At 36.3% G+C, this 576,716-nt stretch overlaps 1 protein-coding gene and 1 non-coding gene across 2 annotated transcripts; both read right to left on the bottom strand.

The window, feature by feature from the left end:
• Window positions 1-67,012: 67,012 nt before the first annotated feature.
• On the bottom strand, window positions 67,013-67,176 carry LOC129084459 (U1 spliceosomal RNA). Its single transcript, XR_008530588.1, has one exon. It is a non-coding gene; the product is annotated as a U1 spliceosomal RNA (small nuclear RNA).
• A 49,245-nt stretch (window positions 67,177-116,421) lies between these two features.
• On the bottom strand, window positions 116,422-419,343 carry TOX (thymocyte selection associated high mobility group box). Its single transcript, XM_054590158.1, has 9 exons — window positions 419,242-419,343; window positions 257,575-257,640; window positions 239,160-239,402; window positions 159,393-159,674; window positions 147,001-147,231; window positions 136,210-136,290; window positions 123,520-123,906; window positions 116,907-117,058; window positions 116,422-116,537 (listed from the first exon to the last, which is right to left on the bottom strand). The coding sequence occupies exons 1-9, from the start codon at window positions 419,341-419,343 to the stop codon at window positions 116,501-116,503; spliced, it is 1,581 nt and encodes a 526-aa protein (XP_054446133.1). The 3' UTR covers window positions 116,422-116,500.
• Window positions 419,344-576,716: the final 157,373 nt, after the last annotated feature.

The raw sequence follows: 576,716 nt of genomic DNA on the forward strand, positions 1-576,716 counted from the left end.
AACCTGGAGGAATGAGGCCAGGGGCCAAGGAATGGAGGTGGCCTCTATAAACTGGAAAAGGCAAAAAAACAGATTCTCTCCTAGAACCTCCAGAAAGGAACACAGCTCTGCTGACATCTTGATTTTAGCTCAATGAGACCCTATGCAATGGTGAGATAATAAATTGTGTTGTTTTAAGTCACCTAGTTTATGGTACTTTGATATAGCCGCCATAGGAAACGAATACATGATGGTATTGAAAAGCCAATGGAACTGATTTCCAGAAAGAAAAAAAGAAACATGGCTCAAGATAGTGTCTAATTTAAATGAAAATGGGGAAAATAACCTTAGAGCATGAATTATTTCTGATTTTTTTCTAGATAAATCTAATGACTACTTAAAACAAAATAGAGAAAAAGAAGTCATGATATACACCCAAATGCTAACAGTGTTATCTTTTTTAGTGGGATTATGGATTCTTTCTTTCCTATCTATTTGCTTAATTTTTGATTTTCCTACAATGACTATGTATCATTTTGTTTATTAACAAAACATTTGGCAAAAAATAGAAGTGGCCAAAAGGAGAAATGATTTGCCTGCAAAAATATTTTTTTCAAAGGTCATTCATACCAGGAATCCAATCAGTAAGTTCTCCAATCAGTAAGAAATTCTCTAAGTACTCTGAGGTAGCAACACACACACACACACACACACACACACACTTCTATGAAGCAAACATTTTTTAAATTAAATTTATTGAGGTGACATTGGTTAATAACATCATTTAGTTTCAAGTGTACAATTCTATAACACATAATTCATACACTGTATTGTGTGTTTGCCACCCAAAGACTAGTCTCCTTTCATCACTATATATTTGACCCTCTTTACCTTCTTCTTCCTCTTTTACCCCAATTCTTCTCTGGCTATCACTATTCTGTTGTCTATATCCAGGACTTTGTTTATTCTTTTTGTTTGTTCATTTGTTGTGAAGCAAAAATTAAACTTTAAAAAAACTTTCTTATACTACCAGGAGCCTGATTATTTTCTAATATTCAAAAGAATGTGTTTGATGAAATCAGTGAGGATAATTTTGACATTATGATAATGAAATTTGTCAACATTTGGAAATTACGAAATCACACAAGGGTTAAAGGTATATGCATACTGACTGATGAGTTTTCATGAAACAGAGGGAGAATAGTTCACTGGTATGGTTTGGGTTTCCCATTCAACTATCTTTTAATAAATTACCACTTTATTCATTTGTTGAATTCCAATGTAGTACCGAAGAATAACTTCAAATTAAATAAGAAAGCTATTAGATGCTCTTCTCTTCTCTGACTACATATTCCTGTGAGATCATATTTTCTTTATATACCGTATTTTGCAGTGGATAATGTACACCCATGGTTTTAGCACTACTCATGTATAATGGGCACCCTTAGTACTACCCATGTATAATGTGCATTCTTATTTTTCCCTCAAAAGTTTGGGCAAAAGTGCACATTATACATGGAAAATTATGGTACTTCAGCCAAATGACATGTCACAATGGATTAAGTGCACAAGCAGATTATGAGAATCTAATTTTCGTCTTTTAAACAAAACATTAAAAAAAGAAATAGCCACAAAATCAAAGAATAACATTTTTATAATTTATTTTATTTTATTTTTTAATAATTAAAACAATTTTCATTTACAGTTGATGTACAATGCTATATTGGTTTCGGGTGTACAACATAGTGATTAGACATTTATATAACTTACAAAGTAATTGCCCATGTAAATCTAGCACCCATCAACACTATATATAGTTATTACAGTATTATTTAATTTTATTTTAAAAACATGTTCTGTATATGAATAATTTACTTAACATATAATGGGTTTTTGCTGTCATTTAAAAATGTCTTATAATTGATTTTTAATATTATGAATATCAATAGATATTATTAAACATCATAAATGAAAGTTCTCAATAATTTTTAAGAGGGTGATAAGTTTGTGAGATCAAAAATTTTGAGAACTGCTAAAAATCTCAAACCATCAGGAAGTTGTAGAATCTAGCAGCTTCTGACAGATTGCAAAAATTGTTAGCCAGAGATGAGTTGTTTGACATGCCTGTCATTTCATGAAGGATTAAAAATATCCCAGTTCTAAGAACAGTTCCAGTTATCCATATGACTGCTAAAATTTTTGGTTGTTGCAATAAAGAGAATTATAAATGAATTACTTTAATATAAATGAGATTTTCTTACCGTATAAATAATAAAAAACAGAAGTATGAAAGACATTTTGGTCTTTTGCTACCAGAGAAAAATGGTACTTTATTAAAAGAAAGGAGAAGAAAAATGAATGGAAATTGATACAAGAAGATAAGAGTTTTGGAACCATTCTAGAGAAACTAGCCGCTAAGAAACTTGGTGATAAACAGACCAATAGACCGTGGAAAGACTAGAATTTCCAACTTGGCCAAAAGGATATTTGAAACAAGAAGAGTAATATGTCAACTAAACTAAAACCTCAAGCTTAAGAAACATTCTTTAATCATTTAGTTTTCATAAAGTATATAGTCAATGTAAATAACCAGAGGGGGAAAATATATATATATATATATTTTTTTTTTATTCATGTAATTTCTCAGCCTCATGTCACAGAGCAGCTGGGTCATGGCTATGGCCGTAGTGACAAATAACAGCTCTTGAATGGAAAATTTGTAATGTGGACAGTTTACATATGGAGAATAGAAAATTTAGTTTATGTAATTTAATTTTGCCTCGCTACCCAGCAGGGAAATTGTCTTAGATATTTTCCAGAGTAAATGATCATGTTTCCCCACTTATGATTCTAGAGGTACAGTATGTTAATGCTAGTTAATTGAGCCAATGATTCCCTCAACACTCAGGCTCCACTAGCTGCACACAGGAGCTAAATGGGCTGTAACATAGCACTGGCCCGAAAGGGCTGTTCAAGTACTCCATTGCTACACACGTTCTGCCACAACGTTAATGATTCGATGGTGATCCAGATGGATGATGATGGCTAGAACTTACTGATGTCGCTGTACCACTGGCCATTTGTTTTACTACTCAATCACTTAACTCCTGTCACAGCCCATCTAGTGTCTCATAAATTACTAGTTTAAAAAAATATATAAAAGTTTTTTTAAAAAAGAATTGGGTTAAGGGGTCCATTCTCTCTGAGTGAAAGGCCATAGATTAAAAAAAATTGCTTTATAATGATTGCATTGTAACAACTGTTACAGTGTTGAGTTAAAGTTAATTTTAGGACACAAGTGTAGATGATGTTTGTGGGTTTTTGGTAACCTGTAGCCCTTGCCTTTTTCTTATACTAATTTTCTTTTGAGAACTATCTTATTGCTCATTGACTTTAATCTGGTAGAACATTTCTTTAGTTGACTGTTCTTGCCTGACGAAGCTGATGGCTTGGCATATAACCCAGGCTTGATGGATTTTCCATGAAATTTAAATCTTGAGTGGAGTGTCAGGGACTGAGTATGGCTGGATTGATTTATTCTTGTGTCACTAACTAGGGAAAGCTGTTCTTGCTGCCGCTTCATTCCTGCTGCTCTTGTTTGCCTGTCCCTGGAGTTACCTGAATTACAGCCCATAAAAAACCCAGCTTTTCCAGGTTGCCCAGTGATTCTCTGTACTCCTGATATCTTTGCAGAAAATTTTCTTTTTGCTTAAAGTAAGGAGAGCCTAAACATCCAGGTTTTGGCTTGCAACCAAAGAACCCCCAATATAAACAAGTATCCATACATGTATTACTACTATTTAACCAGCTAAAAGGATTTGTAATTTCTTGTTAACTAGAGAAAATTAACCTTGGTCATCCTCAAGGGAACTGGCATAAATACCCCAACCCTCCATCAATTTAAGCAACTTAAGTATCTACGCAAACAAAGCATTTCAAGAATCATTAGAGAATACTTACTCTGTGCTATGCACGGTGCTAAACACTAAGCCAGGCATTGGAAATGTGGAGATAAGAATAAAATGGCTGTTTGTCTTCAAAAAACTTATCATCTAACAAAGTAGATGGTGTCCACAGTTTAATGAACCAACAAGATAGGTGCTGCAACAGAGGTATGAAAAAGGGCTGCGGGGGCCCGGAAGAAGCAGCAATTTCCTTCTGCCAAGTAGTTCAAGGAGAAATTAGGCCTTAAAACAAATTGGATTTCTCCAACTAAAGAGGGAAGGAAAAGTATCTCAGATAGTGGGAGCATAGAGGAAGATTAAAAGAACAGACCATGGCCGGTTTGGAGAAGTTCACAGTGGTTAGAATGCTGAACAAAGCAGGTGTCAAGGTGAGAGCAGGGTTTGTGAGTGTTGATGCAGGCATGAGGATGAGTTTAGGTCGGATGCAATCAGCTGTGGAGACCCTGGCCACCATTTTGGATTGGAAAACAAAATCAAGTGAATGATCAATCCTATATTTTAAAAAGATAACTCATGAAAAACGGCAGCTGGAAAGAAAGTAGTCAAAATCACTACAGGATGTACTGGAGTAGATGATGATATCACTAAATAAGATAAAAAAAACACAGGATGATTTTGCAAGAAAGATATAATAATAACTCTGTTTAGGACAATGTTAGGAAAATATTGCTAGCCACAGCACACTTCTGAGCTACCTAGAAGGCACGCAGAGGAAAGGAGCGAGTTAGGGTGATATAACTCTTTTGGGTGGCAGATAGGAGACAGAGAGCCCTGAGCTTGCTCCGGAGATGCTCTCCCCCATCTCCAGTGTGGTGTGTGGTCTGTGGCAGTAGGGCCATATTTTAACTCTCGTGCTGAGGACAGTGCCCCGTCATGGAATGAACATTTGTTTAACAGGTTGCTGAGGTCCTGAATCCTTTCTGCTTCCCCTCTTTCCTTAGGCTAGTTGCAGATGCCAGACTCTCTATTTCTTTATTTTAATGTTGGTTATATCTCTGTTTCTTGATTTTAAATTTTAGTAGAGTTAAATCTGAGCAGTTGAGAATTATGTAGTTACTTGCATTTTGCTTCCATTGTTATTATTAAGTGATACTCATTAGCACAACAACTGGTGCAGAACAGGAGTGGGTGGTTATTGGGCTCCATTGGGCTCTGTTCATCTGTGTGAGTTACCTGGGTGAAAAAATAAATGGGAAAGACACGTTCCACCTACAGACTGAATGGTAGGTTCTGGGAACCAGAGAAAAACACTGTTTTGTGCAGTTGTATCTCCAGCAGCTTGGTCTCTGTTTCTTTATTCATAAGTAGATTTTTTCCATGAAAAATGGACAAATAGTTATATATCTTCCTGCTACTCACGCTTACCACTGTGAAAATTAAACCACCAAAAGAGTATAGTATCAGGAAATTTTTTTTATCAATACATTTTATCACCCAACAGATGGTAGGAGATGACATCCTTTGAACAATATCATTTTCAAAAGGTTTTATCATTAATGACTAAAAAGCCACACCATCTGTATCATTGATGATAACCTTCACTCCATTTATCATAACTACCTGCTGTTACAGTAAATGATGTAAATATATATAAGAAGGATATTTTAAACTTCGGAGATTTGCAGGGATTATTTTTAAGTACCTATATCTTGACATTAAATGAGAGCATCAAAAGTCTATATACAGAGGACCAAGTCCTCTACAGCCACATTCACCTCAAATTCACTTATCAATTGACTCAAACATAAGTCATTAACCTCACGCATGGGCAAGGCCCTCTGCTGGGCTCTGGGGAGAGAGGGTTGAGTAAGACGGATGAGGCTTCTATTTGTCTACTGTCTAGCAGGAGAGGCAGAGAGTAAACAACCAATTATGCAGTGAATTATTTCATTACACTTGTGATCACTACTAAAAAGATTAAGTACAGAGTCCTCCAAGATCACGTGGCCTGACTGAAGTCACCGTTTGCCCATGTGACACACTTGCATCATCACAGATCAGGGAGGAGGTATCTTTTCCTAAGGAAAGTGGTGATGGGAAGGTGGAGACAAATGTATTTGAACAATAAATAAAATGAAATAAAAAAATAAAATAAAGTGATTAAAGCTTCAAAAAAAACAGAAATTCTGTTGGAGTCTTGACCTGAAAACTTAATTGTCTAGTGAGGTGAGGGAAGAGTCTGGGGCAGGAAGGAGCAAGATCAAGTGAGAGAGTAGCAGGAGGGCAGACTCAGGGGCGGACTTAGGAGTGTGGCAAAAAGCTCTGGCCTCAAGTTCATGAGAACCTTAAATTTACATCTTGATCTTATCTCTAATTGAGGCTGTATTTACAGTCATAGTATATATGAAGGTTTAAAGCATTGGCTTATTAAATAAACATTTAAAAATATTCCATATTTTTGATTCCTTGTTTTATTATTTTTGCGGTTTTCTTTTCTGTCAGAGGCATCAAAAATTCTACTTGGCTCAGGCCCCTTTAATCTCAGCAAGGCTCTGCAGGTGAGAGATGGGAGACAGGTCACACAGAGGCTTGTTGGCTGTGCAAAGGGTCTGGATTCATCTCACCAGGGCAATGGAGGCCTCAGTTCATGCTTGAGAAACACTGTGGCGATATTTCTCATTTATTATCTCTTTTCCTCTTCCACCACTGCCTGGTAAGGAAGGTATTTCTAGTGTTATTTTATAAATGTGGAAACCAAGGCAAAGAGGTTAAATAATTTCCCTGGGTCACACTGCTAGGAAATGGTTAAGCTGGCATTTTAATACAGGCCTAACTCTGGAACTCAGGCTCTCTCCGTTGTCTAATAGGCACCCCATTGCACTGCAGATTTTTTTTTTAAAAAGATATTATTTATTTTGAGAATGAGGAGAAGGGAGGGAGAAAGAGAGGGAGACAATCATCCATCCTCCATTGGTTGCCTCTTGCACACCCCCAACTGGGGACCTGGCCTACATCCCAGACATATGCCCTGACTGGGCATAGAACAGCTGACTGTTTGGTTTGCAGGACAGTGCCCAGCCCACTGAGCCACACCAGTCAGGGATGCACTGCAGAATTTTAAGAAGTATGGGCAACCCTGGGGAGAAAGGAAGTTAGGGGCTGAAAGGTGTTCCCCTCAAATTCATACGTTGAGATTCTAACTCTCAACACTTTAGAATGTGACCATATTTGGAGATGCGGTCTTTACAAGGGTAATTAAGTTAAAATGAGGTCATTAGGGTGGGCCTTATGAGAAGAGGTGTTCTTATAAGAAGATACAATTAGGACCCAGAAATGTAAATGTGAAAATAGGGAGAAGACAGCCATCTACAAGCATAAGAGAGAAGCCTCAGAAGAAACCACCCCTGCTGATACCTTGATATTGAACTTTTAGCCTCCTGAATTGTGAGAAAATACATTTCTGTTGGTTAAGCCACCCAGTTTGTGGTGCTTTGTTATAGCAGCCCTAGTAAATGAACACAGGGAGTTTGTTAGTCTGTTTGTGCTTCTTTGTTGTTACTTTGTAGTTGACATTGTTCTATTTTCATAGATGCCCATTGTCCTGGCATATTTCCCAATAAAATATTCCACTGGCTACAGACAATGCTTTGTACACCTGGCCTTCTCCCCATAATTAAAAACCATCAATTTAATCCTCAAAGCCTTGCCTTCCTATCATATGATGATGTATAGTAAATGATTATGCCTTTAAGATAAATTCTGCCAATAATCGATATTAGCCAACCAAACTGAGGTAAAGCCTTAACTCAGTTAAAGATATTAAGTATGTTAAGACATAATTAAAGTTCTTAAGATGGGATATTTATCTTAAGAATTTCAAGTAAAGAGTTAGTCAGAAGAGAGATTTCTGATTAAGGGAAACTTTCAGCATCTTTCCAATTATCCACTGAAGCTCACACATAAGGCTGACTCTACTGAAAAGAATATTTTGGCAGATGGAGAGGCTGAATTTACTCTCAGTGAATTTACTCTCATTTACGATCTCCTGGATTGTTTGGCCTCACTAATTGAATCAATATTTCTTGTGTATTTTTTCCTCTTAAAAGAAAAAAAGCACACAAAAATACAGTACTAACCTAATGCCTTTAGGCACTTGTATTTTGTCTTCTGAAGTCTTTTTAGTGTTATAATTCCCTCAGCCACTTTGTAATTCTTTATTAAGTTTTAATGTGGTTTAAACTCTCCATCTGTAGACAATATTGTATTTCCCCCTCTTTGCCAGCAGGCCCTCTATTTCCCAGTGATCTGTTTTAGAGCTCCTTCTGGTGGTTTAAAGCTATTATGACACATCCATCTGTAGCATCTGCATCCATTTCCTCTCATGGTGATTGCTGAGACCTGACCATCAAAACAAAATAATAGAAGCCATGTTTACAACAGAATGCAACAGAATGATGTCCAGCTTTACAAATTAAGAAAAATTATTCAGCTTGTGACTGTCAGGAAAAGGACAGAAGAGTTTTGGGATGCAGGTCAGAAACATTCTAGCAAATGGTCATTCCTCCTGTGACTATAAAACATGTCCTAAAGGATGCATTTTATATTCCTATTGCTTGCTAAATTTGGCTAAATTCTTGAAATAGTGAGAAGGTAGAGAAAGGGCTTTGGTTCTATGTTATATTTTAGCTCATATTAATGTCATCTTTGAGAGGTGGAATGTGAGAATGGGGCAGTATAACTAATTATTAGCCCCTTTCAAGACTTTTTATAATTTGGTGATGAAACATTAGTAGAAAGAGCTCAGTGACTTGTGTTAACAATTGACCATTCACCTTATACTTAAGATTTCCATGCCTTTCTTATTTATTTATTTGTCTGTTATTGGGGTGAAAACATGTAACAGGAAATTTACCACCTTAACCATTTTTAAGTGTGCAGTTCCTGTGCCTTTTTGACTTTGCAGCATCTTGTCTTCTCATGCCTTTTTCTTTGTTGTTTCATACAACTTTTAAAGTAAAAGTATTGATATTAAAATGAAATAAACCATATAAGGATTATAATGATAAATTGGCCTATATCATGATGTGACCAGGAAACCATGTGAAAACTTAAAAAAGCAAAAACAAGTCTAGATGTATATCAAAATGAGTGTTTTCCTTTTTAAAGTTACAACATTGGAAAGTTAAACACTTGCAAAGTTATCTAAAATTGTGGATTTTGAAAAATACTTAAAAAATAAAAAATAAATAAAATTGTTTTTTACTTCAGAGAATATAAAATATTAATTATATTTTTATTATTGCAAAATAATCCATCTTCAGAAGTCAATTTGATTTTTGGAGACTGGCAGAGGAGATATGCTTAATAAAACAGGCAATTAAGCTGAGTCATACTTAAGTCAAAGGTAAAACTGAACTATTAACTAATGAGTTGTCTCTTTCTATATAACTTGTAAATAAATTTTTCTGGGTAATTCCAAAAGAGGAAATTAAAAAAGTATCTTTGGAAATAAACATTTTTGGAATGAAAGATAAATGTGCATAAGCTATTTAGAGGTTACAAAGCATTTCAAGTTATATTTTCTCATCTGATCATAACAAACTAGAAAAGTAGGTGAAAGATATTAATACTAATTATTATTATTATTAACATACAGATAAGAACATGAAGACTTGGGGAAGTGAAGTTTCTTCTTCAAGTTTCTAAAGCTGTTTAATGTGGGAGTGATAAATGTGGGTGTAGAGCAGCAAATGTTATGGCCTTTCAATACCAGAACCTTTTACTGCCCAGCTGTTCTGGAAGACATTCTCTGAGCTACAGTTTATGGTATTTTTGTTTTATAAAGAAAATCAGATACTTTCTTATCATAAACCTATAAACTTTGGAAAATTCAAAAACTAAGTGCAGGATGAGAAAAAAGACTGGAAGAATATTTCTCCAAGATTGTTAACAGTTAATTGGTAAAATGATTTTATTTTCATCATGAAAGAATGAACATGTATAATCAGAAAAAGGTGTTATTTGTAAAATCAGTTTTAAAAAATTAATTGCTGAGTTCACAATTTGTAGTTTATTTCTTTTTTATATGAAATTTTATTTTTTTTATAGCAGTTTAAGGTTCAGAGCAAAATTGAGAGGAGGGTACAGAGATTTCTCATATGCCCCTTGACCCTACACATACATATATAACCTCCCTCATTATCAACATCTTGCACCACAGTGGTATATTTGCTATAATTGATGATCTTACATTAATGCATAATAATCACCCAAAATCCATAGTTTGCATTATGATTCATTTTTGGTGTTGTACCTTCCATGGATTTGGAAGAATGTTATGAGGACATATATCCATCATTATGGCATCATGCAGAATATTTTTGCTGCCCCTCAAGTCCTCTGTGCTTTGCCTATTCATTTCCCTCACTCCTCCCAATCCTAGAAACCACTGATCTTTCTAATGTCTCCATAATTTTGCCTTTTCCAGAATGTCATGTAATTGGAATCATATGTGGTCTTTTCAGATTGGCTTCTTTCACTTAATAATATGCATTCAAGTTTCTTCCATCCCTTTCATGGCTTGATAGCTCCTTTCTTTTTAGTGCTGAATCATATTTCATTGTGTAGACATTCACGTTTTATTTATTAATTCAATAATGAAGAACATCTTCGTTACTTCTAAGTTTTGGCAACTATGAAGTTGCTATAAACATCTGTGTACAGGTCTTTTTTTTGTGGGGATATGCTTTTTCATCTCTTTTGGGTAAATATCAAGAAGAGTGATTACTGGACCATATGTTAAGAGTATGTTTAGTTTTGCAAGAAACAGCCTAACTATCTTCCAAGGTGTCTGTATCGTTTTTGCATTCCCAAAAGTAATGAGAGTTCTTGTTGTTCCAAACTCTCATTAGTGTTTGGTATCGTCAGTGTTCAGGATTTGGCTATTTTCATAGGTGCAGAGTGGTCTTTCATTGTTGTTTCAATTTGCATTTCCCTGAACTTGTAGTTTCTTTAAAGAAAGTTCTACAATATTAGAATCGAGCTTTTGATTGAAGAGCTAGAGGGGAGATTTTTAGTTTTGAATATGTTATTGAAAATGTATATAGGAAGAAATTATTTTAAACTCCTTATTAAATAAGAGTTTATGCAGTGGGGTTCGACTTTTTAAGTAATCTTTAATCCAATTTTTAAAACCCTTTTGAAATTCTAATGAAAATTGTGAACTCTTTCACGAGGAAAATGTATGTGATCTCAAAATTTTGTCTGTAGTTTCAGAGAATTTGTGGGGCATCTAAAAACCATCCATGGGGCATACATTACCTATTCCTATATTTTTTTTCCCTGAGTTTTTTTTTCCCAACTATAAAAGTTTATTTTTTCATGTATTAGGATCGTGGCACCATCTTAATTGGTGGACTTAAGTTAATAAGGTTTCTTTATGAATCAAAAAAATATTTCTGAGTTAGCATAAAGAGTAGATTATTTTTTATCATCTCTTTGTAAATAATTTCCTGAAAGTGTTAAGGACTTTTTAAGAACCCAAGTCAATTTGTGTACTAAATTCTCTTCCTTTTCCTCTCTCTTCCCTCTATCTCTTTCCAAAAAGGATTTAAAGGCATTTTACAGACCTACCTAGATAAAACAAGTAAACATAATTAACTAAATACCAGTAAATTTGAACAAAGAGAGACCCATGTTAGGGAAAATGAGTTTAAATAATGTCTGTTTTAAGGATCTAGAAGTGGATCATTTATTGGATTTTGCGATGACACAGAGAAAGAAATGCAGTGTTTTAGCCAAATCAGTAATCATAAGAGCTAATGAGTGCTTAGGAGAGGCACATTTATTTTTGGAATGAAGTCTAAAGAAAATTTTTTTGGGGGGTTTCTCATCAGGAGGGTAGGAGGGTAGGTGCAATGAACTGAACAGGGTATTTAAAAATATCTATACAGGAAAAAAAATATATCCATACAGTAAATACAATGAGTTACTTGGGGCAGCTTCTCATAGAGAAGAGGATCTCTATAGAGATTCATCCTATAATGTTTAATGAGTTCAATAAAAGCAACTTTCCAGGTAGAGAATCTAAGTAATGTGGCCCAAGTATCCAATACTAGGACACTCTGGCTTGAGTCCAAGAATATGTAGAGAGGAAGAATCGGATTGCCTGTCCTTTGGCAATCTTACACAAAACAGCTTTTTTTCAATGACTTTTGATAAATATTTTTAAAAGGTCTGTCAAAATAATACGTGCATATGATAAAGTATCACATATTAGGAAACAGCATTACACAAGCAATCTTCCTCTAGATTTCCCCACCTTTTAGCCTCATTCCTCAGAGACAATAATCACACAGTGCTTCATTCTTCCAATGGTTACTTTTATAACACTAAATAAAATGCTACTGCTTGATTGATAAGTTTTAGACAATCTCTAAATTTTAATTTTAAATTTAGCTGAGCTATACTACTCATCTCTGATTGACATCTATTTTCAGTTTCTCTAGAAACTTACACTAATAAAAAACTCATATTCCATCAGAATGTAAATCCCTCTATATAAGATGACTATTGGCATCTTTAAATTTTCTTCCCCTTCTCTTCTTTTGTAAATTATACTTTTTTGTTCACATTGTAAATATTGGTAAAGATTGCTACCTTTATATTATATTCAGCAACCTGACTTTCTTGAAAATCAATGGCCTTCTGGTTATAAATTATTATTCACTTTTAGACCAAGTGTTATGCTAGGATTGTATTTCCTTCTTAATGGGTCATGATCCTTGTGTCACTTGAGGAAAGATGTTTTTAACATTATAGTCAACTGAATTTAATTTTTCCAAGCATGTAAAATCATATTATACTTGCATTTACTAAAATAGACCATGGTTTTCTTTTATAGCTTTCAATTTTGCCTGGAGTTTCTAATAAACTTTTATCTCTTGTTCACAAAATAGTAGTATTGAATATCCTTACATTTTTATGTCCTTGCAGTTGTGTTACCTACCATTTGGGGTCCTTTGGCTTAGGGTCTCCTTTCTCAGGGGGAGTCCTCCCCATGCCTTTTTTCTCCTACTCCCATCTGGCCCCTGTGTTCTCTGGAGCTGCTGAACTCTGTCACCTTCGACTTGTCTTCATTGACCAACTTCACAATGGTTAAAGCCTCTGTCTTTCTCTTTCCTGTATTTTCTTTGGTCTCCAAGTAACTTCCTAAGAAAGGGTATGAAGGAGTTACATTCTCTAAGTTCTTACATGTCTCAGTATGTCTTTAGTTTGTTCCCACACGTGATTGGTAGAGTTTGGCTGGGTACAGAGTTTCAGGTTAAATCTCAATATACATCAAAATGTTGAAGGTCTTGCTGTGTCCTCCTCTCACATTCAGTGTTCTAGACGATGTTCTGGCATCAGTCTGATTCTTGTTTTTGTAGTTACGTGTTTATTCTCTTGGAAGCTTTTAGGAATTTCTTTTTATACTTGATGATTTAAATTTTATTGCAAGGTGTGTAGATGTTTTCCCCATTCACTCCATGGTTGCTTTCAACTGGTAAGATCCTGTCCTTTGGAATTTATTATTCAGTTGTTGAGCCTGAGGAAATAAATTTCTTATATCTTCTCTCCTATTTTCTAGTCTTCTTTGTTTTACTTCCTGGGATATTTACTCAAATTTGTCTCCCAACCTTCTATATTGGATTGACATTTCATGCCTCTTTTTTTTTTTTTAGTCTATGTTTTTGAAAGAATTTTTTATGCATCTATTATGTTTCACAAACTCTGCTTTTACTATTAACATTCAAGATTTTCTTTCCTAAGAGTTCTTTCTTTGCTTTCTGATTGTTCTCTTTCATGGCACACTATTTTTTTGGTGGGGGGAGGGGAGAGTAGTTGTCATGAGTATACTAAAAATACATTGAAAATATTTATGTTTTTTGAATTTTCTGTTTTCTCTTCAAATTCAGCTTCTCTGCTGCTAGGTTTTCTCCTATTCCTAATAATCCATGATTGACATTCTTATTTAAGAGAAGGCTTAGGGATCCTCACATGCCAAAATGAGATCAGGTATTTACTCTAGGCAGCCAAAATCCTCACTAAAAACTTTAAAACACTCCAGAGACCATTAATGTTTCTAGCAAATAGTCCTCTGGATTTTTTTCCAGAGTTAAAAATGTTAGATTTCCTGAACTTTGAGTGGTTAGGCAAGCTGGGGTACTGAAGGAAATACTTTAAACCATTTGTGTGCCCGGACTTTGAATAAATTCTGTTTCCAGCTCCACTTCTTTCTCCTGTGCTCTGTCAGGTCTTCTCACTCTGAGCCCAGAGAATCATCCATGTTCCTGAAGGCAGATTTGTCTCGGTCTCCCTTGCAGCACCTTGAAGCATATCCCCATTGGTTGCTCCCTCTGCTATGTTTCATGTGACAATACATTCCATCCACTTTACATGGTTCACCAATTTGTTGAAACTTCTCATATGCTGTTGAGCCTTCTCATGGTCATTGATATTATAGAATATTCTTTTTTTCTCTTTTTACATTTCTCTAATTTTATTTCATTGGATTCCTGGAGGGATAGAAGGATATGTGCTCATTTACTTTTTGTAAGTGCTCAAAGGCAGTCGGTTTCAGAATATGATCTGTTGCGGTCTCAGTGGCATTCCTCCCAAATTCATATTGTGGTATACATAGGTTGAAACCTTTGTTCTGAATGTGAATGTGTAGGGAGGAGGCTGCTGTGGGTGGTATCTAGGACTGTAGTCCCCTGCAAGTGGGGGCCTGGGAGAGGACCTGTAAGGCTTGGCCAGAACATTGGTAATGCAGTTGATAGGCAGGGCCCGATAATAACTCTGAGGACCCCTGGAGGAAATCAGGCCTAGAAGTTATTTATACTCTTTGAAGCATGCTTTGTTTCTCCCTCAAGCTCTCTTAATCTTATACTGGATAACCAGCTCAAGGCTGGGAAAGAAATTTACAGAATTCCTGGACCCTGACCCAAATCTCACCTGGCGCCATAATGTTTGCTCAACTCAGACCCAAGCAGTTCAGTGTGTTCCTGCTATTGTCTTCTTTAAACATAACCTATTTTCTGTAAGCTTAAGTTACTGATGTAATTAGATTACCTATACATTCCTGCTACCTGTCCCCTGCCTGTAACCCTCTCAATAAAAGCCATTGAGCACAGGGACTCATAGCATTCTCCTTTAGAGAGAATCATCTTCCCTTTTCCTTGACAGGCAAACGGTGTCTGGAACAAGTCTTTCTTTCATTTGTGGTGAATCGAGGGACTTCGCAGTCCAGAGTCCCCCCATATGAATGTATTTGGAAATAGAGCCTTTTAGGAAGTAATTAAAGTTAAATAAAGTCATAAGGGTGGAGCACTAAACCAACAGGATTGGTGTTTTTATAAGAAGAGGAAGAGATACCAGAATGCACATGCACAGAGAGAAGACCACATGGGGACACGATGAGATCGATTCTCTGTAAGCCAAGGGGAGAGACCTCAAGAAGAACTAAACCTGACAATACCCTCAGAAATGTGAGTGATAGATTTCTGTTTAAATACCAGTCTATGGTATTTTGTTATGGCAATCTGAGATGACTAAAACATGTTTTAAGAAAAGTTTTGGAGAAAAGGGAACCCTAGTACACTGTTGGTGGGAATGCAGACTGGTGCAGCCACTGTGGAAAACAGTTTGGAATTTCCTCAAAAAGTTAAAAATGGACTGCCTTTTGACTCTGTGATTCCACTGCTGGGATTATACCCTAAGAATCCCAAAACATCCATTCAAAAGAACCTATGCACCCCAATGTTCATAGCAGCACAATTTATAATAGCCAAGTGCTGGAAGCAACCTAAGTGCCCATCAATAAATGAGTGGATCAAAAAACTATGGCACATTTACACAATGGAATACTACACAGCAGAAAGAAAGAAAGAGCTACTACCCTTTGCGACATTATAGATAGAACTAGAGAACATTATGCTAAGTGAAATAGGCTGGGGGGTGAAAGACAAATACCATATGATCTCACCTATAAGTGGAACCTAATTAACAAAATAAACAAGCAAGGAAAATAACACCAGCAACATTGAAAGAAAAAAGAAACTGACAGTAACGAGAGGGAAGGAGAGGGGGTAATGGAGGAAAGAAGGAGAGGGGTCAAATCAAGGAGCATGTATAAAGGACTCATGGACAAAGCCAAAGTGGGGAAGGATTGAGGGTGGGAGGTGGGGGTAGGTAGGGCAGGGGAGACTGGTGATGGGAAAATGGAGACAAATCTTTTTGAACAATTAAAAAAAAGAAAAAGAAAAACACCTAAAATATAGTCTACATTACCAGGTAAGTCCTGGGCTTCCCATTTCAGCTGACACATTCCATGAAAGTGAGGAGTCTAAGAAAGATGCTTATGAAAGAGAAGTCCATTAAATTTCTTTTGAAATAGTTTGGGCTATAGCTGAATATGTATATACTCACCTACCTATATATCATACATATGTGTGTGAGTGTGTGTGTATATGTATGCATATACGTATTAGTAATGGGAATGCTTTTTTCTAAAGATTATACTAAAGGCAAAATCCATGGTGGAGAAAAATTATCAGCAGAATCACATAAAAAAGTAAGAGTTCTATATAGAAAAAATACTGCCATAAGCAAGCTTAAGATGTGAAAATCTGGGGAAGATATCTGGGCAATGCATTTAGGACATATGGCCTCAATGTTTATTAGATTAAAAAAAAATGAAAAACGGTAAACAGCATAACAGAAAATTAACCAGAAAATAAGAATAAATGACTTACTAAAGAAGAAATACAAAGTCCAAAAACAGATTTTAAAATTAGATCTGGTGTGGTGTGCTTGTATCCCAAATAATACCACCTGGAACATAAGTGATTGTAATGATACTTGTCTTGGAATTATTCCCTGCTAGCTTTTTGTATGTATAAAACAGCTGTTGTTTGTGGTACACTTGAGCTAATAAAGGCTAGAAGCAGAAAAGATTATGTACTTTGAGCCATGAGCATTCGTATACTCTTAATTAGTGAGTGGGGACTTTACAACTCACCTCCTAGAAATAAAAAGAATTAAAAAGGAATACTTTGAACATTTGTATGACAACAAATAGGATAACCTAGATAACACGGTCAAATTTCCAGGACACAAACTACCAAAATGGATTCAAGAAGAAATAGACAATCTTAACAGATCTACAACAGTGCAGAGATTAAATTAGTAATAATTCAAAAACCACCCCCACAAAAGACCTAGAAGGCTTTAACGCTGAATTCTATCAAAAGTTTAAACAATTTTAATGCTAATTCTTTAAAACTCATCAAAAATATAAAAGAGGATAAACACTTCCTAATTAATTTTATGAGACCAAAGACATCAAAAGAAAACTACAGACTATTATCTCATATTAATATTGATGCAAAAATCCTCAATAAAACACTAGCAAACCTAATCCAGCAATGTATAAAATGAATTATATAACATGAACATATGAGATTTATCCCAGGAATGCAAGGTTAGATTAACACCTGAAATTAATTGATATAATTCATCATATAAACAGAATGAAAAACAAAAATTACATTATCATCTCAATAGATGCAGAAAAAATGTTTAACAGAATTTAACATGAAAGCATGATAGAAAACTCAACAAACTAGAAATGGGAGGATTCTTCCTCAACCCAACAAAGGATATCTAAAAATAATCCATAGCTAACATATTTAATGAATACTTTCCCTCTAAAATCCAGACTAAGGCAAGACTGCCTGCTCTCACCACTTCTGTGCAACATTTTCCTGAAGATTCTAGCCAATACAATTAGGTAAGACAAAATAAAAAATATCCAAATTACAAAGGAAGAAACAAAACTATCATTATTCACAAATGACATAATCTTATATGTAGAAAATTCTAAGGAATTTTTAGAGGTGAAAAACTATTAGAACTAATAAATTCAGCAAGGTTCAAGGTTATGAGATAAACATGTGAAAATCAGTTGTATTTCTATATACATGCAATGGACAATAGCATGAAGTTAAGAAAACAATTCCAATTAAAATAGCATAAAAGTTAACATACTTAGGAATAAATTTAACAAAAGAAGTGTGAAACTTATATTATGGAAACACAAAACATTGTTGAAAGAAAGGAAAGAAGATCTAAATAACTGGGAAAATATACTATGTTTATGCACTGAAAAACTGAATATTTTAAATATAATACCCTTTAAACTGATCTACAGATTCAATGCAATTCCGATCATAATCCCAGTTGACATCTTTGTGGAAATTGACAAACTGATTCTAAAATTCATATGGAAGAAGAGTCGGGAGAAGATGGCAGAGGTGTGAAAGGGAGTCACGCTGACCTCCTCCCAAGACCAAACTGAAATTGCAACTAAATAGTGGAGTAATCACCTGGAAAGCAGTGGAGCGATAGTGGGAGAGGAGCCTTGGTGCCGCGGACAGTGGATTCGACTCTCACACATCCCAACGGGTGAGAAGTGCGGTGGAGGCTCGAGAGGGTGGGCTGGGTGCCCACGGGCACTGGCACCAGAGGGACATTGAAATGGCCAGTTAGCTTCCCCGAGAAGAACAGGGTCTGAATCATAAACAGGGACCCCTAAACTACAGCAGCTAAAACCAAGAAAATACAGACAAAATGCAACCCCGAAAAGCTTAGGGGCGCTCTCTGCCAGGGACAGGTGGCTGAGGATGCAAAGAGACATTTAAAGGGCCAACGCAAAGGTTGCAGTGGCAGCCACCCTCCTTGATCTCTGGGTAGAGGCGGCAGCGGGGTGGGCTGGTGCCTGGGAAAAGACTAGTGAGGAAAACTTTGTGAAGAGAACTGACACGGCGGCCGGTGGAGCCCGGGTGATGGCGCGCCTCCCACTCTGCAGCTACTATCTTGCTCAGGCATAAGGGAATCAATAAACCTGCCTTTTGTGCGCTCAGCACACAGCTTGTGCGCGTGTGAGCTACGGGGCTGAGTGCAGACTGGCTGGGAGAACCTTGAGGAGAGACTGGAGACTGAGGCATTGGGGAAAGAACGGGAGGAGGAACTGGGTAGTCCCGACTCCCTCCCCGTTCGGTAGTCTCCATTCTGGGCTGGAAAGGCGTGCCCCCAAAGGGGCAGAAGCGGGGTGCACATGAACCAGACTGCCTGTGATTGAAATGCAGTCTGCACAGGGGGTGGATCCTTGGCCGAAGGGGTCACAGAACGGCCCAGAGACCCCTGAGGAGAGACTAGAAACAGAGGCATTGGGGAAAGAACGGGAGGAGGAACCAGGGAGTCCCGACTCCTTCTCCTTGCCGTAGACTCCATTGCGTGGGAAGAGGCTCCACCCGCAAAGAGCCAAAAGCTGAAAAGCACATGTAGACACCCCCAAAAACACCCAGTGCAGGCGCGTACACTTGCGCTGAGTAACTGGCCAGGGTTGGCGATCGTGTGTGTGACCCGCGCGGGCTGGCGAACGCTTGCACCGGCCGTCAAGGCCTCACACAGACTGGCACTGATACGGCCTGCCAGGGAGTGCACAGAGAGGCAAGGGCAGGCATAAATTGACCTGCCCACCCGCGATTGCGGAGGGGCCCACAAAATTAGTAGAGCTGCCCAGAGTCCCTGGAGGAGAGACCAGAGACACGATTAACTGGAGAGTCCTGGAGCTGATTTCCTCCCATTTCCGTAGTCCCCATTTGGCGAGGGCAAGCAACGCACCTGAAGAGCCAAAAGCGGGGAAAATACACAATAGAAGACCCTAAACTGACCAGTGCCACGGAGCTCGCCAGCCAAGGGGGCCAGATGAGTACGCGAGGTCGCGAATAAGCCCCCTGGTCTGGGGCAAGCACATGCGAGCCCAGGCAGGGGGGGATCCTGCTGCGCTGGGAGCGCGTTCAAGAAGCCTGCATGAGAGTGCAAATAGATCCCAAAAAATAGCCCAGCCCTGACCAAAGGGGTCACAGAGCTGCTCCAAGCAGGAGTCAGACACAGACATTAGACTCCTGAAAGGCTCAAACAGACAACCCAAGGTCATATAGGGTCAACAACTGACATCATCAGAGGCAGGCCCAGAAAGAAAAGGACAAAAATACTTAACAGACTCTCACAAAAATGGGAAGAAAAAGAAGTTCCCCCCAAATGAGTGGAAAAGGGGACTCCCCACAGAGAGAGCTCAACGAAATAGAGGCAAGGGAACTATCAGATACTGAATTCAAAACAATGGTTCTAAGGAAGCTCAATGAGCTCAGCCAGCTCAAAGATAATTATGAGAAACTGCAGAGAAACTATCAGGATCTTACAGCAAACTATATCAGCCTGGAAAAGGACATAGAAACTATCAAGAAGACACAAGAGGATATGAAGAATACCATTTCTGAATTGAAGAACACAGTAGAAGGAATCCAAAGCAGGCTGGATGAAGCCGAGGATCGAATCAGTGAGATGGAGGACAAGGTAGAAAGAAGCTCCCAGAAAGAACAAGAAATGGAAAAACGGCTCAAAAAGAATGAAGAGGCATTTAGGGAAATGCAGGACAACCTGAAACGCAATAATATCCGTATAATAGGGATACCAGAAGGAGAAGAAGAGGAGCAAGGGAAAGAGAACCTCCTCAAAAAAGTAATGATGGAAAATTTCCCGAATTTGATGAGAGAAAGGCGCTCGTGGATCCAAGAAGCACAGAGGACCCCACTCAAGACGGACTCAAAGAGATCCACTACAAGACACATCATCATTAAAATGGCAAATGTCAAAGACAAAGAGAGAATCCTCAAGGCAGCAAGGGAGAAGGAGAAAGTAACATACAAGGGGGCCCCCATATGCCTAGGAACTGACTTCTCAACAGAAACACTACAAGCCAGAAGGGAATGGCAACAAATATTCCAAGCCATGAAAAGCAAGGGCCTACAGCCAAGGCTGCTCTACCCAGCTAGGCTCTCCATTAAAATAGAAAGGTAAATACGGAGTTTCCCAGACAAGAGAAGACTAAAAGAATACATCTCTAACCAAACCAGCACTCCAAGATATGCTAAGGGGACTGGTTTAAGCAGATGAAGGAAAAGAATGAGAGAGAGAGGAACACAGGTACAAAGAGAAAAGATGAGTAAGTTTCTATCAGTAATATCTCTCAATGTGAATGGACTAAATGCCCCAATCAAAAGACACAGGGTAGCTGAATGGATAAGAAAACATGACCCACACATATGCTGCCTACAAGAGACCCACCTCAGAGCAAGAGACCTACACAGATTGAAAGTAAAGGGATGGAAAAAATATTCCAAGCAAATGGACATGAGAAAAAGGCCGGGGTTGCCATACTTCTATCAGACAAAGTAGATTTCAAAACAAAGGCCAAAAAGAGAGACCCAGAGCAGCACTTTATAATACTTAAAGGAAGAATCTATCAAGAAGACATCAACAGTGTAAACTTATATGCTCCCAATATAGGAGCCCCCAAGTTTATAAGGAAATTGTTGGATGACTTCAAAAAAGATATAGACAGCAACACACTGATAGTAGGGGATTTCAACACCCCACTGTCAAAAATGGACAGATCTTCCAAACAAAACTTTAATAAACATATCATGGTGCTGAATGAAACACTGAATCAAAGAGACTTAACTGACCTATACAGAACCTTACATCCCAAAGAAGAAAAATACACATTCTTTGCAAATGCTCATGGCAGTTTTTCAAAGATAGACCACATGATAGGACACAAAGCAAACCTCAGCAAATTCAGGAAAATTGAAATAATACCAAACTTTTTCTCAGACCACAAGGGATTGAAACTGGAAATTAACCTCAAAGAGAAACTTCAAAAACTTGCAAACTCATGGACACTCAACAGTAGACTATTAAACAATGAATGGGTCAGTAATGAGATAAGAGGAGAAATCAAAAAATTTCTGGAAACAAATGAAAATGAACAGACAACAGTCCACAACCTATGGGACACAACAAAGGTGGTCCTGAGAGGGAAGTTCATAGCAATACAGGCTTACCTAAAAAATATAGAAACATTTCAAATAAAACACCTAACACTACAACTTCAAGAACTGGAGAAACAACAACCAATAAATCCCAGAGCTAGTAGAAGGAAGGAAATAGTCAAGATTAGAGCAGAACTGAATGACATAGAGACAAAAAGAACAATTCAGAGGATCAACCAATCCAGAAGCTGGTTCTTTGAAAAGATTCATAAAGTGGACAAACCTTTAAGCAGACTCATCAAGAATAAAAGGGAGAGGACCCAAATTAATAATATCAGAAATGAAAGAGGAGAAATAACAACTGATACCATAGAAATACAAATGATCATCAGAAACTACTATGAAAAATTATATGCCAAGAAATTTGAAAATCTTGATGAAATGGACAAATTTTTAGAAAAGTATAATCTTCCAACACTGAAGGAGGAAGAAACAGAAAGCTTGAACAGACTGATAACAGCTGGGGAAATTGAAGCAGTAATCAAGAAACTCCCAGCACACAAAAGCCCAGGGCCAGACGGTTTCCCAGGAGAATTTTACAAAACATTTAAGGAAGAGCTAACCCCTGTTGTTCTCAGACTATTCCAAAAAGTCCAAGAGGAGGGAAGACTCCCAGATTCTTTTTATGAGGCCAGCATCACCCTGATCCCAAAACCAGATAAAGACCCTACAAAGAAAGAAAACTACAGGCCAATTTTGCTGATGAACATAGATGCTAAAATCCTCAACAAAATATTGGCAAACCGCATCCAGCAATACATTCAAAAGATTATCCACCACGATCAAGTGGGATTCATCCCAGGGATGCAGGGATGGTTCAATATACGCAAATCAGTAAACATGATACATCACATAAATAAAAGAAAAGACAAAAACCACATGATCATCTCGATAGACGCAGAAAAAGCATTCAATAAGGTACAGCACCCAGTTATGATCAAAACACTCAGCAAAATGGGAATAAATGGGGCATTCCTCAACATAATAGAGGCCATATATGAAAAACCTACAGCCAACATCATACTCAACGGGCAAAAACTGAAAGCTTTCCCACTAAGATCGGGAACACGACAAGGATGTCCGCTCTCACCGCTTCTTTTCAACATCGTATTGGAAGTCCTAGCCACAGCAGTCAGACAAGAAAAAAGAGATAAAAGGCATCTAAATAGGAAAGGAGGAAGTAAAGCTATCATTGTTTGCAGATGACATGATAGTGTACATAGAAAACCCTGTAGACTCTACCAAAAAACTCCTCAACCTAATAAGTGAATTTGGCAAAACAGCAGGATACAAAGTCAATATTCAGAAATCAAAGGCGTTTTTGTACACCAGCAATGCAATAGAAGAAGAAGAAATCAGAAAAAAAAATACCATTTGATATAGCAAGAAGAAAAATAAAGTACCTAGGCATAAGTTTAACCAAAGATGTAAAAGACCTGTATGCAGAAAACTATACAACATCGGAAAAAGAAATTAAGGAAGACACAAATAAATGGAAGCATATACCGTGCTCATGGATTGGAAGAATTAATGTCATCAAAATGTCCATACTACCCAAAGCAATTTATAGATTCAATGCAATCCCTATTAAGATACCAATGACGTATTTCACAGAAATAGAACAGACATTTCAAGAATTTATATGGAACCATAAATGACCCCGAAAAGCCTCAGCAATTTTGAGAAAGAAACACAAAGTAGGAGGGATCACAATACCGGACATCAAACTACTACAAAGCCACTATACTCAAAACAATCTGGTACTGGCACAAGAACAGACCCATAGACCAGTGGAACAGAATAGAAAGCCCAGAAATAAGCCCAGGTCTCTATGGGCATCTAATATTTGACAAAGGGGGCAGAAGCATAAAATGGAGCAATAATAGCCTCTTCAACAAATGGTGTTGGGAGAGTTGGATGGCTACATGCAAACAACTGAAATTGGATCATCAGCTGACTCCATACACGAAAATAAACTCAAGATGGATAAAAGACTTAAATATAAGTCACAACACCATAAAAGTCCTAGAGGAGAACATTGGCAGGAGACTCTCAGATATCCCACATAGCAATTTTTTCACTGATATGTCTCCTAAAGCAAGGGACATAAAGGAAAGAATAAACAAGTGGGACCTCATCCAAATAAGAAGCTTCTGCACAGCAAAAGAAAACATCAGCAAAATGAAAAGGGAGCCAACCCTATGGGAAAATATATTCCCTAATGATACATCAGATAGAGGTTTGATCTCCAAGATATATAAAGAACTCACTTGACTCCACTCCAAGAAGACAAATGATCCAATCAAAAAATGGGCAAAGGACCTGGGCAGATGCTTTTCCAAGGAAGAGATACAGAGGGCCCAGAGGCACTTGAAAGGATGCTCAGCATCACTAGCCATCAGAGAAATGCAGACCAAACCACCATGAGGTACCACCTCACACTGGTCAGAATGGCCATCATAAACAGATCAACAAACAACAGGTGTTGGCGAGGCTGTGGAGAAAAGGGAACCCTAGTCCAGTGTTGGTGGGAATGCAGACTGGTGCAGCCACTATGGAAAGCAGTGTGGAATTTCCTCAAAAAGCTGAAAATGGAACTGCCTTTTGATCCAGTGATTCCCTTGCTGGGACTATACCCTAAGAACACCAAAATGCCAATTCAGAAGAACCTATGCACCCCAGTGTTCATAGCAGCACAATTTACAATAGCCAAGTGTTGGAAGCAACCTAAATGCCCATGAGTAGATGATTGGATAAAAAAACTATGGTACATATACACAATGGAATACTATGCAACAGAAAGTAAAAAAGAGCTACTAAACTTCGCAACAGCATGAATGGAACTGGAGAGCATCATGCTAAGCGAAATAAGCCAGGGGGTGAAAGACAAATACCATATGATCTCACCTATAAGCGGAACCTAACCAACAATACAAAGATGCAAGGAAAATAAGACCAGCAACACTGAAAGGAAAGGAAATCAACAGAGACAAGAGAGAAGGAGGGAGGGGGGCGGGGAAAAGGAAAGGAAGGGGAAAGTCAAGAAACATATAGCAAGGACTCATGGACAAAACCAAAGGGGAAGAGCTGAGGGAGGGAAGGAGAGAGGGGGCAAGGAAAGTGGGGGGGGGGGAAGCAGAGACAAATGTATTTGAAAAAATAAATTAAAATAAAATTTTAAAAAATAAAATAAAATAAAATTCATATGGAATTGAAAAGGATTCAGGACAGAAGAAACAATCCCAAAAAAGAAAAATGAAATGGCAAGCCTCCCAATTTCAAAATTAGCTACAAAGCAATGGTGATAAAGATAGTGTGGTACTGATATAAAATAGAATGGAGGATCCCAAAATAAACCCGTACATCTGTGGTCAACTGATTTTCTACAAAGGCTCCTAGACCATTCAATAGGAAAAGAATAGTCTTTAAACAAAAGATTCAGGGGCAACACAACATGCAAAAAAAAAAAAATTATCAACCAGAAGGGAGTAGAGAAGAGATATGAGGGGAAGGAGATAAGGGTCTAGTCAAGAAACAAGTATAAATGACCCATCAACATAGACAACAAGGTGGGGATTGACAGTGGGAGCTGGGGGTGGGTAGGGGAGAGAAATGGGGGAAAATTGGGACAACAGTAATAGAACAACAATACAAAAAAAGATAAAATTAGACCTCTACTTCACACTATATACAAAATTAACTTAAAATGGAGAAAACTCCCAAATGTAGAATCTAAAACTATAAAACTCTTAGAAGAAAACATAAGGGTAAGCTTGTATGATTTTGGATTTGACAAAGGATTCTTAGATGTGACACTAAAAGGACAAACAACAGAAGAAAAACTAGATAAATTGGATTTCATCAAAATTGAAAATATTTATGCTTCAAAGGACAGCATTAAGTAAATCCAAAAGCAACCTACAGAATGGAAAAACATATTTATAAATTACATATTTAGTTAGGGTCTAGTACCCAGAATATATAAAGAACTCATAACTCAATAATAAATAGATAAATAATCCAAATTATAAGGAGAATATTAACAGATATTTATCTAAGGAATACATATACAAATTGCTAATAAGCAGATGAAAAGATGCTTGACATCATTAGTCATAAGGGAATTGTAAGTGAAACTGAGAAAATCACTTCATGCTAGGTATTTAGAATAGAAAAGTCAGACAATAATAAGTGTTAGCAAGGATGTGAAAAACCCAGAACCCTCATACACTGCTGGTAGGAATGTAAAATGGTCCAACCAGTTTGGAAAACAATGTACAGTTCCTTAAATGATTAGACATAAAGTTACCACATGGCTCGGCAGAAATGACATATCCACACAGAAATTTGTACATGAATGTGTATAGCAACATTATTTATAACAGTCTGGAGGGAAACAATTCAAATACCTATCAAGTGATGAATGAGTAAACAAGTGGTATATCTATTAAATAAAATATTATTTGGCCATAAAAAGGAATGAAGTACTGACACATGCTACAACATGAATAAGTGTTGAAAACTCAAAGAAGTTTCTAACAAAAGATCACATAAGATTCCATTCTGAAGTGTCCAGAACAGGGAAATTTGTAGAGATAAAAAGTAGGTTAATGGTTGCCTAGGGTTGCTGTGGTTGTGGTGGTGGGGTAGGGATAGGGGAGTTTAGGGAGCTGAGGGTATGGTAACTAAAGCTTACAGGGTTTCTTTTTTGAGTGATAAAATATTCTAAAATTGACTGTGGTGATGGTTGCATGTATCTGTGAATATACTAAAAATCATTGATTTATACATTTTAAGTAGATTATGTGATACATGAACTATATCTTTTTTAAATTATAAACTATTGATTATGCTATTACAGTTATCCTGATTTTTCCCCTTTTGCCCCCCTCTACTCAGCACCCCCTACTCCTTCAGGCAATTCCCACACCATTGTTTATGTCCATGCATCATGAGTGTAAGTTCTTTGGCTACCCCATTTCCTGTACTGTACTTTATATCCCTATGGCTATTTTGTAACTACCAATTTGTACTTTTTAACCCCCTCACCTCTTCAATCATTTCCCCATTCTCCCTCTCCCATCTGGCAACCATCAAAACATTTTCCATATCTGTGATTCTGTCTCTGTTCTTGTTTGCTTCATTTGTTTTTTAGATTCAATTATTGATAGATACATTTTTTATTTTGCCATTTTATTTTTCATAGTTTTGATCTTTTTCTTAAATAACTCCCTTTAGCATTTCATATAATCATGGTTTGGTGATGATGAGCTCCTTTAGTTTTTTATTGTCTGGGAAACTCTTTATCTGCCCTTAGATTATAAATGATAGCTTTGCTGGGTAGAGCAATCTTGGCTGTAGATGCTTGCTTTCAATGACTTTGACTATTTCTTGCCAGTCCCTTCTAGCGAGCAAAGTTTCTTTTGAGAAACCTGCTGACAGTCTTATTCGAACTCTCAGGTAGGTAACTAACTTATTTCTCTTGTTGCTTTTAAGATTCTTTCTTTACCTTTAACCCTTGGCATTTTAAATATGATGTGCCTTGGAGTGGGCCTCTTTGCATCCATCTTTTTTGGGACTGTCTGTATTTCCTAGACTTGCACGTCTATTTCCTTCACCAACTTAGGAAAGTTTCTTTCATTATTTTTTCAAATAGATTTCTAATGTCTTGACCCATTGCTCTGAGTCCCCACTTTACCTGCTTAACAGGGATCACTGAGCCACCAACATCCTCGGGGCTGGTGTGCAGACTAACGGCAGGTAGTGGGACACGGCCAGCAACAGGTCTCTCAGTGGGCACCTGACCAGCCATCTGCACAGTGTAGGCCTAAGCCAAGGAGGGTCTCCCTCCCCAAGAACGAAAGAGACCATCTCAAAATAAAATAACTTAGTTGCAGCATAGGATGTTACGTGTCATTTAAAAAAAATCATTCTATTTTGTCTTGCTCTTTCTCTTCTTCTGGCATTGCTATGATGCAAATGTTGGGCCTCTTGAAGTTGTCCCAGAGGCTGTTTATATTATCTTCATTTTTTTTTTTTAGTTTTCTTTCCTTTTTTTTGTTTTGGTTGGTTGTTTTTTGCTTCCTTATGTTCCAAATCATTGATTTGATTCTTGGCCTCATCCACTCTACTGCTGTTTCCCTGTAAGTTGTTCTTTATTTCAATTAGTGTATCCTTTGTTTCTGATTGGATCTTTTTTTATGTTGTTGAGGTCCTTACTAAGTTCCTTGAGCATCCTTAAAAACAGTGTTTTGAGCTCTGCATCTGACAGATTGTTTATCTCCATTTCATTTAACTCTTTTTTTCTGGAGTTTTGATCTATTCTTTCATTTGGGCCATGTAAGTTTCTCCTCATTTTGGCAGCCTCCTTGTGTTTGTTTCTGTGTATTAGGTAGAGCTGCTTTGACTCCGTGTCTTGGTAGTGTGGCCTAACATAGTAGGTGTCCTTCAGGATGCGGTGACACAACAATCTCCATCACCTAAGCTGAATACTCAAGGTGTGCCTTTCATGTGGGCTGAGTACACCTTCCTTTTGTAGTAGGGATTTGATTGCTGTTGGCAGATCAATGGGATGGACTTACCCAGGCCAGTCAGCTGCAAGGACTGGCTGTGACCACTGTATAATCTCTGCCCTCCGTGGAGGATCAGCTGTGCAAGGGCAGGGTGGTGGTTTTCCAATATGGTGCTGTCCCCTAGGTGGGTTGGTCCTCTGGTTTCCCAGGTGGTGAAGGCCAAGTCCAGTCCCCATCTGTGTTTTTACCCAGGGCCACCCTAATGAGATTAAATCAAATTGAGGTGGCTGCTAATTGTGTTGGGCGTGGAGATTCTCAGGCAAGGTGACGCTGTGAATCTAGGTTGGCTGCTGCTAGTGCAGGGCTTATGGTTTACTGAGGCCAGCTGTTGCTTGTTTGAGAGGATTTAGGAAGCTGTGAAGTATGAGCCAAGACCAGTCATTCATATGGAAAAAGCATCCTGGGTGGGCCAGTAAGTTGGGTGGGGTGGAATCTTGGGGGAATCACCATGGCGGGCCAAATGGTGGTAGCCAGGTTGATGGAGTCTCAGTTATGGCACCAGCTTGTCAGCTCAGTTTGGATGGATGTGGTTTCTTTAGTTCTGTAGTTGTCAGTCTTCCATTCAACTTGATTTCTGATGGTTCTGAGTGATGGTTACTTTAGTTGTAATTTTAATGTGGTTATGTAAAGAGGTGAACCATGTCTGCCTACACTGCCATCTTGACTGGAAGTCCATGAACTATGTCTCAATAATGATGTTTTAGAAAGAATGGGAGTGATGACTTTCAAACAGAAATCAAAAGTGTTCCATCATGACAGTAGTTTTTGTGGATGAATACTTGTTGACGTTGGATGATGTTTGTGATATCTTGTTGAATGAAGAAGGCAGTCTATAAAACAATGTGCATGATCCTTCTTAAAGATATTTTTATATACATAGAAAAATATATATAAAATGTTGAAAGTGGTTATTCTTTTTGGATGGTTATGGGTATTTTAATTTAATTTTTTTCTCTTTCTGTATAGTAGTCCTGCCTACATAAAGAGAATATGTACTTATCTATCTATCTATCTCTCTATTATCAATCAACTTTGTATTGGGAAACATTTAAAAATGATTTTGTGTCTGCTATAACATTATCAAAATCTCAGAGAATATGGCTGCTGAGCTTTATCTTGAACAATTCTCAAAGAATTTTAAGAAAGAATCTACCCTTTCCTAAAGAAATAATCTCAGTAAAAAACTCATAGAATATGTATGTTTGAATGATGTAACCTAGTGTATGATTCTAGATTAATTAGCTGAAAAGTGTATATCCTGGAAAAGGGTAGTTTATTAAATAAGGCAGTCAGTTTTAAGTCTATTAAATATTAAACAATATTTATGAAAAATGCAACATTGACTTTAAAATAGCTTATGTGAAGCCTTTCTTTTAATAGCAATTAGATATTTTCAAAGGCCTTACATTGGGACAATAAGACCTTACTATCAATGTTGGGAAAACTGAATTTTTTTTTAAAGTGAGAGTGTTAGGTGCACGAGTGGAGGAGGAATGCGTCTAGTTCATCCAAAAATGTCATTAAAATTTTAATGGATATTCAAACAAGCAATGGAAATACTGCGCATTTATACTACAAATATACATATATATGTGGAGAGTATATGGTAAAAATATAGATATTTATATAATAAACTTATTCACAAATCTCTCAAACAAACATTATTTCATCCATACACAGGTATATTAACCTAAAGGATGTGGTTACCTAAAATTACCATCCACACATCATTTTTTTTTCTTTCTGTTGCCTATTCCAAGCACAAGAAAATATTTAGTCTGTAATGGGGAGTGTTTATTTATTTATTTGTTTTTAAGAAATCATATCAGCATGATAGTGCTTCTTTTTACTCTCAGGTGCTTCATTTCACAAGATAATTTATATGGTCAACCTACCTATAAGAATATTATTTAGTGTCACGGTTTCCTACATTTTTATGGATTTCAACTTACTTTACACACTTCTCTGTAAGTGTATTAAATATGAACTTTTCAGATAGATATAAATGCAAATGGGTCTGGTGAGAACAAGAATTAAGAAGTATTTCAGATATAACATTATAGCTAGCATCTATTTAATAATATCTACTATGTACCATGCACTACTAGGTACTTTGCATGCACTATCTATTTTAATCCACACAGTAAATTAATAAAGTAGGAAACTAAGGCTTAGAGAGTTTACACATTTTGTTTAACATAACCACACTTTAAGCAAGTGACAGTTACACTTGAACCAGGTGTCTGTCAAAAAATCTAGTTTTTCTACAATACCCCAGGAGAATGAAATGATAGTTTTCTGAGAACCTCATAGCCTTGACTAATTTATGGGTATAGTCCTTGCACTAATGTTGGACATTTAGTTAAGAACTTGGGCTCTAGACTCAGATCTGGGATTATGCTACTAACGCTGTATAATCTCAGGCAAGTAGACACTTGCCAGAGAGTGGGGCAGAACACTATTGACCTCATGGAGTTTATGTGAAGATTAAATGTAATTACTATATATAAAGTCTTGGCACTGCTAAGTAATTATTAGCTCTTATGATGATGATGAGCAAATTGTCCTGTAAAATCCATAAAATAAAGTCCTGCCTTTGTGGTTACACTATGGTGTCCCTAGAAGGGAAAAAAATTCCTATCATGAAACTTTTTTTGGAATTAGAATATCTTGGCCAGGAAACAAGGCCTTGTAGTTTGACTCTAAACTGAGTCTAAAGTCATGTTCACTTCTTTTTGACTCTCTTTCAGGCTTGGATTCTGGGGTATCTCTATGTCATTGAGGGCATTTTTGTATGGTGTAGGAACAATGGCTTCTTCCTTATGGGGGCAAGCTGTGTTCTAAGCTAGGAGGCACATCAATGACAGCAAGAAGGCAGTCATGTTGGAGACTCCAAGTACCCAAGGTCCTCTATCTGCAGGTTCACATAGCAGCCACATCCAGTACATTGCCATTAGTTACACTTTGACTTGCCATTTCCCCCTGTTATCCTTAGGACTTCAATAAAAACTGATCATGTGTCAGCCTAGTGTCAGCTCTGCTGTAGGAAATTAAGGGAAGGGTCTGTGTTCATGCTTTGACTAGAGTGGGAAAAGGTGAAGATAAGTGATGTGGTTTAATAGTTTCAATTATATGTACATACAAAATTTCTTCCTACATTTATTTGTACTTTATTAAAACTGGGAGTCAGTTGTGTTAGGTTGGTTTTAATTTCAAAATTTGCTCATTCCACTGACATAAATAACACTGAAGTGAATCTATGAGTTCTGTTTCATTCTGTCCACTTATTCATTCCCTTATAAATAGACATAGAGAGACCACTGATTATTAACCAGGGATTGTTCTAAGTGTTGGGGACCCGAAGTGGATCCTTGCCCCATGGAACCCAGACATGTAATGAAGACTGATATCTAAAATGACACCACAGTGTTTAACTGTTAAAATAGGGCAAGAAAAAAAATAACTTTTGAGATTTTAGTAGGAATAATTCTCTAGGATAAATATAGGACTACAAACAATAGGGTTTCCATAAAAAGAAAGCGATTAAATATTTGGCCTACCCAAAAGACAAATATTCTATGTAACAACCCTTAAGGAAGATACTAATATTATTCCCATTTAACTTATTAAAAAACTGAGGTGTAGAAAAATTACCCAATTTGCATTTGACCACACAACTAGTGAGTGGCAGAACATGGATTTTAATCTATTTACTTGTGACTTCAGACTTCAGACAGAGCTCAGACTCCCCCCCATCCAGATTTATTGAGAAATAATTAACATACATCATTGAATAAGTTTAAGGCATATAATATATGGTTTGACTTAGATATAGTGTGAAAAGTTTACAATAGTTTCAGCTAACATCCATCTTCTCATACAGATACAATAAAAAGAAAAGAACTTAAAAAAATTTTCTCTTTGTGATGACAACTTTTAGGGTTTACTCTCTTAACAATTTTCCTACATATTATGCAGCAGTCTTAGCTATAGTCATCTTGTTGTACACTATGTCCTTAGTACTTATGTATCTTATAACTGAAAGTTTGTACCTTTGGAAAAATCTGCCTCCACTTTCCCCTATCCCCACCCTGCCCTCCGCCTTTGGTAAACAAAAGTTTTATCTTCTTTTCTATGAGTCTTATTTTTGTTTTGTTTTTAGATTCCACATATAAGTGAGATCATACAGTATTCCCCTTTCTCAGTTTGACTTATTTCACTCAGCATAATACCTTCGAAGTCCATTCGTGTTGTTACAAATGGTGGAATTTCCTCATTTTTATGGCTGAATAATATTCCATTATATATACAGGGGTAGGCAAAAGTAGGTTTATAGCTGTGAGTACACAGAACAGAGTTTATTCTTGTATTATTATTTATTTGTTAATTATTGTATCATTTTGTTTGCACTTTTACCCACCCCTGAATGTCTCTCACAATTTCTTTATCCATTCATCCATTGATGGACACTTAGGTTATTTTTATGTCCATGTCTTGGCTCTTGTAAATAGTGATGTTATAAAAACGGAGGTGAAGATATATTCTGTTTCCTTTAGATACATTACCAGAAGTGGAATTGCTGAGTGCTGAGTCATAAAGATAGTCTCATTTTTATCTATCATCTATCTATCTATCTATCTATCTATCTATCTATCTATCTATCTATCTATAGTTTTTCTTTTATTAATTCTCACCTGAAGACAGCCTATTGATTTTAGAGAGAATGGATGAGAGAGAGAGAGAGAGAGAGAGAGAGAGAGACAGAGACAGAGAGAGAGAAACATTGATGTGAGAGAGAAACATCAATCAGTTGCCTACCGTACGTGTCCTGACTGGGGATCAAACGCACAACCTAGATATATGTCCTGACCAAGGACTGAACCCTCAACCTTTTAGTGCATGCGGCAACATTCCAACCAACTGAGCCATCTAGCTAGGGCTGGTAGTTCCATTTTTAATTTTTTGAGTATCTTTCATATCACTTTCTATAGTGGCAGAACCAACTTACAATCCCAACAGTGCACACTGGTTCTCTTTTCTTCATATCCATACCAGCATTTGTTACCTCATCTTTTTAAAAAATTAAAATTTTTTAAATTTTTTAAATTACAGCTGATGTACAATATTATAGTAGTTTCAGGTGTACAAAATAGTGATTAGATGTTTATATAACTTAAGAAGTGATCACCTTGGTAAGTCTAGTACCCATCTGACACCATACATAGTTTTTGCAATATTATTCACTATATTCCCTATGCCGTACTTTACATCTTCATAGCTATTCTGTAACTACCAATCTGTACTTCTTAATCCCTTCATCTTTTATACCCATTCCCCAACTCTCCCTTCATCTGGCAACTGTCAAAATGTCAACATGTTCTCTGTATCTATGAATCTTTTTCTGTTCTGCTTGTTCATTTATTTTGCTTTTTATATTCCACATATAAGTGGCATTTGTCTTGCTCTGTCTGACTTATTTACTCAGCACAATATCTGCTGGATCCATTTACATTGATGAAGATGGCAACATTTTATTCTTTTTTTAATAGCTATCATATTCCATTGTATATATGTACCACTTTATCCATTCATCTCTCAATGGATGCTTAGGTTGCTTCCATATCTTGAATATAGTAAACAATGCTGCAATGAATACATGGGTGCATATGTCTTTTCAATTTAGTGTTTTGGGTTTCTTCAGAAAAATATCCATAAGTGAAATTGCTAGATCCTTCTTTGTTTCTTGGTGTAGTCTTTGTTTTAAAGTCTGTTTTGTCCAGTATAAGTATTGCTACCACTGCTTTTTGTTTGTTTCCATTTTCATAAAATATTTTTTTCATCCCTTTCCTTATAGTCTGTGTGTCTTTTTGATCTGAAGTGAGTCTCTTGTAGACAGTGTATATAAAGGTCTTATTTGTTATTCATTCTGCCACCATATGTCTTTTAATTGGAGCATTTAATCCATTTACATTTAAAGTAATTGTTGATAGATAGACATTTATTGCCATTTTATTATTTATATTTTTGATCTTTTTCCTCTTCTTCTTCTTCAGGAAGACCCTTTAAAATTTCTTGTAACACTGGTTTGTTGGTGATGAACTCTAGCTTATTCTTGTCTGGGAAGCTCTTTATCTGACCTTCAATCCTAAATGATAGCTTTGTTGGGTAGCGTAATCTTCGTTGTAGGTTTTTGTGTTTCATCACTTTTAATATTTCTTGCTTATCTCTTCTGGCCTGTAAAGTTTCTGTTGAGAAATTAGCTGACAGTCTATGGGAGCTCTTTTGCAGATAACTAACTGCTTTTCTCTTGCTGCTTTAAGGTTCTTTCTTTGTCTTTAATATTTGGCATTTTAATTATGATGTGCTTTTGACATGGGCCTTCTTGGGTTTATCTTGTTTGGGACTCTGAATTTCCTAGACTTGTATGTTTATTTCCTTCACCAGGTTAGGGAAGTATTTTTGTTATTTAAAAAAAAATAGATTTTCAATTCCTTGCTCTTTCTTCTTTTACTGGCACTGCCATGATGCAAGTGTTGGTACACTTGAAGTTGTCCTAGAGGCTTCTTATACTATCATTATTTTTCTGATTCTTTTTTTTGTGCTGTTTTGACTTTTTTCTGCTTCCTTTTCTCCCAGATCACTACATCATTTATTTTACTGTTGATCCCTTGTAATGTATTCTTCATTTCAGTTCATATATTCTATATTTCTGACTGGTTCTTTTTTATGTTTTTTATCTCCATTTTTATATTTCCTGTCTCTTTATTAAAGTTCTCACTGAGATCATTGAGCATCCTTATAACCAGTGTTATGAAACCTGGTAGATTGCTTGTCTTCACTTTGTCGAGTTCTTTTTCTGGAGTTTTGTTTTGTTCTTTCATTTATGACATATTTTTTTGTGTCCTCATTTCAGTTGACTCCCTGTGTTTGTTTCTATGAATTATAGAGCTTCTGTGTTTCCTGGTCTTGGTAGAGTGGCCTATGGAGTAGGTGTCCAGAAGGGCCCAGTGGCAGCGCTACCCTGGTTACTTGACTTGGGCACTTCTACTCTTATAGTTGAGCCTTAATTGCTGTTGGCACATCAATGGGTATGAATTATCCCCTGGCCCATTGACTTTGAGGAGTGGCTGGGACCACAGCAGAGAAGCTGCTATGCAGAGGTCCACCCTACAGAGTACTTTAGCAGGACTCTGGTGCCCAATTAGTCTACCCCTTGAGTGTGTTGCTGGTAAAAGTTGTTGGGTGGTTTGATCTGAAGCTGGGGGCCCTGGTGTGGGGCTGGGACTCTTTGATCCTCAGGGGTATCCTCACTCCTTAAGGGTATCCTCTTAAATGGAGGTACCCCTCCTGATTTTTAACTGCCACACGTGGGTGTGGGACCAGCCTATTTCACATTTGTGCCCCTCCTACCTATTTTGATATGGCGTCTTCTCAGGTACAGGTTTTCTGTTTACCTAGATTTCAGTTGGTTCTCAATGATGGGTGTTCTGAAGTTTAGCTGTTATTTTGATGTGGTTGTGGCAGGATGAGAGTACCATGTTTTCCTATCTACTCTCTGGACCAGAAGCTTGTCTCATCTTTTTGATGATGGCCATTCGAACAGGTATGAGGTGAGATCTCATTGTGGTTTTAATTTGCATTTCCTTAATGACTACTGATGTTGAGCATCTTTTCATGTATCTGACGGATTTTAACATATCTTCTTTGGAGAAGTGATTATTAAGGACTTTTGCACATTTTTTCATTGGGTTATTTGCTTTTGGCTATTGAATTATATGAGTTCTTTATATATTTTGTATATTAATCCCTTATCAGATATATGGTTTGCAGATATTTTTTCCCATTTTGTGGGTTGTCTTTTCAGAGCACACACTCTTAATCCATGTGCTAGACTAAAAATGGCTATTATAAACTTACTTGGGTATAGTTTGGTTGTGTTCTTTAGAAAAAAGTTATTTATTTGGTTTATTTATTTATGTATTTATGTATTTATTTATTTATAAGAGAAATCCATTATTTTAGGACTGTCCTGAGAATTAACAAATGTAGATATTTTTAAAATTATTATTTCATATGGCATTAAATATAACATTGAATGTAAAATAGGATGGGTACTTAATTTATGAATTTCAGAAATGGCAGGCAGCTTTAACATGGTCCCATAGCCTTATCTTTTGGTTTTCATGATTTGTGTAATCTCCTATTTTTGAAGGCCAGTTCTAGTAACTCATTTCTAACAAATAGAATACAGTGAAATTATTTTTGATATAAATGAATAATTGAATAGATTAATTATGGAGAAGAGACAGCTCCTTCTCACAATAGAATTTCACCTGATAAGTATAAAAGAAAAGTGGAAAACAGAGAATCACATTAGACAAGTACCATAGTAATTAATAAATGTTACAGGTAAGATCCACTCCTGGATGCTAACTTAGGTGAGCAAAAATTTGAGAGGAAGCAGAATTTGCCAAATCTCAAGTTATCCCCCACAAATATACTTACCATTTCAGGAGGAAAGAAATCAACTACAGTGGAAAAACACAGCAGACACAGACCTAACCAAGTGTTTAAGGCAACATAAACAGTAATAAGACATTACTTTGGAATTTAAAAACAAAGTATGAAATACAAGTAATTAAAAAAGCCTACAATAATATTAAAAATATTTATTCATTAAGAAACTTTAAAAGAGGGTGAAGAACAAGACACAAAGTAGGAGAAAATATTTGTATCATATATAACAAAGATCAAATTCAGACAATATAAAGCACTCCAATATGAAAAAGACAACCCATTAAAAATAGGTGAAAGACTTGAACAGGCTCCCCCAAAAGATAAATCACAATATCCATGAAGCATATGAAATTATTCTTAACCACATTGATAATCGGGTAAATTCCAACTAAAACCAAAATAAAATACCTCTATTACACAGTAGACTTTAAAATAAATGAAAAAAGAGATCTAATAATAACAACTTTGGTCACAATATGCACCACCAGAAGCTCTCATGTTTCTGGTGGAAATGTAAATTTATACACCTGCTTTAGAAAACCTGTTGGCATTAGCTAGAGATATGAAGATATGTATCCCCCAAGACAGGAATTCTAATCTTACATTTATAACCTTCAGAATTGTATGATAAGAGACACCAAAACACATGTATATGAGCACATTCATAGCAGCATTATTTATAATATTCTCAAATTGGAAGCACTGGATGTCCACCTACAGCAGAGTGGACCAATAATTCTTTCAAAGGAATATTACCTAGCAACAAAAATGAGTTCATTATATATCCTTCAATGAGTTCATTATACAACCTTCAATGTGCTTGTAAATGAATTTTAAAAATCTATAGTTAGGTGGAAAAAAACCTCTCACCTACACACAGAAGCATACACACACACACACACACACACACACACCATACTCTGTGATTTCATTTAGGCACAATTAAAAAAAATTAGGGTTACTTAGGTTGCAGCTAAATTATAAAAAAAAGAAGAGGTAACCAAGGGTCTTTCTGGAGTCCTAAGAATGTTCTATTTCATAATTTAGGTAGTTATTGCGTAACTCTCTTATAATTATATATTATATTATACATATATCTCTGTGAAAAAAGAATATAATTTCTGTTTAGCCTTTTTGGGGCAACTTATAATTTTCTAATATTGTAAAAATATTTAATAAATCATGTAGTGGGCTTAAGATCTTAATTTTTACAATCCTGAATACTTAGACTTTTCGATGATAGAGTCATATCTTTTTTTAAACAAATATTTTATTTATTTATTTTTAGAGAAAGGGGAAGGGAGGGAGGAAAAAGAGGGAGAGAAACATCAGTGTGTGGTTGCCTTTTGTGCATCTCCCCCTACTCCCCTGGGGACCTGGCCCACAACCCAGGAATGTGCCCTGACTGCGAATCGAACCAGCAGCCCTTTGGTTCGCAGACTGGCAGTCAATCCACTGAGTCACACCAACCAGGGCAGTCATCTCTCTTTTTTTAATAAGTATTGTAGACAGAAATATTCTTAACAAAATTTGTTGACAATGACAATCTGTTTTATCAAATTTTGCAGAAAATGTGGGCCAATTTCATTTATTATAACCATATGTAATGTGAAACTAAAAGTCAAGATTTTCCTTAATTTACTCCCTTTTCAGTAAATGCCTCCAGGCACAAGAAGGGGCTGAATAAAATGTCTACAAGTCAGATTGCAATAAAAACATTCAGAATTTACTTCTTCGACTAGTCCACTTGATGGCACTAAACTAACATAGAATACGGGCTAATCCTTCATAGATGTTCGATGCATTAATGTGTTTTTATAATCTTAGACCTCGTAAATTCTAAAGGTCTTTTTTGGCTTAGAGCTTTGGATATATTCAGTAGAAAAAAGGATTAAAAATTCTTAAAGAGTCTTAAAGCTGGTTTTGAGAATTAAAGAAATATGTGGTATATTTAAATTGTCTAGGCCACGCAGAGCTTTTCATGTCTTTTTGCCCCTAGCTTCTTCCACATTTCCAAATTATAAACCCTAGAAAAATAAGCAATTTTTGCTCTAGGGTTTTAGATGATCAGGCTTGATCAATATATATGCATTGCAAAATTTTAAACTGAATTTTTTTGGTGAGAGAATGAAATGGTGAAGGTTTCGTGCATGAATCTTAGTCAGCTTGGCCTAATTACTATAAGCTGGGTGTCTTAAAAACCAAACATTTATTTCACACAGTTCTGTTAGCTGAGAAGTTCAAGATCAATATGATGGCAGACCTAGTGTCTGGTGAGAGCCCACTTTGTGGTTTGCAAATAAATGTCATATTCTTGTATCCCTACATGGAAGAGAGCAGAGATTGAAAACGAGCTCTCTTGTCTCTTCTTACGAGGGCACTAACCCCATTCTTGAGGGCTTCACCCTCATTACCTAATTACTTCCCAAAGGCCTCACTTCCTGCTACCATCACACAGAAGGTAAGGTTTTCAACCTATGAATTTTGGGAGGACACAGACATTCTGTCCATAACACCATGATTTATACACCGCATGCATAGCAGAGCTAGGAAGGGTCAGAGCCTGCGCACTGTCAGTGAGGATGCAGTGAACCAGGACTGGGTTCTGCAGTTTAAGGAAGATGCTGCTTTCCTTCTTGAAAGAACATGTTTTCTTGGATCTTAAAACAGATGCAGGCTTCTTTGTTATGATTCCTCATTGGTAAGTATTGGGAATTGATTCTTGGCTGGTGAAGGGAATTGGTGGACAGAAGAAATGAGAGTAGCTATTGTTCCTTTTGGGTGCATTTCCTGAAAACTGGGTAAATTACAGTCTTGACTTTTAGTTTCACATTAGATATGGTTATAAAAATGTATGTTTCCAGAATGAAAAAATATTGCTTTATGTGTATAAAAAATTGGTATTGCAAAAGCATAGACACCATTTAGTATTATGTGGAGCACCAATAATGATCATAAAGAAAGGTACAAGGATCTTTCTTCTTGGATTGACCTTAACAGGCCCTTTTCCTGATTTGTAATAAAGTAAGGTGTTTCATCTAAATTCTTTTAAAAAATCCTGTAAGGGCTTTGTTGTCCACTCACCTTTTGTCAATAGCCACTGCCAGCGATAAGCTCTGTTTCCCTGGTGAGATAGGGAGCTTCTTGAGAGCAGGCACTGCAGGTTTTTTTTGTTTTGTTTTGTTTTCATCTCTATTCCATAAAGCAGGGAACCCAATGACTCAGAGCATGACTGAACTGTCATTCTCTTCAGTCTAAGACCTGATCTGGTATTTCCTTCCTTTCTGTGAAGATTTGGTTGTCTAATATTTCCATGTATGAATTAAGGTCATCACATCTCAAAGGTAGAAAAGTTGATATAAAATGAAATACATTATGTGCATGGTATTAAATCTAAATGTTACACTTTTTGAAATAAAGCACCACTTTGTGATTTCCTTACCATTTCCCTCCTCTTTTGCTGCAAAGTGCCAGTCTTTTTGTCCATAATACTTCAGATAACTTTTATGTCCCTCAAGAATCTAAGAAATTTGTGATAACTCCTTCAGCATTATTGACAATATTAAGCAATTTTAATTGTCTATTAAGTTTTAAATATTACCCATCAGAAAGAAAACATAAATGTATTACAATAATAAGAATTAAAAAAATAAGCAGAAAGACATTCTGGACTTTAAAACAAAACAAAACAAAAATCTGTGTTAAAAAAACTCACCAAAAATCTGATCCTTTCTTATAATGTAGGAATCATCTCATCTTTATGTTTCTTGAATCATCAGCCATTTGTCAAAATGCCAAAAGCAATATTATACATAAATGATATTAATTTTATCCTTAATTCAGCCAGAAATAGCTCTGTAAGCCAAATTTATATTTCATGCAACTCATACAAATTTTCTAAAATATTTGAATGACAAGAAAGCATCAGGTTTCATTTTTAAAATATATTTTCTAAAATATTTGAATGATAAGAAAGCATTTAGGTTTTATCTAAAACCTAAAATAACTTTATTGTATAAAAACTGAATTGCTAAGGCAATGGTTTTTATGGGTCTTCCTGACTGGGTCTAAAAATGATTTCATATTTTGACTCTGAAGTTTCTTTCCCTCTCTCCCTGTGTCTCTCTTTTATGTTTTTATACACAGAGGGGAAATGTTACTCATTAGAAGAGTCTGTAAACTAACAATTATTTGAATTTGTGGGTGAAAATTGAAACATAAAGTAATTTCTAAGCACTGGATCTAGTGCAGACAAATGTCTCCTGACTTGGATGCACCTTCTGTACCCTGGAACATAGCAGGTGCTCAATGAACATGTTGGAGGAAAGGGCCCCTGAATCCTGTGGATTCTTCTTTCTCTTGAGTTTTTAAATTTATTTTCATACTAATGTCATATTCTTAGTTCTTGTCCTCATCATCTCTGGTATATTTATTGCACTAGCCTATTAATTGTCTCTCTGGTTACTGTCATGTTTTCTCTTCTTCGTTCTCTACAATGTAACTGATTTTTTTCCAAAGGGAAATTAGACCATAATAACATCTAACATTTATTTATGCCTAGTATATACCAAACACTTTACATATACCATATAACTAAATTCTTGCAGTGACAGTAATAAGTGGGCATTATTGTTACTGATTTTAGACTTGAGTAAACCAAGGCACAGAGAGGTTAAGCAGCTAGGCCAAAGTCAGTTTGGCTACTGCAATCTACCTTTAACTGATACTATACCATCTGATGTGTTTGGGTGACTAAGGATCCCAGTTTTCCTGGAACTGTTCTAGCTCAGCACTGAAAGTCAGGTGTCATAAAAAACTCCTCTGTCCTTTGTAAAGTGAGATAGTTGGTCACCTTACATATAGTATAAGAACTTTACAATAGTATATTTTCATTTTTTCCTCTCCCAACTTTTGTGCTATTTTATCAAACATTTTACTTTTCCATATGTGAGGAACCCTATATTACATTGCTAATATTTTCCTTTAAACAGTCAATTATTCTTAAAAAACACTCATCTGTTAATAGACAGGTTGCTTTCATATCTTGATTCTTGTCAACAATGCTGCAATCAACATGGGGGTTCAGATACCTTTTTCAAATAGTGTTTTTGTTTTCTCCAGATAGTCAGAAGTGGAATTACTGGATCATTTTTAATTTTTTGAGAAACCTCTGTATTGTTTGCATATTCGTTGTACCATTTTGTATTCTTACCAACAGTGCACAAGAGCTCTCTTTTCTTCACATCCCCCACCCAATACTTGTTATTTCTTGTCTTTTTGATAATAGCCGTCCTAACAAGAGTAACAGCTGTGAGGTAATGTATCATTTTTGGTTTGGATTTGCATTTCTCTAATGATTAGTGATGTTGAGCACATTTTCAGATACCTGTAGGCATTTGTATGTCTTATTTGGAAAAATGTCTACTCAGCTTCTCTGCCCATTTTTTTAATTGGGCTGTTCCTTGTTTTTCTATTGAGTTGTATGAGTTCTTTATATATTTTGGAATTTAACCCCTTATTAGATATATGATTTGTAAGCATTTCCTCTCATTTCATAGATTGTTTTTTAATTTTGTTGATGGTTTCCTTTTCTGTTCACAAACTTTTTAGTTTGATGTAGTCCCACTTGTTTATTTTTACTTTTGTTGCCTTTGATTTTGATGTTATATAAAAACAATATTGCCTTACCAATGTCTAGGAACTTACCCCTGTGTTTTCTTTTAGGAGTTTTATGGTTTTAGGTACTATATTCAAATTTTAATCAGTTTTGAGTTAATTTTTGTGTATGGTGAAAGAAGGGGGACCAATTTTATTCTCTTGCATGTGACTATCCAGTTTTCCTAACTCATTTATAGAAAAGACTGTCTTTTCCCCATTATATAGTCTTAGCTCTTTTATTGTAAATTAATTAACCATATATGTTGGGTGTATTTCTGTGCTCTCTATTCTGTTTCATTGATCTATGTGTCTGTTTTCATGCAAATACCATATTGTTTTGATTATTATAACTTTGTAATATAGTTTGAAATTGAAGCAAGTGATGCCTCCAGTTTTGTCTTCTTCTTGAGATTGCTTTGTCTGTTCAGGATCTTTTGTGGTTCCATACAAGTTTCAGGATTGTTTTTTGTGTTTTTGTGAACAAAATGCCATTTGAATTTTGATAATTATGGCACTTCTACCTCAGAAGGCAAGGAGACAAGGAGAATGCAAGGTATCCATATTGTGTGTGAATGTTGCAGAGATGATGTATGCACAGATTTTGCTGTTCTAGCGTCTCCTCCCATATTGTAGGACAGGAATCAATCACCTTGGTGGTGATTTCAGCAGTGTTGTATTGAGAGCTATTCACCGAAGCTGTGCCTGGAGTGTGTTTCTTCAGATTTCCCAACAATTTTGTGAATTATGTATATTCCTCATTCAGTTCTCTTTGAATAAGTGTAGGCAGATATGGCTTGCCTCCTCACACAGCCACATCAAAATTATAACTAAACATTAGAACAACCCACACTCAAAACTATCATAAATTGAGTTGAATGGAAGTCTGGCAACTACCAAATTATAAAAACCACATCTATCCAGACTGGTAGGAGGGGCAGAGACATGGAATTGGCTGGTCCCCCACCCAAGTGTGGTGGATAAAAATTCAGGAGGGAGAGCTCAGGAGTAAGGATCCCCAGCCCCACACTAGGCTCCCCAACCCAGGGTTCCAGCACCAGGGAGATAAGCCTCTACAACCTCTGGCTACAAAATCCAGTGGGGATTGAGTGAGTGGGAGAAATTTCTGGAGTCCCAAGCAGTTTCTCTTAAAGAGCCCACAAACTTACTAAGACTCACTCCTGATGAGCTCCAGCACTAGGATAGCAGCTTAAAAGGAACCAGTGGCATAAAAGGAGGAACTGAAATGTGTATCATCAAGGCAAGCAGAGGCCATCGTCCCTTTTCTGAACACTTCCCAACAGAGCCAGAAAACTGGCAGGCTGGCATATCTGGAACTCTATCAACCTGGCTAACATTGTTTGCTGTCCCCTCTCCCCTGCCTAGAGACTCCATCACACCCAACTTACAGGTCCACACAAGCTACTTTTCCATATGAATGGCTGGCCTTGGCTCATGCTTCAAACTTCCTAAATCCTCTCAAACAAATAACAGCCAGCTTCAGTGAGCTCTGAACCCTCATACCTCTTGCTAAGTAGCTCCAAGCCTGACACTAGCAGCAGCTGGTCTAGATTCACAGGTTAACATCACCTGGGAATCTCCAAGCCCAGCACAAGTGGCAGCCATCTCAGACTGCTTTATAGCTAAGACAGGGTAGCCCCAGACAAAACACAGGTGGGGGCTGACATTGGCCTGCACCACCTGGGAAACCTCAGAGCCTGTACATGCAGTAGATGGCTATAGACCACACTGAAACACCACCACCCTGTCCCTGAACAGCTTATCCTCCATGGTAGGCAGAGGTTGGTGGACAGTGGTCACAACCAGTCCTTGCAGCTGACTGGCCTGGGTAAATCCCTACCATTGATATGCCAATAGCAATCAAGGCTCAACTACAAGAGAAGGGTGTACTCAGTCCACATGATGGGCACACCTTGAGTACTCAGCTTGGATGATAGTGGAAGCTGTGCCACTGGATCCTACAGGACACCTCCTATATTAGACACATCACCAAGACATGGAGTCAAAGTAGCTCTACCTACTCCATTGAAAAAAACACAGGGAGGGTGCCAAAATGAGGAGACAAAGAAATATGGCCCAAATGAAAATACAGATCAAAACTCCAGGAAAAAAAAATGAACAAAATGGAGATAAGCAATCTATCAGATGCAGAGTTCAAAACACTGTTTTTAAGGATGCTTGGGGAACTTAGTAAGGACCTCAACAGCATAAAAAAGATCCAATCATAAATGAAGGATACACTAATTGAAATAAAGAACAATTTATAGGGAAACAACAGTAGAGTGGATGAAGCTGAGAATCAAATCAATTATTTGGAATATAAGGAAGCAAAAAGCAACCAATCAGAACAAGAAGAAAAAATAATTAAAGAAAAAAACAAGGATAACATAAATAGCTCTTGGGACAATTCAAGGTGTCCAACATTTGCATCATAGAGGTGCCAGAATAAGAAAAAGAGCAAGACATTGGAAATCTACTTGAAAATATAATGAAAGAAAATGTTCCTAATGTGTCAAAGGAAATAGACATACAAGTCCATGGAGAACTGAGAATCCCAAACAAGATGGATGCAAATAGGGCCTCTTCAAAACACATCATAATTAAAATGCCAAAACCTAAGAGAAAGAAAACACCTTAAAAGCAGTAAAAGAAAAGAAGTTGGTTACCTACAGGGGAGTTCCCATAAGACTGTCAGCTGATTTCTCAAAAGAAACTTTGCAGACTAAAAGGGATTGGCAAGGAATATTCAAAGTCATGAAAAGTAGTGACCTACAGCTAAGATTGCTCTATCCAGCAAAACTATCATTTAGAATTGAAGAGAAGATAAAGAGCTTCCCAGGCAAGAGAAAACTAAAGGAGTTTTTCATCACCAAACCATGATTATATGAAATGTTAAAGGGACTTATTTAAGAAAAAGATCAAAACTATGAACAATGAAATGACAGAAAAATATGTATCTATCAACAATTGAATCTAAAAAACAAACTAAGTAAACAAGAGAACACGGCTATCATGAATAGAGAGAGAGTTTTGATGGTTGCCAGATTGGAGAGGGGGTGTGGGGAAATGGTTGAAGAGGTGAGGGAGTTAAAAAGTACAAATAGGTATTTACAGAATAGCCACAGGGGTGTAAAGTACAGTATAAGAAATGGGGGAACCAAAGAACTTATACGTATGACCCATGGACATGAACAACGGTGTGGGGATTGCCTAAGGGAGAGGGGGATGGAGGCGGAGAGGTCAAAGGGAGGAAAATTGGGACAACTGTAATAAGATAATCAATAAAATATAATTTAAAGAAAGACAGAAACAAAGTAGTGATCATTGAGATTAGAATCCAGATCTAACTCCTAATCGAGTGCTGTTTCTCTATATGGTCATTGGAGAATAGGCTATTTTACAGAGAAACCTACTGAAATTACACCTTTGTATTACTGAAAAATTGTTATATTGTCAGAACGTCTAACAAAGATGCTGGACCCACCAACAAATAGGTAAAAAGCACTGTGGCTCATTACTTGTCCTTTGAACCATCCTGCCTCACTTTAATAGCTTGTTTAATGGAAACCCATAAGCTAAATGAGAAGTATGTCAAGCATTACTATTACTTCCGTCACTACCTTCATAGAGATCGTTTCATGGTTCCATAAGTGTAATGGAAATATTTATATTGACAAAGAAAAATGAAAAGTTGTTCTAAGAGTTCTAATTTTTAATGTAGTTAAATGAGGATATACAAAAGATGTGGTTTTCCAATTGCACACTATCCTAATGCAAATTTTGAAGAAAAAAATGGTCCAATTTTTCATATTGTGTTTTGCTTCTTCAACAAATAAACATTAAATGCTTTTCCTACAATTTCTAGAGGTGCTATAATAAATGTTGTCAATAAGAAAAAGATGTGAGCTACATAAAAAGAGAATATTCAAGCCTGCACAATCCAGATTTAGCAGGCCAATCTGGTGCTCTGCCAGCTAACCACATTTACCCATTCTGACAGTAAGAATTGTGAAGAACTGGCAACTGGCTTTTCCTTTTTCTTCTATGCTATCTGCTTTTCCACTTTCTACCATATCTTCCCTCCTCCTCCTTCCGTGTATGAGGTTCATGCCCAACAAATAAAGTAAGGCTCTTGCTCAGGACAGGTAAGGGTGCTGACACTCTAATAGTCATATATATATATAATAGTCATATATACACACACATATATATGTGTGTATATATATGAAAATATGGGAAGACAAGTATATCTTTATGGGTACACAAATTACATATATATCTCTGCATCTTCTGGTCTTTGCTACAGGAAATATTTTGAGTAGTGGCAGAATTGTGAAGGAAGGGGTAGAAATAGATAACATATATGGAGACTTACCATTGTTCAGGCACTGTGCTAAGTATGTACTTTATCATTAAAATTTCACAATAGTTTCTGAGATAGTTACTCTCATTATCACTATTATTTACAGGTAAAGAATCTGTAGATTCAAAGATTTAGTAACTTGACTGAGATCGTAAAATTAGAGTTGTGGAGTCTCTGCCTCTGCTCTTTGCTGCAAAACTATACTTTCTGTGCTGAGTCTTACTAACAAATTGGCTCCAAATGAAGTCAGTAAAGTTGCAGGATACAAAATCAACCTACAAATATCAGTTGCATTTCTATACACTAATAAGAAACTATCTGAGAGCGAAATAGAGAAAGCAGTCTCACTTATAATAGCATCAAAAACAATAAAATACTTAGGAAAAAATTTAACCAAGGAAGTAAAAGACCTGTACACTGAAATCTATGACATTGATGAAAGAAATTGAAAAAGGCTCAAATAATGAAAAGATTTTCCATGATCTTGAGTTGGAAGAATTAATATTGAGAGAATACCTATACTACCTAAAGAAATCTACAGATTCAATACAATCTCTATCAAAATCCAATGACATTTTCTAAAGAAATAGAAAAAAAATCCTGAAGTTTTGTGGAACCACCAAAGATCCCAAAGAGCTGAAGCATTCTTCAGAAGAACAAAGCTTGAGGCACCACATTTTCTGATGTCAAACTGTATTACAAAGCTATAATAATTGCGACAGAATGATACTGGTATAAAAACAGGCACATAGGGCAGAAGAAAAGAATAGAGAGCCAAGGGATAAACTCATGCATATGTGGTCAGCTAATACTTGAGAAGGGCACCAAGAACACACAATGAGGAAAGACTATTATCTTCAGTACATGGTGTTGGGGAAACTGGATAGCCACATGCAAAAGAATACAATCGAACCTCCACCTTATTTTATAAAAATTAACTTGGGTATACACTTCCATTAAGGAGCTTTCTCCTCTGATCACTGGAAACACTCCTCACTGGAGCACACTTGTAGAGCTGTCTCTTTCATATCCTCATTATCTTTGACAAATCAGATGTGAGCCAAGCTAGGGACATCTCCTTAGATGTTTGACCCCTTGGAATATAAGTACCATGTTCCTCCTTCCAGATGAATTTTTTTTTTTAGAATCAACTCTCCCTCCTGGAGGTAAATTTTGATTTTAAACACTCTTTTTCTCCCTGATAAATATATATCTTGGGCCAAACAGCCAGAAATAACCCTAGCAAATGGCTAGACCAAGTTTTGTTCATTAAAGTCTATCCACTTGAGAATGGGTAAGAACTGCTTTTCAGCACTTTTTCTGTCTCCTCATTCTTCCCAACCTTTTTTCTCTATGGTTGGTAAGTAACAAGAATTTGAAGTCAGTACATCAGAGCATATTCAATTTTTGGCTGATTATTGAGTTGATCTCAGTACTCAAGTTGGCTTACCATATCTTAGGGAAAATAAACATTAGTCACCGTCTTCCACTTACACAGCAACTGGACAATCTCAGCAGAAAGCCTTCCCTTATTATTGTGCTTCTTTACCCTCTCACTGCTTCAGACTTTCCCTTGAGAACAATAACAAAGCCTGTCTGTAATAATGCAGTCTTAGGAGGGCTGTAAGGCCAGATTAGACAGCTATCTCTTACTCTGTTTAATTTTGTAGTTGTTCAACACTGAAGAGAAATTTCCTGATCCTCTTTCATATTGATCACACATAGCATAATTAAGGAAGAATAAAAGATAGCTGACTTATTCAATATATGTTTAATTTTATCTAAACTACATATTCAAAATGTTAAGATATAACATAATATATATATACACAGGTATACACATATATACATACATACAGGGTGGGGAAACATAAGTTTACAGTTGTTCATATGAAAAATGATACAAGAATTAATAATACAAGAGTAAACTGTTTCACATACTCACAATTGTAAACCTAGTTTTGCTTCAACCTAAGTATATATATATATATATTTTTTTTCATCTTGTACTATATATAGTGCAAAAAAAAGGAATAATTATTTGGAGCACCTGTCTAGAGGCTTAACTCATCCTTTCCTCAAGTGCCTATCTAAGAAAACAGGATAGGCCATGGAATTCAATCACACTGAGTGAGTTTAGAGGGCGCCTCTGTATTCTCTCTCTATACTGGGTTTAGATTCTGTGTGATTGACTGCCTGTCCTGTGGAGGGAAGATGCTATTAGATTTTCCTCCTTTAAAGATATGAACCTTTATCACAAATTCCAAGGTTCACTTTTTACTATGACTTCTGGAGCAACAGTAGAATGTCACTTTCAACTCTGATGGCTTCTCTGTGTGAGTGTAATGTAACAAAGAGGATAAACCAGATCTCACCCTGTGTCCACAATTGGCTTAGTTTATCATGGACAACAACATTAAATAGCAGTGACAGAAAAATTCATTGAGTTGCCTAAAAATCCTTCTGGGTCTAGGAAGGAAGAGTTGCGGTCCTGTTACCGTTTATTTCTTGTTTATACTTGGCCTTCTTCAGATGACGATGACTTTGCTCTGTGGGCCCAGCTTGCCTCAGGGACATGGTGAAAAGCAGTAAAAATTTGTTTCAGGTTGAGTGCTTTCCTTTCTCTGCCACTTGCACATTGGTGGTAAATATGTGTGGGGCATTTTGATATGACCTTAAAACAATCCAATTTTTCAGTGTTGGGGAATGATAAAAAAACATGGAGCAGTGTTCCTTTCTGCCTTAAGGCATTTTTCTAAGCCAGTTCTAAAAGCAGGGAACCAGTTCCATTTAGAAGAACTATCTTGAATCAGAAACATTTTTCCAAGAAATATGTATAATTTCTGAAAGTTGAGAATCTAGAGCAAAAGACAACTATCATTCAGAACCTTGGAGTTGACAAGCTACAACTCAATGATGCTCCTGATTCCTTTGTGTACTTTGCAGGATGAGAATGTACATGTCTCTACAGCTCCTAAGAACAACCATTTTCAGGGTAATTGGAGTGCAGTTGTTTGTATCAACACATAATTCATACAATTCCAATTATCACACTAATTGGGCCACAATATGGTTACCCCAGATAAATTCTGCATTCATATCAAATTGACCTTTAACTAGTGATTTGAAGACTCTGTGATCAGCTTCTATGGCAACCAAGAAAAATATAACCAACCTGTGATAGATTTAGCTGATCCTTATAAGCATTGTGGTGAAGTGCTGCTAAAAATGTCCATTTGCAGAAAGGCACAAATGTTGGCAGTTGTCCATATTAGCCTTGCTCAAGTGCAGAGAATTTTACAGATTCCTTCAAAATCATTAGGACCACTATCTCTTCCTTAATTAAAATAAATACTTACTCATGTCATGTTCACTTCGGCAGTCTTTGTGTTTTCAGTCAATTCAGTCAGATTTTTAACATCTAAATTTACCACAGATACTGTTTAATGAGTTTTGTTTTTATTCCACTTTTTAAAATTCATGTATAAAAGGCATTTGCATTATTAATATTCTTTTCAAAAGATCTATTCAAGTTTGTTTTGAACAGCCATACATTTTTCCGCAAGTTTAGGTGGAATATTTCTGCATCTGGATTTTAACATAGACCAAATAAAATTCGGTTATGAATATACTGCCACAGTTGTTCAAAACATCATTACCACCATCAAGATAATCAAACTATTTATCATACATTACATATGAGTAAAAAATACCTGAGTAAAATGAATTTATTTTAGACATATGAGCATACTCAAAACCTAAATTTTATATGCTATTTAAAAACCTAATATACTATCAGAATGACTCTATGTTAAAATTTTTTTCTGCAAAACTTTCTATAGCTAATCTTATTGATGAGGCATATATAAGAATATTGTAATCCTTCTTATGTACATTACTTTTTGGTTATGTTTTAATTTTGGTTTTAAAAATATTTTATTGAATTTATTAGGGTAACATAGGTTTTGAGTGTACAGTTCTATAATACATCATCTGTATATCGTATCCTGGGTTCAGCACCCAAAGTCAGATATTCTTCTGTCACCATGTATCCCCCCTTCACCTTCTGCTACCTCCCCCCAACCTCTTTCTCTCTGGTAATCATCATACTGTTCGTCTACGAGTTGTTGTTGTTTCTTAGTCTCTTCACTTTTTTTACTCATCCCCCCAACCTCCCTCCCCCTCTGGCAGCTGTCAGTCTGTTGTTTTATGGCCAAGTAGTATTCCATTTTGTAAATGTACCACAACTTTTTTATCCACTCATCCATTGATGGGCACTTGTGCTGCATTCAAAACTTGGCCATTGTAGATAATGCTGCAATGAACATAGGGGTGAATATATTCTTTTGATTCAGTGTATCAGGTTTATTTATATATATTCCAAGAAATGGAACCTCTTGATCATAAGGCAGTTCCATTTTTAATTGTTTGAGGACACTCCATATTGTTTCCATAGTAGCTGCACCAATCTGTATTCCCACTAACAGGGCACAAGTGTTTCCTTTTCTCCACATCCTAGCCAATACTTGTTGTTTGTTGTGCTATTTTTTTTTGATGGAGGAGGGAGTTATAAAATTATATTTTTAGATTATATCATTTGTTCAGGGTTTTCTTTTTCCACTGCTATACTTTTCATATGAACTATACCATTGTGAGAAACAAATTCCTTGATTCTGTTTCAGCACTGATAATATTTCACCTAAGATTTATGACAGCTTCTTCTGTCTCTTGGGTTTGATTTGGACCATGCATAATAAAGTTCTTAGTGGTTCTGGAAAAATAAGTGCTTCTTCCTAGTTCTGCTGTACAACATATGTTCTCTCCTTTGTGGGGAGGTGAAATAGGGTAAAGAATGAATAATTTTAAAGTAGTGACATGGAAAATTCTTAACATTCTTTTCTTTATTATCCCAAAAGCTCAACATCTCTCAGAAATTTAGCATCTGTCAGTATTTTGACAACTGGGAACACATTTGTCTTCAAAACCTTTGCTATTTTAATATGCTTCTTATCAGATTCTCAACTCATCCCCACCTGAGATAAGCACACCACCTTCTCTCATGCTTATCTGAATGGATCTTGTATTTCCTATTATCATAATATAAATGTGTTTTAATAAATTCATAAACCTGTAGCACAAAGCCCCACAAATTTAGAAGATGCTTAGGTTCTATTTCTTGAGAGGTCAAATCATGGAATTTCCTGTTCACAATCAGAGATTGTCAGAGTGACATCTATATGTGCTATCTCTTATCTGGGCCCCCACAGGTAAGATGGACTTTAGAACTCTTTAACTGGAGTCCTTACCTGTAAACTAGCACAGCCTTAGGGATAAAGGTAACTTTGTTGAGAATAACCTGGAAGCCCAATAGTATAGCTATTCAGACTGAGTGAATTTTTAAAATTCACAAATTGTCTTTTGCTTGTAATTATGAAATCCTCAAGACAAGGAAACTATTGATGACTTCATTGGAGTTGACTGGTCTCATTGCATATGGGGTGATGGTCATTTCCATGGAGAAGTACAGAAATTAGAGGTCTGCTGTGTTTGGAAGTCTTGGCTCACAGCAGTCTCCTTGAGTCTCTGGTGGAGCAGCAAAGCCAAAGGGCAGTGACGAGGAGAGGGGCAATCCCATGCTTGGTTAAATCACTGATTTTTTACGTGAGAAACCAGGCCAACTTAGTACAGCTATTTGAGTATATCAGCAGTGGTTTCCAGAAAGTATTGTTACCACAGATGTTACTGCAAGATAATCAAAAGAACACATCTAATTTGGGGATGTAGAGTACTTATTTCTGTTGCTGATTCTATCATTTGAAGCTTTCAAAGCTGAAGTCTTTCATGATTAAGCACATATTATTCTCTTGGAAGATATTTCTTTTTTGGCAGATAAGATAATGGAACAGATCCACTGTTTGTCAAAAGGAGTTACTATGTCATTAAAAAGCCTTTAACATAATGTTTTCTCTTTTCCATGCTGGTTGAAAAGATTTGAATGCAAAAGCACAGTATAACAATAACAGTACAAAACCGAAATTGTCCATGGAAAAGCTTAAACCAACTTAAAATTTTCCATTTGCCAAATGCTCTTCAGGCAATTTAAATGTAATTCAAAACAGGCACTCAGTAGCCACAGATGTGTGTTTCCTCCAAATGGTCTTTGTCTAGATTGCACACATCCAATTTCTTTCTAAAAATTGCCTCTCTTACTGCAGGAGAAAAAATCTACCCCAAATCAATTACAAAATTTATATGATTAAAATCTTTTTTTTCTTATTAATCCTGGAAAAGTATTTTCATTTACCTCAGAGAATCCTTTGAGTTTTAGCCTCATAAGTCTTGATGCTGTTCTTTAAAACTTGACAACAATGCCAATAAGGGCCTTTTGCAGTGTAAGATGAGGTTATTCAATATCTAGAGTTCTGAATTCAAGGAAACGATCTTAAATACTACTAATTTTGGGAACAGATAAGAGGAGCTTCTGTTTTTTCTCATTTGTACAATACAGACATCACAACGCTTTGTGTTGACTAGAGCACAAAAATTTGCCCCAAGTATCTTTCAGAAGATGCTTGATACTGCTAGGTGCCACCCCGGGAAATCTGTTCTCTCAGACATTAAAGTCCCTTGATGAATTCACAGTTCAGAGTACACCTGAGCAGAGGGAGTTAAGAGCAATTCTGGGGATTGTGGGGGGTTAGTAAAGGTTCCTGTTGCTTTAAGACTTTATTTGCCATCTCCAGTCTGGGCTCTACAACTCTTAGCCTGAGTTCTCTGTAGAAAGATAGACTAACATATAGGATGCTGCTCCACCCAGAGAATAGTTTAAAAAGGGAAGTTGCTCCTTGGGGAGGATTCTCTCCCTCAGTTCTTGGGTTCTCAGGAGATGAGAGGGCTCCTGGAGCTTTTGAGCCACCTCATTCAGTGGTCCTCTACCATGACTGGGACAGGGTAGTGACTCAGATCTCAGATTTTGATTCAGTCTGTATGGGATGCTGGCTTTCTCATGGAGCTGGTATATATAACTCTTCTGAGCCTCATAACTGGATAAAATCAATAGTACCCATCTCACAGGGCTATCAGAAGTAAATAGATTTCACACGTTGATGTTCATCACAATGCCTGCCACATAGTAAGTGCTCAGCAAACACTGGCAAGTAACACAGCTGCATTCATAGTAGCAGTGTCCACTCTGAGATATAGAAGGAAATGCCTGACATTTTGAGATTGATTATGGAAAATGTTTAGCAAATTATCCATGAAATGTAGCAGTTCACTGTTTCTTCTCTGTCAACTTCCATGCAAGTATACTATGGATTCTACCCAATTTGTCAAAGCCAATGCTGGGCAAAAATCATCAAGTCCACCCTAATGGCTCTATGGTGGCTTCCTGTCTCTCCTTGAGTAATGATACTCTCTCACTTTGGGTAATAGGAAGTTAATTGATAAAACAGCAAGTTTACAATCTATTCTCTTTCTATGTTATCTTCATGTAAACATGTTAATGGCAGACCTGAAAAACAAGCTAAATGTTTTTTAGGATGCATCATTTGTATAGGATTGCTGTGGTAAACAAATCTGGAATCTATAAGTACATGGAGTTTGGCCATAGAATACCTCATAGAAGCTGTGTAACTCCTTGAGCATAAGATGAAAAAAACTTCATGCTTGAGATATCTCTCTTTTTGTTAGTGATGCAAGCCACATATGTGGTGTAGAGATCTCACATGTTAATGTGGCCAGAGCATGCCCACTATGGTGGGAATTTCCTCAGAGAACCACATGAGAGTGACATGCCTCTCCCTACTTTTTCTGTACTTCATGTTGACCTATATCTTGAAATTATTAGTTAAACTTGATGAGGCCGAGGTCTCTGCTTCGAAAGGCATTGTCTCTGATAGTCTGTGATGTCCTGGAGCAAGGGGAGCTTTGTGGACACTTTGATTCTTAAATCACTCTGAAAGCTACAAAGGAAATATAGGGTAGAATATATAAAGATGTTCCTCCCCAAGTGAATTATTGCTGAATAAATGGATAAACCAATGAGAGTAAGTGGGCAAATGAATTAACAGGGACTTACTCTTCCTATTGTCATTTGAAACTCACAAGAAGAAATTAAAAGAAATAAACCATTGAAGAGTGATTTGAATAGTGGATTTCCAGGCATCATGACTGACTGTAAGGGATATAAGAGGAGATCCCCAGAAACCATCAGACCTAGAACCCTGTCTGCTTGTGAGTTTGTCTTGTATGGGTTTTGTGTGTGTGTGTGTGTGTGTGAGAGTGTGTGTGTGTGTGTGTGTGTGTGTGTGTGTGTGTGGAGGGGATGAGTTGGAGGGAAGGGAGTTGTTAGGATTTTGTTTCTTTGTTTGTTTTAAGGATATAACAAAATGGTATTTTTTGAATTTAAGTCAAGTTATAATTTGAATTGATTATGCTTTAGCTTTATCCTATAGGTCATTTGCTGATTGTCCTGACTGCAAATGACTCTTAAAGGACATTATGTAGAACAAAACAGCTTATTATGGTGATGCACAGAGAGCTCTTATAAGAGATTCAGGACTTAAAAAGGCAAGAATCAACCGAGACCTACTGAATATATTTTGGAATTACAGATTTCTAACAGTGTGTAATAAGCCAATCTTTATACCAAAATTCCACCTTAGCATAAAATGGATTGTCCATTTTGTGCAAATTAATGCCGGCATCAATGACTGTGATCTGGCTGGTCTTATTGGAACAGACTTGGAGGGAAAATAGACCTGACATATCTGTCCTGGAAGAGACTTCTAAAACCTCATGTGCTTTCTATGTGTTAGAGTAGAACATGCTTGATACTTTCAAGCTTTTATGCTGCAAGAAAGACTTCTACCGCAGACCACACTGAGGTTATATTAAGGGTTTATGATATTATATTTGGCATTACAAGGAAAAAACAGCTAAGTTGATAAAGTTCTTTATAAATCAGACATAAGCAATTAAAAACCCTGAAAGAAGATAACTCCACCGCTGTTAGTTCTGTTACTGTCCATTTTGCTGACCTTTGTACTGTAGCCATATTGTCTTGTACAGTATTTGATATATAGCTGGGACTCAGTAAATGTTTGTTGAATTAATGTGTGGAATAATCAGTCTGCTCATCTTTCCTCTACTGCCTTACATAGCAAACTGTTTATGTGTTCATCAGAATTTTGCTACATACAGTTGTACCTTTTATGCTCGAGTCCTATTATATGAGAGCAAAAATGAGAGCACATTAGTTTGCGATTAGGGTATTATTTGTGAAAATTTCAAGAAGAGCACACAGAGTTCTAGGCTCTGTTGTGGAAGCTACAGGCTAGCTAACTTCAGAGTAAGATATTTAAGGAAAGCAATCTTGTAATTATGTTAGCAGAGATTTGTAAATAGAAAAGAACTACAGCTTGCCAAAGTATTTTTTAAGAAGAGACATATTGTTGATTTGTTCTACATTTAACAACTAATATAAACAAGAAAATTCCTGCCTTTTGTCATGTGTCAGACATTCTGTCCTCTAGAATAACAGCAACTTCTTTAGAAAACACATCTGGTTTCTGAGCCCAGGCTTGTCCATCAATAAAACAGATGGTTTTGAAAGAGAGACCATGGATTAAGCTACAGGCATTTTTCCAAGTAGAATTTCCTTCTTGGCAATTTGAAGCTTGAAATATTCTCTGAATACCAAAACTTCACTTCATGTGTTTACAGTGTGATATGAAAAATTAAAATATAGAAATAGAAAAGATGGAAATGCAACATTGGCTGTCCATATTAAAATTCTTAAATTCATAATTGAGGTTGCTTAATCTGTAATAATAGCAGTATGTTAGAAGATAAGGAAAGGTGTCATAAAAATGCATAGGTCAAATTACACTTTGACTTCCATCTTTAGGTAAATAACTTAATAGCTCTGATCTTGGTATCTTCACTTTCAAAGTAAAAGTTTAGGCAGGTGAGTCCCAAGTTTCCTACTGTCCTTAAAATTCTATAATTTGATGAAATTTGATCTGCTACAATCTTTCTGAAGGACTTTGTAAAGAAAATACATCAAAAACCCCCAAAATTATATTTTGACTCTTAAATTCCACTTTCATAAATATGTCCTAAGAAAAATAAAGGGGCAATATATAAATATGTACAAAGCTGTTTATTGCAGATAAGTCTAATAAGAAAATTTTGGAAGCAACAAAAATATTCATCTATAGATGATTAGAATGTAAATGCATTATGGTATACCTATAAGCTTGAAAAAACAAAGGATGCTCAATATCACTCTCAGTAACATTTCTTACTTACTAGATGGAATGGCCAAAGAACAAAAAATAGTGAAACTATCTTGGACATAAACCTGGTACTTTAACAAAGGAGTTATCAAAGTGGGCCCTGTTCTAGTTGTTAAACAACTTGAGATTCCATGTTGAGGCAGGAATGTAGGAAATGAACTATGGCCTGTCATGAGATTCACTCATTGGGCTACTATTGGGAATGGCCTAGGTAAAAGTGTAGATTCAGGTAGGCATAACATGGTGTCTAAAAAGTTCAGCATTAAGTCACAGTTTCTGTCACTAGCAAGTACCAATGATCCAGATGTGTCCTCTCAGGTGGGTGGAGTATAGGCAAATGATAGGCAATCCAGTCAACTGTTCAGGAAAGAGGTACAACTGTCAATCTATGACAGGAGTCAAGTTATGGGCAGGATTCAGAAACAAAGAAGTTGCCAAGGCTGAGGGCAGGGAAAGATTATAGAAAATGGGCCATAGTATTACTATATGAGAATGGAGAACATGGAGAGGGAAACACTGTCTAGGTGTGGGGAATTGACTTTGGAAAACAAGCATAAATTTTATCTTCTCAGAACAGGCAATGGGAGAAGCAAGCAGCAACTCAGACTCAACTCAGACAACTCATTAGTTGGATCCATAGCTAGCTGTAGGTGGTTTAACTGGGAGGACATCTGCAAGCTGTGTCCCTAATAGAAAGTCTCACAAGTGGGGATGCCTGGTAGGGTAACACTGTGATCCTGCTGTGTGATCTCTGATCTTTGCTGCTGTCTTCACAGGGAGCAAGCACCCTGATAGTGTAGCCTTGGCTAAATTCATCCCAGCCAATTGTACAGAAATCAATCCAAGAACACAAATGGAGCCAAGAAAAAGCTAGTGAGATGATGTATTTCATGGTTCATTTTTAAATACTAACATGTTTTTCAGTTCAATGGGGTTATTGATTTTGTACTTGTTTTTGGACCATCATATAGCAGCAATATGTCTTTATGGGTGCTTACTAAATAGACTTACTTCTGCAGTCTAATGATTTGTGTAATACCACAGACATCTGTTGAATGCCCACCATGTGCCATGGACTGCACCATGCCCCAGAGTAATAAAGATGAGTCTTATATAGATCTCGCCTGTGAGGTGCCCTCTGTTTACTCCATCAATGGCAGGGTGATTGTAAGTTTCTAGACAGCAAAGAACATCTTTCCGTCTGAATTCCCACATGGTGTTCACTGAACAATCGATTGATTCGAACATTGCCTCATCTATTTCCATGTTCATTGACACAGAGACTTAAAAGACAAATTCATGGCCCCCTGCTATAATAAATTCTAACAATTACATAGCACTTATGAAATCCTGGATCTCCTCCTAAGATTTCATGTTATTAAATCACAACAACAAAATGAGACAAGTACTTTTATTATTCTTGAGTTAACAGGGATTAAATGATTTGCTTAAACTCATAGTTACTAAGTTGAAAGCTAGGGTTTGAACCCAAGCAGTCCCATTTCAAAGTATAAGTGCTTAACAGTTATGCTATGTCTTATCAGTAGCAGAGAATAGAAAAGTATAGTCTCTACCACTGAGGAATTTATAATCTGCTTGGGACAATAAAGCTAAATTGTTGAGAATAACAGTAGATGATAGAGCATTTAATGTATGCTGAAGACTGTAACAGCTGCAGAGGTTTAAGAGGGATGAGGTCAATAGTAGGGAAAGACTTATTGTTTTGGAAAGTTAATAGGATTTGGGAAGATAGAAATGCAAAGAGAGGGTGGGATGGTGGTAAGTCAAGTGTATGTGGGGAACACTTCCCAGAGCCCTCGGCAGGCCAGTACTCAGTGCTAGGCATTGGGTCATGGGGGAGGGTACAGGAAAAGCCAGGATGTGGTTTCTCATTTTTGCCCTCGAGGACAAGAAGTTTTCAGACTAACATCTTTTATTCATGCTGTACTATTTCTGTAAAGCTAAAAGTAACCTACAGGGCCTTTCAGTTTTAGAAAAGAAAATCTTTTCTGCAGAATTTTCAAAAACTGGTAAGACTATTAAAATTTTTAAACATTTGGGTTTTAAAAAATATAATTGCTGTCCATTATATGCTCAATATATTTTTAATCTTCCTTAATGTGTGTACCATTATTCAACAGTCAGAACAAAATTAATGACTACCACTGGGACTATACCTATTAAAAACTCATTCAAACCTGATTTTTTCTTTATTTTAAACTTAAGTAAGAGACAGTTAACAGTTATGTAAAAAGAAGATAAAATTCTGTGTTGTGATGATGCCAAAGCATTTGTTCATTTGATTCAGAGGAGAAAATAGGCCAAAGCTAGTGTTACAGCATTTAACATAAAAAAGGAAAAGTAACATTTATAAGTACTTCCCATATGCCAAGAGTTCTATTAATTTTTATGCACTGTCGTCTTTAATATTTACAAATATTCTGTGAGAAAGATATTTATATCTCTATTGTATGGATGAGAAAAGCGAGGTTTGGAAAGACCATCGTTCCCAAATGCCATGTGTGGTAATGAGAGACCGTGGATTCGAATTCAGGGTTTCTGCTTCGTTGCCTCCATGTTCTTAATCCCATTTGGCTTAGTCCCCAGATGCAGTCTGTTGTGACTCACGATGACATGATGACTGCCCTCAAGGCCAGCACTGAGACCCTTGGGTTTAGATTCCCTCTAGTATCTTCTGCTGCTGTGCAAATATGAGTGTTTTGGGGATAGGTGAATCCTGTGATGTGTGGATGAAATAACTGAGAGATTGTTTATAATTTTCAATATTGCCTTGTATTTGTGCTAGCATACCAGAATATTTAACAGCTTACTCAAGAATTCAGAGAGAAAACACAGGACTTTTTCTCCCGCCAGAGCTCTGCCTTCTCATCTGTTGGACTTTTCCACTGCATCTCAGTGGAGTGCATTTCAAGATGTGGCCTGCAGATACACAGAACAAATGAAAAGAAAACCCCCAAGTCCTCTGATTTCTCTAATAAGATAGATAGGGCCTGTATGTATTAAGAACTGAGTATGAGTGAAAGATGCAGCCCTGTTGATTGGCTGTGTCTTATGTCCATGCCCCTTTGCAAGGACTCTGTGAATTCAGAGCTCCTGGAAATTTGTTGTGTTTCTTGGAGTCAAATGCATTTTGGTACCTTGGAGAAAGGGTTTAGGACATCATAGACATAAGAAATTGGGGAGATTGATGGCTAAGGAAATGGTAAGTTGGGGTCGTTATTAAGAATTCAAAAATGAAAGAATCACCCAAATTAAATTGAGATATTCTAGAGGTTCTTTCTAAAGGAACTTCCACCTATCATAAGATGTTTCATTATATATATGTCACGTCTGTCTGGAAGGTATCCAGCCACATAACATGAAAAATAGAGACATTGAAGAAGATACAAGATACAAGAAACATTGTACATAGGACAATAACACCTTAGTCCCCTTCAAAATAGGCATGTTGGGACCTCACATAGTTCTTCCAGTGTCTCTTCCACTGTTTGAAACACTGCAAAATCCTTTGTTGAAGTCACATCAGTTGCCCCATCATATTTTCTTGAATCTCATTGATGGCCCAGGCACGTTGTCGTGGTGAAGCTGCTGATCACCAGTTGCCCATAGCTGCGGCTGTTTTTGTCATACTGCATCTCTTAGCTTACAAAGAACATTGAGGTAGTACTTCTTATTAGCTGGCTTGGATAGGGACAACACCTTCCAATCAGAAAACACAGTTAACGTGGTCTTGATCTTGCTGTGACTTTCCTGTGCCTTCTTTGGGTGTGGATGACCAGTAGATTTCCATTGGGATGACTGGGCCTTTGTTTCTAGATCATAGTTGTGGGTGTAAACCCATGATTCATTTCATGTTATGACCTTCTCGAGGAATCTAGTTCATTGGTAGCAGTTTGAATCAAGTCATTAGCAACTGCAGCATGATGTTCCTTCTGCTCTGGTAGCAGAAGCCGTGGAATGAATTTTGTCATGACATGTTTCATGCCAAGATTTTGCATCAACATCTCAGAGACAGTAATTTCTGGAATTCCCAAATCAGCTTTTGGTTCTTGCACTGTCAGTCGCTGACCTTTGTTGATTGCAGCCTGTACACATTCAGCACTCTCAGGTGTTCTGCTTGTTGCAGGCCTTCCAGAATGTGGATCACTTTCAACAGATTCTTGACCATCTTTGAAGTATTTTTGCCACACTTTTATTTGCACTGCACTCATTGTATTGTCCCTGAAAGCCTTTTGAATCATCCAAATAATTTCTTCAGAGGAATGTTCAAGCTAAACACAAAATTTGATACAGATTTGTTGCTCTGCTTGTTCAGTCATTTTGAATGCAACAGCCACACAGTACATATGCTCACTCAGCAGCATCTACTGCCCCACTGACTAGTACAGTGAAATTGTTCTTGTTCATGCATGCGCATTTCAGCCCACTCTCCTTGGCTGCCAGATTACATCAATGTTGCAGAAACTCTTCCTATTATATTAACAATGGCTGGACTTTTTCTGGACAGACATTATATTTTATTGTACACACTCCTTCCCTAGAGGGCATTTGTTTTGAAATCAGAATTTAGATCCTGGTGTCTCTTTTGTAGTTATAAAATATACATTTAAAGAGATTAAACAAATAATAAATATTATCTCCTAATTACCCACCCTTTTTAAGTGTCAGTTTCACCTGTAAAGTAGAAACAATAATAGTACCTACCTTGTATTTTTTAAATTAAAATAAAAACATCAGATGTAAAGATGCTTAGCACATATTGCTTAGCACATAGGAAAAAATCCATAATAGATAAAGTCACCATTAACATATTATATTGTGACCATTAAAAAATAGATATATCTTGACCCCTTTAATAAATGAGATCCACTCTGTAAATCTATAGTGACTGTACCCTGGTATCTCCCTTGCCTTTGAGATATGAGCATGGGGACTCTTGTGGGGCAATACTATGTCCATTGTGATTTTTCTGGTAGTTAATATCCCTTGGGTGGGGCCCAAACCAGACAAATTTGCTGAATTTTATGATAAGTCTAGGGTGTCCATTTTAGTATTTACATATGAATGTTCTCAGGCTAGTTTTAAAATCTTTTGTTTTGACTTTATTTTTCTCTTTTAAGTAGCTTTATCTACTATTACAGAACAGATTGGAATAATTTGGTTACCATAAATCATCAGTGCTGAATAGACTTTTTTTAATGCCTGATACGATCAACCTTTGGGAACGGAACTGACCTCAAATTTGGGGCTTACATTTACTTTTCCTACACTGTGCCAACTTCATGAAAAAACAAAACAAAACACAAAACCTCCCTTATCTCAGGGAAGTGGCAGATGCTAATTGTAAATATTTATCTTCTTTTAACTGTGGTCTAGGAGATAATTTTGCTACTTTATCACAGCTCTAATATTACAAGAAATGGGAAATTCATGCATGCAAATGTTGTTTATGAATATGGGGCAGCTCTAGATGCATTTGTAAAGAACATGGGGGCATTTGGCTTTGTATCTGGTAGCATGGAGAATAACACCTCCAGCTCTGTACCCTAGGAGACATCCAGATGACTTTATTAATACAATGGCTTCGATGGCTCTAGGTAATTTTCAGGCACGTGGATTTTCATAAAAGGTTCAAACCTCACTGATAGTACTTTCTTCGTATGACTTTCAGAAGTTAGAGATCATTCTGAGCTAGTTGGTTTCTAAAAGCATATGGGAAATAAATGCAATCAAAGTCTTAAAAACCAAATTTGTTAATGCTTTATTTCACTGTTGCTATTCTTTTAAGAGGTGCATCAAACCTTGGGAGCTCGTGATGGCTGCCATGAACTCCCAGGCTTCCCTTAGGAACGCATCACTGGCTCACTTTCTGTTGCTCTCCAGTCACTTTCCTGACTTCTGGTGAGATAAATCTAATCCTTCTGCAAAACTTAATGAATAAATTGATTAATCCAAATCAGTCTTTTATATTTTTATAAGTAGCTTATAGTTATATCTAACATTTATGTTTTCAAAGTATCTCCTAGAAAACTCCTATCTGTTTTCAATCTTGCCAAGGCACTCTATTGTTTGGAAAGAATTGGATGGAAAAAGATGACTTGGCTTTTAGTACAAAAGCCACTAGAGAGCTTATGGAAAGTTCATTTGTGCACTTGTATCTTTTGACACTCACTCAGTAGGTGAACTTACATGGAAGAGAGCCGTGTCTAATAGGACTGTCTGATTCTATTTATTTTTGTTATCATTTTGCAGGGGGGAGTTTTTTTGGCATGCAGTTGTTTAAATTGCCAATCTCCAAAACTGGGTAATCTTGTGCAGACCATTTCAAGTTTCCCCTAAACATCTAAACACTGACATTTTCTATGCACTGAATTGGTTTTTTACATTGGAGAACAATTAGAAAATTAAAGAGCATGTCTCTCTTCTAGTCAGTAGTTTAAATGTCTTTAGGTCCCATTTAGTTTTATTCTTAACTGTTAATTTAAATGTTTTTTTGCTTTTATTTATTTTTATTACTATTTATGCATTTTTTTACTTCTCAAAAAATGAGTTTTGCACATTTTAACTTAGGTCTTAATGTGTGTGTGTGTTTTGTATAAAGCCAAATGATAGTTTTATGTATGTTTTTGTCTGAGAACTAGAAGACAGACACTATCTAAGGATCCTGGACTATTATATGGAACCCCAAAACACTCCCCTAAAGCAGTTGTCTGAAAGATTTTTGATCTTATAAATTTATTGATAGAATATTTAATTGCACCTCCAATATATGTTTACATACTTATCTTCCAACAGGTTCCAAGTTGGCTTAGAAAGGCCAGAATGCCCTTCTCAAGTCTTACTTCTGCTCTGACATCCTTGTCAAGTGAGTGAATTCATATGCCTGCCACTGTAGCATTAAAACTTTTGTATTACAAATCAAAGGCAAAAGTTAAGAAAATGAAGTATACACAATTAGACTCTATCTTATACCTATCAGGACAGATACTTGCCAAAAAAAAAATGGCAACAGAAAATAAGCTTTGGTGAGGATGTGGGGAAATTAGAACTTTTATGCACTTTTCATGTAAATATAAAATGGTACAGCCTCTTTGGAAAACTGTATGGAGCATCCTCAAAGAGTTAAAAATAACATTACCATATGACCCAGCAATTTCAGTTCTGGGCATACATTCAAAAGAATGGAAAGCAGGACCTCAGATATTTGTACATCCCTGTTCATAACAGAATTATTCACAATAGCAAAGTGGTGAAACCAAACCAAATGTCTCTTAGTGGATGAACAGATGAGTAAAATGTGGTATACATGTACAATGTAATATTATCTAGCCTTTAAAGAAAGGAAATTTGAACACATGCTACAACATGGATTAACCCAGAGGACAGTGTAAGTGAAATAATCCAGCCACAAAAAGACAAAAACCATATGATTCCACTTACATGAGGTACCTAGAGTAATGGCATTTGTAGAGACAGAAAGTTCATGGGTGGTTGCCAGGAGCTGGGAAGAAGGGGAGAATGGGGAGTTGTTTAATAGATATAGCGTTTCAGTTTTCTAAGATGAAAAAGTTATGGAGGTTGGTTGCATAACAGTTTGAATTTATGTAACACTTCTGAACACTTAAATGTGGTTAAGATGGTAAATTTTATGTTACATGCATTTTACCATAACTTTTAAAAAAATGAAATAAAAGGTAAATGTGAGTGAGTGAGTGAGTGAGAGAGTGAGTTATTTATTTATTGCCTCCAGTGGGTTAGTTTTATTCACCCCATTCAGGGGACCATTATTTTTAAAGTTTATCAGCAGGCAGATGGTGATGGACACAGGTCCACACCCCCAGCTGTCCCTTCTAGGATGTACTCCCCAGCAGCAGGGATTGTGCTCAGTAGACAGCACAGCTGTCAGCCACTTGGGAACCCATCTGACTGCAGAGAGCCATCCTGATGAGATGTGATGCTTCTTGGGGCAACCTGTGCCAGTGCTGAACGTGACGAGGGATGAATGTGGGACGTCCTGATGGTCAGCCCTTGTTCGAGATATTGCCACAGGGGTGGCTGAGGCTTTGTTTGTCTAGCCTGCATTGGAGTTCTAGCTTTTTCTCTGCCCAAACCTACTGCCACTTTCTTCCTTTTACAGGTGTGGATTCCTAAGATAAACTGTGTACCCAAACTCCATCTCAGCATTTGATTCTGGAAAACTGAATTTGCAACACAGATTAAGATACTACCAAGATTATATAACCAGATTCTTTAATTTTTAAACCAATAAACTAATTTTTTCGTTGTTTAGTGAAATGATGAAAGCCATTACATTTAAAAGATAAAACAAGAAATGCACGTGTGCACACACACACAAACCAAACTAACATTAGAAATCATGCCATAGAATGAATAACAACTTTGTTTCTGTGAAACTGTGATGGTTATAATTCAGGTAAGTCTATTTTATACAAAGCAGGCATGATCAGACATTAATATTTGTATACTTTCCCCCAGAGCACCTTCCCACATTGTAAATGTAGACAGTGATCAATGGGCCTGAAAAAAGAAGAGTTATGCATAAATATCCTAAGACAATAGTTAGATTAATCCATCATCAGACCAGTTCATAGTTATGGGGAGAGTAAGATAAAATGTGCTGAAAGGCTAAAATAAGAGCAATCAGGTAGTTGAGAACATTTAAAACATAGTTACTCCCTTTTAAGTAATGATAGTTCTATTTGTAACTCTTTGGCCTGCTTCTACGGAAGTCCCTGGAATCTTAGAATTCCTATGAGAAATTTCACACATCTGAAGGAACTTTCCAAACATAGTCTCTGGTAATGTGTTTTGTGCTCATGTATTTTGAAGCCTTGTTTACACTCAAAAGAGAATTAAAGAAATTATCATATAATTTAATTCCTACCTCACTTTGGCTTTAATTATTTGGATATTATAGAACCTTCTACATGTAAGACGGGCTTAAAAATAAATATATTAAAAAACTTCAAAACTTCAGTTGAGTCAGAAATCAATTGTTTGTAATCACGGAAGGAAGAAGAGATATAGAAATGTGAAATCATTTGTAACACTGAATTAATTAAATTTCCATTTGGTTATTGAATGAGATAAAAACAAATCTCCCAGGTATTTCTAAACTGTAATAATGGTAGCTAATATTTATTGAACACATACAATGTGGGCTTTATTAAGATTATTTCAGTATTTCTCCAAAACAACCTGCAAAGAAGGAACTATTATAATACTGTTTCACAAGAAGGAAATATGTGGTTTAGAGAATTTAAACAAATTGCTTGAAGTTATAAAGGAAGGAAGTGAAAGAAACAGGAAGGAGCCCACATGGCTGGCCCAGGTTGGAGCTCAAACATGTGAACCGGCCAGTTCATCAACCAACTGCTTAATTGATGGTTTACATTGTACGACCTGGTGGTTTAATGAAATGTTCTGAATCATGGAACTGTATTACTTAGCACTGACACACTTTAGTGAAAAAATGACAAGATACTTCAATTAACTTTTATAAATTTTTCCATTAAAATAGATATTTTTCAGGCCAGTTATAGTGAATGAGTAGTTTGTTGGAAGAGTCACCTAAGGAGAGAGCAGTGGGGTACCAAATGACTGATAATCTAATCTCATTTACTAGGGAGATAATTGTTCTAATTTTTTTTTTTTTTTTTAGGGGAGAGCGCGAACGCAGTCCCCCACTACCACAAATTATGCAGTCGAGTTTCCCACATTTGGGGAAATCGCAGGGGTCAGCACATCCGGAGTGCAATGGATAAGCCTCGCCCTGGGAAAACCACCTTCGTGATCATGGTATCTCCCCTGCCAGGTAAGTATGTTCTGATTTCTTGAACTTTGAAATTTACCCAACTCAAAGTCTTATTGACTGAAACGTCACTTCAGAGGACAGAAATAGCAAACACAAACCATCTCTCTTGCCTGTCCTCCGAGCTCTGCCTGTCGCAGACAGTACTGAGAGATCACAGCGCCCGCAGAGCCCACATGTGCCCAGAAATCCACATCAGCAGGGTCCACACGCACCCATTTCCAAACAACTGGAGTAAAACTTAGGAAAAAAAACTTCTTTTTCTACTCCTCTAGCACTTGAGGGCTGAAGGAAGGGAATTTGAGGTATAATCAGTGTAATCAGAGATTTCTTTTTTCAAAGCCTTTAAACAGTCCCCATTTCCTCTTAAATTTTCTAATCAGAGTTGCGACATTAAGAAAGAGGTTTTAGGACAAAAGTTGTTCTCTCCCTTCCTCTTGAGCTTTTATTAGGTAATTGGACAACTAAAACTATAATACAATTTCACTTACATTGATAAGAGTTTAATATATTGGTCTTCTGGCTAATAAATTCGCAATATTAAAGGATCTTTTCCCCCCTCTAAGATTTTATAAATGAGTATGGGCTAGACATGTGTCAGGTGACTTCAGAATCAGTGGCTCTTGAAAACTAATTGCAATGTTGGTTACTTCACAGAGCTTGCTCAACAAGCTAAAGGGGACAGTTATTTTGAGACAAACCTTTTGGCAAACCTCATATAATAACTCAGGCGTGGTCCCTTTGCTTATGAGTAGGAATGAACTGTGGCTTACAACTAAATAGAAATAAATGTTCTCAGCAGGGAAGAGTCATTACTAATTTAATGAACCAGAGTTCTGGTTATAGCTCTGTGAAGGATCATAATGTGTAAATTTAAATAAAACACCATGACTTTGATTTTAAATGCTGATATGTAAAATATTAGTCTTCCTAATTTTAAAAGCAAAACGTGTAAAATTGGAATGTGTCTATCAAGCTCACTGACAGGCGCTATACAATGAGAGGCCCCAATAAAAATGCAAACAGGACCCTAAACAGTAACATTACAAGATATGGGGTCCACATTGGTCATTTGATGGCTTTAAATGGCACATTTCAACATACACTTATATAAACTGGAATATGACAAGTCCTTTCTTTAAGTTGTAAACCAAACCAATAAGAGCAAACTTTCTTTGAAATTTACTGAAAGGCCTCTTCCTAGAGTTCCTTCTGTAGATCTCTTTGACTGGCCCCATAAATTCGCATTACTTATGTCTCTAGTATTTTCCATTGTCTGTAAACTCCTAGCATGTGGGGACATGTGGCCATGCTTATTATAGTCTTCCCAATGACTCATTCTATGCGTGGTCTATACTTGGTGCCTAAGAAATATTTGTTGAAAAATAAATGAATGACTTTTTGAAAAGTATAATAAATGAACAAAGGTCTTGTCCAATATTAAGGCCGCTTCTCTCATAATGAATGAATTTAAATTCCTGAACAACCAGTTAGCTTAATTTTTTCCTTTAATAAAATCAATCGTGTTATCTCCAGGGGAATTCTACTTTAGATGAACTGAGCCAGTTGTCTTTGGACTGGGATTCAAGTCCTTCTGGGGATGGAAAGGATTTCCCAGGTGGTCCATAGACAAAAATACTTAAGGAAATCATTTTCAGATATTCAATTATCCTTTTGACATTTATTCTTTCCTAAAATTAATTTTTCTGAGAACACACATGCAAACCACTTCCATTGTCATTATCATGTTTCTTCTACCTTACAAAAGAAAGGAATGTTTCTCACTCAGTTTAGATCTTACTATGGTGTGTGGTATAAAGTGGAGAAAGTCAGGTGACCATAAAAGCTACCATTCACACAGAAGCATTCCTAAGAGTGAAAATAGGCTCAGTAAATAATTAACTTGGGATAATATAATATTGACAAAGGTGTTTTGAAGATAACATTATTATAATTCTCCTCCCCATTTTATGTATACTGGTTTCAGAAAGTGCCACTTAGTGATAGAGTAGCAGGTAAAATACATGTTAAATGTTGGTAAAGTTTTGTGTGTGTGTGTGTGTGTGTGTGTGTGTGTGAATATGTCTATTTATTGCAGCATTGTTTACAATAGCCAACACATGGAAGCAACCTATGAAGAAGTGCTGCATATATACAATGGAATGTTTCAGCCATAAAAAAATAATGAAATTCCGCCATCTACATCAACAAAGATGGACCCAGATGGTATTATGCTAAATGAAACAGGTCAGACAGAGGACAAATGCCAGATGATTTCACTCATGTGTAGAATCTAAAAATAAAATAAGCAAACAAGCACAACAGAAACAGACTCATAGATAGGGAGAACACCTTGAACAACCTAGGCCTGTGCTCTGATCAGGAATTGAACCTGTGACCTTTCAGTTTACTGGAAGACATTCCAACCAACTGAGCCATGCTAGCCAGGGCTAATCTGCTCACCTTTTCAACCATTGCCTCAACTCCCTTCCCTTTGGCAACTGTCAAATTTTCTCTGTGTTTATGAGTCTGTTTCTGTTTTTTTTTTTTAAATTTATTTATTTAGATTCCACAAGTAACTGAAATCATGGCACATGCCTTTCTCTGTCTTATTTCACTTAGAAATAACGCTTTCACTTATTTCACTTAGCATAACACTCTCTAGGTCCATCCATGATGTAGGAAATGGCAAGATTAATTCCTTTAATGGCTAAGTAGTAGTCAATTGTATACATGTACCACTTCTTTTTTAAAAATTTTAAAATCATGTTTCTTCTATTACACTTATCTCAATTTTTCCTCCTTTGCCCTCCTCCACCAATCCCACCCTGCCTCCCACTCCCATAGTCAGTTCCCACTCTGTTGTCCATGTCCATGGGTCTATTCATACATGTTCTTTGTTTAGTCCCTTTTCCTTCTTTCCACCATTATCTTCCTTCCCCATCCCCTCTGGTTACTTTCAGTCTGCTCCATGTTTCCATGCCTATGGTTAATTTTGTTTGTTAGTTTATTTTGTTGAATAGATTCCACTAGGTGAGATCATATGGTATTTGTCTTTCACTGACTGGCTTTTTTCACTTAGTATAATATTCTCCAGTTCCATCCATGTTGTCGCAAAAGGTAGGAGTTCCTTCTTTCTTTCTTTTTTATAATGCAGATTGATTTTATTTATTTATTTTTTAAATGTTAAAATCCATGATAAAATATTAAAAATTTAAATCCATTATAATGTCTCAGCAATTAAACCAACATGACACCAGCACAGAAATAATCAAGTAGATCAATGAAATAAAATGAGCATTCTAGAAACAACCGTATATATGTCTAACATTGTAGTATATGATTAAACTGATATTTCAAATCAATGGGGAAAATAAGGCTTATTCAACAAATAAGGTGCATGGACCACTATTACTTGAAATAAAACAATTATAGAGCCCTATTTCGCACATGATATAAAAAATATTCAGGTGAGTTAAAACAATATATAAAATCTAAGGAGTTGTAGGAGAAAAACAAAATAATATTTTTCTTACCCTGAAGTAAAATATGCAAACCCAGAAGCTATAAAGTAAAATATTGACAATGTGACTACATTGAACATTTAAGACTATATTGTAATACACATATACAAAAGGTTAAAGGACAAGTAATAGAATAGGAAAGTATTTGCAACACATCTATAAAAGAGTTAATAGTTTGTTTTTTTTGGGGGGGCAAAAATTCTACAAACATTTAATCAAAAAGTGGATAAAGAATACCAAAAAGTCATTTAAAGCTTTTTTAAAAATAGTAGAAATAGGCAAGAAATAGACACAAACAGGTTTAATTTCAATGAATAATAAAGTAATGATTAAAATAATACATCATTGTCACAATCCAATTAATAAATATTAAAAATATTGGTAATATCAAGTATTGATGACTGTGTAAGGAACTGGGTATTCATAAACTCGTTTTCTTCATCTTCTTAAAGCAGTTCCTTTAGCATATTCTGCAATGCTGGTTTGGTGGAGGTGTATTCTTTTAGCCATCTTTTGTCTGGCAAAGTCCTTATTTCGCCTTCCATTTTAATTGAGAGCCTTGCTGGGTAGGGCAGTCTTGGTTGCAGGCCTTTGCTTTTCATGACTTGGAATATTTCTTGCCATTCCCTTCTGACTTGTAGTGTTTCTGTTGAGAACTAAGCTGCTAGCCATACCAGGGTTCCCTTGTATGTTACTACCTATTTCTCCCTTGCTGCCTTTAGGATTCTCTGTTTGTCTTCGATATTTGCCATTTTAATGATGATGTGTCTTGGAGTGGGCCTCACTGGGTTCCTCTTGAGTAGGATCCCCCGCACTTCCTGGACTTGTGTCATTCTTTCTCTCCTCCAATTGAGGAAGTTTTCCATCATTACTTTTTCAAACAGGTTCTCTATCCTTTCCTCCTCTTCTTCTGGTATCCCTATTATACGGATATTATTACGTGTCAGGTTGTCCTGCATTTCCCTCAATGCCTCTTCATTCTTTTTGAGTCTTTTTTCATTTTCTTACTCTTTCAAGATTTTTTCTACCTTGTCCTTCAGCTTGCTGATTTGTTCTTCTGCTTTTCTGGCCTGCTTTTGGTTCCTTCTACTGTGTTCTTCAATTCAGAAATTGTATTCTTCATTTCCTCTTGTCTCTTATTGATAGTTTCTATGTCTTTTTTCATGCTGATATAGTTTGCAGTAAGTTCCTTGTGGTTTCCATGTAGTTTTTTGTAATTCTCTCTGAGCTCACTGAGCTCACTGAAGTTCCTTAGAACCATTGTTTTGAACTCAAAATCTGATAGCTTACTTGCCTCTATTTCATTTAGTTCTCTTTGTTTCTCTTTGTTGGGATTCCTCCTTTCCCTGCAACTGGAGGGGGGTGTTTCTTTGTCTTCCCATTATTTTTGAGACTTCTTTTTTTGCTTCTGCTTCTTAAATTGATCTCTCTTGTTTTTCTAACTTTGTGGTGTGAACTTCTATTGTAGGAGACCACTGTTTTTTCTTTCTGGATCTGCCTCTGATGATGTCAGATGTTGCCCCTGTCTGACCTTAGGCAGTCTGTTTGAGACTTCCCAGAATCTATTGTCTGTGGGTGTCTCCTTCAGCCATTAATTTAGTCACTCTGCACTCAGCAGGCCAGCTTAGACCCCACAGGGCAGGGCAGAATCCCTCCTGCGGGGGTAGGGGGGTAGCTAATGTGTCCCCTCATCCTGTTGCTTCTCAGGGGAGTTGTCTGTCTGAGCCAGATGGCTGTTGCTGTCTGGGGGATGAGTCAGCACCAGGATCCTGCCAGCCACGGCCTCAGTTTTCTCCCCAAGCCTCCTTCCCCAGTGTTTCCTCAGGTGCCTCTAGACCACTCTGCCCCCGCCTTTGCTGGGGACCAGGGTAAGTGGCTGCAAATAAAAATTTATGCATTGGCCCTTTAAATAGCTCTTTGCACTCTGGCTGCCTGTCTATGGCAGAAAGCAACCCTGCCACTTTTCTCAGCTGGCTGTTATCTGTGTACTTTTTGGGCTCTGGTGCTGTAGGCTGGAGATCCCAGCTTATGGTTCAGACTCCACTCTTCTCAGGGGGATCCAACTCTCTGTTTCAATATCCTTCTGGTGCTGCTGCCCATGAAAGCCCCACCTACCTTCTTGAGTCTCTACCACACTCCTTAACAGTTAGGTTGTGCTAAAGCTGCTTCGTCATCTATCCGAGGTTATAAGGCTCATCTCTCACTATTGTTCAGTTGTTTGTTCCATGTGATTTCTCCACAATTTAGTTGTAATTCCAGATTTGTCCTGGGAAGAGGTCAGTGTAACTTCCAAGCATTCATCTCCCATCTTGATTCCTGTTGGTAAAGTTTTTATGATATTCTTCTCAGATATTGATAAAGTGAATGAATTAAGATGGTGACTTCCAAAGCTTTGTTTAAAATGGATGATCTTATAGAGTTGTCAGCTAATAGATCAAAAGAGATATACAAAAATGTTTATATCAGCATTATTCATAATTGTCCAAAGAGTAATTAACTTAAATCTCTATCAGCAGAATAGAATAATAAATTGTGATATAGTCCTACAATGAAATCCTACATAACAGTGAAAAAGAACAAACTATCACTACAGGCAGCAACATGGATGACTTTCACAGACACAATTTTAGCCAGTACACACTCTATGATTCCATTTTAATTCAGTTCATCGACAGACAAAATGGATTTATCATGTTAGAGATTAAAATCATGCTACCTTTCGGTAGGTTATAGGCTAAGTGAGTCATAAGTGAGACCTCAGGAGAGAAGGAAATGTTCTAGATCTTGACCTGGGTAGTGGTTATGTAGTTCTATCTATAATATTTTTAGATATTGTACAGCCCAATAAAATTAAAAATTTAAATGAGCTGTACATTTAAAATTTATAAACTTAATAAAGTTGTACATTAATTAGAAAGAAAAAGAAACTGCTTTATTTAATCAATAAAGATTTGCTGATGCATACACAGCTAAATGCTAGTGATATAAAAATGAACATGGTCTTAAGAAGTTTATAGTCAGGATAAGTATATATTAGTTAAGCACTATTTTGCCACAATTATTAACATGTATTTGCATTCCCCAAAGTGTCCTGGTTTTGGTGATAAATTATATTGCTCTATCTTCCAGTTATCTATCACTATGCAACAAATCACCCTTAAAACTTAGTGGCTTGAAAGAACAATAATTATAACATGGCTCATGATATTTTGTGTCAGGAATTCACACAGGGCTGAGAAGGGTGATTCTTCTACCTCTAATGGCCTTGAATATAGACACTTGGTGGTATTCAAGAAGCATATGGGCTGTTCTGGAAGGTTCAAGACAGCTCCATTCACAGTCTCTGGTGCTTTGGCGGGGATAGCTGGAGACTGGGGTCAGCTGGAGTTGTTGACTGGAGCACCTCCATGTGGCCTCTCTAGATGGTGGCCTGAAGGTAGTCAGACCTCTCATGTGATGGATGGCCAGGTGGAAGCCATGTGGACTTTTATGAACTTGCCTTGAAAGGCACATAGTGTCTCTTCTGTCTCACTCTGCTCATATTCAAGAGGTGGGAATGTGGGCTCCATCTCCAGTGGAAGAATTTCAAAAAACTTGCAGCCATTTTTTGAAAAAATCTCAATGTTCTATTTACAGACCAGATCTGAAGGGACTTTGCCTAACTCTAGTCTCAATATCTTTTGCATCCTTCTCCTCCTCTCTGTCTTCAGTGTATCTTCATTAACTTGGCTTCTCACAATTTCCCATTCATATTTTTAGATAATACTCTCAGTTGATCTGTTCCTAGTTTTCCTCTCCTTCAGTTTATTTTATGGTTTGCTAACTAATGCTCCATTCTGTGTCTGCCAAGTTTCCTTTTAAAAATATCATTAAAAAATCCCTTTTTCTTTACTAGCTAAAACCCAAACTTTTTTTCCTGCCATTCAAAGCCCTTTATCACATGAGGCTAACCTAACTTTCCAGACTTATCTTCAATGGCCCCTTTCATGTACTTTAATGTTCAACCAAATACCTGGCTTTTTTAATGTTCCTTCTCTAGCATTCACCTTCACAGCTTCAGTGCATGAACTCTGAGTTTCTTCTCTCTGAAATGTATCTCCTCACTGGCCCTCCCCATCCCTCATTTTCCCTACTCTGCCCAAATTTGGCAGTTCTGTAAGATCCTGATGAAAAGCTTCCTCATTTGTCCACTCAGCAAAAAATTAAGGTAGAGCTCATTTTTCAGGCCCTGTTCCACACTGCGGGAGCACAGGGGTGACAGACAGACAAGAGATTCCCAGAGAGCTTACAAATCCCTATTTGGAAGTAATCTTGACCCTTGATGTCACATGAAAGTTCATTGGTTTTTTTCTTACGCTACTTTTAGAGATTTTAGTAAGTGGAACAGGTAAACATTAAGGTCCTGAAAGTATGTGACCTTGAGAAAGTTTCTTCCCTTCTTAGTGCCTCAGTTTTCTTTTATGTAATATGGGAATAATACAGTGTCCATCATATAATTGTTGTAAGTTCTAATATGTTGTTAAATATAAAACACTTGAATAGAGTTTGGTTAACAGTGAACACTAAATAAACTTTAGTAATTATTACCATTGTTATCATCTTCATCATTCTTTTTTTTCAAGTATATTTTATTGATTATACTATTATAGTTGTCCCATTGGACAACTATATACCAAACAATGGTATATAGTTATACCATTGTTTTCTTCCTTTTATTCTCCTCTGCCCTGCACCCTCCCCTCCCACTAACATTCCCTTCCCCTTAGTTCATGTCTATGGGTCATACATGTAAGTTCTTTGGCTTCTCCATTTCTTATACTATTCTTGACATTCCCCTGACTATTTTGTACCTGCCATTTATGCTTCTTATGCTCTGTACCTTTTCCCCCTTCTCTGCCCTCCCCCTCCCTGCTGATAACCCTCCATGTGCTTTTCTGTGATTCTGTTCCTGTTCTAGTTGTTTGCTTAGTTTGTTTTTGTTTTTTGCTTTTAGGTTCAGTTGTTGGTAGTTGTGAGCTTGTTGTCATTATACTGTTTATAGTTTTGATCTTCCTCTTTTTTCTTAGATAAGTCCTTTCAACATTTCATATAATAAGGGCTTGATGATGATGAACTCTTCAACTTTAACTTATCTGGGAAGCACTTTATCTGCCCTTCCATTCTAAATTATAGCTTTTCTAGATAGAGTAATCTTGGATGTAGGCCATTGCCTTTCATGACTTAGAATACTTCTTTTCAGCCCCTTCTTGCCTCTAAGTTTTCTCTTGAGAAATCAGCTAATAGTCTCATGGGAACTCCTTTGTAGGTAACTATCTCCTTTTCTCTTGCTGCTTTTAAGATTCTCTCCTTATCTTTAATCTTGGGTAACATAATTATGATGTACCTTGGTGTGTGCTTCCTTGGGTCCAACTTCTTTGGTACTCTGAGCTTCCTGGACTTCCCGGAAGTCTGTTTGCTTGGCCAGATTGGGGAAGTTTTCCTTCATTATTTTTTCAAATAACTTTCAATTTCTTGCTCTTCCTCTTCTCCTTCTGGCACCGCTATGAGTCAGAGGTTGGAACGTTTAGCATTGTCCTGGAGGTTCCTAAGCCTCTCCTCATTTTTGTGAATTCTTGTTTCTTCATTCTGTTCTGGTTGAATGTTTATTTCTTCTTTCTTCTCCACATCATTGATCTGAGTCCCAGTTTCCTTCCCTTTACTGTTGGTTCCCTGTATATTTTTCTTTATTTCACTTTGCATGGCCTTCACTTTTGCCTTTATTTTGCAACCATATTCAACCATTTCTGTGAGCATCCTGATTACCAGTGTTTTGAACTCTGCATCTGATACGTTGGCTGTTTCTTCATTGCTTTGCTGTATTTTATTCTGGAGTTTGGATCTGTTCTTTCATTTGGGCCATATTTCTTTGTCTGGGTGCTCCTGTTATGTAGTAAACGACAGAGCCTTAGGTATTTACTAGGGCAGGGGAACCTATATTGCTGTTTTGTGGCACTGTATGTGGGGGAGGGGTCATAGAGGAAACTATGTCACTTGCTCAGCTCTTATTGAGCTTTCAGTCACTTCCCCTGCTACCCACAAGTAAATTGGGCCCTTTTGGTACTGATTCCTGAGTGGGTGGGTTCGGGTACAATCTGGGACCCTGTGGGTCTCTCCAATGAGCTCTCTTGTGAGGCTGGAAGTTTCTCCTGCCGCTGCAACCCCACAGTGCTTTTTACAGCCAGAGGTTTTGAGGCTTTCTTTTCCTGTGATGGAACTCTTGGATGCTTGATCTGTCTCCCCAGCTGTTCCTCACGGTTAATATGCAAGCAAATGTGGGACTGCCCAATCTGCCAGCTGCCACCTCACCTGCTGGGTCCTCAAGCTGCTGCCTTGCCATGCATCCTCTCTGCCCCGGCTGCCGGTCTTCACCCCTCCTACCAGTCTGGATGAATGCTTCTTCTTTAACTCCTTGGTTGTTGGACTTTCACACAATTCTATTTTCTGGCAGTTCTGGTTGTGTTTTGTTTTTAAAGTTGTTGTTGTCCTTCTTTTGGTTGTGAGGAAGCAAAGTGTATCTACCTATGCCTCTATCTTGGCTGGAAGTCCATCTTCATCGTTTTTAGTTGTATATGTTTTTCTTCCTTTCTTGTTCCCTCATTAGATTACAAACTTACATATTTGGAACTGTGTAATATATAATATATATTTATGGTGTTTTGGAAAGAATGTGAACTTTTAAGGCAGGAATAGATGTTTGTGTCCAGCTCTACATCTCATTAACTATGAAACTTTGAGCAAGCTACCTTTTTGTATCTTAGTTTTCTCATATTTAAATTTTGAATACTAACATTTAACACACAGAATTGTCATAGGGGTTTAATGAGGTCATGTTTGTAAACTATCTGGCTTAGTGTCTGATACACAGAATGTGCCTTCCAAATGATGATGATGATAATGATGATGATACAATTATAACTCTGACAATTCCTAAGACATTTTCTACTTACTATGGTGCATAACTTAGTAAGCATCTTTATGGACATTCTAATGCCTTTTAACATTATTTTCTCTAATTAGGATTATACCATATTTAATTAATCTTCCACCATTTACCATTAAGAGTAGTTGTCTTTAAATTTCAATCCATATAGATTTGCTTTATCTTTTAAAATTATTATATAGTGTTTGTTTTTTATATATGTGTAACATAATTTATTTAATCAGTCTTATAAATGAATATTCAAGTGTTTTCCATTTTTCTTATTATATACCACACTATAATCAAATGAATTACATACACACATTTCCACCATACCTTATTATTTCTTTAAGATAAGTGATTAGAATTAAAATTGCTTGGATAAAAAAATATACTTATAGATTTTATGCATACAAACAGATTACTCTCCTGGCTGGTTGTACCCATCACTTCCACCAATGAGGACCACCCTTTATTTAGACATCTTTGCCAACACTAGACCTGATCAAGCTTTTATATCTTTGTCAAGATTAATTTCTTATCTACCCCCTTTTAACCCATAAATATATTTCTTGTAATATAAGCTTAAAAAAAATGTGCTTTTATTTCCCCAGACTATGGGCTTCTTGGGGGCAACCATTTTCACTCATTTTGGTCATGTCTACTAGACAGTGTTCCATTTGATTGTAATCTAGAGCAAATGCTTTTCTTTCCTTGGCAATTATTTACCCTTTACAGCAGACCTGGGGCTTAAATTAGATTGTCTATTTATTTACAAATGGTTTGGGAGGCAAAGGCTTGTGTGGCTCAGTTGGTTGAGCATCGTACTGAAGGATGAAGGATCCCTGGTTCAATTCCAGGTCAGGGTACATGCCTGGGTTGTAGGTCTGGTCCCTGCTTGGTGTGTGTGTAAAAGACAAGTGATTGATGTTTCTCTGACTCTCTTTCTCCCTCCTTTCCCTTCTTTCTAAAGAAAAAAATGGTGGTTGGGGAGGGAGATTGTTTCAAATGATTAAAAATTAAAATTTACATTTAGAATTTCCATTCCTTTCAACTATAACTCCCTTTCTTTCTATTGGTATTTCCGTAGTATGATAGATTTAGAGTAGATGGGCATTGCACCCACAGCTCAAGAGATGGATGGAGATGGGATGATGAGGAGAGTCTAAGAGGCTGCCAGGAAAGCACAGAGGTGACTTCCAGTGTGCTCTCCCACTGTCCCTCTTCCCATCCCAACTCACTGTCTCCCACCAGCCAGACACAGAAAGCCTCTATCCAGTCAGTGTGTTAGAAAATACTAGCAAGGGTGAAAAGGAGAAAATCTTTTGGGGCAAAAGTGATAGAAAGTGGCTGGTGTTGACTATTGGAAGGTTTGGAGGGTTACATGAGAGAGATGAAGTGCAGGCATAAATATTTTCTTACATGCTGCCCAACAAATGACAGTGGTCCAGAAAATGATGTAGAACCTTAGAGAGGTTTCCATATGAGAAGAATGAAAAGTTAAAAAAAATGACAACACTGCTTTATAAAGTAATCATGCTACTTTAAATGATTTCAGGTCTCAATATTCCAAGAAGTCCATCCTAACTAATAATAATGGTACTTAACATTTATACACTGCAGAGTTGCAAACTGAAGTCCTCTGGGCTACAATCAGCCTTCAAATATGTTTTGTTTGGCTCAGACAGCCAGATAATGTTTGTAAAAATTTTTAGTGGTTACCCAGATATAAAAATCACAGAAAAGTTGGCTCTTTACCAAACTACTTCAGCCTCTTCCTGGGCACATACTTTTGTTCACTTTCCAGCTGCCACTGAAGTAGTGTATGTCCATGTGTCCAAGTTTTAGCCAATGAAATGTGAATAAAAGTTATGGGTGCCTCCTCCACCTCTGCCCTGTAAACACCAACTATGAGTGACTCTCCTGTCTCTTTTTCTTTCCTTGGCTGCATGTAAATATCCAGGAAAACCTGTTAAATATGATAGATATTTAGTAGTTGGTTTCCCTGAAAGAAAGTGTAACGCAGAGTTTCATTACCCACCCTTCACCCTCTGCATGACCCTGCATCAAACTGGAACAAGATTATGTAAGCAAGAAATCAGCTTCGGCTATGTTTGAGCCATTAAGTATGCTGAGGTCCATATGGTACAACAGTCAGCTGACCCTAGCTAATATACAATAACAATCACAAAATTGCTAGGATGGCACAACCTGTTACCTCTTATACCTCTAATGTGTTACTCATTTATGTTTCCTGTTAGGCTCCCTTAGGCATTATAATTTTAGACTTTTATGTATTGCTCTATGGCTTACTATCCCTTGGTATGAGCACATTTATTATCCCTTGAAACTTTTGATAACACTGTGAGTCACTGGCAAACTAGATAGCATCATTTGTTCTTCAGTAAGATCAGTTTCATTTGAATAAACAGTTGTTGAGTGTCTACTACGAATCAGGCACTGTGTTGGGCCCAGGAGGTACAAAGAAGAGACATGAAGAATCTAAAACTTAAAAGCTTTTGCTTACATAATCATACATGTACCAAGTTACAGGCTACTAAAAGAAATGAGAGGTGGGAGTATGGAATGCCCAAAAATAATCTTTGAGAAATTGTGGTGATCTAAAATAATGCCAAAAAAAAAAACAAACAGAAAAATGTTTGGATTTTCAAAAGGAAAATAAAATGGCTTCTTAAAATTGTAAACCTTTATGTTTAATGTTGATACCATGAAAAAAGTCTAAAAATCATTATTTAACAAAAATTTTGGGATGACATAAAACGAGGAGATTGTACCTTGAAGTCACAATCAGTTCTCCGAGACAAAATTTTGCTGAATGTAATTTATCCCCCTTTTGGATAGGATTGACCACTCTGTGAACTATGGAGAATATTACCAAAGTGGTTGTCCTGCTCTGCCCAGGGTGCCATAACAAAATACCACAGATGGAATGGCTCAAATAACAGAAATTTATTTTCTTATAATTCTGAATACTAAAAGTACAAAATCCAGGTGCCAGGCAATTCAGTTCCTGGTCAAGACTCTCTTCCTGGCTTGCAGAATGCTGCCTTCTGTGTCCTCACATGGCCTTCCTTTGGTGCATTCACACAGAAAGAGGTATATTTCTCTTCCTCTTGGTATAAGGCAACACATTCTATTGGATTAGGACCCCATTCTGATGACTTCATTTACCTTTAATTACTTCCTGAAATCTCTAGATCCAAATATAGTCATAGTTGGAGTTAGGGCTCCAACATGTGAATTTGGGGGTGGAGACACAATTCAGTCCATAGCAATGGTAAATATTGATTTAAAAAAGTATCTGACAAAATATTTTTATGATATCACTATAGACTAATAGATAATGGTAAATTTAGGTGGATGCACATAATTTGAAATAAAAAATTAGATTAATGAATAATAGTCAGACTTAAGAGAGGCAGGCCTTGGGTTCTGGAGCTTCCCATGTTCATTAAGAACATAGGTATAAACATAAAAAAAATATGCTGGTTGAGTGTGTAGCTCATATACTGAAAGAAAAAAATCATGATTTACAATGAAATGTCATTTAACAGGCTAAACGCATAGCACTTTTCCAAGGATAAAGAAATTATGAGGTAAGAAAGAAGGAGGGTGGAGAAAGAATCCTGGAAAAATAAGTCATTGAGACCTAGGTTGTGTTCCTTGAAGTCTAGTGTTCAGGTCAGGGTGATAGTCCCAGCATACTTTGTGCTAATCAGACCATGTTGTGTCCAGTTTTGAGAGACATATTTAAGGACTGCCATTAATAAACTAGAAAGGATCCAGGAGGATGACCAGAATGGCTCAGTTCATATTTTAACTCAATTGTTAATGTTCTGTGTGATGTTGGCTCAGGGATCTGGGGGGAGTTAACTTAGAGATAAGAAGACTTGAGGGAGAATAAGAAATTATCTTCAGCTATAATAAAAGTTGTCATGAAACATTATAAAATGGTTGTATCTGGGTGGTAGGATTATATAATAACTTTTTTTTCTTTCTTCTCTTTATTTAATTTATACATATGTACCTTATTTAAAGTGTTTACAATCCTACCAGGCATGTGTCAAGCACCTCAAAAATGTCCCTTTTTTAATAGAAAAATCTGGTGAAGAATAGTTTTGTCCCCATGTTATTGATGGAGAGACTGAGAGCTGGGAAGGGTAAGTAGCTTCTCCAATGTCACATAGCTAGTAGGTGAAGGAACTAATGTTTGAACCCAGCTGTGTGAGATTAAAATTTTTTTCTTTTATTGATTCTAGAGAAAAGGGAAGGGAGGGAGAAAGAGAGGGAGAGAAACATGGACCTAACCCACAACTCAGGCATGTGCCCTGACCAGGAATCAAACCAATGACCTTTTGGTTTGCAGGATGATGCCCAAGCAGCTGGGCCACACTGGCCAGAATGAGCTCTGTGAGATTTTAGAGCCTACACTCTTGGCTATAACACCTTATTGCCTACCTAGTCTCTCCAAATGTTCTCCAGTAAACACAACATTACATGAATATTTAAGGAAAATATCTTTTAAAAAGGAAACCGATAAACAGAAGGGCAGAGAAAGAGTGAGGACAATGGATGAAATATAAGGCAGTTAGATTTAGGTCAGTGTCTGGAAGAACCATCAAACAATGACACATTTCCATGAGGGTATGGATTGGGTTGCCTTGACAATGTACAGAGGCAATCATCTGGGTGACAATCTATAGATGCAGTTGAAAAGGAGGGCATTATAATGTCTAGACTCTCAAGATGCTCTGTAATCTGGCTTAAAAGATCCATTCATTCCTTTACCCAGCATGTATTCACTGAGAAACCACTATGCACCCGACAGTGATGTAGGCTCCAGAGACACAGTGACCAAGTCCCTTTTCTCGTGGAGTTTATATTCTAGTCTGAGAAGAAAAATAAATAAAAATGTATGTCTAATATAATAGGTGCTATCAAGAAGGAGAGGGTAGGAGTAAAGAGATGGAGAAGAGTTTTGGAAAGGAGAGAGGGAGAGAGAGATTTTATATAAATGGCCAATGAGAATTTGCAGATAAAATTATCCTAAAGCATAAATCATACCATGTCTTTTCATGGTATGACCCTCAGTGGCTTAAAATATTAAAATACCCCCAGTGGCTTCCCATTTCATTCAATAAAATCCAGAGTTCTTGCAAGAGTCTACCATGTTCTACATAATTGGATTCCAGCTTACTACTGCTATGACCTCATTTCCATTCACATTCCCTTTGCTTGTCACAGTGGTCTTCCAGCAGCTCCTGACAAATGCCTAGCATACATCTCCCACAGGGCCTTTGCACTGCTTTTCTTACTTCCTGGAATACTCTTACCTCAGGTACACACTTGGCTCACTGTCACCTTCTTTTCATCTCTGCTCAAATATCATCTTATTAAAGAAGCCCTTACAGTTTACACTAAGTGAACCAGAGCTCCTTTATCCATCACTTCCTCTCCTCTGACCCAAGATCAAGCTACATACTTTGCAGGCCCCAGAGCAAAATGAAAATATGGGATTCCTGGCTCAAAAAGCAAGGAAAAAAGAGTGATATTAAAGGTGCTACAATGGAAATCTTTTTCCTTTTGTCCATGACCTCTTAATCTGTCATGTTGTTTATTTGCCATTTAATATTATGTTTCCTAAAACACAGGAATACTTGTATACTGAGAACAGGCCTCAGAAGCTCCTGGGGTTGCCCAGCCACGGCTGGGCTAGTGGGCTTGTAGGAAGGGGGAACATCTGGCTTGACATCCCCACCCCTATCTGGGCACAGCACATTAGCCTGGCAGCTAGCAGGAGGGGGAATCTGCCAGCCAGTGAGCTGCACGCAGATGCCAAGTCATGCGGTGGGTATTGCAAGCTTAGCTCCATGACATACTAGGTATCTGGATCAGGGGTGGGTGAGAGGTTAACCCCCGCTGGATCAGCGACCCAGAGCACCATGTGCTGCAAGCCCTGAGATGGGAACAACCACTGCCCTGCCCCACCTTGAGAAGCCACAGGGCCCACCCTGACCATTCCCATGTTGAAGGCCCTACTGGGCTCCAGGGTGGCAGTTGTTATGAGGTGGGGGTACAGATGAGAAGGCCAGGTGGGGCCTGGCAAACCAGCAGGTGGGAGGAGGCTACTGAGAACTTGTCCTGGGGAGAAGTCAGGAGACAGGAGCAGGCTGAGGCTCCGGCCTCTTCTCCATGCTCCATTGTCCCACCTGACTTCACTTATAAAACCCAAAATCAAAGATAAAATTTGTAAGACTTTCAAGACAGTGGCCGCGAGGCATTAAACCCCAAGTGTGGGCTCCTGCACAACTGCCCGGGTTGCACGCCGGTATGCTGGCCCTGACTGGGATTCTGCCCAGCCCTGTCACACCGTGTTATGTATTTATATGATTGTTTGTCTATTATCTGTCTCCTTTCACCTGATGTAAGCTGCATTGGAGCAGGGGTTTTGTCCCCATTCTATGTGTCTTCCAGTGCCTTTGGGTGAAGATTGCAGTCTTCATTATCTTGAGGGGGCAGATCTGACAAATAGTGACTGTTTAATTAAATCCTAGATTGCTAGTACATGAAACTTCAGATCCAATGAAAGGATACCTACCTTTACAAAATGAGTTGTAAGATGTGGCTGGAATACCCCCAATAAAGTCAGGACAAAATGTATAAGTAGGTTCAAGTAAGATTTGAATAATTTTAGGAAGAATGGGCATATGTCCATGCTACTCAGAAATTCCTAAGCAATGTAAGGGTGTTTAAGGGTCTTAACCATGAGATGTTCAAAACAGACTGCTGGCAGTGTCGAAAGCTCCAGGGCCACCACCAGAGGCTTAATCCTGGGCTGGTGGCCTTGGCTGATCAAGTGTGGCCTTCTTTTGTCCTGTTTTCCTGTGCTTTCCTTCGGAGTATGGCTCAATGCCCTGAACCTGGCCCTCTGAGAAGGTACAACAGAAATATAAAATATGAATTCCATCCACGTGTTAACTTTCAACCAACCTTTGAGGAGACGTACTCATGCAGAGGTATTTTCTTACTGAGGTAACCGACCGTAGCTTTGTAGAGAAGCTGAAGCAGGGCCAGAGCAGCAGCATCAAACCTGTGCTCCAGAAGGAAGTGAGCAAAGCCTTTCATGACAGGGAGTAGGCTGGGCTCAATGCAGACAGACAGGAGAAACCTACCTGAGTCTCCCTTGGGGATGGGCAGGCGTCTTTGCCACATTATCTAGCTGGTGATCTGGTAAGTCTGAGTTTGCAGCAATAAAAATATTCTAAAACCTATTAAGCATGAAGCATTAAATAAATCAGTTCCTAATATTGACTTTCAGTTGCTGTTTCAGTTCCTAAAAGTCCCCAGACAGCATAGGAGAATTAAAACAATACACCAAGATGGAGCAAATACAGATGACTTTTCCCCTTTTCCAATAACTGGCTTGAATGTTAGAATAAATTTTTAAATGTAAGGAAAAAGTTCCAGGCATCTTTCTCTTATAAAATTCTAGGGCTTTCATCTGTAAAAAGATGTGTATATCTATGTTAAAAGTTCTCAAGTCTCTCTCTCTCTCTCTCTCTCTCTATATATATATATGTTGAGAACCTATTATGTGTCAGACATTATCCCAAGTTTAAAAATAAAAAGGAGTGTCAGACACTAGGCAAACACTAAGACCAACAAGAAAGATTTTTCAGAAAATAAAGAAGAATGGATCTTTACAACAGAACAGAGAAACAGACTGTAAGTTTTATACAAAACCACCCAAGAAACAAACCTGAAAGGGAAAGCAGTTATAGTAAACCAACATATCTTAAAAATTAATTTAGACATAAAATCAAATTTCCTACTTCAATCTCATTGTAATCATGTAGTGGCTCCAGGGAGATCTTCAATCCTTCTGGATAATCACTCACAAAGTGCTCAGTGTAACGGGTGAAGCATACAAACCAGGTGAGAGTCTAATGAGCCAGAAAATCTGTTGGTTCTACAGATTCTCCTCTTTGGTTTCAGGGGAACTTGGATTTGTGCTTTCAGGGCTATGTTAGTTAGGGTCCTCCCAAGAAACAAAACGAATAGGGGCTGTGTGTATGTGAAGATATACATGGAGGGAGGTAGACCTAGAAAAAAAGATGGGGGGAAGGAGGGGAGAGAGAGAGAGAAAGAGAGAGAGGTTTATTTTAAAGGATTGGCTCACACAGTTGTAGAGGCGGGCAAGTCCAAAATTTGCAGGGCAGCCAAGCAGGCTGGAAACTCAGGGGAGAGATGATGCTGCAGCTTGAGCCTGAAATTTGTCTGGAGTCACAATTTTCTCTTCCTAAGGGGATCAGTTTTTTTCCTCTTAAGGCTTTTATCTGATTAGATGAGGCCCACCCATGCTATAAGTGTAGTCTGTTTTACTCAACGTCTACTGATTTAAATGTGAGTCACATTTCACAAATACATTCACAGCAACATCCAGATTGGTGTTTGACCAAAACCTGAGTATCGTGACCTAGCTAAGTCGACAAATGAAATGAAGCATCACAAGGGATGTAATTTTTTTTGAAGCAAGACTGTCACTGAGCAAGATGAAGGAAAGGTGCTCTTTTCAGGCCTTCGGGGGACTACAGCACCCAGCTCTCTGTTGTGTGGGGGAATCAGTGGCTTTGAGGATTTGGGCAAAGGAAACACCCAGGCATCCTGGTCCTGAGCCTGGGTGCAGATCTGGCCTCTCTCCCCTTGGTTGGGTGCTCTTTGGGGAGCAAAGAGAATAAAGCTGGCCAAGAAGCAGCAGGGCATGGAAAGAGGACAGAAATGGAGGAAAGAGCAGGACATGAGAAGTAATACATTTCCTTAAGAATTGTAAACATTCAGAAGTAGAAGAATGAGATGCCCTAGAATTGTTCCAACAATCGAGAAGTCCCTATCTCATACTTTCTGTATGTCTGAAAGTCCTGGATGGGAGATACCTTTCTGGGATGTGGGGCCACAAGTCAATACCATAGAGTTGAAGGATCTATAACTGAAAGGATTTCTGTATCAATGAGTTTAACTGTGTAACAGGGAAGGAAACTCCACAGTCACTGCAGGTCCACCACAGGGATAGCTTGGAGTCTTGGTCTCTTGGTTATATGCCAGTGTTTCTGTCCTGTTGGGTGATTTTCACCCATATGGCAGAGCCAGAGAAGTGGGTCTGTTCTGAGACTGGGACACTGGACCTTGTTCCTCTCCACACCCTTCACTGTAAATTAGGATAATAAAATTAGAGGATCTTTTAATGCTTCTTTTTAGGGCTGTCCTCTTTCATCTTCTGAGGTTACAATTAGACTCATTATTATTTTGTAAATTTAAATTAAATCTTCCATTTGCATTGATTTCTAAACTTAATAATAGCTAGTACTGATTAAAGACACTAATAGTGACTATCAAATAGATATGTACAGGCTGGGGCAAAAATACATGAAACATAAAGTTTATTCTTATATTTTATTTATTAATTATTGTGTTATTTTCCATTCAAACAACTGTAAAACTATTTTCCCCACCCTGTATATTTCACACAAAGTTTTGTCTCTTCAAATTATTATTGCCAAAGGGTTATAACATTCATGTATGTTGATATCTGTTTTCTTATTAATACATTGTAAAATAAATGTCATATCATATGAAGCATCCACAGAAATAAGACGGTATCTACCTACAGGTCTTTCTATCAGTAAAGAAACCTCTCCGAGAAGCCACTGATGCCCCCCTTGGATTGTCCTTGCTTGGGATTGTATCACATGTTTCAAGTCCAATCACTTGTAGGGGGAGGGGAGGTACATGGTCATACGGAGGAAGGGCAGGATTTCTCCTAAAGTGGGGTTCTCATGGAAAGGAGGAAGTCGGGGGATGAATGTGCTGTAGGTGGCCAATCTTTGGTTGGACAGCTTAAGAGAAACAGAGTTAGAATATGAGGGCTAGGAAGTTATTATAGGGAATTATTGTTTGTTTGTTTTTTTGTTTTTGTTTTTTTCAGCTATGTAGAGCATGAGTTATAAAATCAGAATTTAAGTAAAATACTTTGCAACAAAGTTGAGGACACTGGATATTCAATAAGAAAGGATGGGTCATCTGAAGTGAACATTCAGGGACTTCATCATTGCACTAAATTAGCCCTGCTGAGAGCTATATGGCCAGGACCAGGTACCATTTATGGCGAGTTAAAGAGAGGATCAGTGATTTTCTTTAATTTTCAAGTGATTTTCTTTAATTCTCAAGTTCCTGTGTAGTTACAGGAAGCAGTTGCTTTAAAACGTGCATGTGTGCACATGCACACACTGAAATATGAAAACTTTTAGTAATTTGTGTTCTCTGCATCAGTGGAAAAGAGCTGAAATGTGAGATAACCCTAGCCTTTCAGATCCTTAACTTTCTCCTGTTAAGGCCAAGGCCTGAACACAGCCTCAAAGCTAAATAAACTGCCAATGATAAGGCTGTGGCTTGAGTGACTGGTGAACATGATTCTTGCCTTCCCTTATCCCATGAAGACAAATAGGGAAGCTAGTGAAAGATCAGCTGTAAAAAAAATGTAACCTCTGAAACAGTCAAGCTTGTCCTTCCAGGAGCAGGAGAAGAAGAATGCCTACTTGCTTCCTCCTTCCCAGTAGAGTGTCTGCAATGAGCAGCCTTTATCATCACTGGAATAATCAGCTCTGTCACACTTGAACTCTGGACTCCCGTAAAATCCCTCCCACCTTATCCACTACAGGAGGCCAAGATAGTGGGATTTATGTTTTCGAATAGAGTTATCATTTTAACAGTTGTGCAATCACAGTGAATTGCCACGAATGGCCTACTGAATAGAAATAAAAAGTAAAGGTGAGCTGTATTTAATTTCTCCTGGAATTCTTTTAGTTTCACACTGACGTGTCTGGTTCTGATATACCTAGGCTTTATTTATTTCGATGGTTATTATAGCCTTGAAAACTTTTTAGACCTCTAATTTATAGATTCCCCATAAATGACAAACTTAATCATTTGATTCCACTTGAGTATGTATATTATTGTGCCATGTAAGACTAAAAACATACTGCATTCCTAGAGAAATATCTCTGAGAACAGGAGAAAACATCAGAAAAGGGGCATTTCAGGGATGGTAGCCTTTGGCTGATGCTGGTTAGGTGTCACACTGTAATTATAGGTGAAGTTCTCAATATACCATCCAGGGAAATGATGCAGGGGGAGAAAAGGAAAGAGTGGGCAAGAAGTCACTACAATATCAAATATGACCAGATAAGAGAAAGAATAGGAATCACCAGAGGATCTGGATAAAAGATGGTCTGGAGAGCTAAAGGAAATCAGAAAAGAATAGTGCTTTGGAGAGCAAATGATTAGTAAATTGTAGAAGGTCTGTCAGTCAATTGTGCTAAATGCTGCAGAACTCAGATGAAGAAGGTAGAGATCAGCGTCAACTTAGTCATTTTTTTATGAGAGCATATTATTTATGGAACATGGAGCCAGATGCTAGAAGTACAAACAAAAAAATAATTTACCTTCACATAAATTACAATATGGTGTGGGAGACAGATGTGAAAAAGTTCAAATACAATAAGGAAAATAGCCCATTAAAATTATGTGGTAGGAAGGAAACAGGGAGAGCAGGAATCAAGAACATTTTCTTGGAGAAGGTAATATTAAACTCAGTCTTTAAAAAAATATTTTATTTATATATTTTTAGAAAGGGAAAATAAGGAGAAAGAGAGAGAGGGAAACATCAATGTGTGGTTGCTTCTCATGTGCCCCCTACTGGGGACCTGGCCCACAATCCAGGCATGTGCCCTGACTGGGTATTGAACTGGTGAGCCATTGGTTTGCAGGCTGGCACTTAGTCCACTGAGCCACACCAGCCAGAGTGAGCTCAGTCTTGATGAGGAACTTCCATGTGGAAAAGAAAGGTATGCATGTTACATGTGTAAAAGAGAGGAGGCACAAGATCATGGTGTGTGGGAAAGAACAGCTCAGTATGGCTCAAGAATGAGTGGTTGCAGATGAAAAAGCCAGCAGAACACAGATCACAAAGGGTCATGCGTTAATGCTACATGGAAGGGTTTGAATTTCATCTGCAGGGAATAGGGTGCCAATGAAAGATTTAAAAAAATGTTTCTATTGTAAATGATTTAATCAAAAGTCAAGAAAGTTAAATTCAATTTTTCTGTTAAAATTATATATGCAAATTTTACTCTAATTTTTTATTTTAATCTAAAATTCTTATGCACATTAAATAAAAATAGTGAGATTTTTCAGTTCAAGGAGTTATTATTTATATGGTTTTTATTGCCCTTCAAAGATTTTTTTAAGCAGGGATTTGAATTTTCTATTTTAGAAAGATATCTTAAGTGACACAAAAAGATGGATCAGAATGAAGAAAGAGCTTGCATGAAGCTCATTTGCCTACTGCAAAGTCTAAGTGGGAAGAATGGAACTAGAACTAAGGCAATGGCAGTAGAATGTAGAGAAAAGATAGAGCAATAAAGTCTTTAGAAAGTTACAACTGATTTTAATGATTATAAGAGATGAAAGACATAAAGGGAATTGAGGGCGACTTCCATGTTTTGGTTTGCGATCAATGAGAAGACAGTGAAGGATGGCGGTAGTGTCATTAACTGAGCTGAGGGCTATAAGAAAACAAGGAAGGGTGGACTTAATGAGTTCAGTGTTGTATATGTAACAAAAATATCACCACTGGATTTGTTGATTGGGAAATCCATTGGTGATGAGAGAGAGTGAGACAAAGATGGAGAGATAACAAGTGTCTGAGACAAGCAGAGAAAAACTGAAGGGACAGAAAAAGAGAAAAATAGAAAATTCTGTGAGGGAAAGAACTGTCTTTCTACAGTTCAAAATATTTCTGGCACTTAAGATAGTTTCCTTCTCATTCTATGTATCCAATAAATCTTGAATTGAAGAAGAAAATGAGTTAAAAACCTAATTAGGATGTGGGCTCAACCTTACCAGAAATGATGGCCAAAAATTTTATACACCTTAAAAAAAATCCATAGTATCAGTATGGTATAATCTTTTAAGAGTTACCCTAATGCAATAAGATCACATAAATGGAATTTGGAGATTTAGAAGAATGAACATCTGGTCATTATTTTAGCCTAGTGCTAATATTAAGAAAACACAGTGAGTAATTTTGTTGCTGTTGTTTAATAAGTGAAAGGTTGATGGAATCATTGCCTGACAGCCCACAACAGGCCACTCGTGAATGATTTTGATTTGAGCTGATATATACTCAGAAATTGGCCTTCATTTTATTGTAGAAATAACTCAATTCTCCAGACTCAGTAATACTTGTTCCTGGAATAATTTCTAGGATTGAAGAAAACCCTCTATGAGGAACAGATGTTCTAATGAAAGATTTTTGTATCCCTACAAAATAACTCTTATCGTCCACAGCAGGGCTTTTATCTAAGGGAGTGTGTGAATGCAGAACGATTTAAAAATCAGACCATGAAACCCAGAAGCACCCATATCAACTGAGTTATATTTACATTAATAGAAACCCTAGAGAAGGTAAGCATATAAAACCTCATCTGCCCTAGTGGAATTAACAGACTTTTTTTTTTTTTCTTTTGATGGAAATTTCTTTAGGGTTTTCTGGGATTGTTTTTCCTCCATTAAGTTCACCAGATATTATCTGGACCGACATGGCTACTTACTCCTTTCATGAGAAAATAAATAAATTTAGCAACTATTTTTATTATGTTCGGTTAACCAAAGAATTTCCAGATAGAAATTGGAGATGTGGTGTGCACTTTGTAGGTGGTAGGGACAGCACAAAGGTTATCCGAGTTCAAATAGCAAGAGACAGTAAGAAGCGGGAATTACGAATCTTTCTCTCTCCTCTGTTCCTAGTGATTTTACGCATGTCTCTTGGGCAGGGGATTCCTACTGAATTGACAGGATAACAGAAAAACTACAGAGAGGCCTGTTATCTTTGTGTGTGTCTAGTTAGAACATAAACCCAGCGAGGGCCAGAATTATGCCTTCGATTTGAATTCCCAGTGGCCAGTATAGCAAGGAAGTGGGAGCAGAATAGCAAGGGAAAGGGTAATCTCTGGAAGGGGTAAGTGAATGACAGCTTTATCCTGCCTCAGCTTGGTTTTGGTAAAACACTTTGATATTACTGGGAGGACTGAGTAGATGTACGTGCCACGCACTCATTGTACAATGGGGACTTGAAGATTCATTAAGGGGAAACTCCCAGTGGGGAACAGAAATAAGAAAATAGGCTTAGTTTTTCTTTTTTTCTTTTCCTGTCTTTTTTGTTTTTTTTGGCTTAATTTTCTTTTCTCAATCTCTTGCTGGATTCAAATTGCATTTAGAAAAATTCAAAGCAATTCTTTCAAATATCAAAGTCCATCTTTCTCTGTTTGGCTTCCTTATCAAGTAAGATAATTAAGCTGGTTGAAAGTACCAGCTCAGGAGTCAAATAACTAATCAGCACTTCTGGGTGGCTTCTCTACTGGTTCGGGTAGTTCTTTGAAGTTGGACATAAGGAAGGGCATGTGGTGTATAGACAAACACTTCTGGGTGATGAGAACCTCACAATTAAGCCCATGAGTGATGGTGAACAGATGTTTCTCTTAGGCAGCTGCCCTTTCCAGAATGACACTTGGATTTGACTATGTCCAGGCATAGTTTGCTGTCACCTTGGCAGCACCTTGTAGTAAATGGCCACATGTGACTTAACTACAATGACAGAAATCCCATCTGGCACCTTCTAGTCTTTCTTTTGGTGGCTCAGCCTGCTGTGGTAGCAGTCCTTGTTTTTGTCACTGAGTATTTCGAAATAAACCACCTCATAAACAAGCCTTCAGAAAAGATGCCATCACACTTCTCTTCTTTCTGACACTCTTTCCAGTCCTTTATTTCACTTTTATCACTGTTCAAATCACTCACCTTCTTTATGCACAATGGTTGGAAAATGGTTGAAGCAACAGATTCCTTGCTATTTGCAGTCTTTCTACATTACTATCTTTCTTCTGTGAATGCTGGGGTGACTCCTTGGCCAGTCAAGGAATATGTTGGCCTTTTGCTGCCCTAGAACATTTTAGGAGATGTGAATTTTGTGTGAGCCAATACAACTGAATGGCATTTGCACTTTCATCGTTAGAACCCCAAATTACTTCCTGCTGGAATATTTCTTTTTCCACCTCTAATTTCCCATAAAATATTTCAGACAGCTCTGTGTCAGTGGTGTTCCCCAGAGCAACCAGAATCTTGTTGCACTCAACCTCGATCAGTACAGAGTGATCCCCATCAGTTTCAGAAACTTATCATGTTCCTTGGTTTGTTAAGGAAAAAGTAAGACAGAGGGTTTTCCTTGTTCTTGAAATGAAACGCTCAGGTTCCCCAAGGAGGATAAACTCTCATGCTCCCCTTGCTGACTCCTTTGTGATGACAGGATTGTGACTTAGTATGAAGCTTCTTCCCACACGCTGTCATTAACCAACATGATGCCTGTAATGTGAATCCAGGTCCTAAGGTGCAGAGCTCCCATCTGGTATAGTAAATTTACTACTCGTAAATAAACCATCTCCCCTTGTTCTCATTTCTTTTTTCTCTTCTCTCTTTTAATTTGCAAAGTGAAAATTGTGAGTGTATTGGGATCAAAATATCACCTCAACTCTAAGTCATAGGATAAAATAAAAGATAAATTAGAAATTACTTGTAAGACACACTGTGTTGATCAGAGATTGCAAAAAAGAAAATCCTTTTTAGACATATGGGATAGAGTATTTCTAATGTGATAAGTCAGTGTGGTTCAAAATCCTGTAGATGAAGGTAATAGTGTTGTGTAAAGACAAGTCTTCCATATAGAGCCTCCATGACTTTCAGATTGCTCCTCCATCAGCTTTGTTTTCCTTGATGGCATCTAATATTTTTACTTTACTTTTTCAGTGAGATAAGCACCGGTTATATTACAAAGCCGTAGTCCATCTTTCATTGAGCTACCATCATAGCTACATACACAATGGATTGAGAGACTTGGACTGAATGCAAAGTCAGTGCGAACAAATCTTTAGGCATTTCCTTTCTGCAATTTGTAAAATAGTGTCTACTTGTCAAATGACTGAAAAGTATCAATTCTGTTTGCAGTGAAATGTATCTAGAATTCACAGAATGCCAGGAGAGAAACTAGGAGAAATCCATGTGATACTTTAAAAACTTTTGTTTCATAACTCCCTCTACCCTCCCTATTTTTTGGTTTGTCTTTGAGACTATGGTTCAAGTAAAAATCAAACAGTAAAATAAAAGAGATGCCCAATAAAACTCTAGAGACTTTAAACCAGAACCTGACAATCCTTCAAGAGTAAGAGAAAAATATGACCTGCACCACTAAAAAGACATCTGAAAATGAGCTGCTTGTATTTAGCCATTACTGAGGGATGGTGTAGTCTTGATCTGTTAGATGGCATCATGGCCAGGCATTGATATCTGGCCGTTAGTGTCTATCAGCCTCCTCTGCTCACCAGAGGTTCTTTCTCAGAGTATTCATATATGGATATTTTAATATATGTCCATTGTCAAGTTGTACCATTGGTGCTGTTTGTCACACAGTGAATTGAAATTATAGATGGGAATATTCTTTAAAGTTCAACTTGTTATAGAAATAGAAAGTTTTAACATAACCAAAGGCAGATAAAAAGGAAACTCTCAATTTCTGTTGGTTGCATTGACTCTTCTATAGAGAATATTCTCCCTGTTTCTATTGGTTTGCCAGGCCAGGTAGAACCTGATCATAGCTTTTTATTCTTGAGGACCTCTCCAACAATTCACCTTACTTTTGGTGATAGAACCCTGTTCCAGGATGTGTCCCACTGAGGCAGGTTGGTAAGTAGGAAAGCTGTAGCAGTTCTAGCATTGACTGAGACTATTCAGAATCTTCTGGGCCATTTTGTTGAATCTGTTCTCAGAAAACATCTGCAACTTAAATAGTATTTCTGATAGTTTGGGACTCAAGATGTCCATTTGCAGTGTGGGCCACTTAGGAAGCAATATTTGTATATGGAAGGAGAAGGCCAGACATAAAGTAAAGGCTTGCTGCTAGTAGCCAGCTTGATGTTTCCACTTCTAGAACTTCAGATTGCTCTAGTACTTTATTTCTGAGAGCTGTTCTTGAATACATCACTAGATTATAAATTACATAAGGTATATAAAAGTTATGCATTTGGGGATTTGTTATGCCATGCAGGTGAGAGGCTTCCACGCTGTTCCTCTTAGAAATTAGTTTGTATTTATGTCATTAATCAAATAGAAAATTACCTATTAGTGGAACCTAACCAACAATACAAAGATGCAAGGAAAATAAGACCAGCAACACTGAAAGGAAAAGAAACCAACAGAGACAAGAGGGAAGGAGGGAGAGGGGGCAGGGGAAAAGGAAGAGAAGGGGAAAGTCAAGGAACGTATAGCAAGGACTCAAGGACAAAACCAAAGGGGAAGAGTTGAGGGAGGGAAGGGGCAAGGGAAAGTGGTGAGGGGTAGGCAGAGACAAATGTATTTGAAAAAATAAATAAATTTATTAAAAAAAAAAAGAAAATTAAATTCCACAGGAACAAATGATTTCAATTCCTAAACTACTCTTGGAGAATAGCTAGACATCTTGCGCCACTCCAAACAGCTAGGGTATAATGGTTACCTTTTGAATGCATGTGGTTTTGCAGCCTGTTGTTCATTTCCATGGTGCAGGCCTGTGAACATGAGGGAATGTTTTACATCTGCTGGTGACAAGACCCATGGTTCAGTGCTAACACCTTACCTGTTTAGATCTTATTGATAGTCCTTTTAGGTATCTAAGATAGAGTAGGAGTATCCTATGTCACAAATCCTATGTAATAATTTCCAATTTCTTGAATTTCATTCATCTAGTTTCAATTTCACTACTAATGTATTATGGTACATAATTTAAAAGAGAGGATTTAAGTATGTGCATACAGCAATTTCAAAGGTGGATGCAGGATCTATTATTCCAGTGTGTCTTTCTTCCCTTTAGCTCACAGGGCTTTCTGGATGACCAAACAAACAACCAAACAAAACTATATCATGAAGGGTTCTTTCTGACTTCAAGGCACAGAGGGCTACCATTCTGAATAACCAACTTTAGAGAATTCCTATTGTAAAAGTTTTGTCCAGACAGAAAGAAGCCTGAGGGAAAACCGTCCAGCAAGAATCTTTATACAGATCTATATAGAATGGCGAAAGTCCAAATATGACAGTTATTTTCCTACCCCGAAGTACCCAGACAAAGAAATGACCTAGGGGAAAACTCTTCAATGAAGAGAAGTGTTAGGAATCAGGTTCCAGGAATGCAAAACTATTCCTCTGATGTTGCATTATCAAAATACAATGGAATCTTCCTATTTGTCTGCCAGACCTCCACAGAGAGCCCTTTCCTCCTTGAAACTGTCTGCAGGTCAGATAGGCTTCCCCAAACGAGCAGATGGATGATAATAATTGGACAAGGTTTTCCCAGATATAATTAATGCAATGTTAAATAATTGGAATAATAGACAATTTTAAAATACGGCTTTATACATATAAAAGATGTTTTACAAATGTCTTTATTAAAAAGGCATTTGTCTTTATTAATAAAAGATGTTTATTAAAATGACTCAGTGCTTATTTTCAGAATAAAGACCTTCACACACAAACTCTTATCCTGTGGGTTGGTTGTACCTGTGTTTTCTTTGAGTCTCGCACAGCTGAATGTTGGCTGCAGCACATTTCTCTCACCACTCACTTCTGAGAGAGACCTGCCTTGCTCATCTCAGGGTACATCTTCAACACAATTTCATTTTATTTATCAATACTTCCTCTTTATTCCAAGAAAGCAAAAAAGAAATGGTGCATTGTCTTAAACTGGGTTTCCTAGGAAATAGACCCTGGAATAGAGCTTTGTGTGCAAGAATATGGTTGGGGAGCGCTCTGTGGAGGATGAAGGAAAGATGGATGGACAGAAGGATGACTGAGACACAGTCACCAAAAAGTTCGCAGCTGGTCCTGATTCCTATGGAGCTCTAGGGCTGGGATGGTCTTTCAGAGCTGTCCCAGCTTGAGGCACCTACTGCAGACCAGCCATTGCTTGTTTTTGCCCCAGAGGAGACGCTGTAAACTTGGGCACTGCAACTTTCTTGGGCTGAGAGCAACTCCCAGAGAGGGACTCAGTTGCCAGTTCAGTAGCCAACACTCTTAACAGCTGAAGAATGAATGCCCTCCATCATGAAGGAAGAGATCTAGGTGGCCAACCATTACATTCCTATATTCCTTACATGCTCCTCATATGGCTTAGCTCTTAATTTTTTGCAAAGCATGGTGCATCTCTTTCCTATGGACCTGTTTCTTACCAACATATTTGCTTTAGTTTGGGGGTTAGAGTTCCTCTGTGTATTGTGTGTGTTTATGGGTCTATATATACACACACACACACATATGCAGCTTCCATACTTATGTCTGTCATGACATCTATATGATCTATATCTACCCAGGTGTGCTATGCCGGTATGCTCAGGACTCTATGGTTCTTTCTGGGTATACATAGGCAGACAAAAGCCTGGAGAGAAGAGATACTTTTGAAATGAGTTTTTAAAAAAATATGTCTGATTTAAAATTTTCTGTCTGGTCTGGGTGCGGCCTTAATGACCACAGAGTTCTCAGCCTCTGGCTGCCTGAGAGTTTGTAGCCATATGATGACAAAAAAAGCATTTTCCCTCTAAGAGTAGTTTGTGATCACTCTGTGGAACTTGGACAGTGAAATGCATTCTTAAACAAGAGAAACACACACTTCACTGAGGAGTCTTGGCTCTGAGGCCTTGGCTGCTGAGAACTGCCAAATTCGAGAAGGCTGTGATGTTGTTCTGTGAGGTAAAAACTAGAGGCCTGCAATCTGTTCCAGGGTTGGATAGGTCCTGTTATTGAGTGACACATTTCCAAATATAATTCACATATGTAGTGCCTTGAGTCTGTACAGTGCTTGCTATTAACCCCTGAGATGTTGGCATTCTTTCACTCTGATTTTACAGATGAGGAAATAGAGAGGCCCTATGAAGTAAACCAATGTGCCCATGGTCTGCGTGGCTTGGATGTAAGGTGTGCATGCATGTTGTATTGTTTAACATTGTTCCTGTCTACTCTGTTATTCTGGTATAATTGCTAGGAGTACCCCTTTCTCATTCACACACACATTTCTTGATTCAGATGATATGTAATCTCACTTTTGGGTCTAGGCCACATGACGCCAAGCCTCACAAGCTTCCTCTAATGCCTTACAAATGGTCTTTAAAAGTTAAAGCTTGACAAATGCACGTGGCCTGTATAACCTGGAATGGTCCCTTACACACTGAGCAGTGTCCTTGACTTAGCCCATGGTCTTCTATTTTCCTCCACTACCCAGACCTGGAGTAACCAGCATCTACCATGTTTTTCACTAAGGACTTTTTTCCCCTGTTTCAAACAGATAGGATCACAGAACTCTGAATGAAAAGAAACATTGATGTAAGGCAGAGAGATGTAAGTTTTTATTATGTTCATGAGTCTGTCTTGCATTCTTTTTTTAGACTCAGGGTGCTTGGACCTGTGCTGATTTTTATAACTGGGCTCTACTGTCTGGTGAGTGGATTAGTAGTTTAAATTCTGAACGTAAGATTCAACCCAGTGAGACAAATGGTATTTTCCCAGGAAATGACACTGTGAATAAGCTCCTAGTGAGGACGATCCATATCGCTCTTCCGGTACGAGGCTGCTGGCACTCTCTTGATGGCAGCTTTAGGTGTGAAGCTGGCATTTAGAGAGTGTCTGAATAGTGAAAAATGCTTTATCATCAGATGTACCCTGCACTGGGCTGCCCCTTGGCAAGACAGATCATCACACTTGAAGCCATAGATAAACATCTCAAAAATTCCCCCACCCTCAAGTTACCCCATGTGTTATTAAACCTCTTCGGTTTGATAGTTGTAAGGACAATGATGTGGTATGACTTCGGAAAAAATATTTTATAATATTACTTTACTATGACTCATACTTCAAAGCAACTAACTGACTGGGTTAACATTCAGAAGTCTCTTCATAGTAAGAATTATGACAACTTCCCTTACATGTCAACTAGAAGAGATCAGGCTTGTCTCTGCAGTGAGCATCAATTTCTGTTTTTATTAAAAATGGCATCCCTCCCACCTCTAATTAATGGTATAAACAAGAAAACTTTGTGGTTAGAATTTAGTTTGGAATAACTTGAGTAGTCTGAAATTGACATTAATTTCTAAAAAATTCTTAAAATTATGTTTTTCAATAGTTTCACATGTTTGAAGGAGAAAAGAAAGATTATATATTTTTCTAAGCGACTTTTTAACCTACTGGTGTGTGTGTGAGAGAGAGAGAGAAAGAGAGAGAGCATGGGGGAAGAGAGTTCTTTTTTTATGTGTGTAAAAACAAGTCTCTTTTGAACTTTCATTTTTTATTAAAATACACAGCGAAATAAAAGAATTAGAAAGCTTCCTATTTAAAAACTAACAAATAGACCAAGAGTAAAAGCCAAAGGCAGGAGGATCCTTCCAAAATGCCACTTAGTAACTTCATTCCTGAGGTTTAGAAATGAACAGAAAATGTCACTCTTCAATGTTATTATTTTGGTTTCCAAGTAACATTTTCCTGTACAGATGCAGAAGATAGAATCTTCAATTAAATAAATGACTCAAGAAATAAAAGCATTGGAAAAGGCAAAAGAGAAAGAAAAAATCAATTAACTGTTGCTCTCTTTCCCTTGGATGACTTACCTGGCAGCTTTAGAAGAGACTGGAGAAGTAGCAGGTTAAACTTGGCATAGATACAGAAAAATGTCTCTGGAAGATTTCTAATTACAATTATTCAGGCCAGAGACGATCTAAAATATTTCAGGTCCCCCCCCAAGTTTTTACCAATTCTCTGTTTCCCCCCTTTTCATTATACCGTCACGTCTTCCCAGGCACCAAGAAAATATGAGGCATTCACTATTCTAAGGTAGCCTTTTGGATATGTTTAGTTTAATAAAGCCATTTTTGAAGAGAGACATTTTGATAGGGCTTAATAACAAACCATAAAACCTTCAGCTCTTAATAAATTGCTAGACAGTGTGTGAACTAGATAGACATTATCACCTAATTCACTTATGTCACTTTATTCTGTGCCCACCTGTTCTCTGGTCCCAACCTTGGGCTTTGGGGAAGACTCAGTAAAGTTCAGTGTGTCCATAGCACACAATAGTTGGTATCAAAGGTTTGTCTTTACATTTTCTTTATTATTATTATTATTTTTATTTAATTTATTTTCTTTATGTCTTTACATTTTCAATGATCTGTTTTGATATTACTCTTCAAATTATTTTTCTCAAGTGTCTGCCATTGGAACAAGTCATCTTAGAGGAAGAAAAAATATGTCCAAGAAATAGTGATGTAAAGAGTTCTGACCCAACTATTAGAGGCTGCCTCATCTTTTGATAATGGGTTTCTTTTATGTCATTATTCTTATATATTATTTTGAAGATAAGCCTTTATGCTATTCAGGATGCTATGAAGTGCATAGCAGAAACTGCTGGCGTCAGAACACAAATTTTCTTGGGACAGAAAAAATACTAATCTGAAAGTTTTCCTATCTTCTTTTTCAGCTCTGCCACAATATAAGAGGAGGAAAAATATAATATTTTTAATGAAATAACCAAATGGAAAACAAGGAAGCTCTGATTATTAAAAGCATCTTTAGATGTTTTCCCAAAGATTTTGGGAATTTCTCTTGATTACTAATTACTAATATCAGTAATATTGATAGCATATGTATATATCATCTGAAACTTGATTGTTCTAGCGACCCAGTAAGATGTGCTCAAAGCCCCTTTCCCATGTCCTGTGGAAATCCTCTTTCCAGAAATCCATGCTCTTTCCATTCTCCTGTATATTCTGGGGAGGTGAGTGGGAGGATGGTTCTCACACCTCATGGACGTCTCAGACTGCAGGCTCCTACATCTGCTGAATTTGGGAAGGTTTTCGATTATCTGTTGCTTTATGCCAGATGTTTCTCTTTCCCATTGCACTGTCCCAGATGTGACTTGGATGTTTTCCATGATATTCATAAAAACTATGTATATATGTTCTTGTGTGTATAGGTTTTTGTGAAATTGTGGGGCAACATTAGTAAGGGTTAAGCACTGTGGGAGAGCAAAGTGTTTAATCTCAAAATTCAAACTATTTAAGACATTTAAATATCTTTAAACTATCTAGTATTTAGGATTAAATTTGAGAAAATTCCAATTTTGAAATGTATTTAAGATATTCTAGCACACAGATGGGAGGGGGTTGTGGGAGAATGGGTGAAGAAGTGAGGGGATTAAGAAGTACCAGTTGGTAGTTGCAGAAAAGCCATGGGATGTAAAGTACAGTATAAGAGATAGAATAGCCAGAGAAATTATATGTATTACCCATGGACATCAACAATGGTATGGGGATTGCCTGAGGGAGTGGGGTGGAGGGGGGAAAAGGGGGAAAAATTGGGACAATTCTAATAACATAATCAATAAAATATACTTAAAGGTATACTGGCACAAACAGCTAATAATATAATGAAGGTCAATGTACCCACCACCCTGACTGAGTAAATCATAGCATTATTCCATACTTATATTTTTGGATACATCTTTTTAAAGATATACAATATTATAGATATAGTGAAGTTTCTGTGCAGCCCTCCCTGATCTTGTTTCTTTCCTTCCTCTAGTAGATAGCTGCTATCATAAACTGTTTAATAGTCTCATGCCTGTTTTTATATTTCTTTTATTTATAAAGGTGTACCTCAGAAATATTGGCGGTTCAGCTCCAGACCACCACAATGAAGAGAATATCATAATAAAGTGAGTTACACAAGTTGTTTGCTTTCCCCATGCCTATAAAAGTTATGCTTATACTATTCTTTAGTCTATTGTGTAAAATAGAATGTCAAAAAATGTACGTACCTTAATTACTTTATTGATAAAAATGTTAGCCATCATCTGAAGCTTCAGCAAGTCATTACCTTTTTGCTGGTGGAGGCTCTCACCTCAATGTTGATGGCTTCTGAGTGATCAGGGTGGTGGTTACTGAAGGCTGGGGTAGCTGTGGCAATTTCTTATTTTAAGACTATAATGCAGTTTGTCATATCAGTTGATTCTCCCTTTCATGATCAATTTCTCTATAGTATGTGATACTATTTGATTGCATTTTACCCACGGAACTTCTTTCAAAGTTGTAGTCAGTTTTCCTCTCAAACTCCGCTGCTGCTTTATCAACTAAGTTTACATAATATTCTAAATTATTTCTCATCATTTTCATAGCATCTTCACTAGGAGTAGATTCTATCTAAAGAAACCACTTTCTTGGCTCATTCCTAAGAAGTTCCTCCTCATTTGTTGTTTTCTCATTAGTTTGCAACAATTTAATTGCATCTTTAGGCTCCACTGTTAATTCTAGTTCTCTTGATGTGTCTACCACACCTGTAGTCACCTCCTCCACTCAAGTCTTGAACTCCTCAAAGTTGAATCAATTTCTTTCAAAAGGTTAATGTTTATATTTGACCTCTTCTCATGAGTCAGAAATGTTCAAATGTTTTTAATGGCATCTAGAATGCTGAATCCTGTCCAGAAAGTTTTTGACTTAGTATTCTCAGACCCATCAGAGGAATCACTATGCATGGCAGCTGTAGCTTTGCACCATGTATTTCTTAATTAATAAAACTTGAAAGTTAAAATTACTCCTTGATCCATGTACTACAAATTGGATGTTGTGCTAACGGTCATGAAAACAACATTAATCTCATTGTACATCCCCATTAGACCTCTTGGGTGACCAGGTTCACCCAAGATTATCAATAAATAGTAGTAGTATTTAGAAAGAAAACAAATTTCCAAGCAGTGGGTCTCAACAGTTGGCTTAAAATATTCAGTGAACTATGTCATAAACAGATGTGCTGTCATTCAGGTTTTGTTGCTCTATTTGTAGTACACAGGTAGGGTAGATCTAGCATAATTCTTAAGACTTTTTGGAATTGTAAATTAGCATTAGTTTCAACTTAAAGTCACCAGTTGCATTAGCCCCTAATAAGAGAGTCATCCTGTCCTTTGAAGCATTGAAGCCAGGCATTGGTTTCTCTCTACCTAAGAAAGTCTTAGATGGCATCTTCTTCTGACAGAAGACTATTTTGTTTACATTAACAATCTGTTGTTTAGTGTAGCTACCTTCATTAATTGTTTTAGTTAGACCTTCTGAATAACTTGCTGCAGTTGCTACATCAGCACTTACTGCAGCTACTACATCAGCACTTGCTGTTTCACCTTGCACTTTTATGTTTTGGAGGTGGCTTCTTTTCTTAAACCTCATGAAGCAAGCTTGGCAAGCTTCATACTTTTCTTCTACGACTTCCTTACCTCTCTCAGCATTCAGAGAATTGAAGAGGGTTAGGGCCTTCCTCTGGATTAGGTTTTGGCTTAAGAAAATGTTGTGGCTGGTTTGATCTTCTATCCAGACCACTAAAACTTTCTCCATATCAGCAATAAGGCTGTTTCACTTTCTTATCATTCATATGTTCACTGAAGTAACACTTTTAATTTCCTTTAAGAACTTTTCTTTTGCATTCACAACTTGGCTAACTATTTGTCACAAGAGGATTAGCTTTCAGCCTATCTAGGCTTTCAGTGCCTTCCTTACTAAGCTTAATTGTTTTTAGCTTTTGATCTAAAATGAAAGATATGCAACTCTGCCTTTCACTTGAACACTAAGAGGCCATTGTAAGGTTGTTAGTTGGCCTAATTTCAATATTTCTATATCTCAGGGAACATGGAGACCTGAGGAGAGGGGAAAAGATGGGGGAACACTGGCCAGTGGAACAGTTAGAACACACACATTTATGAGTTAACTTTATTGTCTTATATGGATATGAATCAAAATGCCCCTCTCCCCAAATTACAATAGTAATATCAAAGATCAATGATCACAGAACACCATAAATATATAATAATAATGAATAATAAAGAGTTATAAATATTGTGAATATTACCAAAATGTGACACAGAGACATGAAATGAGCAATTGCTGTTGGAAAAATTGTACCAATAAGCTTCCTCAATTCAGGGTTGTCACAAAACTTCAATTTGAAAAAAAATTACAATATCTGCAAAGTGCAATAAAGAGACTGTGCCTATGCATGCAGCCAGAGGCAGTATACATTATTATATTTTATGTTTTTTAACTTCACATAATTGATATTAAACTGTATATAAGACTCTTTAGCTTTTTTTTTTTTCATTCAACATTGATGCAGATATTCTGGCTCAATCCTTAGCAGCTGTATTCCACTGTGTGAACATTCCACAATTTATCCATTTTTCTTCAAATGAATATTTAGGCTATTTTCAGTATTAGCTATCACACACAATGCTGTAGTGAACATTATTTTTATTTTTCCTTGAACACACATGTGAAAATTTCCGTAGTGGATATACCTAAAAGCCATCAGCTTTTTTATCTCTCCCAGCCCTGAGGCTCATGTTGCTGGTTGATCCCCATATTTCTTCCTTTGTAATTTCTCCTTATCACTCTTTCGTGTGTGTGTGTGTGTGTGTGTGTGTGTGTGAGTGTGTGTGTGTAAAATATCCTAAGTCACTTAAAATCACCTGCAGCCTGTTTTTGGTTGAGCAGTTCCGCTCTCTCTAGCCCTTGCACCTAAATTCAGTTTCAGGTTCAGTTTTGCCTAGGCAATTCTATTATGGCATGTTGCAGGACAAAACCAACCACACATAGCCTTGTTTTCATAGGATCCAGACTCCTTAGGTGGTAATTGTAATTACAAAAAGATTTTGATTTATTTATTGTTTTGGGGAAAGGACTTCCATAAGCAATGATTTACTTCATCTCTTTGTCTAGAGAGTCATTATGCTCCTGTGAGAATTTGTCTAGAACAATGAAATACACTATTCATTCTTTCAACAATCATTTATTGCATATGTTTGCCTGGCACAGTAGTAGATACTGGCTGAATAGGATTTAACAAACTCTCAATCTATGCAGGGAAATAAACACTTAAACAAATACTTATTTTCAAAAAAACTTTCTTCCAAAAGTAGAACAGAATGCTGTGGAAATATTGAGAAAGTAATGTTCATTTTATAGAGAAATTTTTAGAAAAGAGACAGCAGCAGAAAGAATAATTACATGGAACAGAGCCTGGTAGTCTAGTGTGGTAGAGATTGGCAAGGAATTTGGTGGCCAGATTTTAGAATCTTGGAAGGAGTTGAGAAGCAGTAGCAAGTACGGTAGATCGGTGCCAGATTTTGTGTGGTTGTATTCACCAAGCTCAGCTGTTTAAATTTTAATCTATACTCAATAGAAGGAGCAATGGGAATTTTAAAATGAAGACTTTATCATATTATATTTGGGTTATATAAAAGAAACTAACAGGTGCCTGTAAACCTGGAGACAACTTAGGTCACTGTGGTTGTATTATAGGGAGTGGGGAGAAAAATGTAGAGGCATTGAAATAAATTGTGGACAAATGAACAGAAAATAATCTATGAAATTTGAGAACCAATCATCATTTACCATTGTCAAATACCATTGAGAACCAATCAAGATTTACCTTTGTGAAGGATGAAAGGAAGGAAGAGTTAAAGATAACAAGAATCCTAGTTTGGGAGGCTAATTAGGTCACATGTCATTTTTCAGGAGTTTGAGAAAGACCTTTATGGGAAGGTCATAAATTTGGTGTAGATAAATTTTAATATCAAGTGGTTATAAGTAACCAGATAAGAGCTGTCTGTCTGTGGTCAGTGGAACTATGGTCTAGTATTTAGAAGAGGTAAGACTAAAGAGAGAGATTTAGAGGAGGGTTTTGTTAATATTGCAAAAGCAACAGAGAAATCAAAGAAGATGAATGCAGAATATGAAGCATATGGAACTGGTGATCAGGATATCACTATGGATATTTTTAAAAAGCTAAGTCAGTAGTGGTGCAGCAAAAAAAGCATTGGTTGAATAAATGGAAGTTGTGTGGTAGACACCACTAATTTTATTGCAATTATCTATTCTCTCTGTCTTCCTTAGCAATAGAACACTGATTTTATTTAAGGGTCTGTGGGGTCCTTGTTTGGGTGCCAGATGAGGGGGTACCCCATCCTTCAAAGTCCCCCACAGGTTGCCACAGATGAAGGAAATAAGTCATTCCAGACACCCTTGGTCTGCCAGGAAAAGGGGGTGGCGATTCCCTCCAGGGGAGAATGCCCCAGCCCTTCTCTTGAAGTGGCTTTTATTGAGAACGCTTTGCACAGGAATATACAGCACACATGAAAAGCTCATCAATCAATGTCAAAAGGCTATGTTTACAGAAAACAGATAGAGATCATAGATAACAATTGAAGGAACAGAGAGATTTGCCTCAGGTCAGGGTCTGGTAGACAGGGTGGTGCCCATTTGGCCCTGAAACCTGGGAAATTGATTTCATCCTATGCTTGAACCCAAACATCAGTACTCATTAACTCAAGGGAATTTTTAGCAAACTAAGTTTCATAGGATTTAATGTATTCCTTTTCCATGCCTAATTGTCCCTGGGAACCTCCTGATCCAGTTTAGGGCTGTACCTGCCTTTAGTACTGTTTCACTGACCCAATCAGGCAGCCCTGCAGAGCAGCCAAGCGATAAGGAGACTTCTTTCTGATAGAATGAGGACTCTGGCCATGATAAAGCCAAGGGGTGAGGGTCTTTTGCCCCTTCTCTGTGTCCCCCAAGTCCTTCCTTGATGGCCCCTATGTGACTGTCCTTGTCTTAGGTTTCCCCTGCCATGGAGGGGTCTTACCCATCATTGACTAACCAACCACCCTCTGGGGCCAAGCAGGGTGATGTGAGGGAGGCAGGGGCTGCGCTCCTGCCAGGGGGACAGGTTTTGTCTCCTCAGTGGCTTATTTTCCCAAGGCCTCCTTGCTCAGCTCCAGCCTTGGGGCCCTCTCGCTTGTCGGCAAGGCTGCAGTCCCTGAAACCAGGCGAGATGGCTCCCAACAAGAGACAGTGAACATCTAGGGATGAGCATGTGAGATAGTTCTGGTCAGTAAGATTTAAGTGGAAATCTATTGGGGATTTCTGGAGAATCTTTTGGTTTCCTGACAGGCATTGCTCCTTTCATCTTTCTTCTTATTTTTTTAAAACTATTTTTTAAAAAAGATTTTATTTATTTTTAGAAAAAGGGAAAGGGAGGGAGAAAGGGAGGGAGAAAGAGAGGGAGAGAAATGCCAGTGTGTGATTGACTCTTACACACCTGCAAATGGGGACTTGGCCTGCAATCCAGGCATGTGCTCTGACTGCGAATCAAACTGATGATGCTTTCATTCATAGGCCAGCACTCAATCCACTGAGCCACACCAGCCAGGGCATTTCCTCTTATTTATTTCTCCTTCTTCCTTTCTAGAATACTAAATGAGGCAACAAGGATGAGGATGAATACCTATACAAACAGTATGATGGGAAAGACAACATACTGAACACTGGACAGCCTACCTGCCCTTAAAGTCCTTGTTGTGTAAGGCTGTTAAGAGCTTTAATTAGATAATTTAGAGATATATTAACTGGTTGTGTTTTCGTTTTCAGAAGCTGATTCCTCAAGTTGGTATTAAACTAAGGCATTAGCAGCACAGAATATCAGAATCTTCAAAATTGGTGGCAATATTGACTTGATCTCCCCTTGCATGATTAGTCTGTGGGCACCTGCATCAAAATCTCTTGGGGTAGCAACCAAACTGCAGATACTAGGATGTCACTTTAGACCAACTAAATTAGATTATTTGGAAATAGAGCTTGGGAATATATTTTTAATATAGTAATGTCTGAGACATACAGCTTTAATTTATGATTCCTCTATACCGCTTTAAGATTCATGCACGTAGGTATGCAGTCTACAGTTATGGGCAGCCAGTGAAAGCGACTTTGTGTCCATTACTTTGGGGCTAGGTGGTTATGTCTATACCTGGATGAGTCAAGGAAATAATTATAGGGCTAGCTGAAAGCCTAGTGGTCAAGAAAGTCAGGCTTGGATGCTTACGTGCTCTAGCTTGGTCCTATGAAACATCGCTATTTGGTGACTTTAATATCTCTGAAGAGTGGGAGGTCTTGAGAAGTACTGAATAATTGAAGGGGAAATAATGAGAGGAGAGAATCTTCTCATCTCCCTGCCCATGGAGCCCACAGACACACATAATACTTCTGAGGAATACAAAATAAAATTTTTTTCCATAGAGATAAAGGGGACGGCAGAAAGGGAAATTGGAATTGGAAGCCAAGTTCATCAGTTACCCTAGCTATGTTTTGAGAAATCAGTTGTTTTCACACTACTGTATAGATCTTGTTGTGACTCACTCAGTATATTATTATATATTTCCATCTGCCATTTTAATCCTTAAATAACAGCAGACATTTTTAAAAAATTCTTGTCTTAACCCAGGAATGGAACATGAGCTAATATCCAGCAAACAATGTTATACATTGACTCTGCACAAAAACCACAGTGGGTAAAGTTTTGAACTTTATTTGCAGTTTCTCTCTTTGAATATGTATTTTGAAGAGTTCTTTCTTCAGTATGGTGTGTTGTCCAAATGAAAATATTCTCCAAAGAATATTTTGACCTCAAGATAAAACCAAGGTAAAGAGCTGGCACCATTATGTTTGGCAGGCATAGACAGTATTTATGCTGAAATGGAAAAGACTGAAACTAGCCTCACAGAAAAAATGCAAACACCCAAAGGTTGCAAGAAAATGTACATAAATTACATTTGAAGAGCCACTCTAATGTCTCTTTTTAAAAAACTGAGTTCCCTCTTCAGGTGATTCATCAACTTCACTTGAGTCCAAAAAATTTTTGGGTAACAGGAATAATGACGATTAAAGCCCAAAGCATCAGCAAAACTCCTTTATAGTTACAAAAATGGGAAAACAAACCTTAAGGCAAAATGCTAAAAATAGACTCATTTGGGTGAAATAAAGCTGTTTGAATAAATGAAACTAATAGTTTTCATCTAAACAATCTGTGATATGAAATGGGAAGTCATATATAAAAGTCCTTAGAGGCTTCTGATGGCTCTACATTAGAGAGATGACAGGGGTGAGAGAAAATGCAGTTTCTCTCCATTTATTTGAGAATTAACAGTGATCAGCAAAGAGACAATGGAGGCTGACCTGTGCTGGCTGCGAGCAATGTGGCTCCTCCAGCTGTCTATGTATTGAAGGTGGATGTTCTGGGAATGCAAGACTAGGATCATTTCAAGAAATTGATAGGTTAAAGTAACAGGTGCTTTCCTCCATGAGAAAAGAAAGGGGTGGGAGGAGAAAACCCAACCTAAAACAATCCCCAGGAACTTAGTGTTTTAAGGGACAGTCACTTCTGTTATATTGGTCTGCTGAAACCACATCTTGAAACCAGGTGTTAAAAATGACCCAACCCAACAGCTAGTATGGCTTTGTAGATGTGTATATTTTGTAATATTCCCCGGAAATTGCAGTTTCAGTAGATATACAATCTTTTTTCTTCTTGTATGAACCTCTCAACAAACCCAATTTAGGTTTCTGTGGGTCTACTCTGGTTAAAAAAAATCAAAAACAAAACACAGTAAGAAAATACTCCACAGAATAGGTTATAATTTGTGGAGAGATGAATTTTAAGGGGTTTCCTCAGGCCTGGGAAACTGGATAAACCTAGATCAAAGATAAATCTAACAATGATTATTGGTGCAAGCTACTTTCATATGGTACATTTCTGTGTTTGAACATCATGCCAATATGCTGCATTTATGGAAGGACTTTATCCACAAACTGCACATCATGGGGATAACTCCCTTTCATTCATTGTTCTTTTTGGTTCTTATGTGACCACAGTGGAGTCCTCACTGAATCATTGGGATCCTTCATTTAGTTTATTTGGCTTTATCAGAATTAATCTTTGAATTAGTTTATTCCTTCACCTGCCACATTCAGTTTACTCATCTAAATAATTGAATGATTATAGGCCAGTGAGATGCAACCAAACCTATAAAGCTGTGAAGAAAAAGCTTTTTTCCAAATGTTCTGCAAAACATGATAAGAACAGAACAAAGTGATACCCTTGCTCCCATTCTGGCCTTTATTGGATTCTATTAAATACAACATTAATTTTTTAATAAATAAAATGTTGATGCTGTAGTCTCTGAATTTAATTGGCAACAGGTGTGCTTTGACTCCAGCGATGGAGTTGCTGCTTTTGAGTGAAGTCTATGGTGCCATCACCTTAGAGAGGATGCATTTCTGCACAATCCAGAACCTGGTCTAATTTTTTAGGGTGGGCAGGCCCCTGCAATGAGCTCTTGCCCCAGAACACAGCTGCAGATTTAGAACACTATGATTTACGGTCAGAGATGAATTTTTAAATGAATTCTGCACTCAAGATCTTCCTTCGTCTGCAGCCTTAGCATCAGCAGGACCAGGAATTAAAGCTCTGAGCAGAGAGCTCAGCTCAGGAGGCTCAGTGAAACACCTGTCTTGCTTTCTGTTCTCAATAGCAAGTCACTTCATTTCTCTAATTGGAAGTGCTGAATTAGTTTTATTTCTCATCTACCTTTCACCCACATCATGGTATGTGGAAAGGATTAGGGATAGAGTTCTTGGATGTCTGAGGAGGAATGGCATACTTTCAGGGCTGAAGAGTATGGTTTTTTGGTCTATGTCTCAGAATTCGACAGGATTAGATCTCAATTCAAGTGTCAAGCATCAGACTGCATCAATATGAAGGACTTAAAAACCCTGCCGTAAATGTCCCTCCAGAAAGCTTAGCTCCTAGGCCACTTTACTCCACTCCCCCACCCCTATCCCAGGGTAATGGAAAAGGTAGTGATAGGGTTAAGAGATGACAATGTCCTTTTATGTCTTCTCTGACAACTTATTCCAGTCCAAAGCAACTGGAAAAGGTTGAGATTAATCCTCAAAAAAGCAGTCATATTGGAAAGATTCCTGTGACTTTCACCATAACACGGGGCCCTTTATGGCTTAATGTTTAACTGCACTGGAATGTTATTCTTTCCATTGCCTTTATGACTGTACTTAGGTTTGAAACTACTGGCTCTTATTCCAGTACAAAACTCAATCTGCCCTTTCTCTCAGACTTCAAAACATCCAAATCCACCTTATTCTACAGGTTTTTCCTGCATCAAAATGTGAGGTGCACATTTGACCAAAAGTTGCTTGTCCTCTTTCAGCATCTAGGGAGAAACCTCAGTTCACACAATCTAGATTAATGGCCCTGACTGGACTTTCCCTCAGTATCCCACTGTGGGGTCTTTTCCCAGCACTGTGGGGTCTTTTCCCAGCACTATGGCTAGTAAGGCATGTGCCAGGCTGAGGGAACAAAACATTCATTTTGGATATCTGCTGCCTTGAAACCTTTGATCACCGCTTTCTAACTGTCTTTAAAACCTTCTGCCTTACAACAGTTGCAAGCTGTGGTTTAGTCTCTGTGTGAAGTGACTAACAGCGCTACCACTCTCTATGTGGGGAATGTATTCATCTAGCACCCAAACCACCCACTGACTTCCGGCACCTCTTATCAGCTAAGCCATCGGCCACGAGCTGACATTTCAACATTCAGAAGCTCCCCACCCCAATCTCAAAAAAAAAAAAGTGACAGGAGGAGAAGAAGGCTCATTTGGCAATAGTTTGCTCTTGCTGTTTGGCCTGGAGAAAGACATTCAAAGTGGTAGAAGATTGTTCAGTAACAGCTGGCGAGCACCAGGGTGTAAGGCTGATTTTCAGATATGACAGGCACTTACAGGAATGCTGCCAGATACAGCTGTTTAAAAGCCTTAATAAACAGCAAGTCAATACTAATCTTTGCCAAATTAATCTTTTCCCTGACAGCCCATCAGAGCAATTATGTTTAGGCTTATTGTAAACACACAATTGTCAAACAGGGACACTGTGGCCTTTAAAACACTATCGTTTGGTTCATAGTCTTTCTTTAGAATGTTTGTTTTTTTTTTTTGTAGGATTGTATGTCTTTCCATTTTATCTTCCAGTCGTTATTTTTTTTTTTTTCTGGTCTCATGTCCATGTGGATGAAATTTCACTTTCAAACGCCTTTGCTAACAAGCTGCTAATAAAATGTGAAATGATAACAGTGCTGGTGGGTTCCTTCCATAAGGAACTACTCAGACCAGCACTGCAATACGATATATCACTGTTCTCAGTTGCCTGCTGGTCTGGAACCAGAACTTCACTTTCACTTCTTCTTGCCTACTACAGTGCAGTCTGGTTCTGGATACAAATAACAAGATGTTGACCAAGTGAAAAATGGGAAGGCAAAGTCTAATGTCTGTATACACACGGATTGTGAAGTGTGTGTACGTTGGTTCAGAAGTTACCACTACCTCCCACCAACCCCGCCTCGTTGCAGTCTTGTCTAAGGATTTGGAAACTTTTCCCTTTCATGTATGGACCTGGTTTGAAATAAATCTAGGGAAATCTTTGTGAATCTTAAAAAATAAGACCATTTCTTTTTATCCTGATGTAATTTACATATAACCCAGGAAATGTGATGTTTTGTTTGCTTCATTAATTTACCAAGTGTTTATAACACTTGGTAATTAGAAAAAAAAATCAGCATCCTGCCCATCAATGTTTTAATTTAGCATTCCAAAAACGTGTCTCCTGAAATTTCTCTCCTGAGCTCAGTACTCCTACTTGTCTAGCACCTTTTTTTCTTCTTTGCTTCTTACTTTCTTGATGTGACTAGTGCGTACTATATCTTCTACTTTTGTAACTCGAAACTCTTGTTCAATTATGTAGGCCAAAAAAATAGGGCACGACTCATTTTAAAACTTGTTTCAATTGTTTTGTAATCTTATATTCCTTAATGAAAAATTTCCATTCTTCTGTACTTCCTAATACTTGTCTGCAATAATTAAGTCCCTCCTCTGTTAAATCAAAGAAACAGCACACGATTCCTGTTGAGGATAATTAATGATGTCCCATGATCTTTCTATATATCATTGCATTTATTGTGTACCTACTATGTGCTCTGGCATTTGAAGTTGCTTTGAGGTAAATAAATTATTCTATTTTAGGGAAAAAAAGAGTTTGTACTGTAGAGTGACTTAATTTAATTCACTTCTTAGGTGACTCAGTATTTTAAGTACTTGAAGTTAAAACTTTTGATGTGAATTTTGCACTTTGCTTCGCCACTATATCAGTGTTCAATCATCAACAAAAGAGAGGAATTCCTTTGTTTCTATCATTACCTTAAAGTGAGAATTATGAATGGAATAAGAAAATGCAGATCAAATTCCTTTTCAACAATGAGCATTAAAAGAACATCTGTGTGTAACAAATTCTATCATGTTCTAGCAGATAACCTATTTATTATAAATTTCAACGTAAAAATTTTTGCCTTAATAAAGAAGTAAGGATTTTATTGGGATTTACTAAAATCTGGTAATTTAAAATATTCTTTGATTTGATGTAGATATCTGGGACTGATTTGAATTGGGGCATCTTTTCAGCACACATAACTTATTACTTCTTTCAGTATTTTTCTTCTACGATTTAGTCATTTTTATATATACAAAAATCAAATATTGGCAATTCCATATGGCTTAATCTAATTACCTTTAAAAATGAATGGGACAATTTTTTTTTTTTTTTACAAAACACAAGAAGTACATGGAAAAAGAAAATTGACATGGATATGCTTATTTTAAATTTTAAATTCATAAATTAAAAATATTTTTTAGTAATGAATCCTAGTTGGGACATACTTTCTTTGTAGTTATGGCTTCGATGGGTCACTTGTGTCTGATTCAGATGGGGCTCTTTCCCTTTAAGGCAACAAGGTGAAAATAGTTGCAGAGACTGACTTTTGTCCATAGCAATGTTCGCTCACTTGATTAACTGGAAATCATTATTTGACTAGTTTTCTATTGTCAATTCATTCACATGTGAATAGGCATTGGGACTTTGGATTCCTCTTTTTGTGTGTGGTAGAGACACAACTCAACCTCTCCTGCCCACCATCATACATGCTGTTCTTTCTTCTTTTCAAATTAGTTAGGGTTTTGATTTTGGTGAGTTGGTAAAGATATTTATATTCAATATTATTGCGGAATTTTCCAGAATGACCTTATTTGAAGTGAAGAGAGCCTGCAGAGTACTATCATGGGACACCACATCACTGTTCCTTCAAGTTTCAAGCTACCAACTACTGTGCACAGGCTGGAAGCTGGCTTCCTACTCACAGATGGAGGGTCTCTCAGGAAAGACCTCACCATACTCAAGGTCAGGTTGATGCGGAGGCACTCTCAGTGTTTCAGGAAAGAACATCTAAGGTGTGGGGCCCATTAATTCCAACTGTGCCTGATCGCTTCTGCCACCAAATTTAGTTGAGATTTCTTATTTGACTGGGTCTGTCCTTTAGAGACTGATGGATGTCCAAATAGAATACGGTCACACATGGCAAGAATTTTTATTTATGATGCTTTTTCTTTTATTTACATTTGTTTTGTACTGTTTTTGGTATCGAGTTTGAACACTCTCTCTACCCTGGTTGCACACCTGTTCTAGAAAAGCTGTAAACATTGTACTTTTCTGTACAAACCGCCTGTCAAAGTCAGAGCTTGCTGTTTTCATCCCAGTAATTACCTTTTCAGTTTAGATTTAATGCAAGTGAAAATTCTACTTTATCATCATATAATAAATAAAAGACATTAGGTAATTAGTAGTGCTGGTATATTTCTGAAATACTAAACAGACAAACAATAAACTGTGAACTTAATCACATGAGTTCTTATACAGTTTCAAGACAGGAAAATTAGAGCTCTCAGCTACAGTCATTTTAATAATCACATTGGATCTGCATTATTTATTAGTTATTACATGCTCAAGTGATTCAAGGTTGTACAATGCCTAAAATCATTCCAAAGCAAGCATACCTTTTGTCTTTTTAATCTGACTGGATTACACAATGCATATATTTGTATTTAGTTAAATTGCTAAGTTTATTTCACACATTTCATGAAAGAGACATCAGCCATTCTCTTGATTTCCAACCAGACTAACTTTAAAATACAATCCTCTGTAAGGGAGTAATTCATCAGCTCTTTTCGATATAAATGCTATGCAAACCTTTAGTCAAATTCTCAATGCTTTTGGTTCCCTAGCAAATCTTTAGTACCCTCAGAATTCCCTCAGAAGACCCAGGAATTCTGTAAAGAGAAGTAGCTTGTAGAGGCACAAAAGACAGCAAAAATTTCAATTTCTATCAACAGCTTTCAAATTTGGATGCTTTCCCTTTCCTTTTTGCTGTCTGGTTACTCACCTTTTATCTTTAGATGTATTCTTGGCAGTATGCTTCCCTTTCCCTTCCTCCAACCTTGGTTCAATTCCTAAGTGTTTTCTGCATTTTGTGAAAAGCCTGCAGCTTGAGGAATTTTAGCTGATTCAACTTTAATTATTATTTTTTGGAGGAGAGGAGTTTACAGAATTGACTAACACCAGCTGAAAACCAAGAAGCCACCCTTTTAGATCAAGAACCTGTCTGTTTAGTCTTGGAGCTTGTGTGACTTTCAGGGTAATTTCTCTGTTACATTGTATGAAGAAAGTTCTTAAATATCATAGTTTTTCATTTGCATCAACCAACAAAATGTAAAAATAAGGATTAGTTACTTTAATTTGCTGCTAAATGAAAAGTATGTTTGGCTTTATTCATGTCACTGTAAAAACTAAATAATAAAGTATTCACACCAAGCGTGAATTTTTTTTTTTGCCAGCAAAAGTTAAAACATCAAAGAAACCTCTTTCAAATACTAACAAATTTACTTACAAACACCTATATTTATTATTTCATAAATAGGCGCAACAGTTTCCATAAAAAAGATTAAATACAGACACAGTATGAAGAAACAATAATACAGAGCCATATGTAAAGGTTATAATTTAGCTTTTTCCAATCTGTTCCTGCATCTAATAAAATACCAGGTAAGCATTTGGCAGTTTTATACATAAAAGGACTTAAATGACATTACTAACCATTACACAAAAAGTGATACAAAAAAGCAATTTTTCTGCAGTACAAAATAAATGTGTTTGCGCTTCCCTTAACACTAGTTTCTTTTTTTGTCTGATCAATGAGACAAAGCCAATTTGTTTTTAAATTAAAATCATTTGGGAATACGTTTTTTTTCAAACATTTTGAAAATATAGAACTATTAGTTAGTTGTTTTAAAAATGAAGTAAAAATATGAATGTTTGCCAATTTAACCCCTATTGTGAAATCAATAAACTGGAATGAGCCAGTTTCAAATTACAATTTAGCTACAAAAACATTCACATTTTATACTCTAAGAGAGTGTGACATAGATGCTATTTACAAACTTGCTATGACTGCTACATCAAGCCATTTAAAAAGTCTTTAGTAGTTTCATATAAACACCCATTATGAAAACCAATGGAAAATCCAGGACTTTTATCCGAGACATCTACAGTTGCTAAGGCAGTTACTATAGCGCAGCACTTCACAGCAAAAACTCAACATAAAATCTGAATGGTCCAAATTTCCTTCAGGAAAGAAGAAAAACAATGTCCATAAAGGATTAAAAAATAATAAAGAAGCATGACTATTTCTTCCAGAGTGGGTGACCCACAAGCTCAAATGGTCCTAAGTGCTTAGCAACTCGTATTTTCTATTAAAATGGAGAACTGCCTTGACTGTACAAAGCAATCCATAGTGAAAAGACTTCCCTGAATTCCTCAGTGGAAAGAAGAGGTGTTCAGATTTTCAGGTAAGGTAGAGTGCTTTGTCCCTCTGCATGCCCCTGCACGAAAAGAAAACAAAGAATGTCTCGTTAAACACAAGACGTGCGCTACAGGTGACCACGGGGAGCTGTTAAGTCTATTTGTTATAGTTTGAAGGATGATGAAGTTGTACCCTGGGAAAGTATGCCATTAGTTAACCTCCATCTAAAGCGAAGAGGGATCAAAAGGCATTTTTTCTTGGAATGGCTAGAAGACTACTTAAAAATTTCTGGAGGGGTGTCCTCTGCTTTTACGGACGTGGAACCATTCCAGAATATCCTTTAGAAAGCAGGAAGACAAGACGGGTATTTTCATGGATTAGGGATCAGGGCATGATAGGCATGCTATGAGTAGTGTCTACCACCAGGTGGCGACGACCGGCCGCTTACCCACTACTGCAGTAGTCGTTATTCCAGTCCACGGGCTGGGCGGGAGGATTTCTGCACCCAGAACGCACATACTCCATTGCCTGGGTGACCACTTGTGCAGCTGTAGATGTAGGATTGATTATAGTCTGATAGTCGGGTGGGAGAGTAAATCCCTGAAAGGAAAAGCAGTCCACAAATAAGGATCAAAGTGCCTTTTAAAGAAGAAATACACCTAAATATTTATCCATTGTTTGCAAACATTGCCTTCTTGTTTGTGGCTCTGCAAGGGCAAGCTTATAGGAAGGTCAGAAAACTTAAAACAAAGGTAGAGGAGAAAACTTAAAACAAAAGTAGAAAAGAAGTGCCTACAACCCCATTCTTCTTACTTTTCCTTCATTTAACCATTTGTTAGAAAACCCTTAATTACACTCTTGAGCAGATAAATTGAATTAAAAAAAACCAGTTTAAAATATAGAGGAGCTGATTCAATCCAAACAAAGGGAAAGGATCTAAACCCTTCAAAGTTTATGTTTTCTATCAAACCTAAGGATACATTAATGGTTAATTCCCCAGAATATGCAACAGAATCTTTTTTTTGAAGGATTCGGGCAGCAGGTGGCTGAGTGTTTTATTAGACTACACCTATTCACATATTGTTCTCAAAACCCTTTTTCTTCATTCAGTCACAAAGGGACCATCTGCTTCTTCTTTTATTCGTACTTTTTTCGCAGTTAAAAATTTCAACCAAAGCTTTTTCACAGTTGATGGACTAATACAGGGAAGAAGATTCAAAACAACTTGCCATTGGAAAACACTGAGAAGGAAAAATGTAAGACAGGGCAACTAAGTTTTAATTGAAAAGTCTATTAATTGGCAAATAATAATCAGACTTCAGGAAGATTCTTTTAGTACATTGATATGGTGAAATATTGACTTTTAATCCTCACAAAGCATTTAAAAATTCAAGGACAGAATCTCTGAAGTATATATTTATATCTGGTAAACAAAAAGCATTATACATTATGATTTATTTTTAGCTTATCTAGTGAATTCAAAAGCAGCATAAGCAAGCTTTGCTGGAAATGACCAAAAAAGCAACTTAATTAATCTTGTGGTTGTCTCTTTCTGCAGCCAATTTCATACATGGTTTTTAACCACTGAAAAATCAACTTATTTAAAAATGAACCATTTTCCATTTACTTTCAGGGAGCTTTTGAAAGCATAATACATTGAGTTTCAACCTTTTTTCTTTTTTTAAAACTCAGCAGAATGATCAGAGGATTGATTTTTTAACTAAGGATATTCCTTAGATTTTTAGTCTTGTATGAATTTAACTCTTAAATTAACTCTTGGGTTATTCAATGTCCTCTTTTACTCAAAGATAACTATTATCAAATTTCCTCAATTCTCAATATTGGCTTTAAGATACTAATTTAGTTTCCATTCAAATGATAAAGACTTCAAGCCAATGTCCACACTAACTCCTATCAAAGCTGTGGATGAATGACAAAACTCTGAATAATTGGAAACAGATCATTGAAAAGTAGGGAATTCAGCCAGCCTCGCTATTATTGCTCTCACACAGACTAAAAGGAATAGAATGTGTCCTAAATTAACAACTAGTTTATGGGAAATAAGTTCGTTTCTGTAGACACCACTTGCAACTCAAGCTATAAATGTTTTCCAAAATAGCAAGGTGAATAGTAAGAGGTTTAACTGGATATTCGGTTCTCTAGTCCTTTCCAGGTTGATTTCCTCTCTTCCTCCAGACCATCCATCCTCTCTACCTGTTGTGCAGAGTCCCACTGGCTTCCACAAAGTGCATTCATTTCATTATGGCCTTAGAGTATTGCCTTTATGGAGCTTATTGTGCAGTTTTCCCGAGTTTCCCCCTCTAGTATCTAGTGTGATGCTGGGCAAGCAGCAGGTAAAGACTCCTACAGCAAGGTGCTTTGTTCCCTGGCCACAGGGACTTGTTTACTGGATAGTCTCAGGGAGTCCCTTAGTAGTGGCTCAATAAATCATGTTTTCTAATATGTACAGCCTAACACAGGCTACTTATAGTTACTGTTGGAAAAGCACAGCAAGTATAAATGTATACATTCCAAGGCTTTCCTATCTTTTTAATGTAAAATTCGCCATATTGGATTTTTGCACAATTGACAAAATGTAACCTAAAAGTAAACAAGTCTCAAAAATAAAGTAGTTGAAAAATATCTCGAGTTAGTTAAAAGTATGGAAACATATGTAAAAGCAAAAAATAAATAAAAACAAACCAAACCACTTCCACCCCACCCGCACAACCAGCAACAGAAACGACCATTGCTTTCCCCCGCCCCCATTCGATGAAAACAGTTTCTCAAGGTTGGGCAGAGAACATCAGGAGAACATGAATTTTTAAGTTATTAGTCAAAGATTAAATGGGTAACTTCACTTCATAAAACAAAAATTCTGTGCTATCTACACTGATCAAAGATTTAAAATTCATCTAACTTCAATGCCTAAATTTAAGATCACTAAAATTAAAGCAACAAAGGACCAAGAAAAATACAAGCAAAACCTGAAGTAACATCATTTTACAAGCTTTCAATTTAGAAAATAAAACAGTCTCCTGAATGTTATATACAGAGATGCTGAGGTCAAACCTAGAGCTAAGTACATTTTTATTATTGATGTAAATATGAAACAATGATGATATAAATTTTTGAAAAATGTTGGCTTAGCAGTCTAATTAAACAAGACTGAATATTTTGCATTTTAATGCTCAAGAGAAAAATCACCAACTGTTTTGTAGCATGCCTGGAATTTTAAATTTCATTTTCTGGTGCCAGATTGAAATAAAAATAGGAAACATGATAAAGATTAATTTGATGTCAGAAGGGACATTGCTCTTTAATTAGATTTCTGTAGCCCTTGCAGTTTTGTTGTGCCACCATAGCAAGTCCTATAAAGCCTGCAGCACAACCAAACAGTGATCCTCATATCCACACTTTACTGGGAACTAATTTCATTTCCTGCCTGTCTGGAGAGGTATTTTCAACAGGCATCAATGTTTTTGTCTTCACAACTGATTTATTCATCAATCTCAATGTGATTTTTTTAAACCTTTAAATTACACCCAAATCCTAAAGAAGCTGTTTATTACACAAGGAAATTGAAAATCTGTCTGTGTGATATCATACAAAGATTATTTTCTTAAGGTTATAAAGGAAGTTGACAGATATTAATGATTTTTTTTCTTGACCTCATTCGACAATATGGTGAACAGAAAAAAAGGAAGAAAACTGGACCAATATAGGCTGGTCTATCAGTTTAGTGTATAAAATATTATTCTAGAAAAAAATGAAACTATTATTCCTGCTGGACTATATAATCATTTTTGTAGGATACATTCCTTTTCAAAAGAATAGTACAATAGCTAAAGTAATACTGAAATTTGAGACATTATTTAAAAAATACAGTAGCCATTAATTTTCTTTTTTTTTCTTTTGCTGTTTGAATATGTAAACATGGCCCTCATACCCAGGAAGCAAACATTTTCAGGATAAAGGTGGTCTGGATGCTACATCAGACAGGTGTAATTTCATCCACAACCTGGTTCTGCTCCCACAGGCTGACGATCAACTTCGATGACTTGGGCATTGACCCCTACACACTGCTCTGATTGTAGTAAGCTGAGTGATATCAAGAGGTGATGGACACTTGGACCCTAATATTAGGGTTACCAGCTTGGGTAGCCTAAAGGGCTGCCAGGCCTTTAACCCCGGGGATCATACTCCAGTTACGTGCCCATGAATCTGACCTGATCCACCACCACCCTCCTTTCATTCACTGGCCTCCCCACTGGTTGCCTTCCACGTCCTAGACCAGCCCTGCTCCTCTCCAGCATGGTCCTTCCAGTTGGGAGCCTCTTTCCTTTGCTGCTGCGCTCCTGGCATTCCCTCCATACCCTTTGCACCTTCCAATTAAAGGAACTACCTCTTCTTCCTCTTCGCACCTCCTCTTCTTCCTCTTCGCACTTCCCCTTCTCATTCTTCAGGTGTCTGGGCCAGCCCTGAAGCCTTGACTGGGCCTGACTTACTGGTTCCAGCTAAAGGCTCCTGCATGTACCCCGCAGTTTGTCCTCCTGTTTAATTTTTTTTTCCATGGGACCTTAATAATTTATCTGTTTATCTTATTACCACCTGCTACCCATCCAACTCTGATGTGAGCTCCATGGGGGCAGAGGCCTCATTACTTGTTCTCATGGACGATTCAATTTCCAGAGCCTAGACAGTGTCTGGCACATGTTAGAGGTTCTATTAATATTTTTGGAACAAACAAAAAAGTTTTCAAAACTTCCAAGGAAATAATAAAATAAAATAAGGGAATTGAAATTCTGCAAACTATCCTATAATTTCTTCTAATATTTAAACATTTTTACTACTCTTGAAAAAGATTTCTCTTATTTGTCCATTCAGCATTATTTTATTGACTACCTACCATGATCAAGGCATTGTTAAGAGTGATTTTAGTCACTGGAGTCTTTCAGTCTCCACTTTGGTTCCATGCCCTTTTGCCTTCTATTATTAATGTAAATTGAAATCAGGTCCTACCATCTTGGTCAGGACACGTTTTGAGATACACTAATAGAACTGACTTAGAGATTGATGAATAACCTATCCAGTGCAGTCTGTTCTATTTTTTTCCTATTCAGTCTAGATTCTATATGGAAAGACAGATCACCTGAGTTTCCACAAGTGGCATTATGTAATTCTGAAATGTTGAAACTATTCAGGGTCATGACCAGCTCATTTAAGGTGTTTGTATATATAAAACAAGGAACCATCTCTGATTGAATAAATTAGAAAGAAGGTGTCCTCTCTGGCAGAGCACTAGTCCTCAGCTTGTCGAGGGGACTGACTTAAATATTCTTTCCCCCAAGAAGAAACAACCCCATGTGACAGCTCTGTGAGCAATACATGGGCCCTCAGCCAGCAGCAAGCCCCCTTAGGCAGGAGTTAACAGACACATCCCTCAAACTATGAATTCTTCATGCAAACACTATTGGTTCATTAAAATGCAGGGACACTGAAAAGTGTCCCTTTTATTGTGAATGATGTCTGATGGAAAGAGTAGAAATTTGACCCTGTGAGTGCCACTTGCTGATCACAAACACCGTAGCAGGCAAGGCAAGACAGCAGAAGTCATCCCTCTCCTGACTCAGTCTTCCTCCCTAGGGAGTCAACAACTGGTCTGCCGAACACAGCTAAATACATTGTCAGAGCTTCCTCAATATCCTTGCCTTAGGGACCAAGGAAGACTGCAGGTAGGCTCTCCATAACCATGTTAATCTTAGAATTAACTAGAATTTAAAGACTCTCCAAATTCTTACGAGAAACAGATTTTCTAATATAATATTGGTAATAGTCTACAAGGATGATTAAGAGTGAGAGGCAGCAGGTCTAGCATTTAAGAATTCAGGCTCTGATTGCTGAGTAGACTGAGGCGTAAATTCCACCTCTGACCTCATGAGCACATTACTCAACTCTGCCAAACTGAATTTCCTTCCCAGCATAATGAAGATAATGCTAGTAGTACTTACATTATAAATTTTTTGAAAGTAAGGATAAGGTAAGGTAATATATTAGTATTTGCTATTGTCAGCTCTGAGAAATGCTCTCTATAACTATAAAAATAAAAATGATTTTGAGGTTACTTACATTTAATTCCTCTTTTTGATTCTTCTGCACCCCACCCTAGTCCAACTATGGACTCAAGTTACACAGAGGCCTAGACATCAATTCTATTTGAAGGCTATTTTTACATATTTAATTATAGATCTGGAAAGACTAGAGTAATTAGATTATATAAATGAGATAAATTTGGTATTTGTGGGTTTTACCTCATCTTTTTTTTTAAACTATGTTTTTAGGGTTTTTTAATGTTTCATGTTTAGTTTAGTTTACACTATTTGCTCCTCATTTTCAAATTTTAAGATAAAACCAGAATCCAAAAGGAAAACTTAATTTTGAAGAAAAGTTAAGCTCAGATTGGACATAAATGGTTCCAATAAATGGAGAGTAGGCAGGGAGGTTCCCAAACCTGTCATATTTTCTAATGTAGGCATAAGCCAGGTGTCTGTTTTAAAATTAAACTCTGGTTAAAATTTTCATTTCTGAGGACTTTTAAGGTCATACCCATTGACACTTCTGACCAGAATCAGTGGCCTGATTTCATGTTGCAGCTTTTGTTGGATTCAACAGCCTCACCAGTCAGGACTTCCTTATATCTGAACAATATTTTTTTTAAAAAAATTATAGTGTTCTAAATCCCAAAGAGATCTTTAGTGGCAGTTAGCATCTCAAAATAACAAATGTACTCTACTCAAGCAGAAAACTAGGGTGATTAGAAAGGTGAAGCAAAATGGATACCATGAGAAGAAAACCAGTGATTATGCAAAGAAGTGACTACCAACTGTTGTGATTGTACAATGCTGTCCCAACTCTCCACTTGTAAATTATATTTTTCAGAAAGCAGATATTTATGGAATGTCTTCAGTTCTCTCTCCATTTTAGTAGAAGAAAAGTCCTATCCCCCTCCTCATGGAATGAACAGATTCCCCAGCTCTTCTGCAGAGGAGCCCAGCACGTACCTGCTGCATGGTAGGTGAATGTAAGGCAGACTGGACCTGCATGGGGAGCTGGTTCCCAAGGGGCTGCTGCATGGCGAGTGGCTGGTGCTGCTGCATGTTGAGATGCTGGTGAAGAGGTGGACTGATCTGGAGGGGAGGAGGGGGGGACACGGCCATGTTTGCTATAGACACAGTCACTGGCATTTGGTTATTCGGCTTGGGGGCTATGCTCCTGGGGAGACTTGGGTGCATGGCAGTTAGGTGGGGATTCATTCCTGGTTGTTGGTGATAGTGGGAACTTAGGTACAGAGCTGAGTGGGCCTGGCTGGGCCCATGGAACACTGACGGCTTTGAATTGATCAGCTGAGGAGGTTGAGATGCCTTAACATCAACAGGTTCACTGTAGCTCTGTTGAGGAAACAAACAAGAGCAAAGTTAAGACAGACACACACAGTGTTGATTTCTATTAACAAGACACTCTGAATTTTCACATGAACTTCCATGGGAATCAACACCCATTACTGTTCTTGACTCTTTTGACTAAGAACTCTGCCACCACTATTTGTAAGGTGACTTAGGCAAGACTGAGCTGCGTCTGTCTCTGTTTAGAAATCAAAAACAATCTATGCTGACATTTTTTTTTTCTTTTTCTAAATGCTAAGCCCTATCTTGGTGGCTTTTCTCACCATCCAATTAAAGAAGAAGCAATGAGGGTGGATGGATGCCATCATTGTCCTAACAGGAAATACATGTGTAGCTCACTTTGAAAGTAATTCCATGTTGGAGTCCTTCTATTGATTATATGTTTAGTTTTTTCTTTTTTCTTTTTGTATTCTCAAAGAACCTTGGCCTAGATATTTGTACAAAGAAATCAAAGCTGGTTGATAGAAATGGACATGGAAGCTTAGAGTTCTAAAATACCTTTCTGAAGTCATATAAAACCACATTAATATATCTTCAAAGGAATCATAGAAGTCATCTTGATTTTTAAAGAAGTTGGTGATGGATTGTCCCCCGTAATGAACTGGATAAAAATAATCTCTCTTAGAAATTTTAGACTCCATCATAAATGAATATAATTTTGCCCTAATGTTTTTTATACCTTCATATGGCTCTTTCTTAATAATCTTTTAATTGGCTTAAAAACGAGGCATTTCAGTAGAAGCCAGAAAGAATCAAGAATTAAACCTGAGGCATTTTTGGCGGGGGGCGGGGCATGAACTGACCTCCTACTTTGCTGAGAGGATGAGACTGACAGAACAAACGGTGAAAGGTGAAACCAGCTGGAGAAAGAAAATGCTAAAATGTCCTTCCAGAGAAAAAAGTCACTTTGTCAAAACAAGGTCTTGAGGATGCACATACGTCCTTATTCTCTGATATCTGTGTCATGCCTGCTCAGTTTATAAGTCAGAATAAGTTTCTTGTTCTTCCCAGCAATGCAGGGTCTTTCTGAGTTCCTCCTGCTTGGTGCAGCTCCATCAATTTACAGACACATTAGGCAGACTGGCTCGTCACACATGAAGACAAGAAACTCAACATGGGAGCATCACATCAGCCTACAAACTTGCGAGCAGCACAACTCATTTTTTCCCCAATAAGATAGGAAAATTAAATGAAAACCACAGTAAGAATGACATTGCATGTGTGTGCTGACTCGAGGAGGGACGGCTAGTTAAATGGACTAGTGCCCCACGTGTTGTCTCTATGGAAAGGACACAGACATCTGTGAAAATATGCCAAACCATGGGAATCTGGGGTACCATGCCACTGAATACTCCATGCAGAGTGTATATTAAGGTGTACCCAAAGTATTCAAGTCCTTCTGAGGAATCCTCTCATTATTTTTCTCTGTGTCAACATTAGTGCAGCCTTCCAAAATAGGAATGCACATTGAGACTCCCTGTCTTCTGTAGTAACAAAAATTGTTCATAGAAATTTTCAAGGGGAAGCTTTAGATCAAAAAAAGAAGTGTATTAAATATAGTACTTAAAAGGTGCTTTCAATGAAAAAAAATAAATCAATTGTTTTTTGGCTTCCATTTAAAAATTCTTATTGTTGATGCATGGGGTAGTGAACAATTCAAGGAAAAAGTCAATCAGGCTAATTCAGACCATGTGAACAGTGACTGGTTCTATATCATAGTAAGATGTACTGCAGTGATATGCCGCAAAAACAATTCCATACGTGCCAAGATGATTATGTGTTTATTTTGTGTCTGTGTGTTTAAGTCATCGGGAAAGTGTTTTCATTGTGTTTGCATTCCCTCTTCATAGCCTACTGCGGAAGGACTAATTTCATATTTGGTCACATACTGTGTCACCGTCATTCAGGGAAGAAAGGATTACAATGAGCAGATAGCTACAGCACCTAATATTTGTTAGTACAGTTTTAGTTTTTGCTTTTTAGATGTTTTTAATTCACACAGAAGCAACACCCTCACATTTGCCATACTCTCAAAACTATGAAATATAGGTAACTCTAAAATGTTTTTGTTTTTATTTTTGTTGCCAATAATTGCCTCATTAACTACTGATATTATGTATATGAGTATATACGGGGTCTAGCACAAATAATGCCCTTTTTAATTACAAAGTCTTTTATTGCAAAATCATAAGCATATAACTCTGTAACATAACACTATCATACTCAAGCACACCATATGACATTTTAGGTGAAATGTTCAAATTAAAACTATAAATTATGACACCCATATTATTACCCCACCAACTGCACTCAAGCAGGCCTTAACCTCTGCTGGACCCTGTACATATATATTAGATATGTAGCCTGAACTTGCATGCACACCTGCATATATGTAAACCAAATGTACAGGAGTACATATGACATGTTGTTCAGACATAATCATATAATCATCCCGTCACACATGGTGGGATGATTATTACATTATTGTATAATGTAAACAATGATGTAATAAATACATTTGTTTACATTAAACAGACTTAAGGGAATATATTGACACTACACTCACCCTAAAAATGACTAATCCTAATGAGTGTGGACACTTAGCAAGCAGCAGGCCTGGCTTCAGGAGTGGAGAGCCACCCTGGGAAGCAGTGCGAGGTGCAACAGCCACTTTGCTCCCTGACACAAGAGTTCAAATTGTATTGAAGGGGTTTGTGGAAAAATAAATATCTTTTAAAAAAATAAGGTTCATAATAAAATACATATGGAGGCAACACTGGGTTATAGAAGATTGAGTGGGTGCCTTTACAGCAGGGCCTCTCGGAAGCCACAGCGTGTGGATGCATGCCGTAACGCTATAGGTGAGAGCCACGGAAATCTTTTCTCAGTGGGCCATTTCATGGCAACAGTCTTCCATGAGAAATACTGGCACAGAAGAATTAATAAATTACACACATATTTAAAATGGCAAATAGAACATACAGTTCAATTTAAATAGTCATATTTCTTGCCTCAGATAGGCTGATTTTTATTGCTTCAAAATGCATAGTTATATTATATACATTCAGGTACAATGTTAAAATAATCATTGTTTCATCTTTCCTGGAATATTATCTGCATAGTAAACTTTGTATTCTAGGCTAAGGACAGTGGCGGGTTCTTGAAGCGTTTAGGAAGTAGGAAGCTTCCCAATTAGAGCTAAGGAGTGGACATGTTAACGGTTTTCCTCAACATTGAATTCAAAATAAACAATGAACCAATTTTACTTTTTAAACAGTAGCACGTGGTCCACAATATAGATAGATGATAGATAGATGTAGAGACAGAAATATAGACTTACAGATACATAGAAATAAATTGCAACCTAATTTGAGATACTTTATTGCCAACCTTGTGAAGACCCTCATTTTTCATGGTAAACACAAAACATTTTGTCTATTCAGCCGTTTCTTTGTCATTTATCTTCTCTAGACTAAACTGTGTAAAGATCAGTAAAACTAAACCTATTGGCTGTGGGAGCAGGCAGTGGGCTGGGCAGAGGACGGCAAAGGGGGAAAAATTGGGACAGCTGTAATTTAATAACAATAATAAAAAAAAGAAGTTCACATAAAAAGAGAGGGGAGGTATTCCAGGCTATGGGGGTGGGGGGCGGGGGAATAGCAGTAACTTCTAATCACTAGAAGGAATATGGGCAAACAAACTCAATAGATTTCTAGAAGTAAGGATCCAGACAACACTTGAGACATAATTTATGACATAGAGGGGGAAAGGATTTGGGGAAGTTACATAATTTCTCTTTACTTTCCAAATATTTAATGTGCCAGAATAAATAACGTGTCTAGCTATGTGACTGCACACGGCAGGCACCCCACAAGGCATTCTCTCCCTGAATTCTCTCCCTAAACTGAAGTCCTCCCTCATCAAGAAAAGGATCTTTTTTATGACAGTGACTTGACTCTCTGTGGCCCATGCATCTGGCACAATGCCAAGTACACAGAGACAACACACATGTTTGTCGAATGGCTGGATGACTCTCTCCAAACAATACTCAGCCCAGTCGCTGTCGCCCGTGCTGAGACCCTGACAAAACATGCCGTTCCTCCTCCCGAGAGGGGAGGGAAGATCTGAAATCTTTGAAAACCCGCAGAATATCAGATTGATACCCCACTTCCTTCTCTGCTCTCAGCATGAACCATGCCCTTGCAGGAGTGACTAGAAATTACCACCCTTAGCTTAGTCCTTTGGTTGATTAACCCGCCCGTTAGTCCCCACGGGATCTTGGGTGGATGCAGACAGCAGGGAAGCTGACTGTGCCCCACTCGTATTTGGAGAATCGGCATCTTTACTCATTTAGACAGGGGAAAAACCTACCTCTAGCTTCATTTCTGATTAATTCTTAATCAGACTAATACAACAGGCCACCTATTAATTACAGAACTATTTTATTATTTTGGAAGATAGGAAGAAGAAGTTCATTTTCCACAGCAGAGTGCCATGAATTCATAATCTGATTAAATGGGAATATTAAAAAATCATAAATTTAATATATGCCTTCATTTTTTTTCAAATTAAACTATGAAAGTAAGGCTATGATTTTGTAAATAAATTATATTGTATATGAAGGTCTCTATACCTACCTTTTATGAGGTAGAACTATTTTGTCATAGTGACTTAATAATTTGAATTTGTTTCTATTTTTGGACACATGAACCAGTGTTATTTTAGTGGTATGTGTTTTGTAACCTGATAAATGTAATTTTTCTACTGTACACACAACTGAGAATCAACCCTTAAATCAGACATTTAAATGCAAAAACTGTGTTCTTGCTATTGGCTTCTGAATTAATTCTATCTCCTGTTTGCTTTTTGACCCCTGATTCTGAAAGATGTTCTCTATAAGCAAAATGAACGTGCATGTGTAGCAAGAGAGATTTTTGGGTCTCCTCAGGAGAATCTTCCACAAGGCCTACAACTCTATAAACCTTAAGATACTTCTTAACAATGAAAGTGTTGATTATCCAAGATAGTTTCGATCCCATTTACTTTGTATAATGAAGATAATACTGCAGAGTGTATAAATGCCCCCATTCTGGTATGGTAAGTGCTATAAAAATGAAAAGTTGACAAAACAATTGTCATTAAAAAATGAAATATAAACACAAGACATAAAATTCAGTGGAAACAACAATATAGGAGTTGCTGAAGCAAATAAAATTAATCGTCCATCTAATTTGATTCTTGTTTTCAGCACTGACCAATACTTGATGCACTGGAAATTAGACAACATTTAAGAACTGACTCAGCTGTGCATTGTTACTTCTGGATGAAAAATTCTTCCTGGTCCTTGCAGGTGATTAACTTACACCCTGAAACATGAGATTTTATTATCTTTAAATCACGATCTGGGCTTACAAAGCTGCAAATTTTATGTTAACAGTCATTAAAATGGTCCATCCCATTTCCAAATTTAGACTCAGTATTTGTCTCCATGGCATGAATTCTGTAAGTTATTTCATCCTGTAAAAATAAATCATTGCGTTTGTTTTGAATTTACTAACCCTCAATTGAACTGAGCACTGTGATTCTTTACCACTGGTCGTGGCAACAGAGAACTTTCATAACTTAATTCAACACTGCCCTATGCTGTACATTAAAGAATTTGCTTCCATTGTCCCTATAAATTTTAGTACAAGGTAGAAATGAAACCTCCTATCTGCTGTGTGACCTTAAAGTCATGAGTCTGATGACCCTTGTTTGACAAACCAGAACATGTTCCTGCAAGTGTTGTCCCCTCCAGGTAGGCACTGCTAAGGAGGTGGAAGGTTCTTTCAACAGCACTGCTTTTACTTGGAATATTTGAGAACTTCCGTACTGGATTTCTCTTCAGAGCCTGCAGAACAGTTTTACATTCTCTCAGACAACACTTTGTCTTTTGATGGTGAATTTGATTTTTGGAAACAGTTAATTTTTGGAAACTTGAAGCCAAGTCTGTGGGTTATATCTGAGTGATGTTTGGGGAAAAGAATGAGGTGTGAAAACAATGTAACAAGATTGACTTTCTAAAGTGGCTCATAAACTTTTCCTGACTGCAGTTCTAAAAGAGGAGTTGCAAGAATCTTTTGAACTCGGGGAGCAATAATGAAATAAGTTTGTAGCCTCCCAAGGTGACTACTTTGAATGCAACACTCATTTTGGGAATATAAATTCTGGTCTACGTGGTAAAATGAAACTAGTTCCAATTGCTTTAAAGTTATACATTGTTTTCAACATAATAATTTATACCCATGTCTATGGAAAAACTATATATTCTTAAGCTTTACTTAATAGCGCAACCCAAAATGACATTAAATAGCATGTAAAACTGCTCCAGCCAAGAAGCCTGAGCCTTTATAATAGCATATATTCTTGGCTGTCAGACTATTCTTAGTCTCTCGCAACTAAAGACTCATAAAGACTATTTCAATTAAGAAACCTGTGTAGATGAGTTTTTAAAATATCTAGATCATTTCTTACCCTTATAAAATAATTTATCTCGAAACAAATTTTTTATTTTAATGTCACTTTAAAAATTTCTTTATATCAAAGCAGCTTTGCAGACAATTGAAGATATGAGCCAGCAGAATTTTCCTAGTTTTTTGCACACTTACCAACATTAAAATACATTAAGAATAATAATAATAAAATAGCTGGTATTTATTAAGTATTTCCTGTACTCAGGATCCCCAATCATGCAGCTTATGTTGAGTTTCTTATTTTATCCTCATGGATAATAGGTCCTATTATCTTCTCTATTTAACACATGAGTTAGAGGCTTAAAACAGCTGAATAACTTACATGCTGTTAGGCAGTGGAAACCTGGACTCTGAATCCAGATCCACCTGCCCCGAGTGCCTGTGGACCTCTGTACCCTCTGATGACTCTCTCAGTGTGACATTAGTGGCAGTTTAGAGGTCCTCTGAAGTGTCCCTTGATGCTTTATGGAAGCACAGATGTTGAAGATACCTTAGAGATCCCCTACAATCCTTATTTATAAATCTCTGTTTCCTGTTTTTAACTCTATGAAAAAAAATGTTTACTCAAATAATTCTAGAGTTTAGTAATGCCCTCTGTTCAGAGTAAATGCCTCTAGTTTGAAATGACGTCTCTTTTCTTACTCTAGCGTCAGAGAAAGTGGAGCACCAGTCATCACTGTCCGATGTCTAATGCCTGTCATGGGCTTGAACGTGCCTAAATCTTTGCATTACAGGCTTAGAAATTTCAAATTCTCTCTTCTCAGCTACTGCTTTCTGCCCTTCACCTTTCAGTCACTTATTTTTTTTTTAATTTTTATTTTGCAATTACAGTTACCATTCAATATTAGTTTCCTGTGTAAAACAAAATGATTAGGCATTTACATACCTTACGAAGTGATCATTCTGATAAGTCTAGTACACACCTGGCACCATACACAGTTATTACAATGTTATTGACTATATTCCCTATGCTGTACTTTACATCCTAGTGACTAATTTTAGAACTGGCAATTTGTACCTCACGATCCCTTCACCTTTTCACCCATCCCCTATCCTTCCTCCCATCTGGCAACCATCCATTTGTTCTCTGTCTTTGTGAGTTTGTTTCTGTTTCGTTTCTTTGTTTATTTTGTTTTTTAGATTCCACATATAAGTGAAATTGCATGGTATTTGTCTTTCACTGTCTGACTTATTTTATTTAGCATATTTTCAGTTGCTTTTATGACTTTTTCTTCTGAAATCTCTCCAACTTCCCTATTAAAATTACAGAACCCCAAACTGAATAAATTATTCCAGGGTCTGACCAGTGTTGTGTTTCAACACTCCATACTCCTAGTCATGTGTCCAATTCCGATGTGTTTGCACAGCAGGGCATGGCTGGCAGCTTGGTGGTGACCAGGTGAGGCACCTGCACAGCGGGAAGAGCATGGTGCAGAGCGATGCTCTTTCAACACTCCGCAGGCCCCAGATTTCCCTCAGGGTCTCTGGCCAGCCTCTCTGGTGGAAGTGGGGGAGGGGGAGAAAGTGGGCAACTTTCTACTCTCCAGCCCCATTTAAGCCAGGGAAGCTTGACTCTTAGCTATCTAATATGTAAGAGGTGGCACAGAATTTTATTGGAGATAACAAGAGGTCATGGTTCTAAAGATATAAATATTTGATAACCGCTCAGGATAGAGAAAATCTATAAGCTTTGGAACAAGACAGTGAGGAGGTTGGACCCTCAGTCAGCTACTATCAGCCTTTCCTTACTGTGGGCAAGTCATGTAATCTCCCTGCCTAGGGACTGTTTAGAAAATGGGTCTAAATCTTATTTTGTAGGGTTATTGTGATGAGTAGTAGAAATACATATATATTTCTAGCACCGTGTATGACTCATAGGAACTACCTGATAATAAGACATTATTTGTATTTGTGTTATTATTGCAAAAAATTCAGCGTCCTTCTGAGATTATGTCAGCATTATCACTTTAAAGTATGACATAATATTAATTTATTATGACAGAGTTTATTTTTTCTTGATAGATTTCTATTTTATTCAGGCCAGGAGTCATTTAATTAATTTGTTGGATTAGATGGTACAGTAGATATAAACTAAAATATAATGTGAGCTATTGAAAGGAGAAGGGCATTGTTAATCATATGACTCAATTTCATAGGTGGAACCAGTATTCACTGGTTGTTTCTATTTTTGATTATGTTCCGTAAGAAGCAGCTAATTTTAGATTGTAGTTTCAAACCTTTCAAGTATCAGAAACATTTTCCTTTGATGTACTGTATTCCTCTTTGTGCTCTCAGCACCTAGCCCTGTGCCTGACATGAACCAGGTGTCACACAGCCCTTGGCGGATGCAGAGTGCAGCCTGGACTGGAAGCTGCAAGAAGTAGCAGACTTGACATGGCTGCAGATTAGTGTGGGGAAGAGCTATTGGCCTAGGAATGCAAAGTCTTGTTTGGTGACACAAATACATGACATGGAAAGTAGGTACCAAAATATGCAGCTCTGGAGGAGTAAAGTAAGAACTTAGGAAAATGAACGCAATGTTCTCTGGCTAATAGAGTATTTCACTGTTCATTTTCATTGTCCGATAGAGTATTTCATTGACAAGAGAGAGTCAATGCTCCACCATAACTTGTAGGACAGAGAGTGTTTAAGGGAGCAGGTCAAGCATGCTGTCCAGACTCATAAGCAGCAAGGCCCAACACAAGGACTGAGAGTGCGGTAGGTCAACTCTGGCCTTGGGTACTGGTACCCTCTGTGATAAATTTCCTCTTTAGTGAAATGTTGATAATAAAGCCAACTTAGAGGGATAAGGTGTGGGGAATGATGGAACAGTCACATAAACCAATCTTTTAAAAATATAAATTTGATCATGTGTTCCCTACTGAAACCCAGTCAATGGCTTCCCTTTGTATTTAATTAATCCAGTTCTTTTCAGTGTCTTGCAAGGCCTTTCCATTTGGGTCCCTGCCCACCTTCCCAGCTTCATTTCAAACCATGCTTCTTCCTCTCTCACTCAGGTGCTGCCACACCACCTCTCAATTCCAGGAGACACTTTTGTCCCCCAAGTCTTTGCTCTTGCTGCAGGGCTCCCCCTCAGCAACCCTTGGGTCTGCAAGTCCCAGTCTTCCTTTGCCTCTCAACTCCAGTGTCACCTCTTCAAAGAGGACTTTGCAGTTCATCCTATTAGATCCATTGCCTATTTCCTCCAGAATGTTTAGATTCTCAAAGTTCTTGGTCATTCATTAGTTTATGTTTTCACTATTGTTCTCCCAGATGAAAGAGAAAACTCCTTAAATACAGGGGATGTGTCTGCCTGTTTTCCACTGTGTCCTGAGCCTGGCACAATGCTTGGCACAGACCACATGCCCAGGGGAATCTGCGAACTAAATGCATGACTGAATGAATGGGAAAAAAGTGGAACTTGGCTGGTGCACTCTGCTAACTTGAAATTGTAATTATCAGTATCATGTAGCATTTTATGATTGCACCTTTAGATCTTTTGGAATAGGGAAATAATTTATCACATACTTAAAAATTATAACAGAAAAATATATGCATAAATATATAGGATTATTATTTTTTAGTCCTTTATTACAATTTGAAAGAAGAAAAAAATGGTTTCTATTAGTTGCCAAAGGGGAGGGGTGTAGGGCCTGGGTGAAAATAAGTAAATAAATAAATAAATAAAGGAACTAAGTACTTGGTGAAAATAAATAAGTAAAGGAACTAAGTACTGTACCTGTCAGGATAGCTGCACAAGAAGAAAACATAAAATGGAAAAGAAATGGATTTTTACATTTTTCCATCTGCAATGGAGGGTAGGCTGGAAATTTTTCTGCACGTGCCTGCAAGGTTATACTGTAAATATCTGTTCGCACACAACTTCAGAGGGCCATTTTTTTCTAACCTGGACAGAGTGTTTGTAACTTTCCTTCAATTTGTATATACACAATACATAGCTGTACATAAATAGACATTCAACAGTTCCAGCAAAATTCCTACTGCCAAAGAGAAGAAAAACATCAGAGTAAGCTGTAAAAAAAAAAGTGCTTGGTTTTTAAAATGCAGAAATGGCAATTCACAGCATTTATACAAATTGCCGTATACTGAGGGTTGCAACTCTGAGAGCTGTAACTCTGAGAGTGAATAGTAAGAAAAGTTGGAGCTAAGAACATATCTGAAGACACTTGTTTTGAAGGCAAAGGCTTAGTCAGTATTATAGCATTCCAGCAATTGCATAGCATTAACCAGTGTGCTTTGTATTGGAATTGAGACTTTTTTTTTATTGATTTTCTTAGATAAAATGCTTTGACTAACATTATTTAAACTGCTCAAAAAGAAATTTAATTTTTTTAAAGTCCCCCTTACATTTTTGACATTAGTCTGAGTAATATCAGTGTGACTATTTAAGTCAATGGCTTGATGGATCTAATATCTTTTTGCCATAATTTTATACACATTCTGTGAATTCTATATATACACAGAAATGTGAGATGGTATCAGTAGAAAGTATATGTAGCTTCAAAAAAGTTAGATAAATTAGAAAGTGTGAGATCCATAGTGAGAGAGTAGAGGGTGGCTAGAAATTTTAAGGTTAAGTAATAAATATTAAGTTTTTCAACAAATGTTATGCCTTAGAAGAGGAATATAAAGATGTATTAATTAAACCACTGGCCACTGAAATTTCTCATGCATGTATACTTGTGTTCTTTTCTGTTCTACATCAGAATATTCAGCATATATTTTCCCCCTTTAAAAAACTACTTCATAGAATTACTTTGAAGCTGTTAGAAGGGGCATGGGTATTTGTGGATAACAGAGAAAGTATTCTTCATGGGTGAATGGAATGAAGTCCAGAGCCCCAAGACACACTGAGCCAAAAGCCCAATTTGGACTTGAGATGACATAGCATCAAGCACCTCTAAATACAGCCCTGTCTCTCTGAGGTTACCTCCCTGAAAAATCTATAAAAGGAAATACATCTTTAATAGCCTGAGACCAAACAGACAACTCTTGAGTATTTATAACAGAAAGAACTAGTGTTTAAGATATTTTATTTTATATTTTACTTTATTTTTTTAAATATATTTATGGATTTTTAGAGAGAGAGAGAGGAAGGGAGACAGTGAAAGAGAAAAACATCAATGTGAGAAAGAAACTTCAATTGGTTGCCTCCCACACGTGTCCTAACCAGGATCAAACCTGCAACCTAGATATGTGCCCTGACTAGAATCAAACCTGCAACCTTTCGGTGTATGGAACGTTGTTCCTAACAACTGCACCACACCAGCCAGGGAAGTTTAGGACATTTTAACACATAAAATATTTTTAAGTGGCATTTTCAGTTTCAAATGAAATAATGCAATTTTTTAGGGGATGGGGAGTCATGCTTGCATCGTAACGATGCTGTAATGAGGAAGGGATTTGACGGGTGGCATCTCCTCAACAAAGGTCAATTGCAAGGGGCATGAAGGAGGAGGCAATTTAAGAGTGGGACACAGAGAAATAGAAAGTTTGCTGAGGATTAAGAATGTGCTGTCACTAAACCACAGGTGGACACTATTTCATAGAAGGCCCAGAGGATGCTGCTCTGGTCTTTTATGTATGAACAAATATTTTCATAACGTGTAACTATATAGTTTTGCTTAGGATTTAGTTGTTTTCAACAAAGAAGATTGTGTAGAAATGCTAAAGTGATCTTTTATGCTTTTAAATGACCACCACAGTCTGCAAGAAGATGCCCACAATCTGACGATACCACACAGTTGCATGTTACCTTGGATACAAGGCTGGCTCTGTATGCTGCTAGTTGCTTCAGGTACTCTTTCTTTGCAGCCTCGGTTTTCTTTTTATAGACCTGTAACAACAACAAAGAGTCTTAAATTAGAAAGTGCATATGCTTTTGTTTCCAGGGAAGTACAGTGCAGAATGACAATTGCACACACACGTGCACACACACAGAAACACACAATTATATTATGCAATAATATATCTCCCCAAAGATTGCATTCTCTTACTGAAACAGATTTTTAAGAAGTATGGCAATAGGCTAGATAAGAAGATTAACAGTAATAAAATTTTCCAGTTTATGTAAAGCATATAAAAGGATTCGTCTGGTTTACTCTGAGAATGGTAGTAGTTGGCTTAAAAAGATACCATTGATGAAGGCTCCCAGGGAAACACATGAGTGAAGAAGCCATTCACATTTATATAATGAGCAGATAATTCTGCAGTACATTTGAATCCTGATATATATGTTCCATGTAAATATAAACACAAAAACAGAGTTCAGAGATGACCAATGAAGTTCAGTAAGTAAATCAAAGGAATGGTATTGGAGTTGGCAGGTTCGTCACTATTTTAAAATTTTGAGCCTTGAAGTTCTATGTCAAAGACTCAGGGATTGGCGATGGCAGTCAGACACGTTTGGGAGCAGAATGGGGCCCCTGGTGGCTGAGGACTGCGAACATGCCACGCTGCACAGCCCGTCCTGGTATTGCCCTTCCCACAAAAGGAGAGGATGGCAGGATCTCTGGGTTCCTCACCGCGAAAAGGTAAAAATGTTCAGAAGTGAACTTCAGTAACCAGAAGTTTTCATTTTTCAGTGGGAATTATCTTGAAAATATCAGTAAAATCATCCTAAATTGAGCAAAAGTACTGAAAAATGACTTGCCGCTATGCTAAAGGTCACATCACTAAGTTAAACAGAAAGGAGTCATTAGAGTCAAAAACGAAAGATTAGCAAAGTGAACACACATGGTTGTCTGCTACCATTACGTTAATTCTTTCAAGCCTTCAGTGTCTTTTTTTTGCAATCTTTTAAAATCAGCCTTAAAAAACAAAATATTTTTCATCATTTACTGTGTAAATAGAAGTGTATTTTTTATCAACATCTATTTTACATTTCCCACATCTTGAATTTTACAGCAGGGAATGAGGCTTGGCTAGTATCTTGTGATACTGAGCTAAAAAACACACAGGTTAAGTACTGAAAGGTGGCTTTGGAATTAATCAGAGTAGTTAAGCATAAATTATGTCTAAAGACCAAATATCTGCCAAAGTTGGCCACAGAGGTCAATTTATGGCTTTTAATGCTGAAGGGGTTATGCTGAGCCTGGTCCCCAACTGTGAAATTCAAGATGAGAGAAATATTATTTACTCATGAATATTTTAATTAAAGCAGATCATTTTACTTAAGGTAAACAAATGACTGACCTTGTCAACAGAATTACAAAGGACCCTATAAAATAAATGTGCTAATCATTCTGTTCTTTTAGCGAGGTCTTCAGCCTAGACCTTTATACTTGGCATTTTGGTATAATGAAAGGTGATAATAATAAGGAAATTAAGAATTCATAAAATATCATATAGTTATTGCTCCATCTTTACTAAATATCAAACTCAGGACACTTAAAAAGTTTTATCTTTTAAATAAAAGCCAATAAACCCTTTGGTTTAAATACAAGAGTATTCTACATTTACTGAGCTAATTATTGGAAGTCAAATTCAGCTACTTTCTTGGAAATCTGGATGTAAAAACAAATGCTAGGGTACAGCAAATGCCTTTGAATAATATGCCCCATGTATATTGCATGCCTTGGTTCAGCCACAATCAGAAAAACAAAGCTCTCCTGCTTTTTATTGATTTTTTTTTTACCTTGAGAGACTGACTGTTGTTTCTAGTTTTTTCTTCAACCATCTCCTCCAAGACATAATTTATAATTAATGAGTTTAAACTGACAATGTTTACATTTACTTTTAATACCTTAAAAACATTTCTAAAGAATTTTTCTCCCACACAGATAGAAATCCTATTAATGACATTAAAACAAATATTTAGTAAATACTGTATATTTTTGATGGTAGTATGCATATGCATTTGTATGGTCAAAGCACTAATATCATGTTTTTATTAGTATGCTACTCCAGTCAACCCCCAGGCAGCTAACTGGGGTTCACTGAACTTCCAAAGGCAAATCTAATGCACTTTGGTCCATAGCATTGCCCAAAGCACCATTTCCTTAGGAGCAGCATATACAACAGTATTGCCAGATGGCCTGACTGTAGCATCTATCATCTTTCTTGCATTTAATATCTACTGAAACAGCAACAGTGCGACTGGTGCTATCCCTTTTTTGGGCTTCCAGTAGTCAACATCGCACAAAGTGTTAACTTTCCTAAAATTTGTTGATTAACAACCACAGGAGAAAGGTGACTAACAATGTATTTCAGGCTGAATGTGTGCCCCCTGGTTTCACTTGGGGAATCAATGTTGTTATGGGATGCCTGACTAGCATTCAGAGTGCTCTGTTTTCTACAAATGGCTCCCTATTGGCTATTGACAATTAGCTATGTGGGATCATTGCACAAATGCCTAAATACCACTTTAGAAAAGAGTAAACTCATCATGTCACATTATATGGATTGATGGATTCGCTCTTTCCTGAATAGCTGCAGATGTTCACAGGGAGAATTCAAAGGGCAGTAATTTCAGGAGGTATATTTCTGTCATTGTGTTTAAAGGGGAGTAGCCCAGATCAAGATTAAAATCTGAGTCATGTTTTCTCAACAGTAGTTTGGAACCTCCATCTTTAAGAACTAATGGTTCCAATATTATACACTGGTATGCCTTTCTTATGAGCTCTTCTAAAATGTTACAAAGATGCTTTTTCAATCCTTTATTTGCTGGAAATGCCTGAAGAAAGATCTCAAATATATGAGGAAACGATAAAAATATGTACATATTCAACATATAGGTGAAGTGGGGGAAATTCTTATTGTAGAACAGATATTTAAAAGTCATCAGTAAAACGTTCCTCAAAACTGTTTCAAAGCCTCTGTTCATGGCGAAGAAAGTCTGCTTGCAGAAACCAACGATGATGCTGACTGCCTTTGGCAATGAACAGCCCACTGCAATGATCAAACCTTCTAACCTAGGAGGATGGGTCTGATTTATGTCAAAGTTAAGTTTGGGAAAAAACGGTCTCTCTCTCTCAGGGAAAGACAAATATTTTAAAATTATGTGATTCATACAGTAAATATTAGTACTCAGTTGAGCTACAAAATGGCTTCCAAATGCTCTACAGCTGTTTGAAATAAAGTGCAAAGTTAGCCAGATGGGGATTTAAAAATCATAATACATCATTTATCATTTTTCCCCAGCTCATCCAAACACTTTTGAATTCATCCTGTCCTAACTTAGTTATATGCTGTGGTTTGTTATTCTAAGAAAGCTACTATATCCTATCTAAGGATTGTATCTCAGTAGTTAAACTGAAACATATATAATGGCTAAACTAAAACATACGTAGATAGACATCAAATAGAAATTCTACAGAATACATATCCTGTTCATGTAATCTAGTGATTCACTGAATCATTTTTGAAATGCTCTAAATACCAGCAGTACACATGTTTTTAAAGGCTAATTATCCCTAATTGAAACCAGCAGTTCAATATCAGTGACTATAATAAACTCAAATAGAAAAAATTCTAATACAATCTGTCATTTTACTCTTTTACTTTCTGCTCTTTACCCAAACAATCCATCCAACTCATAGGGGAAAAAAAAGCCAACTCTTATAAATACCATTTAATTCCTTCTTCCTTCCTTCTTTTCTGCTCAGGCTCCTTGTTAATCTCTAGTCATAGTTTATTTCAACCAAGCCTTTACAGTAACAATAAGAAAAAATATATAATTCTTCCAATGTTGTATTCTATTACACACTAACAAAAAATTAAAAGGCATTTGTTTGGAGGTGGACTTCAAATGCAGTTTTCTCCCCCTACATAAACAAGTTCAGTTTTACAGAAAATGTTTAGAAATAGTTATTTATAAGAAATAATAATTTAACCACAATTTTCTGCCATATCCTTTAGAAATTAATGTTTGCAGCTTCTTTCAATGCTATTATTATTTAGGACAGTTAGAAAAAGTGCATCTGTATTTATATAGAACTCATTCCTCAAATACAGTTAAATTTCCATCTTGTGTAACTTGGTCAGCATTTTCTTAAGCATTCCAGAACTCAAAGAACTTTAAAAAGTAGTATTCAGAGGACTGAAAGTATTATACAATGAGAGAAAAATCTTGCTATGGATGCTTTTAGGGAACATCTGAATGTATCTAAAAGGCCTACATAATAATGGTGTGACCTGCCTCTGGAATGGTAGATATTGGAAGCAAGCCCTTTTTCTGAAAAAAAAGAAAGGCTATAAAATATATCTGTTCATTTATTAGGTGAGGATAACTGTGGCAAGTATGATGTTGTTTAATTACATATAATAATATATTGAGTGTCTAATAGGTGCCTGGTGTGGTGTGAGGCACTGAAGCTGTAGATTGAAAAAAGGCATTAAAAATATGCCTGCATTGTGTGCATTTTTTGTGTTAAGCACTTCATATACTTTTATATTGTCTTTAATTCTTTCAACAAGAATGTTGAGATGTTTTTTTCATTTCCATTCTTTACAGATAAGAAAATAGAATAGAATGGGCAGTCATTTTTACCCACTCCCTTACAGCAAGTATGGCAGACCCATAGTGTGAATCAAATTGAGCTGGCACAAATTTCCACCTTTGCTTACTCAACGGCTCCTCCTAGTGGCAGGAAAACTCCCTTGCTGAGTCTCTCAGACAGACTACCTCAGGGGACAGACCACCTCAGGGGCCTGATCTCTTTTTTTTTCTGCAGCAAAAGCCCCAGGCAGGACACAGGGCAGTGCTTGGTACATAGTAGGTGCTCAGGAAATATTTGTGATTGAGGGTAGAGTCCCTAGTCTCAGCTTTTTTCTTCTGTGAGTCATTATAAGCATGAGTGCTTGTAAGAAAGTACTAAATTACATCTTCCACATCAATGGAAATAGATAATTTGATACACAGATATACAACCCACCCACCCCAAACATTTTTACCAATAATACATAAAGTACCACCAACTTGAATGATTATTTCGTTCAAATTCTCTCCCTACCCATGCCATGGAAACTTTCAAGTGAAATGTTTGTTCCCTGTATATGAGTATAAGATATTTCTATATGTGTGCACGTATACTTATGCTGCATGCAATAATGCCATTTATCTACCAACATGTGCAGGTATATACCTGCATTTTAGCAGTAAAATATGCTCTCCATTTCGTGTAATTTTAATTTCTCAGTTTCAAATTTTCATGAATATAGACTTTTCTTCTACAGTTTATGAAATGAACAATTATGTCACATATCTCTTATTCCTAGTTTAAACATTTCTTGGGGGGGGGGGAAATGCATAAGGAAATGGCCAAGATAAACATGTGTGAATGTTATGTAGTGCAACAGGATTTAAGCTAACCTTAGGTATTCTTGACTGAAAATCCAAATTTTATTCTAAGATTCGGGGAGAAAAAGAAAACCCCGGCAGCACTTATGGAGTGGGTGTTTGAGCACCAATGAGGAGTAAATGATTTGATTCCATGGGCTCGGAGGATTTGTCAGCTGCCTCATAAGTATAATTCTGGCTCTTCATATCCCTGCTGCTTCTAATTTAGCAGGACAGGCTCATAATTGAAGCAAATTAACTATTTACACTTGCCACTTGTACCAGGGGAAGAGGACACAGCAGCAGGAAAGAATGAGTAGGAAATTACATTCTTCCCACTTGTGTCAGATCTCCCCTTATATAAACACATTAACAGTAATTTCATGAGGCGTCAAACATAGGAATAAATAGTGAGGGATAAAATAATGAGGTGTTGCTATTGAGCTGAACTGCTATGGCGAATATCCCTGGGTATGAATTATGCATCCTGAAAGAAGGCATATGTTACAGTATTCAAACAGTTCTCTGCAAGTGCTCTCTGCTCATTAGGCTCTGGATCTCGAGGTAAATCTACTCTCCTCTTCCATCCACGACACCACGAGCATTTACAGAAATATACTCTCTGGGCCCGGTGGGCTGTGGTTTCTCCTGACTACATCAAACTCTGAACAGGCCTTCCACTCCATTTTTAGCTTAACAGCATGTTTATTTAGCTCTTTGGCTGGAGCTTTAAAGCCATTTAATGTAATGTAAACAAGAACATTTTGTTTGTAATTTGCTAAACGTATTACAGCCTGACTGTGTCTCCAATTAGGAACTTAAGGTTCATTTAGTCATTTACATCTGGTTCTGATTTAAGGTGACTTTCCTTTCCCACTTAAGAGTTGACTTTCTGTGGCAAAAAAGGACCCAAGAACCCTTTATAGCTCTTTGGACCAATCCCTTCTGCTTCGAAACCAGACAGACTCTTTAATTTAGAAGGGCTTGATTTGCTCTCTATTGTCACTGTGGACCCAAATCCTAGACTTCAGTGACCAGAATCAGAGAATCCAGAAATAATGGAGATAAACAGGAAATTGAGCTGGAACCTCATAAAAAAGATGCTGAGGACTGCTGAAACTCCAAGGAATGCTAATATAAAGGGCATGATATTATTACATTATTATTTTTCTCCCTCTGTAGGTTCCAGTCAGTGAAAGATAAGTGGCAAAGGCCAACATCACAGCAGTACTTAGGTTTTATTTCCCTTTCTCCATCTGCTGCCTTAAAACAACTTAGCATGCTTCTGAAATGGGCTCTCCATTGTCTTACTTTTCATTAGCATTTAAAACCTCCAGCTGGAATCCCAGACACAATTCTCTCCCATTCCACATTCACACCATCTTCCAAAGTATTAAAATGGAGAGAGCTCCGATACATGAAGTTTGTTCAGTGGCTTTGGTAGGAAGGAGTCTGAAGGGAGGTTTTGTGTTGCTGGAGGATTTTTATCACTTCTTTCAGCTTTCTTTTGATTTTTCTTCTTTGAGAGATTCTTCACAGAAACCAAAGTACATACAGTTTCTCACTCACCATCGAGTCTGAAAATAAAGATCTGCCCTCTGCAGTGGCTCCTTATTCCCGCCTATACTCCACAATGAGGAAGCATGTGATATAAACACACAGCAGCTCTATTAGTCATGTTCCCTCCGGCTGGTAAGAAAACAGTCAATTGTAATCTCACTAATAGCTGTTTTTCCTTAAATATTGTAATTTCCTGAGCCCCTAATAAGTCATCAATAATTTTGACCATTTTCCCCATTTTGTGTTTATCTTTGTAGCTGTTCCTAATTGTGGGCTATTATGACAACAGGATTTTTGAACAATTGTGGCTCATGAAATCCTAGCCTCCTACTTGAACCAGCTGCCTCCACAATGGGGCTGTTCTTCACATGCACATTTGTCCTAAATTTTCAGGTTTAATGGTCTGCCTCTCATCTGCAACATTCCTTTAAAAATACATAGCAGTATGTGTGCCGCCCAATTTGAATATTAAATGAGAGTAAAATACAATTAATTTAAGTTTGAAACAGGGATATTACATTATGTTGGCACAATGAGTCAACATAAAGGGAAAGAACAGGTGGTAATACACCATAATAACACTTTTGGATATTTTGCTAAAATTCTCTTTATGCCCAAATGTGCATTCTAGGCAGGCATGTACGCTTTGCTGGCAATTTTTGCAAACCGTTAGAGAAGGGCTGCCATGTAGCAGCAGAGCAGTGGCCCATCGATGCAATATGCTCCCTTTTGTAAGCACAACATCTGATTTCACTTATAGGACTCTCTTTCTGCTTGTCCCTAGGACGGGCCTGCATCCTAAATGTGTCATAAACCATACTTTATAATACCCAATGAGTAATGTAGGGTCAGTTGTCATTTAATTTCATCCTTTACTTATAAAACAAATTCTCCAGAAAACCGTCAACTATTTCCACTAAGGGTATTACTTATTAAATTTGAAATAAAATTCAGAGGAGAAAGAGGAAAATATTTTGTCACCACATGTATACAATGAAAACACCTTACATGTTACACTATAATTGTGATAATATCTCTATTGGAAAGTCTCAGCCCCAATTCTGAAAGGCAGAATTGAGAATGGGAGTAATTTCCCTTCTTAACAAGACAGTAAAGAATAGTGACTCTCATATTTTTTGGGTCTGTAAATACCTTATTTGCCTAGATAAAAAGAAAGTAAAATATTGTCTAATGTTCCCCTCTTGCTATAATAAAAATAAAAGGCCTTATTGTAATAGAATTAGTGGTTAAACTCTACATATTTATATTTGCTGCCTTGAGGAACTACCTAAGTCTCATCATAAGAACGTAATTCCTTAAATATCTAACCAGTATGCAGTACACCTAAAACTAATATTGAATGTCAACTGTAATTGAAAAAATAAAAAAAAAGGACATTTTTTTTTCATCAGAAACACGGGTACATATAACTGTACTAACTTTTTATATTGCTAATGTAAAGGACCAATCATGGGTTAGGGAAAGCCTTTACAGGCCTTTGCCTTTTAAAACCACTAGTCTTAAAACCACATGAGGTCTTCCAGTGAAGGTGGGAAATAATTAGGAAAAGTTACCTGCTGTCAGAAAGATAGACAAGGAGTCAGATGGCTGGCAGTACAGGCAACTGATGTTCCTTGGGATAAAGCACTGACAAAGTAGAACGTAAGAGAGCACAGATGAGCCTTGGAGTAATACTCCTCACTCAGTTGCTGAGTCAGGGGGAAGGGAAGAGAGGCTGAGTCTCAGAGGAGAATCATGTACGTCCTCTGATGACTAGGAGATGCTGCACACACCCTTTAGCGAGGGCAATCGTTTTCTGGATGTCTCCTCTGCAAAATTTTATCTTACAAAGCAAAAGAGTTGACATCACTGAAGCCTGGTGCCCATCCAAGAATACACACAAGGTTATCAAAGCAGAGAGGGGTGTGTCCTGGAGTGTGGCATCGTGGGTGGAGCATGAAGGCATTACGATCACAAAATCTAGAAGACGGGTGGGGTTGGGATTCCTGGTTGATGTGCACCGAGTTTCTCATTTAGCGATGTTCTACCGAGTTGGAGGGATGAAGTCACTGCACAATTGTACCATGAATTATCAACATCAGTTGGGAGCCACACCTCAGCTTTGGGACTGTGAGAGCAAATTGATTTGAGTTAGGATAGAAACTAGTTCTAATATCCTGAAGCAAGTGCAATATATTAGGTTTTCAACAGAACAACAAAACACAGTGTCCTATTCTCTTAATAGCAAAATGGGTATTTTAATTGAGCACACAGAGAAGGCTTCGGGGGTGCGTTTTCCATCCTGGCAACACAGTGCCCCACACGGTGGGCCTTGTGCTTTCCTATGAAGGCATCCTTGGGCTGGCAATTTTGAAAAGGGCATAAGAGAATGTATAGAGATTTCTGATTGTAAAAGACAGTTTTGGCTTATAGGAAAGGGAGGTTAATTCTATGTACCAGCTACATAATCTTAGGCAAATCATTTAACAGAATAGGGACTCTGTCTTGTTCTTTGCTCTATCCTCAGTCTCCAGAACAGTGCCTGGGGCACATAGTAAATGCTCAGCAAATATTTATTGAATGAATAAGTGAATGAATTTAACTACCTGGCCCCATTTTGTAATCAGCAAAATTTGGATTAAAGTATTGAGCAGAACAAATGAAATAAATCATGTGATAGTGTTCTTGAAAGTATAAAACATTATATACTTTATAGATGTAGGTATATATTCACAATATATAGGTACTTCTGGATGTATCTAGGTTTGAGATTTTCTATTTCTAACATATTTCCCTGGACATGATAAAGAAAGATAAATGTTTCTATCAAGAACCAAATATGGAACTAATACATCATTAATGCAATTCAGTATTCTGTAACAGCTGTAGCTACATTCACATAATCATTCAATAACTAAAAGGAAAATGCTTATCTAATTTTTCCTTTGTCACAATAAAATTCCAGGTGGTGACAATGGCAATCTAATACCTGGTTTAGAAATATGTCATCGTTGTGGCTTGTTGGGGTGGGCTACATCTACATACTGGACACTTGCTCTCTCTCCATGATTCCTATCCTTCTTGAGACTTTCTGCGCTGAGATGCAGTGTCTCATGTGGCTCTCCCTAAGCACGGTCCTCAGTCACGTCACGGCGATCCACAAGAGAAGAAAATAAACCGGCATCTGGTCCCATTTAACACAGCATAGAAATAGGGTGTATGTGGGATTAAATAACATTCCCCTGTGGTCTTTAGGGAATGGCTAAGTGTAGAAACCCTTAAACTCGAGGTTCATTTAGCAAAGAGCAAAGAGGGTTTTGATGACAAAAGGGTAAATAGTAAGTACTAAAGAGAGGTGTGGACAGTTTTCAAAATACTTTTAGTATTTTTTTAGGTTTTTATGATCACATTGGCAACATTAAGGAATGATGTAATCCTGGCTGGGATATGTAAAAGTCCTTCCAAAAGTAACTACACTATATAAACTTTGAAACAAAGGACTAACATGCTATTTATAGAAGAGCAATAAAGGGGTATAAAATTCTGTGAAAGACAAAGTCTCCTGTGGTCTGGTTCGGATGGGGTACATTCCCAACCTTAGTTCTAGAAGCTGAAGAACTCACCCAACATCCTCAGAAACCATTTCTTTGCAGTGCAACACTTTCTCAAATCATGGAGATTCCCACTCCATTTTGCCTCTTTTCTTACCTGTTTTTGCTCTTCACCTAAACCATCCCACATTGAAGCCACAATTTTAGAGACTTCACCGAAGGTAGCATTTGGATTTTGGCCCTTGATGGCAGCCTGAGTATCACGGAAGAACAGCGCATAGGCAGACACAGGCTTCTGGGGCTCATTAGGGTCCTTCTTCTTCTTCTTTTTGGGGGTTTTTGGTTTCTTCCCCATGTCAGAGGCAGGTCGCTTCTCTCCACCATTGATCTGAAATAAAAATAAAATTAGAATTAAAAAGGAACTAAGAAAATTTGGGGACAAATCATATTGTTGTTCTCCTCTGAGACTTACGCAGACATTCTCATTTGTACACGTCACGCAAACACAGACATTCCAAAGGGACACTTTGTTTTGTTGCTGTTGCTTTCCAGATTTGTCTGTTTTATTTTCCAGATAAAACTTTGTATTTCCCATAGTTTTCATGTTCATCCCTCTTCTGCTTAACGTACATAGCTTTAAAATAATATTATTGATTCTTTTTATAATATTATTATCTATTAAATATTATCCCTAAACCCTCTTAACTTTTTCTTATTCGGGAAGCTTGATGGTAAGTAGCACTGTAACTATAATAGCTGCCATTTTTTTTTGTAGAGACCTTATTGTATGAACAATTTAACTTGTTTTCTTCTGAGTTTATCCTTTCATTCCTAATTATGACTTTTCAACCATAATGGGCAACATGCCCAATAAATAAAATTGAATGGCTTTTGATGTTGCAGTTAGGTCTGTAGAATGCAATGCTCATGGCTTAGAGAATGGCATAATCTGGACATAGGTCAGTGATGTCCAATGGAACTTCTTGCAGTGAAGTTAAAGTTGTATAATCTGCACAATTCAATGTGGTAGCCACTAGTCATATGTCACTAATGAGCATATGAAATGGTAGCTAACATGAATAAGAAACAAAATTTTTAATTTCATCTACTTTTAATTGCCTTAAATTTAAATAGGTACATGTGGCTAGTGGCTACCATATTGGCCAGTAAAACTTTGGAAACTAGATTCTAAAATCCTGAATCTAATATTTCTAGAATAGCATTATACCCAATTTAAAAGTAGGTTCTATTTTTAGAAACAGAGGCATGGATACATGGAACAGACTGTCAGAGGGAATGGGGGGAACTGGATGAAAGAAGGTGAAGGGATGAGCCAAAGAACACGTATGAATAACTCATAGATACAGACCATAATGTGGTGATGACCAGAGGGGCAGTAGAGGACAGGGGGCTGGGTGAAGGCGGGCAAAGGGGGAAAAAAGGGAATATCTGGAATAGTGTGAACAAGACAAAGTTAAAAAAATATAGATTCTATTTTCTCCCATTGTCCTCAAGAACGAATATTTGCCTAATTTTAATTGTTATGATGCAAGTGGAGAAAAACACACAATGTATTTAAGACTTAGATATCTGAACATTAAATATAATCTTAACCAATTATATGTGATGCTGCTTTATTCATATCTATAGAATGAAAGACTCTATCTAGGATTTATTTCTAGCTCTAAAGTTATATGAAGCTCCATGAATATCAAGCAGTGATGTTTCTGCAGGATTCCTCTTTCCAAGTGCCTCCCCCACCAACGTAAATGCCCATGTGCACTGTCTCCTGATGGAGGCACCCGTATCATGGGAGATTCTGCACCCTCTCCTTCTATTGTTGTTACTGCTATTCTTTTTTCTTCTCTGCAAACATAATGTAATATATAGTTTCCTCAGATAAATAGCTAGTTAGGATAATTTGTGTAAAATAACTGCCACTGTTGAAGAGGAAGCATGGCATCCTGACAGGCCAGTGGATATGACATCAGAGGCACTACACTCATGCCCTTCTTTACTATTTTTAGAGTGCAATCTTAGGCAAATTGCACAATTTCTCTGCGCCTCTATTTCTTTTACTGAAAACCAGCTGCAGTACCATTTTTTGAGATAATATATATTACATAATATGATATTTAAAACTTTAAAATGATATTCAAATGTTAATTGTGGCATGGTAGAAGTGTCAAAAAATTTCACTGAATGAATGGAAAGAAATGACCTTAATACTAATTTGTGAGGTCATATGTTCACAATTTAAAAGATATGTCCAAGAACCAAAAAGAGACAAGAAAAAAAAAACCCTAAGTGAATTCTTTGTCTTTAGTGAGAGAGATATTTAAAAGATGATCATTTTTAGTTTGTCTACTGAAGTAGATCAATATCTCTATGCTCTGAACTGAGCTGACAAGCTAAAGCAGAATAACACTGGAAGATAACTTCGCTAGGAGGGATCTGCGAGGTGAGCCTGTGAAATGGTTGGTCCCACATAAATCTGTCAGAGGACTAGCATATTGACAGTGTTGATATAGGGCAAACTGACGTAATAGCTCTAAAGTGAACATGCAGGCAAATATGACCTATAACAGTGATTCTCAAATATGGCTGCACATTAGAACCATCTGGGAAACTTTCTAATAATATCTTGATGCCCAGGCTGTCTTTACATGGATTAAATCAAAATGCCTAGGAGTAGATGCTCACCTCTGTTACACCCTTCATTCTACTTCTCCAACTGGAATTTAAGTACTTAAGAGTCAGACTAAACAAGTGAACTTTCCCTTTGTCTCAAGGCTCAAGAGAACTTTCTTCCCTTCACATCCACACTCCTAAGAGCTGTTGTCTGTGTTGGCTGCATGCATGCAGCCTCTACAACTCACTTCAACCAGGCTCTGCAACTCACTTCAACGTGCCCTCCCATCACTAAACTCTCAGTGAAGTCACCAAGTCACACTGCTAGATCCAATGGACTTTTTAGTATTCCCCTAACTTGATTTCTCACTGTGGGCACCTACTCTTCCAATGGTTCCATTTCCCTTCATAGCACATATCAAACTTGTAATTATACACTAATTTATGTACTTAGATCTCTCATTCCCCAGTATAAGCACCATGAGGGCAGGCTCACATCTGGCTTTGCACACTAGCACTTACCATGTTTCCTGACATACAGTATGTGCTTAACATTTGTTATAATAGTAATAAAAATAATAAAAGAATAATACATTTTGAAGAATGAATGAAACAAATGGTTTCTGATACAGGAACTCAAGCCTCACTAATTTACTTGAGTACTTTACAATAGTATGTGGGAAGATGGAAAATATGGATAGATTTTAAAAAACATTTGACATATGTTAATAGTCATTTCTTGGAGTTACAAGGCTGAGTCTTCATGATTTTCTTCTTTACATTTTTATAATTTCCAAATTTTGTAAATACGACCAGCCCTACATTCATAATAATGAAATATTTATTAAAAAGAAAAATAAAAAGGAATCAAGAAAGCCCACAATAAAGAAAATTAAAAATGGAGTGATCATGATATTGGAGGTCATATTTCATGAAGGAATGGGAATATTTAGAAATAGGAAACAGAGTATAGAGAAATGAATGTTAAAATTACCTGGACTCATTTTAAATTTAATTAAAAACTTAATGATTGGACACATGGAAATCTCCATGATTGTAGATTATGTCAATCTTTTTGGAAAATAATCAAATGTCAATCATAGAGATGAATTTCCTATGACTCGATGTAGATTTTCTTATTAAAAGACTTCCCCAAGTTATTTAAATAGTTTATCTCTGTATTGTCCAAAATTGTGTTTGAACTGCAGGTCTCCATCCTTATTTCCTTTTTAAATTTGTATTTAGACAGCATGGTGCAAGTTATAGGTCTCCTGGAAGTGAGACCAACTTTAACAGACTGGACAATTACACTTTTGCATTTGACAACACGGCCCTACTTTCTGGGGATGATCTGAGGAAGCAGGAGAACCTGTTACTGCCAGTAAGAAGAAGCTTTACATATCAAGTATATGAAAACACAAATTGTCACTTAGAGACAATGCATATCAACCCTGTTAGAAACTGTAAATAATTCCAAGCAACCAATTGATTTAGTTCATTGTCTGGAGGCTTTTCCTATGTTCCTGATTTGTCTTGTAGGGTTAGCAAGACGCAGTCTTGTTAAATCTGAGAGGTTCATGTAGTAAAAGCAAGCATTTCATGACTCTGCCTCTCCATTTTCAAGGTTTGGGAGATACCATTTATGCAGATGGAGCATCACCCTGGAGCTTCTGTTTTATCTCTGATTGAGTACCTGAGAGGCACTAAGCTGTGGGTGTTATCCCATTATGACCAGACTACCAGCCAGTCTCATAACATTACATCACTTTTTCCTTTGTCATGCCTGAAAGCAAGAGCATATTGATATACCATCATTTTAAATATGCCTGTGAACCTCACTTTGAATTATTTGCCATCCAAGAAAACTGACATCTGAGAGGATCAACCTAAAGGATACACATAAAATATTCATTCTCAAGATTCACTGCCTTTCCTTCCTAATTAACTAGATCACTAAAACTATATTCTTAGACCATAATATTCTGACCAATTGCAGAATTTCCCTCATAGAAACGAACTATGATTTAAGATAATCCCCCAACTTTCATCAAAGGCTAATATAAGAAGAAAAACTACACATGAAAGATGTCTGTTTTTTAAAAAAATAAAATGTGTTTTGAAGGTACTCATTTATTATATTGTTCAATGTTCCTCATATAAAAACTTACTGGGCTTGCACACTATCTTTGTTTTCACTTTGGGATGCACTGTAATGGAATGAAAACTCCCTGCTGTGGTTTGGTGTCTAATGTATCCAAGTGCATGGGCAGTGCTATGAAGGGTCAGGCTGTCTGTCTCTTGACCACTGGGCATTGCCTCCTGATCTGGGGGGTCTTGTTTTGACTTTGCATTTTTCTTTTGTTTGGGAGGAGACAGGAGTGAGCTGCTGTTTTAGATTCTGTGTAATGAACTTGGAACGTGTAAGGCCTACTTTCTGGAGGTAGTTCCATCACATATTTGCAAAACACATGGTCATTGTTCATATGCAAAGCCTCCCTGAAGAAAGAAATGTAGCTGTAATTTGGATCCACTTACATGCTAGTAACAGATTGCATAATGAAAGATACCTGGCTTTTCTGACCACTAACTATTTGGAATGAGCACAATGATGATGAATATGATTGTGGTGGAAAAATTAGCTAAATGGATTTGTAATATGTCCCTGGACCTTAATTTTGAGTGTTGTCTGGATCCTGAATTCTTACTTAGATGGATGAAAGCATATAATTTTATGTCCTAATTTTTCTAAGAGGCCCTGACTTCTAAAGTCCAGAGTAGCACTGTCTCATAGAATTTTCTGGAAAGATGGAAATGTTCTCTGTGCTGTCTGAAAGGGTAGCCATTAGCCACTTGTGCTGTCGAGCACATTTGGCTAGTGTAGCTAAGGAACTGATTTTTTAAATTTACTTAATTTTAATTAGTTAGATTTAAATGTAAACAGTCACACATGATTAGTGACTACTGTATTGGACAGTACGACACTGTATATTGGGCATTGTTTTAGAGTATGATGTTTATAAAGTTACTAAATTTCCAAGACTAGAGAGTTAAATTTAATTCCAACATCATAACCGTTAGAATAGAGAAGAAACCATGAAATGCAAACATATAAACTACCCACAGTGACAAACACATTGAACGTAAGGACCAGGTCTCGTGAATCTCTGCATCCTCAGAGCATCACTATGGTGTCTTACATGCAATGGATTATCACACATTTCTACTCCTTTATTCTACAGCCCTGGACAAAGGCTCCGGATTACGAAGCCAAGGACACTTGAAAACACTTATAAAAGTTGTACGAAAATCATAGCAACTAAGGACACGGCTAGGTTGAGGCTCTAACTGTAATCCTGATCATCCACAGACTTATTTCACAATTAAAGCATAAATAAATAAGTACATATACAAATACATAGAAATATTACCTTCACATAAGCTTTACACAGATGCATGTGCTTTGGGTAACTTACTTGTAGACATAGATTTACTTCTAAAACCCCCAGAGTTATCCTTAGGCTTTGGGTAATCCACCTCTTGTGTCTTATTGCTTAATTATAGTGATGTATTTAACTTATTTATCACAAGAAAACAATAATTTTTCACTTTAAAAAAGCATATGTTAGCAGTGCTGTTTAGATAATATTTCTTAAGAATACAGAGTAGGAGTTAAGACTCTCAAGGAAAAAGAATCGTGTATATTGAAATGTCCCTGGAGAAGTGAGAAATGTCTATCGGCATATTTAAAATAAACTGCGGCAGTCCCAGTGCCTGTAATGGAGGCTGGGAGAGCTGTTTAATGCACACTATCTTGCAGTAATCGCTGTAGTTTAAAATAGATTTTAATCAAGCACCATCTGCATAATAGGCTGAACAAACAACATAGAACTCCACTTATAATTCTTATCATTGAAAGTAAATATTATAAAATCTTCACCATAGAAACAGGGCACATCACAGCACTTTTTGTGATGATACTGTTTCTGTAAGTAAAAAATTTTGCTACTTAAATCTGTTCTTTTTTTTCCTAAACTATACCATCTAAAATCCCCTTATGACAATAATTTCAAATAAGCATGGAAAGTAAGTCATCTAGTTACTGTGAAATCAGCAAGGCTGTAATACTTCTTTCATTTAACAATTAGGTTTATTATTACTATTAATAAAAACAGTACATTCAATGACTCAAAACATCAATTATAGAAAAGCGTACATGAAACCTATACTTTTGAAATGATTCACAAGAGTGGGACATTGTATTTGTATCACAGTTTGTAAAGCAAATTCATTTTTTTTTCAAAAAAGATCCTTGATTCCGCCAAACATAGCTGAGTACTGTGTTAAGATGAGTTTAGCAAAGACGCTCAATAGCCTTATATAAGATAAGAAATTTGGGTTACTGTAAGACAAATCACTTTAAAGTGAAGAAAAGAGTTGATTGCAATTATATACACCTATTAGTTACATTTACAAATTTTGTTGGATTCACTTATCTCACCTTGCCTATCTGGGACATTATGTTTACTTCTTGGTGTTTTGGATGGAGTTTTTCTCCTGCCTTACAAAGAATGCATAACTATTGAGAAAAAGTCCCACTGAATAAAACGTCAGGTGCCTGTGTTTAGCCTCACTTTATTTTTATTTCATGAATTAATCAAATATTCTCAGTCAACTAGGGTATGAATCATCTATGAACAAACACGCTTTGAAAATTCTATCCTAATATACACTTGAATGAATTTTAGGAACTACTATTTGAAATCGAGTACTAACTGGCTATTTGACTGAATGTCATTATTTTTCCCAGAACTAGTTTGTTAAGGTCAGCCTTAACCAATGAGACACGTTTTTTGTTTTTTTTTTAATAAACAAGGGATATATATTTTTTCAATTGCTGAGAGATATAAGGAATTCTTTAAAAGTGTCATGCATATTACAGCATGCGAAGTGTTGAACAATTGCATAATAGAGAAATTAATGTGGAAAATATGAGACTTTGAAGGCCCAATTTTAAATATTCTGTCCTATTATAGATATGTGACTTGATTTTTGGTTCTAACACTTTGATTTTATTTAATGTTTACAGAGACTATCATTTTTATGTTATTTCAGGAATCTTCTTGTTTATAGAACAGTGATAAATAAAAAATACTTTTCTAAGGGCTTATTTAATTGTTGATCTAATGACTTATTCTATTGTCTGAGAAAAAAAAAAAGCCAACTCTTTTTCTGTCCAGTATGGCAAAGCACACGCATTGAGGAACTTAGTGCATTAGTAAGAAACTTTCAAAAGCAAACAGTAAGCAAAAGCAGGAACCCAGAAATATAAGCAAAGTACTGAAACAAGCTTTCACCTTAAAGATAGTTGCTAAGCCTGGTGAAATTGAGTCAAAGGTGCAGTAGAGAGAAGACAAAGCCCATTGTTTTTCAAAAGTGGGATATTTAGAAGGAGGGTTCCTATTAAAGTTAGGGTGGAAAAGAATTAGAGTCTTAGGTTAAAGGGGAAATAAAATGATTTCTCTTGCATGTGCCTTCACAGGATCTGCAAGGATGATACTGAGTGAAGAACGGAAACATCTTTTGCGGCAGTCCACAAATAGAAGCCAGCATTTGCATTGATCTACCCTGAATGCATACTATTTGGGTGATTTGAAAAATTTTTAAGCCAAGTGTGGTTCTAGACGGTAATAGTCCATAATGCTTGGCAGAAGCAAACACAAATCATCGTTAGAGGACTTCACTTTCAAATCATGTCTAATAGAAGTCTCATAAGGTTGTAATTCATGTCAGCTGTCATTCCAAAAACAAAAAAGTAATATCAAACAAGGCATTAAAAACAAGAGCCAGAAGCAATAATGGAGAGTAGATTCAGACTCCAAAAGACTTCATGTGCTGGAATTAGCAAATGCTTAAAGAAACAAAAGAGACTAAGGGTATGGAAAAAAAGAGCAAGCAACTAAAAAAAAGTCTAAACATATCAGAGAAAGAATCAAATAAAACCACAATTATAAAATAATTTAAATTAAAACCTCAACAGATCAGTTTCAAATTAGATATTGCTGAAAAAAAGATTTACTATGAACTGGGAAATTGATTTCAATAAATTAAGCAGAATGTAATACAGAGGGGCAAAGAAATGGAAAATATAAAAGCAGCAAGTTATAGAGAATAAGACAAGAAAGTCTAGCATATATCTTATCAGAATTGCAGGATGGAGGGGAGCAAGAATGGTAAGAGGAAACATCTGAAAAACAAGAATGGCTGAAAATGTCCTAGAATTGATAAAAAAAGAGAAACATTTAAATTCAGGATAAATTTAAAGAAACACACATCACAGTGAAGCTGAAGGACAATAAGGGCAAGAGAAAATTTTAAAACTAGTCAGAGAGGAAATACAGATTACTTTCAAAGGAAAACAATGATGCAGTAGAGTTCTCAAAAGCAATAATGAAAATCAGAATTCAATGGAGTAATATAATATCTTCATAATAATAGGAGAGAGTCACTATCAATCTAAAGTTCTATATCTAATGTAAATATTTATTAAGGTAACTATGGTCCCAACAGATCCTCATGAAAGAAAATTTTAAAGGCATACGAAAAATGAGGTCAGATGAAAAAAGATTGAATATGTGAATATATCTAAAGAAAAAGACTAAAAATAATAAACAGGGTTTTGCAAAGTGTATTAAATTATAGAAGTTAATTAAATTATAATTAAGCTGAACAACAGCAATAACTGCTCCAGTATAAATTGGAAGGAGAGTGTTTAGAATTCAAGTAACATAAGAAGGGTAAAGACATTGATCAATGTTATACTCTTATGCATTTGTGTGTCAGGGTTAGCTACTAAATGAACAGAAAAAGTAAAATTTCCAATCTTAAAATAAGAAATTATAGAATGAGCAAAATTAAGACAATCTTAAAGAAGGTAAGAAAGAAAAAAGAATCATAGGATATATATGGGACAGATAGAAAGCAACATACTTAATGGAGAAATAAACCCAAATATTTTAGTACCTATGTTAATGTAAATGAAGTCCATTTCCTATGATATTTATGAGAAACATATAAAACTTAAGAATATTTTAAGCAGAAAAGGTGAAATTAAAAGAATAAAAAAATATAAATTGTGATTCTTAGCTCATAATTTCCTTAAAGGGAAAATTGTGCTAAAAATATACTTGTAATGCCAGATAATTTAAGTGTCTTAAAGTTGTCTGTTGTATTGCAAGTACTGGATTGCAGGCTTAGAACCACAAGCTACCCAAGTTTATGTATCTTTGAAGTTTTACTGTATGTCTAATTTATGACTTTAGGCTGTCAACACAGCTCCATAGCAATCGGAACCATGGGTAGTGTTTATAAGGTGATAATTTATTTTATTGATGTATTTACAGTGTTTTTATGTCAAAACAAACTTATTTCATTTAATTGTTCAATTAGATAAACTGGAATTAATATGTAATTGCTTAAGAGAGCGCGAAGTGTTAAGAGGGAAGCTTTAAAGACTTCTTTTACTGGTGTGAGAATAAATATTCTTTTTTAAATTCTCTTGTTAGAAATGATTCTAAACAATCCTTTTGACTTAATGTTATTTCACATTTAAATGGAACTGTTTCAACACAATAGTCCACATAAATCCTGCTCACATATAAAGGAAAAAAAATCCCATTTTAATCTTTAACTATGATGATGAATGCTTGAGCATATTTGTCAGAGGAGTATTTTTAGTCATTTAATAAATGTAAATTGAATAAATTGGTGAGGAGAATTTTACATGAGAATTAAGGTGGAGAACAGTATGTAGAGTTGCAATGGGAGGATGGATATTCTTGAGATGGAAAATGTACTTAAACTAAACATGAACTTGAGAATACCTGTAGAGACAAAAAGCCATTTTGATCAGGGCATTTTTGAGAAATCCATCCCTAAGCCTTCACACATCACTAATTCAAGAGCATACCACTATAGAATATAGATTCTACTATATAATGCTACATAATCATAGCATTAGTGAGTTCTAAGTTATTTTGAGATGTGGACATTGAAAATGCTTGGATAGGTTACTCACTGGCAAACTTTCACACCAGCTTGGAAGCTCACAACATACAAATTCATGCCTCAACAAATTCTAAGATATGGACCTTACAGGCCAACAGAATATGGCAGAATCTGTGAATGTCAATTCCAGGAATTATTTATTTCTTCTCAGAATTCTACCAACTTTGGTTGAAGAGTGTGGAAAATATTATGTAAGTAAGAATAATCCTGCATAAACAATACTGTCAGAGAAGTTATAATTTTACATTAATTTTTTGGAATTCTAGTAATGAACACTTAAAAAGATATAGTTCAAGTGTGTCAATAATCTTCACTATGAGGAGAATATATTTTTCCCCTTGCAGTATAGTACTTATCACCTATGTCTAAGAAACTTGAATCATCCATGCAAAATCCAATATCTAAATCACTAGCCACAAACAAATTCTTGATGTGCACATTTAAGTCCCAGTACTCATTGGCTGTTGAATACCATTAGAATAATATACATTTTCTTAAGAAAATTATGTGGGCATTTTATAAAGGAGATGGTTGGGAATGTGAGTTCTGGATTGCTGGGTTTGGTTAGCAAAGGTGTGCTCACAGGTGGCATTCACTATCTAGGAATTAGCCAGCTCTGGGAGGGGCAGTCCTTTCAACATTAAGGCCCCCCAAAATGCCAGAGCATTAAGAATACTAAAAATGATAAAATGTAGTCAATATAGCAGCCCCGAATTTGTTATTGGGCTAAATAAATCTACATCACTGTATTTCCAGATGTTTAAAAAATTTGTGTAGCTATTGGAAAATTAACCATATATAGTAGCTTAGTATCCCATAGTGCTATCTTTAGTAACATGTCAACAAGTTTAATTTCCCAAAAACAAAATTCTCACAAAAGTGAAAAGAAATCAAAGGGCTGACACAAGTGAAAATTCATTAGTAATATTTTTTTAAAAAAGAAGGAACTAGGAGTACACATGTAAATAGTTACTAGGCACAAGGATCCTTCTCACTGAGACAATTCTGAAAGGTGCTTTATTGATAGGCAAGGCAATAAAGACATAACTTTGGGTTTTTTGGGTGAGAATGTACTTGACTTTGGTGAGGTCATTTAAAAAAAACTGCCCCATATACTTTAAAGAATTCTGCAGCTAACTTTTCAATTTAAGGACATGTATAAGATGCATATTCCTATACAAATAACTTTATGTGACAAAGATAGACAGACAGTCAAACAGACAAACATATTGACACGGGGCTGACAACAGGTAAGCAATGAAACTCCCAGGCTTCTCCTTTGGAAGGGAGTCAGCTAATGTCCTGGCCCCTTACTTTCCTCATCCTTGATATGAAATGGTTGGGTCAGATGATCTCACAGGTTTTATCTAACCATTAATCTCTCTCTCTCTCTCTCTCTCTCTCTCTCTCTCTCACACACACACACACACATACACAGAGCCATCACTGTATCCCAGGGATGTTGCCATTTGAAAACAAAATGATTAAATTGAAATTGATATTTTTTTGAATGGGTGGTGATTCAGTTTGATTTTGGTTGTTGAGTCCTACAAGACTTATTCTCACTTGCTCACTATGAAGACCCTATATTTTGTGGGTACAACTTACTTTTGTACTTAATACATGTATATTTAAAGGATTTATTAGGGACTTAAGAATGTAATTGAACAAGGTGTTTCAATTCATTCAGTTTATAATCTCATGCTTCATCAAAAAAAGTACATCCCCCCCCCCCAATCTTTCTTATTTTGGCTGACATAAACTTGCACCCACCACAGGTCAAGAAAAATGCCAAAGAATACTTTTTTAGTGAAGAAGAATTTCACCTAGGTCCTAAAAATAACCCCGTCCTACCTTAGAAGACTCATCGCCTTCATCTTCATGCACTGAACTGGATGGGGAAGGAGTTGCAGACTTGCTTCCAGGTGGAGATGGTGAGTTGTGGGGGACGCTGCTTCCTCCCATATTCAGCCCGAGCTGAGCACTTAGCTGGGACTGGTTGATGGTGGTCAGCTGGCCATGCTGCATCATTCCTGGCTGCTGCCTAATATCTGCAGGCTGACCCCTTGGTCTCATGGCTGCCATCTGAGGATGGGAGCTGTACTGAGTTCCTTCCGGGTTCCGTATATCTTGCATCTATGAAAAGAAAAAAAAAAGGATAAGAATAATTTCTCACAAACGGGTAACATGTTCTGGAAACATTTTTAAAATTCTGTAGGATTTTACTTAGACTAAAATTTCTGTAGGATGTCCTGCAGAACTGTACATTTTTCCATCCTCTTCCCCCTCCAGAGTAGAATAATTCTAACAGTATGTATTATCCTAAAAGGTGCTGTTACCTGTTACCAAAAGAATAGAATTTGAGAATTCAATCAACATCATTCAAGAGCCAACTAATCATATTTATTGTCCTTATTTACTAAAGAAACATAAACATACCATTAATAGATATTTATGGTATTAGTTTCAAAAATATATAATTATTAGTGATTACAACATTCACAGGAGTTTATGACACCCTTTCTTTTATTGTGATTATTTAAGAAAGGTTCTGGGAGTTAAGTGCACTGTGGTAGTATTAGCTACCACAGTATAGCTAGTATTGGCCAGAATGATCTACTAACTTCCCAGACTTAGAACTCTCACAGTTGGTATTAACCAATAGATTAATTGACTATTGAAATGATCCGACTGCACAGTCAGATTTGAAAGTGAATTTCTAAAGTTGCAAGGTCACCATTTTAATCCATTATGCTATCTGGGTCACTGCTTTTTAGCCTTAATGAGACTCACTCTTGTAATTCAAGCAATGAATTTCATCTCTGCAAGGATTAGAATTAAAAGCACTGGAGGATGAAGCTCTTAACATACCTAGAGGTCAAATGTGTTGTGTAAGAGGAGTATGGTGAATTTCATTTAACATTTCTCTGGCATTATCAAACTTAAAATAATGGGGAATATCTTGTGGTACTTATAGAAGCAGCTCAGTTTGTTCACTCTGAGGGGGCTTGGAGATTTTATGCAGTTCTTGGTTCATAAAATGAGAGAGCAAAAAGAAAAAAAATGGAAAAAAGAAAAGCAGTGAAAGGATATGCAGTTAAAGTTACAGTTTGGAACTAAAGAAATAAAATTAATAATGTTATCTTTCTCAGTTTCATTTTTAAAAAAGCTCCCACATGGTGTCAGAATGCCTAGTAATTACCTGTCTATAAATATCATGACACAGACACACTGTAAAGGTCAATGAAACAACTTAGTCACAGGCTTTTTTTCTCTTTTGGTAATAAAATCATTTCCTACCAATGCTCTCTAGTCATTTTACCAACCTAGTTAGTTCCATCTGAAACTGAAGTGTGACCAAAGAGGTGTCTGCTTGTGTTAGGTTTACTGTCTCCACCATGAGGCCTCTTATGAGTCAACATCACCCTTCAGACCTTTCCATCTCCCGCTCTGCTTCATCTTCAGACTCAGTTCTAGGTATCCTAGAATCTGGCTCCTCTTGGTGAGGGTTTTGTATCTCTTGCTTTTCTGGTCCAAATAAACATTTTATTCCCATAACTTAAACTATATGAAGGAGGAATCCAATCCTTCCAAAGTGGCTCATGGTTCTCCTTTTTTTATGAAGTTCTTCATTAAGTTGCTGTTACGTGTTCGAGCTTCAGAGGTCCTTAGTGACATGTTTTCAGTCTATAGAAGAGGAATCTTAGGGGAAGGCCATAGTACTAGCTTTTTGAATGTTTGTAGGATAAGTAAGTAAGAATGAATAGAGCTGAGATAAGTTAAGACTTTCCCAAGTCACATAATTGGAGTTAAAATCTGCATCTCTCAATTCCAGTCTTTGATACTTCCTATTGTATTAAGCAGCTGATTCAACATTGAATGTGTCCCACAGAAAAAGCTATAGTTCATGAAAAATAATCAAAAACACCTTGTCTAATGTTGTCTATCCAAATTGATTGTTTTTACCTAGTCTATTCATGTTACTTCCACTCACATTTACTAAAATAGTTTTTTCTCCTTAGCTGTTCCCGTAACCTCTATAAGCTGACCTGCCATATGAAATAGTACTAGCTTTCAGATATCCTGCAAGTTGTGCCACTTGCAGAGGGGACCATGAAAGTCAGGGCACAGAAGAGGCAGTATACACCAAATCTCTGTTCAGACTTACTCTCTAATGGCCTGGAGTCCTATTCCTTTTTTTCTTAGACCCTTCGGAATAGCCCTCTTACGGTGAGCGCAGAGCAGGGAAGCCCACGTGGGTGCTGTCCTAGAGGCGGTAGCCCCTCTCTCAACGCTGCACTAAACAAAGCACTGACGTGCATGTTCAAACACATGTGTTTGTAAGAGAATATGAAAAATATTTACTAGCAAAAACATATTTTAACTGAATTATCTTTCCAAAAATATTTAGCTAATTGACATCATTATTTCTCCTTCACATGAATCTCAAGGTACAAAGCATGAACAGTTTACAACTTGTCAGTTTGAAGCTCAGTCCTTAATCTTACTCTTTCAGAAATATCATGGTTTTTAATATGATATTGGAGAACACAATTTTTAAATAAACTTACATGTAGTTTCCAGATTTTGGACAACCAAGGGTCTTCAAGAGTCTAAAGCAATTTCACTTTATAGCACCTATCTCTTCAATCATTTTGTAATCTTTCTGATTGCTTTCTCATGTTAATTAGTGTTGTGGGTAGCCCTAACTGGCATGGCTCAGTTCGTTGGGCATAGTCCTGCAAAGCAAAGGGCTACCAGTTACCCTCGGTCTGGGCACACGCCTGGGTTGCGGGTTCAGTCCCTGGCTGGGGCATGTACAAGAAGCAACCAATCGATGTTTCTCTCACATCGATGTTTTTCTTCCTCTAGTTCTCCCTCCCTTCCCTTCTCTCTAAAAATAAATAAAATACAGTCATTGGTGTTGTTGGTAGATCTTGAGTCACTAAACTTTGTATTCCCACTTTTGTACTATTAGTAGAGGGAGGCAGGCATGGCAGAAGGGCAAAGAATCAATTCGGGCCCTGGCCGGGTAGCTAAGTTGGTTGGAGTGTTGTCTGTACAGCAAAGGGTTGTGGGTTCAATTCCCAGTCAAGGCACATACCTAGGTTGTGGGTTTGATCCCTGGTCAGGGTATGCATGGGAAAGACATCTCTCACATAGATGTGTCTCCTTTTCTCTCCCTTCTCCTCTCTCTAAAAAAGTCAATGGACATATATCCTCAGATGAGGATTGAAAAAAAGAATCAATTCAGGTAGGGACACTGAGGTACTCAACAACATACCTCTTTTTCAACAGCCTCATTATTAGTTGAAAATATCTTGTCACCAATGGTGTTAGTCCATTCAGACAGCAGTTTTAACACCAAATCTAAAAACAATTTTCCTGTTAAGATGGTGGCAATCAAAAATTAGAGAGCATACTTTTCTCTTAGCTCTCAGATGCACTTAGACATAGTCAGATCTTAACACCCATGGTGATATTTGTGAATTAGGAGAAGTATTTTCATTTTACCTTGCTTTCATAGGAGTCAGTTCAATATTCATCATTGCCTAATGGATAATACAGGGAAAATCAAACTGGATAGAATCTGATTACTGACAAAAAAGAATAGTTATCTCATGGGGGGTAAGCAAATGTTTTGATTACTGGCTTCCTTCTATTGATTGATTGATTACAGGTCGTGAGGTCAAATATACAGCCTCAACTTGCAAAATATTATTTCCTATTAACTTCTAATATTTTTAACTTAGTGTAAATAATTCACTTAAGTCATGTTAATAACAACTGCGGTTTTCTTTGATTCCTCACGACTCCTCTATCAGCTTCTCTTCTTCCTACAACTTCCCACCCTAAATGATTTTCTAACATTCTGTTTCTGATTCACATTTCTTTTACCTAGCTAAGATTCATCATGGTTCTGTTAGTGGGGAATGTTTTACATTAAAATGTACAGTTCTGACCAAAACCCCAGGTCTAGGTCTGCAACTGCCTGCTGGACAACTACTGGGACATCACCTCTGCTAGAAACATGAACAATGTTTTCTTTCTCAAACCTATTTTGCACAATGTGTCCAATTTTGGTGATGACACCTAAATTCTTCATGTCCCCTTTACTCAAAATGTTCTAGTCATTTTTTATTCTTTCCTTTTCTTTCAAACTCTTCTGAGTTCCATTGAGTCTGCTCTAAAATATTCCTCCCATCTACCCTTCCTTTCATTTCCACACCCATTCATGTATTTCAGGCTTTCATTATCTCTTCACTTACAATAGCTACTTAACTAAAAAGATTCTCTTCACTTCCACTTTGAAGAGTACAGCAAAATTAATCTTCATGAGCTTTAGACTCAAAAACTTCCCAATGATCCCCGCCTACCAAAATAAATCTAATCTCTCCAGCATGCCATTGAAAATTCCAAATAAACCTGATTCCTGTAACTGTCCTTCACATACTTTATTGTTCAGCTAAACTCGATTAATTGCTTTTCTTTGCCTATGCCTCCTTAAATGTGTGGCTTTGTCTATTACATTCTTTTAGCATTCACTTTCTGATCATCTGCTGTTTGGAATTCTAAAAATCAGTTTAAAAAACCTTATTTTGCTTAGTGATTTATGGTTTGCACAGTAGTTTTACCTATTGAGCCTTATTATTCCCCTGTGAGGCAGCCCTATAAGAATGATGGTTTTGCACATGTTTTTTTTTGAGGATGGGAAAGCTTAAATGATCTCAGATCTTTCTACTGACAGAGATTAAAGCAGAAATGAATTATGATTATTTTTATGTATTTGCGTTCTTTTGACAATACTTACATATCCAAACCCTAAATGTATTTTAAAGTCAAATTAAAAAAAATCAACTCATCTACAAAGCTTTAAGAACTTTTCTACACTGAACTACCAAAGCATTTTGTTTGTACTTTCTTTATGGGAGACACTACTTTAAAATTCTTTAGTCTAATGTGCATGCACTTTCTGACAGTAATCTTGGTTACAGCTACTTAAATTATATATTTCAAGTATTCAAAAAATATTTGCTGAATCATTATATAAATGAAGAAATAACTGTTATTAAGTATGAACTAACTATAGTGAATTTGATGGTTTTTCTATTTTTGTGTGAACTTAATCTAGCATTCATCACAAGATGAAGAGAAAATGTGAATAATGCCTATTTCCCTTTATGGCAGAAACCTCAAGTTGTACCCTCTGACATTCATTATACTTTTGTCCTGAGAGACAGTCCCCCAGTATTTAGTTGCCTAGCCAAGAAGCTAGCTAACAGAAGGCACTTCCTTTGTAGCTTTGTGTGGCCATACCAAGTTTTGGATAATGAAATGTAAATGAAAGTGTTATGTGGTACTCCTAAGAAATCTTCCTAAAGGGAAAGGTTCAATTTCCTTTGTTCCTTTCTGCTGGCAAATATGTGACTGTGATTAGAGCTTGAAAAAATTAGGACAATGCAGACAGAAGGTGCTTGAGCGTCTGACTATCATGGAACCAACAGAGCCCGGACAGTCTGCCTACCATGGGAGTCTTTAATGTGAAAGGGAAGTAGATGCTTACATTTTTTAGAATCACTGTCATTTCAAGTTTTCTATTATATACAGCTGAACCTAATCTTAACTGACATACCCTAACAGAATATAAATTCAAAAAAACAGGAATAGAATCTATTTTATTGACCATTGCAAGCACAGTTTCTAGCACAGATCTTAGCACATGGTTGGTACTTAAGACACATTCCTTTTTTACACTGGATAGATGTTGAAGCCAGGTCCAATTAGGATTGATGATGCTGGCTTCACATGCACAGTATTACAAACCCTTGATCTTTTGGGAACAACATCTGTTACATTCTCAGGACCCAAATGTCTCAGAGGTGCTTTCCAATGTGTGTACTTTTCATTTTGTTGATTTCAAGCCCAGTGAACTTCATGTTTTCTTAGTAAAAAGTCCTGCATGTCATTGGCATTTTAGTTTTGAATGGCTCTTAATATGTATCTCTTTATCAGGGAAACTGGATCTGTTGAACACAGGTGTTAGATTTTACTTTTTTTGAAAGTCAGAACTGTTTTCTTTGATTTTAAAGATTTCTATTGAGTATTAATATTGTTCCATAATTATGGGAACTAAAAAAAGTCAATTAAAAGAATGGAGGTAGATTATGATAATAAAGAGAAAATTTTGTTTGAGTTTCTTCAAAACTATTCCAATTAATGAACAGCAAATGCTCAGTTAAATCAATTAGTAAACCAAAGCAGATATATATTCTCCTTCATGACCTGCCTTGTCATCCATGGTTTAATGCCAATATTACGTTCTTTCTTCTCTCACCCAACTACCTAGAGCGATAACTCCAGGTTGAGGACAGCCCTCATGCAGGAAACTTTAGGCACTCTGATAAATGTTTCAGCATGTGATCGCCCTTTATTTTCCTTTGACTTCTTTGAAAAGGAAAAAAAAATACTCAGGTTGCTCATCTTGAGTTATTATTATTTTTTTAGCCTCACCCAAGGACATTTTTTTTCATTGCCTTTAGAGAGAGAGGAAGAGAGACAGAAAGAAACATCAATGTGAGAGAGAAGCATCAATCAGTTGCCTCCTGTATGCACCCCAACCAGGGATTGAACATACAACCTTTCAGTTACAAGATTACAATCCAACCAAGCCATACTGGCCAGGGTTCTTGGGTTATTTTTTAAAATAAGTAACACTTTGGTGTAGCTATAATATTCTCCCCCTCCAAAAAAAAAAAAAATCCTTGGAACAACATTAGTTGTATTAGAGACTAAAGACTGTTAAAACTGCATACTTGAATGGCACCAGAACAAGTAAAGGCCTGCATTTCAGTGTTTAAAGCTGTGTGTTTCACAATCTTTCCAGAGTCTGTTTTCTTTTTTTCAAATATCAGCATCCTTCCCAGTCCAATGCGCAAGCCTTGAAAGCTATCATTATCTCTGCCTCTAGCAGACAATCCATATCAAAACAGTTGTACACATAAAACCCTAACGACATCTTGGCTCGCTCTGATCCAGCTGTTTGAGTGAATAGCAGTTGGTGAACAGAGCCTGGAACATGGGGAGGCCTGAGGCCTTATTTGCTAATGTGCCTCGCCAGCTGCTGCTTTCAGTGGGCTTTGCAGGCAAGGCCTGGAAGTTTGCCAGTAGCAGTAGGAACAAGAGAACGTGAGGAATCTCTGAAGCCCTTCCATTTACTCCTGTCTGTCAGCATTTGACACCCTTTGCTGTTGAGTGCTTTCCCCAGGGCCAGGAGGAGACCCTGCTGGCTTAGGCTGTGACAAGTGCTTACTCTCGGTTCCTTTTATACACAGTATTTGACACACACAGTCTTTAGCATCTAAATAAAGACTTCTGAGCCTCGCTTTTGGTAGTCCATCCAGCCTTGCATGGTTAATCAGTCCAGGAAGGCTAAACAGTTCCATTTTTCTTAGGACTAATGCACTCGAGGAGGCTATGAGAAAAATGTAAATGTTGATATTATTTAATTCCCCAATTTGATTGCATATTTTTGTCAGGAATTCAATTAATATGGAAATGTATATATCAGAACAAACACATGGGTAATTTAATAATCAATTTTTATTTATTGTTTACCTAAATGTACTTCCAAGAGCAAGCTAAATTATTTGTTGTCCAAACAAATCAAATAGTTTCTATGTGATCTTTGTGATCTATTTATTATTTAAAAAATGCGTACTTTAAACAAACTTTAACTTTTTTGGCTATTGGACTTCCAATATTGAAGGTCGATAATGTCAAAAGAGAGAAAACCTGGAAAATACATATGCAAAGCACATGCAATATTTTTAAATATTAGGAAAAATTAGGTTCAAAAGAAAGATTAGACATTTTTATGAAAATGTCTTTTTATCTTCAATATTGAGTCAGGATAACTTGATTTTAATTATAAAGTTCCCAAAACAAAATTGTTATTGATTTTAACATTTGGAATCTACTTTTCTTCCAAAAGACAATATGAACACATAGGGCTCAGATTTCTTTATAATATACTAAAATGGAATATTCGTAGTTAGGGTAGTCATTGTAAAACTAATTATCACAGAAAAGCAAGAACTCAGGAGCGCAATTAATTAGATATTTGCCAAATGGGAGGACATAGCACTCTCTAGAACCACCATTTTTGGAGAAGATTAAAACCACCTCAAAAAACAAACTCTTAGGCTCACAGAAACTTCAATAATGCCTGATTACCCTCCTCCTTCAAACTGTGGCCTTTTCCATGAATGGGATGCTTGCTATTCAACAGATTTGATGTGTTAGAAGAAAATGTCATTGAGAGCTTTAAAACTCATGGCTAAAAATTACACTGGCTAAAGATCATTTAACCAGTTTTTAATTTAATTAATTAAAATTTTATATACTCTCCCAGGAATGAACCAAAGATCAGCCATTGACTATCATCAAAGAGCCACAGAGTGACAGGGGAAATTCCATCTCTCGCTGTCCTCGTTGTCCTTGACAGGCGCTGGCCGTCCTTGACCAAACTCAACTTCTATTTCTGCACATCCTCTGGAAGAGGCATCTTAGTGGCCCTAGTGTATGCATCTAGATTCATTTTTATAAACATAACTGAAAAAGCAATTTTATACATTACATTTGATTCCTTCCTTTTTCTAGACGGGAGGTAGTGTCCTGCAGTGGAGGGAACCCTGCTCATGACATGATCAGGTTGGCTCTGTTTCTAATGAGTTATCTAGCTTTTTCAACCTCTGTAAATAGTGGTAACAAGTTTTCAACAACAAATATTTATTGAGGGCCTGCTATGTGCCAGACACCGCTCCAGGTATCAGGTAAACCACATGATCATGCACGCTGAAATCCATGCCCTTAATGCAACTCACAATCTAATGGGGGAAATAGGTAATAGGATAAATGCAGTTTGTTTGATAGTGATCAAGTTTAAGGAGATAAATATGAGAGAGATATACTGACTTTAAATGCTTGCTTTAAAGTGTGATTGGGAGGATTAACTGGGGTAATGACGAAGAAGATGTTTTACCAGACACAAACTTATTTTTGTTGTTGCTCCTTATATGCATTACCTTTTGTGGGAGATGCTGATATTTATCACTTGTTGTAATCCTTGAATCTCTTTCCATGACTAGTTCTAGTTTACAATGAAGCATGGGATAGTTGTGACCAAGCACTCTGCTAGCCAAAAGCATGTGTTAGTGGAGTCCTTCCCTGGGATGAGCTGGGCAGCTTATGGCACAGAGCACAGGGTTTCACTGTGCAAAAACAATAGATACAAAGTTCAGAAAATTTAATGTATCAAAGGTATTCCACTTCATAGTACACCATTCTCTTCCATCAACTCAGTACACATAATTTCTCCTTTGGATCACAGTGAGGGCCAGGAGGTTATGGGGTATAGTTACGCCTTTTGATCCCACAGTTGGAAAGATGTTTTTTACTCACATTGAGGCATCCCATTCCTGATGGTTTCATGCCTACACTGTTTGTCTCCTATTGTTATTGTTAAACTATCAACATCCATGTTACCAAGAGTGGCACTGTGCTTCTGTGAGCCCTTGAAAGGGCTCCTCTGCCCAGCTCACATAAAGGAAATACAAAATGTGCAACAGGCAAGCTCAACTGTTAATTGACAGGGAGCATCTCTCATAATTTTGGTTAACGGAAGGACATGAATTCACACGGACTGAAAGCTCTGTATTATTTAAAAGGGTTTGAGCCCTGGCTAAGTGATTCAGTTGGCTAGAGCACCATTCCATACACCAAAATGTTGCAGGTTTGATCCCCAGTTAGGCTCTTGTGATTAGAATCACCCCCTCCTTTCTTCTGTATAAATTATGTCTTTTACTTTTGCACTACAAAGTGTAGGCAGTACTTTGCTCGTGGGGCAATAATCTTATATTAAAGTGTATTCAAACATGCTAATGTTTGTTCACATCACCTCTGCTTTGATGTGCCCAGGGAAGGGACTGAATAATGTATCTTATTTTTGGAACACTTTCAAAAGATTGTGTGCATTGAAAAGAAAAGAATGAATTGGAAGGGCAGGTGACAAGAAAATTGGGAAATGCTATGAGACATGGCCCATGGGGGTTCATGGTTTACCTATGAGAACTAGCTCTGTATATTTATAAAATCACAAGTCAGCTGAAATGATTCTTTATACTATATTTAAACCTGAAAATTTAACTGAATTTTATACTCTCCACTGGAATGCTAATGTGATGTTAGTAAAAGGGAGATGTCAAGTGGAATATTGACTTCTTAACATCAGTTCAGAAAAGTGATATTTGAGTTCATTTAGAGGCTCTTAAATCATTAGATACACATGACATTCACTTAAAAGTACATCTCAAGAAGCAAAATTAAAACCTTATATTCTGCTCAGGCCAGATAGCTTCCTTGTGCAGAATGTGTTGCTCCCAACTTATTGGGGACTTGAAAAAAGTACAGTTTTAAATTAGTATTTTATTATGGAAATCTTTCAATAATCCTTTTATTAATATATTATAAAACATTAAAGTAGCATGAAACCAAGATAGGAAAAGGCTGGAAATCCTCTTCCACTGAGTATAGTATTAATAAATTGGTAAAATCAGTCTAGGAAAATTACAATGTCTTTTAGTTCCTTTAAAGTATCTGACTCTGTAAGAGACCTTAAGCTCCTTTAAAACAATTAGAAATCTAAATATTTGTCTGACAAAATTTTATACCATGTTAGATAATGAGATGAAAGTGGTTCTATATGGTCTCTATATTTCTGGGTATACGTAATTTACCTACTGTTAACATTATTCACTCATTTATGCTTTTATTCACTTTGAGTCATAGAAGGTCAAGGTCTCAAAACTAATCATAAAAACTACTGACTGCTATTCATGCAAATACAATAACCCTTTCTTTAAAACAACTGCCAATAAATTTCATTATAAAAAAGTTATTAAAAGGGTTAAAAACCTATTAAATGTCAAAGAATTTGCCTGACTGAAACTTCTAATAAAGAAAGAGAATAGGCTTTCTTTCTGAATTATTTAAATCTTTACTGACTGTGCACTGAACCATGAAATTAGAAAAGTGTTATTAGAAGTGTTCTCTGGTTTTTAGAAAAGTTGGAGCCCAGAATGTATCACGCCATAGTCTTTAACTAGACTAGTTAAAGCAGTAAGCTTTTAATCCCAAATACATGGTTTATACTGATATAAAGGTCATAATTAAAAATCTATCCTGTAACTTAGTGATAATAAAATTATTATTACAGAAGCACACATGTTCTTTTAGAATATGTGAGGTACATGTTTAAATTTTAATTTGGACAATATCTTCAGTTTTTTTGATCTTTCAATGTCCACTAACATTAGACACACTTAACCAATAATTAAGTTTAAATAGAGGCTGATTTTAAAGCACTGAAATTAAGAATTTGAATAATACATCATTTATAGGTTACATATCTACTCAATATATGTTAAAATAGATAATTATTGTCTAAAAAGTTTTAAAATATCTTAATTCTGCATAATTATAACCCTATATGATGATGAAATAATATATTTGGGTATTGATTATAAAAAATAGCAAATAAATTTTTCCATATTAAATCCATTTCTCCAGGAAACTACACTTGGCACAACTGATTTGATCTGGGCTATGCCTAACAACCAGTTAATTATCCACAGATTAGTCAGTGTCCTCAACTGCTCAGTGCTAGTAGCTAGCATTGGTAACTGTGATCTTAAATTCTATTATAACTATCTAATACTTGTTTGCCCCAACTTATTTATCAAACACAGTACTACAAAGTTTATATGCAGTGCCTTATTTAACTCTCACAATACCAGGTGAGACCAACACACTTGTGAGTAACCAAGATTTCAGAGAGGGGGGTTCTTCTGTTACTTCGTGGATCAGCAGGAAGTTGTCACAGGCTGCTGGACCTCAAAGCCCACAGCATAACAATGGCACCCTTGCTGCTGACCTTGTATGGAAGTATGATCTGATGTTTTTAGCTGTTCTTTTAACAAAGGATGGTTTGAAAAGCTTGCTTGGGAAGATGCAGCTAGAACCTAGAATGATTGGAAGGAAATTCAATTAGAAATATTTTACTGAACACTTATTCTGTGCCTGGTATTATGAAAGATCCTAAGGGAAATAAAGATAGATAAGACTGTCCCTGTGCTTGAAGAGCTCACAGTGTTGGGAGACTCATTATAATACAAACAAAGATACAATGCTATAGAATTGCAGAGGAAGGAGCATGGCTTCCAAGCAAGGAGCAAATGGCTGACAAATGTGACTGAAATGTGCAAATAATGCTGCAACAAGGAGTCTGTCTGCATTGCATTAAAATTGCAGTGAGCATCACTGAGAATTAAGAATGCTTTAACATAGCAAGACATTTGAAAACTGGAAATAAGTAGAATTTTACTCTGAAGGCAATATGATTGACACTAGATACACCATCTGATTATTGAACGCTCATTATTTCTACTATGTTTTCATAAAAGTAATGATTTGTCTAAGAAAATGTGATATGAAATTGAACAAAAATAAAATAATTATGTGGCTTTTTCACAAAAGTAAAGAATGATTTTAGACCTTAAAAATTCAATATACAATCAAATCATACTTTTTAAAAATGTGACTAAGAACAATCTGATAGTTTGACTTCTATTTGGCAATTAGCATTTTTTATTTTCAAATATTTTATTTTCTGAATCTTAACATGGTTAAAGACATAGTCTTTAGCTTTAAGACTATATATCAGAATATAATCTAAAGTATCAAGCTGTTCTAACTGATAGAAGCCAATAAGACACACTAACATTTGATGCTACATTAGCAAAAAGACTACTTTATCACATCCCGAATATAGGCCTAATGTTTCAAAAATAACTTGGGTTTTTTCATTGGGTTGTAAAAAATATTTATAGTCATACCAACAGTAGTCATTTTTATTTGGATCTTTACAACATTCATTTGATTAGCTAAAAATGTTGTTACATAAATGATGCTTTCATGAAACCACTGACTCAACATTTTGATCAAAACTTTTCTTTATATTGCCCCACTTGTCAATTGGTGCAACTCACTTGTTAGTGAAATGTTATCCAGGGGGAAAAAGAAAATAAAACATTCTGTGAGAGAAGATGTGGATGTGTAAGTCTTACTGTGGGTCTAGGTTGAAGACTGTTCTAGAAAACCTTGCCAACTTTTCTGGTCCAGTTAAACACCTGATTCTAAAGGAAATGTAATATACATTCCTTTTACAGTAAATCTTGAAGTATTTTAAGAGCATGAATTTTCCTCTCAGTGTTGTGCCTATGCAATATGGACTAATTGTTTGCTGACCTGTGGGTGTGCCCTCCCTTAGGGAATGTATTTTTGATCTTTAAAGTGTTATGTAGCAAAAAAAAAAAAAAAAAAAAAGAAAAAAAAGAAAAAAAAGAAAAATAAAATAAAGTACTAGTAAGTTGAGAAATTTGCTTGGTTGGACTTGTTAATAGAGATTTTAATATGCCAGCAGGATTTATTTTTAAATTAGAAGTAATACTAAATTTATTATTTTATTACTTTAATCCATAAATTTTAGTAAAAGCATTGACATTGTTTAACAAAAAGAACCGCTACCACCTTAGATAAAGCCTCAAAGCCTATTGTAAGACTAAATCCATATACAAGCAGAATTATTTAAACAATAAAATCCTGTATTTTAACTAAATAGTTTACTAAACTAAAAGAGTTTACTTGCATTTCTTATACGAAGACTGGTGTATGAGAAGTTATGCTGACTGACATATGTGTATTTATCAAATGTTGGTTCAAAAGGAAAGCCCAACAACAGCAGAGTTCTGGAAATTGAAAATGATGAATTATTTTAGAATTTGCATGATTACTAAGCTGATGATCCCTGAACATTTCAATGTCACCACAATAAAAATGGGAGCATCATTTATTACTAAAACAATTTCAACAATGCGCCTGATAGGAATAGTTGTATTATAATTTATTTTTGAATACACAAATGGTTATGCTTTCTATACTTTTCTCAAGCAATGTCATGAGACAATATCAACTTAGGTATGTTTTCTCTAAATGATAGCTTGCATACTGAAAAAAAGTTAATTGTCAGAAAGGCCATTCAGAATAGAATTAGAATCTTACTAAGAGGTCAGTTACATGCATTGATACTTGCAACTCTGTTGACCCCGTATTTCCTAATAATAAAATAATCCAAATAACAATGTGAAATCAAGTGACTTTTAAAAAAATGTTAAATATCTGTACTACTGCAAGGCAAGATATTTCTTGCAAGTTATGAAAAATGTACTTTGCTCATGGGTAAAATGTAGTTTAATGATATGGAAATAAGTTCACAGTTCCTCGTATTGTATTTACAATTTTGTGTCTAAAATATATTTAATATCTCTAGCATAATTATATGACCACAAGAAGACAACTCCAATAAATGGGAAAAATCTCAATTACATCCATCAACTGAAGGAAAAAAACAACCTCATACCATTAAAGTTTAGAGTCTATTATAAGGGAACAAGAAAAAGATATCTATCCTGCAGTTTTTAAATTTAAAACCATATGATCATTTTTCAGCATCTACATTTATAAAAGCTAATTGAATTTTCCAGTTACAATTTATTTTACGAAGAAGAAAATGCTTTTGGAAAAGAACGAAGTCAGAATCTTTTGAAAAAGTGCATTACGTTTTATTTCCCCTCTCACAGGCTAGGGTATTTTAGCTGAAGACTATAAATATTTATATGTTATTTTTTTTCCTTTTTTAATGAAACAGGGAGAAAGTTTTTTTAGGGCTTATGTCCCTTTCCACTCTCACCCCCAAATCTCTTACAGGATGCTCACTAGGTGCAACACACACAGGTGCTTCCGGGGTTTGGTAGGGGTGGGTGGTAGAAGAGTAGGATGGTAGGGGCTGGGAATTCAAAGAACTCAAAGGGAGGGGTCAAGATGTACAAGGTTCTACCTTTGCTCTCTGAACGGCAGCCTTCTCAGAGACGCTTACCCTGATAATCCTATAAGAGGAGATCCATCCTACTCATCCCAGTCATCTTCTTTACAGCACAGTCTAGAATTATCTAGGACAGGACTCTGTAAACTTTAACATGCACGTGAGTCCCTGTGGCTCCTCCTAAAGTGGAGTCTCTGGAGGAGCCTCAGATTCAGCATTTCTAATGGCTGGTACCAATATGGCTGGTACATGAACCCAAATTTGAATGGTCAGGTACCAGTCATTGTATTTCTAGATTGTCTGGTTCTGAAGAACTGGGCTCAGAGACAATTATGCAGTAGTAATTCAGTTGCAGAGGCATCTGACAAAGCTCCAAACTTTCCCAAGAGAGTTTTGTTTTTTGTGGTGGATTCATTTGCTAACAGTCATGCCAGGAGATTATGGTATGGAATTACCAACTGACAATAGGGCACTTTGATCTGGCATTTCTGTGGGCTGGACTGATGAGAAAGATCTTTCTGGTATGTCCCCGGTTATTATTAATTAACAGAGGATAAAGAATGGAGGGGTCTCCATCCATCAAACATGTCAGAGTTCATTGGTTAATGTGGGAATAAACTCTGATTCTTTGCTTTCAACAATTTTCAAAATCTAGGGAAAAATCTCTCCACAATATTCAAAATTAGTTATTTAGAATTTCCTAACATGTTAATAAATTAGAGAAGAATTAAATGAACATAAAATTACAACCAAATAAAATTTACAGGATGCAGTAAGAGTAATATCTAGAGGGAAATTCATATTAAATGCATATATTAGGAAAAGAAGTCTAAAATCAATAACTTAAGCTTTTGTCTCAGGAAACTAGAGAAGAAAGAGCAATGTAATTCTGAATCTAGCAAAAGGAAAGAAATAAAAATTGAAGGGAAAATCAATGAACATGACAACAAAAAATATAAAAAAAGTCACCAAAGACTTAAGATGTTTCTTTGAGGAATTAATAAAATTAATAAACTGCTAGACAGGCTAACCAACAAAAAAAAGAGCACACAAATTACCAATATCAGAAATAAAAGAAAGATCATCAATACTAAATTTGACCATTTAGATAAAGTGCAAAAATTCCTTAAAATTAAAAAAACTACCAAAACTCATACAAAAAGAAAAAGATAACATTAATAATTGTATATATTGAATATTAAACAAATTAATCAATAATTAACAATCTTTCAAAAGAAGTCACTAGGCCCAGATAGTTACTACCAAATGTTTAAAGAAGAAATCATAACAGGGATATCCAAGATGGCAGCAGGGTAGGTAGATGTTACACTTATCTTCCAGGACCAAACTGGAGTTACAACTAAAATATAGAGGAATCAACTTGAATAATCAACTGAAGACTAGCTGAAAAGAAGTCGTATAACAAAGGATTTATAGAAGAAGCCACAGTGAGACTGGTAGGAAGAACAGGGATGCAAAATAGGCTGGCTCTGCTCTCACAGGTGGTGGCTGAGATTCTGAAGGGATATCTCAGCTGCAAAGGTTCCCTTTGAGAAGTGTGGGGTCTCAAACCCATGTTGGGCTACACAGGCCAGTGCATCAAAGCTGGGAAGAGGCACCCATATAACATTTGGCTTTGAAAATCAGAGGGGATTCTGCCTGCCAGGGAGAGAGAAAGGCCAGGTAGATACACAGGCACCGTCTTACAGGACCAGTGCACAAAATCTTGTCCTCAGCCACTCATCCTAGCCTCCAGTGGAAGGAGGGTGGAGCAAACTAGAGCTGTATGAGGAGAGACTGAGTTTCATGGCTCTGGGGAGAGAGATGAAGGGATAGCCATTGGGATACCAGTGCTGAGTCACTCTCCCATACCACAGCTGCCATCTTTCTTGGGTGGAGCACTCCCCTCCATATGACATCAGCCAGGGAGAATACAATAGCCCTTACCACCCCAACTTTGTGCAGCCCTACTCTGCATAGCTTATACCCTGCTGAGGAGTCAGTTGCCTGGATCTAAATATAGAGGTATGGGCATATTCAGGCAGTGTCAGTGACTAAGTTGTGAGGCTTTGGGGTGAATGCCATTCCCCCAATTTCTTGTGAACCTGACAGGCCCCTCCCCTCATGGGGGATCTGCTAGCTTCGCTCTCTGGGCTGTTGGCTGCCCCACCTTCCCTACTCCTGCTGGCTCCACTCTGCCAAGCAAGGTCTAGGCACAATCCTGCACAGACTGAGTTGTGCAGCTTAGGGGAGGGGGCTACTCCCCCCACCTTTCTCCAAGCCTGACTGATACCTCCTCATCCTTCTGATTCCTGGTGGCCTGCCCTGCTGAGATGGGGCGCCTGTTAGAATCTGGGGCAGACTGAGTTGTGTGGCTATAGGACAGAGGTCATTTTTCCCACCACACCCAACTGGTACAGAGCCCTCCCTTCACAGGGCCAAATCTTGATCTGTTTGGGCCTGATAAACTCTGCAGACCTCACTGTGATGAGTCCCTGGGACCCTTCCTTTCTAAAAGGGTGTGTGAGCACCCAGCAGCTGGCAACTAGATTTGGTATACCTTGGAACAAATATTCCAAAAAATTATGTGGAACCAAAAAAAGACCCCAAATAGCCAGAGCAATTCTGAGAAAGAATTAAGTTGGATGAATCACACTAGCTAATGTCAAACTATACTATAAGGCCATAATAATCAAAAGAGCCTGGTACTGACAAAAGCAGACATATAGAGCAATGGAACAGAACTGAGAGTCCAGAAATAAATCTACACCTTTATGGTCAATTGATATTTGGCCAAGCAGGCAAGAATATACAAAGAAATCAACAGAGACAAGAGGGAAGGGGGGGCAGGGAAAGGGAAGGGAAGGGGAAAGTCAAGGAACATATAGCAAGGACTCATGGACAAAACCAAAGGGGAAGAGCTGAGGGAGGGAAGGTGGGAGGGGGCAAGGGAAAGAGGTGGGGGGAAGGCAGAGACAAATGTATTTAAAAAGTAAATAAATTAATTTAATTAAAAAATTAAAAAAAAAAAGAATATACAAAGATAGCCTATTCAATAAATGGTGTTTGGAAAATTGAACAGATACATGTAAAAAAATGAAACTACATTACTTTCTTATACCATACACAAGAATAAACTCGAAATAGATTAAAGACCTAGATGTTAGATTCAAAACTGTAAAAATCTTAGAAGAAAACATAGGCAGTAAAATTTCAAACATTTCTTATAGCAATATTTTTATCTGATAGATCTCCTCATACAAGAGAAACAAGAAAAAAAATAAACAAAATGGACTACACCAAACTAAAAAGCTTTTGCACACCAAAGGAAACCATCCACAAAATGAAAAGACAACCCCTGAATAGGAGAACATTAGGCCAATAATCAATCTGATAAAGGGTTAATACCCAAAATTTATAAAGAACTTATAAAAACCAACACAAAAATGTCCAATTAAAAAATAGGCAAAGGACCTGAATAGATACTTCTAAAGTGTCTGAATAGACACTCCAAAGAGGACACATAGATGGTCAACAGACATATGAAAAAATGCTCATTGTCACTAATCATCAGAAAAATGAAAATTAAAACCACAGTGAGATATCATCTCACACCTGTCAGAATGGCTATCATTAATAAATCAACAAATACGTGTTGGTGAGGATGTGGAGAAAAGGGAACCCTTGTACATTGTTGACAGGAATGCAGGCTGGTGCAACCAATGTGGAAAGCAGTATGGAGTTACCTCAGAAAATTAAAAATGGAACTGCCTTATGACCAGTGATTTCACTTGTGGGAATATATCCCCAGAAACCTAAAGCACTGATTCAAAAAAGATATATGCACCTTTATGTTCATTGCAGCATTATTTACAATAGCCAAGATTTGGAAGTAGCCCAAGTGTCCATCAGTAGATGAATGGATAAAAATGCTGTCATACATTCACACAATGGAATACAACCTGAACATAAAGAAGATGAAAACCTTATCTTTTGAGACAAATGGACCTGGCGAGCATTAGGTTAAGTGAAATAAGCCAGTTAGAGAAAAACAAGTACCATATGATTGCACTTATTTGTGGATCTAATGATCAAAATAAACTAGCAAACAATAGAAATAGATTCATAGATACAGAGAACGGACTGACAACTGCCAGAGGGGAGGGGTGTTGAGGGGCTGAGTGAAAACGATGAAGGGATTAAGCAAAGGAAAAAGACTCATAGAGACAATAGCATGGTGATTACCAGAGGAAAAGGATGGTAGAAAAGGGTAAAGGGGAGATAAATGGTGATGGAAGGAGGCCTGAATTGAGGTGGTGAACACACAATACAATACACAAATTATGTGTTATAGAATTGTACACCTGAAACCCACATAATTTTATTAACTACTGTCACCCCAAGGAACTCAATAAAATTAAAAAAAATTAAAAAATTAAAAACAAGGAATTCATAACAATTCTCCACAATGTCTGTAGAAATGAGGCAGAAGAAACACTTCCTAACTGATGCCGCAGGACCAGAATTATCTTAATATCAAAACTATATAAAAACACTGCAAGAAGACTTTAGACCAATAGCTCTCATAAGCATAAATGCAAAAATCCTCACTGAAGTACTTACAAATTGAATCTAACAATGTATAAAAATAATTGTACACCACAAATTAAATTTATTCTAGGTTGTGCAAAGCTAGTTCAATATGAGAAAACCCGTCAGTGTAATCAAATGCATTTGCAGGCTAAAGAAGAAAGAAAAACATGATCACATCAACAGATGCAGAAAAAGCACATGACAAAATACAATCCTATTCATGCTAAAAATCATTAGCAAACTAGGAAGAGGAAAAAAAATCCTCAACATTTAAAAATATCTACAAAACCTTATAGCTAACATACTTAATAGTGATAAACTGGATGTTTTCCCTCTGAGATCCAAAGCCAGGTTACTAATTAATCCTCTCTTGCCACTCTTATTCAACATTGCACAGGAGGCCCCAGTTAGTACAATAATAAATTGAAATAAATGGATGCCCAGCTTCAAAAGAAAGAAGTAAAACTGTCTCAACTTGCAGGTGACATGATTGTCAACAACAACAACAACAACAAACTCTTGAAAATAATAAGCAAGTATAATAAGAATGCAAGATATAATGCTTACTTATACACAAATAGTCAAAAATCAGAATTTGAAATTAAAAAAAAGTCATTTACAGTAGCATTCACAAAGTTAAATATTTAGGCATGAATGCAATAAAACATGTACAGGCCTTATATACAGAAAACTACAAAACACTGATGATCTAAATAAATGGGAAGACATTTGGAAGATTCAATATTGTTAAGATGTCAGTTCTTCTCAGCTTGATCTATAGATTTAATACAATCACAATCAAATCTCAACAGGCTATTTCATAGATATTGACAATATGGTTCTGAAGTTTTATGTAAAGGCAAAGAAACTAGAATAGCTAACACAGTACTGAAGGAGAACAAAGCTTGAGAACTCACACTGCCTAATTTTAAGACTTACTACAAAGTGATAGTAATAAAGAGAGCATATTATTGGCAAAAGAATAGACACATGGATCAATGAAACAGAATAAAGGGCCCAGAAATACATGCACACAAATATAGACACTGATCATTGGCAGAAGAACAAAGGCAATTCAATGGAAGAATATAGTCTTTTTAATACATAATGTTGGAACAATTTGGCAGCCTATGCAAAAGAAAAATATACAAGATCTTTTATTGAGTAGTGGCGGGAATGTAAAATGATAGTTACTTTGGAAGACAATTTTCCAGTTTTTTATAAAACATTTTAGTAATCACACTCCTAGGTATTTACCCAACTGATTTGGAAGCATATGTCCAATCAAAACCTGCACACAAATGTTAATAGCAGATTTATACATAATTGCTAAAAAGTCCTTTAGTAGGTGAAGGTATAAACAAACTCTAGCACATCCGCACAGTGGAATATTATTTAGTGACAAAATTAAATGAGTTATTAAACTATGAGAAGGCATGAATGACTCTTCAATGCATATTGCTAAGTAAAAGAAGTCAGGAAAAGCTACAAGTATATTTAATTCCAATTACATGACATTCTGGTAAAGGCAAAACTAGATAATGTAAACATTGATTGTCAAACATTCAGGAGGGAAAGATGGTTAAACAGGAAAAACAAAAGGAACATTTGAGGGTATTGAAACTATTCTGTATGATAGTATAATGGTGAATACAAGAAATTAAGCGTTTGTTAACATCCAGAGAACTTTACTGCACAAAAAGCAAACTTTAATGTATAAAAATTAAAAAAAAATTAGGAATTTGGGAATCCCAAGATGGAATACAGAATGTGACAAAAGATTCTTAATATATTGCAAATATATGGAACAATTTCATTAAAAGACCTGGGTAATAAGTTGCTGACATATGTGACTTTGGAAATGAGTAGAGTCTGTAAGACTAAAGGTGAAAGGAACTTATTATAGGTGAAAGGAAGCACTGTACCCTACTAATTAAGTTGATTCCCACAGGAGTATGGGTTAACAATTCTGATGCCACTATGTATGTTTCCTGGATTGGAACAATGAAGTAAATGGTTAATGAATGGTAAGGGCCAGGTTTCCTACTGTTGTGGAAGGTTACAGATAAGCAAGGGCAGAAGGCTATGTAGCATTGGATTAGGGCTGAAGACAGTATGAACTACTGTTTAGTTTAATAAAGATACAGGTAGTTACATATAGAAATCTTCACAGATAAGTGCACATATACTGGTATTTATACATATATCCATCTGCTCTGTCAGCTAAGAGGTCCTAGAAACAATGAAACTCCAGTAACGATGTGCACACCTACCACTCAGATCTTAGTTTCTAATACTATTCTCCAATAAGAGGAACCAGGGCTCCTTGGAGAAATGGCAAATTCTTGGTCAGGAGCAGAAAATACACAAGATGAACCTGGAGTATCTTGTAGTGGCAGAAAGTAAGAAAGTGTTCAAAATACGGAAACAAACAGCAACACATACACATGATGAGTGTTTGCCAGAGGCTAAGGATGGAGGAGCCAACTAAAAGAGCTCCCAATGGCCAAAGCTGGAATAATTTGAGACAGATGATAGATAGATAGAAGGATAGATACATGATATATAGGTAGGTAAATTGATAGATAAATAAAGTAGTATTGGATTATAATTAAAAGTAAAAAAAAATCCCATGAGTCCATACTAAAAAAAATAAATAACTGAGTAAACAAATGATTAAATAAAGGAGAGAGAATAGACAATTCTCCGATTCAGAAAAATTTCAAATAATTTATGTACATATTTCAAGGATTGGAAACATAACTCCCCACTCCTTAAATGTGGGCTGCTCATAATGACCGTCTCCCAAAGAGTCCAGTATGGAAAAGGAGAATAAAAATAAAAAGACTAATTTTATAGTGGAGAAACTTGATGAACACTACTTCAAACAGGTGATCAAGGTGATCACCAGTGCTAAGTAATATTGATAATATAAACCCTTGATATGATATCATGAGGGTAGAACTTTACCTCTTTGATTTTTCTCCCAAACTACATCACTCTAAATCTAATCATGGTAAAAACATCAGACAAATCTTGATCAGTGGACAGTACTGCTTAAAATTGTCAAGGTTATCAAAAACAAAAAAAAAGTTTGAGAGACCGCAATAGCACAAGAGTAGCCTAAGGAGATGTGTTAACTAAATGTAAGGTGGTGTCCTAGATGGTATCCTGGAACAGAAAATGGACATTAGGGGAAAGCTGAAGATATCTAAGTAAAGTATGGACTTTAGATAAGAATAATGTATTCTTTAAAGTACTAAACTTTGCGACAGCATGGATGGAACTGGAGAGCATCATGCTAAGTGAAATAAGCCAGGAGGTGAAAGACAAATACCATATGATCTCACCTATAAGCGGAACCTAACCAACAATGCAAAGAAGCAAGGAAAATATGACCAGCAACACTGAAAGGAAAAGAAATCAACAGAGACAAGAGGGAAGGGGGGGGGCAGGGAAAGGGAAGGGAAGGGGAAAGTCAAGGAACATATAGCAAGGACTCATGGACAAAACCAAAGGGGAAGAGCTGAGGGAGGGAAGGTGGGAGGGGGCAAGGGAAAGAGGTGGGGGGAAGGCAGAGACAAATGTATTTAAAAAGTAAATAAATTAATTAAAAAAAAAGAATAATGTATTCTTTAGATAAGAATAATATATCAATATTTGTTCATTAATTGTGACAAATGTTCCATACTAATTGTCAGCAAAAGAGGAAATTAGGTCTGAGGTAATGTAGGAACTCTCTTTACTATCTTCATGATAATTTTATAACTTTAAAACTCTACGAAATAAAAGACTTATGTAAAAAAGAAAAACTGTCTCAGTTTTATTCTCAGAAATTGAGCTATAAGGTAACTAAGAATCAGGTACATCAATTCCCCATTGTGTTTATGCCCATTAGTGCTTTATTAATGAAATTTCAACATTTACTCAAATAGCTTATAAATTGATTAAGTCTGTTTACATGAAAACAGAGTAGTTTCTATACAAATTAAATTTAATGCTCTGGAAAGACTGAATAAAGATACACTAGTTAACACTTGCTGCATAATTATGACATAATGATGCTCCGATTATGAAAAATATTGTAAAAAATCCATATAGAATATTCCTTTGTGTAGCTTCATAAGACTTTTTTTTAACTTCTTGCACCATTTTAAAGAAGTTTAAAGAGAAAATATTCATAGACAAAGTTTTGTGGCTGTTGTTTGTGCTACAAAGACCACAGGGCTGCAACTATAGACCCAAACACTGAGACAGGGTGTTGGTTCTATCCTCAAATGACTAGACATTTAGATTCTTAACTGCTTTTTAACCAAGTGACTATTCTGTCCTGATCTTCCTCACTACATTCTAAAAATGTAATTATGTGTAAAAAGAGGTTTTTGTACATACTTCACTGTCACAAGCATGAATCAGAGTGAGTCTGAGAACATGAGCACTGAATTTTCATCACTCCCAAGTGCTCGCATCTGAGGTATCATTCAAATAGAAGTGCTACTCTTCCACTAAACAACTCTGGGGGATACTAGTAGTGTACTGTAAATTAGTTTACCAGTGGGATATCTGACTTCCTTTGGTCTTTGCTCATAGGGGAAACTCTATTTAACTGTTTAGCTGCCAGAGGTTCCATGCATATTGGATATTTCTCTCCTATAATCTGTTTAAAGGCAGAGACCAGAGATTTCCTGAGTGAATTGTCCCTTCTGAAAGCAACACAGAACCTGAGTGCCAGGAAGTTTTTCTCACCAGGATAGATGAAGGCCCATTGTTGGCCAAGTGTGACAGGAGCTGGGCCCTATCATTAATCATCCTGAAGGCAAACAAACATCAGGGTGTTCCTTTTTCCTGGCTGGTGAGTCTGCTGTGAGGGGCCTCGCCCATCTGTGCCTGGCATCCATTCTACCAGATTTCTAAGTGCAGGGTGTGTGTTAACAAGTCCATCATGTTTTGTTTCCCCTAGTGGATTTTTAAAACTTTGGTATTAAAGTTTTTTTCAGGGAGATTTTTTAGTTTCCATAGAAGTACGAAAGTACCTTTTCAGAATGCTGGACTTTTTATTTTGTTTTGAAAAAGGAAAAGTGTGGGATGTTTTGCGTGTGTGTGTGTGTGTGTTGAAAGTGGTAGGAATATATGTGTTCCTGAGAACATTTTGGCTTCCTAAGACTTTGTGAGCACTAAGGTATTCTGGTTTCTGGATTCGCCTACTTGATGCATTTCTTAGCCAAGACTAGAAAATGAGAGCCAAGGATGAGAATCATGTGCCATTTATTGAGAGAAGAAAGTCTACTTGTATTAGACTCAATTCCCAAAGGGTGTCTAAAAATTGCAATAGCTACTGCAAACATGTTAAAGGCAAAATTAATTTTAATCCACTTAAATTTAAAACATAGATATTATGCCATGAAAAACATTTAGGAGTAGAAGAGAATGTTGCAAAGTGTGCCGAAAGCTTGTAGGGTGTCCAACTCTAGAAGGCTGGAATTCCTGTTTATCACTGAGACCTTTGTAGATTGTGTCTATCTTTTCCATCCTCAAGGCTCTATCTCAACACTCAACAGGGGAATTTCTAGATTTGTTTCAGGAGTCAGTGAGCACACAGAAGGCCTCTGAGAACTATAAAAGGAGAGTGGCGATACGTATGGAAGCAACTTAAAAGTTCATCAGTGGATGAATGGATGAAGAAAATGTGGTCCATACACAATGGGATATTAATTAAAGAAGGAAATCCTATTATTTCTGACAACATGGATAGACCTTGAGGTAATTATGGTAAGTGAAATAAGTCAGACACAGAAAGAAAAATACCATATGATCTCACTTATATGTGGAATCTGAATGAACAAAAAACCCTAACTCATAGATTCAGAGAACAGATTGGGTGTTGGAGAGGGGACACTGGAGGAGGTATCAGTGAAAGTTGTTCCCTGGTCACTAGGTACAAACCTCCTGTTATTAAAAAAAAACAAAAAACTAAGTCGGGAATGTAATGCACATGTGCAGGATGGTGATTATAGTTAATAAAATTGCATTGCATATTCAAAAGTTGTTAAGAGAGTAGATCTGAAAGTTCTCATCACAAGAAAAAAACATTTGTAGCTACGTGTAGCAATGGATGTTTACTAGACTTACTGTGATCATTTCACAATATATACACACTATGAATCATTATGTTGTACATCTCGAACTAATATAATTTTTACATGTCAATTATACCTCATTTTTAAAAAAAAGACATAAATAAAAGAAAAAAGAGGACTAAAGGGGAAGGAATGCAAGGAATGGGGAAACAGGGCCAATTGCTTTCTTCTTTCTCAACACTGGCAGTAACAAAGAGGCAAGGAGAAAAATAAAAACAGTATTCCTTAAAAAAAAAAAAAGAAAGACTTTGAGAACAAATCACAGTTCACAGTGCCCTTCAATAGTTCTTTTTAGTTTTTGGGACTAAGTACAAGACCTTTCTGGCAGAGACTTCTGTCGCTACTACTGTATTAGATGTGGGAAGCCCACGAAGATTTTTTACTGTTTTTAGATATTTTTTTTTGTAAAAATGAAGATAGTATTTCCTAATATAGTGAGAAACCATGCATTTTATAGATTCTGCTGACTCAAGAATTTATCTTCCTTAAAAACTCTTCTTATGGCACTTAAAGACCTCAAGCTTGAAGGCATTACATGGTGGCCCACCAAGAGAGGAATACAGTAGCATAGAGTAACTCATTTATATTTTGTGTTTTCTTTTTGCTATTATGTTTCTCAAAGATGATGGCCTGAGTTCAGAGGTATTTTTTTCTGCTGGGCAGGCTTTGTGAAAATTTAGACTCAAAAAGTGATTTCTTTTTACAATAGTAAAACAACCTAAATAGAGGATTAACAAATCTCATGGCTAGGCATTAGAATAACTAAAAGCCAAATCCACCTACTTAATATTTTTGATGACATTCTTTGGCAATTGGTTTTGTATATAATGAAAAAAAAAAAAAAAAGAATGAGCAGGGGGTGTGGCTCCTAACATTGTCTTGTTAGACTTTCTCGAAGGATCAGAAACCTGGGCTCAACTCTAGGTGAGCCACAGTTGGCCATCATAAAGTGTCTCTAAGTTTCATTTTTTGTTCTCTAAAATACATGGCCATATGATTCCTGAGGTTTTCTGTTTTGGGACTGTAGCTCAGCATATGTATACTGTATGAATTACAAAGAATGAATGAATAGTTTTAAGTCAGTGTCATCAAGCTTACAATCGGTGCTTGAGACAGAAAGACCTGGCTCTCAAATTTTTCTAGAATATTTTTTCTTTGTGCAGTTAACCCAAAATATTTAATACAGCTTTCAAGATGTTACATTTTTCAGATAATAATATTTGATCAATAAACTAAGTAAATAAAGAGAGGTATTTCATAAACATAAATGTTTCCACAAATTACACACATTAATGTATAGCTTTTAAAATTATTTTGGAGTCAATTCTGCTAGATAATGTATTAAGGGAAAGCTAAGTCCCTCCAAATAAAAATACAGATATGTACTTAACAATGTATGATAGAAATTGCATACATATATATATTTTTATCAGCCTGAATTTCATTGTGAGGATAAAGTTGTTCAGTCAGGTCAGTCTTAGTGATTGGTGGGCATAACAAAATGTGTTGTGATTTGAGGTGGTCTATATAAGCTCCTGAGACTCAAAGTACCTTGGGTAAAATACATCTTCAGGCAATCACTAATGTGGATTAACATATTTCTCTTTTAAAATCAGAGAACACAAGAACAACAGTAAATATGTATATGAAGCCAACCCTAATCATTCACATTTCTATTTAAATTACTTTGATCTGATTGATTTTGATAGTTCTATTTTTCTCCTAGAAATGGAAACAAACATGAACAATATACTTTCAGACATTCAGAGAATATTTTGAATTCCAATTACTAAAGTCTCTTCAGTATATTATATTTTGAATTTTTAGGAAGAGACACATTAATAATTTAACTTTGAAGTGAACTACAGTGAAATGATGTAGAATTAAAAGCATACAAGTGCTGCTAAAATATTTATGGAGACTGTATTTTGACTACGGATCGCATTTATAGAATGATTTATGTCCTAGTTTCTGAGATCTCAGTTTATAAAAGGAGCTAAAGCTGGAACCAAATTTGACAATTGTGTTGTTCGTGACCAAATGGTTTTCTATACCTCTTCTTTTCCCTTAATTATTACAATGGTGTGTCTAGGTGGTCTGTCACAGCATTACATACTGTTTTCAAACAATACTTCTATAAACATGTAGATGATTATGTGGTTTTTACAAATTAAAAACAGCAATGGAACAGTGATGTGCAGTTTAACATCATAAATGCATCAGTCAAGAAGAAGAAAAAAGAAAATGTTGCTAGCTACAGTAGTGTAGAGAAAAGGTGTGGTCTAGAATAAGCTGCTCTAAACTTTATTAATTCTGTATTTGTACACCCTGATGACAGTAAATGTATTCACTTTCTGAGTCTTCTGAAAAAGAGACTCAACCAGCCTTTTTAATAACACTCCAACCTTGCCTGCTGTTTACACACACGGTTAGTGGAATCACAGCACTGCACATAATCCAATAAAGCTCACACCACTAAAGATGTATGTAATCAAGGATCTGAAAGAACATCCTCTAGGTTAGATTCAGTCTCTTTTAACTTGTACTTCACAAAACAAACAGTCTCTTCAGGCAGAAAGAACATATATGTCTGTCATCCAAAGCAAATATGAAGTCGTGCAGTGTACTAAAACGTGCAGGCCTCTCAAACACTTTTTAATCCCAGCAACAGCCTCTGATTCATTGCAAAAGTAAACGAATATTTGGAGAAAGCCTGTGAGTTAAAAAAAAAAAAAGTTGCAGGAACTCTCCAACTGGTTTTGCCTGCTCCAGCTATTTTGTTTTGATTGCTAAGGGTAATGAGGACGACAAAGGCACTGCTTTAGGTTATCCAGACTCTGTTTCCAAACAGGAAGCAGGAGCAAGTCAAATGCTGACTTGCCTGGTAACCAAAGGCTTTCCGCAACCATGGTGCCGACAGAGTAAGTCCCAGATTTCAGAATTCAGATCTGAAAGTCACCACTAGCAGTGAAATCCACTTTCAGTTTATCCCGTCTTCACTAAGAGTTCTCTCCTCTTTTTTTAGGAAGGTGGAAGGAGGCAATGACTCAGGTGGTTCATGGAGGAAAAAGAGCATATCTAGAACCCCTTTTGGCCTCCCTTAGCTTCACATTTTCATCAAAAGAACAGGGAGTAGGGTGAAGGGCCCAGGACAAACAATGTTTTGTAGAGAAATCCCCAGAGAAATCTTTTGTGAGTCAGAGAAATTTTGTAATTTTAGGTCTATCACCTTTTTTCTGAATCATCTTTAAAATCAGTAGGCTTTACCCATTATTCTTTTCCAAATTTGCTCTGAAATGATTAACTTCCTAATCCTTAGATGAATATTGGGATAAGGCATGCCATTTGAAAATTTAAAAAAAGCATCAATCAAATTCCATTCACAGCAATGACACCACAGGAATGTGTTCTTGATCAAATAGAGTCAGATTGGTTTGTCTTTGACAAGAATTCTGTTTTTCTGCCCGTCTTTGGGGTCCTGTAACATACCCAGTGACTTTCAGTAGCTTTTAGCATTCTGTGGCCGAAAAGTAAATAAGCTTTTGTGAAGGTATTTGATGAGGATGTTATATTCTTTGCCAGTAGACATATATCCACATAAGAATTGTGTTTGGGTAAATGCCACATAAGGAAAATTAAAATCTCATTTCCATTGAGGGGTATAGTCATGTGCAAAGCCCTCCAATTAGAATTCTATAAAATCAATGACACGTAGATATTTGGCATAGAAATCATACTAGACTATTGGCATGATAACTAAGAATTCCTGTTTTTCTATGGTAATTTATTTTAGTTTTGCCATTATGGTTAAAATAAAATGTCAATTAGTATATGTAATTTAGGAATTACACTCATCTTCAAGATTTTAAGTAAAAATCAGATGTTCTCTCAACAGAACAAAAATTAATTTTCTCCAAATAAGCATTACCACATTTTAAGAATCTTCTAATTCTTACTAAAGACCAAAAGGAACTATCTAATTTTGGGAATTGAAAAGCATATAAAGCCATATATTTTTAATCAGTTATTACATCAAACAAATACACATTATTCTAAATGAGAAAAAATGCCCCAAGAGTAATCAACCATGTAATCTAGCTGTCTAATAAATTCTTCATTATGGTTGACCAGTCCTTTGGGAAATGCCACATTTTACCTTCCCTGCAAAAATCAAGGGGCTGGCTTTAACCAAGGGATGCATTTCTTAAAAACAAAATGAATGAAACAAAACAAAATCTTAGGTTTATAGTTGACCAAACTGCAAAACAATGTTCTGTTGGGTCAACTTTCTATGACAAAGCTCAGGATACATATTTTAGTTATTTGATCCCTAAGAATTAAAAAAAATATTTCCTGTAGTACCGCCCACACATTGTACGTCGTCTAGGCACTGGGGCAACCTATTTCTGACATTTCTTTTACTTTCGTGTAAGAAACAGTACTGACTATATTGTTATGTTTTATTGCCTTCCCTGTTTTTAAAAACTGTTTAGATCTATCTTGGAACATTCAAAAAGAAAGACTAGCTCTTCAGGAAATTCATTTTTGAAAAGAGCTAGAGAAGCCTACATAGCTACTGTTTAGAATGAGTATTATTCCTGGGGCCTGGGATGTGTGGACAGGAAATTGCAGGCAGCCCTGAAAACAGAGGGAGAGACAATGGTGTGCAGGTTTCTTCTGCCTGCCTGGAAGGCGACATGCCAGGGGGACGGAGGCTAATCGATGGCCTTGCAAGGGGAAGGGGGAAGGGTAGGTTATTTCACATCTCTGAGTTCAAAGTTCCTAAAATGTAAGAGGAAGGTTAGTAAAACCCAACCTCTCAGATGTGAGAATTAAGCAATATGTGTAAATACTCTGGCGCACATTAAGATCTTAACAAAGGGTTTCTATTATTATTATAGCCATTAGTTTGAGAAAGTTTAAATACATTTAAGACTTCATTTTTATATCTGGGCAAATAAGCATGAGGACAGACCAGAATGGCGGCACCTAACTATCCTTAGTGGTTACTTGGATAGGTTATTTAGGAGACACAGACATTCTCTTTCTGCTAGAGCAAGGCTCACAAAACTAAATACGCCAAAGCAAAATGAGAGAGGGCTGTGAATGGGCCTGGGATGGTGAAGGGACTTACAGCAACACAGTGAGCTGAAAAGGTACTTACGTGTACCTGAGAGTATCTTTGGATCTTATTACAAGTAAAATGTCTATGCTATCCATCTAAATTATTTATGATTCAATGCAGCATTACTGGAGAAGTAGCAACTGAATTTACTGGTCATACCAAGAGTATCACTTCAGTTTTTTATCACTTTTTATCACTTCAGTTTTACGTATTGAAGGTATCCATGAACAGCTACCTCAAAATGTGACTAATGAACCAGGTAGCCTCTAAAAGAAATGCACCAGTTGATTAATTTAACAAGTAGTAGTATGTAATATGTAGTAATACAGGAATGAATACAAGTATATACAAGTGAATACAAGTGGTCACTTGCGCTGGAGCTTGGGGACAGGCATACGATAGGGCAGGGGGAGTTCAGCCATAAAGATGTAGAACACAGATACCCAAATTTTAGGATTTCCCCACCAACAAAGTTTTTTTATAGTGATATAAAGGACAGATTTATCAACTTTTAATGTTAAATGAGTACATAAGCCAAAAGCAAATTGTACCTTATCAGCATTTCATAAAAGAAAGGGCATTTACACACTAATGAAATTAGAAGGACTTCTATGAATAAAAAATTGTCCTTTAAAGGGAATACATTTTGATTTATGAGAACAATTTTATACATTTTCTTATTTTTGTGAGGAGCAGTAAGAAGTACAGGACTAATTAACACCCATCCTCGCATGGGCACATGAGAACCACTGACTTGGAGGCTAACAGCTTACACTCTAGTTAGGAAAAATAACATGTATACGAAGCCACAACATCAGGGCAACCTAAGGGCCCCATGGTTATTATCATCTAATTTGATTATGCATCATCTCCATCTTTATCCTGAAAGGCCAATAAAGTGTGATAATTCACTTTTTTTAGAGGAAGAAATTAATACTCACAAGTCCAGTAACTTGCCTGAGGTTCATGTAACTGAGATACTGTAACTAGAACCCAACTTTCGAGTTCAGTAGCTATTTCATGATGTCACAGTGCATGCATGTCCAGGGCACCATGATTAGCAGAGAAAATAACTACTCTCATTTTCGAGCCATGCAGTGCCATCACACAATGCCATTAAGATGGCATAAATGTGGAATTAGAAGACTGTCCTGACTCACACTCCTTCTTGGAAATCTCTGTTTCCTGACTTGCTGACACAGTCTATGTCTTGCTTTGCATTGTCTTTTCCTTTCATTGCACGCGCTTCTGTCATATTGGACAATAGAAAGCTGAATAATTGCAAATGGTGTTTGAGAATCATTTTTTTTAGCAGTCAAAACTTCCATAACTGTGACTCTGATGTCATAGTAGCTCTAGCTTTCTTAAGAGGACTTGACAAAATGAGTTTCATTGAGGCTGGCCCCTGCTTTGCTCTGCCTTCCTCAAGACCTTTGAGGGTACCTGTGTTTGTACAGTCAGACTTTTCACTACCAACTCACTTATTTCCTCTAAGAATACTCAGCCAATGTCACTACATTTTTGAAAAAGAATTATAAAGGCCTGGTTAAAGTTCAACATTAAAAATAACTTTAACAAATGACTGTGGAAATGGAACGGGTTGCCATGCAAAGAAGTCAGCTCCTATCACTGAAAGAGTAAATGCATAAGCTTAACAAATACAGGAGGGCGATGTGAAATACATTACTTCAAGGTGATGCTGTAACCATCAACTATAAGATCCTTCAAAGCATACTATGCAAGCATTATTTACTGACAAGATCTAGAATCAGTGAGAGAAATAGTCACTCAAATTCAAGATTCCATATCTTAAGGTGCAAAAAAAAAATGTCTCACTTGCTAATTCCATTTCTGAATAAAATCATTATTAGGGTACACCATTCGATAAAAGTAAGAGTGTTTCAGTGAGGGACCAAGAAGCAGAAATGGCACTAAGGTGACACGTCTGAACCACCTGCTATGTGTTTTTCTTTCTTTTATTTGGCCCTCTCAGCAATCTGGGTCCTAATGGTGTTTGTTCTTAGGCACAGGACGTGGGCCAGGCACAGTTTTAGGCTGTGGGGTTAAAACTGCAGAATTTAAGGTTCCCATCTGATGTCCTCACAGGCTGGTCAGCGCATGAACACACAGCTCTAGGCTCCGTGTCACCGGTGGGCTCTGAGAGCCCACCTGAGAAGGCTCTGAGGTTCAGCTTCAGTTTTCTCACCAGGAAAATAAAGAACTTTGATTACAGGACCTATTTGTTTTCTTTCAGAGCAAATATATATATTTTTAATTCTCTTTTATTTCATTCTATTTTCCCTGTGTGAGCCATTAAAACCTTTAAAAGTTTTACATTAAAAATAACTTATTGCACCATTTTATTTTCTTTGTGGCCAATGACTACAATGTTTAGTTTAGAAAGTTTTACTATAATGAAACTTTATATTGCTTCTCTTCTTAAAATGTGCTTTCTAAATTTACAAATATAATCACTCTGCTTTCAAAATTATTCTGCAAAGTTTTGATCCCATACAGAAATTAATCATTGTGACAACCTTGTAGAATGAAAACTACCATTTAAATCCAATTTTAATTACTCATTTAAAAACATCATATTTTAGAACTTCTTTTTCTGGTTAAGTAGGAAAAAGTATGGAATGTGGGATTTCCATAAAAATTGTTCATTTGGATGTTAATTTTTGAAAAAGTGTGACTAACTATACAGAAATTATAATAATAAGCAGGCTATAAATTGAAACCTCAAAGAAGACATCTGATTGACTTGAAAAATAATTGGTATCTTTCCACTTAATCTACATTAATGTAAACAATAAATCTTCTCTTAAACAAAGATTGGTGAATCTTCATTTATCTTTCATGACAAGAGAGCAAAGGTTCTAGTTTAATGAATGGAAAGAAGCAACAAGGTCAGTTTCAAAAGCCTCACAGGTCAAATGTCTGACATCACTGAACATTAAAAAAGAAAAAACAACCCTAACATGGTAATTTCCATTTTAGTCAAACCACCAGGGTCCAGCTGAGGCTTCAAGTGGAAAGAAAGAGAACACCATAATCTAGTAACATAGAGACAAGCAATTGGAATGACATTATCCTTTTAGGATGTATTTGCCCACTTTTCAATAAGGTTGAATTGGGTAGATTTTAAAATAATTTTGAAGCTTTAAATTTAGACAGCTGACAACCAGTCCTGGCATTGATAAAGGGATTGGAAAATGAACAGCATATACTTTTATTTTACATATGCATTGATTTTCCCCCAAATGGAAGACCTCTGTCATCTAAAAAGATTATTCATAGATCCAAAGAGCTGATCAGGGTCATTAATAACAATAGTAAACTGATCATCGTTCCAATGGGACCTGACAAGTTTCTTTTCAAAGTGGATACTAATGTATTGATACCCGTGAAGTTCATTACAGCAGTAATAAATCATTAGTCTCTGCAAAATGATTTATAAGTTGGTTGAAATGCATTACAATAGACTGTCAAAGAGCTTCGCAGGCACAAGAAGGCTCTCTGCTGCTTCTACTGAAATTGTGATGCCTTAGAGGAATTAGACACTAAACACCAATGTCAACACTACAAAACTCACTATAACTAAGGTTGTTTCTTGGATGTTTAAAAACCACGTTTTAATTCAGTATAGTCTTATTCCTGCCTTGAATTATTACTGTCTTACAGAGGCTTCACAAATTCTTTATTCCTCTGTTTATTCTATAAAGTTTCATTGTGACCCTTGCTAATTAAATTTCTTTTAGCTTTAGCAAATAATGCTTAGAGCATTTCTAGTTGCAATTACTCCCTTAAGATTATTTGCATGCATAATAATATGCACAGTAAATACATTCTCAGGCATTTAACATTATGAACTAACTGTAATGAAGTGATTCAAAGCTGAGCATGAGCTGAAATGTTTATTTCCAAACCTGTGTAGCAGTGTCTTTAAGATTCTTATAATGTTATCAGAAGAATAGGAACCATTTGTCCTCCAGAGAAAAAGAAGGAATAAGCTAAAGTTAGAACCATATTAATCTTTTTCAGAAAATAGGAAGGGCTTTCTGATAATAAAGGTAGTTCAGCATTATAACAGAGAAATGGGTTCTTGATGGTAACTACTTGTTTAGTTTGGGTGCAGACTTAATGAAAAACAATTATTCCATCTTCTATCATACCTATGTTTATTGGGAAACATGGCAAAAGGAGTAATTTCATAGCTACTGATATCCATTTTAAATAAAGCACTTACATTAATTTTTGTTGAGTACAGTAGTCATATTGAAAACTACCTGTTGCTACTTCTCACTGAAAAACTGATAGAAGTGTGTCTATATCCAAACCATCCCTTCTCAGGGTAGCTTTAAACTGTGTGTGAAATCTCACCTCTTGCAGAATTACCTTTTTCTAGTCACATTGGCTTTTGTAGTTGTTTTCACAAAATGAGGCTGTTCAGATGGGCATAATAATTTATTTGGCTCTCTAAAGAGTTTTACTATATTAGTGAAAAGCTGAAATGGGTTTTTTTCACTAATATAGTAAAACTCTTTAGAGAGCCAAATAAATTATTATGCCCATCTGAACAGCCTCAGCTTGCCAGCAAATGCCAAGTAGTACCCCCAAATGATTTCAATTCAGATTCACTTATCACCTGCTCTTAGCTGCTAACATGGCTTATTGTTGTCACTTCATAACAAAGACTTCTCAAGCAAACAGTTAACAAGCGCAATCGTGCCCTGGAACACTACAGGATAGTCTGGTGTGTTTGCTGTGGGGATTTTCAAAAATTAATTGTTATATTCAATCCCCAAAGCCTATGCTTCAGTGAGTCCTTATAGTATCAACCCTGTACAATTTGGCTTTTAAGCCTTAATGCACATATAATAATATCCTGAAACTTCAATCAAAATGATTACCTCGAGTAGGACATTAGCAACAACATGGGTTTAGTTAGGATATGAAATCATGATGCAATCTACAACATACTGGAGATGGATACCTTGAATGTAATTTCCTGATGAGGTTTTAGTGTTTTCACACACCAGTACACGAGTCACAATTTATTCCTAATGATTGTCTCAAAGTGCATTCTACCGGTGGACTGCTACTGCCCAGTCTAAAAGAGGTAGAGACCCTAAGAAGCTTTAGGAGAGAGTGACCTTCTTTCTTGCATATGCTTCTATCTAGGGATAGTTAAATGGACTCAACAAGCCTTCATTGAGCATGATGCTGGAATCCCTAGCCCATCATCCCATATACTTTACTTCCTTAAAACTCTCACTCATGAAAGCATTAGATATTAAGGAAAGCTATGGTAGACATGTGTCATAAAGTTTCATTTACAAGTACAACTAATTCTAATTATCTCATCAAATGCTTTCGCAAATCTATTATTTTCTGCTGTAATGAAAGCAGTTGAAAGTGTTGACACCACAGCTACATCAGGAGAAACTGGGTGCCTTACAATCAGGGTTACATGTTGACTGTGCATATCAGTGTCTGAAGGGGATTTCTCCCCAAATGAAAAATAGGAAGTCAAGATTATTGACAGAAAGAGCCCAGATTCTACCTGTGGTCAAATAAAAATACACAAATTTGGCAGTTAAACATAAATACTTTTGATGCTGAACTGAAAAGACAATGAAACATTCTTTAGACAAACATTAAGAGTGCCAACAATGTATGAATATTATTAACTTCTTTACATTAAATTTGTCTTTGAATTCCCCAATTGTTTTTAGTAGGTTTACATTAGATTTTCTTGGCTTTTCCAAGTATACCATAAAATCATCTGCAAATAAGCACAGTTTGATCTTGTTTTTTCTAGTGCTTATAATCTGTATTTCTTTGGTTTAATTTTATTGGCTAGTACTTTCAATATTTTAAAGGTAGTTGTAATAGGGGGCATCCTTGTATTATTTTTTATTGTAATAAAATTTATTAAATGAATTAGAACTGATTCTAGTGTCCCCCTTGTGCACATGAATCTTACTTTTATGCAGAGGTAAATGTATTCTGTCACATTAAGAAAGTATCACTGACTCATTTAATTAAGTTTTAAAAATCAAGAATGGGTGTTGAATTTCATCAAATACTGCTCTGGATTTATCATGTGATTTATGTGAAATGAATGCATTTCTTAAAATGAAGCCACTCTTGCAAGCTTGAAAGAAATATTACTTGGTCAAGATGTATTCTTACTCCTGGTTTCTGTTTGTTAATATTCTAATTAGGCTTTTGTGTTGATATTCATTCACAAGGTTAGTATATAGCTTTATTTTTTTTTGTGCAATGTCAAGTTTTGGTACCAATATTGTACACATTTCATGCAAAAAAGTTGCAATATTTCCCCCCTAATGTTTTGGAACAGTTTTTACCAGCTTTAAACTTTTGTTGTAGAATTTCTCTCCAAAATCATTTAGACACATTTATATTTTTATTGAGAAGGGGGACAATGTTCTCATAATCTTCTTTTGATATCAGTGTATTTTGATTTTCTATATTTTCTGTGATAAGCTTTTTATAAATTTTATTTTTCCAGATTTTTTCAAATTAATTTATGAAGAATTAAATGAGGTCATCCCTTATGACTCTCTTACTCTTCTGTATGAGTCTGTGTTTATTTTCTATAGTTTGTGATTTACTCTTTTTTCAACCAATTTATCTTACTATCTTTTAAAAAAACTGGATTTTAATTTTATTTTTTAAATTTTACTCTCTTTCTGCTTCCTAACTTGCTATTTTCTTCTCTTTATTGAAACATTTTTTTTGTTTTCCTTAAATTTACTTTGTTTTTTTCTAACGTACCTATCTTTTAAATATAACTTATTTATTCCATTTTAGTATGCTTTATATACCAAGTGACATACACATTTAAGGCTAAGAATTTTCCAATGAGCACAGTGTTAACTATATTTTATAGGTTCTGATATGCTGTGTTTCATTTTTATTTGTTTTTAAAATTGTCCAACCAGGTAGAAAACACAATAGATAAAATATTCCATTTATTGTAGCAATGTGAATTATTAGTTTAACAAGAAATGAACAAGATATATGGAAAGGCAACTTCAAAATACCAGTGATGGTCACAAGAGAAGACTTTAAAAAATGGTAATACATATTATGTCCTTGAAATAGAAGACTCAATATCATTTACATATTGATTTTCTATAAATTAGTTTTTAAATATATTGTTATACTAATAAAAGACTATTAGAATTTTTTTGTTTTATGGGCTTGGACCAATTATCCTAAAGTACAAATAGAAAAATGAACAGAAATAGCCAAGAAGAGCAATGAAGAAGATTAGAAGTAATAGATACTAAAATATATTAACACACTGGAAAAATCATGATAGAATATTAGCATTGGTATAGAAAGACTACATAACAGAAAATCTGGAAGTAGACTCAACTACATCCACAAATTTACTACATAATAGAAGGGGCATCTCAAACCAGTGAATTAAAGATGGATTATTTACTTTAATATATAAGATAACTGGTGCCAACTAAAAAAATTAAATTGTATCCACACCTCTTACCTTACATCAGGATAAGTTCTAACAGAAATTAACAGAAAAAAAAGAAAATATGAATGGCGTTTAATTACATAAAAAATATACTTAGATTTTTTTTTTCACTTAACAGATTGACCAAAATCCAAAAATTTGACAGAGCTAAGGGAAGCTGACACTACCATATCTAGATAATGGCATTCTAAAATAGTACAACAGATACAGAGTGCAATTTGGCATAGTTATTAAAATTACAAATGCATATATGTTTTTATCCAGAAATTTCACTGCACTTGCTCTCATATAAAATATCTGTACAAGACTCTACATTGCAGCATTGTTTGCAACACAAAAAAACTGAAAACAAAATAACTTGCAATAGAAGATTAGTTAATTGAATTTTGAAGCATCTACAAAATGGAACACTATGAAAAGATAAAAAGGAATAAAGCAGCCATTTCCTCATGTGGAAGATCTCCAAGTGAAAAAGAAAGATGTGGAAGAGTATCTTTCATAAAAAGAAAAAGTGGGGAAGGCAATAAGAATCTGTAAACTCTGAAAGGAAAAGCAATCAGAATTTCCCTGTTTTGGTGGTAGGGACAGAAATGGGAAGATGGAAGATAAAAAGTGGGTGCTTCCTCGTGTTAAATCATCAGAACCTATTATTTCTAATTCAAACAAATTTAAAAAGAAAGGTTAACAACAATAAAAATGACCATAGTGCTATGAAAAAATTCATCAGCAATAGATGGATCTCTTGTAGATATTTTGAAATAAGATTTCACCTCTTAAAAGGGAGCTTATTTGATTGAAGCCATGGTTTAAGAAGTGAATTGCTCAGTATTCAGAATTCAGAATTGGCACAGTAAAATTTCAGTGCTCAGGTGTCTTGCATTATCTCTAATTAATATTGCTAAAGGTGCATTTCAAAATCAACGAGAGGTACCTTATTAGCTGTCAAAGGTTAAAAATTCATATTATGACTAAAGTGATCTGTTAACAACATTATAAAAACAAAGCTTCCAATTTAAAAATGTTGGAGGCTATATATGTTACGACATATGACTCACACTTTCACAGATGGATATGTATTATTCACCACCAAAGCCTGGGTGTAAAAATAGCAAAATATTTTTTAAAATTATGTTAGCAGAAAATCAGAGAAGTATAATAACCTTGTACATTTTATAAAACATTTTATGTCCACAATTTCGGTATTTGTCTTTTTGAGGGTTCAATTAAAAATAAGATATATCTGATAATACATCAATTCATTCAATAAATGAGTCATTATGTACCAAATATGGTTGGCATTCTACACTGAGGAATCTCGTGTAGCTATCATATTCAGAGAGCTTATAATATAGTTGACACCCTAAGACACCCATCAACCATTATGAGCAGAATGAGGCAGAAAGTTACTGAAGGCGTCCGCAACATTGTAAGGGGACAGTGGTAGGAGATAGGCTATGTTCACTTAAAAACATATTGAACTGAATTTTGAAAGGTGCGTAGAATTTTAGTAAGCAGAGACGAGAAAAATGGAACATTCCAAGTAGAATTAATTTCAGGTGGGCGGAAAAGTTTAGAAGGCATTCATAAAATGGCAGTGTTGAATTTTTTTGGCTATATAGGGAACACGTTGAGAATAAAGAGAAATAAGGCTGTAACAAGAGATGGGCAATCCTTGATATAAGACCACAGGGAAGAGAGGGCCATTATGTCCATAGCTCCAGGGAGGACTAGGCCGGCCACCAGACAGCTGACTCCAAGGGATACATACCGTATGACAGCAGCCCTGCCCAACGAGTATGTCTTTTATTTAATGAGCAATGAGGAATCTATCAAAGATTTTGAAACACTGAAACATTACAATAAAACTATGTTTTAAGAGAAATATTCTGGTAATTTGGGCATAAAGGAGTAGAAGAAAAAGAAACGCTTTAGGACCTTAACAACATTAGTCCAAATGAGAGATAACCTATCACTTCCTCTTGCTTGAAATTGTTAATTTTCTACATTAGGGTGCTGGTCCTTGGAATGTACAAGAAGTAATAATGTGAGAGATACTGCAGAGACAGAAATAGGCTCTTTGGAGACCACTGAATGGAAAATGATGACAGGAAGGTTTAGATCTTGGTAACTGGGAGAACAGTAGTGGCATGGGTGGAGTGAAGAGGAGGAGCCAGGTGTAGTGAGGAAATTGTTAAATTTGAGGTGTTAGCAGAAAACCCTGGAGGGGTGTTCATGAGATATTTGAAGTCATGGAATTAGAGGTTGAAAATGAGAGTAGTGTGGGAGACACAGATGTGTCAATCCCCTAAATGGGGGGGTGGTGGAAACTGTGGGGCTGGTTGAGATCACAGGAATGCAGAGAGACATGCAGAACCGTGGCGGGTGTTCATTTTAGACTGGCAGGAGAGATGGGCTGGTGTCAAGGCAGGGAGTCACACAATTACACCCCGGCAGGAAAGAACCTGAGAGATCAATGTATTTGTTCCCTTAAACACGCTGACTTCTGAAACCTTTCCTTCCTCTTTTCCCTATGTTGCATTTTACAGGTGAGCAAGCCGATGGCATGATGGGAGAAAAGTGAGACCAATGGTCTCCAGCAATTCATAGAAGTAGAGGTCACTTTTGAGCTTTAAGGTCATGAAGAGGGGGGGAGAAAGGTGGCCAATACTTTAGTAAAAAGCAATCTTTAGGAAGAGTTGTTAATTGTTCTATAAGAAAATAAGGGACCTAAACATATTTGTAGGGAAAAGGAGGTCAGTCCAACAAGAGACTCAATATTCAAAAATAAAGAGGAGTCTTGGAGGGCCAAGCATAAATTTAGACATGTTATTTTACCTCCAGATTTCCTGAGTATAATTGACATATAACCATTTAGACATGTTAATCTAAAAAAAGAAAAACAAAGAGGGAGAGACTGCTTCCTCAGGAGCCAAAGGGAAGGCATAATAAGAGAAATAAGACATCATGCTGTGTGCTTTATGTAACATACAATTTTGGGACAACCAAGGCAAGGAGAGCTGTGGAAACTTCCCCACCTGGCAGACTTGTGAATGGAGAGGGGAGTTCCTACCCACAGAGTCCTTACCTTGAGACCTGATACTCTACCCATGCCTGTACAGGGAAATAGGTGACAACATAGAGTACACTTAGCATGGGAAAGGGAGAAGCTGGAAAATGTTTTGTTAGTTAAATACAATTTCTTCATGACGTGGAAGTTAAGCTGTGTTGATGAACTGAGCACCTGGGTATTTAGAGAAATGGGGAGGCTTGCACTTGAACATAATTTCAAATACAGGAACAACTCCACATTGTCTGCTCCTCTTCTGTCCTGGGAAGGGTCTAGGTTCTGTGTTTTGGACAAGTAGTGGTTCCACAAAGAGCCGTGGCTAGCTATCATTTTTAATTGTGTGTGTTGGTCCTCTCATGATATCACCCAGCTTCTGTCACTCAGTAAGCACACTTTCTAAAGCATCTATATTCTTAGCACACCATGGATGGAATTAGACAATGAGACTGATAATGTGTGATGGGTAAAAAGCTTCATTCCTGGGTGGGAGTCACTTCTAAAGAGCTTACTCATCAAGCTTTTCATCAATTTCTAGCTCTTGGTATAATTGCATTACTCTACTTTCTGTATATCAGAGACACACAATGCTGAAAGTCATTATGTAGCCTAGCATTTTGGATCTCATTGCTTCTTCATATTACGGCATGCCTTAGTGCAAAGTGAGGCAGCCACACAATGACAGACTCAATTCCAGGAGGCTGAAAGTCCTGAAGGAGGCAGATGTGAGGACATTGAGAGAGAGAGAGAGAGAAAAACAGAGAGGGATATTAATGAGACATTTGCTTCTTCACTTACAATAGAACTGTGTTTCCTGGTGAGTTTAACTGTTGTACTTTTCTAGTGGGCACTGTAATGGTTAAAATAAACAAAAATAAACTTGAATTGCCCTGATAATAAATTGAAATTCATTTGGATTATAGATGCATGAAGGATGTTACTTATGCTATATCTAAAACAGATGAAAAAGGGATGCATGTGGCTTTGGGCTCCCTTAAAAGTGTCATGGCCGCTGGAACTTTGCCAGTGCAGGATTTAAAGTATTAAGTTAATGGAGAGATATGCAAAATCTCCAAAACTATTAAATTTTATTCAGATGTATGGATTGTATTGCTCCCATATGGTGGTCTTTGGAGAAGTACTATATTGAGAATCAGCTTCTTATTGTTTTTAGCCTCATTCCTGCACTAATTCTGCATGATTTTGGGCTATCATGTGGGACTCCCTATTGCTCAGGAGAATTGGAGCAATTGTGGGGACAAAACATTAGAATAGCAAAGATGTAAGCAACTATAATATAGAACATTACAGACCTATATAACTACCTAGTCTTAGAAATCAGGAGAAACAGATGAATTTGTTGATCCAACAGTATATACTTCAGGTCAAATAAAAGTATAAGTGCTCCAATTGCCATTTCACCCAGACATCTAACTGCTTTGTGTCTATAGTAATTTTGTAAAGTTATAATTTTGCATGGGTATCATGACTTACCTTTCAAATTGCTCCAAATTACACACATACACAGTGCTATAAATATTGGGAAAAACTGGGTTCTAAACAATTTCATTTTTGACCTTTGGCTGGCTAAGAGAAAATGTTTTTCCCCCAAAGATCTCATCTCTTTTTTTATCTTCTGAAATTAATGCCCATTCTTGATATTGTCCATTTCCAGATGACATTCACTATTGCACAGGTCCTAAGTATCACATATCATACTTCCTAAAAATAGTGTTTTCAATGTCTTTTCCAAACAAAATGTAATTATAACATCTATAGCACGTAACTCTGTTCAGTACATGTTTATATAAATTCTTTCTTTAATTTGCTACACTTTAGTGCAATTATTATAAGACTAAGTCTGTTTTACTTGGCAGAAAGTAACAAAAGCTTTCAAACACTTTACTTCACAAGGCAACTGAACATTAGGCTCTCCTTAAAATTGTTTAAGGTGTAAATTTAAAAACTATCGGAATGGAAAATTAATTCTAAATACATGAAGCAGAGAATTCAAAATAGGCCTTGCTTCGTAGTTAACGGTAAAAATGAAAATCTATCCTGTGTCCTGACCGGTGTGGCTCAGTTGGTTGGTCATCATCCTGAAAAGTGAAAGGTGGCTGGTTCGATTCCCATCCAGGGCACATATCAGGGTTGTGGGTTTGTCCTTGGTTGGGGTATGTAAAGAGGCAACTAATCGATGTTTTTCTCTCACATCAATGTTTCTTTCCCTCTCTTTCTCCCTCCCTTCCTGTGTCTCTAAAAATAAAGCTATCCTAGTTAGCAGATGGAAGACATTCACTTTCCCTTTATGAAGTAATGCATTATTCTTATGTAAGAAAGAAGATATGGTCCATATATACAATGGAATACTATTCAGGTATAAGAAAATATGAAATACTGCCTTTTGTGACAACATGGATAGATCTTGAGAATATCATGCTAAGTGAAATATGTCAGAGAGAAAAAAATTAAGAACCATATGACTTCACTTATATGAGGGATATAACACTACAAGCAATAAATGAGCAAGCGAGACAAACAGAAACTCATAGACACGAAGGTATGGTGGTTATCAGAGGGAAGGGGGTACAGGGTAGTAAAGGATAAAGGGGTCAAATACATACTGATGGTAGAAGGTTTGACTTGGGATGGTGGTCATATAATGCAATATACAGATTATGCACCATATAATTGTACACTTGAAACCTAAATAATCTTATTAACCAACGTCACCCCAATCAATGTAATAAAAAAGAATAAGGATCACTTTTTAAACTGAATATACACAATATTCACTAGAGAAAAATGGGTTTCTCTTTAGCTTATTGAAAATTTGATTTGCAAGAATGCCCCCTTTGTTTTTCATTGTGTTCAAACCTTACTAAATGGCACTTGTGAGCTTTGAAATAGGGTGACAACAACAAAGTTTCCTTGAAAGCTGAAAAGCTTGCCCTGCCACCAGCCCATGGGTCAGATTTGGACTCAGAATCTTTATTGATTGCCAGCCTTACTACAGTGATCTGTGCATCTACTTAAGAAACATTATGACATTTAATTCTATCATTCCCACTTTGCCAATTAATTAATAAAGGCACTTTGTAGTTCAGTTAAGCTTTACACATGGGATGCTAGCCTTACATTTCGGCTTGTCACATTTTATTGATATTGATTTTTAAAAGGTAGAATAAGCTAAATTAATGTCATTGTTGATATAATAATGCATTCTTAAAAGAATAACATTATTTAGTAATGTTATCTTTTCTAATACATGCAATTTTAACAATTATGACTATTTTAGGGTTCTGTTTACTTGCACTTATATTAGATTCTAGTTGAACAATCTTCCTTCTATTTTAAAAATAAGTCTGGCATTTGGAAAACAAACAAACAAACAAATATGGAGTCTCTTTCCATAAACAAAAAGATTATAGTTTTTATACATAAGATTATTTATATACAAATAAATACATAAAAATAAAACACACAAAACATTGTACAAATAAGTAGGAAAGAACTCGGAAGAGACATTAAGTCCTATAGGACACTAGTGATTCGTTGTGTCAGTTCTTACTACTCAATTCCTAATAATCCTGGGTATGAAGTTTAGCACTTAGTGTTCTGTTCGTTGTGTGTTTAAACCAAAATCTGATTTGACTGAATTCTGCCTGACTTGAAAAGTATAAGAATCTGCTTTACTCTGTGGGTCACAGTCTTAGGCTTCTAATCAGCAATTATTCTCTGCAGGACAATGTCACAATTCGATTTGTTTTTCATAACATAGCAAATGGTTATGATTGAGACAGCTCTAGAAAGATTGATGGAGAGGCAGACAAGGTTTTAATTTTTGCTTTATTTCATTCCTCTGAGCCTTAGTTTCTGTCTCCAGACATAGGGACTCAGTACCTACCTCAGAGAGATGCAATGAATATTAAATACCATAATGCATCTGTAAAGCTTCTAGAATCTGACCCACAGTAGGTGACTCACAAGTTATTCAAGAGCCTTTTGTTATACATCCAGATAATCCTCAAAAATATTTGATGGAACACTCAATGAGTGTTAGACTTTTTATCCCTTTTTTAAAACTTTTTTGTGGGGACAATATTGGTAAGATTTGTAATGTTTATGAAACATTGATTCACTAAATGTCACTGCTTCCTGTGTTTGGCTATGTCAAGACAAGGGGTGGATCCTTTTGGGCATGAAGCAGATGGACAACTCAGGCCTGAGCCTCCTTACCGGGAGGCTCAAGTGACAGAGCAGTGGGGCACAGGCAAAATGGCAAGAGGAGCTGTCACATCCAACTTGGGGAAGGTGGCTCTGCTGGTGAGCCTCCAGGAATGATGTCACTTTCCTTGGGCTGGCCTTCTGAATACCATTATATCCTGATGTTTTGAAAATCTTTTTTTACCTTAAGTACTGCCATTTCAGCACTTTTGTCTCTGTAACAGGCTGAGCTTAGTACTGTTACCCAGCATGAACCACATGACAACTTGCATAAGAACAAGCAAGAAACCCATTATTTACTTACTCTTGTGCATCATACAGGAAGAAATGCTGAGATTTATTACTGCAACACATTCCTGAATTAGGGATCAGACATGTGTTCTGCCTCAAGTAGCAAAAAGACAAATAAGACAACTTGGTCTTTACTTGTCAGATGGTTATTTCTTTTCCTAGGCTATAGCTCTGAAATTCTGCAATTCTTAGACACTGCAGGTATTTGTAATATATATTCTTAATAACTGTTATCAGCCTTCTAATATCACCACTGATGGTTAGAAATATCAAAGCATTTATATCCAAGTTTAGAAAATATATTTTTAGGATAGAAAGTCCTAGGAGCAAAATTCACCTCCGTGAAATTATTCTGCTTTTCCAAGGTCATGATCACCAATTTCACTAATTATCACTTACATCATACTCTGTAAACATGTTCATTTTATTTTAATTTTAGTATTTAACTTACTCTTGCTATGCCTTTCCTATCTGGATGGTGGAATTTAGGAATTTGGATGTAGAATTTCTGGATGCTGTAGAATAAATTAACATGCCAGAAAAACAATACCCTGTGTAGACAGTGGCTTTAGAACACATTCAGGAGGGTATACGCTATATATCATAAATGCATGTCAACCATAGGCATGATGGGAACCCATTGTATGGAAAAATTTATTGCTCAAAATCAAACTGTAACATCAACTAAAACTCAGTAATGTGTTCTCTGCTTTTTTTAACCTTCTGTTGTTGCTTATTTGAAAATCCTGGCAACTGTCAGTGATGGAATATTCATGAGGCTACAGTCATTCCAAGACTAAAATGTTAGATTCTGCCACTTTTTCATAGATGGCGGTAGAAGTGCAATTTCATTTAAATAGAAGTGTTTTTTTTTTTTTTTTAACACATCCTATATACGTGAGTCAGTAACAATTGTGGTTGAACCATAAATGTAATTTTCATGAATGATAAACCCTGTTTGCCCTCTTACCCTGGATATTTCTACATTTTTTTTTATTATTCTCCTAGTGACCTGGCAATCTGTCAAAAGATTGGCTAGCTCCTGATAGGTTCAATGAAGAAAACATTTTTTAAATTAAATAACTTTGCGGTAAATATTTATTTTAAATTTAATATTGATTTCCCATAATCACAAGATAAACTAATAATAAGGTCCCAAACTACAGCAATATCATAACATTTTGATAATATATTTGATACAAACACCCAAATATTTTCAGGCTCCGTTCTCCATTAAGAATCTTTTAGCCAGTAAGCACATGGTAAACACACACAGAATGTATTTCATAATTCTATGCAAATATCAGAAAGTGTTTCAATTTGGCTCTCTCAATAACTTCATAGGATTATTATGAGTGTAATAGTTTTATGTTCAAGTGAGATTCTGCTGTCTGCTGTACTAAATTCATTGTTAATCAAATCAGTCAAGCTCTCTCTGGAATTTCAATTTACACCTTTGCAAAATATTAGCAGTGGTTAATGTTTGATTTATTCATATATTTGATTACTCATACACACCTTTAAAAAGAAGGCTCTCACCTCTCAAAGCAGTATTCTTTTATCTTTTGTGAGGGTGAACAAAATATATTTTAGTTCCAATAGGATATAACTAACTCTGGTAATGTAACTGTTAATGCATTAAAAATCAAGGCAATATTTATTCTACAAAACTTCTGACTTTGGAAAGCAAGTCATGTTGTTCCTAAGTGTAAAGTATTTGGGGTTTAGAAACAAAGCATCGTGCCAAAAAAGTTTCAGGAGATGCAAGCAGTGAGCCCAAGAGAAAGGTTTTTAGTTCAGGGGGATAAAGGCAGCTTTTGGGATCATCCTAGTGAGTAACAGAATCATTTGTGTTCATACTTTTGTTTGAGTCCCTTCACCACCTAGTTCAGTTTCTTCACATGATTCCTTTGCAATAGAAACTCGTGGGGTGAAATCTGCTGGCACTTAGAGCAGGTATTAGAGGTGTTCAACCCCATCTATACCTTTATAGCTGCTTGACCTTGGGAAATTGATTGCATACTTTGAGGTTCATTATTGAAAACCAATGATTTAGATTTAGATTTTGTTCTCATTTATTTAATACTTATCCCATGTTAGTGCTTTCACACAATTAATTTTGGCATTAATTCTCTGGGGAAGGCAATATCATTCCCTTTAGAACAATTCAAGGCACTGAGGGGTCCAGGGACTGGGCCAAGGAGAAATGGTTAAGGGGCCGCCCTCACCTAAACACCGCTCTTGTCACTCCAAGTCTCATGCTCTTGGCAGTAAGCTCTGCCTTTTCTAAAGACAGCTCCTGTCCTATTTCTATCACAAGGTCGTTGTAAAAATCTAATGAGATCATGTAAAGGAAAGTTCTTTGGAAGCTCTAAAGAGCTGTAAGGTACAGGCTACCACAACTATTACCTCCTACTAACTGGTTAACAAGAGTAGTATAAGCTTCTTATTCTCTACCAGGGAAAACCAGCTCTCACAATCATTTTAGGAAAAAACATTAATAACCCATATAGGTAGGCACTCTCGTTTTTCAATTTTTGGTGTGAATCTGAGATTCAGACACCATCTTTTAAAAATATATTAATTATATCTCTTTTGATAAGTGCTTTGAGACTGGCTCAAGCAAAACCATATCTGAGTCTCCCACACAGTTGTGATAGAGTTCTCAAATGAGAACTTCATGACCTTGAAAATTCGAAAGCTGGGTCAATTATGGAATTCACAAAAAGGGAAATACCACTATCTTAATTTTGGTTAAAGGAATAATAGAAGCTAAACACATAGGCTATCAGTTGGAAATTCAGGCTCCAGGGAAAATATTATCAATGAGTATAATTGGCAGAAAACACAAACTTGTTTGCCTGCACTGATCTGTTTCGACAAATATAATTGCAATGATCTTTTTAGTTGGATTATAAAGATTGTACCAAGATGGTCATTTTAAGAGATAGTCCTTACGTTGCTATCTGTATGGGTAACTATTCTGTATAAAATTTTTTCCATTTACAGTGATCAATAACATTTCCATCTGACCCTCCCTCCTCTAACTATCTTGCTCTGGGCCAGGCTTGAACTGAATAGCTACTTAAGGACAAAGAAGTCTCTACTATTCAGCCAGTGGAATAAACATTGGCCCAACATAACTCTTTTTTCAGCCAGAGATTATGTTATCATAAAAATGAACCAGGTACTGAACAGTCAGAGCAATATATTATATAAAATGGAGATTAAAAATGTAATGCTTGGCATTTAAGTAATATAATTTCTGTCCATACACAAGTAGATGAATACATATAATACTATACTTTGCACAGCAAGATAAATATAGTATATGAAATATTCTAGATATATATGTAATGATAATATAGAAATGTAGAAAATGGGTAGACAAAAGAAAATCATAAACCAAGTATATGAGCTCCTGTTTTAACAGTTTATGCTCTAATCAGTTTTTAACCTTTTCAACTTTTGGATTTTTACAGACAGTTTTTCTAAACCTAAGCAGAAGATCTGATTAACTTTAAATTGGAAAAATGCTCATACAATATAACAATTTCAAATATGTACTTTTAGTAGCTACTGACACTGTTTATTCATGTCATCTGAGTGTATTTTTTGGGTCAAGAGACCTGCAAGGCAATGCTATACAGACCATAATTTGATCACTGCAAATAAAGAAAGCCTAGGAATGGAAGTGTTTAAAACAATACAATTAAATAAATTAAACGGAAGATAATGTATAATTGGTAGAGTTCTTGGTAAATATTTACACCTTTGTTGAAATAAATTTTTAGAAAGTAATAGCAAAGACGAAAATTAAAAAAAAAATTCTTCTCCTGTATTCATTGTCAACAGAATGTTTCCATGCTTCATATAACCAAGAAGAATCCACTATTTTAACATACTTCTTAGAAGATCAATAGAATTTTGAGTTCCATCTAAGACCATTTTTAATTAGAAACCAGTAATGGAACAGCTTATCAAATATTTTATTCCTTCCTTCAAAAATTCACATAGGATTGTTTGGTGACTTTGCTTTGAAGAAAGTGTCTTTTATTACTTATTTTAGTACAACACATTAAAATCAAATATCTCCTGTAGCAAAACGATTCAAGTCCCTGGAACTCAAATAATTTTCTAATAAAAAATGCATGAGACAAATAAATGCACTTTATGTTCCACAAGAAAAGGCAGTTTCAACAGGCTAATGCTCAGAGAAAATTCATTTTATCAACCAGCCATTTCATTCTTTGGTGCTGTTACAAGCTCCTTCCAGTTGCTAGGCAACCATAATTCATAGTACCTTTTAATGGATACTATGCTACTGCTGAGAACATTAAGGTGAAGAGAATAAATGCCTTGGGTGAATCTTGAAATCTTTCATTATGCATGTCATTCTATTTCTGTAATGCTATAATGCTGAAATGTTTCTGTGGCAGGAAACTGAGTTGTAGTAATTGCATATTCCACTCATATATGTTTTGTAAGCAGAGCAGCACGTACTTGCCTAAAATGAGTTATTTCAAACATGATTGAAATTGGACTTTTCTACTTCTAAAGGTAGTAAATAAATCTAAAGAAAGAAAGAATAGGTTTAGAGTAAAATGTCTTGAAACTTCCAGTAAGAATGAAGAAATCTTACAGCACAAATCAAAAGTAATCAAGCTAGTTCAAGCTTGATCAGGATGGTTTACAAATATGTGGTATGTACAAGTTTCAATATGAAAATACAACAGACAGAATGTACTGCAAGCTTTAAGACAATCCAGACTACCTTCATAATCAGGTATACATATGCCAGTGATATTCATGTGTCCAAATTGTATTAAATAGGGTTGGGAGAGCACCATGTATACTTTCCATGCTGTTGTGAAATGGAAAATGTATTATATATTACTGTACGTACATTTATTGTACAACATACTATTTTGGTTTAATTCTAAGTATTATTTTAATTTTTCTAATACTAGTAATGTATCTCTATATTTTATATATAGATTCATCTTATTGTGTTCAAAATAAATCTAGGGTTTCAACCCAGGGCAATCATCCTTAGAATGAGTATAGTTTTTTTTCTCTTTTCAATATGGGGAATATAATTTTTTCAATGCAAAAATAACAGCCCTTTTCTGATAGATGCCACTTTAAAATTTTCCTTGTTGCATTTCCTTACTGGTCACCATCAGCTCATGGACTGGAAAAAACAAAACAAAACCAACCACCATCCCTTTCTCTTCATGCATGAATAAAAATGAACACTTCAACTCATCATCTATATGTTGAACTAAACCAGTGGTTCTTTATTGGGGCATTTGTAAGGGGTTCCTATAACGGAATTTGTTGGCTCTCCCAGACCTCTGAACTAGAATCTCTGGAAAATGGATGCTGGTGATAGAAGCACTGAGTTTGGGACGCAAGCCCAGGCTGAGAAAACAATGTTAAATCTTGAGGCTTCCCCAACTCCAGAATGTGGGTATTGTGTTAGGTTTCATTTTGCATCAGGGAACTTTTATTACAAAGATACATCTTACATGTTGTCTGGAAAGATGAGCTAGTTGATCATATTATTTTGTCAAAAATGGGATATAAATCTTTCTGTCCTCTGGTCATTCGGATTATTTAAATTCATTTTTCTTTCGATAGCTGCATGAATTACATCTACTGCTTCACAGTAAAATGTGGCTCTTTCCACCTTTCTGCCTAAAGTAATGGTGAGTATTTTTTGTAAGTGTTTGAAAATCCAGCAATCTTTTCATGAATGCCTACGAATTCTACTCAGTATCCTCTTGCTTAGAATAATGCCTGCTCTACTAGTCCTTGGTCAAGTGTTACCTCTGTTACAAAGCTTTAAAATGACTTTGTATTATCCTTCGTTCTTGCTAACTGCTGGCTGGAGGCCCAGTCTGAAGCTTGAAAATGAAAGTAGCTGTCCTAAAAAAAATACTGTTTATTTTTTTTTAAATCATGTCTTTGAATGAACCATAACCTTTTATGAAAAGCCCTAACTGAGCACATAGGATTCACGTGGTCCATCCAGGTACTGATCAGAGAAATTAAGAATTGCAGAATGAAGACAGAGTGAGACTAGAGACCATGGAGAGAAGAGGGAAGACACGCTTTGTAAGAATTGGTGCTGATGAAACACAGTATCAAACAAATGTTCCAAGATGGGTATAAAGGGAGTTTACTATATTACAAATGTGTAGTGGACTTTTGTTTTAGATGGGGTGTTTAAATTGAGGGTCTTGATCGTATGCCATCATTAAAAGATCCCATGGTAAATGTACTTCTTGTAGAAGGAGGCGGGTTAGTCTAAAGCTTCTGGACAGATTCCAACTGCGTAATTACATCCTATCTAAATTCCCTATGTAGTTTCAAGTGGATAAGGTATTTTTCACTTCTAATCCAAAATTCAGATATAGCTTTTCTCTGCACTGCTAAACAGCTGCTGCATTTCCCCCCAATGCTATTTAGAATTGGACTCAGGTGGGGTTTTCCATCAATTCCGGGAATATTCCTCTTTGCTTTCCAAGTTTAATAAGGGATCTTTTTGAATATTGGCTAATATTTACATTACTAAAAGTCTCATTAAATTGGGGTACATGGTAAATATAGAGTTTGTGGACAGGAAGTGACCTCAGGGATCATCTAGTCTTGCATCCTTCCTTCATGGGGAAAAACTGAATTGCTAATGAGTTAACATATATGCAGGGCCTATTATGTGGATGTAGAGCTATTTAATTAATGGGTGGCTCAGAGTTACATAAATATAAGATATCAGATCCGGAATTCTAACCCTGAGCCCTGGCCTCATCACCCAGGGCTCATTTTATTGTGCTACTGTGTTCTATATATATTTCTAATAAAATATATCCTCATATTCCTGATTATAGAGGTTAGATGAGCAAGCAGTATCAAAATGAAACATACTAGTAATACCAAACTTTTAGCAATTAAATAAGAATGTATGTTTAGGAAAGAGGGCTCAGATCATGCTTTATCGAGAGATGTACGGTGTGTTACACTGAGAAAAATGCTCATGTACCCTGATTTGAATGGTTTTGCTAAGAAAGATACTCTAATTCTGGATTCAGAAATGCTACATTATAACAATTTACAGAACAATAAAAAATAAAAAAACAATTTACAAAATGCTTTTACCTTGTTCAATGTGTGATTTTATTTCTATGTGTGTTTAATGTTTGTCTCTTGTCCTAGACTATAAACACCCAGATTGCAGGGACAATATATTTATTTATTTATATTTGTATAATCATATTTATTTTGTTTCCTGCTATCTGTGCTACTATAGCACAGAGCCTAGTCTAAGTGGAGAGCACAGTAAATATTTGCTGTTAGATTATTTAGAGGTTTTCTAGGTTACAAAGAAGCACTTTTACAGTTATTATTTCTCTCAACTTGAACAGCCTACTGGAAATAGAAGAACCACTCCCACCTATTGTTGAGCTCTGGCCGTCCTTGGAAAATGACATGTACTGGCATTCTACCGACACAAAATGACGAGTTCTGCCGCCCGATTCCTGGCAGGTTCACATATAACAATGGAGCAGCTATACGTCCATATTCACTTCCATTATTTTTTAAACTGTTAAGCAATGGTAGCAGAGGTCTAGCCATGGTAATGACCCTATTGTCTACCTTTTATTTTCCCACCTTTCATTGGATGATAATAATGAAATTTTCCACAAACTCACTATGACTTCACCATGCCTGCCACATAGTAGGAGCTCAATAAATATTTACTGCCAAATAAATAAAAATAAAATAACCAAATCTGAATAAATGTAGAGAGCGTGTGACGAAAGGGATGAAACAAGGCTCAGAGTCAGCATCTGGTCCTCATTCTTGTTTTTCCATAAATTAGCTGTATAACCATCTAACTTCCCAGAAATGAGGCTTTTCCATCTGTAAAATGGGGAAGGAGTTGACTAAACATCAAGTTGCTTCACAGCTCTAGAAGAGTTGACAGATTTGACTTTCAAATCCTTTTTACCCTGTTAAAGTTGTATCTAGTGATAAGCAGTATGACAATCAAGTGGCTAGAAGGCAGGCAGCAGGTGATTGAGAAATAAAATGTCTCTATTATACAAAATTAGAGAATTGGTCATTGAATAACTTCAAATTATTTCATTTCACTACCACAAGGGAACAATTATATTTATTAGCCAAATGACCACTTTGATAAAAAGTTTTCTTTCTTCCACACACGGGCGAAGCTTCCCATTTGAAGCTTTTCTAATTTGAAAGGTATTCTTTGGAAAAAAACTTTTATTTTATTTTATTTTTGATTCTTTTATTTTAAATTTATTTACTTTTTAACAAATGTATTTAAAAAGGAAAAAAAAACTTTTAATTATTATTTACTAGAGATGTTTTGCTTTGTTTTGAAAATAAAAAAAGTACCTCCAATACCTATACTGTCAGAGGGTGACCAAGGTCATTGTCAGTAAACTCTGTCTTCTTGGCTTGATAAGATGTACAGGTGGGGACTTTTCAGTCAACATAGGCTTTGCTGGATTTGTTTTTTTTTCTTTCTATAAGTGAATCCAAGTTTTATGCTTTGTGTGGAGATAGATTTTCAGTGATTGCACTGTTCAAGTTCACAATGTGTACAACGACTTGCATTATTCCTTTGTACTGTCAAAAGTGTAGAGTTATAATTTGGATTCCCTTTTCTATTATGTTCCATTATCCTATCATCTGATTTTGAGCCTATGGCAATGTTTAGTCATATTTCTGAATGTTCTTTATGAAGATCAGGAGATGTTTTGTCACAATCATGCCAAAGACTGAGCAAGAAGAGTAGAGCATCGCATAATTTCGCCCTGCCAGCATTTTAAGGCCGTTTTCCTTTTAATTACTGTCAAATTCAATTTCACACCTTTTCATTCTTTGTTTAAGGATGTACTTTTCTAGGGAATATAAAATATTAACTGATATTTACACTTTGCAAAAGCTTCCTATTAATCTTCCCCTGAAACAAATTTAACCGTAAGTTCAATATTAATTTGAAGTTGATGGGGATGACTATTATATAAACAGAGAAAATGAATTTCCTGTCAAGTAAACATGCTTTTTTAGACCTTCTGTTTGGTCCAATACTTGTATGGTAAGGGTCACAATAATTCAAGAAGAACATGTGAAACTAATATCTTAGTTGTGCAAGGAGAAAAAAAAAAGTGGCTGCTCAATATCATTTATCAGGGTAAGAGGAAAAAATAAAAAATAAAAACAGAAACCCATCCAGTGGAAGGTCACAGCCAATAACATTTCTGCAAATAGAAAAGGACGCTGAAACATCAGATGTAAATTGCTGTTTGCTGAGAATTTTAATGGAGTTCTACGTCACATTATAAAATGTTTAATTGTAACCCCATTTTAATAACACCATCTGATTAAATGAAAAGACGCCTTGCTGATCGCAATTACAATCTGTCAAACTGCATATTTATTTACAGTTTGGTTTTCTAAAACCATAAGATAAAAAAAGAAAACTCTATTCAGCTTGTCAGGAAACTATAATTATTGTGTATCCTTCTGTCAGTTTCTGCATAAAACTTTTGGTCCTAAAATGGATCTAATTATATCTACATCAACATTTTTATAAACGCTCCATTTTTTTTTTCTTCATCTCAGTGAAATCTTTGTCGTTAACTAGGAAAAACATATTCTCTCTTTTTAAAAGGCATTAGCCAGGCTTGTTTGCTTTCTTTCCTTCAAGATGTTATAAAATCAAACATCCTTTTCAAAATATAAAAATATTTGCTTATGTCCCTCTCTCCCCTGGCACGAGATTATGAAAAAAAAAAAAAACCCAGCGATTTTTGGCTGTTCTGGCAACACTGTTTGTGATTGTCTTGGATATCATGAAATTCCCTCAGTCTGCAGCAATGAAAATCTAAGTCTCTTTTCATAATTATATTCTAATGTTCAAGGCCTAAGGCTCTTCTACAGAAACAAGGAGGACCAAGCTGCTGGAACCCATGAGAGAAGGACTGGTCAACTTGGACGTCTCTGATGTCCACTCCCCTCCCCCCACCCCTTCTCAACCCTTTGTGTTTCCCCTGCTCACTCAGTGGCTTCATTCTTCTTGGGTTCACCTACTTCATCAAGCACCTTGTAGAAATACCCCAAGCGCTGAGTGTATATCCAATCAGGCATAGTTTACCTCCTGTCTTTTTCAAGCCAACTTAGGTGAAAGACTTGCTAATTTTGTTGATATATTTGTGCTGAGAGGTTCATGGGTAATAATGTTTAATATTCTGCCAATTCTGGTAATCTAACTACAGATGGCAACTAAATTCTAACAAAAGAGTCAGTAAATTCATTTAAAGGAATGCCAGGGCTGTGGTTTTCTGCACAAAGGCAGCACATACGATAGTTTAGTACAAGGGGCTGAATTGGACCCACCTCATGCCCCACCACCTGGTCCAGCCTTGATAAGGTTCTCTAACACACTGCTGGACCACTTCAGGTTAGTATGATCAGCAATTAATTAGAATGAAACCAGGGCAATTTCTGGAGGGCAAAAACTTGATGCCCAGTTTCTTGTGTAGAATCCTTATACAAATTCAATTCATAGGCTCTCAAATATGCTCAGTGTCTTCAAATACAGGATATAGAAAGATCCAAACTCAGAGACTGGGAAGAGGAACTGTAACTTGTTTAGCATGAGACAATGACATAATCTAAAAAAAAAAATTCTCATGTTACAAACTGTACAGAAATTTTATTAATGGGGAATCTAGAGGTTATCATCTCCAACTTTTAACATGTAACCTACACATATGCTTAAACACGGCACGTAGGCCTTTATGATGGGATTGCTGCCCACCTGGCTGGCCTCCTCTCCCATCATGCACCTTACACTTTTATATTATGTCCCATTTCCCAAACATGCCACTCTGACCTTGTGCCTTTCTTTGATCATGTTGTCTCCACTGCCTTGAAAGCCTGCCTTCCGTGTTCATCTGGGTTTCACTCCTCCAAATACTTCACACCTCAGCTTTGAATGTCTTTTGACAGCCATTCCAAAATACTACCAGCAGATCCATGAGCACTTTCTCCTATGTTCTTTATGCAATTTGTTTATACCTCCTCCAAAGCAATGATTATAACATGCTATATATTTGCATGATTCTTGATCAGGTATGATAGGCAATGGCTGTGGTATCATGGCAAGGCTTATGCTTAGCACTGTGCCTGGTACACAGAAGACACTAACATATGCCTGCTGAACGTATTAATCCAAGAGTCTTCTCATCTCTTCTGATGGAGAATTCTCTTGCCTGAAACTGTCTCTGAGGAATAAAAATTACTTCAGCCTAAAGCAGTCTACTCAAGGCATCAGCAATTCTATTTTATACAGTGTTTATTTTTTTCCACACAAAGTTGAAAATTGCCTGCAGCTTTCTCTCCTTCATCATTTTGTCCTCTAGAGGTTCTCATTAACAGGATGACCTTGCTATCTTCCTTTCGTGAGAAGTAGCAGGTTTGGAGATCAGTGAGTTGCAGTGAACACAAAAAAACTGTAGCTTTGTGGTTTTCAACTCTGGTTGCACAGTAAAGTCACCTGGGTAGTTTTGAAAAAAAAAATACTAATCTTTGGATCCCACCCCAGAAGAATTAGATTAAATAGCTGTGGGGAGGGGCCCAAACATTTGTCTGCCGATGAGCACTTCTGCTTGACAACATAATTCTTCCTGCTGCTCAAACTGCGTACCTTGGACTAGCAGGCCTCATCTCTGAGGCCCCACCCTAGACTTGCTGGAGCAGAATCTACATTTTAACAGACTCAATGATATCCATGTACATTAAAGTTTGAGGAGCACTGAATATGTCTCTCAATCTCCTTTGGATCTCAAGGTTCCACAGTGTTCATCAGAAAGATCTCATCTCTGGCAGGTAGAATGGTAAAGGAGGTGGCAGGACTTGACTGCAGCCTCAGAGACTGATTCAACATCACATTAAATTGCCTTCATTATCCCACACTTTGATACAGTTATACCCAAATTTAAATTAGGACTTTCTGGAGTTATTGCCATGGTCTAGGCAACCGCATGCAAGCCATATAAATGTACAGATGTAGCCAACAAAGTTTTTCCAAGTCTTTACAGGTGCTGTTGATAGGCATAAAATACAAATTAATTTAGTGGCACTACTGAATCCTTTGGATGTTACGTATTTTTTCTAAATTAATGAATCTTGAAAGTTCAACTATTAAAAAGTTGATAGAATTTAATAACCGTTTGAAATTAGAACATAAAATGTTTGGGAACTGCTAGAGTTGAAATTTTAAGGGCAACCTGTCAAAGCGGGGTAGATGTTTATTGGCTCTTGTGTGAACAGAACAACACAAGGTTTCAATGTCCAACTGGCTCTTTATGCAATGGATGCTCTTTTATATCTACTAGGTGGCCCACATTCTGTCAGAAGATGTTGTAACAATATGAATTAGATTACTAGAGAACTTACTTCTTTCTCTTGGGAAACAATTTGATATTATAAAGTGAGTTAATTAAACAGCATGATTTGATTGGTTAACATGTATTTTACAAACACCTTTTAAAGGGCCTCTTTCCTTAGCATCAGAGCCCTATAAATTCTTTCCAAGGCACAAAGAAATAGGCCTGTAGAAAACTTATTTGTATTCCTCCAGTTTAGCTGTATGTGTCCCTTACCCTGGGTCCTAGCTCTAGTCTGAAGCTATTCTTGCTGTTTACCAAGGATATCCAAAGAACAGTTACAAATAAATACAATCATGGTCAAATGAGTTTGGAGATCTGGGGATCAGTAGAACATGCATCCTGGACAACTAAAGGCATGTCTTTTCCTGAAAATATTTCTATATTGAATTTCTTGGTAAAATACTTCACATTTCTTCTTATTTTTTTCTTCAAAAATGCATTATTTCCTATACTGTATTTTTTAGTTTTTTCCTTTCACTGTCAAATTATACAACCTCTTGGATATCTTCCAAAATCCCTTGGAGTTTATTTCATGGTTTAATACAGGACAGCCCATTTTAAGCAGTATCCTTTGAAAGTGTTGAACAGGGACTGTTTTAAATGGGTCACTCTCAGTTTGGGACAAGGGTAGTTATACAGTTTAATAGGCTAGACATGTAGCTGGAGAGATCATTAGAAATTTCGAGATACTTCAATGGCGAGACCTCAAGCAGAATTGGGATATATAAATAAAATTAGAATTTAGCTCTACACTAAATTTTAATTGTATACTATTTCTCTTATTTATTGTATATACATATGCATATATTGAGGATATGAGTACTTTTTCTTACTAAATTTACCCTATTTTAATAATTTAAGGGTTAAATTCATAATATGCACAATTACATAAAATATTTTACTATAGATAGGTCTTTATGGAAAGTTATGGATTGTTGAGTATTGATTAAATGTTAAAATGGCTGAACTGAACCTGATCATTTTGAATTGCAGTGGAAGATGATCAAGTCACCTCTGAGCAAAAAAAAAGAAAAAAGAAAGAAAGAAAGAAAAAAGAATGTATAATACTCAAGTTCAATTACTTTTCAATTTAAATCCCCTGCTACCACTCCAGCTAAAGTCATAGGCTTGAGCTAAAATTATAATGGAATTTTGGTGTTCCAGAAAGTATCTTTGAAATGGACTTTGGTTTTGTTATAATTTCTTCTGGTTACAGGAATTTATCCTGACTGTTTGACTCCAAAGATTCTATCATACTTTTCTTTAAATGTAATGAATTTATCAAAATATTTAAAAAAATCAAACAGATGTGATTCACTTTAATTTACTTAGATTTAAATGAGGTTTTCAAATAGACAAATTTGCCCTCTCTCAGACATAAGGAAACTGAAAGACTGTATTTAATTCATGTTGTTAGTTATGATTAGCTTATATCTTAAGCTAAGACTGGTTCAAACTCTGCCTGTGAATCTTTGTATGTTTTTAAGGCAATGATTACCTTTTCTCCTAAGGGCAGGGTACCTAGGGTTTGTTTGTTTGTTTTTCTATCTAAAGAGAAAGAACAGCATTTCTTTGTTTTAAATTGTTACTCCAGAAAAGTGGTTCTCAAACTTAGCATGCAACAGAAGACCCCAAACTCTTACTAAAAGACAGATACCTGAATCCAAGTGCTGGAGTTTCAGAAGGCATGGGGTACGGCTCAACAGTTTACCTTTTTAACAAGATTCTAGGTGATGTCGATGTTGCCTATCTGTGAGCTGTTCTTTGAGACAGCCCAGGCTCAAGAACCAACATACCCTTCTAGACCCAATGGGGCACATGACACAGGAACACATAGGTTCTCCTTTTCTTTTTCATGGTGATCCTATTTGTATCAAATAAACATATCTTCTCCTTTCTGTACATGAAGATTATACTAAACTTGGCCCTTCCCAATGTATTTCAGCCATGGTTTAATGTACAACAGAACCCTCTACCCATATGTGAACCCCGCGGAGTGACCCAGGAAAAGAATGGCCAACCGTGTAACTCCAATCACATCTCTCTTGATTAAAAATCCTCCATCTGTTCTCATTGACTAACGAATGAAATTCAAGTGCCTTGCTTCACATTCAGGTCACTAAGAGCTGGCTTCGACCTAATATCCATTCTTTCATCCATATCCATTTAATTGATGCATCACTTCCAAGTATGTCTTGTTAATTTCCATATTATTTTTACAAAGATACCTTTCTGCCTTGAAGCTAGTACGTACTTAAGAAAAATGTTGACTATTATTGTTTTTATTACCAATATTTAAAAATACAAGGATGTTTTACCAAGATCTATTCAAAAGTGTGAAAGTATTTATTGCCAGATTTTTAGATGTTTTCCCAAAAAGAACAATTTAAATTATTTGTTAGAATTTAAGTATCACTGAATTTTGTTTAAAGTTAGCTTTTATTTAGCCATTTTTTGAGAACGATATAAATCATGTCCTAGTTATTGGAATGACAGGAGATGGGGAGAGAGAGCTGAAAGTGTGCTCAGTGGAGTGGAGAGAATTATACGTGACAGGCAGTCCACCTGGCCTCATTCTGCAATTGACTAAGTCATGGAAACTGGAGTAAGTGGTGTTTGTCAAAATGGTTACCCAAGGAAAACGGTGAAGGTCATAGATCCAAGCACTGTGCTGTCAGTATCAATGCCTCCTTTATCCAGAAGCAATGAAGTATGATGGGAAGAACCCTGAGAGAGAGTCAGGAGAGGTGGCCTATTCCTGCCTCTGGTAGCTATATAAATTTAGCCAATACTGAACACCTCTAGCAATTGGCTTGATTGAGTTGAAATGGGAAAGATTTTGCCTAGTGACTCATGTAATTTCCAGCTCATCTCCAATTCTGTGATTGTTTATGTAACTAATGCCACAGATAGGTAAAATCTCCATTTCCTTTAAGTGAAGGCCTGTGCAAATCTCTAATCGCTGCCCATTTCACATTTACAGAAATTATCTAGTTAGAGCGTGGTTCTCGCTCAAAAGCTTTTTCCTGTTGGAAGACATTTGGCAATGTCTGGAGGTTTCTTAGTTGTTACAACTAGAGGGTTTGGCATCTAGTGGGTTGAAGTCAGGGCTGCTGCTAACATTTAATGCAAAGGAGGAGTATTCCCTCCCCGACAAAGAATTATTCAGCCCCAAATGTCAATATAGTCAAGGTTAAGAATCCCTGATCTAGATAGTAAGCTAGATAATAACTTCTCTGTGAGAAGTTATTTCCTTGGCATTTATAATAGTTCTGGGCACAGAGCAAGAGCTCAATATATGCTTATTAGGACTAAAAAGAAAGTTATATATTTTTAAAATATCTGATATTTTGAGCTCGTTAATCATTCCTTTGAGATAAAATTGTGAAGAGTCCTCTAAAAATGCATCTATGACTCATGATGGGTGACACATAGATTGATTTATTATATTATGTGTCCAGTCATTTATTAGGACATATTCCGTCTCGTGTGGAGACAAAGGAGTCAAGAAAGGAAATAGGAACCATGAAGTGCCATTCATTAGGGTCATACCATGCAGAATGTCAAAAGGAAATTCAGCCTGGTAGCTGAAGATTTGTCACCATCTCTTAAAGATATGCAGCTATATTTAAATTTTTAAAAATTAGTAGTCTATTAAGTGATACAAAATGGCTATTTTTCCAATTTAATTACTAATCTGTTGATACTAAGAATGAAATAAGAATTAAGTCACCTAAATGTCCATAAACAACTTCAAACAATACCAAGTCATATTCCAATCTAGATAGAAATGGATAGGGTCCAAATTTCATGAACAATTCTTTAGGACATAAATCTATATGACAATTTTCCAAGCTTAAATTGTTACCGATAGTTAAAGAATGTTTTCAAAAAGAACATTAGAATACATTTGGTGTTAAGATCTAGATAAATTGACTTCTCAGAGTCTTTCAGTTATACTACCAATATCTCTAATTACCATAAAATTAGTGCTAATTTCACTACACAAGAATAATTTTCCTAACTTGATTGCTGGAAGCAGATATTGGAAAGAAAAATCAAAGTTTCCAAACTCTTTTCTGACCCTCTCTAAACATTTTGTAAATATTACTGAAAATTACTTGCCAATTTATCTTATCAAAAAGTTTTAACCTGAAATTTTTATAATTGTTTTTCAAAATTAGGTCATTAACATATTTCCTAAATACCTCTTTAAACCTCTGAAAGATATTGTTTTCAGATTTCAAAGCCATTTTACTAGATGCATTTTCATCTTACTGTTTATACTTCAAATGTATGTTTTAACTCCAATCAACCATGTAGCTTTCATTATTATGATGTTATATTATCATTTTGGGGGACTACAATTAGACACATTGGGGTGAGAATAAGAATTCTGTGTCACTATCTTGGTCCCTCATTTCCCCTCTGTTGCATTAGAGAATGCTGTGGCCTGACATCGTCTGAAGCCTGTGAGTTAGGAGCAACGGTAGTCCTTAGTTTAGGATCTTCCTAAGTAAAGGTGCTATACTAATGTGAATTACCAATGAGATCAAACAGATAGTTTATATATCAACCTCCCTGGTGGCCCAAGCATTTCTGTATGCTCCCTAGGGGTTGTCCTGACTCAGTGCTTTACTAATTTGAGGTTCCCAGGAGTAATGTTTAGGACCAAGGGGCAAGGGATGAAGGCAAAGATAAAATATATCTTAATCATAAATTAGCATACTTACACCAGTAAAAGTGTATGGTATGTGTGTATGCATGTGTGTATACAAACGCACACATACCAAACCCTTCCACTGGCTTTCCTGGTGTCCTTATTTTATTAAGATATGAAGTGGGAACTTTCCTAGAGTCTTCAATTTCTTAAGGACTTTAATCTGTCAGACACCATAGTGAACATATTTGTATTCATTCAATAACTGCCAAATGAGTGCCTGCTATGACATCTCTTCTACATGTGTAGGATAGAGCAGGGATTAGACAGCTAAGGTTTCTAGCTCTCATGGAGTGAGAGGCCGCGGGAGGCAAATAACCAACTAGTTAAATAAACTAGACAATTCAGAGAATAACAACACTAAGACTTCTCACGTCTTTCCACATGCACTTTACAGTGTTAACTCAGTCGGTGGAACATGGCAATATGATGGGGGTGAGTGGTCGGGGCAGGGCCAGCTTAGACCAGTGTTTCAGAGAAGTGACATTTGAGCTGAGAACTGGCTGCAGATCTGAGGCAAGAGTATCAAGTGCGAAGGTCATTGGGTGGGAGGAGGGTGACAAAAAACTAGTGAGACTGCAGCTCAGTTAGGGGCAGAATAGTATGGCTATTCTATTCATTCACTCTTGCGTGAGTGAGTAATGCGTTATGGAGGGACCAGAGTTAGGACAGCAGGCCAGTTAGGATACCATCACTATAATCCAAGAGAAGATGGCACTTTGGACTATGGTGGGAGCAGTGAAGGAGAAAACTATGTGGGTAGATGCCAAATATATTTTGGAGGCAATTCAATCAAGACTTGCTCATGAACAGGATGTTTGGAGCAAGGGGAAACGGTGAATGAAGAACACATCCCAGGTTTTTGGGGTGAGCATCTGGAGTGGGCAGGGATTCAGTTCACGCAACACACAGTGAAACTCCTCTCTTCAGAAACATCTCCTCTGCTTCTCCCTGTCAATAATCAATCAGTTTTTGAGACCTATTCAAATGCTACCTATATTAATTAGCTGGCCCTGATTCTTCATGTACAGTAAGTACCATGCTTTGAAATATTGCTTGGCTTTTTAAATACATAACTCATTTGTTTTACTCGACACTTGAGGGCAAGAACTAGTCCCATGGAGTTTTTGCATCTTCACCATTAATGTGCACAGTGTCTCACATATAGTTACTGGAACCTCAGTTCCAGTTCCTCAGGACAGTCCCAGCTTTAGGCCTAATCATTTTTAGTTAACCGCTTCACTCTCAAAACTGTGTTAGTTTGAATGATAAATTACGTAGTAATCCTACATATAGTGGAGTCTGATAGTCCCTAATTATTCTAAGACTCAAGGCCTGTGCATACAAACAAAAAAAGAAAAACTAGGGTTCCATTTTGAAATCTGCAAGATTCCATGAATCTCTAAGGAAAGAATCTTCTAACAGAATCCAACCAAAAGTGAAGGTGCTTAGTACTTCAGAAATCTGGGCTCTCTCTATGAATAGGAAATGAAATGCAGAACAATGATTTGCAGATATTTGAGGACCTTAGTGCCTCAAACTTACTCTTTTAGGTAAATATGCATTTTTAGAATTATAATTCTGTTATTTTCCACTGACATATGAAATTGCAAAAGAGGTAAGAAGGAGGGATTTCCAAATTTTACAGGATGTGTTACAGTTGTTCTCACCTCTATATTTTTATAGTAAGCAGAGGTAGAGAGGGTTTGAAATGAAACTCCCTGGTAACTGTCAACAGGATTACTGTCTTGAACTCTCATTTGAACATTTTCAAGGCAAAAAAAGCCATTACCAGGTTTATTCCTTGTCAAAACATTTGTTTGCTCTCTTGTGGACATAACCCTAATCACTTTCTCAGCTCATACATTTTATGCCTGAGTGGTGTTTTCACAACTTGGACGAAGAGCCCTTTGGGCAAGATTCTTCCTTGCCAGGCAGAGTGCAGCCCTGTATTCATGCAGGTGCTTATCCAATAAACTGTAATAAGGAGAACTCGCTATTTTATGCATCATACAGTTGTCATTGAGGTGCCCGAGGAAACCCTTCCGTGATCCACGATTCAGAGTTATATGCATTTGTCTCCCAATAGATATTTGATATTTTCTCATTAGGAATTTATTTTTCTCAACATTTTGATAGCTTGCCCAGGGAGATTTAATTCCTGATTTCTTCTTTTTCTGGCCTCTGCAGGAGGCTGTGTACTGTAGTCATTTCTTTTTTTGTTTACTTTGCCTGTGTTTTTTTGGAATAACTTCACATTTCTTAATTTCATATATGATCTTTGTAGATGATGTGAGAAGCGAAGCAGTGCTGACCTCCCCTCTTCTTTGCTGCTGGGCTCTTCGCTGGCGAAAAGCAGCCTCTGCATTTTACACATGGAGGTGCCTTATCCACAGCCATGGCCCATGCCTCTTGGCCCAGCTGTGCCCCCTTCACCCTTAACATCAAGCTTTCAATGGCAAGTTCGATGGGAACTTAAGTTAATCCAAACTCTTCATTGAGTCACCATGCCTTTAAGCCTCAGTGTATAGGAATCTGTTATCTTTTTTAATTTTAAAAGGCCACAATTTTAAGTGAAATAAGAAAGCTTTTTTTCTTTTTTTGCAAATTATATCAGTAACATACAGTAAAACAATTAGATTCTTTTTATAAGACCTCACATAAGAATAAGAAAAGTGCAATATTAGGGTACATTCAAGAGAAATTGGCCTTTACCACCTGTTTAGAATTTATCGTGTATGAGAACCTATAATGATTGGGTTACTTGTGCTGTCTCAATACAAGAACAGAAAATAAAACGCACTAACGATTTATTTCCATTTCACAAATGGGGAAGTGGCCGAGCACCCTGTGCTAGGCTCTGCCGCTGGGAAGGGCCCACCTTTCCAATCATTGTATAATAATGGGAACTTCAGACTTAGTGAGGTCACATTTGGGATTCTCCGCCCCCACACAATCCTGATTTCAGTATTTTTTCCATTGTTCCAATGAAATGCACCAACATTGTCACAGTATCATTTAAATTACCTTGTGTTCCATGAAGTAGCTCTTTGCTATACCATGTTTAATGGACTGTTTTCCGTAGCTTATGCCACCCAACACTGAGGTGCCATTTTACTGTGCATTGACTCTTCCAAATAGGCAAAGACGATTTGTCCTTTCCTTACTGCTGTGGAGACTATGCACAAAAGCACCCTGGTTCATTTAACTACCTTAGTAGATCCATCCTAGACCAGATCCTGTTTGGGAGACCCTACTCAGGCAGTTGAGTGCGTGGGTTTACTCAGACTACGATGAATCACTGAAAATCTCACTAAGAGCCAACAGATTAAACCCTATAGCCCCTCCTCTGAGATAATTAAGCACAGCCTTTGTGCGTAAAGTAACTTCCCTGCCAGTTTCCGGCCTCATGAGGGGATCTCCTTAGTTCTGCTCTCAGGCACGGGACATTCCATAGTCTGGGTGAGAAGAACAAGGCCATTGACACAGAGAGCTTTGAAATTCACACTCTGGCCCCACCATCCTCCATGGACTAGCCTTCTTATTCATACTCTGGAGTGTATCAGGGAGGGCTCTGAGCCCAGGGCGGGATCTGAGCATGCTGCTTACTTGGGAGTAGGCCTGTCAAGATGCTTTTGTGACCTTGGACACATTAATTTATCATTTTTGAACAACAATGAAGAAAACTTGAAAATTGTTCACAATTCACTCTCTATTTTTTGGCTTTTATCAATTCTCTGTCATACAAAATATTTAAATTTGTATGAAGACACAAATTAATATGAACACATCAAAAAAGTTAACAGGAATTTAATAAAGAGAAGGAAATATTGCTAGGTAATTTCAGATCTGCTATGCTTGGCAAGCTGCCCAGAATTCTTCCTCCCTTTATTTATAAAATAATTTAAATGCCTTTGGACTTATAAAAGTAAATTTTGTATACTTTTGACAAAGGGAAAAATACTTTGAGGTTGGCTGATTCACAGTGAATGGCAGATAACCCACCTCTTGGTCATAAGGCAGACTGGCACAAATCCTAGTCTGTTAGTACAGGCTTTTGCTACCTGAGGAGGTAATACCATCTTCCTGGCAGAAGAGTTAATAATTTAAATTATTGGATCTTTGGCAAAGAGCAAACATTTTTTACTAGCTGGAATGCTAATTTATTCAACATGATAACTAGAGAAGGTACTTAAACTGTCAAGTACTAGAAATCTTAATCTTGTGTCTTACTTAATCCCCACAATCACATGGTGATATAAATATTATTGTTGTCATATTTTTTTTTTTACAGTGAAGGAAACTCAGAGCCAGAGGTCATTTGTCAAAGTCACCCAGCCCAAGGTCCATCTCTCCCTTTTCACTCAACAATATTATTTCTCTTCTCTTCTACTCACTCTCTCTGATTATTATTACTTCAGCAATGCAGAAATAAAATGAGTTTATTTTGTTTTTAAAAAAAAGGCAGAATTGCGAATGTTGCCTGGGCCGACCTGGCCGACATGAGCAGTGATGGCTCCAAACCCATCTGAACACACTCCGCAGGGAAGAGGGAGAGGACAAAGCTCGATTAAGGCTTTCAGTGCAAAGTTATGGAGCCCTTCCCGGTGTGAAGCACAGCCCCTGACTCACCAGAAATGCAGAGGGGACAAGTCCCTCAGTCTGCCTGCTTCTCCACCTACCAGCTGTCCACCTGTGTAACCTGTCTCTGAGTCCTCAGTGTTTCCTGGGTAGGGTTAGGGTAACACCATGCTCTCCTGACATGATCATGGCAAGTAAGGAGAAAACTGAGTGTGCCTGGGACAAAGGCAAGAGTAGATGTTCAGTAGATGCCAGCATAGTTGGTCTTAGATCATCCCATAAAACATAAACACTAGTAACTAGAAGAGCAATGACAGGCAATGTAAGGAAAACTCAGACAAACAGCTGTAGGGCCTCACTGGATAATAAGACAGGTGACATGAAGCACATTGCCTGGTTTTGCTTGAGAGGTTCAGATGTATAGACTCATTCAGTCCTTATCACCAACAAGAGAGGTATCAGGTAAGAGAGTGAGGTACAGAGAGGTGAACTTGCCTACAGTGATATGTAGCCAGGGCGGTTTAGGCAGGGTCCAAGTCCAGGCTGCCTTACCCTTCAACGAGACGGGAACCGACCACTCACATTGCTTCTCAAGACCCGGATGGCATTGGCTGGTTTCTGCAGGTGACTCCCACACACACTGAGTACCAAATTTGAGAACTTGATCTTATATGGTCTCACATTTTCCACATGTCTCATATGCGTAAGACTCATCTTCCCAAGTGAACTGTCAGCTCCTGGATTCTAACATTCAGTACACGTAACACCCAGCAGATCTGAGGCACATGAACATGCTCCAAAAATGCGTGATGACTGGGGTGAAATGCACAGCGAAGTGCAGCTTCAGAGAAGCAGTGTCTGCTGTTTGCCGGGAAACAAGGCCCTGCCCCATGTGCTGTTTTAATTAGAAATGAGGCTGCTTTGGGGAAAGCAAGAACAACCACAGAAACAAAAAGTACCCCAGGTAACACAGAAGCTGTTAACCAAAGGTCCCGATTTGCATCTGCCTGGTGGAGGAGTGGCCTTTGCTGACCACTGACACTCTCATAATGTGACAAGAGCCTCAGCCACGCAAACACAATCAAGATATGAATGTGTAATTGCATATGTTTATGTGGAAAAAGAGACAAAGGGATAAATAAATACAGATGAAAATAGCATGCTTTTATTCAATGTAAATAATAGTAACATGGTCAAGCCTATTCTCCTTTTCTTGTTATTTCTCCGAGTATTGTTAAGATATGTATAATGCATAATAGAAAAAAATATTTTAAGTGCTAATAATTTTGTTTGCCTTTTGATAGTCATAATAATATAGCCTTTATATGTCTACCATTTTAAGAATTGAAGAGGAACTTTTTTTATTTTGAGCATTTTCAAGTTTCATAATATATAGAATATGGTTTTATCACAATTTGGTCAACCATTGTTTTTGTCTGCTGGTTAGCAGAGAATGTGATTAAATATGCAACACATATAAAAATATAAAAAATTTTCATAGTGTAAAATGTTTTGGGGGTTGGATAATTTTTATTAAAAGCAATCAAAATTTTGATTGGAGAAAACCTCCTTCAGTCTTAGAGAATATGATACTTTAAAAACTGCTTTTAAAATGTAACAAATATTGAGACAGTTTCTTGCCTATCAAAAATGGAATTGCTGTCTTGAATTACAAAAAGGTAAATCCTCCCTTCGTCAAATAGTACTTGATTTCCCTGGGGAATTTGTACATGCCATTAAATTCTGAAAAGTTCAACTATCAATTTTGTTATTATATATTTATCAAAATTCTAAATAGATTTATTAGGTGAAGGAAAATAAGACCTGTTCTTTGGATTATTATGGCATTTGTGATATTTTAAAAGATCCAAGAAAGGAAAGGCGAATCTACTGTTTTTAACAACTGTACCACATGGTCAAAGACGCTGCAGCACCTCGTGCTTTTTCTTCAATGGAGTGTGTGTTACTTTTGGCAGAGAAAAGTATATAAATGGCTAATATAAAAAGACAAACATTGTGTTCTTGCAGGTAATGCTTGTTCACATAAGGGAACTCAAACTCAAACTGGAAAAAACTGAAATGGAAAAAAAAAAAAAAAGACTGCTCTTTAAATGTTCCCGTATGCACTAGATAAGAATAGTTAATGAATAACGAAGGAAATGGTGTCTTGAAATGAGACTGGTTCATTGTTCTCCTGAAAAGCATTTTAAACTAATTCTCCTATGACTCCATGAGTAAATGGATTTATAATGCAACATTTTAATGTTAATAATCTATTTGCACAAAGCAAGGAAACAGAAAGTCAAAGACTGAATCATTTTGTAATAAAACAACAAAAAAAAAACACTGGTCATATTGGCCCTTGTTTAATACACATTTTTATCCACATTGCTCCTCCTACCTCCAAGATGTTTCTTTAGAAGTCTTGTAATTTTACTAACAATTTTTCTCCATAAAAAATAGCTCTGTTCCAAAAATAAAAGTATTCATCTAAATAAGATCAACTATAAATTATAATTAATTGTCATATATATCAGTTTATTAATGGTACGGATTAGGAAATTAGTAGTTAGTTGATTATATTTTAAGGATACAAGATTAGATGTAAGTTTAGGGCTCAAGTTCATTTAGCTACACTGAAAGTAGTGTAGCAGGCTAAATGACACAAGACATTGTATATTTTTTAAAAACTAGAATGTTTGTATGAATTTAGAAGACTACACAACTGCTTAGAACTGTCATCATAAAAAGCAATAATGACCCTGTATTGTCTGGAGAAAATATAAAGGTTTCAGGGGGCACAAATGAGTTCATCCATTCAATCAGAAATAGCTATTGAGCTCCCACTATATGCAATGCATATATACTATTATCGTCAATAATTTTCACATGAAAGTCTCAACAATGAAACCAAGTAAGCTCTTAGAGTTTCTAAGCCCACTTTTCTGTAGAAAGCGTACTAGGCAGGTGAGAGGGAACCAGAAACTTTCCTTCCCCAGGAAGGGCCTATCCTGAGTGTACAAGCCAAAAGGCAGAGAAGGAAAGAGAGAGCAAGAAAAATGAGCCACATGAAGTACTCAACTCAAGGCCTGATTTGTCCCCAAGACTTGATACAGGAAGTGTTATCATTGTTATTTAGGGTAGAGGGGTGAGGATGGCACCTGAGTTGAACCGGAAATGAGGAGGAAAAACAAGCAAGGGGTGTGGAGTTGGAGAAGGGGGTGGGGAGGCCCCAGACAGGAAGCCCACAGCAGAGGGAGACCTCAGGTACACGGTTTTCCTTCGGAACAGGCTTCTGTTTTTACTTGCTGTTTATTCTTCCTGCTCCCAACTCTTTTTCATCCGCACTCTGTGCTTCTTTTCCCAAACTCCCCCCTCAACACTTCAGGAAAGATTTTATTAACAATTTGGAGGTTACAGCAAGTGATTGAAACCTCATAGCCAAGGCCCAGGGAGTCTGACTTATGAGCCCACTTAGAATGTGTTTGTCCAAGGACAATTATGAGTACATAACTATATTTTTCTTCCCTCTTTTTATTTGCTAAGGACTATTTAAATAATGGATACTCAAGCAGAAAAAAAGATGACTTGAAGAATAACACCATGATGGCCTTTCCAGATGTTTGCCTTTAGGATGTGAAATGAGTTACACAGAAACAAGACGGGGGGATTGTTGGCTAGAACTAATACAGCAAGAACACACCATGGGAGTGATCGACAGGTCTAAAATTAAATATGTCAGCAATCAACAATGCTATTAAAGAGCCTATCATAAAATGTCCATGTGGAGGGGGGGAGAATTATTTGAAAAATTTAGAAATTAATCTGCAACCTCAAGCTCTGTCTGGGGCTCTGCTTCTCACTGTGGTTGGCATTCCTTAAGATCAAAAAATTAAAAAAAAAAACAAAGTTAATTTGATTGAAACGTTGAAAAGTACGACCTTTGAGGAAAGGTTAAAAGAATTGGGGTTATTTGGGCCAGGTAAAACACAACTGCAGGATTGACTTAATAAATGTCAAATACTTGAATCAACTGTTCCCCAAGCATTCAGACGTCTGAAGCAGACAAAGTAGACTGAAATTGCAGTAAGAGATTTTAGTTTAACTTTAATAAGGAACTTCCTGGAAGAAATCTAAATCTCTTAGTGTAATTTAACTTAATGTTACAAGGTTAATTAAACACAAACAGGCTACCAAGGAAAGTTGTGGAATCTTGGCTCTTAGATAGAAAACCACATATCTTAAATGGTTTAAGTTTACTCCTGCCTAGAATTAAGAGGCTGGATTGAATAACTCCCAGAGTTTGCTTACAGTATATTATATAACTAGTTTTATAGCTTTTTAACTTCTTTCATGCATGGGCGAGGCACAAATCCATATGAACTCCAGAATTGAAGAGAAAGTACAACAAGCCCCTATATACAAAGTGAATCTTGAGTTTTCTTACTTGGCATAAGAAAGGAAAAGTGTTATTTTTAAATTGGCTCCTTTCCTGAACACTATTAAGGAGAGCTGTAGTTTGGAAAAATATTTTATTACAGCACTATAAGATAGTCCCAAATCATTAATATAATGAGGACATTGAACTACTTATCAATACCACATTCAAAGTTGTCTGTTTTGAGCAAAGAAAGGGCTTAAGTAGAGCTTAACAACTAACCACAAACAACGCTTATTTTTGGCCTTATTAGGAATTTGACATTAAAAAACCCAACCCAAACCACATACTTTTATTATATATGGTCAAAAATAAGAACAAAAAACCAGCCCATTTATTCACAGTACTAAAGTGGTTTAATACATTGCTCTCATGTGCTGCAATGTTAAAAAAAAAAAAAGATAATTTGTGAAAAAACAGGCCGTAATTGCTAAACATGTGATGAATTGTGGCATAATGCTAAATAATTATTCTTCATTTTTTTTCTGTCAAAGTGGGCAAAATCATTTCTTTTTATTGCTTTTCTCCCTATTTTTTAAAGAAAGAAACACAGCACTGTGACATCCATTCCATTTTAAACTAATGCCTCTATTATTTCATATCTAAATGGGGCTGACATCATCAGCTCTTTCGTGTCCTGAAAGATATTTAGGCCTAGTCCACTGTTACATACTTTATGCATTACATGAAATAAAGTATCTCAAGATTTTGAAAATATTTATTTTAAAAATAGCAATCAAATTGTCTGTAATCACATTTTCTGCTTGGCTTTGAAAGCTACATTATTCAATATGCCAGTGGTCTTTTCCATAATGGCAACAGATTAGAAATTCATGTTGCTCTAATACGTTTGAGTTCCTCGATGTAACAGCACTCCCTATAGACCCAGAAGAACACTCCTGCTTCAGTTTTGTCTACCCTGCACTGTACCTACTAAAGTGATGGTTGTCAAAACAGTTGTACAGTGGCCTTTGAATGCAAAGTGTGCCATGACTGAATGCTAAAAATGACAATAAATCTGAGTACATATATTATGCTTGCTTTTGTTGCCTGGAAAAATAAGGCAACTGGGAAATAAACCCCCCAATTTTATTGCTTTTAACATCTTTTTTCCATTTCAAACTCCAGAACTAGAAATTTGAAGCATTCAACAAAATTGAAATCCCCTTTGTTGCTTTTTTCATTGTAAATTTTCTATAATGTGTTATTAGGACCACACTCTACAAAAAAGCCCAGGTTCTAAATGAATCCTTTCTGTGAGGCCATTCTAAAACTTTGCACGGTTTTTCTTTGTATGAAAGAGCTTCTGTTGACTGCACAAAGAACAAGCAATCGCCACATATATGCCAGGCAGCGAGGCTTGGATGACTTTATACAAGGTTGTATTTTGCCTTCTACCAATCCGTGATTAACCCAGCAGTGAATGTACCAGAACGGAGAGTAAAAGGAAAGACTCTCGATTTCGGTTGGTGGGAATCAAAGGATTTTCACTGAATCCGTGAATACTTAATACGGACATTTTCTTATTCTATCTTTCTCCCCAAATATAATAGTTCTGTAGTTTCTTTCTAACGACATGAAAACACTGTCTGTTCCCATAAAGCAATGTGACTTTTTTCTTAAGAGCAGAACAACATTTTCCACCAAAAAGAAATGCTCTGTTCAATAGATTCAAGTATCTTAATAACTGATTAGGCTTTCGGGGACAGGTAAAACACTGAGAAGCCGAAGTGATGGTTGGAAAAATTACTAAGCGACTAAAGTAACAAGTTCAGCGAGCTGTACCTCTGGATCACAGTTGTGTGGTTCATAGAGAATGAATCATAGGAAAATGCTAACCTTGGGAAGGATCTCAGTGACCAACTACTTGTGATTTTCCATCTTCTTGGGGGGCAGTATTCTTTGTTCAAGGGAACTTTTACAAGAAGTGTGAACAAGCTTGATGAATAAGAGCTATACCCTCTGGCTGATTCCTGGCTTTCCCTGGTTCCAAGGAGCTCAGTTTGGAGCCCCTCGTCCAGCCCAACCCTGCTGCTTACAGTCAGGGTGCAGTGAATTGCCCATGGCTAACAAGCTTGTCCAAGGCAGGGCCTGGCTTTCTAGACTCTCATTTCAGTGCTCTTACAACTGTACTCCATTCCCTGATCAATTACCCACTATCAAAATAACTCAGGGGAATTTTGAGAAAATGGAACTTTTACATATTGGATCATGAATAGCTGTTTAACTTGGACCCAGAGAATCAGAACTAATTGGCACTTATTCGACAGTATACACTAATAGAAATTCTACCTTGTTTTATAGTCTGGTCTTGAAAAATAGCAGCTTTAAGAAAATGGAATCTTTTTAAAGTGCCAGAAATCTAATTTCTTGCAGAGTCCTGACTCACTACTAACACATAAGATGGCACAGGCAAGAATATACAAAAAGGAAGCAGGGAGGGGAAATTTAGGAAGGAAGAAATATCACCCTATGTATGTTTCACAGCTACCTATGTTTATGGCAAATTTTAGAAGGCAATCTAGGTATTCTACCCTGGTTACCTTTTCATTAGAAAAAAGTTTTCACTGAATATATCTGGCACCGACTACATGACAGGCACTATTTTACAGATATTAACTAATTTAATGCTCACAACATTATGGGATTAAATATCTTATTATACAACTTTATAGATAAGAAAACTGAGACACAGGAAGGTTATAGAAGTTGCTGAATGTCACATAGCTGGTAAGTGGCAGTGCCAGAACTGGAATTGAGGTAATCGGGCCCAAAGATGTCAGTTGTAATTATAATAGTATGCAAGAGCACTCAGTAAAAGGTAGAGGCTTCTTTGGTTAATAGCAGGCTCATTGCTGTCTTTTTTTTTTTTTTTTGGACAGGTCTGAAGGAGATTGAGGATTAAAGCATAAATAACTCTTTTGGAAAATCTTCTCTCTCATGTATTTTAACTTCTTCAAAAAAGTCATACAGGCTTGCTTTTCATATTTTATTTAACAAACTTATATAATATGTGTCAACCACTAATATAAGTAATTCTTATTCATTTAATCCCATGAGGTAAGGACTACTATTATCTATGTTTTTCAAACAGGGAAGCTGGGGTATTTACTGGCTAAGCCACTGAGCAAGTCACTTAACTACTCTGATCCTTCATTTTCCATTTGTGAAACTGGGGTAACAATATTCATTCTGATACTGATTTCTCATATGGAATAAATTTTTATATTTAATATATTAGAAAATTGTAGGAAATGCTTGAAATCAGTGACATTGTATCACTTATATTGTCACTGGGGATAGGAGACAAGAACTATATTTTTAAAATAAAGTCTCAGAAAAGATTGTATTATATATAATTTATATTCTATAAATAATAACATATAGAACATACAATATATGTTATATATGGTATGATATATATATATATTAAACATTACAATGACCTCTAAAGTACATATAATATCTAAATGAGACTAAAATATTTTCACCACTTTGATCCACTAGAATTCTAAAATTCCATCATGTGAAAATACTAACGCAAAGATGTAAGCACCATTCTAACAGCAAAAAGCTCAGCTTTAATAACACTGAAGAGCTTTCGGATAAAAGAGTTAATCCTCTATATAAAACTAGCTAGAGTGGCATGTACTCACAGGATTTTAAAAATTATAGCAAGTTCATTATGTAAAATCTACAGGTGTTAGCTCTTCTTGGTTTTTCCTATATCATAGGTGACCTTGGAAAAACGCAGAAAGAGCACTGTAATTTCTAGGTGGGTAGCATTTACCTCCTGATTTTAGGAGCCATTATTTCGTTTTCTATATGAGCACTGATTACCTAAATTGTGCACTATTCATATATTTCAGCAAGTGGCACACCAGTCAATAGTCGGCTGTTAAATTTTGTGATCACTTGTGATCACATTAGGAACAAGCAAGTTGCTAAGGAAAGAGTTTTAGCCAGTTTTTACAAAGAAGTGTGAAGAGAATATTTTATAGTCTTAGACTTCCTTACAAATAATCCCTTAGTGCTTTTTAAATGTAAAATATGATGATATGAAGGGTTGTTCATCTTTAGATCCGAATATAGTTGGGAATGAAGTGAAAACGGCTTAGCACCCCATCTTTCTGTTCTCACTGTCACCACTCTCTGTGCCTCCTCAACACCCCGCGCCTGGTTATGACACAGGCTCCTCAGACTTTCCGCACCTCTGTAGTTTCCTACTTACCCCTATCCGTCCAGGGAGGTGCCAAAAATATTTTCCTGCAACACTGCTTTCCTAATGTTTTTGCCTTGAGTGAAAACAGCCAATCATTTTTTATAATCCATCATATCAAACCCACGGAACTTTGACTGGTTTTTGAAGTCTTTGGTCAAATCTCTCAACTCGAAATAGCTAACCTGCTTTTGAAATGCTCTCCAATATGACTCTTCTTTTCTATTTGCCCAAGTCAAAACCATCTTTCAAACCTTGACTACAGTCCTGCCTTTTCTACTAAGTTTATAAACTACCTGAACCAGATTACTGTAATCTCTTGCAACTAGCACGTCCTACTGGGTTAGTGACCAGTGAAACTAAATTGAGCACTTTGCTTGGTTTCTCTTTTATTGCTTAATGTCTCATTCTAACTGTTTTCAAAGTATTCATGTTTTCTTTTTTCTGTAGTTTATAAGCTCCTAAGGACGGTGACCATGTCTTATTAATGATTCGAGCCCTTTCAAACATTTAGACCATGGTTAACATTTAAAATGTACACACTGATGAATGACATTCTAGATACATGACAGCTCAAAATAAGAAGAGAAGAGGCTCTCTGTTTCTCAAAGAAATCAGTAGACTCCAATAAAGTTGACCCTTCCAACTTTATTAGATTTCTATTGTAACTTTATAATATGTCAAACTCTGGCTCCTGGAACCCAGCCAGAGATCAAACCATTAAAACAGGATTTTTACAATAAATTTAATCTCCAAATTTGTCTCTAAGATTACTCTAGCTTTAAAAATGGGTTTAATAAGGATTTAATGTTAGAATCAACACTATTAACAAGATGTAATGGTGTTCCATACAGTAGCTACTTGGTGCCGATGGCTACTTTAAAAATAATTAAAATATAACAAAATAAAAATTAGCCTTTCACTCATACTAACCACATTTAAAATACTCACGAGCCAGTGACCACTGTTATTGGACGGTATGGACAATAGAAAAGCCATCATCACAGAGAGTTCCACTGGACAGGGCTGGAACCTTTCCAAAGTCTCACCAAGACTTGTATTATCAGTTGAGGTAGCTTTTCACTTACAGCATGAAGGGCTAGGGTCAGTACTATGAATAGGCAAAGTAGGTGCCCACTTCAGAATGTGGTTTGAGAGGTCCTGGGAAGGTTCACCATCCAGTGAAAAACCCTGCTAGATTTTCCTCGCCAAGAGCTGAATGGCAAGTTGGAGCTTCATCCCCTTAGCATAGGCCAGTCAAGCCCTCTGCCTTGTAAAGTGTCAAAAGTTCTAAGGGAAATGCTATGATAAGGGGAAAATACATAAGTTTGTTTTGGACATTCAGTTGCATGGACAAAGCATAAAGAAATGTGGATGAATGGAAGCTCCTGAGAGGGTAAGAGGAAAGCACAGCGAGGAAGGGCCTGGAAGACAGTTTGTTACACAGGTGTGACCAGGTCCAGTCCTGAGCTTCACTGGAGAATGGACTGATTGCCATGGATGGTACATCTGGGAAAGGCCCAGATGCATCTTTATTAAAGTTGCATACGTATGTCTTAAAGAGTAAATGGTGTATTGAGAGGGTCCTAGGAATGCTGAGAGGGCAAATTATATAAAAGAAAAGGTTTAGGGGCTTAAACTATGTAATTGAATATCTCTTCATCTCTCCTACAGCCCAACTCCATTCAGGCTATGACGAAGGAACAAAGGGGGCAAAACTGGTATTTTCATACACTGCATACTCTCTCCTTAGTGAATGGGGGTGTCTATAAAGCCATAACCTGGGTGCCTATTGACTCATGAACTGGGTCTCAAGGCTTAACCCTAAAGAATAGCCTGTGGTTTTTCAAGGTGACTACTTTGAAGTACATTATTCAGATTTACACATTTAATATGTCTGTGAAAAATCCAGTATTGACTTAATGAAGTCATAGTTAGTAGTCTTAAGATAAATCTAGACAGGCGAATATAATATAAAATACTGTGGCAATAGTGCTGAGTTTTTTTTACCGCTGCTACTACTGCGAACAGGTTCTCCCCTCTTGGCCAACCAGCCGGCTGCCAGTTCTTAGGACACTCTTACACTATCATGGCATTAGGCTCTGGGCTTCATTCCCTAAAAATACTACCGTGAGGTTTCTTTCAACTCTCCTTCACATGCCCCTTTTCTGCGGGCGATTAACAGAAACACCTTCCTGTGAAGTCATTTAAGTTAGAGATGTATCCCCAAATGACTGAGATAAGTGATAATATAAAATACTTTCCTATCAGAAACAATATAACATAAACAAGTTAATAAATTTGTCAGTTGTCAATATGACAGTACTGTTCAGTGATTTACGAAAATGACAGTATAGTTGGACTGTTAAGTGATTGAAGAATGGAAACCAAAGGGTGCGAACTCAAAGTCATTGTCTGTCTTGGGGAGGGTTTTATGATATGGTAAAAAGCTCTGTCCTTAGTCATATCCTACTGAAAATATGTGTCACCACTTGTGATATAGACAGCAAAATTAAGTTTTTAGATGACATAAAATCAGAAGAAAAGTTTTATAAGTCAGGGGTACTCATCTGGGTAGGGGCTGGGAATTTAATTTTTGCTAGTTTTCTTGATGATATCCATCCCCACTAAATTTGAAAAGTATAGGACATTAGAAGACTCTGATACCAAAATGTCCAATACAATGGAACATGCTAATGAGGATGAATTTTGATCATAAGAATTATATACCTCCAAATTCAAAATGAAAATTGTTTTATTGCTTTCCTATTATGTAATTTTGTGGAATCTGAGAGTGGAAAATAGGGTAGAAACCAAGTTGAATAGTGATTCTTGTTCAGAAGACGTGAAAGTCTAGCTCGTGGTGGGGAATCTTTCACTACATGAGAGCTTTAAAGATAACTTTTTATCTGAAGACTAGTCGGACAGTTGGACTTTATAAGACAACAGTCAGTGTCAAACAGTATTTAGTACTTTGATTTATAAATATGTGTAATTAAACATGTCATTAATTGATTTTGCTTAGACTTAAATATAAAATAGAAAAGTGCCTCAGGACTTTACAGGACTTATGGAGAACATTTTCCACAGCTTTAAAGTTATTTCTAGTTTCAGAATGCTGCATTATTACGACTGAAAGCTTCTTGCATTAAGTTCAACCTTGCCCCCTCTCTGTCTCTTGATCCCCGCCACATATTGGTACACAGATTCTTACCACAGAAATGGAGTTGGTAAGCAGTGCTCCATCCTGCCCCAGCATGTTGGACACGGTGATTTCAGGTAGGTCCATGTTCTGAGGATGAAATGGTAGCAGGCCATTGTGGTTCATTGGGTGACATAGAGAGTGGTAACCAGTTTCAACTTCATTCAGGTGCACCAGCGAGTGGTCAGGGAGGGAAGGGGGAGTGATTGGTGGTATGTTAAAGTCTTCACTTTCCAGGCTGGGACCAGGGTAGGACTGCAAAGACACAAAGTGAGATTACTGCACATTATCATCCGTTGCTTCTTTCCCATCTTGAACAAACACACACGCCCCCTTCAGATATTATTACAAGCAGCATTATGGATTTGGCAAAGACATTTCAAACACTCAGATTATCCTGCTGCAATTTTCACTATTATGCACGGAAGAAAATTGCCTCAAAGGCATATCCACTTCTCATACAAAGAGTGCTTCCATTAGGCAGTTTTATTTTTTTTCCAAGAAGCTGAACTCAAACAGATTTCAAAAGTCCCATTAAAATTTTCCAGAGTTTTAATCTAGCTGAATACCTTTTTCATAAGAATTGTGGAGAAGGAAGGCAATTTATAAAGTTAATGTTTGATCAAACATGTTTCATAGGACTCCCTACTGCTCAGATCATGAGATGTAATAAAATGAATTCCAGAAGTTCTGGGGCAATTTGCTTTGGGTTTTGAAAAGCTACATGTTCACACTGACAAAAGGAAAGTAATTAGTAAAGAAATAACTTTAAGCATGTTGCATAAGTATGGTTGCATAGAAAGTTGGATATGTGAAAAAATGCCGCTAAAAGCTATTTTTATCACAATGATTATATTATCAAAATAAAAATGAAGATTGTTTTCCTGATATCTGACTAATCACATTTATTTAATTTATAAAAATTAAGTTATAAAATTAATGTTTAGTTTTAAAAATAATGTTGTTGGTATTTAAATTCAGCCAATTTTGAAAAGCAAGATTAACACTGATTATTGTAATACAAATTTAGAAATAAAAGTCAATCAGTAAAATAAATAACAACATACGTGGGACTTTTTCTCTTAGAAAGTAGGTTTGGATGAAAGAGGAGGGGAGAGAGCAAAGAAAGAAGGATAGATTATATGAGGGAACTTCTGTATAAAAATGGAACATGGCAAATACTGAAAATGTTTGCTGCAGGATAATTTGAGGAACTGAATAATAAAATATTGCTATCAATTAATGTCAAAACACAGTCATATTTAGCAGCCTTTTATAGAGCAAGTATCCTAGTATGAAAGGAAACAATTTTGATCCAGATAATTTTTGCAAAGCCTGTCTTTCAAATTAAGCGAGTCTTCACAGTATTGGAGTGCGTGGGTAACAAGGACTCGTTTGTCTCAGCACAGCGCCTGCTGAAGTGTGCAAGATTTGAAATGAGCAGGCAGAGGGTAGGAGCCAAAGAAAGTAGTGTAAGGTATTCATTGGGTGTTCAGCCAATAAGCTTCATGCTCCTGTGTCCAAGCGCCTGGGGTTATTTTTTCCAGATGGCGTCTATTTGTCTAACAGAAAGAAAATCTTCAAGTTGCACTTGCTAAATGTTGTACAACTTTTGATATATTTGTTTAGGTGCTATCCGAAGACATGATGAAATGAAGAGCTACTTGGAACATCTGGAATTGAGACCTGGTCACACAGAGGCACGTGTAGGTTAGAGACTGGAGGTATACAAAGGAAATATTTGATTCTCTTAAATATCTAAAGTTCTGCTGAAAGAAGAAATAATCAGCTCTAAAAGTTCAATCATCACTTGCTAAATTATCCTGTTTACAGTATATATCTCTTATTCAAAAAACATATTAATGCTCTGTGTCAAAATTACAAGTTTGAGTACATTTTCACTTGCGTCATATGTTTTAGACCTCGTGTCTTACAGATCTAAACTAAACCTTCAGTTCTGGTACAAGTATTCACATAGGAAGAAGCACAAAAGATGTGAAGTGGGGAGGTGGAAGAGAGAGGAAGCGTGTTTATTAATGTTGATTTCATATAAAGCACTGTGTTGAGTCCTTGGTTATATCTTCATTTAATCCTTACAATAGTCCTTTGTGTAACTATTATTACCCTGATTTCCTGAAGAGAAAATTAAGACTCAGAAGTTAAATAACCTACACTCAGCTGGTAAATAATCAGCTCACTACATATGAGGGATGAATATGTGAAGGAGGAAGGCATTTTCATTCCTGTGATACTTAGTATTTTAATTGCTACTATTTTCTTAGGGAGAATACAAAGTTCCAGTTAACTGTTTCTGATGAACAAAATTTCATAATTTAAAAATTAGTATTAACATTAATATCAGGTCTGTCCCAAATTCCATCCCAATGCCCACCCCACTAAAATAAAATATTTATATGAGCACAGTAAATTATAATTTGTCTTTTAGTCAACATTTCATAGGTTGAACTCATTGATGAATTTATTTTAAGAAGCTAATTGGTATATTTGCAACTTTCTTGGATAAGTCACAGTTAATGCCAGCAATAAAGGAGAACGATATGTTTAATTTTATAAATGTCATTAAACTTCTGAAAATATCCAGAGATATTCTACCTATGGTATACAATAATTTTACATTCCAGAATTTCTCCAGTAGTTAAATCTTAATTTGTGGTGTTCTGAAGGAAGGTTTAATTGGTATCACTTTACATTCAGTGGTAACAATTGTACTGCAATTTAACTAAGCTATATGGTTTATTTTCATGTAATTATACATTAATGTTATGTAATCCATGCACTTATACACCAAAACCACAGATTCCACAACTTAACCAGTAATGGGTAGTTATATGGATCAAGAATTTTTAAAAAAATATTTTATTGTTGTTCTATTATAGCTATCCCAATTTTTCCCCTTTGCCCTCCTCCATGATTTTTAACATAAGGTTACTTAGTAGTTTCTGTTCTTTACATTTGAAGTCATGATATAGTTATAGGCCAATATTTGAGTCTATTACAGGGCGACTGATGCCATATAAAAGTATCATGGCAATTGTATAAATGCCAAAATGTTACAGAATTTACAAGAACTTCAATGCCAGACTAACTGCTAATTCCTAAACACTGATTTCTATGGCATGACATCTTTATTTTAATATTTAAAAACTTAATAGAAGTAAGTTTGACTTAACAATAGTAAGTTATATATTAGAAACAATTTGCAATTTTGAAGGGATGTATTAAGTAAGATATGACACAGTATTTTCTCTTATTCCCCATGAAGCTGTCTGGTTCAATGTTTGTTGAATGAATTAACATACAAATCACAGAATGAATGCATGCATGAAAGAATGAATGCTAAAATGACTCTTTAAAGGCATGAAGTGTTGTTTCATGGGGTTGAATAAATATCTTATATTCCCAAGACTTCGCACTGGCCAGTTGACAACATGGGATGTTACATTAATCCCTCAGCATGTGAGGAAGCAAAAAATATCCTGTTAGAGATGTCAAGGCTTAAGTGGCCTTAAGAAGGCTGGGGCAGGGTAGTTCAGTGTCCCTCTCTGGCAATTGATATATCTCCCCCAAATGGCTTGCACCTACCACTCTGTAGTGACGTGGAGGTCCCAGAGGATTCCTGAAGGTGGGTTTAACTCCTTTTGGCTCTCAGAAGTTGTTGGAACCTAATCCCCACGGCTGATACAATGCCAGCGAAGGACTTGGTGGAAACCCTGGTTCTACATCAGGATCTCTTGGGGACAGCAGGTCTGGTGGCTCATGGCTAACCATGAGCAAGGGCCTAATTAGACAAGTGGGCAGAGAGGGCATGGGAGAGTACTCTGATCACAGAAACAGGAACATTGGCGATGTGATGAGACCCGAGGCTGAGTAGTCAGAGAAGGCTTCTTCTGTTAAAACCACCCTCAGGTGACACAGTGAGCCTTCTGCACTTGCCTACTGACTCAGGGTTCTGTTCTGACTTGGGCTTATTTTCCTTCTTCAAATCTCAGTGAGGCCAGGAGTTTAAAGGTTCTTTCATATTTCTACTCTCTTGGGACCAAAGTATACTCCATGAGACACAGAACTATGTTTGTTGTTGTTGTTGTTGTTATATTTGTTTTTGTAACCTGAGTTAGTGACCACCAAGGAGTCAATCCATGCCCTCTGAAGATCTGTGGGGCTGGGTTCCAGTGTTGAATGCTGGAGGAGAATAGGTATGGATCCTGAAGGTGGTATCATCTTCTTTACCCCCTTTTATAGTGCCTTTACCCCCTCCCAGTCTAGAGATCAGACTTTTATCAGCAGTCTGAGCCATACACCCTCCCTTCTCCCCAAAGAATGATAGAAGTCAACGGTCACCATCTACACAAGTGGAGAGAAAGTATGTAGGGATAGTGGTACGAAATTCAAGCCAATACTTTTAATTTTTTCTTGTATCTTCATCAGGTTAAAGAAAGGTAAATTGCAAATAAGCATGCAAAGTGATTTGCTCTTAAACATAGCCAGCCTGCAGGATCCGAATGATTAAAAAACTTAAAATTATATTATTTCTATATAATCAGATTCTCCCTGATCTTAAGCTACTCAGTGGTCCTTCACACAGGAGAGTCTCACCATATTGCTGGTGCTGGAATACACCACGCACTGTGTACCCCTGTGCGTCCAGGGAGCAGGAGCCAAAGCTCATAGGACATGTGGGCTGTACTATCACAATACTTGGCTAATTCTGGAGTAGATAATACATGAACTTCTCAAGGGGACTGCTGGAAGCATTAAAATAGTAATTTCAACATACAGCATCATCTTCCTCAAGAGAGTATTTTTATAATTCTAAATAATAGATTCCGTGATTATTTCAAGTAATTTTTTAAAATCCTTATCATTTGAATTTGCATATTTAGCTTATAAAGTGCTACATCTTTCTCCATGAAAAGGAGACAGATCTTGGTCTGGTTGAGAGGCCTCATAATGGTTCTTTCTGTGGCTGATAAGGATGCGCACAGAGTATGACAGAAAGAATTGAGGCTCTGGAGTCCAGTAGAAATCCAGCTTCTTTGCAGCATTTATTTGTGTGAATTCTTGGGCAAGTCTTATGTCTTGTGAGCCTAAGTTTCAAAACCTACTTTGTGGGGTTCTTATGAGCATTGAAAACAAAAACATAAGAAAGGTCAGAAGCCCAGTAATATACATCTGACACAAAGAAAGTTCTTATAAATGGCAGCCTTAGCATAGCTGGTTATTGTTAAATGGGTTTATATAAGCCACTGATGGGGTCATAGTCAAGAAAACAAACGGCTGTGGACAGTACAAGAAAGAATTTAGGCATCATTATAAAGGAATTTCAATGTATTTGGCACTCATCAGACCTCATATGGAAGCAAAGTGTAGCCCCATTCATACATAACATTCATTTAACTGCTCCCCATAACTAGCTAGGATAAAATTTCTCCTTTATTTTAAAAAGATTAAATTGTATTTTTGAAATTAAAGAATAAAAAGATAGTGGAAAATGGGGAACAGGTGAAGGGTGACAATGACCTCATGTCCAAAGTGCCATCCCTACCTTTTCAGAGAATTTTGCTGGCAGACCTTCGACCCATGCTGACCAGTTCCTGCTGGCCCCACTCCTACTGAGCCAGGCAAAAGACGAAGGAATTTGCAACCAGAATTTCAGTGTCTGAGTTCGCAAGAAATGCTATACAACTACTAACATACTGTCTTGTTGTGCCTGTGGAAAGGCTACCTTCCCTGGGAGATTCTTGGCAAGGTCAAAATGCTAATAAAATGTGTCATTTCTCAGACTAGAATTAAGAAACAGGGTTTCTTCTGATGTGTTTTGGTTTGGGAGCTTTTCCAGCCATTTGACTAAAGCCATTGTCCTTCCCCATGTCCAACCTTTCCCAGTCTACCCTTCAGTGAAAAAGGAAAGCAAATTTCTCACCTGATCTCTGGAAGACCTCATTCTCCCTGTCTGTGTAATTACTCACATTCCTATTTAATCATATTGCTTTACATATTCTATGACCTGTGTATCCTGTTTACATTATTGTTTCCTTCTGCAATCCACATTGCCCTTGGCTATAGCCTGTCCTTATTTTTTATTCTTATGCTACATTATTACATCTGGAAGTGGGATGTTAATTAGGCTGATTTTTCTTTTGACTACAGAGAATTCTTGTTTTCATACTGTCCACAGAGAGTGTTAATATAGGCTGACCAGGAACAACAAAAAAAAAAATGGGAAATCTCTTCTGGCCTTTGCCTTTTCTTCTCTTTTTAAAATCTAGTTTCTCTACCAGATGAACCTTGCATTTGTGGGTCGCTGTCCACATATTGCAGTCATTATATGGAGCACTCAATCTTTGGTGACAAGAAGTCCCATAACTCAGAAGAATTTTAAAAATATCATCTTGTACATATCTTTAAATTATGTGATGGTTTCACGCAATCATGCATACACCAAAAATATGGCTATGGTTATAACACTGTAAAATATGTTTCTCATATACCTCTTTATTTGAAAGATAAATAATTAGCACTGCCATCAAATGTATATAGAATGCCTTAATTTTTAATCTGTAATATAATTCCTGAAAGTTCATGATAGAAAAATGCCAATGTTTAAACATGTTTCATCTTCTATTACTGAAAATTCTTATAGTATGACTCAAATAACTGAATAGAAAGCAAACTGAGGAGTGCATTAGAAAAATAATAAACTTACTCTGCATGTTTTCAGAAGTTAAGATATTGCATGTAATGGTGATTTCTCTCAAAAGAGTTTAAATAGCATCAACATTATCTCCTATTTCTTTGAGGAGACATTCAAAGTAGGTAGTTTTCAGATTCTTTTGTCTCTGCATGAACAAGGGTTGATAGCTTGAGACTATAATGTATTACTGTGGAAAGCTTCAGTCTGTTACATAAATCATCTTAACACTCAGCAAGAATTGTCCAACGGTGCCATTGATGTGCTCAAGCCAATGATCCTGCAAACAGTTTTTTGTCTTTCTTCACATGTTAGACAATAGCAATAAATCATCTTCATTTAAAAACACACAATGTACTAATTTTTCAAGCAACAGTTATCAAAATACAATATTTGGTAGAAAGTACATTTATTTTATTTGTGCTCATTAATTTTTGTAGCAGGTATTGAGTAAAAGGGAAGGACTGCCTCACTCCCCATAGAAGCATTCGGTGTGCACCTACTGTGTGCAAGGCATCCTGCAAAGCGTGATTTGTGATACAAAAAATGATAAGATGAGTTTGTTACAAAGGAAATGAGTTATAAGAGATACAAGTATTTAGGCTCCCAATGTGTATGTTCAGTGTGAAGCTTAGTAATATCAGAGTGTAAATAAAAGAGGAAATATTTGAAAGAAGCTGGGATGCCAAAGAGATTGCTATAAGCAGATTTACCCTGATAACAGGGCCTGAAGATCAGACACTTCTGCCAAGATGCAATTAGTGGTCAGGGGAGGACCACAAAACCGACAAATGGAGGACTCCAGCCAACGAAGCAAGGGGATTCAACAGCAAGGTCAAGTGCTTAATATTCAAGAAAACTTCAAGAACAAGACTGTCTCCACCAGTCAAAAAAAACCCTTTGGGGTACTAGGCCCAAAGCAAGCCTCTATTGGGTCTGATTTTTATTGGATTATGGTTTTTCATAATTGAAAAGCCAATAAGCAAAGTCTCAACGAGACCAGAAAACAGGGTCAACTTGATGCCACTGTCAGAGAATGTCTGACAGTGGCTCTTCCTGGGGCTGTAACTGGGCAAACTTGGACCCTTTGGTGGGATTAACAAGCTGAAGCTTTGAGGATTCGGAAGGTAACCTGGCAGTAGGCCAAGCACTCTCAGATCAGGGGTGAGGGGGTGGGACTGCCCAACACTCCGCTCTGAATCATGATGGCTGCCAGGGCCACCTCTCTAGGGACTTCCAGAAAACTCCTTAACATTTACATATGCGCATTTCTCCTGTCATAATTCATTAAGGATACTGAAATGGGGAACAGACTTTTTTTTCCTCTCAATATTGTTCCAGGGTCTACATGAGCCTACGAGTTGCATTTTTTTAGAGAATGTTTTAAAGCCAAGTGTGTGCAGTTGTTCTAAGGGCCTCCTCCTATTTGGCTAAAAAAGAAAGGGGGACAGATGATGTGTGCCCCGACCCATAACCCACACATGGATGATTAGGGAGAGCAGATTGAAGTGCAGGAGTTACGTCTGAAACCCTAGTGGAACCCAAGTATGTTCTTCTGGTAACAGGTCACCATTGCATATTCAGTGTTTAAAGGGGACAATTAAAATATTCAGATTTAATTGTTTGATGTACAATTTTATGAACAAATGCAGTGTACATGTTTTTTAGTTTTTCAGATGCTTTCTCACATTCAGTTCATATATTCTGAGATTTAGTTTTATAAGTTTTTGTTTCATTTTATAAATAATCTACATTAACCAGAAAAAAATAAAGAAAATGTGCATGAAAATAATCATTCTTAATTCAACTATTCTGGGGGAAAAAAGCACACACCATTAAAACATGTATCTTTTAAGATATATTTAGTTTGTATTTTCTATTTTGTTTTGGGCTTTTGTTTTTTTCACTTTATTATTATTATTTTTATTTTATTTTTTAAAAGTCAGAAATGCAACAGTGATCTAAAAATGCTACATTCAAACCTCAGCTCATCCATAAGTACTTAATTCCTCTAAGCCTTAGTACCCAAATCTGTAAAATAATAAGGAGGATAAATAGTATTCAATTAATTAAGGGTATATCAGGATTAAATGAGATAATATAAATAATTTGGGTAATATACTGGTTCATAAGAGAATCGGTAAATGTTAACTACATTATTATTATACCATCATAAAATTTAATCTGATCACTTAAAATGGATTATGAATAATTTTTCATGTCAATTAATATCACTACATTATTGTCTAAATGGCTGTATATTATGTCATTGTGTGCACGGTCTATAGTTTATCTATTTATACTCAAATGGAATCACAGAATACTCATTCAAGAGAAGATCTCAGAGACTATGCCCCCACTTTGCAGATGAGAAAACTGAGACCCAAAGAGTTTACATGGCTTGCTTGCATTTTAAGGACTAGATGGGCAGAGGGGAAACCCATAGCATCATTACAAAGTTGTTTTTTATATTTAATAACTAAGTAAAATGCATTGGGTTTTAATATACTATTTTAAAATACTTATGGCCTTTGAACTATAATTAAGTTTCTTTTTCAAAAAAAACCTGAGCAAAATTGATTGCTAATGGTCAGGTTCTATTTGCAGAATCACATGCAGGTAGACGACACAGAGCTGACCATTCAGTGCTGGCCTATCTTTTATGGACATAATTTATATGTGAAGTAAAAAATACATGCTATCTGTGTTTATGGCCATTCTTTTCATTTTTGACTATTGTGTAGAAATCCACAAATGTTGACTATGTAAACTCAGATTTGTCACAAAGCAGACAGATCAGCTGAGGGCAAGTCCTAAGCAGATGGCCTGAGCTCTTGGTTTGGCTCCTTCCTCAAACAAAGAACAGAAAAAGGAAGGAGAGGCTCCCGTTTATACTCTGACATGCAATTCCTACTCTGGAACATTTAGCAAGGACACACTGCAAGGGGATGCCTACATATTTGAGGATCATCTCACTTCCTAAAGTCTTTGCTACAAAGAAAGCTTATAGTGAAGTAAAGCTGAAGATGGGAACATGGAAGAAAAAAAAAGTGTTGAACAATTGGAGAGAATTTCCTGTTTGAAGATGATGAAACCCATTATCCATGAGTTATTTAGAAGTTGGATCCCTGGGGAAGAATGGCAGGAAGGGTGAGTATCTTCTATGGAAATACCACCTGCACTTCATTTTCCTTCTGGAGGAGAAGAGGAGAAGTGCCACAGGTAGGAAAAATCCTGAACCTTGACAAGAGAATAAGAGGAAATGGGCCGGCAGTTGTAGCAAAGGTGTGGAGAGGCTGGGAAAGAGGAGAAGCAAGGAATCACCAGTCTGGATAAAAGAAAGCAGGCACAGCAAATGAACTCCTCACCTTGTACAGCTTTTTATGTGTGTTCGGACTGATATAAGATTGCTGCTTCTGCAGGTAAAAGATGGTCATATATCTGCAATTTCATTTGGTTCAAACTAATGTCTTCAGAGTATTCGCACCCATGTTCACATGTTGCAGTTATCTCAACATTAACCATGGTTGGTTGAGGTTAGGATGTCAGCCTTACAGAACAAAAGGAAGCCTAGCTGACCACGAATAGGTTCTGACGTGGGTGTTAGGCCTTCCCAGGCCTAACTCTGATATTTACTATTTTTTGGATTTTTTTGCCCATCATTCTACCTCTCTCATCCTTGCTGAATTATTCTAAGGATTGAGATAATGTATGCAAAGCCTTTGCTTAGTTCCTTGCCAGATAGAGATAGCTGTCAACTGATAGCTATTATTATCATTATGGATCTAATTCATGTATTACACTGTGGGTAGGGGAAGGCTAACCTAAACTTCCAGCCAAGCAGAAACTTTCTACTAAAACTTACCATTAGGTTGACAAGAAAGAAGTTTAACTGGAGTCAGAGCATAAGAAATAAACAACTGGATACTCACAATACAGATGAGTCCAGACTGGTCCCCGCCAAGGCATCTTCTGTACAGGGCTACTAGCCTTGCCCCACATTTGTGATCCTACTGACTGTCCCCTGTCCCCTGTCCCCAGCCACCATTCCTCCAAGGCCACGGGCTCCGTGAGTTCAGAAAATAACTCCCAGTGGGTTTTAGCTCTCCTTGAGGGAGGGCTTTCTCCCGAAACGCCGGAAAGCCGAACTGCATACAAGGAAGCCTTCATTACTGGCCTCAAATCGTGACCATGAGAACCCTTCTGAGTTTCAGATCAGGCTATTCCATTTGAATAGTTTGATGCTAGGGCTCCGAAGTTACTTGTTTGACTGCTAGCAAAAGAATCGATCATCATAACTTATAAACAGCAAGGAATGTATAGAGAACATTTTTCAAGACAGCAATTAATTACTTTCAAACCATTAGGGTTATAGGTATACATTTTAACATCCAAACTGAAATAACATAGATCAGAAAAAACACAGGAGAAAGGGGGGAAAAAAAGACATAAATGAAGATTCAACAGAAACTTTCTTTGTGTTTCTGGGAAGTCTACCTCAATCTGCTCCCAAACCGAGGAACTGAAACTGCAAAGGGAAACTTGACACTTTTTTAAAGGTTGTTTGGGTGGCAGATGAACATTTGAGAAGGAGGTCTCAAAAGAGATGCAGGTGGGTGGAAAAAACCTCAGCTTTTCCAAGCCTCAGTGTTCATACAGTAAAAATGGGCAAAGTCACTTCTACCTGATGTACTGGCATATTAAAATTTGAGAGTTTCTTTAGAACAATTTTATGTGCCTTGGAAATGGAGACAGATGGCATCATCCAATATATTACTATCTTAAAGTTAAATATTATATTTATTTTTTGGACATTCTTTAGTGACAGATTTATTACAATTAGTGCCAGGAAAAAAAATCTAGTGTGTTATACCTTGCAAAATTTAACAGGGGGATTACTTAATTTTTCACAATTGTTTATGTGCTAAGGTAAAAAAAAAAATCTTCAAAATGCAATTCTGAACAAGCCAAAGGACTGTTTTCAAAATGTATCAGCTGCAGCTGTGTAAGTGGTCAGGCTGTGCGCTAAGGCCACAACACCTCTTCCCAGCACCTAAACGTCTTGGTGTCACTTGACAGTTGCCCATTGAGCAAATGATCCTCCGAATGGAGCTTGATGCTTTGAGAATCTCTTTTGATTCTGTTTTTACCACCAATGCTATTCCATTCAGGTATTTTCATAATTTTTATCACTGAAATTTATGTTCCTAATGCTTGAAAAACATACTATTAGACAATTATAATAAAATTCTGGAGCATACTCAGCAACAAACATTCATTTTCTGAAGTAAAAAATGAGTCTTATATTCACAAATCCCACAGCTTGGAAATATATATGATACACAACATTTAACCTGTCAGCAGCCTCATTAGTGTCAATGACTAGGAACTGGCAATCAGTAGATGGTGTGCTCTACATGTGTTTATGTTTTAAAATGTTCCTGAAATAGCTCCATTAGAGAGGTTGATATAAAACACTTCTACTGGACAAATGAATTTCAGTTTAAATTTTATGGTCTACTTAAATGTTTTTTGAAGAATTCATATTTCTCATGTTAAATGATCATTTATAGCTAACAGAGTCAAAACCCAACTAAAAAATAATAAATAATAAAGACTCGGTAAAGAATCATCTGAAGTTCAACCACACCAGTATGTAAATAATCAAGAAAATATGCAGAAAGACTGATGTATGTTTGACTATCAAGAGCCCTAAGATATATGTTTGTATGGTTCCCCGTATGCAGTATCCATACCACTATTAAGACATTTTTATAAACTGTAAGAAATATGTGAGCTATTTCAAGATATAATTCTGAAAAACAGACTTCCATATAAGAAGCCAATTTAGGAAGAAAACAACATAAACAATAGTAACTTGTGTGCTCAAGTGAAGCATCTTTTTAATTTTGAGTAATGAAGATGTCAAGCCAAATGCTAGAGTAGTTTAACTTAATTAGGTGGCCTATTTTTCCAGGCATCCTTTCATTTCCCATTGAAAACTCAGCTTGTATGCAAGGCAACAAGAGCAATTTTGTCTGTAATGAATGCCTCCGGGACTGCGCAGAGTAATCATTTGAATGTTACACTGAAGACTGGTTTGAGTAACTAGTTTGGGCTTGTTAAGGTGCCAGACTTTGTTGGACTAACTAGATTACTCAAAGCATGGCAGCTTTGTCATTTTATTGGGTCAATGGTCAAAAAGTCAAGTTGACTTTACGCCTGAAATTTCTGCCAAAAGGAACCAATCTAAAAGTAATTGGTCTAATTTATAGTTCAAATTTATGTCATGATCATGGAGATTTTATAGCCCATAGTCAAGTTTTTTTAAAAAAATTCTCTTAGAAATATACTATCTAGGCCCTTCTGTTATACCTCATTTACATTTTAACCTAGGAAATTTCCTCATCAGACAAACATGTAATTAAAATTATAGATATAGTTATTAATATGTTTCCAAACTCAACTCATTATAATTCTTATAGATTTACTAGAATATTGTACAAAAAGGGACTTGGAGAGCCCTCTTGGTTCCACAGCCATTGTAGTGCTGATGACAAACAGTAACGTGGTATCATTGTAAGAATAACTCCTATTGTTATTTAGTTAATTATCACACTAATTCTTTGAGTCCTGTACTTGACATGATTTTCTGAGGAAGTGGGAGAGCTGGCATCCTTTGTTAATGTGTGGAGGTACTCACACCAGACAGAGGAGTGCTAGTAGAATACAATAAAGAGGGCCAGATTTGTTAAGTGTCTGCAGTGCAGAGCTAAAAATCATTGCAAATGGAAAACTCAAAGAATTAATGTGATTTGCTGTGGCTGGTGTGGCTCAGTGGATTGAGTGTTGGCCTGCAAACTAAAGGTTCACTGGTTTGATTCCCACCAAACCATGATTCGCACATGCCTGGGTGGTGGGCCGGGTCCCTAGAAGGAGGCCTGTGAGAATCAGACACCCATTTATGTTTTCCCTCCCCCTCTTTCTCTCTCCCTTCTCCTCTCTAAAAATAAGTAAATAAAATCTTTAAAAAATTAATATGATTTAAAAATGTAGAAAATATATGAATTCATTTACTCATCTCTCAACAAAAAAATGTTGCTTACCTCTGATATGTCAAATATTCTAGGTATAGGAGATCCACAGAGAAACACTAGAGTGAGTCCTACCTTCAAAAGCTTATAATCAGGTGGGCAAAAAGAAAAAAGAAAAATTGGTACCAATTTCCGTACGCTACATTCCACAGACGGGCAAATATTTGCCTTGATAACTGATTTACATACCCTAGAGGGACAAAGGTGTGTAAGTGGGGAAGAAACATGGATTATTCAGCAACAGTGAGAGGAGAAATGAAAAGGTGAAAGTGAGATGAGATGAGACAAGTTAATGAGAAACTGTGGAACCCAGAATGCAGGCAATAATTATATACAGGGAAAAGAAGAGACAGATTCAAAAGTTATGCAAACAAGTAGAACCAACACTATTTGCCATTCACTCAGGGCTGAGTGATGGGAGAGACTGTCCAAGTTCCTATCTTAGAAGACTGGGTAGATGGTGTTAACTGTTATGACTACACGCAAAAGAGGGAAACAAAAAAGTTTAGGAGGTGAGGGAGTAGGTTGGAGGTGATGAATTTCAATTTGATACATTGATCTGTTGAGTCTGAGCTGTAGTCAGGGACAAGTGTCTAGTGCAGTTAAAAATCAAACCCAAACTCATATGAGAAAGCTGCCCTAGATACCTGGGTGCTCTTAAGCTTTTCTATTCAAAATGCGTGGTATAAAATGTATGTCTAATGCTTAGCTGTAAGATTCTAAGAAGATGTAATATTACTCTATTTTACCATTGTTATTTTTTAACTTTAAGATTTAAGGGCCTAGGTAAGAGACAATTTCAGTGGGGGAAGAGGAAAGAAGCAGGGAGAGAAACCTAATCACAACCTGAAAATAATATAAAACGAGGTCTCATTTAATGTTATGAGTTTACTATGATGCTTAGAATTAACAGCAAAAATTGGCTGATCCTTAAAGGATAGCTGTTCATGGACAGATAGAGGAAGAAAGAAAAGTAAGGATGAAGGGAAGGAGGGAAGAAATGAAGGAAACAAGAGGGTAGGGATGGAAACCAAACAAAAAGAAATGGTTTAGTGGAAGCCAATGTCAAGCAGGAAGTGACTTACTGAAAATGTGTTTCAATGAAGTAACCAAAGCTTCTTCATGGCTTGACACCAGAAAAGTCCTCTGATTCCCCCTATTAAGCAGTTATTTCTTATATAAAAAGACTAGTACTTTTCAACCATTTTCCCACAGTATCCCAAGGGAGGCATGCATGAGAAGAGTTCTTATGTCAGAGAACTGATGAAAGATGTGCCAATGTGTGGAAAGCTTGGAATGGACACTTAGCCGTGGAAAATGATATTCTGGGAACTTCCAGAGAAGAAGAAACGATGAGAAAAAGTAATGGCACATATTCAGAACTAAACATAAATAAATTACTAACCTTTGTGCCATAGAAAGTTCTGATCAAGAGAACCAGACTCCTTTTCTGTTCCCTTTGATGTATGCAATTCAAATGAATATTTATATCTCGAGCACAATCACAGATGAGGAACTACTGAAGGTACTGTAATTCTAGGGGCTGGAGAAAGGGGATAGAATATTTTAGGGGAAGAGAAAGACCACATAGCATGTGAATTGGAGTGGGTCTGGGAAATTCTGGAGAAGAGCTTGAGCTTGGGTGAGAAGCCCAGCCCTCTCGGTCTTATTGTTGTGTATTCTGGCACATGGGTCAATCAAACATGACAGGGCAAGAATGAGAAAGGAGTGAGTTTATGAAGGACTGTTAGCTAATCTTCAGTTGGTTTTCCTTTCATTTGCCCACTCACACTTCCCCACAAACTCTACAGGAGGGAACCTGCAGTTTCATAAGGTATCAGGCAAGGTGAGTCCTCTTAGCCAGGGTCTGGAAACACAAAGAATTCTTGCACTGCATGGTTCAAATTCTATCCAGAGTAAGAAAATTTTAAATGGTGTTTAGATTAAAGCACGGAGTGGCCAGTGTGCTTTATTATAGGAGAAAATAGCCAATATTCCAAGAATGGAGCCAGAGAGAAGTGGAAATGTCACAAGTTTTTATTACATACTTGTCAGGCTTATTATGTGGTGGTATATTCAATTTAAAAGCTGCCTATCAATTACAAAATTATATGCAAAAAATTTTAAGGATTTGTATACACCCACTTAAGAGGTATAGAATGCATGCAGTAGATAGTGCCAAAGAGTCCTTTGGGACTGCCTAAAAGAATATCACTAATTTTTACAGTGTACTTCCATTGCTGGAGCTATTCCAGCACTAGCTTTCTATAAAAATCATTTCAAGTTTAGAATTATGCTATTTGCTTGCAGCAACATCACAGGAGCAGTAGTACACCATATGTTCCTACTTAGCAACTTAGTCTATAAGTCTCAAAGCATGTACTGATTTGAAAATTGAACAGGAATTATAATTGTTGAGTGATGCTATGAGGCAAGTTGTCTTGGATTACTAGGCTATGCAGATGTTTGATGTTATGTAGGAAAAGAACAAAACTTTTTTTTTTTCCTGCAGGATGACTAAAATCTTATTTATGTTTGCCGAAAGGGGTAAATTGATTAAGATTCCCCCAAAGAATATCAGGTAATGAATTCTTGAACACACTGTATTACAGTAAACAAAAGGAATGTTAAGTGCAAAATTTAGCTAAGGACATTCAACTTATGTAATTTGTGAAGTTTATTTCCCTCCAGAGTATACATTATCTTACATTAGTCTAATTTTTAAAAGTAACACATTCTAAAAACATTTTCATGTATGCTACATTATTAAAAAAACAGTTTGATTCCGGCACACACACCTGCCATAGCTTTACAAAGACCAAGTATTTGAAGCTCTTACTCTTTCATAAATTTTCAATGATATTTAAAGTATTTTTAGTAACTCCTGACTGCTATATGAGAAAAATAGAGTTAGTTGTTTGATTTTAGTTAGGGCTTAATATGTCTGTCCATTGTACTTGAATTTAAAAATCTAAGGGCCCAAGTTCTTATGATGTATATGCTTAGAATTTATAATCCTTTTTCCAAAAGTCTTTAAGAAGGACATAATGATTCTCTGAGAGGGAGCAGCTGCTTTATAACAGCAATCATTTATTGAGTTTGTGTTTCTACTGTTTCAAACAAATTCAATTAGCCCTTACACTTCAAAACCCTAAAGGCACCAAAGAGATGATACTGGGTTGCTCTAATCTAATAGTAATACTAAACTTGTCAGTACAGTTTTGGGATTGATGGTTAGAAGAAAATTAATAGTAACATTTTTCATTTTTTAATCAAACAGTCCTATTCAGAACCACCTATGGATCTTGGAGGCTACGTAGCTGAATGAATTCAGTTCAGTAAGAATTTCAAATGCAAAGCTCGGCCTTCCAAAGATATTCTGAGTGTGATCCACTCAGTTGGATGGGAGGAAATGTAGTCCGGATCTTTGACCTTCACGATGACCTTCTCATCTGAACAATAAAGTGTGGTTTCTCGAATGTCTGCCAGAGAGGCAGTGATCATAATGACTTCTAAATGCAAAGTTCATGGAGAGGCGGGCCTGCCTCTGTTTCGAGTTAAGCACAAGACATGTTGTTCTTAGGGAAATTCCAAAGCCCCACAAACTGCACCCCTACCTTATATATTAGATTTAATTCACGGACAACTACCGCGAAGAACAACAGAAATTTTATAATCCCCCTGCCCTCATTCTTCCTAGGTAACAAATCTATTTGGGCATATATGTAGGCATTGAAAACTACACGACTATAGTAGAGTTTCTGCCATAGTCACTTTTACAAGAAACTTCAAGCTACCATGGTTTTATAGTCTTCTAGGAAAAAACACATTCAAGCCCACAAAATGCTCCTATGGACTCACCCTCACTTTCATTCATTCACGTGTTTATTTTTGCTTACAATGTTCTTACATATTATGTTATACTGGCACCCTAGGGCAATTATAATTTTGCCTTAAATGTCCTTGCTGGATTAAAGGGCCTGGTCTTAAGTATCTAAAAATAAATAGCTAAGCATTTACTTTTATAAATGTAACCATTGGACTTTTGTTGTCACTTCTCATGATTAAATACCTTGTCAACCATTCCCAGCGAAATGGATACAAACGTGCCCTCAAAAGGTTTCAATCATATCACATATTTTGGCTTGAAAACTACCCACCCAATAGATTCTGAAAGCCGCCATATAGCACCATTTGGCCATGTGATTTTGGTTATAAATATAACAGTTTACTGAAAACTGCCCCAACAGTGGATAATTAAAACTATTTGTGACATGTGTAGCTTATAATGATTAACTTGTCTCTAGTCAGAAGCACAAATAACCTGCACCTGTAAAGACTTTATTTCCTAAAGGTAAAACAACTGTTTAGCAAAGATCATGCTGGCAAAACAGCTGCTTGCCGTTCTGGAGGGGAAACAAGGTAGTATCTTTCAACAAATGCCAACTCCGGTGTTTTATCAGCTCTATCTCATTAACTGGAAACAAGGCTTAAATGCTTTGTTTATAAATTATGATTATTCCTGATTGCGGCAGTTACTGATAGTGCTACTCATTTGCAATGCAACTCTTTGAATTTGTTTAATTACAATTTGAAACAAGGCAGAGAAGATTAATTAACCCACCTGGCTGGCTGGCACATAGTCCTGGCTCGGCTCTGTCATGCTCATGTACATGTTCTCACCGTCAAACTGCGAATGAAATAATAGTAAACATTGAGCAATCTTGACTGTGTGCAGCGCTTTTGTTTGTGTGTGTGTGTGTGTGTGTGTGTGTGTGTTTTGTTTTGTGTTTCACCATCAAGCTAAAAAACAGTAGCCACAAAAAAATACTGTGTTTGGGAATAGGAGAAATCTGTCCTAGCGAGTGAGCCACATCTTTTCTTTGATGTTTCTGTTGTCATCCTTCCTGACCTTGGATGTCAGTGATTTGGAGTAATTAGTGCTCTAGTAATTACAGCAAGCAAGCAAGAAATGAATGGCTTCCTTTCATCTGCAATCTGTTTTAAAACAAAATGGCTCATTTTGTGTACCATGTATACATATTGCAGTTTAGTTGTAATGAAGTATTAAATGAATGGCACAATTTCTGAGGGAAAAAGATAATGGAAAATAAACTAAGGCACAGCTCAATGCATTCTGAGTTTAGCTCTCAGAAATGAAAAAGTACAGAGTTTTCATAATAGACTAAAACTGGCTTCATCACAATAGCTTTATGATTAAAAATTTTAACTTTATGATAATAGTTGAAAAAGCATGTGCCACTACATCCATGGCTAAGAATGATAACAATAATGGATAACAATAAAAATATTACAGGCTTGATGATTAAATTTCCCTCTTTGAAGTTTTCAAAGACATAGAATTAATGTAAGTGTTACAAATGCATAGAAATTCATACAGAAATTTACAAGTTAGGAACAAGATAGGAGGAGCAAATTCACCAGGCAGGGAGATTTCAGAACGATGCAATAGTTCATGCACAGCAATAACAACAACATACTTTCCATTATTTGGGCTTTTGAAAGCAGTAATCACTCCATTCATATTTAATCCTCAGCTATCTTTAGTAACTTGATAAATGGACAAGCATTCCTTTTTGCATTAGAGGAAAAATTTTTCCAAGGAAATAATCAAATGGACTAATACAGCCAGTTTTAAAGAGCTGAGTCTGAATATACTTTCACTGGCAGACTAATTTCAGACATGGGAACTTGAAAATCTGAAAAATTACAATACTTTTCAAGGCAGAATGGTGTTATTGATGGAGGTACAAACACAAAGTAACATGGACATACTTTATATGCCATCAAAAAAAAAATTGTGTTATAGGCATCACACTCCACCGCCTATGAGGTGCTAGCACAAGAGAGTTGTACACAATATAGGGACACACCAAAGCTTCTGAACTATAGTCAACAAAAGTGGGTGCCCTGAATATTCACATAAACATCTGCTGTATGAGTAAAGACCTCCCTAAGGACACTGAGGTACTCGTGAGGTTAAGTTCAAAGAACCAAAGGATTTCCTCACTCATCACCCTGCAGATATATTTCATGTTGTAAGAACAACGTTATTCAAACATACGAAATCACTTATTGAATGATGTGGTTGTTAAGACAAATCAGATATAGCACACTTAGAAAAGACTAGCTGGACACTTTGGTTGCTTTGTCATCTGGCTCAAGAACCCAGAGTTCAAATTACTTACCCAAGGTTGCTTTTCCATCAGTCAGGTGATCGATCACCCTCAACCCAAAGACAGTCCTAGCCCCAGTCAATCTGTCTGTTCCTCCTGACAACTCAAAATCTGACAAAGCATCATTTGGCATTTCTCCACCCACATCCACTGTTGGTTTGTTTGCAAATGTTTTTAATGTCAAGATGCCAAAGAAACACTTAAAATATGGACAGTTTCTCTGACTATAACAAACTAAATTGAACAGAAGTAGTGAAGTGAATCAAACACTCCACTTCCTATGCATATTCTATAAATGTGTTACTTTCTATTCCATCTTCTCTAACTCACTTGCTAAATCTGGTGTCATTTTCAAGCCAGCTAAGGCTTTGGAGTTTTGGTTTTAGTCTATCCAAAGTGTATGTTAATTAAGCATATTCAATGTTACTTCTCTTGATAAGGACTCTTTACTCAAAAAGTACCAATGTTTAAATAACATTGAGCCAAGGCTAAAACAGCATTTTATAATAAAAGGTATGTTGCTATAGGCATAATTATTTTATTGAATACATTCTATGTCCCCATGACCTACCTATATCTTTACATTAACTGGTGTGTATTATCTGATTTCATCTTCACAAAAACTAAGATTTAGGTATTTTTATTACCTACATTTTATAAATTATGATTAAAAAAAGGTACAGATTATCTAAACCAGATCCTCAAGGTTGCATTACTCTTAACAGGCAGAGCTAAGATTTAAAGCCAAGCAGCTCGGCTTTCTAGCATATGCACTTAACCACCAGATCATATAAATATAGTATAAATCATAATGATATATTAGCTATCAATTCTGAAAATGTCAATAAATTACCAAGGCATATCATTGGCAACATCTCAATAATGTTGAAATAGTGTCCAAGCATGTCCACAGTATTGTGAGACTTTCGAAAAAGATGAGTTTCAAAGAATAAAGCCAAAAGCATCATACTTCCTGACTTGAACTTATACTAAAAAGTGACAGTAATCAAAACAGCATGGTATTAGCAGAGAAAATAGACACTCGGACCAATGGAACAGAATGAAAAGTGCAGAAATAAACTCACATGTATATGAGCAAATAATTTCCTTTAAAAATTTTTTTATTGATGGACTTTAGAGAGGGGGTAAGGGAGAAACATCAATTTGTTGTTCCACTTATCCATGCATTCATTAGTTGACCCCTGTATATGTCCTGACCAGGGTTGGAACCCGCAACCTTGGTATATCAGGACGATTCTCCAACTGAGTGAGTTATCTGGCCAGGCTATGAGCAAATAATTTTTGACAAAAGAGTCAAAAACATAAAATGGGAAAAGAAATCCTCTTCAATAAATGGTGCTGGGAAAATTGAGAAGCCACATGCAAAAGAATGAAACCAGATTGCTTTGTTACCATACACAAAAATTAACTCAAAATAGATCAAATACATAAATATAAAACCTGAAACAATAAATTACCTAGAGAAAAACATAGGTACTAAAGTTATAGACCTTGGTTTTAGAGAAGACTTTATGAATTTGACCTCAAAGGCAAGAAAGTATTGTAAAAGCAAAAATAGATGAATGGGGCCTCCCAAACTAAAAAGCTTCTGCACAGCAAAAGAAACCATCAAGAAAATGAAAAGGCAACCAACCAAATGGGAGAAGATATTTGCAAACAATACCTTTGATAAGGGGTTAATATCCGAAATATATAAAGAACTATACAACTTTACAACAAGAAAGCTAACAATCCAATTAGAAAATGGGCAGAGGGCCTGAACAGACACTTCCCCAAGAAGATACACAAATGGCCAACAGATATGAAAAGATGCTCACCTTCAATAGCTATGAGGGAAACGCAAATCAAAACTATCATGAGATACCACCTCGCATCTGCTAGAATGACTATTATCAACAAGACAGATAATAACAAGTGTTGGGGAGGCTGTGGAGAAAAAGGAACCCTCATTCACTGCTGGTGGGAATGAACACTGGTGCAGCCACTATGAAAACATTATGGAGGTTCCCGAGAAATTAAGAATAGATGTAGCATATGACCCAGCAATCCCTTTTATGGGCATATAACTGAAGAATTTGAAAACACTTATTTGTAAAGGTATATGTAGCATTATTCATTGCAGCATTATGCACGATGGCCAAGACATGAAAACAATTGAACTGTCCTTCCACAGATGATCAAATAAATAAAGAAAATGTGATATATATATATATATACACATATATACACACATATCATATACATATATCACATTTGTGACAACATGGGTAGATCTTGAGAATATCGTGCGAAACAAAATAAGTCAGAAGGAAAAAGTCAGGACCATATGATTTCACTCATATGTGGGGCATAAAACTAAAAGCAATGAATAAACAAACAAGAAAAACAAACAACTCACAGATACAGACAACAGTGTGGTGGTTACCAGAGGGAAAGGAGGGGGTGGGAGGAGGTAGTAAAGGTAAAGGGGGTCAAACATAGGATGACAGAAGATTTGACTATGGGTGGTAAACACACAATACAATACATAGGTAATGTATTTTATTATAGAATCATGCCCTTAAAACATAACTAATGTCACTCTAATAAATTTAATTAAAATTTTAAGAAATACATAAAAAAATCCCATGAGTCTTGGTGAGTTAGTGATCAGGCTCAAGAATGTCCATGGATGCTTTCTAATTAAACCTTAAGTGACTGAGACACGGTATAATTAGTTTTATTCATCAACTTGGCTAGGCCACAGGGAGCCCAGATATTTGGTCAAATACTGTTCTGGATGTGCTTGTGAGGGTATTTTTGGATGAAATTAACATTTGAATTGGTAGACTGAGTAAAGCAGATTGACCTCTTTAATATTGGTGGGCCTCATCCAATCAGTTAAAGGCCTAAATAGAACAAAAAGGCTCATCTTCATGAGAAAAAGAGGGAACACCTACATCTTGACTGTTGATCTGGGACATTGGTCTTTTCCTGCCTTCAGACTTGAACTGGAACATCATCTGTTCTTGAGTCTCAAGCCTGACAGGTTTTGTACTGGAACTATATCATTCACTTTCCTGGGTCTCCATCTTCCCAACTATAGATCTTGGTACTTGTCTCCATAACTGCATGAGACAATTCCTTATAATAAATCTTTTTCTTTGCATACATACATCCTGTTGGATCCATTTCTCTGGTAAACTTTAACTAATACAGGTGGCTTCTTTTATTACTATCAAGATATTCACAACTCTTTCAAAAGTTTATTTCTGGAGGACACACAATGCAGAAGCACATTAAGAGCCACCATCTATTTTATTGTATTGCTTGCTTTCTAGGGGAGCAGAAGCTATGCTGATATTTTTTGCTATGAGAGGCTGTGGCCTCACACCACATACATTCACACCTCTTTGTTCAGGATGCCTTGTTTCCCTTTTACTTGTTGTAATTCTCCTTATACCCTTCAGTTCCCCTAAGTCAGGGCTGCGCTGTCTCTAGCCTCTGGGCTCCTTCCTGTAGGCAGGCAGGCCTCTGGCTCCAGCCAGGTCTTGTTGTTAGGGAACTAACTCCACTGGCTGTGAGATACTAGAGGACACAGAGCACATTTTAGTTATCTTCAGTGCCTCTATATCTCAGGGCCAGCACATAAAAAGTCCTTAAAAATGCTTAGTTAACAAAAATTAAATAATATTTGCTTGATTAAATACATTACTTTCCTAGAGAATTCAGTGACTTAGAAGAGGAAGGTTAAGCTTTTAGAGAACGGCTTAAAGGCTTTTGAAAGGCATCAACTCAAAGTCTTACAGTGAATTAAAACTGGCTGCTATAGGAGTAGAAGCTCTTGTAAAGAAAAATATAATGTAAAGGAATAGCCAGGACACCATTACTGTGGTGCTAAATCCACCTTTTCCACAAGATTTTTATTTAAGTAGAAAACATATAGATTGGCCAAGAATCAAGAAATCTGGATCTAAATGAGTGCATGCCCTCTTTCTGAAGAATTTTGAGTTGTGAAACTAAAATATGTATGTGTGTCCAGCCTAAACATTCCCCTTGTGGTTGGACAAACTCTTGGACTAAGGAAGACAATTAATCCAAGATTCCAGTGGGCCCCCACTCACTCCCCAAATAGACCCTGTCAGATTAATATCACCATTGTACTTTTCACACCCCCCCTGATCCCACTCTGTCTAGGAACTGGTTCCAGAGATCTCAGCAGGCCTCATGCTGATGCAACATCCTTAGAATGCATCCTGTGTCATGGGCGTGTATCATGTTGTCATTGAAGTCAGATCATATAGTACAATAGCGTCCTAGAATTTTGGTCTTGGGAAGATCTCTGAAGGCATCGTATTGGAACACCTCATGTTATGATTGAAAGAAACAGATCTTTGTTGGCCATGTGGTCCATCTGTAAATAGAATCAAGGTCTGGAATTTCAGTAGAAGAGTTGTCCACTAGGACATACTGTTTTATACTCCATCACTCATCAAAAGTGGGGTATCAGACTATAGACTATTTTGTGTATGGCTTCTTTGCACACCCACAGTCTCAAAAGCACAACAATTGCATTACTATACCAATGACCCCACTTTACTTCACCTGGACCACATATTAGATCAACCTTATTAATAATTGTTGTAATACATTGTTTTATTAAAAATTACTAACTACAACTTCTTACTCTTTATGTTTATCAGAGTTATTATTCTTAGAGTCCACTGAATTTAGGCACTGTAAGTTTTTAAAATGTATCTAAGCATACTAGGACTTTTAATTTCCATGTATTCTCAATTTAAAACCTGAAGCAAAGTTTGAAAGAATAAATAGACTGACTTATTTAAATCTAAATGTAAATGGCATCAACTCAGGATTAGCCTTTCTGATCAAGTGCTTTTATAGTCTTTATTGTGTTTTTATTTCAAAGCACCAGGGGATGCAATCACATAAAAAGTCATTTATAATCTTCTAGTACAGTTTTTTGAAATTGTTTTTAGAGGATATTAACCAAACCCATAATCCCAAAGAGCTTTTCAAGCTAGGTAGTTATTATTTCTTCTATTTAAAAACTGAAAGCAGACATCCAACACTGTCTGAGCACAGTGAATGATGAGCAAAAATGGGCAATATTAGGCTACTGAAACCACTAAAACAAGAAAAATCAAAGATAGAATGTGAAGTGTAAATCAATCATTAGTGCTGGTACAGGAAATGGGATCTTTTTAAGGAAACCATTAGAAGAAAACCAGAAAACTGCTACTGGGGAGGATCCGGGTGGGGGAAGCCTCATGGAATTCCTGAAACAGTACCACATTGTATAGCCTATCAAAGGGAAACCTTACATTTCTGGGTGTTTCCTGAAGGATTACTTGATCCTTTGATTTTTTTTTAAAGAGCTAAAAATGGAAATGGTTGTAATAGGGAGTTAATGTGACATTTCTTAGAAGATGCATTATAATAAATCATTATAAGAGAGGGTAATATCCTCAAAATAAAATATCCATTTTTGTATTGCTTGGCTTAATGTAAGACTGAACATCATCTAATTTTTTTTTTTTTTTGTAATGGAATAAATAACTTTGGTTTGGGCCATGAAGTCAGACTTATGCAGTTTCATGTAGAGAAAGGCATTTTGAGAGTTTTAAGCATCATATGAAGGGTAATAATGTGCCCTGAGCTCAGCTATCATGGCAGTTCATACATATGTATAGTAACCAACGTCACTATATCCAAAGTTAATGTGTCCAATAAAAGTAGAGCAAGGCGCACTCCTACACTACTATGCATCCTCCCATTCTCAAGGAAAAAGGTAACGAGACAGTAGAGAGAGAATACATGTTTATCTTCCAGCTTCAAGGCCGAACTTGTTGATGCAGTAGTCTAAGGCAGTCTGCCTCCACGCCAGCTGGGCTGAATGGAACCAGTGCTGAGCACACTGGGCCAGAAAAGTGGCTCGCAGGGGACCTGTCTGCGCAGGCTATCAATACCCAAGGATGAGAAAACAGACTTACTCTAGCAGTGGTTTGAATGGATGTGTGTTACAACCTGGGAGCACACAAGAGCTGAACTAGGAAAGAGAAACCACTTTTGGTCGGGCTCCTGTCACTTGAACTTGAGTGGTAAACACTCTGCTGCAGATCTGAATGCATGGAGAGGAAATGTGATCCGTGTATAGCACGGCTGCTTAGAACGCGCAGCGACCGGAGAGGGAATATACTGCACCACCCACGACTAGAGTATAGTAACCACAACTTAGCATCTGGACTCCATTTGGAACTGAATTTATATTCTCATTTTTGTTTTAGTGACATACTTATTTGGGGAAGAATTGCATATCATATCTCCTTTGTTAAGTTTGAAAACTGAAATTTTCAATAATAATGCTATGCATATATCTTGAATCTGTCCTCCACCCAGGCTCAGGGGCATGCCTCAGTCATAGCAGCATGTTCCCTCTGCTGCTAAGGGTATGGCTGCAGTGCAGTATTTGTTTGTTTTTTAAACAAACATGCTAACTTTATTAACTCAAAATGAACAGAATTCTTTTTAGTCATCTTATGTTGCAGATACCACATTAGGATAATGATGCTATCATCGTTCAAACCAGTTTTAACCTTTGCAGGCACTTTCTAATTGCATTAAATATACAAAAACATTTAATTTTCTTAACAATCTTATGGTGACTGTTATTAATCCCATTTCACAGTTGACAAAACTGAGACACAAAGTAGTCAAGCAACTTGTCTGAGATGGATCCGATCCCATGTTCCCCAGGTCTGCTCAGCCCACCTGACCCTCAGGCCTTGGCCACTGCCCTTGGCTTCTAGGAATGGTTGACACCATTCCTGCAGTCATTCAGCCCCAGATACAGTCCTTGTGCTGCCACCGCAGCTAAGTCCTGGGTGCCCCAAGCCTGGCACCAACCTACAGCAAGAAGCTCTGCACCTGGACCGGAGCTGAAGAGGTTCTGCCTTCCCCAGAGTCGGCGCTGATGGGCTAGCATAACATATCCTGAGAGAGCTGAGGAAATATGGACCAATGGAGAGCACTGGCCCAAGCATTCCCTGGGGACTCTAGCGAAGACCCTCAGACCCAGTAACCAATGATGATTGGTTGCGAAGCTGTAGCATTGTCAAAACATGTGCGTTCTGGTTTGCTCTCCCTGCCTCCTTGCTGAATTCTCACTCCCTTACTCTTGTTTTCTTGGGCTTGCATGCCCAGTGTTAACATGCAAGCTTTCACTACAAGCTCTGCTTTCTGGGGAACCTGGACTGAGACAGTGTGCAATTGTGCACAATTAGAGAGTGTCAACACTCTCAACTCCAGTGCTACACTAATCTCATTCTGTCTTGGTTCTGCCTTCATTATATTATTTTTAAGAATCTTAATTCTGTTTTGAAGTCCTGTGCAAAGACAGAAGCAAACTTATAAAACAGTAATAAATAGAAGAAGTAGGATTTTCCTATGCCATGAAAACATCACTTCAGTTTCAAGAAACGAAAAGCAAGTTTCTAGAAACCATTAACTCCAAGATTCCAACACAAAGTAATTCATTTTCATTATGCATTATTTAAGAAAGAAAAGAATATGTGGATAAAAGCTTAACTATAACTTCAAATTCACTCAGGTGAATTTAATGAAAATAAGTTTAACCAAAACAAAACACACATGATACACACTTTTGGTTTTTAATAAAAGGCCTCCACAAGGTGTCTGGTTCTAGAATATCAGGAGCAATGACTTCAGATTCTCCATAGGAGCCTTGTTTTGGAAATGGATTCCCCAGTAATTTTCAAGTTTCTACCAATCATAAAGCTGTAAAACTATACCATGTAGTTGAAACTCAGTGTAGTTTCAAATAATTGCTTCAGAACATTCCTCTGACTTGTCATGTTTTAGACAAACTTTTTCTGAATCCATCTAGTAAGGGAAGAATTTGAGAAGTACATCCAAACTTGCTGGCAATCCTTCCCTAAGCTCACTTATTTCCACATCATATCAGCTCTCACCTCATTTACCACGGTCCCTAAATCCTACATAGATGTGGAATGAAAATCATGAAAGTCATTACTTTTTGGGGGTTGGCTATTTTATTGCTAGCATTCCCTTTTAAGCGCAGTGAACATTTTTTAGTTTCTGACATGTAGAGAAAAAGGTGAGAATATTTCCTACACATGTCTGGTCCAGAAGAACATGTTCTATTCTGGGAGCCTCCAAACAAGAAAAATGGAAGAGACTAGCATAAGTTCAGAGCTTTGAAAAGGTTATGAGACTTGACTGGCAGATGTATAAAAGAGATGAATAGAGAAGTTAGAGTGGTTAGGCAACAATGCAGTGAGAAAAAAAATATTTTAAAATATTTGAGGACAAACAATTTTTAAATAGTTTCGAGATTAAAAGTGGTAGTGCCAAATAAAATACAAAAAGGAAGGTACAGAGTTATTAAGATGGAGATTCTCACTTCCTTATTATTGTTACTCAGAAAATAAGATTGTGACTACAAATAACAATAATGTTACAGGAATAGACTTTTGGTAGCTAAAATCTCCCAATGTCAGGACAGGTGTTAAAATATATTTTGGTATGTTCAGGATGAACCCTACCATTTAGAAATATAAGCAGTTGAGTCTACATCCACTCCATTTCCTTTTTGAGATCATATTTAACATTTATGTTTTTCATCTTCCAGTTTGTTTTCAAAATAAAAACATAATGATATTTCAAAGAAGTGGATTAAATAGGAGAAGAAAAAAATCCTTCCAGTCATTCAGTGTAGGTTTGTCCATTGTGAAAGGAAGCAAAGTTCTGTAAGCATGGATCTTTAATTTCCAGAAACCTGAAGTCATTCCATTTATTTATTATATAAAAGGGAGTAAAATTTTTGACTTTTCTTTAACATCTTGAAATACTATATAGTTATATCTATTTTTGCTTCTTTTTTAGTATCATTTTTTAAACTGGGATTTCATGTGACTTTCCCTTCTGACTTATCCACATTTGTATGACAATTATGGTGTTGCTTTTCTTGTTTTAGCTTAAGGCTTCCTGCAAAGGATGTCCCATCCCAAGGCACATTCATTCCACATATTGATAGACTTCAATTCCACAGTTTATTTTTATTGTCGTCTCATTTATAGTAGTTCTACATAGCCTCCCAGATCATTCTCCCACTTCGGTTTGACTTTTTGGGGGAGAGATATTCTTTCAAATACTTCACCCTCCCAAATACTTACCCTCCCTTTTGACAATGTCCTTTTTATAGCAGCATATGTTGCTAGAAACACGTTGGAGCTGTAACTCTTATAAGTTACAAGGACTGTAAGTCTTGTTTCTGAAAAGGCTTGCCTGCTTCTACTGAAAGGCTTATTTAGACTGCATGATGAGGGGTGATTGGTTTCCTGTTTTACTTTCTAGAATGGTACCATATGATGTTCTTTTGCTAAAAATTGAGACAATGGTACTATCAAGGGTGAACCATCTAGCATGGTCTGCTGATATATCAAAATTCAATGGTAAGCAACACATTTCCAGATGTAATGAGTCCTTCCTCCCTTCCTTCCTTCCTTCTTTCCTTCCTTCCTTCCTTCCTTCCTTCCTTCCTTCCTTCCTTCCTTCCTTCCTTCCTTCCTTCCTTCTTTCCTTCCTTCAATAAATGCTCACTTTCACCTGCTGTGTGCCAGGCCACATTTTCAGTGATAGCCACTAATATTTATTGAATATTTACTTTGAGCCAGCTGTAGACATGCATTGACTCAAATTAACCTTATAACAACCTTGTGAGGCAGGCAGTTTTTGTGTCCTTTTTACCGATCAGCAGACCGAGGCTTAAAGAATTAAGTCACTAGAAGAGGGTAGAGCAAAGCCTCAATTCCAGGTCTGTCTGATGACAGAAAAATACCTAATAAGAGATCTGCTAAGAAAACAAAATCCTTGCAAAAGAAGAGGATCAATCCACATGCAAGACTTAGAAATCCTAAACTGTGGAATTAATGACCATCATAACCAATTCAATGATTACCAGGACAGCTGACTTCATTATTATTTTAGTGGCAATACCCACTTAAGAATAAGGGGTATTTCCTGTAAGTTCATACTCTATGCCATAGTCCACTCTGAGTGGACGAGAATAGTCTTCAGCAGATGTAAAAGAAGGGAAACCACATAATCCAATCATTCAGAGTAGGTTTGAGACCTATCTCTGCCTCTCAGCTGTGGAACTTGAAGATCTGGCCTCTGTGAACCTCAATGGCTCTGTTACAGGATTGCCATGAGGGCCAGGCCTGCATGGGGAAGTGCCTAGCATAAGGCCCATGTCTAGCAGATACTCAAAGCAAGTCCCTTACTTTTTCTTTACTGCTTAATGACCTAGACTAAGCCAGTGTGAGTACAATATACTAGCCGTCTTCTCCTCCACTGCTTAAAATTCTTCAATGATCCCTATGGTTTTTCAAGCTAAAGTCAGACTTTCTTAGTTTAGAACACAAGGCCTTTCCTGATGTGAACAGCTGTACTACTTGTTTATGGCTGGTGTCCACACCAACTGGCCAGGGTCAGTGCCATGTCACATGCTAAATATTTTTAACATCACTCCAGTGTGCATCTCTTGTCACTCCACATTTCATCCTTGCTTAATGATTTTCGTATGGCCAAAAGAATTTGGGTCTTTATTCCTTCCCATCATCTCCTCTAACTGGAGCACATTTTCACCTCCTACTCAGTTATTTTCCTCCCTGGTGCCTAGTAGTAAGATGATCATAGTCTGTATCAACCAATCTGGTACACATCTGAGAGAGTAAAGAACTAGTATTACAGATTATGGTTGAACAACAGGCTTAAACTTGGACTCACCCAGCCCAGGAGAATCTTCCCATCAGAAGGTAAGCCTTGTCTGACATCACTGATGATTTAGAATACCTTCTCTGTGTTTCTGAAAGTTCTGTACGGCATCTGATGCTTATTGCAGCTGGTAGCTCATTGTATTGTCATTGTTTCACTATGTTTATTCTATGTTGGACTATGAGCTCTTTGAGGGCAGGGAACTTCCTATTTATTTTTCTATCTCCAGCACTGAGCATATGCCTAGCACATAGTACTTACTAAATAACATAAAATGATTAAATAAATCCAGGGCAATTCTGTGTGAACTAAAAGCATATCAGATATCTCACCATTTCATTATTCTGAAGTAACATTTATCCCACATGATTTCATCCCCAAATCAATTTCGGTCCTTGAAAATAATTGATCCTCCAGGGGCTTTGGATAAAGCTTCCATAAACTAGATCACATTCTAGTTTTCCATTTTTTCCTGTCTACAGGGACTGAATTTTCTCCAGTCACTCTAGTTTGAATAATTGTAAAGAAGTTCATTTTATAAGAGCCTAGATCATAGCTAAAAGCTTCATGGCACCGAGTAGGCAAGTCCAGTCTCAGTAAGCAGATTGTGCCCATGTCGCTCTCCATCAAGCTGGTTTATTTTTTCACGCTGACGTCAGCCTGCTGGTGAACATATTGCTCTCTGAACCATCTCCAAATCTGTACTAGCAGGCTAATGAAAAGCCGACTGGATTGGCAGGCACAGTATAATTCATTCTTCCCTTTTTCCCATGTGGTTTATGAGTAATTCAGGGCCTCTTGTTCCCTTGCAGGTATGGCAGAACTGCACAGAATTTAGGAGAGATTCCATCGTGGAGTAGGTTTGAAATGAGAAGACCCAGATAACACTTCCTAGCAGATTGATCTTGGAAAGGAGAGTAAGAAGTATACTTTCTACATGCAATTATTTTAAATTCAAATGAGAAAGCAAAAGCATTTGTAAATTGTAAAGTGTTGAACATATAACCCCTGTGCTACATTCTGGAAACTATGGTACTTCCCCTCATGGCAAGTTTATTTGACTGTTTCCATCATTAATTGGAAAGAATGATAGGCAGAAAGTAATGGAAAGAATCAGTCTCGAAGTGTCCTAAATTAGCCTGTGAAAAAGTCTTTAATATGGAAAATGATACATAGACTTTATTTTTTATCGCTATATATGTAAATGCAGAGTCTTACCTTAAATATTAGAAGAGCAAAAAGCGATGGAGCAGGCAAAAGAAAACAGTAGTGTAATCACTAAATAAATGAAAAGTTTGCAGAGCATCATGTGTGTATGTATCGGTATGTAAATATGTGCATATTTATTTACTTTGCGTGCATATAAATTATTTTTCTCCTTAAATGGTTTTTATTTGGCTAATAGTTAAGATATTTCAGGTCACAGAGGGGAGCAGCTATTATGGTACAAGATTAAAAACTGCCACACAAAACTGCAGGAGAAGTTGTCTGAAAATGCAAAACCACTATTGAACTCTTCTCTTCAATCATAGAGAAAATATCACCCAGCCATGTAAACTGCACCATATCACATTCACTAAAAGTGCTTCAGGTGAATTTATTATCATAAAATGAAAATTTCAGACAGTTTGGGCATAACAAAAATCACAATGTTATACTTAAATATATAGTAGTATAGTATAGGATGGTATAGATCTCCTGTAGCATTTTATTTGCCATTCCTTTAAACTTTATGTATTAAATTACCCATAAGATAACAATTGTTCTTTATATTTTATGATACTACATAACAATTATTATTCTAGTTCAACAATTGTGTAACCTTACATGACAATAGATACTTAAACTGTTTGAGTAATCAGTTAATGTTCCTTATAATGCTCACATCAAAGAAATGATGTATTCTCTACTACTCTGTAACCTATTATTTCACCTTCTGTAAGAAACATTACATTATTAATATCTTTTGCACATTGCATATTTGCTATAAAAATTTTGGCATAATATATTTTTATAACCATTAAGTAAATTAATATTAATGTTAGATTAAGTGGTTTCAGGTTTTTTGGGCTGAAATGCCTTCTGAATAGTTCTGAGCAGAATGTATATATTTTAAATATATCTAATTAATCTTGTTTCCAAGAAATCCTTCAATATTACTTGAGACATTAAACTCAAAACAAATAATTTAAACAAGTGCTGAAGTTAGAATAGGATAGACACTATACATTAGAACAAGATTAAATTATCTAAGACAGATTTTTATTTTAAAAGCAGAACAATATTGCCTTTTCTTGAGAGCTAACCTACTTTCCTCAGAAAGTTATATTAATAGTGCCTACTCCCAATCCTACATAATTTAGGCAACAAAGCTCTTTAGTCATGTGACAGGAAATAACCAGCCTCTAATGTTTAAAAGCCATATTTTATGATGCCCCTATTACATCCGAATTTCAGGCAATGAAACTGCATTTGTAATAATCTATTTGCATTAATGCTTATAAAAGTTAATGTATTTTTGTCAAAACCAAATATAGGTTCTGTATACTATAACCTATATGGAGATTGTAAACTGTACTTTTTAAAACAGTGAATTTTCACACTGTCAGATTGCTGAAAAGGAAAGAGCTTGTGAATATGCATTTGTAGGAAAGCCTCTGAGTCTTCAAGCATCTGCTGTTTTCTCCATAACTCCTCCCCGTATTTTATCCATTAGCAGTCACTGAAGACTGTTTTTTCAGTCCTACATTCTTTAAGGTATAAGGCTGACTAAATGAAGAGTTTGAAGTATTTCTGTAATGCCAACTATATCAACCACACAGTTTAAGCAATTTCACTGCTTAGATAGTTATAAACATTCTGTTGGATTTTTAAAAAAATATGTAGTAAGAGTTTATTTTGTACATAAGATCAGTTCACAAACAGGGAGCTTCTTTATTATTTTATTTTTTATCAAATTTATTGGGATGGCATCGGTTAATAAACCATAGAGGTTTCAAATGGACAACTCAATAAAGCATCATCTGCATACTGCATCACGTGCTTACCACTCAAAGTCAATCTATCCTCACTTACCCTTCCTATTTTCCCTCACCCCTGACTGTTTTCGGTTTCAAAATTTCATTTTATTTTGTTTTTCCAATTTATTTGCCTTAGTTTTGCTCCCTCTATTTAACGATATCATGATGGTTATACAAAACAATCTACATCTTCTATGGAAGTGGTTTTCAACTCTGAGAAAGTCTGACCCCTCTCTCTTCTTATTGTCATGACTGAGCAGTGCTACTGGCATCTAGTGGGTAGAGGCCAGGGATGCTCTTGTACATCCTATAGAGTACAGGGCAGCCCTATAGAAAAGAATTATCCAGCCCCAATGTCAACAATACTACTATTGAGATACCCTGGTCTATAGTGCTGAGTGAGGTTTTGGTGTTTTTTATGACAAACTGTGGGATGAAAGATGAGATAGACTATGAAATGATTCTCTTAACTAATAAAGGTAGTTCAAATACAAAACCAATTAATAAGGTTATTTTAAAAATCATTTAGATATGGCCTAAGTATTTGCAAATGCAATGTAATTACCCAACCCTTATAGGCCAATCATACTATTCCAGGTGCTTCAGGTATGGTGTTCGAAACAAGGATTAAAGAGCCCTCATCCATGCTTAAACTTCCTTAATTCAAAATAAACACATACCGTATTACATAAACTTTGGTGTTACAATTACTCTGGGTAACTAGAGAATAACAAAGTAAATTCTTCAAACTACACATAAAAACTGCCACTTGTCACGGTTAACACCTAAATATTATAAGAAAAATTAGCAATTTGTTAATTAGGATTCTATTTATCATTTCATGCACAAAACTAATTATTTGTTTGCATGATGCTGCATCATCATTAGAACCATTAGTATTCTGAGTAGACGGCAGTATTAATTTTATAAATCTCACCACTGTTTTCATCCAGTTCTTAGGACAGTGACTATTTAAACATGATGTTATCTATCTAAAAAGGACAACTCTTTACAGCAACAAAAGACAGCTATATCTAATCCATAGTATTCATTATTTTTTGAGCAGTCTTCCTGGATATCAAGCAGGTGTGTATATTGTTCTTTGAGAGAGCTATATGTAATATGTATATATTTGAAGTTGGGGAGAAAGATAGACACTACTTACCAAATCTATCTCACCCAAATATCGTTGTATTTTAAGATAAAGTAAAGTTACCTACTCAATTTTTCTAAGAAAGGGGAGTCTATAACTAGGTTATCTTCTAAAAGAGTAAGAGCAACTAATTTAAAATTAATTAATACGTAATCTGAATATGCAATATATTCCATACTTTTAGGCAGCATGTTTATCTCTCCAGTTGTAACTTAATTGATTAACAATGTTATGAGTTTCATTCACTTAGACTGTGATGGTTGGGCAGGCAACTCACAATGTTGACGATATCCCCAATGGGTAACTGGAAATGAGAAAGAGGAGTCTTCAGACTGAGAGGCCTGTGAATACATAGCAAATGAGACGCGTTTGGAGAAAATGATCTAAATAAGGCAGAACTCTGGGAGAAGTTGGCCTGGGCTCCCCTCCACACCTTGAAATGGTAAGCACTTTCTGGGCTGCTGGGGCCCAGCTTTCAAACTGGCTAAGTAATGTTAATGCATAAGGCAAGGAATATGCACACAGAGTGCTCTGACAGCCTTGGAGGAAATGAACTATCTGTTTTTATAAGTATTTAAACACTATTCATATTACTTAGATTTTAAAAAAAATTAATAAACTTTATTTTAGAGCAATTTTAAGTTCACAGGATAATTAAGTGCAAAATATAGAGAGCTCTCATATACCCCTGTCCCCACATGTGCTCAACCACCTTATTATTGACATGCCATATCACAGTGGGGCATTTGTTACAACCCATGAATCTACATTGACAGGTCATTATCACCCAAAGCCCATATTTTACATTTGCATTCATTCTTGGTACTGTATACTCTACAGGTTTTATCTATCACAATAGTATAGTATAGAAAAAGAGCTACATTGATAGTTTTTTTAAACATAGTTTGTCTATACCATTAAAGTTAAGAGGATTCTTTTCAGCCAGTACTTCCTCTATCTACCTCCCAAAAGTGCTGTTGCTAAAAATAAAACCTCTAGTCTAAGCTCCTACTTGTAGTCCTCACCACACTGAGTATTAATTGAATTTTTCTTAAATTAACATTAGGAAAGGATTATGGAATATGATGTGTCTATTTAATGCTCTGCTCATTTGACATGATATCTTTCCAGAAATATCTGTAAGTAGATACAGAATTTTACATGGATTAAATGTCAGTGGTTGATTTCATAAAGAGGCAATACTGCAGTTATAGTACTTGTGCTGTTTCATACTGAAACTGAAGTTCTGGGAACACTTCCAATGATCCACAACAGTCTTTCTAGGTTAGTGACCAGGATGTGTGCAAGTGACAAAATTTATATCATTTGGGCAAAAAACTTCCATTTGTGTTTCAGGCTATGTTGATACAAAGAAAAGAATTGGCAATTATCCTTTTAATTTGATGAATGTAGACAGCCCTACCAGATATTTCAAACCACCAGATAGAATTTCTTTGTCCCAATGATCCAATTTGTTAACGAGATAACTGCCAAGACTCCAACTTCATTCTCTTCCATATAAATTTATTCATAATTTTTCAGTATTTCCAGTATCAGCTACTTAAGGGAAATGAATGTAAATGTATGGATATTTTTGCACTAAAGCTGTACTTCTCACTCCATGTTGATGATATAAAGTGAAACAGAGAAATAACATAGATAGTTATTGCTATTTTTGTCCTGCTTCTCAAATGACCAGTATATATTAAAAAACAATATGTCATGATGGCTAAGATCTACAGCTTTGGAGCCAGCATGCTTGAATTCAAATGCTGGCTTTGCCTCTTCCTGTAAGTGACAAATGTCTCAGTTTTTGCATCTGTAAAATGGGAAACAATAGTGCCTATATCATGGGTCATTCTAAACGTTAATGAGTCAGTACCTATAAACTGCTTACAACATAGCTGAGATCATAGTAACCACTTAATATGTGTAGCTATTACCCTTATATTAAAGTCATCATCAAGTGTCAAACGCATGACAGATCTTTTAGGAATGATGAAGAAGTGTCCTAAAACTAGATTTTGTGGATGGTTGTACAACTCTGTAAATTTAGTAAAAATCATTTCATTGTCCAATTAGCAGAAGGGGATTTCATGGTAAGTAAATGACACCTCACTAAGCTGTATTAAAAAAAAAAAAAGACTGCCTAGTCTTATTGACTCCGTAACATTAGGCTCCAGAGCTGTTAAAGCCTGAGAATAAGAAATGGGAGGCATGGGGGAAGGAAGAGAGAAAATGTGAAGGAACAAGGGCTAGTTCCCTCTCTTCTCGAACTTATTGTATGAACTTAAGACAGGAGTAGAGCATCTCATCAGTGTCTCTTTCAGCTGCTTCTCTGACCTGTCCACACTGAGCCCACAAGTTGCTGTCAATAATCTGTCCAGTACTGGGAGGTAAATTTGGAAAAAGCCTAACAATTACTCTGCTCTTTAAAGAGTGTCATGAGCCTTCTCCTAAATGCCTGTTTCTTGCAACCCTATTCTTTAAATTGAGTACAAATTAACAATAGTCACTTTCTCACTCCTGTTTCCTCACTGACTGATTATTTTAAACATTTAAAACATTCAAATACATGGAGGTTGAATAACATGTTATTAAATAATGAATGGGTTAACAATGAGATAAGGAAAGAATGAAAAAGTACCTGGAAACAAATGAAAATGAACATACAACAACCCAAACCCTATGGAACACAGAGAAGGCAGTACTGAGAGAGAAGTTCATAGCGATACAGGGCTATCTAAAGAAGACAGAAAAATCTCAAATAATCAACCTAACCTTACAACTAAAAAAACTAGAGAAACAAAAACAAACAAAGCCCAAGGGGAACAGAAGGAAGGAAATAATCAAGATCAGAGCAGAATTAAATTACATAAAAACTAAGGAAGCAATACAAAAAAAAATTCAATGAATCCAGGAGCCAGGTCTTTGAAAAGATAAATAATATAGACAAACCTTTAACCAGACTCATCAAGAAAAAAAAAGAGAGGACCCAAATAAGCATAATCAGAAATGAAAGAAGTAACAACTGATACCGCAGAAATACAAAGGATTGTAAGAAATTACTATGAACTACTATATGCCAATAAATTGGACAACCTGGGTGAAATGTATAAATTTCTAGCAACACACATTCTTCTAAAACTGAATCAAGAAGAAGCAGAAAGCCTGAATAGACTCATAACAACCAGTGAAATTGAAGCAGTAGTAAAAAAATTCCTGACACAAAAGCCCTGGACCAAACAGCTTCACAGGCAAATTTTACCAAACATCCATAGAAGAAATAACACCTATCCTTTTCAAACTATTCCAAAAAATTCAAGAATAGGGAAGATTCTCAAACTCATTTTATAAGGCCAGTATTATCCTAATTCTAAAACAAGGTAAAGGCACAACAAAGAAAGAAAACTACAGGCCAGTATCTCTGACTAAAATCCTTAACAAAATATTGGCAAACTGGATCAAGCAATATGTTAAAGAGATCATATACCATGATTAGGTGGGATTTATTCCAGGGATACAAGGATGGTACAATACTCGCAAATCAATAAACATAATATATCACATAAACAAAATGAAAGACAAAAATCACATGATCATATTAATAGATGCTGGAAAACATTTGGTAAAAGTCCAGCACCCATTTATAATAAAACACTCAGCAAAGGAGGATTAAAGGGAGCATATCACAGCAAAATAAAGACCATATACAATAAACCTACTGCCGACATCATACTCAAATGGGCAAAAACTAAAAGTGTTTCCATTAAGCTCTGGAATAAGACAAGGGTGTCCACTTTCACCACTCTTAAAACATGGTACTGGAAGTTACAGCTACAATGATCAGACAAGAAAAATAAATAAAAGGCATCCAAGCTGGAAAGGAAGGAATAAAACTGTCATTATTTGCAGATGACATGATAATGTACATAGAAAACCCTACAGACTCACTACTAAGCTACTTGATCTAATAAGTGAATCTGGCAAAGTAGCAGGATACGAAGTCAATATTCAGAAATTGAGAGCATTTTTTGTACACCAATGAAATATCAGAAGCAAGAACTATGAGAAAAATCCTATTTAGTATAGCAAGAAAAAAATTAAAGTACCTAGGAATAAGCTTAACCAAGGAGGCAAAAGACCTGTACTCGGAAAACTATATACAGAACACTGAAGAAGTTGAGGAAGATACAAATAAATGGACGCATATACCCTGTTCATGGGTTGGAAGAATTAACATCATTAAAACACCCACACTACTCAAGCAATTTATAGTTTCAACGCAATTCCTCTTAAAATACCATGGCATATCTCACAAATCTAGAACAAATACAACAAAAATGTATGCGGAACCAAAAATGACCCTGAATAGCCTCAACAATCTTGAGAAAAAAAGAATGAAGTAGGAGAGATTACAATATCTGATATTAAACTATACTACAAAGTCACTCTAACCAAAATAGTCTGGTACTGGCATAAGAAGAGACGCATAGATCAATGGAACAGAAGAGAGAGCCCAGAAATGAACACATGTCTCCATGGTCAATTAATATTTGACAAAAGGGGCATAAGCACACAATGGAGTAAAAATAGTCTCTTCAATAAATGGTGTTGGGAGAGCTGGACTGGTATGTGCAAAAAAAAAAAAAAACAAACCAAAGAAAGAAAAAAATACTAAACTAGATCACCAACTCACACCAAACACCAGAATAAACTCAAAATGGATAAAGACTTAAAGTTGTGACACCATACAAATCTTAGCAGAAAACATAGGCAGTAAAATTTCAGATATCTCATATAGCAGTATTTTCGCTAATATATCTCCTAGGGCAAGGGAAATAAAGGAAAAATAAACAAATGGGACTACATCAAGTTAAAAAAAATCCCAAAAACTTCTGCACAGCTAAAGAAACTATGATCAAAATGAAAAAGGAACCAACTGTGTGGGAGAACATATTCACCAGCAATACATGGGACAATGGTTTCATCTCCAAAATAGGTAAAGAACTCTTATGATTCAACACCAGGAAGACAAGCAATCCAATTAAAAAATGGGCAAAGGATCTGAACAGGTACTTCTCCAAGGAGGACATACACAGGGCCCAGAGACATATGAAAAAATGCTCAACATCAGTAGCCATCGGAGAGATGCAAATTAAAACCACAATGAGATACCACTTCACACCTGCTAAAATGGCTGTCGATAAATCAACAAACAAGTGCTGACCAGTTGTTGGGAATGCAGACAGGTGTAGCCACTGTGGAAAATAGCATGGATTATCCTCAAAAAAGTAAAAAATGGAATTACCTTTTGACCCAGGAATCCCACTTCTGGGAATATCTCCTAAGAATCCTGAAACACCAATTCAAAAAACTTATGCACCCCTATGTTCATAGCAACGCTATTTACAATAGCCAAGAATTGAAAACAACCTAAGTGCCCGTCAGCAGATGAGTGGATTAAAAAAACTGTGGTACACTTATATGATGGAATACTATGCAACAGAAGGAAAGAAGGAAAGAAGGAATTCCTATCTTTTGCGACAGCATGGATGGAACTGGAGGCCATCATGCTAAGCGACATAAGCCAGCTGGTGAAAGACAAATACCACATGATCTCACTTACAAAAGGAATCTAATGAACAAAATAAACTATAGCAAAATAGAACCAGAGGCAGAGAATCACGGAATATATTGACAGTGGTAAGGGGAGGAGAGGGAGAGAGAGGCTGTTTGAACGAAGGTGAAGGGATTAGTCAAAGAACACATACAAAGGACCCATGGACATGAACAATGAGATGGAGATTGAATATGGAAGTAGGGGTTGGGCTTGGTGGAGGGGAGCAAAGAGGGAAATATTTGGAGTAACTATAAAACATAAAAAAATTATTGATTGATTGATTCATTCTTTCAGCATATATTATCCTACGCTTCAGACATATTCCTAGAAAGTAGAGGGGAAAAAAAGACAAAGATAATGTGGTCCCTGCCCTCAGGAGTCCCACACATGATAATGTGGCTCAATCTGGATGTGCTCCTCTTCAAGTCTACTCATCATTTATTTACTAAAAAAAGACAACACATAGACACACACAACAGTACAGTGATTGCCAGAAGGAAAGGGGCAGGGAAGAAGGTGAAAGAGGGCAAAACAGGGAATAAATGGTGGTGGAAAGAGACTTGACTTTAGGTGATGAGCACATGATGCAGTATGTGGATATTTTATAGAATTGTACACTTGAAAACTGTATCATTTTATTAACCAATGTCACTCCAATAAATTCAATAGAAAATCACTTGAATATACTTTGCAGCTCCTTCTACCTTTCTGATACAGATAATCCTTCCCACTCCCTCATCTCACAGGTCAAAAGATAGAAATTAGAAACGGTTCCTTCCATTTTCAACCACTCCTCTTGGAATCTATATCATCTGCTTATCCCACATTTTCTTTGTCCTAATTGTCACCTACTATTTTCTAGGACACCTTCCTCCCTCCGTCCCTTCCTATTCATTACCTTTCCTGATTTCTATATCCCTGTGACTGACCTTCCAACATTATCTTCACTTTTTTTGTTGTTGTTGCTGTTATAGTTTTAATTAATGACTGTACTTCAGTTCCTGAAGCACTGGTAGTAATGTGAACTTGTCATCATACAGGACTGACCTCGCTGGATATTAACTTATAAAATTCTTTGCTTTGACTAGAACTTCCACCCTGGCCACTTCCATTTTTTAACTTCTGAGCCTTCTATCTGCTCTGCTAAGTACCTTTAAAAACTCCACCTCTTTTTAGTCTTTGTTCCATTGATTTTAAAAGGATGTACATTAGATTTCAGAGCTGCTCATTTCAAAGAGGATCTTTCTATTACCCTATCTCTTTTAACATTTTTATCCTTTTTCTCCCTTGGAACCTGTCTTATGTTTCCCAATCCTGGGGAAACAAATCTCACTATCTTGCTTTCTTAGCCCCTGCTTAAAAGTCACATCATGTTGTTAGAGATAATCATGAATTTGAATTGGTTAATTGCACTGTGAAATCCTGTTTCCCAATTTTACCTAGGCACCAGTTAGTTCAGCCCTTCTTGATCAGGGGTAAACCATATTCAAAACTTCAATTAAGAGATTATTTTCATAATTATATTGAACGGATTGCAATTTGAGAAGCCTGGGGATAGAAGACCAGTTAGAAGTATGTGGCAACAGTCTGGGGAAGAAGTGACGAGGACACAGATTAGACTTGAAGTGGTAGGAATTCATATTTCAGATCTATAATCTGCAGGGCTTGGCATGCCAGGGAGAGAGAACTATCCAAATGATATTTAAATTATGAGACTCAGTGACTCAGGAACCTGAGATGTGTCATTAATAAACACAGAGGAACAGCTTTAAAAGAAAGAAGAGTTGAGCCTTGAACACAGTCTATTTGGGCTTCTGGCAGGTTTCTTTGACAAAGACAGCCACCAGGAAGTAAAAATGAAAAGATGGTTGTAGGCGAGAACTCTCTTTGGGTATCTACCATATTCTCCACATTGTCTATTCCAAGCTTTTTCCTGATCCTTGAAACTTCAATCCCTGATGGCCTCTCTCCAATGACCATCTTACTGTACAGAAAAATCTACCTAAACAAGCTACCTTAATTCTCCTCTGTCGCCAAACTTGTGCTTGAAACCAAATTTTTCCTTTTAGTTTCAGAGTTAGATTTCCCTCCCTCCTCAAGAAGAACCCTCTCACTCTCAACTATATCCTTCTCTGGTAACTTGTCCAATCAATTATTTCTCACCTTTTTATCACTGCTCTATCTACAAAAAAGGCTCAGATTCTGCTTCATTTCTATAAAACAAAACAAAACACAACCAATCAACCAATGATTTTTTTCCTATACTCAACTATTTTCCCAAGTAACTAATTTATCTCTCTCCTTTCCATGATTAATTACAGAACTTCTCAGAGGAACTTGGTCGGATTGCTGCATGCTTTTCCAACCACCTACGCACTTGTCTCCTGACCCCTGAAATCTTGCGCTGCCACCTTCGCTCTTCACACTCTGGTTCACATTCTCTTTCCCTCATTCGGCACTGACAATCAGTCCTTGTTTCTTGGATCTTTCGTTCTTCGATTTTCACACCGATTCTCCAAAAAGCTTCTTCTCTGACCCCACACCCCCTTCCTGATCCTGAGTACCACCAAAGGGAATGGCTCCTTGAGTCCTCTTCTCAGGAATGAGCTTACTTCTACAGAAAATCAGCTCATTCTCAAATATCTTTTCAAAAGTGATCCCTCTGCCTACATCCATCTTTTCATTTTTACCCTGCTGGCCATCTTCATCGAAGAAACCTGTCATAACCCCAAAATGACTGTGATCAAGGCTCGACTGTTCTTCCTCCTGAAACTGTTTCTCTACTTTTATTCATGACATATTTTAGGGTCCTTAGTCACGAAATTATACAACAATTAGTTCTGCACACTTCTCTCTCCTTAACATACCAAATCCTGCAGGTTATAGATTTGAAATATCCATTCCCACCACCTCATTTCTAGTGTGTGTGTTCATTGCCTGTCATCCAGACTTGTTGCCATACTTTTCTAACTGCTCTGCCATCACCCAGCCTTCTCTTAATGAAATCCAACCAATATAATCCTGAGAAAAAAATTCATAAATTACAGCTCTAAACATGGTTCTCCCTTGCTCAAAACATTCTTGGTGTCTCACTGTCAATTGAATAAAATAAAGTCTTTTTATTCTGTTATCCAAAGGTCTCTACCATCTGCTCTCAGCTCCGTGAAGCTAGAACCACTGCCAAATTGAGTTGCTCCATGTACCCTCTGAGCTCACCATTCCCTCTGCTGCCTTTATTCGTGTGGTTCCTGTTTGGAATGTTATACTTTGTCTCTGAATATCCAGATTCAACCGCCATCCTTCTATAGTCTTTCCTGCTCTTCAAACCAAAGTGATATTTATCCCTCTGCTGAATTTGAAAGGTCTCCATTAGTTTTCTCTTACACTGATATCACAGTGTACCTGAAAAATGAGCTGTGTCTTACTTTATCTGCTAGATTCATTGAAAATGAAGCTTGTGGACTTGTGCCTAGTTCAGTACCAGTACACACACCACGGCACAGAGCAGTGGTTCCCATACATATCATGAGTAGAATTCCCTAAAGGATTTGTTAAATCAAAGGTGTGCCCCCACAGCAAGGCATGGTGCCCTATGGCCTGCACCAGGGGGTCATGTCCCCTCCACAAGGCCTCATAACCCAGCAGAATTTCATGCTGATGAAGCAGCGGGGCATGGGCGGTGAGGTCTACAGCCAGCCCCTCCACCTGCTCTCCCCACAGGGCTCCCCCATGGGCCCCGCGCCCCAGCAGAACCTCATGGCTGTCCCATCCCTTGCCGCAGCGCAGTGTGTCCATGGACAGCCAGATGGGCTACCTCCCTGCATGAGGCGGCCTGGCCAACCTGCCCTTCTAGCAATCCCTTTTCAGGGCTGGAGCTGGGGCAATATTGCAAATATGATAACCTGAAAAAAAAATCAAATTCCCTAGTGGACGACCCTTTAAAATTTTTGAGTCAGTAGGTCAGAAAAAGAGCCTGAGAATTTCCATGTCCTAGGTGATGCTGATACTGCTTGTCCAGGAACCACAATTTGAGATTCATTGGCACAGAGAGAATGCAAGGTTTTAGGCTCATATCTATTTTCTACCTCTGAAATGCCACGGAATGTTGAACAAGTAGACAAAGTTTCTAAGCCCCAAGATCTTCACATACAAAAATGAAATCATTTTATCACAGTTTTACATACATAAAGGATGGTTGTTAAAATCAATCACTAAAAAGATGTAGAATGCCATAAAAATAAATATCAAATTAATAAAAAGAGTTAACCGTCTACCTCAAAACACCAAATTCATTTTGATGATATTTTCCTCAGTGCTCCTTCTTTCTTCAGTATGCTTTTGAGTTTATTCTCCAGTGAAATAATCACCTCCCTTTTCTCTTGTAATAGTACATCTATAAAAAGTGCTGAATAAAACTAATGCTACATTAAAGATTAGATGCAGTAACTATATTTCAGAAATTCTCCATTTGGATCTGTTGGTAAGGTGCACATGGAAGCAATTTGGCCCATCACTTGAAAAATTCCCTGCACTAGAGATGAATGACTTGGTTGTTGCACAGTGCTCCTAAAATTTAGGGCCAGTGCTAGGGTAAGGCCAGTTTGCCTCATGAGAAAAACTTAATGGAGTGCTAAATAACTGCGTAGTCAAGGTGAATGATATTTTAATGCAATATTTTTTAAAAGAATGCAAAAAGCCCCACAATCATGGGGATAAGCTTCAAGATATTGGACTTGGCAAAGATTTCTTGGATATAATACCAAAACCACAGGCAACAACAACAATATATGTAAATAAATTGGACTACATAAAAATGGAAAACTTCTGTGCATTATACTATACAATCAAGGTGAAAAGGCAACCCATAGAAAGAAAAAAAATATTTTTAACATATATGTGGTAAGGAGTTAATATCCAGAATATACGAGGTCTGTCCAGAAGGTATCCAGCCATGTACTATGAAAAATAGACATTTATTGAAGAAGATACAAGATACAAGAAACACTGAACACAGGAACATGACACCTCAGTCCCCTTCAAAGTAGGCACCTTGGGACCTCACACAGTTCTTCCAGCATCTCTTCCACTGTTCAAAACACCCTGCAAAATTTTTTCTTGGAGTTGCCATCACCTGACCTGTCATATTTTCTTGAATCTCTTTGATGGTCTGAAATCTCTCCCTTTCCAAGGTGATTTTAAGTTTGGGAAAAACCAGAAGTCACACGGTACTAAATCTAGGCTGTTAGGGGGGCTGTGTCACCTGTGCGACTTGATGCTTTGCCAAAAAAAACTCTGTAGGAGACATGATGCATGAGTGGGAACATTGCTGTGAAGAAGCTGCAAACTACCAGTTGCCTATAGCTGTGGCTGTTTTTGTTGTATTGTATCTTTGCACTCAATGCATTGCCCCAAAAGCCTCCTGAATCATCTGAATAGTTTCCGTGGAAGAATGTTCAAGCTTAATGCAAAATTTGATTCAGATTTGTTGCTCTACTAGCTCAGTTATTTTGAATGTCATGGCCACACAGTACACATGCTCAGTGAAATGGCCATTTTGCATGGGTGGCCATTCCAGTCCATCTCCTTGGCTGCCAGATTACATCAATGTCGTACAAACTGTCCTCTTTATATTAACAATTGCTGGACTTTTTCTGGACTGATCTCATATAAAGAGCTCTTACAACTCAATGACAAAAAACAAATGCCACTGTTAAAAGAATGAGCAAAGGACTTGAGTAGATACTTCTCAAAAAAAGATATACCAATGAGGAGTAAGCACATGAAAAGATGCTCAACATCACTATCAGAGAAATGAAAATCAAAACGACAATGAGACCACTTCACAACCATTAGGATGGCTATTATGTTAAAAATGCAAAACAAAACAAAATAAAAAACAAGTGTTAGCAAGGAGGTGGAGAAATCAGAACCCTTGTGCACTCCTGGTAGAAATGTAAAACAGAGAAGCTGCCATGAAAAACACTACAGCAATTCCTCAAAAACTTAAACTGAGAATTACCATCTGATCTAGCAACTCCGCTTCTGGGTATATACTCAAAGGATTGAAAGAAGGGACTAGAAAAAAAATTTTGTACATACTTGTTCACAGAAGCATTACTCACAGTAGCCAAGAAGTAGAAGCAACCCATGCATAGATGAATGGATAAGCAATGCGGTATACGCATACAATGGAATATTTTTCAGCCTAAAAGATGGAGGAGATTCTGACACATGGATTAACCTTGGGGACATTATGATAAATAAAATATACCAGTCACAAAAAAGACAAATACTGTGTGATTTCACTTTTATAAGGTATCTAAAGTAATCACACTCATAGCAACGGAAAGTAGAACTGTGGTTGACAGGACCTGGGGAGAGGGACGTGGAAAGCAGGTGTTTAATGGGTACAGAGTTTCAGTTTAGGAAGATGACAAAGCTCTGGAGATTAGTTGGATAAAAACATGAATCTACATTTAAAAGTGATTAAGATGGAAAATTTCATGTTATACCACAAATTTTAAGACAAGTAAAAAAATCTCTGATAACAGAATATCAAAATGTTTAATAAAAGCAGGATGGATTTAATTTTTAAGGAATTCATTGGGTTCTGTAGTTGAGATCAAATGAACATACACTCTTTTATTGTTGTTGTTTTTTTTTTTTTTGCAAATTGGTGAACATGTCCTAGTGCCTTATGGAATGATTCCTCATCTTTCATGCTTACCAAGAATGAGCATGATTGAAGTTTCAAGCAGTTCTTGCCTTTTTAAAACCTTTTTTTCCCTCTGCTTGTGAGTGCAGAGCGATCTGAAAGCACAAAGGGCCACCTAGTGACTCATCGATAGTTATAAATCTTGTTAAGAACAGAAACTTTCATATATGTTGCTCTATAATTTATTTTATTATTATTATTTTTTAATTCTCACCTGAGGATATGTTTTATTAATTTTAGAGAGAGGAAGGGAGTGAGTGAAAGAGAGGGAGAGAGAGACAGACAGAGAAACTGATCAGTTGCCTGCTGCACATGCCCTGACTGGGGACTGAACACACAGCCTAGGTATGTGCCCTGACTGGAGATCGAATGGGCAACCTTTTGGTGTATGGAATGATGCTCCAATCTACCGAGCTGCCTGGCCAGGGCTGATCTATAATTTAAGTGCTCTGATTATTGTTCAAATACCAATCCTTATAATATTACAGGGCATGGTTGAATCTCAGTGCACTTCAATAAGCTCATTTAAAAACCTTACTATGCTGCTTAAACATAGTACTTAAGTGTCATCACTTAAATTTACTGATGGAGAAACAGGACAGAGAGGACACTTAGGGAAAGAGGCTTTGCTAATCAGAGGACAGAAAGAGTGGGGGAATTTTTATGTTTTTTAGAGCTGGGCTCTAGTGTCTCAACCATGGTGTCTACCAAGGGATTTAGAAATAGAATATAGTTCCCAATCTTCAATCTCATGTACTTGCCACTGGTTGCAACCGAAACCACACTAATGCAAGTGAGTTACATTTAGTTCACACAGTTCAAAATAACTTTAAGCATTGAAGGTTGTATAAGCCTCAAGAGTCAGAAAATGTTTAGATGAATGTGTTTTATATCTTCTTTTTTTTAAAGCTCAAAGAGCAATTTGAATTATGTTATCTTACTTTATTTCTTACTGTTAAACACAGATACTGAAAGTTATATCCAGGGCCTGTAGGAATACAAAGTAAAAGCATTGTCATGTATTCTGCTCCAGCAGATAATTCAGTGTTTTAGGATTAGCCAAGAGATTTATCAAAAAGCCTCCAAGGGAAGCAGAGTTCAAGTCTGGGCTCATCAATAATACATAAATAAACTGAACAATTAGGTACAAAGTGGCTATCTTGTCAGACGACTTATTAGCCGATAAATGATACGCTCACTCGCTGCCTTGAGTGCAGAAAGAAAAGATGTATGAAGACAGAAAAGGAGCTTAATAAAAAGAGAGACGCAGGGAGCAGTGTCTGACCTGCCCACAGCCTTCAGGCTTCACGCGTGTGCCATCCTGCTGCTAAGTAAGCCTGGCTGTTAACATGTAAAGGTGAATGAAGCTGAAAATAAGAGCCCCAACTCTGAATGTCTCTTCCTCTCTAAGAAGCCTAGAACTTGACACCACTGTATTTGCACATGTTTTGGAGAAATGGTGGATGGGCTAGGAGCCTGAGTCCTTGCGGGGATTAGGTTCTGAAGTTGAACTGGCCAAATGACCCCAGAAAATCCCTGATGTTGCCCTCAAGTTTGTGTCACAGTGTTTAAGCAGTGAGACAACGCAGCCCTTCTCCCAGTGTCCCGGATGCCCACTTGTCAACTGAGGACCAGGCCTAGTGGGGCATGTGCATCTAAGGGCCAGGGAGTAGCTGAATGCTGAGGGTCACAAACCGACCTTCATCTCACCATTGTGAAGGGGGCCAAAGGACAGGAGGCAAATAAATGCAAGGTGACAGATGCTCCCTTCTAAGAGGGAATGGTGGGCTAGGACATGACCCTCTTCACCTTTTTGGGTTTTAGTCAAAACTCAGAGTTGAATTTGTTTTTGTTAAATACTCATATTATGTCTTCTCTATATACTACAGATAGCAGAAGTACCAATTTTGAAGTTGCACTGTAAACTACTGAATTGTGAAACAATGAAAAAATAGTGGGGAAAAAATAGCAAAATTAAGGGGCATACTAATCCTGGAAGGGTCTTTCAACATTTGAGGTGGGGTAGGGCATTGGTATTTTGTTCTAAATCAGTTTTAAGGTAAATGACAGGTAGAGTCAATTATCCCTGACAGCTAAGCCTCCAAGGTGGTGCCTAATGAAGTATTTGGCTTGTGTTTAGCAACTACGGGGTACTTTGGCAAGTATTTTAACCAGCAAGATCTTGGTCAGTTCAAGGCGAGCATTATCAGAGAAAACTGGAAGTGAGGTTGCTGGAAATGAGGTTGACAGAAGGCATGACAAATGCACATTCTTCAAATCATGCACAGTGTGGGTGTTCCTCCACCCTGCAAGGCGAGTGGAGACTTCTGCTCTATACTGAAGCTCTTGCTTTGAAAGGTATGGGGATTAAGGCTCAAAGAAAAGAACTTGGCTCAAATCACACAACTAGTTAGAAGTAATGCAGGAGTCCCAACCCATGGCTTCTGAACCCCCAGGGCTTAAGTGGGCTCATTACTACTATGCAGTTTGATTAATAACAGAGAGCAAGTGCAAAGCCTAGATGAAGAGAGACTATGTAAAGGAACACGTTGAATGAATAGTGATCTGGAACTTTAAATGATGATCTAAAGTGTCAGTTTCATCATTGCAAAGCCTAAAATGAGGCAACTATGAAGAAATGAGACAACGATAAAAACTGAAAAGAATGAGTCCGAAGGCCACCAAGGAAATACCAGTTTTTGTGAACAAAAGTAGGTTTGGAATAATAAACTCATTCATCTAAGTCAGGAGTCCATAAGCCATAAGCTATGTCCATGGGCCAAAATTGACTTGCCACCTGTTTTTATAAATAAAGTTTAATGAACACACAGCCATGCCCATTTATTTATGTATTCCCACAGCTGCTTTTGTAGTGCTATCTATTAGTTGATTGTGGCATAGGCTGTCTAACTTGCAAAACCGAAAACACTATCTGACCCTTTACAGGAAAGGTATGTTAACGTGCTAACCCCTGAGCTAAGTCATGGTGAAACTAGGATAGGTTTAAAAGAGTAATTAACTAGTCATATTTGTTTATTTATATGGGCAATCCTCAAACTGTGTCTCACAAAACTAAGTCTTTTTGATGTTAAGAATTATTCTGTAAAAATGGGTTCAGTGGACCTACACATTTAGAAAAGGCTGGGAAAATGATTAAAAAACAAGAAAAAGAAAGCAAGAACTTCTTAGTCTTCAATATGCCAATATGCACTGGGTACGTCTAAGTTGAGATAAAGTTGTTATTATATGCTGCACTCCCCAAATTCATTTGGCCAGTGGTGTACACACCTTGCCCTGAGCTCATGGTCTCACCACAGTAGTCTGGTTGGGCCTCTGCTGCAACTGTGATACCTAAAGGAAGAGGCAAAGGAGGGCAAAACTGCTAGGACTGGGAGGAGGTCATTTGTTTCGTCATTAGCTCAGCAGACTTTTTTTATACATAAGCTAGAAATAATCAAATTGTTCCTCTCTGAGAGCCTGGCAGAGATCAACACACTATTACAAAGCCTTAGACAATAAAATCTTTTAGCTAAGCTTAGTGCATGGTATAATAAAGAGCCCTTCTCAGCATAAACCCCTATCACCAGAGAGACCAAATGGGTGTTGAGATGCAAGGTATCCATGAGATAAGGGAGCATCCTTTGTGCAATGATGTGCCCATTATTTGGCATATAATTGTTCCTTGAAAAATGCACAGGTTGGGGCACCAACCTCCTATGCTGTCAAAAATTTCATGTTAACTTTTGACTCCCCCAAACCTTATCTACAGTCATCCGTTAGTGTCCATGGGGATTGGTTCTAAGATCTACAAAGATAACAATATCCATGGATGCTCAAGTTCCTTATATAAAATGTCATAGATTAATACACACAGTTAGCCTTCTGTATCTACAGATTCCTAACCATGGATCGAAAACACTGCTTTCAATCTATGGTTCCTGAACCTGAGGATGCAAACCTCAGGGATGCAGAGAACTGGCTAAATAGTTAGTGAAAAAAAACTGCATATAAGTGGACCCACACAGTTCAACCCAGGTTGTTCAAGGGTCAACTGGGTATATTTCTATATTTTATTTTATTTTCAATTTAATTGTTTTTATTTTATTTTTTTAAATTGTTCAAATACAGAGTTGTCTCCATTTTCCTGCCACCACTTTCCCCTGCCCCACCCACCCCCACCTCCCACCCTCAATCCTTTCCCACTTTGACTTTGTCCATGAGTCCTTTATACATATTCCTTGACTTGACCCTTCCCATTCTTTTATATTTGTATATTTTAGCAGCTTTACACATTTTGCCTCTAGTGCTTTCTTCCCATTAACTGAACTAAATGTCTGCTTGAATAATTGTTTCTCCTTTGGTGTTAACCAAAGAACATGTGCTATTTCACTTGCATCTCATTAAGCTCTTCAAATATTAGAGTTGTAGGAGTCTTGGTATTTCTACAGGAAAAAAAAGCAAGTGTATTCCCATTAGCCATATTTGACAATGTGTTAGTTATTAATATAAACTATTTTCAAAGGAAATACTTTAGGACCATTCTTTTTTGGGGGAGGGGCAGGAGTCAGAACAGTGCAAGCTGTCACGGCTGGTGACTCATAACCAAAGCCCCCACTCAGGACACCATCCCCTTGGACTCCAGCCAAGAAGATGGTGGGCCCACAGGAGCCCTATCCACACCTCATGATCCAGACCTGAAGCCAGACACAGGCTCAGCCGATCAGATTTACTCCAGACGCAGTCTTCAAAGCTGGGTCTTAGCAATGGCAGTGTTCCATGGCAGGGCGGCGGCAGGGCGCGGCGTGGGGGCACCCGTGTCCATGGTTGTAACTTAATCAGCCCTCATGCAGTGCTTGCTCTGTACCACTGTCCCAAGCCCTTTCAGTCACTACCTCTTTTAATAATCATCTTCATTTTTCAGACAGGGAAACTGAGGCAAGGAGTAGGTAAAGAATGGCCCATGAGCACATAGTTAGCAAGCTGAAGACCTGGGAGATAAACTGAGACACAGGTTGGCTCTAGAGACTATGCTTTTAACCATGCTGCGGTGGGCTCGAGTTTCTACTGCCCTTCCCATACTTGGCTTTTCAATTCCTGAGTTCCATGAAATACTCCAGTATCCTAATAACTTTTTTTTGTTTTTGATTAAACCAGCCAGAGGTGGTTTCTATTAATTGTAATGAAAAGAAACTTAACAGAGGAGAAAGCACTCTTTTCCTTTCTCATTGATATTTCCTCTACAAACCCTGGTTGAATGACATCACCATCAGTTTTCACAGTCAAGGCCACAGTTCTACAGTGCGGAAGTAATGTGGACCAGCAGTGATGGGGTAAGGGGGAGACAGAGAAGCCCTCCAGAACATCCTGGCATGGTCATGGCCAGGTAGCTCAGTTGGTTAGGGCATCGTCCCCATATGCCAATGTTGCAGGTTTGATCCTCAGTAAGGGGACAAGGGCCTATAAAAGAATCAACCAATGAATGCATAAATAAATGGAATAGTGAATCAATCTCTCTCTCTGCCCCCCCCCACTTTCCTCTCTCTAAAATCAATCAATAAATAAAAAGTTTGACTTTGAAAAAAAAAGACTATCCTAGCACAACACAGGCTTGCATGCACTTGCTGTCAACTGCTAAAACTATGTATGACCTTTTAGAGCTTCCTTGTCAAAGCCTGTGACAGAGCAGAGGAAGGCCATCCCCCCATCTATCACCCATCCCCTCTGAAACGTGAGCTGCAGTTAAGCTAAACGTATCCCTTGGCACTATCCTTTAGAGCAAAAGGTACTTTTTTCCCTTAGGTCCTCTAAGACAATTCCTTTGTCCAAGGCTTTCATTTTGTGTTTAATCTAACATTTATTGAGCACTTACAAAATGGAACATTTTTCTGAGTGCTTTACCTGTATTACTCCTGGTAATCCCCACAAAAATCAAGTGAGATTTGACAGATAAGGAAAACTGAGGCAGAAAGGAAGTGTGCAGTTAGGCTCAAGCTCAGGCACCTGTCCGTAGAGCTGCCATGTCACGCTATGGGTTGTGTGAGAAGATGCAACCCGGCATACCACAGTGGGGAACGACAACCACGAAAACAAGCTGACAGACATAAATTGGAATTCTGATAAAAATGGTCGATAATTGTGCAATCCAAATTATCCTATTTAATGAAGCTGAAGAGAATTGCTCATTTAGGATACAATTAACAAGAAAATTAAGCACTGGCCTGCAAGCTAGAAAAGAGAGTGAATCACATGCTTCTTCAAGCATTAGCGGGAGCCTGATTTTCCAGAGTGACAGTGCTCTTTAGGGAAGCCCAACAGTATCTATACAAACTCAAAATGTACAATAGATTAATTAAAAGGAAAAACTACAATAAGTTTTGGGGGGAGGGGTGACTGTTACTGAGGATATCGTGCCCTGATTGCTTCTCAGGATCTAATTAATTCTGTCCTCAGCATTTTTGGGGGACCATCAATATCTAGTTAAAAAGTGTATTTTCTCCAATGGGCTTTCACTCTCTGTACTAGTAATATGAAACATAAGTGTAATCTGTGATTTTAAAAATTGTTCCAAAGAAACATGCTTGACAATACTCATACTTGCTCCAAATTCCCTTGTTTTGTGAGCGAGTTTTATCTCTAGCAAGGAATTAATCTTTAAAAAGCTCTGGTAACACACTGATGTTACACACACACACTTGTAGAGAGAGTGTATCTTGGGGTCGTAAGGAGGGTTAATGCTCTTTCAGACTGTAATCAATGGGAGCAGCGTGATGTACAGAATCTCTCCACACTGCCAAGCAGCCCTAGCCTATCAGTGTGTGCATCTCAGAGCTGGCTGGGCTGCTGGCAGGACAGAGATGCGGCGGTCCTCCTTACACTTGTTGTACCTGGCATGCCATGCTGCCTCTGTGCAAAGATAAAATGAGAAGTCCCTCGGCAACCGCAGGCTGTCTGTCTCTGCTACACATGCTGCTGGCTGTAACTGTGTAGTTTATGTAGAAATAGATGTTTTTCTGAAATTGAATGAAAGCAAGGCAGAGTGGCAGGCAGAGGCTGCAACCGAGAAAGAACCTCAGACACAAGGGTCCAAGTCTAAAAGATATTCTGACGGGTGAGTTGCTGAGTGGTTGACAGACAGCCAGGAGGCAGCCACATCATGTCTCTATGTTTTGGTCAATGTAGGTGAATGTTTGCTACAGGTAAAAATACACCAGTGTTTTCCAAAATGGAAATACCATAATGTTTTACAGATTTTTCTCTTTCTTATACTGGCACAGGATGTCTGTCTGTTTCGGCAGCATACAAACTATTCATATCCAGATATTTCAGAATGAATTTTTGCTTTTAAAAACACATGCACATTATTTTTTGTTTTGGGAGGCGAGTTTCTTGTTTCTCCTGCAAAGATTCATGGTCAATTATACTCTGTCATCTTCTGAATTTACTGTAAGAATGTTTAACATCAGCCTTCTATAGAGAATAGTGGTTACTCTTTCTCATGAAAAAAATTCACATCCTAATCAATCTTACTGAAACTCCAAAGGACTCTGTACTAAGCAAAAGCTGAATTTTAAGCCTTAAGATTATACAATCTTTTTTCTCTTTTTTTAAAGTATAATTTTCATACAACATCATATTAGTTTCAGGTATATAACACAGTAAATCGACACACATATCTTATGATGTGATCACCGTGATAAGTCTAGTAACCATCTGTCCTATACAAAGTTATTATGATATTATTGACGTTTTCCCTATGCCGTATACTACATCCTGTGACTTATTTATTTTATTACTCAACTTTTTTGAAGCCAACTAAATAGCACTCTCATCACTGCTAAATTGGCTCAACATTTTTTACCTCAATTCTTTTCTTTACCAACATATTTAAATTTAAAGATGAAGATGATAAAAATGTAAGAAAATTACCTTTCTTTATCTGTGACTGACTTTATTTTTTAACTTTGTTGTTGCATATAGAATATATGTTCATTATATAAGATCCCATTAATGGCGGTTAGAAGGGACTCTCGCCACACACCTAAGTTAAAAAGAGTGAGAGAACAGGGAGCATGGGAGAATGTGGGATCACTGCCAAGAAAGGCTTGGTGGCCACTGGGCTCAGGGAGGTGGTAGAGACCTGGAGGTGCAACCAAGACAGACAGCAGGAACTCACTGATGGTTTGGAACCTAAACCGGGAAGAGTCACCAATTTTGTTCTAGGGGTTGACAGAACAGGACTTTCTAGCAAGGAGCACTCCAGAAATTCTATATCTGAGAGGTCTGGAAAATATACTCTTTTAACTGAGAATAGATTTTATTTAGGGAGCTGGAAGTGTGTGGCCCAGAGATTCTTACAGTTACAACCTCTTCAAGAGGCTCACTGACTTTGATGAATATTAATGAAGTCTACTAGGAATGGTGGAAAGAGGAACCTGTCATGTAAGCACAGGATGTTCTAAAGCCCAGGCTAGGATTTTTGGACCAGATAGGAAATGTCTTTCTCACCCACAGGTGCAAGAACAGCAAAGCTTTCCATGGAAAGATAATGAATGCATTTAAGGTATGTCGAGGCACGTGTTTCTTCTGAGACAAAGCGATAAGACCCAGCGGAAAGACCAAGATGGAGTTCTAGAGCTGATTGAACATTTCATTTTAGTCATTCTCTTCAGTGTTCAAGCTGCTGGATCAGGTTAAAGGCAGGAGGGCGGGCTAATCTGAGTATATGCCTCTAAATCTAAGATCACAGACTTTTACTCTTCAGTCAATGATTTTTGTCTTTTCATATAATTTGCATTCTCAATTTACATGTAATAGTTCTTCTGGGAAATTCTATTGTAGAATCTTCTATGATGACCTAAGGGGAAAAGTATCTAACCACATTTCAGAATACCAAGATCAGCATTCCCCATTTGGCTGGGTGACCAGTTGCCATGGTAGCATAATATATGGTCTAAATATAGACTTTGTGAAATGTTCTACTATGGAAAGTTTTCAAAAATGGAACACAGCCTATTGTAACCTACATCCAAAAAATTTTCTTTTTGGTATTTATCAGGAGTTTCTAGAACCCTTAGCCAAATCTAGACTAGCCAGAAAGCAAGAGAGTGGATAACTGGAATTGGCCTTCTTTCTTTGTTAGTCCTTCCATGAAGACCCACATGAGCTTTTAAATTTTCAGTAATGTATAGACTTTAGTATAGAAAAGTTTGCATTTCCAAAGGAAGTTCAGTCTAGGGGTATGGCAACTCCTGAGGGAAGAAGAGCCCAGAGAAATAATCAGTTGTTGTGATGGGGTAATACAGATAAATCCATTCAAATTTGCATAATGAGGGAATGAATATAACAGATACACACACAAACATACCCGTTTCCATTAAAGAAAATGATTGGCAAAGTTATATATCTATAATTAGACTGTAGCTTCATAAACTTTTTGTTGTTGTTGCTGTTGTTTGTTTTAATTTTAGAAAAGACTAAATCGCCTAGGGTTCATATGAATTCTAAGTCCCTCTATAGAAAAGTCCTATTGTCTGGATGCTGAAATTTTTTCCTGGCTTGACTGCTAATTCCTTACTGCTAACCCCCAGTTACAGCCAGTGGCAGAAGCTCTATGGTACAATTGTGTTACAGAAATAAGAGGGTGTATATATAGGAAGGTTATGCAATGTAAAACACGTATTAAATCATCTCTGGCCAGTATGGCTCAATTGGCTGGAGCATAGACCGAAAGGCTGTGGATTCCATCCTCAGTTGAGGCACATGACCAGGTTGCAAGTTCAATCTCCTACTGGGGCATCTACAGGAGGCAACCAATCAGTGTTTCTTTCTCACACTGATTCTCTCTCCTCTCTCTCTCTCTCTTCCTTTCTCTCTCTTTAAAAACAATATAAAAAATGTCCTCTGAAAGATTACTTCCTAATCTTTCTGAGATGACCTGAAAGTCAGTTGTTTTAGAGAAAGCTGTTGGTTGTCTCCCTTTTTACTCTGATTTTCATTTCCATAGAGGTGATGAAACACTTTGGAAGAGCAGCAGACCTCGCCTGGGGTGAGATGCAGCCCCCTGCCTTGAAAGCTGCAGGAGCTGAAAGCTCTTTATTACTTTCTGGTCACTTCCGTACACTTTATTCACAGAGTTCTCCCCTCTTCAGTACCACTGGGCTCTCCGTGTATTGTATAACCTTACGTCTTGTGTAACTCACAGTAACGTTTGATACATTATTTACACAACTGTCCTACGAGATAGTGGCAGAGCAAAGCTTACTTAAATTTTAAAATCTTTTATAACCAATATCATCATCATCAATATCATCTGCCACTAACTTTTTAAAACTTCACTTGAGGAAAAACTGTTATGATAATGGAGATACAGATCTAAAAGTATAGCATTTATTATTAATACCAATTTATTCCCTAATATGAGTTTTTAAAATTTTATAAGCTAAATACCAGAAAATAATTCCATCATAATACAGAGGCTAGGGATTTATTTCCCAAAGGAAGAAATTTTCTATTTAAATTTCCTAAAACAAAATGAGTATTCTGAGTTTCTGTTAATAGATCTCAAATTTCTCCTGATTTTATACTTGAGAGTGAACTGCGAACACTCAATGGACTACATTGCCCTAAAAAGCAAAATAAAGATTACAAAAAAAAACCCTTTCGTTTTAATGTCACAATGAATATTACTTATAATTAAAATGAATCCATATGTTATAATTTATATAATTGAAGTCAAAATACATAGTGTATATAGGTTCTGTTTATTAAGATCTCTTCCTCTGGATCACACATGACTGAAAATGCATGATTTGAACGATTGAGTTAGAAATACACTTAAAAGTGATTACCTCCAAAATAGAAAAATAAGTGTGTTCATTATATGTTGTAAAACAATTGTAAATTGGAGGAGAGAAATTAGACCCATCTCTTCCTAAGCTGGTCATCTTTTCCATCATGAAAAATATACTTTAGCATCTTGTACCTTAGTGACTGATGTACTTGCTTGAATGAATCCTTACCAATAGGTAAAATATCATTTCGATTACTTTGTGCCATTTCAAAACTGAGGTGACTTATCCAGTAATGAGATAGAGTAAAAAGCAGTTGTTTTTAGTGGGTTTTTCCTGGGGCAGGGAATCATTTTAATTTACTTGTCCCAGATGCCACATTTCATCTAGTTGGTATTCCCTCCGTTCCTGGGCCTGTTCTCCCCTTACTCAATAAATATGGAAATCTATTCCTCGTCCAGTTTGAACATTGTAATTTTTATAGCAGTTTTACTCTTTCTGACAAGCATATTTCCACTCTTCTTTCAGTCCTGGGGAATGTGAAAAAATGCACTCTTCCCTGAAAATGCTTTGCATGTGTAAAATATATTTCAGGGCTCAAATTTTCTACATGTATTGTTTAATTAGCCTTTACAAGAAGGCCTCATAGTATTCTCCCACACTGTGAAGCGAGGCAGAGATTGAGAGTGTGCAGGGACTGAGGAAGGCCTGGCTTGGGCCAAGTCCAGTTTTCAAGTCCAATTTCAAGGGTCTTCCCTCCCAGAGCCTCATTTCTGAGGAGCATCCAGCCTCCATCTCAGAATCATTAAGGTTCTAGTTCTGCACAAATGTTAGATTATAATCTTTTTTTTTTTCAACTTGCCTTTCTGGAAAAAGGTGGGGTATAACAACAACAACAACAACAACAACAAAAGCAAATAAGTATAAGTAATTTAATAATGAAAGAAAAAGTTAATTATGATAATGCCCCTTTCCTATAACTTTAAGAGACTTCTTAGTGTCCTTTGATACTAAACAGTTTCATTTTCCTGTACCTACGTGGGAAAAAGATGAATGAAAAATATTTAATTTATAGTAAAATTACAGCTATATTTACTCCCATTAGAAAAACAATTCTTTGTTTAATAAAAACAATGATAGTGAAATAGTCATACCCATTTCTTTTGAAAAGACTGTGGTAGTTGAGTTTGAGTTGATGAGGTGTTTGGGTGGAATTAACTGAAGGCTTAGTCAGTTCGGACATGACAGCCCCTTTTTCAGCCTCTGCAATGGAGACCTGCCTCCAGAACTCTCTTTCAAACTCACGTAGCTATGGTGGTTGATTTCCTACCTAAGTATTTTGAGAAATGCAGCACGATATGAAACACACATCTTCAGACTAGTAGCCAGAACCAGACTGACTGATCCCTCCATCAGCACATGCTTGAAAGAGGCCTTAGAGAAATACAAAGGTAAGACTATCTCCAATGCAAAATACACCGACAGGAGACACAGCCTCTCCCCTCCCCCTGCCCCAAACACTCACAGGTAGAACCCTGAAAGCTGCGGGAGTCCATGAAAAAGTCAGTATCCACAAGCAGATTTGATCAGAATTATAAGGAGTGGAGGCTGCTTTGAAAGTTATCATTGAGAGGGGAGCAGCTTACAGAGAAAAAACAAGCAAAACTGAAGCCAGGCCAGAGACCAGTGGATTAAGACATGAACCAACAGTTCAGGTTGAACAATCTGTGGGCCCAATTTAAGCGCATGTGTGTCTGGGGACTGTGACTTTGATGAGTCTTTCACTTCTGAAGGTTTTCGCTGGGCCTCAAGGCTTCAGAATCACAGACTCCTGTCCTATCCAACTGGAACAACTACATTCATCAGCCTGCCAAGTGCAGAAGGACATCAGAGTCAATGACTTAGTTATTCCCCTGCTCCACTTAAGTTTGTGTTTGCAGGTCATTATTTGACAAGGTCATGCAAAGCATAGAGGGTATCTAAAAGTAAAGGTTCAGTTACACCCAACAGATAAGCAAACTAATATTTTACTGGTTCTTAGTTTTGACCCAGTATAAAGTATACACTTAAAAATACATATAATTTATAATAGTGTTATAAACTTGGAAATTGTTTATTCTTAGCCTATTAATTTATAAATGCTGATACTACAATATTAGATATAATATCTTGGTGATATTAATATTAGATAATCAATAGTGAATACATAAAAATAATTTACTGTGAGGAAGAGAATCAGCTTTGACTCAATAAAAATATACAACAAGGTTTTAAAAATGTTTTAGTTATTAATCAATAGCACACTAAAAGAGGTATCTGGTCCCCCAGCAACAAGGATCATTTAATCAAAGTTCACTGCCCGCGAGATTCTGTTAACTGAATAATCGATTCAGAAGGTTTTCTTATGTTGAATAAGAAATTCCAAAGGTTGACCTTGATATCAAACAGTACGATAGTCTGAGTGCAAAAAAATTAAGTGAATCGTCTAAATCCCTAAATCCTCTGAATTCTTCCAACAGAGCACATTCCAATATCACCAGTTACTAATTCATTTTATTAATTTAGTTCAATCTGTTGCTTCCTGTTGCTACCAAATGTTTTCTTTGGCATCAAGTTTATAATCAAAATGTTTGCTTTAAAATTAAAACATTTGTTTTGGTGACATAAGTCTCTAAGAGCAGCTGAGCCTTCCCAATAACTGCAAAGAAACTAAATTCAAATTGCTATAGAGAATTTCTGCAACACTCATTGGTAACCAGGCCAGCATAAAGGGAGAACAAAATATTTTTGCTTTTGAGGTCAGAGACATGATTGAATATAACCAATTTAAAGAAAATAACTAATTTAAATGGCCACAGTCCCAGTGACCATTTCATTAAAAATGAACCTGATGAAGAAGTCCAAAAACAAAGACTGAATTCTTTAATCTTAGAAACATTAGCCAATAATTTCAGGAAGAGACAAGAAATTAAAGCACAAGAAAAAGGAAGTTAAATGCCTGCATGGAATAGCAAGTCAAAAGAGAAAAGAAACTAAGAGGTAAGGTAGACCAAGTTTCTGAAGGTTGAAAAAGAAGAATTGAAAGTGTTGTCAAGACTATTGTGGAAATACGGTAGACCCTGAAGGGGAAAGTAAAACAAGGTGTGGAGCTACGGAGTCGGTGACTACCTAGGACATATTTTGGTATAAAATATAAAATACACTCATTGAGGTTTGATCACTTTGAAGTAAGAATGCTGGTATAGAGGACACATGTGAAAGAGATAGATTCATGAGTTTCTGCAGCAGAACTATTCTTGTCCACGTGTGACAAAGACAGGCAGAGCAATTCCCTGGAGGCAAAAGCACCACAGATCTAACACTGTGGTGATATATATATTAGAAAGAGGTATGGAGAGCTATTGAGACAGAAAGGCCAAGGGAAATTATGAATCTGGATATTTAGTTAAAATATATACCATGTATACACGTACAGTTGGGTATCGTTTGAAAATATGTCATGTCTTTACAGGAAGAAGAATTTGATCTAAAAAGATACACAGGGTAAAAGTGTAGGAAATCTTTTGGTGGAAACGAAAAGAATGGATGTGTATATTCGGTTCTTACAGATAATAGCTGAGGGGATTATAAAATAAAGCTAAATCAAACTGATTGGCAGCGAGGGAAAAGTGATATTAAAGAGAAAGTGATAAGAAAGGAAAATCATGCCTATGGTGATACACTATAGAAATAATAAAGTAATTATAGTGAAGACACTATGGGAATACCCAACATGTATAAAGGAGGTGCTAGAGGCTACGTGAATATTATTTAAAGTTCACTGGGAAAATGAGCTGGGTGCTATAGAAAAATGAAATTAGATACTATCTTATCTGCTGGATTTATAACTGAGCCAAAGTTTTGCATTATAAATATCTTTCAGATTAACCTATAGTAAAAGAATTTCTTGTTTAGACATACAGTCCTCATTTAACGTCATCAAAGGGTTCTTGGTAACTGCAATTTTTAAGCAAAATAAGGCATAAAGAGGAGCCAGATTGATGTAGGCTAATTGATGTAAACACGAGTTAAGCTCTTAAGACATATTTCTCATCACAAAAACATCAGCAAACTTCTAAGACCCAAAGTGCTTCCAATATTAAACACTGAAATAAATGTACATACACTTAAGAAAGATAAATAAAAACAAGATCATTATTTTCCAAGCCAATCATTCCCGTTCAGTGTCCTGGGTGGTGGGAGCCTCTCTGGCAGCTCAGGGCACAAGGCGGGAGCCACCCCAGACCGGGTGCCCCTCCATTGCTGGGCCACTCACACCCACATTCACTCAGACGGGGACCATGGAGACGCACCGATGAACCTCACTGCACATCTTTGGGAAGTGGGAGGAAACCAGCGTACTGGGAGAAAACCCACACAGATGTGGGGACAAAGTGCAAACCCCACACAGGCAGTGGCCCTGCCAGAAATATATTTTCCTTCACCCTCATCAACATTAGTTATAATGAAACAACATTGAATTAAGCAATGTTATTTGAGGACCTACTGTATTCAGTTCAGCTGGAGAATCTTTTAATTACACTACAGGTCTGTATAATTAACTTAATTCAAATCAGTCAGCATTGTTACTTAGTAGGTAACTTGCTCAGGATCGGTGTTCCTTGACTATTTTAGTATATCTGTCTATAGAAAGTGAGACAAAAAATTTCTGTAATGTTTGACATTTGCATACTGATGTATCAGTAACCGGGAATACACACACATACACTAAAGAGAGCACAACTCTACTGCAAAGGAAATTTTCTTTTTGTCACATATCATTTACTCTCATAATAAAAATTCAGGACACAGAGGAAAATACTGAAATAACTCAAGAAATTAAATTCAAATCAGGCAATTCAATTATGAAATGTAAAAGTACTTTCTTATCTTATTTGGGTGTGTCTTTCTGTCTCTCCTTGTACTAATCTGTCTAGATTCTGTAAACTAGAAAGAGAATATGGACTCATAATAGAATTATTATAGCAAGCTTAATACAATTGGTAATTATTGTAGTCTCTGACATAATAACAATCTCTGTAACAGTCTCTAAGCAGAAATGGGTCGGCTAAACATCTGCAAGACCTAAGATGGTTCTTTATCTGCCTCAATTTATCAGCTCCCATGTGACATAAAGGACTTTCCCAGGTCTCTTGTGTTAGACTAGGTTTCAATGTTACAACCTTTCAAGTGTAGACTATGATGTGTCAAAGAAACAGCAAGAATCATCTGACAGTTGTTTCTGTCTTTCCTCTTCTAGTTCAATGTTAGTTGTTTTCTTGACATAAATACTGCTAAATATTTGTGGTTCGATTTCCCTCGCTTCTACCAAACCCAACCACCCCACCCAACTTAAATAATTGCACTCAGAAATAGGCAAACATCTAACAATAGGACAACTGACTCTAGCAACTCACTGCAATCAATCACTAGTTAGGATGGCACTAGAACTGATAGGGCTGAGCAACATTGAGAACAGGGTTTTTGCGCCTTACTCAGTTATGGGGTCATACAAGGATGTAAATAAGTTTCAGATGTGAGTTTTAATGGACAGTCTGAGTTTGACGATAAAAATATGGACTTCTAGAGATAGGGACCTGTTCATAGAACAAAAAAAAAGGGATTAAAGAGTACTATGCTTTTGAGTAACTTTGGTCTGTTTTTTTTGGAAATAGCTATAAGGTAAGTCAGACGACAAAATAATATGTGTTGCAGAGACACACACGTAAACACACACCCCTAATCAAAAGAGACTGTGAAAAAGAAATAATAAAAGACTCATAGCAGAATTATTACATCTTATGAATAAGTGGGTTTTGACAACTTTCCTTTTATCAATGAAAATATCCCTCCATTGTCAAGGAGCACCTTGACAATTGTACAATTTAAAATACTAAAATATTTTATTTAAAAATTCAGGCACATAATAAAATAAAACTCCAATATTATAAAATGTCTTCTAAACACGTAATATGTATATAATATTATCAGGTGAATAAAAAAATAGTGCTTTTTTAAAGATTTTATTTTTATTTATTTTTAGAGAGAGGGGAAAGGAGGGAGAAAGAAAGAGAAACATCAGTTGCTTTACCTAGGTACCCTGACTGGGGACAAAACTGTAACCAGGCAAGTGCTCTGACAGGGAATCAAACCGGTGACCATTTACTTCGTGGGACAACGCACGACCAACAGAGCCATTCTGGTCATGGCAGTGCTTTTCTTTTGTTTTATAAATATGAAGACAGTAAATGGGATAAAATGTTATGAAATAGTCTCTCTTACCTGGAATAAGTCAGTCATGAACATTAAGCTGTTTTGAGGTAGAGTGAATGCATTACAGGTTCAAGTCAACTAAAGCCATTCCTTGATGTTCTTAAAATGGTGTTTCGAATGAAAATAAATACATAGATGTTTACAAATGCTGACAAGGAAAATTTCATTTCCTTATATTTAAGTCTATGCTTTATTGCTTTTGAATTAACTCGAGGCTTCTGAGCTAATTACATTTTGATAAAACTGAACTTTGCTCTCATCTTCTTTAACAAATAAATGGCTTTATTCATTTTAAATAAACAAAGAGCAAACCAAATTTCAAAATATTTTTACAGATTTACACTCTTTCATGCAAATAGTTACACTGTTAGTTACTAGATTACAAAAATTATTTTATCTCAATTAAAAAAAACCTTACATAGTTATTATTGTCAATGCCCGCTTTTCTATTTGGTTACTACATTGAGCTAAGTTATATTCACTAAAATTTTTTTCATATCTAATTGAATAAAATCTTGCGCTACCATGATTTGTCAGCTATGGAGTTTTTCACACCCTGCTTTTACTTTCTTCACACCTGAGTCTGGCCTGTGCACAAGGATCTATTAGCAATGGGATTTTAATGAGTGACATAAGGAAGAGGGAGTTTACAGTCTTTATTCCAGTTCAGAATTCATGACGATTATGGAAAAGTACAACACAAGATTTTTTCCAACAGTGAAAGGCATAAAAGAGATGAAAAAAAAAAGAATGAATGAAATGTTCAGGTTTTTGGATGTTAAATGATTGAAACAGTTTCTATTTAAATGCAAATTTGACTTTTTAAAAGATGGGTCTACCAGTAACTGCACCCTAAATGGTAAAATGAAAATCAATTTGAAATATGGAATGAATAAAGTATATGTGGACTTTCTGGGAATAATTTTTTATTATGAAAACCCTGATGCATTTTCCTTTGCTCAATCCATCTTAGACTTTGGACAGCTATGTCTAGGATGAAATGCAAACATTTTTTTAATTTGTTTAAGCACAAACATGGTCGGCTCACTAGGAGCTTCCTTGTTCATTCAAATCAGATTTCACAAAATAATCATCAATAGTATGATGTATGTAAAGTACAAGGCCTAATATAAGAGTTTAAGTTCAGCATTCTAATGACCAGTAGTCACTATGTGTTTTTTACGATGTTGGGAAAATCACTTTTAAGAAATGGAAATCACTACATTCTATTGATTCCAGAAGAGAATCTTCAGACATAAGTCAGCAGAGTTGACACTTTCAAATACATAAAATGTGACATCTGCTCTTACAAATGCACTATACAGGCTGTAAATCATCAAGGAGAAAAACAGTTCAATGTCATTTCAGCCACTGTAAGCTATGGTTTACAACGGAGAGATAAAAATAGTCATACTGTCTCTGTGACATCTAAACCACTTTTCTATTGCAGTAGTCCATGTTCTAATTTATCTTTGTGGTTGAATAACACACAATCAATTGTAAGCAACTAGTGTAGTTTGATTCCAGTCAACTGCAATTTTCTGTAGCTTTATCTTTTCCCTACTGAGGTGACTTTTAGTAATACCCGCAACACACTATCTCAATTTTTGTGGTTGCATATGTATGTCAAGCTTTTAGGCATCATCAGAAGGGCTAACTTATGGTACTAATCCACACATGAAACATTTTAAATATAATAGAGACATTAATACTGGTTGCATTATAATAATTAAAGACCTATAATCCATTGGAAAAGCAAGTTTTTAGTAGGCTTAAAGTGAGATCAGAAAGAGCATGATCTTTGTATAGGATTCCTGGTTCCACCACTATTTAACAATGACAATTTAAGCAAATTACTTAACTTCTAGGGCAGAATCGGCTAATCCAGCTGAAAAATGAGATACAAATTCCTATTTTGCAGAGGCAATTTTAAAGATTAAGTGAGATAATCTAAATACCTAATACAGTGCTTGACATATACACTAGACAACATAGAAAATAGTGATTATTGTTATTAATGTCACATTATTTTTATCATTATCATTGTTGACATAATAAAATAGAACACTTTTTTTGTGGTTATAGTAAATAGCAATATTTGTGCACTTATTCCAGTATTGAAAGAAATCCAGCATGTTAGCCTATACCTGGAATATGTGATTATATTTTTATTTTAGATTGAAAATAATATTAATATTTAAATATTTTCAGAAATTTATGTTGTGTAATCTTAATATAAAAATGTAATTTTCATAATGGGTTTTTAAAATTCTATAATGAAAATGATTACAGCCGTTGCTGGGTTGCTCAGTTGGTTCAAGCATCACCCCCGTATGCCAAGGTTGGGGTTTTGATCCCCGGGCAGGGCACATACAAGAATCAGTCAGTGAATGCATAAATAAGTGGAACAACAAATCGATGTGTCTCTTTCTTTCTCCTTTCCTCTCTCTCTCTCTCTAAAATCAATAAGTAAACATTTAAAAACAGAAAATGATTACAGTGGGTATTGCAACCTAGCGATTATGTGTGTAGACATATTAAAGAGATCTTAAAGCAACGTAATACTTCCTATAAATTAATAATTGCTGGCAAATGAGATCCTATACATATTAATTAAAATTGTGTCACAGTTTTGCACTTGTTAAATATAACAGTAACATCTTGGAAAAATAAAAATTATTACAACAAAATATAGCTAAATAATTTTCCAGTAAAGTTCACTACATAAACAGCAACATAATTACCAAATTTCTATGACTTTTTTTTTTTAATGAGCACAAAATAATGAGAAAAGACCTGTTAATCAAGCTGGGTTTGGGAATGACACACTCATTCACTGACAGCCTTCTTGGAATTGAAACACAGTGTCTTTTCTTTTTCTTCACAGTACTGCAGTGAAGCTCAAAGCCCAACCTCCTGGTACCCACCAGCCCCTTGGCTACTGTTGAAAGGGAACTGCTGTCCTGGGTGGATTTAAAGCTATTAGTTTAGCAGTTCCGATGCATTTTTTTCCCCTCAAATCTTTTTACTAGGAAAGCAGCACACCCCAGGGTGTGTGCTTGTCAGACCTTTATAGGTACAGCCTTTGGCTGCCCTCCCTGCCTCAGTTTGCCAAATGTGCACAGTTATTGTCTAAAGCTCCTCTAGTCATATGCTCTGGCTTATGGAGACATTTTGCATGGATTCCAGGCCTTCTAATGTTTGAATAAGCAGGCAATGCATTTCACTTTCGTTTGTCAGAAAACAAATGTTCTCTGAACATTCACATTTCAATTCATTGCATCTGGGCTGCTTTTACTTAGTGAAAAAAAAAAACATTTTACATATAACTCCTAAGCCTCTGTGCTTTTCACATATAAGATGGAACATACACTGTGAGATTCCTGAGAAAGAATAAAAGAAATAGTTTCAGAAAAACCAGATGGTGTTTCACTAACTCACTGGGTCCTATCACTGACTTTTAAAATAATCCTGTGCCATGATGTATTTACTTCCTCTTTTGGCAAAGTAACTGCTGTGCTATTGTGATGGACATATTTATGGGAAGAAGGAAAGGGATGCAGGGAAGAAAACAAAGTGGCCTTTAGGCATATGTTTATATCTTTTTGATCTGAGTCCTGTAATTCTATCCCCATTATCTAAGACCCAAGACTGCAAGTTTATCAAGGGCAGGTGGGTCGTCTTTTTCTACACTTTATATTTCTCCCAAAGGACCTAGTGTGTACCTCACCCTCTAGTAACATTCAGGAAATATTGACTTAATATCAGCTCCCTTCCTTTAAACATAGTATCTAACTTTGGCCTTAGGTATGCCACTGGCTTTTAATTCTCGAGAAACTAACTTTACATAGCTAATTGCAATAAGTTAACCAAACCTTAGAATGAATGGGATATTTTTGTGCATAGACCTCCAGATCAAAAAAATAACTTGGTGAGGAAAAAAACTCCATTTAAAGACAGGTATTTCAGCTGTGTCTCCTCGTGCTTAAGCTCCAGCTCCTCCATGAACCCTCCTTCCTAACTCTAGAATGTACAGCTGATTGCAGGCATGAGCTTAGTACACACTTGCTGATGGATTGAATCATGTTGGAGTTGGGCAGCAAAATCCTGGAATATGAAGACTCAGAAAAGCTAGACGTACCCTGAGCAATCCCCCCGGGCCTGACGACAGGGCGCTCGCCAGCCCCGTGCCTTCTCCCAGAGCTCACAAAACCAACCACTTCCCAAGTGTTCTCGAGCTGTCAGTAATCTCCACTGCTCTGCTGGAAAGCATGGAGTTGTCATCATTTTTTTTCAATTATGCAACTTTTAAAAAATCATATTCTGTCATTTGACACAGTTCAATGAAATTCTTCCTTGAAAAATTAATTTAACCTACTGGAAATTTCTACAGTTGGTAGGAAAAAAGAGAAATGGTGCATATAAACAGCAGTGTATGAGCTTTTCAGTAGAAGGTAATATGTGCAGTTTTTTATGTAGTACATGGGGCTGGTTCTTCACTAGATACCAGATTCTGAGAACGAACGTGTATCGAAAGGTATGGAGGGGACTGAAATATTCAGTTGGGGATAGAAATCAATGAACACAATTGAATAACAATATCTGATTAATGTAATTTGTTTACTACCAAATCACAATTTCAGAAGGAAGGAAGTCTATTGTTGAAAACACAATGGAATCTCCTCCAATTCTTTTGGAATATTGGGAGGGGGCAGGGATAATATTAATCTATCAATCAATAAATGAATCAATAAAAAAAGTAGTGCTGACATTTTTTGGAAAACTTGATTAATCATTCTGTCCATGAAACTGTATCACATGCTGATGCTATTTAAATATTGTTTAAAGATATTTAACTACATGGCTAATAACAATGCTAAGTACGCGATAATAGCCTTTTTGAAGTTTATGTAAGAGGTTCAAAGGTTCTCATATATACTACTGATATCCTAATTGAGGCAAAGATATCTTTCTTAGGAAGACCCTAGTTACTTTAAATTTAGCATATTTCTCATGTACTTATCTTTTAACTGCTTCACTTCCAGGGAATTTGAATTTGAACCCATAATTGTTTGGACGTTCAAAATAATGTATACTACACATTCTTTTTACTTTTATAGATTCAATTATTTCTCTTTACTCTCAGTCTTTTTCCTCAAATGAGAACAGGTTTAATTGGAGTGATTTCCATTTCCTCAGGTCAACTGGTAAAAGACTGGTTAAATTATCTGTGCATTTGTTTGAATAAGAGGACTATGCTATACCCAGAATTACAAGTTATTTAATTATCCACACTTTGAGGCTAATTTAGTGGTAGAATGAAATATCTCAAAGAAAATGTACAGGTTTAAATTGCTGCCTGTGTGACAAGATTGTTAATTGATAAATGGATAAATAGGAAACAGTGGGAGTTCCACTGAATGAACCTACGTTTTAGTAAAGGAAAAAAATCTGTGTTCACTCACACCATGTCCTGGCAGGGGACTGTGGAGCCGCGGGTTTGTTTTTATCTGCTAGGCCTGCCCTAAGCCTTGAAAGGGCCGGTGGCCCTGTGACAGGCCCCGGTCAAGGTTGGTGCTTCTTCACCTGAAGGTGGAGCCTTCTAAACAGAAAAACACTTCCCCCGACCAAGTGCCATTGCTCTAAAAAACGACATGAGATTTAGTGACCAGTCATAAGTCCTGCACAGTTCAATGGAAATGACACTTTCCAAGAGAAGTGTCTCAATGTGGTGGCCTCCTCAAGGTGGAAATATTTCTCACGGTGTCTCTTATAACATTTTCCCCTGGAAACTTCATTGGCAAATCACCCTGGCAGGGTGTAAAGATGGCCTCAAACACGGCCACCAATAAGTTAATTTCTTAATAGAATTTGGTACATTACATATATTCAGTTAGCCTGATTTAAAGCTATAAACAATGCTTTTTCTTGGGAGGGATAGGGCCCAAAAGATTTCAGAAGACATTGCTTTCTTTTGGCTTAAATTTCATTTAATTTTTCTTCCCTCTCGTCCTCCCTGCCATCCCTCCCTCCCCGCCTTTTTTCTTTCCTTTCTTCCCTCCCTCCCTCCTTTCTTCATTCATTCTTGTCTTCTTTCTTTTTTCTTTTATTTCATAGTGAGCACCCATTCTCACCTCCCATCTTGTACTCTTCTGGTTTTTCTATCTCCTCTTTCCATTTCCACTCCTTTCTCCCTTCCACACTCAGCCTGTTCTTTTTTCTTTACTTCTACATGAGACGGAGGATGTTCTTTTAGATCCCTCCTTTTCCACCACAAGCACAGGTCACTATTTCAGAGTAATCAGCTAAAAACTGACCACCTCCAGTTTTGTAGCTTTTGTTGCTATTTAAGCTCATGTGACCACCACACTGTAACAGCAAAAGATAAGAAGTAAACAAGAAAGATGCAAATAAAAAATGTATTAAAAAATCTGACCATCTGAATTTGTAATCCAGATTTGGAATAAAGATGGAGATTGGGGAGATACAGAGGTTCTATCAAAACTACCCTTGATTTTAAAATGATCTTCAAAGTTTATGTCTAACATACAAAATTGTGCAGAATTTATGAGCATTGGCCCTAGCGCTAGGTACAGAGTTGCTTTGTCGTTCTTCTACTTAAGTAGTTAAAAAAAGAATCACTCGCAATCATTACTTAAAACCTGGGAGTCTGAGTTTTCTCATGAATAAAATGAGCACACAGAGAGTTCTTAATCGAAAGATTATGGCAAATATTAAATGTCATAGGATGAATAAAATGCTTAGTAAGTTGCCTCACACTTAAAAAGCTGGTCACAAATGTTAGCAATTCTTATGACCATTATTGTTACTATATTTTAAAAGACTGCTGTGGAGGAATTTAAAAATTGGAACAAAGAAAGTATTTTGGATGGGGAGCCGTTAACATTAAAATACTGCGTGTAATTTAAAGAATGAAGAGGCCAACCAAAATTAAAATGGAAAATGTGTGAAGGTTTTATTTACAGTTACCTGTTGTAATCATAGTGCAAAAGGTTATGATGCGATTGTGATCCCAGGTGTCTCACCTGATAATTGCGTGAGATTAGGGAAGCCATCTAACTTTCTGAATCTCAGTCCTCAAAGCCCTCTTCAACACAACTGGGATAATAATGCTGACCACATGGAGTTATTGTGAAGATCAAATATAATAATGTATTTGACAATGCTTTGTAATGAGCCTATTCTATCATTCGCATTAGATGCACTAAGGGAATGCAAGTGTATTTCTCCTACAGTCACACCCCTATTAAAAAACAAATGAAAGTTAAATGAGAGGACCGTTAGGGTTTTTGACAAAGGATTGTTGTTCACGTCACCTCCGTTGGCCTCCCTGATAAAGTCCAGGTGGCCAGTATGTTTGCCCATTTGCATAGCTGAATCACGGCCTTAACAATCATGATAGTAAGAAAGGGTGTTTCTCATCACTGCTTTTTGAAATGAAATAAAGCCAGCACCTCTGGGAAAAGAAGTTTGCCTGGATAAAGGAAGAACTCATGGAAAAACCATGAAGCTAATTTCAAATACATTGTGTTTTAGATCCCCTTTCACTTGACTCCTGGACAAGTCAGTATTGACAATTACACATAATTTATCTAAAGAACATAAAGATACAGGTAGTAGCTGGACATTGCTTAACAAAAGCCAAGGTAACAAAGAGACCAAGGATTAGCCTGCCACCAATGTGATTTCAATCCGTCAAAAACTCTTTCTCTTGGAGGAAATCCTATTTATTTCTATTCTATCTCCTAAGCACAATGAGCAGCTTTTCCTTGTGGGATCCCTGCCCCACAACGAAGCAGCATGAACCAAGAAAGTGGGCTGAAAACAGCCTTGAGTCGCCACACAGACACCCCTGCCCCGGGTGCACCTTCTCTGACTGAAAAGCTCTGGGAAGGGAGAGGGAAGGATTTTTACTTGTGCTTGTTTTTTAAGAGAGCCTAAACTTTCTATGCATAGCAGTCTGGGGTGAGAAACCTCTGTAAATCCTTTTGCAAGTGTCCTGAAATATCTGTATTTGTTCATCATGTATTTCTTTCAAACTTCTTTCTTTGGGCTGTAGGATAAAAATGGCCATCACTTATTTTCTGGAACTTTGATCACGGTTTTTAACCTCTCCCCTCTCCTATCAGCTTGCTAATGGATAAGATGATGATGATGATGATGATGATGATCATGATGATCATGATACCACCTGCTTTTTGGGTTTCACGTGAAGATTAAGTGAGATCATTTGTGAAAGCTCCGATCCTGTTGCCTGGTACACAACAATAACCCAAATATCTTAGCTTCTCTCCTGCCACCTCTCCTCTGGGGCCTACTTCCCTGCTTTCTCTTGTAAACAGTGATTCAACATATGACCCGATACCACTCCTTAAAGGAACCAGTGCTTTGCACACGATGGGGACAAAAATGCTCCATAGAGGAATCCATTACATGTCAAGCTGAGGTCTGACACACAAATTGAAGAGTGCATGATGTTAATTCCAATGTGGCCCAAGTATCAAAGTTTGACTCACTCCTGGGTCAGCTAAAGCCACCTTGGTGCTATGGACCCTCTTCCTCAGCATCACCCTGTTCTCCTCTCAGCAAAATGCAATCCGTCTTTTGTTTCTTTCATGTGGGTGTAGTAAAATGCATACATGACCTAGAATCCTCTCTAAAGATTAGAAATTTAATGGTGAATTAAACCAACAAACAATCTGATATTTGGGTGAATGACAACTGGAATATCTGTGATTATTAATTATTTAGAACCAGAGTGTGACCCCATGTTTGGAGGAGAGTTGGAGGTAACTCAAAAAACAGGCATTTCAGCAATAAGTTTGGGGCACCCTGGGGATATTGGGAGGGGGTGTAAGGGAGAGGCAACTGGGCAAGAGAGGCCCCAGTAGTGGGGTATTTAAGGAAGGTGATTTAAGAGACATTGGCACCCCCCACAAGAAGGAACACCTGCCTACGGAGAACTTAATCTGGACTGCCAAGAGGATTCAAGCTCGACCACAGATCTCCCATAAAATAACATTTTTTAGTGAAAAAAAAATCAATATTCAATTTAAAGTCAGAATCGGATATTGTTTTCACTCTAGAAAAGACTTCTGGAGTTATAACTAATGGAATAAAATTAGAAGATCAATTCACGTTCATTTTATCCTTCATTAATAAAATGGTGATCATGATCACAGCACACTTTTTTTAAAGAATCATCTTTTTGCAAATACCCCACTTTTGAACTCAAAGATATTGAATCATAAGGAGATAAGGGCTTACTGTCTCTCAACTCTACCCAGAAGGCTACTGAAGCACAAGAGTGAAATGACTAGTCCAAGTGTGCTCAGCTGGCTCGCAGAGACCAGCAGAAACCTCTGGTTCCCAGGCAGTGTGCTCTTGCTGCACCCACATCTGCTCCCACAGGCTAAAAAATACCTTAAAATAAACTGAGTCAGGAAACACTGGTGACAAAGAAATTAAACTTGTGGTTAATACTGTGATAGAGTCCTTTGTAATATGCTAGCAATTCTATTCCTGTTGTGTTTGAAGCTTACAACTAACAGCTCATGTTTACATATTGCTTCATGCAACTGTGGGCACCACAATATTTTCTCAATTCTAGGATATCCGGCAGGCCGTGGGTGAGATTATACCATGCCATCGACTTGCTATTGTTTATTTCATAGTACACCCTCTGCTCCCAGAACATTTTCCCTCTCCTGGATTTTAGAGTCTAATAGAACTTAATGTTAAGCAACATCCTACCTTGGGTGGGTTTTGCTACACAGGGCTACCATCAAAAATATAATGTCCTGCAGCCATAAAATTGTTAAGTAGGAGGTTTCAGATTCTGTTAAATAAATCATTCCATAATTTAAAATTCTGCAGGTCTGAAGTTCCTAACTCTTAGATAGGCTTGCATGAGGCATAACTGTTTGTGTGCTAAGTACACTCTGCCCCCCAGTTTTTCCCATTTGAACTTCAATGTGCCTAGAAACCTTTTTATTTAATTCAATTTAGTTAAGTAAACTGAGCAAGAAAAATGAAGTCATGTTGTTTTCTTCCACTTATTTTGATTAGAAAATTAAGAAGCATTCTATAAAATAACTGTGCCTCTCTTTTGAGGGTAAGTATAACATTTAAAACACCTTGCCAAATCCTGTAGGAATCTCTTTCTAAAACCCATTATCCCAAAGTGACTAGTACCATCGATTACATGGTTTTATTACAGGGGGTTGTAGGGAGAGAAAGGAAACTGTCATTGTTTTAGAAAAGAAACTGTAATTATACAGCATATTTATAGAGTGCTATTTATTAAGTATTAACGTATGAAACTATTATTGGTATATTGAAAACAAGACTTTTGTACAATGGTGAAGTTGACAATATGTTATTATTCTGCGAGGTACATAAGAAATTAAGGAATTCAAGAAAAAAAGAAAAAAACAATGATGAGAGTAGCTAAAGCTTTGCTTCTCAACAGTTTCTTTAAATCCAGATGCTATCAAAAGGTTAATAGTGGACATCTCCTTGTAACACCACCAAATTCACTTTATCCCTCATCTCTGATCATTTGCAATTTTCCTGTCATCTATTTTCATACTGAGAGTTGCGATTTTTTTTTTTATTCTCTAAGTCTCTGGAAAAGAGGAGGAATCAAAGCTTATGTTGCTATGTAGAATCTACACTGTAGCCAGAACTGGAGACGCTTTCTATCACTCGACAAAGCAATCCAAATTTAAGCTACTGTTACGTCAAAACTTGTGAGGAGATAGAAAAATATACTGATGGAAATGCGGATGACCTGCTCGAAGCTTAAATATCTTTGTCGCAAGGACAGTGACAAACAGAGAACAGTTAAGAGTCATCTGGAGTACCAAAATTTCATTGCACTACTGTATTTATTTTTAGCATTTATTATTATTCATTGGTACTCCTAGAATAATGCTGGTGTGAATTATGCATAGCAGAGTGGAATGGGGGAATGGTGTTTATAATTCTAAATTTACAAACATGAGAGAAATTAGTAATACTATAGTTATCAAAGGAAACAGGTCTAATTAAAGAAATAACTGTTACAAAACCGTATGCAACTCCAACCAGAAAAAGACAATTCAAATTTAATGAATGCCTTTAATATTAATTACAGAATTCTTAACAATACATTGAGAAAGCTCTCCTGGAGAATTCAGCTCACTGTTTAACAGTTTCTGACTAATTTTATTAACCTGTACATCTGAGAGGATCAACCCCCTCTGGGTTTAATTAGAAGAAAATTCAATTTAAATCTAAATGTCAACAGTGGTTACTAATTATGGCAGGGGCCTGGACGGGACAGCAAGTCTGTAATCAGGCAGTTCCCTGGCAACAATTAACACTTTCTTTCTGAGTTAGGAGTGCATTAGGATATTTTAAAATAAATACGATTCAGCATGGGACACTGCTAATATCATGAGCCCCTACTGCTAGGCGCAGACATGCAGAAGAGGATGCCAAATTAAATTACAGAGATTTCTCAAACATATAGCTGAATAATAAGCAGCTACAAAACTAGGTCAGGGTCGAGGAGCTAGAGCTGAACACCCCTCCCCCAACATGCAAAATAAATATACCCACTATCTCTGAATAGAACTCATTCTTTTGTTATGCCCTTTGTCAAGAATACATTATTGCAAAATGATATTTATTTCCACAATCTTCACAGCTGTGAGCATGACTGAATTAATCTTTCTTGAACTGATTTCATTTGCAGTTTCATGATTATGATTATAAAATGTAAATTTATTACTTAAAAAAGAAATGATTATAAAAGACAGATAAAAAAAAGACAGTTCTTTATCTATTGGTTTGCTTTGCTCAATACTAATGAAATAAATAGCTGACTAACCCTGAAATAAAAACAAACAGTATAAAAATGATTGCAAAAATGTAAAATGAAAGCTATAAAGACAATAAAAAAAATCAACTCTTTTAATGTAACACATACAGTGATTATGTGGCTCAGAGAAGTACCAGGACATGCAAATTTTTTCACAGTTTAGTCATCTGAAATTTTTCTATAGTTGTCATTCTTTAAATGTTAGCATTAAAGATAATACAGAAAATACTTCGGTACTACTAATCCTTTTGCTGTTCTTGTTCCCCAGCTTTTAGTTTATTCTCTTTAAAGATAACCTCTAACAGGCCCATTTTCAGACTGTTTAATATTGATGACCTAAATAACAAATTAGTTTTAAAAAATCCATATTTATAAGACATCAGTTTTTAGTGGAATTCAGTCACTAAATTGGTCTCCTCTTCTTGAAATATATTACTTCCCATGATCAATATTTAAGTCCCTACTGTGTGCAAAGGATATACACAAGAACCCAAAGACAGGCATTGTTGGGTTCAATTATTGCAGGTTAAAATAATAAAGTCAGGGTGTTAGTTTTTTTTTTTGGAATAACCAGGGCAAAATAAACCATTTATTTTATGCAGTAACTTTGTTTACACAACTCACTTTTCCTTGTTTTTTAAACCTATCAGTTTAATTTCCCTCGTTTAAAATTGCAACTCATAAATATAGACAAACACAATTAGGATACATTGTGTTAAATACAGTCAAGTGTCAAATGTCTATGTCCGGAAAGACCACTGATGATAACTATGGCTCAACTAAAAAATAAATGTCAATAAATGGTTCTATAAGCACTTATGCTCATAATAGAAGCAATCACACCTTTAAATAAATATTAACATGTAAAACTGCTATTTATCACGTCAACTCAATCAGTAGAGATCATGTTTCTACACTAGGATTGCATCAGTTAGCCTTCTGCATTTGCTCACAATCACAAAGCGAAGCACTGTCGTAAGACATTTATTGTATTCAATTGGATCCAAACTAGTTGCAGAGGAAAAGGCCATTTAAAGCTTATGTGACAAAATAAGCTATGTATATATGAATAAATTATTTTTTTACTGTATGATTCCTATCCATTTGCTTTACCAGTCTAAGATTCTGAGTTTTCAATAACATATTTCTACTTATGACTTTTATAGCTTTGTAGAGTGTGAGTCTGGAAGAGCTTTCAGTTCATTCTCCCAATCCAAATATTATCTATCACCTCCTCTAGCGTGAAGGTTAATAACTCTTGGCTGAAGATGTCTATATTGCTTCTTTACTGTTCACAGCCATAGACACTTACACCAGGAGGGAATGCATCCTCCCTTCTTGAAGGATCCGCATCTCACCTCTGGGAGGCATGCTGCCTCTACCAGGCTGCTACCATAGGAGTGTGCCTAGATTCACCAGGCAATTATGAGGCTGGTGTTATTACATTCTGCAAGGAAACCCTTACTCGGCTGTAATAAACATATGCTGCTTGGCATTGTCATGTGGCTTATGAATTCCGTGTTTAAATGAAATTTGGAGAGGCCATGCCTATGGAAATTGTGCTTTGGTTTTACTTTTCCTCTCTTTCTCTCTCTCTTTCTCCTTCCCTCTTCCCTTCCCTTCCGTTTCCTTTCTCCCTTTTTAAAACAGCATCATGCATCAGAGAGACTTTCTCTAACTCCTTCCCCTTTCTCCGATATCTTTCAAAATGCTACCTGAGGCACTGTGTCATCCCCCAAAGGGAGAGAGCATAACAAGTGTCTTGCTGGTTAATTGTAAAGCTTGGAGGTTATAGTTAATGACTTTGCTGAGGATACCTTTGAGATAATTTTCATATCAATTTAATTATTAAACACCTGTTAGGTAATGGGTATCTCAGGAAAAAAAATATGTTCTTTAGAAATGAAGTAAAATGAATAAATAACAATGAGATTATATACATGATAGACATCTTTTTACACAAGATTTAAACTGTAATTTACCAGGTAATATTATTTTGAGTATTATATTACATACTCAGAACAGGTGTCTACAGCTATTTTCCTACACTTTTAAATGTTAACTCTCCCTTCTCAACTGAAGCTTTAGTTTAGATCTTTTGATAACAAAACGGAAGTTCTTCAACCACAGCTCAATAATAAGGTGAATGGAAAAACAGTTGGTTTCCGTCTCTCTCAACTGCTTACCTTTATGTGTTCAAGTCAAAAAGAGAAAGAGAGAGTGTAAGTTCTCCATTGTGCCAACAACCACAATGGCAAACGATAAATACAAAGCACTGTTTTGTACTCCTTGCTGTCATAAAGTCTTTATTTTTAACTCTGAAGAAAAATCTAATTTTTATTTTAATTTAGGGCCGTAAGTTTCAAGCAAAGACTGAATGGATTCATGTCACGCTGTTCAACAAAATATTTTCAACCATTAAAATGGTAAAGTTTTAAGAAAATCAAGCTTTATTTTATATCTCACAGTATATTATGGTAGTTTCACAGCAACTTTCGAGAGAAGCAGACTTGAACTTTCTGCAGACAAAGACCCAGGTAAGGAAAAAAGGTGTCCTGAGGCTGAAGAAGACATGCCACTGGCCACAGGGAATTGGGAAGGTTCTTGGGAATTGTTTCTCCTGTCCTTCCCTCCCCGTCCCTCTTCGCTCAACCCTTTGCACTGGCAGTTGGGTTTAGTGATCCAGAAGGGACTTCACGTTTAATTTTAGGTTAAGGAAAATTCTAGAATGGCATTTCCCAAAGTGGGTTCCGTGGCATAATAATGTGTTATACTTAATTAAGTTAAATAAGTTAGGACATGCCAGGTTAAACAAGGTCAATAGCTTCTTTATAGCAAGATTTCCTAAGGGTTCTGTGTCATGCAAAAGAATTCTAAATCCCTATATTCCCAGTGCTTTCTCTAGCTCTGGCTTCCTAAGGTGGCCCTGCTTCACCTCAGTGTTGCCGAGAGAGTCCAGGGCTGCCGTGCAGAGCGGCCGCCTGTGGTTGCCCCGGGGGAGTTCAGCAACCGTGGACCAGAAAGTGCTGGCGTTCCCCTCTCATTTCACTAACACATTCATGTGAATGCCTTTCTTCATTTCTTCAAAATTAAAAATTCATTTGCATTCTTTAATATTCAACATTTAAACATTATAGAATGTGTCCTAAAGTCAAGAGATAGCTACATTATCTAGAAAAAGGATATACAATATGCTCACAACCACAGTATTCTGGGTATCATGTTTTAAACATATATTGTTAAATAAGATATTTGTTAGCCTTAAGCATAAATACAGATTATTAGCAAACAACTAAGTGGAACCATAACAACTACAACTCAGATCTCAGGGAAACAATTATAGAAGCTTCAGTGTCACACTAGGCACAGAGGGGAGGAGAACGCAGCGGAGAACGAGCCGCGTTATGGAAACAGACAGAAGGGGGACAGGCGTTTTCCTTTTGACACAACAGACGCAAGCCACTGTCAAAAGTGGAAGAGCACAAAAATGACGGCTGAACCAAAAACAAAATTTTAATTTGTGTCTCAATCGAAAGTGTTTCTATGTAAAATAAAAAATAAATTGTAATTTAATTAGGTTGCTCTTGTCTTTTCATATAGGCACACAACTGTTTAGATAAACTAATACATACTCTTATATGTATATGTCTGTATATGTGTGCGTATATTTAACTACAGAAAATGGAATGAGAGTTTGCATAACATGTGTGTTTTCCTGCTTTGGAATTATTATGCACTATTATTTTACTAAATAATGTATTTAAGGTCTTACAGTTTAATTATATAATACTTATAAGTTAACTTGCTATGCAACATATTCTCCTAATGAACCTTGGCTGTAGATCTGCAATGAATCATATTTCTCTCTGCAAGTTTCAACATTAAACAAATACATGTAAAACAACTGCATGGCACATAATAGTTACTCAGTTTGTAAAATGACTGAGTAAATGAATGAATGCATATTTTGTGTGTGAGTCATTTCTAATGGTAGTTTTAACCCTTAGGAGATAGTGCTAAGAGTTTTACAAATGTGTTTCGAGGACTAACCTTCAAGAACAACGATTTATTTGTTTCATAAACTATGGACTTCCACTCAAATTTTTATTTATATGAAAGGACACACTGTTTTTGTTTTTAATGTAAAAGCCACTGGCTCATGGAGTCTTTCAAGGATCTTCACAATTTGGTACCACCTCATTTTCCAGTCCTTTTACCTTATATTCCACTTGGGACAAGATGAACTCTTTGTCATCCCGGGATCTCCCATCTCACTGATAAGCCTTGTGTTGGTCCTTCCTGCAGAGAATGCTTTCCTATCTTCTCTGACTTTCTCAAACCTACTCTATGTTCTAGGCCCAGCTTGGAGTCAATGTTTTTCTACAGCTTCCACGTCATAACTATAGTTACTAGGCATGTTACTAGGTGTTAAATTAAGGCTATTTGAGATATAATTCCTGTCGAAGCTCTAAAATACCAAGCACCTACATGAAAAGGCATTAACTAATTACATCAACAGATATCTTAGGATTTCTCTTCAAGTTTCACTTGAAAGTATTACCATGCACTTCATGATACCAGAATAGTAAAGTTAACAGTAAACTACATACTATAAACTTTTGATAATTATCAACTTTACTTATATAGCAAGGACTCATGGACAAAACCAAAGGGGAAGAGCTGAGGGAGGGAAGGAGGGAGGGGGCAAGGGAAGGTGATGGGGGGAAGGCAGAGACAAATGTATTTGAAAAAATAAATTAAATTAAAATTAAAAAAAAAGAAAAAAGAAAAATAACTTTTTTAGAAAAAATAAAGTATTATATTTTACTTAACAGACAAAAAAATATAGGAATGAATTGTTTCTGTTAGAAAGTTTTAGATACATTTTCTGTTGTTTGTTCAGAGAAATTGAAATTTATAAATTTACTCTTTTAATAAAAAGAAACACTATCTTTGTGCATAAGAATAATTAATATTACCTACACTATATCCTACAGACACATCTTTAAAACAATATCATATGAAGTCCAGGTGCTCCCTTGTGTACCAGCTCCTGACAGAGGGTGAGCAGTCTGAAAGACAAAAGTCATGTAAGATTCCTTGGTAGCTAATGAACACACGGCTATTGTCCCTGAAAATACTGCCATCTGTTGTCAGTAAAGAGGGGTCACTTCTGAACTTTTACTGGGCAACAGGTTTTCTACAAGTGAAGAAAAACATATCTGAGACAGTTTCTTAACTGAGCTGGTCATCCGGCAGGAGAGAGAGGTCTCTACAGGAACTATAGTTTGGAAGACATCCAAAGTACAAAAACAAATTGGTTTTCTCCAATAGTGAAATAATTCTCTAAAACCAATTATTCTGACATAGGCAGCTCTTAATAATCACCATATACCGGTCTATATTATTTTCACTTTTTAAAAAAAATATATACAGAGAGCCAAAATCATGATTAAAATCCTAAACATCACACCTGGGTTAATACCATCTTTTTCTTAACTTTTTACTCAAACTTTCCATTAAACTTTATTAGTTGATAAATGCTACAATATTCTCTGTAAATCTATTAGAGAAGAGAAAGGAGATAAATCACCCAAATCATCATCTCGTCAGTCTGTAAGTAAGGGATTTTAAAAGTCTGTATGTAACATGATATTTTCTGTTGCAGAGTAATTTATATCTTCTAAGAAAGAATCATTACAGAAGCTGTGTGTCACATATCCACACTGTGAAGTTTCATCATTTTTAAGTAGGAAATTTAAGTTGCATCCCGGATTAAATGGAGAAGGTGTTTATGAGCCATCATTATATCAATTTAGATTTTCTAAATTAAAATGAATATTTTAACTATGATTCAGAAACTCTAATGATACAGTGAAACAGAGTTAAACTTAAGTTTAGTAAATTTTATGAATTTCTCTAGTATGTTCTCCACCTTAAACTTAGTCATTTTTATTTCCATCACCAACAATTATCTCACTAATGAAGGGAGAGGAGTCACGGAGGAAATCCAGCAAAAGTCTCTATGCCACGTCTTATGCTATAGCTTTACATGCAGTCCTTTAATCCACACAATGGCATGGAGCTGGCTTCCTAGACCCCATTTACAAATGAATAAATGAGAAAAGTTTTGTGTCTTCCATAATTTCACATGGCCAGTCCCAGCAAAATCAGGATTCAAACTCTTGTGCATCCCACCTCCCTCGCCATCGTTTTTCCTATGCATTGTGCTGCTTCAATATATGCACAACTATACCTGTTTCCTAATAGTACAATACTGTTCTCTAGTGTGCACAGTGATTGAATTGCTTTTTCTCAAACTACTTCTGCTTCTTGAAATACAGCAACTGGTAAACTCATGGTGAGTGAAGGCATCACCTAAGATATCTAGCAGGGAGCAGATCACCAGCATGGGATTTAAAATGGTGATAAATGATTAGCAAAGTAAAAATAAACAGGTAAGCAATCAGAATTAACTGTGAAATGCTAGCAGGCCTGAATATTGCATACTTGACGGTTGGTTCACTTCGCCTAGAGGGACACTGCTGTGCACCCTGACAGCTAAGCCCCGCCTGCTACGGACTGGGAATTGAGACCTTGAGTACTCTAGTAGGAGGGGAAAGGTGCAAAGCGTCTATGAAAAGCATGCACACCATTCCCAAATGTCTGGAAACTAGTTACTATTACGAGCTCAAACTCCTTTCACTGACAGTTACGTTTAAATTATGAAAATCTCGGTGGTGTAGGACTTCTGCCATGCAATTTTTGAAGTTCATACTAATGATGTCGAACAAACCTGCTCTGAGATCCCGTCTTGCTGAGAAATGGAAGGCTGTTGTGAAAAGCTTTGGGACCACAGGTTAGCTGCTGTGTGTTCAATGCATTTTGTACGATTTTGAGAATAATTTATGAATCTGGTTTAGCACACAGTTAATGTCCTACCTATATATACTTGTAACTGTGATAATCCATAATCTTAGAGACAATGTGGTATGAATCCTTGAGATTCTCATGCACTGAGAAACTACCTGAAGAGACTGCTTTGACTAAAAAAACATTTTAAATGTACTCTATGACTCTGGTTTTCAATATTTGAGAATCATGTAATAGATTTAAAAAAGCGTTGTGTGTTTCATCTAGTCAATCCTTTACAGCTGGCAAAACCGAGCCAAAGAGGTTCAGGGACCTCTCATAGCTCCACCACCGTTCAGTCACAGAGCGCATCTAGGCCGTGCTCTTTAGAATATGTTCCAAATAAGGGATCCTATTATTTTTTCATAGGTGAGAAGTTCTGACTGTCTTAATGCCAGTTAATTAGGTCACTAAGATTTCTTTTCTTAGAGACTATTGCTGAACACTAACACACTTAGCTTCTTTGAAGTTTACTTTCCTCAACCATAAAATGGGAATACTGCCAGCTAAGTTACTGGGCAAATCAGAGACAATTCCAAGTGGTACATATGAAAGACAAGAGTTGATAGTTGTTGCTCTAATCAAGATTATATTTAAGATCATTACAGGTGATGAAAAGAATAAACGATAACAATGGAAAAAAGAAAAAAAAGAACCAGCCGTCCGGAACCTGTTTGGGATTGGTCTTTCTCCCTGCACTTGCTCCTCTCCTGCTGCTTAGGTCTCTTCCACAGAATTGCAAGCCTGTTGAGGCAAGGCTGAGACCTCTCTGTCTTTGTAGTTTTGCAGTAGTTAACGCAGTGTCTGACGTGTGAGAGGCATTGTGCAAGTGTTCCTTGATATTAAAAGATGAATTGGAGAGTTGTCTTTCACTTTTAGCTCAGAAAGAGCCTATGTTTTAAGGCATCTTGACCCTTTTGGATGTAAATACTTCTAAAACAAACTGTGCAATTACCAGTTTATGGAAAAGCTTACTTAACATAGTGTTTTTTCCTTGATAAATCAGAATGTTTATTGGAACATAAATTACTATAATCTGCCATAAAAGGATGATACTTTCAAGGGTTACTAAATTTGTGCTTGGTTTGTATAAATGACCACAAAGCTTAATGTTTCTTAAATTCTTATGAGTGGGTATTTCTGAAAGTTTTTCAGGCTCTCACATACCTATCAGGTTGTCACATTTTTGTGGTCAGCTATATGCCTGGCACTAGTAACCAAGAGCCTGTTTCATAATTTGCTGCTTCTAAATGCAGTGGTCTAGAAAATCTTGTCACTAGCCCAGCTAGTCTGTGCATAGAACATGAGTTTCAGATAATCTGGATTATCTCTTCTCACTGCCACTTTTGAAAACTAACATTTCAGTGTTTAGCTTTATTCTTTGCCCCCCAAAACATGTCTAAGTTCTAATAAAGTGAAGGTGTCACCATCCTGCACAATCTAGAGAAACAGCATGTCCAAAGATCCACCTTGTTTTCGAAGTAAAAAATATCAAAGTGGATACAAATTCCAAAACAAGTTAAATTTGACAAAATTTTCATAGGGCTATTAAAGGTAATAAAGATTTTTAAGTATCAACTATTAGCAGAAAGTGATAGTAGCCATTGAAATTCCTTGATATATATATATGTGTGTGTGTATACACATTTATCCTCACCCGAGGACGTGCTTATTGATTTTAGAGACAGAAGTAGGGAAGGAGACAGAGAGAGAGAGAGAGAGAAACATCAATTGGTTACCTCTCATACATGCCCAAACCGAGGACTGAACCTGCAACCTAGTCATGTGCCCTGTCAGAGAATAGAACCCATGACCCTTCCTTTTATGGGACAGATGCTCCAACCAACTGATCCATGCCTGTCAGGGTGAAATTCCTTGATATTTCAAGGAAGTTCTTCAGCAGACTTCTACCATTCTGAAGCTGCACAGACACAAGGATTGTATTTTACCTTCATATGCTTTGATATAAAAAGATCCTCAGTGGAAAAAAGTTTAAACTATATGATTTTTAGTTATATTTCAAAAATATTAATGATTACATGGTAGAGTAGAAAACATACTTGACCTGGACTCCAAGGACCAGGAAGGTCTCAGTCCTGATAGCACTTAGTATTGCAGCTTTGGGCAAGTCACTCAGTATTATGTGTTCTGGCCAGAGCTGCATTCTGGCTGGATGATTGTGAAGCCTCCTAGGATGAATCTACCTAATTCTATTGATTCTATGCTATCTCTTAAGTGAGACTTCCTTACAATATATTTCTACGTGTGTGAAGGAGGTTATTTAAAAAAAAAAAAAAAAGAAATTTTGAGCTTATCCAATCAATGAATTCACCAGCTACGTATTTAATTTAATTCACTAGATATTTATTAATGACGTACTGTATACCCTGTATGAGATTGAGGCTCAATCCTTGCTCCCCAGAGACTCACCATGTTCCAGTCAGAGAGGTAACATTCATATACGTACAAGACAGCAAAGTTTACATTTCTCAGCCAGGCACAAGATCCTTGTGACTTCATGCTAGTTCCCTTTTTGCACCTCTGTACCTCTTTGCGATCTCACAGTGAAAGCTGCAGGCTACAAAGGAAATGCTCCTGATTCTGGTTCAGTGTTAAAGTTTTATCCAATCCATCTTTCTAGCCTCCCTTACAGCTATAAATGCTGCTACATTTTAAAAACACCAGTTTGATAGCTTTTGTCAGTGACTATCCAACACAGTTGCCCACACTTTGCTCATGCTACCCTCCTGCGCTCTCCCCCATGTCTCTCAACCTGCCTGCTGATCTCCTTCTTCAAGGCCCAGGTCGGATGTCACGTTCCCAGCAGCAGTCCAGCTCTCTCTCCCTCAGGTAGACCTGAGCCTTTCTCTCACGCATCAACCTTATCATTACTGTACTATAGCATCTCATATTCATATGACTACCTGTCTCAGTAGGAGGAGCCTTCAAGGGAACTTGCCTTTCTCCAACTTTGCCTCTAGGACTAGCGGAGTTCCAGGCACAGAGTAGGTACTCAAAAATGTTGACTGAATAAAATTGAATTGGTTGTGATAAATGCGGTACATGAGTGGTGTAAACACTCAGGATCGCAACTCTACCAAGGTGTTAAGTTTCAAGAGTGAAGAAAATGAAACATATGGTTATACATACAATCTTCACTCATTCAAGGCCATGAATGAGTTTTAGATTTGTTTCAATTAATTTTACTTATCCAGTCAGTCATTCATTCAACACACTAAATCATGAATCACTATTGAATCTGTACAATATCTGCATTTACTTTTGATCTGTCCTTTTCCTAGCATAGTCCACAGTTCTATGTCATTGTGCTGTGCTTACTTCAGAGTGCTGCTGCATCTTAGGGGCCATAGTTTTAGTGACCAGTAAAGTCATGGACCAAGAGCAAAGCCTGAGAGGTATGTATGAGAAAAGCAATAGGAGCATTTAATTTAGCAAGCTGTAAATGCAAGTATCTCACTTTTTTTTTCAATAGCAACAATCAAAGGAGAGGGGTAGAAATTTAACTGGTCTTATTTTCAGCCTCCAGTGTATGTCCTGCACGACTCAGGCTATAGATTCTGCAAGGTCTTCTTTTAATCTGATAAATGAGCTAGTTTCTTTTAGCAATCTGGGTTTGGATAAGAAAGCTTACAAGATCTAGAATCCACTATTATTGTCAGTTCTATAAGCCTGTAACCCTTGGACACTGAGAAAAGTGATTAACAGTGCTTGCCATTTGAGTGACATTCAGATATCATGTACTGGATAGAGTGATTCTATCATTTCACTTCTCAAAGTTTCAAGTTGCCAGAAAGAAATACGTTTCACTTAAGTTCCAATCTTGAACAAGTGTTAGTTTTGTGGCTCCCTTGCTCCAAGAGCACCAAATATCTGGATGCAAAATTTCCATGAGAATATGGGGCAATTTAATACAGCTACAGAACTGCTGTAAAATCAAATCAAAGCAAAATAAACAAAAGCCAATACCCCTGCGATCAGGCCAGAAGGCATGAGAAGGGGGTTGGAAAGTGGGCATGATAACCGCTGAAGGCTTCATGATTGCCCCCACGCCACTGCTAGTTCCCTGTGTGCACCCCTGCACCTCTTTATTTGTGGTCTCACAGTGAAAACTACTCGTGTTCAAAAACAGACTGGGTGCAGGCTACAAAGGAAATGCTTCTGATTTTGGTTCAATGTTAAAGTTTTGTCTAGATTGTTTAGCCCTAGGCCCTGAAACATAACTGGTTAATAAATACTGGATAACTAAGAAGGCTCCGGAATTTTAATATATTATATACACACATATATGTACATATCTTACATATGTGTATACATATAATTATATAACATAAAATTATATACACATATGTATACATATACATATAAATATATAAACGTAATCTCTAGTATGCAGATACATCTATATAGCCAAGAGGTGTAAGAATTGCAGACTATAGAATCATCCTTTAATTGCACTTTAGGGAAAAAAATGGGACCTGTAAAATTTGCAGGCATTTTTGCAGCTTATTGTCTTTGTTTCAGTTAGTCATATACAACGTGTCTTTTTGTAATATGAACAAGTTTGTTTTAATTTTCAGTGACTTAAAGATGATGTAAAGTATGAAAAGGGCTTCTTTTTAAAATCACCTTTCTGTTTGACAGCAGCAACTGGTCTGCGTCTAAGTACCTTTCTAAAACATTCTTGATTTGTTGCACAGATTTATATCTTTTCATGTTCCTTCTCATCATTAAGCCAATTATGAAGGAATTATTACCTTTGCTCAATCTGATTTTTTATGGACTTCATTGAAATGTCTCATCACTCACAGTACACTCAGGAGATTGGTCCATTGCCCAGAAGTGCACAAAGGATGTTTCTGGTGAACTCCCCTTAGCCTTATGAGGAGTTACCCATATACATATGATCCTCATCAAGAGATGGATAGAGACTTCTATATATTTGAACTTGGTAATAGATCCCTTCTTGCATAACTATGACTTACTGCTCTTTGTTCACATGCTTGTTAGCCAGTTAAATTTAGGAGGGCTTCATATTTCACTGCTATCCCACGTGAATTATTAGGCATCAACTCCCCAACGTCAGGTCTTACAACTCTGTTCAAAGCAGAAACATCTTTGAAATCTCTCGAAGCATGACTTCATTAACAGATGATATACTAAGCACTAAAATTAGCTGTATGGATTTGTATCTGTTACCATGTATTTGGATGAAGTAGCAAATCCTTTTAATATTGCTAATCAAAATATTTTTTATTTGTTATTAAAACAACAGCTCAGGTTTGACTCAGCCATGCCTAACTTATCATTTCTTGGTAAGAAAATGAATTTTTTTTCTTTTTAAAAGGAAGTTTATAAATATGCTAGGCACATATTTCTAACTCTTAATTTAAAACCGATGGCTATAATAAGGACTACGAAAATGAAACGTTCTTTGCTCTCACAGCCATAATTCAGAAAGAAGGGTTATTTTACAATGGCTTACAAAGTATATATTTTTGTATCTTCTTAGACACAGAAAATGGATTGTTTGCAAAAAAAATTCATGATGTATGCTTCTGGCTATTTCAGCAAATGAATAATATCAGGGGCATCTAATATATATATTACCTATGAACACTTTTCTAAATAACACCAGAGGCCTTCTTTATTTAGCCACAATGGCAGGGAAAGGGAAAAGAGAGCTTTTCTTTTTTACACTTAGGTTTTCAAACAATAGCAGATATCATAACTGCTATTAATGTAAACAAAGGCTTGATCCTTCAAAGTTACATTAAAAAGTTACTATCTGATATATCCAAGGTTCTTACAAGAAAACTTTAGAAACATTATGCTAACAATAACACTTTTTAAAATTGTGACTATCACTGCTATAGTTTTGTGCTTGATTAGCAAATAATTATCTCCGCAAACCTCGAGGTTCACCAAGTTGTAAAATTTTGAATTAAAGATTTGGAAAATTTATTTGGTTGTTAACAGCATACTGATAGATAATTGCTCGTTTGGGGCAGGAATGCTTTATAACTAAAGTACTTTCCCCTGAGGGAATCATGCTGTCATTTGTTTTCATTTTGAAAATGAAAACAAATGGCACTATAATTCCTAAGGGCAGAAATGACTTCAGTCTATTTCTTTTCCTATACAGTCTCATCTATTCATTTTTAGGTAGATGGAATATAGATATCGTCCCCCACCCCCATGACTTCCATTGCTGCAAAATGTATTCACTCGCTGTACAGTAATTAACAGCTCTTGACTGGAAAACTGCCAGCATGTACAACGTGACACTCTTCCTTTGAACACTAACAAAGTGCATAAGTAATTTATGTTGGATTAAATATCCCTAACAGGGACCCTTAAGTAACCCAATCACTTTAAACAGGCTCCACATGCATGCTCCAGTGCAGTGAAAATGTCAGACAGTGATAACCCACTAATAGCACAATTCTAACTATATTCCAGCCATTAGCATTTTATGACATCAATCCTCATTAAACCTGGCAAGGCAAAAGATACTAATGTTTCCCAATTTTACAGCCAAGGTGGAAGAGAAATGGAGAAAATGTAGACAGGTGCTGTCTCCCAAAAAGGATTAACATTTTTAAAAATGTGGTAGCAATTTTCTGTTAGTACCTTTGTTTGCATTGAAAGAGAGACAACAAAGAGGTAATGGCTACAAGGACCTCGATGGAATTCAGCCAAGAGTGAAAGAAAAGACTGGTATTTCAGCCATTGTGCTCACTGCTAAAGCACTGTGCCAACTCATCTTCCAACCCATTATATGAAATTTAATTTAACCTGCTATGCAATTAATTCAGATGTTCAGCCTATTTTTCTCATGGCAGAATCCCTCACACAATGCCTTATTTAAATATTAATCAGTCCTCTTTCAATTAGGACTAATTTGCTTCACAGGGTTTCTCTCATCTTCTGATTGCAGAAAAATGGAGGTAACTTGCAACGTTTGAGGATAATTAACATGGTATTTTTATAATACTGATACATCAAATGGGACCTTAATGAACCCCGCTGATTCCATTTAGTAAAGCATGCCTCAAAGTTATAATCAAGACGAAAGCCATTGCCATCTGTTTAAAATACTAAGGAGCACAATTTAAACACAAAATGCTTATTTCTCTAAACTGTCTATTGTAGGGGTCTGCAAAAGTCATTTTTCTATGCAAACTAATTGTACAGTATTTTAATTTGAACCTTTTATCACACATATACAAAACAGTGACATCTTAAGATGTAGGGGCCCTGTTTAATTAAATGTTGACAACCACAGAAATAAGTAATGATTGTCAATGTTACTTTTTTTTAAGCACGCTGAGCAGTTGCCGCTAGAGCAACGGTAGTAAGTTTTACATTTCTAATGAATCCAATATTTCACAGCCTTTTGTTTAATATTTGAAGAACTTTTCTTAACAAAAGCTACCGAAGCTCTGTGAAATGGAAAAACATAAGCATCCGCTGTTGGTTCGCTGCTACTAACGTCACAGAGTAAACAGGTTAACATTTACACACGGCCAGGTGTGCGCAGTGTTCCATCTGCTTCCAGGCAGGTTGAAGGTCAATGTTTTAGGCTTTGAGCTGTTCTAGTGTTCCTTGGTTACATCTAGGTTTCAGAGGCTATTGGCTCTCAAGGTCATTATCAAAGCACTCAACATGTTCCAATGGTAATAAAACATGATTGATAACAGATTGCTTATTTACAATGTTTACACTATAGCCACAAGGATTTCCTCTGTTAACTTTTGAAAAAAGTAGGCATTATCTGTGTATGTTTTAAATAAGAATCAGAATCTCTCCCTCATTTTCTTTATAAAGCAACTCCATATGCTGGATCATTATGTCAGAAACAATGTAGTTAGAATTTCATTGTAGAGACAGAACAAAATATTTGATGTAAAATATCACATTCATATTAATTATCAGTCAATGAATCTGAATATCAATTGAGTGATTACAATGTGTTTACTATACGCAAAAAATAAATTACTGGGAGTACAAAGAAGTACAGGCAATCCTCCACTTACAGACCCCCCAAGGATGGAATCCCATTCCAATTCGGCCAGACAGAAAGAGCGAGGGAGGCCACGGAGGGGGAAAAAACACAATGAGGAGATTAACTAGATTGGAAAAAAGCAGTCAAGTTGAAGCATTCTAGAAAATCAAAAAAACATAGTTAAAGTTCTGACATTTCATTAATCTACATTAATAGCACATTGAAATTGTTTCTGTGCTTGTAACTTGGTTGAGCTTGAAAACTTCTGGGATGAGATCTGCACATTTCCAACTGCAGTGCCCATGGCAGTGCTGTTTTACACAGAATGGGCGCAAGTCAACCACTCACTGAATTCAACACATTCATGTGCTCATGTGGCAAACACCTACTGAGCAACGCCATGTGTCAGGCACTAGTATAATAACTGTGTATAAATTGTTCAACAAAAAGATGACATACGTCCCTGCTCTCAAGGAGTTTAAATTCTAGAGGGGAGAGAGAGACAATTCAAGAGGTAAACATATAAATGGGATAATGTCCAGTCATAAATGGGATAATGTCCAGTCATAGATTTTCATATAAATCTATGAAAAATGCAAATTTATATGTTAAGGATAGAAGTTGAAGGGCAGGACATTTTGGATTGAGTGGTCAAAGAAGGCCTCGCTGAGCGATGACATTTAGGCTAAGAATTTAATGACAACAAGCCAGCTTCCAGGTAGATTGTGCTAGCCTGAGAGCGCAGGTCAGCGGCAACCATGAATCAGGAATAAGTTGGCTAGTGTGAGAAACATTAAAAAATAAATAAGTAAATTAGAAAAAAAATCCAAAATGAGGTTGGTGAGATAGACCAGGGCTGGAAAATACATCGCCTTGAGTTTATGGAAAGAAATGGGAATTTCCCCCTCTAAGTGCAATGGGAGGAAGCTTAAGGGTTTTATGCAAAATATGACATAATCTATTTTGTGTTTTCTCTCTTAGCCTCTATGTGGAAAAGGGATGGTAGAGTAGTAATCAGAAAATCATGGAGACCTGTTACAAAGCTCCTACAGCAATCAAGGCAAACTATACCCACGGTCTGTTTAGAGGGGGGATATCAGCAATAGAGGGGAATAGATGCAAATATGGGAGTGAAAGAAAGTGTGGGATCAAAGACGACTCTATAGATGTTGCCTTACATAATCGGGTAGCTCTGAGATGGGAACACTAGGGAAGGAACAGATGAAGGAAAAACCTAGAATTCTCTTATGGTCACTTGAAGTTTATAAGTTGAGGGACAATGTAGTAAAATCAACACATTGGAATAATATTTAAAGAATTTACTATTATCAGTGACTCCGTGAATATTCTTTTTGGCTTTGGCAATGGTTATTTCCTTTTGCTTTCCTCAGCAGAGTATGCAGTCTGATGCCTCTGAACCTTTGCTTATGCCATCACCTCTGATCACATCGCTCTTCCCGTGTCTATCCCTTTAGCGAATACCTATGTTTTCTTTTATAATAATGAAGGCTGCTACTTAAAATTGTTTATTGAGTGCCAGGCACTATGCTAGGTGCTTAGAGGACATTATTTCACTTGTGGCTAGGACCTTTTGCTCTACGTTTTCTGGGCATGTCCTACTGTGAGTCTACAGAGAATTGAAGACATGATTCCCGAATTGTAGGACTCTCCTCTTATGAGAACCTTGTGCACAGAGGTCACATCTCACTCATTTTTCTGTTACCAGCACATAGTAGGCACTCAGTAAAAAAAAAAAACAGTTGCTAAAAATGAACTATTTATCGCAGTTACAAGGGTCTGGTAGAGAGGAGAATGGGGCATTATTTAATGGGTACAGAGTTTCAGGTTGGGAAGGTGAAAATGTTCTGGAGACAGATGGTGGTGATGGTTGCACAACAATGTGAATGGACTTAATGCCACTAAATCGTACACTTAAAAATGGTCAAAATGGTAAATTTTATGTTATGTGTGTTTTACCACAATTAAAGACATGAACTATCTATGCTCAGTAATCATGATTGCAGAAAAGGAGGTATCGACTGGAATTCATCCCAGACCTGAATGTCAAAATGTGCTGAGCTATGAGTAGAAGGAGAATCTACTATAGAGAAAAATGATATTACAGAATTGGGGAAAGTCATAACTATATGTCTAACTTCTTCACTACATGAGTGGAAGAAAACTATTTAAAGCATGGATAGCATTTGGAGCATGTAAAGATTGTGTTCAAAACAGACTGGCCAGCCTCTTGAAACACCTGTTCCATAGGATGCATTTTCTTGTACCAAAAGAACAGGGTGAGGTTGCTCCTGTGATCTCAGATTAGGCTACCTCAATATATATCTCCACAATAATTTCTCAGCTACTCTGCCCTTTCAGACCAAAAGTCCTTGGAATCCCCAGGGAAGCACCCTGAAAGAAAGTGTACCCAAATAAAATGCTCAAGGTAGCCAAGATTTTGATTTGCACTTATACCATCTACAAAAGGACCTTCCAGCCGTCTGCCAGAACCACGATTCCCATCTGACAGACAGAGGCCGAATTCTTAAAAACATTTTCCGTAATGCCCAGGAGTTCTCCATGGTCTCCCATCCAATTACCTATCCATCGCAGCATGAGAGATTGTATCAGTCTCACAGTTTAAAGACAGAACGGCTGCCAACAGGCCAAAACGATCATTAATAAGTTAACTGGTACCAGATAAGATTGAAATCTATGCCAGTCCTATTTTAAAGTAATCTCTACTATAATTACTACACAAACTGCTGCCAAGACACCAACTCTGACGTGGGAGCATGGCGATGTGGTTATGTGTCCAGCCACAGTTCAACAGGTGCATATAGACTTAAGTATGTGCCCTTCCCCAGCTGCTCCTTCTCAACCTCCACAAGTAGCATATAATTCTTAAAATGTATGAGAAATGAAACAGATGCTTTGTATCCCTTGCCATCCTCTAAAAAGCTAAAATCTATATAATTTCATTAACCAATATCACCCCAATACATTTACTAAAATTAAAAAAAGTCCTAAAACAGAATGGTTTGTTTCTGTTTGTCAGTTGACAGAGATTAGGCCCATTGTTTAGTGCAGCAGGGGGAAGGACCAACCAAAGAGTCCCCTGCACTCTCAGCCTAAGCTGATCCAAACATGAACTTCCAATCAGCATCCCACCTTCACTCTACCGGCTCCCCATCAGCCCATTTTGCAATGGTGCTTCTTGAGCAGGAGAAGGAAATAATAAATTAGAGAAAAAAAAAGGTGATAGTTATATCAACAAATCCATAATGTTTGTGCCAAACATTGTTCCAAAAGGCTTCCAAACACGAATTCATTTTATCTGCACAACTTTGCAAGGTAGGAACAATTATTATCCCCATTTTATAGATGAACAACTTTAGACATAGAGAAATTAAGAATCAACTCAAACTCTCTCAATTAGTAAGTGAAGGGGAAGAGGGAAGGGAGGAACATGGGCCGGGACTCAGGAGAAGACCCAGCAGGGAAGAAAAAATGCAGACAGAAGGAAAATCGCCCTGGCCCTCATGGCCAAATGTGCCCCCCAAACATCCAACTTGTCATAAATATTTTCAAAGAATGTTGTGGTGTTCTTTATTAGCCTGCTCTAGTGCTAAATAATTAAATATTTGTCTAACTAGATTTTAATTGAAAAAATGAATAGATGAATATGTCAAACACATCGAATAGTACTGAAAGATATACAGTAAAAAACACATTCCTCCTACACCAGACCTCCCAGGCAATGACCACTGGGGCCATTTCCGTCTGTCCTCTAGCACACATTCTCACCATTCATTAAACATTCTCTCTAAGCCCATTTCTTCTTGGTCTGTCCCTCATGGAAACTAACAAGTTAGTACTGTCCATAAATATGAGCCCATATACTTAATTTAATAAAAAATAGATTTCCATTGCTAAGCAATATAAGTGAATGCGTAGTTGAAAATTAGAACCAATAACTTAATAACAGTAATGGTGACTACAAGAAAGCAGTAATTACCTGATTATGCCTAATTTGCATTCCTATCGTTTATTTGCTTAAGCAACAAACAAAAGTCATGCGTTCCATTGCTGACATTATCTCCAAGAGCTGATAAATAGACACTCTCTTTTTCTATCATTTATTCACTTACTTGGCAATACATTTAATGAAAAATATTATGTGCTAAGGATGCTCACCCTGAGGATACAAAGCCTAAAATGACACGACAAGAGATCTCTTTGCTGAGATCAGCAATATAGCGCTGTGTGAGTGACATGTAATCATAACAATAATGATCAGGAAATGGTGATGGTGCGTATCAGGATGCTGATGACAGCTCACACTTTCAGGGTTTACTGGGTGCCAGCCAGCAAAAGCTGTGCAAACTGCTTTACATACAGGGCTGGGCAACACTAAGGTTACAGTTGTGAGTAGACCAGACACAGTTTTTTCTTGTATTATTAATTATTGATTATTGGATTAATTTGTTTTACAACTGTAAACATACTTTTGTCCAACTCTGTATGTGAACTCATTTCAGCATCAATACCACCTCAGGAGGCTATTACTATTATCCTCATTTTACAGAGGAAGGAGTGGCCCAGAGAGGCAGAAACCCAATCACACAACTCCTCTTGGTCACACAGCTAGCGGAAGGTCAGACTGGTCCTCTGGTCCAGGCGCTAGCTCTGTCTTTGCGCCTACCTGCCACATAGTAGTGTGCCCACAGCAGTCCTGTTCACACTGTTCTAGAAATTCAGGAAAAGAAATGCATAGAAGAAATACCATGTAGGTGATAAGAAAAGGCATTAGGAAAGCTTCCAGGAAGAGGTGCTGTTTGCACTGAAGTTTCAAGTATGAATAAGACATTCAGATACAGGGATGTGGCATAGGAAAGGGAATGCGTTATCTAAAGGCAGTGAGTCCAGAAACAGCCAGTCCCTCTTGGAAATTACATCATTTGCCCAAAGTGGACGGAGGCTGCACTTCAAGGAGCAGAGAGCAGTCTGGAGTGTGAGGCTCTTCCAGGACGCAAGGCATTATCCCGCTCAGGGCTGTAATATTTATCTCCATTGTACCTCATCCTGTACCTCATGGAAAACTGTCATGTGGTTTTTTAATAATTTCAGGGATATGTTGCTCTTGCTGGAAAGTACAACTTCTGGAAATTCTAAAAACACTTTACGTCCAAACTCTCTCCCTAACAATTCATCTCTGTGTAAGTAGTGAGGCTATTTCCTAAATTATTAATGAAAATGTTATTAATCCATGAATAAAACTAAGTTACATTCAGATGTATTAGATAATTTACCCTTCTTTTTCTATATTGGTTGTGAGTATTTATAAGATGAAATTGCTATATTTGCTTTATTCATTACTGGTATTAAAATCAGTATAATTTATTCTTCACAAATCCGGGGAGTGTGTGTATGTGCGTGCAAAGATGTTTCATGCTATTTGTCCTGATAAGGTCCAATTTAAATTGATTGCTTGATTTTAGCCTGGGTCATCTTTCTGTCCTTTAAAAACAGAGGCCCTTTGTGTGTCTTTTCTGAGACTTCATGTGTCTCTCCTACTTATGATGAGGCCTCACAAACAAGAATCCTTCTAGAATAATATCCAGTAATCCCTATGTAACCCATGATTCATATCAAGATTCATGATTCATGCCCATTGATAGGCAGCTCAGTTCTCATCCAGTCATTTCCTATCTGCCACTATCGTGTCGTGTGGTTTTGTGATCACAGATAACCTTTGTGTTGAATAGTGAAGAGACTACTACCAGGAGCTTCAACATTTTCATACTTTGTTTACTTTTCCTCTTCTATCTTGGCCCTTACTGTTTGATTAGATAAGTGCATGCTTTTTCACATGTTATTGAATGTTTATATATTCATTTTTTCCATTTTTCATGAACGTAGAGTATTTCTTTCTTTGTCTAATTACAATTTTGTTTTCAAAACACTTCCCCTCTCTAGTTTTTGCCCCTTGTAAGGTCTGTTAAAGTTCAATGTAGACTCAAATTGTCAATCTACTTACTAACACTTGCTTCCTATGAATTATTATAGCTTAGGTTATTGTACTCATAATTATACATTTAAAACAGTAAATATAAAATAAAGTTATCTTTCTCCTAGTTTGGCTCTAAAAATTTATATGTGCTTTCTTTTAAAAATTTTTTCTGTAATTTTTTTTCTTCAAGCAATATTCTAACATGCCACTTTTCTTTCTTAAGATTTTGAAGATACATCAAATTTGCATGCTCATCTATTCTGTCTTAAAGTTGAAAAAGTATCATAATATAGTAACATATAGGACAAACATAAAATATGAGGGCTCCAGGACAGTTTTCGAGAGGGCCTCGTGGTTCACAACTTTTGAGATACAAGACTTTACTTTGGGAGAATTTCCTTATAGTGACACCAATTAAATCCCTTGCCTGATATTTTTTATGTGCATCTGCTTTAAGTATATACTATAGTTATAATGGTAAACTCAGGCAATTTATTTTAACAAAAGACTTTAAAATATTAAATTCTGTTCTGGTATAATGGTTAACATGTTTTACTCTGAAGAAAGAACTATTTAAGTTGCTCACAATGAAAGGCTGTCTGAACACAAAGTTGAGATGGGGATTTTAAACTCTCACGTCAGTCAGATAAATGTCTATGTAAAACCAAGAAGGTGGATTATAAATAGCAACAACAAGATTAGTTTTTTGACAATTATTTTTTATAAAAATTTGTTCTCTGCTTGTGCTATGTCTTCCTTTTTAAAGAGCTGAATTATCAACATTTTCCTCACATTTCATAGGAGATTTTCAGCTCATAGAATCATTTTTAACAACAGTAGCTGTTTCAGAGAGATTGCACTGTTATTTTTCCTCATTGTAATAAGGCATAAACCACAAGTGTCCTGAAAAGTTAAGACTATCATTGGCACCCATGATATTAGATTAAAATTTTAAAGCTGGAAAGAACTTTGGATTTCATTGAGTTCAGTCTCGCCCTTTCTTATCACCTGGAGAAGTAGAGCTACTCACCCTCTGCTCAAGCTCACTAACAGCAGGGACTCTGGAGAAGGGACCCCTGACTCCTGGGCTGGAGCTGCTTCTCCCACATCACACGCCTCTCCCTCCACGGGCAGTTCTGATTTGTTCTTTTAAAAAATTTTTGCTTCTTTTCTCTTGGGTTTGCTGGTAATTTTCCCTTTAGGCTAAAAATTAAATTATTTAAAACATGTCTGTAAATTGCTGAAAAGGGTTTGTTTTTCTTTTTTTCCTTCAGAAAAAAATATTCAGCAATAACTTTTAATACTTTTATATATTTACCTTCTGGTTTTGGACAGAGGAGAACGGATTCAAATACATTTAAAAAATTATATTCTTAAAGCCAGTTACAAGTTGACTGGCAAAACGGCAGCCTAAAGGGAAGGAGTGTTTTCTGAATCTTCACGTATTTCTCCACTATTGCCCTGAGATCCTGGGGCAGGGTGGTGTGATGAAATCTCATGGACTGGGGGAATGTGAATAATTCCTAGGCTGATCCTAACCAGCTTTGGGCCTTAGGCAAAGGCACTTAGCCTGCCTAGGATTTTATTTCCTTCATCTCTGAAATGACAGTTGGGCTAACTGACCTCTGACCTCCCTTTCCTCCTCTCGAATTAAAACAATATTCCCAAAATACACTGAAGTCACTCAAGAACTGCACTATGGTAATCCTACATTATGTCAATTCACATCAATCATTTGTTAGTGGGACACATCTGAGAAATTCTGAGCAAGCTTGATTAAGCAAAGAATGTCAAACTCAACCGACCTTAATCAAACAGATCTGATATGAATGAAAAGTGTATTTTTCATATACCTGCTATGACTGAAAGCAACAATTTTATCAAATATTTTCCAAATTGTCTTCTAATAAATCAAAAAGATTGTTTTTATAGTTGAAAGAGTTACCGTTACACTTTTTCTTTCTTATCCCAATTGCTTGGGGTTGTTAGTGTTCTATACTTCCCATATGGTAAAGAGTAAACATACAGCTGTAAGAGAAAAACTGTTAGGATTTTTGTTTATATCCTCATTATTTCCCTACACACAACTCATTTCTCTGTTCATTTTCGTTAATGTTCCCCTCCTTCATTTCTTGTTCCCTCTCATTATCCTTCTAATAGGATTGTGGTCTTCCATTGTCCACTTTTTCTCATTTGTCTCTTATCATTACCCTAACTACCTCATTCTGGCATCCCACTAATTTCTGCTGTAGGCTAAATATTAAAGAATCTAAAACATTTCTGTAAATTGCTGAAAAAAGATTTGTTTTTCCCTTCAGAAAAAAATTTGGTAGTAATTTAGAAAGCCTTTGTATATTACCTTGTGGTTTTGGACAGAGAAGAGTTTATTAAAATACATTTTTAAAAAAATTATATTCTCAAAGAAGAAATAATACATTACTTATTTAATTAACACTTTATACTTAATACTTTTTTTTAACTCAGTTTTACGCCCACTAAAGGGAAATGAAAAAGCCTCATAAAACTATAATAATTCTAATGTTCCTTAACTTAAGAGAAATTCACAAGTAAAAAATAATTTTGTCCTGACTAGATTCTGAGAAGCATCAGTTTCTTTCCAGCTCAAAAAATTTGGAGGTCTCCTGCCATCTTAGACCATTAGCGGCCACTGAAGTTTGAAGCCTCACATTTTAGGTACAGCGGTAATCTCCCACCCACCAGTGATAGGCACTTTGTCGAGCTCAACAAACACTAATTTGAGTGTTACTATTCTGTGTAAAAGGCACTAATCATTAGTTAAATAAACAAACCATTTGAGTGTACAACTGTCAACATGACAAAAATCTGCTCACCTAGGGATCAACCTCATGCCCTGGCCAGCCATTGAGTCTCTAGACCTAATTACCCACACCACTGCTGAGTCACAAGGGCCACATTAGCTCAGCAAGGACAGAGCATCTTTGACTGTAAAGTATAAAGGTAGTTTGGAAAAAATCTCAAATCAGAACTGCCTTTGGAGTCTCTCGGCCACAGCCTTAGGAAATACTTTTGCTTCCTCTGGCCTGGGATACCTTTGCTGGTCTCCCTGGCTCCTTCCTCTCCGCTCACTGGCCCACCCTCTCTGGCTCCTCTGTTTATTGCTGAAAAGCAAAATATGTGATCAGGCCACACCACTGCTTCAAAGCTAACACTGGCTATTTGCAACCAGGTGAGGTCCAAACAAGCTTTAGCATCAGATGGAACTTGTCACAGTCCCATGCTTCAGGCACTTGTTGCCAGTGAGATGTTTGGCCATGAGCAGGAGGCTGGGAAGTTCCTCAAAAGAAGGACAAAGTGAGTGAGTGAGAGAGATAGAGAGGGGCATCACGCATGTGTGCGAGCGTGTAAAGCATTAAAGCACCTACCATTTACTAAGTATTAAATGTATATTACTTTCCTCCCTTTCTTCTCAATTGCTGGATTGATTTCCAATTTTACGATATGGTGTAGTCAGCCCTCACTATCTGAAGCAAATTGTGCTGCTTCAGTACCTTTCTCACTTCCCCCAGCCCACCCCTGCTGTAGAGACGTCAGTGCCCCCAGACTCATCAGGCGCTCCCTGGAGTCTGTGTGTTTTACCTAGGTTGCCCTTTACCCTTTCTCCCTTTGAAAACGTGTTCTAATAATTTAACATCAACTTCTTAGGTCTTTCCCCAACCAGTGAGATCCAGCTCCTTTCTGCGTCCAAGCATATTCTTTCATTCACTCACCCACTCATTCAGAGCAATTCAAGTCTGTGATCAGGAGTGTGGAGCCTAGAACCAGCCAGCCTGAGTGGAATCTCTGCTTGGCCACTCACTTACTGTGTAAGCTGGAGCAAGTTCCTTAATCTCTGTGGCCCAGTATCTTTAGCTCTAAATAACAGTTAAAAACCCTATGTCAAGAATGTTTGATATATCGTAAAAAAACCAAGTGTAGAAGAAAAGAGTCTTGTGTTTTTGTCTAAATTCTGCTCCTTATTACATGAGTGAATTTTGGCAAGTTGATGGAATCGACCCTGTCAACCTTACTGAGTGATCCACCATCACCTTATATGTAAATGAGGGGATTGAACTCAACAGTCTCTCTGAGGTCTTGTCTGTGTTTACAATTCTAAAATTTTCTCTTAATCTGTATATTTATAATCCTTCAGAGATATTTATGTAAGTTTGTCTTGCATTAATGTGGCTGTAGAATTCCTTAACACATTGCCAGATCAAATGCCACTGTAGGAAAATTCTTTCAAGTTTTCATTTCTCCATAGCATGTTTCCTTCAAACAGGAACACTAGTACTACAGCCAAAGGGATTTCCAATGAAATTCAAATCTTGTGCAGTATTAAAGGATTCTGATCACTAAAAGTAAAGGGTTAGGAGCCCAACAAATCCAAGATTACAGAAATTTGATATTCATAGGTGTTTGTATTACATGTCAAGGAGCCCAAAGTAGTTCCTGTCAAGGATAAGAAATTGGTCAAACAAACATCATTTCCTGTCATTCACATCTACATTATCCTTCAAATATGAATACTTGATACTAAAATCATGAAGATATTTCAGAGTTTATTGAATCAAAGAATTTTAAAGCCAGAGGAAACTAGCATTTTTAAGATAAATATTCTCTGTTAATGTCAGATATCACTTTTATATATTAATCCATAATGTTAACAAGGGAAGAATGACTAAGAACATTTTAGCTCCCTATAAGAACTAGTTGCATTTTTATTATTATGGAAAGTATGGGGACTCAAAATTATCACATAACAGGAATGAATAAATTTATCTTTATTGATTGTCAACAGTCCATATATTAATAATTAGTTTTTACTATGTAGCTTTAAGTTTACTTTCATGTGCTTGTAGATGTCTGGATCTAGCCTAGATCTAATCTTACAAAGTGGTCATACTGCTGAAGCCATAAATGAGCTGTGACTCTAAAGTACTGAGTAATTTTTAAGCAAATAGACCAGTACCAAATTATAGATATTAACTAGTACTTTAAAAAATACTGAAGTCACTTAATAATATTCTATTGGGTCTATCACGTTACAGAATTACCTACCTTACCTTATATCCTTATGTGGTGTGTGTGTGTGTGTGTGTGTGTGTGTGTGTGTGTGTGTGTGTGTGAATAGCTAATTTTTAGGGTGAATTAAATTAGGAGAAACTACCAAAAAGTCAATCAGCTATGTATTAGAGCAAATACAGCAAAATGTTATGGTGGAATCTAGCTTTGTTTTAAAAATCTTTCAACTTTGCTATTTTTGAATATTTTCATAATGAACCATAGGAAAAAAAATCAGACCTAAACTTAACTAATAAAATAGATAATCTGTTGGGTAACAGAGTGCCACTATAAAATAATGTAAACTAAATAAATAAGCTATATATATATTCACAGTTCATAATTTTTTTTCTATAGAAAATTATAGAAGAGGTTTCCCTCCTTGTTTCAAACAATAGCAGTCCATTTGGATTAGCCATGCAGTGTTAAAGGGGACATAACTTATTTGGGTCTATAAATTTCTGCAAATATATTTATTCTAGAACATGGGAATCAATTTTATGACTTCTCTCCACTAGCCAGGAATGCCAGATGGAGGTGTATCTTGAAGTAGTTCTGTCATCCCTCTACTAAAGTATGCTTCTTTTTTGAAAGGACTATGTAGGCAAGAATAGAGATTTGATCAAACATGTGGAACTGATTGATGCTGGCATTCAGCCCTGAATTCATTTAAATTATGATACCAAATACAGTAGAAAGGGCCCAAGACTTATGAATGGATACTTCCTGTCTTTGAGCAGCCCTCAATCCCAAGGGGTACCTAAACCATAAGTCTTGCAACCACATAATCTACTCTTCCTTTTTTCTGTTCCCTTTTCTCTTTTGGAACCCATCAAATCCTTCTGACATAGCTATTTCCCTGAGCCAGATTTGGTGTAACATTTTTTTATAAACCACAGAATTATGCTGGGAAGTTAGCACCCATTCCATGATAAAACTGTGAAACTGTTTCAAATTCAGAAAAACTGTGGTGGTATCTATCATCCAAAGCTTTAGAAGGAAAAAAAATAATTCCAATTTCCCTTTCATGGAACTCATAAAAAAAAAAAAAAAAAAAAGGTGGACGACAGCCACCAACGCTGTGTGAAGCAACAGCTCTGCCAAAACTGTGAATAATTAACAGATTTGAAAATATAAGTAGCTTAAGCCAATCACACATTTGGCAGAGGTGAAAGTTGACTGTGGCAACTTACTATTACAAGTGCACTCTTCTTCAAAAACATGATTTCCCACCTGTCCCTCACTGACTGCAGAGAGTCAATTCCCAGTCCCTGTTTCCACAGGCCACAATGAGGTATCTGAAACCCCAGTGGAGATAATAGGATACTTAGAGCATTTCAGATTGTATCCTGAAAAATAATTTCTTGTGACTTAAAATAAATTAGCTTATTTTTCCAGGAATATATTATTTTTTCACTTAGATAATTAAAAGTATCTGAAGTTCACTTTTTATTGAACTATGATAGTTTTAAAGTCTACATGGGAGCTCTTTCAAAACATGATGCATTTCTCCCTCCTAAATGTGTAATGACTACACAAAAATTGGAGTGTGCACTTTAAAAATGAGTGCAGTCACTCACTTAAATGTCCTCTTAAAAGATATTATACATCGACTCTTAATTAAACACAAGAAAGCACAAAATGAAAAACTAATAGATTATTAGTATATATCGATAGTTGGCTAGCCACATTAGCTGCTTTCAAAAAATTCATTTTAAATTATTAGTTGTCTAGAATACTTAGGTCATCAGTCTAATTAACCCTATCCACATTATTCTTCTAAGTAAAAATGGTACACACACCTTTTCTATAGAATTATCTTGAAATAATAGAATGATAGGGCTTTTAAAATTATTTTCCAAGTTTTTTTGTGCATAAAAATCAGGCTCATTTCTTTCCTATACAGTATCATTCTCTTTTCAACTATTTATATTTTCTTTGCTGCTTTCACATGATTCCTTTCTTAATTTTTACTTCTTTAATTACCTGCAGACATAGTTTTTTCTTAGTTACTGCTTAAACAAGCTATATTTAGAAACCAACACACTGTTCTTTTTTTCTCTTTAAATATGAAAAAAAGCTTCACTTTTGATAGTACATATCTGTTCTCTCCTATATTTATGTGATGGTAGTAACAAACGATTTTTCAAAAATATCTTAGGCCACAAGAATTTATTTTTTAACTAATTCATAAACAGGGCTTGTAACTAGTACAAAAATAATTCTGCTGGTCAGATACAAAGAAATCATTTTTGATGTGTAATAGCAAGGATTCTAGCCCCTACTCATGGTTGCTTTTGAATAATGACACAGTCTAGATGTATGATAGTTAAGCCTCTAGAATATGGCAGGGTCACTATGAATTCTAGAGCGTTGTAGGTCCCTCCGCGGTCACTCAAGTTAAAAAAAAAGTCCCAATTAGTTGTCCCATTTGAGGATACAAGACACAATGACTATTCAAAAAACATACAAATCAGATAAGTAATATCCTGGGGTCTTGTGGTCCATTCTTCCTCTGTTTTGCCTGGAAAAGACCACTATTTTCATCTGACTTAGGAAAGAATTAAATAGTGATTTAGTAGAAGCTGACTTTTATAGAACTCAAAAAAAAATTTGTTGGCAGAGTACCTGTGGCTATGATGGGATGAGGCCAAAATATTTGAAGGGCTTCTTTTGCCCTTGGCTTCAGAGAGATTTTACCAGAAAGTTAGAGTTAGATTTTACTTCAGAGTAAAATCTCTCTGAAGGACTAATACAGGACTAATCTCTCTGAAGGACTAGTACAGGACTCCAGCTGCATTACCAACGAAGTCCCTCAGTGCTCCCTGGGTTAAGGTGGTGCATCTTGCCTGTCCTTGGTAACCACAGCTCTGGCCTGTGTTTGCACCCAATGACAATTTCCATTACCTAGGCGTAGGGCCTCTGTACAAAGTCTGCATGTACTGACTTTTAAGAAACCATCAGTTACAGACATACGTTGCTATGTGATAATTTTTACCCTTCATGTTGCATGATTTCATTCAATTATTCATTTGACAACAATGCAGATTATAACAACATAAATCCCATGTTTATGGAGAGCCTACCATGTGCCAGGCCATTTTACATTCAAGAGGTATACAATGTGATTAATAATGGCATTGTAGAAGCTTCTATAAATTAAATATTTAATGGGGATTTAAAGGAAAAAAACCCTCTGCGGTTCATTATTTATTTTGAGACAGCCAAATTCTCCCTATGCTCAAGCTGCATCAACATTTTCAGTCCTGAGGGTCTTATGGGTGAGCTGCAATTTCAGAGAACTAAATAACAACCTATGTGTTAATGAAACTCAGGATTGCCAAAGGTTCATAATTTACAAACAGGGAGAAATTAAGTAACTGAAGGATCAAACATGACCTTCCTGTTGGAAAGTAATACTATGAGCCCGAGTTGAAGTCAACTGGTTCGTCATCCATACCTCAGTACCATGCTTTTTAAATTGCACATAGCACAGTCCATATTTCGTGGCTACACAATGGTAACAATCCTGTACCCCCTGGGGACAGGCCAGGCTAGAAGAGAAACATGTCCATAGAGAAAGAAAGTAAAGAAGAATAGAGGTTCCGGCTCTCGTGTATTTCTCCTCACTACTGGCCACAGTACATTCATATATTCATTGTGCAAATTAATTAAATGCAGTCTTTTAACAACATGTTAGTTTATTTTGAATAATTCCACAATTACTCTTGGATAAAACTGAAAATTGTGCTGTAAAGAAGTCCCCTAGACACAGTTCAGAGAATTTTAAAAAGAAGAAACAAATAAAAAAGGGAAAGGAAAAAAAAGAAAAGAAAAATAACCATCTATACAAACTAATTTCAAAACATCACAGAATAATAATCTTAATTAACTGTTCAAAAAATGATTATGGTAATTTAATGACAAACTTTTATTCAGAATCTCAATCTTTGTACCATGCGCAAAAAGAGAGTACTATGTGTAACCAAGTTTTTGTAATGCAGTGACACATACATTTTAAAAATCCAGCCACAGTCCGGTCTAATACTCAGATTAGTAATGAATTCAATAGTACATAATTGTTAACAGCCATTGTTATGAAAGTAATGCAAATTCAGGATAAAAGCTGAAGTAAATTTTTATAGAAAATCGCTATTTTCCTAAGAGTAAATGAGTTTTATTCCCTTCTGTCAACAAGGTCAAATGAACATTGTCCCAAAGGCTGCAGTCACAGCTACTCGATACCTCAGAATTAGAAAGCATTTTTGGAGTCAGCCTGAATTATCAAGTCTTCTCTTTCAGTCTAATGAAAGAGTCTTTATACAATGGTGTTTACAGTTCTAATAGTAACATGCAAATTCTGTTCTTTCCATTATTAGTAGTAATAACTAGGAAGCAGTTGAACTAATCTAACTGTTCAACTGCCTCTGGCTATCATTCCTTGTCTGTATATATACGTATCCTCCTGAGTCTACAGCCCACAGACAGTTTAATGCAAGCTCACCCTGTATGAACACTAGATATTTTCTCCTTTTACTGATTAAAATGCTAAAACACCAGGAAGTTAGGGAACTCACCCAAAAAACACAGAATGTATAAATACTACAGCAAAATTTCTGGTGTTTTGACTTCAAGTTAATATATTCTCTTGCAAAGTGCCAGTAAAAAAAAGGAGCTTTCTTAGAAGTATCCTCATTTTTTATACTATTATGAATGGAGAAAAAAATGGAACCCATTGCTGACCTTCCCCCCAGAGACATTAAAACACTTAAGCAACACCCTCTATTAAAAATAATTTGTATTTATATCATGTAACATACTACTATTTATGTTTATGTAAGTATGCACACATATAACAGATAATGTATGGAAGATAGTTATTTCAAAGAAATAAAACCATTTTCAAAATATTTTAATTTATTTGAGGACTTAAACAAAATTAGTCATAAGCTCTTTTTAGCTAATCTGTAATCTATTCCACTGATGCATTTTCAATGATATTATAAGCAAAATAATTTATCTGTCAATTATTACATGATCAGGTAATAACAATTAAAAAAACAGCAGGTGATATAAGAGAACAGACATCCTTTACGCATCTTAATTGTATTTAAATCATAATATAAGTCAGTTTCCTCTTTCAATTTATGGACAGGACAGTTAATTAATCACTCAGCTGCTAACAAATGTTACTCAGGCTTCACTTGGCAATTATGTGGTCACTCAGAGAATCAAAGGCAATTAAGTGGCTGATCAATGAGCTCTCCTCTTCAATGGATGGTAAAGACTCCAAGGTTTTTATCTCTTGGTCTTCTAAATAAACTAGAGAAAATGCACTTTCTTTTTTATCAGCGTATAAGGCTGAGAAGATTTGAAACCCGAATATCATTTTCAGCTTTTTAATATATACTAAATCCAATGTGCTAATGTTTATATCTGCAATATAACAAAGCATCAAGTATCAGAAACTAGATTCTTTAGAAGAGAAAAATCCCTTTACTGAATAAGATAACTAAAGAGGACCAACAGTTAAGCAATTATTCAGCTGACTGAAAACAGCAATGTAGTGAAGTTGTCCATCTCTGTTTTTCTAATCTACAAATTATTTTAAATCCTTTGTAAAAAGATTTCAATGGGATTTCAAACAATGATTTTCAAACACTCAGGTAGAAGGACATTTCTGCTGGCTACTGATAGCTTTATGAACTCCTGAGTTAAACCACTTCTGTGGATCACAGAGTGCTTTATAGTTTCCCAAAAGAAAGTGAATCTGTTTGAAATATGAGTATTTAGAAAGTTCGCCTCTCTTGTGGAATGTAGTCATAGAAGAGAGTAGACTGGAGTGGCAGGGGTTTTTATACTAGGCAGACATTGAAAAGTAAAAGAAAGAAGTATATGTTCTTATATTATACAGTCACACTAATAAAAGCAATAAAACACATCCAGGGGATGCCTGACATGAACAATTTCATAAGCCTGGTATCGATCCCCAGATTCTTTTCAAGTGAGGTCGCTTTGCAGTAACCCGTTCCCTTGTGCATTTACTATCCATGCACTCTTCTAAGCCTTGTGCTAAATATAGGACAGCTTAGAAGTTCATGGTATGCGACAGTGTGACAATATATTGTAACGTATGCCCCACTGTAAAGTTTGTATACAGTCGGAGTTAATGCAAGTGCATGAGGAAAGCAGACACTATGAAGCTCCGTCTCTGAGCTGACGGGAGAATTGGACTCGGACTCAGACTCGGGCTCGGAATGCCGGGGCAGCCTTTGGTCACCCTTCTAGGGCTGCTCTTAAGAGGAACATAGAGAGTGTTTAACTGTGAAATTGTCGCATAATGACACAAGAATACACAAATATAAGAATTCATAAACCAAAGAGTGAAACACCCACCTATAAATGCCATCCTCTCAATACTCAACACTTGGTTTTCTTGATCCAATACTTAAAAAGCCATCAGATTCATGAATTAAGTAAAATCAGAATTATATCATCTTTAGTTGAGATTTTTCTCCCATACCATAATGTTAATACCATTTTCATTTAATTCTTCTGTACACTGCAAAGCATTAATGTAAAGAGGAAAAGCCCATGCGCTCATGTCATCCTAATTCCTTGTGTTAATATATATTTAAAGAAACTGAATATATTCTAAAACCTTTGTGAATCATGCAAGAAACTCAAGTTGACCTTCTGGATTTTCCATTGGTTGCATGGGAGTATTTTTTATCCTTTATACCTTCATTCTGACAGTTTGAATTGTTTTTGTTTTTGCTGTGAAATAGCTCTAAGAACAAACCTAAAAATGCTTAGTTGCATTATGTGTGTTGCATTCTGCAGTATTTCACCAATATGGAAACTTTACATTATTCCTGATAAAGGTACTAAATCATTCTTTGCTTGAAAGTTCAATCATTCATCATCAAATATTTATGGAGGCTATTATATGAGAGATGCCATATGAGAAACTGTTCATTCAGAGATTAAGGTAAATATATATTCTTATTGGTTTCTGGTATAAAATTATCACTAGGCTCAGGATGATTTTAGATGACTTTAAGAACAAAAGAAGAAAGGTTGTTGGTGATATATCCTTAACATTTGACATCGACATACAGAGGCACTTGTAATCTACAAAATAACCATTCATACTATTGCTGGGGTGGGGGCCATTATACTGAAGAGAATGAGACTGATTTAGTTCCTTTTGCAAAAGAACAGATTCTCCACTGTCTGAAGAAGAGGCAGCTTCCTTTACTCAATGTATAAGAAGCAGTAATTTAAGAAACATTGAGGGCAATGAATAACTCCAAAACAATCCTTAAAATTTTGGAATTATGTCAGATATCTCAAATAGTTATAGAGGTTTCAGTATCTTCAGGATACCGATACAACAGGTAACTTTAAAACAAACACAATTTGCATATTTGTTAAGTATTGTACCACTTTCCCTGGTATATCATGTCTATATTTGAGCCAAGTTTCTTCAAAAACAAATAAAGAAAATTTATTATGAATTTTGTAAACTTTTGTAAAGAACCTGGGACTCCAGTAGGTGCTTTAAAAATACCTTTTGGATGAAACTGCATGCTTATTTTTTCTTTCTTTGTTATTGAATTTATTGGGTGACATTGGTTAATTAAATATGTTTCAAATATACAGTTCTATAATACATATGTTTATACAGTATTGTGTGTTCATCACCCCAAGTCAAGTCTCCGTCCATTACCATATATCCCCCCTATGTTTTCTTCCGTTTCCCCTCACCCCCATTTCCCTCTGGTAATCATGATACTGTTATCTGTGTCTAAGTGAAACTGCATGTTTAGGTCTTTCACTGAAGCCATAAAATTATACAGATGATAAAAAAAAAAGGTGAACTAGTATTTCAGCTCCCATGCTTACATTGACTTTAGGTTTTTCTCCATTGAAAAATTAAATGGAGAAGTTGGTTAGCTCTACTTAGGGATTCAATACAATAAGCATATCTCGACAATCCTATTTCTATTTTCTTACTAGGAGGTGTGCTTGCCAAAAATTGTGTTTTGCTATTTTGTCTTCAGAATCATAACCCTGATAAGAATTTACACATGAAGAAGAATAAAAATAAGGGATAATAATCCCACATAGTATTAAATCTACAAAGAAAACTGGTAAAATTTGAATATCTGGTAAATGATCTTATAACAATTTTATGTTATATACTTTTATATAGATGAAAGGGTGCTATATATGTAGTAAAAACACATGAATATATCATTGCGACATTATTTTATATGTATGTGTTTTCTTACAATTAAACTTCAGTCATGCTAAGAGTATATCCCCACATACTAACTCAATTTGCTAGTCATTCTTTCAATAAATATTTTAGTGCATTTGCAGAGCATACAGTGAATTTTAGACTATGAAAAAAATCATTTTAAGTAAAATGAAATGTCACATGTAATGTGACAAATCACATTATTCATGCTTATTTATTTTAAGAATAAATAAGCACTTGCCTTCTCTACTGAAATTTACAATAACCTGCACCTGAAATGGTACAGCATCAATAATTCAGAGATTTAATTTTCAGAATTAATTCAAGCATGGATTTTAGTTGGTTATTCTGAGCAACAGGAATCTCAGTTTCCCATTTACCAGGAGGTTGTAAGGGGCGCCACTAGCAGTGGTATTACTTGGAATAAATATTCACATTTGCTGGCAGGTTTCTACTAAAGGCAACATACCGCATCCACATTCAAACCCAGCTCTGCCACTCTCCAGCTGGGTGACACTGAGCAAATCACAACATCTCTGTTCCTCAGTTTCTTCTGATGACATTAGTAGGCACCTCACAGGGTTGATGTGACATATTAGTACATTCCTCAAAATATTAGTAATATACACCACAAAGGTGCTATGAGGTTTAAATAAGTTAACCTTTGAAAAGTCCTTAGAAAAAAGCCTGACATACAGAAGCTCTAAAATAAAAATTTTAAAATGTGCCCCACTGTAATATCACTTACATATCAAAATCTGAGTCTGAATAATGAAGAATATAGACGTAAAGGGTTCAAGACTTATACACATCTAACTACTTCTTTGAAATCCACATGACAGTAAAACTAACGATGATTATGACTTTCAGAGGACACCCTTGACATTTCTTGGATAAAGAGAAATTATATATACTATCAAATAGACCATGGTCAGTGATAAAAATTTTGTTCAAAAATGTTTCACTTAACACACAACCATGTACTCTTATTGACTAAGCCATTCAGTAATAAAATAAAAATATCCTAACACTTGCTACCTTGACCAAAAAAGAAATTACAGAAATTTTCTCTCCTTTTCTATCTTTTAATATATTATGATAAAAAAAAATGTTATTTCCCAAAGAACAATAGCGACTAAAAATCCCTCGTGGAAAGATCAACAGAACACATGGTTTGAGTTTGCCCTCAGTCTGAGCAAAGCAACCCTTTCTCCACCGCACTGCCTCTAGTCTCTCCTCAGGTTCGTCTGCAAAATATATTGGTCTGCCTCAACTAGAAAAAGCATAAAACATAATGTTGACTGTTGTTTCATTCTCTTTATAAGGCTAATAATTCAGTTCTCTTATACCCAGAAACGTAGTCTTTATGACATGTTCTGTTTCGTACTGACATTTTGATACCATTTTTCTTTAAGTGTCACATATTTTGAAAGGCTTTACAGTAAAGAATTATTGCTCAGGAGGCGCCACTTCCCTCATGGAACCCAGGGAACTTGGATGAGTGTGCAAGTGGTACTGCGAACACATGATATTAGGCAAGCGGTGGGGCTTTACCACTGGTCTGGAGAGATTCTGACACCTAATCTATTTCCATTGAAAAGTAAAATAAAAAGTTTTTCATCATGTTTCAGTGTCACTTTTCTTAGAATTGTAGTCATTCAACACCAAGCCTGCTTTATGTAAAGTAAACATATTTTTCTCAAGTTTAAAGAAGCATATACTATATGATTTTTTCCTGATTTATTAAACATGGTTTCCCAACTTTGCACTTGGAGTATAGAATGATTTTTTATCATATGAGAAAAAAAAATTAGAGAACTGAAAATGTGGTTTATTCCAAGCACTCGAAATAACTTGAAAGTTACTCTCCTGTCCAGTGTTTATAGCTCAATGAGTGAAAGTGAATGACGAAAATGATCTAACGAAACTCTCCAGCCTTTTAAAGTTACATATACATATTATCAATTCATTGAACTATTAATCAAATCCTTACATTATAGTACCCATGAATAACTTAAGCTATAACTAATTCTACTATAAACAGTTCACAAATAGGCATGAGTGCAGATGGATCACCCCAATCTTTGTGTTCTCTCTGCTTCCTGTCAGGAAGAAAACAAAAAAACAATTGTTTAACTACGTGACAATTTTAAAGCCTTGTCCTGTGTTCACAGATCAGACACTTTTTCTTTTATTCTGTCAATCTCTCCTTACAGTAGTGCCAATAAGTTCACTGGAAATGGCTTCCACGGTTTGTATCACATAATTTACAATTGTCAGGAATCAGCAATTAAAAGGGAAGCAAGGTTTGGGGTCTGGTATTAAAACTTTGACAGAGACAAATATAATGTTTCAGAAAGAGTCATATGTTTAGCAACTTTTCCAGGAACAACAACACTAAACAAACCAAAAAACAAAAATAAAACCAACATAGTTCTGAGAATTATATTAAAGACTAGACCAATCTAACTCTGAAAAAGGAAGTTTCTTACCACAAACCAAATACATTCCTCTAAGTGTGCACTGTATCATAAATTATAGAAATATTCTCTACTATGGACCACGAGCCACTACAAGCTCATAGAATGAGAGGGGGAAAAAAAGGAAGATGAAGAAAAGAAAAATCTAACTGGCTTCACCATAAGAACTTCAGTTTTCCAGGGATGTTGCTCAGAGTGCATCATGCCCACTGAGCTGATGTGAGGACCAGTTTGCTGCCTTACTTTGTATACTCCTAGAGCTGGATACAAGGGGTAGACTTGCTGTGATCCCATGCTCAGAAAGAAGCCCCAGGGGACGAGCACAGTTGTTAACCAACAGGAGCCTTATCCTTGGATCAATAGTAGCATGCTGGCACCAGATGAGCTTATTAGTCTGCTTGTGGCAAACCAGAGGAGGGCTGTAAGCCCTACTCCCATCAACTATGCCACTTTCTTCTGTTTGAGCTTGCGGACCACAAACAAGGGCTCTAAGATGTCCTGCACCTCTGTTTAACCTGTTAGCATTAGTCTGTTACAGAGTTCCAGGAGCAAGGAAGGGTGAAGCTGGGAGGCCAGGGACAAATGAGGATACAAGTGCATCTACCACAAATGAGCACAAATTTGGGCCTGAATGGACTGAACCAAAGAAAAAGTCCAGAAACCCATCAAATTCTATATGGGGAATTAAATACATGATTAAGGTGCCTTTATGGAAAAAATGTTGCATTCCTGCCTTACAACTGAGTCAAAAACAAATCATTACAGGGTTAAATACATTAAAGTGAAAATAAAGTGGAAAGTACTTTATTCTGAAGTGGGGAGGGCCTTTTTAAGAATAATACAAAGTTCTCTCTAAAGGTCTGAATTTCTTCCCCAAACTAGCAACTGAGTCTGCCTTCCTAGCACTTGCTGACTTTATCAGGACTATCTAATCTCCAAATACTGTCTGTCCCATCTTGCAATTCTAACCAGACCACATGGAAAGACATATTAGGATACAAGAGCAGTACTCTCCGAAAACCCTTCTAGAAAGAACTTGGCAGCACAATACAAAAGTTTGTTACCTCTTAGAAGTCCTAAAACAATTTTACTTAAAGTAACTGCCAAGTAACACCATGATATTGGATACTATTCATAAACATTTCTTTTGCCAAAGAGATCAAAACATTTTGCTAAACATTCTATAAAAATTATAAAAACAAATAATTTTTAAAGTTTTCACTGGAAGTTTTTCCAAACCCTGAGCCCCAAGAATTATACAGATGTCACTACAATGAAAGTAAGAAGGCTCCTCAGTGTAAAATGCTTGAGACTAAAATTGTTAGGTGCTTTTCTAGGACTGCAGCTAGAGTTACTATCAACCGCAACCTCTGATGTGAAAAATAGAATCTGTGAACACTGGTAATCTTTCCTGTTCAAGGACTGAATTTTATCCTGTGGAAATCCAAGAGAAAAGGTTTGCTGTAGACATGTGTCATTCGTTATATGAAAGACAGCCATTAAAGGAGAAATCCCCACTACATGTAGATTAGCTGGGAAGCCACATTCCTCTGTGTAGGAAATATGTCGTACAAAAACCAACTGTACATACTGTAGAATTCTGCCCAAGCAGTAACTAGGAAAAGGCAAAAGCAACAAGTCTTTATTTACAAGTTAAATGATCTCCATTTTAAATAACCGCTTGGGAAGAGCTGATAAGGTCATAACAATGAGCTGATTTGAACAACAAATAATATATGAAAAGCTATTCCTAGCCTTTATTAATGTAAAAATCTGAATTTCATCCTTGGAATAAAGAATATGAAAGATATCCTTTAATTTTTCTTTGAAGACATTAACTAGTAAATTTAAAGAAATACCATTCCAGGAAAATGGTTAAACATAAAATGAAAAATATGTTATAAAATCTCCTATTAAATCTACATTTTGCAAAAAAAAAAAAACATGCATAAGTAACTAGTATTTACCATATCTCTGACACTATACTAAGCTCATAATTATGTCAAACACACGATGAAAGGCAAAGTTTTATAACACACACCTAATGCATTTGTTGTGAGGATTTAAAAGAGTTATTGTGTAAAAAATATCTGACATTGGAGACATTCAATAAATATCAGTTCCTAGTATTTCATTTAATTCTCATAACAAACACCTGGGGCTTAGAGATGTGAAATAACTTGTCTAAAGTAACATGTCTTACTCTGGGGCCTATGCTTGTAACTGCACTCTTCCTGAATATAAATAACAGTATATTCTCTCCTTCTTCTTGTTCTCCTTCTCTCTCTCTCTCACCAGAGAGTCTACATAAACAGAACAGTTTGTATATGAATGACTTAAATGTATATATTACATATATAAATAAGGGAATAAAACGCATGCTGAGTGGTAGAATTACATATTTTTATAGCTTTATTGTCCATATTTTCTACAAGTAACAGATATTCCCTTAATAGTCATCTTTATGATAAAGATCCTCAAAACCATAAATCATGAAAAGTTTAAGACATTTTAAGTGCCTAATTATTCACCATCAATATCAGCAAAGGTTCTTTTTTAGTAGCAGTGATTATTACAACAAATTATTTCTTTCAGTGCTAAGAGGTGCTTTAGTAAATACAAACTGTTGGATTGAACCTTTACTGAAGCTCCTAATTCATGAAGGGTCAGTAGCAGAACAACTCTTCGAAACTTGGAAACACCCAGAGGGAGCCACAGAACGTGGAGGACAGACAGGCTGGCCCCCGCTCTCGAGGAGGAGTGATCATCTTCCGTAGATGTGAGATAAATTTCACTGTGCTGTTTTAAAAGTTCTTCCTTCAGATACTGGCTTACTTATTATTTGGAGGCTTGAGGTAAAAACTAATTAAGCAACTAAGCATTATCATATGTCAACTGTGCTTTACCCTGTAAATTTGCTAAGGAGCAGAGTTTTCAGGTGCTGCTGAAAGTGACACCTGGGTGTGGAAGCTGGCACAGCTCGAAGGTGGCTTTCTGGGAGAGCTGAGTTTTGGGAAAGAACTTGGCTTTAGCGGGGAAGAATGAAGTATATTTTTCAGGAACACATACTCAAAAACGACAAGGAGGTGGGAGGGGAAATGGGGAAATGGCGGGAGCAGATTCCCTGAAGTGGCCCAGAACCAGCAAGTGGGGCTGTCAAGGGAGCTGGAGGGGGCTGAGGTCAGACCTTGCACTGAGGGGGAGGGTTGCACCCACCAGCCTCACTTCTTGAAGGAGAGACGTTGATAATTTCCTTTCTCCCTTTTTCTTTTTAGAGATACTAAATTTAGAAAGAAAGGTGGCCTCACTCTTATAATCGGAGCACCGGGATTGAGTGTGAAAACACAGTTGTTAATCCTTAAATTTCATTCTGGCAACGTGCTTGTGGGTGGTGATGGGCTGTCTGCTCCAAGTCAGAAAACCTGAGCTCCCAGACTGCAGAAGGCAAGCTCCTCGCTGTCATTCGCCACCTGCACTCTTCCTCAGAGCCACTGTCTGTCGAGCACCTCCCTCCTACACCCAGGGCCTTTGGTTTGTTGGAAATTAACAAACCAAAGAACCTGGGTCTGTAGTCCAGTTCAGCAAGCACACCCTGACGGCCACCTTCGGAGCCAGGTGAGGGAGGACAAGACTGGCTTTTTCTAGAACATAGGCAACAACAAGATAAAGAACTTTTAAAAGTAAGAGGATTCAGCCCCAAGAAGATTTGAACTCGTCCAGCTCTGGCGCACTGGCAGTTTTTCTGTTCAGTTGTAGAGGGGAGGAGGTAGAGACAGGTATTTTAAACAGATAATGAGTATGGGTAACGAGGAGAGTAAGAACCAGCTGGCTATAAGTAATTATTTTCTAGAGTGTAAAAAGAGAACTTAAAAAAAGCATGGCATCTTTTTAATCCCCTTTCACTGTGTCACCAACATTAAAAGATAATTAAATAAGTATACGTTCAGGTTGCCTTTCTAAAAGACTGAGAAGGTGGGGCTATCTCTGGATGTTCAACCAAAGATCAGGTGAGCCCCCAGAGACTTCTCATTCCAGCTATGGGCAGAAAACAATTTAATGGGAAGGTGCAAAGAAAAAGAAAGCATTTTACTGTTTTAAAATATTTTATGAAGGAATATTACCTAGTTGGTAAGATAAAGAGTGGAAATTAAAAAGAAGTAGCAATAAATGTATCTCCTTTGAACAAAGTAATACCAATGTTGTTTCTTAAGTCTCTATACAGTAGTCTACTGTCAAATTAGATAACACGGATTTATATTATTATTCGAGAAAGAATTCCATATCAGGAGGCCCATATTTCAACGCAGAAAGGATTACATTATTCTTCAAGGAAAGCACATTACTCTTTGAAAAACAGAAAGTTGACCTTGGCAAACAGTTAGTGAAATTGTTCTCGACTTGATTTCCCTTATAGGCAGTGTGTGGGAGAGTGCATATTTAGTGCTGCTTTGTGGCATTGTTTCAAAAGAACTCTCATTATCGTAGCCAGAAATGAGTAAAGAACATCTAGAAAATAGTTCACATTACAGAGTTGGGAAGTGATTGAATTCTGGTTTCCACCTTTTATGTTAGGCAGTAAAAAATCTTTTAGAAGGAAAATCATCTAGATTTGGTAATAAATAGGTACTGACTTAATGTATATTTTTCCCTTGATTGATCATAGTCATTTTTTCCCATAATTAGAAGCAAGTAAAAATAAGCATTCATTCTTTGATAAAATTCTAAAATTGTGTAACTATTTTCCATTATATTAGTTTGTTATATTACCTTATAATTCAGCTTTTTTTTCAAGTGGTGTTATGACTCCTTTTATAACAAGTTATAATAGATTGTTTAATTTTGTCAAGGCAAAGCTGTATATCCTCACGTCGCTCTGTTTTTGCCCAAGGATTACTCAAATCTGTCTCATCAGATTTACCTATCCCAACTCTTCCCTTTGTTCTCATCCTTCTGACTCCAAACCTCACTACTGTTCGTGGTATTGTAACAGAAAATATGTGTTGGGTGCCAGTAATGGCTTTGAAGCGATCTTTGCATGGTATGTCATTGAATTCTCTCGGCATCATCATCAATTAGATATACCATCGTTTAGGCCACAAATGAGGAAATCAGGACTCAGAGACGTTGATTATAATTTGCTAGTACCACAAAGCTCTTAATGGGTGGGTAAAAAGGACATTTATTTCTGATGCAGAAAGCTGACCAATTCTTTATGAAGGCACTCTGCAGTTCGTTGTTTAGTGACCTTCACATTTTTTGACTAAGGATGAGAAATTAAGCCAATGCTGGAGAACAACTCTGCTGTTGGGGGGAAAACTAATTGAAAAAAACACAATGAAGTTTTTCATGTTGAATGTCCTTCTCGTTTGTCACTTCCCACTCAAAATCTACCATAAAGCTCCAGCTTTTTCAGTTTACTGAGACAAAAATGAATCAGCAAGGATTACGGGAGATTACCAAGAGATTGTACAGTAAAAATGACAATAAAAAGTAGGGGATGAAAACAATATTTTTTCAAAACTGCAAATAAAATCTGCATTTGACTGTGTGTATGTGCATGCACACACCCAACTGTGTTACTAAATGACTGAGTCAAGGTATTATGAATGATAATGCTTCAGCTTCTAAATGATCAATATGGAAAATCAATAACAAATGCAACCAAAGCAATTGATGCTGATTGTTTTGAGAAATGGCATTTGATTTAAAAAAAAAAAAAAAGATGAACAGCAATGGCATGAGCAAGTTCACCCCTGTGCACAGAGATCCAGGCTTGTATCTCTAAAGATGATGTGCAGTAAAGGTTTAGTAATTACCTGGCATTTCCTCTCTTTGATAGTCCCCATCTTCTGTAATTTCCTCTACCACAACTTTTAAATAAAATTTTAAAAATATTTACTTGGCAAAAAAAAAAAATCCCCTATTTTCCCCTACCCCATAGTCCCTCGCTACTAGCAAAATTCCCACCTGGCCTTTAAGATTCTTAACAAGTTTTGTAGTTAGTGGCCACGTGATCTGATAAGAGGACAACAAGCCCTTGAATAAGTCCAGTTCATTTACTTTTGCTCATTGCACCGTTTAACACATTCCGACATAAAGCAACCTAGATAACAAGAAACCCAGAAGGTTTGGAATTACGCCCTCTTGGCCATCACCATAGAGGAGGAAGTCAGAGCTAGAGAAAAGCACTCCAGTTCTTGGCTCAAGCTGGAGAAACCCAAAGAGGCCGAGCAAATTAGAATCACTTTTCTATCATCCTTCTCAGCTCTTCTCTTGTTCTCACTCATATGTTTAAAATTTTATTAATTTATTTATTCACATTTTACAAATTAAAAACCTTGTTTTGAAGAATATTTACTCTTCCTGACTGAGGCCCTGCTGGAAGAAGCCCCCACTGCAGCACGTTTGGAATCTCCATTACGTCACCAACCCCACATGATCCCTACTGAGCAGACCCAAAGGGTTTTATTTATCTATTAAAGCCCAAACCTAAAAGTAAAGTAGCAAGAAGCTAAAAATATAGAAATAATATCCATTACCCACTTCCTCCTCCTGGTCCATTTGTTCCCCTCTCCCTATCTCCCTTTCTCCTCTTCGTCTGTCTCAAGTCACGCCGCTACGAACCCATTCTCTGAGCATCCTCAAACATTTATTTTGTACTACCACTCATCAAGCACCTTGCTAGCAGTGAGGAACTTGGGATGGGTACAACATATATGTCCAGACATAGGGAATTAACTCAAGAGGGTAAGGCAAACAGCTACGAAGCAGTACTGGAATGGGGAGGGGGCAAGTTGAAAAAAAGGAGGTCCTCACTTTCCAGAGGTTGGGGAAGTCTTCTTCTGGGTAACTACTTAAAGGAGGCGGAAAGAGTGATAGGGGGAGAAGGTGTCCAAAGAAATGAGCTTTTAGGGCAACTACCAACATGAAGGGGAGCAGGGTGATTACTCAAGAAAGCACAATAATTTTATAAGTACAGAAAATTTAATGGCTAATTAAATATAAGGTGAATTTGGAGGCAGCATGGGAATGAGAGAGGGAGGAGGCAGTTTCTACTTAAAGCCTTTCTATCAGCGTGCGTCACCAGCAGAGCTCTTTTGGATGATGAATATTACCTGTTCTAAGCAGACAGCTTTGAAAGGATATGGCAGATGGGTCATATTCTCCATTTTAAAAAAAAATTCAAGAACAGGTGTTGCTGTTTTATACTTGCTCCCCAGTGGCAGAGGTTGAAACAACCATAAAATTCTAAACCTTTACTCCTTACAATTGACACCAGGCCACCTGTGTACCTTTTTGTTACCTCAACAATTACACAATCTATGCGGATTATTTGCAAAAGTCAAAAAGTGTGTGTATATGCATATGACAGAGAGAGAGAGAGGGAAAGGGAGAGAGACCAAGCATTTATAGCTCTGTAGTCAAGCTTTAAGTCTATTGAAAGTTTTTTTCTTCATAATATAGATTAACTTTTCTAAATTATTTGATTTAATATCTTTAACAAGAAAATAAAACCATATGAATCCTTCAGAGAAAAGGAAAAAGAAGCTTGTGAATTTATTCTATATTTTTTAATTTTTGCCTGAGTAAAAATAAGTTTGCAAAAACTATCCAGAAAAGGTATTTTTGGCCTCAAAATGCACATTTTTAGGGGTATTAATTACAGGGCACTAGCTACTGAAATCCTATAGATTCCTTACTGGAACTGTCTACAAATTAAGGACTAAGAATGTGAGAATCTCAAGCCAACATTACAACTACCAATCCTGTGTATGTGATGGGAGCCTGGCTAGGGCAGGGGATCTGCTTGCTAACTGAACCTATAAGGTAAATATTATACAAACACTATAGATTAAGTGCTAATAATTGCTTGTTTTCGTTTCTCATCTAGCAATACAATTTGCAAGTTTATTTTGTTCAAGAGATTGAACGTTGGCCAGACTGTTTTAGCTAATGGTGGGGTTAACCTAACTAAGGATACAGATTTTTACGGAGAGCATAGCTTTAGACTTAATCTCAACTCTAAGAGAGTATTCCAGTTTTTATGTTTCTGCAAATCATCGCTGTAAATCACATAAATGGAAATGTCTATAGACATATTTAAGTAAAGAAAAATATTCTTAATTCCTTTTGCTCTGATGATATACATACATGAGCTTGCCATACATTCCTTGAGAATCAATGTTGTGCTAAATGTACTATTAAGAGAATAAAAGACGTTGGAAATGACCTAGGTTTAAATTCCTTTGACTAATGCAACTGGGATTGCTTGGAAGGGGAGGAGGTTGAAAGCAAGACTAGAAAGGAGACAGATATTAGTGCTTGTTGTAATTACTATGTCCCCCATGGCCTAAAATGCTAAAAATGAATGTTTCCTCTATTACAAGAATATAAACTTTTCTCACTGCAAAGCTATTAGCATATATAATGCACATGTCTGGAATCATGCTGTCTTTGTCATTCTTTTGAGAACTTTACAGACCTGGGTTATTGTATAGTCCTGAATTATAACCAAAGCATAATTTGTAGTCCTGTAGTTTCCCAGCATATTTTAAAAAATCAGTGTAAGAAATTTTACTCATTTAATGGCTCAGCTTTTTCCAACAAATTAAAATGTTTGTACTGTCTTAACTCTGGGGAAAAAAATGCTATACAATTTACAAAAGAGAAGACACATTAATATACTTCATCAATTGTAAGCAGTTCTACCAACAAGATAATTTAAAAAGTAATTCTAGAAATTTATTAATGTAATATTTCTTTAAAAGTGAATAAACAAGCTTCTCAGAAGTCAAAACACATATAAAGCCTTGGTCTGCTTACACCATTCTAGGGCATGTAAAGTCACAGGAAAATGAATAACGTTAATTTGTACCTTTTGTACAAATACATTTTCTCCTGTATTTGGAGGGCAGAAATTGTACCTTAACATATTCTACATTTTTTTCTCTGATTTCGTTTCTTTCAACACAAAGGTAGAATAAAATAAGAAATGTTATTTTCCCATTCAGTTTTAGTTTAATTTATGCCAATTTAGCATATTTTAAATAGTTTGTATAATTTTTAAAAATAAAAGGACCATTCTAATGTTAATTTGGATCAATCTTACAAACATATGATTCTAGGTTTCCAAAAGGAGCCCTCTTGAGGGGGTTTTGTAAAAGTGAACAAAAAGGCACCCTGGGGCTGCCCAGTTCACATTTAACCTACTTACGTGAAAAAGAACTGCTTTGGTTAAGACCAAACTTCCACAAGCTCAGGTTCAAGCTAAGCAGGCCAGGGTCTTAGTGAGGAAATGAGACAGCAAATAGTAACTCCTTTCATACTAGTAAAAGAATACTGTATTTATTTAAAAGAGTTGGCAGAAATTCCCATTTTAATTAAATTACATTTACTGAAATAACATTTTCATAATTAAAAAAAGTAACCCATTTCTCCCAAAGAGCTAGCAAAAAATAATCGCAGTAACTAAAAATGGGCAAAGGAGTAATGTGATTGTTGGAATAAATGTAGCTAATTTGGATTGTAATTGTGTATTAGTTTGGTATTCTTCAGTGACTCAGAAGCCACTGTTACCCCCTGTTGCCATGTAAAGTTAATACAAAGTAGACAGAGAGTTTTGTTATTACTGATTCTTTTAGAGGAAGTAACTTAGTACAACTTTCATATCATATTTTTATTACTTGTGAAGGGGTTAAGAACAGGCCTGCCCAAGATGTGTGATTTTAGTATGTGAATTATTTTGGGCTGAAGACAATTGAGACCATGAAGGCTTAAGAGAAACTTCTGCCTCTTCCTTAAATACCTAGAACAATCTAAATTTGGGACATTTACCATAAAAAGAGTTACCTCCAGAAACAACCTATTATGGCCTATCTACAGGGCAGGGCCAACTTCCAATTACTGAACATCTGCTCTTCTTATCTTGCTGTGAATGACCTTCCTCCCTCTGTAACCCCAGGCTTCTTACCTCACTCTTAGCTCAGAATGTCATATATACCAATTTTCCTTTTCTGTCCTGAAACCTCTCATGTATGTGGGGTTACCATACATACATATGTAATGAAATGTGGTTATTTTTTCTTATTAATCAGTCCCATGTTGATTTAATTATTAGACCAGCCAAGAGAACTTAGAAAGGTAGAGGAAAATTTGTCTCTTTCTCACGCTTGTATAATAATCCTAGAATATAGTTAAGATTTAAGATATTATAATCAGACCTCTTCTTTTTATAAATGAAGAAACTGAGTCCAGAAAAGTTAAATGATTTGTTCTTAACCATTTAGCTAGTTGGAAGGACTAGTTCTGGAACTCAGTGGCTTTCCACTGCACACCTCTGTCACAGAGCCAAACATTTATATTTTCATAGGTAACAGAAGAAAAAGAGAGAAAAATGCCACATCATCTATGTGTTTATGGCAGAAACAAAAATTTTATTCCAGGCTAAGTTTCAGTTTCTTTAACTCCTGTTTTCCGCCTTCCAAAAATTCCCATGAGAACCGAAGTTTAAATTCTGGAGGGAACAAAAACTGTCAAATAATCAAGTTAAGTCTCATGTATTGGAACAACCAGTAAGTGAATAATATGTTTTTATGACTTACCAATGACAGTGTGAGTGAAAAAAAAAATTTTCCATAAAAAAACTGTTCATTCATTTGGTTTTTTTGAATGCCAAATTCCTCCAAATAGACAAAAAGATGGTCAACTTGATTAAATGATAAAATTCAGTCATGGAAGTGATACAAATTAAAATGGAGGAACATTTAAATGAGGAGGGAAAGTGTATCAGACCATAGGGAACATGGGACCACCCTCATCCCTCTTGGATATTGCTGTATGCCGGTCTTGTGAAGAGTGAGCATTATGTGGCATAGCTGTGCCAAATAAAGGTTCTACCATTCAGAAAAGGACTTGCAGTGGTTTCATACATGTGCTGTTGGATAATTTATGAGCAAATATATCATGATTAAAGCCTAGGCAAGAGAAGTTTGCTGCAGTCATACAAAAGGAACACCAACAAGGTTTCATTAGCATCTTTCTTCAATATCAGATTAAATCAAAGTACAAATGAAGGAAACAACCACAGCTGCTTTTTGAGAACAGATTAATGCTGTATTAAATGCTTAACTAGTTGCAGTACAAATCAAGTAACAAATACGAGTTAAAACTAATAATATTGAATATCTGCCATAATGACAAAATAGAGCTCCTGTATTTTTACTAATTATGTGTTGCCTGTCATTCCCCCTCAAATTATATGTCTCACAGCTCAATTAAATAGACCCCACAAATTCTTTGCATTGCAAACTTCCCCCAAATTCTTTCAATAACAATCTGTTACTTTTCCTGCTCTGTGTAATGTTGACTTGAACCATAGTATGAAGGCCATTTGAACACAGAGGCCCCAGCTACTGTGAGGGAAAAAAAAACACACACACACAAACAAAAATTCTCCCTAACAGTCTAATTTGCAAATTAATTTCCTTGTTCACTACCAGCTATTCTCAACTTACAAGCTTGTAGGTCAAACTCATTATGACCTAAAACTCATTATACTAAAATACAGCAAAACTTAATTTTAATTAAAAAATTCCTTTTATTTCATAGGATTGAACCCAAACTGGTAAACACACAACTATTACACAAACTGTACTCCACAGATCGCTAATGTGCCTGGAGATATGAATAGGTATTGGGGTGGAGGAAGAGAGGGATTTTTAGAAATAGTGAGTTAACCCAAGTTGCACTTGTGCCTTTTCTGGAGACCCTCTTAGTTCCTCTTAATCTCATTGCACGAGGTGCTTGGTATGCTATCATTTTCCAAACTTAACTTAAGCATAGAAAACCAAATGTTCTAGAATCCCTCTTCATTTGTGAAAAAGACAAAAAAGCAATCTTAAAGATATAGCTTAGCTAACGTTCCAACTTAAAACTACAATAATAACAAACACAACAAACACATTATTAATTCTAAGCACATTCCCTACTTCTAAATGCATTGTGGAAACTAAAGTTTCCACAGCTTGGCTGGCCCAAAGCTATTCTTTGTAAATGGTGGAAACAAGAATCAATTCCAAGTATCAAGCTCCTTTCATTACAAAAAAACAGAGAAGTTTATCTCCTATTAAAAACTCCATCCCAGATTAGAATTGTGGGTACAAGTTTAAAAAAAATAAAGACTTGATTTTACCTATTTTATTTGCATATCCAACACACTAAAATTTTTCCCTATATTTTTTCTCTGATGAAATTACATTTCTTTTCTTGCCTTTCAAAGACATAAAATCATACCTGTCATTTCTTTTCTAGTATAAAAAGGTACAAATATATAATAATTATAAATAAAATAATTATGTGAACAGAAAAAAATAACTTTGATTAATAGACCTATAAGTGGGAACAATATTGGTGTGAGTTAATATATGCTTACCATGTATTTATGTAGGACCTCCTTCTGGCATATTTAGCATTGACATAGGTTTCCTGAAGACCTCCATATTTTATCAATAACACTGAAAAAAATTCACTAACTCTCAATGGTAAAAATAATAATTTTTTAAAGGTAGGAAAAATATTTTTCTCAATGCCCAAATAAATAATAAAATTCTCTATTACAAAATATAGGACAGGGAATTGAATATAATATAGTTTCAGTACTCACAGAGCCTCACGGAGATAGAGTGGAAGAAGATGATTATAAAGGAAGAGGAAGCAGAGAATGAAGATGAAGGAAATAAGAGGGGAAAGAGGAAGAAAAAAGGAAGAAAGATTAAGATAAAAAAAGGGGGGGAGGAGGGAAAAGAGGAAGAAGGAAAAGGAAAAGAAGAGGAACAAAGAAAAATAATAAAAACTAAAACAACTTTTATTAAGATTTACTCTTGTGTACCAGGCATTCTAAGTGTATTATGCATTTTTGTTCAGTTAATCTTTACAACCACCCAAAATGTTTTTTTTTTATTTTATCTCCATTTTTAGGATTAGGAAAAGAGGCACAGACAGGTGAGGTTAACTTGCTATCATCATGATGTGAGCTTTGGTACTTAGCCCTGTTCCCAGCCAGACTGGTGTGGAGCCTGGGTTTGTAACCACTTCACCAACAATTAAACATTACCTACTGTCCTAAGGTTAAGGTAAGGTATACAGCCACAACTATGGGCCCAGAGGAAGCATATCAAACCGAAGCTTGGTTCTGTGGGAACGAAAAGGCATCCTAGAAAGAATGATGTGGGAAGAGTTCATAGGAATCAGTCAGATGAAGCAGAAAGGGGGCATCTGAGGCAGGGAGAGTAGCCTGTGTGAATTTAGGTGCATTGAAACTGCAAGGTGCATTCAGGTCCAAGAGCACAGTGCATGTGAGGAAGTATTGAGAGAAAACACCTGGAAGGAAGCTGGGAGTCCAACCAGGAGGACCTGTGTGCCATGCTAAGGGGTTGACAGTAAGAGGAATGGCTATTCAGGTGATCAATACAGTGAGAATTAATGGAGTCTATCCTCCAGGAGGGAATATAGGAAAGGAAACAGGGGAGGTAAATAGGACAGAGAATAAGGCCAAGAACAGAGAGGTATTAGCATCCTGCTGGGTATAGGAGATTATAAAGAGGGAATAATCTAGAATCCTTCCCAGGGTGTTGGTTTGGGTGAACAGGCAATTGGTACAATTCTCTGCATTATAGATAACAGCAAAAAACAAGCACACATGGGAGGATAAGTGTTACATTTGAATCTCTTGATTTTGAGAGGCAGGATATTTAATTACAGATGACTGTCAATTCAAGATAGAGATTCAGAAATGAGAAGAGAAATCCATTGAAGGTATAAGACATCAGTTTATGAAGAGTGGTTGAAGCCATTTTTTCAGGCTCACCCCGAACATGTTTATAGAAAAGGGGTCCTAATATGAGCCCCAGAGATTGCCAGGAGTTAAGGAACACGCTCTTAATCACACTGTTATAAAGTTCAGCACACTCGATCCTGAGACATCTCCTAAACAGACTACAAATTTCCAATGAATTAGAAAGCATTGGCTCATTAATCCAAGAGATCCACAGAAGAAGTGGAACATGGGAAGAAACAGCCAGAAAAGGTACAAGAAAAAAAAGAATTTATTGTACAGGAAGTCAGATACTGAGAAGAAAAATTTGACAAAGGGTGTCTAGTGGATTTGGCAACATGGGGACCATTATTGACCTTTAAGAGTGATAAGGCCTAAAAAAGGTAGGGCAATAAAAATCAAAACAGGTGAAGACTAGTGTGTGACACAACCTTTCAAAAAGCTTGGTTGGATATGGAAGAAGGCAGGATCGAAAGCATTAAGAGCAACTTGGGTTCAAACCATTTCTATTTTCAAGATGGAAGAGGCATGAGCATGTTCAGAACACAGGGAGACTCAAGGTTGAAAACATGGGAGAGAAGGAGCAAGAAAGAGCATCAGCAGTGGGTGCAGACAGGCTGTTCAATGTTATGGCCAGAAGGAAATACTGTTCACTTAATGGCCTGTTTTTCTTCTGAAGTATATTTCAAGGTCACCTTCTGAAAATGCCAAAGTTAAGTGTGATAAAAAGTTTGAAAAAGAGGTAAAATTGTACAATTACTTCTGAGGTGAATGAGAGAGGTGACTTTTACTACCACATGATTGTATCCTAAACAAAACTAATTTAAAAAATCCTTGTAGGGTAGAGAATATTAATCACAAATAAAACTAGGTATATCTTTAAACATGAGAAAATAGTGTTTTTGATTTTTCAGATAGGGACTCCATCTACAGAAGAGAATGATTACCAGCTACTTTATAAATGGTAGTGTGGTGAAAATATTATGGGGTTTTTTTTTGTTTTTGTTCTTCTATCTACAATAATCATGAAAAATTCACAAACTGGGAAGGGTGTCAAGAGTAAGGCAATTTCAGAGTCTGACTCACTGAGATTCCATTTAAAAGAAGGGAGGGAAAGAAGAAGAATGGAGATTGGAGGGAAGGGGGTTGGAGCAGAAGGAAAGTCACAGAATGCCAAAATTCAATTCACACTTGTGTTGACACACTTGCCATCTTTTTTACATGCCAGAAAGCATGAGCTAACTACTTAGGCCTTAGGAACTGGACAAGTTTACAAAACTTCATATGAAATGCTCTCCACTCAGGGTATTTTTTCCCCTTAGATATTGATCCCCAGAAAAGAAAATGCTGAATTATCAAATTATAATGACAATTATCACATGACAGCTGGCCAGGGTTATGTAGTAACTTCAAGGATATTACATTTAAAATAGATAATTTCTGGAGAAAGAATTGCATAAAGATTAAAACGTAATTTTAGAACTATTAAACAGCCAAACCTCTGTACTTTTTTTTTTTTGTTACAATGCCCTGAAATGCTGAATTATGTTTGTGTCTAGGAAGGTAAAATTGAAAGAAAACTTGAACAATTGCCAGTGAACTTCATCCAGGTAAGTAGGTGGCTCTGAGGATGTATGACATAAACATCCACTCCTTGGGTGGTCCAGATCACTGCCTCTGTCATGCTGTGGTCCAGCTACTTAGAGCAATGGCCAAAGAAGTTAAACCTAGATAAATTATGAATTTAAAAGAAACTACAAATTGTTCTAAATAAATCATATATTCTAGTTTCTTAAGTCTTTATATTTTCCCTTTGGACAGAGTATTATAGAATTCTTTATACTTTAAGCAATTAACAAAAAAATGAAATAAAAAAGTAAATATAAAATTAAAATTATACTAAGGAGATAGCCTTTTAAATTCTTGAAAGGCCTGAACTTTCCTCTGGTTTTCTTACATTCTCCTTCTCGGTTTTTCAATCTCCTCAGGGACTAGTAGATTGCACATTATAGGTATTTGGGTAAGTGTTAAAAAGCATAAATTCATTGTTGTTCAAACATATGTTTTTTTTTAATTTCAGACTATATAAACAAGTAGATCAACATGTTAATGAAAAAAGAAAAAAGACTTTTGCATTTCTAATCAATGCAAGAATGCCAGTTTCCATGGTATCCTTCTCTAATCATTAAAGCATTCTGACATAGACATAAAACAATCTTTTTGCAAAATGCCTATACCTATATTGCTCTGTAGATAGAAAGTGCTGAATTTCTTTTTCTTTTCTTATCACTGGTGTTTGGCCAGAACGTGGAAGATCAAGGCCATCATCATACCCAGTGATGCAGGAAGGGTGTCTATTCAAAAGTAACAGCAGAAGAAACTGCTTTATGTAGAAGACATTTTTTAAAAAATTAATATTTTTAAGGAAAGAAACAAATTATGCTAATAATCAGCAGATAACACAGTAATGAATTAAAGAATTTATTGTTTGGTATCTTGCTCTGAACAAAGCCACATAGCTGTGTACCATAAGATACTTGAAACTACAGAAATCTTTGTAGACCATGAGACTGTCCTTACTGAAAAGTATCCAATACTTTTAATAGAGCAAAACCTATTATTCACAGCATTATAAGAAACAGTAATGATTTATTTTCTTATTCATGTTTTCACTACAATTTTAAAAATATTTTTATATTGTTTGGCATTATTTGAAATTGTTGGCAAGTTTGAATACTTGTGTTTGCAATCCTGACTAAATTTACAGCAAATATATGACAGGGCAGCTATGTACAAATAATTTTAAAAATAAATGATTCTCCCACATTTTGTCTCTCTTCTGAATAGTTAAGAAGTTTAATTTTAAAAGAAAAGTTAAGATATATGTACTTGATGTGGGTTTCTTGCATGTACACAATGATAAAATGGATTTGAATCCTAAACTAAGGATTCAAAAACTAACAAAAGCCCGTTTAACTGATCCTCTTTGGTAACATGCAAACCTCTGTCTATGATTTTGTTCATCATCTCAGAAGGGCTTAGAAACATCTCAAGGGTCAGCATTATTTAAACTCTATTAGATGCCATAACATTATAACTTCTTCACTTTATTAAATATCCCTTTCTTATGCCCTAGAAACAATCAGGAAAGCCTCAAAAAATAAATAAAAACAACAACAGCAATAGCAATTATCCAAAACTTTATTGAGCAAAACCCTGCTAAATGCATTGTTTGAAACCAAATAGCTATTGGGATTGGCAGGGCTGTGGAGATGATAGCTATTGTATTCAGAATGCAATTTATTTTGAAGCCAGCACAGATAGTAGAATATTTTTAAACTTAGTTTTTCTATCACAGATTTTGAGTCCTGAAAGACATTATTGTTGGAAAGTATCCCAGAAAACTAAACACAAATCTCTGAGCTAGAGAAGAATGTCTATGGTCTCCATAAATCTACTTAATGGAAATCAAGAGTCTTCCTGTGGACAGATTTGGAAGACCTGACTTAAACAATATTAAGTGTTCCATCTAGAAATGACATGATATAATATGCAATTTGCCCTTCTGCCCTCCAGAGGACCCCAAAATAAACTCTTGAGTTGTTACCAGGCACTCTCTTCAAAACCCTTCACCTAAATAGCATGGGTACAAAGCAGCTTATAGATATTATTATGCAAAAATAAAGCATTAATTTTCAAATTTCATAAGTCATTCCCCTATTTTCCTTGGTCCTTGATATTTATATAGTTTGATTTTTTAAAAAAGCTTTTCATTGTCTGAATAATAATTTTAATTCTCCACTTCAATGCATGGCAATAAGCACTGCCCATAGAAATAAGTAATCTTGGGCAAATTATGTTGCCTCTCAATTCCTAATTTCTCCAATAAGTCTGTCTGCAAGCATGCCATATATCGGTTCTCTGAACAAATATCTATCAAATTTCAATTGAAGAGAAGCAAAAAAACCCCCTGTGTTTTCTGCTAATATTGCTATCCAATGCTCATAGGATGAGTGCATAATATATTGATATCTATCTACTAAATGTACTTTCTACAATTTGCATTTCTTAACAAAATATTGAATATTTGTAGAACAGAGAAAAAGCAGCAGGTGAAGAGTGAAACACCTTCATTGTAAGAAAACTAATCATCACTCAAGCAATAAGCATTGAATGAACATTTATCTACTGTAATGTGTCCTGTAAAATATCCACATGGATCCAGATGAAAAATGTCTGGCCCCTAATAGCTGAGTATTATTATTGAGACATAATTTATTCAGAAAAAATGATAAAGTGATAATGAGATATACTAAAAAAGTAGTGTAATATTAAGTGCTGAAATATAGTTGACTGCTTCTGAAAGTTATAAAGATTGAAATCAGAAAAAATCAAGGTGAACTGGGATCAGGAAAAGTTTACAAAGAGGATGTGGCCCTTGACTGTGCAACATAGGAAACGAAGAACTTGGGTCAAGCATGGGCATTCAAGGTGGCAGAGTGGCACGGAAAAGACAGAGACACAACAATGGCCAACAGACAGAGGGCATGAGACTCCTGACCCCTGGGACCAGCGGGCAGCATCATGAAGAGGCTCACAAGGTTTGAGGTTTCATGGGAGAGAAAGTAAGCAGCCACTAGAGGAATAAGAAAATTAAATTGTGACTAAAGAAGGTCAGACTTCCCCTTGGTCTGTTACAGGCAAGCAGAACACGGGGCAGGGACAGCAAAGAAAGGCTCTCATGGAGATACAGCCAGGAGACGGCACTGATGAAAACAGGAATTCCAGCATAATCTACGAGGACATGTTAACAAAACTTACTGATATGATAAAGAAAAGGATACAGTCAAATAAGAGTTCCAGATTTTTAACTTGAAGTACAAGAAGAGCAAGAACAATAATTGCAAAAATGGTGAAAGAGAGTCAGTTGATAAGTTTGATTTAAGATATGCTGACCTGAGAAAATCTGTAAATGTAAAAATGAAGTAATAGAATTTGAAGACTAGGGATGTTAATTTTTATTCATCAGAGTCAGAACAAAAACCATGACAACAGATGTGCCCACTAGAGTCATAAGAGCAAAGAGAGAAGGCAGCATTTGACAAAGACTTTCCCCTCAACCAAACTTGAGTCACGGTCCTCCATGCCTTCTTTTCAACTATGTCTCAATCTTGGACTTCAGTGTCCATCTTTGCAGTGTTCAGGTTTAGCAAAAATCCTGCTAAGCCAGTTTAGAAAGAATCCCCCTACCCTCAATATCTGATCAAATTCCTCATTCCCCACCATTGCACCCTTAATATCTGATCACCCTGGTGTGCCTTTAGCAAGAATCCTGTTAGGTCAGTTTAGCAAGAATTTTCCCTATTTTTAGTACTTACCCTTAATAATCCCTGTTCCAAACTAGCTCCTTGACTATAAATCTCCACTTATTCTTGTTTTGTTCAGAGTTGAGTCTGATGTCTCTCCCCTACTGGAACAGTCTTGATACCACATATTGCAATACTCTTAAAAAAAATCCTCACCTGAAGATATGTTTATTGATTTTAGAGAGAAGAAGGGAGAAAGAGAAAGAGAGAGAAAGAGAGAGAGAGAAACTTGATAGGTTGCCTCCAGTATGTTCCTTGTCCTGGGGAACCAACATGCAACCTAGGTATGTGCCCTGACCAGGAATCAAACCCATGACCCTTTGGTGTATGGGACCATGCTCCAATCAACTGAACCACCTGGACTGGTGTCATATTCTTGAATAAAATCTTCCTTATCATTTTGACAAGTTTCATAATAATTTTTTTTATTTAACAAGAGTCATGTTAGATGGCTTACCCATCATAAAGGGTCCATGTGAAGGGGAGAAAGAAGTTTGAAGAGTTCAGGAGGGCAGAGAAAGTAAGGTATATCAACCAAGGGAGAAGAATTTCTCAAGGAGCAGGCTCTCCAATGTGCAACACACATCCAAGAGAAGCCAGCAAGGATAAAAGTGACTTAGCTGGAAGAACTCAGTGTTTGTGTTGGAGAAAGCACACTAGCCTGAAGTGAAGAGGGTGGCTGAATAGGAGGAAGCTGAGTCCACTTGCTCTTGCCCCCAATTCAGATTCTTGGCTGATTTTCCAACAAATAACCTGAACAATCAATGGAATCTTAGCTGATATGAAGTTTTGAGGCCAAGGAGTACAAAAGATGCTTCACAATGGGTGGTAAGGAAATTTTATAAGTCAAAGGGGAAATACCCCATGCACTGCGCCTGCAGCAGCAGCGACACTAGTCAGAAATCATGGCTTTGTGGTCTCTTCCCTCCCAGGGCAGAGGGCCCCAGTTCCATGCCGGGAACCCCAGACTCTGGTCGGGAGAGACTTGGGAGGATATACAGAGTCAGGGAGATCCAAGCTACACACACACACACACACACACACACACACACACACACACACACACACACACAGCAGCAGCAGCAGCAGCAGCATGTCCATGGCTGCAGCACAAAATGCCAGCCAGAGAGGAACAGGGACTTTTTCTCCCAAAACACTCAGAGGCTGCTCCTGGCTTGGGTTGAGGTAGGCTGTGGCCAGCCATGACAGTGAAAGACTTTTGGCTTTTCGGAGAGGTGGTGTGCATGGAAAACCCGACCGTGACTCAGCGCTGCAGTGGGTGTGCTACAGAGAGGCTTTTTAAAAGGGGAGCTGAAGCGTGGTGGGCAGGGACCCCTTACACAGCTGTCCTTCCAGCAAATGGACCAGATAGAAAGCACAGCTTGCTCCCACTGAATACAGCTGGGCAGGGAGATCAGAAAGTTGCACAGCAAGGGGATTTCTGGGCCCCAGCTCCATGCAGTTAGCAAGCTGAGGGCGGGGGGCTATGAAACACAGAGTTTGGGACTGTGTCTACTGTGAGGGCAGTGGACTGGAATTAGGCAAGAGTTGAGCACCTGAGATTATTTACAGCCAGGCAGGACACCCTTCCCCAGCAGAGTTCAAACCTCTGGGATGGGGATTAAGTTCCCAGCCTCCACCTCCTGCAGGACTGCAAGAACCACATCCACAAGGGAAGCTCTGCAGAACAGTCAGACCAGGCTCAAGAACCCCCTGCAAGATGCATATCTACAGTAGAAAGATGGGGAGAGAAACTCTAACATGGTCCATTTTGAACATCTCTTAGGGAGACAAAATACACTGGTTTCTCGGGCCCTATTCCACTAAGGCCAGCAAATCAGGGAGATAAGAAATCAGTGCAGCAAGGGCTCATCAGGGCCCTGCTCAGCCTCCGCTCTCACACAGAGTTGCTATCAACACCAAGTAGGAAGGAGCTGACCCTCTTACACTGATTGGCTCCTCCCTTGAAAATGGACAGCTAATTCACCGGAAACTATGCATTACTGGAAATAAGGGAATAAGCTGGGACAGACCAAGACGGGTGGTGCAGGGGCAGAGAAATACAACCACAATTTTTCCAGGATGCTGAACAGCACCTCCCAGGGGAGACGCAGGGGTTCCACACTCCCCATTGCCAAAGAAGCCCCCTCTAGAAGTGGATGAAGGTAGTACATGTAGTGCTGCCAGAAGCTGGATGACACATACCCTGACCTTGAGCTGATAAAAAGCCAGAGGTAGATCCAGAAGGAGAAGACAGAAAGCGAACACCAAAGTCTACGGAGATGAATTCTACCTCAGTCTTCTTCAGTATTTGGATTATTCTTTTCTCTCACATAGCCTTTTAACATTTTTTTTCTTTTTCTTCCATTGTACCCCAACTAATTCACTATTTTGCCTTATTTTTATTCTTTTTATTTATATTTTTAATTTTATTTCAAATCTCACATTGTATCTTTTTCTTGTCTTACTTCATTTTGCCTCTTTCTTTCCTTTTCTTATTTTAATTTAAAATTTTATTTTCCACCTTTCTACTCCTTGTTCCTACTCCTTATTCTTATTATTCCTCCTCCCTCTATCCTCTCAAAATCATTTTTCTTTCCTTTTGTTAACCCACATGTTTTTTCCCTTTCTTATAATATTCTTATTTTCTTTCCACCATTATTAATCATTGCTTGTTTGGTGTGGGTATTGCAGTTATTGTTGGTTTTCTTCAATTTTATTCCTATTTGTTCACTATTTTTTTTTATTTCAGATATCATAGGTTGCTCTCCCTCTGTCTCACTCCAGTTTGCCTTCCTCCTGTCCTTGCTTATTTGAGTTAGAAATTTTATTTATTCCCTTTTTTGGCCTGGATTCTATTCTTTACTCTTATTATTTCTCCTCCCTCTATCCTCTCAAAATCATTTTCATTTACTGTAGACATCTCATATTTTTTTCTCTTTCTTATAGTGGTCTTATTCTCTTTCTATCTTTATTAACCACTGCTCATCTGTCATCATTATTGATCCTACAGTGGTCTTTCTTCAATTTTGTTCCTATTTGTTCACCATTTTTTAATTTTACTTTAAACCTCATATATACTCTTTCCTTCTCTTACTTCATTTTGCCATGTCCTTTCCCTTTCTTACTTATGTTTTAAATTTTATTTTCTCACTTTCTTTTCTTGTTTCTATCCCCTACCCTTATTATTTCTTCTTCCTCTTCCCTCTCAAAGACATTTTTCTTTCCTTTAGTCATCTCATATTCTTTTTTCCTATCTTATAATATTCTTAGTCTCTTTATCCCTTTATTAATCTTTGCTCATTTGCTGTTGATATTGCTGATATAGTAGGAGGTAGTTTTGCTGATGTGGCTTTTGTTTCCTGGGTAGTTTTGATTTGTTCTGGTAGCACCTGTAACTGCATACAAGATGTGGTAGGGGTTCTCACTCTCAATCAGCCAATCAAAGGGGAAGGGGAGAACTCACCAATGAATAAGCCATCAATAAAGCCCAAATACAGCAAGAGAGCCCACATAAACTGAATGAAGAGTATTCCTAGAGCATCCATATCAAGAGATCAAAGAGACTGTACCACTGAGTCCCACAGAACTCCTACCACAGGACACCCCTTGAAGACAGGGAGTCAATGCAGAGCAATCTGATATGGAGGAACAAATGAAAAGTGTCTTCTAAAATAGGGAGACAAAGAAACAACCCCCAAAAGAAAGGAAAGGAGGCAGCCCCAGAAAAAGAGCTAACTGATATTGAGGCAAGCAATCTATCAGATACGGTGTTCAAAAATGGTTATAAGGATGCTCAAGGAACTCAGTAAGAACTGCAAGGAAATTTATGGGAGCTACAAGGAACTTAGTGGGAACCATTGACGTGAAAAAGGACATAGAAACTATGAATAAAAACCAGGAGAAAATGAATAATACAATATCAGAAATGAAGTATATGAAGAAGGGACTAAAAGCAGGCTAGATGAAGGAGAGAACCAAATCAGCAAGCTGGAAGACTAAGTAGGGGGGGAAAAAAACACCTAGCCAGAAAAACAAAATGAAAAAAGACTAAAAAACAATGAGGATAGTTTAAAGGAGCTTCAGGACACCAAGAAACCTAACAACTTCAGATCACAGGAATATCAGAAGTAGAAGAAAAAGAGCAATGGATAGAAGGTATGTTTGAAAAATAATGACAGAAGATTTCCCTAACTTGGTGAGGGAAAAAGTCATGCAAGTTCAGGAAGTACAGAGGATCCCAATCAAGATGAACACAAAGAGGCCCACTCCAAGACACATGATAATTAAAATGGCAAAATTCAAAGACAAAGGGAGAATCTTAAAAGCATCAAGGGAAAAACAGCTAGGAACATACAAGGGAGCTCTGATAAAGCTATCAGTTGATTCCTCAACAGAAACACTACAAGCCAAAAGGATATGGCATGAAATATTCCCAATAAGGAAAAACAAAGACCTTCAAACAAGACTACTCTATCCAGCAAGGCTCTCCTTTAAAATGAGAGAGAGAGAGAGAGAGAGAGAGAGAGAGAGAGAGAGAGAACACAGACACAATGGGAAAAAATGGCAATGAATAAATAATAACCTTAAATGTAAATGGGCTAAATGCTCCAATCAAAAGACATAGGAGAGCTGAATGGATAAGAAAACACAACACACATATATGCTGTCTAAAAGAGACCCACCTCTGAACAAAAGATCTACACAGGATGAAAGTGAAGGGATGCAAAAAAATATTCCAAGCAAATGGACATGAAAAAAAAGCTAGGGTAGACACCACAAAGTCAGGAAATCACAGCAGATCAACTGAAGAAGCAGAAGCAAAAGAGAAGAGTCTCACAAATATTGGGAAGACAGAGAAATATTCCCCACTCAAAGGGAAAGGAAGAATACCCAGAAAGAGAACTACATGAAATAGAGGAAAGTAAACTATCAGGTATTGAGTTCCAAACAACGGTTCTAAGGAAGCTCACTGAGCTTGGTGAGCTCAGAGAGAATTACAAAAAACCTGCAGGGAAACTACAAGGAACTTACTGAAAACTATATCAGCATGAAAAAGGACATAGAAACCATCAATCAGGGACAAGAGGAGTTGAAGAATACAATTTCTGAATTGAAGAACACAGTAGAAGGAATCAAAAGCAGGCTAGATGAAGCTGAGGACCAAATCGGCGAGCTGAAGGACACGGTAGAGAAAAGGTCCCAGAAAGAGCAAGAAAGTGAAAAAAGACTCAAAAAGAATCTCAAAAATTTTGAGGTTGTCCTCAAAAAGGACAACCTGAAATGTAATAATATCCATATAATAGGGTTACCAGAAGGAGGAGAGGAGGAGGAAGGGATAGAGAACCTGTTGGAAAAAGTAATGATGGAAAACTTCCCGAATTGGAGGAGAGAAAAATTCACACAATTCCAGGAAGCACAGAGGGTCCCATTCAAGAGGAACCCAATGAGGCCCACTCCAAGACACATCATCATTAAAATGGCAAATATCAAAGACAAACAGAGAATCCTAAAGGCAGCAAGGGAGGAAGAGGTAGTAACATATAAGGGAGCCCCCATACAGCTAGCATCTGACTTCTCAACAGAAACACTGCAAGCCAGAAGGGAATGGCAAGAAATATTCCAAGTCATGAAAAGCAGAGGCCTGCAACCAAGACTGCTGTACCCAGCAAGGCTCTCAATTAAAATGGAAGGTGAAATAAGGAGTTTCCCAGACAAAAGAAGGCTAAAAGAATACACCTCCACCAAACCAGCACTGCAAAATATGCTAAAGGGACTGCTTTAAGATACAGAAAATGTTTCTATGAATACTTGATATCACCAATATTTTTAATACTCATTAATCTGATTGTGACAATGATGTTATTTTAATTGTTCCTTTACTATTTGTTAAAGCTAAACCTGTTTTAGTACATTTCTTGCTTATTTCTATTATTTTTTTCAAAAGCTTTAAATGACTTTTTGGTATTCTTTATCCATTTATTGATTAAAGGTTTGTAGAACTTTTTTCCCTAAAAAAACCCAAACAAACAAAAACAACCTATTAACCATGTTTTAGATGCGTTGCAAATACTTTCCTATTCTATTCCTTATCTTTTAACTTTTTAAAATATGTATATTACTGTATAGTTAAGTGTTTCATATAGTCATATTGTAGCTTCTGGGTTTGAATATTTTACTTCAGGTCATGAAAAATATTAGTTCTATTTTCTTCTAAAACTCCTTAGATTCTACATATTGATTTTTAACTCATGTGAATTTTTCTTGTATAATGTGTGAAATAGGGTTCTATATTTGTTTTATTTCAAGTAATAGTGGTCCATGCTCCTTATTTGTTGAATAAGCCTTATTTTACCCATTGATTTGAAATATCAATTTAATCACACATTACATTGTTAGACAGATATATGTTTGTCTCTAGAATGCTCATTATATTTCATTGATCCAACTGATTATTTCTGTGCAAGTGTCATGTTGGTTTAATTGCTGAGACTTTATAATGGTTTTACTTTTTTAAAATATTTTATAATTCACTTTGACATCTAAAAAAATAAATAAAATCAATCTGCATTTAAGAAAGAAAGAAAGAGAGAGATGAAACTCCTACTTTTTGTGACAACATGGATGGAACTGGAGAATATTAAGCTAAGTGAAATAAACCAATTGGTGAAACACAAATACCATATGATCTCACCTGTAAGTGGACTCTATTCAACAAAATAAACTAACAAACAAAATAAACCACAGGCACAGAGACATGGAGCAGACTGAAAGTGACCAGAGGGGGTGGGGAAAGAGGACAATGGTGGAGAAAAAAAAAAGCTAGGGTAGCAATACTTATATCAGACAAAACAGACTTAAAAATAAAGGCTATAACAAGAGACAAAGAAGGTCACTACATAATACTTAAAGGAGTTGTCCAACAAGAGGATATAACCTTTGTAAGCATATACATATCCAACATAGGAGAACCTAAATACATAAGGAACATCTTGGAGGACTTGAAGAAGGAAATCATTCAACAAAGAATCAACAAGGATATTGTGGCAGTGAATGACACTCTTATTAAATAGACTTAATTGGCATTTATAGAATATTTCGCCCCAAAGAAGCAAAGTATACATTCTTTCAAAGGCACATGGATCAGTTTCAAAGGTAGATCACATAGTAGGACACAACATAAACCTTAACGAATTCAAGAAAATTGAAATCATATCAAGCATCTTCTTGGATTATAATGGCTTGAAACTAGAAACTAACCTCGAGGAAAAAACTCAAAAACATTCAAATACATAGAGACTGAATTACACGTTATTAAATAATGAATGGGTTAACCATGAGATCAAGAAAGATATCAAAAAGTACCTGGAATCAAATGAAAATAAACATACAACAACCCAAAACTTACTGGACATAGCAAATGCCAGTCCTGAGAGGGAAGTTCATAGCAATACCAGCCTATCTAAAGAAGAGAAAAATTTCAAACATCCTAATTCTACATCTAAAAGAACTAGAGGAACAACAACAACAAAAGCCTAAAGAGAGTAAAAGAAAGGAAATAATAAAGATAACAGAAGAATTAAATGACATAGAGACTAAGAAGAAAAAAAAAAGAAACAATCCAAATAATGAATCCAGGAGCCGATTCTTTGAGAAAATAAACAAAATAGACAATTCTTTCACCAGATTAATTAAGAAAAAAAGAGAGAGGACCTTAATAAATAAAATAAAAAACAAAAGAGAAGTAACAACTGATACCACAGAAATACAAAGAAATTTAAGAATTTACTATAACAACTATAGCCAAGAAGTTAGAAAACCTGGGTGAAATAGATAAATTTCTGGAAACTTACAATCTTCCAAAACTGAATCAAAAACTGAAGAAGGAGAAAGCCTGAACAGACTAGTGAAACTGAAGCAGTAATCAAAAACTACCAGCACACAAAAGCCCTAGACCAGATGGCTTCACAGCCAAACTTTACCAAACATTCAAAGAATTAACTCCTATCCTTAAACTTTTCCAAAAAATTCAAGAAGAGGGAAGACTCCCAAGCTCTTTTTATGAGGCCAGTATTATCCTAATTCCAAAACCAAGTAAAGACACAACAAGAAAGAAAAATCACATGCCAATACCTCTCTGATGAATATAGATGCTAAAATACTCAAAAAAATATTGGCAAGTCATATCCAGCAATACATTAAACAGACCATACACCACAATCAAGTGTGATTTATCTCAGGGATGCAAAGATAGTATAACATTCACAAATCAATAAACATAATAAGGGACATAAACAAAATGAAAAACCAAAATCACATGATCATATCAATAGATGCTGAACAAGCATTTGACAAAATCCTGCACCCAATTATGTTAAAAACACTCAGCAAAGTGGGAACAGAGTTAGACTACTTCAACAAAACCAAGGCCATATACGAGAAACCTACTGCCAACATCATACTCAATTGGTAGAAACTAAAAGCATGTACTTCAAGAACAGGAACAAGACAAGTATTCCCACTTTCACCACTCTTATTTAACATAATACTGAAAGTTTTAGCCACAGTTATTAGACAAGAAAAAATCAATAAAAGGCATCCAAATTGGAAAGGAGAAAGTAAAACGGTCATTCACAGACAACAGCATAGCATACATAGAAACGCTTATAGTCTCCACCAAAAAACTTCTTGATCAAAACAAAGTGAATTTGGCATAGTTGCAGGACACAAAGTCAATATTCAGAAATCAATGGCAGGCGTGTCCAGCAACAATTAATTATCAGAAAGTGAAACTAAGAAAAAAATCCCATTTATTATATAACAACGAGAAAAATAAAGTAACCTAGGAATAAATTTAACTAAGGATGCAAAAGACCTATACTTGGAAAACTATAGAACACTGGGGAAAGAAATTAAGGAAGATAGAAATAAATGGAAACATATACTGTGGTCATGGATTGGAAGAATTAACATCATTAAGATGTCCTTACTACACAAAGCAATCTATAGATTCAAAACAATTCCTCTTAAAATACCATGGCATATTTCACAGGTCTAGAACAAATCGTCTAAAAATTTATATGGAACCAAAAAAAAAATCTCGAGTAGCCTCAGCAATTCTGAGAAAGAAGAACAAAGTTGGAGGGATCACAATACCTGATACCAAATTATACCACAAGGTCACTGTAATTAAGAGAGTCTGGTACTGGCATAAGAACAGATACATAGATCAATGGAATAGAAAAGAGAGCCCCGAAGTATACCTATTTCTCTATAGTCAATTAATGTTTGACAAGGAAGCACAAGAATACAATGGAGTAAAAAGAGTCTCTTCAATAAATGGACATTTGGACTGGTATGTGCAAAAAAATGAAACTTGACTAGAATAAACTCAAAATGGATAAAATACTTAAATATAAGTCATGATACCATAAAAGCCCTAGCAGAAAACATAGACAGTAAAATTTCAGATATCCGATATAGCAATATTTTTGCCAATATATCTCCTAGGGCAAGTAAAATAAAGAAGAAAAATAAACAAGTAAGACTACATTAAGTTAGAAAATTTTTTGCATAGCTAAACAAACTATCATCAAAGTGAAAAGGAAACTGACAGTATGGGAGAGCATACTTGCCAATGATATATAGGACAAGGGTTTAATCTCTAAAATACATAAAGAACTCATATGACTCAACAGCAAGAAGACAAACAACCCAATTAAAAAATGGGCAAAGGAGCTGAATAGACACTTAGCCAAGAAGCATATACAGATGGCCCATAGACATATGAAAAAATGTTCAACATCACTAACCATCAGAGAGAGGCCAATTAAAACCATTGTGAGATATCAGTTCACACCTGTCAAAGTGGTTATTATTAATAAATCAACAAACAACAAGTGCTGGTGAAGATGTGGAAAAAAGGGAACCCTAGTGCACTGTTTGTAGGAATGCAGACTGGTCCAGCCACCGTGGAAAATACTGTGGATTTTCTTCAAACAAATAAAAATGGAACTGTCTTATGACCTAGCAATGCCAATGCTGGGAATAGACCCTAAGAATTCTGAGATACCAATTCAAAATAACTTATGCACACATAAATTATTCTGTTCACAGTAGTGCTATTTACAATAGCCAAGTGTTGGAAATATCTCAATACCCATCAGGAGATGAGTGGATTAAAAAACTGTGGTACATGTACACAATGGAATACTATACATGAGAAAGAAAGGAGGAATTCTACCTTTTGGAACAGCATGGATGGAACTGAAGACTGTTATGCAGCTGAGATAAGCTAATCAGTGAAAGACAAATACCATATGACCTCACTTATAACTGGAATCTAATCTAATCTAACAAAATAAATTAATGAGGAAGCAGAACCAGATACATGGAAACATGGAAAAGACCTATAGTTGTAGGAAAGGAGGGAAGAGGGGTGGAATGAAGGAAGGTAGGCCAAGGGATTAGTCAAAGGACATGTGTGAATGACTCACAGACATGGTCAATGGAGAGGGGATTGACTGTGGGAGAGAGGGGTTGGTTGGGTGGAGGGGTGCAAAGGGGAAAATATTGGGACAACTGTAATAGAATAAACAATAAAAAAATGTAGTAGTAGGAAAATTGAAGTAAAAGTCACACTGCAAGAGGTTGATTAGGAAAAGCTATTGAAGATGTAAAAATTACAGTCATTTATCAAAGAAAACTAAGATAAGTCACTCAGTGATATAGCATATTCTCACTATAGGGAAGTACCAGAGAGACAGGAAAAATAATGTGGGAGGGTCTTTGTCTGAATGATGCTTCTTAACTCTGGCTTTGCCTGTAATGTTGAATGTGAATTTTCACACTGGAGAAACTGGAGTCAACTCAAACAGAACTACTTAGGGTTTTAAAAAGAATTTTTAATGTTAAATAGATAACCTTAATATCATGTTAAACTAAATATATATGTTTTTGGCCTCTTGCTACTTGGGAATCTTTATTTCTGAGAGGGGTAAAAATATACAATGTGATTATATAATGGTTGTTTTTTATGCTGGTAACTTTTTGTTATCAGGGTAGTTAGTTATAAATAAATTGTCTCTCATGAATGTTTTAAGTGAAAACAGTGTTTCTCTTTTAAAAAATACTGTTTCCATTAGGTATCATAGGTCAAATCTTTTTAGCACCCAGTATGCCGGCCCCAGATGTAATTATATTCTGCCTTATACTCTTTTATATTTCAATCTATATATGGTCTCTCTAAAAATTTAAATTTAGGGAAAACATGACAACTATGCCTAATAACAAAAACAACTATGACACTATAAGTAGCAATAGTAGATATTATTTGTACTGCACTTTACAAAGCAATTCCACATACCTTATCTTGTAGTTTAATCTTGGCAACACTCCCAAAAGCCTACTAGTAGTATTTTGTCATGTTATCAAGCTAATAGAAGGTAAAGAGAGTCAGATTGGGCTGGGGTCACAGAGCTGCTATAGGACCCATGTTCCCAGCAGAGGTCTGGCCATGGTATAAGAAACCCACTCTCTGTGCAAGGCCCCTCTGGCCTGGGATGACTTCTCTGAGGAAGCACATTGTGCTCATTGACCACCACTTTCCCTGAAATTATACATGTTCACCTTGTGTTTTTAAGTCCGTAACCATGGGAGTAAGAGACCTGAATCTTTGTTCTGAATATGTTGGTTCTACCAATGAGTGCACTATTTCCTAACGTGCTTTTGTATGCCTGATGTCTATGCTGTGACTCCAGCTCCTTCTCTCCCTTGTAAGTTTGGACAGAAATATGTTCCCTATTCTTTTTTTGAAAAAGATTTTATTTATTTTTAGAGTGACGGCAAGGGAGGAAGAAAAAGAGGGGAAACATCAACATGTGGTTGCCTCTCACACGCCCCCTACTGGGAACCAACCCATTAACCCAGGCACGTGCCCTGACTAGGAATCAAACTGGCAACCCTTTGGTTCACAGGCCGGCACTCAATCCACTGAGCCATGGCTGTTCCCTGTTCTTTAGAACTCCTTCAGTTCTACATCAGAATGTCTGCTGGTGCAAGGCCATTCACTTCTAAAATGGAACATGACCAGGAGAAGCATGATGCATGTACAAAGATAGATGGAATTATTATTCTGGTACAGAAAACAGCATCTGCACTGATTCCCTCCTGGTGGGAGTTAAAGGTTCCAGATAGCCTTGGTGAAAGACTAAGGCTTTTGCAGGCTAAGATCCTAAACAACTGAGATTTTATTTACGTGGATGGTACTGAATGAAGTTCAATACTTATCGATTCTTTCTTGTTTGCTAAGGACTATGATGTAGAAAATACGTTATTAGAAAAGGAAATTTATTTATTTATTTTTCATAAAAAATAGAGGCCATTGAAAAGCTGGCAACTCTGTATTTAGAATGATCATTGTGGCCCCCTAATTCACAATAAGACAAATGTTAAACGTAGGAAGTGGCAATTTGCTGTTCCAGCGTAGCCTTAGTTTCACTTGCAGATGCATTCACTGTTGCAAGGGGAAAATAAGTCAACTAAGGAGAAAACAAATAAAGAAATAAAGGAAATGGAGCCAAAAGTATTATCCACACAAACAGCTCAATTATGAAAAATATTAGTACCATGACCAAGAATCATAAGGCCTAATCCTACATATAGGGGTGGGCGAAAGTAGGTTTATAGCTGTTTGTGTAAAAATAATATAGTAATGAAGAAATAATAATACAAGAATAAACTCTGTTTCACATACTCACAACTGTAAACCTACTTCAGGGGCCTCTTTATGGACTTCGTGAGAGAACAGGGATGGCAAGCAGGTGGCTTGAAGAGCCACCCCTCCTCGCAGAGCCTGGGGCAGCAGCCCTACCTGCTGGTGGAGCTCACCTGTGGGTTGGTGCAGACTATAAATATTTACACACTGTATCTGACAGTGCTCGTGGAAGGTTTCTAAATGGGAGAAATTTGATTCTTATACAGAAAGGGGGTTTTCAAAATAATTCAGGATCACAGCACAAATGAGTAGAGAAACAGAAAAAACTTAGGTATGGCTCCTACACAAGATTCCTACAATTCCCAAAGCAATACACACTCATTTGCTTAAAGTTTTCTATATTTCTGGTACATGAAACAGAAGAGGAACTTTACGTGTTTCTGGTGGCTTAACTTTTGCATTTTGATAGCATGTTCAGAACATCATTCAGTACCAATGAAAAGTAGCATTTGAAAAAGTGTCTTTACATGACATCTAAGAAAAGTAGAATAAAACACCTCTGAAGGTATTGATCATGTTGCTTGGGAAAGCTCTAATAACTGTGACTTGTCAGCAGGATAAAAAACTAGCTTCCTTTGGCATCATGTTCAAAGCAACAGTGAAGCAGTGGATAAAATTAAGGTAGAGGAATAACAGGTAACTCCATCCTGTTTTAAAAAGCCATAGATAACTGACAATTGGGAGTTATTTGAAAAAAACAAGTACTGAGTGGCAGGCTTTCCATGGCTATTGTGATATTGTACCTTCACCAAAAATGTGTGTGTTTCTTTCCATTTTCCCATAATCCATATTGGATCATTAAATATTTATAAAGGGAAGAAAAGGTAAAATTATTTTACCTTGAGCCATAATAATCAACGAAATCTGTTTTAATTTGGTTCTCTGATCTGAATGTTTACAGACAACTAAAGCAGTGATTTAATTCCTTCTGAGTTATCTGAGGAGAGCTTTTTAAAACTGCAACATCGTTTTAGTGGAGTTCTAATTTTTCCCTACTCTTAATATCATTTGAGAGGCCCATAACAAGGACTTTTGGATATCAGCTTAATTTTATTTTGTAACGCTTTTTCTTTGTTTACTTTGGTTCTAATTTGGAAAAAGGCTTATATTCATTTCTTTGTTGAAATTAGAGAACCATTAATGCCTTAAAAGTCTGCTTTTGAAGAGCATCTTCCACGGTGAATCTGTGAATTGACAGCATCACTTCGCGGTGGGTCGGTGTGGCCAAACCCTGTGCCTGAGACCAGGAGATGGGAGGTTTCCTGGAGTCTAAGGGCACTGTGAGCTCTACCTGGGACCAACACCGGGGGTTTGCTTGCAAACAGCATGACTACACCGCTGTCACTCTCTTAAAATATATTCCCACACATGGATTTTAATTAAAATCAATTAATTAATGCCTGTGTCTTATACATCTCTACTCTTCATACATACTTGAAGCACATATATATTTAGCGCCTTCTGTGTGTGGGCACAATGCTCATTGTAAAGGGGATAGGAAAATGATCAAGATACAGATTTTGCCCTAAAGAAAAACACAACCTAAAATTTATAGTATACCTACAGTACTGTGCGCCACATCCTAGACTGCACCCTCCTTAAAACTACAATTTTTCTTAATAATTTTGAGACTTCTGTCAGCTGATAAAAATGGCCTTTAAGTGTTCTCTCAATGTATCTTTATTTGTGTATCTCCACACTTGTGGATTTGTTATTTCTCTATGAATCAATGGGAGAAGGAAGCTGCGTTTCCTCATCCTTTTCCTTCCTTTATTCTGAAATTGGGGAGGAAAAGAACCTCACATTCATCTAATTTCATTTCTCCCTACCCCACCCCCTTCATCTAATTTTTAAAAGAATTCACAGTCAGTCAGAGATTTGCACTGAAGAGGCTATTTCTGGACTTCTGCTGCTGTAGATGGGGGTGGGGGAGTGTGGGGAGGCAGAGAAAACCTGACTCCAAGGACAGGCCTTCCTTTGTACCTCAATGGACAATCAACAGACTAACTCAGGAAAGGAATTCCAAGTATAGTTGTCTTAATAGGCTAAAATTTGAAAGGGGCGGGGGTGAGGGATAGAACAGAGCAAAGAAGGAATGAAAAGGGAGGGAGAGAAGCAAGGGGAGCTATACAAATGTACTTTGTAACCTCTTCCTCTTGGAACCTACATCTTATTATAATATCTATTTAAGCATATTTCAAATCAGTATTTAAATGCTAGCAGTTTCTATTTTAAATCCTCTTCAGTTCTGTATATTGTGGAGGGGCGGGGGGTAGGGGACCTTAATGAACCAGTCCTCCTATTAATACTTTAAATAATTTTAAATTTTAAATTTTTCCAATACATTTTGTTATTAGGTTTACTGGAAAAATAAAATTAAGATGAGGTTGATCATTTCTGGTTTTAAGTTAACACTACAAATATCATTTACAGAGATGAAATATATTTGTAATAAGAGTGCTTTGAAATCAATGCTATTAAGAAAGCTTAGAGAATGATGATATTTTATTTCGATAGAAAAAAAAAACCAGTTGAACTATGCTCTTGTCTTCTTTTTCAACATCATGTCTCTTTGTCCCTCCTCCTCTTGTAATAAATATTCTCTTGCCAGCCCCGTTACTGACAATAATGTAGGTGAACTCTGCACCATGTACATCTGTCATTATTAATGACCATAGGAGAGAGAAATGATAAGTCACTCTTGTAGGAACCAAGAGGGCAAAATGCTGAAGAAATTTCCTTTTGCGTTTTCTGCTGCAAGAATCTATTTGCATTTATTCCTTCTAAATTCAGAAACAAGGCTCAGTAGCAGAATAGAAAAAAAAAACTCATATATCTAACTTCAATTGAAAATTGAAATTTGTTAATACAGAAGATACTTGTTGCTACATGAAGGTTTTATGAAAACAACACTATACTCAATGTTTTAGGTCTATAATACATATAATCTTTTTAAAGCTCATGCTATAAAGAAATTTTATGGTAGGAAACATTTCTTTTACTCACAGGCTTAAATAACTTTCAACATGACTAGCCCATAGAATGCTCTTACTAAAATATTTATTTCATTCACTAGGTTTATAAAAGTATATATTTACTTTAAAATGCACCTTGTATTCTGAAAGAAGCCTTAAAATATTATATTTGTATTATTAGAACATAAACCAAATACTATAAAGACAAAGAAAAGATAGAGATATGTGTTTTTCTAAAGAACAAAGAGCCCTTATTCACTTCTTAGAAAAATGAGAGCACGATTGTGCTAATGCTGGGCTCAAAAGCAGTCATAAAAGTCTGTATCAGCCACTTTTTAATGGAAGGACAGGTAATATTCTCCAATGAAATAAAAATATACCAATACATACAGACATTTGATTTCAAATTAATTCTTAGGTAACAACTTTCTATCTGTTCTCAACTTTAAATTACCTACTAGTAAAATCTTTTACTTCTCCTTACCATTGATGCCAATAAAATGTTGTCATAAGGGCTATTTTGATTCGTCAGAAATGGACTTTTCCAGAACATAAAGTTTAAGATTTTGGTAGATTGGCAGGGCTCCATTAAAGCCACTAATATGCTCTACAAAGCCTTCCTTTTCTTCTCTCTGGCTTCTTACACTGTTTCATTGACACATGAAGTCTAGAAATATCAGCTTTTGTCAATGTTACAGTCTACGCTGTCATTAGAAGCTTTTAAAGAAAGTACAATAGAATATTAGAAAAAATAATTTTGTCTTTTAACAGATTTTTACATCATAAAATATCCACAAATTTTAAATATTCTCTCTCCAAGTCTCAAACTGAAACATACTTTGCCAAATGTAATGACAAGTATAAATGTAACCAGATATGCCAATGAATACTCTACTAGTAACTCCAAATTTTACATCTGTTTAAGTGATAAATCATGCCAAATTGTAAAGAAAAAAACCAAGCAAAGAAACCTAAAAAAATGGATAGTCAAAAGTCGGCCCTCCACATCTGCCTAAAAAATTTCAGACTCCTCCAAATACTACACTATAGAATTGACCAAGACCTCCTATGATCTAAGAGATATTCTTCTCTCAAACCTGACAGGAGGCAACCTCCTCGATTCTTATGTACACAGTTCAATGAGTGAATGACTCAATCAAAACAGTCATATTCCAATACCATACTTTTTAGCTACCATAAACCAGAGTATGCATTCAACGTCTAAAAGCATTTGTTTACTTTGTAAAAAATTTGAGTCCACTTAAAAGTGTTAAGATTTTTAAAAATCCTGTGGTACCAAATTTGAAATTATTTTCAATTTAATTTTTGGTTCACATGTAAACATGCTGAAGGGGGCACCAGGTTTTGTGTTGAGAGAGAGCCTCTGGTATTTAGGTACACGATCTAAGCATTTCTTGTATTATAAAAAGAGAAAGGAGTGTGTGAGGTTTGGGAGAAAGTGAATGAGATAGCCTTTTCTTTACAAACCTTAATTCCTCTGAGTCTCTCATTACAATTTTCAGGGTGAACCAAACCATCCCACCAAAGCTCACAGAGCTTAAAACCCTGCTTGACTCTTAGATGGCGGCGAGTTGTGGGGAGCACATTACTCCATGTCCCAACTCCGCCCCTGTTTGTATCTCTCCCAACCTGCTCATGCCCAGGTGACAGAATCAGGCCAAAAAGGTATGTTCTCATCTCTCTGTTATTGTTTTCACTAAATAGAACCCCTTCATCAGTATTATTAAGGGACCTAGGCCTTAAATTTTAAGTCACTAAAACTGAAAAAGATGTATCCGTAACATTTCAGGGACATAAAATCATTCAATTCAACAGAGTGTTTGGAATCAAATTAGTCTGAAACACTATTCTTAAAACTGCAAAAACATTGTGATACTAAATATTCAATATTATCAGTCAGGCAAATTGGCCCAGGTCAAATGAGCAAATCTAAAAAATGAGATTGCTAAATTTCTCAGCTTGATAGCTTTGTAATAAATAATGTGTTTCTATTCAATCTGTACATTAAGTCTTTTATGTGGCCTTAAGGCACTCTCTGATGGCTATGCCCATTACAATGTAGTCATAGAAACTGACACATTTATTTCTTGGATTAGTGTGCCACTGAAAATATTAATATGATGCAGTAAATGGGGACTTAATCTAATCTACTGATGGTAGGATGAAGTTAGTAAAAGGTTGAGTGCCCTTACGGAGAAAGATTGTATCTGCAGAGAGAAGCTTGTTAGTGGTCACAAAGATCAACTAAACAGCCTATGACATATTATGCACTTTCTACATTTAAACAGACTTTGTCAAACTCAGCAGGGAAGCTTTTGGCAAGCTGAAGAATGCTTTTTCATATGCATGTATATATATATATATATATATATAGTCAAAGATTTTCATATTGAAGCTGAAATACCTTTAATCTATAGGCATAAACATAGGACGGCAGCTCTCACAATAAACTTTGTGAAGCACGGTTCCCTGGGCAAAGCTGGTATGCCCCAGACCATTTTCATGAAATTTGTTTTGTTTTGATATGAAGGCATGTGCTTAGCCTTTCATATTTTCTAAGAGTTAGAAATAAAAAATCTGAAGAACTTCATCAAAGAAAGCTAAGCTTATTTAACATAGCTTAACTTGATGAGGAAAACTCAGCTCATCAGTTTCACTATTAATTTTGTTAATTTCTAATTGGAAATCAGATATTGATAAATATTCTTTTTGTTGTGAAATAGATCATATTTGACTCTGGTGTCGCCTAATAATTCACAGGACTCCAGGTCTGTCCCCCCTTTACTCTGCAGCAAACTACATAAATTTGGAAAATATATTCTGACAGACGAGGCATTGTTGAAAAGCAAAGTACAGCACTTTGTCCTTGAAATGTTAACATGTAATGCCATAAAGTATTCAAATAATAATTTACTCAATCTTTCAGGGTAATTAATTAAAATGCTTGAGATGTTGGAGAAAATCACCTTGAGCATATAAACCTGGAAAGCCCCCCTTTCCTCTCTGCATGCAAGCTGCCCCAGCAGACCTACCACATGCTTCCCCAGTTATGGGGTTTGATTTCAGAAGATAATAAATAGCCAGGATCTAATTTTGCCATGTCACAACCGATTATGTTTCACAAGAAAAGGTGGAGTGCTCACCTACCAGATGAAGGTGAAACATAAAACCACTTTTATTTATGTCATGTGTCCAAATTCGACTCAACCTGGCCCTGGGTACTGAGAGTGTGTGGACTTTCACTGTCATGCGAATTTATGTACCTCAAGAAAGTGTCAAATATAAGCATAAATTTAATCAAAGGGATGGAAACCTATATTATAAAAAAAGTAAAACACATTTTTGACATCTAATATAAATTATTTTAATGTGTTTTTTTACTACTTCTCAGAAGGTCACAAGGAAAGAGTAAGACACTAAACAGACATAGCCTATACCTGCATCTTAATCCAGATAATGATTAGCAGTATAACTTAGATCCAGACTTATTTCTAAAGGTGTGTTTTTTGGTGTTTTTTTTTTTATTTTCAGAAGTTAATTTCACCTCACTCTCTTAATCAATTGTACTACATAGTTGCTCAACTGTATACTTATCCAGGTATAAGTAACTATGCAAAGAAAAATCTATCATAAAAGTTAATATTTCCAATGGGAATATAATCACTCTTTATACCTTCAAGTGAAATGAAAGACTCTAGACATTTTCTGGGTAAGTTAGTTCAAAAACACATTTGTAGACTATGAATGCAATTGCTCTAGTATTACATTTTGAGTGCAGAATCAAAGACAAAGTTTGAACATCAGAGTTTCTGTTTCTGTTCATGTCAGGAGGATAAAACAAAAGGCTAATAACAATAGATTAACAGGCCACAGGTATTATTCAGCTGTTCCTCTCAGTTGGATAGGCTTTGGACAGAATTTTAATGACTAAAAAAATTGCATATAATGCATAAGGATGTCATTTTCAATTAAGATGAACAAAGGATCATTCCATATTTGGTGTACCTCCAAATGAGGTAGCTGTGGTGTAAGAAAACCTGGAGCACTCACAGACAATGCATCACCACTTGCAAATCAAAACAAACTGATGACACTTGGGCACCCTGGTACAGTGACATGACTACAGTTTTTAGGAGGTACTTACTAGCCACAAGTTAATAGATTGCACTAGTAACCTCCTATTAACTAAAAAGAATACTGATTTTAGTTTTAACAGTTAGTGAAATGAAATATTTAATCCTAAATGCACTGCAAAATGAGTCAGCACCCAAGTTCTTTAAGAGCAAATAAGTATAGACCTAAACAGAACTTATAGTAGTGTTCCATGACAAATTGGAAATTGAGATCTTGGTAAAGCTTAATGTCTTTGAACTCACTTTGCACAAAGCCTGCTAGGAGAACCGAATGCCGTCAATACACATGGCATACACCCTCAGGACACAGCACCCAGGGTTAAGGTTGTACACTTCTTGCTGTGTGTTTTTTCACTTCAGGGTTATGTCTTGAGCTCAGTTGGTTGTGGGAATCCTGTAGTGACCTCTTTTAGGTCTTGAGCAACCTGGGGGTACAGTCAGAGTTCCTGAAAGCCCCTCAAGTAGACCTGTTTAACTGTGACGCCTATTGGAAGAGATTTCTCAGATTTAGTGACTACCATGGGATTCCATTCACTCTTTGGTGGAATGTAACAGCTTCAGGGAAAGAATACTAGTCAAAGCATTGATTGTAAGTTCTGTGGATAAATAATGCCATCCACTCTGGGAATGTAAGACTTTATGTCCAGCACTCTCCAGTGATGGCCTCTCAGACCAAAGTCCCCACCAGACGCAATCTGCTGGTTATTAACATGGAGCTTTCAGGGCACTCTTGCCAAATACAAAATCATTGTTTCCCACTCATGTTCCCTTTTACACACACAACAATCCAGCAGGACTTCTTAGGTCCTTCTATTAGCTAAAATAGAAGGAGTCTCTAAAAGGAGAATGTATGCAATGATGTTTTAATTTGTTTGACCTAGGAAAACTTCACTCTCAGGAGCACCTATTGACAATGTCATGAGACAGTCATATTCCCAGTAAATAGTCTGGAAAATCCTGTTGTAGGTAACTGAAGTCAAATTATTATCAGCATACTAACTGCTCTGTAATTTTTAAAATTTTGCCTAGACCTAAGAGCTTTTTGATAGTACCATCATCCCACAACAACAAAAAATGCCTAACGACATATTTATCAGAATGTATCCTTGTCATTAAGCAGTGCATGACTGTATGCTCAAGTGTCTCCTATCCAAAAATAACCACTCTGGCTCACTGTTTCCCCCAACTACTGCTCTATGTCTTTCCTTACCTTCTCAGGTTAATGTATTGAAGAGTCATCCATACTCCCAGCCTGAAGAGTCCCAACTATTCTCATTCCTCAGCCCATCATTCTCAAGGCTCAGCATTCCATTAAAACTATTTCCATCAAATTGCTGACGATGTCCATATTGGCAATTAGTCACTACTGACAACATGTTCCCTAGAACTCTCTATTCTCTTGGCTTTTATGACACTACTCCATCCTGGTTCTCTCTGAAATTTCCTTCTTTCTTTTTTGGAGATCTCTTCTTCTGTACACCACAAAAGTTGGGCTGCCCTATGTTTCCATTATTAGTCTGTTATTCTTCACTCCCAACAAGTTCTTCTTGGATAATACAGACAGGTCTGGGTTTTAGTTTCCTCATCTGTAAATTGGGGTCAATCATAGCATCTCCCTTGTAGGGATGTTAAAAGAATGATATAATTCATGTAGAGTAGTCAGCATAGGGCTTCCTATATACCAGGTTTGTGGTATTGATTAATGTTGTTATTATGTAGAAAATGATTTTCTTTCTCAGTGACTAGCATCCAACCAGTCACCCGCATTTGATCTTTGTTTCCTGTTGTATACATCACAAACCTTTCCACTGATCTCTGCCATGATAGATCAATGCTGCCACTTCATTCTCTCTTCATTTTTATCTAAATCAATGGTTTTAAAAATATGTTTCAGCAAGTCCTAGGATTCCTCTTTTTATATCTCCAGTGTTTATTAAATTTCAGTGTAAGATTTGAGCTTTTTAATGCTTTTACTGCTATAAAAATTGGGACACTATTAGTCTGATGGCTTTCTAATTGGTATTTCTGCTTTCTATCCTGTCCTCAGAAATCTACTCACTACACTGAAGCCTGAGTAATCTCTCTAAAATCTAGATCTGAGAGGTCACTTCTTAAAAAAGAAAAACCTTTAACTTGCTTCTTTTAAACATGAACAAATAAATGCCAAGCTCTTGAACATAACCCATGAGCCACCGTCTAAACCCAGACCCCACAGCTCTTGTTCTAACGAAAGCAATCTGCAGGCAGCTCCCCAAAGGCTCAGGATGATTCACACCCACACCTTGGCTTGGCTTATGCTGGTTGGTGTCTTTCCATTTTTTCACCTGGCTAATTCTTGTTGATTTTTTAATTCCTAGCGTCTCTTCCAGGAAGTCTTCCTTGAAGTTCAGGCTGGATTAGGGCCTCCCTTTGTCCTCCTTGTGTATTCTTCTACTTTAGCCCTGTCCACAAGATATTGTAATTACCTATTTATTTATGTGTCCCTCGCCCTACTTGACTGTGAGGTTTTCTAGACAAGTGACCATATCCTATTTACCTTTAACTCTCCATGCCTAGAACAGAAGAAGTGCAATGGAAGTGACTGTTATTCTAAAATAAACTGTGTGTTTTTGAGAAGCAGTAAGGCGTAGTGGAAAGAGCATGAGACAGGATTGGCAAGCAGGTAACTGGTTGGATACAAAATCCAATGAGTGAGGATCTAGAAATGGAATCTGAGGCTGTATCTGAGTTAGCAAGAAAAGTCGGAAGATCTATTAGCACTTTTGCCAAGTGCATGGGATGGGGTCATGATAGAACTTGTGCAATTGAAACTTCTGTCCTTCCTTTGTAGTTCTGAGGTGACAGCCCCCTTCTGATTTTGGCTTCATCACTCACTGCCTGAGCTTTGTCTCTCTATAACAGTGTCCACTCTCCCTTATAGCTGCTGAGCAATAATGTAGGTGAAAGTATTTATAAACCTTGGAAGTCCTTGAGCACACTGTGTCTTACTCTTATTATAACTCCTGGTAGAATCAAGCAAAGGTGGTAAGTGCTCAATTAACACTCACTGAATGATTATTGTGTACTTTGTTATATCTAGACATAGATTAAGTGCTGAGCGTGTTACTTTTATTTGAAATATTTCAGTTCCTATAAATGCTTTTGAGCCAACTTTTGTACATGTTGTTACTTCAGTAAATATATCCTTTAAGCCTCATAAAATAATTAACTATTTATAGCTATGTCAACGACTTTGTAATGGGGAATCCCTATATACAAAATGCACATAAAGTCTCTTCTTTCTCTTGTCAAGCATAAACTCTGCTCAGTTTCACTTGCACCTAAGACTTGTTTGCTTGAAAATACAGTCTTGCCTCTGTCTATCTGGTTTTAATTAAATAGCAGAGTTACTTGGTAACTTGAGTGTCTTAGCTACAAATCCTAACTTTTTCCCTTATTAATTCAACCATTTTAAAGCAACTCAAGAGGAATCAATTATAGACTTGATCAACTTTTATTGGTCTGTTGGTAAGTGCCAATAACAAAGCTTCTTGAAGAGAATGTCACATCATTTGCATTTACTCATTGGCCTGTCACACTAAAGAAGAAAAATGATCACTTGTGACATAAAAATTTCAAAAGGGTGATAATAAATTATTTACTAAAAAGTTATGATAAGCAAAACAAAATACAATAGAGCATGATTCTAATTTGGTTATGTTTTATAGATTCTGTAATGCTCAATATTTTAAATATATCCCTAATAATGTAAATATTTATACTTAAAGAAGAATAGTAAAAACAATGGAAAGATATACACTAAAATATTTGCTAAGGTTATTTCTGGAGTTGGAATTTGATAGGAAAGTGGGTTTTTATTTTGTTTACTTCTGAACAACTTATAATAAATGCAATTAAGTATTGTAATTATTGTGTTTGAAAGATAACAATAACAGGCTTTTAAATTATTATAAAAAGTGATAATATTTGGGTTTAAAAGACTTTGTATTAAAAAAATTAAAATATAAACCAATAATTGGCATGCATAGCAGTGCAGAAGGATTTCTGAAGCAGTTTAAAATTGGGAAGAAATACACACACTTTTTTTTAACAGGTCTGACACTTCTGAAAATTGAGTGGTAGCCTTCAAAGTTATCTAAGTCCCCAGAGAGGTACACATTTTTGCAGACAACTCTATGAGGGAGGCACATATTTTAGTCACCTTTCCTTCTTGTTTCTGGAGAAAGTACACTCAACAGGCCTTTTTGTCTTACTCATATCACTGTATTTGGTAGTAGCACAAAAAAGCCTACTCCTACACTGTGTCCCAATATAATAGTACAAGGGAAGACTAGATAAGAGATGTCCTTTCTTAACATTTAGATACTTTTATTGAAATTTTACTAACATTTGCATTCTTTAACAATATCATCACTAACATATCTTCATGATGCAAATGTCTTATAGAGCCCATAATGTTCTCAGCACCTGAGGGCAGAAATTATAGCTGATCATTATTGTCTTTTCTGTGGTTTTGCTAATTTTTGTTGAATTAAGTAATTGAGGTCACTTGTTTGAAGACAGAATTTGACCTTGCAATTGGATAGATAGAGGAAACATTTGCTTTAAAAGTCACTGTTTTGGCTTTCCACAGGAATTTCAGAGATATATTTTGCCCACATTCTAACACATTAAAAAAATTTACACATAAGATTTCTAATATTCACTTCAAGGAGCTTTCTTGCATTGTCAACCCTGACATTATGTGCATTTAATTCTCTCAAGAATATTCTGCAAGGAAAGTCATATTAAAAATAAAAAAAGAGCAGACTCTTGCATATTCTTTGAAAACAAGGCTACTATAAGGGGTAATAGATTAACATTTCCTTGGGTGTTCTCACTGAGCCAATGATTTGAAAGTTTAGGCAGACACTCCTGTCATCTCTGTTTCAAGAATTCAGCAGAACTGATTAATAGTAGAATGGATATGTGGAGATGTATGCCTATCAGCTCACTCATTTAATACATCCCTATTTGGTCATTTAATAGCCACATGATTTTAAATAATTCACTTAAGTGCTTTGAATCTCAGTTTCTTTTACTGTAAAATGGAGATCCAAATATTCCACTCCCCTACCTCAAAGTGTTGTTATATGTACATTACAAATATATGTACCAATTAAAGGATAATCTCATTATCCATTACTATAAAAATATAAATTAAATAGTAACAGCTCTTTCACACTCTTATTATCATGTGGTGAAATGGACTAACATGGTTTTAAAAATGACTTTAATTAGTTTAATTTTTAACATACATTAGCACTCTTAGTATTAGTGTTTTGAAGAGGTTTTGTTCAATCATTAATATGAGGGTCATTACTAACCCATCTTAACTTCTTTGCACTTTGTAGATTCACTTTTTTACTAGCAGAAAACTAAAGCTAAATGCCATAACAAATGCAGTGAGTGCATACCTTCAACTTAGAAATGAGTTCCTCTCACCTTTCATGGAGTGTATAATAGTGATACTGTATTCAATGAAATCCAGACTGCCTTGCATGTAATACCTTAGAGTTCTTCAAACTTTGTCTCACACACACACACACACACACACACACAAATTATGAGTCTGTATTTTAATTAAATGAATAAAATTCCACCTAAAAGTCTACAAAGACAATTTGGCTCCTGCATCATAGACAATAGTCATAATATAACTTCTGGTAATTGGAGAGAAAATGAAAATATCATAGAGGCACAGAGTTTCAAAGGAGGAGAGGCTTCCTGCAGATTCTTGTGGATTTGTGACTACCTCCCGGAGCAACTGCATATTAGGCCCAGTTAAGAACCAGGTGGAGTGCATGGCTGGTGGCCTGCCACCATTTCTTTCGGTGAAAGGCCTCCTGTCCTCTCTGTTCTGTGTACCTGCGGTGTGTGTTGTGAGTAAGTCTAGAGGCACCTTGGGTTGAAACTTTTTCATCTCTTGGAGACTAAGGTATCAGTTTACTAATGTGAAAAATTAATGCAAGCAAATGTATTAAGGGAACAAGGCTGGAGGGCTAGCCCAGGTGAGATGCACATTTTGCTGTGGCCAACTGTAGCTGATGCATCAGCTTTTGTTTTGGGATTTGACCATGACCGAAGGTGCCCAGAGCCATATGTGCGGGAGCACCTGAGGCTCAGGAGGCCTGCTGGCATCTTCAGGTCAGGTGTCCCTAATGCTGTGCCATATCTGGGATGATTCTGAGTATTGGACCAAAATGATGACCTGACAGGTTTGTGACTGCATTGGTGTGACCTTCCGACAATATCACCGGCTTCAATACCAGTCTGAAGACCTCCAAAGAAGCCTCCTTAATGAGTTCCACAAGTGTTAGAGTTTACAAACAGCATGAGGTCTTCTGGCCATATGTATGTAGCCAGAATGAGTATGTCAGCAGCAGCAACAGCAGCTAAAGTTTACTAAATACTCTGTTCTGGGCAGTCTGGGTGGTGTTTTACACAAATTTCATCATTTAATCCTCACCATAACCCCATAAAGGAAAGAGAAGTATTGTTCCCACTTTGCAGGTGAGAAAACTGAGGCACAGAGAAAAAAAGAAACTTGCCAAAAGCATTCTCTGATGCCTCTGTGAAGCCCCATGCCCGCAAGTCTCTCTTGTTTGGGCCTATCCTACTCCAGAGCTGCTGGAAAAATCCACCTAGATAACTCAACTAGCGTGACAGTTAGCACTCTGTTTCTGCTGTGGCCTTGACCAAATGGTTGGACCAGTTGGTATAGAGAGGATCCAGTGTTTTCTTGAGGAATTGAAAATAAACTAATTAAAACTTTAGAAATATGTAAACACTTTCATGAACATGATTTTAATTGTTTTTTGATACCACTTTAGCTAGTGGTTGTCAAGTCAGTTGGTCATTTCTTCATGGTGGGCATCTAAACTTTCAACAACATGTAAAATTTATCTTTGCTTTAATTGAGAAGAATTCCTACTTCTGGCTCTTCCTGGTCTGGGGGAATGTTGATGGGGACATGTTATGTGAGGCAGCCAGCAAAATGCTGCTGAGCAACTGATTCTATTGCAGCTAGTTAGAAGGTGTAGCAGCAAGAAGGAGTCAGTCAGAGAAAAAGGGCAGCTACTGGACCATCCCAACGTGTGAGTTTATGGGAACCTGACAGAATGCCCACAGCCAGGCTTTTTGCAGGCTTTATTTTTAAGGCTTTGACCTATTAATTCCTTTAAGCGTCGTGTCAGAAATTCTAGAATATTTGCTTGTACATGTGAACCAGAAAGGCTAAGAGTGACTGATTGAAAATCCACTAAGAATATATTTTCTCTTTCATGCTATTCTCTCTAAATGTTTTCTCCTTCAAGTACAAATTCTTTGTTTTTTCCAACCCCAAACCTCTTGAAGTCAGGACCTCTGCCTCCTTGTACCCTGCTGACAGTATTTTTGAGAAAGAGAGAGCAGGGTGATAGAAGGCAGGCCTATTTTGAAATCCTGCACACTCTCCACTTAAAATAAATCTTTTCACATTGCCAGAAACAGCAATGCTAGTATCTGTTGCAGCAATGTAAGAATCCTAATGATGATGATAATAAACCTATAAGTGGGACAGGAAGCTGTTTTAAGTTCATCAAGATGTCTAGATGTGGCTATCTGGCTCACTCCTTCAGGCTGAGCTCTTTCCTTGAATTCTGCCCGACTCCCTGGAACCTCAGCTACCCACCCTCAGTGACTTCTGATTTGCCAACTCCTCTCCTAACTTGTGATCCATGACGTGCCCTGCCCGTACAGTTGACCCTTGAACAACATTGATTTGAACTGTGCAGGTTCACTTATATACAGATTTTTTCAATAAATACATACAGCACTGTAAATGTATTTTCCTTTATGATTTTCTTAAGAATATTTTCTTTTCTCTAGCTTAGTTTATTGAAAGAACACAGTAATCTATAACAAACAAATATGTGTTAATCAACTTTATATTATCAGTAAGGTTTCCAGTCAACAGGAGACTATATTAATAGTTAAGTTTTGGGGAGAATCAAAAGTTACACATGGATTTTTGACTGCATGGGGGTCAGTACCCCTAACCTCAATGGTCAACCATACACTGAATATTGGAAAAACATTTTATCATTTGACACCTTAATAAATTTGAGTTGCCATTTAGCTAAAATGGTTCAGGTATAATTCAATTTTAAAAAGTGATGTTTCTGGTTAAGATGAAACTGGTTAAAGGAAAAGGAATCAACAGAGACAAGAGGGAAGGAGGGAGGCGGGGTGGGGAAAAGAAAGGGAAGGGGAAAGTCAAGGAACATATAGCAAGGACTCATGGACAAAACCAAAGGGGAAGGATTGAGGGGAGGAGCAGGGGGAGGGGGCAAGGGAAAGTGGTGGGGAGGAGGCAGGACAAATGTATTTGAAAAAATAAATTAAAATAAAATTAAAAAAAAAATCATGCTGAATTTTTGCTCTAGGTTTTGCTCCCTGAAAATCTACTTCGCTTTGCTTTTGTTATCATTAAACTCACTGAGTTATGATGGATCCTAAAGAGGTATGCAAGATATGACAAAACCATTAGGTTTTTAAATTTGGTGTCTGTAATAATTTTGGTTGCTTTTATCCTTAGGACCTCTATTGTGGAATCTCCTGATTCTTTGGGTGGGGAAGAATTTTAAATCAATCTCCAAGTTCTAGAGAAAAGATGAGAAGTATGTAACTTGTACCACATTGTGTGGTCAGTTCAGTAATTAGCATCTAAGTCCTGGGAATCCTCCTTTCTACCACAGTAAGCTACAAATAGAACCATTTAATGAGTTAATTTCATTGTCATTACCAATAATCAAAAAAACGTAAGAAGTTACCTGGAAGACATAAATCACATTGCTTAGTGCCAAATAGTTGTTTTGTTTCAAAAGGTATATTGATAAATTTAAGCACTGAATAAAATCAGAGTATGCAATCAATTATCTGAATATTCCTGAACATTTGACATTACAGACTTATATGAATACATATACCTATAGGTATTAGCATTTGACTCAGATCTGTCTAATTTCTCAAAAGGGGAAGAAATCAGTCTACATTGGCATTTAACAGCAGGAAACACATAAGGTGATTATATTTTAACTAGTTTCTATTATATATATTTTAAATGTCAAAACTTTATAAGATGGCCTAATATGTAGTTGTTCCAAACTAAGTAAGCTTTTGAGTGAAGTAAAATGGTAAAGAAAAAATTCATTAAATAGGGTAACAGACTGTACCATATGGCTCTCAAAGTCAACCAAATTCTTTTTGGAAGACTCTCAAAGACCATAAGAACTGGCTTTTTCTCTCTCTTTTTTTAAAGGAGACTATTTCTCTTTGTAATGTAAAAGAAAGGTGCCTTGATTTTGTTGTTAAATGTAAATGTATTCCATATTTGAATATCTAGCATTCCAGTTTCTACTTAAAGACATGGAATGGAGTTGTGCCTTTTTTCCCCATAAAATGCAATTATGGAGAAAAGCTCTTGTGAGTGAATTATTTGAAGTAGAAAATCTTCAACAACCTCTTTCGGGGAAAAGGAGCTCCAACATTGGGTGACATAATGCTCAGGCTGCTACAGACACAACCACACTGTTAATACTGTGTTGTTTTCATTTTCGTTCTCTTTTACAAAGATCACAAACACATATCTGATATCTTAAAACACACATGCCTAATTCCACAAGCTGTTATAATGAAGTCCTTTGAATTTTATTATAAATGCTTGAACATTAAAAATTCATCAGCGAGGAGAGAGAGGCACTTTCTATTTGTGGTGCTCTGGATTTAAACACAACCCGTTAAGAATGGCTGATTGTCCCGAGGAAGCACCGCTGACAGCCATCAGCAGGTCTGTGCAAATGGTGTATGGAAAAGGTAATAAGAGCTTCAGGAGTATATTTCAACCCATATAATAAAGTAATTGTGAAAGTGTAATTGCAGTCTGGTTCCATACCATATTAGGGTAAGGAATGAGAAGGTAAGAAAATAGGAGATTCACAGAATTATTTTGAAGCAATTTCAGCAATGACTGTATCCCAGAATATGCAGCATTTGTCAGAAAAAAATAGTTTTAAAATGCACAGGGGTGTTTACCTTTGAAAACCATTATGATGAACCTGAACAAAATGAACATTGATAATTTCACCATTTAAAAAATATCCTGAACTTATGAACAGCTTCAAATATAAAAATGATATTGAATGATAAGCAACTGATTTCAGTCCATTAAACCAGTTAAAAAAATTAAGCATAAACTTCATTCTTTATTTTAAATAATGCTTAGTTCAAATTTCCAAAGATTTAAATACTTGCGCAAATAGACTTTCAATTTTAAAAAATTCATTCCTTTGGCTACTTCATAAACAATCACTATTGGCTTAAGTTACCAAGTTACCGTATCCCATGGGCTATCAGTTGCTCTCATAGCAAGACCTGAGAAAGGGCAAGGAATGCTGCTTCTATTCTCACTATACCATCTAGACTGAAAAAAGGAAAAGGAGCAGAGAAGGTAAATGCATGAATGAACACAAGGATATTCAGAGCTTAATATAAATAGAATTTAGGTCAAATATTAAAGTTGTCCGTTTGAGTCTAAGATCACTTATCTTCTATTAGCAGGATTATTCATACCACATCTAAGATTATTACCTCTGTAAATGCACACATTTATTTTTCTTTTTCTATCCCTATCACTTAGCACAGTTTCTGGTGCATAGTAATCATTCAAAAATATTTAATGAATAAATTAACCAAGATTTGCAAATGTCATATGGCTGGAAGCAGAGTCTCTAAAACTCCGTGGCATGGGCCTTCGAACACATGGAGAAATGGGCTACAGAATCAAATATAAAAAAATCTGCTTTTCTTTTTCATTATTTTTTATTCCACTTTATGGGACCTTGTGAGTAAATGTATGTAAACTGCAGACATATACAGTATTTATTCTCCTGGTCTGCTATTTCAGAGGAAATTTCAAAACGTATTATATATAGGGAAAGCTCTTTGATTTGGGTAAAGGAAAAACCTGAAATGTTTATCTGCCTAAGTGCAGTTTCTAGAAGAAAACATGTAATTTTGTCATTAAAGGAAATATCCATTATTTACACATGCTTGCTAACAAATAATTTATTTCAAAAACAGCTAAAAGCTTAAATGAAATAAAGGAAAAACAAACCGACCTGATTTAATGGTGTGTTATGGATATCAGGTAGATTGGTGTTTGTTAGAAAATCCTGTATATACACACCCAAAATCTATCCATCTCATCTTGCATAACTGAACAACTGTCTTCTAAGAAAAGTTCAGTCCACTGAGTTGTGTGCTAATGGTGATGGAGAAATAGGAGAAAATGGCGACCCAGAAGCAGAGGCCCATTGCAGGCAGGTGAGGCTGCAGGTAGGAGAGCACTGGTAAAGGTCATCTAAGACAATAAGTTTAAAGAAATCTTGAAAATAATGTCAGTCATCTTGCAAATTATGTCTGCTATGATGGAAGGAAGGGAGGAAGAGAGGGGTAAGAAAAGTGGGAGGAAGGAACCCACACTTGAGCCAACTGCTATGTTACAGGTCTTGCCCTGTCCTATACCTGTCCTCACTGGAACTCCAACCATCACTCTAAACATTTAGTTTCTTCATGATCCTTTCCTTTTCTTGAATTTTCTAAATTCTTTTCAGAGTAGTTTATATACTAATGTTTATCAGTATGACACCACTCTTGACTACCTTCTTCCATTGCAGAACATCATCAGGTTTTGCCAGCACTATGAGATTCTTCTCTTTCATCTATACGTTGGATATTTGACTTCCTCCCTCTTCAGCATTTTCAAGTATAATGTCATTAGGCCTGTGGCACCAGCAATGACTGAGCTGTAGCTGTGCAGTCTTCCATTTGAGTACTACTACTCAAGTACTTTGCTAAGCTTTCTTATCAAAAATAGAGAATTAGTGAAAAGGAAAGAATAAGAATGAACAAAATGTTCCATTCTCTGTGGGAGAGATGTCCTAACAAAACAAACTTATGTGAGGTATCCAGTCTATTTCTTAATAACAAAGACTAAAGACGTTCGTGGTATTTCATGCTTCCCAAACTCATGCCAGGGCAGGAGAACTCTAGAATACCAGGGACTCTCTTCCTGGAACATAGAGAGGCCTCTATCGTAGGTGATTTAAAGTATCATATTTACATTAAAATAGACATGAATATATTATAGAGCATAATATAAAATCCACATATTTCTTAAAGTTGAAACATCAGCTCCCTAAGATCATTTTTAGATTCCAGAAGCATCTTTGGGTTCCTTGTGGTGGAAATTCATTAGCACACTTCCATATAAAAAATTGAGGACTTTGCTATGAGGATATTTGAAGATTGTGAGATACCTTTAAAACTGCTGACAGACATTTCTGAATGTGTTTGGGCACTTGAATATACTTCCCAAATTTACTACTAATAGTATATGTATTTATCAATGAACAAGAAATTTCAGAAAAGTGATTACTAATAATTTTGAAAGTTAACTCAGCATGTGTACTTCTAAGACTGTACACAGAGCATTAATATTTATTGTTAATTACTGGGCTTAGTTAAAAAAAAAGAATTTTCAGATAGACAGTAACACTCTAGTGTGCTTTAAGAGTTAAATTTTTATATAACTCAACCTTTTGGCTGAAGCATACCACCTAGATCCTTATCATTCATCTATAATTCGAAAACTCATCAAAAAACAAATAGCCAATCATTCACTTTATCATCGTGTAATTCCCCCAAGGAGTCTTTGCTGGTACATTTTTATTAGGGCTGAACATTAGCCCACTTACTGTAAACAATTTGAATTCCACCCAGCTTCTCCCAACTCATTGTCTGTAATGACAACAGCTACCTTCCCAAAACACAGGCCTGATGCTTTCATCCTACTTGTTCCTAAACTGTTCCTGATTCTCTCCCGTTCTTATCCCCATGAGCCTCTCTTCCTTCATTATGTCCTACTTTTCAACACAGATAGCTCAGCTTCAACCCAGATACATCAGATTACTGCTCAGATAGCTCCCAATGTCTCACCTCCACATATTTCCTCATTTTACGTCTTTTGCAGTCTTTTACAAGAGAAAAACTTTTTACTCATGAATAATTAGTGTTCGTATGTCTCTCAGATATCAAAATTTTGTCACTCAGTGTGTTTCTACTTTGCCTTGACTCTGAGAAAGAGCCAAATCTAATGTTAAATTATAGTGATAATATCTAAGCTAAGAAGTATGCATCACCATTTTCTGGCTATAATGTTCTGCACTAATACTAATAATATTAGTCTTATTGTATGCCTTGCTTCTTATTTTAAGCTGCCTCAAGTGATTTTGAAAAAAGTAGAAAGTCTAAAAAATAATTAAGAAACTAGAACTAACTTTCCCTGTAACCGTTGCCCAAGTCTTAAGGCTAATTGAAATGCCATTTCTTCCAGGAAGCAGATCTGGAGTTACTCACTTCGATTCATTACTTCTTTTGTTCCCCAAAGCACTTGGACCATAGACTTCATATCCCATCAGTTACACTGCAGCTGTGTTATGGTTATTTGTATTCCTGTCTTGGTTGGCCAAGTGGAGGCATGGTCCACAGCTGACTCACCTCTGTGCCTCTTCCAGCACCACCCCCCCTTACCACTTAGTACAGGGCTTTGCACACAGTTGGTATTCAGTAAATGCTTTTCAATTTCTAAAAATGAATTAAATGTGCCTTATTAACAAAGCCCAAAGCTTCTTTAGAAGTGCATTCCAAATAAAAAACCTTATTTCTAAGCTAAAATATTCTCATTTCATCCCTGTGCAAATATTTGTATGAGGACTTGCATTAAGGCTACCAGAAAGTAAGAAGTTATAATGGAAACAGTGACACAGCCTTAAGTGAGGCAACTGAAATAGGAACTACTTTAATACTTTTACTGAAATGTTCTCTGCTTGATAAAGTTCATTACCAGAATATCATCTTCAAAAGTGAAATGCATTCAGCTGAGCAGGTTTTTTCATTTTGTAAATAGATTTTTCCTTGCCTGAGCTCTCAGTATAAAGTACAAAATAGTCTTCCATAGCGTTAGAAAAATGTCACCTCATACATAAAGTTAAATTTTTTAAATAAAATAGATTTTTCTTCTTTAGCATTTTAAAGGTACAGCAGCACCTTCATATAGCAATCACCCTGAACTGCATACTATATTAAGGGCTGAATAATCAGCCTGCAATTTGGTACGTTCTAAAATGTGTTGAGATAACACATTAGAGCCTAGAACAAAGTCAAGTCCCGTGGGATATCCTCAGGCTACAAAGTCACCATCTTTTCAACATCATCCTGCTTATTACTATGGTTATATTTAAAATGACCCTGGCACTAATCTTTTTCTCACCTATTCAAAATGACATAGAAAAGTAGCTATATGTTAAATTTACGACCCAAGTTCCAAATTTTTACATCACATCAAATGAAAAATTACACATAGCATATTCATCACAACTTTTTTCTTTCCCATCAATAAGTTCCTGACCAGTCTGAGGGTCTATATTGTAGCGAAAGTTACCTTACAAAGTATGTGTTGCCCCACTCTGAAAATCTGACATGTATTGTGTTTAGATATCTCAATAAGATAAATGGTATATCATCATCATTGCTTCCTGGCAAAGAAGTGATAGCAGAAATTGATCTTTGACCTTTAAGTTTTCAGCAGAGAAGTCACTTTTCTAAGAAATGAACATTCATATATTTAGTAATGTCATTTCACAATAAGCACTGTATTTTAACCAAACTCCAGGCACAATTTTTAACCAAAATTTAAAGACAACTGTATGAACCTTCTGCCTCTCAGAAATATATCCTGTCTTCTCCACCCTCCCACCCCTCCAGACCTTTTCTAAAGATTTCAAGTTATAGAAAGGCAATTGACCTCAGTAAATTTTTCTGCTAGCTTACATTTTTTTCTTTCTTTTCAGAGGACTCTTTAGGGGAAAAAAAAGAAAGAAAGAAAGACAAACACTCTTCATATAAGAAGTGCCATAAGAAAAATATGTTCTGGCAGACTTTCCCCAACTTGTAACTGAAAAGAATTTACATCATCCAAATATAAGTGCAAAGAGTTAAAGAAAGAAATCTCAAACTGGATTTTTGTACCACTTTCAAACTCCAAGACTAAGGGAACACAAGTGTTTCACTTCAGAAATGAGTAACAAATGACTTCAGTACACATACACCTTTCTCTTTTTGGAAAAATTGCACATAAAAGAACATTTTTTGGCACGGCTGACCAGCAGAGATATGGAGCTAAGCAGAGTCATGAATTCACTCACTCTGATATGCACACATGATACGCAATTAAAATCTCCATTCACATTCCTGCCGGGTTGTCAATCATGAGGAAAGCCTTTTTGACAACATTCAGCGAAGCGTACCAACTAACCGCTCAACAGGAACTTAAACAGTAACAGCTTTTGTTTCTAGCAAGAATAAATTTTTTTTTTACCAAGATTAGGTTCAGTTTCTAAGAAATCATTATGCTCTGAATTTTAGGGCCTTTCATTAAAAATGAAAATGTGTCAGAAAGATTTTGTATGGCAATCCATGTGATGTAATATCTAGAAAATATGAGATATATAAAAAATTCTAGCCTTTCAACTGGGGGAATCTTTTTAACTTTTCCCGTTGAGAACAATGAACAATGATCTTATAAAGCAGTTCACTGGGCAGAAATGTGACGTTTCTAATTCATTCTGAAGTTTTTCACTAGGATTTGGAAACTTTTAAAATGGATCAGACTCTACTCTCACTCAAAAAGTGACTGACCAGTTTATAAAGCAATGGGAAAGTGACTTTTTTTAATCATAAGAAGAAGATTTACAATATACAGTGATGTATTATAGAATTGTACACCTGAAAGCTATATAATTTTATTAACCAATGTCACCTCAATAAAGTCAATAAAAAAGTATAAAGGAGAAAGGAAAAAAAGAATATTTAGCATGTCAGAAATACTGCGTGTATCAAACCTTTCAATTTATGGAGCTCTATAGAAAATATTATGCACATAAATTCTTTCCAGATGAACCCAGAAGGTACTCTGCTCATAACTTAGTTTCTGTTGAACATCTAATCAAAGACTGTGACCTTCATAATAGCACATTAGTGTGCTTTAAAGTCATAAATCCATAAAAACAGGGCACAGTAAAATTGAATATAGGATGCTTGTTAATCTGCTGCTGTGTCTGTTTTGAGCAACTAACTTTGGATTACAAATTTGAAACAAGTTAATACTATCAGATATTGAAATATTTGTCTTCTTCCTTATCATGCTCTGTAACTGAGAGAGCAGATGCATTCTGACCATTAGCAGTCATGACAAATTGCCTTGCTAATGAACGTTACACACTGAAAGTGCCATAACTGATTAAACTACAATTTCCCACTACCAGAGAGAGAGAGAGCTGGGGACTCCAGCAGTGGGCAACTCTGATATTCTGCCAACAGGCCTTCAGGGCACAGTGTGATATTTAGAAAAACACTCTAAATTCCATATGAACATCTTCTAAAAGCCTATTGTATACAACAGGTTTTTAAAGGACATTAGATAAAACAGCTTAGGTTGTAGCTGATGAGCCATGAAAAATGGATGTATTTTAACTATTTGGTATCCTTGCAAGTATGTGTTGAAGAATATTCTGTGTGGGTTTCTCTCTCTCTCTCTCTTCCTCCCTTTCCCCACCCCCAAGACATTGTGTGTGCTTTGCATTTCACATAAAATCTTTCTTTTGTCAGTTCCTTTGTTGGTGCAAAATTGGCAGCAGTTCAAATTCAAAGTACTCCTATTCATTTACTGACCAATGTCATGCTAGTTCACATCAGCCAGGAGCTAAGCTCTAAAAAACATAAAAGACTTGCTTCACCACTGACGAATAATGTGTACATTTTTACAGAGCTTAAACCTTAATGCTTTCCCTGAAACTAACAATACAGTATATCTTATCATTCCTTTTTCACAAGCAGGCAGCTGCTGAAACGCTTGCCACTTCAAAATATCAATTGCTTGCCAGAGTTTTCCTCAACACACCCTGTCAAACTCATGTATATTGTGCAATGAAAATGGTGCAGGGCTGAAAGCTAGAAATTGTGTCAAATTCTGCTGTAAGGGTATGATGTGCAAAGAACAATGTATGACAACCGTAGAGACTACAAACAATGGCACTGGAGCCAGGGACTTCATAGATCACAACTGCGCCTGTACATATTTTATTGTAGGCATTATATATTTAAAGCATGACAAATGTACCATTGTATGTTATGTGCAGCACAAATAGAAGCTCCGCCCACTAGTTTGCCTTTTGCATTTCTACTGATGATGGAAACAGTTGAGTTTCCTTTCTTTCCCTTCTCTTAAGACATTTAATGGTCTCAATTCATAAGGAAGAAAATACACACACAGGGTTATCAAAATGAGTAACAGAAAGCAGGAGACAATAGTGCAAGATGAGAAAATAAGGCCTTGTTCACTTAACATTTTGGTTTCTCTCTCAGCATGCAAACGCAAGAATTACCTTAAACATTAAGCAAGGGTGTTCGGAGAACTACACTACCACTATGCCTATAAATTGTTGCCTACCTAATTTTAATGCAGATAAGTGTTGCTGTATTGATTTGTACCATTTTGTGGCAAAATGGAAATCCCACATGAATATGTTCTTTGTTTGCAGAAAATATGGTTTAAAGGAGCTTTTACTATTATTGCTTTCCTATGCCTAGAGAAAAATTAAGTAAATAATATTTCACTACTGTTTCAGGTTTATAAACCAACACCAAGTCCTGCCCGTTTAGATTTTGAATATCCCTTCTCATTTCCTGATTCGCTCTGTTTACTTTGAATTATTCTGGTTATCGAAAAAGTTGTGTTTCTTCTAAACATCTCCTGAAATCACATGTAAAATCTGAAAACATTCTCGGTTTGGAACACATCTACTTAATTATAAAGGGGTTTCTGGCTATCACAACCCTACACTGATTTAGTCAATGAGTGTGGAAATGGAAACATGTGTATGGGAGGAAATTAGTTTGAATACATATTCATTTCCTCTGTGACTTAGCTTAGGTAACAAAATCTTTATCACACAGGCAGCTTGGAGTGGCATTAACTGACTCTGGGGCTAAGGGAAAGGAACAGATATGCTTTGAAAGTGTCAATAAATATTTTGGAAAGAGCATAGGTGGTTTAGGTTCTGAGGGGTGCTGACCTTCAGCGCGTTTATTAGTGGGACAATGATGCCTTATTAACACACAGCAGCTGCACCTGAACTGCTGCCATGAATACAGGGTTGGGCAAAAGTAGGTTTACAGTTGTGAGTAGGCAAAACACAGTTTATTCATATATTATTATTTATTAATTATTGTATTATTTTCCATGCGAAAAACCAGAAGAAATGTAAACCTACTTTTGCCCAACCCTGTATAATGGCCTTTTATAGCCATCAAGGGAGTGAGGTAGGAGGTCTTTATTAACCATTAGATGAGATTAGCACATTATGTGAACTTTAGTAGGCAAATTATCTCTTATTGAAATATAATGTTGGTTATAACTAATTGTAAGCATGATTTTTAAAACTTCCCGGTGAACAACTCAGTGTTTTACTACCATTCAGCTCATTATCGTCTGGTATTGGATGAAAATATATTCTATTGTGGTACATACTTCGAGGGGCTAAATTTTAAAGGCATACTGTATGACTGAAGGCTGACTTTAAAATTATTTGACCTCACAAGTTCAGGGATATTAGCATACATGCAAACTTTTTCTAATTAAATAAAACTGTTCGTGAACTAGAAAAGCTGCTTTGGAATTTTTCTTCCTCTCTTATTTCCTAAGCAGTTCTTAAAAGATTAGTTTTGCAGTAAATTTTTGAGAGTTACCTTGAAAAATAACAGCATAATTTATTTCAAAAAAAGCTTAATTTGGGGAGAGAAAAGATTATCCCATTAGCCTTAGTAACTGAACATAGCACAGAGAGTCCATTATGAAGAGTCTTTTATGCCCTGGCAGAAAGTCATTAACATAAAATAAATCATTAGCTTTGATATTAAGCTTCTACTATCTGCAGGTTTCTATGATTAATGTTCATGACTGCATCTGTCAAATAATAAAATATACTTTTTTTGTTGAAAGGTTATCCTGCCTCTTTATTATTAACATTTCTCTTTATACAATTGTTACTGGCATTTTTTAGGTTCAGGAATATTGGTATAGAAAAGAACTGGGTTTTACAGCGGTGTAAAGATGCCAATGCACGTTACACTTTACCCATCATTTTTTAAAATTAGCCATTTAATTGAGTTAAAAGACTTAAGGAAATCAGGTGGTACACAGATATGCTTTCAATGTAATTGGACTATCTTTCAGACCCCGTTGGTTCATTTGTTAATTAATCTTGCATGTTGTATTTCACAACTCTGACCCCTATGTCAGAGGAAGGTACAGAGGGGCAAGTTTGCTTCCCTGAGGTCAGAAACTACAACAGGGCATTTCCCTCTGCAGCAGTTATTTCCAACTTTTATTTTATCATCTTCCACTGTACAACAGGCAACAGCTCCCATCTGTAGCATCTCTCATTAGGTGCATTGGCTCTCACCATAGAGAGAGAAAAAGAGGCCCCCTGAAGGGGGAGCATTTATTGATATCTGAAGGAGGGCGATTATACACTGTACCCACACACACCCCTTTTTCCCAAGCTTACCTTTGACCTTCTAGAAAGGTTATCCCTTGCTGAAAGAATCACTAGTCTACAACTTTGGAAAACACGTTTATTCTACTAGGATAGCAGAAATAGAAGAAATGAGCTGAAAATACAGTATTTTTCTAAGATCTGCCATTATTTGAATTTGTGAACGTCCTTCACCACAGAGTTTCAGAATAACCTACCTCTGTTGACTCCTTAATTCTCATAAGCCTTCTTGATACACATATAAATAATTTTCTTTAGTGGGCAGGATTGGGACACAGATGGATTAAGGTTTTAGTGTCAGAACTTTTACCAGACATAGAGCAGTCAGGCTTCTAAAGAGAAAGGGGAGGGAATCATATCCTTTCACAGGTCTATTTATGTTGCCTTGGGAGTAAGTCAACACAGCTCTTAAAGCCCTCAGTTTTTACCTTCAATCTTCAACAAAAAGGAGCCCTTTCTTGAGAAAGGCCTATGGTTTTCCTCAGAAAGATCTAGTTCTTTTAGTCTTCTTTACTAGGTAATAAAGTGCCCGATTAAAGCCTCACTGTGGTGAAAAGCATCTTCTCTGGTGAAACACGGCTAAATTTCTCGAAACAAGTGGTAATGAGGCATTTTCTACTAGTCAATTCCTACTACAATTTCCTTTATTATTGTTGTACACATTGGTAGATTCTGCCATTTATGATCAATTCTCATGTATTTATGGTTAGAAATATATCCAGGACCATGAGAAACACATTAAAACACACACACACACACACACCCGTATTTCTCTGGCTAGGCCACCCCTAGGTAGGATCTTAAAGACTTAAATCTAAAGGCACATTATGCAGAAGCTGACATTGCCACTACTGTGGATCAGATACATATAAATTGTAAGTCCACATAGTATCTCAAAATACTTTATACTTTTTTGGCCACTAGTAAAGCTTCTTATCAAGCAGCCATGGCCTTCATTTAATTAGGAGTCCTTTCAAGACAGTTTCAGAAAAGCACGTAATTCAGGAATGAAAAACAATAAATACTTGGCTAAAGCAGAACCGTTTAAAAATCCAAAGAGAAAAGTGGACAAACAGAAAAGCATTATTAGTGATATTGTTTTCATGACCTTTAGTATTATAAATATATGTCAGTGATCATTTTTCATGAGTAAAGTGGAAATCTAAAGATAGTTTTCAAAAGTTAACTTTAAAATGTGTAACCAAGTAAGGGAAACTTGCTTGAAGAGGTCTGGGAAAGCACTGGTATGCCCTGGCAGGAAAGAGCAGGGGGCTCTTTCTGGCATTATCCTTCCTCTGATCTTTTCCGCTGCACCATTGACATCCAAGTACAGAGCAATATAATATAATGTTCCCATTTTCAAAATAATGCCATAGGGACAAACATTACCAGGAAAAGCTCACTCAGGTTAATGTGAATGCCAGGTCTCAAAGTATTATGGAAGAGCTGCTATAATTAACAGACTGTTGGCACTTCCATTATAAACCACATTTCTAAGCAGTTTATAACTCAACTGTTTTTAATGAGAAATTGCTCTTCAGGATGAAACTTGGCATGTATGTTTAAAAAAAAAAACAAAAAAAAAAGAAGCTAAATTCATTAGGGCAGATGCTAGCTGAAGCATCTCGGCATTCCAGTTTTCCTAGCAAGCAGTGCATTTAATGAAATCCACTATCTACTGCTGGCCCTGTCAACCAATAGAGACCCCAGATATCTGACTGAAAAGTATACCTTCAAAGAAAAAGATCCAGTGAAAATAGATCAATACCACCAAAGTGGAAGTAAATGAAAGAGATTATCTTTAGATTCAGTAAAAGTAAATATTCCCACATTGATGTTTTTTTTTAATTCAATTGAAATAAACAAGGTGGCCTTCAAGCGTTTAGATGGAATGCTTCTTGCAGGCAAGAACTGTAGTTCTTCTGTACAAAAGAACATGGAAACTTCTTGCAAGCAAGAGATAGAGTTATGATTCTTGGGGCCACAGTATTTATTAAGTATTGTTATTATAATCTTGTGTTCTCCTCGAGGTCCACATTTTGGATCCTTGGGTTTGATTGTAGACAATATAAGTTTTATCTTAAACAATAACACTTTAACATGTAATTGATAGCATTTAATCAAGTCATGATGATTACATTTCATTTTTCTTGAGCTATAAGAAAAATATCCTACTTTATGACTTCCTAAAACCCTTGAGATTCACATTCAGAGAGCTAAAATATAGGATAATAAGTATCTAAATTTCATCAGTTAAATAAGTTCTGCATGTCCACTATTCCAATTTTAGTTATCTCTGCATATTCTGATGAGAACACAGAAGTAGGCTAACACTTACTTATGGTGACTGTAATTATAACTCGCCTAACTTACTGCATGCCAGCCAAAGATCAGGTGATCACAATCTCACTTTCATACTATTTTAGTGTCTCAATAAAGATTTTTCACTGAAAAGGGATGTTCAAGGAACTGTTTCCAAACTCTATATACATTGTATACAAAATGTGGGCAAATTATAAGAGATTAAAACGTAGTTCTTTTGCCTCTCAGCATCACATATGCTTTCTTGGACTGCTCTTGTATGGCCCTACATCATTCATTCAGATGGGGGAATTGGGGAAAAGGAGAAGAGCTTAATTCAGGACTTTGAAAGTGGATATGAGCCTGAGAACTGGCAGATCCCAATTTCCTCAACCAGAAATAACGTCAGGTACAGGAGGAAAAATGGATTTGTCCATGCGATTATGATAACAACTGATGATGAGCAGAAAAGACAGCACGGCAGCCAGGATAAACACAATGGTGAGTCAAGGACCTGGAGAAAGGGAGGAACGCTCAGAGAGGAGCATACAGACCTCCCAGGTGCAGATTAAGATTGTGGTGGAGAAAAGCAAGGCCGTGGGCTGTTCTGAAGTTGGGGGTGTTTGGGAAGGAGGGGAGTGGGTAGAGGCACTATGGACAGACCTGCTGCTGAGGGCAGGCATCAGTCAAGATGGGAAGGCTCATCAGTCAAGATGGGAAAGGCCCTGGGGATAATTGAAAAATATCCCCAGAGCCTTTCAACTTTCTAGTATCCTAACCAAATATTAGAAAGCACTAGAAAAAATAATTTTTCACAGCTAACTAAAATGCCCCCACTCCAGTTCTCTAAGTTATTCTTTTCTTGAATTGAACCCATTTCATAAACAAAAATGTATGATGACAAGAAATAGTCCCACATCCCAAAATCAAAATTTGATACCCAGTTTTGGTACCCAAAAAGCCATAGTTAAACTTGGAACTTTCCCTTCTTTTTCTAGTTTCAAGTACCTTACTTTTTTCCTCTGTCCTTAAGCCTTTTGTAATCACAACATTTTAAAAATTCTATAATAAGCAGTCAATTAACAATATTTAAATATCAGTTTAGTTTTCTAGCTAAGCAAAATATCAATATGCTCCTTAATATCATCATTCAGTAACGTTTAAAACATATAATAAGTTGGAAGAATATTAGACCATGTTAAAATAGTATTAGATCTCCTTAAAGCTCATAATTATCATTTTTGCATAATTATTTATAATTGAAACTTGCAACACTGAAATATACCACAAGGTCAAGATAGCTACCTTGAGGTTTTTGTATGATATCTGATTCAGTGGCCAAAACCATATGATTGCTTGGTTTACACTCTGTCTTGCTATAAATTCATTTAAAACATATTTAAAGACCTAAAAAGTCACAAGAGGTGCCAGCTAATAAAACTAATTATATTAATGATGTCCAAAATATCAACTATGAATTTCCTAAAGTCCTAGAAGTTATAGAGGTGGATAGGAAACTAATCAAGCATGATGCACTAAATTGCTTATAGCCCTCCCCTTCTTCCTTCTCCTCCCATTCTCATCCATTTTCTTACATTTATTAATTAAAATAGAAATAATAACTCTATCCTAATGTGCTTATAAATCCTGTATTTTATATATGATGAGTTTTGCCATTTGAAAGCACATTACATAATACTCTAAATAGAAAAATAAGCTCAAAGGAGATTTTGCAGAGATGGCAATGAAGCTTGTTTTTCTCAAAAGTTATCAGATATCTAATGTTAGCCCTGACATTTTAATGCAGAGTTCATCACAAATAAGTCCTTTCTCCGATGTTTATATGAAAAGATTATGCACAGTCCTTCTGCCTGTCAATGACGGAAGCCCAATATACCAAATGCCCATTATTCTTTACTCTCTATATAGCTACTCCGAAGCGTGGGTTTGTGTTTTGGACCTCCTTGTGTCTAAATCAGCCAAAGAAAGATTCAGGACCTGATTCTACAAAAGCAACCCTGAGAACAGTGAAGACCATGATTTCCTCTCCCACCGCTGGGAGAGGTCAGCATGCCTGTCATTAGCCATGTCATAACATAATTGTGTTACTACTCCTTATGTGGGCAGAGACTGAGCAATAACTGAACACATTGCATCATTGTAAAAATAAAAAAGTGCCATTTCTTTGTCCCAATATAGCATAAAATCAGTGAAAACAATCTTCAGAAATGACACTGCACTAAGAAACTGAAAGGAACTGTTATTACTCGGTAGGTACGTATTTAAACTAATGTTCTGACATCCTCAACTAGACAAAAAATGGCACTGTATTTTACTACTGAACTCCCATTGTGACCTCCTGTATTACAGTTTCTTTTTGTAACATTCAGTTCAATTAAGGGATACAATGTTACTTAAAATGGTCTTCATCAGATGAAACACCACTGTGGTACCCACTTCTCAATGTGTGGCATATTTACATGCTTTAAGTTGCAAGAGGTGTGACTTTCAGCCTACATGCTTCTGTCTGGTCTAGGAGCTACACTGCATTTCAAAGGCTGACCTATATACAGCAACATGCCATCCATTCTGGCTGTTTGTATAAGAGATTCCTCACACAGTTGCCATAACCAACATCATTCGCATTGTTCTCACTCTTCTCCCGCAATGGGCAATGTGAAAATGGAAGTCAGTTTTGCATAGTAATGAGCAATACTAGTTAAACTATTTCCACAAAATTCCTCCTACAGAGTTTATTAACTGAAAAATACAAGTGGTATTTTGGCAATCTATAGAGCAGCAGTGCCAGAATGTGTTAGCAGAATAAAACGACCACATCTGAGTTTAGAAAAGCTTCAGGAAGAAGATAGTCATTTTCTCTATTAGGGTCTCTTCAGACATTGAAAACATGGGGTTGAGGAAACTCTAGTTACAACTGCATGATATTGAAGCACAGAGAGATACTAGTTCTGCTGGGATTTAGCACACCAACTTTAAGTGTTGACAGATTTAAAATAAAGATAATTAGTAATTTATGATCTTATCACCCTATTAAAAACAAATAACCTGACAAAGTGACCGTTTCTTGTAATGAGCTACGTATTCATTGCACATCTGAAAGAGACAAGGTTTACATTGTAGTCTTGTCTCTTTTAAGGAAGTCTGTTTCAACTTGTTTTTACTAAACATAGACACAGATTTCTTATTTCATCTCCTCCAAACTTCTGCCCATCCCTCAGATCCCTGCAAAGCCACTGAGTCATTGCGCAAATGATGCTAGCTGACTACATTTGAAACAATTAAAAATGCGGAGCTGGATAGAAATTTTGTACCAATGGTAACCATGACGGAGTAGGAAATACTAGCACCTGGGCTTTCTGGGGCCTAGAAACACTATTCTGGACATTTAATATATCTGGCTCAGTACTGCTACACAGAGAAGGGCAGGGAAAAACGTCCTGCCAGAAACATTTCCATGAAGTCTCTTCCTACTATGACAAGTACATCTTATGACTTTGCATCTTTAAAAATCCATTATTCCCTGGATAAGTTAAATAGAAGACTTGCAAACTAGTCTATAGAGAGGGTGGCTAATTTGCATTTAAAAAGAACAGTTTGCTCCTCATACACCGGGTGACTTAAAAGGAACTTCAGCGAGCTGGTAAAGAAATGCTGGAGACTTTCTAAATTAATTTATTCAATTCATAGCACAACTCACTAAAATTATTTAAAGCACTTAATTAGGAAATGATTTAATATATTGAAGCAATTCTTGATTTTCCAAAGCATTTAGCTTTTAAATTAAATTTGACCCTGGTATCTCAAGAATTACAACTGAAACTTGTATCCAAGTCATTACTCTCTTTTTGGAGCCTAAAATCACTGATAAACTTAATAAGATGTGTCCAGTTTCATTGCCAAAATGGTTCTGACCTTTTGGTTTGGTTACTACTGTGGAATATGTCTTTATTATCCAAGATAGGACAGCTACTTTATTATTTCTATTAGTAATAGTGCCGTAAGCAAAATAAAATGTTACAAACACGAAATGTTTTATTATAAAGGCAAAACTGATTTTAGAATAAAAGAACTATGTTACCAACTAATTATGAAACTTCAGCACACAAACTTCTCTTGCCAAAGTTACCCGTGCCTTCCAACTTGCCTCGAGCTAAAGAGCTCCCTATGTGATGAAAAGCCTTTCTGCCTTGCCCAAGACTAGATTTCCCTTGTTTCAAACTTGCTGAAACATCATCGGCACACAGCTCATCCCTGTTACTGGGTCTCTCAGTGTACACTGCATTTAGGAGCTTCTCCACGGGGTGATATCTGTGGTTCACATAACTCACAGCTCTGCGTGTGTGTGAGTGAGTGAGCGTGAGTGAGTGAGTGAGTGTGTGTGTGTGTGTGTGTGTGTGTGTGTGTGTGTCCCAACTGACCAAGACTCGGGGCTACAAGTCGGTTGCGTAGTGGGGAGCCCGGGGGCTTAGAATGCAGAGCGCTAAATACCTCAGTTCTGTATCACGTTAAAAAAAAAAAAAAAAAAAAAAAAAAAAAAAAAAAAGCTGTTTGATGATGACTCGCCACTGGGCAAATGTTAGGGAGTCCCAACGATTTATCCAGTGGAATTCACTTAGGGGCCAACAGGGAATTGTTTGCAGGGGCTGAGAGTATCGGGCAGGTTTACCACCAAGCGGGAGATGGGTATCTAAACCGATTGCCTGGCCTTTCAGAGAACTCAGTTCTCCTCGCCGACATCCACCCGGTGGGACAGCTTAGACACGTCCAACAAGCCCAAGACAGGGATGGCCTTGGCCCGACGCTGCGCTAAAGAGGCCGGTCCCCACGCATCCTACCTCTCAGGGCTGAGAGTTCGAGAAGCCCCGAGATAACCCCCTCCGCAAGCATCCCCTGACTGCTCCATCCTTGGGACGAGTGGAGCTCCGCACAGCTCCGGCGGGTGCCCCTACTCCGGGCCACCAACTGGGTCAACCTTGTCCCGCTGCCTCGCGGCCTTGGCGCCTGGGGTCAAGGGGCTGTGGGTCAGCCCAGCCTGGGACCCTGCTTCAGCCCCTGGTCGAGTGCTGGAGCTTTGGACGTGAACATGAAGCGCTCGCCTGGCTCCTAACAAACTTGCAATTTTCGCGCGCAGCCCCCCAACCAAACGGGAGCTGTCCCCCTCCCCAACACGAGACCCGACTCCCCTGCTGCGCCCCGGCCCGCAGACTGGAGTCCGAACACCGGGCTCGACCGCCAGAACGGGTTTTTGAAAACAAAAGAGTTGTGGAGCAATTTTCCCCGCGGGGGGCGGAGGCGTCCCCCGGGTCCCCGTACCCCGACTCCCGGCTGCTCCCCTGGCAACTAATCCCGAGCAGGGAAGCGGTGCCACGAGCCCCCGCTGCCCGTGAGAGGGAGGGAGGTAAGGAGAAGGGAAACTGGAAAATAAACTGAATTCTCTCAGTCTCTGCCTTGGTTCCCGGACACCAGACACACCCCCAAAGTATACCGTGGTTTTCTTCTAATTTTTTTTTAAACGCCCCCCGGCAAACCTAGGCAGGGATCCTTAGTCGCGAACAGCAGGAAGGAAAGAATCCGAGCAAATCGTGTCACTTTCCGCACAATCGCCGTGTTTGACAAACCCCCGGAGCCGCTCCACAATATTTACTACCCAAGCGCACGCAGGGCTGCAACGGGTTGGGAGCCGAGCGCGCCCGGGACTGGCCTCCGCCGACCGGCCCGGCCGCCGAGCTGGCCCGGCCGCCGCCGCCCCCCTCCCGGGATCAAGCAGCGAGAACACGGTGGAAACAAAAGCAGAGCGTTCACCTTGTTGCAATAGTAGGGGTCCAGGCAGGGAGAAGGTCCCAGACAGGGAGCGTCGGGCGCAGCTGCGGGCTGGGCTGGAGGTGGATAAAATCTTACGTCCATTTCACTCTCACATCAAGCAACTCCTTTTCTTTTCCTCTTTTAAAAAAAGTGTGCAGCAAAACAAGCTTAGACGGAACAGAGAGAGGTGTCTGGACTCAGGAGTAAAAGAAACACCTTCCTTCCCTCACATCCGTTTGCGGTTTGTTTAAGAAGAAGAGGAAAAAAAAAAAAAAAAGAAAGAAAAAAGAGGGGGGAAAAGCGCTCAACTCTCCCCCAAGCCGCGGCGCGCACCCGTCAGCGCCGAGAGCGCAGCCAGCTCCGCCACCGCCTCCCGGCCCTGCCGCCACCACCGCCGCTGCCGCCGGGCAGGTAACTTCATGCGCTCATTGTCCCCCCGCCCGCCCCCCCATCCCCGCCTCCCGCGCCCCTAGCCGCCGGGCACACGCGCTCGCGCTCGGGCTCTAGGTACTGGGCGTTTTATTGGAGTCTCTGAATTGCTCTGCTTTTAGTTTATTTTTTCCACCTTGGAGGCCTGGGATGGCGGGGAGAAATAAGAGGGACACGGGGCGTGAGGGGTGGTGAGCGCCCCGGGCCGGGCTGGTTAGGGCGCACTGCAGGACGCGGGCTGCTCGAGGCCCAATGGCTGCTGGTCAGGACGGGGGCTGGAGGAGGGAGGAGCAGTGAAGCAGGAGGAAAGCGCGGCTGGGCCCGGGACGAGCCAGCGGGACCCTAGGGAACGTCCGCTGTGCCCGAGCCGCGCTACTGCCGGCAGTGCGTGTTACACAAAGGGGTTGGCGAGCCCGAGCCACCGGCGGCCGCGGGGCACCACGGGGAGCGCGCGGCAAGGGGGCGCTGTGGCGCACCCCGCCCCGCAGCCCCGCCTCCGGGCCCGCCCCGGCCCCACCCCGCTCCTACCGCCCCCTGCACAGCCGTCCCACTTCCTTTTCTGCGTTCGCTACCTCCCGGTCCGTAGCTTTCCCTACCCAGTTTCAGCGTCCCCATCCTTACTCCCAGTTCCTGGGAAGATGACTGTCCCTCGCAACGCTGTGTTTGGGGACCAGGAGCCCAAAGAGCGCGAACCCTCTGTGCGCTGTGAGTGGGCTGCTGTCCCAGGGACCCGATTGGACTTCAGGGTGTTGATGGGCTGTAAAAGTCGCCCTCCTCCCCACAACTTCTGTTGCTCACTCCTGTCTCCAGCCCTCACCTCCTGGTGATATGTGCCCCCACTGGAAGGTTGCGAGGGCTAAGGCTGCCTTAAGGACTCGCGAAAGACCACAGGGGTTACTCAAAGGGTAAATACGGGAACAGTTACCAGCACACACAGCAAGTCTAGAAGGGAAACACGTGGGCTTGCTAGTTGCCCATTATGGGGATCTTGTCTTTTAATAGTGAGAAGCCCAGTAATGTTCTTTGAGGTGCATGGGTGACCTCGAATCAGCCTCCCCATTTCTCAGGTTGGTAAGTGGGATGAGGAAATCACCAATCATGTTTTCCCACCTTACCTCTTAAACCCGGAAACTTGCAACTTCGTGCTTCCAGGTGGTTGGAAAAGTTTGGCGTACTTTGGCCGCTGTCCAACAGATTTATTGCCGGGGATCTGTCCTTGGTGGAAAGTCCAAGCAGGAGTGTGTAATATTTATCTTCTCAGGAGGGGAGCAGCCACGCATACGCGGGCCCAAGGCCCTGCAAAAGAGCTTGGAAATACTTCATCTGTTCCAGCTGTTTCTGGCACCAGGAGGACACGAATAACATTTTGCCACCCCGCACAACCTTCTAGTGCATGTTGCTTACCAACTGCGCTGCGACTTTCCCACAGCTACATTGCTGCCTCTGCATTTGAGAGCATCAGTCACAAACAGAGAGATCTGGAAGAAAATCTATAAAGACAGTGTAAGAAATGATCAAATTAACATGGTTGGGCATCTATGGACGGCTCCTTTAGGTACATTTTCGTAAGCATTGCTTTATATTTCTTACATCATATGCCTCTTAAGCCAGTGTTTTCTTTCTTCCCTTCATCATTTTTATAAATAGTAAAAATCCAGCTTTCTCTTGATCTCAAGATTAACAAAGTGAAAATTGGTGTAGGAGGAGAAAGCAATGAGGAAAAAGAATTGCTCTTTCATGGATTCAGAAGAACCTCCATATTTACAGGTCCTTCAAGAAACAAAAGTAAGAAATAGACATGATGGTTTTCCCCTTAATAAAATTCTTTATAATAAAGTTTAAATGAAGTTTTCTGGTTTGTAATTTCAGTGTTCAAAATTTTAATTGTAGATGCTAAAAGGTGCCTATATGTATTTCCTTCCATAATTAAAAACAAAACTCTTTTAGGTTAAAATGAAATATCTTTAAGATTAAATTTCTGTCATCAATCCAGCATTTATTACCTACATATTACATCATTTCAAAATTCAATTTGAAAAAACTCCCTTAGAATCCATAATTGCTTTTTAAAAAATTTATTATCATTGTTCAGTCACAGTTTTCCCCATTTTTTCCCCCATTGCTCTCCCCTGCCCTGGCCACCCCCTGGTCCTGTGAACATAAGGAAGATGAAGAGGTCTGGCGGTGGGGAGGCAGTATCATTATCAACATATTGACACCCGGGAGAAGATAACAGCATCTATACTTGGCTCGACAAAACTTCCGTTTTTCTCCGTCCTAAGGAAAACCCAAATGCATGGGGCCTGTGTGTTCCCCCAGTTAATCTAGGGCCTGGTTTCTTTCATGTGCGGTACATAGAGCCATAGTGATATGTTTGTGCATGGAATGTTGTGATGGGTGGAAATGTAGCTGTTGATTTAAAAAGCTCTTAACTTCAAGCACTCATACATGGAGAGTAGACCATGAAGGTTAATTTGGGGTGTGGATGAAAATGGAGTTAATCATCGATCATGCTTGTGTAATGGAGTGTCCATAAAAATTCCGAAAGTACCGGGGTCCGAGAGCTTCCAGATTGGTGAACACATGGAGGTGCTAGAATAATTGTGGGCCTGGAGAGGGTCTGGGAAGCGCAGTGCCCCTTTCTGTACATCTTGCCCTAAGCATCTCTTTTATATGGATGCTCACCTGTATCCTTTATCCTATCCTTTTATAATAAATTAATAAACATCATGTAAACTCTTTTCCTGAGTTCTGTGAACCTCTCTAGCAAATTAATCAAACCCAAGGAGCGGGTATTGGGAAACTCTGATTTATAGCCAATTGGTCAAGAGCATAGGTAGCAACCTTGACTTGTGATTGGTGTCTGAAGCAGGGCAGTGGCGGGGACAGTCTCATGTAGCTGACACTCTTTCCGTGGAAATTGAGTTAAATTGTAGGACATGCAGCTGGTATCATAGAATTGCCTGATGTGGAAAAATACTCTGTATATGTGGTGTTTGAAGCTGTGTGACTGTGCTAGCAGCGTGAGAACAAAGGAGACACACAGAAGGACTCAGATGGAGTTTTCCCAACTCCGATGGAAATGCGAGTGTTAATTCAAAACAAAAACAAAAACAACAGAAAAGCCAACATTCACTGCAATCACTCTTTCACAGAGAGCAGAGCACAAAGGCCATCTCTGTGTACCTGAGAAAACACTTTCATTATAGTGCTCCACCCAAGGCCTATCATATATTGAATGGCTGTACTACCAAGAAAAACTTGGGGAAAGTTACTTAGCTAAACCTCTGAGCAAATATTATTAATTTGGAAGATAAAATAGTAGTTACTTGTCAATTTCCAGGGCATTCAACTCTATATCATGGCTAAGTTTACTCACTTATTTGTCCGCTCCTTCATTCATTTGTACCTTATTCAACAAAGACAGATGAGCAGAGCAAAGCTCTATGCTATGTTATGGATATGTTGACATATAAAAACAAATTAAAGTAGTTTCTGCTTTAGATGTATTTATAGTCTTCCAGAACAGTATTTCCAACCTTGTCTTGTCAATAGAGTCACCCTAGAAGCTTTGGAAAATACTCATTCCTGTGCTCTACCCCCCAAGATTCTGATTTTATTCATTTAGAGTTAGGGTCTGGACACAGGAAACCTTTCAAAGCTCCCCAGTGGTTTTAACTTTCAGGAAAGATTGTGAAACGCTGGTCTAAAAGGGAAGATAAGATGGGTACAAATGGAGTACTAAAAGCGGGAAATTTTAATAAGTAAAATTTACTGGTTGGATTGATATTTTGTGTTGGCTTTTCTAAGGAGGCATTGAAGGTCACCACTCCCAGAACCCTGTCATCTGCCCTGTTTGAGATATAATGTGGCAATCTACCCAGTTACTCTAAACATAATGAATTGTTCTATAGGTCCAGATTACAATTTGATCATCTGAACTAGGAACTTTATAAACTCTAATTAGCAGAAAATGTGTGTCCACAAACAAAACATCTCCTTGCTAGTATTGATGTAATAATTTATGAAATGTCTATGTCCTAGACCTACTCCTAATTTTTTTACATTTAATTTTACTGTCTCATTTAGTTTTACAAATTACATTGGAAACCCTAACCAGTAATTACAAACCACACTTAGCATTTGATTTTGTTCCTTCAACGTTACTTGTCTTCATTTTAATTATAGTTTCATAATTGTTGTTTTTAAATTTGCAATTGTTTTCATTGACCACATTTTATGTTTATTGACTCTTTGTACTATGTAGTAAGTCCTAAATCTTGCAGTAATGCCTCCAAGTTATATACAGAATGTGTTACTTTAGGGAAAATATCCTCTAGACATTTAACCCTACTCATGATTTATGAGAATCTTATACAAATTATTTAACAAAAAAGTGACACTTCTTTAAAGACAGTTTTGGTTAGATTTTCTAGCGAGTTTTTCTTGAAGGTAGAAGTCCTCTATGTATTAACTATGGAAATGGAACAACTTATAGAGGGATTTATTTTGAAATGCCAAAATTAAAACTAAAGTCAAAACATGCCATATTTTATAACTAAATTAATATTCAGTCATTTGCTGGCCTTCTCTTGAATGTGAGCTTTCCAGTAACAGCTGATGCCTCAGTCTCTCCTGTAGGTTAAAGCCTCATTAAAAAAAATTCCATTCATTTGACACTTCACATGGGCTACCTGTATATTAATTACAAAGCACCTAACAATTACAGAGTGTCTTGTAATTCATGTGTTTACAGATTTACCTTCCCAACAAGATCATAGGGTAAAATAGCTATGTTTGTTTTCTTAGACCTGAACCAATACTGAGTCCTCCTCATTCTAAAGGTTTGAAAAATAGCATTAATGGTTTTGATGAGAAATGTTTACTTTTTTTTTTTCAATTTACCAGTTAGAATTTACTGTTGTCCTGAGTTATTCAATATTTTTCTAAAGTTATTTAAATGGAAAATAGAATGATATGCAATATGTAATATGATGCAATGGGAGAACACAGAGCACTGAGGTTTATTTCCTGGGGAGACTAGTGAGAAATGACTAGATTGTAAGTCTTTCAACCAGAAAATAAAGGATTTCAGAATGATGAGGAAAGTTTGAAGGAAATGATATAGGGTCCACAGATACCTCACATGGAACTAAATGACTCATAAAATGCAGTACTTTTTACATAATACGGGAAGTGTGCCATGCTTGTACATCTCACCATTGAGTGTGGTACAGTACTTTGATCTTCAACAATAACCAACATTTGTGGCATAATAGCTATAATAGGACTATACAGTTATTTTACATGGCAATAATCCAGTCCTCTCTCATCAGGATAAACTGTGAGGACAAATCCTTTCAAAATCAGAATTAGTTCCTTGTAGAAGAGTGAGGCACAATTATCCCTTAAATAGGAGCAGCTGCAACATGGTATCGGCCTGGAGTGTAGCAGTGAAGTGTTTTTCCAATGCAATTAAATGGATTTTTTAATGCAAACTAATATGCTATAAAAAGTCAATTGGAAAAAAAAAAGTCAATTGGAAGGTGAGTAGGTGTGGAATTGCTGAGATGAAAGGAACAGTCATTTTGCTTAGAGAGTTAATATTCCTGCCTTCGTAAATGCTATTTTTTAGTGAAAATGGGTAATCAAAGCTCATACTTTCCCAAGGAATGGGGCCCAAAAGAGAACTAGAGTAATAACAAAGAAAAGATAATTCTGGTTTACTTGTACACTCCGTGTCTTATTTGGAACTGTGTTCATAGCTATGTTTTGTTATTGTTTTTCAAAAAAGATATGGTGAGTCAACAGCAACACTTCAATTTAGACAGGAAAGATAGCACTTGAGTGGAAAAAATAGAAATATAACTCATAGGACTTATACTAGTCATCACCTATGTCCAGAGAGAGACAAAGAGGGATGGGAACTTTGTTTTTTTACCGCAGAGATGATTAAAGGATTGGAAAATAAGACCTTTAAAAAAGATTAAAGGACTTGTCTAGAGAGGGCAATACAGAGAAGCAATGTAATATCCTCAAATCGTGTATCTCAAGAGTTCTTTCATAAACAAGGAGAGAGCACCTCCAGTGAAGATAGGACCTGAGGAAATGGATGTAACACTAGAGCATTGAGATTTAGTCGCACTTAGAAAGCATTTTCCCCAGTGATCTTTAATGCAGTGCCAAAGGAAAAGGAGAGCATGGGCTCTCCACAGGACTAACTTCAAGATCTCTGCAACCAATGAAAGTTTGTCAAGCTACCTGTGCAGCCACTGACACCCCTCCTCTTCTTGAAATATGCCTTCTTTATATATAGAAGACCAAGTGGGCAGAGGGTTTGAACTTAGATCTAATTATCTAAAGGCTTTCTGTGCTCCTAAATTTCAGATAGCAGAAAGAGAAGTTCATCTAGACAATGAACTAAGCTGTCTTTTGTGGTTCTTTGAAATCTAAGAGTTTTTTATTTTAACATTTGATTTTGTTCGTGAGCATTTTCAAGGAATTTGGTTACAAAGAAAAATAGCTAACATCTGATTTTGCAGGGAAAATATTAAGAAATTATATAAGCTAGGAATTGAAATATTTAATAATCTAATGTTACTTTAAATTTTTTTTTTAAATGATACTCTTGCATGATGGGGATGGTCTTTTAGGATGATCTCAGAGTCAGAGATGAAAGGCCGTCCTTCTATGGGATATTTTAATGGGTAGCCTTTATGTTACTAATTCAAAAAGCACACATTTTTAAGACAGAGAGACTCTTCAGCTCTCATTCAGGCTGATAGTTGCAGTGAATTCCCACTTCTCCCATGGCATCTTCCAGCATTGATTAGGTGACTGACTCTTCGCCCTCAGCCAGCCCAGTTTCCGCATGTAGTTCCTGCTCTCCACCCTGATTAGGTACTCACTGCTTCCTTCCACTATAAATCCACTTATGCTTGACCTTTACATAATGCAATTACCTATCTATCTATGTATTGCTTTTATGTTTCCATTTTGTTCCTAAGGGCGGTCCAATAAGTCTGCCTATATTCATATATTTGATGATGATTATAAGCTCCTAGTGGGAGGGGACAGAATCTCCTCAAATTGCACTGATGGCCCCTATATCTCAATTTCTTTAAAAGTGCTCTTTGCAAGAAGACATCCTAATTTGGCATACTTTTCCTTGGTATCAGAAAGAGTTAAGTTAGGAAGCTACTGGTAATGATTCAAAATGTCATAGTAGGTATACACTTCCACTTCATTAAGACAGGTTGGAAAGAGTTACAATAGCATTGTGTTCTCTGTGTTGCCTCATCTGTATTATATAATGGTCAAATATCACTTTTAATTAAGGAAGCCATTGCTGAGGGCCCTCTATCTGTTAGGTGCCCTAAGTAACAATATATATTCGTTCTTTTTGCTCCTACCCCCTTGCTCCCTTGGATACTGGAGGCTGATAAATTTATATTTTCTGCGTGGCCTCTGTGAGCATCTGTAACCTCTAAAATAGACATTAGCCAGAGAATAAATAGAGAAAACAGCATTTTAAACAGAGAGAAGATCATGAACAAAGTCAAAGAGACTTTCAAGACAAAGAAAAGTTTCAGAACAACCAGGATACGCAAGTGAGTATTTTCTGTAGTTATTAGGGTGCCTAGGCAGGGCAAGGGCAAGGGGATAGGAGCAGTGACGGGAGACACAGACAGGGAGTTCAGGTCATGGAAACGGTGTCTAACTAGGGGCAGGAACTTTATCTGGAAGAGGTTGGGGAATCTCAAAGGACTTTAGTATAGGGCCTGATTTTGATGTATTTGTATTATAATACTATAAGGACAATGGAGTTTTTATGTACTTTCTTAATTTTAATCCTCACTCCATCTCAGTGAGGATTCCATAAAGTATTGCAATAGTTCAGTACTAAAAGAGAGCAGATATTCCTTTTTCTGCAATTTTGTTAATCTCCCACTTCAGTACCTGTGGTGTACACATAAATTCAGAAAAGTAATAAACTGCATGTGTGATCCTCTGTGATCTATCTATCTCTCTGGCCTCAGGTTTTGACATTCTTACAGTCTTTCTCCCTCAGCCCCAGTTTCCACATTTTAAATTATAGAAAATACCAAACTGCTTGAATAGGACCACTGCCCCTTAATCTCAATTCTGAGATTCCTTAGCTCTGAAACTGTAGTTTTTTCACGACACATTGGATAGCAATATCTAGAGGCAACATCTAATCTAAACTGACAAGGAGCTCTTCATAGAATTTATTGATCCTCCTCAGTGAATATTCATACATTTTGCTGCATGTACTGGTTTTGATTATGGGGTGCTTTTTCAAATCATGCATCAGGGAATGTTCAGGGGTGAGCAAAGTAGGTACAGTTGTTTGCACGGAAAAAGAAATACAGCTTATGATTATTACAATAGATTTATTAACTCAAAAGAATGTCACAATGGTACAGTGTACTTACTTCTGCCCACCCATGTATGTAATATATGGTATAAGCTTTCAAAAATTCAGAAATTGTTCATTTCAAACACATTTACCCTGTAGGGTCTCACGTAAGGGATTACAGACCTGTACTTGTAGTAACTTTAAATACCCTATGACTTCTTTTGAAGCAAATGCATCAAGGAATAATTTATCTACAAAAAAGTCTACTAATTTCCAATGGACAATTTAATGAGTTTTGAGAAATGTACACCATTGTGAACCACTGCCACAATCATGCACGCGACAGCTCCATCAGTTCAAAGAGTGCCCTTGGGCCCCTTTGCAGTCATTCTTCTCTCTCAGTCCTCAGCCTCCAGAAACCCTGGACGTGATTTTTGTCATCCTAGTTTTGTTTCTTTCCAAAATGTCATATGTAATATTTCAATATGTGGCCTTTTATGTCTGATTTTTTCCCTTAGCATAATGTGTTTGAAATTCATCCACATTGTTATGTTTATTAGTATGTTGCTCTTTTTTAGTGCCGAGTAATATTCTATTATGAATATAACACAATATTGTGTATCCATTTACTAATTGATGAGCACATGAGTTTTTTCCAGTTTTAACTACTATGAATAAAGCTTCTGTGAAAACCCAAATACAAGTACTTGTACGAGCATATGTTTTCATTTCCTTTGCGTAAATATCTAGGAATATGAATGCTAGATTTCATGGCAAAATATGTTTAAATTCACAAGAAACTGTCAAACTGATTTCATCAGTGACTGCCCTTTTTCATTTTTACCAGGAAAGCATGAGAGTTTTGATTGCTTAAAATCCTTGCCAACACTTGGCATTATCAGACCTTCTAAATTTAGCCTTTCCATTGGGTTTGTAGTCATATTTCAGAAATTTACATTTTCCTAATGACTAATGATGGTGAGCATTTTTTTTCATATGTTTCTTACTAGTATATCTCTTTTGCTGAAGTTTATTAAGAGTTTTTGCCTTTATAAAATTGAATTGTTTGTCTACTCATTACTGACTTGTATTAGTTCTTTTTATATTCTGGGTGTAAGTCCTGTATTAGACTCTACCAAAAAAAAAAAAAGCTACTAAAACTAGTAAGTTAGTTTAGCAAGATTGTAGGATACAAACTCAATATATAAAAATAATTCTATTTCATTTTTCTATTTTATTAAAAATAATAACAATTAGAAATTGAAAAATGCCTATTTATAATGACATCAAAAATAGTAAATATTTAAGCATAAACTCCACACTAAAAATTGCAAAACAATCCTGAGAAAAATTGAAGTAGATCTAAATAAATAGAAAGTTCTATCATGCTCATAGTACAAGGACCTTAATGCAATTAATATATCATTCTGCCTAAAACAATTTTCAGGAAATTTTCAATAAAAATCCTAGGTTTTTTTAATTGAAAATAATGTTTCTTTTATTTTTTATGGAAATGCAAAGGACCAAAACAATTTTGAAAAAGAATAAATTTGGAAGAATTATACTACTTGATTTTAAGACTTACTGGAAAGTTAAAAAAAAATGAAGACCACATGATATTAGTCTTACAGACATGTAGATCAACTGAACAAAATGGAAGTCTGGAAATAGACCTATTAATATGTGATTAATTGATTTTCCACGAAAGTATTGAGGCAATTCAATGGGAAATGATAATTTTTAAAAACAAATTATGCTGGAATAGTCAAGTATTCAAAATAAACTTTTTGCATAAACAAGTATACAAAAATAAATGTTTACTTCACAGCATGTGCAAAAGTTAACTCTAAACAGAGCATAGACCTAAATATAAGAGCTAAAACTTAAAAAAAAATAGAAGAAGATATATAGGATAAAATCATGACTGGGGTTATGCAAAGCTTCCATAGGACAGAAACTGCAATTTGATACATCAAATTTTGGAAAAATTAAAAATTTGCTCTTCCAAAGACAATGTAAAAAAATGAAAGTGCATTCCATAGGCTGGGAGAAAAGACAAATAACTTGTAACCCTCACATTTTTAATACTTCTTTGCTTTTGTTCCCATTGTTTCCTCTGCCCAGCATCTCCTTTTCCTTGGTCTTTCCATGAAAAGCTCTTATTTATATTTTAAACACAGGTCAGGCATCAGGTCATCATTATCTTCAGGAAGGCTTCACAGATTCTCCAACTCTCACATTCCAGGCTGGCCCTAATATCGATCACACGCTACCTTCCAGGTCAATTTATATAATCTGTTTTCCTTAAAAAAAAATGGCTTGTTGTGGTCAGAGACAATGTTTTCTATGCTTTGTTGGGTCCTTGGTCTAAAGAACACTCACCTTTTCCATACCCCCCATCCCCTCTCCCTCAATCAAAACAACTTTTGGCTTTGCTTCCCCTTCCAGATATAGCTCTATCTCCTTCTACCCAGTTGCTACTATGCTTCTTGAGATAATTCCCTATTTTTTATCTTTTTAATGCCACCCATTCTTTCTTCAGCCCACAGCAATCTGGATTTCTGCTCCCGAAATATTTTCTATTGAGACCATTCTGTCTAAGATTTCCATTAAATTTATACCTGTCTGCTTTACTGGGCACTTTTTATTCCTCATCTTACTTAAAAAAATGGTATCCCATCAGACCTTGAAGCATCTAAACCAAGGGATCCTGCCACATTTATCTTTGTGGTTAGACAGATGGGGGCCATTATGTGAAGAGAACAAGTAGGTAAAGAAAGTAACATGACAAGAAACAGATGAATAAGAAAAATGAAGGGAATGTGGAGTCATAGATTCCAAGGAGAAGAACATTGCAGGAGAGAATAGTACACATTCATCCATTCCCTCATCCATTCAACAAATATTACTTGAGTGCTCGAGATATGCTCCAAGTTTAAGGAAGCTTTTCTACATTATGCTCTGGAGGATCATCTGCTTTCTTAGCTTCATCTACAACTTATTTTCCAGTTCTTCTCAAATCTATGTTTCTTGTCTATTTTCTGAGTCCCAGGTGCCCATTTCCAACTGTTTACCAGTTGTACTTTCTTGTATTTTTTCAGTCATTCAGACTCAGCACATACATAGAAGTCTTGATAAATACCTTTATAAATCATTTCATCCTGGAATACATATTTTGTGTAATAATTATAGTCAATACTCATGGTTAACCATGGCCCTCATCGTTTCTTATTTCTCACTTGGACTTTTGCAGTAGCCTTCCACTAGGTCTCCTTACCTACAATTTAGCATCTATATACCCACCATGACTATTAATCTAAAAGAAACTTACAGCACTCCATTCCTCTGCTTAAATACTTTGAACACCTTTCTGATACTCAAACATGCCAAACCATTTGCTCTCCTGCAAATAAATAGCCATCTGCTTGCTTTATTTTCAAGCATTTGTATCTACTGTTTCCCCCATCTAGGAAGAACACCTCACTGCCACATAGTTACATGGCAGACCCTATTACCTTCAAGACCCAAATCAAATCTTACTTCAGCAAAGCCATGTTAAGCCCTCCTTCCCCCAACACACACATTGTGTATTTTTTCATTACTGTGTTGTAAGGATTTATTTATAAACTCTTCTTCCATTCTAGATTATATCTCAATCAGCTTTGTACTTCAAATATCTGATATAGAAACAAGTACAAAAATAGCTTTAAAAATATATATATATTTTGCTTAATCACTTCACCTTTTCCTCTCATCTCCCCAATCCTCCTTCCCTCTGAAAACTAGTTTTGAAAGGGCAAGTTTTTTTTTCTTCTGATTTTGAGGTGACCAGCTTCTATTAGGTATTATTTGGGGCTATGTCATTTTTATGGTGAATACAGTAGTTTAAAAAAAGATTTAGCCACTTCCTTAGCGGTGGTTTATCTCTTCCTCAGAGAAAACCAGAATGAGTTTTTTTAATACAATGATTTAAAAGGTACACTGAATCTTCAATTTAATTATTTCAATTCCTGCAAGAGTCTTTTCAGAAAGACTGCCACTTGGTAAAATGTGATAAAGTTCCAACACATTTTTAAAAAATTGTAAATAATTTATAAATTTACATTCAAAGTTTAATCTGTTATTTTCATGTAAGAAAACTTATAAGATTGCTTTCTATTGATTTAGTATCTTTTGATCTAAAGTTTAACCCAGTATTTACTCTGTTTCTAGAATCTTCCAGAGATGCTTGGTACACATAAGTGAATGTTGCCCCTTTTTATTGATTTTCAGGTTACCTAGGGACTCCACGGCCAGTACTCTAGACCCTGGCTTAGATTCCTGGTCTTATTTATCTTAATTTTTGTGTTTCTACCAGATAAGGTCACTTCATATTCTTCTAACATGCCCTGACTTTTTCTAGCTCTTCTGTGTTTGTTCCTGGGCAATGCCCTGCCTTGCCTCCCACTTCCTCATGTTATCATCATTACCCTTTTGCTTCTGTTTTTATCTTAACTGACACTGCCTTCCTGAAACTCACCCTGGTCCTTCCAGTTGGATCTGGGCTGTCCTTGCTCTCTTTCTTTAAGCCTTTATTGGTGATTCTTTTATGAGACTTCTTATAGTTCACCTTGTGCTACAGTTTTATGTATTTTATTCTATCTCTTTTCTCAATAAGTTGTTGGGTCAGGATAACCATGTTCTATTTATCTCTGAGTTCCCTGCAATGCCAAACACAATTTCTTATATATAACAAGTACTCAATAATTAATTTTTTAATTGACTTGAGTTCAGACAAGTTCTTTCTCTTCAATATGAGTGAAAAAAATAATTATAACAAGTTCATAAGCATAGTAAGCTGTAGAACTAGGATTTAAACATGGGCTGTTTATGGCATTTTACCCCTGGACTTTGTTGTCTTTATAATAGAAAGAGTAACTATTGATCCAGCTATATAAAAATAGGTTTAATGACTAAAACATAAAAGTTGTCTTAATAAGACTTAACATTTTCTCCTTGATAGTATGTGAGGGGGGAGAGAGGAAGATTTTATTCTGTCTATGATATGAGTTTCAAACAGTGGGAATATATACCTATTTAAGAACATCCCTTTAATAAATTTATTTTGATCTTATCAGCTATTGGCTATCTGAATTCTTTCAGAATCTGTACATACAGATATAAAGACATGTAGATATAATCACATTTACTATACTATTGGACTAAGTTGCCCAATGTGAAGACCTGGAGTGTTAAGTCCTGCTCAGTGACTCAAAGGTGACAAAGGTGGATTTAGACCCAAGGATGTGGGATTTGGAATAAAGCTGGTCTAGAGCTCAGGGCTTTATTCTAGGTCTTCAATAAGCTGGATGAAGTAAGGGAGCTGAAAAATCTTCTTTTTTAATTTCAGCATTGGGACTTGAAAATTAAAGAAGGGAGTCTACAATATAAGGGAAACATAAAGTAACCACTTTCTCTAATTGAAAGGACTATTGTAGTTATTTGTAGAATATTGGAAAGAACTGACTATGCAATGAGGCAGCCCTGAATACCCCTATTGCAGTTGGGGATACATGCCAATCAATTTTTCCTTAGTGACTGGGCTTTTTCTGGGGTACAGATAGAGCAGGAAGTCTCTTTTACAATACCTTTTAATAACTGTGTCAAAATTCCCCTGAATTATATCAATTGTCCCCTGTTTGCAGTTGAGTTGAGTTTATTTTTACAATTTGATGTTTCAAGTCAATGTGCACTTCTCCACGATCTTGTTGAAGAGCAGCCTTTCAGCTCAGCAGTGCTCTGTTAAAAATATCTTAAGTAGGTTTTCTACTTTACAAACCAGGGTACAGTTTCCTGTCTTTAAAATATTTTGAGACTGTGAGGTTCTGGCAGGATGTAGAGACGACAAATCAGATTAAATAATACCCATTGCCAAGTGATCAGACAGAAAAGGAATCGTACAGAAATGAGAACTCTAGACCACATAGGCCTCTCTCTGTGGCACTCGTCCACTTCCTGCTGAGTGGTCCAGTTCCAATGGCAGTAAGTGCTAGCTGCTTAGAAGAATGTTATCCTCCTGTTCCAGGGTAAGAGAGGTCATACCAAAACAACTTCAGCATGCAAGTTTGCCCTTATAGTTGGTCGATGGGCACTTGCAAATACAGGCAGCTCTACGGTTTCATGGATCTGGCAAATTAAGTAAGCTTAGAAGAAAACTATTGAAGTAAGTTTTCTTCCCCCCAACCCCATTTTTTAGATGACACTATTTGGCTTTGCTTTACTATTAAAACTACTCCAATGTAAGCAACAATGTATTCCATGGGAATAGAAAATCTGCTTCTAATCTCTTGGCTAGTGTGTACTTTCTGATGGTGAAGACGATGGTGTGAGGATTAAGAGCCCAGGCTCTGATGCCCACCAGCCTGGGTCTAAATACAAGTTCTGCTATTTGCCAGAGTTTGGAGAATGAATTCATTTTTAATCCTCAATATGACTAGGATGCTAAAGAACATCCCTTTAATAAATTTATTATTATACTTTAATAATAAATTATTAAGTACACACTAAAATACACTTAAAGTGTATACTTTACGGTAGGTAGGTAGAATCACAAAGGCTGTAAGATTTCTATTCACTAGGAATAGGCACTGGTTTAAACTCCTTATATGTGTTATCCCATTTAACTTCTTACCCCATGAGATAGATTCTATTATTACATCCTAATTTATTAGACAAGAATTTGGGGCACAAATAGGTAAAGAGGCCCTGTAGGGAAATTCCACAGAAGGTAAGTACCAGCCAGAAGTACAGCCCAGGCTGGTGCCTATGCAAGTCTATTCTTCACTATCCAAAACTGTGTTTTCACAGGCATGGCCACAGTGAATCCTGCTGCATTTTGAGCACACGTACATGTGTACATTTAATATGTTGAGTGCTCTGGAGCTTATGCCACAAGGCCAAGGGAGTCATCCAGGGTTGGCAAGGGCCTGCAGTTTATACTTGCCTGTGCAGGTCCTGGGTTGGCCTTTTGGGAGAAAGCAGAACCCAGAGGCTAGAGTTGGACCTTTGCCACCTTGCTGAGCTCGTTCTTCTCTCAGATTTTTCTAGAAGCCTGAAGGGGAGATCAACTGTCTTTTGCTCTTTTTCTGGCCTAATATCTCTGCATTTCACTACCCACAATGCTATCCTTAAGTGTAATGAACCAAAGAAATAAAGGAATACTCCTGAGGCTGCTTTTTAAGATGTTGTGGGTAGGGAAGCTCTAATAAATGTGTCTTATGTATTAGTTCGACATGTTTTATTGGTTCATCTGATGTTAACAGATTCTCCACAAACAATACTATCATTGTGAAGTCAAGTCTTTCCTCTCCTCCTTGCCCCAGCCTGAGTGTTTGTTCCTCTTTTATGATGCCTTCCACATGCTGCTATGTATCAGATATACTTGTGTACCTGTTTCAACCAACCACAAGAATATAACCTTGAGGACAGGAATTTGGACATGCTTATCATGCTATCTCCTGCAGCATTTAGTGTCTAACAAATAGGAGCTCATCTATAAATAAAAAATGTGAAGCACCTGGAGGTCAGGCCATCTCAAAAACCAAGTCAAAATACAAATGACAGGAAGAAAATCTTTTCGACTTATACAACAAAGTGTTGTTATTCATAACATAGAATTAATTTCTTCAAATTAAAAATAGGAAGAACAAAAATGATTAATGAATAGATGAGTGGCACAATTTACAGAAGGGGAAATGAAAATAATAATGGCCAATAACATGCAAAAAAATCTAATTATCACTAGAAATCAAGAAAATGTAAATGATAATCATCCTGCCTCATTTTTTAAAGGTATAGACAAAAGTTTTAAAAGATTTGCTTCCACCAAAAAAAAAGTGTGGGGAGATTTAGTACAATGTATAGCCTGAAAGAGAAGAAAGGTGTTTGAAAGCACATATTTTATGTGAAATTATGTAGACTGTATTTCTCTGCTAAGGCTTCTATAACAAAGTACCATAGACTGGGTGGCTTAAGCAACAAAATTTTATTTCCTTACAATTCTGGAGACTAGAAGTCTGAAATCAAGGTGTTGACAAGATTGGTTTCTTTGTCAGTCTTTTTCTTTGGCTTATAGATGACCATCTTCTCCTTTTATCTGCATATGGCCTGTCCTGTGTCTAGGTCTGTGTCCCAACTTCTTCTTATTAGAACATCAGTCATATTGCATTAGATACCACTTGGATGACCTCACTTTAACTTAGTTACCCTTTTAAAGACTCTCCTTCCAAATATAGTCACATTTTGAGACTGGGGGTTAGGACTTCAACATAAGCATTATGGAGGATACAACTCAGCCCATAATAAAGCTATATAGATAGATAGATAGATAAACAGGTAGATACCTGAGAAAGATATGCTTCAGAAACAAACTAAGAAGAATAAATTCCACATTGTTAGCAATGTTTACATTTAGGATAGGCTTGGGATAGATAGTATTTGCTTTTTACAGTTTTAAAAGATCTGAAATTACTCATGACTTTTTCCATTTTGAGTTTCCCAGGATTTCCAAATAATGATAAAGTATACTAGAAATATCACATAAAGAAATCATCATTATCAAGGTACAAAGTAGTTAGCTATTCATCAGTGCTGTTCCTAGTTCTTGAGACACAAGAAAACTACATTTCCCAGCTCCCTTTGCAGTTAGATTGAGCCTATATGACTGAGTTTTGAGTGAAGGAATGTGTAGAAGAAAACAGGTCACTTGGGGCTTGGTCTTATGATATCTCCCATTATTTCCTTACCCTAACTGTTTCTCTTCTTGGGAGCTTGTTAAATGCAGAAGATTCAGTGAAGGATTTCTGAGGCCACTTTCTGAGGTTACAAGAGCACATGGTAGAAGATGTTTGGGTTCGTGACATGGAGCAGCTGTTCAAAATGGTTGTCAGACATGTATGTGACTTGCTTTGCGTTGAGTCACTATGTTTTAGGGTTATTTGTTCTAGCAACTGGCATTAATTTCTCTGGCAAATATTTCACCAATAACAGTTCCTTTCTATAAAGTAAATTTAGTTCGTGAGAATGAAAATTGTATATACCTTTTGTACCATAAATTACCCTTCTAAGAAACAAAGTTTTACAACTAAAGTAATGAGTATACAAATATATGCTTGCACTAGGAAAAAAAAGTCAACTGTGTTTTCACTTATAAGGAAATAGTTAAATAAATTATGACACATTGATTTATTAAATACAATGCAGACATTAAAAGAAATGATCTAACTACATATACTGACCTAGAAAAATGAGATGACATTGCTAACTTGGAGATAAATATAGCATGATTTATTTTTATTAAAGTTACATTTAAGGATGTTATAAACTTAAGGAAAAATTAGGAAGAATAAAATATACAATTCTACTGTGAACAATTGTTATCTGTTAGGTAGATATATTTCAAAAATAATTCCAATTATTTACCCCTTACTTATCCATACCCTTTGCAATAGAACTTTGTAGTTCTCCCCATCAGGAGGTAGTCTATTTCCATAATTCTTTAACACTGGATTAATAATAGACTTTGCTTTGAACAATTGAAAAGGTGGAAACTATAGTGCATTAATTTCAAGCCTAGAATTCCAGAGACCTTGCATATATTCCCCTCCCTCCCTCCCTCCCTCCGTTCCTTCCTTCCTTCCTTCCTTCTCCTTCCCCTCCTCCTCCTCCTCCTCCTCCTCCTCCTCCTCCTCCTCCTCCTCCTTCTAGATGTGCTGGCACTGTTAGAGAAAGCTCAGGTTAGCATCCTGGAAGAAATCAATCAAGATCAGCAAGTTGACTGGAGACATACAAGCAAACCCAGCTGAGATCAGAGGGCTGCCTAGGCCCACTCTAGACTCTTTCCTCTTTTTCTCTTTTCCCTTCCTTCCTTTCTACCCTTCTTTTCTTCTTTCTTACTCTCTTTTTCACTAAATATAAGATTTCTTTCAAATTGTCAGAAATAGCGTAGGGTACATTGATAGCCCTGCATATATCCCAGGATTAGGCCTGTAGTGATTGAGATCACACAGAACACTTCTCAGTTCTGGCAACCTACAAAGCAAATAGATCCTTCGTGAAGCCAGTACATTGTGGAAAATAGTTTTAAAATTATCATAACAAACCAAAAAAATTCCTAAATAAAACAATTTTCTGGTATGTAGTCTACTTTTTTTTTTACATTAAATTTTACGTGGTCCTATTGTTTGAAGTGGAAATATATATGTAACTTCCCTTTTGTTTTCCAGGGCTGGTTACATAGGCAAATGAGATGTGCACACATGTTACTCTTCTTGCCTGCAGCATACATGTTCAACTGACCCCTTGGCTCTGGATGTAAAGGCAATGAAAGGTGTAAAGCTTTTTATCTGAGAATTGAAGAAATTTCCTATTGGGGATATCACATAATTTCACTGAGATGGCCACATTCTCATGTGAGTGGCCTTCTCATGAATGAGAAATTATTATGAATAATAATTCAATGAAAATTCAAACGAATGACTGTTTCAAGGAATGCATCACGTGGAAAGTATTCTTTTAGAAGGCAAATGTTAATTTCATAAGAAAGTGATGAATAAAACTAAAAGAAAAGCTGATGGTTTTGCCAGTTATGTTAAACTATAATAGCTTGTTAAATAATATCTCAGAATTCCTTTAGGTGACAATTAGAAGATCTTTTTCCAGAGCTAAAGGAAACAAGCAATGGAGTTGAGCAAGATGTTAGTACACCCCCAGAGAGCCCTGGGTGCAAAAGCAGTATTAACTGTAAAATTGCTAAATTAAAAATCATTTAAAGTCAGATTTCAATATGGTATTTACTTTTTTAATGGAAAGCATGAAATTATACTAAGATTCATCCCGATTATTCAAAGTCATGAATAAGAATATTTATTTATTTATTTTGTGTAGCAGCAGGTTTGCTGAGCAAAAGCCTGCATTTGCCGCTACATTTCCTTACATCATTACACAATTGCTCCCTTGTATGTCAGATTTTCCATGGATATTGAAAGGTGCTGGGGTGCTGAGCTAATCCTCAGTTTTAACACAAATGCTATGCTTGGAGTAAGAATCACAAATATTTTGAATGGAGAAATGAACAAAGCTCCAAATTTGATAATTAAAATCACTTGATATTCTTACAAGGAAATTGGTAAAACATATAGTACATTTTGTTAATGTTTAACCTCATGAGTAATCAGCAAATGCACATTAAATCGTCAGTGATACATCACTTTTCACCCATCATACACTGCAGTAAATTGTAAATTGCTACAACCTTTCCAGAAAGCAATTTGGCAAAATCCATCAAGAGCCCTAAAAGAGTTCATACTCTTAGACAGGATAGTAACACATTCAAGAATCTATTCTAAGAAAATAATATAGGTTTTTATACAAGGATATTAGTTTTAACACTATAACTGTAAAAATCTTAATATTTTTGATTTTTTTAAATCAAATATATTAAGATTTTTGAAATCTTAATATTTCATATAAGAAATATAAGAAAACAGAATTCTTAGCTAAATTATGCTACAGTTGTATGATTAAATGCTGTGGAACGAATAATAATCACGTGCTGGAAGAACACAATGACAGAAAGTTTCAATTTAGCTTTTGTATTCTAGTTTTGTACGCATGTATGAGTGTGTGTGTGTGTGTGTGTGTGTGTGTGTGTGTGAGAGAGAGAGAGAGAGAGAGAGCAAGAGAATACGTGAGAGCGAAAGAGAGGTTGAGAGAGGGGCAGAGGGAGGGGGAAGTTTAGAAAATACCTTCCTGGTATAGCAAAAAATAAAAGTACAGCTGTATAATATATATATATATAATCAGATATTTTTAATGCATAATGGAGCTTCTGTAAAAGATAACCCTTTGTTTAATAGAATTCAAGGATTGAATTCCACTGAAAATCAAGAAAGGGAGAAACGATGTAATAAGTAAGCATATGCTAGGGAATAGCCTTGTATGAGGGATAAAAAATAAAACATGGGACTGAGGAGGGCTAAAATCAAACTGGAAAAGCTCACATAAAGAGAGGAATCACTAAGGGCATCCCCCTGCCAGCCCCAGGATGTTTGTCTGTCTTATCTTTGACTAAACAAGAAAAAAATTTTCCTCAAGTCAAGGTATAAACTTGGCTTACATCTACCTGGGTTGAGGCCTGAATTTACATAGCAAGATGACTCTCCAAATTGCTAAGATAGAGACTTATTTAAAGTGTTATATGTCAATAATAACCTCAGAACCAAATGTTCTTTTTGCCTCTTCTTCATCCTATTGGTGAAGGAGGGTTTTCCATCCCAGGGAAATGAGGATGACTGAACATAGGACACTCAACATTGGGCAGAAAGATAGCAATTTATTAGTCACATATACTCACAGTCTGGGGGAAGAGGACCCCGTGCCATTTAGGGTCGCATAGGCATTGCACGTGAAAACTGAGTGAACAAACGGAGCTGTGAGAGGCAGTCTTAAGAGGCTGGGATGACCTTGTTTCTTGTGAGAGGATGTAACTGGCTTGTGTGAATAGCTCTGCAGGCTGGCAGGGAACTGATGCCCACTATGCAGGGATAAGGGAGTATTTTGCTTGGTCTCCATGATAAGGAAGGTTGTTTGGCTAGGGGACATTATCCAAAGGGTTAGAGTGGGGAAGGAGAGTTTCAGTTAGGCCATCTGAAGCTCCCCAGGTTTCAGATGTCAAGAGTGCACATAATATTCAATCTTAATTTCAGGCCTTAACCGCATTCAGAAAAAGCCAAAACAAGGACTCCCTTGGAGAAAAGTATTTAAAAACCAGGCTCAGGTAATTCCCCAGCTGACATTACAGAAAGTATTTCTAGACACAAGAGAAACCAAGCTATTTCAGTGACATTCTTATTAGACTCCCTCCCTGCAAAAAACCCATATAGAATCAGATCTTTAATTACTAAATGTTAGAATAACTGATAAAAATACAAAACAATATATTTAACGTGTCTTTAAAAAGAAAGCATGACAAAATAAAAAGAGCTATCCAAATTGACCAGTGAGATTTGATAAATAAAATAGAGATCCTAGAGATGAAATTAGAAACTAAACAAACTAATTAAACGACTTTGTAAATTAGAAAGAGTTGTACAAAGATTTAGCAGACTGGAAGAGTTGTCTAAAAAAAATGAGAGTTAGAGTTGTATAGTAGATTGAGACACTCCAGTAAGTGTCTACTCAGGATTTCAGGATACAACAGAAAAAATAAGAGAGAAGAAATAATTAAACCTATAAACATTAAAAGAAAATAAATTTTAAATTTAGAAAGTCCAATGAATCATAAGATAGAACAACCACCAAAAAAAGGAGGGGTTAAAAAAACAGTGAGAAAGTGTTTAATGCATGCTAGGCCAAATTCTGAGCAGTTTACCGAGATTAACTCCTTTATTATTACAACATGTGAAGTAATTGAGGCACAGGAAACTTAAATAGTATGCCCAAAGTTTTATGGCTAGCAAATTATAGTTACAATTTGGCTCCTAAATTCATGCTCTTAACCACTATATGATTATTCCTCTTGAAGATAAGCTCAAGTAGGCACATCTTAATGAAATGGCAAAACACCAAAAGCAGATAACATAGAAAGGAAAAATAATTAAACAGATAGTTGGCTTTGAGATCATAATAGAAGCCAAAAGAAAAACAAAACCCTCAATTTTGAATTATATTTAAAGTGTGAAGGTAAAATAAAAACAATTTAGACCAATAAAACTGTAGAAAATTTATTACTATCAAGCACATACCCAAACAAAACAAAACAAGACAAAACAAGACAAAAAACATCGATTTCAAGTAGAAGGATCAATGACCATGAGATGAAAGAAAGCATGTTCCTAAATGCAGAGGGAAAATGTGGGATGAGGGCAAAAGCCACAAAGTTCAATAAACCTAAAATAACCACATAAAAAGTTTAAAGGATACAAATATTCATCTGTCAACAAAATCAAAATGATAGGCAATAAAGTAAACTGCAATATATGTCAACAACATCCAAAACAGAAGGATGCAGAAAGGCTAACTGATGGAAAAATATACACGAGGCAAAGCAAAGAGTGCCAGGAAATCGTTTGTCTCTTCTCAGGTCTGCTCCTCATGCTTCCTTCTGTTCTAATGTTTATCACATGGATCACTATCCCCAGGTTACTTTGCCCTCTGACTTGTGTGATTTGGGCCAATGGGAAGCTCTTGAAGAAGACAAGGACAGAAGGAAAGGGGAAGACAGTTTTTTTTCTAATAGGGGTTCTAGCAGCTTCTTTCCTTGCAGCTCTACTTCCTTAGGAAAGCCCCTCCGCCTGTGTTTTTAGCTCCTGATGGGCATCTCCTGCCTGACTGAATCTTCTGGACTCTGGAACACGGCCTCCCCACACTATTTTTCCAGTTATAGGGATGGTAGCATCTTCTTGCAGCTGGTCACCTCTGGGTTGCCTCACTGGCTCGTGTTTGCCTCCCAGTTCTTCAATCACACGTGCAAACAATTCTTAGTATTAAGTCTCCTTTAGTTGAAATAGCAAGAGTGTTTTTTGTTTGCTTGGAAACAAACAAGTAGCCACATTAATAGCAGGGAAAAACTTGAAGTCCAGAAATAGCTACTAGTGATAGTAATTATATTTGATAAAAATAAATTGACCAGAAATACAATAAAATTATATTTGTATGCATCAAATAAAATGGCATAATAAAATAAGATTAAAATCTATAAAACTTCAACGGAAGGTTTGCAAATCAGCTATATAGTGGGAAATGTTAACATTCTCCTTTCATAATTGGCCAAAACAAGCATTTGGGATATTGAGGATTTAAGCAATATAATTAGCAAGCCTGAATGAACATTTAGAAATTGAACCATAGGAACAGTTATAAAATTCGAGCATATATTATGCTATAAGTCATGTTTTGATCAATTTCATTAATTTTTCTAAATTTTTTACTCACTATTGCATACTTTGGAAAAGTAAGATAATATACTTTCAGCTATGGGTCAAAGAAAAATGACAATGGAAATTAGAAAATAAATAGAAACTCGTCATAATATACTATATTTTAAAACTTGTGGGATGTAATTAAATCAGTGCTTAAATGTGAATTTGCAGTCTCATTGCTTATATTAGTTAAGTAGAAGAGTTAAAATTTAGTGAGTCAAGCAGTTAGAAGAAGTTAAAAATAGAAAAATCTCCCAAAAAGAGAAAGAATGAAAATATTGATAAAAACAGAAAAATAATGAACGGGACAACAACAGTAAAAAATGGAGCATAACGAAAAGATCAAAGTTATTTTAGAAGACATTAGTCTCCAGAAAGACTAATAGAGGAGAAAAGTAAAAAAATGTTGGGAATGAAAATGGGAACTTACTATAGATATATTAATTAATAAGATGTTATGACACTATTAAAAACAGTATTAATTTGGAAAAAAATAAGGTAAAATTAATACATTTAAAAATATAAATTTATAAAACTGACTTAAAAATAAATTAGAAACCTAACTGGTGGGGGGAAAATGGAGACAACTGTACTTGAACAACAATAAAAAAAAATCCTAACTAGTCTTATAATAATTAAAAAAAATTGAACCAGTATTTTAAAATATTTCTTCCAATATAAACTCCAATTTTTAGAAAGAGATAAATAAGATCAACCAAATATTCACAAATCAGAAAACTAAAGGTTATGCAAATTTTTTTCAAAGAATAAAATAAGGAACATCTCTTAAATCATTTACTGAGATTGTGTGGGTTAATATCTGCATGGTGCTACAGCCTATATGTGTTATGTATTAAACATCATGCAACATTTGCTAAATAAATAAAATTGTATAACTTGGATTTCCAATTTAAAAAGTACAATATAAGGTGGAGCAAAAGTAGATTTACAGTTGTGAATACACAAAACAGTTTATTCTTGCATTACTATTTATTATTATGTTATTTTCTGAATGAACTGTAAACCTACTTTTGCCCCACCCTGTACAAAAAGGCTTCCTTTTCGAGTATGGAAAAAAAAATCCAACAAAACCAAGTTGAATTTAGAAATGTGAAAAATGATCATATATAATGATCAAGGAGGGTTTATACTGAGTATATTTCTGATATATGGAGTTTGTTTAACAAAGAAAATTCAGTTATGTAAACATCATAGTTAATGATTAAAACTGGGATTGATAAACTTTGTAAAGGGCCAGGTAGTAAATAATATGATTTATGGGCAGTATGGTTTCTGCCCCGGTTTCTCAATTGTGTTTTGCAGTACCAAACCCCCCACAGACAATATGTAAATGAAAGGACATGGCTGTGTTCCAATAATATCTTATTCATAAACATAGGTCAGATTTGTCCTAATGGCTGTAGTTTCCCAGTCCCCAGATTAAATGATAATCAACATATCATTAGATACCTGCATAGATGTAATAAATGCAAAAAAGCATGTGATAAAATTCCACACCCATTCATAATAAATATCTTTAATAAATTTGGATCAAAAGAAATGTCCTTAACCTGATAAGAAAACCAACAGTAAACAACATATTCAATGAGGAAATCATAATTTTTTTTACAATGAGAACAGAACATAGATTCTATTATCATTTATATTCAACACTTTATAAGAGATCTTAAAAAGGGCCATAAAACATGAAAAATAAATAAAATATATACAGATTGCTAAAAAAAGAACTAAAATTGTCATTCACTCATGGTATAATTGTCTACATAGAAGCTTCAAAGTAACAGAAAATAGAAATAAAACATTTTCTACTTTTAAGCACTTTTTTCCCCTCTCAATTTACAGTTCTCATTTTACAATTTTAATGCCGATTCCAATAATTTTGGAATTAATTGAAATTTTGTCTGTGGTCTAAATATTTATAAGTAGTTTGTGGACTTTTGAAAACAAAAAATAATATTTTCAGAGTACAAAATTTAGTACAGACATTAATCACAAGGTCAAATTCTGTATCTTCACTGTTTTTATTTTGATATGACCAAGACCAAGAGAAGCATATTAAACTCTCCCACAAAATTTGTTTTTCGGGTTTTTCTTTTAAGATACAAGTCTTACATACTGTGATACTATTTTATGCAGTATATAGTATGTCTTGTGTATAATCATTCTTTGATGTTTAATACTCTTCTTTGTTTTTAAACTTTTTGCCATGAATTATAATCTACCTGGAATTAACCATGCAATTGGCCCCCTTTTTTGTCTACATATGCCTTTCATTTTTTGTGAACTTACACTAATTTTTGTCTTTCAATAAAGATAAGACAACTCATGTTGGGTATTATCTCCTGTTGCCTTATATTTTCTAATTTTGTACTTAAAAATTACTTTGTCATCTGTTTTATTTATAGAGTATACTTTGCCTAATTTTTATCATCTTTATGATGTAGAAGGTCCATGCCCTACTTTTAATTCTACTTGTGGTTACTTTTATATTTATAAAAATGTAGTTTGTAAATTTGATTTTATTTTGTTAAAAAAGTCTACTTAATTGTGAAAAGAACCTTTTGGTCTCTCTTTAGAACTCGATGAAGTTTGTGTCCCTTTCTTCCCCACTTTGTTACTTTTTAACATTATATCGGATCATATAATTGTATTCCACTAGGTTGTTTTATAACATATGTAGTTTCTTTGGAAAATCGTTTTGATATTTACTTTCTATTTTATAACCATTTTTATAAAAATTATCTGGATACTCAATGCTAGTCCTGTTATACCAAAGACCTCTGTCTTGAGATTTTCTTTCTTATTATTCTATGGAGTATACATTCAATTGTTCTTTTCAGGGATATCCTGTAGATCGCACAGACTTGGAACATTTGCTTATCTTAGACATTTTTTCACTTCAATTCATAAAATTTAATTTGTTGTCCAAAGTTCTTAGTTCTCAACTCATTTTCTGAAAATGCTAGCAAAATTGTTCTATGATTTTCCTCTTTGAGCTAAGCAATCTGTACTTTGTGTAAGAGGTAATGGAATCTGTGAATCCCATTTTTTTCAATTACAGTTGACATTTAATATTATATTAGTTTCAGATGTTCAGTGCAGTGGTTAGATAATGATAGAATTTACATAGTGATTTGCCCTCCTCAATAATTCAACTACTCACCTGGAATCATATATAGTTATTAAAATAGTATTGACTATATTCCTTATGCTGTACTTGACATCATAATGACTATTTTGTAACTTCCCACCCATCCCCTCCAACCACTTCCCACCTGGCAACCGTCAGTTTGTTCTCTTTATCTATGAATCTGTTTATGTTTTGTTCACTCATTTATTTCATTCTTTCTATTCCACATATCAGTGAAAATATATGGTATTTGTCTTTGTCTGATTTATTTCACTTAGCATAATACCCTCTAGGTCTATCTATGTTGCAAATGGTAAGATTTTGTTTTTTTTTATGGTCAAGTATATTTCATGGCATATATGTACCACAACTTTATCCACTCCTCTATGGATGGCCACTTGGGGTCCTTCCATATATTGGCTATGGTAAATAATGTTGCAGTGAACATAGCATGATACATTTTTTTGAATTAGTATTTTGGGTTTCTTCAGATAATTAGCAATAAATGGAATTGCTGGGTCATAAAGTAGTTCTATTTTTAATTTTTTGAGGATGCTCCATACTCTCTGCTATAGTGGCTGAACCAATCTGCATTCCCACTCACTGTGTGCAAGGGTTCCCTTTTCTCCGGATCCTCACCAATACTTGTTTGTTGACTTCTTGGTGATAGCCATTCTGACAGGTATGGTTTTAATTTGCATTTCTCTGATGATTAGAAAATATTGGCATCTTTTCATATATCTATAGGTCATCTGTATGTCCTCTTTGGAGAAGTGTTTATTCAGGTCCTCTGCCCATTTTTAAATTGGATTGCTTGTGATTTTGGCACTGAGTTGTACAGGTTCTTTATAAATTTTAGATATTAACACATTATCAGGGATATCACAGGCAAATATCTTCTTGTATTCCATAGGTTGTCTTTTTATTTGGTTGATGGTTTCCTTTGCTGTGCAAAACTTTTTAGATTGATATATTGCTATTTGTTTATTTTTTTCTTTTGTTTCCCTTGAAAGAAGAGATATATCAGAAAAAATATTACTAAAAGAAGTAAGAGAGTTTACTGCCTATGTTTTCTTCTAAGATTGTTATGGTATTTAGTCTTACATTTAAGTCTTTAATTCATTTTGAGTTTATTCTTCTATATGGTGTAAAAAGGTGGTCTAGTTTATTTTTTGCATATATCTGTCCAATTGTACCAACTCTGTTTATTGAGCAAATTGTCTTTACCCCTATTGTATATTTTTACCTCTTTTGTCATATGTTAATTGATATATAAGCATGTGTTTATTTTTGGACTCTCTATTCTGTTCCATTGATCTATCAGTCTATTTTTATGCCAATACCATGCTGTTTTGAATACTGTGACCCTGTAGTACAGTTTGATTACAGGAGGGCGATACCTCCAACTTCGTTCTTTCTCATAAATTTTATGGCACTTCAGGGTCTTTTTTTATTCCACATACGGTTTTGGATTATTTTTTCTAGTTCTGTTGAAAACACAGTTAGCATTTTGATAGAGATAGTATTGAATCTATAGATTGTTTGAAGTAATGTGTTCATTTTTTTCTCCACTTTAAAAAATATTTTATTGACTTTATTGGGGTGACATTGCTTAATAAATTTACATAGGTTTCAAGTGTACCAATGTATAACACTTCATCTCTGTATTATATTGTGTGTTCACCACCCAAAGTCAAGTCTCCTGTCACCATTTTATTTCCCGATTACCGTCTTCTACCTCTTCTCACCCCCTTTCCCTCTGGTAATCACCATTTTGTGGTGTGTGTCTATGAGTTTTTATTTGTTTGCTTAATCGCTTCACCTTTTTCACCCAAATCCCCAACCCACCTCCCCTCTAACAACATTTTAATGATGTTAATTCTTCTTAACCATGAGCATGATATATGCTTCTATTTAATGTATTGTCTTCATTTCTTTTTTAAATGTCTTATAATTTCTGAGTATAAGTCTTTTACCTCCTTGGTTAAATTTGTTCTTAGGGTTTTTTTTTATGCAATTGTAAATGGGATAGTTTTCCATTCTGACACTTCATTACTGATATATAAAAATTCAACTGATCTCTAAATATTTATTTTGTATTCCACTAATTTACTGGATTTATTTATCAGTTCTAGTAATTCTTTTGTGGAATATTTAGAGTTCTTTATATCTAGTTTAATGTAATGTGCAAATAACAGGTGTCTTACTTCTTCCTTTACCACTTGGATGTCTTTTATTCTTTCTTGTGTGATTGCTGTTGCTAAGACTCTCAGCATTATATTGTATAAGAGTGATCAAAATAAACATTCCTCTTTTTTTCCTGACCTTAAGGGAAATACTTTTAGTTTTTCTCCATTGAGTCAGATGTTAGTTATGGATGTCATATACAGTCTTTATTATATTGAGGTGTGGTCCCTTTATATCCTGTTTGCTGAGAGTTTTTATCATAAATGGATGCTGGATTTTGTCAAATGCTTTTTATGTATCTATGGATATGATCATATGATTTTTATCCTTCATTTTGTTTATGTGATATATCATGCAAATTGATTTGCAGATGTAGAACCAAACTTCATCCCAAGAACAAATCCCACTTGATATGGTGTATGAAATTTTTAATGTATTGCTGAGTTCGATGTTCTAATATTTTATTGAACATATTTGCATCTATGTTCACCAGGGATATTGGCCTATAATTTTTTTCTTTTTAATGTCTTTGTCTGATTTTGGAATCAATTTAATGTTGGCCTCATTAAATGAGCTGTAGAGCCTTCTCTGCTCTTGAATTGTTTGTAATAATTTGAGGAGAATAGGTGTTAATTTTTCTGTAAATATTTGATAAAATTCACTTGTGAATCCATCTGTTCCTGGACTTTTGTTTATTGGGAGTTAATTACTCATTTGATTTTATTGATAATAATCCATCTATTTAGATATTTTTATTCTTTTTGATTTAGTCTTAGAAGATTGTATATTTCTTTTTTTAATTTTTTTAATTTTTTTATTTATTTACTTTTTAAATACATTTGTCTCTGCTTCCCCCCCACAACTTTCCCTAGCCCCCTCCCACCTTCCCTCCCTCAGCTCTTCCCCTTTGGTTTTGTCCCTGATTCCTTGCTATATGTTCCTTGACTTTCCCCTTCCCTTCCCTTTCCCTGCCTCCCCCCCTTCTCTCTTGTCTCTGTTGATTTCTTTTCCTTTCAGTGTTGCTGGTCATATTTTCCTTGCATCTTTGTATTGTTGGTTAGGTTCCGCTTATAGGTGAGATCATATGGTATTTGTCTTTCGCCCCCTGGCTTATTTCGCTTAGCATGATGCTCTCCAGTTCCATCCATGCTGTTGCGAAGTTTAGTACTTCTTTTTTTCTTTCTGCTGCGTAGTACTCCATTGTATATATGTACCATAATTTTTGGATCCAATCATCTACTAATGGGCATTTAGGTTGCTTCCAAGACTTGGCTATTGTAAATTGTGTTGCTATGAACATTGGGGTGCATAGGTTCTTTTGTATTGGCGTTTTGGTGTTCTCAGGGTATAGTCCCAGCAGGGGAATCACTGGATCAAAAGGCAGTTCCATTTTCAGCTTTCTGAGGAAATTCCACACTGCTTTCCATAGTGGCTGCACCAGTCTGCATTCCCACCAACAGTGTAGTAGGGTTCCCTTTTCTCCACAGCCTCGCCAGCACCTGATGTTTGTGTATCTGTTTATGATGGCCATTCTGACCAGTGTGAGGTGGTACCTCATGGTGGTTTTGATCTGCATTTCTCTGATGGCTAGTGATGCTGAGCATCCTTTCAAATGCCTCTGGGCCCTCTGTATCTCCTCCTTGGAAAAGCATCTGCCCAGGTCCTTTGCCCATTTTTTGATTGGATCGTTTGTCTTCTTGGAGTAGAGTCGAGTGAGTTCTTTATATATCTTGGAGCTCAAACCTCTATCTGATGTATCATTAGCAAATATATTTTCCCAAACGGTTGGCTCCCTTTTCATTTTGCTGATGTTTTCTTTAGCCGTGCAGAAGCTTCTTATTTTGATGAGGTCCCACTTGTTTATTCTTTCCTTTATGTCCCTTGCTTTAGGAGACATATCAGTGAAAAAATTGCTGCGTGGGATATCTGAGAGTTTCCTGCCAATGTTCTCCTCTAGGACTTTGATGGTGTTGCAGCAAAATGGGAATAAATGGGGCATTCCTCAACGTAATAAAGGCCATATATGAAAAACCTACAGCCAACATCGTAGTCAACGGGCAAAAACTGAAAGCTTTCCCGCTAAGATCGGGAACACGACAAGGATGTCCGCTCTCACCGCTTCTTTTCAACATCGTATTGGAAGTCCTAGCCACAGCGGTCAGACAAGAGAAAGAGATAAAAGGCATCCAAATAGGAAAGGAGGAAGTAAAACTATCATTGTTTGCAGATGACATGATAGTGTACATAGAGAACCCTGTAGACTCTAGCAAAGAACTCCTCAACCTAATAAGTGAATTTGGCAAAACAGCAGGATACAAAGTCAACATTCACAAATCAAAGCGTTTTTGTACACCAGCAATGCAATAGAAGAAGAAGAAATCAGAAAAAATATACCATTCGATATAGCAATGAAAAAAGATAAAGTACCTAGAGATAAATTTAACCAAAGACACAAAAGACCTGTATGCAGAAAACTATACAACATTGAAAAAAGAAATTAAGGAAGACCAAATAAATGGAAGCATATACCGTGCTCATGGATTGGAAGAATTAATATCCTCAAAATGTCCATACTACCCAAAGCAATTTATAGATTCAACGCAATCCCTATTAAGATACCAATGACGTATTTCACAGAAATAGAACAAACATTTCAAAAATTTATATGGAACAATAAACGACCCTGAATAGCCGCAGCAATTTTGAGAAAGAAACACAAAGTAAGAGGGATCACAATACCGGACATCAAACTCTACTACAAAGCCACCATACTGAAAACAGAAGATTGTATATTTCTAAAAATGTATCACATTGTCCAATTTGCTGGCATATAATTATTCATAGTACTTGCTTATAATCTTTGTATTTCTGTGGTGTTAGATGCCACTATTCTTTTATTTCTGATTTTATATATGTGAGCCCTCTCTCTTTTCTCTTTAATGAGCCTGGTTAAAGGTTTATCAATCTTGTTTATCTTCTCAAAGAACCAGCTCCTGGTGTCATTGATCTACTTTTATTGATTTTTAGACTTTATTTTTTAAAATTTTCATTCTGATCTTTATTATTTTCTCCTTTCTACTCACTTCAGGCTTTGTTTGTTTGTTTGTTCATTTTTAGTTTATTTAGGTGTAAGATAATTACTTATTTGAGATCTTCCTTGTTTTTTAGATAAGCCTATATGGCTAAGAGTTCCCATCTTAGGATTGCTTTCATTGAGTCTCATAGATTTAGGGTTGTTATGTTTTTATATTCATTTTTCTCAAGGTCTCTTGATTTCTTCCTTAATCCCATTGTTAATTTATTTGTTGTTTAATAACATGTTATTTAGTTTCCATGTGTTTATGTGTTTTTCAGGATTTTTTAAATAATTGATTTATAGTTTCACACCATTGTGGTCAGAGAAGGTGCTTGATATGATTTCAGTCTTCCTAAGTTGAGACTTGTGTTGTGGCTTAACAGGTGGTCTATCCTGGAATATGTTCTATGTGCACTTGAAAATAATGTATATTCTATTGTTTTAGGGTAAAATGCTCTAAAAATATTAATTAAATTCATCTGGTCTCATGTATCGTTTAAGGCTGCTGTTTTCTTGTTTATTTTCTGTTGGGAACATCTATCTATTGATGTTAATGGGTGTTAAAGTCCCTTATTGTGACTATATTATTGTCAATCTCCCCCTTTATGTATATCAATATTTGCTTTATATATTAAGGTGCTGTTGTGTTGGGTTTATAAATCTTTACAAGGGTTTTGTCCTCTTGTGAAATTGATCCTCTTATCATTTTATAATGTTCTTCTTTTTTCTTAATATAGTTTTTGTTTAAAAATTTATTTTGTCTAATATAAATATTGTTACCCCAGCTTTTTTTTTCATTTCATTTTCATGAAATATGTTTTTTACATCCCTTTACTTTCATTCTGTTTGTGTCTTTCTTTCTGAAGTTGGTCTCTTGTAGACAACATATATGTGGGTCTTGTTTTCATATTCATTTATCTACTCTGTCTTTTGATTGGAGCACTTAGGTACGTTTTTCTTTCTTTTTATTAATGAAATCCCTTTAACCTTTCTACTAATGTTGGTTAGGTGGTAATGAACTTCTTTAGCTTTTGCTTGTCTGAGATGCTCTTTTTTGTCTTCTTCAATTTTAAATGATAAACTTGCTGGGTAAAGTAGTTTTGGTTGTAGATCCTTGCATTTTATTACTTTGAATATTTTGTGCCAGTCTTTCCTGGCCTGCAAAGTTTCTTTGGAGAAATCAGCTGACAGTCTTATGGGAGCTCCCTTATAGAGAACTGTCTGTCTTTTGCTGCTTATAAGATTTTTTTTCTTTGTCTTTAACCTTTGCCATTTTAATTATGATGTGTATGGACTTCTGCAGGGTTATCTTGTTTGGGACTCTTCTGCACTTCCTGGACCTGTGTTTCTTTTTCCTTCACCAGGTTAAGGAAGTTTAAAGTCATTATTTCTTCAAATAGTTTTCAATCGCTTGCTCTTTCTCTTCTCCTTCTAGTACCTCTAAGATATAGATGTTGTTATGTGTGATGTTGTGCAAGAAGTCCCTTAAACCATCCTCATTTTAAAAAAATTCTTTGTTCTTTTGCTACTCCGATTGGGTGTTTTCTTCTACTTTTTCTTCCAAATTACTGATGAGATCTTCTGCTTCAGCTAACCACTGTTGATTCCTTCTAGTATATTCTTAATTTTAGTTATTATAGTCTCCATTTCTGTTTTTTTTTTAATAGTTTCAATGTCCATTTTATGTTTGCAATCCCTTTGTTGAAGTTCTCACAAGGTTCCTTGGACATACTTTTAACCATTATTTTGAACACTGTGTCTGGTAGAATGCTTGCCTCCATTGTCTTTAGTTCTTTTCCTGTAAATTTTTCCTGTTCTTTCTTTTGGAGCATGTTTCTTTGTGTCACCATATTTGCTGTCTTTGTATTTGTGTCTTTGTATTAGGTGGAATTGCTATGTCTGTGAGTCTTGGTAAAGTGGCCTTATGTAGTAGGTGTCCTATGGGACCCAGTTGTGCAGTCTCCCTGATTACCTGAGCTAACTGCTCCAATGGTGCCCCTCATAGGTGGTAAGTGTACACTCCTGTCATAGTTGAGTCTTGATTGCTGTTAGCACATGCATAGGTAGAGTTAACTCTCAGGCATGCTGACTGTGAGGACTGGCCACAACCAGTGTATGAGCTGCTGTGTGAGGGCTGACCCCATGAAGCAGAATTTGTCCCAGCAGGCTCTGATGCCTGTGGACACCTCCCTTTGGTTATGCCACTTGTACAGAAAAGTAGGTAGTGCTCTGTTGTAGTCTGATGCCATTCACCTGGTATGTTGGTTCTAGGTCCTCTTGGGAGAGAGTCTGGTGGGAGTCATTGACAGGCACTTTCTGGGGCTACCTGTTAGGAGTTAGGAAGTGATTCATGGTTGGTTGCCATCTGTGCAGAGACTATGTGCATGTGAATGTAAATGGGGCCAAAGTGTGAACTGAGGCTGGATTTTACCAGTACAAAGCCTAGGGCAGATCAGAAAAAGACCCTAGGCACCCCAAGACCCACCACCATCTGCTGGCTGCATAATGCTCAGCTGTTGAAAGAATCTCAGGCAGTATGAGTTGCTTGATGCAGGGGTTCAGGGAGTTACCAAGAAGAGGTGAGTGGTGTTCATCAAGTTAATACACATTTAAACTCAGTGTCAGTGCTGGGTCTGAGACCATTCAGCAAAAGTCTCAAGATACACCAATGCCAGCCATCATGCACCTGGGGCCTGCAGACCTTTGCAGTGGGGCGAGGTCTCAAAGAATCATTAGGTAGAGCTAGCAGTGTTCACCTGGCTAATACAGATTAAGGTTTGGCAGCAAGAAGAAAGGGCCCAACACAGGAAAGATGCCGCCATGTCAGAAGAGGGTCCTTATTCAAAGATACCCAATTCAGTTTCTACTTGTGTGTCTCTGACACTTCTCTAACCTGACTGAAATTCCTCAAGAAGTTTTTTGTTTGCTTATTTTGTTTTTAAATGAAAAACTGCAGTGGGATCCCTGCATGGTTGCCCCTGACAGTTCCTTGGACCGTGCATTAACTGGGTGATGCTGTGTGGGAGTGGACTTAGCACAAGGACACTGGCAGCTGCCCCTCCAGCCCCCTCCCTAAAGACACACAATGCAGTCTCTCCCTGTATGTCTCTGGCACTCCTTGAGCAACTGTCCTTTTTCTAGGTGGAGTGCTTGTGAGTAAGAATTTGTGTGTTTTCCCTTAAGAGGCACGTGGGTTTCCAGCAGCTTTTCATCTCACACAGATAGACAGAATCTTCACTGATTTTCACCTCCAGATTTATGTGGGCTCCTCTTCCTGGCATTGATGTTCCATGCTGGGAAGCCCAGTGTGCGGCTGGGCACCCTTGCTCCTTCGGTTGGACATCTGCAACTATGATATCCCTCTGGATATTCAGCTGCTGCACATGGGTTCAGGGCCAGTCAGTTTTGCCTCTCCTCCCCTCCTACCGGTGTCAGAGTAGCTTCTTCTGTATATTTTTCATTATAGAACTTCTTCCCAGCTAGTATTCAGATGGTTATCAAGGTTGATTGTTCCGTAATTTAGTTATAATTTTGATGTGATCATGGGATGTGGTAAGTACAGCTTCTACCTATTCTACCATCATGATCAGTTTCTAATAATATAATTTTCTAAACACATTTAATCATTCCCAGAAATCAAGTTTATGTAAAATTTATATCTTACATCTGTCAAGCTTTTTTACATGATCATTTTGTTTAATCTTCACAGAAGTAAAGATCATTACTGTTCACCTTGTTCTCTGTGCAGTCTTGTGCCAGTTATTAAAGCTTTTTGCTCCTTGGTTTCTTCATTTTAAAATATGCCTAAAAGTACTTACTACTGTTAAAATAATCAAACAAGGAAGCCATTAGACTGAGGTGGCTCTGATTTTTATGGTGGCCTATGTAAGTTGTGATTCCCTTTGATGAAAACCATCACTTACTTTTGGTGACAAACCTGAAAACAGGTGTGCCACTGTATACTTTAACGATCCCTTCTAGTCAACACACTATGCATGCGACTTGAAGCAGTAAGTTAGATATTACCATTGTCTCATTTCATTGTCACTATCACATTGGTTTTGCTCTGCAGATAAATACAATATGCTAAAAAAATCAAACATAAAATGCATTATTCTGCTTAGGAGAATGAAGGCTTCCATGCATCATAACAGGTGAATTACATGTTTAAGGACAAAATAAATGGTAATGTGGACAAAATTTGGGGAAAAATGTGGAGATCTTCATCTTATTTGAGTGCAGACTTGATCCAAGAAGTGAATCTCTTTTCTTCTATATATAATCATATGTGTGTATGTGTGTGTGTGTGTGTGTGTGTATGATTCTTTGCAAATATTTTTTTCTGGAATAATACAATATTCACACTCATTATGAATGAGAATGAGCAATTCAAGGAGCCAACTTAAGAAAAGGAAATGCGCAGTAACAGTGATATTTATCTCATTTGCTTAACAACTATATACTAAGTGTCTACAATGTCCCAGAAACTGCTCCAAGTGCCAGCGATGCTGTGAGGAAAATGACAGGTGGACAAGGTCCCTTCTGTAAGGGAGCCTGTGTCTAGTCTAGGAAACATACAGACATCCAATAACAAGGACATACAATAATTTCTGATAGTGATAAGTAAAGAAAATAGAACATGAAAGGGGACTCACAGTTTAATAATGTTGTTGAGAAAGGCCTTTGTGAAGAGATGATATTTGAGCTGAGATTTGGGTCACCAAGGAGCTAAGAATGTGAGCATCTGAGAGAAAAAGTCAAAGCAGGGACCATGATTTTGGAGGAAGCTAGAGTTTTAAAGAAACCCAAAGAATCTGTGCTCTGGAGCAGGCTGTGTGGGCAAGAGAATATTGGGTAGTGAAGTTCATTAGATGAGCAGGGCTAGACTTCCCAGAATATGCATTCCCTGGTGTGGAGCAAGTGTGGCTGCAGTGGAGAGCCTACTCCAATACCAGCTGCCAAGGTGGAAGAAGAAGCCCGCAGTGGCTCTTGCAGACAAGTGTTAGGGCAGCTGAGACAAAGGACAGACAGCAGTCAGTCATTAGGTTCTCTTGAGGAAGAAAGACACCAGCAACTTCCATCCTCCTGATCTTGCATGTCTACCAGGAGAGAAGAGTTCTTCTTGGTGAGGGTGGGGGCAGGGTCAGATTAAAGCCAAGGATCTTTGTGAGCTTCATCACCTATTAGAGAATGTGAGCTTTCCCTGACTATATTGGTGGACTCCAGAATATAAATTGTAGGAGCATAAGACTTTGTTTCATTTATAGTGCTATGCCCAGGACCCACAACAGTGCCTGACATCTATTATTTCAACAAATGTATATCAACAAATATATATCAGATTAGCAAACAAAAGAATGACAGTTGTAGCTAAGATCCCTTAGTTTTCCTATTACTACTTTGGAATGGGAATGTAAGAGTTAATATCATTTTTGAAATAGAGCTCTTCTTTAATTTAGCTACATGATTCCAGATTGTCAATATGTATATAAAACACAGCCAAATGTTCCTTTCTATCTAGTCATATCTTATCAGTGTCAGCTGAACACAAAGCCTCATTGTTGAGATATTTTTCTAGAGAATTTTCTTTTAGTGATAATTAAATCTGAAAATGGGATTTCTATCAAATTCAAGACTTTTCTTTGTTAAATGTATCAAAGTCTAAGTTTTCTTTCAGTACAATTATTAATTAAAACTTCCAACCAAGGAAGTAATTTTTCCCCTGTTAAGAATGATTGAATTAGGAAACGTAAGGAATGCATTTAAAACATAATAAGAATGTCACTTGGTAGTTTATTAAGATTTTGGCTCTGATATGCAGCATAGAGAAGTCATTCTCTGTTTTCATGGATGAAAGGACTAAAACTGACAGAATTCATGAACATAAAAATGTCTGTGTCATACTTTGCAGAAGGCTAGCTACTTCATCCGATTTCTGGTACTATTAGGAGATAGGGGATGATCATTTTCAGAGTAGTTGTAAATACTCGGCTCTGTTGTCTTAATGTATGACTGCCACTGACATAGAAGGAAGTAAAGGCCATTTCCACTCTTGATCTAAGAAGAGTTACATGTCTAAGCCATTTCAGAAACACCTATATTATTGTTCAGTAAGATTACACTTGCAGATTTTTAGCAGCTAGGCTACTTACAAAATCATATGCTACCAATACCAAAATTATTCTATTAATGGCTATCATTTGAAGAGTTTATAACATTATTTTCAGCACAATTAATATTAACTGTGAGTCTGCTTAAAACAATATGGTTTTGATATTTTTAAAGTAATTTCTATTTATTCTTTTTACTTATACAAATAATCATGCCATATATGTGAATATGATATAAATCTTAGGTGATAAGAATAATGGTAAAACCAAAAAATGTTTAGATACGAGTAACATTTTAATGTTTGTAATGCCAGTCTCACTATATAACGTGCTATTATAGAATTAGGATATAAACCAAATAATCTAATTGTGCAAAAACAGATGTTTCAAAAACTTACACATTTCATACAATAAAAACCAAAATTCTATACCAAGTGCTGAAATTGGTATAGAAGTGAAGTGTTCTTTTGAGCATTTAGAACCCTTTCTTTTGTGGTGATAAATGTAATTCTTATTACACCGCTTTCTTTTTTTGGCATTGCATCAATATGAAACATGAAGTCAAGAAAATACATAGTAACTGCAGATGGGAAAACATGAGACCACTCACTACATTGTTAACACATCTATTCTGAGAAATAAAACTCAGTAGTGGAATTTCTTAATCTAAATTTGATGTTGGAGAAAAAGTTATCACCTGTCAAAATGTATTTGAATCTGTCTAGTTCTCTCTCCTTCCCCATAAAAAGCCTGGTCCAAGCCACCACCACCTCTACAGCAATAGCCTCCTAACTTGCCTCTGCCTCTACTCTTGTCTCTCTACCATCTGTTCTCCAATAGCAGCCACAGTCATCTTTTTAAGAGGTGGTTTAGAACATGTCACTTTCCTTCTTAAGACTACCCCAAAGTCCCCTTCACATGAGATCCCAGCTCAAATCACTTGTCTTGGTCTAGAAGGTCTCATCTGAACTGGCCCCTGGTAACATTTCCTACCCACTACCAGGGTCTGTCCTGCTCATTAGACTCTAGTCACACTTGCCTTTGTCTAACCCTCAAACACACCAGGCTCTTCCATGCCTCAGGGCCTTTGCACTAGCTGTCACCTCTGTCTGGCAGGCTCTCCTTTTCCCTAGAGCGTCTCAAGCCTCCCCTTAGCCCTCAGCTTAAATATCAACCTTGGCCACACCATCTGAAATCACTACCTGGACATATTACACTAAGGTATTTTTTTTATCATAGCTATATTGCTAGTTGAATTATTTCCTGAGTTTTAAACTGCTTATTTACTGTGTATCACACATATTAGATATTTATTAGAACTCCAGAAATATAGGGGACATAGTATTCATTTTTTTAAACCTTTTAAAACCTGCAAGATCTGTAGCGATATCCCCTATTTAATTTTTGACACTGGGGATTTATGCCTTCTCTACTTTTAGTTTTGTCAGTCTTACTAAATAAAGATTTTGATTTATACTGAGTTTTTTCTAAAGAATCAGCTTTTTGTTTCATTGATTTTGTCTATTGTATTCCTATTTCCAATTTCATTCATTTCTTTTCTTATCTGTTTTCTTTCTGCCTACTTTCTTTGGGCTCACTTTGTTCTTCTTTTTCTAGTTTCTCAGTAGGAACTTAGGTTATTGCTATGAGACCTTTCCTCTTTTAAATGTAAACATTCAGTGCTATAAATTTGCTTCTCAGCACTGCTTAAAATGCAACCCATATATCTTGATACATTTTGTTTTCATTTTCACTCTATTCTATGTATTTTTAAATTTCTTTTGAGACCTCCCTTTGACCATAAAATAATTAAAAGTATGTCTCTTTCCATGTGTTCAGATATTTTCTTGTTTTCCTTCTACTTACTTATTTCTATTTTTATCATACTATGATAGAGAACATACTCTGTATGATTTCAATTTATTTAAATTTGAAGTTCATTTTATGGCCAGGATATGTTCTATCTTGGTAAATGATTCATGGACTCTTCAAAAAAATGTATTTTGCTGCTGTTTGGTGAAGTGCTCTATATATTTCAGTTAGGTGCTCCTGGTTGGTTGTACTGTTCAGATCTTCCACTTTGCTGCTGGTTTTCTGTCTAGTTCTATCAGTAACTAAGAGTAGGATGGGAAGTTCCAAGTATAACTGTGGAGTTGTCTGTTTCTCTTTTCAACTCTATTTCTGCTTCATGTATTTGGAGGTTCTTTTGTCTGATATGTACACATTAAGATAATTATGTTTTCCCGGTGGATTGGTCTTTTTCTTATCATTGTAATATAATGTTCCTCTGTACTAGTAATGTTTTTCCTGAAACTTTATTAGATATTAATATAATGACTCCTGCTTTTTTAGTAACAGCTTTACTTAGATATATTCCATCTGCCATACAATTTACTTACTTAAAGCATACAACTCTATGATTTTTATTATATTCATAATATTGTGCAGCCATCACCATAACTAATTCTAGAACATTCTCATTGCTTTAGAAGAAAATCCCATACCCTTTAGACATCACCCCTCAATTCCTTTATTCCCCTCAACCTCTACCTCAGTTCTAGCAAACCATTCACTTATTTACTTTCTGTCTCTAGAGATTTGTCTTCTGGACATTTTATTTAAATAGAATAATATAATATATGGTCTTTCATAATGTATTTCTTTCACTTAGGAGAATGTGTTTAAGGTTTATCCATGGTATAGCATGTTATTAGTACTTCATTCAGTTTATGGCTGAATAATATCATTGTATGAATATATCATATTTTGTTTATCCATTCATCACTTGACAGACATTTGAGTGTTGCCACTATTTGACTACTATGAACGATGCAGCTATGAATGATCATGTACAAGTTTTTGTGTGAGAAATGTTTTAATTTCTCTTGAATATATACTAGAAATAGAATTGCTGTGTCAGAGGCTAAAGCTATGTTCCATTTTTTTTTGAACTATCAGAATGTCTTTCAAAATGGCTGCAATATTTTGCATCATACCAACAGTGTATGAGGGTTCCAATTTCTCCACTTCCTTACTAACACTGGCTGTGGTGTCCAACTTTTTGATTCTAGCCATTCTATTGAGTGTGACGTGATATCTAATTGTGATTTTGATTTGAATTTCCTTAACGACTAATAATTTTGAGCATCTTTTTATGTATTTATGAGCCATTGTATATCTTTGGAAAAAGTCTATTCCAACCTTTTCCTTATTATTATATTGACTTGTCTTTTTTCCATTGAGTTGTAAGAGTTCTTTATATATAGTAGGAATAAGTCCCTTATAATAAATGTATTTTTAATTTTTACACTGTATATGTAATTTGCAAATATTTTCTCCCATTCTGTGGCTTATCTTTTTAGTTTATTGATAGTGTGTTTGGAAGCACAATGTTTTCGCTTTTGATAAAAAACAATTTATCCAGTTTTTCTTTAGTTGTGTACATTTCAGTGCTAGGACAACTGGACAGTCACATGCAAGTAAATGAATTTAGACGTGTTACCTCATGCTATACCCAAAATTTAACCCAAAATGGATCAAAGACTTAATGTAAGAACTAAAACTCTTAGGAGAAAACAGAAGGAAACCTTGGTGACAATGGATTTATCCTATCTTTTTCTTATCTCCTTTTAGAGTTCTTTGCATCTTTAGAGTTGTTTCTTGCATCATTCCAAAGGGTTATACTTGTGCGTAGCAGAGAGAAAAGGGAAAATTTATTTTACCTAATAAGTACTTTTAAAGTGATCTAATATACCTCACCTAATTGTTGGGTCTACCTACCTGGGAAACCTGTGCTGGGTCATTTCCAATGAGTCTATGTCTTAGCAGCGTTCTGTGGAGCTTGATCCATCTACTTATCCTCTTCTTAATGGACTTTATCTGAGGTCATGAATGGGGTTTGTGATGAGTTATCAAAGAGCCTCTCATCTCCAAGGTCCATTCCAGTTAAATTCCTTCTGTAGAAGAAAGAGCCATCAATGATCACTTTGCCAGGAAAGTGGGAAAGGGAAAGAAGTCATGTTCATGCTGGAATGAGGGTTAAGGTTTATCAACTGTTGTGGCTCTTCTCAAGTATTTCCATTACGATTGCTGAAATCCCGCACGGACAGTCAGTGTATTGATTCATAGAAAGGGAGCTAGTCAGATAAATTAGTATTTGCTAGGCTATGATTTCCTTATTTGGAATGCAGACATTTTACACTTGTGGTAAATATTCTTTGAATGATTATTTGACTGTAAAGATGAGACAGAGATGTTATGCATCTAAACACATTATCTTTGTTTTGTATCATTTGCAGATTAACACGGTTTTCAGAGTAGACATATTATGTTACACCGATCTTAGGCTTTGTTTTAAAAAGTTCATTCCCAGTGCAAAATAAACCATCTATTTTTTTTAAGAATAATATACAAAGACTTTTGCCATACAACCTGAGGTTATGTCTCCAGACTGTGTACTTCCTCATACATAGCCTGTCCCTCATATACATCCCATTTTCAGAATTTTTTTTGTATTTCACACACTCTTCTTTATTCTGAATAATTTTTTATATCTTATTCCATTTCCCAGAAGTATCCATCCACACATCATTATTCAGTATCCAAAAGATCTATGTAATTTTGCATTTATTTTGTTTAATTTTCTTATTAACCAACACATGACTATCAAAATTTAGTGTGTTTTAGGTGGTGCTTCTTTCTTAGGTGAGTTTTAGAATCTAAATCATAACTTAATTGACATCAGCATGTTATACTATGATATGGAGTCATTTTTGAACATTTTGAACAACAGGCTGTCAAATATTGGCACAATATTCAATCATCTGCATTTTAATGCATGAGCTAAACACTTAGGTCTAACAATTCAGCATAAAGTTATATATGTTTTGTGGTAGACTAGATATATGCCAACCAAACCTACTCCTTCTTCTTGAGCACACATTTGCATTTCCTACCTTCCTAGAATTTAGGTAAGGCCATGTGAATAGTTCTAACCAATGGAGTGTGAGGAAAAGTGATATTCACTTCTAGATTCAGGCAGGTAAAAGAAATTGTTCCTTCCCCACTTACCATATCCTACCCTCCTCTCCCATACCTTTAAACTATGTGGTTAAGATAGTGGAGATACTACATGTAACCAACTAGAGTAGATTGGACCACCTATCCCCCATTCTTCTTAGAACTACACTGAAATGCATTGAGGTTGTTATTTTTAGCCATTAACAGAGTTTAATCCTTGTTTTGGTACTTATCCAAATACTGTCTTGATTCCTATCTCTCTGGGCATATAACCTGTGGTTTTGAAAAATGATGAATAACCAGCAATTTTCTCATACCTATTATAAATTCCACACAAAGCTATAAATATTTATTAGTGCTCAATATAAAATGGGATTACCAAATTCCAAGTAGGAGGAATATATTCTCTAAGGAGTTCTTGCCTTCTAAAGAGTAACAAAATGTTTTAGAAATATACTCTTGTTCATTGGTTTTACCCAAACTTCTCTGCAGATGCCACAAGATGCCTAGAAACCAATGCCACATCAGTTTGTAAAATATTTTTTCAAAAAATCTTGTGCAAAAACCCCATTTCCTTTCACCAGCTCAAGGACACTTATCCAGCAATTCTCTCCTTCTGTATCATTAATATTTTTGCATTCTAATGGATCTTTTCATTACTATACCAATATACAGTTCTTTTTCTGATGTAATATAAAAATTCTGAACATTGTACTTATGTAATTTATATAATCATTTCTTGGCTTTCTTTTTGAAAGTGAACTTCTAAAATAGTGATTTATATTTGATTTCCTTCAATTTTCTTGTTAACATTTTTACTTAATTTCATCCATGCCAGATTTTTACTCCTCCCAACCTACTGAGTGACTGTTCTCAAGATTAACGAAAACCTTCATTATACTAAATTTGATTGTTGGTTCTTTGTCCTTTGATTGCATGCTCCTCTTTGGCAAACTTTGTCATGTGGCTTTCTGGACATTACTCTCTTTAGGTGTTCTTATGTCACTGGCTGCTCCTTCTCAGGTTCTTGTTGTTTGTTTATTTTTTTCCTTCACACTATCTTAACATTATAGTTCCTTAGTTTTTGTTCTTGATCTTTTCTTTTCCATTTATACTTACATATTTGCTGATCTTATCTAGCTTGTTGTCTTAAAACCACCTGCATACTAATAGTTCTAAAATTGATGTCTCCAGTGCAGAACTCTTTTTGGTTTCCAGACTTATACATCCAACACTCTGTGGAGGTCTCCACTTGGATGAACAATAGATAAGACATCTCAAACTCATAATGGTCACAACTGAGCTCCTGATTTTCCATTCACTCTCTCTACTGAGAATTTTTCTTATCTCATTGAAGGCAATTCTATATTTCTGATCATTCAGGAAAAAGACCTTGGAGTTATTCTTGAAATTTCTCTTTCTTTAACACTCTACCAGCAAGTCTTCAGGAAACCCCCTTGATTCTATCTTCATGATATAACCAGAGTCCAAATACTTTTTACCACCTCCATTCTTACAGTAATTCCTAGTTGGTTGCTGCTTTTATTCTTGTGTCTCTACACTTTATTCTCAACAGTAGACTGATTAATCTTATAAAATTGAGTTAATCATGGTACCTCTCTCATAAAATCCTGCCAGTGGTTGCTCACTTCATTAGAATTGAGGCCAACTTTCTTACAATGACATATAAAATCATATTTTAGACCCCCAATTTCCTATTTGGCCTTATTTTATACTTTTTTTCCTTCTTATTCACTTTGTTCTATTCACTTTGTCTTCCTTGGTTCTCTTAAACATGCCAGGTATTGTCTTAGTCTGCATACTCTATGTTCTCTCGGATAATAATGCTCTTCCCTCAATTATCAAACCCCTTCAACTTCAAATTTTAACTCAAAAGTCTACTTTCCAAAGTGGTCAAAGCTAATTATCTTATTTAAATTTGCATTCACCCTTTCCCCTGTTCCAGCTCTCTTAATCCCTTATCTTGCTCTATTTTTCATCTTGTACTTATAACCTTGTAATACACTTTATAATTTTCCTATTTATTATGCTTACTATTTATTGACAGCTGTTGTCTATTCCCTCCCACAACCACTAGAATATACGGTCCACAGGAAGAAATCTTAGTCTGTTTTGTTCACTAATGGATTCAAGATCCCGGGACAATGCCTGGCATACAATACACGATCAATATATGTTTATTAAATAAGCAAATAAAGGAATCTTTCATCTGAGAAAGTCAAAATCATCATCATCAAAAACACTGAAAATGATCATATTTTTAAACTTTTTATTTATTTTTTATTTTTTCAAATACATTTGTCTCTGCCTTCCCCCCACCACTTTCCCTTGCCCCCTCCCCGCCAACCTCCCCCTTTGGTTTTGTCCACGAGACCTTGCTATATGTTCCTTGACTTCTTAAATTTTACAAATTAGGGACTTTGATTTTACTTATATAAAAGCTACCATCCAACAAATCACAGAAAGATTTACAAAAGAGCCAAAATATATAGCCTACCAGTAAGCTTGTAAACAGCCAGCATTATTTTTCTAACCTGTATCAGAGGAACTTTACCAACAACAGAAGGTTTTTGATGCTGAGGCATAAATGAAGCCAACACTTCAGCTACATTAGACTTTGCAATTCAGAATATAAACAAATCAAGTACTTAAGACTATTTTCAATAGTTATTAAAATATGTTATTCAAATTAATATTGTAAATCATACTAGGAATGTATCCTCAATTTGTTTTATTGGCCCTGTGGTTGCATAAATATAATTATTGAATGTTTTTAAATTATCTGAAAATTGCTTAAACTTGTAGCTTCTAAGCTAATATTTCTCACAATGTGTTCCAAGAAATGATAACAAACCTTTTATGAAAATGCAGGGTCCAAGTCCAGGTATGTTTGTAAGATACCACATTAAAAAGGTTTCTTTACTATGGGACTGCATTGTGCATTTGAATTTCCAAATTTGGAGGGCAGCAGGTTCTAAATTCAGAACTTGTTAATCAAGAACCATCTTACATTTTTGGATAATGAAGCTAGGCCCAAGTAAAAATATGACAAAGTATCAGATTTTTGTTCATGTTTTTGATTGTCTTTTTCACTTGTTTGCAAATAATTACATAGTGATAACATAGTTCTCCAATATCAGCTATGAATACAGCAGTTTGCCAATGTTTGGACCGAAGACATACGAAAGCTGGGTGGAAAGATAAATGTTGATAGAATATTAAGGTAGAGGATTTGGGTGTCATGAACTGTAAGGGAATAGTAAGCAGAGAAGGAATAGAGGCTGAGAAAAGGATGGAGAGATAGTTAAGAATAAAAGAACCACAATTAATGCTTTTAATTGATGATACACAGCCAGAATCCAGATTTAGGGCAAAAGAGAGAGCCCCGTGGAGGCCTGTGAGTTGGCATTGTGTTGAAAGTAAACAAGAGTGAGACCCTGCTGTAGTCTTCATTTCATATCCATTACATTGGTATTAAAATTATCAAGAGTAAGTAAAATACACGTTTCATACAACATGGTTGTTTTTTTCTAACAAAAGAGCAAATAGCCTCAGGAAATCAGATTCTTGTGACATTTATTATTCTTTTCCACTGAAATACAGTGTTTGTTCTCAGATTCTAAAGGACATCTGATTAGCAATGTGTGACATCATTGAAAAAGCATAATTTATGTCATGACATATTGCATAAAGATGGTAATAGGACAAAGAGGGTTGTTGTTTTTTTTTAATTTTTTTTACTTGGGTGAAGAAGTAAGGCAATAAATCTCAATGAGTTATTAATTGCAGTTATTGATGCAAAAGGAAAAATTCTAGTTTTGCTCAATATTGAACAAATTTATTTTGGAGCTACAGAATAGCACCACATTGAGATGTCTCTTCGTTTTGAAAATAATAATTTTTCTTTGAATATATTGTTAAATGGTCTATCAATAATTACATACATTTGATATTTAATTTGTTCAACTAGCTTACCCTGTTACTTAAGATGATAAGTTTTCAGCAGGTTTGTTCTAAATTTATGAAAAGAGAGTATATGAGTGAACGATATTGTTTAAATAAGAGCTATATTCTGACCAATTGTTTCTCTCATCATAACACCTGATAGTGAATTTACATAATTAGGATACTTAGTTTTAATATATATTATTGGATTAATATTTTCAGAACTTTTCTGTGGATGCCACTGAGAAATATAGTCAATTTGGGTGCCTTTTCTTCATTGGGCATGAGTCTTAACAGTAGCTTCTGCAGAGTCAGAATTTTCAATGGAAGGGGACAGTTTTCCAGCCCAGTGGCTGCTGCTGGGTTGTAAATAGTAAGCTTGCTTTTGAGGGAGATGTAACTACAACAGCTACTCGCAGCTTAGTTCATTGCTTCTGCCACCTGCCTTCTGGCTTAATGTTGGAAGCAAGAAGCATGCAATTAAGTATGAGGAAATGAAAATAAATGACACTGTTCATTGCACATTACAAAGTGCCTGGCAGAAAGAATGCTGTTTGTAGAGACCCAGTGGCCCTGCAGAAAATGTGCTTCTGCCTGAGAAAATACTGGGGACTGTTGCTGTGACCCAGGTTTTCTCTATCACCTACTGTTGCTGTAAACCAAATAATTGCAGGTACAACTCTATAAATGCCCAGAACATTCACAGTTTAGTACTTTGTAGAGAGTCAATAATTAAATTTGAATATAAAAGAATATAGTCACAGGGACATGCTTCAACTGATCTTGTAAGGTAAATTCTATAAAAAGTAATGACTTTTAAGTAATTGATTCATTTTTGAGTTTGGAAATAATTTTGTAAACTAATAAATATTGACGACTAACTTATTTTCAAAATAATTTCCTTGAAAACACTTAAGTGAGTTGCTTTGGGTCTACTTAGTGAAGGGATATGTAGTTCATTTGTGCTAAGTGGACATCAGAGAACAGTCCCAGACAGGGGGATATTCCACTGGATTTTTTCCATGGACAGCCTTACTTCCTTTCCCATGAAGAATTGAGAGCCAAAACTGCATTGCTCTTCGACATACAACTTGGGAAAACATGGACGATCTGGCATAGAATCTCAGAAAGCCTTTAATTTTATACTAAGATTTAATCTAGTTAATAAAGGCCTATTTGAGATGAGTATATCATTTCTAGAAGACAATAGAATTACAAATCATTCTACCATACAGATTTAGTACATGCTGCAGAGAAACTGCGGTACAATTTGTTATATGTGATATTTTTAAACTATCAAGAGGGTTATGCAACTGTAGGCCCTTGTTCATGGAGTTCATGGGTTTTACCCTGTCCCCTGCCCCACCATCCTGAAGCAGCTTACTTGAGAAAATAATAGTCTAGAAGCCTTTTGAAGAAAACTCAGTCATGGCATTGATTATGTGGCAATGCCATGCAGGCATTGGGGCAGGGTGGTTCCCCAGGAGGCAGTATATGATTTAAATCAGCATCAAATACATACATGGTGCTCTTCTTCCCATAGTGAGGATTCACATTTCCAGGAATCAAAGGATGGGAATGGGAGTTGCTTTGCTCACTACACACTATGGTGCCTCCTAGTAAAAGTTTTGCTTCTTATCCCTGCTGTCCTGAGGTCTTAGTTCCAAAGGAAGCCATGTTCCACAGGGAATCCAAGAATGCCTTTACTGAATTAGAAGTTAGCACTGTCCCCTGGTTTAGAAGGATTTTTGAAATTCTAAATTTATTTTCTTACCTGGATGCAGAATTGTTTTCCATCTCTTTAACCTCTAATCAATATTTTTTTTCTACAAAGATACTTTTATATATGTATTGACATATACAGAGAGAGAGAGGAATATGAAAGTTAGCACACTCCTTCTTATCAGCTTTTAAGATAAAGAGCAACTTTATTTTTGTGATTCATGGCAGCAGCTACATGGCAGGAAAAGCCCAGGCTTTGTGCCAGATGGGCAGCTGTGCTCAAATTCCAGTTCCTTGATTTACTAAATTACTTAATTTTCTGAGACTTAGTTTTCTCATCTGTCAAACAGGGATAATGATACTGCTATCCATCTATGTTGTGAGTGTGAAATAATGAAATAAGGCCAAGTGTGTCATAGACTCAGCATAGTGGCTGGTTGGTCATCAGGAGGGGTAGTCCTCGTTTGTGCTTGTTGTCTTGGAATAATTATTCATAATGATATTCATTAGTACCTATAACTGTATTAGTGATTATAATAATTACTACTAATACCACTCCCTTTTAACCTCAGAAGTTAGGATGATAAATTTCATGTTCACTCTAATCATTGTCAAGTGTTAGCTTGCATTTGCCACTTTTTTATTGCTTATGGTTGAGAAGATTATCATTACTTAATATTTAAAAGCAGCGCTACTCTGTCTGGTAAACAGGTTTTAGCTGCTAATTGCAATTCTTAATATTATGGTGAATAAAAAAGAGTGTGTGCATTGACATCTGTTGTGATGAAAGTGCAAATTGATTACCTTCTTCAGGAGCTAGCTTTGTGCAGGGGGATGATATACTTTGCGTCCCTATAGAGCTTGAGAAGGAATCTTAAAATAAATAAAATGTAATCCACCATTTAAACATTATGATATGAAATATTTGTTTAAAAATTAGGAGAATTATGGTGACCTATATTCTAAAAACTTTTTTTACTTGTGATTTCCTTATGCTTGGGTGCACACAGAATATTCTAGTGGAGACAGTCTTCAAGAGTTTTTGTATCATGCTCAGCAGAGGTGGAAACTCATCTCATAGGCTTCTTCATAGCCTCTGAGGACACATGTCTGTTCTTTCATTGCTATACAATTAAGAGAAGAATGATCTGTCAGAGTATTTATAGAAGCTATTAGCATGATGAGTGGAGTCTATGGATAACGAATGATTCTTAAAAATACAGCCTTAAGAAGAGAAAAAGAAACTTATAGGGCGTCTTTTCCAAATAGCACATTGTTATATTTGAGTGGTCGGAGGATTATGACAAATGTCAAGGACTGCACAGCCCATAAAAGCAGCTCATTATAGCTGCACGCAGAGAGAGCCATGTTTAAGGCTGAGTGGCAGATTTCTTGCAAACACTAATTTTCAGATTATACAATTTGAAAATTTTAATTAGCCATGAATCCTTCTAGGGATAATTTTCCTATATCTCTTTATAATACATTAAAAATAAGTCAGATTCTGCTTCAGCAATCCAACAGCTCAAAATAAGGGTTTCTCTGTGATATTATTTCCTCCTCAAATGTTAATTTTAAAAATTCATGTTTCAGAAGAATTAATGGCCCAATCTTGCAGCCAGTCTGCATTTCTAAATGTCATTAAAGTTGATAAATTCTAAAAGAAAATGTAAAGATTAAAGCTTTTTTTTTAGTTTGACTGCAATTTTACTGTTTAGTAACATACGATCCAGTTACTCGCTGAAAATTATTGGTGGATGATGTGCACTTTTTAAATGGCAGCTGAATTTATACACAACATCTTTATTGCTGGAAACATGGTGTGGACAGCATGAAAACAAAGTAATAAAAATTCATTTAATGTACTGGGCTATTTAGACTTAATATGTGTCATATTTAGAGAATGCAAAAATGCAGTGAATTGCCAAAACACAATTCTTGGCAATGGAAGCATTTCACAAAAGATTGTCTTCTTAGAGTTGGTTCCAAAAGAGATTTTAGTGTGTATGTGTTTATGTAAAATATATAAATAAAAATATAAACATATGAAAAGATATAAAATATGTAGTATATATAATTAGAGATATGCAAAGGGCACAGGTAATATAATTCTACATTATAAATTCAGTTTCAGATGGACCATGAATGATCTTGTCTCATTTGTTTAACTTTCACATTTTTCTCATCTACTGAGTAATGTCAAATCACTTTCTACTATACTGTGTGTGCATATTTTCCCTCTGATTCCAGACTTCCTCAAATCTATGTTTTAGAGAGTCTCTGTGGAATAGTATATTTTCCTCTGAATTTTTATAATTCAAATATTTCTATAAATTTTTTGATAGGCTTAAAGCTTCAGGAAGCCAAAGTTTGATTCTTTAATCTCTTTCCCTGTGGGCCTTTCTTAACCTATATATCTCCTAAAACAAAAAATATACACATAAGATGTTGTGATTCATTTGTTAGGATCTGATTTTGCATATGGGGACACCGAGGTCCTGAGAAACCACATGCCTCATCCGTGGTTATGCTTCAAGTTGTTGGACACCAGAACTAGAGCACTGTTTCAGTGCCTGGTTCATGGTCGGGCTGCTCCACTACTGTGCTGTCTGTGTTGAATTATCTCCAATGCCATTTTATGGTTGCCTCATTTTTTAAGCATTCTTCCTGAGAAATATGGGGTCTGTCCAGAAGATATCCAGCCATGTAATATGAAAAATAGAGACATTTATTGAAGAAGATAAAAGATACAAGAAACATTGCACAAAGAACAATGATGCCTCAGTCCCCTTCAAAATAGGCACCTTGGGACCTTGCATTATTCTGCCAATCACCATCAGCTACTCCATTGTATTTCCCTGAATCTCATCGGCAGTCTGAAATCTCTTCTCTTTCAAAAGTGATTTTAGTTTTGGGAAAAGCCAGAAGTTGCAGGGCTCCAAATCTGGGCCATAGGGGAGAGGGCTGAGTCTCCTGGGTGATTTGATGTTTTCCCAAAAATCTCTGCACAAGATATGATGCATGAACAGACATGTTGTCCTGGTGAAGCTGCCAATCACCAGTTGCCCATAGAGGTGGCCTTCTGAAGTTTCCAAATAGATTCCATGGAAGAATGTTCAAGCTTAATGCAAAATTTGATGCAGATTCATTGCTCTACTCGCTCAGTCATTTTGAATGTGAGGGCCACACAGTACACATGCTTACTCATCATTGAGTCGTCATTGTTCATGCATTTGTATTCCAGTCCACTCTCCTTGGCTGTCAGGTTACATTGATGTCATGCAAACGGTTCCTGTTATATTAGCAATGGCTGCATTTTTTTCTGGACAGACCTTGTATACTTTATTTTACCCAAGTTTAAATCCATTTCCTTTGATATCAGTACCAGTTGGTAGGTTTTCTTCGAGACATTTAGGTCTATCAGATCTTCCTTTATACTTCTTAGTCTTTTTAGCTCCTCTACATTTTAGAGGCTTATTTTTGCAAGAATATTTTCTTTTATTCAATGGGAACACTATGGTTGAGGGAGAACTTGAGGACTAACAGTTCAATAACAGTTAAGTTTCACCCTGGATTTTCCAATTTATTTGCTGGAATGTAAACCTGATCACCTAAGGTCTTTGAATCTATTATCCTAATCTATGAAGTGATATTATTTTTGCCAACTTTTCTCACATATTCCATGTGAAGAATGATGTACAAAATAAATTTTAAAACACTTAATATTAAGAAATAGTCATGAGAAAACCAAGTCACCAGTGACTGAAGGAAAAGACAGGTTTGTTATAGATAGCTAAGGCATAGACCACCAACCTCTGACACACCATGACAAGGAAAGCTCAGATAAATGGGAATTCAACCACAGTTCCCTTAATTCTTTCTAGCTATTACAGTTGACCCATGGAAAACAGGAATTTAAACTGTACTGGTTCACTTTTACATGGATTTTTTTTCAATAAATATGTAGTCTGTTCTCCCTATCCCTGGGTTTCACATCCACAGATTCTGTCAAGTATAGATTGAAACCAGAATTTTCTATTCATAGTTGGGAATCTATGGATGGGAATGATAGACTGTGTGCATTGTTCTAGTCCATTTTATATAAGGGACTACAGGATCCATGATATGAATATTTGCAGAGGGTGGGTCCTGGAACCAATCCCCTCTGGATACTGACAGCCAACTTAAGTTCTTGGAGAACCAAAGCTATATGTGGATTTTTCAACCATGCAGGCTCAGTGCCCTGACCCCTGCTTTATTCAATCATCTGCTGTAGTTTAAGCTGCTTTTCCAACATGGCTTTTTTCCCCCTCAAAACTGGCTCAACGAGTCTGTTTTATTTCTTGGTTAAATTGATTTTGATTTTTCTTGGATGGAGCCACCACTAAATACTGGTTTGAGCCTCTGTTATGGGTTTAATTTCAACTGGCTTTAAGGCTCTGGAAAAATTAACTTTTCTAAGCCTTTATTTTTGAGTAGAGATAATAATCATCCCTTTTATGATGATAAAATAATATATATTTTTACAGTGCTTGGCATTATGCCTTGAAATTGGTAGTATTGTCAGTTATCATTATTTCTCTTGTTCTGTTATGAATAAAAGTATCTTTATATTTTTCTTTCATCATTTAATTATTTGACTAACTACCTAGGTATGTCCCTATCACTGGCAGATGTATAACAAAATTTTAAAAATTGCCTGTATAAGTATTAATAGAAGTATTTTAACATTTCTTGTAGTCAATCCTGTACTTTAGTCTGGAATCCATCATGACTTTAAGCAAGAATCAAATAAGGAATTAAGTTTCTGGGTTTCTCTCCTCTAGCACATTGATTTTGTTATTGGCTATGTTTTGGTCATGACATGTTTTGTCTCTTTGTGATTGGATTCTGTAGACTCCAATTTCTTTTAGAAAACACTTTCTGTGTTGATGTAGTCATTGTTATAGTAAATAATGAAAAAAGAAGTTAACTGATCCTGTAGGGGAAAATATATATAAAGCTAAACCTTCAATGTAATATCTAATATTTCTATATCAATGTTAGGACTAAATGTTAAGAAGGGGAGAATAAAAAATTACTAGAATTTGTTGTTGTTTTTAGTATTTCTCTAAGGAAAATTTCTCACTGACTTTTGAAGGAGAGACATCTTCTCATTTCGGTAAAATCCTGAATGAATAAAATTAAAATTGTTACAGAAGACAATTGCCATTCTGTGACATAAAATAAACTCAACTGTTTCTATTTGGATCTGTTCCACTGGTTTGATATGATAATAATAGTGATAAATACTTGGGCTGGGATAGGTTAGAGAATCCACACTCTACTAGATTTAGGGAGTCCTGGTCTTGGTTCTATCTTCAAATTGCCAAGTTACAGTAATCAAGGATGTAACCTAACAAGACCTTCTTTTTTCACCTGCAAAGTGAGTGGCTTAGATGTTCTCCAGATTCCTTCCAACAATAGAGTTCCATGATTTTGTTAGGTATTTGCTGACTTCAGTTTCAGTCTTGACCTGCTTGTGTAAACTCAGAAATAGACACAATCTTTTTATCACACTGTGTATATTAGTTTAAAATGGGCATGTGAGAATTATGAGGAAGAATAGCCTGATAAAACACTAGTGAATAGTTTTTCTAAAAAAATATGCATTATTAAGAATCAAACTAATAAGTGAACACTCTACAAACACCATCAAAATAAGCAATCTGTATTCTTGCTTAAAGTCCATGATAGTCTAATATCATTATAAACAAACTCAAAAAGCTAATTAAGGACAACTCTAGGAGAGTAGTTAAAGCTGATAAGACAATTCAGCTACATTAGTATTTGATCTTCAAATCTTTACCAGAAATCAAACCAAACCAAACTGATGGGAACAAAGACAATAGATCATTAAAGTTATGTACTTTCAGAAAATACTTCCTCACAAGTGTGTCATTAGAGATTGCTTCAGCCAAAGAAATATGATTTGATATTTAGATTTTTCAGTTCATGTGTCTACCATGAGATTTCTTTGAAGAGACCTGTTAGGTACAACAAAGATTCAAGGTTGCTCAGGAGAGCTTTCTCATCCAGGATCTTTCTTAGGCCCTAGGGAAACTGTCCAAGTGCCTACCAAACTCATTGGCATAGAAAAATTATTTTGCCTAGAATTTTTAACTTGGAACACAGTTAGGATCAAAGTGCATTGTGCTGGGTATTACATCAAAGCAGTATACTTTCTTATATATAAACTATCTGGTTTGTTGAGTCATAGTCTATGCTTTCTTGATTAAAAAGTGAATTTTATAATATTCTTGATTCCTCAAGAAAGTATAGTTCAGTATATTATACTTTCTTTTTTCTAAAATTTATTTATGTATTTATTTAATGTTTCAAATATATCTGTCTCCATTTACCTGCCACCACTTTCTCCTTCCCCACCCACCCTAACCTACTACCCCCAATACCTCCCCACCTTGGCTTCGTCCATGTGTCCTTCACACCTGTTCCTTGATCTGACCCTTCCCCTTCCCATCCCCGCTACCCCTGTCTTTCACCCCATCCCATGCCTGTCTGTTTCTTCTTTCTTTCAATGTTGCTGGTGCTATTTTCCTTGCCTGCTTGCTTTGCTGATTAGTTGCCACTTATAGGTGAGATCATATGGTATTTGTCTTTCACTGCCTGGCTTATTTCACTTAGCATATGCTCTCCAGGTCCATCCATGCTGTCACGAAGGGTAGTAGCTCTTTATTTCTTTCTGCTGCATAGTATTCCATTGTGTAAATGTACCATAGTTTTTTGATCCAGTCATTTACTGATGGACACTTAGGTTGCTTCCAGAACTTGGCGATTGTAAATTGTGCTGTTATAAACATTGGGGTGCATAGGTTCTTTTGAGTTGGTGTTTCAGGATTCTTAGGGTATAATCCCTGCAGTGGAATTGCTGGGTCAAAAGGCAGTCCAATTTTTAGCTTTTTGGGGAAATTCCAAACTGCTTTCCACAGTGGCTACACCAGTCTGCATTCCTACCAACAGTGTAGTAGGGTTCCCTTTTCTCCACAGTCTCGCCAGAACCTGTTGTTTGTTGATTTATTTATGATGGCCATTCTGACCAGTAATTTCTTAAAAAGAGCCTTACTGAAATTTTCTTCACACATACACATTGTATGAAATAATATATTTTGGTCAAATCATATGTAATGCGGTCTCAAAAATCCCGGTGAAAATGCTATGGCACTTATAAAATCTTTTAACAGTATAAAATGAGATTCACAGTATAAAGAATTCAGTCTATATGTCATTCAACACATATTTACATGAATGCACTAAGTGTTCTAAAGAATAGTGAAGATAAAAATCCCTAAACCCAAGGAACTTACATTCTAGTGACAACCAGTTAAATAAATACCAGTTATACAGTGGAGTCGTAATTGTTAGAACATATGTGTGATGGGCTAACAATTGTTAATAAAGTAATGATCCCAGCCTTTCATTACCTGTCTATAGTAAAGAGGTCTCCTGCTCCGTCCACTTGTATCTTTCTTCTTTCTCTATGGAAGAGCCCGCTTATCCAATGAGCTCTTGGGTTTTTAAGACAAAATAATGTGAGAAAAGGAGGAAGGGGAGGAGGACAAGAACAGGCTTATAAGAGCAAAAACCAGAAGAGTTATTTTTGGAGTAAAATATTTTGAGGAAAACAACTATAGTGTATGCATGCAATACACTAGGGCTAGGAAGAAAGGAGATTTGTATGTGTTGCTGGGAGATTATGCATTTCCTAAAGGTGTCTGTGAAAATGAAAATGTTGATTTTCCAAAAAATTACTTTTGGGTACATGTGTTCTTTTAATCACTGTATTATTTTGGAATGGAATCAGGCAGGCCATAATTATCCTTTATACTATTTATTGGTAATATAAGATAAGCATTATTGAATATAATTGCAGCCAAAGAAACATCATGTTCCATAGTGCTTGTGGGGTTAGGAAATTTCTAAATGTATCAATGTGTCAGCTGAACCCCAAGGGATGAGTATAAGCCAATCAAATATAGTAGTAGGGTTGGGCATGGTAGCGGGGAGTCTGGGAAAGGAGAAAAAATGCAAAAAGGCTGAAAACACAGAAAGAAATAATGTAAAAGGATAGAACTACTGAATTTATGTACTTTGGAAGGTTTTTCAGGTTTTATATACTTACATATAAAGTTTTGCCTTGATAAAAACACTTTGATTATCATATGCACATATTGAATTTCCTTATAGGATAGTTTTCCTAATAGTGGATAAAAGTGTCAAAGAGCACATGTGACAGTTTTGTACATCATGTATCATCATTTCAAAGAGAGTTCCAGAGACATACTGTGTATGTTTTCACACACATTGGTAAATATATAAGTAAAGATCAATGGGTTGGAAGGCAGAGAAGCCATGAAGTTACATTGAAAAAGAAATATTGGGAAAATTTTGAAAATGTTTAAAGGGATTATTCATGGAACTTTTCAACCAGTTGTATGAGAAAGGGAAGAACAGAATAAAATTCTGAATATCTTTGTTATGAGTTAAGTATATATGTATTTAACTTTTTTAATTTTTTTTATATTTTTATTTTTTAGTTAATATTTCCTTTTTTTTAAAAAAAATTTATTTTAATTTATTTTTTCAAATACATTTGTCTCTGCCTACCCCCCACCACTTTCCCTTGCCCCCTCCCTCCTTCCCTCCCTCAGCTCTTCCCCTTTAGTTTTGTCTATGAGTCCTTGCTATATGTTCCTTGACTTTCCCCTTCCCTTCCTTTTCCCTGTCCCCCCTCCATCCTTCTCTCTTGTCTCTTGATTTCTTTTCCTTTCAGTGTTGCTGGTCTTATTTAACTTTTAAAATTAATTCATAATCTACTTATAGAAAAGACATATATTTGTTCATCAAGAAGGATTTTTACAAACTGAAGATACTTATATAGCCAGCATTCAGATAGTAACACATGACTTCAAACCTACTGACTTCTAAAATAGATATTAGTCATTTGAATGGAATCAATATAAATGGAATGTCTTTTTTTTAATTAATATATTTATTTTTTCAAATACATTTGTCTCTTCATACCCCCCACCACTTTCCCTTGCCCCCTCCTGCCCTCCCTCCCACAACTCTTCTCCTGTGGTTTTGCATGAGTCCTTGCTATATGTTCCTTGACTTTCCCCTTCCCTTCCTTTTCCCCTGCCCCCCCCTTGCCTCTTGTTTCTGTTGGTTTCTTTTCCTTTCAGTGCTGCTGGTCTTATTTTCCTTGCATCTTTGTATTGTTGGTTAGGTTCCGCTTATAGGTGAGATCATATGGTATTTGTCTTTCGCCCCCTGGCTTATTTCGCTTAGCATAATGCTCTCCAGTTCCATCCATGCTGTTGCGAAGTTTAGTAGTTCTTTTTTTCTTTCTGCTGCATAGTATTCCATTGTGTATATGTACCATAGTTTTTTGATCCAGTCATCTACTGATGGGCACTTAGGTTGCTTCCAACACTTGGCTATTGTCAATTGTGCTGCTATGAACACTGAGGTGCATAGGTTCTTCTGAATTGGCGTTTTGGGATTCTTAGGGTATAGTCCCAGCAGGGGAATCACTGGATCAAAAGGCAGTTCCATTTTCAGCTTTCTGAGGAAATTCCACACTGCTTTCCATAGTGGCTGCAACAGTCTGCATTCCTACCAACAGTGTAGTAGGGTTCCCTTTTGTCCACAGTCTTGCCAGCACCTGTTCTTTGTTGATCTGTTTATGATGGCCATTCTGACTGGTGTGAGGTGGTACCTCATGGTGGTTTTGATCTGCATTTCTCTGATGGCTAGTGATGCTGAGCATCATTTCAAATGCCTCTGGGCCCTCTGTATCTCCTCCTTGGAAAAGCGTCTGCCCAGATCCTTTGCCCATTTTTTGATTGGGTCATTTGTCTTCTTGGAATGGAGTCAAGTGAGTTCTTTATATATCTTGGAGATCAAACCACTATCTGATGTATCATTAGCGAATATATTTTCCCATAGAGTTGGCTCCCTTTTCATTTTGCTGATGTTTTCTTCAGCCGTGCAGAAGCTTCTTATTTTGATGAGGTCCCACTTGCTTATTATTCCTTGTATGTCCCTTGCTTTAGGAAACATATCACTGAAAAAATTGCTGCGTGCGATATCTGAGAGTCTCCTGCCAATGTTCTCCTCTAGGACTTTTATGGTGTTGTGACTTATATTTAAGTCTTTTATGCATCTTGAGTTTATTTTTGTGTATGGTGTCAGCTGGTGATCCAATTTCAAATTTTTGTATGTAGCTGTCCAGCTCTCCCAACACCATTTGTTGAAGAGGCTATTATGGCTCCATTTGATGCTTCTGCCCGCTTTGTCAAATATTAGATGCCCATAGAGACCTAGGCTTATTTCTGGGCTTTCTATTCTGTTCCACTGGTCTATGGGTCTGTTCTTGTGCCAGTACCAGATTGTTTTGAGTATAGTGGTTTTGTAGTATAGTTTGATGTCTGGTATTGTGATCCCTCCTACTTTGTTTTTCTTTCTCAAAATTGATGCAGCTATTCGGAGTCGTTTATGGTTCCATATAAATTTTTGAAATGTCTGTTCTATTTCTGTGAAATATGTCCTTGGTATCTTAATAGGGATAGCATTGAATCTATAAATTGCTTTGGGTAGAATGAATATTTTGATGATATTAATTCTTCCAATCCATGAGCACGGTATATGCTTCCATTTATTTGTGTCTTCCTTAATTTCTTTCTACAACGTTGTATAGTTTTCTGTGTACAGGTCTTTTAGCTCTTTGATTAAATTTATTCCTAGGTACTTTATTTTTCTCCTTGCTATATCGAATGGTATTTTTTTTCTGATTTCTTCTTCTTCTATTTCATTGCTGTTGTGCAAGAATGCCTTTGATTTCTGAATATTGACTTTGCATCCTACTGTTTTACCAAATTCACTTATCAGGTTGACGAGTTTTTTGGTAGAGTCTACAGGGTTTTCTATGTACACTATCATTTCATCTGCAAACAATGATAGTTTTACTTACTCCTTTCCTATTTGGATGCCTTTTATTTCTTTTTCTTGTCTGACTGCTGTGGCTAGGACTTCCGATACAAAGTTGAAAAGAAGCGGTGAAAGCGGACATTCTTGTCACGTTCCCGATCTTAGTGGGAAAGCTTTTAGTTTTTGCCCGTTGACTACGATGTTGGCTGTAGGTTTTTCATATATGGCCTTTATTACGTTGAGGAATGCCCCATTTATTCCCATTTTGCTGAGTGTTTTGATCATAAATGGGTGCTGTACCTTATCGGATGCTTTTTCTGCATCTATCGAGATGATCATGGGGTTTTTGTCTTCCCTTTTATTTATGTGATGTATCACGTTTACTGGTTTGCATATATTGAACCATCCCTGATGCCTGGGATGAGTCCCACTTGATCGTGGTGGATAATCTTTTGAATGTATTGCTGGATATGGTTTGCCACTATTTTGTTGAGGATTTTAGCATATGTGTTCATCAACGAAATTGGCCTGTAGTTTTCCTTCTTTGTAGGGTCTTTATCTGGTTTTGGGATTAGGGTGATGCTGACCTCATAAAAAGAGTCTGGGAGTCTTCCCTCCTCTTGGATTTTTTGGAATAGTCTGAGAAGGACAGGGGTTAGCTCTTTCTTAAATGTTTTGTAAAATTCTCCTGAGAAACCGTCCGGCCCTGGGCTTTTGTGTGCCGGCAGTTTCTTGATTACTGCTTTAATTTCCCCAGCTGTTATCGGTCTGTTCAAGCTTTCTGTTTCTTCCTCCTTCAGTGTTGGAAGATTATATTTTTCTAGAAATATGTCCACTTCATCAAGGTTTTCAAATTTCTTGGCATATAATTGTTCACAGTAGTTTCTGACAATCCTTTGTATTTCTGTGGTATCAGTTGTTATTTCTCCTCTTTCGTTTCTGATATTATTAATTTGGGTCCTCTCCCTTCTATTCTTGATGAGTCTTCTTAAAGGCTTGTCAATTTTATTTATCTTTTCAAAGAACCAGCTTCTGGATTGGTTGATCCTCTGAATTGTTCTTTTCGTCTCTATGTTATTCAGTTCTGCTCTAATCTTGACTATTTCCTTCCTTCTACTTGCTCTGGGATTTATTTGTTGTTGTTTCTCCAGGTCTTGAAGTTGTAGTGTTAGGTGTTTTATTTGAAATGTTTCTATCTTTTTTAGGTAAGCCTGTATTGCTATGAACTTCCCTCTCAGGACCACCTTTGCTGTGTCCCATAGGTTTTGGACTGTTGTCTGTTTATTTTCATTTGTTTCCAGAAATTTTTTGATTTCTTCTCTTATCTCATTATTGACCCATTCATTGTTTAATAGTGTACTGTTCAGTCTCCATGAGTTTGAAAGTTTTTCAAGTTTCTCTTCGAGGTTGATTTCCAGTTTCAAGCCCTTGTGGTCCGAGAAAAAGTATGTTATTATTTCAATTTCCCTGAATTTGCTGAGGTTTGCTTTGTGTCCTATCATGTGGTCTATCTTTGAATAACTGCCATAAGCATTTGAAAAGAATAGGTATTTTGCTTCTTTGGGATGTAAGGCTCTATATATGTCAGTTAAGTCTCTTTGATTCAGTGTGTCATTCAGCTGCACAATATCTTTATTAATGTTTTGTTTGGAAGATCTGTCCATTTTTGACGGTGGGGTGTTGAAATCCCCTATTATCAGTGTGTTCCTGTCTATATCTTTTTTGAAGTTGTCCAACAATTTCCTTATATACTTGGGAGCTCCTATATTGGGAGCATATAGGTTTACAGTGTTTATGTCTTCTTGATAGATTCTTCGTTAACTATTATAAAGTGCCCCTCTGGTTCTCTTTTTATGGCCTTTGTTTTGAAATCTACTTTGTCTGATACAAGTATGGCAACCCTGGCCTTTTTCTCTTGCCCATTTGCTTGGAATATTTTTTTCCATCCCTTTACTTTCAATCTGTGTCGATCTTTGGCTCTGAGGTGGGTCTCTTATAGGCAGCATATGTGTGGGTCATGTTTTCTTATCCATTTAGGTACATGTGGTCTAGGCTCTTTTCAAACTGTTCTTTGTGCACTGTGTCTCAGGATGCCCTTTAACCGTGGAATCTCCATCCCCTGCAGTCCAATGGTTCTGCTGGCTATAAGCTCTGTTGGTTTTCAAAGTCTGATGTTTTGGGGGCTTGTTTCTCACAGAATGTGAAGGGTTGTGGTACCTGACTTGGGACACAACTTTTTGTTCCTCAGGGAGAAACTCAGTTTCTTGAGGTCCCCCTGTATATGGGTTACTGCACCAAAAGTGTTTTTGTTTTGTTTTTGCAAAACTGTGTCTCTGTCTCTTTAATCAGCCTTGATATGATATTTTTACTCTCTGTTGTGAGGTAGCTATTCAAATAGTTCTCAGGATTTTTTCAGAACAAATTGTACCATACATAGCTGTTGACTTTTTGTGCTTGTAGAAGGAGGTGATTTTAGGATCTGGATCTTTCTATGCTGCCATCTTTGACCACCTTCCAGAAATTTTTACTTGTAAATCTGAAATTCTATAATCATTAAATAACAAATACTCTTTCCTCTCTTCTCTCCCAAACCCTGCAACCACAATTCTACTTTCTGTCTCTATTACTTTAACTACTTTAGATACCCCATTTAAGTGGAATCATATAGTATTTGCTTTTTCCATGATTGGTTTATTTCACTTAATATGTTTGAGATTCATGAATGTTGTGACATGTGACAAAATTTTCTTCCTTTTTGAGGTTGAATGATATTCCATTATGTGTATATACCACATTTCATTTATCTATTCATTTGTCAATAGATGTTTGGGTTGTTTCTACTTTTTGGCTGTTATGGATAGTACTGCCATTAACATGGGTGTGCAACATCTCTTTGAGAACCTGTTTTCAATTCTTTCAGATACAGGCCCAGAAGAGGAAACACCGCCATATGATAGTTCTATTTTTCAACTTTTTTCAGATCCTCCATATTGTGCACCATTTTAAAATCTCACCAAAGAGAGCACAAGGGTTTCAACTTCTCCAAATTATTTCCAACATGCTTTTTTAGATAGTATCCATTCCAATTGGTGTGAGTTGATATCTCATTATGGTTTTAATTTATAGTTCTCTCATAATCGATAATATTGAGTATCTTTTCAAATGCTTGTTGGCCTTCATGTCTTTTTAAAATCATCTTTGATTACTCCAAGGTTACAAAGATGTTCTATTTTCTTTTCTTTTAACAACTACATGTGTTTTATTTTTATGATGTATAGGGATACAATTGATTTTTTTATTGATTTTGCATTCTAAAACTTAGCTAAATTTTCACATTAATTTTATAGCATGTGTATAGATTCCATGTGATTTTTTTTACATATACAGCCCTGTTGACTTAAATAATAATTGTTTCATCATGGCTTTTATATATTATTCTTGTTTTATTACATTGACTAAGATACCCAGTAAATTGTTGAGTAGAAGTAATTATAGTGGTGGCCACTGACTTCTTTCCAATCTCAGGGGAAGTTTTTAAGATTTCATTAATAAATTTATTGTTAGTAGTAAATTTTTGGGTTGCTTGCTTTTTAGATAATTATTTGCCAGATAAGAGTTATATTCTTTTTCTAGTTTGTTAAAGGTATTTGTAATAAATCAGTGTTATATTTAGTTGAATGCTTATGAAACTAACCATAGAATCATATGACTTTTTTACAGTTGTTATATTTCCTGAATTGAAATATATATACATAATATATATATATATTAGCTATTAACTCTACATCTACATATGGTTTAAGTAAAGATCATCAGCCTAATGGAAGAATAATCAGTCTAATGGAAGAATAGTCCATTTCTAATCAAGAGAGTTGCATGTTTTTGGGGGTTTTTCCCCAAAGATAGTTTAAATTCCTATTATTTTGGCACAGCATATATATTTTGGCCTGGGCAATATGTTAAGAACTCTATTCCTACTGATTGTAGTTATATCTTTTGCTGGACCCAAAAAACTATGCATCTCTTGAAATTTAGTTTTATCTTCAAAACTTCTCCCCCGTGTGTTCTATGTCTATAACTTAATTCCTACTTTTTATTCATACACATGTGTATGTGTGTGTGTCTGTGTGTATATGTGTGTGTGTATATATATTTCTGTTTATATCTTGGACTGGCCCTTGGCTGTGGCCCTGATCACCTGCTTCATTCTTGTTAACTTCTTCTCTTTGATGTCTAAAGTTTGTCTTTGTCTCTCCTTATTCCAAATTTGGAAAGGTCTCCCAAAACAATTATATCATTATCGTTCATACTGCAGTTTTACCATAAACTGGTTTGACACCTTATGGGTCATACTCTTCATAAATAAATACAGCTAACTACAGCTATGCTTCTTTAACCATTGTGATTTTGTTACTGGCTATTTTGGGGAAATGGGCTGAACGACTGAATTAATCACCCTAGACTTGGTCCTTTCTTACTTTCTTTCTCTTTGCATACCAGAATTCTTTGTGGTTTTACATATGTTTTGATAAATTTAAATATTTTTGAAACAACCATCAAATAAAGTTTCATAGGCCCATTGAGCAAAAACCACAAAGAACAGTTTTTCCTCCACTCTTTAAGATCATAGCAAATCCAGTTAAGTTTGATAAAAGAGGTTCTTTATATACATGGAAATATCCAGTGTCTTTATGAATAAATACATGATCTGAAATTCGTGCTTCTTAGTCTGTGTAACTGACCACAATACCTCTAAAGAGACTGAAAGAAATGAGAAAGAAGCTGGTGGGAGGTGCTTTGCCCTGAAAGGGTCTTTCATTGTAACATTTTCATTTTATCTTAGTGTCACTTAGTGATGATCATAATTTCCAATTTCTGCAACCCCTTTCACTTTGATGTGATCTTATAATAAATAAGATTAAATGATTTTCTTCCTATTGAAGGATACCTGTAATGGTCACTTCTGAAGCCTTCTGATACCAAGAAATTGTTTAGGATTTGAAAGATTCTTCCATAGGGTTTTTAGGATTAGATATGTGTTAGTTACCGGGCCTCCCTGCTTATAAAGACCATATAAATTGTCAAAATATTCATTTTTTCTGCCATATATTTAATTTTATTTCTGTTATAAATATACCTTAACTCTTTAAATTATCAGTCTTTCAAAGATTTTACAAAATTGAATCTGTGTTTATCCATGTAAGAATCTATTTGACTCAGTACAATTAATTCTTCTTTTAAAACCATGTGAAATTGAGATACACTCATATGTTATCAATATCAAGGGTAGTTTTCTTTTTGATTTTAGTGTAATTCACAGGAATGAAACAATGTAATATTACTAGTTGAATAACTTTCTTTAGAGTTCGCACACATTTCCTTAGAAGTATTAACATTTTATATGTAGATAGCTTTTATTACAAATAATTCTGATATACTTTCTACCAGAAGAAAAGAAGAGAATTATGTCCCTAATAGAATATGTTCCCTGTGATGGAGTAGGTGTCTTCTAAAAGCTAAATAAATAAAAAGTAACACCTTATATTTACCTTGCTGGGGGTGAATAAACAAAGTGACAGAGAAATAAATTATTTTCCTGCCAGCTAAGTACAGAGTCAACCTTCTTTAATAAGGTGATGAAGCAACAGAGCAATACTTTATTTGTATTCCAGCTTTAGTATGGCAGAATCACATCTCCAGGGAAGTTAGCTTTCACCTTTAGATTTATGAAAAAGTATAATATCATTGCTTTGTGTTTTAATCCAAATATTAATTCCACTGTTATTTGTTTAGTTCCTACTTAAATATTCTTTGTCTTCAAAACATTTTAGGACCAAACTATAAGGCCTTATGATCAAATTTTAAATATCTAGAGATATGTTATATTAAAGCCACAACCCATTGTTTTAAACATATCTATGCAAGACTAGCAGATTTTGTTTATTTTAAAATTTTTTTCAATAAAACACAATTTAAAAAAAGATACTTTTTCTTTATTTGTTATGATTTTCACACTGTTGTTCCTGTCTGTGGTGGTTTTGGTTGTTGTTATTTAATGTGTTCTTAAAGCATTTTTATTGTAGTAAAATATATGTAACAAAACTTACCGTTTAAACCAATATAGCATTTAGTGACATCAAGTACATTCATATTGTTATGCAACCATACCACCATCCTTTTCCAAAACTTCTTTATCTCTATAACTGAAACCTCATATTCACTAAATAATTACTCCTCATTTTCTCCTCCTTCCCAGTCTCTGTCAAACACCATTCTACTCTCTGTCTCTATGAATTTGACTAGTCTAGGTACCTCAGATAGTGGAATTACAAAATATTTTCTCTTATGATTGACTGCACATGATGGATGACTGTCAAGGCTCATTCATGTTGTAACATGTCTCAGAGTTTCCTTTCTTTTCAAGGCTGAATAATATTCCATTGTATGTATGTTTACTCATTCATCTGTCGACGACACTTGCATTATTTCCACCTTTTGCCTATTGTGAATAATACTTCTATAAACATGGGTGTACAAATATCTATTTGCACCTCTTTCCGTTTTTTTGTGTATATACTCAGAAGTGAGATTGCAAGATAATATTATAATTTTATGTTTAATTTTTTACAGCTTTATATATAATTGACATATAACATTGTGTGGGTTTAAGACATACAGTGTGTTGATATGGTTCATTTATATATTGCAATATTATTACCACCATAGCATTAGTTAACACCTTCATCACAGCACATCCTTATTAATTCTCTTTGAGGAGATGTAGGATCTACTCTCTTAGCAAGTTGTAAGCATATAGTACAGTATTATTAACTCTTGTAGCCCCTCCATACTTGTAGGAGGAAACATCCCAACTCCCCCAACGGATGTCTGAAACTACAGATAGTGTTGAACTTTATATATGCTGTTGTTTCCTATATTTACATACCTGTGATAAAGTTTAATTTATAAATTAAACACAGTAAGAGAGTAACAACAATAACTAACATAAAATAGAACAATTATCACAGTACACTATAATAAAAGTTGTATGCATGTGGTCTTTCTAAAAACAGCTTATTGTACCATACTCACCCTTCTTTTGGTGATAATGTGAGATGATTCAGTGCCCACATGATGAGGTGAATTGAAGTGAATGACATAGGCATTGTGACATAGCATCAGCTAACGGGTTACTTGAACACAAGCACTGAGATACCGTGGAAGCTGACCTAATAGTCGAGACTGTTACTAGGTGACTAATGAGCAGGTAGCATGTACAGCATGGATACTCTAGACAGAGATGATTCATATCCCAGACAAGAGAGATCAGGCAGGCATGAGATTTCATCACGTTGTTCAGAAAAGGCACAATTTAAAACTGAGTTGCGTATTCTGGAATTTTCCATTTAATATTCATACCTGCCTCTTTCCTCTCTTTCTAACCCTTGACAACTATTAATGTACTCTCTATCTTTGTAATTTTCTAATTTAAAGAATATGGTATCATTTTAATAATACAGCATCTGATCTCTTAAGATGGGCTTTTTTTTCACTTAGCCTAATTTCCTGGAGATTCATCTAAGTTCTGATTCTTATCAATAGTTTCTTTTCATTGCTGAGTAATATTCCTTGATGTAGATACACTAAAGTTTATTAAACCATTCACCCTTTGGAAGGCATTTAGGTTATTTCCAGTTTAGGGCTATTATAAATAGAGCTTCTATGAATATTTATGTATAGTTTTTTGTGTGAATATTTGTGTATAGAAAATATACACAAACAATATTTTGTTTCTCTGGAATAAATGCCCATGAGTAAAATTGCAACTTTTTGGGCAGTTGTATATTTAGATTTATTTTAAGAAAAAAGGAACTGTTAAACTTTTCCCAGCATTTTTTTGTGCTGTTTTACAGTCCCATAAACAATGTACGAATGCCTTGGTTTCTTTTCATTCTCACTATCATTTTGTGTTTTCAATGTATTTTATTTTGAACATTATGGTAAATGTGTAGTGATACCTCAGTTTTAATTTGCATATGTTTAAGGCCAATAAAGTCAAACATGTTTTTATGAGCTTATTTGCCAGTTGTACATGCTCTTTGGTGAAATGTCTGTTCAAGTTTTTGGCTTATTTTGATTTGTATTCCTTTTTAAAAACAAGTATTGATTTTGAAAGTTATTTATTAGGGGAGACCCAAAAAAGACCTTGAAATTTATTTACAAAAATTTGTGTATTTATTCTTACATGTTTAAACATCAGCCACCTTCAAAATACTCTCCATTTGATACAATACCCCTATTGAGACATTTTTTTCCACTGCTCAAAAACAGGTTTGAACTTGTCAATTTTGAAGCCTTCTGATTCTGCTTTTGGAAGTGCTTCTGCTGTTTTCTGTTTCACCTCTTCAATATTGGCAAAACGTTTCCTTTGAGGACTTTTCTTCATCAGGGAGACAAAAGAAAGTCACTCCATGGAGAGATCTGGTGACTAGGGAGGGTGGGGCACAAGGGTCATGCCATTTTTGATCAAAATCTGCTGAACACTCAGCATGGTATGGGCAGGTGTGCTTATAAATCAGCCATCAAGAAATGTGCAAAGGAGCTGAAAGAGCCTTCAAAAAAAATTCACTAAGGCCAAATGCTGTCTCTCACAACAATGCCAGCTGGTTCACTGTTGCAGATGGGTTCCTAGAACACTAACCTAGAAGGGGAAGCCAGTACTACAAGAAGCCTACCCTCCATAAGATAATTCTGGTTTTATGGATGTCTCCCCTCCTATATATTTTAGATTCTAGTCTTTTGTTAGATATATGGTTTACAGATATTTTCTCCTGGTCTTTAACTTGTCTTTTAAAAATTCTCCCCTGAGGATATGTTTTACTGATTTTAGAGAGAGAAGGAGGGAGAGAGAGAGAGAAAGAGAGAAAAACACTAATGTGAGAGAGAAATATTGATCGGTTGCCTCCCGTACATGCCTTGGCTGGAGGTGGAACCCACAACTGAGGTATGTGCGCTGCTGGGAACTGAAGCCGCAACATTTTGATGCATGGAACAAGGCTCCAACCAACCAAGCAACCCAGCCAGGGCTACCTTGTCTTTTTTATCCTCTTTACAGTGTCTTCCATAGAGTAAAGCTGTTTATTTGATACAGTTGCACTAAGTATAACCCCTAAAATTAGCAGTGGACTGGGCATGTAATATGTAATGTTTTTCTTTTGCTGAAAAAATGGAAAGAAGAAGTGAGAGGGGAACTAGTAAATTTACTTTTAATTTATTTTTGTGGTATCTACTGATATCTTTATCACTGTTAGATTTGAAAAGAGTAGCATCTCAAACTTCGTTTTTATATTTTTCACACTGTACAATGTATTATAGGATCACATGGGAGGAATACTTACTGTGTTTTATGGGTCCTAAAAATAAACTAAACTAAAAAATAAAAAGGTATTAGAAAAGAGTGGAGGATATGAAAAATAAGAATGAGAAGGGGTAGAATAGGGTGAAATGCTCAAGTGCAGCATTCCTCAAAGTGAAGCCTGCTGATGATTTCTGAGATGTGCAAGGCATCATTTGCCTTTTGCTCTTGGTTAACATTTGCACTGATGGCACTAAAGCAATGGTTAGTGCAGAGTGATGTGGCTAAAACTGCTGGGACTTTAGCATGAATCAAGTTAGTGACACCAAAGTGTACTAGAAGTCAAATTCTTTACTACCACAGACTTGCAAAAGAAAAGAGCTAGTTTCACTTCAGAATATTCCTTCTTAAGCAGTAAAAATAATTATTTTCATTATCTATCAATTCTTGAGCATACTCCATTTTTATATATCCTGTGTGATGAAATGGCTCACTATAAATATAGCATATATGCTGCATACTGACATGTTAAGATTGTCTATAGGGAAAAGCACATTTGTGATTGTTTTAGTTGCAGACAGAATGAACCACTTTTAGCAGCACAATTTACAATAGCCAAGTGCTGGAAACAACCTAGGTACCCATCAGTAAATGAGCGGATCAAAAAACTATGGTATATTTACACAATGGAATACTATGCAGAAGAAAAAAAGAAGGAGCTCCTACCTTTTGTGACAACATGGATGGAACTGGAGATCATTATGCTAAGTGAAATAAGCCAGACAGTGTAAGATAAATACCATATGTTCTCGTTTATTATTGGAACCTAATCAACAAAACAAATACGCAAGTAAAATATAACCAGTGACATTGAAATAAAGAACAAACTGACAGTAATGGGAGAAAAAAGGGGAAGGGTCATCAAGGATCATGTATAAAGGACCCATGGACAAAGCCAAAGGGGGTTAGGATTGAGGGTAGGAGTGAATGGGGTGGGGGAGGGTTGTGGGGGGAAAGTGGAGACAACCGTTCCTGAATAATAATAAAAAAAAGAATGAACCACTTTTTGCATGGAACACCAATTTTTTAGTTGATATGACAACTTACAGACAACTCTCTTTTCCGCCTAGAGGGTTTGGCAGGTATTGTCTTGAAAATGGCCAGCGCGGCCACACAGTGTCCCTGCACATTAATTAAAGGAAGCCTGTGGACCCTGACTGGTGTGGCTTAGTGGGTTGGGTGTCATCCTACAAATGGAAAGGCTGCCAGTTTGATTCTCTCGCAGGGTGCGTGCCTGCTTGCCGGCCAGGTCCCTGGCTGGGGCATGCAAAATGTACCCAACTGACATTTCTTCCCATCTCTCTCTTTCTCCTTTCCCCTCTCTAAAAATAAATAAATAAAATCTTATTTAGTTTTATTTCTCCTATGTTCTTCTAGATACTTTCTGTCATGTTAATGTTTGAAGTTACTGAATCGATAGCTTTGATAACCTCGGTTTACTTAAGATTCAGCCAGCAATAATAGAAGAATTAAACATTTCTATCAGATTTTCGTAATGACTTCCAATATCATATTCAGAAGGACATAGGGGAATTTAACAATTTTTGTGGAGTATGCATAAAATACCTATGTAAAAAAATACCCAGCCTGGAAAGGTGATGGTAGGAATGTGCTAGAAAAGACCCTGATAGCAAGCATCCTTGCTGCTATCACATGTTGGTTTTCTGGCTACCCTGTAAACACCCATATCTTAATGATGAATAATAAACACTATTTTAATTGCCTATTCACTTGTTGTGTTTGGACACTAGGCTGCACTCTTGGAAGGCAGGGAGTATGTCTTATGAACCATGGTATCTCCTAAAGTTAGCTTTCAGCTTGGCACAGAGTGTGTATTTGATATTTCTTTGGTAAAAGAATGGAATGAAGAAGTGAAAGAGGGCCTGCTAAAGTTATTTCTATTTGTGTTTGGGGTATCTGCGACTGATGTTTTGATTTCTGTTAATTTTGAAAATATTAGCAGCTAATAATTTTTAAAAATATGTTTGTTTCAGAATTTATCACCTTTTTGGCCAATGTTCATACTAAATAAATATGCTTTGATTTAGCATGATATTTTGAAGGGGCAAAATATAAGCAATAATACTCATTTTATAGAAAAGTGATAAGATTAATTATATATTATATACACAGATACACACATATACTCATAGATGAAGCATTTAACTTATAACCCAAGTGTGATAAGAGTTATTTTTATTAGGACTTCCATGGAGACTGCAATAAGAAGAAACCTCAACTGGCTCTGCTTTTACAGTCACCTCCCTTAGAAATTTCTACTTGGAATGTTTAGATAAATGTTTTAAGGAAAACAAAGTTACATTAGCCTTAACCTCGCGGTAGCACCAGCTCTAACTCTGACATTTCTGAACCAAAGCCATAATAATAAAAATTTTCATACTTTAAAAAGCCATGATGAGGACTGTAAGGTACAGTTTTGGGTCTAAGAATCTTGTATTTATCAGCTTATCTTGTTGCTTTCTCAATGGGAAAGCACAAGAAGCAGAATCACGAGCTGGAAATGGGTACCAGCCAACTCAACATCCAGAACCTTGGTATCTGATGTTATTGACAGGACGTAAGCAATACAAGATTATGGACTTGCACCACTTTTGTTCATTGCTCTTTTCATAGAGCTTACCTCAGAGGTCTTCAATTCATATTTTTTCAATGATTACATCATTATTATTTAAATTTAAATATTTTATGAATTCCTCTGCATTAATGTTTATAGACTTTTTTATTCAATGTTCTGTGGTAGAGCAAAGGGATTTTTTTTTAAAGATAAGGGTTGGTAGTGGTAAGAGAGGGGCATCCACAAAGAAATTTTTCTATACCAATAGATCGATTATAAAAAGTCATTTTGAAACATCTTGTATTACTATTATAAAAATTTGTCTAAATGGCATTGGGTACCACACTGAGAGGCAGCAGTGATGAATAGGCATAGAGCAGAGAGGAGTTTTAGGGGAGTGTACTATTTTGTGTACTATTCTATATGGTAATACAATTGTGGATACATGCCATTACACATTTGTCAAAATCCCCAGTATGAACAGCAGCAAGAGAGAACCCTATTGTACAGTGTGGACTTTGGATGGAAATGAACTGTCAACGCAGGCTCACCGGTTGTAACTAACGTACCGTTCTGGCAGGGGGTTTTGCTAGAGGGGAAGGTTGTGTATGCGGTGGTAGGGTATATATGGGATTCTCTGTATCTTCCACTCATTTTTGCTGTGAACTTAAAACTTCTTTGAAAAATAGAGTCTTTTTGAAAAAACAAAGTTAGGCTAATGGTAACCTCATGGTAAATCTTCCACCAAACATTATAAAATAAAACCACTTCCCTTGGAAAAATAATAAATGAGGTCTCTTTGGCTTTCCATCTGTGGTATCATGGCTTAATCATTTCAGCTATGGTGGAAATTTTTTTTTTACTTTTATTTTCCCAGAAATTGTTTCATTTTATAATAAATACATAAAATGGTATATGAAGCTATGGTACTTTGGGGCTGCATAAATACAACTATATATTAAATAGTTTGTTTCATAATTAATTTAGAATTGAGATTTCCCATGGTGCCACACCAAGTGTTCTAAGAAATGTAGAAATTTTTAAATAATAATCTGTTTCTTTTTTGAGGTGGCTTACTGTTTTCAGAGCATTTACACATATTTTTCATTTGTTTTTCACAACACTGGTCTGCTGATAGGGAAGGTCTCAAACTACCACCTGAGAAATTTTTTTTTTTTTTTACAATTGTTTGTATATTTTATTGATAAAATGGAATCAAATGTGATAACAACCAGGTTGTGGTGCCATTTGGGTTGACATTTAGCTGATACCAAAACTAAATCTATAGAATATAAGTGCAAAAACAAAAATTAAATATTATAACTTTCTTTTTCAAAAATTCACAAGGGCTCTTGCAACATTATATATTAATTTTTTAAATGTACATTTTTTCACAATAATAAAATTAAAAATGAAAATAACCTTTTGATAATCTTAATAAAATAACTTGAATTTTTAGAATGTTATTTTTTAGAGTAATCTGAATTTATCTGAAAAGTCATCACGATTGGGCTGGAGGTGGTATTCAGAGATATTTTTTAATAGAACTAGAAAAAATTATCAAAGTTAGGCACTAGAAATAAAATGTGTGAATAGCATCTTTGGGGAAAACTCTAATGGTCAGCAAGAGCTTGTCACGTGATAGAGCAAAGAAACAGAACTGGCACAATTGAGAGGTTTTTGTAAATATGTATTTTGGGGCAAGAATGAGAGGAGTTAAGAACACAGTGTTTAAAATGACCAGCTAGAGGAAGTCTTTTGAAAATTTGCAGTTTGGATACCTCATGTTGATGACCCTGGAGAGAGGGCCTTTCCTCTTGTTGATGTTCGCTGTTACAAACCTCTACTTTACAGAGGAGAAAATAGGAAAAAGAGGAAGAGTAACTCATGTCTAGTTAGTTCTGCCTTGGAAAAAGCCCTGGGATGTGTGGAAGAATGAGCCCATGAAGAATAGGCTTTGAGGTAAGAGTGTAAGAAAGCTTCTGAGGGCAGCAGTTGTTTATCCCACTGGTTTTGATGGGCATAACTCTTGATTATAAAGATCAAGATGGATTGCCCATCCACTCTCCCTCTTCTAGTCGATCAGCCTGGCTGTCTGGGAGGAAGTTTGGACAGTAAATGTTGATTACTGGTTTGGGAGAAACTGTAGAAGACTGTTTATTAGGTGGATTTTCTTGTTCCTTACTGGTAGCCGGGAAAATTAAGCCCACCCAGAACCCCCAAAGTAGAACAAATACTCCATCAGGTGCATTATAATTTCTATAACAATAAAATAAAAGTTCTCTTTTTTTTTGCACTTTAGAAGACAACTAGATTCAAAATTAAATACTTTTATAATAATTATTTCTAATCACTGTATCATATTTTAGATGTGCATTTCATTTTTTTCTGAATGAGTTCATATTTCATAATTTTCATTATACATATTAACAGCATGAACACTTTACAATTTATATTATGTATATTGATGGTGTGAACATCTTTATTCTGTACTATTGCATTAAAAGTGGAAGTTGGAAATATAAATTCTAATGTAAGGTATAAGTGAGCAAACTTCAACAATGTTGCTTTTGTTTTAATTTTCTGCTACACATCTCAGCCCAACTGTCATGTGCCCAGGAAAAACTCTCTGAACTCAGCAGTATAGTTCATGTTCCATTGCTACATGATCTGAGCGGACAGTGTTTCTTTCTGCATAGCATTTATCTCATTTATACTCTCAGTAGACTCTATGCCATATAAAAGCCAAGGCCATATCTGGTGTTGCTTACCATTATATTTCCAGACACTATCACATTGCCTGAAATTCAACACTATTTATTAAATGAATAAATAAACTGCATTTCCAAAATTCAAGTGAGATCATGTTCTTCTCATGTTTAAATCCTTTAGATAACCTTCCATTGTGGTTCGGATAGTGTTCAAACCCCCTAACGTGGTTTTTAATTCACATGATGCTCTGCTTCCTGGTCATTTCCTAACCTCATCTTAATCATTCTTACTATACCGGTATTTCCTGAGCCCCAAGTATGTATGAGGTGGTGTTAACACAGAGGACTTAGTGATGAATAGGATAGATACTGTGCTTACATGTGTGGAGATTATCCTTCAAGACAGACATTAAATGAGCAATGGAAATTGTGATGAACCAAATGTTACATAAGTTATAAAAACACTCCTTACTTCACACTTTATGAACCAGCCAGCCATAGCAAATTATATTGCTTACTAAAGGCACCACAGTCATTTAATCTTGTGGGTTTTGCACATTATGTTTCCTTGTCTTTCTCATATTGACACACTTGTGTTTCCTCTACTGACCTTTCACTATTCTCCCCACACTCAATTTGGCCTGGCTTGCTCTTACTAAAATTAAAATTTTTTCATTATTGTCCCTTCATATGAGTGTGTTGTGCTTCCACTACCTTCACACACACAGCTGCAAAAGTGTCTCTTACTTGAATACATGCTCCAGGAGGGCAGGCTTGCATCTGGCTTCTTCCTGTGTCAAATACATAATGGATGCTCATTAAGTAAGTCTTGGATGAGTAAATGGATGAGTGTCAAGTAACTGGATCAGACAAGTGTTATGGGAGTTCAGAGTAGAGGGTTGTTACTATGTTACAAATGAAGAATGATTTATGCAATTGTTAAGATATTTATTTAATCAGAAAAAAGTTTTACTTGGGCTACAGCTTTGTCAAAAGCACACTTAACATTCCCAATGTTTGGATTTTTCCCACTCAGGCCATGATTGTTAAGTTAGCAAGGAGACTTCAGCTGTCAGCAAGGATGCTGTTATCAGGGTCTTTTCTAGCACATTCCTACCATCACCTTTCCAGGCTGGGTATTTTTTTTAAACGTTTAGAGATTCCTGAGTAAAAGCTACATAGAGACATATATTTTGGTGTTCCTATCCCTGACCACATAGGGTTACATCATATCCTAATAGGACCTGTTAAGGTAGCCAATTAAGTTTTCCTGGATGCGTTGAATGAGGTCATTGTTATAATCACTTCACTCTGCCCAATAGTCCTGGATATAGTTCATCTTTTTTCACTGGTTGAGCTTGAGAGGGTGTGGGAAACCTGAGTGCAATTCCTGACTTAAAAAATACCACAATATCCACAATACTGTGTTTGTGAGACAGGAAATAATGCAACACATACGTTGTGGATGTCAACAAGGAATCACAGGCAAAGGAGAGCCTGAGTAGTGCTTGGAGAATTCCTATCGAAGGAAGTACATATAGTTTGAAAACTTAGCTATATTTGCTGTTTGTTTTTTCTCTAATTATTTTTATTTTTTTCTCCTTTACAATTTAATGAGATTCTCTTTGAAAATGTCAGCTGGTCCCAAATGTGTCATGAGGACCCAAGGAAAACTGTTTGTTTTGCATTGTTAAAAGATTAACTGAGGTACATTAAATTTTTGAAGAGTTGATTTGAGAAAACGTTGATTCAAATCAGGTAGTGCCATACTGAAAGTGGTTAGGGAGTATCCCTAAGCTGATGTTGAAGCAGAGCAAGAAAATTATTTATTTGATTGGCTATAACTTCATTGTCTTATTTGGGAAAGCCTCATTGTTTGTTGATGATTGGTTGTTCTTAGATTTCGATTTCTAACCTCGAGACATTTACAGGACTTAACTCTGGCTTAGGTTTCAATTTGTTTACTTAGGCTACCAAGGCATTAGGGCCACTTCAGACTAATGGCCTCCTTGTTTAATTACTTTAACAGTGTTTTCTTCTGTGTGTTTTGATGTGTGTTAACAGGTCTGGTCATAATATTAAAAGGAGCGTGTTCTCCCTGGAGGGTCAACCATAAGGGTGGCAGCAAGATTAAGTGTGAGAATATTACATAGTTAGAATAGTAAGGAGAGGGCCAACCACACCTGTTCCACCAAAGTTTATTCAGTCTTAGATACTTCTGTCCTTTACTTAATGAGAAATTTAATCTGAGTCTGATATTGCAGCACAATCTATAAAGACCACATACTTCAGAGTTCCTTCGGAGTTTAATGCATAATTTTTTTCACTATGAAGCATGTTCCCAGGATGATGATGATGGTGATGATAAACAGATTATTAATGTTTTTAGTTACAGCTTACATGACTGACTTAGAGTACTTTGAATTGTCATTTATTTATTTATTTTTGATCACAGATCTTGTTACATGAACCAGTTTATGCTTCTGGTATTTTGGAGACAATTTATAAACCAGCTTACGCTTCTGGTATTTTGGAGACAATTTTTAAACCAGCTTATGCTTCTGGTATTTTGGAGACAATTTATAAACCAGCTTATGCTTCTGGTATTTTGGAGACAATTTATAAATCTGGTATTTTTGGAGAAAATTCAAAGAGAATTTTGTTTGGCATTAATCAAAATAAATTAATAAAGGATTGTACCATTCTCCGAAATGATGTGCATCAACTGTTAGCCAATAGAAATATAAAATAGTTTTTGCCTTTGGGTTACTGCTTTGCATTCAAATGCTCATAACCGTTTTAGAAAGCTCGACGCCCACACGGCAGGATCTTGCTCCTCTTTAATTTTCTCTAATTTGTGTAGTGAATAACCAAATACTCATAATGCAATTAGAAGATAATCAGGCTTGTAATTATGTTAATTGTTGGAGACTTACATCAATCCTCCAGCAAAGTGATAGGATTTCAGGGGAACTATTAACATGGCGAGAGAGTACGGGAGAGACCAGGATGGGAGAGTGGGTAAATTGATCAACAGCTTTGACTTGTATCATTTAACAACACAGAGAAGACAATGGAGCCTTACATGAAAGGGGCTGTCAGAAGACATACTTAGAAAACAGAGTTTTAGTTTCCAGAAAATCAACCCCTTTTGTTGCTTTTTCCTTCCCATAAATAATCACATTGTCCACCTATATTTATCGTAAGAAGCCTAATTCAAGGAAAGCAGATAAATAGGTGACAGAGAAAGAGAGAGAATCACTAATTACCCTTTCCTCCATCTTACACTAACTGAAAAAATGACCATAACAAATCAAGACCTATTACCATCTATGCTTCTGCACTGGAAGTTTCCTTTTCTCATGTGATAGTGACCAATGTTCAAACAACGACTGTTGTAATCTGTCTTTAGATTGCCACTCACCTGTTACATCTGCACAGCCCAGATAGTAAACTTATTTCTAAACACAATACATTCAAATATTAATTAGGATTTTCAAATTTTCTTTGGAGCCCATGGGAGCTCAGCTGGAAACCTGGGGCCTGCCCTGGGCCGGTGCTCTGGCCTTCTTCACGAGCAAGAACAGTGTGAGAAGCCTGCCCTTTCCTTCTTTTCACCCACTTTCTTTCTTTTCTTTTTATTCACTCACGTCTGCTGTGTGGTATGGCAGGTAAAAAAGGCTTGTGGTGTGGTTTAACTGCTACGTAAAAAAGATTTATGACACCATGTATTTATTACTTCATGCTGTTAAATTAAAATTACCTCACAAAGTGGTGTGAAGAAAAGGAAACCCTGTGCACTGTTGGGGGTAATATAAATTAGTCCAGCCACTATAGAAAACAGCATGGAGGATCCTTAACAATGAAAAATAGAACTTCTATATGATCCAGGAATTCCACTTCTGGATATATGATCCAGCCTTGTAATATGAAAAATAGAGACACTTACTGAAGAATATACAATACAAGAAGCATTGTACATGTGACAATGATGGGTCAGTCCCCTTCAAAGTAGGCACCTTGGGACCTCACCAGTTTTCCCAATCACCATCAGCTGCCCTGTTGTGTTTTCCTCATTCTTATCAATGGTCTGAAATCTCTTCCTTTTCAAGGTGATTCTAGTTTTGGGAAAAGCCAGAAGTTACAGGGCACCAAATCTCTGCTGTAGAGGTGTTGAGACACATGGGTGATTTGATATTTCACCAAAAGGTTCTGCACAAGATCTGATGCACCAGCAAGCATGTTGTTATGATGAAGCTCAATCACCAGTTGCCCATAGAGGTGGCCTTCTGAACTATCTGAATAGTTCCCACGGAGAAATGTTCAGGCTTAACGCAGTATTTGATGCAGATTCATTGTTCTACTCGTTCAGTCATTTTGAATGTGATGGTCATACAGTAAACATATTCACTCAATGACGTCTACTGCCCCCACTGACTAGTATAGGGAAGCGATCATTGTTCATACACGCACATCCCATCCTCTTTGGCTGCCAGGTTACACCGATGTCTTGCAAACCATTTTTGTTATATTAACAATGACTGGACTTTTTCTGGAGAGATCTCATATATTTGATGGACATGAAGTCATTATTTCAAAGAGGTATTTGCACCTTCATGAGATGGCAGCATTATTACAGTAACCAAGACATAGAAACAACTTAAGTTTTCATCAATGGATAAATGGATAAAGAAGATGTGCGATTACACACACACACACACACACACACACACACACACACAAGATTATTATTCAGCCATAAAAAAAGAAGGAAATCCTGCCATTTGCAACAACGTAGATGAACCTTGAGGGCATTATGTCAAAAGTGAAGTAAATCAGACAGAAAACAACAAACACTATATAATATCAGTTATATGAGGAATTAAAAATAACTGAACTCCTAAGAACAGAAAATAGATTAGTAGTCACCTGCAATGTAAAGTAAGAGGAAATTTGTACTGTACAAATTTCCAGTTATAAGAAGAATAAGTCGGGGGGACATAATGTACAATACGGTGACTACAGTTAGCAACATTGTATTATATATTTGAAAATCACTTAGAGAGTAGAACTTAAATGTTCTGATCACAAGAAAAAAATTGTAATTATGTGAGGTGATAGATGTTAACTAAACTAATGGTGGTAATTATTTCACATTACATGCATATATCAAATCATTATGTTGTACAACTTCAATTAATATAATGTTATTTGTCAGTAGAATCTTAATAAAAATGGGAAAAAGGACCTCAGGTCATATATTAGGTACAGTGAATTTGGTCAGAACTGATGCTAAATTATATTTAATCACCATCAGCTTCCTTCATCAAAGAATGGAAAAAAGATTTCCTCACAAGGTTTTGTTTATTATCTGAAAATAAAGGATCAGGAGATCTTCTGAGTAGAGTTTAGTTGAATGCCACTTATCAACTGTAATTAAGGCAAGTTGACAGGCTTCTCCCTTTTCAAATGTATGCAGACAAAAATGACCCTATGCAACAAAAATAGGGCCATAAAATCCAAATCTCCCCAATTGCTATTCAGTATGAATACAAACAAATGTTCATTTGAGTCATAGCTTATATTTTATATTCTTAATGCCAAAATCCAGTGAAAAATTTCAGATTGTAGTTCACCACTTTTTATTGCTTCTTGGCCATTTGGGAAACATAGTGGCACTAGACATAATTAAACTGTAAAAATGCTATAAGTTGAGTTAAATAAGGTGTCTTTCATAATATTTACTCGTTTTCTGCTACATTTTTTATTGTTAACCATTCACGCAAATACAGGTTCTTAGAGCTTATGAAAATTTGAGTCATTAAAATGACCCACATGATTAGATTCTACTGGCTACTGGAAAGTCAGAAAGGAAAATATACACTGAACCCAGAACTATTGTAAAGGAAGTAGTTTTTTGGAAGGTATCAGTCTACAGGCAATTACTTGGAAATATGAGGATATTGCTATCATCAATAATAGAGTAACCACAGGTTACTAATATTTAAGAATAAATGAGGGATTTGAAAAAAGGCCAAATTTCATGAAATGGAGTGATAGGAAAATATATTACTCATAGAAACTAGAAACTTTGCCTGTAACTTATTTATGCTTGGCAAATTGTCCCAAAACCTAATTAGACAAGCTGATGTTCTTGGAAGAAATCTCAGACTAGCTCATTACATTAACTCAATAAATTTGTTCTTTCAGAAATCCCCAAGTAGGTAACTAATCATAGAGTTTTTTGCTTTTTCTCATTCTTTAATTTCAACTTTTGTTATTGGCTAGAGTTTTATTTTTACTGAGCACACAAGTAATTGACCCAGAAAAATTTATTGCACTTATAAACCATCACTTCAAATCAGATGCAGATTTGTAGATAATTCAGTTAACTTTCTGCTATGATTCTTCATTAATACAAAAACCTGAATTCCATCCCCAAATCTCTTTATAAAGTAAAAATAGAATTTATGGTAGCATTGTTACATAAGGAAGGAAAGGTTCTTAATCCTAAAAACACTCTTTAAGATTGAAATTGGTTTTATAAACTTTTTTGTTGTTGTTGTTCCTTTCAAGGTCTTTGAACAATGGATGTGCCACTTCGTGGAAGAGTAATCACAGTGATTGTGGTCAAGCTCACAATGAATTGATGGCTTACATTCTAACTACATGGAGGTAAATACACTACACACTATTTTTAAATAACTTTTCTGTATAATTTTAATGGAGTATAGTATTTTCTATATTAAAGTATCACCTTTTAGGCCAATTAATTTAATAAATTATTATAGGAAAAAATTAAGAAATACTTTGCTTAAAGAACATGTATAAATGACCCAGGGACATAGACAACAGTGTGGGGAGTTGACTGTGGGAACCGGGGAGTGGGATGGGCAGAGGAGGGCCAAGGGGGGAAAACCGGGACAACTATAATAGAATAACAATAAAAAATGATTAGCAAATACTTTGCTTTCATAGTTTTTCCTCTCTCTTACCAACTTTTTTTCATGTTCCAGTGTCTCCCATAATTAACAAGTTTACGTCTGTGCAGATTTTTCCCAAATTGCATCCAGGTTTCTACAAACTCTGTAGCAAGATTTTAACTTATCCCACTTCATGCTGATTTATTTCCTTATGTGTTAAAATATTCCAAGTGAGTGATTAATGCAATGGAGAATAGCTAAAACCTATATTTAAAGTTAAAAAGATTGGTCACAGACATCCTAAGAGTATTAAAAATTTGAAGTAAAGTGGCTAGATGTGAACACTGAAATTACTTAAGAACCAGTATTTGTCAAAATCAAGCTTATGGCTCTGGACAGGGGCATTCAAAACGTGCGTTAAAAGTAAATATTCCAGCCATGAAACCTGAAATCCCTTCTGAAAACTCTAGAAAGGATTGCCCTAAAATGTGATTAAATTATTTAAGGCTTGTTCTTTCTGAAATGTAATTTGTATCCCTAAATGATATTAATAGTCAAGAGATTAAGAGTTGAAAGTCAGTGTGTTCCGTTACTATGTTTAAAAACATCTAGCAGTACATTTGTGTACTAACATAAAAATTACTTGGTTTATTAAAAAAACAATCAGATATGAGAGAAATTAAGGATTGGATTTTTTTCCAAGTTTAATAGTTACAGTCATTTATTCTTGTTAATAGATGGCTCAAAGTTTATGTAAAGGATTTGGATTGTTAAAGGAGGGAGAAAGGCCAGCCATCACCTTCTTTAATAGGATAAGGATACGAGTTAAATATGAGGTTTCCATTTACAGAGTAAAATTGTTTTCAAGGAAAAAATGTAGAAATATTAAAAAAAAACCTTTTGAAGAAATTTAGATAAACTTTGTGTGTGTGTGTGTGTGTGTGTAGGAGTTAAAGAGTATTACAAGCCCACAACTAGAGGTAAAATTTTGCCTTAAAATAAATCTTTGATCAAAGGAGTTTGGTAGTTTAGAGACCGAAACCGCTTAGGTGCTCACATGATCATAGAGGTGAGGATATTAAAAAAATGAGATAGATTTAAAAGTCTATACAGTAATGTAAACTCATTAAACACATGATCAATGATGGTGGGAAGGTTATAAATCTTAAATGAGGAATTTATTACAAAAAGGGGCATAGGAAACTATAAAAAATCTGAATTTAAACCAAAAATATACCATATGATGGAAATAAATCTTATGTACCAACTGCACATAAAGGCTTATGTCAATAAACCAAATATGGTATTTTACTTTACAAAAATTCAGAATATGCCATTTTGCAAATGGCATTATACCTATGGAAAGGTAGAAAGGTATACTCTCTCCTTTTCAAAAGTTTGTGGTGTAAAATAACAGACTAATTGTAATTGCTTACAAATTTGTCAGTTATATTAAAACCAAATGAATGTTGGGCTTCAAAAATTTATGTTTTCTAAGAGTGACAATAAACCTAAGTTATTTATGAGTTATTTAAATTCAAATGCTAAATGACACCTGTAGAGAAATTCTAAGTAAATGTGAAATTAAGAAAATAATTAAACCATTAATTTATGATGACACCTTTGGGGAGTATGAATTGACAAACAAGCTTGCTCCATTTGATAGAGTCCCTTAAAGGGACTGAGGAGAAAAGTGTCATTATGGTTATTCAAATGAATACTTTAATTATTATTTTTGTTAAAGAACTATACTATAGCTAGTATGAAATAAAAAAATCCATAAAGTATTTTGATTAAGCACACTAAAATCATTTCTCCAGTTGGTATATGAACTGAATTAGAATTTAGTGAGGATAAAAGTGTCACTTTAGATATGTAATAACTCCTGTGGTCTCAAATGAATTGTAATATCTCAAATGGATGATAAAATATTAAGTCCATTTTACATAATAACTCATGTAATTTAGAAAGCAATTGACTGGGTGGAAAGGGCTCTGTTTTTAACACTCCTGGTTTTCCTGTAAATGGCAGAGTGTAGTGGTGCAAATATAATCCTAAACAGTAACTAACTCTGTTGCTTCTCAAAACTATTTTACTTTTCAATGAATGATGATTTGTAAAAGAAACTCAATCATATTTTCGTCTTCAGAATTTCTGGTAAACTAAATCATCTTTCTTTGTTACCTCTAGGTATATTTTTTCTTCCTATTTTTAATATCTCTAAACAAGTTTATCTTAACCATTAATCTTAACTTTTAGATTTATAAAGGGTCTCCATGCTCTTAATCTCACCTAAGACAAGTTCTGTACAAATAACCTTTTTTAAAAGGAAAAAAAAATAATGACTTTAATGTTTAGAATAAGTTTAGATATACAGAAAAATTTAGGAGAAAGAGAATTTCCACATCCTTGGAACCCAGGTTCCCTTGTTATTAATGTATTAATATGGCACATTGATGAACATTAGTGAACCCATGTTGAGACATTATTATTACCTAAAGTCTATCATTTATTCAGATTTCCTTAGTTCTTGTTCTCCGTCAGTATCCCATCCAGGACCTCACATTCCATTTAGTCGCCATAGTTCCTTGAGCTCTTCTTAGCTGTAAGAATTTCTTGGACTTTCCTTATCTTGATGATCTTGACAGTTTTGAGACATACTGGTGAGATTTTGCAGGATGCCCTTGATTAGAATTTGGCTGATTTTTTTTCTTGAATAATCTCCTTTTGCTCTTCTCATTTACCTCAGATTTCTTTTCACAGCCATCACAAATTTTTGCTGTGTACAAGTAGGCTCTTCAGGAGGATTTTATCACTCATAGTTTTTCACTTAAGTGTTCTCTGCATGTAAGGGGATGTTTTCTCTTCCTTGAGGGTGAACCTCTTGCATGTGTTGCTGAGATAGAGTATGTGGCAAGACAGCTGGAACTGATAAGGGCTACAAGGATTATCAAGGAGATAGTAAAACCAGCCCCCAATGGATTTATGGCTTAGATTTGGCCGAAGACCAGCTCAATTCAACATGGCACATAATTTCATTTTGTGGTATCTCCTAGCCTCATCACACACTCATGGTAGTATATTAGCATACGAAACGACCCACCCCATGCAGCCAAGATGGGAAACAGAAAACACATATAAGGATATACCGTGGCCACTAGGGCTCTTCTGAGAAATCTGCACCCTGTTCCCAGAAAAATCCTGGCTATTCTTTTCTTTTATTGAATACCCTACCCCTCAATGAAATGAACCTCAATAAAAAAGGTAAATCCCAGTAGGGAGGGGCTACTATGTCTGTGGAATAGCTTGCTCTCTGTTTCACTGCTTCTCCAATAAGCTCTCTGTCACTTCACACTTTATGCTATAGCTCATATTTGAATTCTTTCCTCCTCAAGCCAAGAATCCATAGTGGGGTGTGGACATTTGGGTCCCTGGACCTCTGGAACGACTGAATCATCACAAGCTCCTTCTAAGAGGAGGAATGACGAAGTACTCTATGTACCTTGGTCATTATGTCCTATTGTCTTTGTTATAGATTGAATGGCTCCACTCTACACACTCTGCTGCAAGCTAGTTTAACACATAGGGAAGAGGAGATTAATATTATACAAATCAAGGTTGCCTAAAATAATAAAATAAAATAAAATAGAAAAATTAACAGGATTTAAAATTTTCATCACATGGTCAGAAGTATTTCTAGTGGGTGTCACTTCTTATATTTAGTAAAAATCCATTTCTGAGTAATGTTGTCATTTTCTCCCTTTACAAGATGTAATATTTTTCTAACATTCCTTATGAAATAAAATCCTTTAGTCAACTCTTTGGCACACAATGGGTCTTTGCTAACAGTTTCCTAAGTAATCACTAATTGAATAAATAATGAGTAATATGTTATTGATTCATGTGACCTCAGGTAAATTTTATTGATAGATCACTGGATTCTTACTACATGGAAGACATTGTAGTAGCTGGGTTAGGTAAAGCAAAGATGAAAAAATTTGAAGCAATGTAGCTGCCTGTGCTTTCTTTGGGTTTACCCTGATCTGTCTGTCCTTCCTCAACTTTTTTTTGAAAGTTAAACATTTTTTATGATATTATATAGTCATCCCAATTCTTTTACGCTTTGCCCACCTCCCCTCATCTATCCCTCATTCCCACAGTCAATCCCCACACCATTGTTCATGCATATATGTTCTGGTCCCTTCTCCTTCATTCCACCAGCCCCACCACACCCTCTTCTCCTATAGCTGTCAGTCACACCTCTGATTCTATTATGCTAGTTAGTTTATTTTGTTCATTAGATTCCAATTATAAATGAGATAATATGGTAGTTGCCTTCCATTGACTGCTTTATGTCACTTAGCATAATAGTCTCCAGTTCCATCCATCCTATCCCCAAAAGTAAGAATTCCTTCCTTTTTTACTGCTGCATAGTATTCCATTGTGTAGAATACTACAGCTTTCTTATCCACTCATCCGCTGATGTGTACATGGGCTGTTTCCAAATGTTGGCTATTGTAAATAACACTGCTATCCACATAGGGGTGTATATATATTATTTTGAGTTGGTATTTCAGGGTTCTTAGGATATATTCCCAGCAGTGGGATAGCTGGGTCAAAAGGCAGTTCAGTTTTTAATTTTTGAGGAAACTCCATACTGTTTTCCACAGTGACTGCACCAGTCTGCATTCCCACTAACGGTGCATGAGTGTTCCCTTTTCTCCACATCCTTGCCAGCACCTATTGTTTGTTGATTTATTAATGATAGTTATTTTGGCAGGTGTGAGGTGATATTGCATTGTGATTTTAGTTTGCATCTCTCTGATGACTAATGATGTTAAACATTTTTTATATGTCTATGTTAGAGAAAGCTGACACTAAGATTATGAGCTTGGGGATCTTTATGCTTCTTTATTTTTATCTTGGAAAACTATATAATCTCTCTGAGCTTCAGTTTCCTTTTATATAAAAATGGGAATAATGACATCGACACCACAGGTTATTGTGAGAATTACGCGAAGTAAAATACATGAAGGACCAAGTTCAGAACCCCGACCTTGGCATATGCTCTTTAATATCAAGTCTTCCTCTGCTTTTTCCCTCCACTCTTTTCTCAAAACCTCTTTATTTCCCTAAGTGTTTTATCTCCCTTCCATATTTTGCTCTCACTTTCAACCTTATTTTCATCTGATTTATACACATTATTACTCTTTTGTCCACTGCCACAGCATGTTTGCTTCCATTGCCCATATCCTTTATCGTGATGTCAGTCTGTGTTTGCATTTCAAGGTTTGTTTTTTGCTTTTCAAATACAGTAAAACAAACATAATCCAGCAGCAAACTCAGAGTGTAGGATAACAAATAAAATTATTGAATACAGCTTTCAGAGGAGCTGTGAGCTTTCAGTTGAATGGTAGTGACAGAAACCAGATTGTGGAGGCTTAACAAGTGTCTAAATGGTAAAGAAATGCAAGTGGACATTGTGGATTATATTTTAAAGATTATCATAAAAAGGAAATAAAGAAAGGTGTTATGAGAAGTCCCCAACAAATGAGAGTGTAAAAGGAAATGAGTTAAGAAAGAAAAGTTAAACCAGGCAAGGTTTCCTTGAGAGAAGGGAGTGTAGCAAGGAGAAAAATATTTTATTTAAGGTATGAAGAGAGAAAGTTGATTATCCATTCTGGAAGTTTTTATTGAAAAGTCCAGTACACAAGTAGAATCACTCCTACCCCCTAGGTCCTATTTTTTATTACAAAATATACAGAAAAGTAGAAAAATGTTTTAATTTAAAAGGGCAGAACAGTCCATAGTAATCTTTCTCTTTAATTGTAATTTACATAAAATACATAAATAAAATATGTTTGAGTAGTTTAAAAAATAGTCCATTCACTTAAGATAGAACTTTGACTCTGTGCTAGGTGCCCTCCTGTTCTCTTTTCCAATTATAAGTCCCTCTCTTCCTCCAGAGATTTCCAGTTTTTCTTGTCATTATTATTTTCTTGCCTTTTGTTTGTTTTCTTTTATTTATTTTTACATCTGTATTTATTTTTGTTATTAAAATAAATGTTTTATTTGAATATTTAATTGTAAAAAGAGAATAAATTATGAATATAAAGGAAAAATTATAACATTTCTTCATCCCTTGGCACAGATATTAATAACCTAATTTCACATGACAAATTCAAGTTACTTTTCCATCCTAAATAATGGTAAAGCAATAAGAGTTATTCTTATTGATTATTACATGCTAGGCCCTGTCTTAGGTAGCTCAGTTCTATCTTTTTGCTTTTTTGGTACTTTTATTGTAGTAAAACACATACAATATTTACCATCTTAACTATATTTTAAGTGTAGAGTTCAATGACATTTAGCACATTCACAAAGTTGTACAGCCAACACCACTATCCATTTCTATAACTTTTTTGTCATCCAAGAAACTCTGTACCCATTAAATTATAATTCCTTATCCCCACTCCCCTCAACTCCTAGTAATGACTATTGTTCTTTCTGTCTTTATGAATTTGCCTATTCTAGATACCACATGTAAGTAGAATCATATAATATTTGCCCTTTTATATCTGGCTTATTTTGCTTAAAGTAATATATATTTTTTATTTTGAATAACTTTATTTTTTAGTTACAGTTGAAATACAATATGTTATTAGATTCAGGTGTACAACCTACTTATTAGACATTTTATAACTTACAACGTGATCACCCTGATAACTCCAGCACCCTCCTGACACCATACATAGTTATTACAATATTGACCATAGTCCCTATGCTGTATTTTGCATCTCTGTGCCTATTCTGTAACTACCAAATTGCGTTTCTTAATCCTTTCATCTTTGTCACCCAGTCCCCCCAGTTCTGGCAACTGTCAAAATGTTCGCGATATCTTTGAGCGTGTTTCTGTTCCACTTGTGCCTTGATAGGGGCCACCCAGCATGAGCTACAAGGCGATGTGGAGACGGCTGCTACTTGTGCTGGGCTTGGACATGCCCAGGAGAGGCCAAACTGTGAACCAAGGCTGGCTGCTGCCAGTTGCCTGATCCAGGGTCACTTAACGAGAGGTACGCAGCCCACTGAGGCCAGATGCTGCTGGTTTGAGAGATTTTAGGAAAGTCTGAAGCATTAGCCCAGGCAGGCAGTTTGTATGGAAAAGTCACTGGAGAGGGCTTGGGTTAGGCCAGAAATTTGCGTGAGGTGGGTCTCCAGGAATCATCAGGGCTGAGTGAACTGTGTTAGTCAGGCTGATGGAACTCAGAGAGGAGGCCTGCCTGCTGTTCTGTGGGGAAAGAATAACGCCCTCTGCCAGCACTCCTGTCTGGGAGAAAGCTGCCCCTCCAGCTCTACCCGCCACCCTTGCCAGAAAATTCAGTTCCTCCCTATATGTCTCTGGTGCCTTTTGAGCTGCTGTCCCAGTGCTGGAACTCAGAGGGAGTAAGTTCAAGTAAATACAAGCAGAAGCTCCCTACGAGGAACTGCCTGGGGCTCCAGATTCTTTCATTTCCCTCAGCTTCAATCCTGGATTTTACTGTGAGATGTTATGTGGACTTCGCTCCCCAGCAATGGGCTCTGGGCTGGAGGGCCTGGTACAGGGCTGGCATCCCTCACTTCTCAGTGGGGACCTCTGCATCCAAGGTATCCTTTCAGATTTATATCTGCCACACATGGGCATGGGACTTGTTTGTTACATGTCTCTGCCCCTCCTACCAGTCTCAATGTGGCTTCTCAATATCTTTAGTTGTAGGGCTTCTATTCAGCTAGATTCAGATGGCTCTGAATGATGGTTGTTCTGTAGTTTAGTTGTAATTTTGATGTGACTGTGCGAAGATTCAAGCATTTATCTACACCTCCATCTAGATTGAAACCCCATTTTCTTGCCTTTTAAAATAGTATTTACAACTATTTAAATATTCTTAAACAATATGCTTTAGTTTTGAGAGTTTTTGAACTACATGTCATTGGAACCAAATATATATATTCATATGTTTTTTATTTCTTTCATTCAACATTATGCTTGTGAGGTTTATTTGTTTTGTTGAATATAGTTGTAGCTCATTCATTTGCATTGATGCACAATATTTCTTTGTTAAATATAGAACAATTTATTTATACATTCTTATGGCAGTGGCTATTTGGATTTTCTGTAGTATTTGGTATTATAAGCATGCTGCATGGAAATTCTTGTACCTGTCTCTGGGCGCACATGTGTCTGTTCCTTTAGATTCTCTTCCTATATACAAAAGTGACAGAAATAAATAAAGTATTATTAAAAAACAAAAGTGATAGGACTTAGGGAATGTGAATCTTAAACTTTACTGGATAATGCTGAATTTTCTTGTGGTTATTATGCTAATGCAGCCATATAATATCAGTGTCTGAGAATTTTCAGACTTTAATTTCAATTTGTATTGACCTAATTACTAATAAATTGAATACATTTTCCTGTACTTATACCATTACAATACCAAGAAAGTACTATAATTTTTTTATGTATATCTTGTAAGTTTCTGTGAGATTTATTTGGTACCTAATTTATTGAAACTGATATAAAAAATGAGAGAGAGTAAGTACTATCTTTTTAAATATATTTATATATTTACTATTCTTTGACCTTAGTTTTTATTTAATTTCAATTTTTCTACTTAGTATAATCTTCCTCTGCCTACAATATGTCCTTTAGAATTTTCCTTAATGAAATCTTCAAGTGACAATCTCAGTTTATTACATTAGAAAATATTCTAATTTCACATATATTCTTTAAAATTATTTTAATGGAGAAAAATCTTTGATTCCACTGCAATTTGGTTTTACTCCCTTGCAATTTTTATTGATGCTCTTTGAAGTATCCTCCTTCAGTTTAGTCATCACTATTGTCAATGCTATTAAAGAGTGTTTTCTGGTTATTTAAAAATGTTTGCATGGCCTTTGATGTTTGGTGATTTTATTGTAATGCATCTAAGATTAATATTATTTTTAAATACTTGCCAGTGTTTGTTTAGGAGAACCTATGGATTGGTGTTTTTTTTTATTTCCCTTTTTTTTTTAAAAAAAATAGTTATTTTTAGAGAGAGGGGAAGTGAGGGAGACAAACATTGATATGCAAGAGAAACATCGATTGATTGCCTCTTGCACAGACCCAACTGGGGACCTAACCCACAATCCAGGCATATGCTCTGACCAGAAACTGAACTAGTGACCTTTTGGTTTGCAAGAGGATGACGTCCACTGAGTTATACCAGTTAGGGCTGGATTGGTGTTTTCATTAATTATGGAAATGTTTCATCCCCAATCTTTCAAAATATAACCTTTCAAAATCCCATTGCTCTCAAAATATTCCCTCTCATTTTCTCTCTTCACCCTTTTCCCCTCCCCTTTCTCTTTTTTCTTCTCCTCTCCCTCCCCCTGCTTTCCTTTTCTTTCTTCCCTCCACCCTACTCTCTTTCTGTCTTCTCTTTGTGAAACTGCAATTCTTGGTATGTTAGATAAAAGGTATTTTGTGACTGTGATGAGAAAATTAAATATTGTTAAAATGCCAATTCTCTCCAAATTATTCTATAGATTTAATGCAATCTCAGTCAAAATCCCAAGAAGTTATTATGTAGGTATTAAAAAACTGACTAAAAATGTATATAGAAATGTAGAAGACCAAGAATAGCCAACATAATATTGAAGAATAACAAAACTGGATGACTTACTGTACCCAATTTTAAGACTATTAAGTTACAACAATCAAGACAAGGTTATACTGGCAAAGCAATAGACACATAGATCAATGGAACAGAATACAGAGTCCAGAAATTGACCGACATAAATATAGCCAATTGGTCTTTGTCAAAGGAGCATAGGCACTTTAATGGGAAAAGATAGTTTTAAAAAATGGTGCTGGAATAATTTCACCTGAGTTTGGTGCCAATATAATCTTTCTTATAGTCCATTGTGTGCATGTAGTTGTGTGTTTATTTCTGGTTTATCACTTTATCTCAAGCATTTAGCACTTTGAAAATCCTGCATAGCAAAAAGAGATTTTCCTATAGACTTATTTTGCATGCCCACCGAGCTTTATCTTCCATCTGTCTCACCAGATGAAGTAGCCAAACCGAAGCTTCAGTTTTCAGGGTTGTGCAAATTCTTCAGAAAAGTGGCTTCAGTGTTTTGGTTACCTGCACCTCTCTTTGTGTTTCTTATTCTCCTTATAGTTAGCTCATTAGTAGTTTACCCTTTTAGGAGTTTCTCTTGCTTTTGGGAAGATACTTTTAACATTTTATACTGTGCTTTAGTTTTCAGAGGAATATGTGGCTTGATAACATGATCCACAGTAATAAAAAACTAACCCCCAATATACTTTTAGTAAATATACAAGTGTTTATTTTGTTACCAACACTGTCTTAGATGTCAGAGAGCTGGCGCTGAAAGAAATAATCTGTTTTTGATAACTTTATCTGTGATCAATGAAGACCAAAATTTTTTTTTAAGTAATTTAACTTCAGATATTGCAGTTAGATGATGTCAGTCTTATTACTCAATTAAAATTCAAGAACATTTCATGAATGTGTATGGAAGGATGCAGGATTGGGGAGCTCAGTGCTCTTAGTAGTTATTCAATATGAATTACAGGACTTCTAAGCAATAATATGGGTTCAAGTAAATTTAAATAGCATGATTTAAAAAATATATAAAGAACTCACTTGACTCCACTCCAAGAAGACAAACGATCCAATCAAAAAATGGGCAAAGGACCTGGGCAGACGCTTTTCCAAGGAGGAGATATAGAGGGCCCAGAGGCATTTGAAAGGATGCTCAGCATCACTAGCCATCAGAGAAATACAGATCAAAATCACCATGAGGTACCACCTCACACCGGTCAGAATGGCCATCATAAACATCCACAAACAACAGGTGCTGGTGAGGCTGTGGACAAAAGGGAACAGTAGTCCACTGTTGGTGGGAATGCAGACTAGTACAGCCACTGTGGAAGGCGGTGTGGAGTTTCCTCAAAAAGCTGAAAATGGAACTGCCTTCTGATCCAGTGATTCCCCTGCTGGGACTATACCCTGAGGACACCAAAACGCCAATACAAAAGAACCTATGCACCCCAATGTTCATAGCAGCACAATTTACAATAGCCAAGTGTTGGAAGCAACCTAAGTGTCCCTCAGTAGATGATTGGATCAAAAAATTATGGAACATTTACACAATGGAATACTATGCAGCAGAAAGGAAAAAAGAACTACTAAACTTCGCGACAGCATGAATGGAACTGGAGAGCATTATGCTAAGCGAAATAAGCCAGGGTGCGAAAGACAAATACCATATGATCTCACCTATAAGCGGGACCTAATAGTACAAAGATGCAAGGAAAATATGACCAGCAACACTGAAAGGAAAAGAAATCAACAGAGACAAGAGGGAAGGAGGGAGGGGCAGGCAGGGAAAAGGAAGGAAAGGGGAAAGTCAAGGAACATATAGCAAGAACTCATGGACAAAACCGAAGGGGAAGAGCTAAGGGAAGGAGGGAGGGGGCAAGGGAAAGTGGTGGTGGGGAGGCAGAGACAAATGTATTTAAAAATAAATAAAGAAAGAAAGAAAAAAAAGAAAAAATAGTAAGTTTAAACTAATAAAATGATTTAGAAAAGAAAAATAAATAAATAAATTCAATCAGTATAATTGATAGTATTCCTACTAGTCTTTGGCTGCTCTGGAGCAAGATGAAGGAAAAAGAGCAATTTTCACTACTTTATGTAATGGTATGACACATATATTTCACCCCAAAACATTTTGAGTGCAAATCTAGCCGCTAAAGTACTTTTTTTTTACAATGTCATATATAAATATCTTTTAAATTATATCATGCTAAACTGTCCTAAATTTTTAATTACTTTCTTTTCTTGTTAACCCAGATTATTCTCGGCCTTGATATATGTGGGTTTAAGTGAAGATATAATAACACTTATTAATTTTATTAATTTTTCAAAGACCGATTTTTGGCTTTGTTGATTTTTTATATTGTATTTTAGTATCTCTATTACACTGACTTCTCCTATTATTTTTATTATTTTATTCTTTCCCTTTTTTGCTTTTATTAATGTGAAATCATAGATTATTGATTTTCAACTTTTTTCTAAATATATTTTTCAAAAGCAATTATTTTAGTCTAAAAATTCTAGCTGCATTCTACAAGCATTGAAATATGATATTTTTATTATCTTTTAGTTAAAAATGTTTTATAATTTCCCTGTGGTTGTTCTTGAATTGTACATTATTATAAATTGGCTGCTTAATTGCTAGCAGTGGTGATTTTCTAGTTTTCTCTCATTAACTGCCAGTTTTATCTCTCTATCAGCATTGTACCTACTTTGAGTGAAGTCAATCCTTTGAAATTTTTAAGGCTTCTTCTGTAATACAGCATACGGTTAATTTGGTAAATATTTCATATGTAGATAAAATATAAAATATGTATTTTGTGGTTGGTAAAGGCAATATTCCATGTATTTCAATTACCTCAAATTTGTTAATTCAATTTTCTATCAGTTTATATTTTTTTATCTTTCTGTCCTATCAGATATTGAGAATATTTTGTCACTATGAGTGTGATTTGTCTACTTTTCAAAAATGTTTCAATTTTGTTGCTCGTACAAGGCCTGTCTAGAAAAAGTCCGGCCATTATTAATATAATGAGAACAGTTTGCGACATCGATGTAACCTGGTGGCCAGGGAGCGTGGACTGGAATGTGCATGTATGAACAATGATGACTTCACTGTACTAGTCAGTGGGGGCGGTAGATATCTTTGAGTGAGCATGTGTACTGTGTTCCTGTTGCATTCAAAATGAATGACCGAGTAGAGTAATGAATCTGCATCAGATTTTGTGTTAAGCTTGAATATTCCTCTGTGGAATTTATTCGGATGATTCAGAAGGCCACAGCTATGGGCAACTGATGATTGGCAGCTTCATCACAACAATGCACCCACTCATGCATCATGTCTCATGAAGAGTTTTTTGGCAAAACATCAAATCACCCAGGTGTGTCAGCCCCTCTACTGCCAAAATTTGGCACCCTGTGACTTCTGGCTTTTCCCAAAATGAAAATCACCTGTGAAGGGAAAGCGATTTCAGATTCTCGATGAGATTCAGGAAAATGCGATGGAGCAGCTGATGGTGACTGGGAGAACTGTGTGAGGTCCCAAAGTGCCTGATTTGCAGGGAACTGAGGCATCGCTGTCCTATGTATAATGTTTCTTGTATCTTGTATCTTCTTCAATAAATGTCTCTATTTTTCATATTACGTGGCTGGATACCTTCTAGATAGGCCTTGTATTCTCATGTTTTTGAGTGCATACTGATTTTAAATTATATAACTTCTTGATGGATTGACGCTCTTTTCATTATGAAATACTTTTTTCTTGCTAGGAATGTTTTCTGTATTAAAATATGCTATGATGTTAGTATAAAAATAGATTCTTTTTGGTTAGTGTTATCAGTGTATATATTAATATTTTACATCTCTTTTAAATGCTTTTAAAAATAACAGTCTCTAAATAGCATTTGTTTTTATCTTAATTTATTGATCAACTTAAGTTTTAAAAATATGAATCATTTTCCTTCTTTTAGTATGGTTTGCTTCTTTTTATTAGCAGAATCTTCTCATATTTTATTTATTCAAAAATACCTTTATTTCCATATTGTTATTGAAAACTCAGCTCTCTAATTGTTCTTCTTTGAAAGTAATTTATATTTTTTCTCTTGCTGCTTTATTTCTTCTATTCTGTCTCATGTCATTATGTCTATGTCTCTGTCTTCCTTCTCCCCCACAATCTATCAACAATTGTATCATGATTATGTCAAGTGGATTTTTATTTTGTATTTGTCTTGTTGAGGTTTACAGAGATTCTTGAATCTAGAGTTGAGACCCTTCAACAATTTGCCACTATTGCCAATTTGCAAAAAATATTGCCACTATTTCTTCAATCTACTATTAAAGCCATTTTAGATAGTGAAATGGAGATTTAAATTCTTAAATCTCCATTTGCTTCTCTTTCATTCCTATTTTTTGGTGGAATTCTCTCTTTTTATTTTTCTTCACATTTTCCCACATTTTATTTATGATATCAAAATCAAGCATGGTTATTTAAATATTCTTGACTGTTAACTTTAGTATCTAGATCACTTGTAAGAGTATTTCTATTGCCACATTTTTTGGTATTGATGAATTTTTCCTTGTCCTTTGGCACATAAAATTATAAAGGCTCCAGATAATATAGAATTTTGTTGTTGTTGTTGTTGTTGTTTTTGTTCTCAAACAATTATCCTAAACCTATCAGGGACTGTGTGAGCCAAGCCAGGATTGAGGTTTTGGTAAGGCGGGGTTTAAACAATTCTGGTTCATCCTATGATTCTAGGGCATACCTTTTCGAGATTTTTCAAGTGGTGAAGTGCTTCAGTCTAAAAGTCCTTCTCCGTGTGGGCCTTGAATTCTATTAATCAGTTTGCTTAGCTTTTTTGCCTCCTACTTGTACTTCTTGACAATTCTGAAAATGTCTTGAAGGCAAAAATGGTTACATGTTTGATATCTCTCAAATCTCCAATCTCTCTCTGGCTTTATAAGCACAGACATTTCTTTTTTCCCCAGAGCTGGTATCCTGTTGGGACAAACCTGAATCATCAGTCTTTTCTCCTGCAAACAGAATCAGCAAAGGCCAGTCAGAGAAAAAGGAGCTGCAGGTCACCCATTCACCTCCCTGATTCTTGATCTCACTAATCCTCTTTGCTAGGAAGAGGTCTCTGACATCTTTAAATACATTATTTTATAGCATACTCAGTTTCGTTTTTTGTTTTTTAAATTTGTTTTATTTTTTCAAATACATTTGTCTCTGCCTTCCCCCCACCACTTTCCCCTGCCCCCTCACCCTCCCTCCCTCAATGCTTCCCCTTTGGTTTTGTCCATGAGACCTTGCTACACGTTCCCTGACCCTCCCGTTCCCTTCCTTTTTCCCGTCCCCACCCTTCCTCCATCCCTCTTGTCTCTGTTGATTTCTTTTCCTTTCAGTGTTGCTGGTCTTATTTTCCTTGCATCTTGGTATTGTTGGTTAGGTTCCTCTTATAGGTGAGATCAAATGGTATTTGTCTTTCGCCCCCTGGCTTATTTCGCTTAACATAATGCTCTCTAGTTCCATCCATGCTGTCGCAAAGTTTAGTAGTTCTTTTTTTTTTTTTATGTTTTTGGTCAAAGGATTGTTATAACAAAGCTACTCAAATCTACCCAGAAGCTCATAATAACATTTAGACATGGATTTGTCAAGGACAGTTATTTATACTTACATAACTGGGATGTCTGGATTGGAGTATATCAGAGTCTATATCAGAATCTTTCTGAGAGGGGAGTGGGGAATAGTATCAGTGAAAAAACTCTTGGATGATTCTGAGACTCACCTCTCCTCTATCACCTCTTCATCTAGTTGGGACCTTTGTGTGTTGGTTATTTTCTATTGAATACTTTTCTCCCTCTCTTTTCAAAGTCTCACAGATAAATGGTTACCTTGTACTACTTTTCCTTACTACCTATGTTTTCTCTTAGGATATAATCACAGGTGAACGAAAATGATTTAGGAGAGTTTCCTGGTTGTTTTTAATGTGCTTCAAATTTTGTGTAAAAAGTGACCACTCTGGAACAGATATTATTATTACAAATATTATGGCAAATTGTAGATTGCTGGTAATTTCATCATTATTAATGAAAACAATTGCTTATTATTTATTTAAGAATTCAGTATTTTCTTGTATTGAGGATAGGGTTAAATTTCTGGTCCTGGTTTATAACTTTTAATCACTTAGTTGAAAGCAATGCTCTGCAAAGTCCTCAGGATACTATTTTGGCAGATTTTCACCTCAACAGTATAACTGCAACTTATTTAGGATTTTCTGATTACTTCTGTTGTGCCTTTTAGTTTCTCCCTCCCACACCTTAAATGTTGTTAAACTATTTCTGGAAAAACCTAGATAGTATATCAAAAGTGCCGTAACACTTACCCTCTCAGCTACTGTTTTTAAACCTCTAGTTGGTTTGGTGATGTCTTTAGTGAAGTTTTCCAAATATCTGAACGAAAAAGGTTCAACATGACTTTCGAGGTTCAGCATGCCTCAAAACTCCCCTCATTGCGCTTGCTTCCTAGTAATGATCCTTTCCTTTACCCACCCCACCATCACTGTTTTAATCCAGTTTGATTATTCCTAAGGAAATTTTGTGAATAAGGCAAGACTACTTGGAAATAATCAAGGAAATTTGCCTTTACAAAATATCACAAATACCATTGAAGTTTGTTTCTGCCCATAGCCATGTCTATATCCCAGTCATGAATCTATGAGGAGGAGCCCTCGGGTCTCTAAGAGAAGACATGCCAACTTCCCACCCTCTTCCCAGCCAGCTTCACGTCCTTTCTGCCTAACTCTCATGAATCTAATAATACATTTGAAGTTTTAGTTACTTGTTTTATTTTTACTATTTTTAGAACTATTCCAGAACCCAACATAAATCCTACAGCTGCTAATAATTACTTTTGAATACATGACATTCTCTTGCTTTTGTTTAAATTACAAATCATTTGTTATACCTTGAATATAATTACAGAAAAAAGCAAATAAGTAATTTCTGTAATTACTTATTTGCCTTATAACTACATTTGTAATTTCAGTAACAAAACCAAGCTAGTCTAATGTTCATTTATTAAAAATATTTTAATTGTCTGGCTTCAGAACTGATACTTGCAGGGCAAAATCCAACCCAGAGCATATTGTTTCCTGCCTCAACTTCCAAAATATCTATCTATAATTATTTTTTGTCCAGATCAGAAATAGAAAAAGGTCATGATTAAAGGACTGTTGATACATTTTTAGGTATAATATGCTGCTTTGTTGTGTTCCCTCTTCTTGTGGGAGTAGCCTGAAATATGTATAACAAACAGCAGAGTTATCTCCATCTTTTCCTGTACTGCCTCCTTTCTTACTTTGTTGCCTGTAAACACATACAATAACTACTCCCAGATGACAAAGATATTGTCAGTGAATAGTTTTCTAGCATTTGTTTTGCATTCACAATATGATTTTTAGTGAGATACTTTACAGTAAAAACAACTAAGGGTTTGTTTTTTTAAAATTTTATATTGAATATTAGAGGTATGTGGCAGATTTGGTATCTCCTGCAGAGATTGGCAAGACATGATTTTTAAAGATATTTTCCTCAATATCAGAACTGTGGATGGCATTTGGTTAAATATAAATACTAGGTCATTTTAGGTTGCATTTACAAATACCTAATATTTGTGAAGGAGATTTCCCAGAACAGGCCCAAAGAGCATAATTTCTGCTAATCCAGGCCTCTCTGTGTGGCTGTTGATCTGTTGGTTACATGATGGTTTAGGGAGCCTCCTGAATAGAATATGGATGTACAAATTAGGCTGCTCCACTCTTAAGGTCAGGTGAGTGACACTGATCACCTCTAAATGCTCTCTGAAGGTGGAAGGAGTCAGGATTCACAAGTTTAAGTCTGGCAAGCTGGTGAGGTCACTCAACTGTTTTCTCTCCAAGCTCTAGGAAAGGACCCCTAGTTCCTGTTTAGAAGAGTTAGAAGAAGCAGGGAATGAAGGTGAGAAAGGAGGATTGTAGGGATATCTCCAGGTAGTGTAATGTTAAATCATATCATCTATCCAATGAATATGTAATGAAAATTTGTTTTTAGAACTGTGCAAGATACTTGGAATCCAAACAAAAAATGACACAGTTACTGTCCTGTGACTTGGGATTTTTCTCCTCTTTACAGGGTTAGAGAAATACATATTTTATTTCAAAGTGTTACCGACAAAATTTTGAAGTCTATTATCAGGTTTTCTCTTAGATTCTATCATGTATTCCTCTTTATAATAAAATTACTACATGATTTACATCTTCCAAAGATTCATTATATACCTATGTTGATACCTTTTTTCAGAAAGTTTATGTTTTCCCCCTTACCATCTAGTCCCTTTCCCACCACACTATTGTCTATGTCCATGAGTTTCCTTTTTGCTCAATCCCTCCAACCCCTAAATTCTCCCCACCCTCTAGCTATCAACCTGTTCTCCATCTATGAGTCTTTCTCTATTTTTCTTGTTAGTTCCATTTGTTCATTAGATTCCACATGTGAGTGAAATCATACAGTACTTGTCTTTCTCTGACTGGCTTGTTTCACTTAGCATAGTGTTCTCCAGGTCTATCCATACTGACACAATGGTAATTTTTTTTCTTTATTATGGCCAAGTAGTATTTCATTATGTAAATATCCCTAACTTGTTTAATCTACTCATCTACTGGGGACACTTGGGCTGTTTCCATGTTTTGGTGATTGTAAGTAATGCTGTAATGAACATAGGGGTGCTATGTTCTTTTGAATAGTGTTTTGTGTTTCTTTGGATATAGTCCCCAAAATAAGATCTCTAGGTGAAAAGGCAAATCCATCTTTACTTTTTTGAGGTATCTCCATATTGCTTTCCATAGTGGCTGCACCAGTCTGCATTCCCATCAACAATGTAAAAATGGTTCTCCTTCCTCCACATCTTTGCTAGCACTTGTTTGTTGATTTATCAATGATAGCTATTCTGACAAGTGTGAGATGATACCTCATTTTGGTTTTAATTTGTATTTCTCTGATGATTAATGAAGCTGAGGATCTTATCATGTGTCTATTGGCCACCCGTATGTCCTCTTTGGAGTAATGTCTAGTCCAGTCCCTTGCCCATTTTTAAGTTGGGTTGGTTGGTGTTTTTTGGTCTTGAGTTTTGTAATTTCTTTATAAATTGTGGGTATTAGGCCCTTATCATATTGGCGAATATGTTTTCCCATTCTTTATGTTGTTTTATTTTGTTGATTTCCTGCAAAACTTTTCAGTTTGATGTAGTCTCATTCATTTATTTTTCCTTTTGTTTCCCTTGTTTCGGAAGTATAGCTGATAAAATATAACTACGAGCTAAGTGCAAGATTTTGCTGCCTATGTTTTCTTCTATGATTTTTATGGTTTCAGGTCTAATATTTAAGTCTTTAATCCATTCTGAATTTATTCTTGTGTTTGGAGTAAAAAGGTGCCCTAGTTTCCTTTTTCCTCAAGTATCTGTCCAATTTTTCCAACACCACACGTTGAATAAACTATCTTTAGCCCATGATATGTACTTGCTTTCTCTGTTGAGTATTAATTGACTATAAAGATGTGGGTTTATTACTGGGCTCTCTATTCTGTTCCATTCATATATGTGTCTGTTTTTATGCCAGTACAATGCTGTTCTGACTACTATGGTTGTATAATAGAGGTTGATATTAGGTAGCATGATTCCTCCAACTTTGTTTTTCTTAGGATCGCTGTTGTTGAGGGGCCTTCTGTGGTTCTATATACATTTTTGAAATATTTATTCTAGTTTTATGAAATACATCATTGGAATCTTGATAGGAATTGTATTAAAACTATAGATTGCTTTGGTTAATATGGACTTTTCAATATGTTATTGCTTCCTATCCATGAACATTGTATGTGCTTCCACTTATTTGTATCTTCTTCATTTTCTTTCTCCAGTGTCTTACAATTTTTCTGAGTACAGATCTTTTACATCCTTGGTTAGGTAATATCTAGGTACTTTATTCTTTTTGAAACAATTGTGAATGGGGTTGCTTTCTTAATTTCCCTTTCTGTTGCTTCATTATTGTCATAGTAAAATGCAACTGATTTCTGGATATTAATTTTGTATTCTGCTACATTGCTAAATTCATTTATCCAATCTAGTAGTTTCTTGGTGGAATCTTTGGGGTTCTCTATATACAGTATCATGCCATCTGCAAATAATAACAGTTTTACTTCTTCCTTTCCAATTTGGATGCTTTTTATTTCTTTTTCTTGTCTGGTTGTTGTGGTTAGGATTTCCAGTATTATGGTGAATAAGAAAGGTGAAAATGGACATCCCTGTCTTGTTCCCAATCTTAAGGGGAATGCTTATAGTTTTTGCCCATTGAGTATGATGCTGGCAGTGAATTTATCATATATGGGCTTTCTTATGTTTAGGTGTGTTTCCTCTATTCCCATGTTGCTGGGAGTTTTTATCATAAATCAGTGCTGGATTCTATCAAATGCTTTTTCTGCATCTATTGATATAATCATGTGGTTTTTATCCTTCATTTTGTTTATGTGGTGAATCACATTTATTGATTTGTGAATGTTGTACCAACCTTGCATTCCTGGAATAAATCCTACTTGATCATGGTGTATGATCTTTTTGATGCATTGCTGTCTTCGGTTTCCAAATATCAAGAATCTTCTCTGACCACAATGCTATGAAATTAGAAATCAATCACAAGAAGAACACTAAAAAACATACAATAACATGGAAGCTAAATAACATGTTATTAAACAATGAATGAGTCAACAATGAAATAAAAGAAGGAATCAAAAGATATTTTGAAAAAATGAAAATAAAAATACAACAATCCAAAATTTGTGGGACACAGGGAAATCAATCATAAGGGGAAAATTCATAGCATTACAGACCTTTCTCAAAAACACAAGAAAAAGTTCAAATAAACAATCTAAATTTACACTTACAGGAGCTTGAAAAAGAACAGTAAACAAAACCCAAAGGGAGTAGAAGGAAAGAAATAATAAAGATCAGAGCAGAAATAAATAAAATAGAGCCTAAAAAATGATACAGAAGATCAATGAATCCAAGACCTGGCTCTTTGAAAAAAATAAATAAAATTGACAAACCCTTAACCAGACTCATGAAGAAAAAAAGAGAACTCAAATAAATAAAATCAGAAATGAAAGAAGAGAAATAACAGCTGACATCAAATAAATACAAAGGATTGCAAGTAAATGTTTTGAACAACTGTATGCCAACAAACTGGACAACTTGTATGAAATGAATAGATTCCAAGAAATATACAATCTTCCAAAACAAAATCAGGAAGAATCAGAAAATCTGAATAGACATATTACACCTAGTGAAATTGAAGCAGTTATCACAAAACTCCCAACAAACAAAAGCCCTGGACTGAATGGTTTCACAGGTGGATTTTACCAAACAGTCTGTGAAGAACTAATACTGTTCTTCTCAAACTACTTGAAAAACATCAAGAGGAGGAAAGCCTGCCATGCTCATTTTATAAGACCAGTATTATCCTAATTACAAAACCAGATAAAGACACTACAAAAAGAAAAAGAAAATTATAAGCCAGTATCTCTGATCAACATAGATATTAAATGTGAATGTCTTTAATTTCCACATATATGTATCCATGTACTGAGTCAGCATACTCTACCCAAACTTTCCATCCCAAGTCTTCTGTATTCAATTAAATGGTACCACTGTTCACTTAGGCACTCAAGCCTAGCCTTGGGACACATCTTCTATTCTGCACTTTTACTCACACGCCTAATATCTAACATTTTCAAGCACTTCATCTTGACCTTTAAAATATGTCCAATTTTATGTTCTTTCTCTATCTCTACTGTTATTACTTCAGTCCAAACCTTTACGAAGACCTACTTCTCAGAAAATGTAGTCAGCTCTGTCACTGCCTTTAATTTGTACATGGTAGTCTCTGTCATCCTGTATGAATGAGTTTTAGTTCAGTTCCTGGCTTCAGCCAAGTCTATTTTCAATTTGCGACATTTACGTGTAATTGCACCTGAAAGCTTCTCATGGCAAATTCTGCATCTCATTAAGATCTTTATTATAAGATTTATTTTCTGCTTGTTCAGTCTAAAGTGACTTCCTAGCTACTTCATATAATGTTATCATCTTTTATTATTTTCATAGTACTTATCATAATATAAGTGATCCAGTTTATTTGTTTAGTAATTTATTCATGCAAACTCCATGAGAAGCATCTTGTCTGTTTTTGATCAATGCTTTGTCTCCAGCACCTTGAAGAGTGTCTGATACTTGAGAGGCTTGATAAATATATTTATTTGAATAAATAAATGTATATTCAGTTCACTTGTGTTAGAGATGTAAATATATTGGAGGCATTGTATTGAAAAGTGTCAGTGGATAACAGGTCCCAAGGAATATAAAAAAAAAACACAGTGAAAAAAATTGTTTCAGAGAAAGCTGATATTAGTCAGGCAGGATTTAGAAGGGAATACTTTTAAGAGTTAGATTTCAAAGATTTGTGCTACAGAAACAGTTCATTCTCAACCAAAGAAAGCTTTTAAAAATTTCCACTTCCAAATTCAATGTTATTATTAGTAATAGTGAAATGATAGAAGGTAGAGAAGCAGGTGGTTTTAATTCTCTCTCTAATAAATATCAACTATTAACCATTGATGAAACAGGGATCTATGTGGTATTGACTGCTCTTACTGATAATAGATTTCATTTTTAATCTTCTCAGAAAATGTAGTCAGCCCTATCCTTGCTCTTAAAGGTCACTCAAAAGGCTGGATAATAAAGGTCCAGCTCTTACTCTGAACAACAACACTTGGGTGAGTCCTGATTCACTGTTGTCTGGGCAAGCAATCAAGTTATCATTACCTTTCCCATATGCAGCTGATGAAAGGTGAAAAGCAACAGACGTATATCTGCCAGAGCTCAAAGTTCCAACCTTTTCACTAAGTTTTCTCTTAAGGGTCTGAGTCCTAAGGCCTGTTCGAGTTCTCTCAATCATTTTCCTTATTAGGTAATGGGTGAGATAAAGACAAGGGCCTCTAGAAGATCAAAATTCAGGAGTAAATAATTTTAATGAAAAGCAGGCTGAGAAAATGAATTAAACTGGTATTTGAAGCCATACTACATGTATATAGCTCTGGATTTAAAATAAAATAGGGCACACTACTTTTTGACAAGAAACGTGGAACAGTAATGTGCCGAGAAGATAATGTGCCTAAAATAATCATTAATAATTGCATACATTTTCTGTTCAACTATACTCTCTTGAAGAATTTCCTAGTTTTTTAAACCATGTTATTGGGAGACTATAAATCTTTCCTCTTTTTTTTTCCTTTTCTAAAGTCAACCTTTTCTGCAAAAAGACCAAGGCTACCCAGAGAGATGTTTTTCTTTTTGTAAGCTTAAAATCTTAGTTAGAGAAGGCGAAAGAAGGTGTGACTTTCTCTCTTTCTTATCTCTCATCTACATTTAATCTTCAATTCTGCTTTCGGCAAGAGCAAACACACATTTCCCTTCTTTAATTGTGGTGTTTTATTACCCATAGGCTTTGAATTGCTTCTCCTAATTGAAATATTTCAACACAGGGTCAAATTTGTATTAAGAAGAACAAAAATGTCAAATTTTTTTTTCCCTAAATGTAATGAATTTTCAGTTTCTGTTCAATTAAAAAGAAAGGTAAATCATTAAAATATAATAAACATATCCTGCACCATGTACTTCAAAAAGACTTTATCATAAACTAAATTTTTATAAAAAGATTACATGTTTTTCATTAGAATCTTATTAAATCAGAAGCTCTATTCCTGATGTAGGGAATTAACACCAGATTCATCAGTGATTTTTAAAAACAAAATTGTGACAAATACTGTACAGGAATATTTCATTTTATTGAGCTTCACCTTATCCTTATTGCTCTTTGCAGATATTACTTTTATTTTTAACAAATTGAAGGTTTCTGTCAGCCAAGTGTGGAGTAAGTCTCTAGGCACCACTTCTCTAACATCATTTGCTCACTTTGTGTCTCTGTGTACCATTTTGGTAATTTTTGGAATATTTTAAATGTTTTCATTATTAGTATATTTGTTTGGTGTTCTTCGATTAGTGATCTCTGATGTTACTATTATAATTCTTTTGGGGCATGATGAAACATGCCCATATAAGATAGAAAGTTAACTGATAAGTGAGTGTGTGCTGACTGTTCCACTAATCTACTCCTGGTAAAAATTCTGTGAAGATTTTTGAAATGACAACAAAGGATTTCAAACTTTACATAAACTTAGTTGTTAAAGCAGCAGCAGCAGGATTTGAAAGAATTTACTTTAATTTTGAAAGAAGTTCTACTATGTGTAAAATGCTATTAAAAACATTGCCTGCTACAGAGAAATTGCCAATCGGTGTGGCAAACTTCACTCTTGTCCTATTTTTAAACATTACCACAGCCTCCACAGCCTTCAGTAACCACCACCCTGATCAGTCAGCAGCCAACAACACTGAGGCAAGACCTTCTAGTAGCAAAAAGATTACAACTCACTCAATGAGTTGTTAGCATACTTGAGCAATAAAGTATTTTAAAATAAGATATGCATGTTAATTTAGACAGAATGCTATTACAAAAAATAGACTACAGTATAATATAAATATAATTTTTATATACACTGTGAAACAAAAAATTCTGTAACTTGCTTTATTGCAATATTGCAATTATTGCAATATTTGAGATATTTGCTTCATTGTGGTGATCTGGAACTGAACCCTCAATATCTCTAAGGTATGTCTGTAAAAATTATGTAAAGAAAACATGATATCATCATATGACCTAACAGCAGTTTTATTTTTCTAAAATGTTACTATATTATATATAATGGCCTTTTAAAATAATACTGTATAATTGATGTTTTCTGCATATAAAATTCTAGATTAAGTTGGCTTTTATTATTTTAGTATTTTTAAGAGATTGTTTACATGTCAGGCTTGCATAATCTTTGACAAGAGGTCTTGTTGCTCTTTGCACATAATGTTTTATTTTTTTCTGGCTATCTTTAAGTCTTTGTCTTTATCATTTGCATGCAATAATTAGTTATGATGTATTGGTATAAAAATTTAGAGACTTGTTGTTATTTCTTCAAATTTTTTTCTTTGAACTCCTCTTCTTTTGCAATGTAAATAGTACATATGATATACTACTTGATGTCCTGTAGTTCAGAAAAACACCTACCTATTTTATTGTCTTATTTTTCTTCTGTTCTTCATTTTAAGTCATTCCTATTGCTATGTTTGCAAGTTTACTTTTTTATTTTTTGGAGTGTCTAATCTACTGTAACCTCATCTGATATATTTTTTTATTTTAGACATTGTATTCTCATCTCTAGTCTATATGGTTCTTATAAAAATATCTTCCCTTTCTTGTTACTATATTATATATAATGGCCTTTTAAAATAATACTGTATAATTGATGTTTTCAGAAACAATTTTTTTATTTTTCCTTTCATATTATCTTACTTATTGATTAGTTTGTACATGCTAGAATGCACAAATTAGCATACAAAAAATGTACAAAATGTATATGAGGGAAATCTACTACCCAGAACCCATTAAATAACATGCACACATACACACATACTACTATGTATGTTTTTAACTGGAAATAAGTTACCAACATTAGATTTTAACAAATATCTTATTCTAATTCACAAAATATCAGTGCACTAAAAAAAGTGAAATGTGAACTCCAGTTAATTATAGTGTAAATATATTAAAATTGTTATAATGAAAAAATGCCAAATTATAGCCCAACTTTTGCAAAGTAGACATGAACATGTTTCAAATATTGAATAGTAATATTGATCATTAAATGTTTTCTATATTATAAAATACACAAAGGTAAATATAAAGTTTTAAAATATAATAGTAATAATAAATATTGATAAATTTATATATTGATATATCAAATGAACACTAGGTCTATTGTCCAATTATAATTTAGAATTTTCACTTTGATTTGACAAGATTTACCCTGCTACTGTGAACAACTAGAAAACTGGAAAAAACATATGTAAGAACAAATTTTGTGCATTAGACAGGGCACAGCATAAAACTCTTTGAGAAGAATGAAACAAATGAAATGGGCCTTAGAATTTCTCTAGCTTCTTCTCAGAGGCACATTTCAGTTCACGGTGTAGGTATAGGATCCTAGATGGAAGAGAGAGAGATTGGAGTTTAGGAAAGCTGAAGAGGCTGGAAGTATTAGGGCAGAAGTCCAATGGATAGATATTAAAAAAAAAAAAAAGGAATCTTTGGAAAACCTCTATGAGAGTCCTAAGAGGTTTTGTTTAATTCTAAGATGTGCGCATATGGAATGGAAGTACATGAAGCTAGGTGAAGCTTGACATATTACTGTAACCAAATTATTTCCCAAGCTTACACAAAGTAGAGATTCAAGCTTTGATTGGCTTGAGTGAAGAGTTCTTCGTGATCATCTGGAGAATTCAGTAGAGACTTCGAAGCGTTTCCACTTGAGTATTAAACAATAATTAGGGTAAAAGTTACTCTAGATCTGTCCTAAGAAAGCTTAAAAACTTGCCTCAGGGGGATCAAACTTACTACAAGTAATAACGACTGCCAGAACAATGCCTAAAAATCCAGAAATCAACTAAGTAACAAAATACCTAGCATCCAAACAGAAGTTATTAGACATGACAAGAAACAAAAAATGCAACCCATGAATGAGAAAGATAGCAGCCAAGATTAACAGGCCCAAAATGACACTGATGATAAAATTGTCGAAAAAGGGCTTCAAAAGGGTAATTGCACTCTTTATGTGAGCAGTGATTTAAAGGAACACAGGAACATTAAAATCTAATGTTGGTAACTTATTTCCAGTTAAAAACATACATAGTAGTATGTGTGTATGTGTGCATGTTATTTAATGGGTTCTGGGTAGTAGATTTCCCTCATATACATTTTGTACATTTTTTGTATGCTAATTTGTGCATTCTAGCATGTACAAACTAATCAATAAGTAAGATAATATGAAAGGAAAAATAAAAAAATTGTTTCTGAAAACATCAATTATACAGTATTATTTTAAAAGGCCATTATATATAATATAGTAACAAGAAAGGGAAGATATTTTTATAAGAACCATATAGACTAGAGATGAGAATACAATGTCTAAAATAAAAAAATATATCAGATGAGGTTACAGTAGATTAGACACTCCAAAAAATAAAAAAGTAAACTTGCAAACATAGCAATAGGAATGACTTAAAATGAAGAACAGAAGAAAAATAAGACAATAAAATAGGTAGGTGTTTTTCTGAACTACAGGACATCAAGTAGTATATCATATGTACTATTTACATTGCAAAAGAAGAGGAGTTCAAAGAAAAAAATTTGAAGAAATAACAACAAGTCTCTAAATTTTTATACCAATACATCATAACTAATTATTGCATGCAAATGATAAAGACAAAGACTTAAAGATAGCCAGAAAAAAATAAAACATTATGTGCAAAGAGCAACAAGACCTCTTGTCAAAGATTATGCAAGCCTGACATGTAAACAATCTCTTAAAAATACTAAAATAATAAAAGCCAACTTAATCTAGAATTTTATATGCAGTTAATATTTGCTTTCAAATATAAAGACAAAAATAAAGACTTTTTTCCCCTAAATAAACAAAAGTGAGAGACTTCATCACCATCAGAGACCTGAACTATAAGAAATGTTAAATGAAAATCATCAGGCAGAAGTTATCAGATGAAAATATGAATCTACACAAAGGAATCAGTTTCAGAAATTATGCCGGTCACCATGAAATACTTTTTTATCAGTTTTTAGTTTTCTAAAAAATGTAATGATCATTTAAAACAAAAATAACAGTACATTGTGAGCTTCATAAAATATATAGAATATAGAGATAAAATATATGATCAAAAAAGTGCAAAGAAAATGGGGGAGGAAATAGGACAGTTTTAAGATTCTTATGTTTTATGTTAAGTATTATTTTATGACGAACTAAAATGTGTTGGATCAACTATAGAAAAAACAACAAAGATATAGATAATAGCCAATCATGGAGATAAAATAGAGTATAAACAAATAATCTCCCCCCCCCCAAAAAAAATAGAGAAAAAAGAACAGATGTGGCAAATAGGAGACAAATGGTAAGAGGGTAAATTTAAATCCAAATATGTTAATAGTTACATTAAATTAAATTCTAAGTAAAAGAAAGAGATTGCTAGGAGAGATATTCTGTCCAGACAAAAATCCATTTTGAATATAAAGAAATAGCAGGTTAAAAGTTAACAGAATAAGCTGTATCATGACAAACTTCTAAGAAATCTGGAGAAGCTGTAATATAGCAGATAAAATGTACTTCATAACAAAGAATATTACTAGAGATAAAAAATATTTCATAGTGAAAAAGCAGTTAATCCATATCCATAGCACACTATAATCTCAAATGTATACATATCTAAAAATAGAGCTTTAAAATACCTGAAGCAAAAACTGACACTTGGTAAAGAAGCATGGTTGAGTCTACAAAGATAGTTGGTATTTTTACCTTCCCCTCTCAGTAACTGATAGAACAGATAGACTATCAGTAAGGATGTAGAACACTTGAACAACACTGTGAAAGAACTTGACCTAGTTGCAAATTATAGAACATTCCCAGCAATAACAGAGAATGTGCAAATAAAATTTTCACAAATAAACCATATTCTGGGCCATGAAATTAATCTAAATAAATCTTGAAATATTAAAAAATAAAAATACATTCTGTGGCTACACAGTGGAATTAAAATATAAACTAAGAACATATATGTGCCAAATCCCCACTTATTTTCAAATTGAACAACAGGGTTCTAAACAACCCATGGGTCAAGGAAGAAATTAGAGGAGAGTTGAGAAAATATTTTGACTAAGTAAAAATTAAACCACAGAATATTCTCTATTATAGAATACTGCTGAAGTAGTATTTAATGGAAACCATATAGCTTCAAAAGCTTATATTAGAGAAGAAAGTAGTCTACAAGTAAGTTATATAGATTTATACGTAAAATGTCTAGAAAAAGGGCCAATTAAACCTATGGTAAGTAGAAGGAAGGAAATAATAATGATAAGAGGAGAAATCAATGGAATAGAAAGAAAATAATAGAGAAAATCAAAGTTCAAAAGTATTTTTCAATATTGATCAAAAAAGCAGCATTAAATTATAATTTCGGCAAAATATTATGTGGCTTGTAAATAAAAAAGAAAGGAAAGTTGACTTTACTTTGGGAGGGATGTTTTTTACTTTCCCAACATATTTCACTACTTCAGGGCTACTTGACACTTTGTTGGACTACTATTAAGAATAATCTGAAGCTCATTAAAATAGATAGCACCTCCAGGTAATTTACACAGATCTTAAAAAACATTTCAAAATATCACTCAACAACCTGCAAATGAAACCATAAAGTATAGATGTGATTGAAATATCTAAACATAAATAATGATAGAGTGTTAGCATTCTAATATGTAATATTTAAAAGTTTGACTAGATAAACTATATATTTTGTCTAACTATATTTTGATGACTTTATATATTTGTAAACTCCCAAATAAATTGATAAATAAATCAATTTATTTAGAGAATTGAAGAATGAAGAATTTGAGTATTTAGAGAATAATTACTTGAGTATTTAAAGAATATTTCATGAATCATTTACATGAAATCATTACATGAATCATTTTTAAAGGAAGCTTAAATAACAAATCCAGAAGCAAAGTGCAAAGTGATTGCCTGTAGTCCCAACCTGATTCAACCTCCTCAGTTTCAGGTGAGGTTAAGATTTGTATTGGGTTTATGCAGAACTCAAGTGCCAAGTTTATTAAAGTAGTATCTCCATTCCTGTTCTCATTCATTCTTCTTGCAATATCTAACAATTTTTGCTTCCTTGTTTTCTCTCAGCTTTCATGATATCATTTTCATTTGGCTTCCTTTATTTTGATGGGACTGTAGCATCTAGATTTCTCTTCGATAACCTTTTATTGACCCTTCTGTCTTTCTCTTTGCATAAGCACAACCAACTATGCAAGTATAAATAGGAAGACAAATCAGAGTAATATCTGAAATTATATTTTGGACCAGCCAGCCACCTGTCCAATGTTTCCAATGACTTTTAAAAAACGTTTTACTGATAAATGCCTTTAATATGTGTAAAATTCTTAAGATGTTTTCCTATGTGACATCATCTATAGCTTCATAGTTAGAAAGTTATTAGTTTTTTTAATTTTTTTAAATGTTCTAAATTAATTAATTTATTTGTTGAAATACATTTGTCTCTGCCTTCCCCCGACCAGTTTCCCTTGCCCCCTCCCCCTGCTCCTCCCCTCAATCCTTCCCCTTTGGTTTTGTCCATGAGTCCTTGCTATATGTTCCTTGACTTTCCCCTTACTTTCCTTTTCCCCCCGCCCACCCTGCCCTCCTTCCCTCTAGTCTCTGTTGGCTTCTTTTCCTTTCAGTGTTGCTGGTCTTATTTTCCTTGCATCTTTGTATTGTTGGTTAGGTTCTGCTCATAGGTGAGATCATATGGTATTTGTCTTTCACTCCCTGGCTTATTTCGCTTGGCATAATGCTCTCTAGTTCCATCCATGCTGTCGTGAAGTTTACTAGTTCTTTTTTTCTTTCTGCTGTGTAGTATTCCATTGTGTAAATGTACCATAGTTTTTTGATCCAGTCATCTACTGATGGGCATTTAGGTTGCTTCCAACACTTGGCTATTGTAAATGGTGCTGCTATGAACATTGGAGTGCATAGGTTCTTCTGAATTGGCGTTTTGGGATTCTTAGGGTATAGTCCCAGCAGAGGAATCACTGGATCAAAAGGCAGTTCCATTTTCAGCTTTTTGAGGAAATTCCACACTGCTTTCCACAATAGCTCCACCAGTCTGCATTCCCACCAACAGTGTAGTAGGGTTCCCTTTTCTCCACAGCCTCACCAGCACTGTTCTTTGTACATCTGTTTATGATGGCCATTCTGACCGGTGTGAGGTGGTATCTCTTTGTGGTTTTGATCTGCATTTCTCTGATGGCTAGTGATGCTGAGCATCCTTTCAAAAGTCTCTGGGCCCTCTGTATCTCTTCCTTGGAAAAGTGTCTGCCCAGTCCTTTGTCCATTTTTGAGTGGATCGTTTGTCTTCTTGGAGTAGAGTCGAGTGAGTTTTTTATATATTTTGGAGATCAAACCGCTATCTGACGTATCATTAGCAAATATATTTTCCCATAGAGTTGGCTCCCTTTTCATATTGCTGCTGTTTTCTTTAGCCATGCAGAAACTTCTTATTTTGATGAGGTCCCACTTGTTTATTCTTTCCTTTATGTCCAATGCTTTAGGAGTCATATCGGTGAAAAAATTGCTGCATGGGATATCTGAGAGTTTCCTGCCAATGTTCTCCTCTAAGCATTTTATGGTGTTGTGACTTACATACCCATCTTGAGTTTATTTTTCTGTATGGTGTCAGCTGATGATCAACTTTCAATTTTTTGCATGTACCCATCCAGCTCTCCCAACACCATTTGTTGAACAGTCTATTATTACTCCATTTTATGCTTCTGCCGCCTTTGTCAAATATTAGTTGCTCTGATAGGCCTGGGCTTATCTGGACTTTCTATTCTGTTCCACTGGTCTATGGGTCTGTTCTTGTGCCAGTACCAGATTGTTTTGAGTATAGTGGCTTTGTAGTATAGTTTGATGTCCTGTATTGTGATCCCTCCTGCTTTGTTTTTCTTTCTCAAAATTGCTGCGGCTATTTGGGGTCATTTATGGTTCCATATAAATTTTTGGAATGTCTTTTCTATTTTTGTGAAATACGCCATTGATATCTTAATAAGGATAGCGTTGAATCTATAAATTGCTTTGGGTAATATGGACTTTTTAATGATATTAATTCTTCCAATCCATGAGCACGGTATATGCTTCCATTTATTTGCCTCTTCCTTAATTTCTTTCTTCAACGTTGTATAGTTTTCTGCGTACAGGTCTTTTACCTCCTTGGTTAAATTTATTCCTAGGTACTTTATTTTTCTCCTTGCTATATCGAATGGTATTTTTTTTTTCGGATTTCTTCTTCTTCTATTTCATTGCTGGTGTACAAAAATGCCTTTGATTTCTGAATATTGACTTTGTATCCTGCTGTTTTGCCAAATTCACTTATTAAGTTGAGTAGATTTTTTGGTGGAGTCTACAGGGTTTTCTATGTACACTGTCATTTCATCTGCAAACTATGATAGCTTTACTTACTCCTTTCCTATTTGGATGCCTTTTATTTCTTTTTCTTGTCTGACTGCTGTGGCTAGGACTTCCGATACAAAGTTGAAAAGAAGAGGTGAAAGTGGACATTCTTGTCACGTTCCCGATCTTAGTGGGAAAGCTTTTAGTTTTTGCCCGTTGACTACGATGTTGGCTGTAGGTTTTTCATATATGGCCTTTATTACGTTGAGGAATGTCCCATTTATTCCCATTTTGCTGAGTGTTTTGATCATAAATCGGTGCTGTACCTTATCGAATGCTTTTTCTGCGTCTATCGAGGTGATCATGGGGTTTTTGTCTTTCCTTTTATTTATGTGATGTATCACGTTTACTGATTTATGTATATTGAACCATCCCTGCATGCCTGGGATGAGTCCCACTTGATCGTGGTGGATAATCTTTTGAATGTATTGCTGGATATGGTTTGCCACTATTTTGTTGAGGATTTTAGCATATGTGTTCATCAACGAAATTGGCCTGTAGGTTTCTTTCTTTGTAGGGTCTTTATCTGGTTTTGGGATTAGGGTGATGCTGACCTCATAAAAAGAGTCTGGGAGTCTTCCCTTCTCTTGGATTTTTTGGAATAGTCTGAGAAGGGCAGGGGTTAGCTCTTCCTTAAATGTTTTGTAAAATTCTCCTGAGAAACCGTCCAGCCCTGGGCTTTTTTGTGCCGGGAATTTCTTGATTGCTGCTTCAATTTCCCCAGCTGTTATCGGTCTGTTCAAGCTTTCTGTTTCTTCCTCCTTCAGTGTTGGAAGATTATACTTTTCTAGAAATCTGTCCATTTCATCAAGGTTTTCAAATTTCTTGGCATATAATTGTTCATAGTAGTTTCTGACAATCCTTTGTATTTCTGTGGTATCAGTTGTTATTTCTCCTCTTTCGTTTCTGATATTATTAATTTGGGTCCTCTCCTTTTTTTCTTGATGAGTCTGCTTAAAGGCTTGTCAATTTTATTTATCTTTTCAAAGAACCAGCTTCTGGATTGGTTGATCCTCTGAATTGTTCTTTTCGTCTCTATGTCATTCAGTTCTGCTCTAATCTTGACTATTTCCTTCCTTCTACTTGCTCTGGGATTTATTTGTTGTTGTTTCTCCAGTTCTTGAAGTTGTAGTGTTAGGTCTTCTATTTGAAATGTTTCTATCATTTTTAGGTAAGCCTGTATTGCTATGAACTTCCCTCTCAGGACCACCTTTGCTGTGTCCCATAGGTTTTGGACTGTTGTCTGTTCATTCTCATTTGTTTCCAGAAATTTTTTGATTTCTTCTCTTATCTCATTATTGACCCATTCATTGTTTAATAGTGTACTGTTCAGTCTCCATGAGTTTGAAAGTTTTTCAAGTTTCTCTTTAAGGTTGATTTCCAGTTTCAAGCCCTTGTGGTCTGAGAAAAAGCATGGTATTATTTCAATTTCCCTGAATTTGCTGAGGTTTGCTTTGTGTCCTATCATGTGGTCTATCTTTGAAAAACTACCATGAGCATTTGAAAAGAATGTGTATTTTGCTTCTTTGGGATGTAAGGTTCTATATATGTCAGTTAAGTCTATTTGACTCAGTGTGTCATTCAGCTCCACAATATGCTTGTTGATGTTTTGTTTGGAAGATCTGTCCATTTTTGACAGTGGGGTGTTAAATCCCCTACTATCACTATCTTGCTGTCTATATCTTTTTTGAAGTTGTCCAAGATTTTCCTTGTATATTTGGGTGCTCCTATGTTGGGTGCATGTAAGTTTACAATGCTTATGTCTTCTTGATTGAGTCTTCTTTTAACTATTATAAAGTGTCCCTCTGGGTCTCTTTTTATGGCCTTTGTTTTGAAATCTATTTTGTCTGATATAAGTATTGCAACTCCTGCTTTCTTCTCTTGCCCATTTTCTTGGAATATTTTTTCCCATCCCTTTACTTTCAACCTGTGTAGGTCTTTTGTTCTGAGGTGGGTCTCTTGTAAGTAGCATATGCGTGGGTCATGTTTTCTTATCCATTAAACTATACTGTTCTTTTGATTGGGGCATTTAGTGCATTTATATTGAGAGTTATTACTGATAGAAACCTATTTATTTTTTCTCTTTGTACCTGTGTTTTTCCTCTTTCTCACTCTTCCCTTCATCTTCTTAAGCCAGTCCCTTTAGCATATCTTGTAGTGCTGATTTGGTAAAGATGTATTCTTTTAGCCTCCTTTTGTCTGGGAAACTCCTTATCTCACCTTATATTTTAACTGAAAGCCTTGCTGGGTAGAGCAGCCTTGGTTGTAGGCCGTTGCTTTTCATTACTTGGAATATTTGTTGCCTTCCCTTCTGGCTTGTAGTGTTTATGTTGAGAAGTCAGCTCCTAGCCATATCGGGTCTCCTTTGTATGTTACTCTATGTTTCTCCCTTGCTGCCTTGAGGATTCTCTCTTTGTCTGTGATATTTGCTATTTTAATGATGATGTCTCTTGGAGTGGGCCTCCTTGGGTCCCTCTTGAATGGGGCCCTCTGTGCCTCCTCGATCCATGAGACCTTTTTTCTCTCCTTCCTTTTCAAAGAAGTTCTCTATCCCTTTCTCCTCTTCTTCTCCTTCTTGTGTCCCTATTATGCAGATATTATTGCATTTCAGGTTGTCCTGCATTTCCCTAAATGCCTCTTCATTCTTTGTGAGTCTTTCTTCAATTTCTTGTTCTTTCTGGGAGCTTTTTCCTACCTTATCCTCCATCACTGATTTGATCTTTGGCTTCATCTAGCCTGCTTTTGATTCCTTCTACTGTGTTCTTCAATTCAGAAATGGTATTTTTCATATCCTCTTGTGTCTTCTTGATAGTTTCTATGCCCTTTTCCAGGTTGCTTTAGTTTGCTGTAAGATTCTGATAGTTTCTCTCCAGTTTCTTATAGTTACCTTTGAACTGGCTGAGCTTATTGTGCTTCCTTAGAGCTATTGTTTTGAATTCAATATCTGATGGTTCCCTTGACTCTATTTCATTTAGCTCTCTCTGTGGGGATTCCTCTTTTCCACTCATTTTGGGGGAACTTCTTTTTCTTCCCATTTTTGTGAGAGTCTATTATTATTTATTTATTTATTTATTTATTTATTTATGTTCACTTGTACCTCAATTGATCCATCTAGACTTCCTGACTTTGTGGAATAAACTTCCATGGTAGTAGTAGCGGGTCTTTTTATGTATGTATGTATGTATGTATTTCTTCTTTACTTTTCTTTCTGGGCCTGCCTCTGATGATGTCAGTTGTTGACCCTATATGACCTTGGGTCATTTGTTTGAGCCTTTCAGGAGTCTACTGTCTGTGTCTGACTCCTGCTTTGGGCAGCTCTGTGACCCCTTTGGCCAGGGATCCACTATTTCTGTGGATCGCTTTGCACTCTCCCACAGGCTCCTTGAGCATGCTCCCAGGGCCCCAACAGGATTTCCTGCCCACCTGGGCGCGTCCAGGGTGCGACCTGGGCGCGTGTGCTTGCCCCAGCCAGGGGCGGCTTATTCGCCCAACCTTGCTCAATGAGTGGGCGCCCAGGCTCTGGTCAGTTTTGAGTCTTCTATCGTGTGCTTTCCCCGCTTTTGCCTCTTTGTGGGCGTGGCCTACTCTCGTAAAATGGAGACTATGGAAATGGGAGGAAGTCAGCTCCAGGACTCAGGTTAATCCTGTCTCCAGTCTCTCCTCCAGGGTCTCTGGGCATCTCTGTGACCCCTTCGGCTAGGGATCCACTATTTCTGTGGACTGTAATTGCGAGCCTTCTGGCTCCCGTGTCCGCTTCTACCTCTTTGGCGGTGCAGCCTGCCTGCACAAATGGGGACTGCAGAATGGAGAGGGACTCTGCTCCGGAGATCTTGGATAATTCTCCAGTTCATTCCCTAATCCCTCTGTCTCCAGTCTCTCCTCAAGGGTCTCTATGCAGCTGTGTGTCCCCTTTGACCAGGGATCTTCTATTTCTTCCAGCCAGTCTGCACTCAGCCCCTAGTCCACACACCCACAAGCTGTGTGTGGAATGCAGAAGAGGAAGGTTAATTGATTGTCTTATGCCTGGGCCAGGTGGTAGCTGCAGAGTGGGAGGTGAGTCATGACTGGGGCTCCGATGGCCACCATCTCTGCTCTCTTCACAAAGTTTTTCTCTCCAATCTTTCCTCAGGCACCAGCCTACTCTCCTGCCGCCTCTACCCAGAGATCAAGGAAGGCGGCTGCCACTGCAAATTTTTGCGTTGGCCCTTTAAATGTCTCTTTGCATCTCCAGCCACCTGTCTCTGGCAGAGAGTACCCCTAAGCTGTTGGGGGTTGCGTTTTGTCTGTGTGTTTTCCTAATTTCAGCTGTTGTAGTCTAGGGGTCGTTGTTGTAGCCTAGGGGTCGCTGTTTATGGTTCAGACCCTGTTCTTCTCAGGGGGATCTAACTGGCTGTTTCAATGTCCCTCTGGTGCTGGTGCTGGTGCCCATGGGTGCCCAGCCCACCCTCTCAAGCCTCCACCGTACTTCTCACCCATAGAGATGTGTGAGAGTTGAACCCACTGTCTGTCTGCAGCTCCAAGGCCCCTCTCCCTCTATCATTCCATTGTTTTCCAGGTGATTTCTCCACTATTTAGTCGCAATTCCAGTTTGGCCTTGGGAGGACATCAGCGTGACTGCCATTCATTCCTCCACCATCTTTTTTCTCCAGAAAGTTATTAGTTTTGAATATTTGGAAAATATTCAGTATTATCCATTAAGAAGCATTCCAAAGTAGTATGATAGAGTCTTCAAAGCTTTCTCACCTTTTTCAAACAAGAGATAACATTTAAAATCCCTTAGGAAACAAATTGATAGAATTCACTGAGATAATGACAGACTTATGAAACTAGTTACAAATAAAAATTTTTGTGTATACTAACTTGTTAAAAATGTACTTTAATTGTGATTTTGAAATTTTTTTCATACATGAGCTGACTTTCATTTTTTTAAAAACAGTTTCTTAACTATGATTTTCTCTTTATTCTTCCTTATGAACTTTACAAATACTCTTCTTTTTAAAATAAGACTCTTTCCTTCACTGGTGTGGCTCAGTAGGTTGGGAGTTATTCTGCAAAGCAAAAGTTTACCATTTCAATTCCAGATCAGGGCACATGCCTAGGTTGCAGGTTTGGTCCCTCAAGGCGTGTACTGAAGGCAACCTATCGATGTTTCTCTACCTCTCTTTCTCCCTCCTTTTCCTTCTCTCTAAAAATAAATAAATAAAATCTTAAAAAAATAAGACTCCTTGTTTTATGTAAAGTTTAATTAATTTTTTTAAAGTCATTAATTTGCTTTAAAAACAGTCATCAGATACTAGTATTTCCCATTTGGGGGAAATATCAGAAATGTATTTTGGATTGCTTTACAATAGCACATATACTTCTAAAATTTATTTCTAACTTTTTAAATATTTTTTATCAGTGTAAGTTGGATCCTTTGGATTCTAAAATGTATTTCAGCCAAGTATGTATGAAGAACATATGACTTTCTATGCTTTTCTGGAGCACAGCTATATTATGCCTATATTATAACCCAGCTCATAGGGACAACCCACAAGAGTCGACATTCTGGTCTAGTGTTTTGTTTTGTTTTTTAAACAAATTTCTATAGCTCTCAATATACCTTACTGTCACCTTCTAGGATCTAATAGTTTATTTTTTTCCTAAAACTTAGAATTTTAATTTTTTTATAATGTTCAACATTATAAAGAAAAGCCACCATTTTTGCTCTTAATTTTGAATTTGGTAAAAATATCTTTAGAGTTTTAAATGTTAAATTATGGCTTTTATTTTTATTAAAATTTTAAAAATTTAGAGTATATATTGAAGTTATCATTAAAGTATCAGAGTGTTAATTTTCTGGTTATTCTTACGCTTATGATACTTATTCTAAGAGTTCTTTTTACTATTGCAGCATCTTTACATTCCAGGGATAAAACTTTCTTGGTCATGGTTTGGAAAGGGTTTGTTTGGTTGAAAACATTTTCATGAGAAACACATTCATCATAATGGAAGTTTCATAAAGGTAATATTGACCCTAAAATTAATATTCTTCATCACTCTTATTCTAAGTAGGATTTATCATTCTGTCAGTGGTTAACTGAATCAATTTTAGTCAACTATTTTCTTTAAATGGCACTGGTTTTATATGAAATATATACAATATTTAGTTTATGTTCAGTTGAAAATGATATAAAAAATAAATTATTGTGTGCTCACCACCCAAAGTCAAATCTTCTGTCGCCATATATTTGACCCCCTTTGCCCTTTCCTACCCCTCCACCCACCTCTCCTCTAGTATCTACCACACTGTTTTCTGTGTCAATGAGTTTTTGTTTTTCTTGTTTGTCAATATGTTGCTTTCAGTTCTATATTCCACATACGAGTAAAATCATACGTTCTTTATTTGGTGGTGTTGACATCAAAATATACATGCCAAATAGCATTTTAAAAAATAAAAATAAATTATTGACAATTAATGGAAACATTTCTAAAGGGGAAGAGACATAATTCATTAAAGTTAATTAAATTGAAAAATGTTCTATAATTTTAACCTTGCAATAATATAGTTTTAAATGTTTCCTTTTCATAGCTTTTAATTTTTTTTCAATGCAGAAAGATTATCAAAGAGGACAAAAAGAACACCCATTATACAACCCACTAACAGCCTATTATTATTAACATTTTCTTGCATATTTTTCCAGATCTTTTTCTTTCCAATGCACATACAATCACATTTTTAACATTTTTTACAAAGATGAAATAAATACCATATGTACAATATAATCTGTTTTCATGAATATCTCTTTGTAGCAATGGGAAAATTTCCCCAAGATCATAATTAATAGTTATATGCAATTCACTAATTTATATTGTGTCCCATTGTACCATCATTTAGTCATTCTCTTTTTATTGGACATTCGTTTTATTTCTTACTTTAATTACTATAAATAGCACAAAGAAAAAATAAGTTAAAAAAATTTTTGTTAACAAGAATGAAATGCATTTGGAACTGAAGAAAAACAAGAAACAAAATAAAAACACCCCAACATCTAAAAAGGGGAAAAAACAGACTCAAAATAATTTGCAAAAATTCCTGCAGTGTACCAAGGTTACCAATACCAATAGTAGAAATATTCATCTTTAAACAACGATTGTAACCAAATAGATTTTGAATAAATTGTGTTTGACTTTTTAAAACTTAAAATGTTTGTGTCTACATTTCTCTGTTTGGTATCTTTATCAGTTTTAAAACATTAATATTACATAAATAACCTCAATATGACATTTTCATCAAGCTTAAAGTTGCATCATATTTTCTTCACTGAATAAGTTGCATGGCTTCCCTCTATTTTTCTGCGTTCTGAAATAAAGTATCTAAAATGGAAATAACTTATTCTGTAATATTTTAAATAATTAATTAACAAATCTGTCAATATAAGGAATGTTTTAGAGAATGGTTTTTAATAAATGTTTCATAATATCTTCTATATTTATTCACCTGGAGATATTTTAACTTATGTCAACTTTTATATGTTATAATATCTATAGAATTTCAGCTATTCTCTTAAGTAAAATCAAGTACAACTCGTATATCATATCATAATACTTAAAAAAACTTTATTCTCTATTCTCATTTTAATTTTGGTTTGTCTTTTTCCATTATTCCAGAAATTTTAAATTTTACATTATTGGATTACCAGCAAAATGAGCTTTCATATCTGTCATTCATCATTATTTTTCTACTGTTTAAATTGTTTTATCCTCACATAAACATCAGTATTTCAAGAAATAATGGCACCCACCCACTATAGATAGAAAATATGATCCTTTAGTGGTCAACCCATATTTTTAAATTTTAAAGACCCTCATTTTGGCCAACTATATACCTACAAATAAAAAGACAGATGGCATAGCTAGGAAGTTTTTTTTATTTTTATCTAAAATAGTTACTGAACTCATACTATGTTGGAATATGTTTTTAAAATTTATTCCATCTGTGTCTTATTATATTTGAAGTGTTTTTCATTTGTATTGATTTCTAAATATTTGACAAAAAGCAATCTTTCATTTTTTTCTGAATAATTGCTATTGTGGGAAGTGTATCTTTATGAGTTTTGTATTTTATGACATGTTAAGTACTTGATTTTATTGTGCTGCATCTTGAGACATAATCCATACAGTTTTTTGTGTTTAAAATCTATATTTCTTTCTCAGAATAGAGTAGTATCAATGTTTGTGTATTATCTGTGGACACTTGATTATTGAAATGGTAGGGGGGGAGTAAGCTAATAATTTTAAGTACTTCCATATAAAAATGCTTTCAATATTTATCTCATTTAATTCTCATAACAACCTAGTGAGGTAAGAATTATTATCTACACTTTTGTCCAATGGAAAACAGATTTAAAGTTAAGTGATTTGCCCAGATTACATCTTTAGCCGATGCGTGGTACTGCTGAAACTCAGAATTGGGTGTGTGTGACACCAAAACCCAATGTCTTTTTTACTGAATTAGCATCTTTCAAGGAGATATAATTCCTTTTATTGGGTGTACACAGTTTGATATCTATCTAATTGTTGTACATTTACTGTATTATTCATTTCTTTGCTGTTCTTACTCAATTTTTAATGGGGACTTACCCAGGATAATTGCACGCTATAATTTAATAGTGGATTTTTAGAAATGCGTGTTCCTTCGGTCATCAATCTCATCTATCCATGGCTTCAACTACTATGCTCCTGGCTGTCAGCTTCCAATCTCTTATTTGAGCTCCAGGCTGCAGTTTCGCAAATGTTTTTAAAAACTAGACTAAACATTTTACCATATTGGTTTGATTATTAAGCATTTACTGCAACATTTGGAAAGCAATGAGAAACATGAAACATGTAATAAGAGTTATCTCAGTTCCACAAGCTGAGAGATGACTAGCATTTTTATGAATTTTCTTGCTATCCAATTTTTTGTCTTTTATATGCACACACATATTTTATTTATCAGTTGGAATCAAACTAATTATTACTGTTTCTAACCTTTTCTTATCAAAATAATGTGAAGATTTCTGTTATCAAATATTCTTCAGGAATATGATGTTTTTTAAATTAGTCTTTTTGTGTTATATGAATGTATGACAGTGTAACAATTCCATATTTTTGGGAATTTAGCACTACAATTATATATCATTTTTATGCAAATCAAGGGATGGATATTGCTGTATATTTTGAATTGCACCTGGTTATATAGCAAGCAAATTTACTTTTGATAAAATATTATCAGGCTGAGTGGCCATAGAATTAAACAACCATAAACTATTGGTGGTAAAATATGCACCATGTCTTTGACAATATAACAGTTTCTCTTAATGGTACACTCCACTTCAGGATGGATCATCATGACTTACCTCTCCATTAATATCCCAAAACTTTCTCTCCAAAAACTTCTTATTCTTGGAGTCTTTCTATTAGGGGGTCTAATGCTGGCAATATTTTTCTGTGCTGATGACAACAGATGCAAGAACTAAGGTGACCCCTCTAGAAAATCTTCTAAAAACAGGTGAACTTATAAAGCACATTTAAAATGAAATTAAATGCCGTTGTATAAATCTTGATGAGACTATTAGTCTCTAATGATTTTTCTGTTCTTGGCATCCTCTGAATTTCTTATACTTTCTTGAATCTGTTATCTGTATATTTTTGCCTTCTTGTAAGTGGTTTGTGAAATAAAAAGAACATTTACTTCCCATTTGACTATTTTATAATAGCTTCTAAATAGGAAAGTTGTGAGAAAATGTTACATATAATGGGAAGCTATTGAATTTTTTCATAAAAGCGAGAAAAAGCAAAAAAAATCTCATTTCACCTAATGCATTTCAAATATTGCCACAAAGTAAGATGCTTTATCATTGGAAAGAAAATGCTGCTTTTCTTCAATAGGAAACAAATATATTTGCATCATAACAGAATGGGGAAGCTGTAAATAGGAGGGCAAATTTTGGTTGTTGCTATGCAGACTGAGCTAACTGTCATACCCTCAGAGATATTTTAGAGAATATTTTCACACAAAATGTGTGAATCTAATCATTTATTCATTAGAATCTATGCTTTATTTTCCATACATAAATAAGCACTTTAAAAAACAATGTTAAATCTCCATGACTTCAAGTCTTCTTTTCTATACCACTTTCAACAATCCGTCCAGAGCAACTTCAACACCAACTTTTGACCTGGCGATTCCGCTGCTAGGATTATACCTGAAGAATCCTGAAGCACGAATTCAAAAGGACCTTTTAAAACTTTGATTTCACATCTTGTTTCCAAAAGCTTTTCTACCCACACCATCCATTTTAGCCAACATGGGCCATGCCATCAATCTCCTCCTCTTTCTGATTTACTATAATTCCCTTTCTATTTTAGAGAAGTCAATGTTTATGTCCATTCTGTCATCTAATCTTGATTTAGTCCCTTGCATTTTCCATGTCCATTGTCACTTTCTTGGCTATAATTGCCTCTCTTCCCAGCTTGTCCTTGTTGAAATTGAATGCTTTATCACTTTGACTTCCTCTCACCCCTGTCTTCTATTAGATTAATTAATTTAATATCAATTAATTCCAGATTCTAATTTCTTTTTTTAATTTTATTTTTATTGTTAACACTATTACAGATGTCTCCATTTTCCCCCCTTAGTCCACCTCCACCCAGTTTCTAGCCTCTCTTCCCTCTGGCCATCACTATACTGTTGTCTGTGTCGATGTGTCTTATATACATGTTCTTTGGCTAATCCCTTCACCATCTTTCATCCAGTCCTCACATTCTACTCCTGTATTAAAGTTCTCAGTCTGTTCCATATATCCATGCCCATTTTACCATTTTGTTCATTAGTTTCTTTTGTTCATTAGATTGCACGTATAAGTGAGATCATGTGGTATTTCTTTCCCTGACTGGCTTGTTTCACACAGCATTATCATCTCCAGGCCCATTTATGCTGTCACAAGATTTCCAGCTTTTGTTATAGCCCCATAGTATTCCATTGTGTAAATGTACCTCAGCTTTTCTATCCACTCATCTACTGATGGGCACTTGGGCTGTTTCTATATCTTGATTATTGTAAATCATGCTGCAATGAACATAAGGGTGCATATATTCTTTCAAATTAGTGTTTTGAGTTTCTTTGGAGATTCCCAGAAGTGGGAACACTGGGTCATAAGGCAATTCTATTTTTAATTTTTTGAGGAAACTCCATACTCTTTTCCAGAGTGGCTGCACCAGTCTGCATTTACACCAACAGTGCAGAAGGGTTCCCTTTTTTTCCACATCCCCACCAGCACTTGTTTGTTGATTTATTGATGATAACCATTCTGGAAGACATGAAGTGATATCTCATTGTGGTTTTAATTTGCATCTCTCTGATGATTAGTGATGTTGAGTATTTTTTTCATATGTCTATTGACCATCTGTATGTTCTCTTTGGAGAAGTGTCTGTTCAGGTCCTTTGCCCATTGTTAAATTGAATTGTTTGTCTTCCTGGTGTTGAGTTGTAAAACTTCTTCATACGTTTTGGAGAATAACTTCTTATGAGATTTTTTTGGGCAAATATGTTCTCACATACAGGTTTCCTTTTCATTATGTTGATGGTTTCTTTTGCTGTGCCAAAGCTTTTTAGTTTGATGTAGCCCCATTTGTTTTTTTTTTCCTTTGTTTCCTTTGCCCTATGAGATATATTGACAAAAATATTGCCATGAGAGATGTCTGAGGTTTTACTGTCTATACATTCTTCTAGGATTTGTGTAACTTATATTTAAGTATTTTATCAATTTTTAGTTAATTCTTGTATATGGTAGTCTAGTTTGATTTTTTTTTCATGTACCTGTCCAATTTTCCCAACACCATTTATTAAAGAGACTGTCTTTACTCCATTGTATGCTCTTGCTGCCTTTGTCAAATATTAATTAACCATAAATTTATGGATTGATTTCTGGGCTGTCTGATCTGTTCCATTGTTCTATGTATCTATTCTTATGCCAGTACCAGACGGTTTGGTTACAGTGACCTTATAGTATAGTTTGATATCATATATTGTGATACCTCTAACTTTGTTTTTCTTAGGATTGCAGAGGCTATTCAGGGTCTTTTTTTGGTTCTGTATAAATTTTTGGAATATTTATTCTAGATCTATAAAATACGTCATTGGTATTTTAATAGAAATTGCATTGAATCTATAGGTTGCTTTGGGTAGTATGGATAGTTTAATGACGTTAATTCTTTCAGTCCATTAACATGTGTATGGTTCCATTTATTTGTATCTTCCTCAATTTCTTTCTTCAATATTCTGTAGTTTTGAGTACTGGTCTCTTACTTTCTTGGTTGAATTTATTTATAGGTTCCTTATTTTTTTGTTGCAATAGTAAATGGGTTTGTCTTCTTAGTTTCTCTTTATGACAGTTCATTATTGGTGTATAAACATGCAACTATATTTAGATATTCAATGTGTATCTTGTTAGTTTGCCAAAGATTTTGGTGGAGTCTTTAGGGTGTTCTGTGTAGAATATCATATCATCTACAAATAATGACTTTGTTACTTTTTTCTCCCCCCACCAGTTTGGATGCCTTTTATTTCTTACACTTGTTTAATTGATGTGGCTAGGACTTCCAGCACTATATTGAATAGGAGTGGTGAAGGCTGATATTCTTCTCTTAAGTCTTAAGTGAAACATTTTAGTTTTTGCCCATTGAGTTTGATCTTGGTTGTGGGTTTGTGATACAAGGCGCTTATCACTTTGAGGTATGTTCCCTCTATTTCCACATTGCAAGAGTGTTTATCATAAAGCAGTGCTGGATTTTATCAAATGCTTTTTCTGCATGTATTGATATGATCATGTGATTTTTATCCTTCATTTTTTAATGTGGTGTTACAAGTTTATTAATTTGTGGGCATTGTATCAACATTGCATTCCATGAATAAATACCACTTGATCATGATGTATGATGTTTTTAACATATGACTGGATTTGGTTTGCTAGTATTTTGTGGAGGATTTTAGCATCTATGTTCATCAGAGATAATGGACTATAATTTTCTTTGTGGTATTTTTATCTGGTTTTGAAATTAGAATAATACTGACCTCATTAAAAAAGTGCTTGGAAGTCTTCCTTCCTCTTGAATTTTTTTGAATAGCTTGAGAAATGTAGGTGTTATTTCTTCTTTGAATGTTTGGTAAAATTCACCTATGAAGCTATCTGGTCCAGCATTTTCATTTGCTGTGAGTTTTTTGGTTACTGTTTCAATTTCATTGTTGTAATCAGTCTATTTAGGTTCTCTGAATCTTTTTAATTCAGTTTTGGAAGACTGTATATTTCTAGGAATTTATCCATTTTTCCCAGGTTGTCCAACTTGTTGTCATATAGATATTCATAGTATTTGCTTGCAATCCTTTGTATTTCTGTGATGTCAGTTATTTCTTCTCCTTTTTTACTTTTTCTTTTTTATTTTTAAATTTTGGTTCTTCTCTCTTTTTTTTTCTTGGTGAACCAGGCTAATGGTTTGTCAATCTTTTTATCTTTTCAAAGAACCAGTTCTTGGTTTCTTTGATATTTTATACTGTTTTTTAGTCTCTATGTCATTTATTTCTACTCCTACATTTAATATTTCCTTTCTTCCACTTACTCAAGGCTTTGTTTCTTGTCTTTCTCAATTTTAGGTGTAGAGTTGGATCATTTATTTGAGATTATTCTTGGTTCTTCAGGTAAGCCTATAATGCTATGAACTTTCTTCTTAGGATTTCTTTGGCTGTGTCACATAGATTTTAGGTGTTTCTGTGCTTATTTTCATTTGTGTCCAGGTAATTTTTAATTTTTTCCTTAATCTCATTGTTAATGCATTCATTGTGCAATAATATGTTAACTATCTTCCATGTGTTTGAATGTTTTTCAGCTTCTTAAAAAATTTTAGTTGATTCCAGATTCCTATCACTGCTACCTGAGAAGATGCTTGATGTGATTTCAAGCTTCTTGAATTTGTTAGGACTTATTGTATGTGCTAACATGTGGTCTATATTTGAGACTGTTCCATGTGAATTCAAGAAGAATGTATGTTCTGCTACTTTGGGATAAAATGCTCTGTAAATATCATTTAAATCCATCCAATTCAACATATCATTTAAGGTTGCTGTTGCATTGTTTATTTTCTGCCTAGAAGATCTATTCATGGATGACAGTGGGGTGTTAAAATCTCCTATTATATTATATTACTATTGATCTCTTTCTTAAAGTTCAACAGGACGTTATACATTTAGGTGTTCTTATGTTGGGTGCACATGTTTACAAGTGTTATATCCTCTTGTGGATCAATCCCTTTAGTGTTATGTAGTAATCTTCTTTGTCTCTTGTTATGGCCTTTGTTTTGAAGTTTATTTTGTCTGACATAAGTATTACTACCCTGGCTTTTTTTCCATTTCCATTTGCATGGAATATTTTGTCCATCTCTTCACTTTCAGTCTATATGTGTCTTTTGTTTTGAGAGGAATATCTTGTATGTAGCATATATATGGATCATGCTTCCTTATCCATTTAGCTACCCTATATCTTGTGATTGAAACATTTAGTCCATTTACATTTAAGGCCATTATTATATTTATTTATTGCCTTTTTTTCTTTATACCTACCTTTCTCTCCCTCTTTCTCTCTCTATTTTTTTTCTTTCTATTAAACCAGTTCCACCCTCACTGGTGCGGCTCAGTGGATTGAATGCCAGCCTGTGAACCTAAGGGTTGCCAGTTCGACCCAGTTAGGGTGTATCACTGGGTTGCAAACCAGGTCCTCAGCAGGGGACATGCAAGAGGTGACCACACATTGATGTCTCTCCTTCTCTTTTTTCCCTTCTCTAAAAATAAATAAAATCTTCTTTAAAAAGTTTTAAAGAAGTCCCTTTAACATTTCTTGCAATGCTGGTTTGGTGGTAATGATTTCTTTTAGTTGTTTGTTGTTTGTTTGTTTGTTTTCTCCTAAGAAGCTCTTTATTTTGTCTTCAATTTTAGATGACAGCCTTGCTGTGAAAAGTAGCTTGGTTGTAGGTCCTTTCTTTTCATCACTTTGAATATTTCATGCCAATCCTTTCTGGCCTGAAGTCTTTCTGTTGAGAAATAAGCTGACATCCTTATGGGAACTCACTTGTAGGTAACTAAATTTTTCTCTTTTTTTGCTTTTAAGAGTCTGTCTTCAACTTTTACCATTTTAATTATGCATCTTGGTGTGGAATCTTGGGTTTGTCTTGATGGCATTCTCTGTGCTTCCAGAACTTATGTGACTTTTTTCTTCACCAGGTTACAGAAGTTTTCTGCCATTATTTCTTCAAACAGTTTCTGTATCCCTTGCTCACTGTCTTCCCCTTCTTGTACCCTTATGACGTGGATATTATTATGCTTTATGTTATCCCAGAAATCCCTTAGAATTTCCTCATTTCTCTTAATTTTTTTCATGCTCTTCTTGGGGGCTTACAGTTGTCTTGTACTCTAGTTCACTGATTATTAAATCCTCTGCTTCTTCTAATCTGCTGTTGATTCCTTCTAACATATTCTTCATTTCAGATATTTTAGTCTTTGTTTATGATAGTTTATTTTTTATTACTTCTCTACCCTTCTTAATGCTTACTATATCTTTGTCTAAGTTCTCACTGAGATCATGCATTCTTCCTCTAAAAATCATTGAGCACCTTTATAAACATTGTTTTAAACTCTGCATTTGGTAGTTTAGGTACTATGATTTAATTTACTTCTTTTTCTAGGTATTTCTCTTGTTTTATTTTTTTATTTGGGGTATATTTCTTTTTCTCCCCATTTTGACTCTGTATTAGGTAGATCTTCTATGTCTCCAAAATGTGTTTATGTTGAAAGTGTCTTGTTGGGCTCAGTGGTACGATCTTCCAGATCACCTGAGATATGTGGTGATCTTGAATGCTGTATTTACCGTTTAATAAGTGGAGTTAATCTCCTTCAGGCTGGCTGACTATAAGGGTAAGCCTCAATCTGCATGTATGAGATGTTGCACAGGGGCTGCCTGCCGAGGTGGAGTTTCTCCTAGCAGGATCTGGCCCCTGCCGTAATTTCCCTTTGGGTGTGCTGGTTGTGTGGCTAGTTGGGTTGAGCTTTGGTGTGGTCTGAAGGCCACCACTGGTTTGTTGGTTTTGGGTCCACTTGAGTGTGGTTCAGGTACAGGTCAATGTCAGACATTGCGTGTAACCAGCCTTGGGCTACCTGTCTGGAACTACCAAGCTCTTTGCTCTTTGTGCCTGTGTCTACTGGACTTGGGTGTGCATGGGCAAGGCCAATCTATGTATAAGAGCTGGCTTCCTCCAGCGTAAAGCTGGTGACAGATCTGTAAAAAGACTGAGGCTCCCTGAGGTCTGCCTCCATCTGTTAGCATCTCTTCCTTTCCCTGAGTTTGCTTTTTCTTTTTGCAGAGTCTTCTGAAGAAAGACTGTAGAATAAGCCCAGACTACTTGTGATCCTCTGCCCCTACCACAGGTTGCAAGCTTAGTAGCTTGGGACAACTGAGGTTGAGAGGACAGGTCCAGTGGGTCCCCTTCTTGGGGATCACTCAGTCAGGCACTCAATGGGGAGAAAGTGGCCCCTGCTCCAAAGCCAAACTACTTAGTTACTGCCACAGTCTCCAACTCTAGTTCCCCTAGAATTCATATTGGGTGCAGTCAGCCATCCCATCTGTGGGAACAAGCTCTGCCACCTTGGGATCAGGAGCATAGATCCAAAGAGTCTTCTTCTGGGGGTGATGCCAGGCCAGTCTGTAGGAGGGGGCTGAGCACTTTATCTTGGTCCCAGACAATGGGTTTCATACTTTGAATATCCTAGGTCTGAGCTGCTCTTGGAACTGATCCCAGTGGAATGAGGTATCTGGGACTTGGCAGGGTTGATCTAAACAGTCTCCTATTGGGGGTGGTGTCTGCAAGCCAATAAAATAGGGTGAGTGCTTCTTACCCTTACCAGGTTAGTGTGGGCTTACATCAGAGATGAATGCCACCTGCCCCCCAATGTCCAATGAACCCTAGCTCCTGTCCATCTGGTTCTGTTCCTGGACAGTAGTTTCTCTGGGAGACAGGATCAAAAGTCCTGCATAGCACTCTGGTCCTACCGCACAGCTGAACTCAGAAAGACAAGGTTGGCCAATTAATTAAACAGGTTGGGGGAAGGGGCCAGCTGTGCACTCAGTGTGGGGGAGATCAGTCTTCTTTCCCAAGCCACACAATTTAATCACTGAGTTTCTATCAAAAGCCTCCCCTTAAAAGAGGGCCCCCTTAAAGTCACTGCTGGGTGCTGCCTGCAGACCCATCTGCACTCCCGAGTATGGCAGCATGGCTTCACCAGCAGCCAGAGATCAAAGAGCACATTCCCCAGGCTGGTGTTGTAACAATAGGAATACTTGTCCCTGAGGATGTAGGGACTGGGTCTCCTAGGTGGACTGGAATCCCCACTGATTGTCACCACCAGATGCTATGCAGGCTTGTCTTCCTATCTTTGTTGCTCTGGGTTGGGGCTCCCTGTGTGGAGTTGAAGTGTCATGCTCCTAGGAAAAGCAGGTTTTGCAGTTGCAATGTCCCTCTGGCTTCATAGATGCCACCACACCTGAATGAGGAAGCTAGCCTTTTCCTCATCTCCATCTTTCTTAGCAGTTTCTAGCTGGCTTCTACCATAAATCCTTGGTTATTATATTTTAGTTCAGCTAGCCTTCAAGTTGGTTATTCAGGTTGATTGCTCTATAATTTAGCTATATATCTGGTTTGGGACTGGGAGCCTGAGGGTGTAGTTTCCACCTACTCTGCAACCATCTTGGAAATCCAGATTCTAATTTCTATGGCTATTCTCCTTACTCCTGAACTGTGAATGATAAAGTTATTTTGTTTAATAAAGCTGTAATATATTTCTGCTATTTAAATTCTCTGGGTTTCTTACTACTACTAAGAATTTTTAAATTTTAATTTCTTAAGGGCAACTATTCTCAGTATCTGTAGTGAATGCAGCAATATTTTTGTGTTTTTTTTTTCAAGTTATAAACTGATTCCCAGTTCTTCAGCCTGGACAGATACCTTCTAAACTAATTAGGATGCAAGGGGTCATTTACGTGAGTGCTATTACTCCATCTCTTTGCAACATTATTATCCCCACTTCCTTCTTTGTTTCCTATATTTGTTTCCTTATTGTGGTTCCCAGACTTTAGGAAAGCACACAACCACGTGAAGAACAAAAATACAGTTTTCCTGTGTTCACCTTAAGTATAACGATTAAGCAGGCTTGCAGTGGGCTTCAGGAATCTGATAATGCATAAGCACTCCAAGTGATTCTGTTACAGGACAACCACAACACATCTAAGAAACAGTGCTTAACAGTCCAGCCTCCCTTTCTCTTGGCCTCTGAATCTCATCTCTCCCACTAGAATTGCCAGTAAATGACAGGGCACCCAGTTAAATTTGAATTTCAGACAAATGACAAATAATTTTTTAGCATAAGTATATTCCAAGTACATAAGAAATATAATGAAATAATTATTTGTAGTTTATCTAAAATTCAGATTTATTGGACATCCTGTAATTTTACTCACTAAACCCAGTCCCTGCCCTTTTGAAGGCTCTGTATCACCTTCCTTCTCTCATCTCTGCAGTTTGGCTAGAGATGTGCTTGGGGCTCAGCTTTCCTCTATGCTCTGGAATGCACTCACCTTAGACTTTGTGTTCCACCAGTGTTTCTCTTCATATTATATTTTTCCAGGCAATAGCTAACTATGGTGATTCATCACTCCATTTATTTTTTTCTTGCTTATTATGTGATTATTATTATTTTTTATTGTTGTTCAATTACAGTTGTCCCCATTTCCCCCTCCCATTACTCTCCCCTGCTCTACCCAACATAGGCCTTTCATGTAGATCAGCTTACTTTCTCATACATTGGAATTCTGATTATTAAGAATCAATTTCTTGTCTGATGGCTGTGGCTAGGACTTCCAATACTATGTTGAATAGACGTGGTGAAAGCGGGCAACCTTGCCTTGTTTCTGCTCTTAGTGGGACTGGCCTGTAGTTTTCTTTCTTTGTTGTGTCTTTATCTGGTTTTGGGATTAGGGTGATGCTGTCCTCAGGAAAAGAGTTTGGGAGTTTTTCCTTTCCTTGGATTTTTTTGAGAATTCTGAGAAGGGGAGGGGTTAGCTCATCTTTAAATGTTTTGTAAAATTCTCCTGTGAAACCATCCAGTCCAGGGCTTTTGTGCACTGGGAGTTTTTTGATTATTGTTGCAATTTCACCAGCTCTTATCAGGATGTTCAGGCTCTCTGTTTCATCATCATTCAGTGTTAGAAGGTTATATTTTTCTAGAAAAATAAATAAAAGGCATCCAAATTGGAAAGGAAGAAGTAAAACTGCCATTGTTTGCAGATGACATGATAGCATACATAGAAAATCCCATAGACTCTACCAAAAACCTACTCAACCTAATAAGTGAATTTGACAAACAGCAGGATATAAAGTCAATATTCACAAATTGAAGGTATTTTTGTATACCAACAATGAAATGTCAGAATCAGAAATCAGGAAAAAAATCCCATTTGCTATAGCAACAAGAAAAATAATGTACTTAGGAATAAACTTAACCAAGGAGGTAAAAAACCTGTACTCAGAAAACTACATAACACTGAAGAAAGAAATTAAGGAAGGCACAAACACATGGAAGCATATACTGTGTTTATGGATTGGAAGAGTTAACATCATCAAAATGTCCATACTACCCAAAGCAATTTATAGATTCAATACAATCCTTATTAGAATACCAATGCTGTATTTCACAGATATAGAACAAACATTTCAAAAATTTATATGGAACCATAAACGACTGCAGCAATTTTGAGAAAGAAGAACAAAGTAGGAGGTATCAAACTATATTACAAGACCACTGTAATCAAAACAGTCTGGTACTAGCATAAGAACAGACACATAGATCAATGGAACTGAACAGAGAGCCCAGAAATAAAACCATGGCTCTATGGCCAATTAATATTCAAATAAGGGGATAGAAATTTAAAATGGAGTAAAAATAAACTCTTCAACAAATGGTGTTGGGAGAGCTGGACAGCTACATGGAAAAAAATTGAAATTAGACCACCAACTTACACAATACACAAAAATAAACTCAAGATGGATAAAAGACTTAGATATAAGTCACGACACCATAAAAGTCCTAGAAGAGAACATAGGCAGGAAACTCAGATATTCCATGCAGTAATATTTTCACTGATATATCCCCTAGAGTAAGGGACATAAAGGAAAGAATAAACAAGTGGAACTTCATCAATATAAGAAGCTTCTGAATGGCTAGAGAAAACATCAGCAAAATGAGAAGGGAACCAATCATATGGGAAAATATACTTGCCAATGATACTTTGGACAGGGGTTTGATCTCAAAAATATATAAAGAACTTGCACAGTTCCACTCCAGGAAGACAAACAATCCAATTAAAAAATGGGCAAAAGACCTAAACAGACACTTCTCCAAAGAGGACATACACAGGGCCCAGAGACATATGAAAAGATGCTCAGCATCACTAGCTATCAGGAAAATGCAAATTACAATCACGAGATACCATTTCAGACCAGTCAGAATAGCCATCATAGACAAATCAACAAAAAAACAAATGCTGGCAAGGTTGTGGAGAAAAGGGAAACCTAGTCCACTGTTGGTAGGAATGCAACTGCTGTAGCCACTGTGGAAAACAGTTTGGAATTTCCTCAAAAAGCTAAAATTTGGACTGCCTTTTGACCCAGCAATTCCACTGTGGGATTATACCCTAAGAATCCCAAAACACCAATTCAGAAGAACCTATGTATGCCAATGTTCATAGCAGCACAATTTACAATAACCACGTGTTGGAATCAACCTAAGTGTCATCTATAAATGAGTGGATCCAAAAACTATGGTACATTTACACAATGGAATACTTTGGAGCAGGAGGAAGGGACTCCTTCCCTTCATGACAGTATGGCTGGAACTGGAGAGCATTATGCTAAGTGAAATAAGCCAGTCAGTGAAAGACAAATACCATATGATCTCACCTATAAATGGAACCTAATAAACAAAACAAAGAAAGAAGTAAAATATAACCAGCAACATTGAAAGAAAAAACAAACTGACAGTAGCAAGAGGGGAAGAGAGAGTGGGGAAACAGGGAAAAGAAGGGGAAAGGTCAAGTCAAAGAACATGTGTAAAGGACCCACGGACAAAGTCAAAGTGGGGAAGGATTGAGGGTGTGAGGTGGGGTAGGTGGGGCAGGGGAAAGCTGTGGCGGGCAAATGGAGACAAATGTATTTGAACAATAAAAAAATAATAAAATAAAAAGAATCAATTTCTGCTTTCATGCTCAACTCAGTTGTGCTTCCAGATGATCCCATGTAAACCTCCATCATTGCAACCACTTTCCTCTCTTATAACAATGTGTTGATTAAGTGTGATTTCCCCATTAGTCTACAACAGTGATTTTTAACTTTTTCATCTTAGGCATACATAAACTAATTGAAATTCTGCAGCACACCAAAAGAATTATGTTTTTTTGCTTATCTGACAAAAAATAGGTATAATTTTGATTCATTCATACCTAACAGCTATTGTTGTGTTGGCTGTTGTGTCTTTTTTTTTTTTTTTTTTTTACAGTTTAAGGGGAAAGAAGTCAGTGGCTTTGACTAAATAGTCAGGTATTGCATGTTTTAAAATTTTTTTGCAGCACACTGGTTGAAACTCTCTGGTTTACAAGTTAGTTCCTTGGGCACTCAACTGCATCCCCAGTACCTGACACAGGACCAGTAGGTACTCAATGATTCTGAGAAATTTTATAGATGTAATCTCATATTCTGCCTTAAGACTTCTTTGTTCTCGTTGGGCCATTGGTCGCTTCCTGGCCTTGGGTGATAAATATTCATGTACTTATTTTATTCACCATCTCTCCTTACTCCTAATGACAAAGATCAAGGCTCATCGATTCTTGTATCCACCTTCACATGCAAGTCACAGTTTTACAGCATACATTTCCTTCACAGAACTCCCTGTTTACCATACTATGCTGGTGTACCAGAAATGGGTCCCTGGTATGTCAGGAAATGGATTTCTATCAGCCTGGGCCAGTAACTCTGTCAACAGCAACCCACTTTCTTTAGCACACTGTCCAAACATGTCATTTCCTTTGTTTGCTATTAGGTATAAAGATTAGGAATTACGACTTTGTGATTAACATTTAAGTAAATGAATAGGTGATTGTTATTCACTAGTATTTAACCTTGGGTAAGTTGCATAACTTCTCTATCAGTTTCTTTGCAGGATTGTTTCAAGGTTGAGTTGATATTCAAGAAAATACTTGGCTTTATTTTATTACTATAATGATTATAATGATCATTCAAGGAACTGTGGTTCAGATTATGGATGATACAGAAGACAGGTACTCTGTCCTTAAAGAAATGTCAGCATAGTTAACAGAGACAAACACACACACACACACACACACACACACACACACACACACACACACAGAACAATGCTTGTTAAATGAGTGTCAAATGCTTGCAATGGAGATACAGTGCCAGAGGGTTCAGGAGTCATGTTTAAGGGGGAACTGAACAAGAATAGGATCTGAGTCATTCAAGATGCCTAGGATTCCTATAGGTAACAGGGAACTTGACTGACAATTATTTTAAGGAATTATTCCATTGTAAGATGGAAACTAAGATACAAACCATTTTGTGTTGTTCATGCTAATAAGTGGCAAATTTCAAATTCGATTTACTTGAAGGTTTTGAGACATAATTTGAAAATATTTTTTAATAACACATCCTATTTCTTCTTTTTAGTTACATAATTGAAAAATAAGAAGGACATCCTTAATTTAATTTCCTTTGTCGTCTTCTTTTTCTTTTTTTTTTTTTTATTTTTGGTGAGGCTATAGTGTTTTAATTGCCTTGTTTACTGCAATTTTTTTCTCTTTCTTCTTGCTTCTTCCCTCCCCCCTTTATGATCAGAATGACTTCAGATAAAGAAGAGAGGTGACTAGAATTTAGGGTTTTCACCACGGGAGCAGATGAATCCTCTGTGATCGGGGTCAGTTGTAGTTTTTGATCAGCTATAACAAAGCAAGTGATGAAAAGGAAGACCATGAGAGCAGCCTGTAAAACTGCTCTGCAGCTCCTGACTCCACCATTTCCAGCTGCTGGGCTCTTTTCTCTGAGTACTTAGTGAGGATTTAAAACTAAGGAAAGTGAGCTAAAGAACTGGAAAGTAGCACCTGCCTTTAAAAATTTCCTAAATTGGTCTCATCAGTAGCAGCTTTAATGGGATGCTGGGAATACATTTCCTTTTAAGAAACATTTGCTGCACTGGCTGCTTTGACTTGTGGTTTATCTTGAAATGAGTCAACCTCACTGATATCTTAAAAGACTCTTCAGTGTTACAGAATTAGCTCCCAACTCTAACCTGAACACACAACATTAGTTTCCTGTAAATGCTATATAAGCTCAAAACCATTTAGAACACAGAGCACTTGATTCTTTCCAGGCACAATCAATGGAATGCCATTTTTTTTCCCTACAGGAGAGACATGATGGAGATTTTGTTCTTGTGACAGGATGCCTCAGTACATATTGTATTAATACAAGTATTATGTTAATAGAAACAATATTTTAGTGGTAAGGACAATTTTTTTCTACTTATTAAGAGGATCCATATCATTATTAGGCAATTAATTTAGTTGGAAAATTTTCATGGTAGTCCTTAACAGGTCAAAGAGTGTTAAGGTTCTGGGGGAATTGATAAGGAATTTTCATAAAATTGCTTAGAAAAGAAAAAAATTGGCTTCATTTCTCTGAATCTTACCCTGGTGATCTTCCAATTATTTTCAGTAGTCTCATGAGGTCAGAAACCAGGGTTTTTTGGGGGCTGGGGTGTGGTTCACATTATTCCCATTGCCTGAGTGCCCAGTCTATCAGGGGTCAAGATGTGAGCTGCATTCAGGGTTTTTGTATCTCTGAAACAATTTATTAATCCTTTACTTGAGTCCTATTTTTTCTTAGGATCTGATAATTAATGATGAGTTACTTAAGCAGATAAGCCCATTGAGATAATGTGTGTTAGGCCTGATAAAAGACATTAATGGTAGGAATTTTAGACAATGTGCAAGTCTATGAGGAAAATATTGTCATTAAAAATAAGTTTATGTGAATTGATTAGATAATCCTTTTGGAATTTCTCAAATGACACAGTGTTGGTGGCAACTTCAATGGAAGCTGAGACTTGGAGAAGGTGTGACCATGACTCAGAGCAATTGTAGAAAGACTGTCATGATCAGAAACAGGCTACATTTTCCGATGTACGAAGGTCAGTGTAAATTCAGATTCTTAAATACTAATGACAATGATAATCATGACAATTTATAATTATAAACTCAATTAGATAGTTTAACATAAATAGACAGGGTATGGATTTTTTAGGTCAAATGAAAAAGAAGAAATATAGATCATCTTGGCTGGTTTCACTATTTATTATTGGTCAAACAATAGAAAAGTTTTCAATAATCTGTGCTAGATGGGAGCAAAAATAAAATTGATAGTAGTTGAAAAATTTACTTAAGAATTAGACATTTTAATCCACCTATTGTATTTATTATTATAAGAACTATAAATTAACAGCAGCACACATTGCTTTTCTTTCTTTTCCTTTCTTACTCATCTTATTTTGGATGATAATCATATGAATACTGTAAATATAAAATGTTTCCTTTTTTAGGAAATTTTTACTCAACCTAGAAATTGAATTATATGTTTATAACATGTTGTGTGGAAGGCAGTTTATGGGCCTGTCATTGTAAACCTCACTGCGCACCTGCCTACTCTCACTCTGCTCATCTTTCTTTAGTTTTGTCTTTGCGATGGAATGTGTCCAAAGGCTCGATCTGGCCATATCAAAGCAGAGCACAGGTGCCTTGTGTTATATGGTATGTGAACTGAGATCAACATGTGTACCCTTATGTCTCTGATTATCACATTCTGAAACAAAGATGTGCAACACACATTTACTTTATAATAGATTCACATACCTATACTAGCACACACACACAGTCACAAAAATGACTTGTTAAAATGGAAAATGTGAAGATAATTTCTGTCATCATTGAATAGTTCCTAGGCCATCTCCACGAATATATTGCACAGTCATGCAACCAATCAATAAGGGTATAAATACTAAACACATATAACCCTCAATTAATAACTTACTTATTAGCAATTAGAACTTAAACTATTTAAAAATCATAATAAATTCATTTTAGGGACCAGTAGATTCCTCATAGACACAACGAACTTGGGTGTTTCATATCACCATTTTGAGTTTTAAAATCTATTCCAAAGCTGCTCTGTTTTTTGTGTGAAAACAAACTCTTCCAATCTGTCAGTTTTGGCCTTCCCCAGCATGGCTCACCACAGAAACTGATGTCCTCAACTTCAGGGCCAACTCAACTCATAATTAGGGGCAGCTATTGCCAAAGGAGATGGTCTCAGGATCTTTTTTCAGGGTGTCAAATTAGAAATGTTGCTGCCATAAGTCTCGTAATTCTGTGCAGAGTGCAAGCCCCCTGCCTCCCCAGTCCCAATGACTCTCCCTCTGACCATCGCTGCATTGCAGATCACAGAGGATGGTCCTCCTGTGCTGATTACCTGATGGTTTTCTGATTCCTAGAGGTTTGTAATAGCAGCAGCAATCCACTTCTATTTGTTTTTGTCCTTGTCAACACTTTCTCCCCAGGGATCAAATTTGATTTTCACACTTACCGTCTTACTGGCTAGTGTCTTGCTCCAAGCTAGTTGTATCACTCAGAACAAAGGATACTTTTGTGGTGGACACTGAGACTCAAACTTCTGTCTGCAAATGTGACCCATTAGAGTGAATCCCCAGAATAAAAATGTCAACCTGGACAGCACCCAAGGTAGCCACACCAAGATGGATGCCAACTTTAATTATGTGTCATCTCTGCTTTTCTAGTTAGCCCTGAAATCTGGTTAGTTTTATTTCCACCCCTGTCTATATATACAAAATGTTATAGTTTATTGTTAACGTGGACAACTAAAATTTTTCTTCAAAGAGGATGCTTTATTTACAAAACTCTTGATGAGTGATTTTAAATGTGGAAAAATAAACTTGAGAACCTGAAGTACGGGCAAGGGGAGACAAAAAGATGCACTCTTTCTTATAAGAAATGAGTAGTGAAGGTGAATGAGTATTGGAGGAGGTTAAAGATGAGAGTTCGGAAACATTGCTGGAGACTGGATATTGACGCAAAGGAGTGGTTCAACAAGTTCCTTGATAAGGAATGGAAAAATGGATTTTAAGAGCAGAGATGTCTAATATTGAAATTTAAGTTGGTTACTATGCTGTACAAAATACGGAAAATAAAATTTCAGGGACTTGAACTTCTTGCTTGGGAGGGCGTATAATTACCTACTTTAAGCATTTTTAGAAGATTTGTAAATGAACATTACAATTGCCTGGTTTCTTTTTCATGCTCTCTCTTTCCATTCATTTCTTTAAATTTTATTTTTCAATTACAGTTTACCTTCAACATTATTTTGTACTAGTTTCAAGTGTACAGCATAGTGGTCAGACAATCACCTCTGGGGTGTCCGTGGACCATATGCAGCCCAGGATGGCTATGAATGTGGCCCAACACAAAGTCATAAATTTACTTAAAATGTTATGAGATTTTTTTTGTTTTTGTTAGTGTTTGTGTATTTAATGTGTGGCCCGAGACAGCTCTTATTCTTTCAGTGTGGCCCAGAGATGCCAAAAGTTTGGACACCCTTTAATGTCTCTCTCCCCAATATTTCAAGTACCTACCTGGCACCATACATAGTCATTACAATATTATTGTCTGTATTTCCTATGCTGTAGTTTACATCCCCGTGAATATTTTGGAACAAAAATGCCTACTAGGAGGAAGGCTTTGCACTATTCTCCAACAGGCTTGTCATGGGGAAGGCACTTTCTGTTGTAACCTTGACTGCTGAGAAGCCTTTAAGAACCCTTAGGCTTTGTGCGTATTTTTTTGGATAATACCAAACTGCATTTGCTCTAAGTTCTTTTCTAAATTTAAAATTCTCTCATTATATGGCAGAAAAATCATGCTTTTTTAATGACTTATCCAAAAGTATCATAACAAACTATAGATTTGATTTTGATCAAAAAATACATTTGATTTTGTCAGTTTTGATAATTTTAGTATCAGAATGTTAGCATGTCCAATGACATTGCCTCTAAAACCCATCCAGTTTCTCTCCCTTTTATCTATCCTCACTAGTACTTCTCTAACCAGAGCTTGCAATGCTGCAAAACCAAATATATATGAGTACTTACAACATGCCAAGGTCCTAAGGCTCCTCCCAGGAACTCTATAAATGAGTATTATTATTATTGCCTCTATCTTACAGTGAGACAAAGAGACCCAGAGAGGTTAAGCTACTTATCACAGGACACAGAGCTAATACACAGAACAACTGTGATTCAAACCAGCTCCAAAGCCTATGCTCTCATCTCGCATGACACAGAAACTCACCTCACCTTGTTCCTGGCCTCCCTGTTTCTACTCTTGCCTGTCAACATCCTAGTCTCAGTGGTCAGAGTAGTTTTCTACAATGCAAATAAAATTAGGTCATTCCCCTGCTTGAAATTAGCCAGTGGCTGCCCATTCCACAGAGAATCAAATTGTATGTGTTTCCTTCTGTGACTTAAAAGCCTCAGAGGAAATGTCCTTCCCTCCTTCCTTTTCAGTCTCTTCCTAACACAGTACAAACTTCGTGGGAGCAGGGATCTTGTTGCTCTTGCTTATTGATACATTCCCAGCATGTTCACAGTATCTGTACCATGGAAGTATTAAATATACCAAGTAAGAAGATCATTCAGATTGAAGATGGGCAGATAAGGACAAGAAATTCTTTATTATGTGAATCATCATGTCGCACTGGCTCTTCTCCTGAAACCCTAAGCTCCAACATACTAGGACAAGTGTATTATCATTTCTGAGTTTGCCAGACCCTAGGTACTTACACCCTTAACAGAAATACATTTACATTAGGCTTAAAAAATTTCTCTTCTCACATTCATGTTCATACGTACATTATTTAATAAATGCTTAGGAACCTTGTTGAGGGGATGGGGATTGAGCACCCTGTCTTTCACCTTTTAAACTAGTCACCTTAAAAATTCAAGCTCCAATATTTGCTTAGAAAAAAAGCGTTTACATTGTCAGTGACTTTTCTTTTGTAACATCACAAATCTATCAGAATATACTGAAGAGAAGAATTTGCTCTTCCTACTCTACTGAATGATTCAACAGAATAAGTGTATTTTTTTTCTTTTCAATGATCTTTTCTTACTTCTCCTGGTGGATCTTTCTGCATACTATAAATATTTAAAGTAAATGTGTTTTGTCCTAGAGAAAGATGTGAAGAGCACTTCAGTGAGATTTTTTTCTCATGATTTTGTCTCATTTTTAAAATGTGGGGCAGGTCCTTGAATGGATAATGCAAAATTCTGTCTCTGTTGTCATGTTAATCTGTTCTCCATCATTTTTTTGATGTTGTCTTTCCTGCTCTGAGCCCAAATTCCTTTATTTCCCCCCTTGAATAGGAAATAGTTCTCAGACTCTGACAAAGGTTTTAGGAGTTATGATATATATTAGAGAATTCTTTGAATATTTATAATATACTTTTAAAAAATTTCTTTTTTTTTTCTGATTCTATTGGATCAGACAGGTTTTGGTGAAGATCAGACTACCCCAGAATTTAGTGCTCTAAAATGACAGTGATTTACCATTTATCAGGATTCTCTGGTTGCTGGAGCAGATTCTTTTCTGATGTTCCTTGGCTCATGCATGCAACTACATTCACCTGGAGGGCTGGATGGGCAGGAAAGGCATCTCACAATCGTGCTGACCCTTGCTTAAGGTACCTCAGTTCTCCACAATGCCTGTCATCTTCCAGGAGGCTAGGATGTTTTCTTTGTGTGATGATCTCAAGGTAAAAGCAGAAGCTAAGGGACCTACTGAGGCCTCCTCCAATCCCAGAAGTTGCAAGACAATTTTTCCTTTACATTCTATTGGTCAAAGCACATCAGGATTAAATTCAAGGGGGACTGAGGAGGTGGAATCCACCTCCTGGAAAGAGAGGCAAAAAGTTCTAGTGCAAAATGGAGTGCATCCTGTAATGGCATGAATTTTTAGCCACTCTGTTCAATTCACTACCTTCATTTACCTTGCACAAATTTCAAGTAAAATAGCGTGTTTCTGTTGAATTACCAGAAGTAAATTAAAAAATCGACTGAATTGTATAAAACTGGGAAAAAACTAAAGTGTTTTTGTTAATGTATTGTCTATGAAACAGAAGTCCAGCAATATTGTGATCATATACCCTATAATCCCTTCTACTCTAACTTTGCACAGTATCTATGGCCCATATTGCTATAATCACCAACTGGTTGGACAAGAGTCTAGACTATAGATGGGTAATGAAGAAATCCCTATGCTTCTTTCAGATCAAATAACAGAATACTTAATTCAAAATGACATAACCTATAAAAGGAAGTTATTGATTAATATGAAAAATCTAAAAGTATAGCAGGTATCAGTTATTGTTAGGTTAAGAGGCTTAATCATGTCACCAAGAAACCCATTTCCTTTTGTTTTCTGCTCTTCCTTCTGTGTTGTTGACTTATCAGGGCTGATATCACCCCTGGTTCCCAGATAAATGTCTGAACCTCCTAGGGTCATCTATTTATACACATTTGTGTCCAGCAAGAGACATCTCTGCCTTAGAATTGTTGTTAAAATAATATTTTTATTTGACTGATTTGTTACATGTCCACCCCTGAACAATATTTACAGCCACTGGTGTGGGTTTTGCTGATTGCATTAGCTTAACCCACATGCTAAACCCAGAGGGTAAAGGCAACTTTTTAGAAACGTTTCCATAAATGGAAACTAATAGTTGTTGAAAAGGAGAAATGGATTCTAGGAGGCAACCAATACAATAGCAGATTAGAGTAATAACCAGTCTCTTCTAGGATTACCTTGGAGTGCGTGAATTTTGTGTGATAATCTTGAGGCCAACCCATACATAACAAGCTGCTTGTTGAGAAGATGGGCTATAAACTGGGAGCTGAACTGGTGGGACAGAGGTCAGGCCAACAGATCAATAGGGAGCTACAGCCTGATGTAAAAATGGAGCAAAAAGAAGGCATTGGTCAACTTGAGGATATTTTGGTACTACTGTCTAAACATTGCTGAGCTGACAACATGGAGGGGTGGGGGAAGAACCAGTCAAGCCTCAGCTGTGATGGCCCAAGAGCAGAAAGGTCGAAAGGACTTTAAACAGCCCAGGCTGGAGTGGCTCACTGGATTGAGTGCTGGCTTGCAAACCAAAGGGTCACTGGTTTGCATGTGCCTAAATTGCAAGCCAGGCCTCCAGTAGGGAATGATGGAGAGGCAACCACGCATTGATATTTCTCTTCCTCTCTTTCTCCCTTCTCCTCTCTCTAAAAATAAATAAATAAATAAATCAATAAAATATTTTAAAAAAGGACTTTAAACAAGTGCGGATTGGTACTTCCAGAGTGGCCCCAGCCAATTCTCTAGCAGAAAAAGCAGATGAGCTCTAATTGTTTTGATGTCATTGTTTTATGCAGCAGTATCTTCTACATAGTGAGGGAGACTTTAAAACAAACTTCCAAGTGTAGACCAGAAGACTGGTGGTATAAGAGCCGCCATGTTTCATTTGGCCCACTCTGTGTTTAAAAAGAAATGCTTAGTCAGCATTTACAAATGGTTTTTATCACAAAAAAGTATAATATTTATTTGTTCATTAGAAAGAATGACAATACAGAGCCTGCATCCCCACAGGCTTGTATCCAGTGGTTACTACTTATTTTTGAGGGGTTTACTCTCTACAGTGTTCATCATTTAAATAGCATGTATACTTTCATTTATACCTGCCTAGAACCTTGGTTTATTTGAGTTTGGACCTTTAGTAAAACCTAAGCAGGTTTATACATGAAGTAGTTCTCTCTGCCTCCTCCCTAAAGGTAGTGTCTGTCTTGTATGGTGTGTTTATAATTTTTTGTGTTTTCTAAATGTGGATTCACCACATGCATATATACCCCAAATGTGTTATTTAGTTTGTTTATTTTTCAGGTTAAAAATGATATTGTATTGTTGGTAGTCTTCTTTGATTAGTTTTATTTTGACTCTATATGTTATATATAAAATTAATCTACATCATTTAATTCATTCATTTTAACTACTATATAATATTCCACAGTGTAGAATCATGTAAAAGAATATTCATGGCAGTGTGGTTTTTAACAACATCAATTCAGTTTCTTCATCTACCCCACATTTATGAAATGACTCAAAATATAGTGGCCTTTTGCTTCCAAATTTCTCTATTTTTGAGCCAATTTTTGTAATTGATAATCAGAGTTCTCTTACTGAATACAGACTTGAAAACTATTAATATTTGCCCACTTTAAAACCTCAATGGTTTTCCTTGTGCTTCCAAGATAAAATCCAAGTTGCTGTTCCTCTCAACCTGGTCCATCACTAACCTACTGAAATATTTCTTTTTTTGTCTCATGTCCAGCTATAAACTCTCCATATCCCACCTACTCTTTCTTGCTCACCAAACAGGAATGCCGCCACTACAAAAAACTACCTGCACATCCATAATTATTATTGAGTTGTCTTGTACCTATTAGCTTCTGTCTTTATCTTTTAATAAATGTATATTCCCTTCATCCATTTCTCCAACCAGCCCCCCTCCAACTCTGGCAACCATCAATCTGTTCTCTGTATCTATTAGCTTTTTTTTTTTAAGATCCCATATATAAGTGATATCATACTGTATTTATCTTCTCTCTTTGACTTATTTCACTTACCATAATATCTTTGAGGTCTATTCATATTATTGAAAATGGCAAGATTTCATTTTTTATGGCTGAATATGTATATACTTAGTGAAATATAGTATATATAAAGTAGAACTATGATATATTACATATGTATAATATATCACGATTTCTTTATCCATTCATCCATTGGTAGACACTTAATAAGCTTCCATTTCTTGGCTATTGGAAATAATGCTACAATGAACATAGGGGTACAGATGTCTTTTCCAGTTAGTGTTTTCCTTTTATTTATATGAATACCTAAGTGGAATTGCTGGATCCTGTCTTAGTTCTATTTGTAACTTTTTAAGGATTCCCCATACTGTTTTCCATAATGATTGCACCAATTTTATTCCCACCAATAGTGTATATAGGTTCCCTGTTCTCCCCATCCTCACCAACGCTTGCTATCTCTTTCCTTTTTAATAATAGGTGTTACAACAGGTATGAGGTGATATATATTTGTGATTTTGATTTGCATTTCCTTGATGATTAATGACGGTGAGCATGATTCTTGACCAGGAATCAAACCAGAGACCTTTCAGGTTGTGGGAAGACTCCTAACCCACTGAGACACACCAGTCAAGGCTGTGTTTTCTTCACTTTTATTCACTACTGTCTTGGTTTTCAGTGTATTGGCCTTTAACCCACTTGGTCCAATTTATTCCTAGGTATTTTATTCCTTTTGATGCAATTGTAAATGAATGATGTCATTCCCTTTGTTTTCACAGCTTCTTAATGCACAGGGGGAAAAAAAGAAAATTACTTGGTATTAAAGCCATTTTCCATTCCAAAATAATTATAAACAACTTGAATCATCAGAACAGATGGATACTAAAATAAAAGGCTTCCCAGACTTCAAAAGTGCTTCTTGGGTGGCAGCCACACCTCTGGTTACAGCCTAGGGCACAAGAGCCTGAGCCAAGGCACCTGAATTTGGATGCATATTGTGCAGGATATATAGCTTGTCTCTCGCTGCTGTGTCCTGGAATATTAAAAAACAAAATAACCCCCAAACCTTCTTTTCCAATAATCTGCTATCTTGCTAACAGATACTATCTATACATAGTGGGGATATTGAAATATGAGGGAGGAGAAATTACTCACATAATTTCTTTTTCTAATACCTTGTATTCTTGTTATAAAAATAACATATACTTCTTTATTCATTATAGGAATTTGGGAAATACAGACAAATACAAATGAGAAAAAAAATTTCCCTTTAATTCTATCATCTGAAGTCAAACTGCTTTTTCAATTCTTTGTTCCCTATCCTCTCTCCTGCTACTGACCTCATCCTGTTTCCCTTTACAGAAAATCTCAAAAGAAATTTTCCTTTTGTCTGTTAATCCATTCATCTCTTTCTCTCATGAGCTCCTTCCAGTCATGTTCATACCACACCCTGGGCTGCTGGCATTCAGGGCACAAATGAACTCCTGGGTTCTAAATCCAGTGACTTGTCCTCTGTCACATTTGTTGACTACTTCCTTTTTGAAACCTTTTATTTGGATACCAAGACACCACTCTCTGGTCTTCTTCCATTTTCCTAGCTACTTCTTCATGGTATTCTTAATACTTATTTGGTTTTCTTTTCTTTCTTTCTTTCTTTTTTGTCTCTCCCACCTCTTGACATCAGGACATGTGGGCGCACTCTCATCCCCTTGTGTGAACTCAGCCAGTATCGTAGCTCTCCCTATCCAATCATATCTTCAGCTAGGATTGCTTCTCTGAACACCATTCACATTTCCAGTTGGCTATCTTTTTTCATCCTTTTATTTATTTAATTTTCAACTTATTTGTACCTTTATATTTAGTATGTTATATATAGTTCAGTACTGTTCTTTTAAAAAATCTAATCTGACATTTTCCTTTGAATTGGCTTATTTAGATATTTTAATTTGTGTGATTATTGATATGGATAGGTTCAAGTCTAATAGTAAGCTTCTTATTTTCTATTTGTCCCACGTATTCTTTTCTCACTTTTCCATTATTTTTCTTTAAGTATTAATAATTAAGTATTATACATTTTTGTGATTTTCATTTTATTTTTGTTGGCTCATTATATCATTGTATTATTATTTTAGTAACTGCTGTAATGTTTATAATACATATGTTTAATTTAACACATATTTTCAAATGTTATTTAATGTACACATATCATATACAGTATTGAGTCTTATGATATTACATTCCATTTCTTCTCTCCAAACTTTTGTGCTATGATTGTCTTTCCCAAATGTTTAAACCCCAAACTACAGTGTCATTATTTTGTTTAAGCAGCCACTTATTTAAAACATTGATATATTTTTTAGTTTTTATATATTTATCTAAAGTTATCATATGTTTTTCCTTTTTTTGGTAAATTCATATTTTCTTTTCATATAATTTTCTTTCTTTTTGAATATTTCTGGTACTGCATGTTTGTTCCTAAAGTGTTTATTTTGCCTTTGCTTTGGAAAGATATTTTTGTTGGGTATAGCATATAGATTGAGAGATTTTTTTCTTTCACTACTTTAAAGATATATTTCTATTGCCTTCTTTCTTTTATTGTTTGTGATCAGAAATCTGTTAATCTTATTTTTTTCTTATTATATAACTTGTTTTTCATTGTTGCTCTCTTTAAGATTTTTCTCCTTATCATCAACTGAACAATTTGATTATCAGGTGACTTAGTTTAGTTTTACTCCAGTTTTTTGTGCTTGGATTCATTGATCATCTTGGATCTACAGGTTTGTAAGTGTCATCAAATGTAGAATATTTCTATTACTTTTCAAGCAATTTTTCTGTATTCCTCTCTCTTGTTTATGAAAACTCCAATTGCATATATTTTAGGCTGCTTGAAATTATCCCACAGCTCATTTTTAAATTCTTTTTTTCTCCATGTATTTCACTTTGAGTTGTTTATATAGTCAAATAATAAAAGTTAATAAAAAAATTTTTCTTCTGCAATATCTACTTTGTCATTTATCTTCATCTGGTGCATTTTTACCCAAGACATTGAATATTTTCTTTTAAAAATTTTATTTAGTTATTTTTTAGGTACTTCATTTCTCTTCTTAATGCTGTGAACATTTTGAATTCAGTTACATTAACTATTTTAATATCCTTATTTGCTAATTCTAACATTTATGTAACTTTTTGGTTGCTTTTGATTTTCTCTTCATTATAGATCATATTTTTCTGCTTGTTTGCATGCCTGGTAATTTTTCACTGGATGCCAGACATTGTAAATTTTACTTTTTTGAATATTAAACATCTTGGATTTATAAACACTGATATGTAATTCACTGCCAATGTTACGTTACTTGGAAATAAGTTGATTCTTTCAGGCCTGCCTTTAAGGTTCGGTGGGTCCAATGTAGTGTTTAAACTAGAGCTAATTATTTGCTACTATTGAGGCAAGAACTTCCTGTGTACTTTACTTAATGTTCTAGGATATGAATTTTTGCAGTTGGTGAGAACAGGCACTATTCGTTGTTATCACTGTGAGTGATGGTGGGTACTGTGTCCTCTAATTTTTTCAGGTGGTTTTATCCCAAGTCTCAGGTAATATTGTAATGTACATCCTCTGATCAGTAATTGGCAGGGACCTCTAATCACTACCTAAATGGTATCTCTAGAGTTTTCGGTCTGCATTATGTCTCCTCTCTTGTATTCTGCCCAGGTAAGTCTAAGTGCTTTGACCTCTCCTCAACTCAGGAAATTTACAGGATTTCACCTATGTTATACCTTCCTGTGTTATTGTTTGGAAACTCAAAAATGTAAGCCATTGGCAATCATGTAGAGTCACCTTGCTTACTTCCCATTCCTCAAGGATCATTGATCTTTATTGCCTTGTGTTCTGTATCTTGAAAGTTTTGTTTCATATACTTTGTCTAGGTTTTTGGTTGTTTCAGTTGGGGTTACATATCTGGTTCTTATTACTACATCTTGGTTGTAACCATAAGTTTTTCAGTTTTTTAAAACTTTTCATTGAATTTATTGGGTTAATAAAATTGGTTAATAAAATTATGTAGTTTTCAGGTGTATGATTCTATAATACATCACCCATATATTGTATCATGTGTTCGCCACCCCAAGTCACGTCTCCTTTCATCACCATTTATCCCCACTTTGTTCTCTTCTACCTCCCCGACTCCTTTTCACTCTAGTAATCACCATACTGTTGTCTGTGTTAAACACATGTTTTTGTTTGTTGTCAAGTAGAGCATTTAGTAGATTTATTTCATTAGAATAAGAAAATATAGCCCAGTAAGTTCTAGTTCTAATATTTACTGAGACTTCAGTTTGACCTACCTAATATATTGTTAATTTGGTGATGAATTTTCAATGAATATTCACAAAAAAGGCATAAGATTCATTTATAGGGTAAGTTTCTAATAAATATATAGAGATTGTTTCTTTTTGATAAAATAAAAATTAGGAAAAACACATGTTTATAAAAACTAACAGAACAGAAAATAATAAAATAAAAAGAAATTTTTTTTCATTATTTTAATATGTGATTAGGCCTTCTCCCAAAGTTAAGTATTCTTACTTTTTTTTACAAAATTTTTTGCATTTACTAGGAAGTTCTGCTCTATCTTTTTATTTCACTATATATTTTTTCACCTAGTTGCTTGGAGAAGAGCATAGATACTTTTGCTTTATGATTAAATGTTGGTGTGTATCTTATTCGATATTCAATATCATTTATTTGTTAATTTGAGGGGAGCTTATTATATATAAAATTGTTTTCTAATTTTCATCATGATGCAGAAACACATCCAGGTTCTTGATTTGTGTTTAAAGTTAAGTACAATAAAAATATTTTGGAAATAGTCTCAAGGGACATAGTTTTTGATCTTATCAAGCTCTTATAAGCTATGTGTTTATGTATGTTATTTAATCTTTTTGAGCCTTATTTTTCCTATTTTTCATTAAATATATTAAATTAGGTTATATCTGATATTAATTCTATCTGTGAAATTTGATGTATATATATTACATCTCTTTTTTAGTCCATTGTAAATACACAGAGGAGTTTTGTTGAAGGCCCAGCCCTCGTGCACATCAACATCTTAAATTTAGATATTTGATGTTATTTCCAAATGATGTTATACATATTATTATAGGGAAATTCTGACATAAAGTTAAAAAGATTAATAATATAGCTTTATGCTCCTGCCCCATTAACTAAACCATACTGTTTGTATTCTTAATAGATGTTATGAATATCTGGTGTAAAGTGCATTTATATTGCATTTTTTGTTAAAATGCTAATTAAATGCAAACATTTAAATTATACAACTTCTGTAGCTTTGTTTTGAGATTGCTCTATTTAATTTTTAATAAACTGTGAACATAAAAATATCTAAGTGGTCTGACTCTTCCCTGACTTGAGGGTCTGTGATTGGAATATGTGCCATAAGTATTAAAGTTAATATGTAATACCTCAATTAAAGAGCTAAGATTAGGCCTCACAATTCTGCCAGCTGAGGCCATATATTGAGTTTGTTTTCCTTCTACTTATATGCATGTGTACATATGGTAGGCCTCAGATAATGAGATTCTTTTTAACTTAAGCTGCCTGTAGTCTGACACATGAACAAAACACCTCCATATAATTTGCTTTCCTTAGTAGCGTTTACATAGGAGATGTGTTTTGATTTGCTTTTGTGTGTCAAATACTATGTTATCTGGGCCAAAAACATTTCACTGTCAGAATTAGACACTATAAGCACAGCTGATTTTTAGGAGTATTTTGGGCAGCTGCAGAATTCTGATGACAATCTACAAAGCATTTCATCTCTTCATTGTCCAAACTGAGTCACTTTTTATCTGAAGCCTAACATGTAAAAAGCATTATCTATTGCCTAGTGATGAAATAAATACCAAAAATAAAACAAAACCAGGAGATATGTCTAATAAAAATCTTTATATTTATAAAATGCATATATAATTTTAAAATTAACTTAAGCCAATACCCACCCATGTATAATTGAGCCAAAAATTTCATCATTTTCAATCCAATAAGAAATTGTCATTTATTTGTGAAGAATTATGTATGGTTGAATATATTCTGTTTTTTTAAAATAAAATAAGGTACCTAGGATGAAAGTATGTTGAGATTCAGACATAATGAGAGAAATTAATACTTAATTTAAATTTGTATTAGGGAAAAGTTGAATCTGAGATGAAAAGTGACAATTTTGGCTAAATCAGAGATGGTCCATGAAGACACTTACTAAAAGTTCTTTCAGATGGTATAGAGTTTCTCCCATTTGTTAGGCAGAATATTAGTTATTTTAAGAAGATTTACTCCTGTTATACTTTTAACAATTTTATATTAGTGTTATTAATTCTATTTCACAAAAAACAAAACAAAACAAAACAAAAACAAAAAACAGGGCTGACAAGACAAGTCATATAATTGGAAAGGGGGAGGGCCTAGATTTTAACCCAATTCTGACTGATGCAAAGGGCCTATGCTTTCACTCTAAAACACCAACTGCACCATGCGTTTTACACCTTGACTGGATCCCGCTCACTCTTTCCCAAAATACCTAGCAGTTAGTGAGTGGAGCTCATTTAGGCAAGGCCATCTGCTTACTCTTGAATGACCAGACATGCATCCGTTGACCTGTCTGATCACAGGGTGGACCATGTCTACCCGTCCACTCACAAGTCCACAAATCACTGTGCGAACCTGCTGCATCTTCCAGGGAAATAGCCCAAGGTTGGAAACACTGTTTTCCTCCCACCAGCCCTGACCAACCCAAAGTTATTTTCTTAGTTCAAGGAGTTAGTTTGACAAGGAATGAAAAGTTAATAGGTCACATCATCCAGATAGCTGCTGCTTCCTTCCCCCTACTCCCCACACCTCCCCAGGCCTGCTGGGGGCAATGCCTGAACTTTGCACTTCTCAAAGTGTTTTAAGGAACTATTATGTTTTAGAAGAAAAGTGAATCCTGTGGTCAAAGTTTCTGGAAGCAATCAGGCAAATTAAGTTTAACAGGGTCAGGGTCTTTAATGTGTTATCTGCTTTATAGTTTCCAAGGGAGAAATTTAGTGTACAGGATGCCTTAGCTTTGTCTGACCAAATCTAGCTGTTTCTTTTTATAGGCCCTTTAAGAAGGATAGTATTCTATATAAGACACTTGGAGCATTTTTGATTTAACCTAAAAAATGGTGGGAATTTCCTAAGCCTTTGTTAGATTAGTAGGGAACATATTTTAGGAAGGTTCTCCCTTGGAACGTTTGGGTTGATATCGAATTAATAATATCTGTTCTTGAGCTTGCCCCTATTTCTTTTTTTAATTCATATATATTTTATTTTTTTAATTTTATTTTTGAATTACAGTTTATGTTCGGTATTATTTTGTGTTAGTCTCAGGTGTACAGCATAATGGTTAGACATACACTTTACAAAGCATTCTCCCAATATTTCCAGTGCTCACCTAGGACCATACATAGTTATTGCAATATTATTGAATATACTTCTTATGCTGTACTTTCCATCCCCATGACTATTTTATAACTACCAATTTGTAATTCTTAATCCCTTCACTTTTTTTACCCAGTCTCCCAGCCCTCTCCTGTCCAACAACCATCAGTTTATTCTCTGTATCTATAAGTCTGTTTTTGTTTTGTTTGTTTTGTTCTTTAGATTATGCATAAAAGTAAAATTATATGGTATTTGTATTTCTGTGACTAACTTATTTCACTTAGCATGATTTCATATAGGTCCATCTATGCTATTAAAATGGTAAGATTTCATTCTTTTTTATGAGGCTGGCCCTATTTCTGATACTGTCCTTAGTGCCAGGTTGGCTTGCCCTTTCTGGGGAAGCCTTAATGCCCATGGATAAGAGAGGGGGCAGGAAAGTAAGAACCAGAACCCAAACCCAGGAAGAGAGGCTGAATCTATGACCGAGGTTCAAAACACAAGTGTGCATATCTGGAATAATTGATGAAAGCCGGCTAGTGTTTTTGTCTTCTAGAAAGACTTCATGAAAAAGATGAATCCTGGAATCAATATTATAGGAAGGGAGACTTTTGCAAAAACATGCTAAGAAATCCTTAGGCAAAGCAGGGAATGTGAGGGTGGAAATGGTGAGTCACATCCTGGAGACAATAAACAATTGCTTTCTGCTTCCTCTCTCCCAGGCATGTCTAATCAGGTTAATTCTTACACGAGAAGAGGGAGAAAGAGGACAAAAAAAAAAAAAAAAAAAAAAGACACCCACAATCTCCTAATTCTTTTCCTCAAACTCATGTAATGCTACATATCCATGCAGATTTACTCTTGAATGGGCACATTCACATTTTTAAATATATTTCTAGTTGAACAATCGATTTAGAATAAGTGAATATTTTAAAATTCAATATTGGGTTCTTGAAAGTGAAAAGAATAAAAAGTGAAACCCAGGGCAATAGACCAACCAAAGGAGCCTCAGAAGTAGCCAGATGGAAGATGTCTTTTACCTCCATGCAAGGGACTCTCCAGTCCCTGGGGAGCTGAGAGAAGGAACCCCAGCTGCCGTGCCCCACCTGCTCCCTCCCTCCCCTGTTCCTTTCCTTCTCACTGAGCTCTGGTGCCAGTCTGGCAAAAAACACTGATGCAGATTTTCCACACTGGGGCAAACAAGCTCTTTAAGTATCTTGGATTATAACATCACCTTTAATCGGCAACCCTTTGGTGGCTTCCTACTGCCTGTAGAACAATCACATTCCTCACTGAGACTCCCAAGCCCAGCGCACCTCCCAAGACTCATCTCTCTCTGTTGCTTCAACTACAATGGCCTTGATTTTCTACCTTGAACCTGTATGCATAATTATTCTAGAGTTCTTACCTCTCTGTTTTGCCATCAAAAGTTGGCAAACTATGGCCTCCCAAGCTGGTTTTGGCCTTTGTTTTGCATTTGTAAGGCTCTTGAACTAAGCAAGAATAATTTTTATGTTTTTAATGGGTTATAAAAATATGTGCTAGAGATCAGATATGGCCCACAAACCCTCAAATACTAACTTATTTCACTTCATTCTTTCCCTCATGTACCCCAATTTGCAAGTATATTGTTATTAGTGTCTTTACTTGCTTGCTTATCATCTTCTCCTTCTGCCTCCATTAAGACAGGGGCCATTCTTGTAGAACCCTTGAATAGAACCCAGGGCATCACATGTGTCTTGCTACCGTGAGTGCTACATACACATGTCTGACTCACGTTCCAATTCAGCTTCACATATAACTTTTGACGGCTGCTACTCCCTGTTCATATCGCACTAAATTAGTTTTCATTTCTATCTTTACCTTTCTGTAAGTAATCATGTGTGATTTCTACATCAGGATACCCAGTCCAGTTGTGGGAATAAAACTTATACCTGTGCCTTTCCAGTACACACTTATTCAGCAGAGAATCTGACCTTGCATTCCTAGGGCTATGTATAATGGATACCTACTGGGGGTTTCCCAGACTGACCAGTACTCCTGTGGGAAATCGGGAGGCTGGCTCCTGTGGCATGTGAGTTACAGCCTCCCAAGTTGGGCGGAGACCATTCTCATGTTCCTCCAGGCACAGATGATCTGTCTGGTTGAATCGTCTGTTGCTGGAACCTAATAAAGAGGAACATTTCTGAAATTTAGAAATTGGATTACTGTTGATAATTGTCTCTATATCCACGGAAGGTCCATGTTAATAATTCTTTGCAATGCTATTCAAAGATGACATCTGGTTAAGCATACATTATGAAAGTCAGATTTGTTCAACAAAGACTTTATTAATTTGTTACTTTTCCTGAGCAAATGTGACTGCACATTTGTTTAAATATTTACAAGTGTATGTGAATGAGCAGCAGAAAAAGGTAAAATTAAAGCCAAATAGGACACATGTTTTTATAGAACGATTGGGTTTCATTTACTTGGTTGTCGTAGGAGTAATAATGCCGTACAGAAAATGTGATATGTTCACACTGTGCTTCTCATATTCACTGATTGAAAAGGGACAGTTCCATTTTCTGCAGTGCAAAACCAAGTCATTCTTATTAAAAGGTCACAGGAAACTGAGGAGAAATGTCAGGCACACAGACTGACCTATTCAGAATATAATCAAACTTGCTTTAAAAAGACAACATCTACATTATGAAGGAGAGAGATCTGATTGTATTCTCGGTGCTTTGGTAATGCAGTTAGTGTCGATAAGACCTTGAGACAATCTTGCCCTTCAGAAAATGAGTGTTTGTGGTGGGTGTGGGTGGGTTGGAGGGGACGTCATGATGTAATGTGGCTAAGATCATCTCTTTAGCCACTGTTTCCTTTTGAATTATTGAACTAACCATTTCTTTGCAAGGTGCTCACTTTTTTCTTCGAAGATACCTTTGCACAGTTTTAGTTTGCACTTTGATTAATTAATTTCGTAAAGGGTTGTTGGAGGTGGTCCCGTGGACCCTGCAGCCGATTGACGGCTACTCGGCACCAGTGTCTGTTTGCCCAGAGCCTGAGTGCCGCGCAGAAGCACCATGTCTGCTCTGCGTCCTCTCAGATTCTCCCATTCCATTTCAAGAGACCAGCTGTAAAGGCAAGATGGTTATTCTGTTTTCATGCCAGTTCATCATTGGCCTCTCTCCAGATTTGTAGTATTTAGGGCTTGCTTTTGCTGGCTGCTTCATTCCTTGTGTGCACAGAGCTCCCATTGACTTCATTATGATAAACAGAATGATGATAAACTTCAATTGTAAACAGAAGGGTTCTTCACTTCAATGGGAATTCTGTATGTATGAAGAGATGTGGTCCAGTAAAATCAGCCCACTTCATAGCACATAAATAAGCATAATAATATCTGCAATGCCAAATCCATGTCATATGACATATGTCTAAGGGAATATGGACACTAGAGATTCTACTTGTGTGGTTACCAAATTGCCACCTGATGGCACGTCCTTGATTTCTTAAATCCTGGATGGAAATTTGGAGCTGGTTATATTTCCCTCTGACTAAGACGGTTCTTTTAGAAGATGTATGCACAAACGCATTCTTTAAGAAGCTAATTTTTTTTTCTTGGGAAGATAGATCACAAATAAGGCCCACTGAAGCAAGTAACTTATAGAATTTTTAATATTTGCCATTTCTTCATTGGTTCAAATGGGCATAGTCAATAATTTTGTATATATTTCCTCCTAAGCCAGCAATATAATGAACTAACACTATGTGGATGGTGTTGCCAGGTTAAGTATTAAATTTTAACAGACAGGCTTCTTTAGGCATGCAAACTACCTGAGACAAAAATATAAATATATTTATAAATAAATATAGATATAAATATAGCATGCATTTTTAATTGTTAGTTGTTTATATAATAGCACCTTGTTAAAATAGCAACATTGTCTTTGCTAAAATTACTCATTTTGTGTATTTTCAAAAAGATGAAAATTGAATTGGAGTTTGATATAAATAAATAAAACAACTCAGGTACAGTAAGATACCCATTTCACTAATGGTTATATCTTGGACACAGTGGTTAGTCTAGATTTGTTTTCCCACAAAGACTGAATAAACGTGACCGCTGTATATCTTCCTTGCCTTAGGTAAAGCTTCAGATGCTCTCATTAGCATGTCCAGGTAATGAACTCTTTATTCCAATTATTTTTTCTGTTAAAGATTTAAAAAAATTTTTTTTACTTGATTCTTCTCTCTAACAAGGGAAACCTGAGAGCTTTCTATGTACAGATATTAAGAGAAAGACCCTTTTTGCCACCAAGTTTTTTGAGTTTCTGTTTTCAGTCTCTCCTTTACCTTTTAAATATTTTTTTTCTTATTATATGTTTCTTAGAAGCTATCTTCTAATTCTTTTTTCCCTACCTAAGTATTGCATCATTATTATCTTTGTCTTTCTGGTAACTTGATTAATCTAAATGTCACTGGAATATTTACTAACAGTCT

Source organism: Pteronotus mesoamericanus, unplaced genomic scaffold (assembly GCF_021234165.1).
Source record: "Pteronotus mesoamericanus isolate MK-2021 breed Mesoamerican mustached bat unplaced genomic scaffold, CSHL_Meso_final scaffold_174, whole genome shotgun sequence".
Lineage (NCBI taxonomy): Eukaryota > Metazoa > Chordata > Mammalia > Chiroptera > Mormoopidae > Pteronotus > Pteronotus mesoamericanus.

What these genes read in the sequence shown, in the direction of transcription:
- TOX (XM_054590158.1), bottom strand. Translation starts at nt 419,343, where the DNA reads ATGGACGTAAGATTTTATCCACCTCCAGCCCAGCCCGCAGCTGCGCCC. An exon ending in ACCCCTACTATTGCAACAAG is followed by an intron (nt 257,641 to 419,241) that starts GTGAACGCTCTG and finishes TTTCATTCGCAG; the next exon opens with TTTGACGGTGAGAACATGTA. An exon ending in AACGACTACTGCAGTAGTGG is followed by an intron (nt 116,538 to 116,906) that starts GTAAGCGGCCGG and finishes CTTTTCGTGCAG; the next exon opens with GGGCATGCAGAGGGACAAAG.